We start from the raw sequence: 447,798 nt of genomic DNA, 5'->3' as shown, positions 1-447,798 counted from the left end.
ACAAACTTTAAAGCAACAGCAGTTAAAAAAAACAAAGAGAGGGGAGGCTGAGGCAGGATAATTGCTTGAACCTGGGAGGCAGAGGTTACAGTGAGCTGAGATTGCACCACTGCACTCCAGCCTGGGCAACAAGAGTGAAACTCTGTCTCAAAAAAAAAGGACAAAGAGGGACATTATATAATGATAAAAGGACTAAACCAACAGGAAATTGTCACAATTCTAAAATATATATGCGCCTAACACTGGAGCTCCCAAATTTATAAAACAATTACTACTAGACCTAAGAAATGAGACAGACAGCAACGCAATACTAGGGGGAACTTCAATAACCCACTGACAGTACTAGACAGGTCATCAAGACAGAAAGTCAACAAACAATGGACTTAAACTATACCCTAGTACAAATGGACTTAACAGGTATTTACAGACTATTCTATACTCAACAACGCTCTTATTCATCAGCACATGGAACATTTTCCAAGACAGACTATATGATAGGCCATAAAACAAGTCTCAACAAATTTAAGAAAATCAAAATTATAGCAAGTACTCTCAGACCACAGTGGAATAAAATTGGAAATCATCTCAAAAAGGAACCCTCAAAACCATGCAAATACATGGAAATTAAATAACCTGCTTCTGAATGATCACTGGGTCAACAATGAAATCAAGATAGAAATTTAAAAATTATCTAAACTGAACAATAATAGTGACGCAACCTATCAAAACCTCTGGGATACAGAAAAGGCGGTGCTAAGAGGAAATCCTGTTCATAGCATTAAATGCCTACATCAAAAAGTCTGAAAGAGCACAAACAGAAAAGCTAAGGTCAGACCTTAAGGAGCTAGAAAACAAGAACAAACCCAAACACAGTAGAAGAAAAGAAATAACCAAGATCAGAGCAGAACTAAATCAAATTGAAACAAACAAAAAAATACAAAAGATAAATGAAATAAAAAGCTGGTTTTTGAAAACGTAAATAAAATTGATAGACCAATTGCAAAACTAAGCAAAATAAGAAAAGAGAAGATCCAAATAAGCTCAATTAGAAATGAAACAGGAGATATTACAACTGATACCACAGAAATACAAAAGATCATTCAAGGCTATTATGAACAACTTTATGCGCATAAACTAGAAAACCTAGAGGAGATGGATAAATTCCTGGAAATCTACAACCTTCCTAGATTAAATCAGGAGAAACAGAAACTCTGAACAGACTAATAACAAGCAGTGAGACTGAAATAGTAATAAAAAAATTGTCAACACAAAAAAAGGCCAGCCCCAGGCAGATTCACAGCTGAATTCTTTCAGACATTCAAAAAAGAATTGGTACCAATCCTATCGACACTATTCCAAAAGACAGAAAAAGAGGGAATCCTCCCTAAATCATTCTATGAAGCCAGTATCACCCTAATACCAAAAGCAGGAAAGGACATAACAAAAAAAACTAGACACCAATATCCCTGATGAACATAGATGCAAAAATCCTTAACAAAATACAAGCTAAGTGAATCCAACATGAATCTTTATTAAAAAGATAATCCACCATGATCAAGTGGGTTTCATACCAGAATGCAGGGATGGTTTAACATCCACAAGCCAATAAATGTGATACACCACATAAACAGAATTAAAAACAAAAATCACATGATCATCTCAATGGAAAGAGAAAAAGTGTTTGATAAAATGCAGCATCCTTTTATGATTAAAACTCTCAGCAAAATCAGCATAGAAGGGACATACTTGAGGTAATAAAAGCCACCTATGACAAACCCACAGCCAACATTATACTGAAGGGAGAAAAGCTGAAGGCATTCCCCCCGAGAACTGGAACAAGACAAGGATGCCCACTTTCACCACTTCCATTCAACATAGTACTGGAAGGTCTAGCCAGAGCAATCAGACAAGAGAAAGATATAAAGGGCATCCAAATTGGTAAAGAGGAAATCAACCTGTTGCTGTTTGCTTTTGATGAAGGTATACTTAGAAAACCCTAAAGACTCCTCCAAAAAGCTCCTAGAACTGGTAAATGAATTCAGCAAAGTTTCCGGATACAAAATTAATGTACGCAAATCAGTAGCCCTACTGTACATCAACAGTGAGCAGGCTGAGAATCAAATCAGTAACTCAACCTCTTTTACAATAGCTGCAAAAAAAAAAAAAAAAAAAACCCACTGAACCAAGGAGGTGAAAGACCTCTAAAAGGAAAACTACAAAAACACTGCTGAAAGAAATCACAGATGGCACAAACAACTGGAAACAAATTCCCGGCTCATGGATATGTAGAATCAATATTGTGAAAATGACCACACTGCCAAAAGCAATCTACAAATTGAATGCAATTCAAATCAAAATACCACCATAATTCTTCACAGAACTAGAAAAAAATAATTCTAAAATTCATATGAAACCCAAAAAAGAGTCTGTATAGCCAAAGCAAGACTAAGCAAAAAGAACAAATCTGGAGGCACTATATTACCCGACTTTAAACTATAAGGCCATAGTCACCAAAACATTATGGTACTGGTATAAAAACAGGCATACAGACCAATGGAACAGAATAGAGAACCCAGAAATAAAGCCAAACACTTAGTTACAGTCAACTGATCTTTGACAAAGCAAACAAAAACATAAAATGGGGAAAGGATACCCTATTCAATAAATAGTGCTGGGATAACTGGCAAGCCACATGTAGAAGAATGAGACTGAATCCTCATCTCTCACCTTATACAAAAATCAACTCAAGGTGGATCAGAGATTTAAATCTAAGACCTGAAACCATAAAAATTCTAGACAGTAACATTGGAAAAACGCTTTTAGACATTGGCTTAGGCAAATACTTTATGACTAAGGACACAAAAGCAAATACAACAAAAACAAAGGTAAACAGATGGGACTTAATTAAACTAAAAAGCTTCTGCACGGCAAAAGAAATAATCAGCAGAGTAAACAGAAAACTCACAGAGTGGGAAAAAATCTTTGCGATCTATACATCCAACAAAGGACTAATATCCAGAATCTACAAGGAACTCAAACAAATCAGCAAGAAAAAAAAAAAAAAAAAACAATCCCATCAAAAAGTGGGCTAAGGACATGAATAGACAATTCTCAAAAGAAGATATACAAATGCCAACAAACCTAAAAAAAATGCTCAACATCACTAATGATCAGAGAAATGCAAGTCAAAATCACAATGAAATACCACCTTACTGCTGCAAGAATGGCAATAAAAAATTAAAAAATACAGATGTTGGTGTGGAGGCAGTGAAAAGGTAACATCTTTACACTATTGGTGGGAATGTAAACTAGAACAACCACTATGGTAAACAGTATGGAGATTTCTTAAAGAACTAAAAGTAGATCTACCATTTGATCCAGCAGTCCCACTCCTGGGTATCTACCCAGAGGAAAAACAGTCATTATATGAAAAAGGTACTTGCACACGCATGCTTATAGCAGCACAATTTGCAAATGCAAAAATATGGAACCAGCCCAAATGCCCATTAGTCAATGAGTGGATAAAGAATATCTAGTGTGTACGTATGTATGCATGTATGTGTGTGTGTGTATATATAGATATATATATACACTCTCTCTATATATACACATATATATGTATATATATGTGTATATATATGTATGTATGTATGTGTATATATATGTATAGAGAGAGAGAGAGAAAAAGGCAATGAACAATCTGGAAATGAAATTATTATTTTCACCCATAGTAGCAATAAAAAGAATACTCAGTAATACGTATGGAATACTACTTAGTCATAAAAAGGAATGAAATAATGGCATTTGCAGCAACCTGGATGGAACTGGAGACCATTATTCTAAGTGAAGTAACTCAGGAATGGAAAACCAAACATCGTGTGTTCTCACTCTTAAGTGGGAGCTAAGCTGTGAGGACGCAAAGGCCTAAGAATGATACAATGGACTTTGGAGACTCAGGGGAAAGGGTGGGAAGGCGGTGAGGGATAAAACAGTGCACACTGGGTACAGTGTACACTGCTTGGTGATGGCTGTACCAAAATCTCAGAAATCACCACTAAAGAACTTATTCATGTAGCCAAACACTACCTGTTCCCCAAAAACCTTTAAAAAAAAAAATGACGACACATACACACACACACATGGAAATAAAGTCCAAACAGACCTGCAAGAAGCAAAAAGACTGGATTAGTAACTTAAAATATTCCCAAAAAGAGAACTCACTCATGCCTAGCTAGTTTCACTACTGAATTCTATCAAACATGTAAAGGAATTTGGTTACACACACACACACACACACACACACACCAATCCTTCACAATCTCTGAGAAAACAGAGAAGAGGGAAATTTCCAAACTCACTCTGTGAGGCCAGCATTACCCTGATACCAATGCCAGAAAACAACATCACAAGAAATAAAAACTACAAGAGCAATATCCTTCATATAATATGGAAGCAAAGGCCCTCAACAAAATACTGCAAATGAATGCAGCAACACATAAAAAGGAATACACCCAATGATCAACTAGGGCTTATCTCAGGAGTACAAGATTGATTTAACACCCCCAAATCAATTAATGTAATATACCATATTACAACACAGTAAAGTAGAAAACCTTACAATCATCTCAATAAAGAGCATCTGACAAAACACCATTCATGACAAAAATGCTCTCAACAAACCAGAAATAGAAGCGAACTTCCTCCAATGGAAAAAGGGCATTAATGAAAAACGTGTAATACCATACTTAATGGTGAAAGAATGAGTAATTTCCAGCTAAGATAAAAATGTCAAAAATATGACAAGGACGTCCATTCTCATCACCACTATTCAACACTGTACTGGAAGGTCTAGCCAGTGCAATTAAGCAAGAAAAAGAAATGAAAGGTATCTAGAGTCTAGAATGTAAAGGAAGAAGTAAAACTTTTTATTCATGGAAAGCATTATTTGTAGAAAATCCTATGGAGCCTACAAAAACAACTAATAGAACTATAAAATGAATTCAGCGTAGGATAAGAGATAAACATATAAAAATCAATTGTGTGTGTGTGTATATATATCCACACTCTATATATATGTGTGTGTATATATATCCACACTCTATATATATATGTGTGTGTGTGTACTCTGTGTGTATGTGTGTGGAGAGCACACACATACACACACACACACACACATATGTATATATCAGGGGGGGCAATGAACAATCTGGAAATGAATTTATTATTTTCACCCATAGTAGCAATAAAAATAATACTTAGGAATAAACTTAAGTCCAAGAGGTATACGACAAAAATCACAAAGCAGTGCTGAAGAAATACCTACATAAATGGAGATATATCCTGTGTTAACAGACTGAAAGACTTCAGATTAAGAAAACAATACTCCCCAAGTTGTTCTACAGATTCTTTGCAATCCAATCCAAATCACAGGTGGTTTTGTTTTGCTTTTATGTAGAAATTGACAAAATGATCCTAAAATTCATATGGAAATGCAAATTACCCCAAATAGCCAAAATGAACCTGAAAAAGAAGAACAAAATTGGAGGACGCACACTTCCCATTTTTAAAACTAAATACAAAGCTATAGTAACCAATACAGGATGGTATAAGACAGTATGGCGTAAGATAAACATAGAGATTAATGGAATATAATTGGAAGTCCAGAAATAAACCTTTTCATTTATGGTCAACTGATTTTCAACAAGGAATAGCCTTTTCAACAAATGATATTGGACCAAATATCCACATGCAGAAGAATGAATGTGGACCCTTATGTGATATCATACACAAAAATCAAAAATAGATGACAGGCCTAATGTAAGTGCTAAAACTCCAAAACTCTTAGAAAAAAACATAGATGTAAATCTTTGTGACCTTGGGTCAGGCAATGATTTCTTAGATATGATATCGAGAGCACAAGCAACAAGGACTAAGTTGATAAACTGGACTTCAAAAAAAATTTTTAAATAGTACTTTTTCAAAAGACATTGTTAAAACAAAATGAAAAGACAAGCCACAGACTGGGGAAAAAAAAACATTTGCAAATCATATGTCCTGTAAGGACCTATATCCAGAACACATAAAAAAACTATTACAAACCAATAATAAGATGATGAATAACCCAATTTTAAAATGATTTGAATAGATGTTTCACCAAAGAAGATATCCAACAAGCACACGAAAAGATGTTCACTATCATTAGGGAAATGCAAATCAAAACAGGATACCTCTTCACGTTAACTAGAATGGACATTATCAAAAAAAAGCACAATTGCAAGTATTGGAGAGGGTATGGAGAAGTTGGAACCCTCATACATTGCTAGTCGGAGGGTATAAGATGGTGCACCACTTTGGAAAACAGTTTGGAAGTTTAGGGAAATGCAAATCAAAACAGGATACTACTTTACATTAACTAGAATGGACATTATAAAAAAAAAAAAGCACAATTGCAAGTATTGGAGAGGGGATGGAGAAGCTGGAACCCTCACACATTGCTAGTGGGGGTATAAGATGGTGTACCACTTTGGAAAACAGTTTGGAAGTTTCTGAAAATGTTGAACATAGATATACCACATGACCCAGCAAATCTACTCCCAAGAAAAATGAAAACATTTTTGTACAAAGACTTCTATGGGAATATTCAAAGCAGCATTATTTATAATAACCAAAAAGTGGGCACAACCCAATCAACTAGCAAATGGATAAATAAATGTGTGGCAGTCTAACAGTCTCAGTAATAAAAAGGAATGGACGTACTGAAACCCGCTACAACATGGATCAATCTCAGAAATATGCGAAGTGAAAGAAGATACAAAATACCACATATTATAAAACTCTATGTATATGAAATGTCCAGAATAGGAAAATCTATAGAAATAGGAAATCGTTTAGTGGTTACCTAAGGCTAGGGGTGAGAATGGGGAGTGACCGCAAATGGACATGAGATTTCTTTTGGGGGTTATGGGAATGTTCTACAATTGGACTGTGGTGATGATTGCACAACTATGTAACTATACTAAAAGTTACTGAATTGTACCCTTCAAATATTATGCAAAATATAACTCAAAAAGCTGTATTTTAAGAAGTCTTAAAATTCTAAGTGGTTGTATAAATCCTTTTGTGATGCCAATATTCTCTGGACATTAACTTCTTGGCTGAAGGGATCTACTCTTCTGAAGGAAGATTAATACAAAACCTGCTTGAGAAATTACTTGCCCAGGGTCAATGGCTATGTGTAAGGAGTGAGAGTCAGTGATCTTCCAAAAAGATTTCAGGAAGCTCTATGGTCAATCTTTTTAAAAAATTTAATAGCAAAAACAAAAACAAAAAAAACACCAATGATGTATAATTTGGGCTGTTTTGGAAAGCTAAATGCTGAAATGTTTACTTCTGAAAAAGATGCTTTCTCATCAGATCATTCAGCAGTAATTACACTGACCTAGCACCTAAACATCTTGGTTTAAAAATAAAGTGAACTCCCAACATGTGATAACAAGGCTTAAACTTGTATCTGTTATAAACTTGCTGGTTAATAGAAACTACTTAAAAGGAACCACCTTACGTCATTAGTGTTGCTTCATTTATTTCCTTTGCTTTTCAGCGAGGCGATCCTAAAGAGACGCCGAACCCAGTGACCATCTTTAGCACACGTGATTGTGCTCCTCCTTTTGAGGAACAGATGAGTGAAAATGACAGACTTCTGTATCATACTGCGTTGGCTCATAAGTGTTAACCATTAAAAGACAATATAACTGAGCTTTCCTAAAATAAACCATTTATTGAAAAAAGAACCTTTTTCTTAAATTTCAGTAATCAGCCTTTTGCATTACAAACCTGCAGCTTGCCAACAACAACAAAAAAGGTAAAGGTTTCACAGTCAGTGCACTCAACAAACAGGAGATTAAAAACAAGGTATGGGACGCCTGATAACACTACAACTTCTTTTGAACCTAGAAAGGTCAAAACACTACGCTGATGTCACGGTTCTCAGTCGCGCGAGACACGGAGGAGACAGAGGCGATGGTCCGTGTACAGTAGTAATGGCACTTAACATGCAGCTTCTTTAACCTCGTGGCCACCAGCCCTCCAGAGGGCCTTTTGCCACATCAGACAAACAGGAGCAGCAGGAGAAGTGACGCTTGTCACCTGTGCAGTCTTCAGTCTTGGAAGGTTAAAAAGGCTTATACTGCTTCTCAGCACAGTCTTTATGTAAATATTACATACAGTAGTGATTAAGAGAATTTTCCAAGTCCATATTCTACTAGGCTTCATTCTTCATCTGTGCAAACCTGTGAGGAAGCAGGAGAGAGCTGAGCTCTTGCAGAGCCAGGTGTGTGCTTGTGCATACGCGCAGTATGAGTCTTACGGGGAAGGCCCCATCCACTCATCCTGATGCTCCCAGCACTGTACTGGGCACAGAGGGCAAGGCTTAAGAAATGTAATGAACAATGGCAGAGGTAAGTTACTGCTCTAAAGTTAAGCCTGGGAACTGACTAATGAAAGCATTTTCTAAAACGCCTATATGCACTCTCAGGTCAATATAAATTGTTATGCACTTCATAACTAAGACATAAATTGTTATTTAATTACAAATCCCTAATGTCTCCATAGCTGATCCTGCTGCTTGCCCCTTACTCCCACTTACCAATAAGAGCATCACCCCACTCTTCTGCCCCTTCCTTTCCTTTCCCAGGGACTCTCTCCTGCAGGGCCCTTGCAAGGCTCTTTTCTCCAGGGCTCTGTTCTCATCCCCTTGTCCTCTGTGGACCCTCCCAGCAATACTTCTGTCTCCCACACCTGTGCCCTACCCAAAATCCCTCTTGAGTGCCAGCCCCAGGTATCCAAATGCCCATGTGAAATCTCCAAGCAGATGCTCCAAATGTACCCCAAGCTTCATCCACCAAAGAGGACCCACCACCTCCCGACCCACCCCTCACCCAGCTGCTTCTTTCCCTACCCTGGCAAATAGAGTCTGTGACCTGATGACACAAACCAGAAACCTGGGAGCCACTCTAGACTCCTCCCCTCACTCACCTTTCACATCCAATCAGGGGTCAGCCACGGCACTCTAACTCTTAAATGCCGCTGTTCACTCACCCGGAACGCCCTCTCCCAACCCCTTGGCTGTATCAGAACCTTCTCAATTCCTTTGCCTCTAGAGTGATCTTTCTAAAACTCTATGTCATCATTTATGTTTATAATAAAATGGAAACTCCTTCATGTTGCTCCTGGTTACTGTTCTAGCCTTATCTTCCTGCCCTTGTCCACATCCTGTGTTCACCAGGATCTACCTACACAGGGCTCTGTGACCATCCCACTCTCCCGGAAGGGTGAGCGTTTCCAAGTTTCTTTACTTTGTCTTCCATGCCCCCTCCCCCACTTCTGACCTGGCTGTGGCTCTTAAACAACTAAGGTACCTCATTCTAGAGAAAAAAGAACTGAGATTGGCTGACTTAATTAAATTCCTCTTCTGAGTAACCTTATATACCATTATCACAGCTCTCAGTATAATGATTAGTCATTACCGTCTTGACCCTCCAAGTAGACTATACACTCTCAAGAGTGGAAACTCTTTCATCCAGTCCCATCTAAAAGTCCATTTTACTGTCTCTGGTGTATCTTAAATGCACCATCAAAACAGATCAAGTGGAAGAACCTCAATGAACATTTTCCAAATGAAAAAACACATACAAAAATCCCTGGCATAATAATACATTTAGTTCCTTTCCACTTCAGATATAGCTACTTTAAAGTTTCAAAATTTCATTAACGTCTTGATGCAAAACAGAACTTAAACACTTAAACATGAAAAAGACTATCCAGTAATCTGCCAAACCTTGACAAACGAATGGTCGAGGAGCTGGCTGGCGGTCCATCTCATCTTTGGGTCACTCTCAAGGCAGTGAGAAAGGAAGTCCTTTCCTTCAGGGCTTAATCTTTCAGGGATTGGTGGCTTATGTCCCATCCCCACTTTATACATAATTTGAAAGTTGTGCTCATACTCATGCCAAGGCCTCTAAAAAAGATGTTTTTAAAAAATCAGATTTTAATATTACACAGCCACAAACAACGCAAATGTTCAGTCTGTTTTTAAGCATCTCATCATTAATATATATCAGGGGACAGCAAATTTTTACTGAAAGGGCCAAACAATATTTTAGGTTGACAGGCCATATGATCTCTATCACAACTATTCACTAATCTCATGGCAGCATGGTAGCAGCTATGGACAACACATAAATGAATATGACTGTTCCAACAAAACTTTATTTATAAAACAGGTGGCCAGCATAGTTTGCCTACTCCATTTGGGGTGCACTATTTAGTCCAACAGTATCTAGAAGCCATCATCATGCAACTAAAAAATATATAAAATGACATAAAAAAGTCTATAAAACCCAATTCTCTTATAGGGATGGTTAATATGCTACCTTATTGAAAAATAAAAATTGCATTAGTGCAAAGCTTATTTCATTATGATCCTATGAAAAATGAGATTCACAGGGGAAGGAACTAAGTGTGTATGGCATTCTAATTTCTAAACTATTGTTTCGTCATTGCCAATATGTATTCTTCAATATGAGAACCTGTTCTTTTATGTGTGGCTTTACTGGAATAACACAGATATCACAACTGCCTTTCTATTTTAATGCTAATAGAAATAATGCTAGCTAATATTTACTGAGCACTTATATGTGATCTGTTTCAGCAGCTGCAAGGCATAGCTACATTATAATTAACTGATTTCCTACTAGTAACTTAACACTAACTTTTAACTTAGAAATGAAGGTTTCTAACTTTTTTGCTATAATACTGTATGTGTACGGTAAGCTACCATGTGCAGTTCATGCGTGTCTTTTTACATTTGTATAACTGCTCATTAATATTATCATCATAAGATACATTTTCAGAAGCAGAAAACTTCTTGGTTTAAGTGCTATGCACATTTAAAATTTTGATAGAGATTGGAAATGTCTCCGGAGCAGCCCTACCACATGGAATTTCTGTCCAAAACATGTGTGTTTCTTTATATACTCTCTAAAAGATAGTATTCTCAATCTTTAAAAATGTCACTCAGCACTTCGGGAGGCTGAGGCAGGCGGATCATGAGGTCAGGAGTTCGAGACCAGCCTGGCCAACACAGTGAAACCCTGTCTCTACCAAAGTACAAAACTTAGCCAGGCATGGTGGCAGGTGCCTGTAATCCCAGCTACTTGGGAGGCTGAGGCAGAAGAATTGCTTGAACCCGGGAGGCGGAGGTTGCAGTGAGCCGAGATCATGCCACTTGCACTCCTGCCTGGCGACAGAGCGAGACTCCATCTCAAAAAAAAAAAAAAAAAAAAAAAAAGTCACTCATATGCTAAGTAAAAAAAAAAATGATTTCAATTTAAATATATAATTCTGGTTAATGAGGCTGTCATCTTTTCATGTTTTCTTTTGTTAACAGACAATCTTTTTAGAGCAGTTTTGGGTTTATAGAAAAATTAACTGGAAGGTACAGAGACTTCCCATATCCCCCTCCCTGTCCCACAGTTTCCTCTACTATGTGTAGTTCGCGTTAGTGTGCTCCATTTTTTAGAACTGATGAACCAATGTCAATGCACTACTGTTAACTGAAGTCCATAGTTTACATCAGGGTTCACTCTGTTGCACATTCTATGGGTTTGGACATACACATACTAACATGTATCTATCATCAGTGTATCCTACAGAGTAGGTTTACTCCCCTAAAAATTCTGTGTACTCCACTTACTCGTCTCTCTGTTCCCCCACGTCCCTGGCAACCACTCATCTTTCTACTGTCCCTGTGGTTTTGCCTCTTCCCCAATGTCGTTAAATGGAATCGCTCAGTGTGCAGGCTTTTTAGACTGGCATCTTTCATCACTTAGCCACATGCATTGAAGGTTCCTCCATGTCTTTCTGTGGCTCGACAGGGTGTTTCTTTTTATCTAAAGCTCAGTATACTCCTTTGTATGAATAATCTACTGAAGAACATGTTGGTTGCTTCCAAGTTTTGGTAATTATGAATAAAGCTGCTGTAAACATTCATGTGCGGGTTTTTGTGTGGACATGTTTCCAACTTAATGTTGCTTTTTGTAACTGCTTGCTTCCCTGTGTTTTAATTAGAGGTTTATGCTTCTTAAATTCACTCATAAGAGTTCTCTGTGGCAGATATCTTACAAATATTTGTTTCCTGGTTTGTCATTTGTCTTAATCTTTTGATGGATCAGATTTTTGTATCTAATATCGTTCGCTATTTAGTGTCCACAGTGTTTGTAATAAATAATCAATCCATAACTACTGTTCTGTTAATGCACAGTGCCCTTCTGAAGTTGCTCCGCCAGGTGTGGGGGCTCCGCTTACCTTGCCAGTCACCATCTCTATGACAACACACCCCAGACTCCAGATGTCGGCCGCACGCCCATGGCCCTCTCCTTTGGCACGAGTGATGACTTCAGGTGCCATGTATGCTTTAAAAGTCACAGATATGTTGAGAGTAATGGGTTATAAACACATCAACATGTATTAATAGAGCCAAGCAATAAATTAATATTGTACAATATTATCTTCCTGCATTAGGTAATGGGAAATATCAAAAATTTACAGACAGTTCAAGTCAACTTGTTGAACAAACTTTTTAGGTGACAAATTCTCTTTTAAAAGACTATTTTTGAATGTACACATTTTCAAATTAATTGTATTCACAATGAAAATAGAAAATTTAACCTGCAAAGGAGGAGGCAAAATTTCATGGCACTAAGTGATCAAAACGAATCATTACCATTTAATCATAGTGTTGTTTAGACAAGGTAGTGGACAGGCAGGCAGCCAACGAGACTGGTGTATGCTGAGTGATTCGGGGTAAGCCACATTACAGAGCACAAACAATGTCTACATTTTTTAAGTTTTAAGAAAAACAATGCAAACAACAAAAGAGTTGTTCTGGTGAGAAAAAGAGGCTTTCCTCTCTCCTGTAACCTAAAAGGAGTCATTTAATTCACCAATGTGACAGCTGCTCTTGCGTGGGAGCCCAAGTGTGTGAGGAAGTGGTCCTTCTCACGACTGAAAACCTTTACCTGCTCTCCCATCTCTACTGACAAACAAAGGTGAAGGGAACATGCAGGCCCCAAGCAGGCTGCATGAAGTCAGAGTGCAAAGAACAACCAGGCTGGTCCCTACCTGCTGTCCCCAGGGTGCTGTTCACTTCACCAGGCATGGTCTGGGCATTGTTTTTGAGCTTTACTGAACATCCAAAATCTCCCAGTTTGATTAATCCAGATGAGGTAAGGAAGATATTGGCACCTAAAAAGAAAAGAAGTAGTTGTTACGCAGCCTCTGAAACACAATGTGGGCAAGGTTACATGGTAATCTAAACGACCAGGAACTTCATTCACAAGCTAAACAATCGAAAGGCTTATGAAACTTGACTTACAAAGTGTAATCATAGGAAGATTTGTAAGCCTTATTCACAAATTTTAATAAAAAGCAACAAAATTTTAACACCAGTGCAGGTAGCCTTGACCAATAAATTCTGAACTGAAATACATGCATACATTCTAACATTAATAACCCACAGAGATACTTAAAAAGAAACTGCATACAAAACACAAGTGCTTGTTGTGGTGGCAGTCTGGAGAATGAGAGATGTGTACAATCAGCAGCGTCTGAAACAGGAAGCGACATGTAGATGAGAGCTGCACACGCACTGCAGTTCTTCAGAGTCCCAGCTGAGGCCCTTGCATTTATATGACGTGACTGAAAACTGTTCTGCAATTTTCAAATATTCCTACAAGCAACATATATGCTTAACTTGTAGTCTAGTTAGAATTTGGGAATACTGTTCATCTCTCAGGACAGCTTGGCCTTTTGCTCTAGGCTGCAAGATATTATTGCTCCAACTAAGTCACACATCTCTGGCATTGTGTTCTATGGTACCTCCTTCGAAAAGCAACAACACAGAGCCAATGGAGTTAGACAAGCAGCCATCTGATGAGCTGAGGTCAACAGCGAATCCTCATAACTCAGTGCTCCTAGAGTTGATGCTCCCCACAATTGACTACGAGGGGCAGCTTGATCTTCTCGAGCGACTGTACATCTGTACCTTCTTAGCCATGCTGAACTAGAAAGCATTGGATAAGACACCAGTGAGCTGACCTGCTTCAGATTCTAAGGGAGTCTCTTCCTGCCACGGAACAAACGTGCAAACACCATTTTGTGACAGTGGACAGAGACTGAGGATGGTGTCTGTGGCAGAACGACTAGAAATAGGCAGTGCTACGGCCTGGTACAGAGCCAGTTAAGCCAACATCAGGATGACCCCAGACACCAAAGCAAGGTAGCGGACAGGCAGGCAGCCAATGAGACCGGTGTATGCTGGGTGATTCAGGGTGAGCCACATTACAGAGCACGAACAATGCTTACACCCAGACCAAAGCAGACTGGTGTAATCCAAAATAACCTCCCACACTGGGTCTTGTCCCTGGTCAGAAGTCAGGTCGGTTCCTAAGTTAATGTGTTTAGGTTAGCCTCAGACTACAGGACAGAATGAAACTCTTCAGCCTAGGGCCAAATAGGCACAAAAATACTTCCCCATTTTAATTATCCTCAAGACTTGCAAATACAAAGGTCAGGGGCATGGCGTGGTTAAGGCAAATGCCACGGTGACCGTTCTGAGACAGAAGCCCAGCTATTCCCCTCGTGCTATGAGAAGAGCACTTTTAATCCATCAGCATGGCCAAAATAACCTTCAGCAGAACTCAATTTCAAGGTTTGTGTAAACAAACCCCATTCTTGTCTCAAAAACGTAGCCTCAAATTTATATGTGCACTTCTGATCTGATTTACTGTCGGTTTACATATTCATGATTTTCATATATAAATAGACAAGAATCCTGACACGAGAGAAAAAAAAGGTTGCTTTGATCACGAATGTCTGGTAAGTACACGGGCTATGCCAAATCAGCTTATAAAAATAGCAAACTTCATTTTGGGAAAACAGATTTCTCTAAAAGCAGTGTTGAACAGAAAGAGCGGACTCCTGGGTAGAGAGACATGAGTTCTACCTTGTTTCTGAATACAGGATCCTTATAGAGGCGTATTTCAATGAAAGGTATTTCCATCTAGAGAAATCATATGTGGGAATGGGATGAGCGTCTTCAGAGCACCTCCCACGGGCTGGGTACCAGTGGCTCTGGCCCACAGCAGCCAGGCGGGTGTGGGATTACCTTTAATGTCACGGTGGACTATGCCATGCTCATGGAGGACGTTGATCGCAATGGTGATCTGCTTTGAATACAGCCTAATCACATGTTCCTGAAGTCCCAGCCTTGACACCTCTTCTAAAGTCCCCTCATCGCAGTACTCCATGAAGATGTACATTTCTTCCTGTGGGAGGAATAAAGGGCAGCTCTGTGTTTACGGTTTTCCTTAGATGTACGCTAGTGAAAAATCTGGAAAACTTCCTAGGCCACACCCCAAAGGAATGTTCTTTCTAACGGTATACTACACTTGCCATCCTGAGCACTGAATGTGTCTCACAACAGTCGTTTCTAAGTCCTCTATAGAGGTGTCTGCCTGCCTCCTCTGTCTGGAATTATACAGCTCTTGGGGATAAGAACATCTCCAAATCACAGGGGATCAATTTCTATTATCCTCTGAAATTAAGTCTGCTATATAATCTCAGACAGGGACCAACAGGGCTGTCCCTACAAATACATTATTAAGTACTGAAACACATCCTTTTTAAACATAATTTGTAAAAACATTAAAAATGATCCATTTCCAACTTCCCCTGGAAGCTCATGCTCTACACCACGATGCTCCAAGTTATCCTCTTTCCCTCGACGTGTTTATTTCTAAACACAAGGAGGAAACTCAATTTGAGGTTTGAATTTTCTCTCATTTCACAATGGCTCCCTAAATACATACAAGAAAAAAACCAGTATTACTTAACAGTGTACTCAACAGTGGTTCAGCAAAAAAACGGAAAAAAAGTCACAAGAAGTGGTGTAAGGGGCGTTTTAGAAGAATCTTCTGAATGGCAGGATGGGTTTCAGTGCTTTATGATGTCGGGTTAATGACTACAGTCTACAACTTACATTTTAGGAGGAACTCCTCTAGTTTCAGAGAGAAGGCAGAAATGATGTAACTCATGGAGATTTCCTGAGAATTAGGCAAAGTTACTGTGCTCTGAAATGAGAAGACCTGTGATGTAGAACAGGACTCCATTCTGTGCCCTCACTGATTCCTCACACAAAGAGTGGCATTAGGGTCGGCTTACTCTATGGAGCTCCACACCAAAATACCGAACCAGATTGGGGTGTTTGATGCCTTCGAATATTTTCAATTCGTCTGCAGTTTCCTTGATAGTCTTATGGTCATTAGGTTGAAATCGAATCTGTAAAGTGAGGTGACAAAAATGTTAACTGGCTTGATTTAATCACTCTACATTATACACATACACTGAAACATCATTTTGCACCCCATAAATATATGTAATCATGATTTGTCAATTAAAAACAACAAAAAATTAAGTAAAAAGGAAGTTTTTAGCCAAGCTAGAGTGAAGTCATAGAAGTGCGGGTAGGTCCCGGGCACAGAGGAGGAAGAGGCCCTGCTCCGAGAGGGAGTGAGGAGCGCCATGTGGAGGAGGACGCGGCTCCACGGCAAGTGCAAGACGCTGGAGCCTCCCCTCTCCACTCCTCTCCTCCTTCCACGTCAAACCGGATGTCTCCACAGACAGCAGTGAGTCCTGTTTCTACTTCAGGTTCCCTGGCCCTTTCCCCATCCTACCTCCAGCGGTTTCAATGCCACTTGTTTCTGAAGCTTATCATAAATGTTATCTTCTCCCCCAATGTGTCCCCATAAGACACTACTGTTAATCCTCTCCTCTAAGCCTTCATCAGACTCAGCTCTGCCACCCTCATAGGCCCTTCTCACACCTGTGCTGTTAGAACTGTCTGTGACTTATTATCCTCTCTGGAATCGTAAGCCCCTTCACTGTCTGTGTGTGTTATCTCAGTGCATCTGCCTGGTTGGTCCTGACTGTCGCAGTGCTGGTGCTGAAGACAGCTCTACGCACAGAGAACTGAATCACGACCAGCGTCTATACGGAATTTCTATCACCCAGAGCCGCCAGGCCCAAAGGCCCCACGGAGCCAGGTGACTCACCTCTTTCATGGCCATCAGCTCCCCGGTGTCGACGCTGATGCAGGTGTACACCTTCCCATACTGGCCTTCTCCTGTGAACAATGCAAACAAGCTGCACTTCCAGCCACTGCAGGGGGCTGTCTTACATTCCTTAAACTTGTAATAATACTGTCCAATTATTTTGGACGTATATTTATATATCTATAATTATGTTTACTGCAGTTTACTATTGCAAGATCCAAAATTTTTCTAAATGTTCCCTGATAACTAAAGTTTTAGGCAATCTCTTTAATATGTCTTACCTACAAGTATCTTTAAATAGAGCAGAACCGACTTTGGTAAATTCCAGGAGAAGCATGAAAATGACCAATAAAAGCAGCCTTGGTGCACACCTCTGAGCCCTCACACCCCTCAAGGAGATCTTGGCTGGGGCTGGGAGCAGCAGAAAACAGCCAGGACTAAGCCTGACCATTGTCTTCCTCACTGGCACATGTCCAGGAGTGTGTGGGAGCAAACATTCCCCTAACATACCTTCTGGGACATTAAAGCAAGAGGATATGTGCCTGGACAAGACTGATAACAATAATTAATCCAATTTATAAAGTACTTGATTGTTTTCAGTGGTTTTTGCCCTCCTTGATAGCTCCAAGGAAACATCAGGTTTCCTCAGGCTGACAAAGTCCCATATTATTCATACAACTGTGTTCGCCCCCTTCAGACCTAGATGTGTGACAGATAAATATATTTAAGTGGGGAAAGGATCTGAAACACAAGACTTCTTCCCTCACATAATTTACGACTATTTTACATGAAGCAATTCCACCTGGAAATTAATTAATGAGGCAATGTTTTAGAAAAGAAGACTGTCTTGCCCTCATTTGTATCCAGTCTCTCTTCAAATCACGTTCTGCGTGTGTGTGTGTGTGTGTGTGTGTGTGTGCGCGCGCGTGTGTAGAGAGAGAGAGAGAAACTAGAACAAATGGGTCAAATTTTGGTACCTCTCCACTGGCAAATTCCAGGGTTATTAAGCAAAAGAATCCAATGCAATGAATCATTTAGAAATCTCTTTCTCATTCTAAAATCTCATTTTGTATTGCTCTTAGAATACATTTTACAAATTAAACAACCAAAAAAAATCCAGACCACTTTGCAAAAAGATAACAATGCATACTTGCTATGTCTACAAGAAAAAAGGGCCAACTCTATAGGATTCAACCTAAAGAAGTATAACTATTGCTACTTCTAACAGGGACTATCTTGACATCATGCTCCTTAATTTCCTTACCAATTTTGTTTCCTCTTTGCCATTTGAAGGTCACCTTCCTCAAGCCAACGTGCATAACATTATCATAGGACTTAGGCGTATCACAAACTTGACCAATGATATTCTTTCTCCTCATTTCTCGGTACCTCTTTTCTTCAAACAATCGGACTGACTTCTGGATAGCTTCTATGGGTCCTAGTTTAGAAGCAGTATCTGCAGAGAGAACCAAAACCTCATTAGTCCCAATCACTGTTATCAAGTCAGTTTCCAAAAGACAAACCAATAAAAATAGAGCAATATATATTAGCACTCCATTACAGCAAAGCTTATTATCTATTCAGATAAACAGCAGGTGAATTAAAGTTCTTCAAACGCTACTCATTCCAGCATATGCCACCCCTTATACAGTACACACATAAAATATAAGCTAGTCACACAAAAATGATTTCCTTTCCCAAGAACGTTGGCTAAAATCTTGCAGTAATATACATGTCTCTAGTTTCTCCTCTCTCCATTCCACACTCTTGTTTGCCATATTATTAAAACATAAAATGTGATCATGTTACTGTCCTACATAAATTTAATTCACGAGGCCTGGAGCAGTGACTCATTCTTGTAATCCCAGCACTTTGGGAGGTGAGGTGGGCAGATCACTTGAGCCTAGGAGTTCAAGACCAGACTGGGCAAAATGGCAAAACCCCATCTCTACAAAAAAATACAAAAGTTAGCCAGGTGTGGTGGTGTGTGCCTGTAGTCCCAGCTACTTGGGAGGCTGAGGTGGGAGGATCCCTTGTGCCCGGGAGGTAGAGGTTGCAGTGAGTCAAGATTGCACCACTGCACTCCAGCATGGGTGACAGAGTAAGACCAGGTCTCAAAAAAAAAAAAAAACAAAAAACCAAAAAACTTAGTTCATGGTTCTCCACTACCTACTAACCAAATATCCAAACCCCTGCAGAATTTGGACCCAGTTTGTCTTTTCTATGTTTTCACACTAGCCAAACTGAAAGACTCTTACAGAACACACCAAACTACTTTACTTTTCACTTCCATTACTTTTACACCTTTCCCTCTGCCTAAAGTATCTTCTTCATACCTGAGTATCTGTTGAGTGAATCTTACTCACACAGTGCAGCTGAAATGCCACGCCTCTTCTAGGAAGCCATCTCTGATGAGAAGGATTTTCCCTTCTCTGGGAAGAGTACAGAAAAAGGGCTCTAGAATCAAAATGCCTGGGATAAAATGCTGGCCTCGCCATTTTCTAGGTGTTTGACAATGGGCAAGGTAATTAACTTCCTCACACATTAAAAACCTAATCTGTAAAATAAAGATAAAAATACCTATCTCACAGACCTACTGTGAGGATTTCATGAAATAATACCTGTAAAGCATTTAGCCCAGAGGCTAGAACACAGTAAAACTCAATAAATATTAGCTATTGCCATTATTCCTCATTTTCCCACAGGCAATTTATCTCTATTTCTCCAACTTGTTTTATCATGACTCATACTAAGAAATACCTTTCACACATTTAACAGTTCTGTGAGCTATTACCCTTACTACATGTGATTCTGATTTCATCCTGTTCTTTTTTAAAAAATGTTGATCACTCCTACTAAAATTTTACAACCCACTAATGGTTCACAACCCATAAATTGACAACCATGGTTTGTCCACTTCTCTATGACAACACTTTTCATACCATATCCTAATTAGCTACCCAAGAGCCTATGTTTTCTGGCTCAGATGAAGAGATCCTTGAAGGCTGGGATGACTCTAAGGTTAATCTGAAAAGAGAAATTCTAAAAGATTTATAATGGTCCAGTTATAATTTCTTATTACACTCATTTATTTAAAATACGGATCCAAGTTTGTTTCCTTTACCTCAATATACAACACTGCAAATCTACCCAGCACAGGGCAAGATTTTGACAGCAGTGAGGCCATGGGCTCCACTGACAAATATTTCTGAGAAACGCTTAAAAAAAAATTTCTCAAGATTCCTTTTTTTTTTTTTTTTGAGATGGAGTCTCCCTCTGTCACCAGGCTGGAGTACAGGGGCACGATCTTGGTTCACTGCAACCTCCGCCTCCTGGGTTTAAGAGATTCTTCTGCCTCGGCCTCCCAAGTAGCTGGGACTACAGGCGCGCACCACCACGTCCAGTTAATTTTGTATTCTCAGTAAAGACAGGGTTTCACCACATTGGCCAGGATGGTTTCGACCTCTTGACCTCGTGATCCACCTGCCTTGGCCTCCCAAAGTGCTGGGATTACAGGTGTGAGCCACTGTGCCTGCTTTTTTTTTTTTTTTTTTGGAAACGGAGTTTTGCTCTTGTTGCCCAGGCTAGAGTGTGATGGCGCGATCTCAGCCCACCGCAACCTCTGCCTCCTGGGTTCAAGCAATTCTTCTGCCTCAGCCTCCTGAGTAGCCGGGATTACAGGTATGTGCCATCTTGCCTGGCTAATTTTGTATTTTTAGTAGAGATGGGGTTTCTCCATGTTGGTCAGGCTGGTCTTGAACTCCTGACCTCAGGTGATCCTCCTGCCTCGGCCTTCCAAAGTGCTGGGATTACAGGCGTGAACCACCGTGCCCAGCCCTTGGTCTTTAATATGTCAATGTGAACTGTAACTCTCACAAGAGAAACATAATTCCAAGTGGTTCCCAAGTTTACTTGACCACAAAGTACTTGATTTGAAAAATATGGCAAAGACCTGGTATCCGTGGGAACTGCTGATTACATGTGAGCCACTGAAGAAACTGTCTTCCTGTCACCTGGCTCAAGCCTAGGAAAACTCCCCCACTTGAACCCTCAACACACACCTACTCTGTCACCAGGCTTGTCAGTGGTTGCACCAAAGTTGTTTCTTGCTGCCATTACCTCTTTTAAATCCCACATTAGTCCAGTATCGTATTATTTATACTGAATTTCTGCAATGGCATTTTAACCAATCTGCCCACTTTCTCCTCAATTCTGGCTAGCAGACTATACTATCTCAGCGTCTTACTCATCCCCAGCCTCCCACATCCCAAACACACCAGCTGCTCAAGAGCCTCTGGGGCTGCCCACCACCTCTGGGCAAAGCCTTCATTACTTAGGCAGTCACTGATGGCTGTCCATGATCTGATCTCCCCTCACTCTCCAGTTTCTCCTGCATTGGCATCTGCGCCCAGTGGCTCTCCCCTGTAGTCACGAGGCCTCTGGGTGCACACTTCCTTCTATTCCTTGCCTCCTGGCTTGCTGCAGACCTGCCATCCCTTCAAAGGGCCAGCCCAGTCTCCTCCCTCCACAAAATCCTTCCAGACATCTCTAGGCCTTGGAAGACAAATACTCTTCTGGTCAGTCACACAAAGTTCAAAGGGAAGCTGCCATGGAGTGCGCTAGACTTGAGACAAGTGCCTTCTGGTCCTCACCCTCTCATTTACTACCTTGGCCAAATTATTGGGCTGCTTAGAAACTATCATTTATAAAAAGAGAACATCTATTTTGCCTACTGCTCAATATTGTTGAGCAAAAAAAGACATGAAAGCATTTTATAGATCATTAAATACTAGACCAATGATTTTTCTGCTATTTGTTCTTTTGATAATATTAATCACATGCTTCGTAAGTTCTTTCCCTCAATGTCTAATTTATGAATGGTTATTTCACAAATGTTTATTATACTCCTACCATGGACAAAAAATTATGCTAAGTTGCTTTAAGAATATAAAGATGAGTAAAACATATTATAGACCCAAAGGAGCATGTAGTTTGTTACTAGAAATAGGAAATGTACACAAACACAGTACATGATAGAAAGTGATGTCAGAGCTGTGAGATCACAAAATAGTAATGGAGGAGGCCTAATAATTCAGAAGCTAAATCAAGTTTTACCTGAAACTGCTCCCCTTATGTGTAATCGTGTTTTTTTTTTTTTTTTTTTTTTAACTTCAACACTCTTTCTCTCACCTTTACTCTGGCTGATTAGTGTCCGAAGTTCCCAACTTCTTCTTGTGGACCCACTTGAATCTCCTCTTGGATATGCTGGTTCTGCAGGAAGTTATTTTTATACAAATTAAGATTTATGAAATAAATATGCTTATTTGAGAACAACTGAAAGGAAAGGTAATGGTTAAAAGCAACCTGTTTGCCTTTCTGGTTATTAATTTTTAGTGTGTTTGATGTAGGTGTGAGAAACTATCTTTGCAATCAATTCTAAAAATTGCACCAACTAAGAAGTTAATGGGGTTACAGGATTTTAACTACACTCATCTTTTCACGAGTAACAGACAACAGAATACTGTGCAAAAAGTGGATTCCTTAGGGACTTCATTCAAGATGTTAGCTTCAGGAGCCCCAGCCCTACTCCAATGGAAGCAGCAATGTGGTTCCTGAGGGCTGCATTATAAATAAAACTTTCACATACGATCAACAAACACAGTGTCACTTTTGTATTTTTTAAATGAATAAAAGTATTCAACAGTTAAAATATCTAGAATAATAATATTTTTAAAGCAACAAAAGTAGACCTATAAAATGCTAACAGGGCTAAAAAGGCATCTGTATTAAAAGGCCAATGTGCTCAGCAGTAAGTCTTCTCATAAAGCTCTGTGCTTCTTACTCTTCATTCCTTTAGAAAGGACCAAAAAAAGGAATCTTCAAGGAATCCTCATAAAGGCATTAACAACAGAAACTGGTGAACTGAGACAAATGATTAGACTGGTTGTGAATGCAGCTAACACCTTAAAACACTCACCATCTCGCTCCTCCGTGGGGCTTGAGTGACGACTCAGGGACCTAAACTGCAATTCAGCAGCTATGGAAGCCAATCGATCATTTTCAGGAACGCTGGAACCCCTGTTTTAATATTTTTAATAATTGAGCTATCAATTCAATAGAACTTAAAATGAAAGATCTGCGAGATTTTTCTAGAGCAATAATTCTCAACTGGGGGCAACTCTGCCTGCCAGGAACAACTCTGCCTCCAGCAATGTATTAGACACTTTTGGGAGGGTGCTACTGGCATCTAGTGGGCAGCGGAAAACGCACAGGACAGACCCACCAGAATCAGCCCCCTAAGTGAACAGCGCTGCTGTGGAGACCGTCCTCTGGAGTCTGTTAGAGCTCTAGAGTCTGGAAGGAGGGCTCCATTTTCATCTCTCCATAGCCAACACCCGAGCCTGAGAGCACCTGCCTGCATAAAACCTTGTCTTATATTAACAACAGAAATAAAAACACAACACTATTGAAATGTTACTGACATGTGAAAAGCTCCATAACTTAAGCCCAGGGTGAATAAAACTGTTATTAACCAAATCTTGCTGATCTTTAAAGTTACCATCAAATTATATTTATGTACTTAATTACATTTAAAGTACTAAAATCATTTCATGGTCCAAAAGATTCCAAATCTCTCAGTAAGAAAATGGAAGGGAATACCTAAAGGTTTCTCAAGCAGTAGCCAAGCAAAAGTGCAAAAGAGCAGGAAGCTTAATATATTAAAGAACAAAGTTAATGAGGTGCTTTTCCAGAATAAAGTGAAATGTTCAGCAACCAGAATGAACCCATAAAGAGTAAAAATTAAAACTAAATAGGGAATGTGTTAAAATTGTAATTCGAATAATCAAAGAACCTCAAATAAATATGGCATTAGTTTATTAAAGTCATTTAGTATATATTTTTAAGTGAATGGTATAATGAAGTATGGTAGCATTTATGCTCTTATTATACATTGATAGGTTGAAGGCAACATGATCTATTGCACAGACATTTACAAATTATAAAATATGCATTTTTTTCTGGTATTTCCCTAAGCCCTCAAATCTAGTATAGCACTTGTTAAGTCTGAAGTGATGGGGACATTTCTACTGCCATATAGTTCATAAAAAATTCGGCACTATCTGACGGGAAAACCACTGGTGTTGAAGTGAGGAAGCCTACTCCACTCCTAAGCAGCAACAAAGACCACTGGTGAGACCAAGAAGTCACTAAACACCTCTAATTTTTCCGATTTCCCACAAGTGAGACTAGCCAATTCCATGTCCTTAAGAGATTTTTGCACGGGTAAAAAGCAAGAACATATACTCATGAAGTGGCATATTGGGGAATGTTGAACGACTAGCTCTGGTGGGGGATGTCGGGGATGGGGAGGTGGGTTGTAGAGTTTGCCAATTTCTGTGGTATAACAACTTGCAAAATTTCTCAAACATTCGCCATCAGCTCTTGAGAGCCAGCAGGAGCAAGCCTCAGCAAGAGCACCACTGCAAAGTGTTTTTACAAACGATGATAAGATAACTTAAGCCCAGAACAGATATTTCCTAGGTCAAGTAAAATCAATTAAAAATACTTATTGAAACCTCTAGGGTCAAGTGAAGTTGAACTTTGATGTATCTGTAAGACGGGCAAGGGCTACACCCCATGGCTGTGGCAGGGATGCACACACTGGTGTCATTCTGCCTCCCCGTGGCACATTCACAAACCCACAGCTGTGTTGAGACACAAGCCCTTGGGTATGTGAAGTCTGCCTCGGGAGCAGTGGGCCGAATCCACCAGTGACTCACGGGCCCATGAACCAGGCTCACTGTGAAGGCACTGAGGCTTACGCAGGGCTTGAATGCAGGAGGGAGTCTGGTAACCACCCCACACCTCTTCACGTGGCTGTGCTCTTCTCTACCTACCATCTCACACACACAGACGGTCATAAAGTAAACGGGAATCCTGAGTAAAAAATGTCCTTCAAGATACCATGCTATGATACTATTAAAATTTCTAAACATCAACGATTGTCTAAGTATGTACAAACTTAAGATGAATACTTATGAAATGCTACTGATAAGCGTTTAAGATGAAATGCTGAAAAACTGCTTCTGCAAAGACTAAACTCCATGAAAAGGGTAACTGTAGTATTTAACTCTTATACTAAAATACACATAATGTACCACACCACCAACTTACAAATGCCTTAAAACACAGTGCATCAACCTTTAAAAAGAGGGAGGTCACTCCCTATTGTCCAGTTCGGGAGCAGTCTCATGTGAACATGGACACAGCAGGTGTGGGATGCAGGGGGCACAGGGTGGCCAATGCCCTCCTCAATTATGACTGTGTTTTAGGCCAAATCACTTCTCTTCAGTCTGTACTGTATGAATAAAGAAGACAGTTTTGGCAGCCCTCACAGGGATATAAAAGCATATATGAAGATATTTGCCATGAAAAGCTCTAAACGTAAAAACTAGGAAGCTAAATGGGAATTTGTTCAATGTTGTTAATTTTTTTAGTTGACTGCTTAAGCTGTAAAATGCTTTGGTACTTTTTAGGTTATAGACATTTCTCACTAAAATTTAGAAGTATTAATTATTTTAATGAGTGAAATGACTGCAAATATTTGTAGAAATTTTAGACTGTTACTAAAGTAAGTGTAAAAACATTTTAGTCTGTTTTAAAATCTAAAGCCAGGCATCATCTTCCTGTTAACTCTACTATTTTCTCCTCGGGGCTGAACACAGAGCCCTGGGTTCTATCAGAAGTTGATCTTTTTAGATCACATACCCCCAATCTACATAGTTTGGTTTGACTTGCATTGGAAGATGGGAATACTGACAGCGTTCCTCCTACTTAGGTACAAGTGTGAAATTGAGAGAGAACAACAGCTCTTCCTCCACTTAGGATAGGAGAACATGATGAAATCCTCTGCCAAAATATAACCAGAATGGGAAAACCTACAAGACCCTCCTTACTTACACAAAAGACAATGCGAGACTTAATTGTTCTGGGGCTTGCCAAGTTGTCTGAGAGTTCTCTCAAGTACTGATCTGTTCTCCATATGACATACAAACCCCATGAACTCATTTTTCCACTTCTATAAACTACTTCTAATCAACAATTATTTAAAATAGAGTATTTGGCTAGAAAACTGATCTTCCCAAAAAATAAAATGTTACCACATCAGATCATTAACTAGATGCCATCTTTTAACCACCTTGTGACTCCAGGCTCTCTCTGTGAGGCAAAATGCTCATGTCCCCTTCTGTTGTGGACCAGTCCTTTCCTATGATACTCCATCAAGTTATTCTTCGCAAAGTCTTTAGTCATTTTGGCTAATATCAGCTCCAAAGAAATACTGACATCAGACAGTTATCCATTCGTGTTGGTCAGTGCCAGAGCCTCTGGGCCGTGACAACCTGCGGAAGGCCCTAGAGCATCACTCACACGCCACAGCAAAGAAGCCCAACCACAGCCGGCACACACCCTAACACTATGGTTGCTGTGTAAGCGCATGTAAGGGGTGGTGAGGGTACGGGACACTGGTGGGGTGAGACTACCTGGTATCATGGGCACTGCTGATGGATTTGGGCAGCACAGAGTCACCACCAGAGGGGCTGGGCCGACTGGCAGCAACAGCAGCAGCAGCAGCAGCAGCAGCAGCAGCAGGGCTGCCATGGCTCCGCGCGTCGGAAGGCATGCTCCGAGTGCTAAGACAAGAAGAAAAGCTTCAGGAACACATGTGAGAAGAGGGAACGGACTTGAAAATTGTTTTCAATTAAAAATAAAATATGGCAAGGGGGTGAAATATATTTAAAAATATAAAATGCAAATTGTTCTTTGAGATTTGAGTCTAGGTGTAAAAAAGAAAAAACCTAACTTCAAAGCTTTTCTTTTTTTTGAGACAGCATCGCACCCTGTTGTCCAGGCTGGAGTGCAGTGGCGCAATCATAGCTCACTGCAGCCTTGACCTCCTGGGCTCAAGTGATCCTCCTTGCCTCAGCCTCCTGAGTAGCTGGGACTACAGGCACGGCCACCATACCCAGCTATTATCTTTGTTGTATTTTTTGTAGAGATGATGTTTTGCTACGTTGCCCAGGCTGTTCTCCTGGGCTCAAGTGATCCTCCCGCCTCGTCCTCCTAAAGTGCTGGAATTACAGGCGTGAGTCACCGCACCCCGGTCCCCTCAAAGCTTTAAAAAAAAAACAAAAAACTGTGGTCCTTATCTAGCAAATATTGTCAAATAAAATTAAACTTTTAAAAACTGATTATACAGGCGAGAGAAGGTGCTCACTACCTCAAGATGCAGAAATGCCACCACATTCAAGGCAGTTATCGTGAATGTACTATAGTTTCTGAATTCACTTAGTGTTTAAGTTGCTTTGTAATTACATATGCAGATAAAAATTGAATCTGGAAAGCTCATTCCAGTTTTTCTCCACTTTTAGTGATATTTAGTATGTTTTCAAATGTTGACTACACTATCCATATTCAAATTTGTTTTCTGAAGGTTATTTTTCAAAGGCAGGAAAGGAAAAAATGACTCCACAGCCAGAAAGCATGTAGTAGCTTGAGGTTATAAATAAGCTGAGAAACGAAGTTATCTTGAAAGGCACAGGTCTGTTTTAAATTTGCATGTCTTTTTCTTTTGCGACTAAAGGTTTCAAGATAATGCAAGTAAGAGCTTTTACGTACGAACAATGCAGAAAAGGTATTTAGCTCTCAGAGCAAGCATCTAGTAGTTTCAAAAGTATGAGCATGCATATCGGAGGGCACTCTGTAAAGCAAATGACTAGATAAGCACCAAATACCTGAATCCCTCTGGAGTGGGGATAATGAGGTGTGGGTTAGGAGGGTCACTATGGCATCGAGGTACCTTCATAGGACGGGGGCTGTTCCGATGAATGGCTGCCAGCAAAAATGGCAACAAATGCAACTTGTTAATATGGTCCACAGAAAATCATCAAACCAAACAGTCAAATGGAAAATAGAATGTCACTTATTCTGGCCAATGACCAAGGTAAGTCCATTTATATAAGTAAAAAATAATATTACATATACAAATATTATGGAAAATGTCACTTTTTAAAAGTCAGTAAAGCCCTATTATATATTAACAGTTTTCTCCATCAAAAAACATTTTTAAAAATCCTGGAGTAAAACATACATAATGTAAGCTAAACAAATGATTTAACCCATTTTAGAGATACATGAAAATGTGGTATCTCCCTAATAAAAAGGAGTTCTTTATGTTGTCTACACGTTAAAAAGATTGTGGTCACTGGCGACATTTCAAGAGGTCCTGCCTTTGAGGTCACTGTCATTGTCCTGAGTGCATGGAGTTTTATTCAGTTCCTTTAAACCAGATCAGGTAGATTTAACTGAGTCATTTTTTTCAAGAGCATGTTTTCTTCTCTTTTTCTTTTATTCTGGTAATAGGTAAATATGAATAAAATTTAAAATAAAAATTTAAAACTAGATAAAATTTAAAATTAGAGATCTTACCTAGTGATTACAAATATGCTGATAATTCCACTTTCCCAATAACTAGATGTCAGTATTAGTGGACATGCGTCATATTTTGCCTACTCTCCGTAACATGCTTTTCTCTTCTTCACTTTTACCACTCTGTTTTAACCCTCCTTAGTATTTTTTTAATGTCATAGTTTCTCTTCATGTTAATAATTTTAGTTTATATATGTTTTATCCCAAATAGGTTTTATCCTAAATGGAAATCCTGTTTCTTCATGATTTTGTTTCCTATTAATAAGGGGAAACAAGAGAGACAGAAGTAGTAAAAATGGAGAGATCTGAAGTTCCCTTACAGAACTTACAAAACAAAACTTAAGGGATTGTTAACAAAAAACCCTCAGGCAATTTGTGTCTCTGATTCATTATCCTAGCTATTACAATGGCAAATGGAAGAAATTCAATAGTAACAAATGGAAGAAATTCAATAGTAACAAAGGTTAAAAAAAAACAAAAGATTTGGTGAGTCTTTAATTGAGCAAAGATACTGGGAACTAGTCAAAAATTAGTAAAAATTTTCCTACAAATAAAGACATTCTGTTTAAAAAACCATGTGCACATGTTTTGCATGAAACAAAACAATTATTTTAATAGTAGGTATATGTAACACTGCAAAACTTTCCACTTCATTGGAAAGAAAATTCAAATAGCTAATAAGCAAAATGGATGTTCAAATTTCACTACTGGTAAACACTGATTATAGAGATGCTTTTCACAGCCAAAACAAACAAAAGCCCATCAAAAAATGGTAGAAAGAATTACAGTACATTCATGACGGCCACAGTGTGGCCAATGAAAAGAACAAGTGAGATCAATACCTGTTGACTTGGAGACATTTCTCCAATTGTAAACGAACCACCCTATATATGACTGTGTGATGAAATGGGCACAGAGAAAGGTACAGGGAGAATGCATTTGTGTGACTATATGAATCTATAGAAAATATGGAAGCTTACATACCAGGTTGTTATTTGTTATGTGCTTACAACAGAGGGAAAGGAAGAAAGTAAGCAACAATAACAACAAAATGACAGTTGATGTGCTCTCATTTTCATTCATTTCTTTTGTAAGAAAAGAACACAAAACCAAATGATGACCCCTGTTGCGTATGGAACACTAGAATTTACACATTGTTATTACTTATTTAATCCTCATTAGCATCCAGTTTCATTCATTAAAAAGAGAGGCTCAATGATGTTAAATGAGCAGCCCCAGGAAAATTGCTGTCCAGGCCCCCGACAGTTCAGTTCCACTAACCCATAGTGACTGAGAGGACAAAGGACCATGTGAGTCTCCAGAGAGCGCTATTAATTAACTGTCCCACTGCAGTTTGGAGTGGCAGGCATATTGAAAGATGAGCGACTCAGATGTTACCCGGGACTACCTTTGGATTCAGGAAGTATGAGTCATTTTTATTTTGTCTTTTGTAATCTTTTTCTACATTGATAAATTTTCTAAATGAACATCTTCCATATTTTTCTAGATACTTTTTCTATGTTGTGATTTTTCCACAATGAAAATGATTCCTTATCTAATAAAATATTTTAAAGTAATTCTTACTGAATTATCGATCATGTGTTCTTAGAGAAGTGTTTTAGGATATCAGAAAATCAAAATTATTCACAGCTTAAGCAATAACCTGATAAGACAATAGCATGCTTTATATAAAATGCTCAAATAGTCTTACAAATGTTAACTTTCATTTTCACGACAACCTTGGGAGAAAAAGAGGTATAAACTGAAGATTAAAAAACCAACAATTAAAACCCATTCTACTGAATTTTCTGCAGCCAGCAAGTACCCTATATGAAATACAGTTAGTGTTCAATAAATTTACCATTTATGAATTATATTTTGTGTAATTTAAATTGCATAAAATTTCTAAGTTTCTTTCTTGGGTGTTTATTACTTACAAATACAGTTTTGTTTTATTTACAAACTATCTCAAGAACGGCATAAGACACAGCTTTTTTTGACATATATTTTGTTTTCAACATTTCAACATATACTATAAAAGTGTTAATCATTCATTGTTACTGTAAAATTGTACATAAACTGTAACCAAAAATTGTAATTGAAGTAATATATATAGCAGCATAACTTAACTTGATTTTTTAAACAGTAAAACCAAATCAGAATTTACTACAGCTGGTGGGAAGATGGGTACTTGGGAAAGCTGTGGAGAAATGGACACTGCTCTCCTCAAAGGTGAGGAACGGGGGACAGGGAAGTGATCTGCAGCCACCTGCAGCAGGGGCAGTTCCTGTTGCTTGGCAGACAACGCCCTCTTCCAGTCTTTCCTCCCCATCAGAAAAGATGGTAAGGGGGAAAAAAGAATGGTAGTGTTGGTATAGAAAGAAATGTGTAATTGAATACTGCTGGCTGGTATGGAATAGCGTATGGCTGACGTTTTAATCTTCCTGTCAGATTTAGAAAGGTTGCTGCGGAGTTCTCTATCTACACACCTCATTTCTGTCCCTCTCATTGTCGTTTTCCTGAATACTGTTAAAACACCTCTTATACCATTTTAAACGACTGCAATTACAAGAGGATCTGTCCACTCAAATCATTATGTTCCAGAAGAAATGCTGTTAACGGCTGTCTTACCAAGGTACAAACCTGTAACAGGACTGTGTGGTTTTCCTATGACATGGCCAATGCATTCATTCATCAAGGCTTGTAAACTCTAGAAACCAAAAGAAAATGGGAAAGGTAAAGAGAAAACATGCATACTTTCTTAATTATGTAAGTAGCACAAATTAATTTTCAGTATATTTTTAAAAACATGCTACCCAAAATATTTTCAGTTAGTTTAAAAGAAAATAGGTATAAACACAAATTGTATGTAATTTAAAATAATACAGTGTATTTCATTTTTATAAGTAAAAGCAAATTAGCTGTCAATTTCCCATAACACAATAACGTGTACAAGCAAAGAACTTTTCATGTAATCGTCTCTACTACTGGGAGAATAAAATAAATGAATTCACACTTTGAGCAATATCATGCTAATCTGATGACACTTATCAGACTAACAGTGATAATATTTAACACGAGCATGATGCTCTCAAAATGATGCACACTGAGGTAAAAGAGCTAATCCTTGTTCTGCCCCAAAGCAGCAGCTATGATGGCAGTAAAAATATAAATCTCACAAATATTTTAGAAGGGCCAGGGTTTACAAACCAGACATTGACTTAGTTGAACACTAATGTTACAAAAAGAAAAAAAATCTTACTCTGCTATGAGGAGTACTTTAATTTCTCAGCATTATCATTACATGATATGCTGAGATTAATATCTCATGAAAAAAACCACTATTACATATAAAACATATACAACCAGAAAATAAGGAGTGACTGGCTTATTTTATAATGAAAAAAACTTTAGAATAATCCATACCAAGAAGTCATCTTCTGGTAAAGCTGAAATAAAGGCAGGTTCAATTGCTTGTAGAAAATCAAATCCTTGAGTCGCCCACCTGGTACACGAAAAAGTTCAGTAATCACATAACAACCAAGAAAACGCTGTAGCAGTTTTAGACTGTACAATACTGAAAAGTAACATAATTATAATTACTATTTAGGACAAGACACTTTTTTTTGCTTGGGTTCAGTAAGTTTACAGCGTGACCTTTTGGAAAGGAGAATAATTTTTTAAAATTTAATTTTGTTTTGAAACCAATGGGAAGCATGGAAGAGGATTTTAGACATGATAGGTGCCATCTGTAATTCAACAATTATTTATTTGTAATTCAACAAGTATTTATGAGTTTTGTAACACAAAGTTCCTACTTTGAATCTCAGATGCAGCAAATGTGTTTTCTCTAACTTGGAGAAATTGCTTAATGACTTTAAGAAAGTGCCCCATGCTATCCCTCCATTACAAATTACAGAACACTCAGCTATTTCTCACACAGTCATGACACTTTAATAACTATGTTTACTTTAGTGGAGCTAGTATTGAGCCTCACAGACGATTCACCCATTTCACCCCTGCAAATTCCAAAATGGTTTCTTAATGAATAAATTTCATGAGGGAGGAAAATACATTAGTCATCAGGAAGACTTGTCAAAGGAGAACATGAGTTCCCTTAAAGGTAACTCAAATTTGGAACAAATTTAAAAAAAAATTTTTTCCCAAGAGTTACGCAGTTTTCTCTACATATTTTTCCATTAAAAAAAACCTGATCACCGAAGAGTTTAGAGTGTTCCCTTCTGTGTCGTCTGCTCAAAAAGAATCCCACAGAACATATATGAACAAATACCACCAAGCCCACATGACACATTTCAGAAACATCCTACTTGGTCATTACCTGGGTCTTGTACCTCTACCACTCTCACATTTAGTCAGGACATAATTCATCCACTTCCGGGCAAAGCTTATATATTTGTCTCCTATCTTCTGTCTAAACTCCCCAGACATCAAACGAACAACTTCTTTATGATACTGTAAGAAGATTTCATGTATATCAACATTAAGGAAATGATCATTAAATAATATCACACACTATAATGCCATGTCTAAAATGTTTTCTAAAAACAAAAAGTGAAATCCAATTAAAATTTCTATATTTTGAATAGTATGAAGAATTATGGAAAGTACAGTGTTTCAAAATGCAGTTTCATAAATGTTTTACTCCTGAGTTTAAATTAAGAATGTGCTTTTATGACATAAAACATCTCTTTAAAGTTTTAAAATGTAAGTAGATGGCTGTTAGCACAAAATAAAAGTTGGACAATTACCTAACAGTTTAAAAGTAAACTAACATCTCTGATATACAGCAGTGATATAAGATGATATTCTTGATTAAGCTATGATTACAATATCAGATTTACTGTAAAAGGTTCCAAAAACTTTCTGTAAGTTATCAAGCAATTACTAAATTGTACCGTGTTTCCTCTTATTTTGAACCTACCTCAAATCCAAAATTGTACCCCTGAATCATTGCTTCTCGGTAGTACTGTTGCAAGGTGACAGATTCAGATTCATCAACCTCAGCATCAAATTCTGATGTGAACATGTGGTCCACGCGGTCAATGGCATTGCTTATCCTGTTGCATAGCTCCAATGCATCATTCTGAAGAGTCCAAACCATGATTAATGCAAAATGAAGCAAATCATACAATACTTACCACATTTTAAAGGAAGATTTCGTTCATCATCACACAGACATTAACCACTACAAACAATTCAGCCACTTGGTAAAGGAATTACCAAATATAGAAGAAATTATGTCATTTTATTTGGCATTCTTAAATAGAAGAGAAAAAAATGCATTTAAAATGATACAGTCTAGTTATAATCTGCTCTTGGAATAGATGCTTTTATCTTCAATATTTTTATACATCAACCACCTGTTGTTTTCTCCTCCTGGACGGTTGCTCAACCATAAGTACGGGTGCAATTCCACAGAGTGAAAAAGTCCATGTACTTCTAGATGACCTCCTCCGATCGTGCTGTCCTCATTTCCCTGCTACTCCCTAGTCCAGGGGTTCTCTTCTGGGGCAGATTTCTCCCCCTCCCCTCAGCGTCTGGAGACGTTGTCCAGAGAAGTTTTTGATGGTCAAAATTTGGAGGAAAAAGTGGAAGTACTGGGATATGGTGAGTAGAGGCCAGGGATGCTGCTAAACATCCTACAATGCGCAGGACGGCCCTCCACGACCAAGAGTTACGGGCCCAAACGTCCACATCCAAGAGGCTGAGAAGCCCTGCCCTGGCTCTAAACATCCTACAATGCGCAGGGCGGCCCTCCACGACCAAGAATTACGGGCCCAAACGTCCACATCCAAGAGGCTGAGAAGCCCTGCCCTGGCTCTAAACATCCTACAATGCGCAGGACGGCCCTCCATGACCAAGAGTTACGGGCCCAAACGTCCACATCCAAGAGGCTGAGAAGCCCTGCCCTGGCTCTAAACATCCTACAATGCGCAGGACAGCCCTCCACGACCAAGAGTTACGGGCCCAAACGTCCACATCCAAGAGGCTGAGAAGCCCTGCCCTAGCTCTAAACATCCTACAATGCGCAGGACGGCCCTCCACGACCAAGAGTTACGGGCCCAAACGTCCACATCCAAGAGGCTGAGAAGCCCTGCCCTGGCTCGAGCTTTTGTCACCTCTGTCAGCAACATCACAATAGCTCCAAATCGGTCTCTCTCTCTACCCACCCTTACACACGAGTGCACACAAGGTCTCCATCAGGCAATCCCCTTACTATGGTTACAAAATATTCTTCCAGCAATCCATAGAGAGAGATAACCTAAATATTTAGTTAATAAATGTTTATAGATAAATCAGACAAATCAGACCAACAGAAGAAAAACAAGTGTTTACGAAATGACTTGTAACTTCAGAGAATGTTTCTTCTTCAAGAAGTTAAGCCTTAATGTGAGTGAGAAGACATAACTGATGGCCTGGAAAAGTGTGGATGAGATCAAGACTGATACATGGGATACAAAATAGAAAGTGTCAAAAACAGGAAATAATGGAAAAAGACAGCCAGGCTGGGGCTTGTCATAAACTTTGAAAGGCCTTTGTACTTCTCTGCAACTTTTTTCTATTATATTTAATTTGGTTGAATTATTTATTAAACAAAACAATAAATAAATCTTCTATTACACACTGCTGATATGGAGTACCTCTAGTAAATACTGGGGATTGTGAAAGGAGAATGAAATTTACACTGGGAATGAAGAGACCTAAATTATTAAATTTTCAACTTTGCCACTAACCAGTCATGTAGCCATTATGAATAAGTCACATAAAGTTCAATTCTCTATCCTTTCCAATTATAAAGTTCTACAGCTTCAGGAAGAATCTCAGAATATGTAGTTTAGACATAAGAAAATATGTATTGGGAAGAGAGGTGAGTGGGCAGGCAATTCAGGAGCTCAAGTTCCTTGGATGATATTACCTTACACACATTACCACACACTGACTTTCATCAAAAAGGAAAAATCTCAGCTAATGTAGAGGACAGTGTAATACCTTCAGCTGCTGCAAAGCTTTGGCGATGACCGGCTGACTGGATGTCTGCTCCTGGCACAGAGTCATAAGTCCCTCAATGGACTGCTGGAAAGCTTTTCTCTGAATTGTGAGATGCGCAGACTGCATGACAACTAGTAAAAGATTATCCACCTGGGAGGAAAATCAAGCACAGGACATAAAAACCAACCCAGTTACTAGTTGTTATTCTAGTTCAACACCAGTCCAAAAACAATGCCAATCTCAGGGATACCAGGCCAACAACCATCTAATCAGAAAGTCATTTTTAAGCAAAGCTTCTCCTACACAGCAACACGCTTCAGTGGGCATTGACAGCTGGGATATTCAGCACCACGGAGAAGAACCCTTTGGGACTGCAGGCATGACATCTTTGAGATATCCTAGAACTTCAAGTAGTTCAGTACTGCCAGTGCAGAGTGTGTGTGAGTGTGTGTGTGTATGTGTGCATGTGTGTGTGTATTGGAGCAGCATATGAAGAAGGAAAATGTAGGAATAAGACAGAAATAAGATGAGGGGCCTTATATAAAACATTAAGAAATCAAGACTTTATTACTTTTGTTCTTAAGAGATGAAGAATCTTTGCAGTATTTTAAGTAGATCTGTGATGCAATCAGATGTATTATAATGATCATTCTAGAAGCACAAAAACAAACACAGAATTGGAGAGACAGAAGGTGAGGTTTGAAGCAGGGAAACTCAAAGTCAGAAACTGCAATAGTTCAGGAGAGGGATGGTAAAGTGCTGACTACAGCAGCTGCTCTGGGGATGCAGGGAAAGGATCATTTACTGGAAATGCTTCTGGCTTTCCAGGGCAAGGTATTAACTGGAAAGATGGGAGGCTGAATTTATATTAGCTGTCACACTTCTGGTTTAAACATGTGAGTGAACGCGGAACCATTCACTGAGACGGAATATAAAAGCAGAGTTGTTGGGGTGAGGGATACAGCAGGCCAGTGTATACTCAGTTCTGGTGAGGCTGAGCTCAAGGTGCATATGAACACTCACCATGACTGTTCCTAAGCTGAACACAGATAAATGAGAAAGCTTCTCATAGTTTATAACTAATGAGTTATAGAAACTGTCACGAGGTCCCTGTTAGGTAGGGAGGGGATAGCCTTCACTACAAAAAATTAAAATTAAATAACCAGTAAACCTGAGTACTTGGAGAACTGGGATTTCTAGAACTACAAATTATATTAGTGACATAACTCCTTTTAGATCATAGCTCCACAGATCTAACTACATGACTGAACTAAGAAAAGATATAAACCAGATAGATGGTTTATTTCAAGTATTCCAGTATAATTTAACTTAACAGAATGATATATTGTACAAATTATGCTGCAAAATGACCTATTAACACATTGAGGCATATTTTTGGGAAGTATATACTTGTGATTACTAGGGTAGTCAAACCCCTCATTCATGAGCAGCTAACAGTTCATTCTTACTAAAAGTCCTTGAAGTAACACTGCTGCAAAGATGGAGATGAGCTGTACCTGCATGCTTCTCAGGGTGTCAACAGTCTCCACCTGAGGCACGACTTTGACAGGCTGTGCCTCCCAGGTGCCCCAGCTGTCCTCTGAATCACGGGCTCGATCACCGTGCTTGGTCAGAAGCAGATAGGCATCGATGAGTACGTCATCTGAATCTTTTGAACAGTCCTTTCCTGCAGCTGCATTGAGTAACTGCAAAATAATACTCTTCTCCTCAGCAAGAGTGTCTGGAACAAACATTTGCAAGTTTTCTAACCCAGGAATTTGCACCTGCAAAAGACATAATCCAAAATCTTAAGGAACACTGTACATTAGAGAAATAGGTTATTTAAAACAAACCTAGGAAAGGAGAGGCAGGTTTGGGAAAGGGAAAGTGGGAAGGGCATGAATTGGAGCAGTGAGGGAACTGCAGGTAGCCGGCTTCAGTGTGACTGAAGGAGGCAGGAGGAGGAGAGTCTGTGAACGCACTGGAGGAGAGGCCTTACAGAGTCTCCCCGATTATTGGACATCCTCCTCACTGCTTTATTTTCAACAACAAAGAAAATACTCGACGGGGAGGCAAGGCAGCCTGAAAGAACCTCAACCACTGCTAGTTTGTGATGCTTACAAAAAGTCACCTGGCTTGGGAAAAAGGCAAAAATTGTTAATACAGATTCTCTAATTATTCCAGGGCAGGGAGCCAGGGGTTCATCACAAGAAGGCTCCTTGAGATCAGTTTCTCAAAGGGTACACATGTGGTGGCACGCTGCAGGTCATCCCTCCCACTCTCAGTATGGGAGCGGGATACAACTGTGGGCTTGGGATAAAATGTCCAGTGATGACATCACATACGGATTCTAACTGTGCTAAATCTCCAACAACTTAAAGTGGAGTAAAGTTGCTGACTCAAAAAGTGGCTCTAGTGATGACCAGGATCTTGATGTCAAAGATTCACTGTAAAACCTTTGAACTGCATCAGGAAATATAAGGGTGAAAAACAAAACCATAATTTAAAATGAATATTATCTCCTTATACACATTATTTTAAATATGTGTAACTAAATTAATAAACAGCATGAGTAAACTTTTTATTATTTATCTACACTCTGAAGACAAGTTAGTAAGTCAAGTATGAAAAAGACTGTTTCATTATTCCACTGGTGAATTACAGGACAGTCTTACAACTGGGGTTGTGGTACAGCCTTCAGAGCCTGTAATATTTACTATCTGGACCTTCAAGAAAAAGTCTGCCTGTTTTAGAATAAAGAAGGAAAGGCAAAATGTTTCAATCACAACATTTGAAGTACTTACCTTGACATACTGTTTTGATTTCAGAACATCCAGGAGGTCTCTAACTGGGGCTGAAAGCCTGAATTCTGCTGCTATTTCCAGGTCCTAGGATCACAGTTACAAAGAAACTTCTTTACGGTTAGCATTAAAAAAATAAGATAAAAGAAAAACAAGAAAAAAGGTACTAATTAATCAGGATTGCAAGCTCACCTTTCTCAACATTTTAGCAAATCCAAGTGCTTTGGAAGCCCTTTCTCTGGCTTCATGGAAGAGCTCCTTCAGGGCTCGACTGATCTCTATAACAGACCTCCTGCCAAGTGGATTCAAGTCCAGTTAGAACACATTAGGGAATATTCCAGAGGTGCAAGAGGGATTTAACAATAAAGATGAAGCAAATTCCAAATCACAGTAATAAATAAAGACTGAGGATTTTTTAAATGGGAACAAACTATTATTGAAGATGTAGTCAAAACATTCAGAAGCCTGCTCCTGACAGTTTTGTAGAAAATATTCATATCCTTTCAATGTAAGCAGGGCACATTTAATAACCTTCAAATAATAGGAAGCTCAATTTTCTTAACATTTCATTATGATCATTTCTTGGAGTTTAAGGTTAAGTTCTTAACTCCTGGCTCGTAATCTAAAAAGAAATCTATACAGTGTGATCTGGGAAATATTTAACAACTGGGTGACCCTAAATTACTATCTTATGTAATGCATGCCGATTTCTGTGGTGTAAATACTCCCATCATAGCTAATTTCAAGGCAGCAGTATGATGTCCCTGAGCAATGAAATGGGAAGAGATGTGCATGATCAGCTCTCTCAAGCCGGGAGAAGCAGCTCCAGCACACCACTGCCCATGGCCCCCTGAACTGGAACCGCTCTCTAGTTCACCATCTTCATTCCTGCCTTCTCATGTTTCTTTGGAATCTACATGCTTGGGGTTATTTTGAACCCACCATGTTAGCTCTCAAAACTGTGAGACCTACAAACTTATTTATTCCATTTCTCAGCTATTCAATATTTTCCCAGGTGAGAAACCATGTGGGAACTTCTTTCTTTAACCTTGGCATAAAAACATACCAGGTGTTCTGAAACTCAAAATGTGTTTTTCATCAAACCTTGAATGGTGAGCGAAAACATTTTCGCTTTGGAGAAGTCAGTTCTATATGAGCTTTCGCCAAGTTTGACTCATATGACCTTGCTGATTCTATGGCCACAAAGTTGCTATACGCCTGATATATATACCACAAAGAGTAGCAATTTCAAAAGTTTCGACCTAAATACCATCTGCACAGAACTGGAGGAAATTCAACAGAGAAAAACCATAGTTTCATACACTTAAGTTTAAAGTTCAACAGAAGGAATGCACTAAGAATAAAAATGTACCAAATGTCATTAAAATGTATTAATGGACCACTACACAGATTTTTTAAGAACAGAAACTAATATAAAAGGCATCCCAGACAATGTAAATAAAGAAAATTCTACTCATTTTTTTCAGTCAACTTTATCTCTTTATCTTTAGTTTTTTTTTTTTTTGAGACGGAGTCTTGCTCTGTCACCCAGGCTGGAGTGCAGTGGCATGATCTTGGCTCACTGCAACCTCTGCCTCCTGGGTTCAAGAAATTTTCTGCCTCAGCCTCCTGAATAGCTGGGATCACGGGTGCGTGCCACCACGCCCAGCTGTTTTTTTTGTATTTTTAGTAGAGACGAGGTTTCACCATCTTGGCCAGGCTGGTCTTGAACTCCTGACCTGGTGATTCACCCACCTCGGCCTCCCAAAGTACTGGGATTACAGGCGTGAGCCACCGCGCCCAGCCAGTTGGCACTATTTTTATCACACTAAATAAATTCTAAGTTCCCCTTCAAAGAAAATTTCACATAAAACCATAACTAAGAAATCACATGAAAAGACAAGGCAGTTATAAATAAATCCCTTTACATCTACTGCCCAAATTCTTCCAGGCCAACACAATTTGGTTTGAACAAGGCTCCTTCTAGGATCTCACCATGAGGAAGGAAACTACGAGATAAGAAGTGGAAGGGGAAAGGAAGCACAACTCCAACCTGATTTCGTCGGAAGCACTGCTGTCATCCGCACTAGTCCAAAATTCAGCACAGCTCTCCTGTAAGCCAAATTCTAAAAAACTTCCTGTAGATTTCAGCAGCATTCCTGCAATGTCACTAAGGGAACAAAAATAAAAATAAAACAGAGAAGAAAACTGTCCCTACTCATAGCCTAATTCTTGACTGAGAAACTTGAAAGGCTCAGCTACTGCTCTAATGGTTTAAAAATCAAAAATGAAAAATTTCTCTTCTTTTAATATAAAACCCTGGACGTGGAAAAATAGGAATCTGGATTATGACATGTACCTACCTTTGTTCTACTACCACAGTATCTCAATATAAACCTTAAAATCTTAAACTGTATTCATAGTAGCTATGGAATTAGTACACAAATGTTATTTCCATCTAAATGGAAATTTTCCATAAAATGGCCTCAAACTAAATGATAGGATAAGAGGGAAAGGGAATTCCTTAAATTCAACTGTTTTTACAAATTTCCCCCACAATTAGCTTTGTATAGTCAATAAACATGAAACACTCTATCTGGCTGATCCTTCTCATTGAGTACACAATTCTAAATACTAGTGTTAAAATGTACACCCCAGTATATAAAATGAATCTAAATGAGTGAAGTAAAATTCAACCACAGTTTACTGACTTAGGATGTTCAAGGAAAAAAACTTAGGATCTAGTAACAGAGAGCAGGTAAGCACAGAACTAATATCAGATGCAGCAGGAGGTAAGTGCTAGGCTTGTCGGAGGAGGAGAAAGACCAACCCCGAAGGCACAGTTTCAGACCCATTGAAGGCATGGCTTCATGTCCAGAAAGCCCTGCAATGGGCCTTGCAGGCAAATGCAGAATTTTAACAGGTGGACTAATACTGGGAAAAGGAAAATCTGCGAGGAAGAAAATGGAAAAGGCGGAAGGAAAGTCCAGGAAGAACAATAAATATGATTAAAAAGCATGAAGATGTAGTCAAGCAAGCATGTTCATGAAAAAAGAAAATCATCCAATCTGAAGAGTAGTGGGTATTTAGGCTACAAAGGGACAGGGGAAAGTCCTGCGGCCATGCTGTGGAGGGCAATGGATGTCATGCTCATTAGTTTGGCGTTTGATAAGCAAAGAGAGTAAATTTTAAAATATCTGATTGGGAAAGGGGTCTGATTGGAAACAATGCTTTTAAAGAACATTATACAAAAATACTAGAATGTACTTATTCAACAAATATTGAGTGCCTATTACGTACTAAGCAGCAGCAAACAAAACCAGTAAAAGCCCTCCAGTGGATGGAGAAACACAATAAATAAAACAAAAATGTGAAATGTATTTCAGGTTATTGGTAAGTGCTATGGAGAAAAGGAACAGAGAAAAAAGCTAAGGAGTTGTGGGTAGGAATTTCCATCTTAAATATACCGAGAAGGTAACATCTGGATAAAGACCTGAAGGAAGTGGGGAAACAAGTCATGAAAATAACTGGGAGGAAGAGCACTCCATGCAGAGGGGCCAGCTGGTGAAAAGGGCCTAAGGCTGGAACATGCCTGGCCCGAGACAGTGAGGAAGCCACTGTGGCTGGGAAGCGAGCACAGGACAGGAGGGTCTAGAAGGAGGACAAAGACGTAATGAGAAATAGGACCATGTCAGGCCTTGCGGGCCATTGTTAGGCAGTCTTACGTTTCCTGAGTAAGATGGGGAGCCACTGGGAAATTGAGAGAAGACAATGGTCTGACATACACTTTAACCAGACCATTCAGGCTGTGGTGTTGAGAATAAACTCTAGGAGGCTTCAGGCAGAAGTAGGGAGACTGTTTAGAGAGCTACTGCAATAACATACGTGAGAAATGACAACCTGGGAAGAGTGGAAGTGTGGAGTGCTTGAGAGGCAGAGGTCAGATTCTGGATATACCCTCAAAGGGCACCCAAAAAGAGTCGAGGTAGTGTGTGCAGGAAACAAAGGAGTCAGCGCTGATTCCAACACCGACTGACCCTGGGAGAAACAGTGTTTGAAGCCGGAGCTGCTGCTCTAATACAACAGATAAAATGCAGTGGAGTCCAGAACTAGAATAAAAGTGGACTGTTCACAAGAAGGGGGAATGAAAAAGCCCTGGAGCTTCTCAGGGCGAGGATCATGAAAGCAAAGGCCAGAGACTGCACTCTAGGGAATTTGAAGGACAAGCAAAAGATAGAAACACAAAGACTGACAAGAGGAAGTGAGGGTACAGTGACACTAAACAACATGAATTTGTAGTGAAACTAAAGAGTAACCTTTAAAAACATTTCTTCAACAAAGCTTGACAGGTTGGAAACAGAAAATGCAAACAGAAGGAATTAGGCAAAGCAGAATCATGGAAAAGTAAGGGGGGAGACATGTTGCAAATGACAATGAATGCCTTTTTTAAAAAGGCTGACTATGGGCACCAAGCTGAACAGACAAGCAAAGACAGCCTGGGGATCACAGCCTGACGGATGGAGTTATGAGAGGAGAGCAAGTTCACTGTCCACTCCAAATAAAGAGAGAGGATGTAAAAAGAACTGGCCATTAGAACAGAGAAGTGGATACGAGATTCCGAGACTGAACATAGGAGAAATCGGCAGAGTCAAGAACAAAGCTAAAGCTAGAGTCCTGCAGAAGTCACGCTGACGGGACCAGGAGACAGGGTAGGCAGCAGAAGCTGCTGCTCTAATACAAGAGACAAAATGCAATGGGGTCTAGGACTAGAATAGGCATGCTCTTATGAATGAGACTTTATAAAAGGGATACAGAAAAAATAAAATGCCTGATGAGACAAGTGGGAGAAGGTGGTGCCAAAAGACAGCAGCAGAATCTAAAGCACAGAAGGACACTGATCCTCATCTGAGCCAAAGCAAGTCCGAGGTGCAGTGGCCACCAGCAAAGACCACGGAGACGCGGCCTGTGCCCAGCGATCCCAAGCTTGCATGCAAGATGTTCATTTCCTAGAACTGACAGACCAGCCCTGCGACTCTGCACTGCTCTCTTCATGATTCCCCCTTGTTTACACTTCTATTCCTTCACCCTATATACACCCAATTCATAAAGAGAGTCTGTGATGAGCACTACATTCCCCAAACAGTGGCAGTAAAAATGCTTAAAATACTTCTTAAGTTCTGCATGTCCCCACCAAGACTGATATACGCGGGTATATTCTACTCTTGAAGGACTTACAATCTCCTTCCTTTTATTAGGGGGAAAAAGAGTTTATTCTAGGGCAGAAGTTCTCAAGTTCAAAGCTGACATCTGAGTGGATAATTCTGTTGTGGGGCTGTTCTGTGTGCCGTGAATGTGCGGCAGCCTCCCTCCCCCCGCCCACTCGCTGCCAGGAGCATCTTCCCAGTCATGACCATCAAGTGTCTCCAGATACTGCCCAATGTCCCCAAGGGGAAAAAATCACCCCTGACTGAGAAACACCACTCAAAACTTGGAAGAGGGTGCACATATGAGATATGGATAACTGCAATTTTCATGTAACTAAACATACAAACACATAGGAGAGAATCAGTGAGTAAATGGTGTGAGAGTGAGAAGGTGGGAGCGTCGCGTTCAGAAGCACAAGGATTCCTACCAGAAAAGCTTCCCGGCCTGTGCTTCTCCTCCCCGTATGTAATGAGTTATTTCTTTGGTGAAATTCCATTCTTCTTCTAACAGATTTTTTAAACTATGCGATGCTTGAGGTAATTGCTGTAGCATTTGGATCCAGCTTCTCATGTAATCAAAATACACCTTAAAACACAAAAAGTAAAGGGAGACATTTGAAAGTAGAACTTGGCAACTCAGCGCTCTCACCTGAAAGCTACACATCAGCAGGGTAAAGTGGGGGCGGGCCGGGGGCTGTCACAGGCACGCAGCACCGACAGAAGCAAGGTTCTCACCACTGTTAGCTGAGGTCTAAATGAGGATTTTTTAAAAAATCACAAAACTAACTCCCCAGCAATTTAACATATTATTGACAACCCCTTCAAAATCCTAACAACAAAAATGTTCACAATCTACAATAAAGGGGAAAAAATCAAAAGAACAGTACCCAGAACTTTTCATTATGAATGTACTGTCAACATTATTCCTTTAAGAGGTTAGGATCTTCACTTAATGACCTACTTTAGCTTGAAATGGTGCCTTATGTGCAGAGAGGAGGACGTCAACACCCTTCTTCGCACCACCCCTTCCTAACATCCGGATTTGCGTGATAAAATGTTTTCAAGGCTTGCAACATATAAATGATGATCTAAAACCAAAATATCCAGTTGTTCTGAAGTGGGATTTATGCCCACCACAAGTCCTATTACAACAGCTTTCCCGTTCTTAAATCCTCCTTTAGATTTATCCCGTGGTCAGCAGGGTTCAACTATCAAGCAGTTTTTCTCAACAGGTTTGCAATGGCCACCTTCTAGAACAACCCTGTCTATGGACTCCTTTACTTAAAAGAATAGCTTGACGGGGTAGGAGATATTTGAGTCACACATTCTCTCTCGGAACTTTTCAGACATCACTCCACTCCCTTCCAACCCCGAGTGTGACTCAGCGTGAAGCAGTCTGTCGCCAACCTGAGCGCCCACCCACCACTGCTCTCCCACATCCTGAAGGTGACTACACTCGGGTGTCCACACTCAGATGTTTACAGGATTCCTTTCTCTATCCTAGGTTTCAGTGTTTTCACCAGGCTACATCTCAGACTTCATTGTTGGGAAAGATATTTTTCTGAGATCTAGTAATAACTTTCAGTAGGCAAATCTGAAGTCTATTCTTTATCTCAAGACAACTGTCTTCTGCTGTATCGTTCACTGTGTCTGAGTCCTCCATCCTCCAGGTGTGTGGTGTGACTCTGAAGTTCTGGGTCTGTTATGACTAGAGTTGTGTGTGCAGAATCTGCAATTCATGGGTCTACAGTCCTCAACACGAGGCTCAGAACCGCCCTTTCACTTCTTGGTGAGCTCCCCCATCTCCGTGTTTTTCCTTCCTGAGGACAGCTTCTTCCTTGCGGCCCCCAAGGGGCAACTATCTGTCTTTTTCTTTTTCTTTCTTTTTTTGAGATGGAGTTTCCTCTTGCTGCCCAGGCTGGAGTGCAATGGCACGATCTCGGCTCACCGCAACCTCTGCCTCCCGGGTTCAAGCGATTCTCCTGCCTCAGCCTCCTGAGTAGCTGGGATTACAGGCATGCGCCACCACAACTGGCTAATTTCGTATTTTTAGCCGAGACGGGGTTTCTCCATGTTGGTCAGGCTGGTCTCAAACTCCTGACCTCAGGCAATCTGTCCACCTTGGCCTCCCAAAGTGCTGGGATTACAGGCGTGAACCACTGCGTCCGGCCAACTCTCTGTCTTTCTATGCACTCAAAGGCTGCAAAGTCAGCTTCCTCCTGTTCCCACTGCTTTTTTTTTTTTTTTTTTCTTGAGACAGGGTCCTGCTCTGTTTCCCAGGTTGGAGTGCAATGGCATGATCTTGGCTTACTGCAACCACTGCCTCCCAGGTTCAAGTGATTCTCCTGCCTCAGCCTCCTAAGTAGCTGGGACTACATGTGTACACCACCATGCCCAGCTGATTTTTGTATTTTTAGTAGAGACGGGGTTTTGCCATGTTGGCCAGGCTGGTCTCGAACTCCTGACATCAGGTGATCCACCAGCCTCGGCCTCCCAAAGTGTTGGGATTACAGTCGAGAGCCACCGCACCCGGCTCCAACTGCTCCTTTTAAACCATAATTTGTATATATTCTTCTTTAGAAAGCAAAACAAAAGACCCTACCCCTTTAAGATTTACGTCATCAGCCACACCACTGGCCCCCTCTTCAGACTGTCACCTATGGACTTCTAATCGGCCTTCATCTAACAGTCTTTCCTCCATCTCGGGCTCGGCCACCCTGCCGTGGCTTAGCATCATGCGGAAAACCCACCGAACACTTCTTCAGTCCAGCTTCCTGACTGCCTCCATCTCCAGTGGCCCTTTCTCCACTTTTGATGGGGTTCCACCTTGGATCTTGTCATTGCCAGAACTGCTCCAACCCCCAAATCACCAGTTCAAACACCTGATAATAAAGCCCCCTCTCCTCCTTCCAGGAGATTTGTTCAACCACTACCACTGCAACTTGTTTTAGCCCTGTCTGGAACCCAGTCCACTGACTGCTCATCTTTCTGCAACTCACAACCCCCTCCTTTGTTCGCTTTCCTCTGGCTTCAGTTCAGATCCCATGGGCTTATCCTTTCAACTGCACTGCTATCAGCATGCTGGCGTCCCCGCTGCTGCCTGCACCCTGCAGCCCCTTACTGTCTTTTCATCTCACCTGTTGGTCAAGACCCCAAAGCTGGCTTAAGCCTAACCATCCCATTCCCCCTGCCCACACTCAAGGAGCTGGGGGGACTAGTCATAATCACCAGCCACATAACATTTCTGGGAGTCATATTTCTATCTCTACTTAGCTCACTTTCCTTCTGTCTAGAGCCACCAGTTTGAAACTTCCCCATTTTCCTCCAACTGCCAATACCCACCACCACCCATTCTCAGCAGATGATCTCTACCTCTCCACACAAAAATAGAAGTCATTTGGTATAAAATCTTCCTGGTCCCAAACATGCAAACCTACAGGGTTACATCCTCTCTTCCTCCCTTCTTTATAGCAGAGGAACTACTGTTCCTCCTAATCCCAAAGCTTGTGCTTTGAGTTTGAGACCCATCTCCTCCAGAAGTCTGAGGAACCTCACCCTTTTCTCGTATATACATATTAATACATATATATATTTTTTTCCCATCTCTTTCCCTTAGTTTGCAAAGTCAAGCCTGAGGGCTTTCAAATGCCCTCAGCCCAATTTAAAACTCCTCACCGGACTCACATCTTCACCACTCACACAGCTGCAGGAGCTGGACACCCACAGTCACTCCCAACACCTTGTTCACATTTGATCCACCCGAGTCCTGCCATTTCACTGCCTACGTTTCCTTTGAATCCTTATACTTCTTTCTGAATGTATGTTACCCCCTCTAATCCAAGGACTTGCATGTGCATTCCTGGAATGGCCTTGAACTGTTCCTCTCACATCTGCTCTGGACCCCCAGCCTACTCTCCACCTGCAGCTGGAGCCCCCACAGGCTGCCTGCGGTGCCTTGCTCTTGCCAGGCTCCTTTCCCAAGCGGACCGCACCTGCTACCAAAAAGGGGCTTCTCTTGATCCCTCTCTTTATAAGTTAAAAAGCAAAGAGGCTAAAAAAATTCTAAAAAGTATTCTACAAGTATCACCCAGAATAAACAAATGTTAGTATTTTGTCATATTTGCTTTAGATATGTTCTTGTTGATTTTTCTTTAATTTTTATTTTAAGTTCCGGGGTACATGTAGATATTTTTTTCAATAAGAAATAAGGTACCAGAAAGTTAGTTTCTCCTTTGTTCTCTCTTCACTTCTATCTCTTTCCTCCCTCCCCAGAGGCAACAATGATCATGAACTGAGCACATTTCCTTCTAGTCTATACGCTTTTTAAAACAATCTCTTATTACAGAAACTACAATATATAGTATTGTTTGGTCTACGTTTTTCATCTGTTACCTAAACTGGATTATAATGTATATAAATTTCCGATAAGTTGCAATGCTCCCCCCTCAGAGAAGCCTGACCTCCACAAAAAGTTGAATCGAATTAACCAGTCCACAAAAGACCTGTGCCTTTCCTGAGGGCATTTTTCTCAGCTGTAGTCTTGTTCACATGGTTCTACAATCACCATGGACCCCCCTATTCTTAAACTCTAAGAGGGAGTTTACGCTCGGCACTAGTTCCTTGGTCCCCGCATGGTGCCTGCCTGGCACACAGTGGATACCCAATAATTATCTGTAGGATGAAAACTTAAGAGCTTCCCTGCTTCTTTGCTCTTTGTTCTTCTGCAGAAACTCAAATTGTGTACATGTGAGCTCTCTTGTGTCTCTTCTACAACTACCACATCTCGCCTATCATTTTCATATTTTCAATCCTTATAAATCTTTTTAAGTGGTTTCCTTAAGGCTGTCACATGTTCCTACATCATGTATTATTATGTTTATTGTCTTGGTTACTTCTGAGGCCAGGGACCCAGGAAATGAGATAACAATTCACAGCTTTGATTTAGATTTGATGTTCCAAATGCTCACCAAGTTACTTCCTTTGACCTACATGCTTAAGTGTCTCAGTTTTTCGAGTACAGTGGATGTCCTAACGCAGAGTAAAGCCCCCAAGGTCACAGAATTTCTGCATCATAACTTGCTAATCACTGCTTCCCCTCCCCCTGCTAAGAGAGCTCCCATTCGGCAGTCTTCCTGACAACCAGAGAAGGCTGCGGTATAGCTCGCGCTCCTTCTGTCGGGCAGCTCTTCAGTCAACAACAGAATCCCTGGAGAGACAGGCTCAGCTTCGGTCATGGCTGTCACACCCCTAGATATCAAGGCTCTAGTTAATCTCTGGGTGGGCCTTCTGGGCCTAAGGCGGACACGTATTTAGAGCTTGGGTTTACCTTCATTTTAGTTTACATTTCAAGGCGAATAATTCTAAGTCTTTTTATTTTTGGAAGGGTATGGGAAAGGATATTGTGGCCAATTTCCTCCTTCTCTGAAGAAGGAATTTTTCCATTTGCTGTTTTCGGTGGGTTTCCAGACAAGGGTGTTAAACATAATTTGACTGCCAATTCAATTGCTGTTCTTTCCTTCCTTCCTAATAGAAACACTGATTTTGTTTGGGCTCCCCTAGTCCTCAGAACACACCTTTGCCCTGATCCTTCTAGCACATTATAGGCCATAATTTTAAAACACTGACAGTCTCTAGTTTTTTCATCTGTAAGAAGAGAGATGTGGATAATTGACAGTAATGCCAAAACTAAACTCTAAGCCTTTCTAAAACTAACCAGCTGTGAATGTTGGTAAGTCACTTAGCCTAGACTTCCACTATCACACAGGCTCACCAATGGCACAGAAACTGGCTGACCAGGAAGGCGTGGTTCACATGCCTGATGCTCCTCACCCTGCTCCCCTGCCACTACAGGATAAAGGGCCAGCAAACACAGTTTACGAAGCAAAGCATATTCTGTCTTCTTAAACTTCTGGTTTAGTTACCCATAAAGAGAGAAAAATAATAATTTGCTTGTTGCTTTTTTCCACAACTTTTCAAGATAAAGATTTTTTTGACATAAGAAATATATAGTGGGCAGGTGTGGTGGCTAATGCCTATAATCCCAGCACTTTGGGAGGCCAAGGCGGGAGGATCACTGAGCCCAGGAGTTCAAGACCAGCCTGGGCAACATAGTGAGACCCTGACTCTACAAAAAAATTTTTAAAAATTAGCCAGGTGTGGTGGCACACGCCTGTGGTCCCAGTTATTAGGGAGGCTGAGGCAGGAGGATCGTTTGAGCCCAGTAGGTTGAGACTACAGGAAGCCGTCAACACACCACTGCGTTTCAGTCTAGGTGACAGAGCAAAACTCTATCTCAAAAAAGAAAATAAATACATAGTATTTCAAAATACAGCCATTTTACACACTCAGGTCTTTTATATAGAGAATAACTTCTAACTCATTAAAATGATTTCTTGCAATATGCCAGATATAATATGTCTCATTCCCAGCCACATTCTTCCTTCTCTACTTCTACTACAGAGGCTGGAAAGCTCAACATGTGCATTCCCAGCCTCCATGGCAACAGTGAGGCCATGCAACAGGTCTGGTCAACAAAAGGCAGGGGAAATGTGCTGGGTGGGGTTGCCAGGAGAGCTCCTATTGCTCTGATAAAAAGGTCTGGACTTAGCTGGTAAGGTCTGTTTCCCCTTTTCTTCCCGCTTAGAAAGTGAGAGTGGTATCTGTAGGTGCTGCAGCCATCCTTAGGCAGGACACAGTACATGTTAAGCAAGAATGAATGCACCCCACCTACAACGATACAGTTTTATTATTTCATTAACCTGTCACATTACGTAATCATCTATGCATATACCCTAATGAATCTAACGTGTACTTACGATACATGAACACTATCAGATACTATGGAAAACAAGAGAATTTCAAGTTATAGCCCTTGGCTCATGAAGCTTTCAGTCTAATTAGGGCAACCTGAGAAAAGAGTCTCTGTTTAAATGTTAAACCATATAGTTCTAACTGTAACTGCTAAAAAGAGTTCAAAGAAGGTATAAACACAGACTAAAAGTTAAAACTGTCAGATAAAGCTTTCTAGAGAAAAATAAAACCTGAAAGTAAGCCTTAAATAGGCAGATAAAGTGGAGGAGGGGGCATTTCTAACAGGAAAGAAGAATGTGAACAGAGGTTAAAAGCACAGGGCACATTCAGTGTAAGTGAGAAGACAGGAGGTCTCTTTTTATGACAAAATAAAAATAGGTCTACTCCTGCCCAATCAAACTATTTACAAGTCCTCAAATGTGCCAGGTTCCTTAACTAACCCTTAACTCATCTTTTTAAGATTCAGCTTCCTCACTGGAAGTGCCTCCCAGACAACACAGCAAGCTTCTCTGCTGGCACCGAGCCCTCGGGGGCGTTACCATCTACCATGCCTAGTCCCACCAGACTACGAGTGTCTTGTTGATCTTCAACACTCCCAGAGCCATGCAAGGTCCCTAGCACATCCTAGGTATTATAAAAATGGCTGATGACAGACGGTTCACTAACATAGGACCATATTTTGATTCTACTTCTGGGCCATTCTGCCATAAGATGAACTATTCTACAAGTAAAGAATGAACTAGGTTAACGTTTGTCAAAAACTTCCAACTTAAAAACAATTGAGAATTTTTTAAATGTGGATTTCAGAGAAACAAATGTAATCTAATACCAGATGGAAAGACTCTGATTCAAGATCACCACCACCGCCCTCCGCAATACACACACACAAGCTATACTTTCAGGGATCATTTCTATAATTCATTACTAGAGAAGTTTATCTGAATATGTATGCCAACGCTGTTTGCAAAACAAGGAAATACAGGCTTACTTTTTTAAAAAAAGAAACAAAGAAAGAAAGAAAAATTCCTCCCCACTGCTTCTGACCATAAGCATTTTATGTAGATCCTCTTCAAAAGCGTCAATGTTGCAGTCGGGCTTCTCCAAGTCCTCCAGAACCTCCTGCAGCATGAACTGGTAGTACTGCTTCATCAGCAGGCCGCCCTTCAGGACCTCCTTACACTCTCTCACCAGCTGCAAAACAACACACACAGGTTCCAGCAGCCATAAACTCCAACCAGACGATCCGTGTTTTATATCTTCCTACTTAAATCTTCAAAAAACTCAGAGGGAACCTTGCCTCTAAAAAACCTACAATAGTTTCTAGATTCTTGATCAGTTCATTTTATGTAAATACCTTAGTAGTCTCAATTGAGAAGCAACAAAACAGTGAAAATAAAAGAATTTAATACTACAGCATGGATACACAGAGAAAATACCATATAGGCAATTACTGCTTTGCTAAAATAAATTCTCTTAACAACAAACTTATATAGAAAGTAAATCCCATAGAATAAAATCAATTTTTCTACTAATTTACATTACAAGAAATGTGAGAAAGAAAAACCTCCTAATGATCAAAAACATAATAAAGATTCAAAGGTACTTTTTACCACAAAGCAGGTGGCCTTCGCAATAATTTAGCATAGTTTACCTACTGTGATTTGTGGCCCAGTCTACCATCAAATAATGACCACCAAAACCAACCAACCGACTTAATATTATGTGATGGAATTAGATAAAAATCAACAGAAAAAAACAAAACAAAAAATGGGCAAATTTGCAATATATAGATCTAATAGGTAATAACCTGCCAAACGTGGGCAGAAGGTTGAAATGAGACAATCTGGAAAGCCCTCCCCATTAATAAAAAGACTGAGACACAATGTACGCAAATTCTAATAAACAGGGACTGTAATATGAGATCACACAGTCACATTCGTTTTCATACATGTTAGCCAAACCTTCACTGCCGCTAATGGAAAGGTAAACTGATACAAACTTTCTAGAGTCTAAAAATGTATGACTCATCTATATACTATTATGTTTTACACTCGAGAAATAATCAGAGATCTAAACTAAGATTTCTATACAAGCATATTTATCACAATGTTACTTAAATCGATGATTAACCAAATAAATTGTGATGTGCCTATACAGTAGAATACTGTTGCAGCCATTTAAATTCTTGCTTTTGAAAAATACTTACAGGGAAAAAACTCACACACACACATACTTACTTGTATGTGTAGGAAGTTATGTATGTGCAGGAAAAACAAATGGATAGAAATACACCAAAATGTCATAGCAGTTATCTCTGAATGTCAGAATAACAGGGTTTTTACAATTATTTTTGATTTTGATTTTTTATCTTTTTTTGTACTTTTCTAAATTTCTAAAATAAACATGGATTGCTTTTATTGACAGAAGTCTCTCCCAGAAATGTTTTAAAGTAATTATCCACTGTAAGAGAGCTATGGCTACAGTTAAATCTAACAAAAAGTGTTCTGTTCAGATTATATAATTATCAATTTCTCTATTAAAGATGTCACTTAGGTGCTTGTAACTGATCTTTGAATGCATTTAAACCAAAATTTCTGCTTTCTTTCTACTCTAGCAGTGCTACATTAATCTAAGTATTGTTTTTATTTTTCAAAGTATTACAACATACATTACTATTTAGTCCTCACAATAGCCCCATCAACAAAAGATAAACTCCACCTTGCTTTACCAGGCTATATTTCTGAAGTATTTCTTTCATAAAGAAGGAAGCTGAGAAGTATTTTCCCAAAATGTCCTAGATAACCACTGCGATTATGAGGATGAGTTAAAAGCAAGGCCAAAGTGGACAGCACGACAATAACCAGAAACAAGAGGGTGAGAAGGAAGGGGAGCTAACATGGAAACAGAGCTCTGGCGGTGCTGGGTATGAACCAAAGGGATGGAAATGAGATGCAGGGGACAATCTCCAAATGACTTTCATTAGTCATTCTATTCTACTCCTAATTAAACAAACAAATCCTATTTTGTACCTACTGTATGACCTGTATTCACCTGCCTTTCCTCAATCTGCACTGCTCACCTATGCTTTGTCTTACCATTCACAGAGCCGGGTAGCTCTTAGCCCTCCAATCCCTATGGGATAGACACGTACAGTCTACAAAAAACATACCAACCTTTCTTCTTTTGGGGACAAGGTCTGGAAATTTTTACTTTATATGGTGAATATCAATATGTTAATATCATAAATAATAAATACAGACCCTCTTCAGCACTCACTCTGCTGGATACAACTGCTTCCACCCATTCCGCTGCTGCTCCTGGGATATCAAACATCCGTAAGATCCCACCCAGAATGAACAACAACGAAGAAATCATAAGCTGTCACTACTGTTTAAACCATACCACTGCTTAAGCAAGCAGAAAGTCCAAACCCCTCCCCATGCCTATTCTAGACATTTATCTGTTTACATGTACTTCAAATAGAAAAAATAAATAAATTTAAGAATCTTATACTCTACCTCTTATGAATGAATTTTAAATTTTAGTCTTCAAAGACTGAAACTTTAAAATACTTAGAACAAGGAAGTGGATGACAGAAAGGATGAACCACAATCTTACCTTTGAGGACCGCATATAAAGAACATTTTTAATTACCCTAAAATATACAGCTTAAAACCATGGACAAACAGTCATTTTTCACTATTTGCGACAATTAAGAAAAAAAAAGGAACTCTCAAAATAAAAATGATAAGCCTGTAGGATAATATAATAATTGCTAAATATTTTAAAGAGTCTTTGAAGCAAACCTGCTTAATACTCAAGAGAGATGGTTCTCCAGCAGGTCTCTGCTCCAATCTTAACTTCAGACACTCATGTATGACATTCAGAAGGACTCGGCAGAGAACTAGGAAGGCAGGTTCGAATGAAGGTAAATCCATGGCCTTCAGCTCCTCCCACGACACAGCACTGCATTTCTCCTCAGATGAAGGTGGTGTCCTTGACAACTGCACATAATCTGAACCCCACATGGGATCTGGAAATTCAGAAAACTATAACAAAAATTCAACAGGCACAGATTAAAAGAGCATACGAGACAACGTTCTACGGTTGTGGTTATAAACTCTTATTCTCTACAATGTGCTAACAAATCTACAAAAATTCTAATTTTACAGGGAAAAGAATATTTAATAATTTAATGAATTTAATAACTTCAACATTTTCAACATAGATCCAAAAAGTTCTAAGAATGCTGGAAACCATAATGAGAACCAAAACCAAATTGCAATACTTTGATCAAAGAAGTATATTAGAAAAAGAATCAGGTTCATCTTTAACATTTTTGCCTCACACTTAAAATGATCAGAACACTTTATTTTTCAGGTTATATACAGTACTATCGACAACTATCTCTAGACTGGGAAAAAAACCAGAGAATTACTGAAATTAGAGAAAACATTACAAAATCAAATAACAGCTCATCCTAAGTAGCCATTTATGAAAACATAAAAACTAATCAGTTCCACTAATTCTTCTGTCCATTTGTTCCCCTGAGCTGTAATGAACGATGCTGACAGAAAAATTAAAAAATCGTTAAGATCAACCTGGTTGGCATGACTCAGTTATCCGTTTTGTGATGCTTCCCGGGAACCCTAGTGTTGCGTTGTCCGCCCCCACCCCCGTTCTTTTAGCTGTTCCTCTCAAATTCCTTACACCTTTCCCCATAAAGTAGGGGATCTGGAATGTTGGGAGCACTCTCTCTGCTCCTGGTCACTCCTCCCTGGCTCCCCAAGGCCCCTGCTTCTCCTCCCTTTGGTCCTCACCCACCTTCTCCCTGCTCCATGGGAGCTATTTCTCCCCTCCCCATCATTCCTCACCAGAACCCCTACTCCCTGCCATCAGAGTATTTCACACTCCACCATAACTTGGGGACAGAACTTCCTGAGGGCAAGGACTTTCACTTCCTTACCACTATACTAAAAGGACCGTCCCCACGCCTGGCACTGATTACAGCAGACAGTAATTGTTGCTGCATTCATGAATGATACTCTCATCTGACACTTCCAAGTGCTGCCCCCGACCTGCTCATCTACCAAATATGGCCCAAACAACTTGAGCTGCTATGGAAGACCCTCCATGACCTAGTCTCACCCTCCAGTGCTGCCTTCTCTCCTGCCTCCACGTGACACTCTCAACCAACCCTCACACACGTGTGCCATCACCAGCCTCGCTGCCCATGCTGCCTCCCCACCTGGAAATGCTCGCCTCTTTATTTTCCACTTCAAAATCCTTAGTTTTCAAGGTTCACCTCATGATACCTTTCCAGTGACTTTCTTCTCGCCCCCAACAGCATGCCACTAAAATACTCTAAACCCTGAGTTTACCTTGACTTTCATGATAGAGACGGTGTGGCTTAATGAGAAAACAACCAATGTCCAAAAATCAGAAAAGCTGGTTTTGAGTCAATTAGCGATGTGATTCTGGAAGCACTGAGTAGTCTCTCAGGGTTGATTTCTTCATTTTAAAAATAGAGCCATCAACTACCTCTTAACAAGATTAAACAGCATGCTGTACACATGGGAAAAACGCTCTAAAAACATACTACATATAACATTAGTAAAATCACTACTGTTAACATGTTGGTCTCTCCTTCTGGACCATTAGTTGCTTTACAGCAAATAGAAGAAGCCATATCTTAAGTCAGGTTTGCATAAACCCCCACATCTAGAACTGTCAGAGGACTCAAGGAATCACAAAGAGCCTCAGCTGCAGAGTGGACTAATTTTTACGGCTATTATCTTCTTCAAGATGATTCCCTGTTTCTGTGTTTTCCCATTTCCAACGGACAGCTTGGCTTTCACTAATTAATGCTCATTCATGGCCTTCCACACTTTTCTTTCCTTGAACCATACATGCAGACGTTTAACATGCTTTATCAGTTCTACTAAATACTCCTTAAATCCACCTTCTCCTCTACCCTCTGCCTTAACTCACAGTGGATCTTCAACTGCTTTTCTGATTACAACGCGTCAATCCACTGACCTCTCAATAACCCACAAAGTGATTTTGTTCCAAGGCTTGTCTTAGCCCTTCTAATTTAAAATGCAATGCTTCACTGACAGCCCTAAGTGTCAGACACTTTTATTTAGCCTAATGGCCAGGTCTCTGCATAGATCTTGATCCTTATCTCCTGCCACCACCTTCTTCTCCTTTACCCATAACAAACCTGCCTCTGTGCTTTTGCACAAATTAATCCCTTTTATTATCAGAAGTTCTGATCTGCAGACAGTGTTCTGTCCCTGGTGAACTCTTCCTCTCATTAGGAAGAAGCCCAGATGCCACCCTCCTCTATGAAGTTTTCTGTGATTGCCTCAAATAACTCATTTAATCTCTCCCTTTTCTCACAGTATTTGTGCCTTGCAAATGCTTCCTCTGTTGTATTTATCATGCTTTACTGTAATGCATTATTTTATCTATTTACCCATTAGACCATCAGTTCCATGAAAAAGATTGTTTATCTCCAGTTAACTATGGGTCTCTAAAACTTAGCTCGGTACTTGCCACATAATAGATGCTTATGTTTGATGAATAAATTAATAGGTAAATACTCCTATAAAAGTGCCAGTGTTTCTTCTTCCCCAGCTATTAACAATCTAACACTAAAGAATGGAACATATGATGTCATCAACCTTGTTAACAAGCTCTTAGTTCTCAAATTCCCTATTGTACTCCTAATGCCAACAGTAATTATGTTAGTGACAGATTGACAAGGTCTACAGTTTTAAAAGTGGATGTTTTGATTTTCAAAAAGAATAACATATACTTGGCATAACTGAGATACACTTAATGACAGAAACGAGGATATGCCTTCTTCTTAGTATAAAATTACCATCAAGATTAAACGTCTGAAAGGAAAAAATTCTTGTCTCTTAAAACACAGACGTTTAGTCTATTATAACCTGACATCAAACAATGTTAGTATATAACCACTAAAATATAAAGTTGGAAGAACACACCGTTTCCACGTAGTAATCTGCATTAGCACTAAGGAAAACAAGATTAATTTATCCTTCTACATTTAATACATACTTTTGCACTTAAATTAGTACACACCTGGGTTTCCCTAACAGGCAAGAATTTCTAAAATAACCACTAAAATAATTACTTGTAATAAATGTGGTCAGGGTTGTGAAAGGAAAACAAATCTTGGAGCCCCCAAATCATTAAGCTAAAGGGAAAAGTCAAGCTGGGAACTGCTTAGGGTAAACCTGCCTCCCATCCTGTTCCCTCTGCTCACTGAGATCGATGCATAAGGAAGCTAATCAGAAATTCAAAAAAATGTAACGTTTTGTCTCTTACCTACCTGTGACCTGCAAGCCCCATCCCTGCTTCGAGTTGTCCTGTCTTTCTGGATGGAACCAATGTACATCTTACATATATTGATTGATGTCTCATGTCTCCCTAAAATGTATAAAACCAAGCTGTGCCCTGACCACCTTGGGCACACATAGTCAGGACGTCCTGAGGCTGTGTCACAGGCGCACACATCCTTGACCTTGGCAAAACAAACTTTCTAAATTAACAGACCTGTCTCAGATATTCAGGGTTAACAGCTTAAGGTATGTGTAAGTAAAGGCTTTAGACGCTGTAAATGCTTCCCTCCACCGCCTCTGGTATAATGATATCAGAAAACAATGTTTATATAAAGCTCTATAAAATTCACCAAACTTTCTAAGATAAAATTCTAAATAATTCTTTCAGCATTCCAAACAGTCCCAGCCTGCTGACTTTGTTTACGGGCTCAATGAGCCAAAGGCACAATCCCTAGTTCTCAAAAAAGTGCAAGACCACATTGCCTGGGAGAGCCAACAGCCAGACCTCCACAGTCACAGAGGAACCCCCTTCCTGCTGGAGGAGCTTGGTATGTCAATACATGTCCAGACAGAGAGGAGCAGATGTTTCAAAAATTCAGCACTTCAGAGGAAACAGCAATTTCCTTAAGAGGAGACTAAAGGGAAGAATCAGAACAGCTGGGCTCAATTAATACCGATTTAATGTAGAAAACAGGAGAGAACAATAAAAATACTCTAATACGAGATCTCATTAAAGTCCTCTGGAAAATAATAAATTAAGACTTCTGAAATAAACTCAAGAAGACAGTGAAAATAGAATGAACACTGCTAAAACTGATTTAATAATCTAGAATTAACTGCAGAAATTATTACTATAACTCAGAGCAAAAAAAAAAAGAAAAGATGAAATGGAAACTTTGAGTAAAAACAAGAGACATGGAAGTCAGATCTAGCGGCTCTAACGTAAGATCAGAGTTCCATAAAGAACAAAAGGAAAAGGGGAGAAAAGCATTTGGCATAGTCAAAACACCACTAAGATGTAAAGCAGCAGCAGCCTCTGAATAGGGATGATCTCAAAGTACAATTCACTTACCTTCTCTAAAAAACTATTCAAAGTATGGTTATGGTAGAGTCTAGTTAAATGACAACTAGACTGGAATAAAAAAATCACAAGATAGGGAAAGAAAAATAGCAAACAAAGAGAAAAGCCATAAATTTAACAAAACTTATATAGGTTGCGCATCCCTAATCCAAAAACCCAAAATCTGAAATGCTCCAAAATCCAAAACTTTTTGAGCACTGACATGTTGGATTTGGGATGCTCAACTGGTATCCATTCTGCAAATATTCTTTTTTTTTTTTTTTTTTTTGAGACGGAGTCTTGCTCTTTTGCCCAGGCTGGAGTGCAGTGGCGCGATCTCGGCTCACTGCAAGCTCCGCCTCCCGGGTTCACGCCATTCTCCTGCCTCAGCCTCCCGAGTAGCTGGGACTACAGGCTCCCGCCACCACGCCAGACTAATTTTTTGTATTTTTAGTAGAGACGGGGTTTCACTGTGTTAGCCAGGATGGTCTTGATCTCCTGATCTCATGATCCACCCGCCTTGGCCTCCCAAAGTGCTGGGATTACAGGCGTAAGCCACCGTGCCCAGCCCACAAATATTCTAAAATCCGAAGAAAGCTGAAGTCTAAAACACTTCTGGTCCCAAGCATATCGGATAAGGGATTTTCAATCTGTATAGGCAGATACAACTATATGATGATAATTTGGTTACTGACTACAATTCGAGTTCTAGAATGAAATATTAAAAACACAATTTTAAGTACACTATAAAGAAAAGGCCTGGATCTTGCATTCCAAATTATTACAATAAAACCAGTGAGCGGAGAAAGGGACAGTGCAGTGCAGGAACACATATCTGTTATCATCTTATTCCAGTGAAGAGCACAGCATCAAACACAGTGTAAAACCCCAGATCAAGCCTAGCCAAACTAGGAAGATTCAATAATATAAGGACATGGATAAAATGCATAGTAAATTCTCATAATTTTATGTTGCCTTGGTATGCACTTTGAATCTAAGTGGAACCTTCACATAGCAGAAGCAGGGCTCTGTCACCCTTGACACAGGGTGCAGTTCTACACTGCCTCCCAGTTCCTCAATGTGGCTGATCCAGATACCTGCCTTATACAACTTCCTCCTAGTGACCACCTCCCTATGGACAGCTACACACAGACTGGTTCACTGGCCCTGACCCTCATACCTCTCATGGACAGTGCAGACACAGCACTGTGACTACCTCTGTAACAGCGTGACCTCCTGGAATTTGTGCCTGCTTGCTTTAAATCCACCAATTAAACCTTCCTGAGGGAAACCTGTTTGGACAATACCTTGGACTCCACGAAGGCATTGGCCCATGGGTCCCTCCCTCTCTCCCTGTCTGCACTTCCTGACCTCTGCATGAGCGGCCTGTAGGCGTGCCGTGTACCCTCCAGAACCTGCAAGTAATAAAATCTTTATTTCCATCTTGTGTCTCTTCTAATCATTGAAAGGGTGCTCTCCATCTTAGAGATTCTATATTAAGACCATGCAATGTAATTACAATAATAATTCTGATGTCATGTTGTGTGGATTTGACAAATCCATAATAAAGCCCATGTGGAAGAAAGTAATGTGCAAAAATAAAAACAGCACAGAAACTTCTGAAAAGAAACAATGGGCAACACTGTCCTACAAGATACCAAACCTTACTAATAAGCCTACTCTATTTAAAATAGAATAAGCCTGCACAGTAATAAACAGATCAGAACACAGAAACATACCCAATTATCTAGAATTTAATGTAAAAAAAAAAAGGCAGCAGTTTAAGAAGTTGGAAAATAATGGGTTATCTAATGTATGTTATAAGCAATTAACAGAAAAATAATGACATGCTTACCTCATACTATACCTCACAGTATCACAAGTATTCATTTCTAAAATTATGCAGCTGTTTTAGAAATTCTTACTGGTTATTATGGGAAATCAAAGTATGTATTAAACACAAAAATACATGTTGAACAATATATTTGGAAAAAGAAATTCCCAATGTAGTAAAATCTAAAGATAGAGCTCTGCATTAGGTTAAACTATATAAAAATTCCCACTTTCGTTCATTGAAAATGGTCAAATACTGGCAATTTAGTACAGGTCAAACTGAAAAAAAGAATTCTGGGAAAAAGTGGTGGCAACAGGGTTTCAATTTCCCTTCAACGCCCTCTCATAAAAATGGAGCAATGAGGACAGCAAAACCAAAACTCTGTGAGACAAACCTCCAACAAAACTAGATGAAAAGGGGTGGTCATGACTCCCCAAAGAGAAGAGGTGGTGGGAAAACCATGAACAGTTCCAAGAGCCATGTGGTATCAGCATTAGCGGAGGGAAGCAGAGGAAATTAACAGGGTGTCTGAAGGGCGTAAAGAGGCAATTCCCAAGTCATGATGAGTGCTCTATGAAAAGCTCACAGAGTCTACAGAGAACTTCTGTGAAATTAGGAATGATTTTGGCACTATTCATGAGTGAAGGCAAGGGGTTGGCAGTAAGGTCTGAAAGGGCTGGAGTGGTTTAGGCCCCATAATATCTTAAAACTAGTACCCCAAATTCCCTTCCAGGAATTCTCGGCTCCACATCGAGGAAAAAAAGTGAAATCCAACTCCCCAGTAAAGGACAACAGGAGGAAAGAGAAGAGGAGATCGAGAACATGGGAAGAAGAACAGTCCACAGACCTCAAACAATAACAGAGAAGATGGTTTGAAACTTGAGAAGAAGGTACTCAGAGCCCCAATCCCAAACACTTTCCTAACTCCCTCTCTCCTTTAAGTTCATGGAAACAAGTATCATGTTTAAAAATAAGCAACAGAAAAGAACTGTAGTAGAATCTAGCACAAGGTTACCATAAGCAGAGAGAGAAAAAGGAGAATAACCCTCCAGACAGTGAGCGCTTGCCAGAAAGATATGTCCACTAAGCAGATGAGAATTGTAGACCGATTTCTGAAATAAACTAAAAGAAATTAAGAAAATCATAAAAAATATAAAATAATGACAAAAATTAGAATTAGAAAAAAAACCTCAGTGATAGAACTCAGAATTTAATTTTTTAATCAAAAATCAAATCAATTTTACGTCCCAAATCAAAAACAAACTAGAAGGCACATAAGAGCAAATAAACAGAACAGATAATGCCTTCACTGAAATGAGGTCAACAAAAGAAAACTTTATAACTCAAAAAGAAACTAAGAAAAAGAAAAGATCTGAAATGAAATGACAGAGAAGACAGGCAAAGTAGATCCAAAATATATAAAGAGCAGTTCCCAAAGAGAACTGAGTCAGTGAAGCAAAAATGTGAAACTGTAAGTTAAGAAACTCACTAGAAATTTAAAAAACAGACTGACAAACAAACAAACTAAACTATTTATTCAAAGTGTACACCATGTATCTGAAAATATCAAATTGGAAAAACCAACACTGTAAAACTAGTAGAGTTTAAAGAAAAAAATCCTTTAGGTATTCAGCAAACAAACAAAGGTCTTGTAAATGGAAACAAAAAATCACATTGTCATCAGACCATTCAACATCAATGCTTCCTGTCAAAAGAATGAATAACAAATTTATCCAAGGAAAGAAAATATAAACCAAAGATTTTATGGACAGCCAAACAAACTTCCAAGTATAAATGTTGCAAACTGTTAGAAACATGGCAGAACTCAGGAAATGCTGTCCTCCTGAGCCCTTACTCAGAAATCTACTAAAGAACAGGTGTCACTCAACCAGAATGACTCAAGAGACTGGGATATAATAATTAAAAATGAGCCTTTAAACAAAATCTGAAACTTCTATCTACATGTCTATTATAAATATTTTATCTATCTACACACACACAACCCTGAAGAACTGAGACTAAATGACAGCTATGGGGGAGAAAGTACTGTCATACACGGCTGTATGATTGATAATACAGATATACCACACCACCACCATCTGGGGGAAAAGAAAGGGCATATGAAATAACTTGGCATTTCACTGGCAGTAAAAGAAAATTACTTCAAATGAAACTTTAGAAATAAAAGGATAATTCCAATATAGCTCAAAGTTGGGAACAAGCAGATTAAAAAATTGAAGAGGGGATATTAAGGGTGTTATGTAAAGATATTAATACAAAGACATCTTGGGGGAAATAAACTCATCTTAAACATTAAAAGTAAATAAATAAACAAAACTACATACTTCCAAAAAGGTTACACTAAAAAACAGAAGTATAAAACATAAAATGTTTTAAAAGATTAACTATCCCTGTCAGAGAAGCTAAACTTCTTTGAGAATACATTTAGATTTTCTTGTAAAACCAAGTACTTCACATAATTCTTATAAAAACAAATTAAAAACCAATACCTAAAAATAAAATTTTAAGAAATCTATGAATAGATCAACAAAACGTGGTATAGCCATACAATGGAATATTATTCAGTCATAAAAAGGAATGAAGCGCCAATACATACCACAGCAAGGATGAACCTTGAAAACATTATGCAAATGAAAGAAGCCAGTCTCAAAAGACCACATACCATATGACCACATTTATATGGCTAGGCAAATATTAAGAGACAGAAAGTAGATTAGCGGTTGCCTAGAGATAGGGCTAGTGAGCACAGGAATTGTGGAGGTGACAGCTAAAGGGTACAGGACTTCTTTTAGGGGCAATGAAAATGTTCCAAAGTTACACAGTGAGGATGGTTGCAGTGGTGATGGTTGCACAACTCCAAATACAGAGAACCACTGAACACTTTAAATGGTGAATTTTATGCTAAGTGAATTATATCTCAATAAAGCTATTATTTTGGAAATAAAGTAGAAAAAAGAATCTAACTGTATATCTAGTCAGTGGCAGAGCCACGAGAAGAAATGTTCCAAAAGTCTTTAAAATGCAGTTATCTGATGTTACATCCACAGAGGGTTATAACCTAAGGATGGTCAAAAACAAAACTTGAACTGTTTTCCAGTAATCACACTGAGATGATTGTCTATTTTGGAATATAGTCAGTATCTGATATTCTGTCACACCTGGTATCACAGAACATTGGGCTTCTCAATAAAAAAAGAAAGGTGGTGATATATGGATTAAGTCAGAAGAGATTAAGCAAAATTCTCAAATCCTGAATTTGAATCAGAACTATCAGAAAGGACATGTGATGCATTTTGTGTATGTGTTTTCATCTGCCCACTAAACAGTAAAACAATGACCAGCCACAATTTCTGCTGCAATGAACAATGCTGGGGTACAGACAGTGGTCTTGGAATATACCATTTCTCAATAAAGGGAACTAGGGTTCCTTAAAAATGTACCTGATTCTCAGTGGCCGGGCGCGGTGGCTCGTGCCTGTAATCTCAGCACTCTGGGAGGCCGAGGCCGGCAGATCACTTGAGGTCAGAGTTTGAGACCGGGCTGGCCAACATGGTGTAAACCCGTCTCTACTAAAAATACAAAAAATTACCTGGGCGTGGTGGCGCATGCCTGTAATCCCAGCTACTCAGGAGGCTGAGGCACGAGAACCACTTGAGCCAGGGAGACACAGGTTGCAGTGAGCCAAGATCACGCCACTGCACTCTAGCCTGGGCAAAAGAGTGACACTCCTTCTCAAAAAAAAAAAAAAAAAAAGAAAAAGAAAACAAAACATATCTGACTCTCAACCTGGAACAGATATACAATGTCAGCCTAGGATAGCCAGTTACACTAAATAACATGGAAGCTATCAAAGGACTGTGAAAAAAGGAGTCAAGCCAATTGAATATGTTCCCATTGTCCAAAGATGGGACGTGAACATTAATTACAATAATTACTTCAATACATTAATGACATCCATGGATTGAAACATACCAAATATGTTTAAATTCATGAGTTCAAAATCATACTAATAACACTAATTAGTCATCAATAAACCACATCATTATTTTAAAAAATAGTAAATAAAAGGTAAAGAATCAAGCACATTAATCTTGCCATTTGTGTCAACTATTCCACTAAGTAACCATATAATAGGTGAGGAAAAGTTTATCCTTATAGCAATATCTAATAAATGAAATGAATAATAAAGAAGCTAATAAATGAAGAAGAAATGAGAGAATTAGAATATCCTCACTTTTCAGCCCTTAATGTATTAAGGAATCTAGGCAATGTTCATCAACTACTACTAATGGCACAAATAGTCAGATATGTGTGTGTCCTGGGAAAGTAGTGTTAATACAACCAACCAATTAAAAAATCCTGAATTTGATCAAGCCACTCTATTTTACAGCCAATTCACAGAGAAGACACAGAAAATAGAAACATGTGGGGCAACTGGGATACAATCATAAAAATTCAGACCCTACAGGATAAATGACCCTGCTTCTTCATATATGGCAAAAAAAAAAAGGCAGGGGGAATCTACAGACTAAAACACTTTAGAAATATAATGAACAATGATAACACATGGACATTATTTGCAAACTGATTCAAAGTGTAAAAAGAAAACCATGACAATTATAAAATTTTAAAATAATCTCTGAGTACAAATAAAATAAGGTAGTCATAAAATAACAACAGACATGACTATATAAAAATGTGAAATTTCTATACAGTGTTAAGTATCCTAAACAAGTTAAAAGGCAAATTGAAAGAAGTATTTACAACCATCATAGAAAAATGAATAAAATTCATAAATAGTTCCAACAGATCAATAATAGAAAGGCAGCCTAACAGAAAATGAGCAAAATAAATAAGCAAACGAAAAGACATGCAAATGGCCAATAAACATGAAAAACAGGCTCAGTGTCACTAGAAATGAAGAGAAAGATTTAGGTCGGGTGCCAGTGGCTCACGCCTGTAATCCCAGTACTTTGGGAGACCAAGGCAGGCAGATCACTTGAGGCCAGGAGTTCGAGACCAGCCTGGCCAACATAATGAAACCCCATCTCTACTAAAAATACAAAAAATTAGCCAGGTGTGGTTGCACACGCCTGTGATCCCAGCTACTCAGGAGGCTGAGGCATGAGAATCGCTGGAACTTGGGAGGTGGAGGCTGCCATAAGCCGAGACTGTGCCACTGTACTCCAGCCTGGGCAACAGTGTGAGGCTCTGACTTAAAAAAAAAAATCAATCAATCAATGAAATAACATTTTTTGCTGATCATGGTTATAAAAATGAGGAAAAATCAAATTTCTCCTGCACTGTTTTAAGTATAAATTAGTATAGTCTTTTTGGAGAGCAATTTGGCAATACATATCAAAGATGTGAATGTGCATATACCCCATGACCTAACAATTCCATTTCAATTAAGCATTCTTACAAAAACAACAGAATAAGTTCATAAAGGGGTGTGTACAAGAATGTCTGTGGCTACATTGTTTACACAAGCAAAAAAATTACATTTCCATCAAGAGTGAAATAATTAAATAAGTTATGGTACATTCATAGAATGGAATATCATGTAGTTGTTAAATGGAATTTAACAACGAGAGCTATATATATATATATATATCTACAAGGACAGATCCAAAGTAGACAACACGGGGGAAACCCTTCAAGTTGTAGTAGGATTATGTATAGCATTATCACATTTGTTGTAAAAAATTACATGTGTTACATAACAAAGACATAATTTATAGAATCACAAAAAACTCTAGAAAATATAAACCAGATGATAATTACTCTGAGCAGTGACAGAGGACAGGGACTTCAAAAATATACTCCAATAAATAAAACAAAAGCATACTGTTTTTTAAAAAAGTGTTAGATACAAATAGCCTTTACATTACCCTTCAAAAGTCAGTTTCTGTGATTCTATACTGGGATCCTATCACAAACTGCAATTTCTACACAGGCCCAGTAAGTCATGTAAACAGGTGTACTTGGGTGGCCATAAGACAAATGATGGATACTGTGGTAACCTGGAGCCCTTATGCTGCTGGTCATGTGGGAATGTGGACCCAGTGTTGACAGACTTCCCAGTATTTCTAGGAAAACCCAAAATCTGGATTTTCCCATTTAAAAATATTAGACACTAAGTCAAAAAAAATATTTAAAACACTGTGTGGGACAAAATGTAACTTTGGGAGACTGTACACTGTCAAGAGCATACATGGCTTTACAGCCAGAGCTCTGGGTTCATATCCTGGCTCTGCCACTTTCTAGATTTGTGACCTGATCAAGTTACTTAGCCCTCTTCCTTGCCCCGGCATGTAGCGAGTGTTCAGTTAATGCTAGCTACTAGTCTTCTCAATATTACTATTGTGCTGTTGTTATCACGGGATCCAGTTCTCAGCTCAAAGTTGATGACTTCTATCCTACCTGTGATATTACATCAGTTTGAGTCGGTTTGCTCACTATAGTCCAAAATAATGTACACAACTTCCTACTTTCCTTTGTATGTTTGTATGTTTAAGAAAACAGAAAACCTAAAGGCAAATGAGCAAGTATGTGCTTGTTAGTGTGTCATTCAATTACAAAGTTCTTGTAATCTTATGAAATCAGACAGGGAATGATTGAAACAAGTAATAAGTTAACTCTAACAACTGTATTAAGCAGCATGATCTTAAAGGCATGGGGCGGAAGAGCACTGGAGCCTAATCAGTGTTTCCAGTGAGTACCAGAACTACACTGTTGCTGGTCTAGCTTCACGTGAGGCACACAGGAGGTTTGTTTACAATGTCAGTGCTCGTGTCCCCCACTGGGAGATTCTGACTTGTCCTACTCTCAGAATGGCTAGGCACACGTATTTTTAAAAGCCCTCTAGGTAATGCTGAGGTGCAGCCAGGTTTCGAAACCATGTAGGATAAAGTCTGGTATCCCAGAATCCTGAATTTGAATCCCTCTAACAATCTATAGCTCTGTGATTTTTGTGAAAGTTATCTACTGTACCTAAACTGGTTTCTGCATTTGGAAAATGCACCACCTCACAGGGTTGTTGAGTCTGGAACACTGTGAGAGTCAATAAATGGTAGCTGCTGTTATTGATTTCCTAGTTTCTACATGCTTTGTCTGCTTTGAATATAAACGGCAACCTCTTCAGTGTTTCCTGTGTGTACAGGAAAAAATTAGCACAACTATTGTTAGAATCCAAACACAAAGAGTATTTCATTGGCCATTAAATTTATAATAACTACATGATCGTTTCTAATTCTAAAGAAAGCAATTAAGACAGTAATCAAAACAAAAATATTCCCAGTATTTGAGGCAACAAAGTCAGACAATTATACATTTTGTACATTACATTACAATATATTCATCTTATTCTTCTGAAAATAAAGTTCATAAGGAAATCAAAAAGGAGGAGCACAAAATAACCATATTACAGTATTTTGTATTTAACATTTTAAATTGCACAAAACCCATAGAACTATATATTACAGAGTGAACTTTAGAGTATGCACATTTTAAAAAGTCAATCAGGATTTTGGAGGATCCCAGGATGCAACGCAGATGAAATAAATGAATCTAATTAAATTACAAAAGTATGATACCACCTCACTGAGGAAGGTGAAGGAAAAAGGTGCTGACCTAAGTTACTTTGGAGAATAGTGTTTTGACTATAAAAGGCTAAAGACAAAAGGAACTTGACTGAAACACTACACCCTAGTTGATAAATTTATTCCTCACAGGGGTACTGGTTAGCAATTCTGAAACTACTTTACACGTATGGTAGGGTTGAACAAACATGTAATTAATTGTAGTAATGGTAGCCAGGTTTCTCACTATAAGAGAAGTAAGTTACAGATAAGCAAGGGAGGAAAGTCGGAATGAACCTTGTGCTGAATCAGAGCGAAAGACATCAGTATGAACTCATGATTATTTTAGATAGGGAATTATAAATCTGTGTGTATACACAGGTTAGAAGACATACCTGTACGTTCTAATTCTATCACTGAGAAGGCCTAAAAGCAATGACACCCCAACAGCACCGAACACACCCAGTGCCCACATCTTCATTTCTAAATACAATTATCCAGTAAAAGGAACCAGAGCTCCTTGGAGAAATGGCTGATCCTAGGACAGAACGAGGGAAAATACAAGACAAGCCCAGAGCATCTTGTGGTGCCAGAAAGTAAGAAATGATTCAAAAAGCAAATCAAAAGGAAAATAATACAACAAAAGAGGGGAGCATATCAAACGACACAGAAGGCAACTGAAAGAGCTCCAATGGGCTAAAACAAGAACAGCCTGAGCAACAAAATCAGTAACAATGGTACTGGATTATAATTCAAAGTAAAAACAACAGCAAACATTTATGAGTCCATACTGATATAAATGGCCAAATAAATGAGAAGAAGCAAAACTTCCATCTGGAGAAATTCCAAATAATACATTAGATACTCCCCCTTCCAGGAGGTAGAGATTAATTTCCCTCCCCTTGAGAGTGGGTTGTGTGTGGTGACTTACTTCCAAAGAATTGGAGTATGGAAAGGAAAAAATAGTAACTCCTGGAGAAACCTAGCAGACACCACCTTAACCAAGTGATCAAGGTTAACATCAACAGTGACAATGTAATGCGACTAGGGCATTTCAACTCTGTGGCATCCATTCCCAAGCCCCATCACCCCAGTCTAATCATGAGAACATATCAGACAAATCCAGATTCATGGACATGACAATTAAATGCAATGTGGTGTCCTCGACTGGTTCCTAGAACAGAAAAGGGAATTATTAGAAAAAGTGGGAAATCCAAATAAAAGTCTGTAGTTTAGTTAACAGCACTTTGTATCAATGTTAATATATTAGTTTTAACAAATGTATTGGGTAAGTGAGAAGTCAATATTAAGGCGTGCTGGATGAAGAGCATATAAGAATTCTGTACTATCTTTGCAAATTTTCTATCAATCTGATATTATTCCAAGATGAAAAGTTTGCTCTAAAAAATACAATTGTATGCAGTAGTTTTGATATTAAGGATAAATCTTTTATATATGTTTACTTGGTCTTAATTTCTAAGCTAAATTGAACTGTAAATAGTATTACAAAACCCATCCTTAGCTACAGTAACTGCTGGGAAGGACACCTGGAAACTACTGGACTGCTGAGATGACTCTTGTTAACTTTTAAGCAGGGTTGGGAAGGGTCACCATACAAGCACATCTAATGAAAGAGGAGCAAGAGTTGGAGGCAAGACAATCCCTGTCATTGAGAGACCATGATACATTATGAAATGGCTGATACATTCATCCCTAAGACCCAAGATCAACAATACTCAGACTAGAAGAACTGGTATTACAGCAAGGTGGAAAAATAAGTACAAACAATAAGATCCTGGGATGTTCTAAACAGCAATGGAATAAGAGAAGAAGAAGATAAATGAGAAAATATAAAAAAGATCTTGGATTGTATCTGGGTCCACAAATGGATATGGGGGAGGGTAAGGTTTCCTCTTATTTTTTCCCATCATGGTAGTCCTTACAGCCAGGATAAAACTGCAGCTGGTATTATTAGTTCAGTTACATGGATTTAAATAAGTTTCATTTGATAATCTGAGACTCTCTTATTTACAACACTGTTTCTATAGATAAGTATTTTCAAGATCCCAAACAACTGCCTATTCAAGTGGACTCTGGAAACTAATCCATTTGTTTCAATTAGAGACTGCCTATGTAACTAGAAATGTGTCCTGAGGAAATCAATTTACAGAAGGTACAGAGCTACAACTTCATATAATTTTGAACAAATCATTAAAGGCATTTATGGCATTCATATTATGAAAACAAACTGCAAACAGATTTTTTTTTAGTATTGCTAGTTCAGTTCTTTTAAAATATTTTGAAATATTAATAAAGTTTTAGAGAAAAATTAGTTTGGGCCGGGCGCGGTGGCTCACACCTATCATCCCAGCACTTTGGGAGGCCAAGGCGGGTGGATCATGTGAGGTCAGGAGTTTGAGACCAGCCTGACCAACATGGTGAAACACCATCTCTACTAAAAATACAAAAATTAGCCAGGCATAGTGGCGCATGCCTGTAATCCCAGCTACTCCGGAGGCTGAGGCAGGAGAATAGCCTGAACCCCCAAGGCAAAGGTCTCAGGGAGCTGAGATAGCGCCATTGCACTCCAGCCTGGGCAACAAGAGCGAAACTCTGTCTCAAAAAAAAATTATTTTGTAAAGCATGCTTACAAAGGGAAATTAAATGTAAGATCACATGTGCTTTGCAAACACTGGTTATAAGTAACGTAATCAAAAAATATATAAAGACATAGATAAGAAAAATCAAACATCACGTGTATTTCTTCTTTTCTACAAAATCCTTCACCTATATTCATTCCTATTATCACGAAACCACAAAAACTGCAAAATATGCATTATGTACAATCTGTGGTACCTTGTCAGTTCAGATATTTTAACAATTAAGAACAAAAACACTAGCCAGGCGCAGTGGCTCACGCCTGTAATCCCAGCACTTTGGGAGGCGGAGGCAGGTGGATCATTTGGGGTCAGGAGTTCAAGACTAGCCTGGCCAACATGGTGAAACCCCCGTCTCTATTAAAAACACAAAAAATTAGCCAGGCATGGTGGTGCACGCTTGTAATCCCAGCTACTCAAGAGGCTGAGACAGGAGAATTGCCTGAACCCGGGAGACAGAGGTTGCAGTGAGCCGAGATCTTCCCATTACACTCCAGCCTAGGAAACAGAATGAGACTTTGTCTCAAAAACAAACAAACAAACAAAAAAGTCCTCAAACCTAAAAGGTTTTACTGCCTAAAATGTATGCCCTTAAAATGTACAATTATTTGGCAGAGGTTAAAAGGCAGAAGATATCTTAAAAATAAAAATACAGTTGCACCCATATGGATTTACAGTTAGCTTCAAGGAAGAAAAAGTAATAAAACTTCTAAAAGTTTATGGTTGATTTGTAGAGCATTTTACCATTTGATAAGATGTGGATCTGTGTCCCCACCCTATGTTGAATAGTAATCCCCAATGTTGGGGGTGGGGCCTGGTGGGAGGTGACCGTTTAGTACCATCCCATTGGTGCTGTTCTCATGATGGTGAGTGAGCTGTCAAGAGATCTGGTTGTTTAAAAGAATGGAGCACCTTCACCCTGCCCGTGCTCCAGCCATGAGAAGTGCCTGCTCTGGCTTTGCCTTCCATCATGACTATAGCTCCCTGAGGCCTCCCCAGAAGCTGATGTTGCCTGCCATGCTTCCTATACAATCTGTGGGACCATAAGCCAATTAAACCTCTTTTCTTTATTAATTACCCAGTCTCAGGCATTTCTTTATAGCAGTGTGGGAATGAAAACACCACTTACCGCCTATCTTTTTCAGCCTCACAACAACCACCTTGTGAGGTAGGTAAGAAGGTAGTATTATACCCACTCTATAAATGCAAAGGCTTCGAGTCAGAAAGATTCCTATCCACAACGTTCTATGGTAAGAAAGGGTCACAGTGAGAAATGAAACCCAGTTAATGGACTTCAAAATTGTGACTCTTTTCCTGACATACCAAATAAAACGACTAAAACAAACCTGGGAGTGGGGGACTGTACACATATTCACACACATACACACACAAGCACGCACACACACACGCCTCCCTTTATAGAAATTATGTTCCTAAAGTGGGAATAAAAATAAAATCTTACTTTCCCACTAAGTTAATTAGAATTGTAGAGCCTTATCTTTTGTTAGTTTGGATTAATCCCCAATACTGAAGAAGTCCCACTTTCGCTCTCTGTTACTCTTTCATTATCTGATGAACACTTAGCATCTTATGAACCAAAATTTAAAACAACAGGGGCTTCTGTAGTTCATTTTTTGAAAAGCAAACAACCTACACAAAATTCTAATAAAGTCTTTCAGTTATATACCTTATAAACTTTGAATTCGTGTTTCTTTTCTTCTATAACAAAGATGACCTCTTCAGCGAAATCTCAATTGGTCAAACCAAAGAACTACAACTCAGATGAGAATTCAGAACTCTGGGGAAACTATTACTGTCTTTTTTCAACATGAGTTCTAATATAAGATGTAGGGCACGTGTTCTCAATCTTTTCTTGCTATAACATATCTAAGGGATACAATCCTCATTAGTAGCAATAGTTAATCACCACGAAGAGCCTGGAGAGGAAGGAAGACAATTTGGGGAGGGAGGGTGGGTGAAGCAGTTTACGGAAGCCCGACATGTCCAACTCACCCCCGCCCCACCGTGGCCTCTTCTCATGTGCTGCTCTCCTATAAGAACCACTGAATTAGAGGTGAGGTTATACAGTCGGCCCTCTGAAACCCTGGGATATGCATCCGCAGATCAAGAATGTTTGAAAAAACATTAAAAATAAGAATACAACAATAAAAAGTAATACAAGCTACTCAGGAGGCTAAGGCAGGAGGACTGTTTTAGCCCACGAGTTTGAGTCCAGCCTGGGCAACGTAGTGAGATCTTGTCTCTAAAACAGTAATAGTAATAATACAAACAAAAAAGATACAGTATAACAACTATTTACACAGCATTTACATTGTATTAGGTATTATAAGTAATCTATAGATGATTTAAAGCATACAGGAGGATGCACATAGGTTGTATGTAAATACTACACCATTTTATATGAGGGACTGGAGCATCCAAGGATTTGAGTGTCCATGGGGGTCCTGGAACAAATCCCCCTGGGATGAGATACCAAGGGATGTTGGTACTGCCAGGACTTTTTTCTTCACTCATGTTACTTCAAAACCAGTGGTCACAATACAAATTAAACATCAATCCTGTCTTACCAACATATGTCCTTAATGAAATTAAACCACTCCAGCCATTCATGTTTAAGATTTCTAATCAAAATAATATTCAAAGTAAATCTCTTAAAATATAGCTACAAAGCACTGGTTCATGTTGTAAACATCTTCCTGAATTTATGTGAATGCTTAACCCGTTCCTCCTAAGGGCTCATAATCCGGCTGTCAGAATAAAAAATTAAAATCTTGCAAACTCAAGTTCTCTTCAGGTGTTTTCCATAGTTTCCAAGTTGTTTATCGTTAATGAATTTAAAGCAAGCCAGGCTGTGTAAAAAAAAAATGAAGTTAAAAAAATAAAAATAACAAGTATATACAGTTGGCTCTCCATATCCGTGGGTTCCACATCCATGAATTCAACCAACTGCAGATCAGAAATATTTGGGAAGAAAAACTACATCTGTATTAAACATGTACAAACTTTTTTCTTGCCATTATTCCCCAAACTATACAGTATTAACAACCATTTACACAGCATTTATATTACATAAGGCATTACACATAATCTCGAGATTAAAGCATACGAGGTTGTGCATTGGTTATATGCAAATACTGCATCATTTTGTATGAGGGACTTGAGCATTTTCGGATTTTGGGATCCGTGGGAAGTCCCAAAACCAAACCACCTCTGATACCAAGGGGATTGTACATATGTATGTATACAGCTACTAAAATTCAGAATCACAGACTTAACACGGGTATAAGGTATTTCAAAGATTTGGGTTTCACTTTTAGCCAGACGAACATGCAAACTCACCAGAAAAGCAAAATCACTTGTACAGTACTATTTTGGACTCTCAAGAATGATATCCCACAAAATGCCCTTGTCTAGTATTACCACCCTTTACAATAAGGAATTTATAACACGTCAAGCTATCAAAAGCAAATCTATACTGTTTTCAAGTCACTTCCTCTAGTGGGCACATTCCTCTCACAAAAATCTACACATATCGAAACACATATCTGACAAAAATCAGGACTTCCCTTAAACTTTCATCACCTGCACCGAACACTTTAACCTTGCGAGATAGTGTTGGCTTTTTCCCCTTGATCATTCTGACATTTCTCTATAATTTACATCTCTTTAAAATACAGTGACCAAAACTTGACATGCTAATCAAAAGAGAGAAAACAACTTCAAAGGATAGAGAAAGAACTCTCTCCTTGACCTTGGGCGCCCTATTCATTTATAAACACCTGAGTGTGACGTGGACTTTTTTCCTGACTCACATGCAGCTTGTGGTCATCCATGACTATGGCTTTCTTCCTTCCATTTTTGTTTATACCCAGCCTGTCCTTTGCCATCCTGTATTTACGTGGTTGAACTTATTCCCTCCACATACCACCCTGCACTTAATTCACTAAATTTCATGCAGTTTTCATAGATCTATTTAATCATAGTACTTTACAGAAATGCTTAAATGTGCAATTTATAACTGCCATTTGTGTTCAAAAATATTAGAATATGAAAGTACATAACACCAACATTATAATTTGCAATAAATAAATGGAACTAAGGATATCATTGTATTAATACCTACTGGAAACCTACCTCCACTGGACGATCGTTCTTTACCAATGCTATACGTGCCCTTTGCAAGGAACCATCCATTAGCTTGTGAAGTCTTAAAATTAACTTTCTTAACCCCATCTGCTTCAGTGCTTTGTCTACAAATGGTCTATAAATAGAAGTCAGACAATGTCTACTAAAGCCTGCTTCTGTGCTCCAGTCTGGTGCTCCCCAGCCAAGAGAATCATCCTCAGATTCGAGCCTCTCAAGCTTCTTGGATATGCAGTCCCGCGACTGGATGTCGAAGCTGTTATCTATGGGCTGTCTGATTTCCGGTACCCTAGGATCAGAGATTTGTTCTTCTTCACTCTCATCCGTACTACTTTCCAACTCCTTTAATTCTCCTTCTGTGTCATCACCCTCATACTCCGGCTCATTACCTTTGGATGGTCGAGGGGAAGGGATTTCAAACACTGGCCAGCCAATGTCTGATAAATTCTTGATGCCCAAAACAGTGCCCATAATCCTTAATTTCTGATTTAAGTCTTTTGTGATGTTTAACCACAAACAGAGTGCCTGCACCCTGTCCTGGAAGTCTTTTGCAGCATATTTTTCATAGTCCTTCTGAAGAGCCTGCAATGATGGATAAAGTGCTTCTATGTACTCTAGCAGCTCCATTATCCGTTTTACCTGCTCAAATGAGACCCTCTGGCGTTGGAGATGCTCATGATGTGTTGAGTAACCTACAATCTTTGTTCCAGGAGTGGCTTTGCACTGCCCTTCTACTGAAGTACCATTAAAACCAGCTCTATCTCTAACAAAGGCGAAGCTCCCATAGTCGACTTTGAAAGTAAGGATTTCATTAATAATATCTGGGATGGCTTGACGGGCTGTATATAAAAAGAAGTCCTGGTCGTTAATTGTCCGTCCTGCATGCCAGGCTTGTAGCTCTAACCAGATCAGTTCGTTAGATCGGTTAAGCCAGAAACCAGACGTATTTTCTTGTCCTCTTTGCTCCCTGTCTTTTTTCTTTGAGACTGAGGTAAGCTTTAGCAAAAGTCGTAAAGTTTCAAAAAACTTTAAACGATCTGCTGGACAGTCAGTCCTAGAAGTCTGGCGTGCAGGTCTGGCTATAGGCATGGGCACAGATACTGGAAGCTTAGCATTGCTACAGCCAAGGCTGAGGTAAGGCTTATTGAGATCCACATCTGGAATTGATTTTTTTGGCAAAGATCCACCCACTGAGTCTAACATGAATGAGCACTGTACATTTTTTTTACGATCACGCTCTGTTGTTCTAAGAGCTGCTCGGATCTTTTTCTCCTGCTTATAGCTGTATTCTTCCACATTCTCCACTGTTTTTCCAGTGTCTTTATGTGGAGGCTGATTTGGTGCATTCATTTTTTCTATTAAAAAAAAAAATAAACAGAACATTATATAACTCTAAAATATGAAGCTACTCTCAATATTTTCAATAAAACTGGTATTCACACATATTTATATTTTCAGACTGCTAATGGAAGAAAAAAAAGCATACCATATCCTAAAAATTAAAGGAATCAAAAAATATATATGACATTTTCTATATTTTAAAAAAAATTATCCATTTTTCCAGTATTTGCTGTATTCTCTTATATTCACAACTAATTACCTAAACTAGCTGTTTATTTCTCTCTATGCTACAAAGCATAGTTATCAAATCATTTAACCAAATTTCCGTAAGTAATCACCTTCAATTTAAGGAGGAAGAAACAGCATGGGAGATCTGACGGACACCTGGATGAGAAAATATATTTAATTCCTGCATTTGTCATTAGCTAAATGTGTAAACTTAAGAGGAAATCACGTAAATTATCTGGATTACTTTTCTCATTGATAAAATTAGGCACATTGATGCAAGAATACTTAAGGCACCCTAAGATTATTCTCATAAAAAACTGAAAGACAGTTGACAGACAAAAACACTGACGTTAGTTTATTCTATTCCTTTATTTCTCCTTTGCCACAAACAAGTGGGCAATAACATTTTAAATTTAAAATTAGCAAGACTGAAGACATATAGACTAATTTGGTATAATTTGCTTAGTATGTTATACTGCCATGTAAAATCATTTACAATTAATGCGAAAAAAGCAAAAACCACCCACTTCCTTCAAACATCTAGAAGAGGTTCTATAATCTGATTCCAAGCTTTAAAATGAACACACATACATCCTGTATGGCACTTTTAACACTATTAATTGCTCTACGTTACTGAAATCCTTTCATTCTGTTGCTTCTGGGTTCTTACACTTCCTTAAGTTAGTCCCTTCTTTTCAAATACCTCCTTGGAGCTTTGCTCACTACATAAAATGTTAATGTTTCTCCAAGTGCTAATCTTAGATCTCTTCTCCCTGGGTGATCTCATTCATTTCCACATCATATATCGATAATGCCCAAACCTATAACGCCATCTCAATCTACCCTCTACACTCAAGGCATAGTTTATTTCATTGAATCTAGGACACACATTTTTTCATACATTAACATCTCTGAAATTAGAACGTTATATATAATCAATGATGATATAAGTAAGTTTTAGGGACATATTTGCCAATATTTTTCATTTACATTTTTCTTTTTTTCTGAGACAGGCTGGAGTGCAGCCTCAACTTCCTGGGCTCGAGTGATCCTCCCGCCTCAGCCTCCCAAGTAGCTAGAACCACAGGCACGCATCACCACACCCAGCTAATTTTTTTTTTTGGGTAGAGACAGGATCCCACTATGTTTCCTAAGCTGGTCCCAAATTCCTGGGCTCAAACAATCCTCCCACCTCTGTCTCCCAAAGTGCTGAGATTACAGGCATGAGCCACTATGCCTGGCCCATTTTTTTAAACATATATATATATATATATATATATATATGCATAAGTGAAATATATATCTACATATCAGAAAGTATAAAAGATCTCTTTAAATAAATAAAAATTCCAATTATAAGAACACACCATCAATTATAAGCTGTTTTTACCTTAGAATATATTATAATCTCTTAGTATATATTTCTTATATACTAAGAATTTTATTATATATATTAATATAATAATTATACTAAGAAATTATTATATAATTTTCTTAGTATATAATATCACCTAGTTTTAGGTGATTAGTTGGGAATATATAAGAGATTAGTTGTGAATGTAATATCTAAAGACATATTAGTATATCTTCAGATTTGATGGAATAGGGTATATTTACATGGGTTACAAACCAATATACCACAAACCAAGGCACCAATGAAAATTTGCTTAAAACCAATTTACTTCCTAACCGATTCAAATTAGTCTTAAAATAAGGATTTTTAAACAAATTTCCCAAAGAGCACTTATAGCTTGGTTTTTCTTATATTAAACTTGCCTTAAATTTACTTTATGATCCATCAAAAAAGGTTTTAAACCAATCTGTCCATAGAGATTTTTTGCTGTATTTTAGTATACAAACTACTATTATTATTATTTTTTAAATTTAAAATTTTTAAGATAGAATTTTTATCTTTAGTACTAATCTACTTCTAAATGTCTTTAAACTTTTCATATAGTCCATTTAAGAAAATTTCTTCACAGTTTTATTGTTTCTAGCTATAAATGCTTATCAACTCTTATTTATATAAAAAAATTGCTTAGACCAACTTTAATTCTCTTGCTCTGATGCGTTTAACTGTGTTTTTTATACCTTTATTAACAGAGCACATACATACTATTTGGTTAACCCATGGTATTTTGAAACCAAAAATGACCAGTGCTTCCACATTTAACTCCACTATATTTTTCAAGATAATTCATATTATACTTTATTACTGGGAAACACAAAATGACATATACATTGTATCACTGTGTAGGACTGGAGGTAAAGAAAATGAGTTCAGTTTCTAATACACTGAATTTGACGTGCCTATGGGACATACACGTGGAAATATCTATAGGTAACTAAAAAAACACACATGTTGGGCTTAGGAGAGAAATCCAGAGAAATGGATTTGGAAATTATTAGTATGTACAGATATTATTTAATATCGTGATAGTAGATAAGAACATCCAAGAAAAGTGTGCAGAAGAAAGGCAATGAAGACCTAGAATAGAATGTGTATTAACTATTATGTACACCCAAATAAATGATTTTGAGTCAAAGAAAACAAAAAATTGTGAAATAAAAAACAATCTTGTTGGCTCAGGCGTTGGGCTTTTTAAAATACTTTATAGAACTAATGTGGTGCATTATTGATAATGGCCACAGACTATCTGCATACAATTTATAATTGGAAAGTAATAGTTGAGAGTGAAAAAATATTACTTTTCTTATATAATTTATTCAAGTTCTTCTAATCTATGATTGAAAGGTCCTAAGTGAAAACTAAGGATTAAATGACTTTAATAGTCCCAGAAGACTGGCTACAAGCATTATTCCAAATCTGTGCTACACTTACCAGGGGCAAAACATGAAAATAATAACAGATGAAGCTTCTCACCCTAGACCTTTATTCCAACAATGAAAGCAATCTAAGAAAAAATGCCACAATCCCATTTTTCCACATAAACATAATCTCATTTCAGCAAGCCTGAAAAAGTAACTTTTATAGGTTAAATACAAATCTTGTTAAGTTTATCTCACAGCATACAAAACAGTCTATTACACAATTTTTTGAAATTTTGTGTTCAGATAAAGCAATGGTTTAATATTTGGACCTACATAGTAGGTTTAAGGAAAAGCAAATTGGGAAAGGAGCAAGATGGGACAGAGAAGCTTTTTGTTCCCCCCCACCCCAAAACAAAACCCAAGTTGGTTTTGGAAAAATATACACAAAATATAAATTCATACATCTTAGTTTAAATAATGACGCAATTCGAACTTAAAATAGACAAACTCGTGTCTAGCTACTGTGCAAAAAGGATATACCAATTACTCTACCTCAGCAGTAGCTACATTTTTAGAATAATATACTTGTGACAGAAGGAGAGGGTGATTTGGTTTGTATATTTGCCCCCTCCAAATCTCATGCTGAAATGTGACCCCCAGTGTTGGAAGTGGGGCCTGATGAGAGATGTCTGGGTCATGGGGGCAGATTCCTCATGGATGGCTTAGTGCCCTCCCCACGGGAACCAGCCAGTCCTCGCTCTATTAGTTCATGTGAGAGCTCTCTCTTGTTCCCTCTCTCTCCATGTGACATGCCTGCTTCCTCTTCACCTTCCACCATGAGTAAAAGCTTCTTGAGGCTTCACCAGAAGCTGAGTTGATATTGGTGCCACGCTTGTATAGCATACAGAACCATGAGCCAAATACACCTCTTTCTTTACACATTACCCAGTCTCAAGTATTCCTTTATAGCCAACGCAAAATGGACTGACACAGAGAGTAAATCCAAGAGTGCTTTCTGGCAACTGATGACCAGTTAGGCCTCTATAAAATCATAAGGGACTTATGACTTAAGGGAGATCTGAGAACAACACTAGGGTGTTGGGTGCGGGGGTAGTCTATAGACTTAGTCATTTCCCTGAGCATTTTTACATTTTGTCTTTACCCACTCTGACATGACTAAGGAACTTTTTAATAACAACCAAAAGCCTATTACTGATGGACAGGTGTGCTTGTTTTTTGGTTTCCTATTAATACTAAATTCCTTTGCAATTAACAAAAGTCAAATGGAAACAGAGCAGAATTCTGAAAAGGAAAATGAATAAAAAGTACAGGAGTTAGCTATATAGAATGTTTTATTTGGCAAGTTCTAATTACAGGACTACAAAAATAGTTCTTAATAACTTGATGAATGGGACACCTGATCTCCCAAGTGACTATAAATGAAATGGTGTGATTTTTGTAGCACAATTAAAGCAAACCTCTGGAACACTTTTTCCTTTGGCCAATCACCAATAATTCTGGTAAAATCAGAAGAACATAAAAATTTTTTTAAAAGAAAACTTTATAATGAAACTGAAAGGAACCAATGACAAGCAATATGGTTCATCTGACGGATATAAGACAAACAAATGAATTCCCACCATCTACAACTAAAAATGGCTCTTTAGAATATGTATTAATTGTATTTTTAATCAAACTCTTGCAATTTTTATGTTCTCCCATATACATATTGTCCAAATTTTAGAAACCAGCCTTATTTGAGCTCTCAAATGAGATGTAAACAGATGGATAATCTTTAAGTATGAGATGATCTTCAGAGTAATGATGAACTAGAATACCAGACAAGTCAGCAACCTGAAGGGACTTAGAGATCATCTAGCTCAAGCTTCTCAAATTTCAGTGTATGTTCGAAATCACTGCGTTCCTGCTAAAGTGCACGTATCTCTGACATGGCTACAATGGCTCCACATTTTGAGAAATTGCTTTATCCAGCTTCCATTTTCCAGGTAAGGGCTTCACAGACATTGTCATAATTTTCGTAACAACATGATGATGAAGATTATCACAGAACACAGATGGTTAGACACATGGTTAATGTCAGAACAGGGGTCCTAGCCCAAGTTGGTGCCACCACACCATCCTTGGACTTGTCAAAGGTGTTTGCAAGGCAGTACCAACTGACCAAGGAAAGGCTAAGACAGCGAGTACCACAAAAGATTACACAGGCTAACTAGTCTGTAAAGGCTTAAAGTAAAAGCAAGTACTTGATTTGGGGCCTCGAAGAATGGAAGCTTAAATAAGGGAAGTAAAGAAGGCAAGAGCATATCTGAAGCCAGCAAAGAAGAGACACAAGGGCAGCAAAGAAAAGAGTGTGGCTGAACACTGAGCCTGTATATGGAAGCCTGGAAACACAAACCAGGACCCTGAAAGTCAGGCTAAGTTTAGACTAAAGAGCTGAAATATGGATTTAAATCCACTCTGGTTGACACAAACATTTCACTAGCTATATAGATTGAATCTGATTTGTAACCATTTTACCAGCTCCATTTTACATCAGTATGATATTCTTTAAAAAGCAAACATTCTAATTTCACTACTGTTAGCAGATACACACATTTACACACACATATATATAGGCACACGCATGCATGCACACACACACACCTTGAGATATTTCCTAACAGGGATGTGTGTGTGTGTGTGTGTGTGTGTGTGTGTGTGCAAATTCTCATATAAATTGCAAAATATTTGCTCTACTTCTGTAACCCAGCTATGGCTGATGACCATCCCGCTATGGCAGTGCTAGAATAGAAATGCAAAATGAAGCTGACAATGATCGCCCAGCAATGCCCTGGAAAGGGTTTTGGCTTGGGTGTCTTTTAAATTCCTATTTCACCTACTTAAACTATGAGATAAACTGAATGTACTTCCTTCTGCTATATTAAAAAGAAAACAAACATTTAAGGAAAAAAATGGTTTGACTGTCTCTTAAACCAACCTTAAGAACAAACAGTTATATTTGACTAAATATTGTCCAAAACGTATCAAAATCTTAATTGCTATAAATTGGTAATGACTACCATTATCCAAAAGCATAATCTCAAATAACACCGCAGCTAGCTCCTGTGGTGTTAAACTTAACACTCACCACAGTATGAAATCAAGCCTGTTCACTGAGTTCACTCGAGTTTACCTGGTAGGTTACATCAACTGGGACGTCAGATAGCAGACTTTCAGGTAATGCAGAGCTAATCATCCTTACCCAACACTCAAACACAGTCTTTAGATAAAATGCCTTTTTTTAAACTATCATATAAATTAAGAAAGTTTTCCCAATAAGACAGGAATTTTCAGCTTTTGGTGAAGGCTGGGCCATGAGATGCAGCAGCCATTTTGTAGTACACAGCCTCTTCTCTCCACTGTTCAAACATACACTAACATCCTGCTGCTAAGAAGGGACTGTGTAGATATAATTCAAGTCCTTAGCCAGCTCATTTTTGTTTAATCAAAAGGGAGATTTTCTTGAGTGGGCCTGACTTAATCACATAAAAGCCCTTTAAAAGAAGGCCTGAAACTTGTGGTGGTGACACGCACCAGGAGGGTCAGCTACTCTGGAAGCTGAGGCGGGAGGATCACTTGAGTCCAGAGGTTCCGGGCCAGTCTGGGCAACATAGCGAGACCCCATCTCTAAAAAAAAAAAAAAGAAAAAAAAAAAAAGAAACAATAACTCAAGGCCTTTACCCTCCCTGAGAGCATCTGCCTGTCCATGGTTGGAGTCTGTCCACCTTCTGTCCGTCTGGTATCACAAGTAGCCCACACCTGAAGTGGAGATACCAGTTTCTGCTCGTCAACTCTCTATGTAACAGCCACACTGGTCTAAAAGGTCCAAGACAAGGCACTGGGCTTAAAGCCCTGCACAAGCTGTAGTGGGAGTGGCTGCACAGGGCAGCCCCACTTGAGGCCCAAGTGCACCTGGGGGCCATGTCCGAGGCATCAGGAAGATGATTTCCTGTGCTCCTGAAAGTCACCAGATCTAAAGCTGCTGCTGCAATGGCCGTGGTCCTCTCTGGAGCCTTAGCCGACAACAGGCTCCTGGCCCTACCCTTGCCCCCATACCAGCTGAGCCCCTAGAGGCAAGTCCTCCATGCGACAGCCCTGCAAATGGCCGTATCTCAGGGGTTCACTTCCTTGCTCCCTCACAGATGCCTGTGGGCTGAGGGTCCTGGGCCTCGGCAGGGTTAGGGGAAGGACCAGGGATGACTGGCAGCGTAGAGATGCCAGTAGCCTGCACTCCAGCCCCCAGGGGCTCCTGTTAAGAGATAGTTACCCACAGACAGGTGCTGGGAAGGCATCAGCGTGGTCAGCATTCATGGATTTGCCGATAGGTAGTCAGGTTGGGTCCTGAGAAAGTGAATCCTAGAGCTATATGTTCCTTGGGCAGGTGCTGGAGGTAGGGCTGGTCCTCCTGCTATTCCTTGGGCTGGAAGCCACCAGGCCCTCCTTCCAGGGCAGCAGTTCTAGCTCTGCTCCACCTTGGCCTTCTCCTACCCAAAGCCTTCTCCTACTCACACTCTGGACATGGCTGCTTCACCTTCTCCTCCAGGTGGCTCCCAGGCTTCTGATTAAGCCAGCCCGTGGAAGACAATCTCCCTTTCATTAACTCAACATCAACAGGTTAGGGAGGTTAACTGCACCTGCAGAACCCACTGGCCAGCAGCATGCAGAACAGTGTTTGATCAATGGGGAGAAAGTGGGTGGACCTCACAGGAGTCACTGCCTCCCTTCTATCCCTATTTGCACAAAGATAATATCCTCTTACTGAACAAACTTGTTGACATTTATGACCTTTTAAAAAGTCTTTTCTGTAAAACCAGCAAATGTGGAGTTGGGGGACTATCTCTGTTCTTGGCTAGTGTGGAAGAGACCTTGTAGCCTTTGCACTAATTTTGAATTTGCTATGCATCTGATGGCTTTATCCTTTGAGTGCAACTCATGTCAGGATGAGCAGTTTTGTTAAATTCATGGTAAATGTTATCTAGGTCAATGCTTCTTAACCTTATTTGGGTCACAGACTACATTTGCGAATCTGATGAAAACCATGGACTCCTTACAAAAATGCACACATGCACATAATAAAATCTGCATTCAGTTTCCAGGGACCCACAATCCTCGTGATTGCAATATAAATAGGGCTTTGATAACTTTCTTTGATTCCTCACGTTTTCTAAATAGTTGCATTCAATTAAATACTGTGATTCAAGTGAGACATTTCTGAAGCTGTATATATCTGTGTGTGTGTAGGTTGCACACACACCATGTAAATGTCTATATATAGTACTTGTATGTAGCCTCATATTTCCAGTAAATTTCATACTGGCCTTATGCATTCAACCACAATCCCCAACTATATTCTCCTTAGTAAAGATAAATATAAAATGAGAAATAGGCAAATTTAAACAGCTAAACTGGCAGATTTTTATATTACTAATACAGAAAATACAAAGAAACGAGGTATTCATACATTGTTGGTAGGAGTATCAAAATGAACTGTCCTTTTGCAGAATGACACGCACAATATCTACCAAATTAAAACACACATACCATTCAATACAGCAATTCCACCACTAGGTATCTAATCTACAAAAATACTCCATATATGAGTAAAGATAAATGAACAGAGATGCTCCCCGCAATAGTATTTTTTGTTTGAAACTATGGAAACACACTATAGGGAACATGGTTATAATGATCCAAACAATACCTTACTTTAAATGTCCTTACACAGAACAATGGCCTCCACCTATTACTAAGTGGAAAAGAGCAGTTATATGTTGGATGTTCTAATTCAACTAACTTTGTAAAATTCCATAATGCTGTATTTATGGTGTGCATCTCTCTTATCTTTACAAAACTAAGAGCTTATTTACAGGCATTCTTCTTAGTACCAATGTTTTATCTCTAATTTCTCCTGTCTATAACTTCCCATTCTAACATGTCACTGGTAATGATTTGCAGGAAATTAGCACTATTATAATTCCATCAAATAATTTCAATGAGTCAATTGTCTAATCACACATATGCACCACAATTAGGGCTATCAATTTTCTCAAGATCTGAATTTACAATTATAAAAAACAAATACATGACAATAGTAGCTACTCTGAGCCTACAGAGGTAATAACATTGCAAGAATCATACCTGTATAATCAGTTCATGAGCATGGCTACCATAGCTAAAAAGCCAGTATTGCTGGTTCTTATCTCTTCCTCTAAATAGTCCCCTCAGTTACCTTTCTGAGTCCTTACATTCCTTCAGGGATGTACTTGATGTTTTTTTTTTTTTTTTTTTTTGCATTTTTGCGGGTTCGGGGCTAGGGGAAGCAAAGACAGTATGACTGACCAGATTCTAATTCCCCAAAGCTTTACAATGAATGCATGTAGCAGTTAACTTCCCAAAGTAACCTACAAACCCGACCTGGTACCGCTGCCTTGAGCAGTCGCCTCCCACAGTGAATTTGGGCCAGCCTCATGGAACTAAAAGAACACAACAGAAGTGACACTGCACAACCGCGGAAGCTAAGGCCTAAGAAGGCCTGCGATTTCCACCTCAGTCTCTCAAAACACTGGCTCTGAGGAAAGACAGCTGCCGTGTAAGAAGTCCAATTACCCAAGGACCACCCTGGGCTAGCCATGAGGAAGATCACATGGAAAGAAAACTGTGCCAGCAGCCCTCAGCTGTTCCTGCTCTCTCAGCCCAAGTGAACAGACACATATGTGAGTGAGGGAGCCATCGTGGATGTTTGACATCCAGCAGACACTATGCAGACAAAAAAAATGAGGGCTCAGACTTAGGGCCCCAGCCAAGCCAGGATGTTTCCAGCCAACTGAGCTATTCCAGCCAAGGCTCCAGACATCCTGGGACAGGGATGACCTGTACCCTGCCTACACACCTGAACCACAGAATCATGAGCAATAAAATAATTGCTCTTTCATGCCATTAAGTTTCACAGTGGTTTGTTACACAACAATAGATAATCTGAAAAATGCAAATGTTATTGGTGACTATTTAAAAGATGAGTCCAACTCTGACCGCAGTTCTAAAGTTAATAGTATGACTCAGAGATCCTTTGTCTGTTGCAGTGAGAAAGAAATAATGTAACAGTTCACATTTCCTTGGACAGCTTTTTAAATAAATCTGACCAATCTAATTAATTCTAAAAAGCTCCTCAAAATACTGAGGGGGCCAATATATTATTATGAGTCACATGCTAGTCTGAAATACTAGTCTTCCTGACTCAGCTTTGAGGTCACAGCACAAATGTCACTTGTTCCAGAAGTCTTCCCAAGCCCAGGTCTTCTCAATACTGCCTCCTGTGTGCATCCAGATGAGCCTGTACTGTTGGTCATTTGTGTACTCCCTACTTGACCTGGAACTAGGTCTTATTCATCTTCCAAAAGAGCACATGCCTATGGAGTCACTCAAATGCTGATTCAATGGAAAGAATGGAGGAGAAATAAGGAAAGAACAGAGGGAGGAAAGGAAAAAAGGAAGTGAGGAGAGAAAGCGTGAGAAAGGCAGAAGAAAGAAAAGAAAGGAAGAGGATGAAAGGAAGGATGGAAGGAAGGAAAGACAGGCAACAGCAACAGTAACAAAAAAAATGTACTAGCAGCATTATGTAGTGAGATAAAGCGAAGGACTAGGAAGACATACAAGGAAATGTGTAGTCCAGGCAGGACAGAAGCAGGAACAGTAGCTACACGACTTGAGACAATCATTTAATCTAAGACTCAGGGTCCTAAAAATGGGCACACCATTTAATAAGGATATGTCAACAATGTAATTATTTAATTTTGCTTTAAGATTTAAGTCAAGAAAAAAAGTAGTAAGTGTTGGGAAGAAATCCTGACTTTACAACCGGTCATGGTTGCTCGTGCCTATAATCCCAGCACTTTGGGAGACTGAGGCAGGTGGATCACCTGAGGTCAGCAGTTCGAGACCAGCCTGGCCAACATAGCGAAACATCGTCTCTACCAAAAATACAAAATTAGTCGGGCATGGTGGCGCATGCCTGTAGTCCTAGCTACTCGGGAGGGTGAGGCAGGAGAATTGCTTGAACCCAGGAGGCGGAGGTTGCAGTGAGCTGAGATCGCGCCACTGCACTCCAGCCTGGGCAACAAGAGTGAAACTCCGTCTCAGAAAAAATAAAAGAAATCCTGAGTTTACAATAATAATGATGATAACTAATACTGAATACATAATCCTAACAACACTATAAGGCAGATGATTTTACAGATAGAGAAACGAGATATGGAGGCTGCATACGCAGAAGATAGCGGAACCAGGACTGGAGTCCGGGTGATCAAGCAACCAAGATTCTGCTTTTGTCCACCATGCTGTGCTGCAATAGTCTGAGAACAAATAAATTCTCAAAGACTATTAACCACCACAACCAAGACTAAGACATTAAAATGGCCCACTTGTCTACCACTGGCGTCCCATTTCCACCTTGTCTTGGTATTCATAAACAAGAATGTCCGCAAGAAATAGTTCACCAGCTGGCATACATGTGAAGCCACTTTCTAATATACATGTGACTGAGACATTTAAAATTGAAAGCCGTAAAACTTCTCTGAGCCAGTTTCCTCAGCTGTAAAATAAGTACAGGTTTAAAGTCCTTTATCTGAAATGCTTGGGACCAGAAGTGTTTTGGATTTTGGAATATTTGCATTATACTTTCTGAGTAAGCACCACAAATCCAAAAATCTGAGGTTCAAAATGCTCCAATTAGCATTTCCTTGGAGCATCATGTCTGTATTCAAAAGGCCTCAGACTCTGGAGCATGTAGATTAGGGATACTCAAAATTTGTATTATATAAGACCAACACCTCACTGGGTTATTACATTATTCAAAAGATAATTCTTTTGAGGTGTTAAGCACAGTGATTAACCGATAGTAAGCACCCAGTAATTGCTAATGATAACTGTGAAGATGCTGCTACAAATGATATAGCAGCCATTTAAATTAAAAGTACAGGCTATTCTGTGACAAAAAAAGTTCATAAAACATTAAATTTAAGAAGCCATTATAAAATAGTAAAGATAGTACAGCATAAACATATATAGCAAAAAGCTAGAGAGTCTGTAGTCAGGCTTTTACAAATGGTAAAAGAAGCTACTTTTGTGTATTAGGTTTAATGGGTGATTTTTATTCTTTTGTCTGTATTTTCTGAATTTCCTGCAACAAACACATAATCTTTTGCAATAAGAAAAATAATAACTTATTAAGGATTTTGGTGTCCTGGGTCTGCTATCAGATAGCTATAAATCAAAGGGTCTGTGAGCATTAGCTTCTTCATCTGAAAAACGGCAAGAACTTGAGCAAATGATCTCTGAGGCTCCTTCTGGCTCTAAAATTCTATAATTTCATAAAATAAACAATTTTAAAAATTGTGGAAGAAAAGGGCCAATCCTTTCCTTTCCCTCTATCTCTCGCACAGACCAGCAGGACAACAGAACCTCAACAAACATCTAGTGACTGGCTGTCTCACTGATTAGTGAAAGACCATAAAGTCAACTCAAATATTGCCTTCGGATAAGCGTAAACACTGTTGCTTGTACTAGGAAAAAGTCCAAATAGAGTACCAGGAGAACTAGTGGTACAAATAGTCCTGACACTATCTCAAGCCTTCTGGACTTAAAAAGATTTGCTCTGAAGCCCTGGGCCTCAGTTTCTCAATCTATAAAATGGGGAAATTGTGTTCTCAACTCATGTTCTAAAATAGTATGAATCAACAAGAAAAAGCAAGTGTACTACCGGCATCTTCTTACTTTACTAACACGAAGCAAATATTTATTAACTAATGTTGATTCAGTAGATGCTACTTCACTGATTCCTACCATAGATAAGAAACTTCTATAGTCATTTGAGAAATTTCTTTGAGAAAATGTACAATAAATGATTTTCAAGATGACAAATTGCAGTGGGAAATTTCCAAAGGGGTAAGTACAGGCCACAGGTTAAAAAATTACAGCAAATCAAATTTTATAAGAAGTATCTTATGTGGAAAAATCATTTGTGGGAAAGACTCTTTCCTGCTTGGGAACTTCCCTTGTATAGCATCTCACTCAAGCAAATCAACACAACAAAACCCACTTCTCTTGCCCTCCTGCTCTCTTGAGGAAGGGCTCTGATGGGAATGCAAAGTGAAGATGCCACTAACAGCCATCAAAGCTCAATATATGGAAGAAATCTACAGAAAGAGGAAGCAGAACAAAGAGGAAGAATGAACACAGACTACAGAAAGGGAGAGGTAGAAATGAGTGTGAGGTCAACAGGAAGAAATTTCTCAGACAAGATGAAGACTAAAATCCGCATCTCATGCAGTAATAGCTGAATAAATTCCAGGAATATATGGCATTTGTTTTAGGACAAGTGGTTTGCTGAGATTAACAGGTAAATTCTAAAACCACAAGATTCCAGGCCATCACGTAGGGTACAAGGAGGCTGCAGCGCAGTATCGTTCAATTCATCTACCACAAAAAAAGAACAGTTACGTCCCACTAAAAGGAGGTTGGGGGGAAAGAAAAAGCACGAAACTCTCCGTGTCTAATAGAGCAATATGTGGACTTTACGATCCTAAATAAAGAGAAAAGTAGAAAGCAGGTTCTGTCATGGTTGTTAGGTGTGGGGTCACTGTGCTTAGTATGAAAAAGAGAGCCCTACACACTAAAGATAGCACCCCGGGGCACCAGCAGAGAGCAGAGGGAATCCAGGGGAAGACAGCCTGGCTCTGTCTCTCCTCAAATCCCCAATACACCACTTCTGGGCAGAGGAAATCTAGAAACTTCAGCCTAAGAGACTGAAAGAATAGAAGGCCATCTATCCCATGTAACCAGTTGCCATCTTGTATTAGTACACTGGGAAACATTTGCCCTCTTTCACTTCTTCAAATGCCCGTGCATTGCTGGCTTTAACCATTACTCAGGACAAACGTTTCTATCTCTGGAAAACTATGTGTCAATTTTATTAATACTAATGGTAATAATTCAAAAAAAAATTGAACTTTACAGGAGCATTAAAATCAAATTAAAAATAAAAGAAATTGCTAACTTTATTGTTGAAAGAATCAATCAAGTGCCATACCCTCTCATGTACACCTCTTTTCAAGTACAAGACTCACCTTTCAAATTAGACCGACTGGCTGGCCTCCCCACATTATTCCTCTGATGTTTGGTTGACATGCGTTTCATCTGTCGAGGTGTGCTGGGGGGAGAGGTACCATAAAGATTCTCTGTATTTGTTTCATCGGAGAAGTCTTCTAGATCAGATTCAGGACTCTTGCAAGCTGAATCTCCCAATGTGCCCTCTTGCCTATGAAAGACAGTGTGCAGGGAAAATATTCAGCAACACAGTTAAGTGAATTCAAATTTACTTATAATTTTTTAAATAATTCTTTGTAAAACTTTTGTACAGAAAAATCTCTTCAGCACTGTGCTCCTCCTCATTTTTACCTGTGAAAACTCAAAAGGAGAACTTTTCTTTTGCTTGAAGAGAGTAATAATTGTGACTGCCGCTTCTCCTACCATGAACAAGGAGTACCACATGGGTAGAGCTGTTATGCTTTCTGTTTCTCTTGTTTATAGAGCTCTTTCTAACACAAATGAAATATAGAACTAAAAACTTACGCCTTAAGGAAAAACCAGCGAAGGACTAGAAGATACAAATCAGACAGAACTAAAAATGTACTTATGTGCTAGCTGCTGACAGCTTAATTGATGAGTGGGCAAGTTCAGTCCTGCTCTGAACTTCAGTGCCTCGCCTCTTTCTGTCTTTGAAACACACAGAAAACAGAATGTATAGGAGCACTTTGCTATGATCCACACAGCAAAGCACGAAGTACCAAGAAAGTATGGCAGGTCCATTTCCTAAGTTGTCTGATAAAAATTACAGTGCAGACATTATGTATGTATTTAATACCACTGAACCACTTGAAAATGATTAAAACATTAAATTTTATCTTATGTGTATTTTAACACAATAAAAAATTGGGAAGAAAAAAACCACAGTGCAGAACTCAAGGTGCAGGGGAGAAGGATGATGTAAAAGAGGAAAAACAAAATTGTTTCTTTTCACCTTCAAAATGCAATTTCTCATTAATTTGTTCTCTAAAAACACTGCCTGCCAATTCTCTATCCCTGGCCAACTTCTCAAATAATATCACTATTTTGACAAAGTTCAATTTCTCAAAGCTAACAAAATAAAATTTAATGATACAAATTGAGAGCAAATACAATTCTTAAAAAGTGAAACAGAAGGAATCAATCATGAAATTCTTTCCAAATATGTACCATCACAGTCTACCTCTTTCTGAACATTTATAAAATATGCTTTATATTTATATAAATATGCTTTATATTTTATAAACATAACTCCAAATTATATCCAGTATATAATCCATTTCTTCCTGGCAATTCATATCTTGATATAAAATCAAAGCTATTTCAAAGTCATAAGGGAAACAGAAAAGCTACTCTACAATGTATGATCCCATTATTACTGAATTAGATTGACAAAACTGCAGAAAATAAATTACCTTTTGAAAAATAAAAATATTGCAGAATTATAAAAATTTACAGTACTGAAATCTACAAAAGATCCCTAATAGGTCAAAAACTGATTTTTTAATAACTGCATTTTAAAGACCACTCTAAATACTTTATGAGAGTACACATGTGCTCCTAAACATATGTGTACACACAAGACATGCGAGTTAAATGCCCTGAAAGCTAACTTCAAACCATGTGCAAATTTAGAAATACGTTTTAAATGCACCTATTTCCTTAAACTACATTATTTAAGTCTCATAACATCACACAATAAAGTGTAATCTTACAGATTAACTTGAAATTTCTTACACCCACTTCTTCTATACTCACTGTGTAATAGTTGATTTGACTGATTAAAGAACATGGCTATAAGCACCAAAATCATTTATTTATTTTCCATGTGTTGCAGTGGTTAATAACACTGTTTGGAATGAAAAGCAGCATAGCCTTGGTGGTGTAGTAGACCCACGTTTAAATCCTAGCTGTACTGCCTATTAGCTGGGTGGACCTTGGACAAATTTTCTCTCTGTGTACATTTACAAAATAAGGATAATAAATACTTAGACTTATAAATACTTATTCCTATGAGGATTAAACCCAATAATGTACACTTAACAAAAGAGTCAGAATATAGTAAGTGTTCACTAAATGCTTGATACCATTCATATCACAGGCCTTGGGAGGTCACTGTGCTCAGTGAGGGAACCTGAGTTCTTGCTCATCTATCTGCTTCACCTTAAGAGAGAAGCTCACCTAGGAGTTGAGCATGGTGTAGGCCTGGAAGCACTTTTAACATCTGAAACATCTGCTGAATTCTTTCGAACTCAATATTATAAGGTTTCTGTTTTCATTTAATTTCCACACTTAATATACTTAAAGGAAACACTAAGAAAAGACTATATTTTATTACTTTTGAATCTCCAGGACTGTCCAGCATAGGGCTCTCATTCAGTGCTTTTCATAATAATGCACTTAACACATAAGAATGGTAACTGCCAGGAAACTATAGCATAAATGTTTAGTCAGTTAAATACATCAAAGCCAGACAGCAGTGAATAACAGGATAATTAGAAAAATGAAGTCAGATACGAAATAGCAAACAAAATCTCTTTCAAAACACATCCTTTGTGGTGAGGAGGAATGTGAACTCAGAAGCTAAGGCCATGTCTCAGCCGTCCTGGTGGGTGAAGCATCCATTATTGAATCTTTCTAAGACTATTAAGACTAATAATCTGGAATTTTAAAGGTCTACATTCTAACCATTTCAGGAAATTCAGTTGTAAAGGTGTTTTTAAAATTAAAGTAATGGAAACAAAGGGCTACGAAAAATATAAAATGGTCTGTTTTGCTAGTATCTAGCAGTACTGTGTGGATGATGAATTAATGCAATGCAGAGTGAAAGTGGAGGAGAATTGTTGTGAGGAGGGACTGATAATATCAAACCTCAGTGATCCAAATATCAAGCCCCCCGACCTGAGGAGCGTCACGATCTAAAAAGACAAGCACAGCTGATTTTTTAAAAATAAATAAAGAAGTACCTTTGTGGGATCTACATGCCATGGGAATTGAGTCCTGTGCTTTAGCAGATAAAGAGGGTCTAAGAAAGTACATATAATAAAAAGGCTAACTTTTATGAAGACTTTACATTGGGGACCCAGAAGAATATTTGTGTTGTGCTAACCTCCAACTGTAGACAAATTATTTCTCTACACATGGAAAAATTAATGTGGCTGTACTGTCAAATAAAAGTACAAGAATAAATCCTTGTAATAATTCTATAGAAGCTAACAGTCCCTTGTTTTCCGATCTGCATTTATTACAAAACCAAAAGTCATCTGTCTTATCCTTATACATTCACATAGACACAATGAACAACTACTGACTTCAAAGTATTTCTAAATTATCTAATTATTCTAGCAGTAAACATTTAAAAATCACACTGAAACGAAGATGAATACTGTCATAAACAAAATATTAAAATAAGACAAAACACAGTATATTTTATCCTTCCTTACCCATTAAGCATCACAGAAAACGAGTTAGGAAAATGTCATATGGTACTACCAGCCACTATACTTATAATTCGTAATTAAAATGAATTTAATATTTTCTTAGGATTTACTTAATGCAGTCAACATGGTATTCTCACTTGTTGGAAAAGATACTGGTTTACATTCCATCCAAGCAACTTAGTAACACCTACATGTCAGAACAAAATCCAACAGTATTTAAAGAAACTTTCTTTTAAAAAGAGTCTAGCACCTAATAAATAACATTCACAACGTTTTCCATCCTATCAAAAAATTACCAGCCAAGTGCAATGGCTCATGTCTGTAATCCCAGCACCTGGGGAGGCTGAGGTGGGCAAATTGCTTGTGCTCAGGAGTTTGAGACCAGCCTGGACAACATGGCAAAACCCCATCTCTACAAAAAATACAAAAAATTAACCAGGTGTGGTGGCATGCACCTGTGGTCCCAGCTACTCAAGGAGACGGAGGCGAGAGGATCACTTGAGCTGGCACCACTGCACTCCAGCCTGGGTGACAAAGCAAGACCCTGTCTCAATCAAACAAACAAACAAACAAACAAAAATACCAAAGAAAAAAATATATGATCCAAACCAGGAGAAAAACCCAAAGAAACAGACCAGAAATGACTCAAGTAGACATTATAATGATAAAAAATATATCTGAAATATGGGTTTAACAGCAGACCAGACACAGCAGAAAAACATCAGTGAACTTGAAGACACAGCAACAGAAACTATTGAAAATGAATCAGAGAGAAAAAGATTGGGAGAAATAAAAAAACAGGGTACCAGTGCCCTGTGTGACAGTATCAAGCAGTTTAACCATGTGTTACTGGAGTCCAAAACTAGAGAAGGGAGGCACAGAAACAAATCTCTGAAGAAGGGCTGAAAATTTTTCAAATCTGGAGAAAACCATAAGCTCGCAGATCCAACAAACTCTGAGCTAAAGAACTATAAAGAAAACTCCCAGTCTGTTGTTATGTACATCATAACCAAATTGCTGAAAACCAATGACGAAGAGAAGAATATTAAAAGCAGCCAGAGAAAACTTAGTTTGAGGGCCTTAGCTTAGAAGTAACATATTAATAGGAGGGAAAGAAATCAAGCAAAGTTTTATTCTTTTTTCTTTAAAACAAACAAACAAACAAACAAAACACTTATACACAAAATCCAGAAAAATACTAGTGGTAAGTTCAAAAGAACTTGCATCATTTCAATTAACTAACCGTAAGCATCCAAAACCTCATTTTGTAATCGTTCATGTGAGATGAGCTAATGTGGTCAGCCGACCAGTTCAGAATGTTTACATGTATACCAATGATTTGGGATGAGCAAAGTAGTACAAGGTCTACATCAGCTGCCCTGAAACATTTGTCTTACTTGTGTTTAATAACATGCAAATGTGAAATGTCTTTCTGGTACTAAACTTCTGACAGTCACGTAAAACATTTCACTCTTTTACCATAAAACCCTGCTAAAGTACTATTATTACACTACAGTCTGGTCTAGGCAAAGTATGTCTTGAACTCAACCCAAGGGAGTTTGGTGTAGGTTTTAGAGGAAAAATGTGTGAAAAGAAAACAAAACAAAAATTCAAGTTACTTAGGGTTAAATAGTTCTGCTCTGACATATTAGGTAAACCACAATGGTGCCTGAAATAGCTATCTGTAAAATGATGAAGTCGGATTAGATGAGTCTGAAAACATCTGTGGTTCTGCAAAAGCCACCCCTGCCCCCCAACACCACCCCCGCCAAAAAAACCCAAAACACTTCATTTAGCGACATCCTTCGAAATAAATGGATATTTTAACCACTTGTGAAGTATAATATTCATCTGTATGAAGTTCTCTCATCCACCTCCACCTATTCTCTATTAGGTAATAAGTATTAGGGAGATTTCTGCTATTGGGGGAAAGAGAGGAGGGACATAGGCAGAAGGGATAGATTTTCTAGGTTTCCTTTTTCTTTAAACAATGTGTATAGCTTGCTTGGCCTGAAGTATTAATCAAAGGGAGCTAAGCTCAGTTTGAGGTTGTATGTTTGGTTCATACTACAAGAGCCAATTTATTAATAAGTTATCCATATTACACGAGTCAATTTATCAATGTTAGTTATCTTTATCATCAATCTACAGCTGAACATTTATCAGCTCACCTCCAGGTGAACGGTCAAACCTCGAGCTTATCCAACATGTACTATCTAACTTTTGCACTGTTTCAGAGCATAGGGTCTTTACAAACCTAACTAATCTTGCTTATTTTTCAAGATAGACATTTAGACTTGTTTTTTAATGAAAATTCATCTTTTTAAAACAAATGTAGATTTAAAAAAAAAAAGATTTCCTATGGAAATGAATAAGAAGCTATCTCCCCAACAATTACTGAAGAGCAGGAGCCTGTCATCCTTACCACTGCTTCTCCGGTGTCTAGAACAGTGGCTGGTGCAGATTATGTGTTCAAAACTACTTGCTGATTGAATAAACAAATCAAGTAAGTTTATCTTCTATACTTTGGATTTAATCATTATCCAAATCCTTTTAAAATACAATAACATTTCACTATTTTTAAAATATATTTTTTAAAGGCTACAAGAATGAAGGATTGTTGATTTTTGCCAATAATGAAATCCCTACGCCCCCACACTTACTAGTAAGAATACAAGTTTTAATCAAATTATTGTTTTCTTGTAAACACTTTAATTTAGAAGTCTTATCCAATGCCACTGGAACTTGTGCTTGGACAGTTAATTAAACATACATACAAAAACATTAACAATGAAACATGCAGACAAAAAAAATATACTGTGGCAGCTGTTACTTTGGGGGTCCCTGATGAAACCGGCCTCCTCATGGTCACAAACCTGCATATCTACGCTTGAATGTGGAATGACTTTGTGACTGCTTTAACCCAAGCAATGTAGCAAAAATGACACTGGACCAGTCCCGGGCCTAAACCTTAAGAAGGCCACCTGTGTACTGCTGGGAAAGCTAGCCACCAGGTAAGGAGCCCAACTTAGGTGGAGAAGTGCATGAAGGAGAAGCTAGCTAGCCCAAACTTGGGGAGCTCCCAGCTGACAGCCAGCACCAACTTAACTTGCTAACCCTATGAGTGAGGCTATTTTGGATCTCCATTTGTCCCTGCTCTGCAGCCAACACCGTAAGTAGCAGAAAAACCACTCAATACCATGACAGCTAATAAATGGTTTTTATTTTAAGCTGTTAAACATTGGTATGGTTTGTTAAACTGTAATATGTAACTGCCACACATACAAACCTTACATTTTATTTTTGCTTTAAACCCATGAGTGGGTTTTAATCAACCACTACTTTAATGAGGGCTACAGCCTTGTCTTTTAGTGCGGGTCCACTGATGGAAGTTCCGAGTCAACTCTCTGGCTTATCAGATGTTGCACAATGCATCATCTACAATCTCCACTCTATTTCTCTAAAATAGAACAAGAATTTAAAGACTTTTGTAGAGCGATTTTTCTGGATGTTCATGATTTTTCTTCCTAAGCTTTCACAGTTCTCTCTTACACCTAATTTGAAGGCAATTTTTTTTTAATGTTACTCACCTATACTGACACTTTGCAAAGCATTCCAAGTTAATTTATGTAGAAGCTACAATTCTCTTTCACACTCACATTTCATAGATTTGTATAATAGTCTACTGAGTTACACAATCACAATTAAAAAGTAAAGATCTAAATAGATTTAGGAACAAACCAGAAACTCTTGTTAAGTATATAGTTCAATTGGTGGGGACAGAAAAATCACTGCCTGTATCACATTCTGTATTCTAGAGTAGACTATTAGCTATCCGCATTCATGATGCTGTGAACATCAGTTGGTAAGTTTTATATAAGAAATGAATAGGACCAGGTCTTGGAAAAGTAGGTAAGTGGATGAGGCCTGCCTGATTTATGTCTTCTGGTATAAAGTCTTCTGTTTCACTCATAGATTTATATAGCATATTTTATCGGTCCTGAACTAAATAAAACAAAAAAGAATGCATAAAGATAGAAAACAAATATATATAAAGAGACGAATTAGCCCACATGGATAAACTTTTACTCATCATTAGAAATAAAAATAATTATAAGCTGTTTATAATTCAGATGAAGGCTTTCAGAAAATAAACTCTCATAAAACTATATAAATACAACACAACAAAACACTTTAAAGACTTCATACTAATTAATTCAATTCTGGTTAACCAGACTTTCCAATGAGAACTACAAAAAAAAAAAAAAAAAAAAAAAAGGAGAGAGAACCCTTTGGGCATTCCAATATAAATGAGTCCCATTACACATAAAAAGACAAACATAATTATTTCTGTTATTTTTGCAATTTTGTTGCAAATACTTGAGTACTTAAAAACAGAAGACAAAGAATAAGACATATTGCAGGGGTGCTTTATTTTTTACCAAATCTACTACCTCCAACAATTGTGTGAGTGTGTCTATATATATCTTCATCCAAAGTCTTGAGGATAAATACCAGATCATATGTGTATAGGATAGTGAGAAGAAAATCAAAACTGTAAGAAAAGCCTTCCTTCTGACCGGGCACGGTGGCTCATGCCTGTAATCCCAGCACTTTGGGAGGCCAAGGAGGGCAGATCACGAGGTCAGAAGATCAAGACCATCCTGGCTAACATGGTGAAACCCCGTCTTTACTAAACATACAAAAAAAAAAATTAGCTGCGCGTGGTGGCGGGCACCTGTAATCCCAGCTACTCGGGAGGCTGAGGCAGGAGAATGGCATGAACCCAGGAGGCAGAGCTTGCAGTGAGCCGAGATCGCGCCACTGCACTCCAGCCTGGGCCACAGAGCAAGACTCCATCTCAAAAAAAAAAGCAAAGCCTTCCTTCTTAGATTGGGCCTGACCACACAGCAGTGCAGCAGGGAGCACAGGTGGGAGCATGTCCCTGAAACACAAGAAAAAAATTATTACATGTCAGTGTCACTGTGGGTACATTCTACCATGAAATGCCAACCAAAAACTATTCAAGGGAAAGCAACAAAAAATAAACATCATGATTCATTCAAACAGTTGTTTTAGGCTTAACTAAAGAGAACCATAGGTCTAAGACAGGAAAATTTGGAAGATAAAAAACTGTCAAAGCTGGGAGGAAAAACAAACAAAGGGGCTTATGCCAAAGACAAAACATAAAAGAGTTTACAGAGAAACAAGAAAAACGTTTAAAACTTTAATTAAAGGTTAATTCACTCAAGAATGAATTACGATCTTCTACCCACTCTTCTCGCAAATAAGAACATTTTTTAAAATCTCCTTATTCTAAATTAAATTTACTTGTGGAAAAAACATTCTATATCATTGGCATTCTTAGAAATCAAGCAACTGAAGAACCATCTCTGTAGGGGACAGATGAGCTGCCTGGATCTCCTTAGCTGAAGTTACTTTTTCTTAAAATTTGGATTACAAAATTAGTTAACTGTAAATATGGCCTATGACACACATCACACATTCAAAACATTAGTTCCAACTGCTGGGAGGATAAAACAAGGAAATATGAGCATATGACATATTCTCCCAAAGTATTTGGTGACGGAAAACGGACACTAGAGTAGGGAAGGCAAATCAGGACAACCTGGGCACAAAAATCTCTCACCTTTGCTTTGACGGCACAGAAAGAGCTCGTTCATCCAGGGACTAGATCTTGGTTCCCAATACCACTCTCCAATAAGAGAATTTTGGAGAAATGGCTGATTGTGGGACTAGGGCAAGGAAGTTGCAGTATAAGCCTGAGCTGAGCATCCTGCATCACCAGCAAGTGAGGAATATTCAAAAACAGAACTGCCAGGTATGTTACAGAGACACAGGAGCCAACTCAAAGAACTCCCATTTGGCCGAAGGTGGGACACTCTGAGCAACAAAACAAATGAGGTAACACTGGATTACAACCATGAGCCCATATTGATAACTACTGGGTGGGTGGGTGGATGGATGGATGGGTGGATGGATGGATGGATGGCTGGGTGGGTGGGTGGATGGATGGATGGACAGATAGGCAGACAGTCTGACAGACAGGCAGGTACATACATACATACATACGTATCTCCTGTACAGAAAATAAAAATCCAAATAATTTACATACTTTCCTCTCAAGGAGGTGGAGTTGAACTCTCCACCCCTTAAGCGTGGGCTACACTCTGGTGACAGAAAGGTGGAAAAAAAAGTAACATTGCAATGGGGTAACCTGACAACAAACAGGCGATCAAGCTTAACATATCAGTGGTAAGCCATGTTGACAGCACGTGCCCCTGATATGATATGATGACAAGGTCACTTAATCTCTGTGGTATTCCTCCTAAAAACCCGTAACCTCAAACTAAGACAAAAACACCTGACAAACCCAAGTTGCGGGACTTTCTACAGAATACCTAATCATTACTTCTCAAAACTGTCAAAGTCATCAAAAACAAAGTGTGAGAAACTGTTAACAGCCAACGAGGCTAAGGAGACACAACTAATGTGGTCCCTGGATGGGATCTGGGAACAGAAAAAGAACATGTGGGGAAAACAAATGAAATCTGAATAAAGTTCTGAGTTTAGTTAACAACAAAGTGTCAATATTGGTTCATTAGTCGTGACAAATATATGAAGTTATATAAAATTTAATAAAAGGGGAAACTGAGCATAGGGTATAGGGGAATTCTATGTACTATCTTTGCAACTGTCTCTAAATCTAAAACTACTCTAGGGGCTGGGTGTGGCGGCTCGCATCTATAATCCCAACACTCTAGGAGGCAGAGGCGGGAGGATCACTGGAAGCCAGCAGTTTGACACCAGCCCGGGCAATATCGTGAGACACAAATCTCTGCAAAAAAACAAAAGAATTAGCCAGGTTTGGTGCTGCACACCTGTAGTCCCGGCTACTCAGGAGGGTGAAGCAAGAGAATCGCTTGAACCCAAAATTTCGAGGCTGCAGTGAGCCATGATCACACCACTGTACTCCAGTCTGGGCAACTGAGTGAGACTCTGTCTCTTAAAAAAATAAAAGAGAGAAAATTTAAATTAAGCTATTCCAAAATTAAAAGTTTATTTAAGACTTAATTATATTACATTGAATAGTTTCATGACTGCTTAATAATTGTGATGTTACTGTACAGGTATAAAAGACTAAGAGCCAAAACTAAACTTAAAAATGTAAAATTATAAAATTAAGCAATTCTTTACAGATACACTGGTAATTGTGGTTGTAAACAACTTCAAAATGATAGGCTGAAAAAATGCCATTTAAAACAGTGACTGCCAAAACTGGTATGTGCATCAGAATTTTTGACCTTCCTGTTAAAAATACAGATTTCAGTATCTTCCACAAGAAATTCTGACCAGAGAGTCTGAAACAGGGCTTGGAAATATTTATTGTAACAATCATCATAGCAGCATCTGATCCATGCACCAGTGCCATAAACAGAGTCTGATCAACTGCCATAAATCATGTCTTTTCTTCCTATTTTAACGGCAAATTCTGCTCTTCCATCCTCATGGAGAAGTTAGCATTCCTCCTCCAGGAGGCTGAGTGAAGAAGCATAACCTAAACATACTGATTAACGGCTTTAGGTTAGCATGATGGAAGACCACATGCAATGTTTTTCATAATGTGGTATTTAAAAGACTTCTGGAGGCACATGTATAATGTGCTTACAGTCATTTATTGTTACAATTATTTTCTATTTATGGCAAAATTATTTAGGTTTTCCATGTTTACTATCATGATAAAGTTTCCTTCTAAAATAGACTGCCTAAAAAGAGAATAAATTTTAAAAAAAGGAAAATAATAGGATAGGTGGTACAAGGATACAGCAAAAATTATAAGGTGTTACACAGATGGTGGAAGATTGAAAAATTCTGTACTAGTTAAACTCCAGTGCTACCTTTTCATATAAAGCTGGAAAAAGACAGATGAACGAAGACTCAAAATTAAGACAATGGTCAAAAAACAATAAAATTATGTTAAATGGGAATAAAACATTTATACTTGTTTATGTTTTCAATCAGCTCTGTAATTTGTTACCCATTAAGTTATGAAGAATTTTCACTGTAACAGTATAATTGCTACCGTTAGGCACGGAGTACTTACCATGCTTGGTAAGTACTATGCTCGATATCATACAGTCTCATTTCATCTTTACCAGAACCTTATAGAACCATTTTAGGGAAGGATCCTTTGCACAGGAGGTCAATTCTTATTGATGATGGGAGGTGCTCTGTTACATGCGAGGTACCCAAGGATTCCTACAGGTACTAGCATAATTCCTGAGCCCCAGAGTAGGGAAAAGGATGGCTCATCTTGCAAGTGTCTGGGCCATAACTGGAGTCCTGATCTAACTCTAAGGCCCAAGGCCCTCCCATCTTCAGCAGACCATTCACTTGTAGCTCACACTGATAAGGATCACTTCTCCTGTGGGACAAAGTCCCTCCAGGTGGAGAGAGAGCATAGCATGAGAGAGAGACCAGGAGAAAGTATGGACTGGCAGTTCAGAGAGCCAGTTCTCTGGTCCGCTCTAGGACTCACATCTTTGGTGAAGCTTTTTAACCATCCTAAATTTCCTCAGCTATAAATAAAGGTATTACTCTGGATAAGATACTGCATCTAAATTCAGCTCCAGGGAGACCTAGCTTGGCTACAAGTTAAATGAGAGAAAAAGTGGGGATTCTGCCTGGTTTATTTATCTGTATATGTCAAATAAAAGGTCTAACTGAAATCGTCTCCTTCAGATAGCTATTTATCTTCCGTACCAAATGCAGGGATTACACTCTGCGTTCCAGGAAGGTCAATGTGCAGCACTTCTAACACAGCCTCATCAGATCAGGCTTGAGTCTCCGTTCCTTTCACATGAGCCTGGGTGTGTGCCGGTGTGCGTGTGTTGAAATAGAAAACAGCCTTTCAAACTAGGGAACGGTAATTTTGAATTAACAACAACTCTTCTTTTTTCTTTTTCATTGAAAACAGGATTCTATAAGGGATGAGACAAAGAAGATATAAATGTGTTAAATGTACACCATTTTCTTTTATTCACTTTTGTTTTTTTTTGTTTTCTTGGGTCTTTATTCTAATAATTTGATTGATTTACTTACAGGTGAAAATACACATTATCTGTTTCATACCACATTGTGTGTCAAATTACACTATTAGCACCTCAAGGGAAATCACAGTCATGTCTTTATTTCATTCAACAATGACCCCACCAGACAAGAGGTGTGCTAGGAGTAGAGGAAAAAACACATTACTGTTCCTGCCCTCATGGAGCTTTCAATCTACAGAGAACTGGAGAGTTAGCACAGAATTACATACACAAGTGTATTTCAAGTATACTTATGAATTATGCTATGGAGGAAGATTACAGGGAACAAAGTGCTGGGACAAAGCCCACCAGCAGATAGGACCTAACCTGGAGAACTAGGAAGATGGTAACAAAGAAGGCTTCTCTGAAGAAGGAGCATTTCAACTGACACATAAAAGTTCCGAAGAAATTGCACAGAAAAAGGAGGCAGAAAGTGGGGGGCTGCTAAGACAGAAGGTACAGCATGTGCAGAGGATCTGAGACAGGAGAGAGCAGGGCTCATCTGAGAGTGAAAGGAGCCCATGACAACCCAGGGTGGGGCAGGCGGAGTGAATCCGAGTCCCAGAAGCAGCAGGCAGGAGCAGGAACAGACTACGTTATGTCTTATCCCCAACAGCTTCTGTCTACACTCCAGCAATCAAGACCAAGTGACCTGTTGGTAGCTAACAGAGGGAAAAGAATTGTTCACTTGAGAGGAACAATGCCTTTTGGAATTATAAAAACCTTACAAATGGCAAGTTGCTATCTAAGAGGTAATAAAACATGACCCAACATCAAAGATGTAATCAAAGATACACACAGGTTTGTCTCATGAAAACTATAACTTTCTTAATTAAAAGCTATGTAAACTGAGAAAAATTTAAATGAGTCTAAAAAATTTTAGAAGAAAAAATAAAACCTCCTATTTTTAACTTTAAAGCTTTCCTCACTAAGGAGAACGTAATTGGTAATTGTGGTTGAACACATAAGGTCAATGTGGAATTTACTGGAAATGTGGGGCTTAAAGGCCCTGTGTATTCCCAATATAAATACCACATATAGTTTTAGAAAAGAAATGTCTAACAGTGTATCATTAAATACAACATGTACAAAACATAGGGAATATTTTAAAAATAGCTGTGGCATCAAAGCCATTATTACTTTATATTTCAACCATGAAAACTAAGAATTCCCTGAACTTGAATGTAAATTTTCATTATGTGCATGCATGCATTTTTCTCTTTCTTGTTTTTTTTTTTTTTTTTTAGACAGAGTCTCACTCTGTCACCCAGGCTGGAGTGCAGTGGTGCGATCTCGGCTCACCACAGCCTCCACTCCCCGGGTTCAAGTAATTCTCCTGCCTCAGCCTCCCGAGTTGCTGGGACTACAGGCGCGCACTACCACGCCCAGCTAATATTTGTATTTTTAGTAGAAACGGAGTTTCACCATGTTGGCCAGGATGGTCTCAATCTCCTAACCTTGTGATCTGCCCACCTCGGCCTCCCAAAGTGCTGGGATTACAGGCGTGAGCCACTGTGCCCGGCCCAGGACTCTTTACTTAGAAAAGTGCACACATGTGGGCAGGGAGACACTGCAGTCCAGCCTGGGTGACAGAGCGAGACTCTGTCTCAAACAAACAAACAAACAAACAAACAAAGAAAAGTCCATAGTTTTCATTAGGTTCTCAAATGCAGTTTATGACACAAAAAAGGGTAAGAAGCATTGACCTAGTATTTATCACACATTTAGCAAGTTTCTCTTTTAGAAATATCTCACAGTGACATGTATTCAACACCTAAAGGATATAAGTGTCAGATGCATAACTAATTCAAAGCCAATGCTCAAACTACAAAGTTCCTGTTGTACTAGCCAGGGACAGAGACACCTCTACCCACCCACATACATAGGATTTATTCAAAACTGACTTTTTTACAAAATCATATAAGTGTCAAAAGATGCAGTGAATAAAATAATTTTCCACCTTTTATGACACACTGCTGTTTCATGTTTGGAGTGATACTGGCCTCCATATACCCTACAAAAATGGTTAATTATTCGGACAAATTTGAGTTTAAAAAAATTTTTTTTAAATGGTTAACATAAATTAACATTTTATCTAGTAACAGTTAATAAGAATAATTAGAAAACTCCTTAAATGGTTCATAATCAAGGTTACGACTAAACACAATAAAAAAGCCTTCTGAAAGAAAGGCTGGGCGTGGTCCACAGCTCACGCCTGTAATCCCAACACTAAGGAAGGCCAATGCGGGTGGATCACTTGAGGTCAGGAGTTCAAGACCGGCCAAGCCAACATGGTGAAACCCTGTCTCTACTAGAAAAATACAAAAATTAGCTGGGTGTGGTAGCACACGCCTGTAATTCCAGCTACTCGGGAGACTGACGCAGGAGAATTGCTTGAACTGGGAGGCGGAGGTTGCAGTGAGCTGAGCTCGCGCCACTGCACTCCAGCCTGGGCGAGAGAGACTCCGTCTCAAAAATAGAAAGAAAGAGATGTTAAGCAAACATGGAAGAAACTGTGGTAAATGAGAGAAAGGAAGAATGTTTCCAAAATGTAACACCAGAGATGTAAAAGTAGAAGGAAAAAAACCACTACAAGAACAAAACTATTTTTAAGACAGGCAACAAAGGTAAAAACTATAGAGGAACAAGAGATTTAAGCAGTGATCTTCCAGTGACAGGGTTTCTTCTGTGTTGACCCTACTTTAAACTCACTGAACTTTTTGAATCTATGGTTGACAGCATTTATCAAATTTGAAACATTTACAACCACTACTTCTTAAAAAAATTTTTTCGGTTCTCCTCTTTCTTTTCTCCTAAAACTCAATACACACGCTAACCGCCTGACACTATTCCACATGTCACTGGTATTCTGGTACACTTTTCCAGTCTTTGTTCTCTCTGCATTGCATTTTGCATAGTTTCTACTGCTATATCCCTAAATTCACTGATGTTTTTCTGCAGTGTCTAATCTGTTGATATCCCACCCAGCATATCTATCATTTCACGTAACGTATTTTTCATTTTCAGAAGTTCCATTTGGATCTTTTTTACATCTTTTTTCTCTAATATTCATGTTTTCATTTAAATACTTGAGCCTAATTATAATCATACTATTTTAGCAACTCCTGGTACTTCCATCATCTGTTACACTTCTAGGATTGTTACTATTGACTAATTTTTCTCCTGGTTATAGGTCATATTTTCTTGCTTATTGACATATTTTGATTAGATGTTGGATATTATACATTTTCTGTTGTTGTTACCTGGATTTTACTGTCTTCCTTTAAAGAGGATTAAACTTTGAGGGTTTTTTTGTAGGCTATTAAATTATCTCAAATTCCTTTTTATCCTTTTAAGATTTGTTTTCAAGCTTGGTTAAAGTCAATTCCATAGAAGCTTTTCCTCTAGAAACAGCCTAACCTCACTACTAAGCTGTGATCCTTCCAAGTCTTTACTGAATGTCCCAAATGTCCAACGCAACAAAGACTTTCCACTTCAACCAACTGGTACTCAAGTGCCTCCCAGCCCTGTGTGGGCTCTGCAAACTTTTCACAGCTCACAGCTCCTCAACAGCTCTTTGCCTTATTTGCAGAGTTTCTATTCCACACAATCTACTCATCAACGACTCAAGAAGGCCTTATATAAATTTTCTGGAGCTCTTTTTCTAGATCACTCCTTCCTCTCCAGAACTCCAACCTCAACTTCCAACTGCCTCAGCCTCCTCAAACTCCAATCTGCTTCCTCCACTCAGCAAGTTCACTCTGCTTTGCCTGGTATTCTTCCCCGCAACACAGTCTGGAATAGGTTTCCAGGCAAAAGCCAGGGTAATCAAAAGCCTGGCCTTATTTGTTTCCCTTGCCTCAGGGATTACTATCATGTACAGCCTGCTGTCTAATATCTGAAACAGTCACTCTATACTCAAGTCTATTCCAAATAGCGTAAGAAGAGTTTATTGTAATCACTAAAACCCAGCATATTTATATTTTTTAATCTAAAAAAACTGTTCTGTGTATTTTTAGGGTTATAATAACATAACGCACAATCAGCTTCATCACACATTTGGGAAAACCAGTACTTGACCTTCAACCTTCAAAGTGACTGATTACATGATGTAGCTAAGTATTATATAATAGGATCACACAGCAGTGTCTTTAGGAAGCAAAGGAGAAAGGAAATTTTGTTCAAAAATATGTATATGTTTATGTTTACTTTACATAAAAAGGCAAAAATCACCTCATTTTGGAGGCTAAAACACTTACAGATAGTCAAATTCAACCCATTTATTTTGTGAAAATTTAACCTCTTTGGGCCTGTTTCTATAACTTACAAAAGATCACAAAGATTTTTTGTGGACCTAATTTTTAGGCATATAAAAACTCTAAAACTTAGGCTTTTACAAACCTAATACTATTTAAAATATCCAAATAAATAGAAAGTGACATACTTCTCAACTACAGATGGTACCAGAAGACCAAATAAATAACACTCTTGGCAGTTCCTTACGTGCTTGTCAGAAAAACAGTTAGTAGTTCTATCACCCTCATCCCTATTACTGAGGGGGAAATATCATTAACAGAAACAAGTATGCCACCAAATTGTTTTGACTTAGCTAGGATCATCGAAATAAAAATTCTAATATACTAATTAAGACAGGAAACACTCAATTTCCGAAAACCTACATTTAATTATACAAATGTATCCCTCCTCTACCAAGAATAATTTTAACTGTATAGAACCTAAACATTTCCTTATAATTTAATATAATGTTGGTTAAACTAAGGCCTTTGTTGTTCTTTTTTCGCTTCTAAAATTCTTTTTTCAGTGCACACAAGACCTTTAGTAAAGCATTATACTCCCGAGATATATATCATTACTAGTAACTTTTATTAACATAGAAATAACAAGGGACTGGGATATGTTACAAAATGCTGAAAAACAGACACAGCTAGGAAATTCTATTTAAAGACATTAATTCACCATTCAAACTGCATGCATTGAGTACTTTAAACCATCCATGCAATAAATATTTACAAAAAGCTATTATGTGCTAAGCACTATTCCAAGTGCAAGAATACAAGGCGTTTAAAGATAAAGGCAACCAAAACAATCCTGGAAAAGAGTAATGCTGGAGGACTCACCTTCCCAATTTCAAAACTAAACAAAGGTAATTAAGAGTGTGATAATGGCATAAGGACAGACACACGGGATCAGTGGAACAGAACTGAGAGAGTCCAGCTATAAACTCGTATGTCTAGGGTCAATGGATTTTCAACTGGGGTGCCAAAAATATTCAATGGGAAAAGGACAGTCTTTTTAACAAACGGTGCTAGGACAACCAGCTATAAGAAAAGGAATGAAGTTGGACCCTTAATTCACACCATATGTGAAAATTAATTCAAAATGAATAGAAGATCAAAATGTAACAACAACCAGAATGTGTAAGAGAAAACTGGGGTAAAGCTATAGGATCTCATATTTGTCAATGAGGTCTTAGATATGATACAAAAGCACGAACAACAAAAGACAAAACAGATAAACCAACTGCATCAAAATTAGAAACTTTTATGCAAAAGACACAATCAAGAAAGTAAAAAAGACAGCCCACAAAAATGGGAGAAAATATTTGCAAATCATGTATCTAATAAGAGACTTATATAAAGAATATACAAAGAACTCTTAAAATTCAATTTTAAAAAGACAAAAAAATAGTGAAACAATCTTCCAAAAAAGATATACAAATGGTCAATGAGCACCTGAAAAGATAATCACCACCACTGGAAAAATGCAAATCAAAACTATAATCAGACAGCACTTTATATCCACTAGGATGGTTATAATTAAAACGTCAGACAACGCGTTGACAAAGATATGGAGAAATCATTATACATGAATTTATATAGCAGTATTATTTATAATAACCAAAAGGTGAAAACAATCCAGTGTCCATCAACTGCTGGAGTGGAAAAACAAAATGTAGTACTCCCACTGCTATAGTTTGGGTATCTGGCGCCCAAACCTCATGATGAAATTTTATCCCCAATGTTGGAGGTGGGTACTAATGGGAGGAGTCTGGTGTCATGGAGGCAGACCCCTGATGAATGACTTGGTGCCAGCCTCATAGTAATGAGTGAATTCTCTCTATGAGTGCTAGCAAGCGCTACCCTAGGAGCTGGTTGTTAAAACGAGCCTGGCACCTTCCCCCCGCCCCGCACCACCTCTTGCTTCCTCCGTGCCACATGATCTGCACACGCTGGCTCCCCTTCTCCTTCTACCTTGAGTGGAAGCTTCCTGAGGCCCTCACCGGAAGCAGATGTTGACACCATGCTTCTTGTACAGCCTGACGAACCGTGATCTAAGTAAACCTCTTTTCTTTATAAATTACCCAGCCTCGAGTATTCTTCTGTTGGTGGTGGTGGTGATGGTGGCCACTTCAACTTTCATTTTAAGTTCCAGGATACGTGTGCAGGATGTGCAGGTTTATTACATAGGTAAACGTGTGCCATGGTGGTTTGCTGCACAGATCGACCCATCACCTAGGTAGTAAGTCCAGCATCAATGAGCTGTTCTTTCTGATGCTCTCCCTCCCCCCACCATCAACAGGCCCCAGTGTGTGCTGTTTCCCCCCCATGTGTCCATGTGTTCTCATTGTTCAGCTCTCATTGAAAATGTGGTGTTTGGTTTTCCGTTCCTGTGTTAGTTTGCTGAGGATAATGGCCTCCAGCTCCATCCATGTCCCTGGCAAAAGTTTACAGCAATACAAATGGACAAAGATACACATTAAAGAGAATACTGTTGACACCATATAAATGAATGCACTATAATTTATACTATGACAAAACTTGAAAATCTTACGCTAAGTGAAAGAAGCCAGTCACAAAAAAACCCACATATTATATGATCCAATTTATATAAAATGTTCAGAATAGGAAAATATACAGAGACAGAAAGTAAATTAGCAGTTACTCAGCAGTGGGAGGGTTGGGGACCGGGCAGGGGGTTGGTAATGGCTACATGGTGCAGGGTTTCTTTTCAAGGTGATTAAAATGTTTGAAAATTGACTGTGGTAATGGTTGCATATATCTGTGAATATACTAAAACCATTGATTTGGACACTTTAAATGGGTGGATGACATATGAATTGTATCTCAACAAAGCTATCTAAAATATAAGTAAAGGCAAGAGCCCTACTGTTATAGTTCTCTTCCTCTCCATGTGAATTCCAATTCCAATGAGAACACTTTCTGATATCCTAGAGACACAATGTTTTTTGGTAGTCCAGAATTCAAATATATGTGCTTTAAGGTTAGTACAGGATTTCAGCATCCTCATATAAAAAAAGGGACTATCTCACTTGTTATTTCTAGAGGAAATTGTGACTAGCACTAAATTTGGAAACTATATGGAACAGCTCTCTGCATGACCAAATTAACTCATTTTAATAATCACCTATTTCTCAAATTCTGAAAAATTAATTTGAAAAAGCACTAACAAACTAGCAGGATTTGAAAGGAAAGCAAACCTACTTACATTAAAACAAGGGGAAATAAGGATTTTATGACAGGTTCTACATTAACTCTCATTCAAATACCATTCCCAGGAAGAAAGTTTAACCAGGTACATAAGATATAATACCCAGTGGTACAAAAGGGGTAGAAATCTTGCATAAGAAGCCTAAAAGGAAAGGGCGCTCCTTTGTCTTTTATTAGTTCATTAATTCTCAAAAAATGAGAGCATTTTGCATAAAGGAAGAGGTGCCAAGAACCAGCAAGGTTATTACAAAAGTCATGTTAATGACAATTCATTCCACCACCAGTCAATTATTCAGTGCCTACTATGTGATATACAAAATACATAAAACCTACATTATAAGCTCTTTTAGAGTTTACAATGAAGGCGGGACTGGACTCCAGAGGCAGGGTTCAGACACCAGACCAAACTGAGGACTAGCTAAAACAGTGATGGGGCAGAATCTGCTTTCCATAAGACACGCCCACCAGTGTGCCAATCAGTTTACCACTGACATGACAACACCCAGGAGTTACTGCCCCTTTCCACGGCAATGACCCAGCAGTTACTACCCCTTCCCTAGAAATTTCTGCATAAACTGCCCCTTAATTTACATGTAATTGAAAACAGGTATAAATATGACTGCAGAACTGCCCTGAGCTGCTACTCTTGGCCTACGGGGCAGCCCTGCCCTGCAGCAGCAGCCACGGAGCTTAACACCACTAGAGATGTAACGTTGCCTCTTCAATAAAGCTGTTTTCTTCTACCTCTAGTGTGCCCCTGAATTCTTTCCTGGGCAAAGCCAAGAACCCTCATGGGCTAAACCTCACTTTTGGGCTCACCTGCCCTGCATCAATTATTTTCCTAGAAAATGAATCTGAAATTATTTCCCTTAATTTCATGTGTTGGGGTTTCTAGCATTAAAGAAATGAAAGAAAACTTAAAGGGAAAGATTTAACTATAAGAATGCTTAAGTCTTCTATATATGTACAAAAAATTTACCTAAGCCATATTAAAAGTTAAACTGAGGATAACTGTCCTAAATTTAGAAAAGGCTCATGAAGAAAAGCTGCAAAATACCAACAAGAAAACGAGCAAACAAAATGAAAAGACAATTCACAAAACAAATTTATATAGCAGTGAAACATGAAAACTGTCCCGCCACCTAAATTAAAACAAGATGGCTCTCTCTGGCCTAGGAAATTAGCAAACAGTTTTTAGTAACACTGGAAGCTAGAAAGAATACAGTAAGGTAAGCACTAATATGACCTATATACATTTGTACAATCTTTCCAGAGGAAATTATTGTGATATTAAAACCTTTAAAAGTGTTCAAAATCCTTTCAAATTCTACTTTCAGGAAATTCTTTTGAGAGCAGCCAGAAAAGCTTGTGGTATGTACCGAGAGGTTCACTGCAGTGTTGTCTAGAAGAAGAAACTGGTAGTAACTTCCAGCTCTATGGTATGCTCATAAAATGAAATATGATGGGACCATTTTTAAATGATGTTATAATATTTTTATTAACACGCCAAATGCTCACAATACATTTAGATATCATTCCTACCTCAGCCTAAAGGACCTCCTCCCACCCCTGTGTAGTTTACTTGGCAATTAATCATTCCTGTGATCTCTCTTACTGCTGTAATAAACTACTATTTAAATCTTTCACAACGTCTTTTCTCATGTATGTCTAAGGAAACAACATATAAAATAGAGTAACAAATATGGATTTGAGACCAGATTCCCGGTATTCTGCACTAATACGTCTCTTAAAGGCTCACCTCCCTTATCTGAAAATGCATATGTATTTTATAAGTTCGTTGTAATAATTATATAAAGCAACAAGTTATGCCACTTATATGATAGCATATAGGTAGATTATAGATGTAAATTTATTACAGTTCTGCACCAGACCATGAATTATAATTTCTATTACCTTACATCTTTTCCAACTAGCTTATAAATTCTCTGAAGGCAGGGCATGCTTTATATTATGATTTATATAATAAAAAGATTATCTGGCTGGGGAGTACGGGAATATTCCCAAGAGAAACACCACTTGAAATGATTCCAAAAGAAAAGAGAGGAAAGGGCAACTGACGCATAGGAACCGACCCATACAAAGGAATGGAGCTGAGAAAGAACACAGAATGTTCAACAACTAGGAAGATGTTCAGTGAATTAAGACTCTAAATTCTCAGAGGCAAGGGGTTCAGCAGGACTATTGGGCCTGGATTTCAAGCTTAAAGCAGCCTCACACTTAGCTATTGCTGAGTGGCAAATTGGTGTAGGGAGGCAAGTTAAGGCCTCTTCACAAATGTGGACTCGAAATGCGTGGCCACCCTAATTTCAGCTAAATCTGAGGGTGGGGAGATTGCCAACTCAAAAAGCTGTCTGAGCCTAATCAAGGTTCTTAAAGGACTCAGTCACTAGGCAGAGACCGTACCAATTTCATTCACTGCTGGGGCCCCATGCCCCAGCACTAGCACTGCCTGATACACAGCCAGCACTTAACATATGAATGAGTCTGTCAGGAAAGGAATAAACCAGATGGGTAGGGTGGACTGCAGCAGTGAGCTACTACTGACTTAACTAGTCAGTACAGTTAAGCTTTACTATTTCATTCACCCAGTCTGGCTAACTGCTCTCCCTTTTTAGTAACTGTTCCTCAATACACACATACTCCTCCTTTGGTTCTCTGTTAAACAAGACTCAGATATTCAAAGAGCCAAGTAAACCTCTAAGGGCTTCTTTTGCAAAATAAAAGCTCAGTTCTGGCGTTGAACTTTCATGACGGTTTCTGGCATTTCCAGAAGTATTTTCCCTCACTTACTTCTGACATCCTACTTTTTCAGATAATTAAGTATAAAGAAACAGTTTCTAAATTATTTATTTTTGTTCAAGACATACCTAAAATTAAGTGTGTGAAGAAGGGAGGGGGGTTGAAAGGCAACCAATACGAGACTGCCACCATTTCACTCAGACACTGAAAATACCTAAAATCTACTGTCTCCGCTGTTTCCCAAAAAACAGAATCCTGAAAAATTAATTTAACTTTATAGAAAAAAAGTCACCATACTCATTTTATCAATTTACCTGCATGGAGGTTGATAACTTCAATGCCTGTTTAGGAACCTCTGCATTAAAGGAGTTATTTGGGTTTACTCTACCAGAGAAACTTTCCTTAAAAGCATTTTACTTTCAAATTCTTCATTAGACTTCCCTCTCATGGGCCTATTAGGACAATGAATGTCATTTGAAGTAACACAGCACCTTGTTTTCTCTCCACCTTCTCTTTCTTTGTAGTCCCTAACTCCTTCCCACCCTTCTTTCTGTTGTTCTCTTCATTTATCCACTCTCCTTACAAGAACTTCAAGAATTACACACCAATGAAGTGTCTAAAGCAAAAGCACCAGAGGTGGTACAGTTCTTTCTTCAGTGACTGCCTTACGGTGCTCTAAGGATCACACGCTTCTAACACTCAGAGGAATAAAAGACATCAAAAAAAAGCACACCCAAAGCTATACACAATAAATATAATCTCACAGCCTTCAATTAATTAACCTTAACTCAAAATTTCCAGAGTTGTGAATACAAAAATTGCATAAAATTGCAACCTACAAGTAGGTTCTATCAGACATCTGCATGTAGCAGGATAAATTCTTCTTTAAACTTCTTAAATAAACTATTAGTGTTTGAGTATTTAACAGGGGTTAGTCATAGTAAATATAGCAAAGTGATTAGTAATGATTCTCAACCTAGGTTTAGTCACAGTCAAGCTTATCTGCTCCGATTAAACAAAAATAAAGAGTAGGCAATTGTGCAATAAACTTGGACTAAGTAGGAAAACAAAATTTAATGGAATAACATGATTTTTAAGTGAACTTTTAAAAAAACATTTGAAAGAAACAAAACATATACCTATAGTTTTGAACCAAGAAATGTTTATTAAAAATAAACACTTTTATTAGCCTAAAATAGGGATAATTGGATAATTTCTAACAAATATTACTTGAGATTATTTATTATGTAACTATTTAAGAAATACTTTTAAAAAAGTTGTAACAAACCAAAAAATATGATAAGCATACAATTTTATGAGGTTCTAACACATCAACAAAGAAAGTTACTGATTTATTTACCAAACATCCTGGGCATCTCATGTGGTGCATATAGTACCAGGCACTTCGGGGATAAATGGAATACCTATGATAATAGTTACTACTCTCAAGTAGTACAGTCAAGAGGATACATGAATAATTTTTAAAACACAATAGGGAGAAATGTAAATAGCTGAGTGACATAAAACAGCATTCAACCTCACGATTTAAAATGCAAGAATTTAAAACTAAGAGCTTTTTCTTTTTTATTTTTTTTAAGTCCCAGGGTACATGTGCAGGACGTGCAGGTTTGTTACACAGGTAAACATGTGCCATGGTGGTCTGCTGCACCTATCAATCCATCACCTAGGTATTAAGCCCAGCATGCATTAGCTCTATTCCCTAGTGCTCTTCCCCGCCACCTCCTTCCCCCGACAGGCCCCAGTAAGTGTTGTTCCCCTCCCTGTGTCCATGTGTTCTCAGGAGCTTTTTAATTTATCAAACTAGCAAAGACTTAAAAATTATTATTGTAATGTCAAGAATAAACTCATATATTCCTGGTGGAAATTGGCACAAATATTCTCAAGAGCCTTTCAAAGATTTTTTTTTAAATGCACATATTCCAAAAGATAAAAGCAACCAAAATGTTCATCAATGGATGAATGGATAAATGAAGTGTGATATGTACACACAATGGAATATTATTCAGTCTTAAAAAGGAAGAAAGCTCTGACACCCCGTAACATGGATGAACCTTAAGAAAATTACACCAAGTGAAATAAGCCAATCAGAAAAAGACAAATGCTCTGATTCCACTTACATGAGATATCTAGAGTAGTTAAATTCATGAAACTGTAACACAGTGTTTACCGGGGTAGATGGGGAGTTGTTATTTAATGGGTATAGAGTTTCAGTTTTGCAAGATAAAAAGAGCTCTGGAAATTGGTTGCATCAATAGTGTAAATAAATGTACTTAACAACGCTACTGAACTGTACCCTTAAAAATGGTTCAGGCGGCCACGGTGACTCACACCTGTAATCCCAGCACTTTGGGAGGCCGAGGCGGGTGGATGACGAGGTCAAGAGATGGAGACCATCCTGGCCAACAGGTGTGAAACCCCGTCTCTACTAAAAATACACAAATTAGCTGGGCGTGGTGGCGCGCACCTGTAGTCCCAGCTACTAGGGATGCTGAAGCAGGAGAATCTCTTGAACCTGCAAGGCGGAGGTTGTGGTAAGCCGAGATCGTGCCACTGCACTCCAGCCTGGTGACAGAGTGAGATTCCGTCTCAAAAAAAAAAAAAAAGGTTCAGATGGTTTAAAAAAATGAATATGCCATGATACATTTATACAATGGGTATAAACATTATACCCATTGAGCAAAATGTTACACATTTTGCAGTAACAAGTATTTTACAGTAGCAAGAATGAAAGAACCACCATCAACCAAAACAACATAGATGAACCTCACAAGCACCATGCTGAGTGAAAGTAGTAGATGTAAAATATCAGTAAATGTCAGGATAATGAGGAAAGAAAGGGTAGTGTGTGCAAGAAGTAGGAAGAGATTTTCTAGGATGCTGCTCACATTTTATTTCTTCACTTAGGTAAACTTTATAACACTGTATTTGCTTTTGAACAATTTATCAAGCTACACATGTAATATACACAAGTATGTCTTTGTTAAATTATACAACAATAAATATCATACAAAAATTTAAACACAAAGTAGAGGGGAAACTACAAGGTCCTACATAATTGGTCAACTGCCAGCTCCTGTTTCATCTATTACCACATTATGTCAACGCTTATACAGCTCCCATTATACGTAAAACTCGGTATGTAAAATTCTGTAAAGAATAAAATGGATTATAATTTTACATATATTTACACACACACACACTTTGGTATAGTAATTATATTTCCAGGATTTTACTCTAATAAAACATCTTGACTAGACATAAAGATTAAGCTAAAAACAATGCTTTTAACCTCATTCATAACAGTAAAAGAAACAGAAACATCCTAAGAGTCCGACAAAAGACTGGTTAAATTAAGATCACAGCTTCCTAGAAGAGAAATATCAGAAAACACCCAGTGAAAATGAGTATGCAATTGCTACCCAACAAAGGTTCCTACTGGTAGACTGAAGTTATATCAAATATTATATAATAAATATCATCACTGCATCCCACTTTCCACTCTATCCCACTTTCTGCCTTTCTACCTTCTTTCTACTCTTTATGGGTTTACCAGAATTTTATAGAAGACAATAGCTATGCCTTACCATATTTATCACATAAAAAGTTTAATTAGAAGCAAGAGTCAAGGCCATACTTCACTGATTTTAAAACACACGTTTTTCCCTAATTTTAACATCTCTGATATTTCACCGTACCCTACAACTGATATAAAAAAAGCACTGTGTCATTGCTTCATTGCAGTTTTTCCTTAGTGACATATAAAATTTATGCTGCATATTACAATTGACAGCCTTTTATGTTTGATGAAACATTACTCTCTAAAAGCTCAATATCTATAAGTTAAATAAGCATGACCTTACTAGAAACAAAGCCTATTAAAGAGCAGAAGCACCAAATATGAACCAAAGCAATTTTTTTAAAAAGGAGAAAAACCTTTACAGATTTTCAGAGGCTATACAGGATCATGTCTGGGTATTTAAAATTAATTACTTCAAACTATTTAATACAAATGAAAATATTCTATGTTATAAAGGACAGAATGAGTTGGGCACTTACACACCCATCACTTGACACAACTGTTTAACTTTATCTGAGCCCTGTGCTCCTTAAGAGAGCAATGGATAGGAAATCCACGTTCTGTGTTCCAAGAAATGGCTAACCTCAAAGGACCACCATGTCCTTGCATATTGTAAAATTAGCCCTCCCTCTATCTTCCTCAGTAATTCCCACGTTTTATAAAACCCTAAGTTTCTCCCTCCTCTTCAAGACATTCCTCAATAGTGAATGTTTTTCCCCACTGCAATATCCCGAATAAAATCGTCTACTTAACTGTCCACTGTATTTTTCCTTTGTTTTGATGCCAGGACTCAAGCAGGATGAAGACCTTGCCTTCAGATCCCTGTTGACTCCACCCAAGTAACAAGACCTCTGGGTTCCCCTGTGCCTTGTTTCTGGTCTGTGACCTGGGGACACAACAATGAGTACAATTCCTGGTCCTGCGCTTTGGACCTTGCTCATCTGCAGCACAGTAAGGAACTGATTTTTACTCTGAGATTTGCTTTATTTCTGTTGCTGGTTACTTTTGATTTTACAGTTTGTCAATCTCCATAAACAAATTAATGGGTTATAATAGGGATATTTTTTCTGTTAGGAAAGATGACAGAGAACCTGATTATTTTTTTCTATTTGTCTACTTTGAGCTCAAATCAGTTAGGAATTTCATGACCACCAAGAAGCAGATCTCGGGACTGGAGAATGTTACATTTGCGTATGCTTGATCCATGACTAAAATTTTAAAATTGAATATATAGGCTTTCTCTTTGTGTTCTGTGTCTGTTTGTAACTATGAAAGGCCTATACCTCTCATTATGTGAGTGTATATTCTGTATATGTTCCTACCTTTAGATGATATTCTCAAATAGGTTATAAAATCCCTTAAAGGAGAGAGCTCAATTCTGACTGGCTCGCAGATAAGTACAGCCATCCTTCAGTATCTACGAGGGATTGATTCTAGGACCTCCCTTGGAAAAACAAAATCTGGGATGCTCAACTGTCTGATATAAAATGACGATATCTGCATATAACCTATGCACATCCTTCCATATACTTTATTTCTAGATTAGTTATAATACCTAATACAACATAATTACTATGTATATGATTGTTACACTGAATTATTTAGGGAATAATAACAAGAATAAAAAAGTCTGTACGTGTTCAGCACAGAAGCAATTTTTTTTCTGAATATTTTCAATCTGCAGTTGGTTGAATCCACAGATGCAGAACCCACAGATACGAAAGGCCAGCTGTCCTTCTATAAATTGAATAGTCCTAAAATGCTCAGAAGTCAAGGAAATTGCACCTTTAATTCAATGTGAGAAAAAAGAAGACATGGATCATGGAAACTAACTCAGAAACAGTTTCAGAATTCAAATTCACACAATTTAGGTAAACCTTTAGTAACTGATACTAGTTTATATTGTTGGTTTAATAAAACAGCCATGTTGGTCGGGCACAGTGGCTCAAACCTGTAATCCCAGCACTTTGGGAGGCCAAGGTGGGGGGATCATGAGGTCAGGAATTCGAAACCAGCCTGGCCAAGATGGCAAAACCCCGTTTCTATTAAAAATACAAAAATTAGCCAGGCACGGTGGCGGGCACCTGTAATCCCAGCTACTCGGGAGGCTGAGGCAGGAGAATTGCTTGAACCTCGGAGGCAGAGGTTGCAGTGAGCCAAGATTGCACCACTGCACTCTAACCTGGGCGACAGAGCAAGACTCTGTCTCAAAAAACAAAAATAAAAAAACAGCTATGTCTTCTCTGACTTATCAGTGTGTTAAATATACGCACAGATTTTTATTCTACTTGTAATGTTCTTCCTAAACTTATACATGTTTATTAATCAAATAAGCTAACATTACTACTACTTAATGCTTAAGATTCTAAAAAAGGTAAATTTGTATTTAAACAAATTTAATCATTATCTGACAAACTTTATTTCAATAATCACATCAGCTTGAAGATAATTTCCAAGGTCTCTAGGTAATTTAAAACTTCTGATACTAAATTGACTTAATCAATGGGTATTCATTAGATACCTACACCATTCCTGAGTACTAAAACACTGATTATTAAACACAATTTAAGTCTAAAGCTGGGCACAATGGCTCACACCTCTAATCCCAGCACTTTGCGAGACCGAGGCAGGCAGATTGCTTGAGCCCAGGAGTTCGAGACCAGTCTGGGCAACGTGGAGAAACCCCATTTCTACAAAAAACTTAAAAAACTAGCCACGCATGGTGGCATGTGCCTATAGTTCCATCTACTGGGGAGGCTGAGGTGGGAGGATCACTTGAGCCCAGGAGGTCGAGGCTGCAGTGAGCCATGATGGTACCACCGCACCCCAGCCTGGACAACAGAGTGAGACCCTGTCTCAAAAAAAAAAAAAAAAAGTTTATATACTTTTGTGTCTTGAGTCCATTAATGAATGTGTTCATTTTGAATACAGAAAGTTGTAGAAGGTTCATGGAAAGGGAATTTTATTTGTCATGGTCAAGACTGGATAAGTTTGGTGGTTTTAAATAAGGTTTTTAAAAAGACCTTTAGTATCAAATGTTATACTGATACAAAACTAAAATCGTGTTTTCTCTGTTTCAACGTCAAATGTTTATCAGATTACTGGTTTGCTCTTAATAGACTGTAAAAGTTATTCTTTACTTTTCTACATTATCTGCACAAACAGCAAGATTCTCTGTTTTACTATGAAAACCTATGGTTTCTGCCAACTTATTATGTCCTTGATTATTTAAGGAACAAGTTTCTCCTTCAGGAAAGTTTCTTGACGATCATGTTACCACTTATGTTTACTTTCAAAATATTTATTGTCACTTGGGTTAAATATAAAGTCATCTATTATTTCTTGGTAACCCACGATCCTATCTTAATTGAAGTTTTCAAATCTCCTGGCAACTTTTAATATTTTACCTTACCAAAATCAAATCATAAATATCATTTGCACCTAAAACTGTCTTTGAGATTTCCCAGATGGTGGTCCCCGAAACAATCACAAAGATTTGTTCTTTCACCTTTTAAAAAAAGAAGTGCTAGAAAATAATTAGGTTTATCTGTCATGTTGTTATTGATGAGTTGTCAAGTCAGAAGAAATGCTTAGCCTTCTCTAGGTTAAATGTGTATAGGTAAAATGTTGTAAATATTTCAGACTCTGCTTGCTATAGAAGTTAACAGAAAATTGTCAGTGCTCTCACTGACAATGATACACTGCTATTTATCAGAGTCCTGGTGCTACTTTGTTCGATATTAGACAACACAGCATTATGGGTCATAATTTCAGCTTTGTTTTTAAATGTTGACTTGGTCCCAACTTAATTTGAATCTAGTATCTTCCAGGCCAGTGGTTTTCAACTGGATATTCACATTACTTACCTATGATGTTTCATTAATAAGCACAGATAGATGTTCAGGACATATTCCGGACTTACAGAATCTCTTTCTCTGATATTCTTGGTATATTTTAACTATATGCTTGGTATATTGTTGGCATATATCAGAACTATCATATGTTATATCTAAACTTCTTTTTCTCAGTAATTATATTTATATACTTTTATTTCCCAGTAAAGATTAACTCTTATTTTCAAGAAAGAGTGGATATTCCATCTAATTTATAAAAATGGAATAGCCACTCTTTCTTGAAAATAGAATCCTTATGTTTATATGAATATTTTGTTTAAAAAAATTTTGGAATGACTTTAATCTTGTCTTGTACAACAAAGAAACAACCAAATATCCTTATTAATTGCTTTATTCTTATAATGAAATCTCATTGGATCTTTCACTTTTGAAAATTATAGTAATAAGTTAACCACAGCCACTTTAAGTTATTTTGTCATTTACAGATAGGTTTTCGTTCTACCTTGCTGCTTCCCTGACAGCACTTACAATCAGCTACAGGCCACAGTGCCTGTCTTCAACAAAGAAGAGCTGTCTTGGGACCCAAGGAAAAGGACTATGCCAGGTACCTTGCAGTACAGTCTTCTGATGTAATGTTTAAACAACTTTGAGAAGATACCAGTGGACTGACTCAGGATTTCTAGAACTCTAATCAAGAAGAAGATAAATTCATGAGACTGCTAACTAAAGATCAAGTGGAAAAAGAATTACACAGGACTGAATGAACTAATCAAGGATGACCGTGGATTCTGTTGAGAATATTGTTGCTGTTATTAATGTTTTATTTTCTGAATATATAAGGAGCCCTTTCCTCTTAAGCGATCTATACCTCATTACAATTTAGAATATGCTTTTGTAAATAAAATTATCCAGTGCATTTTGTCTTTCACACTGGTATGAATAACTTAATACCTTTCTAGAAAGAAACATAGCAACACCTCTCAAAAGCCTTAAAACTCTAAATATCTTATGACCTAGGAAGCTATCCTAAAGAAACAATCCAAAATAGTGAAAAATTCACAAAAATATTTGTATCAAGTCACTAATTGTAAGTGGAATCATATGTCACAAACCATATGTTATATCATGTTATCAAATTCAAACTATTAAATTATGGGATATACATCTAGAGGAATACAGTTTGCCATTGTCTGTCATAGGAAAATGCTCATGATATGGCAGCTTGTAAAAATAAACTGTATAAAAAAAATACACAGAAAAGAAATATGCCGGCCGGGTGCGGGAGCTCACGCCTGTAATCCCAGCACTTTGGGAGGCTGAGGCGGGTGGATCACAAGGTCAGAAGATCGAGACCATCATGGCTAACATGGTGAAACTCCATCTCCACTAAAAATACAAAAAATTAGCCGGGCATGGTGGCAGGCGCCTGTAGTCCCAGCTACTCAGGAGGCTGAGGCAGGAGAATGGCATGAACCCAGGAGGCGGAGCTTGCAGTGACCCAAGACTGCACCACTGCACTCCAGCCTGGGTGACAGAGCGAGACTCCATCTCAAAAAAAAAAAAAAAAAAAAGCCAAAACTATTTTTAGATGGCAGAATTAGAATTGGTCATTTTCTTCTTTATATGATTCATAGTTTTCCATAATAGATACAGGTTACCTTTATAATCAGGAAAATTTCTAACTGATTAAGTTACTTTTATTAAGCGAGAAGATTTCACTCACTTTTCTCAGGCAGTAGCTAGATCAATCTAGTTTTATTACGTGAAAAGATTTCATTCATTTTTCTTAGGCAGTGGCTAGATCAATTTGAAAACTATTCCTCTTACAGTGTATAACATTTAAAAAATGAAAAGAAAATTAATCCAAGTTATAAAGACACAAGTTAAATGAACTAAAAAGAATTTCCACAGAAAAAGACAGCTGTGCCTATTAACCTAAACAATCACAATCAGTAGCGTTACAGTTCTTAATTTAGCAGCATGATTTATGATGATCCAAGGGCCAGCCAGAATTCCAAACACCTGTAGGAATAATATGCAGAATAAACCACAACTAAAGTAAGAGAGAGAATCTGGAAAAGCTAGATCCAAAAAAAAAAAAAAAAAAAAACCTTTTTCTTATTTCTATGGCTTCTGCAGACGTTGGGGGGGAAATGTTTCTTGAATGGAGATTATTGCAGCTATTTTTAAAAGTATCCAGCCTCAATGCATATTTGGTGGCTTTTTAAGAAAATCACTATAGGATTTGCCTCTTTTACCTTAAGCCCAAAAAGAGGAAGAAAGAGAAATGTAATAAAACAGCTAATACTGAGCACTTACTATAGAACAGGAATTACTTAATCTTAATAACAACCTAGGAAGATGTTATTATTTTTGCCTTTCAAATGCGGAAACAGACTGAGAGAGGCTAAATTACTTCCCCACAATCCTACTGCTAGCAATCAAAAGGTAACATTCAAAGCCTATCTACTACCAAAACCTATGCTCTGCCTCCTTCATACAAGTGTCAGCAAAGAACCTGCTGTTAGGCAACGAGCCAGGAATTAGGCAATAAAAGTAAGCAAAACAACAGACGATGCCCCAGCCCTCATGGAGTTTACTGAAGGCAAACATAATAAACAAATATGTACACAAATATATAATTACAAATGGTGGCAAACTGCAGGGGCTCTGAGGACACATAACAGAAGGATCTCATCTATTCTGGGGGGAAGCGGGGGAAATGTCAAGGTGGACCCTAAAGTAAGCAATGCTTAAGACCTAAAGTGAAACTGCTGTACCCTAACATAGATTACATATGACATATATATCATGCATATACAGAATATATAGATGTGAAATATATTGTTTGAATTATTTGATAACATTTATAACACATAGCTTGAGACATACATGATTCCACCTATAATTAATAACTTGATAAAAATATTTTTGTAAATATTTTTTGTAAATTTTTCAGTATTTGGATTTGGATTTCTTATATATGTGTACACATATATATGTATATACATATATACTTATATACACTTGTATTATATATGTGTATATAATATATATTATATATTATATACATATGTGTATATTATAATATATAATATATATTATATACATATGTGTATATTATAATATATAATATATATTATATACATATGTGTATATTATAATATATAATATATATTATATACATATGTGTATATTATATATAATATGCACTATGTGTGCATATATATGCATATTATACACTATATATGTGTGTGTACATATATGTATAGTATAATATACATATATGTATGTGTACACATGTGTATATGTGCGTACACATGTGTATGTGTGCATACACATGTGTGTATATATGGGTGTACACATGTGTGTATATATGGGTGTACACATATGTGTGTATACAGATGGGTGTACACATATATGTGTGTGTATGTGTGTGTATATATGGTGTACACATATATGTGTGTATATATATCAGGGGAAAATGAGTTCCTTTCTTTTCTTAAGGACTGCTCTATGTGAAAAATTTTAAACACAGGTTACTGTTTCAGAGAAAGATCAACAAATTACCTAAATTATTCACATAATGCCAATCCCAATTTTACTCTAAAATTAATCCTAGATTTTAAACTGATCTTTACAATTCTTGTAGTTTAAGGATAAGCAGCCAAGAGAACAACCTTGAGAGACAAGCATAGATACATTCTTACTCTTGCCTTCGGGTAACAATGCTGTCTTCAAGAAGTAAGTATTGCCGAGCTTCTTCAAAATTCCATTTGATCATTTAGTAGACAAATAGTGTACTTGTTCTCCTGACTCAGTCTCAAGGGACAAGGTACAAAGTATAACAGCATCCATTTTATTTTGGGTAGAGCTATGCTTTTAAAACTGAGGGTCACAACCTATTTGTGGGTAATAAAATCAATTTAGTAGGTTATGATGAACAATTTTTAATAGAACAGAATAAGAATTATTTGAGTATCATATATTGCAAGGTCAAATACTGTTTCAAAATTGTTTTCTTTTGGTTATAAGGCACACACACACTGTCATAAAATATATTTCTTACTGTAGGTCACGACCATAAACACAGTTTCAAAACCACTACTACAGACCAGAAGTTAGAATCTTACTGTCTTCTTGATGTACAGACCGACGCCTGAAAATAACAACGTATCTGAAAATTTCTGAGCATTGGCTCTTCTTTATTCTGCGAGCAAGAAATAAAAGTTTCACGGGGGAAAAACGTTGTGGATGATGAGTTTTAAGAGGATTTCATATTTTCTATTTGCATTTTTTTCTAAAAACAAATCTTTCATCTCGTTTGATCCTGTTGAGTCCAATTCATCCAGAAAATACAGCATTTCACGGTTGCCAAGTAACTGTGCACATGGGCTTAAGCTGGGCTATGTATGGCAGGTGGCTGGAGAACACCTTGGCTTTGGACCTTGACCAGGGGAGCACATGGCGATGCGAGGGTAAGGGAAGAAGGGCTTGCAGATCTGGAGCCTAAGCTGTCAGCTGGGAAAGCTGCAGCCCCTCTAGGCCATTTTTCTCATCTCTAAAACGAGACGCACAGCCCAAATGATCTTATAAGAGCTCAACTCTTGTAATTCTATAAGCAATGGCTAGGAAGTTGGATGAAATGAACACTAAGCGTCCTACCATCTGTAAGAACTTGTATTAGCAAATGTTTAAATCCTTATCTGAGTAAGAACTAAATACTTAACAGATACAACTAACTAACTCCAAAAATTGTGTGAGAAAACCAAGTTATATCTACATTTTTATGTTCCCATATAAAAAGACTTTAGGATTTTAAATAAAATAAATGTACTATCGTCCAAAAGTTCCCCACTGAAACACTAAAAAGGTTGACAATTTCTATTAATTTGACAACTCTAAACTAGCTGTCCTCTAACAAGCCCTATTCAGAAAGTTCTACATTTCAGCAGTATCTTCAAATAGCCTGCTCACACACAAAAAAGCTTCCACTGAAAACATCAAATCTGATCAGCTTTAAAGCTTAGTATCTACTTTTCTCCACAGAAGGCTTATTTTGTCTGAAATGAAATCCATGTATGAAATGCTTTTGATAGACTGCCTAATATATTCTTAATAGCTTTCCCTGCTAATTTATAAACACGTGGCATCCATATGACCCATGAAACCAATACTGCTGAGGTAGGTCTGCAAATTGCAAAACATGAACGTTCTTGTAATTCAAAAACAAAACTTCATGTTGCCTGCTAGTGAATAAATATTTAAAGGCAAAGGCACTCGATTACACAGTGTGAGATCTGCAGGGGTCTAAAAATGCACCTACCATACTCACTGCCAGTGGAATAATGTATCTTTTAAAATATAGACATTTCAAGTACACCGCTTAAAATGGGGAAAGCATTTAAACACAATATACATGTTGAGAACACAGTTCTAGATTTTAAATATTTCTATTAATGTAAAAGACCACCCTAATGTAAGTCCTGTGTTTGTTTTGTTACTGTTGGAGTTGTTTCTAATCTACATACTCTATTACCCAAGCTGAAGTAAATAGTTTTTTAAAAGCAGCTTGCTACAGCCAGCTCAGATAAGCCAGCTCAGATACCAAAAATAAATAAAATCATTTAAAATTTGGCAACAATATTCTCTTTATATCACATGGACTCTCATCAATTTCAATTTTAGTAACAATTCAACGTAAAGAAACTTAAAATTATAAATGAGCTAGTTAAGAATTTAGGCTCTCTGATTAGCTTTTTATTTTAAAATAAAATGTGTAACACGTTCATCATAAAAAGTTTTAGGAAAAATTAGTATGTATTTTTTATATCTTTTTTCTATGCACATACTTTTTAAAATGCGATCACACTGAGTATTAGGGTTTTAAGAAGTTTAACTCAAATTAATAGTTTAAGCACAAATAGAGATTAGCTCACATCAAATCAGGAGAAAAATAGGGACAAATCTAGCACAAAAGGGCAACTGGCTGACAGTGTGGTGGTGCGCACCTGTAGTACCACCTACTTGGGAGGCCAAGGCAAAAGAATTCTTTGAGACCAGAAGTTTGAATCCAGCCTGGGTAACATACAGAGACTGCCATCTCTTTATTTATTTTTATTTATTTATTTATTTTAAAGGCAACTGGCCATAGACCTCTTTCAGCCTCTCTGCTTTTCTCTGGGGATTAACATCACTCTCTGAGACCAGGTCCTCTGTAGGAGCTTCAGGAAGCTAGCTCTAGGCTCATGAATTCTCAGCCTATACTTCAGTAAAATGCGCGTTTCTCTCTCCCAGCTCCAATTTGAAAAATCCCAGGAAAGAATCCTAATTGGCCTGGACTGGGTCAAGTGTCATGCCTATGGCCTGGCATCTGTAAGAAGAGGGCAGCTCCAATATGTACCATGTAGTTTGAGTCAAGAGAGGAATTCCCCCAAATAAGGTAGAAGGAAGACAGTGAAGTAGGGCAGACACAGCCGGTGGACAAATATGTGTATGAGATGAAAAACTACCTCAAATTTTGGCTCCCATCTTCTGCAAATTCTGTTTCATAGTCTGTTTGTTCTTGCTGAACACAGCGGTGAGTATGTATACATCAGAAATACTTGAGAATCTTCTTAAGAAGAGCTACTCAGGTACCACCCCAAAAGGAGTTGTATCATGAGCATCTTCACATGTCACTAAACACTATTTAAAAACAGTTTTTAATAACTGGATAGAATTCTGATGTGGTTCTGATTTTTTAAAATTTAATTTTATGACTTAAATCCAGAAAAGCCAGATACCATCATGATCCTTTTTGAACACAATATTCAAAAAGAATTTTATGAAAGCACCAACCACTGACATCTTTGCCACATTGTTCTGAGAAACTATGCTAAAGGATTCTTGGCGAGGGGTGGTGGGACAGAGATTATGGGGAGAATACTGGGTGGGGGATGGAGACAATAAGGTGATCCTCTGAGACTCACCATTAGTAAAAATGTACCGTACCACTGAGGTTTAAAAAAAGAAATCTTAAAGTGAGAAGGATAAAATATACTCCCAAATTAAAGCAGGAAAAGCAAGGTTTGTTATAAAGACTGAAGATTAAAACAAACATACTATAACCCAAACAATTTAGGAAAGTTTGTGACACAAGGGAAAAAAGCAGCCTGTGTGATGCCTAGAAAATAAAAACCTAAGAGTAAGTCTGGATCACACTGCCTCTCATTCAGAAGCAGGGGTGCACCTGCTAGGGATGCAAGCCCACCTCACTGGTCTGCTAACATGAGTCACCGGGATCATTCAACTCATTTCCCTTGCTAATATCATGCTTACTAATCAATCTCTTAATTATACTTTGGCTTTCTACAAGCAAGAGAATACACTGACTAACCAGGTGTACAGACAAAGCTGAGTATCTGTGCCTGAGAAGCCAAGCACAGTGAGTGTCTGGGCCTTGATTATCGTGCCAAGGGAGTGCCAGCTTATGAAGACCTACGGAGTCTTCAGCTAATCTCCTTCTCTCACGTTTTCCATTTTCTCTTTAAAGAAACCACTACCAGTAGCCTACTGATAGGCAACGTTAAAGAGTCTTCAAACAGCATACATACTACCTGGTCAAATGACAAGGCTGAGACAATAGAATGCTATGAGTAAAATCATAGTCATGAGGAATGAGGAATTATTAAATAACAGGAAGTTATTACAACAAATGTATCCAGTGAGCAGGCAAGACCTTTATATCCCCGTATTTCAGCAGAGCTCAGAACAAGATTTGCAGGACACCATGAGAGCATACATGAAGGAAACAGAGTGGCCTCTAACAATGACAGAAAATTAAAGGGAACTACAAAGTCCTCCTAAGTGACAAGTCCCCAGTTGAAAACATGAAGTTTCTGCCATCACTGCTGTTTGGTGACTCCTCTCTGCCTAACGCCACCCCCGCCAATGGCATCTACTGTTACAGTGGTGTAAAGGCATGACCATCACTGATGCTACACCAACAGTCTGGAGCACCACAGGAGGCTGACTTTGCCAGGGAGAACAGTTGACATACAAGGTCAAGACTGAAACACACAGGCTCAAGGTGGACATTCAAGCCGAGAGGCAGAGCAAATTGCCTAGGAGTGACGACATTCAACTAGTTTTTTAGTAGGAAATCCAGTTTTTCAAATGAATTTACAATAAATATATAAAGTAAATAATTCATTTTTTAAAAAAAGTTAATTGTTAAATTTATGCAGCATGTACTCATAAGGACAATGAGAACAATGAGGCTATTTTTAATATAAATATTTTAAATGAAAGGTTATAGTAAACAAGAGCATTATATCAGCCTTAATATCCAATTTATTCTGTGTTTTAGGTGTACAGATCCAATAAGTCACAAAGGTAAATTGTTCCAAATTAGTTTTAATAGCTCTCCTAGTCACCTCAGGATCCTCCTAAAACTGCCCCAGAAGCTTGAAAAAGAAATGATAAGCAATGTTTATTTCAAAATTTAATCACTAACAATAACAACAGCTATCCTTATCATGAATTCTTTATCAAAAATAAGGACAAAAGTATCCACAACTGACAGCAAGCAATAAAACTGGAATAGAGTACTATGACCTCTCTGCCTGTTTTGTGTTGCTGGGTCACTGCATAACACTCTTGGGTCAGGAGGAAAGCACACACTAGGCAGATGTGCTGGGCTGGCTGCACCTGCCACGATGGCACACTTGCTGCACAGCTTTGGAGGCCAACATGTACAGGCCTGAATTCTACAAAAGGCCTGTGCATTAACACAACCTTCCTAATCAATGACACACAGACATAAAGTATGTGACAAAGATGGCAAACAGAGTTTTATTCTAGTCTGTGGCAAAACCAGTTAACCTGGTAGCATAAATTATCACATTATTGGTTTCCAATGTATTAAAAGGTGGCATTTCACACATTTTCAACAAACATAAGAAAAAATGCTCAACATCACTAATTATCAGGGAAATGCAAATTAAAACCACAATGAGATACCACCTTACTCCTGCAAGAATGGCCATAATTTAAAAATAATAATTAAAAAAATAGACAATGGCATGGATGTGGTGAGAAGGGAACTCTTATACACTGCTGGTGGGAATGTAAACTAGTACAACTACTGTGGAAAACAATATGGAGATTCCTTAAAAAACTGGCCAGGCGCAGTGGCTCACGCCTGTAATCCCAACACTTTGGGAGGCCAAGATGGGCGGATCACGAGGTCAGGAGTTCAAGACAAGCCTGACCAACTTGGTGAAACCTTGTCTCTACTAAAAATACAAAAATGAGCTGGACCTGGTGGCAGGCACCTATAATCCCAGCTACCCGGGAGGCTGAGGCAGGAGAATTGCTCGAACTCGGGAGGCAGAGGTTGCAGCGAGCTGAGATCACGCCACTGCACTCCAGCCTGGGCAACAGAGAAAGACTCTGTCTCAAAAAAAACTAAAAAAACCTAAAAACTAAAAGTAGAACTACCATTTGATCCAGCAATCCCACTACTGAGTATCTACCCAAAGGAAAACAACTAATCATATGAAAAAGACACATGTACACACGTTTATAGCAGCAATTCGCAATTCACAACTGCAAAAATATGGAACCAACCTAAATGCCCATCAACCAATGAGTGGATAAAGAAAATGTGGCATATATACACCATGGACTACTACTCAGCCATGAAACAACGAAATAATGGCAACTGCAGCAACTTGGATGGAGCTGGAGGCCATTACTCTAAGTGAAGTCACTCAGGAATGGAAAACCAAACATCGTATTCACTTATAAGTGAGAGCTAAGCTAGGAGGATGCAAAGGCGTAAGAATGATATAATGGACTTTGAAGACTCGGGGGAAGGCTCAGAGCGGGGTGAGGAATAGACTACATATTTGGTACAGTGTACATTGCTTGGGTGACAGGTGCACCAAAATCTTAGAAATCACCACTACAGAACTTATCCATGTAACCAAAAAACACCTGTACCCCAAAAACTATTGAAAATAAAATAAAAAAGAAAATTGTAAAAAAAAAAAAGAGGTGGCATTTCACACATTTTGAACACGTACACTGAGCTCCTCTAAAATGGTTAAAAAAAAAAGTTCAAATGAACAACTGGATAGACCCCCTACATCTTTTACCAAAGATCTACAGTAATTCTGTCAGAGGTCAGTTCTATGTATTGAAGAGCAGGTGGTGACAACGAGGACATAAAAAAGAGAAAACAACAGCTTTGTCAAGTAATCTGTTTTACAGATTTTTCTATTGTAAAATTAACTGCAATGTTGCTAAGAAAAATATTGAGATCTTCTTGTTCCGTACACTGCTGTTCACTTACAGTTGGATGAAACCCATTATCCTGACCTATTTTTATTATAACACAGACAGAAGCCTGACTGAAAAGTCAAGTTTTTTTTTTTTTTTACCACTGAAGCAGCAGTCATTTTTGCAGCACATTTTCATTTCTCTGCCCTTCTCGCTTTTACCTAAGAATGCTCATGTCCATTTCTTTCCGGAGTAGGGTTATACAGAATTCTAATTTCTGATCCGCCCATTTGGATAATGAATTCTTCATGGTGGTTAAAGACATGGGCTGTGCAGCCAGACCTTTCTTCATTACCAGCTGTGAAACCCTGGACAAGATACTTAAACTGTGTGCCTCAGTTTCCTCATCTGTCAAAAAGAGAGTATAACAGGACCTACCTCATAGAGTTGTTGAAAAGATTAAATGGGTTAATAGAAATAAAGACAATGGCCTATTTTAACCGTTAAGTGTTCACTATTAATTTTAAAGAAAAAGGTATCAAAATTGCTCGAAAACTGATCCGTTAACAAATTTATAATAAACTTTCTGACAAAATTTCTAAAAATACTAGATGTATTCAAAAGGAACCAAAGGAATTCTCATTACACCCTGTACCATTATTCAGAGAAGTTGTTCCTTAGAAGTACCCAGAACTATCTCAGAATTAAAAGAGGCAACTAATTTCTTCACAGCTTATAAAAATAAAACAAATTTGTTTGGGCCAACTGAATGATGACAAGCAAGAATATGGCTCCTGTGTTCAGTTCTAACTACAGTTACAGGTGTGAATTTTCTTTAAGCAGGAAAAAGAGGACACTTTACTGCCTTATTCCTAGAACCATAGAGCAAGACCATAAGATGCCAAGAGGAGCTGCCGAGGTATTTTCATTACAGGGGACAGGGGGCAGCAGTTTGCAAGTTTACTCTGGGATGCAAAGGACAGGGAGTAAGAGGACATTTGAACATACAAACATAGGCACGTAAAAAGAGGGAAATTCTCAGTTATGGTGAGTTTGTTCTCTCAATTAAAAAAAAAATAAAGACATAAAAATAAGTTAATAGAGTATGGAAGAAAAAGCAACAAATGCTTTGGTTACCGAAGTTCCACCTTAGAGCTTCCTGCAGTAGCAAAGTTTTAGACAAATGAATCCTTACTTTTGTGCACGTGTGAGCAACAATCTGCACAATACTAGCACTAAAGGACAGTAAGGGGCCCTCAGAACAGGAAAGCAACGTATCTGTCTGCATAGTCTAAGTGCAATTTCTCACGGAAGAGATGACAGGCATTCTCTGGAGCGGGCAAAAGGAGAGGAGGAGGAGAACGCGGGGAAATAGCCAGTACGCACTCGATTTCCGAATGTCTCTTTTACTCGAATGAGGGCAGAGGGGAGGGACCACTTTCGTTCAGTAATGATGAGAGGCACTTCAGTGAGGCCACTCTTCCGAAGCTAGCGGCAGGGGAGGCAGCCGCACTCTGCTCCCAGCCCCCGCAACGTTGAGGGTGAGCTGGGGGAGTCTACAAGGGAAGGGGAGCCGGCAACACGCTCGAGCGGAACCCTGCGGAGCTGCAACCCCGGGAGGAGTCGCCGGACAGACTCAGACGCGGTCCCCTGGGACCCAGGGATGCACCGCGCCCCTCCCGCCCCAGCCTGCAGAGACTGGATGCTTCCCTCCCCACCTGGCGGGAAGCAGAGGCCCTCGGGCCCGACCGAGTTCGGGCCAGGACCCGCCCCGCTTTCTGCGAGCGACCGACTGCGGCCGCCACACTCACCTCGCCGCCAAGCAGCACTCGGGTTCTGACTCGGTCTCGGGTTCCGGTGGCGGTGGTGGCGGCGGCGGCGGTGGCGGCGGCTCCTCCATGGCGGCGGCAGGCGTGACGGCAAAGGCGGGAGGAGGGACCAGCGCGGCAGCGGCTTCTCTCATCCGTGCACGGAGCCCCGCATGGCCGCGGCGGGCAGTAAGCTGCAGCCTGGCGCGGGGCACCGGAGCCCCGAAGTGCGGGAGTGACTCGACTCCGCCTCCGCCTCTACCCCGCCGCAGGAGCCGTGCGCGCCGCGGCCATCTTGGAAACGGCGACCGGCCGAGCGCCGGGGCTACGGTGGGCGGCGAGGGACAAGCCTCCCAGATCGGCGGCGGTGGCGGCGGCGGCGGCGGGCGCCGGAATGCGACCGGACGGGGGCGGAGACGGCGGCAGGGAGGGGCGGGGAGCGCCGTCAAGTGTCGGCGCGATTCGGTCCTGGAGCCGGGTCTCGCCAGCTCGCCCGGTGTCGCCCCGGCCGGTGGCAGTGGGGGACTGTGGAGCGGAGCCGGGCTGTGCAGCGGGCTGGGAGCTCGAGGCTTCCCAGGCGGTCGTCGGTCTGGGAGGGACGCTGGGTAGGGCCGATGAGCGGGGCGGGCGCGACGCTATGAGCCCGGCCGGAGTCGCCGCCCAGGGACCTGCCACCCGGATCCCACCTTCCAGGAGGACGGACGTCACCCAGACGCTCGCAACTCCGGTCTCTTGACAGCGCAGCCTTCCACAGGCTCGAATTTTTAAGACTTGACATAAAGTCTCCGGAATTCCAGATTATTAAAGTGACCCCCTCATTTCAACCCGGCAAAACTTCTCACCCCAGTGTCATAAGATTCGATAGCGATCTCCCAGAAACTTGGACTGGAATGCTCCTACACTGAGGGGATGGGGGGAAGAAGAAATGCTAAAGATTATTTCAGAGTTACAGAAATCCTGTTGAAATTCCAATGCATCGTTTACTCTTAGCGCTGGGGCTTCACAGTTTTTTTTTAAGTTGGAAATATTTACAAAATTTCCCATAGGGTGAAATCCAGAGTTAATCCAAAACCAGAATCTTTTAAAATTAAGTACATTCAAATGTGCAGATTTCTTAAACCTCATTTAGTTGAGCTTTGATAGGTGAAACGCACGTTTTGAACAACTCTGGTAACAAAGAAAAACATTAAATTGATTATAGGTATGTTATATTTAAAGACCAGTTGTGAAATTAGCTATATTGTGCTCAAAGTATGTTACTGACATTTCTCCGTCGTTAAAAGGAACTGCTCCATTCTAGTTTTTTATAATAGTCTGTATTATGTATATAGCCTGATAGTGCTGAATTTCTGAATTGACCTTCATCTTATTTACTCAATAATATTCATTTGACAAATACTTATTAAGTGCATATATGTGTCAGGAACTGTACTAGATGCTGAGGATATAGCAGTAAGCGCAACAGACCAAGCTAACAGCTTAGTAAAGGGTGAGGTAAAACAAAACAAAAAAGTATTCAAAAAAATAAACTAATTTTTATCTTAATTTAAAAAATTACAAATTTTTAAAAATCACAAATTGGTATCCATGTATAATTCATTTCCGTGCATTTTCTTGTGTGAAGAAAGCTCAGTAAAAGTATTTCTTAGGTTTCTGTAATTCTAGTTCTCTACTCGATTTTCTTCTGCAATTTTCTGAGCCAGAACCCTTCTTAGAAGGCATATTAGAGACTTTAAAAGTTAAATAATAAAATAAATCTCTTCTTTAAACAGCATTGTACTACGTATTCTTTGGTATGACTACCGAATTTAAGCTAGCTGATAATGCAGACACGTGTGTCCAAGTCACAAAACACTTAGCAAATATAATCAGCATGCGGGAGACCTGTGGCTTGTTCTTGTGTTTTAATTTCCACTTGAGGATACTATGTATTTTAGCAGGAACCAAGTAAATTTACACTTACCTAATCAAGTAATGCATCATGTATAGAAACCTAAGTTAACTGGTACTAAATATTCAATATAAGTGTTGTGACTTTTCGCCCCACCCCCATGCTGGGTCCAGGAAAGCTGTTTCTCTGGCTGACAACCCTCTCATCTCACCCCGTGCCCCCACTTTGTCTTCAGGGCTCCCAGTGAGCGCCTCACAGCCCCCAGATTTCTTTTCTGCCTTCTCCACCATAGTGTAAGCTCCTTCAGGAAAGAAGCTGTTCTTCCTTCTTCTGACCTTTGCCTAGGGATCAAATGTCTCTGGTGCCCAACATGGTGTTAGTAGAACTCAGTAAGTATTGTTGCATTAATGAAATAGTTATTTTTTTTAAGTTATTAGATTTTTGTCTCTAAATTTTTATTCTTGTTTAGCACATGGTTGGTCTCATTGTCTCATTACCTTTAATAATGTTCTTTTTTTATTTTGGAGACAGGGTCTTCCTGGGCTCAAGTGATCCTCCCACCTCAGCCTCTGCTGTAGCTGGGACTACAGATGCATACCACCATGTCCAGCTAATTTTAAACATTTTTTTTTTTTTTTTGGTAGAGCTGAGGCCTCACTATGTTGCCCAAGCTAGTCTTGAACTCCTGGCCTCAAGTCTCCCAGAACCCTGGGATTATAGGTGTAAGCCACTGCACCCAGCCTAATCATGTTAAAAACAATGACAACAAAATCTTCAGAGAATTACCTTTCACTCTTTGTCCTCAAGACCGAATCCACATAGCCCTTATGGAATTTCTTTACTTTGAAATGAGTTTAAAAAGCTAAGGTTCTACTGAAGACCTAGTCTAGGTTGAGCTACGTAACATTCAGAACATTGCTTACCATGAGTTTAAAGCCCATTTTTGACATACACAAAACCAGTTACATATTCATATGCATGTTCTTTCTGCTTTGCCAAAAACACTCAAAAACCTTGGACATATGCTACCACTATTATGAAGTCTCAAATTTCCTCTCTATATAGTGTGTATATATATATATGTACATAAATGTAAAGGGCATAATTGTAACACCTTAGCATATTTCAAGGCTAGTATATTAGTCAATTTTATGGATTTTGCCACAGGATTATTTAAAAAAAATTTTTTTATTTTGAGATGGAGTCTTGCTCTGTTGCCCAGGCTGGAGTGCAGTGGCGTGATCTCAGCTCACTGCAACCTCTGCCTCCCAGGTTCAAGCGATTCTCCTGCCTCAGCCTCCTGAGTAGCTGAGATTACAGGCACCTGCCACCACACCTGGCTTTTTGTATTTTTTAGTAGACACAGGGTTTCACCATGTTAGCCAGGATGGTCTCAATAAAATAAGTGATGTGATAAATAGGGTTATGTCTGCTATTAAAAAGAAAAACCTCTAAGGCTATAGTTTTTAAAATTATTATTAGCGTGGTGCTGCATTTTACTTAAAATAAGTTCCTCCCTTCCTTGTGGTATTCCTGAGGGAGCACACCCCTTCATTTCCTTCTGGAAGTGCAGGGAGTTAAAACCAGGAGAGCCCACATTTCTTCATTCCTGTTCTGGTTTCTCAGTTCCCCCCGACCAGATTCCGGTGTGAACATTCAGACAAAAACTTCAGCAGTTCTGGCCCTCTGCTCTCTGGTGGCTCCTCTACAGCTCCGCAGAGGCAGAAAGACAGGCAGCACAAACATGCAATCTGCTCACGACCAGAGGGGCTGATTAATTTTCACTCCAGCACACGCAGAGAAAGGCAGACCCAGTGAAAGAGAGCAATAAAAACCTCACATCCATTGGAGAGGACCTAAACTAAGCACGACACACATTGATTTTTTGTTTCATAATGATACAGTGGCATCTATTTCTATCTACTGGTAAAACACCAAAGAAATACTGGATATGTACAAAAGATAGTAAACTTTTTTAAAATTTACTTTTAAGATTAGGTGTACATCTGCAGGTTTGTTATATAGGTAAACTTGTGTCATGGGGGTTTGCTGTACAGATTATTTCAACACCAAGGGATTAAGCCAGTACCCATTAGCTATTTTTCCTGATCCTCTCCCTCCTCCCACCCTCCACCTTCCAATAGGCCCTGTGTGTGTGTCCATGTGTTCTTATCATTTTGCTCCCACTTATAAATGAGAACATGGATGTTTGATTTTCTGTTCCTGCATTAGTTTGCTAAGGATAATGGTCTCCAGCTCCATCCATGTTGCTGCAAAGGACATGATCTTGTTCTTTTACGTCTGCATAGTATTACATAGTGTATATGTACCTCATTTTCCTTATCCAGTCTACCACTGATTGGCATTAGATTGATTCTGTGTCTTTGCTATTGTGAATAGTAGTTACACACTTTTTAAATAGTCCTTATAACCTTAAATCTCATCCTTCTTGGCTGAGTAGTAGGAAGTTGGAGAAAACCTCCACTGTTTATTTGCTGAGAGGTGATTTGCCTGTTTTTGTTATTTCTCCACCATGACATAAATCACCCCTTATTGCAGACATTCTCCTCTGCATGAAGAATCTAAATTGAACCCCCAGGGGCTCCAAATCAGTAGATAAAGAATTAAAGATTGCATGCTTTCAAAAAATAATTAGAATAGTGGGAATTACCCAAATGATTGAAACAAATAAAGGGAAAGGACGTGGCCTCCAACATATAAAACGTGAGCATGTGCTAACCCACAGGGAGGAGCACCCACTTCATTTCCTTTGGGACATGCAGGCAGCTAAAACCAGGAGAGCCCACGTTTCTTCATTCCTGCTCTGACTTCTCAATACCTCTTTCCAGGATCTTGCTAACATGAGGAACAGATGGCTTAAAAAATGGAAATTCCTGAGGGAGCTCACTCTTCTTGTGAGCCAAGATTTCAGTGATTTCCCACCAAAACATCTAGAGACCATGCCTGATTCTCATCCTTTCATTTCTCTTTCAGATGTCCACGTGCAAGGCCTAGAGAACCAGAAACAGCAAGCTGCAGTTCCTGTATTATTTTCAGATCCCTTAAAATCACCAAGTGCATGTGCATGAGATGGAACCAGGCAAGGAGAACCGAGATGACATCACATCAAGGAGCTCCCATGCCCTCTGCCAGAGGCCTCTGCCCTTCACTTCCACATGGCAAAGTCACTTCTCCTTTCAGTGCTGTTCGTGTGTCTCCCACACCACTCTTGGGAGACTTCCCTGCCCTCCACCACTAGCCTGCCTTAACCTGCTGGCTAGGTGCTCCTCCTCAATGTTCCCATAGCACTTTGGGCAAACCATTATTTTAGCCCTATATCACCTATCTGCATCTGTATACTTGACTGATTACATGTGTATTTCTTCCTTGTGATCTTCTCAAGAGCAGGCAATGTTTTTTGCTTATCACTGTATCTTCAGCAGCTAGAATAACACCCTGTAGGCAGTAACTGTTCAGTGAAATGTCTATTGATAAATGAATGCTGGGCGCAGTGGCTCACACCAGTAAGTAATCCCAGCACTGGGAGGCCAAGGTGGGAGGATTGCTTGAGCTCAGGAGTTCAAGACCAGCCCAGGCAATATGACAAAACCCTGTCTCTACAAGAAGTACAAAAATTAGCTGGGCACGGTGGTGCACTCCCACCAGCTATTCAGGAGGCTGAGATGGGAGGATCACTGGAGTCTGGGAGGTCAAGGTTGCAGTGACCTGTGATCACATGATTGCACTCCAGCCTGGGCAACAGCCTGGATATATCAACGGGGAAATAAATCCCAGATATAAATTACTGTAGTACAAGTAGACTATAAGAAACATCATAAACAAGTTTTTTTTAAGTTCAACAGACATTCACAAGAATTGGAGACAACCAAGGTGGACACAAGTAAGGAGAAAAACCTATATTTAAAAAATAGACATTCAGGCCAGGCGTGGTGGCTCATGCTTGTAATCCCAGCACTTTGGGAGGCCGAGACGGGCGGATCATGAGGTCAGGAGATCGAGACCATCCTGGCTAACACGGTGAAGCCCCATCTCTACTAAAAATACAAAAAAATTAGCCGGGCGTGGTGGCGAGCACCTGTTGTCCCAGCTACTCAGGCGGCTGAGGCAGGAGAATGGCGTGAACCCAGAAGGCAGAGCTTGCAGTGAGCCGAGATCACACCACTGCACTCCAGCCTGGGTGACAGAGTGAGGAAAAAAAAAAAGAAAAAAAAAGTAGACATTCAGTATAAGGGGGTAAAAACCATGTTAACTCCACAATACATGAACCCCTTTGTCACAAAAATATTATGAAGCATAGAAATAACCTAGATTTTTATACTGATAGTACAGAATCCTTATAGTCCTACTGGCTGCTTGTGTAGATACACGTACTAACAAACAAAAGGCTTCTAACATCATTCTGACTGAAGTAAGGAAAAAGTAATAATAAATAAATATGGAAATGGACTTTTAAACACTGATTTTTATTGAGATATGGCTCTGATGCACATCAGAAATATTTTGAGCCTACCAAGGGTCAGAAATAAGTTCCACAAAGTCAAGGACTCATCCGTCTGAAGTTTACATTTTCAGAGTAGTTTGCCACATCATGAAGTCCTTGAGTTGGAAACATGCTGAAAGGCATCTGATTTACCCTTATTCTCAGAACAAGACTTTCCATCAATCACAAAAGTGTCCAATGGTTGAATTTCTCAATTCTATAAGGAAGTCTGTTCCATATTTTGACAAATCTTATTCATAGGATATTAAAGCTTGTAACAATCCTAAATCTGTCTCCCTATTATGTCTAGCTGGTGGTCTATCTGGGACTATATAAAATAAATCTACTTGACATTTGAGAATAATTATTTCATGGTTCTCCCCTAAAATGACAACACAAAAATCTTTTTTTTTTTCCAGATTAATCACTCCCTTCCCCGACTCCTTTCAGACTTGGAGAGTACTGGCTGGAGACAATTCTATTAGAAGGTTTTGCTTATATAATTTACTTGACAATTCAGACTTGACTAAAGTCATTTTGCTTAAACTAAGAGAATTTGAAATCCTAACTTCAGAATGCTTTTACCTCAAATTCATTTCAAAATATAATTGAAGGACTATACATACTTGAAGGATAATTGAGAAAAGACTGTCTAGTGGTTAATTTTCAATTTAAACTAAGGGCATTATGTGTTTCCAACAACCAGGATCATTCACCAGTATAAAAGGAAGGTGTATTAGTACATTCCTGCATTGCTATAAAGAACTACCTGAGACTGGGTAATTTATAAAGAAAAGAGGTTTAATTGTCTTAGAGTTCCGCAGGCTGAACAGGAAACATGGCTGAGGAGGCCTCAGGAAACTTATAATCATGGTGGAAGGTGAAGGGGAAGCAAACACGTCTTACACGTCCAGAGAAAAAGGAAGAGAGAGTGAAGGGGAGGTGCTATACACTTTTTTTTTTTTTTGAGATGGAGTCTCACTCTGTCGCCCAGGCTGGAGTGCAGTGGCATGATCTCGGCTGTCTGCAAGCTCTGTCGCCCAGGCTGGAGTGCAGTGGCATGATCTCGGCTGTCTGCAAGCTCTGCCTCCCAGGTTCACGCCATTCTCCTGCCTCAGCCTCTCAAGTAGCTGGGACTACAGGTGCCTGCCACGACGCCCGGCTAATTTTTTTTGTATTTTTAGTAGAGACGGGGTTTCACCATGTTAGCCAGGATGGTCTCAATCTCCTGACTTTGTGATCTGCCTGCCTCAGCCTCCCAAAGTGCTGGGATTACAGGCGTGAGCCACCGTGCCTGGCTGTGCTACACACATTTAAAAAACCAGATCTTGTGAGAACAGCAAGGGGGATGTCCACCCCCATGATCCAATCACCCCCCACCACCAGGCCCCTCCTCCAACATTGGAGATTATAATTTACCATGAGATTTGGGTGGGGACACAATCCAAACCATATCATCCCACCCCTGGCCCCTCCCAAATCTCATGTCCTTCTCACATTGCAAAATACAATCATCCCTTCTCAACTGTCCCCCAAGTCTTAACTCATTTCAGCATTAACTCAAAAGTCCAGAGTCCAAGTCTCATTTAAGACAAGGCAAGTCACTCCTGTCTATGAGCCTATAACATAAAAAACAAGTTAGTTACTTCCAAGATACAATGGGGTACAGGCATCAGGTAAATATGCCTGATCCAAAAGGGAGAAATTGGCCCAAACAAAGGGGCTATAGGCCCCATGCAAGTCTGAAACCCAGCAGGTCAGTCATTAAATCTTAAAGCTCCAAAATAATATCTTTTGACTCCATGTCTCACATCCAGGACACACTGATGCAAGGGGTGGGCTCCCAAGGCCTTGGGCATCTGCACCCCTGTGGTTCTGCAGGGCTCAGCTACCATGGCTACTCTCAAGGGTTGGTGTTGAGTGCCTGAGGCTTTTCCAGACACACGGTATAAGCTGCCAGTGGCTCTACCATTCTGGGGTCTGGAGGACAGTGGCCCTCTTTTCACAGCTCCACTAGGCAGTGCCCCAGAGGGGACTCTGTGTGAGGGCTCCAACCCCACATTTCCCCTCCTCACTGCCCTTAGTAGAGGTTCTCCATGAGGGCTCCAACCCTGCAGCAGACTTCTGCCTGGACATCCAGGTATTTCCATATATCCGCTGAAATCTAAGTGGAGGCTCCCAAGCCTCAACTCTTGCCCTCTGTGCACGCACAGGCTTAACACCACATAGAAGTCACCATGGCTTATAGCTGGCATCTTCTGGAGCAGTGGCCTCAGATGTATCTGGGGACCTTTTAGCCATGGCTGGAGCTGGAATGACTAGGACACAAGGAGCAGTGTCCCAGGGCCCATCCAGCGGGGCCTTTGGCCTGGCCCATGAAACCATTCTTCCCTCCTAGGCCTTCAGGCCTGTAATGGGAGGGGCTGCCACAAAGGTCTCTGGAATGCCTTTGAGGCATTTTCCCCGTTGTCTTGGTTATTAACATTTGGCTCCTCTTTATTTATGCAAATTTATGCAGCCAGCTTGAATTCCTCCCCAGAAAAATGGGTTTTTCTTTTCTACCATATCGTCAGGCTGCATATTTTCTAAACTTTCATGCTCTGCTCCCGTTTAAAATATAAGTTCCAGTTTCAGATCGTCTCTTTGCTCACACATGAGATTATGCTGTTAGAAGCAACTGGGCCACATCTTTCATGCTTTGCTGCTTAGAAATTTCTTCTGCCAAATACCTGTTGATGAAAAGAGTCAAACTCTGTAAAATAGTTAAAGAGATTTATTCTGAGCCAAATATGAGTGACCATGGCCTGTGACACAGCCCCCAGGGGATCCTGAGAACATGTGTCCAAGATGGTTGGGGTGCAGCTTGGTTTTATACGTTTTAGGGAGACATGACACTTCAGTCAAACACACTTAAGAAATACATTGGTTCAGTCTGGAAATGTGGGACAACTTGAAGCAGGGGCTTCCAGGTTATAGTAGATTGAACATTTTTCTAACTGGCAATCAGTTGAAAGAGTTATCAACAGAAAGGAATGTCTGTGTTGGGATAAGAGGTGTGGAGACCAAAGTTTTTTCATGTAGATGAAGCCTCCAGGTAGCAGGCTTCAGAGAGATTATATTGTAAATATGTCTTATCAGACTTAAGGTATGTGTTGATGTTAATGCTGAACAGGCATAATGAGGCATGTCCGACCCCCACTTCCTATCATGGCCTGAACCAGTCTTTCAGGTTAAATTTTAAAGTGCCATGGCCTAGGAGGAAGTCCAATCAGATGGTTGGGGGGGACTTATATTTTTATTTTTGGTTTACATCCCCTAAATCATCTCTCTCAAGTTCAAAGTTCCACAGATCCCTAGAGGAGAGGCACAATGCCACCAGTCTCTTTGCTAAAGCATACCAACAGTGACCTTTACTCTAGTTCCCAATAAGTTTTTCATCTGCATCTGAGACCACCTCAGTCTGGACTTCGTTCTTTGTCCATATCACTATCAGCATTTTGGTCACAACCATTCAACAAGTCTCTAGAAAGTTTCAAACTTTCTCACATCTTCCTGTCTTCTTCTGAGATCTCCAAACTGTTCCAACCTCTGCCCATTATCCAGTTCCAAAGTCATTGCCAAATTTTCAGGTATCTTTATAGCAATGCCCCACTGCTAGGTACCAATTTTCTATATTAGTCCATGTTTGCATTGCTATAAAGAAGCACCTAAGACTGAGTAATGTATAAAGAAAACAGTTTTAATTGACTCACAATTCTGCAGACTGTACAGGAAGCATGGCTGGAGATTCCTCAGGAAACTTATAATCATGGTGGAAGATGAAGGGGAAGCAGGTTCATTTTACATTGCTGGAGAAGGTGGAAGAGAGAGCGAAGGGGGAGGTGCTTTTAAACTTTTAAACAACCAGCTCTCATGAGAACTCACTCACTATCATGATAACAGCAAGGGGGAAGTTTGCCCCCGTGATCCAATTACCTTTCACCAGGCTCCTCCTCCAACACTGGGGATTACAATTTGACATGAGATTTGGGTACAGACACAAATCCAAACCATATCAGAAGCTGAATCCTTTTTGTTCTGCAAACCACTGCTTTTCAAAGTTTGACGTGTACGTGGATCACCTGGAGATCTTGGTAAGCTGCAGATTCCCAAGTCAGTAGGTTTGAGGTGGGAACAGAGAGTCTGCATTTCTGTCAAGCATCACAAGTGATGTGGTGGCTGCAGGAGGCTGGGCTGCACTTCGAATAGCAAGAACACAGGATTCTGCTTGGGTAGATAAAAGTCCTCTGCTTAAAGAGGATGACCAAGAGAAAAGATGGAGGTATTACATTCAAGCCAAGATAGCTAAGCCTTGCTACCAGGTGAAATCAGCAAACATGTGGCAATCCTGGTGGTATGGGTTGCATTGCATCTCTCAAAAAGATATGTTTATGTCTGTCTTCATCTGTTTATATTGCTATAACAAAATGCATGAGACTGGATAGTTTATAAGCAGCATACATTTATTGCTCACAGTTACAGAAGCTGGGAAGTCTAAGATCAAGGCACTGGCAGATTCCCTGTCTGGTGACTTTGAATGGCAAGGTCAAGATTCTTCCAAGGTGAAAGCTGCTTCCTCCAGAGGGAAAAAGTGCTGCATCCTCACATAGCAGGAGGGACAGAAGGGCAAAAAAAAAAAAAAAAAAAAAAAAAAAAAGGTCAAGCTAGTTGCCCTTTTATAAGGTCACTAATCCCACTCACAAGGGTTTTGCCCTCATGACTTAATCACCTCCCGAAGGCAGCACCTCTTAATACTATCATGTTGGGGTTTAAGTTCTAGCATGAATTTTGGGGGAGACATAAACATTCAAGCCATAGCAAAGTCCTAACCCCTGGTACCTGTGAATGTGACCTCATTTGGAAACAGAGCCTTTAGAGACATAATCAAGTTAACATGAGTAAGATACTGAAGTAGGTTGGGTCCTTCAGTCAGTGTAAGTGGTGTCCTTATAAGAAGGGGAGAATATCACGCCTGTAATCCCAGCACTTTGAGAGGCCGAGCTGGGCAGATCACGAGGTCAAGAGATTGAGACCATCCTGGCTAACAGTGAAACCCCGTCTGTACTAAAAAATACAAAAAATTAGCTGGGCATTGTGGCAGGCACCTTGTAGTCCCAGCTACTCGGGAGGCTGAGGCAGGAGAATAGTGTGAACCTGGGAGGTGGAGCTTGCAGTGAGCCAAGATCACACCACTGCACTCCAGCCTGGGTGACAAAGTGAGACTCCGTCTCAAAAAAAAAAAAAAAAAGAAGGGGAGAATAGACCGAGAGAGACCACCAGATGCTAGAGACTAGGAAGGATCCTCTCATCTAGAGCCTTCAAAGAGAACATGGCCTGCTGTCATCTTGATTTGGGACTTCTGACCTGCAGAACTGTGAAAGCCCAGATTTCTGCTGTTTTTGTTTTGTTGTTGTTGTTGTTGTTGTTGTTTGTTTCTTGTTTGTTTGTTTTTGAGACAGAGTCTAGCTATGTCACCCAGGCTGGAGTGCAGTGGTGCGATCTTGGCTCACTGCAACCTCCGCCTCCTGGGCTCCAGTGATTCTCCTGCCTCAGCCTCCTGAGCAGCTGGGATTACAGGCACGGGCCACCACGCCCAGCTAATTTTTGTATTTTCAGTAGAGACAGGGTTTCACTGTGTTCGCCAGGATGGTCTTGATCTCCTGACCTCGTGATCCACTCGCCTCGGCCTCCCAAAGTGCTGGGATTACAGGCGTGAGCCACTGCTTTAAGCCACACTGTGGTGCTTTGCCATAGCAGCCTTGGGAGCCGAATTCACCTGCTTTCACATTAGTGGATGAGAGGACCTGCAGCAACTCCAGGAATCCCCTCATGGGCATCAAGAAGCTGTGGTGTGGCTCTCAGAGGAAAAGTGCCTAGAGTGGAGTGGGAAGACACTAACAGGACAATAACCTGTGACACAAAGTGTCTACCTATTTGGAAGAATATGCAAGCATGCGCTTAAGTAATATTAGATAGTAACTTATAGGACACCCACATGAAAAATATCTGTTTACATTAGGTTTTAGCAGGATTATTAAAAGAGGCTTAGTGAGTGGTTGGAAAGTAGGATAAAGATCTATGAGTCTCTTCTTTGGCTGCACGATACACTCATCTGAGGAGGTTGTAAAAAAACAGTAATGCTTGGATCCCGCCTCTCTAGTAGATCTACATTTAATTCGTCTGAGATGCGGCCCCAGCACCCACGGTTGAAAACATTCTTCGGGTAATTCTAATGTTCAGCCAGGGTTGAGAATCACTGTTATAGGTCCAAACCTTCAAAGACAGTCAGCTTAGGAAATGTGATCCAAGAATATTCCTCAATTATTTTACTTAGTGCCCAATCTAAACAGCACTGTGCAGGCTACAGCTGGGAATGCAGCAGTTTAGATAACCAGCTGCTGCCTATTGTGAAAAGTTCCTTCCAGTAGGGACCCAGTACTACAAATGCAGAACTTGCCACACTTAGCCCTGATTGCGATGCTTGTTCACATGGGTGCTGCCCCACCCCATTGGTTTGCCTTCTCTCAAGGATCACAGACCTGCACTACCAGTTGTTCAATGTCTGAAAATAGTTGTTTTATGTATTTTGTCCCATTTTCCAGTTGTTTACAGTGGGTGGGCATATTAGTTTTCTAGGGCTGCTATAATAAAGTACCACAAACTGGTTGGCAACAGAAATTTATTCTCTCCCAGTTATGAAAGCTTGACGTCCAAACTCAAGGTGTGAGAAATGTTGGTTCCTTCTGGGGGACTCTGAAGCAGAGAATCTGTTCCAAGCCTCTCTCCTGGGTTCCAGTGGTTGCCAGAAATCCTTGACATCCCCTGGTTTACAGCTATGTAACACCAATCTCTGCGTCGGTCATCACATGGCCATCTTCTCTCTGTGTCTGTCTCTTGTGTCTCTTTTCCTCTTCTTATAAGGACACTAGTCATGCTGAATTAATGACCTGCCCTCCTCCAGCATGACCTCATCTTAACTTGACTAATTACCTCTGCAACAACCATATTTCCAAATATAATCACATTCTGAGGTTCCGGGAAAAACATGTATTTTTGGGTGATGCTATTCAACCAAGCACAATGGGTCAGTGTGGTTCTGTTACTCAAAAATACTGCAAAATAGAATTTCTTGCTTGATTTCTGAAATCCCCAGAAGGACTGGTTTTTATTTATGTTTGTGCTTTTCACAGTGCTCTGTACTAGAGGAACTCACATTTTGAAATGATTTAGAGTCACATACTAAAAAAAATAGCCAACTGCTCTGTAATTGCATATTTCAGAGCCAACCAAGCCCTGCTGAGTCAGAGCCTCTGAGGAGGCAGACCAGGAACCTGCACTTTCCATGGGTTCCCTATATGGTTCTGATGGAGTTGAGCCTCTTGTTACATGTGCCAGGAGGCACGGGCATGGAGTTTGATTGCATGTGCTCCACAGTAAGGAGCTGAGTTCAAATGATCATGGGCATATTAGTCAGGGTTCTCAAGAGAAACAGAACCAAGAGCATTGTGAAAGGAAACAAAAATCTTGGGACCCCCAAACTCATGATGCCAAAGGGAAAAGTTAAGCTTGGGAACTGAGTCACACAAAAAAACAGCCTTCCAGGCCGGGCACAGTGGCTCATGCCTGTAATCCCAGCACTTTGGGAGGCCAAAGCAGGCAGATCATGAGGTCGGGAGTTTGAGACCAGCCTGGCCAAGAGACCAGCCTGGCCAATATGGTGAAACCCCATCTCTACTAAAAATACAAAAATTAGCCGGGCATGGTGGCAGGCACCTGTAATCCCAGCTACTTGGGAGGCTGAGGCAGGAGAATTGCTTGAACCTGGGAGGTGGAGGTTGCAGTGAGCTGAAGATTACGCCATTGCACTCCAGCCTGGGTGACGGAGTGAGACTTCGACTCAAAACAAAACAAAAAACAAAACAAAACAAAAAAATGCCTTTGTTTTGTTCCTAAACAGATAGCTACAAGATAGAAGGCCACATATTTCCCCCAGGTGGCCTCCCTCACCCTGACAATGTAAACTAACAGCATATCTTCACAGGTAGGGGACAAAGACAAGACCGGAAATTGTCTCCCCACCTTCTTCTACTCTATCTTATATAAAATGCAGATTTACAGAGTGCAAGATAAATGCGTAATTAACTGTTCCTCTTCCTCCTCCTGCTCACTTTTTCCCCTTTAAATATTGACGTCCTCAAAACCCTCTTTGGAAAAAGCAGAGGCCACAGACCTGTCTGCAGCTGTGTCTCTTCTTCCCAGGCACATCTTCAACCTTGGCAAAATAAACCTCTAAATTGATTGAGACCTGTTTCAGACACTTTTTGGTTTACAGCATGGATAGAAAGAAATTTATTGTAAAGAATTGGTGCACGTGATTATGGAGGCTGGCAAGTCCAAAATCAGTCGGGTGGGCCAGCAGGCTGGAAACTAAAGGAAGAGACGACATTGCAGTTCAGGTCCGAAGGCTGACTGCTGATACAATTCCCTCTTGCTCAGGGGAGGTCAGGCTTTTTTTCTATTCAGGCCTTCAACTGACTGGATAAGGCCTGCCCACATTATGGAGGGCAAACTACTTTCAAAATCCATGGAATTTTTTTTTTTTTTTTTTTTTTTTTGAGGCAGGCTCTTACTCTGTCCCCTATGCTGGAGTTCACTGGTGTGATCTTAGCTGTCTGCAACTTCTGCCTCCTGGGTTCAAGAGATTCTCCTACCTCAACCTCCTGAGTAGCTTGGACTTCAGGCCAACCAGTAATTTTTGTATTTTTTGGTAGAGGCAGAGTTTTGCCATTTTGAGCAGGCTGGTCTCGAACTCCTGACCTCAAGTGATCTGCCCACCTTGGCCTCCTAAAGTGCTGGGATTACAGGCATGAGCCACCACACCTGGCCCAAAGTCCACTGATTTCAATGTCAATATCATCCAAAAGCACCCTCACAAAAACACCCAGAATAATATTTGACCATGTATCTGGGCATCATAACCCAGCCAAGCTGACACATAAAATTAGCCAGTACACAGGGTTCTCACCGAGTCCAGCACTGGGAGAGGACCGTGAGGACTAAGCTTTGATTTTTTTTTTTTTCTCTTGCCCAAATTCCTATCTAAGGGGTCTGGAGAGTCATGCCCTACAAACCATCAATTCTCATGAGCTGGGTTTTATTTAACCCTATATGTTGTGACTTACTTTCCAATCTGACTCCGGCATAACATTATGTGACGAGGAAGAAAGTCATATTTTACCCCAAAACATGTTTCTTTGCCCTATTTTGAAATAGCCCTGCAAAGCTGTCCTATGTGGGGGAAAATTTGCATCTGTAAAGAATCTCTATTAACATAGCTAGATCTTTTTCTTCCAGGCCCTCCCAATCCTCAAGAGATTAACTAAGAGTCTAGCACCTTTTAAAGGTCTGAATAGGAAACATTTGTCATCTATTGCCTCTAAGGGCAGCCTGTATAAGACTTCAAAAGAACCTTGGTCTCCACAATCTTTTATCTTAACCTGAACATTTCTTTCTATTGACGCCAGGTCTTGAGACAAACTAAATCAATTGTCAACCAGAAAATGTTTAAATTCGCCTATAGTCTGGAAGCCCCTGCGTCTCTCCCAGCAGGTCCTTGGACCACTAGCCTAGGAATCTCTACATGAAAACACAGATCGTTTGGCCTCATCCAGGAATAAGTGAATCAGAACCCTGGGGCAGGACCCAGGCATCTATATTTTAAACAAATTCTTCAGTTCACATTTAGAAATAAGTACAAATAATAGATTTATAAGTATATTTTAAATATAAAATATACAGTATGTTTAAATATTTATTATACATATAATACTATACTTCTATATTAAAGAGAATAATTATTGATATGAAATTTAAACCTTTGTATAAATGTTGCATAATAATATGTTTATGGGTACATTAGAAATACTGCACATCAGTGTGCAAACTAGAGTCCAGTGTTCTGTTAGCTCATTGGTTTTCTTTGCATCTCTGTTCCTCTTAGTGTCTAAATCTGTACCTGATGTGGCAAAGTGAGCTTAATAAATTACATTGAGCGATGGGTCATCAAGCTAAAATTGGTAGATTATTCATTTTACCAAACATGATTGTTCTAAAGCAATATATGTGGGCCTTTCTGGGAGGAGAAGGAAGGATCACTCTAAGGGAGGCTGATTAAACAGATAGTTTCAAGCACAAGGTAGCATTTGAGTAGGGCCTTGAGAGACAAATGAGATGTCACTAGACAGAAAGGGTGGTGTGTTAATCTGTTTTATGTTGCTATAACAGAATAGCATAGACTGGGTAATTTACAATGAGCAGCAATTTATTGGCTGACAGTTCTGGAAGCTGGAAAGCCCAAGATCAAACTGCTAGCATCTGGCAAGGGCCTTCTTGCTCTGTCATAACACGACAGAAGGCATCACATAGAGGAAGGGCAGAAAGGGGGAGAGGGAGAGGCAGCAAGAGGGGTCAACCCCCTCCCCTCCCAGGATAACAAACCCATTCCCACAATAAGAAAAACAAAGCCTTCATGACCCAAACACTTCTTAAAGGTCCCACCTTCCAATACCATTGCAATGGAAATTAAATTTCAACCCGAGGTTTGAAGGGGCAAACATTCAAATCATGGCTGGTGGGAGTGAACTGAGGGAGAGGGAAGGACAGAAAGCAAAAGTGCATGCAGGGATTCAGGGACGGAGACCACTCAGATGATCTGGGTGACAAGGTTGGAAAGATGAGTGGCGGGTAAAAAGTGAAGAGTTTCAAATGTCAGTCTGCACTTTGCATGCAAATCCACAGTGGCTACTGGAGAGCCTGTTACTCTTCTCAGTTTAGAGTCTTAATTTTAGGTTCTAAGTACAATATAAACTGTCACAATAAGAGGGCAGATTAGAATGCATTTCGAAGCTGCCGTGGTTCCCTAGGAGCAGCACAGAGCAGGAGTCTGCCTCGGCATAGGGCCCATGGCTTGTCACGTGAGAGTCTCAGACCCTGTCCACATCTGAAAACACTCAGAACTCAAGGCTGGAGACTGTAAATCTCTCACTTAGCTGGCAGTCTTTGGTGTGATTCATTCATGCCAGATTCTCAATAAGAGTATTCCTAGGCCCCATCTTTCTGGGTGCCCAGGAACTATGTGAGTGTGAGGCTGGGACACGTCAGAATATTTCAGGCCAAGCTTCTTCACGTCCCCTGCGGTCTGCCAGGTCAGGACGCGTCTGTTATAGGTCATCACCATGGCTTGTTTATGAACTGGCCAAGTGCCTCAGTCACATGAGGGCAGGTGTGTGGGAGGGTATTCTGATTCTTTTATCTGGGAACTGGGTTTGCTCTCATTTTTTCTTTGGAAGACAAAAAAAAAATAGGGAAAACGCATTTGTGTGAAGATACTCCTTGCCTTCCACATGCAGTCTTTCTCTTTGCCATAATTTCCTTTCTTAGTTTCACCTCTAGTTCCTGGGTCCAGGGGAGCAGGTGGGGACAGGGAGCCCCGTCACTACCTACACTGCAGCCTCACTGCACACTATGCACATGGACAAATCCCACCCAGTGGATCTTCTACATCTGCAGTCCAGAGTCGGCTTCCCATTGCTATCAGGCTTCCAAGTTCAATGATCTCATCTCCTAATTATTAAACAAAACATAACAAAACAAAACAAAATGCCAGTTCCTCTAGGCCATGTTTTGCAAATCACACTCCCTGCTTTGTAGAAGTGGCTCTTATGCACTTTAGGCTGAGATAAAAGTTTGTTTTTTAAACATTCCTCATGTTGGGTTTAAGAAAAAACCTTGTCAACATCACAGCATGAAACAATTAACAATTTAAGATAACCAGTCAAGCTTTATCATGAATATATGCATTGAGATGTTCAGAAGAGAATAACAGTGATTTTCAAAAGATGTCTCATTACCAATATTAGCAGTTTCAATAACTGCGAATTAACTTCCTGACTTTATTTCTGAACACTTTCAGAACGACCTCATTTCGCAGAGGTGTATTATTCTCCTACTGTATGCATGGCTCTGTGCGGATTACCAAGGGAAAGGTCACTACCCCAAGGAGTGTGCAATCCAGCTGGGAGATAAGACAAGCACGCATGACATTTCAGTAACAGCTACAAACAGTAAGTGTCCGCTCTGCTCTCTGCCCAGCCAAACCACCCCCATCCTCTGGATCCAGCTGCTGCCCCATCTCCTTCCTGATGAGGTCCTCAGCCTCCCAGGCGGCCCCTTTCTTCCCCCGCCCTGGCTTTCCTGGCCCACATGGCCACTTCCTCCCGCACAGCCTTCTCCTGAGACTTGATTGCCTTGTGTGTGCTACATTTGTTCCCTGGCTGGACTGCATTCCCTGGGGGAGCAAAGGTTTCCCATTTCTTTTATATTCTCTTCAACAACTAGCACCTGGAAAAGGCTCACTAAATAGTCAAATAATAAAGCCCAGGACTCAGCCCACAAGACTTATGAGCAACTATTTACACCCATGGCAGCCTGGAGAGGAGCAGGGGCAACCGGGAGAGCAGAAGGAACTTGAAGGAGTCAATGGCAATGGCTGTGGCCTTGACAAGCAGGAGGCTCTGAATGTAATGGTCAGTGGGTTAACCATCATCACACTGAGGCCAATCCTAACCAGCCCAGCATGGATTATGAGCTAATTTCTGAACCCACAAATAAACAAAAAGCACCTCAATGACAATCACGGGTGCCCCCAGACTGTCCAGTGGTGCGATGCTGGAAGAGACACAGCGAACTTTTTGAAATCTTTGTTATTCTCCTTGGACCCTTTCAATAAAGATAATCATGATAAAGCCAGAGATCCGTCATGCTTATCTTTTGTGTGTGTGTGTGTGTGTGTGCGCGTGTGCGTGCGCGTGCGCGCAATGGAGTCTCGCTCTGTCACCCAGGCTGGAGTGCAATGGCGCAATCTCGGCTCACTGCAACCTCTGCCTCTCAGGTTCAAGCGATTCTCCTGCCTCAGCCTCCTGAGTAGCTGGGATTACAGGCGCATGTCACCATGCCTGGCTAATTTTTGCATTTGTAGTAGAGACAGGGTTTCACCATGTTGGTCAGGCTGGTCTCGAACTCCCGGCATCGTAATCTGCCCACCTCGGCCTTCCAAAGTGCTGGGATTACAGGCATGAGCCACCGCGCCTGGCCCCTCATGCTTATCTTAAATTGTTATTTGTTTTATGCTCTGATGCTAAAAATGTTTTTACCTTAGCTCGACATAAATATTTTTAAAAAATCAACTTGTATCTCAATCTAAAGTGCCTAAGAGCCACGTCTACATTTATGAATCGAGATGAGTCATGGCCATGGCAGTAGCAGCCCTTTGTGTCTGCTGCAAATGAGTTTCTACTTGCTACACAGCTTCCACATACACAGCTGTTAAAAACCACCAACATTGGAGTCAGGTTTCAGTTAGCTGTAGTTTTAGGTTCTGATCATCAGTGGCTTTACTGAGATGTTTGTATTGGAACAAAAATTGTAGTTCATTGAAATGAATAAACCATGCAACTTTTAAGCTGCAGAATCTTGCCAATGTGATCAGAAGAATTTGTTGTTGTTGTTTTTTGAGACAGGGTCTTGCTCTGTTGCCTAGGCTGGAGTGTAGTGGTGTGATCACGGCTCACTGCAGCCTCGATCTCCCATGCTTAAGAGAGCCTCTCACTTCAGCCTCTCGAGTAGCTGGGACTATAGGCACGCACCACCATTCCTGGCTAATGTTTATTTTTTGTAGAGAGGAGGTACCACTACGTTGCCCAGGCTGGTCTTGAACTCCTGGACTCAAGCAATCCTCCTGCCTCAGCCTTCCAAAGTGCTGGGATTCCAGGCATGAGCCATGCCTAGCTGATCAGACAAATTTGTATTCTGATTTGTGGCAAGGTGTGGAGGGCTCTGTGGGCTCCACAGATCTAATGATCCAACATAGTGCATTTTTGTGCCTTCATCAACTACTGAAGAATGACCCTGTGGAAATGTGAAACATTGCCTCAGTCATGGGTATTTTATACTGGTCACGTGCAAGGAGTTTTGAATTAAAATGTATTTGCTGCAATTCAGAAAGCGTAACATTCAAAAGTTTTTCCTGCAAATTGTCTCACAGCCTTAAGGAACAGCTTTATATTTTACAGAAAGCATTTTCTTTGTGACCCTGGATCCACTTATGCAAATGAGGGCCAATTCCTGAAGCTCTATATTTCATTTTCTCAAACTCAGTCCTGTAAAAGAATGAGTAACTGCATCCCTCCTACCTCCCTGTGTGTTTTGAGAACTAATAAGACACAGATGAAGCACCCTAAATTTAGGACAGCTGTTGTCAAAATGGTTTGTGCAGGTCAAGGTCACTGTTTTTAGAGAGGACCGCTATGTGTAGTGTGCTGCCTTCCAATGAGCATGGCCAAGGACTCAGTTTCATCTAATGGAACACCTTCAAACTGTCACAGGTAGCTAAGAGCTTAGTGGATGGAATGACTTCCAGGAAGAAAGATATTCACCTTCCACTGCTAGCCCAGACCAGTGGTTTACAATTCAGACTTGAAATTCTTTTAGCTTTAAACCTAAATCCACATTTAAGATCAATTAAGACCATTCATTCTGTCCAGCATTAGTACAGATGGAATCCTGCTGTACACTAGTACAATAATGTCCATGTATTTTAAATCACGACTAACTTCCTCGCTTTTCCTCAGAAAAATAACATAAACTACCATATTCTTTGCTCATTAGACCTATTTTCCAAAGCTACACCCACCTCTGCAACTCTCTTTTGAATGGCGATATGGTTTGGCTGTGTCGCCACCCAAATCTCACCTGGAATTGTAATAATCCCCATGTGTTAAGGGCAGAGCCAGGTGGAGATAATTGAATCATGGGGGCACTTTCCCCCATGTTGTTCTTGTGGTAACGAATAAGTCTCACGAGAGCTGATGGTTTTATAAATGAGAGTTCCCCTGCACAAGCTCTCTTGCCTGCTGCCATTTAATACGTGCCTTTGCTTTTCCTTTGCCTTCTGCCATGATTGTGAAGCTTCCCCAGTCATATGGAACTGTGAGTCTATTAAACCTCTTTCCTTTATAAATTACCCAGTCTTGGGTATGTCTTTACTAGCAGTGTGAGAACAGGCTAATACAAGTGACTTCTAAGCTTTCCCCATCTCCAGAGGTCTTGACTTCTAAACTAGATACAGGTTTTCTTGGCTCTACTTGCAATTCACAATTAGAGCAGGACTCATTTTTATATTTTTGGCTTGCAGTTAAACTTTAAAATGTATCTTCCTAAATTGCATGGTTTCTTTCTGTTGGTCTCAGTTGAGTATATAGGGCTGGGGACAAGCAGACCAGATTCATTTGCTGTCTTTTACACCTTTAACTCTTAGGAAAACTATTCTTTGAGACTTTTCTTTTCTTTTTTTCTTTTTTTTTTTTTTGGGGGGGACAGAGTCTGGCTCTGTCGCCCAGGCTGGAATGCAGTGGCACGATCTTGGCTCACTGCAAGCTCCACCTCCCGGGTTCACACCATTCTCCTGCCTCAGCCTCCCAACTAGCTGGGACTACAGGCGACCGCCACCACACCCGGCTAATTTTTTGTATTTTTAGTAGAGATGGGGTTTCACCGCATTAGCCAGGATGGTCTCGATCTCCTGACCTCGTGATCCACCCGCCTCGGCCTCCCAAAGTTCTGGGATTACAGGCGTGAGCCACCACGCCCAGCCTCTTTGAGACTTTTTTTATGGACTCCTTCAAAACAAGCTGTAACATATTTCTTCACAGTACTTGAGCTTTAAAAAAAAACTGGAGATGCTTTTTGCCCACATGGTTTTCTGACTCAGTTTACCTTGACACGGTGAAGCTCAGGCAAAAGCACAGGTGAGCCCCAGGGAGGCCCTCCGCAGACTCTTCCACTCTCACTTGATATTTCTCACACAATGTTCTTCTTGCAGACTGCAAATCACAACAAAATTCCAGGTGACAATGTATTCCCTAATTTCATAGATCTTTAAATATCTTGCTATTACTGAGCTGAGGGACATAGGGAAAGAGGAGGTATTCTACTGACCAACACCCACTTATTGAGCAGTAGATGGAACACCCACTTACTGCATCTTTGTCAATGCTGTGAATGATACCAAAGAGGTAGAAGAAGATATTTTTGTATCTTATGCCAGTTATGAAGGGTTTTGGTTTAATGTAAGAATAATCATACCACTTGTCTTAGTCTGTTTAGGCTGCTATCACAAAATACCATAAATTGGTGGCTTATAAACAACAGAAATGTCATTCTCACAGTTCTGGAGGCTGGGAAGTTCAAGACCAAGGCACTGGCATATTTGGTTTCTGGTGTGGGCTGCTTCCCAGTTCATAAGCAGTGCCTTCTTGCTGTGTCCTCACCTGGTAGAAGGGGTAAGGCAACTCTCTGAGCCTGTTTTTTTTTGAGATAGAGTCTTGCTCTGTCACCCAGGCAGAAGTTCAGTGGCGTGATCTCAGCTCACTGCAACCTCCACTTCCTGGGTTCAAGTGAGTCTCCTGCCTCAGCCTCCCAAGTAGCTAGGACTACAGGCATGTGCCACCATGCCCAGCTAATTTTTTTGTATTTTTAGTAGAGACAGGGTATCATCATTTTGGCCAGGCTGGTCTCGAACTTCTGACCTCAGGTGATGCACTCACCTCGGCCTCCCAAAGTTCTGGGATTACAGGTGTGAGCCACCGCGCCCAGTCTGGGCCTCCATTATAAGGGCACCAATGCCATTCAGCCAATCACCTTCCAAAAGTTCCACCTCCTCATACCATCACCTAGTGATAGTGATAAGGTTTTAACATATGAATTTGGGGGAAAACGTAAACATCCAGCTCATTGCACCACTTATGAGTTTTTAAATGACTGGTATATGTAAAGAAACTAGGACTGTGTCTGGCACATATGGAAGCATTCAATAAATGGTAGCTATTGTGATTATTAGTATTAATACTTCTCTCCCTGCCAAGATAGTTATCAAATTTTCTTTAAAATTGTAGGTGAAGATATTACCCATTTGAACATCCAAAGCCTTTTATAAATAATAGAAAGTATATAATAATAAACTAACATATAACATTCTATTTTATAAATATATTTTATTAATCATTATAGATATTTGTTATATATTAATATATTTCTACCATGCATTATACATTTTATTATATATTTATAATGTTTATAATATATAATTATATAATGATTTTATAATTATGATATTTTATATTAATATAAAAATATAAATAATATAAATTCTACTTAGAATACTGAGATTAAAAAGACAGTTTAATGTTGACTGAGATATAATGTGAGCCACAAATGGAAGCCACACATGAAATTTTTTATTTTCTATAGCCATACTAAAAGTCAGAAGAAATAAGTGAAAGTAATTTTAATAATACATTTTATTTAATCCAAATAACCAAGATACCACAATTTCCATGTGCAACCAATATAAAAGTTTATTAATGAGATACTTTATTTTTTCATAGTAGATCTTCAAGATTCAGGGTATTTTACTTTTACAGCATGTCATCATTCCTATGAGCCACGTTTCAAATGCTCAACAGCCAACAGTGGCCACCAGTTCCTGTACTGGGAGGTACAGCTCTAGTGAACTAATTATAACTGATAATCATGATGTAACCTGTTGTGTTTCTTTCTATTGCCATGGTTGCCCAGAAACCCAAAGCTAAATTTGGTGCTGTGTTACAGAATTTTCTCATCCTGAGTTCTTCTAAAATTTTATTTCTCTTCCTTCTAAATGGATTTGAATATTGTTATATGTTGTTTTAGAGAAGTAACTTAATAATATCCATAATGATAATTGACTTTTGTTAATAATAATGGTACTAATTTACCCATCATTCACTATGTGCCAGGCTCAGTGCCATGTGATTTACATGTATCACACAGCAAGACAATGGCAGACTAGGGCCATGGTCTTATTCTAAAGTCCTCGTTCTCAACCACTTAACTCTTAGAAGACTTACAGCCATGATCATGAACACCACTCTGTGCCAGGAGCATCACATACACTCCATCGTTTAGTCCTTGTTGGAAACCTGTGAGGCAGTTAGATATTATCCCCATTTTATAGGATGGGATCGAGGCCAAGAGGTTAGCTTCCTTAGTTAAGATACGGCTAATAAATATCAGAGTCAACATGTAAAGTCCAATACCTTCTCTATCCTCTCTGCTTCATTTATGTAGAATCAACCTCAAAGGACTGAGTTCCTTTTGGAGGTCAAAACACTGCAAAGTTATTCATTTAATAAGTACAGATTTTGAGTTCCTCTTATGAGCCAGCCACTGCTCCCACTGCTGGGGATACACAGATGGAAAAGATGGAAAAAGATTCAGGAGCTCGAATGAAAGAGAAGAAAAAATGCCACAGATATTAATTGGGAATTCTTTACTGGATTTTGCAAAGCAGGTGCTAAGCATATAATCACAAATAAACATATCTAGGTAAGACTAAATGAGTAAAATAAATCAGAAAAAAACAGTTCAAAGCACTTAGAACTCTGAGTGCACCTATGGGAAATGTCAACATACCCTGATTTCAGCCCTGCTCAGCCTAAGATTCCTGTATGCCCTCTCTAGTGTCTATGTGTGTTCCCAAGAGCTGTACAAAAGGCACAGTGCCGTGAGAGGAGACAGTGCCACGATGTCTGTCTCAGCACAAACTGAGACTCATTGCCATCAGTTAAAGTATTCTGGTGGCTTACAGAGTTCCTGGGATAAGAATATATAGGTGCTTCCTTTAACATCGTGCAGGACCTTATAGATACATTTCCTCAAGTTTGACACATTCGTGCTGTTAGCAAACACACGAGCAAAAGATACTCTTATTTGGTGCTGTCATTTTAGCTTCCTCTCAAACATCTGGACTTGACACAGACTTTGACAGCAACATATTAGAATCATTGCCATGTAAAATCATGCTTCCGCTGATACAGCATCTTTTAGCCCAGAATTTGAATGTGGTCGTAGGAAGAGAGCTTCCTATGATCACAAGGAGAAACAGGAAGGAAAGTACAGAAATTTTTAGATTCACTAAAAGTCATTGAACAGGAATCAGTGGGGTGTTTTTGGCAAGCCAACTCCTTATTTTCCATTTCAAGATCAGATCTAATCCTATAATAGTTTTAAGCCTAACCTTTAAATGACTGCTCGGCTGGTCACGGTGGCTCATGACTGTAATCATAACATTTGGGATGCTGAGGCAGGAGGATTGCTTGAGCCCAAGAGTTCAAGACCAGCCTGAGCAACATAGCAAGCTCTTATCCCTAAAAATTATTAAAAAAAAAAAAAAAAAAGAAAAGAAAAGAAAGAAAGAAAAAGAAAGCTGGGCATGGTGGTCTGAAAATAATTAAAAAAAAAACAAACTGGGCATGGTGGTCTGCACCTGTAGTCTCAGCTACTGGGGAGGCCAAAACGAGAGAATCACTTGAGCCCAGCAGGTCGAGGCTGCAGTGAATCATGATCATGCCACTGCACTTTAGCCTGAGCCACAGAGCAAGATCCTGTCTCAATCAATCAATCAACCAGTCAACGACATCTCATTTTTCATGCTGTAGTGTCCTTAATTATCCTTCCAAAACTAATAGTTTTGAAGGTGTTCCTTCCCATGAAACTTTGATGTGAGTGAATCACAGTTTTCCTGGAGGATTCTGTGATTCTAGTATGTGTATTTAAGGCAGTTTTCTGTCCCGACTATTTTGGCTTTGAGGAACAGAAGCATCCTCGAACCAACTCAGGAAAAACAGGGCTTTTCATAAGGACACAAGAGGAATGGAAGTGGAACCTGACAGAAGGCAGGTCAGGGGCTGATGCTTGGCCTCATGAAGGCTCGGCCCCTCCTTGCCATCCCTGCCTTCCCTTGTCTCTCCTGGTGAGCTTCCTCCACCTCATCACAGCCTTATGGTCTCACAGCGCATGGCCCAAACTCTCATTCCCGACAGACATCCTTTCAGCTGCTGCCCAGCATTTGCCAGCGCGCTCTCCTAACAGAGGTTACGGTTTTGGCCCAGCTTGACTTCCAACACGATATATCCCTGGCCAGCCTATGGATTTGTTTATCTCAGGCCAGATGCCTGTCCAGCTGGTTATGGCTTGGGGGGTTGGGGGAAGATGGAGATGATGGAGCACCACACCTGTCTGCCCAGCCAGTAGGGATCCTGAGTGGGTAGTTCCCTTAGAAGTGTTGTGTGGATGATGTTCAAAGGCTTGCTTTGCCCAGTGCAGACAGAAGTGAAATCACATGGTATGCTAATCGACTAAGAAACATCTAGGAATTAGGCATCATGTCTAAAGTAGAGAAGAATTTTTAAAAATGAAATGCAGATGGAAGGAAATTTACATGTAGGTACTTGATAGTAAGTACGGTGTAGGCATTTTACATGCATTATTTCACCTAAGCTTCCCAAATATGCTGCAAAATAAGTGCCATGACCCCATTTTCATTTATAGAATGGAGGCTTAGGGACACTACCTATGTCACCACGTGACTCAAAGTCACAGACCCAATAAATGGTGGAGCCAACATTTGAACCCATGCATACTTAACCCCAAAGTTATTTCCACTATAAAACATACAAGATAGAGGGCTATTAACAGCATTCGAATCTACCTGCTAAAAATTATAAACTACGAGTATTCCCCTATTCCCTTGCAGAACCCTGGTTATGAATGGGCCTTGCCCATAGTAACATGAAGGAGAAATAATTCAGAGGTGACTTGAAAGCACTATAAAATCATTAATAATAAATCACTGGACTATAACAATGTGAATACTTATTACTTGGAAAAGGATTAAGCCCTTAAAATAATTCATTTTAGTCTACCCCACGAGAAGGACTCAGTACAAACAACAGTCAATCTAATAAGTGACTGAACCAGTCTGCTATTGTAACTCCTCTTTAAATGTCTTTCAAGCTGAGCCTAAGAAAATAATAGTATTGACTTAATTGCACTTTGATTCAAAAGTGCTCTCACAAGCTTACGTCATTATAATGCAAATATCAGTTTAATTAACCATATTAATAAGACGCTGTGTTAAGCACTGCAAGAAATAAAATATTTTAAAAACTCAGACCTACTAATCCTTAAAGATCTCTGAACAAAATGAATCTAAAATGTAGCAAAATGCCCAGTGTTGATCTTCTTATGCACACTATAACAAGAACGTATACTGTTTCTTGGGTAGAGATGGATGAAGAAATACTATTCATCTTTTTTTTTATCCCATTAAAAACTGGCATTGTCAGATTGAAGCATTGTTTTTGGCTAAATAGCTTTGCAAGATTAAAAAAGCAAAAGCAGATACAAAATGATCTTTAAAATAAATATCAAAGCTTAAGCATAAGAATATATAACACTTTAGAACTGGCATCATGCCATGAATCATCACATATAGCTATCATCGTGTAATTCTACGTTTGCTGTTCCAAATGTCTTTGGCTTTCAGCTTTGAAATGACCAGAGCCTCTGGAGATTTTACAGCTATAGCAACTTCAAGCGTAAGAGTTCTTAGTTAAAAGCAACAAAAGCGAATTCTGGCATGTTTAAGTAAAAAGGGAATTTATCTTTTAAAATACTGGCACCAAAAGACACATACAAGAATGTTCACAGCGGCACTGTTCATAGGAGTCACACCTGGACCCGAGCCAAACATTTATCAATGGTAGAATGGATAAATGAATTGCGGTATGTATATTCCTCTAATGGAAAACAGCACCTCAATGAGAATGAACCAGCTACAATAACGCGAACCACCAGAAGGAAACTTCTCACCACAAAATACCGAGACAAAAAAGCCCAACACTGGAGAGTACATACTGTACTATTCCATCTCAAAACAGGCAAAACTAGATTATGAGACAGCCATCTTCTGAGACGTCACAAGAGTGATTACCTTTTGGGATCAGTGTGCACTGATACAGGGTGTGAAGGGGGTTTCTAGGGTCTTGTTTCTCGCTATGAGTCCTAATAAGGATCTGTTTGCTTGGTGAAAATTAGGCTATGTTTGTACAATTCGTGCAGCCTTTCATATGCATATTAAAATAAACAATTTGATATAAAGAATACTGCATGGCTTCAGCCTGGCCAGGAGGGCCAGAAAACCAGGTTCGGAACTTCATGGATAGGAACAAATGCCCACAGGCTGCTGCAGAATTGGTCCAGGGAGGACGCTGGTGCCCCGTTACAGGCCCATCCTGCTAGCCCACACTGCCACTAGCCTCATCGCAGCGCTGCCGCTGGGCAGGTGCCTCCCTCCTGTCTCCTTATTCTACACTTGGCACAGGTGTATCTGACAGTGGAGCGGAGGACACAGCCCTGGGCTGGGGGCTGGGATTTTCAACTTCTGTAGCAGGAAACCACAGTGAGACTCAGACGGTAGGAAGGAATGTCTAGGCAGGCAATGGATGGCAAATATGTCCTAACACCTCCGCACGGGACTCTGTTCTAGGGTAGATGCACATTCAGATGACTCCTGGAAATTTCTAACCTGGCTTCAGATATGTGGAACAATTCGAAAGGTGTTGTGGGGAACGTTTTGTCCCACATTAGGTCTAGAGACAGGTGGCTGGGTGTGAGTCAGAGGCAGCAGCTGTGGTGGTCTGGAAGCCAGTTGTTAAAAGGCACACTTGGTTGTAGAGAAAGTCATATTTGGCCCATTTGGATGGTTTGTTAGGACTATTTATTAATAGTTCTAGATTTCTAGAACTGCTGTGAACTCACAGTGCAGAGAGTTCCTGTAACCTCCACACACAGTTTACCCGGTTAATAACATCTCGATTATATGGTACATCTGTCACAATTAATGAGCCAACACTGGTACATTAAACTAAAGTGCACAGGGGTCCTCTCACAGATACCATATTATGTTTCATTATCATGTAGTCCTAGGTACCTCTTGACTCTAACAGTTTGTCAGGGTTTCCTTGTTTTTTGATGACAGTTTTAAGGAGTAGTGGTCAAGCGTTTTGTAGAAAGGACATCAACTGGGGTTTTTCTGATGTTTTTCTCATGGTTAGACTAAGGTTATGGGTTTTTGGAAGGAAGACCACAGAGGTGAAGTGCCCTTCTCATCACATCCTACCAAGGGCACGTATCACTGTTGGCATTCACCTTGACCACCTGCCTGACAGTGTTTGTAGGTTTCTCACTGTAAAGTTACTCTTTTCTCTCTTTGGTACACTTTGGAAGGAAATTACTATACAATGAGCAGCCTGCATTTGCAGAGTGGAGAGTTATGTCTCACTTCCTTGAGGCAGGGAGTATCTACCTAAATTATTCAGAATTCGTGAGCAGGTGAGCTTTAGGACCATTTTTTATTATCGTCTACCATGTGGAGAGTATTGTATCCCAAATAACCAGTCAATCTGATACAATTTCTTTTTTTTATAAATACAGTTTTTTTTAAAAGCATTCCAGTTATGTAGTTGATAGTTATTTTTAAAATAATTGATGAATTTAGAACAGACCAGAGTAGGCTGTTTTTCTGTGGTATTTTGAATCTATCAGGCCTTGTAATCCTAAACTCCAAACATAGCTATACAATGGTGTATTTGATGTTAAGGGAGGGGAAACATGTATTTAGCAACTACTGAAGAGGGGTTTAAATTATATCAACATTTTACACGTTTCAGACATGTTGATAGTTGGCTTTTATGAAAGTTTCTCAATTTGTAGAGTTTTAATTATGGCAACATGAACACAGTCTTTACCAGAATGAATACTACTAGAGAGAAATGAATGTACATGACTATGTTTTTTGATGGGGAAGGGGGAATAGGTTACTTTTTAAAGACTGATAGGTTTATAGTCTGTGTATCATCCCAGCTTCTTCTATTTGAAATCTGGGCTTATTGCTTTGCTACAAAAAAGTTTCTGTGCAGGGGTCACTGTCCATACAAAATACTTCACCATTTTTATATATTTTGAATTTATATGTAAAAGTTTACTAACATCTATTTCTGAACAAATTTCAGTTTTTGCACTTTCAACTGTTCATGTTCCTCTTCTTGAAGTATATGCAAAATGAGACACATCATACCATAAACATAGGGTATCTGGATTTTCTCTGCAATGTTCCTGAGTGATGAGAGCAGGCATTTTTAAACCTGGGGAGTGCAGCTCTGCAGACCCCATCCTCAGAGCTGGGGCAGACCAAGGGAGAGAGTCTTAGGGCCTGAGGATAGAAAGGGCCAGAGGTGAGGACTGGAGAAGCAAAAGTACAGTTGAGAGAGCAATAAAGATTCCAACCTCTGAGTCAAGAGTAATAGGAACTAAAAGGACGGTCAGGATAGTCAACAGAGCCAGGCTATAGTAAGCATCAAGCCACCAGCCAAGCCTCAAAGAATGAACGTGTGTTGGAACGTCCTTCCTCTTCTTTGGGGCATCCTACGAGCCCCCAACTTGATTGAGATGCCAGGGGAAACAGATGCCCTATCCTTGAGTTAAAATGGATTCTTTCAGTCCCAAACCTCTACCCACTGCAGTTAACTCTACTGATAACAGCAGGCAGGCACCCCCAGGGCACCACAAAATAAGCGTGACTTTGTGGAGTGTAATTGGCATCCTAGATGTGAGAGAATTCTTAGGAAAGATTGAAAAGAAGGTTAATAAAGTCTTTTGGCTGTTTTCCAGTCCTGACTTGTAAAATCAACACAGCTGAATTTTCAAACAAGAGCTCCCATTCTTTCGCACACTACCATCTCTGAGGACTAACCTTTGATATTTCAGGCTTGGCTGGAAATTAGTTAATTGCTAGGCCTACTCACATTACTTGGAACAAAAAAGTGTTTTGGAAATAATGTTAGAAAATACCTTTAGGGTAGTGCATAGAACTACTGGGTTTTAAAGATGCATTTAGTGTGCGTTTAATGAATGGCAGTTTGACATGAGCTGAACTTCACTGGTTTCAAGGGAGGCATAATGATAGTCTCGCTCTTTTGAAAAATAGACTCCTAGCATTCAGTCATGATAATGAAGGAAGTTAGAAGATAATGAGTAGATGAATGTGTATTTGGAAACTATTAGGTTGGTTAAACGGGAAATTTAAGCTTAAGCTTCAGTATACTTAGGTGTCCTAATAAAAGCTTGAATCTAGGCTAACTCTTAGAACAAACAGTGTCTCTGGGTCCCAACAAGGATTTAATATACATGTAATGACCAGCTGTCACACAGATTTTTAGCACTGCATTTATCATGGGTTTAAGATGCAAGTATTTCTGCTTAGCATTTTAAATAGGTTTGGAACATACATAAGGCACAGATAATTGGGTAATACAGAAGCCAACTTTATGCTGCCCTGTAAACACTCTCAAATGTCACCAGGGCAAATTTTCCTGGCAGAAACATCTGCGAAAAAGTCTGGCCCTTACAGACTCCTCTGGCCCCACCGTCACCATCTGCCTCTGTAGGAACAATGAAGCTCCCTGCTGGGGAGGGTGGCAAAGAAGGAAGGCTTTTTGTTCAAGGAATACAAGACTGATCAAGGCAAATTTTCCTATCTAAAAATAGTACAAGGAGTTGGAGAAGAGGTCTTAAAATGTCCCTTCTTCTTCCTCATTCTAAATCAGCAGAGACTTCAAGATTTTCACAATCACAGTCAGTTTGGCGACATTGTTTTTCTAGGTTGTCTACTTTTTCACACTCCAGTGATTCACCAATACCCAATGGGAAAACATGTAGCAGCAGTGAGCACTGAGAAGTTGAAGCACAGAAATGGTGTGTAATGGTATGACTTGAGCAGATTATAACAGAAAGCAGTTAGAATAGCTGAATGAATTGCTTTTTGGTAATGGCTCTAGGATACGGGTTCTCGTGTCGGTTAGAATCACAGTCCCGGTCAATGGAAACTACTGGTGTACAATTCATTTGGCAAACTGAGAAGCCACTAGTCAGGCCTTGTGCTAGCTGGATAGGAAGGTGTAGTGGAAGGGGCTATCAAGGAGAAGAAGATAAAAGCTCTGCCTTCAAGAACATAAGACCAAAAGCTAATGAAATGGAAAAATAAGTAGAATACACATTTCTGTTTTAATCACAAGACATTTTGGGTATTAATAAATGACAAAGCATCCAGAAAGGGGTCGCCAGGATGGCAAGGAGATGAGAAACTGCATCATAGAAAGAATGAACAATCAAAAGAATAGGGGTTTGTATTCCTGAAAATCAGAATACTACCAAGGACTCAGGGTTTGTGTGTGCATGGCAATAGGTATATGTGGGGAAAGGCAATATCATTGCTATTCTGGAATATTTGAAAACACGTATGGAAAAGGCTTACTCTGTGTTCTCGGGGCCAACAAGACAGCAAATGGCAGGAAGCAGAAGAGTGATGCTCCCAAACCATTCCATTGGCTTCTCTGCCTTCCCCAGGCCCCTGCAATTAGGTAGCGCCATGTGACTAGCTCTGGCCCATGAGCTACAGGTAGAAATAAGGGGTTTCACTTCCAGACAAGGTGTAGAAGAGATGGGAGCTGTTGATGACTGCAGTATAGCCTGTGATATGCTGACTGATTCCCAAACAAAACCCCACATTATTAGAACTGTTCAAATAGGTCACTTACTGTTTATGTTGCCTTGCTCTGGAAGTGTTCAGTGAGAGGCTGAATTTGGAACACGTCATAGAAATTCCTGGCCTACGTGAGTAAATTTGGTTACTTCTAGGGAAAAAAAGACAGTTTAGGGTGTTACCTTTAGCTATACATAGAAATAAATAACTTTTAAAACAGTTAAAAGAAATCTTGAGTTATAGTTTATAAACATGTAGATGTACATTACTTTCAGATGGCAAAGAATTTTCTAAAATTTAAAGAAAAGAAAAATATTGATAAATGTGACTACATAAGATGTTAAAACTTTATAGATTATATAATGCCATTATGAAATCAACGCAAATAAGTGGGGGCAATATTTACCCCAAATATGGCATAACATCAATACCCTTGTGATGTAAATGGCTTTGCCAGATAACTAAGAAGAATACAAGACTCCAACAGATAAATTGATAAAAGACATAAACAAAAGCCATATCTTTGTAATCCATAATAAACTCATGAAAAAAGGCAAACATCATTGATAAACTATCTCTACTCTACTATCAAAAAAATTGAAAAATGACTGATGATACACAGTGTTGGGGGAGCCACAGTAGACAAGCATTCCTTTTTCACAATGTGGGTAGCAGCAAAAATTAGTATAGTCTTTCTGGGGGAAAATTTCTAATATATTTTCATTTTTGACCATGTAACTCCAGGCCTAGGAGCTTATATGGAAGAATCAAATGATGCATACAATGATTTGAATATAAGCATTACTTTTGATACTAAAAATTAATACAAACACCCAACAATAAGAGGATAGCAAATAAGTAATAGCACTCCAATGGAATGAAAGACTACAGGGTCATTAAAAGCCATGTTTGGGAATTATATTTAGTGACGTGGAAAATGCTTCACCAAGTGATGCCAAATTAAGAAATAAATATATATGCATATATATATATATATATATATATATATATATATATAGTGTGTGTATAAACACATAAGGTATGATTCTAATTAATAAAAAAACCCAAAAGTATTAAAAGACTGTTGTTTCTATTGTGTTTTAAAATTCTCTATGCACTTCTGATTTTTCAAATTTTCAATAAAAATATTGCTTTAATAATCAGAAATAAACATTTCAACACAATTGATGATAGCAGAGCCAACAGAGAGTGGTAAGAAGGCATCCCTCCTTCATTTTGGGTAGGTGTGTATATTCATACAAACTTTCTCAAAAGCAATTTAGTGATATGTAGCAGGTGCTCTAAATGTTTGCACCCTTGACTCCCTTTGATTTCCATCACTTCTAGCTAGCTATCCAAAACAACTAACTTCCAGTGAGAGCTTGGAAGTGATTATCAATACTATATATAAGAGTAAACATTTGGGAACCTAGATCCAGCGGAAGAGGAATAATCAAATAAATTATTGGATATCATGATGTAGGACACGAAGGCCAGTCACTAAAAATAATGTGTGCATAGTGCTTTCAATGACCTAGGGATATATTATGTTTATAAAAGAAGGTTCCACATGCCCAAAATATATATGCATAACATGGTCTCAAATATATAAGAAAAAATGCATAAAAATGCCTCTGGAGGATGGGATTATGAGCAATTTTTCTGTTTCTATACATTTCTATAAATAAAATTTTTTAAAGTTATAGCCTAAAAATAAAAATCCAAGCTCCCCCTTGGATTTTTTATTCTTGAAAATATTTCTCTTTCCAATATAGAAAACAATTTATTTCTCTTGCCAATATAAAAAATAATATTAAAGTCTGAAGCTTTAATTTTTACCAATAAAACCTGAGACTTTAATCTCGTGTTTTTGTTTTTGTTTTTGTTTTTTTATATTGGGAAGAGAAAGAATGGGTGGTTCGCTCACCAAAGCTACCTCCACATTGCTAGAAGGATGGTTACATCTTGGACCTCAGGTGCTTCACTTATCAGCACCATGTGACAGACAGAGGTCACCCCACCCCCTACCTTCTTCCCTGGCCTCCCGGACACCATCCCTCCCCAGCTCTCTTCCTGCCATGGGTCACACCTTGTCAGCTTCCAGTGCCGGTTCCTTCCCTCCCCTAACCAGCAAATGCTGGAGTCCTACCGCATTGCAACCTCTGGCTGCTGCCTTATTTACACCACTTTCAAGATGATTTCTTCTACTTTCATGGGTTTAAGCAACCCCTACACTCTAAACACTGATGAATCCCGATATCAGATGAGGCCCTGGGCTCCTACCAGCATCTTACCAGCATGCCTGTGAGGCATCTCCCCTTGTATATCTAATAAACTTCACATGCCCCAAGCTTAATTCCTGCTTTCGCCTACACCCCTTGAAGAAACAATCAAACAAAACGCCAAAAACCTGCTCCACCTGCAATCTCTCTTTTCGGTTCATGGCAACCTCATTCTTCCAGTTGCTCCAGCCAAAAACTTGGAGTTTGTCATTAAAACCTCTGTTTCTCTGAATGCCATGTCCAATCTTTCAGCAAAATCTTCCAGTTCTACCTGCAAGATATAGCCAGAATTGAACCACTTCTCAACACCCCATGGCCACAGGCCTGGTCTCAGCTGCCAACACCTCCCGGCTGCACCTGTTGCAAGCTGCTCTGCCTGGTTCCCTTTGGCTCCCTCCTGTCTGGGTGGCCTCAGCCAGATGATTCTGATAACAGGTAGGTCAGATTTTGTCACTCCCCTTCTGAAAACCCTTAGTGCTTTCCGTCTGATTTCACTTACAGTAAAAACCCAACCTTATGATGGCCTAGAGAGGCAGGCAAGCCCTGATCCTCTGCGTGCTCTCTGAGCACCTCTCCCGACTCTCTCCCACCTACCCACCGAGCTCCAGCCTCTTTGGCCTCCCTGTTGTGCTTCAGGCATCCAGGTGTGGTCCTGCCTCAGGGCCCTTGCCCTTGCCACATCGGCACTGCAACACTCTTCAGTCTCCTCCCAAATGTCATCTTCTCAGCAAGGCTTTACTTGATTTCTCTCCGTCAAATGCCAATCCCCAGCACCTCTGCAGCCCGTCACTCTGTGGACCTGGCCTGTTGCATATTTACTTGTATTTGCTTCTTGTCCCTTTCCCCTCCCCTAAAACGTATGTCCCATGAGAACAGAGACATTACTTTCTTCTCAGTGCCTAGAACAGCGCCTGGCAGAAAACAGGGAGTCAAATATTTGTTGCAGAAATGGGCACTCACTTGAAGTCCAGGACACCCTGTGGCCACAGGCAAGTCGTTTGGAGCCTGTTGCTGAGAGTATCTGTAGCTGCCTTATCTATGTCACAGGACTACTGTGGGACAATGATACAAGGAAAAGACTCGAAAACATCAAAACCCACAGATGCAAAATGCAAGCCGCACCAAGTCTACAGAAGGAAGCAGTTGCTTTATCCTGGGCCAGGGGAGAGGATCTGGTCCTTGACTCACTGTTCCTCCCTAACTGCAGGATGGTGCATAGCTTTGATGTCCTCACTACGCAGTCTTTAAAAGAGCTCCTCAGGGTGTGGCGGGCAAAGAGCTCTGGGTAGGAAACAGGAGTTTTTTGTTTGGTTGCTTGTTTGTTTGCTCTCTAGATGTCTTAAGTTGTTGGGACTGCTGAGGACAGATCCAGAGAATGTCATAAAGCTTATTTAGGGAGTAGTCATCGAGGTGGGCCAGGCACTTCATGTACATTATCTCTAATCCTCACAACAATAGCAGCTATCATTACGCATATTTTACCGAGTCAAAACCTGAGAGTGGTCAAATGCTCTGACCAAGCCCTAAGTCGGGGCTTTCTTGCTACTATCTCTTATGCCTACCCAGGTTTAGGAAATTCTTGGACCAGCATAAAGAAAAAGAAAGAAAGAATGTTCTCTCTAGTTACTTATTTTGAGATCGGTCCTTGCTTTGTCACCCAGGCTGGAGTGCAGTGGTGCAATCACGGCTCTCTGCAACCTCCGCCTCCCAGGCTCGAGTGATCCTCCCACCTTGGCCTCCTGAGTAGCTGGGCCCACAGGCACACACCGTCATGCCCGGCTAATTTTGCCATGTTGCCTAGGCTGGTCTTGAACTCCTGAGCTCAGGCCCACCTCCCACCTCAGCCTCCCAAAGTGCTGGGATTAGAGGTGTGAGCCACCGTGCCTGGCTTACAAAATCTACTTTTCCAAATACACACATTAATGGACTTTACCCTTCTTGTAGTTTAAAACTACACAGAAAATTAAAATTTGCTTCTGTTTAGATTACACATGAAAAACACCCAATGAACTCATTCACTTGTTCATTTAATAAATGTTTGGATTTCTTTTCTGTACTAGCACCAGGCTAGGCACTGCAGACATAGCAGCCACCCAAATAGGAAACAATTCTGTCTTCATTTAGTTTACATTCTAGTGATGAGGACACTAAACATAAGTAAGCAAATACGTGGTAGTGTATTAGAAGGAGGTAAGCCCCAAAAAGAGAGAAGGGAAAGAGGAGGAGAAGGGGGTGAGCGGGGACTGCAGTTTTACACAGAGTGGTCACAGCAGGCCTCCTGGGAAGGTGAAAGTTGAGGGAAGTCTTGAAAGAGATGAGGGGAATGGCCATGTGGGTATGTAGGGAAGGAATTCCAGGTGGAGGGAGCAGCCAGTGCCTGTGTGTTTATTTTTATTTTACTTTAAGTTCCGGGATACATGTGCAAAATGTACAGGTTTGTTACATAGGTAAACATGTGCCATGGTGGTTTGCTGTACCCATCAACCTGTCACGTAGGTATCAAGCCCTGCATGCATTAGCTATTTCTCCTGGTGCTCTCCCTCCTCTCGACCCCCACTGACAGGCCCCAGTGTGTGTTGTTCCCCTCCCTGTATCCATGTGTTCTCACTGTTCAGCTCCCACTTATGAGTGAGAACATTCGGTGTTTGGTTTTCTGTTCCTGTGTTAGTGTGCTGAGGATGATGGTTTCCAGCTTCATCCATGTTCCTGCAAAGGACATGATCTCAATTCCTTTTTAGGGCTGCATAGTATTCTATGGTGTATATGTACCACATTTTCTTTATCCAGTCTATCATTGATGGGCATTTGAGTTGGTTCCATGTCTTTGCTATCGTGAAGAGTGCTGCAGTAAACATACGTGTGCATATATCTTTACAATACAATGATTTATAACCCTTTGGGTATATACCCAGTAATGGGATTGCTGGGTCAAAAAGGTGAGTGCAATTGTAGGAACTCTGGATTCCACTCTGAAGAAAATGGAGGGCTGTTGGAGTGTTCTGAATAGAGGAGTTAAGTTTTAAAATGTATTTATGTTTTAAAGGGATCACTAAGGATGCTGTACTAAAAGCAAGGGTGGAATTAAGGGGCTGGTGAGGAGACCCTAATGGTCATCAAAGTGAAGAAGTAGCCATGACTTGGGTCAGGGTCAGGGTCAGAGGAAGTAGTTATTCTGATGTAATAATGCATAGGATTAGCACACAGGCAAGTTAAGAGACTGCCCTATAAAATACACTTTTCACTTTAAAACAAAGAGCAAAACAAACTCCTTTAACCGTCTCACCTAGAAGGATTTGATTCACAGAAATGTAATCTGTACACATTATTTCATAACACATTTTCCATGCAAGCAAGGTATACCCATAGTTTTCTTAAGAAAGTAATTATCAAAAAAATGTAAAACAAGAGTTTCTCGTTTGTTTGAAACCTAGCAAGAATATTGCATACTTTCTTTTCTACTTACATTTTTGACACTGAAATGTACCTAGGAAATCACAATAAAAGGAACTATGGAAAAAACATGTCAAAGGTTCCTGCCAGAGTTAAATACATGCACCCATGAGGAAAGGAACTACTGACTGTGGAATGTCTTGAGAGCTCAAGGAATCTGCCTTCAAAGTTTCTTTGGACAAAGACGCCTCTGAGCTCACATTCTTTTCTCTGGGGGTATAAATGATGCTTTGCAAAAAGGGGAAACCATTTAGAAGCAGAATCAATGCGAGGCTTTTTAGGGATGGACAGGCACTGGCAACAAAAGAGAGCTTGCAGCACACACTGAGCGGCTTTGGGGAGAATGCAGGCACTCATGGAGCACACGATGGATGCTGACGTCTTCTTTGGACCCACTTCTTACCTTGTTCAACCACTGGGGTCATAAGACAATGGGGAGCCACACAGAAAACAGCAAATGCCACTCTTGAATGGATTTATTTATTAATTTTTTTTTGACCTTCTTGCTCATTTCCCGTGCTGGAGTTTCACTCTTGTTGCTGGAGTGCAATGGCGCAATCTTGGCTCACACTGCAACATCCAGAATCAAGCATTCTCCTGCTTCAGCCTCTTGAATAGCTGGGATTACAGGTGCCCGCCATTATGCCCGGCTAATTTTTTGTAATTTTAGCAGAGATGGGGTTTCACCACGTTGGCCAGGCTGGTCTGGAACTCCTGACCTCAGGTGATCCACCCGCCTCAGCCTCCCAAAGTGCTGGGATTACAGGCGTGAGCCACCGTGCCCGACCTTGAATAGATTTATTTTTTATTTAGTGAGCCTGTATACATCCAAAACATTGGGAAACAGTTTAATGGCAATGATACTCAGAGTCTGGGCTTTCTGTTTTTCTAAGTTTTTGGTTTTCTGGGTTTTTTTTGACTCCATAAAGTGCCTAATGTTTTCTTAGTCTCCTCTGTGCTGCTATAACAGAATACCCAAGACTGGGTAATTTATAAAGAGCAGAAATTTCTTTCTTTTTGTTTTTTGAGATGGAGTCTCTTTATTAAACAACTCCAACAAGGCTGTCATAAAAATATTGCAAAAAACTAACTGAAAATATATGGCTGATTCTTAATTATGATCTGAAATGGAACACAGTCCTTTAATACATATTTATTAATGTCTACCGTGTGCCAGGCAGTCTGCTGACTCTGGGAATGAACAATGAAGAAAGCAAACACAATTCATGTTGTCAGTTAGCTTATAGTCTAGTGAGGAAGACAGACAATGAAGTAATTAAAATGAAGTGCTACAATGTTCTTGTGGGGACGGTATGGCGCATTATGGGAGCAAGACAAAGATGTAAATTGTGTGTGTGTGTGTGTGTGTGTGTGTGTGTGTGTGCTGGGAGGTGGAGGGGAAGCCTCTCCCATCATCTGCCCTCAAAATGGACCCTGTTCCCTGCTCCTGTCTCTCCAGCCGTCAGTTCTTCTGAGCTCGAGTGGTTCGAGTCACTCTTGGCTGCTCTTGCTCCTTCACCCTTCATATCTCATCACTCAACAAGTTCTGCTGATCTGAAGGTTGTCACTTCTGGAGGCCATCTCCCCTTCCACTCCTAACACCATCTAGTTCATCATTCACCTTGACTACTAGAAGAGTCTCCCAGCTCTTCTCCAGGGTCCAGTCCTGCTCTCTTCAGTTCTGTCCTCTACACATTGATCTACCTAAAATGCACCTCTGACCACATGACTCCCCTGCTTTAAAACTTTTGATGGGCTTCCTATGGGCTAAAGATGAAGTCCAAGTTGATTAAAGTCCCAAAGCCTCCATGCACCAGCCCCGCCGACCTTTCCAACTCCCCCGCTTGCTCCTCCTTATCTCTCACTCCGTGTGCCAACAGGGCCAAACTACTGATAGGTCCTCAGGCGCATCACGCTCTTTAGTGCATTTGCTGTTGTGTCCCATGGGCCTGTCCCCACTGCCAGTACCACCCGCTTCCCACACGTGTCTTCCCCCTGCTTGGTTGGCCACGTGCTGGTGCTCATCCCCTTTGACTCAATTCAGGCGTCTTTGCTTAGGAAACCTTCCTTGCCTGCCCCACCCAGACCAATCTTCTCTGTGTTCTCAGAAAACCCTGTGCACACACTAACATTTGCATATTCTAAACCCTATTTTAATCATTTCTCTATGGCTCAGTTTCCCTCCTTAGCTTTTTTTTTTTTTTTCCTTCTTAGTTTGTGACCTACTGGAGGACAGGGATTACCTCCTTCACCTTTGCATGCCTCACCCCTGACATGGTCCTGATACAGAATAGGAGGTCAGGACACATTTGTTTAATGAAAGAATGGCTGTTGCAGATATTACATGTGGTTAATTCTCATCCCAAATCAGTGTGATATTAGTATACGAGCAAGTAAAATAATGGGGCTTTGGTTTCCCAAAAGGGGACTCCCAAAAAGGAATCATTGTTTTAAGCTTCCTGACAGTTGCTGATTTCAACGAGGTAGGTAATAATACATACATTTGTTTATATTTAAAAAACACAATGGTTCCCAAGGTTTCATTACAAAGGAACTATAAAATCAATATATACTCTGTTGAATCATTTTAAGTGCTAAAATATAGCACAACACCAGGCCCGAGTCATCATTTAACTTGTTTCTAGAGGAGCTGGAGGTAAACAAACTGGTAGGAGACTGGCACCAGGGCTGGTTCCGTGAATGACACACTGCCTGCTCATGTCATCATTCAAAATAGCAGATTACCAAAACAACACGCATTAACTTCAGATATCCCAGGCATTTGCTCCTTTCTCGTAAGTAGGTTTGCCTATCTTTAAAAGCAGTTCTTTTTGCAAACACTCTAGGGAAATTTAAAGAGGTCTCTGGAAGGAGAGAAATCCCAGGAAGTGTTTGGCCAGCAAGCAGAGGCCAGCCAGATTTTAAATGATTGCCAAAGAAAGCAAACTACCTACACAAAATCTACAAAGTTTGTAAATGAAAATTGACTGCACTCCTCTAACCTTGAACTTCACTTTACAAATTTGAACTTCAAATTACAAACTATACAATCACTATGAAGAAGTTCGTAAAGTCTTTTTTTTTTTTTGAGAGGGGAAAGGAAAAGAAGCATTTTATCATGAAAAGTACCGTAGATACCACTTCTCTTAATATAGCACACATGCTTAGTTTTAGCACAGTGACTATTTGGAGGATTTTTACACTGTACTTCAGTCGTGTTTATTTATAATATGGGTGTGGGGTAAAATATCAAACCACAATGCATTATATACATCCATGTGAACCTTTCCTCTCTGCCCAGAGCTATTTCTGCCGTCCTTCTTAAGCCTAAATTTAAAAAGTGATCTTGTCAAACTGTGATGAATTGTTACCTGAATGGCAAAGAACTTGCTAACTGGAGGTGGCTTCAGTCTTCTTTGAGTATTCTTTTATGTAACAAATTGAATATACTCTTTGTACTTCTGTACCCTCGAAGAAAGGGGAAGGTTTAGCAAAACAGTTGGATTATTCCCAAGAAAGCTTGAATGCATTTTTAAAAACATTTTTTACATGAAATATTGCTCTTAACCTAAAAAAATGAAACAGTATAGTTTGGCACAGCACTCATCTAAAAATAGGTCTTTGGTGAATAAGCTTTCTGCCCATAACACTGAGGCTGTGTGTTGCACTTGTGTGCACATGCCCAGAGTTGCCTGCGTGTTGTACCATGTAGTTGGAAAATAGTAACTTCAGCTAAAAAAAAAAAAAAAAAAAAAAAAGATTTAGAAAGAGGCCTTTGGTGAAATTCCTTAACAAAAACTAAAACTTAAATGTTTGTTGAAATGCTTTCAAGAAATTGTACACTTAGGAAATTATGGTTTTGTTTCATAAATGTGAAACCTCAAAATATATGAGATATAATCTAGAAAAATGAGTCTGGCCTTTTATATCTAAAGTAAAAAAATTTAAAAACGTTTTGCAAAACCTAAATATGTGACTTCTTTTAAAGACTGATTATCTTGTGCTATGCTGGCTCTAACTGGATTTCTAGATCTTCCCTGGCTGTTTTGTTTCTATCTACCTAGGGTTTTACTCTGTAGTGGGATGGTCCTTTTGCTTTGACGAAATTGCGGGGCGGAGAGGAAAGGAACTCAGGCAAATATATGTTGTAGTAGTGGTATGAGGTGTGTGAAGATATATTTTCAGTATAATTTTAGCTATAATGGACTTATATGTTAATTACTTTTCTAGATCATAAAATTATGAAAAGAAATCCTTTATGTAATTTTATTAGTATTTTTCTTTCAAAGGAAATATGAAAATAAACTAAGAGGCAAAAAAATGATTAACAGAGGGCTATGGATATGCCATTATAGGTTTAACAATAGTGTAAGTTGAAACTCTACTCATGTGCCTCACAAAAAAAGCAGACTGTGATTATCTGTAAATGTGCCTTTCCACTTTAATTAGTCCCGTATCTGTGAGTCTACATTCTTCTTGAAATTAAGATACCATTGAATAATAATGTAACTGGCCATAAGACCTCATCAAAAGCAACTGTAAAAGTATCTTCTAGATTTCACTAATTATATTCCCAATCTAGCAAACATACAAATTTGTACTTCTTTGCTCCACAGCTACTAAGCAATAGCTGTTGAAATCATTAAGGTACAAATTGAGGACAGGTGGCACACAGTGGCTCCTGCCTGTAAACCCAGCACTTTGAGAGGCCCAGGCTGGCAGATTGCTTGAGCTCAGGAGTTCGAGACCAGCCTGGGCAACATGGCGAAACCCCATCTTTACAAAAAATACAAAAAATTAGCTGGGCATGGAGGTGTGCACCTGTGGTCCCAGCTACTCGGGAGGCTGAGGTAGGAGGATTGCTCGAGCCTAAGAGGTGGAGGCTGCAGTGAGCCATGATAGCACCATAGCACTCCAGCCAGGGTGACAGCACAAGACCCTGTCTCAAAAAAACCCCAAACCAAAACCAAAACAAAACAAAACCTGAGGATATTCTGAGTTTTTATGATGTCTAGATTCCTAACAACAAATAAGGCATAGGAAACTCTGAGGTAGTTTCCACATGTGATACTGAGTTCTCTCTCTTTTTGGCTAGAAAAAAGTTTTGGTGATGCAAGGGGAAAGGGTTTCATTAAAAATGTGAATGAAAAATAAAAATATCCTGTTGCTTGATCTATATCATTCATTTCCTAGAAATGCTGGTAAATATTTTTATCTTTCTTCTGGGCATTGGCACATTGACACAGTTATAAGTAATCTTTGATCTGCAGATGCATAAAAGATAACATAGTTTGAACATACACTAGTCAAATAAAATTCTTTTGCTTTGGAAAATCCATTTCTGAGAAATCCAATAGATTACATATAGTTTTTTTTCTTTCTTTTTTTTTTTTTTTTTTTTTGAGGTGCAGTCTTACTCCATCACCCAGGCTGGAGTGCAGTGGCATGATCTCGGCTCACTGCAACCTCCGCCTCCCAGGTTCAAGCGATTCTCCTGCCTCAGCCTCCCAAGTAGCTGGCATTACAGGTGTGTACCACCATGTCTGGCTAATTTTTGTATTTTTAGTAGAGACCAGGTTTCCTCAAGTTGACCAGGGTGGTCTCGAACTGCTGACCTCAAATGATCCACCCACCTCGGCCTCCCAAAGTGCTGGGATTACAGATGTGAGCCACCATTACATATAGTTTTAATAGTTGCTCAAATACATACTTAATGTCACAGATAATTCTGATATTCAGAACATGCTGGTTGTTATAATGACACCAGAAAGCAATAGCAAATACTTTATGGTAGTAATGCCTCCGATCTCTTTATTTATTTATTTAATTTTGAGACAAGGTCTTGCTGTGTCACCCAGGCTGGAGTGCAGTGGTGCGATCATAGCTCACTGCAGCCTTGAACTCCTAGGTTCAAGGGATCTTCCCACCTCAGCCTCCCAAGTAGCTGGGACTACAGGCATGTGCCACCACACTCAGCTAATTAAAAAAATTATTTTGCAGAGAAGAGGTTTCACTATATTGCCCAGGCTGGTCTCCTGGACTCAAGCAATTCTCCCGCCTGGGCTTCCCAAAGTGCCAGGATTACAGGTGTGAGTCACCTTGCCTGGCTCTCATCTCTTTAATTAAATATTCATAAACCACTCCCCAGCAGCATTTTCTATACACATTCAGAGGATTTTTTTTGCCCTCAATTTCCTTATTTAAATGGCAAAGGCCAACTTATTGTCAATTATACCTTAAAGTCTTTTTTTATTCATTACTAGGATTTCTCCTTTAATAACACAGGAAGGTTGGGTGCGGTGGCTCACGCCTGTAATCCCAATACTTTGGGAGACCAAGGCAGGAGGATAACTTGAGGCTGTGAGTTCAAGACCAGCCTGGGCAACATAAGTGAGACCCCATCTCTACCAAAAAAAAAAAAAAAAAAAAAACAACAACTTAGCTGGGCATGGTGGCACGTGCCTGTAGTCCCAGCTACTCAGAGTGCTGCAGGGTGAGGATTCCTTGAGCCCAGGAGTTTAAGGCTGCAGTGAGCCATGATGGTCCTACTGCACTCCAGCCTGGGCAACACAGCGAGACCCATCTTGAAAAACAAAGAACAACAACAACAAAAAAGGAAAAAATGTGTCAAACAGATTGAAAGAAAACCTCGACAGGATGACTGTCAAAAAAGCACACAGAGAAGCAGTCCAGTAAAGATAAAAGAAGTGTCAATAATATCAAAATGAGGAATCCACCTGAGGGCCAGCTCAATGTATTGTAATAAAAGAAAGATAACATAAACACAGGTATGCTGGGGGAGCAGGGTTAAAGCAATCGCTTGTAAATAGTTTCAAAGAAAATAAATGGGGAGATTTTGTATAGAAGCAATAGGGAAAGGAAAAATAAACATAATTTGCTACACTTTCTAATTCTAATAAAAATATCTTAAGTGTTGCTGCAGAGGAGGCATATCTGAAGGAGAATTGGCAGGTGGGGAGGCAGCTGGTGCAATAAATTACAACCGGGAGAGAAAGAATTTGGTAAGGTTGAGTAAGAGACGGCTTCTGATTTAACTCGTCAAGAAATTCTCTTTTCAATGGTTAGGGGGCAAGTGATGGTTACTACATACAAGACAAATAATTACAAATAAATTAGATCCCAAAACAAAAAGCAAGCAGGCAAGCAAACAAAGGTAGACAAAAGTTAGAGTCTACACCACCCCAATGAATGGAACTTTTTAACGTCGACTTCCTTTTTTTTTAACCTCATGAGCTGGTTATAAAGCAATGAACTAAATGGCGATGGGCTTGGTCCAATTTCCATAATATAATTTCATGGCTTTTCTAACAGAACTGCTACCCAAAATCATTGTTGGCAGGCTTCAGACAATCAATCCAATGCACCCAATTCCTTTGGGTGATGCGACTTGTTGCTGGGCCACACCATCCAATCACGACCCTCACACAGAACACGGCTCCCAAGCCTGCCTCCCACCCACAAAAAAAAAACAACCCTAACGAAATGTGTCCCTAAGGTGCTCAGGAAGGGTATTCTCATTCTTCTGCGGGTAGCCCCAGATGTCAGTGTCCAGAGGCCTGTCTCTGGCGCTTCCCTTTCTGCAGAGATAAAATTTCTGCCCCCCTGCCTGGGCAGTGGGAGGAGTGTCTTGATTGCTAGGAATTCTGTGGGAAGCAGTGAGTGAAGTAAGGGTCAATGCTGTCTCTAACGACTTTCAATCACTCCCTTCTTGTCCCTGGGTCACGCTGGGCTGTATCTGAGTGCGGTGCCTCTCCAGAATTCCTGGGCTGCCCTCTCTTCTGCATCCCCATATCATGGGTGTCTATATGGGCTCACTCCAGCCTGGAACATCAGTGACCACTTCTTTCTCCTTTCGGCCCACTGGAAGCCCACTGTCTTTTCCACCAATGGCTACCCTCTCATTCTCATTGTTGAGAAATGAAGGACTTTTTATGCCTCCACTACCCGTGTTGTGGGCCTCTCTCAGGAGGCAGCTACCTGTGAATGGGTAGTAAGACATTTTAACCAAAATTCCACAAAGTGATGAGCACTTTCAGGTTCTGTAATGAATACACTGTTTTGGTCACTGATGCTATTATTACTGTGTTTGGCTTCATCACACAGATTTTAAGTTCCCAGGCCAGGATTGTTTATAAGCCTTCATATCTATATGCCAGGAATAGAGTAGCTGAACAAGAAATGAGTGGGCTCATGTTTGAGTCTCAGAAAGAATGTTTTCTGTGCCCCAATGTATGTGCAACTATACCTTTGTTCATTGTCGAGCCTGTGACATCATACTCCACTGTCTCCCTAAAAGCCTATGTCTTCCTCCATGTTTCCTCGTCTCCTGAAGCTCTCCTCCTTTGATGCTGGAGTTCCTCAGGGATTGTGCCTTGATCTCTCTTCCCTTCTCACCCTGCATGTGGACTCCTGTGGCTTCAAGAAGCCTCTCTGTGCTGAGAATTCCATGCTTATATCCCTTAGACTACATGTATGTCTGATACCTGTCTGTATGCTTCTATTTGAACATTCAACCCACCCGTCAAGTTCCCACATTCCCTGCCATCCGTTTTTATTCCTGTGTTCTCCTTCATCAGTGAACATCATCACCTTTTACACAAATCAGAAACCTGGGTTCTGTACTCCACCTCTCCCTATTCCTTGCCTACCACTCCATCCCCACTTCCCAATCCAATCCATCCAAGTCCATCCTTGGCCACCTGCTTCCCTAGACACTCATCACCATTATCCTGGTTCAGGCCACTGTCACCTTGCACCTGCATTATTTCAACATTCTCCTAACTGAACTCCTACCCACAGCATTACCCTACTGATATGTCAACCCAATATGTCACTCTCTGGTATGTTGTAAAGACTTTCATGGTCTGATCTTGGTTTACTTCTCCAGCTTCACATTTTGGCAATACCCATCTCACAGGCACTATCAGTTATGCTTATATCCTCCAATATGGGTGCCTTTCAATTAGCTCTAGATCTTACAAATATTCTTCCCTCTGCCTGAAAGATTATTCCATCCCCACGCCCTCAGCCAACTTTTCTCACTCATTCTTCCTTCAGATATCAGCACAGAAATGACCTCAGAAGTCTCTCCTGACCCTCTCCACCAATGCTGGGTTAGGCCTCCAACGGACACCCACCACCCCTTGCTTCCCCACTGTGGGTTTCCCATACTGAGTGTAATTGCCTGTGTCCTTGTCTGTCACCCCACTCACCTGTGAGCTCAGTGTGGGCTATGGCCATGCCTGCCTGTTCTTCATTTCAGCTTTGTCCCAGGGTCTATGATATGGTGCACAATCCACACACATTTGTTACATGAATACATGGAAGAATAACCAATATTTTATTGCCTTTCATTTTAATTTTGGTTTCCTAATAACTTTTTGTTTCTATCTAAAGAATTTATAATGTAAAGTTTTCAAAAGACAAATATTTTGCAATTATGTATGTGAAAATGTTGGGCCGGGTGTAGTGGCTCTTGCCTATAACTCTAGCACTTTGGTAGGCTGAGGTGGGCAGATCACTTAAGCCCAGGTGTTCAAAACTAAACTGAGCAACATGGCAAAACTTGGTCTCTGCAAAATATATAAAAAGTAGCTGAGTGTGTTGTTATGAGCGTATAGTCCCAGCTACTTGGGAGGCTGAGGTGGGAGGATCACCCGTGCATGGGGGAGTTGAGGCTGCAGTGAGGCAAGATGGTGCCACTGCACTCCAGCCTGGGTGATAGAGTGAGACTCTGTCTCAAAACATAAATAAAATAAAGAAAATGTTGGAAGTTAACTTATTTATTCATTCCAACATGTTTAATTATTTTCTGATATAATTGAACCAAAGAAAAGAGCCACTCCAATCGGTGAAGTCCCAGAAGGGATCAAAGAAGGGATTTTACAGCTTTCTCTGATTACCACCCGTGAGGAGATGGCATAGGTATCAAGGTGATTTGGGGGCTAGGAAATAGGCTTAGCCATCTCTCAGGTGAGGCTTCTAGATGCAGGTATAGATTTCAGCTTATTGGCCAGAGTTTCCTATACTAAACAATATTCCTATTTTCTTTAAAGTTATTTCTTGAAAGGTAAGGAAAATGTAGAGATTCATACCTACTGTGCATTTCTTTACTATCACATAAATTTGCATAAAAGTAATCATCAGTTGTCTTTGAGATTTTCACATCGTGTGTGTGTGTGTGTACGTGTGTGTGTGTGTCTATGTTTGGAGGAGATTTAATTTAAAACTTTTTTTTAATAATTAAAAACCCACTCTTTATTATTAGGCTCCTACATTCTTTATTACTGACTTATTTATACTCAAGGGCTGAAGCTAGTGCCCATGGAGATTGCAGGGGAAAGTTTCTTAAAGGGGTGCTAGGAAGAAACCATTCACCAATTAATTCTGATTATTCATTTTGCTGATGATAATGAAATTAAGAATTGGGCTGGCAAATGTTTTGCTGAGCACTTAGGAAATAGGAGACTGAATGCTCAGAAAAAGATCAGGACATGGTGATCCTGATAAGCTGTATGAAGAAATAGCAAGAGAATGGTTTTTGGAGTCAGATAAGACTATAATTTAAACCCATTACTTTACCCCTGAGCTTCATTCCACTCATCTCTTAAATTGTGGCAGCAATGGTTTATTTTGGTGAGTATTATGGGCTTTAGATATATTGTATGAAAATGCATAGTGCCTTGTAGCCACACAATGAATGGTAGTCTGTGTTGCCTTTTTCAGTCTGATGAGTAAGCAGGAAGATGAGGAGATTGCTTCCGGTGCAATGCACATCAATTTCCCAATAAGCCATTGCACAGGGATGCTCACACTAGCCCTGTGCAAAAAGCAGAAGCATGAAGTGAAATTATAGCAGGTGACATTACTGTATCCAAAAATTCTTGCTGGATAGATCACCATCCACTTGAAGGGCAGTTTCTAGTGCCATGTCAGAGGGCCATGTCATCGGTCCAGTTCTATTCGGTGCTTTTATCATGACCTGGAAAAGGAACACTGGGAGGGATAGGTAACATTTTTTGAAAAATGGCTGGATGTGGTGACTTGTGCTCATAATCCCAGCTATATGGGAAACTGAGGCAGGAGGATCACCTGAAGCCAGGAGTTTGAGACCAGCCTGAGCAACATAGAGAGACCCTGTGTGTGTCTAAAAACAAAACAAAACAGCAAGTCGTGGTGGCTCACGCCTGTAATCCCAGCACTTTGGGATGCCAAGGCGGGCGGATCACGAGGTCAAGAGTTGAGACCATCCTGGCCAATATGGTGAAATCCCTCTCTACTAAAAATACAAAAAATTAGCCGGGCGTGGTGGTGGGCGCCTGTAATCCCAGCTACTTGGGAGGCTGAGGCAGGAATGTTGCTTGAACCTGGGAGGTGGAGGTTGCAGTGAGCCGAGATTGCACCACTATGCTCCAGCCTGGCGACAGAGAGAGACTCCGTCTCAACAAAACCAAAACGAAACAAAAACAAGTCACAATATAAAAATTTGCAACAGGCTAGTAGGAAGAAATCTACAGAAAAAACATAAAATCCCTGCTAATCAGGAAAATCAAATTTAATGAACAATGAGAAAAAGTGTGTGTATGTATTCATGTGTGTATGTGTGCATGTGTGTGTGTGCCTGTGTGTGTGTAGGGCTAGTCTAGATTAAGAAAGAATTGAGACACAACAACCTGATGTAATACGTGATATTGACTGGATCCTGACTCAAAGAACAATGACGACTATAACAGGCATTTTGAGGACAATTAGAGATACTAGAATATAAACAGGGTATTAAATAATGTTACGGAATTATTTTTAATGTTTAAAAGTATGTTGAAAGAGTATCATGGTTATGTATAAGAATATCCATATTTTCTTGGGTAAAATGTCAAAATGTGTGTGTATATATCACTGAGATGTCATAATGTCTGTGTATTTATATATATGAACAACGTAAAAGTGAAACACATGTATGCATATGTATGTGTGTATATGTGTGTTTATAATGAAGATGAAGAAAAATCTCTAGAACTAAAGGACGTGAATTTGTGTAATTAAATGGCCCTCCCAAAAAGCAAACCCACATGAGTGTATGTCATAATGAAGTATTAGAGTACTAGCATTAAAAAAGTCCTACAAATTATTAGAGAGAAAATACAGGTTGCACGCAAAGCATAAAGAATGAGAATGGCATAAGACATCTTAACAGTGCCACAGAAACTAAAAAGTAGTTCTGAGTAAAAATGAACTATTTACCCAGCCAAACCGTTAATTAGGTATAAAGGTAGAGTTAAGACATTTATAGACATACAAGATATTAAGATTACTGAGTCAATTGATATTCAACAGGGGTGCAAATGGAGAAAAAGTCTTTTCAACAAATAGTGGTGGGACAAATGGATAGCCACATGCAAAAGAACATATATATAAGAGCTAAAACCATAATGCTTTTAGAAGAAAATATAGGGTTTATCTTCATGACCTTGAATTTGACAAAGGATTCTTGGACATGACACCAAAAGCACATGCAACAAAAGAAAAATTGGAGTGATATGATTAATATGGTGGAACAGGAGGTCTCCAGCTTGCATCCTCCGTCTCCTTGACACAAACAACAATCTGGCAGCCATCCATGGACAAAAGTGCCTCTGTGGGAGCTCTAGGATCCAGGTAGAAGGTTATGAAACCCTGGTAAAGCCCAAGACGGAGGAGAGGTACTTTAAGAAAGCAGACCTGAACCCCCGTAGTAGGCTTGCTGAATGTGGTCCTAGCTGTACACCAAAGCAGCCCCATCCTCCTACGGAGTTGGCTCCAGCCCCGTTTGGTTGCAGCCTGCAACCAGCTCCATCTGGTAAGGAAACCAGAATAACCCATGCCTGTCTGTGCCCCCAGTAACAGACCTGCTGCCCCTGTCCTGAATGTGGATCCTGAAGCAGGCCTGTGGCCCAGCCCCAGCCCCACTCTACCATCGTCCTGAGTCAGTCCTGCCTGCTCAGGAATGCAGTGACACCTATCTGTGCCCCTGGTAGTAGGCCTGCTGACTTCAGTCCTGACTGGATCCTGATGCAGCCCTGTGGTCCAGCTCCAGATCCATTCAATGGTGGTCTGGAGGCAGGCCTGCCTGCCCAGGGACCATGAGAGCACCCTATACCCATCAGCACTTCTGGTAACAAGACTGCCGACCTTGGTCCTGACTGCAGACCATGAAGCAGCTCTGTGACTCAGCTCCATCTCTGCTCTCCCACAGTCCCAGAGGCACCCATCCAGGTGGAAGCCCACTCAGGGACCCAGCAGTAGCCACAGCTGTCTACCCTGATAACAGGCCTACCATCTGTGGACTCAAGTGCAGACCAAGAAGTGTCTCTGTAGCTTGGCTCCAGCCTTACTTGATCATGGTCCCAGAGTCAGTCCCATGCACCTGGGGATCCAGCAGTAACCCTGCCTGCCTGCCTGCACCCTCCAGTAACAGGTGGATCCAACTGAAGACCTTGCAGCATCCATGTGACCCGACTCCAATCTCACTCAATTACAATCCAGGAAGCAGTCTCATCAGTCTGAGGACATGGCAGGGGGTCTTTACCTGCAGAAATCAGTATGTAAAGACAGGAAGAAGTGTTTGTTCCTTCAAATAAACAGACATCAACACAAGGCTGTATGGATCATGAAGAAGCAGGCAAACATGGCACCATCAAAAGAAACTAATAAAGTTCCAGTAACCGACCCTAAAGAAATGGAGATACATGAACTGTATGACAAATAATTGAGAATAACCATTTTTAAGGAAATTCAGTGAGCTACAAGACAACAAGAATACATAAATCTACAAAAATCAGAAAACCAATTCATAAACAAAATAAGAATTTCAACGAAAGGCTAGAAATCATAAAAAAAGAACTAAACAGAAATTCTAGAGCTGCAGGATGCAGTGAATGAAATGGGAAAAAATGCAACAAAGAGCTTCTGCAGCAGGCTCTATAAAAATGAGAAGAATTTGTGAACTTGAAGACAGGTCAATGAAATTATCCAGTTAGATGATGAAAAGAAAAAAAATGAAAAAAAGTAAGAAAGTCAACAGGATTTACGTGACATTATAAAGGGAAACTATATATATATTATGGATGTCCTAGAAGGAATGAGAGAGAAAAACAGAAACCTTATTTAAATAAATAATGCCTGAAAACTTCCAAAACCTTGCAAGGAATATGGACATCAGGTATATCAAACTCAAAAATCCCCAAAGAGGATCAACCCAAATAAAATTATACCAAAACACATTATAAGTAAATTGGCAAAAGTCAAAGACAAAGAGTAAATTTAGAAAGCAGCAAAAGAAAAGTGACCATCACATACAGCTGCTCCCCTCCTCATAAGCTATCAGCAAATTTTTCTGCATTAACCTTGCAGAACAGGAGAGAATGGGGTGTTACATTCAAAGTGCTGAAAGAATAAAATTGTTAGCCAAGAATTCTACACACAAAAAGTCTGTCCTTTAGAAATGGAGAGATAAAGATTTTCTCAGACAAACAAGAGCTGGGGGTGTTCATCACTGCTAGAATTACCCCCTTAAAAGAAATGATAAAGGAATTCTTCAAGTTGAAACAAAAGGGTGCTAACTAGTAACATGTAAGTATATGAAAATATAAAGCTCACTGGCAAATGTAAGTATATAGTCAAATTCAAAATAGTCTAATAGTGTAATGATGGTATATATTTCACTTTTAAATTTAGTATAAAAGACAAAAGTATTGAAAATAAATATAGGTATAATAACGTATTAATGGATACACAGTATAAAGAGATGTAAATTGTGACATCAATAACAAAATGGGATGAAGGAGAAGTAAAAGTGTAGTTTTCGTATGCACTCTAACTTAAATTGTTATCAACTTAAAATAGATTGTTACAACTATAAAATGTTTATTGTAAGCCTCCTGATAACCAAAACAAAAAAATGTCTAGTTGATACACAAAAGATAAAAAGAAAGGAACCAAAGAATACCACTCCAAAAATTATCCAATTTTTTTTAAACAAAAGACAACAGAAAGACAGGACGAAAGGAACAAAGGAATTAGGCATAAGTCAGAAAAACAATTAACAAAATAACAAAAGCAAATTCTTTCCTATCAATAATTACTTTAATGTAAATGGATTAAATTCTCCAATCAAAAGACATACAGTAGTTGAACAGGATAAAAACTAGGATCCAACACATGCTGCCTACAAGAGACTCACTTCAACTTTAAGGACACACCTTGGCTGAAAATGAAAAGATGGAAAAAAATATTCTATGAAAATGATAACGAAAAGAAAACAGGAGTGGCTATAATTACATCGGACAAAATAGACTTTTAAAAACTGTTACAAGAGACAAAGATGGTCATTATATAATGATAAAAGGGTCAATTCATCAGGAAGATATACCAATTATAAGTATATATTCACCCAACATCCAAGTGCATCTAAATATATAAAGCAAACACTGACAGACCTGAAGGGAGAAACAGACAGCAATACAATAACAGTAGGTGACTTCAATACTGTACTCTTTATAATGGATAGATCATGCAGACAGAAAAGCAGTAACAGCAGAACTAACAACACTAAAGACAAAACGGACCTAACAGACATACACAGACTGCTCCAACCAACAGCAAATGAATACACATTTTCTCAAGTGCACACAGGATCAGATATATCACATGCTAGGTCACAAAACAAATCTTAAAATATTCAAGAAGAGCAAATTCATTTCAAATATCTTTCCTAATCGCAAAGGAATGAAACTAGTAATCAATAACAGTAAAAAAAAAATCACAAATACATGAAAACCAATCAACATGCTCCTGAACAACCATTAGGTCAAAGAGGAAATCAAAGAATGTTTTAAAAATATGAAAATGAAAACAAAATATCTCAAAACTCATGGGATGCAGCAAAAGAAGTATTAACAGGGAAGTTTATAACAAAAAATGCCTTCATCAAAAAAAATAGATATCAGATAAACAACCTAACTTTACATCTCAAAGAAGTAGAAAAAGAAGAACAAACCAAGCAAAGTTAACAGAAGAAAGGAAATAATAAAGATCAGAGCAAAAGTAAATCAAATAGATAAGAGAACCCCCTTCCCCTCAGAAAAAACAACAAAACTAAGACTTGGCTTTTTGAAAAAGAAAATAATATCAATGAACTCTTAGCTAGACTAAGAAAAGAAGAGAGAAATGTAAATAAATAAAACTAGAAATGAAAAAAAGTATTACAATGGATATCTCAGAAATAAAAGTATTATAAGGAGCTATTATGAACGATTATACACCAACAAATTGGAGAATCTAGAAGGAATGGATCAATTCCTAAAAACATACAACCTACCAAAACTGAATCAAGAAGAAATAGAAAGGCTGAATAGACCAATAACAAAAGGAAGTTGAATCAGTCATCAACCCCACTCCCATTCCTAAAAAGGAAAGCCCAGGTCCAGATGACTTCATGGGTAAATTTTATCAAACGTGTAAAGAAAAATTAATTGCAACTTTTCTTGAATTCTTCCAAAAAACAGAAGAAGGAAAACTTCCAAACTCATTTTATGAGTCTAGCATCACCTTAATACCAAAGCCAGATAAAGATACCACAAGAAAGGAAAACTACAGGCCAATATCCTTGATGAACACAGATGTGAAATTCCCCAATAAAATGCTAGAAAACCCAATTCCACAGCACATTAAAAGAATGGTTCAACATACACAAATCAGTCAATGTGATACACCACATTAACAAAATAAAAGAAAACAACAACATGATCATCTCAATAGAGAAAAAACATTTGACAAGTTCAACATTCACTCATGATTAAAACACTCAATAAAATAGGCATAGAAATAACTTATCTCAACACAACAAAGGTAATATATGAAAAGCCCACAGTTAACATCATAATCAAAGAGTGGAAAATGGAAAGATTTCCTGGTACACGGCAAGGATGTTCACTCTCACCACTTCTATTCAACATAGTACTCTAAAACCAAGCTGAAATAATTAAAGAAGAAAAAGAAGCAAAGGCATGAAAATCAGAAAGGGAGAAGTAAAATTATCTCTGTTTGCAGATGACATGATCATATATGTAGAAAACTCTAGGGCCTCAACAAAATAACTGTTGGAATTAATAAAATGAATTCAGTAATGTTGCACGATACAAAATCAACATATAAAAGTCAGTATCATTTCTATACACAACTATTTTTAAAAGAAAATCAAGAAAACAATGTCATTTAAAATAGAACCAAAAAGAATAAAATACTTAGGAATAAACTTAACCAAAGAAGTGAAAGACTTGTACATTGAAAATTATAAAACATTGATGAAGGAAATTAAAGAAGACACACACACACACACACCATATGACAGCCCATGTTCATGGATTGAAAGAATTAATATCATTAAAATGTCTATACCATCTGAAGTGATCTACAGATTGAATGCAATTCCTATGAAAATTCCAATATAATTATTTACAAAAAAAGAAAAACAATCCTAAAATTCATATGGAACCACAAAAGAACCTGAATAGCCAAAACAATCTTGAGCAGAGAACACAGCTGGAAGCATTATATTTTCTGATATATATTACAAAGCAACAGTAATCAAAACAGTATGGTACTGGCATGAAAACAAACACAAAGATCAATGAAACCAAATAGAGAATCCAGAAATAAATCCATGCATCTACATTCAGCTGATCTTTGACAAGGGTGACAAGAACACAAAATGGGAAATAGATTGTCTCCTCCATAAATGGTACTGGGAAAACTGAATATTCACATAGAGAAGAATGAAATTGGACCTTTATCTCACACCACATACAAAAAATAACTCAAAGTAGATTAAAAACATAAACATAAGATCTAAAACTGTGAAATTACTGGAAGAAAACACAGAAGAAAAGCTTCTTGACATTGGTTTGGGCATTGATTTGTTGGATATGACCCCAAAGGAAAGGTAACAAAAACAAAATAGACAAATGGGATTGCATGACATTTCTGCACAGCAAAGGAAACAATCAACAGAACGAAAAAGTAACATTAGGAATGGGAGAAAATATTTGCAAACCATACATCTGATTGGGGTTAACTTCAAAAATATGTAAGAAGCTCAAACAACTCAGTGGCAAAAAGAAAACCCAAATAACCCAATTTTTTAAATGGGCAAAGGACCTGAATAGACATTTATCAACAAAAGACAGACAAGTGGAGAACAGGTATATAAAAAGGTGCTCAAATTCACTACTCATCAGAAAAATGCAAATCAAAGAAATATATGGGCTGGGCATGGTGGCTCACGCCTATAATCCCAGCACTTTGGGAGGCTAAGGAGAGAGAATTGCTTGAGGCCAGGAGTTTTGAGACCAGCCTGAGCAACATAGTGAGACCCTGTCCCTATAAAGAAATAAAGAATTAGCTGGGCATGGTATTGTGTACCTGTAGTTCTAGCTACTTGGGAGGCTGAGGCAGGAAGATTGCTTAAACCCAGGAGTTTGAAGTTACAGTGAGCTATGATCGCACCTCTGCACTCCAGCCTGGGTGACAGAGTAAGACCTATCTCTAAAAATAAAAAACAAAACAAAAGAAAAACCTACACTCTAATATCACCTTAAACCTACTAGAATGACTATTATCAAAAAGGCAAAAGATGACTCGTGTTGGTGAGGATACGGAGAAAAGGGAAGCTTGGCACACTGTTGGGGGAAATGTAAATTGTGGCCATTATGGAAAACAGAATGGAGGTTCCTCAAACAATGAAAAGTAGGGTGTGCATACTGTGTGGGTGTGGTGTGTGTGTGCATGCTGTGTGGTGTGCATGGTGTGACTGTATATGTGTTATGGATTTGTGGTATGTGTGAGGTGTGTATATGATGTGTGTGCATGGTGTAAGCATGGTGTATGTGCATAGTGTATGTACGGTGTGTGTGTGCAGCGTGTGGTGGGTGATCTGTGTGTGGTCTGTGTGTGTACATGGTGTATGGTGTGTTGTGGGTGTGTGGTGTGTTGTGTGAGGTGTGTGGTGTGTGCGGTATGTGTGCACACAGTGTATGTATGGTGTGTGTGTGTGTGTGTGTGTGGTATATTGTTGATGGTACATTAAAGAGAATTAAATCCTAATATTGCAGGGTGGGAAGTCCATAGGTAATGATTAAAAGAGAAAAAAGAAGTACCAGGGTCAGAAGGTTATTTAGAGATTTGAAGGTAAATGCCAACAGGATCAGTTTAAAGAGTCGAAGTGTTTGCCTCTGGGGAGAAGGAAATTCAAGCTTTTTTATAGAACTTTTTGACTCTTTAAACTATGAGCATATATAAAGTTGACTTTTAAAAACTAATTAAAAGAATTTTTAAATGTTCCAAAACAGGTTGGATGAGTACACACTTCATCATGATTGTGGCTGAGGGAGACTGGGTTAGAGAAGAGAGGATGAGCCAGAAAGTTCCAGGGACTGGGGAAAAGTTAAAAGGAGAAAATGTTCACAATTGTTAACTGCAGGTTGTGGGAAAGTTGGTAAGTTGCTTCAATGTTTGCTCCCTCTGTACTTTTTCATATATTTAACATTTCTTAAATTAGCTTAATAATGAACTACGTAATCAGCTATAGAGTTGAGGGTGTGGAGCTTACACAGGACAGCTGAGCTACCGGTTTAAAATGAATGGTATTTTTTAAAATGACTATTTGGAGGATTAACAGAAATAGAACACCCAAACAAGGGTTGATAAGAAAGGACCCCAGGGCTCTGTCTCAGCTCTCCTGGCCACACCTGGAGGACATGGGCCTCTCCAAGGTCTCACGCTTTCAGGAGGTGTTGATGAAGGATATGGAGAGACCTGAAGCTCTGGGCGCTGCGCAGTCTGAGAAGAGAAGCTCCAGGAACGTGGGAGCTGAGTGCAGATACCGGAGGGCTGTCATCCAGCAGAGGGAGTAGGTGACGACTGGCCTAGCGAGGGACCCTTATCAAGGCTACATTTGTAGATCACTTTGTTTGTGTGGGGCACTGCTGTGACTGCATTAAATTTCCACTTACCTAAATCCATTTTTGTGCACTTGTTTTCTACTCTTGTAAGAAACACAACAGCGTCAACCTCAAAACAGTAATCTAGTCAAAGGAGCAATTCCCAAGGCACGACATGTGGGGAATTCAGATTCATCAGCACCCACAGAGACTACAGTGATTATTGATAACGCCAACTTAACGCCTGGCCAGCAGCATGGATCCTGACCTCCACTATTCTTGTGTGTTTACGGAATCACACAAAAGTGCAGTGTTTTCATTTTTGCTGCTTGTTTCACAGGTCTGTATAACCCACTTTTAAAGTCAAAAAGGCCAATAAAAGTATAAACTCAGTACAATGTATAATATACCTATTTCATATACATATGAATAGATATACACTTTTACACATGTATGCATATGTATCATATGCGTCAATTACTAGATGGAATAGAATTTTTTTTTTTTGAGACCGAGTCTCTGTCACCCAGGCTGGAGTGCAGCGGCATGATCTCAGCTCACTACAACCTCCGCCTCCCAGGTTCGAGCGATTCCTCTGCCTCAACCTGCTGAGTAGCTGGGATTACAGGTGCGTGCCACCATGCCCAGCTAATTTTTGTATTTTTAGTAGAGATGGGGTTTCACCATGTTAGTTAGGCTGGTCTCGAACTCCTGACCTAGTGATCTACCCACCTCAGCCTCCCAAAGTGCTGGGATTACAGGCATGAGCCACCATACCCCACCTAGAATTTTTTAAAATTGAAATATTTTCCAGTTTTTAAGCATATCAGCATATCAGCTAACTTTAAAGTGTTAATGTCACTGTACTTATAAATTATTGAAGCTTAAACTTTAGAATAGTGGAGGATAAGTTAAACGTAGCAAAAAGATTTCTCCTTTATTACTTCTTTTTTTAAAAAATATTTTTTTTTTTGGCACAAGCTCTCGCTCTGCTGCCCAGGCTGTAGTGCAGTGGTGCAATCTTGGCTCACTGCAGCCTTGTCCTCCTGGGCTCAATCATCCTCCTACCTCAGCTCCCGAGTAGCTGGGGCTACAGGCGTGCGGCCACCACACCCGGATAATTTTTTTGGTATTTTTTGTAGAGATGAGGTCTTGCCATGTTGCCCAGACTGGTCTTGAACTCCTGTGCTCAAGCAGTTCTCCTGTCTTGGCCTCCCAAAGTGCTGGGATTACAGGAGTGAGGCACTGCACGTGCCCTATTGCTTCTTTAAATAAGGGACAAGAGATATAAAGAGAAAACAGGAAGTACCTTCTCCCTCTGTAACTTATGAGGTAAGCAGCTAATTGATCATATGGTAAAGAAGAACCAAATAAAATTAGTGTCTCAAAATATCAGGAGCACTGCTTCTGTGAAATCAGTTAAAGTACATGTCCATATTAGTCATCCATTGATACACATGCTTATTTTCCTAAGTGAATTCTCCACAATTCTGAAAACCAGTGAAAAGATTATCTCATGTTAGTTCTACACAAAACCAAGCATCGCATGTGACTCTCCATGTTTCAAGGCATACACATCCCTTTCCACCGAGGATCAAAGTGCCCTACACCAAGGATCAAAGTGCCCTATGGGAAGCAACTTCTTGCCTTTTAAACCAGATTCAGTAAACAAAAACTGTTTTGCATAGCTGACAAAAGATCACACTGATTGCACAAAACAAGGTCAGCCTGTGGAAGGAAGCTTACAAGGTCAAATGGGGCACGTTAAGGAGGCGTAACCCATCACATTGACTTTTCTGCTGTTAGAATTTTTTTCTGGTAAAAAATACAGGTATCAGGATTCCCTGTGTCCAGCAGGTGTTAGAACAGAGGAAGACAGAGGGCGGCCTCCTGCAAAACATCTCCTACCCTTGCCAGTTTCCAATCCAGTGTCCAGGGGCTGGAGCATCAGGGCTCCCCGTGCTTGCGCTTGGAAGCAGAAACGCCCTCAAGCCCCAGTTCTCTCAGGGGCTCCGACCCACCTACCTGGGGTTCAGCCCCGGAGCCAGCGGCTGGACCGAACGGGGTCGCGCCCTGGAACACAGGGCGGGCGAAGGAGAAAAGCCCAGCTGGCAGCGCATGGGCGAGCGTCCTGCCTTTCCCAGCGGCCTTGGCCTGGCCATCATGGGCTTGCGGGAGGGGTCCGCCCACCCGCGCCCCCGCCCCGGGCCCCAGCCCCGTGCCTGCGCCTCTGCGGAGCGCAAGCGGCCTTGTTCCTCTCCCGCGGGGGACCCTTCGCGAGCTCCAGAAGCATCAGTGTCCTCCGGGCGGCCGCGGGCCCGCTGCGGCTCCCACCCTGGCGCCCCTGGATTGCTCTCCCCACTCTCAGCCTTACGCCCCACTCCTTCCACCCCGAATTTTGCAGCCTCAGGACTTGAACCATCTGCTGGCTGAAGTCACTTGGGACAAAACCCACGACAGGTTTTGGGAGCTGGACACTCCCTCCCAAGGAGGCGAGGGCGCGCAGCGAAGTGTGGGGTGTGCCGCCCCCTGCCGGCCTGGGTGACGTTCGCTTCTGCTTCCACGCTGCCCAGCAATGTCCAATTGGAACGTTTGGAAGGCAAGGCTGAGAATAAATGCTGTTTGCAAATTCCAGAAAAGAAAAAAAAATGTTGTTCTTCTATTTAGCAAAAGGTTTTCCCAGCCAAGCCAGCACTTCTGTGGGTAGTATTTAAGTCTTAAGTGCGTCAGAGCTGTTGCCTGCAGGCGCTGGTATTGCCCAAGGGGAAGTATCAGGACAATGTCTACGAAAACTCCAGGATCTTGGATGAAGCAACCTTTCCACATTAAGTTTGTAGCATAATCTACCAGGTCTCCTACGATTTACCCGTCATGCAAAAGGAGCAAGTTTCTGCAAAACAGGGCTTTCAAAGAGCCTTTTCAGGAGAAGAAAATGTTGGAAGAGCTAATTTGTTGCCTACTTGTTGTTCACTTTGCAACTAAAACTAATCCCCTTAAAGGTATTTATGGGTATGAATGATAAATAATGAAAAGGATCAAAATAGGAATGTTTCATTCACTTTAACCTGGCCCATGCTGTGCACTTCAGGCCCTAGACTCTGGTTTGAACTCTGTGATTTCTATCATTCCTTGGCTTTGTTTGCTTCATTGCTTGGGCTTTCAGACTGATCAGAGTTCTGTGAATACAGTAGGTGCTCAATAAATCCTTAATCTGGGTACTACCATTGATGCCTGTGGCAGTGACTGCAGATGGGCGGGCTCCTGCAGCAGCGAGGCGTGGGGCTAGAGGGCCTGGCTCTGGCATCCAACCCTGCTCCATCTGCCACAAAAGCTGTGTGACTTTGGGGAAGTTATGAACCTCTGCTGAACTCTCTGTGGGTAAAATGAGAGTAGTAGCAATAGCACCTCCCTCATAGGGTTGGAGTGAGGAGTAAATGAAATAACCTGTGTAAAGAACCTGGTATGGTGCCTAGTGTTGTGTAAACTACTAATTGGACAGGGGAGTAGTATCCAGAATATACAAGGAACTCAAACATCTCAACAGCAAAAAACCAATGCAGTTAAAATACGGGCAAATGATCTGAGCAGACATTTCTCAAAAGAAGTCATACAAATGTCCAACAAATATATGAAAATGTGCTCAATATCACTAATCATCAGCGAAATGGAAATCAAAACCACTATGAGGTATTAGCTCACCCCAGTTAGGATGGCTATTATCAGAAAGACAAAAAATAACACATGCTGGTGAGGATGCAGAAAAAAAGGGAACTTTTCTACACAGTTGGTGGGAATTTAAACTAGTACAATCTCTCTGGAGAACAGTATGGAGGTTCCTCAAAAAACTACAAATAGAAGTACCATATGATCCAGCAATCTCACTACGGGGCATTTATCCAACAGAATGGAAATCATTATATCACAGAGTCATCTGCAGCCCCGGGTTTATTGCAGCTCTGTTCACAATAACCAAGACATGGAATCAACCTAGTTGTCTGACCACACATGAATGGATAAAGAAAATGTGGCATATACATACCATGGAATACTATTCAGCTATAAAAAATAATGAAATCCTATTATTTGCAGCAACATGGATGAAGCTAGAGTACATTATGTTAAACAAGCCAGGAGCAGAAAGATTAACACTGTATGTTCTCACTCATAGGTGGCAGCTAAAAGAAGTTGATCTCAAGAAGTAAAAAGTAAACAGAAGATACTAGAGGCTGAGAAGGGTCCCAGGAAGGGAGGGATAGGGAGAGAGTTGTTAAAGGCTACAAATTACAGCTTGAAAAGAGGAATAGTTCTAGTGTTCTACACCACTGTAGAATGTCAACAGTAGTATAGTGAATAGTGTCAAATAGCTAAAAGGAGGATGTTGAATGTTTCCAACACAAATATATAATAAATGATAAACATTTGAGATGACATATATGCTAATTACCCTGATTTGATCACTATACATTATATGTATTGAAACATCTTATGTACCTTATGAATATGTACAATTATTATTTGTTGACAAGCATTTTTTTTTGAAAGCTTGATCTCATATAATTAGAGTAGAATAGTGGTACCAGAGGACGAGGAAGGTAGTTGGGGAGAGAAGAGAAGTTGGTCCATGGTTTCAAAATTCCAGTTAGACAGAAATAATAAATTCTGGTGTTCTATTACACACTAGGGTGACTATAGCTAATAATAATATATTGTATATTTCAAAATAACTAGAAGAGAAGATTTTGAATTTTCTCACCACAAAGAAAGGATAAATGTTTAAAGTGATAGATATGCTGATTACCCTAATTGATCATTATACAATATATCCATGCACTGAAACATCACACTGAACCCCATAAATATGTACAATTGCTATGTGTCAATTACAAATGAAATGAAACATTTAAAAAAGAGCTTAGTAAAGTGATTAGTATGTAGGCATTAATCAATCAAGTATAGATATTATTATTCCTCCTCCCAGTAGTAAATTGCAGTACAGTGGTTAAAAGTAATCACTTAAGACCTAGATATTTGGGTTAGAACCTGGCTCCACCAATTTCCATTGGCATACTTTGGGCAAATGAGTTTCAATGTCCTGATCTATAAGTGGTAATAATAAAAGAGAAAAATCTGGTGATTGTAGCGTGGTATAGGCAATTCATAGTGCTGTTAGTGCCTGGCACAGATGGAAAACCTACAATAAATCATAGCTAGTACTAAAATAAAAATTGTAAGGATATGTTTAGATTAGCCACCAATGCTTAATTGTCCTCTAAGGTAATAATGTCTTTGTCTAATTTTACCTTTCCACTTATTTTCTTATCAAAATGTTGATAGCTAGGGATTGCCAGAGGGTCTGAACTCAGTGACACCTTCCCACCTGAAGGTCAAGGGCTGTCTGCAGCCCCTGGTGGAACCCTGGTTGCCGACATCAGTCCTTCCGCTTAGAGCAGTTCTTGTGCAGTCTTTGATGCAAGGTAATTTTGGAAGAATTGCTTCAAGGATGTTCAATGGTGACTGCTACCGATTGCAGCCTGGTGGGTAGAAAGGATATTCAGAGAGATCAAATGCAGTGGCCTTAGCTCCCACAGTTACTCATATATTGAAACTTGGTTTTGCAAAGTAGGTCAAATGAAACTAAACAACATTTGCAATAATCCATCACTGCTCACAGACAGGCAAAGGTTCTGGAAAGGACTGGGCTTGAGGTGAGTTACGGGTTGGTGTTCCCTTGCCTGCAGATTCTTTCGAAACAATGTCCCTACAACTTACTGAACTGGAATGTCAACTCAGTGGATTCTTTCTTCTTTGGCCACTCTTAAGGGACTCAGGTACTGTTGGATTCAAAAAAGGGCTTTTACAAATTCAAGCAACCACCTTTGCTTACTGAGCTCTAACACTAAGAACCAGAGGACCTATTCTTTCATAAAGGTCAGATGATCTTTGAAAAGTGTGTGTGTGTGGGGGGGGGGGCATTTTCTCCACAAATGACATTGTCTTTTCCAAGGTGTCTGGGGCTCCCCAAGTTTGTGGCATACCCTGCCTTGGTGGCTTGTCATGGCCTTTGGGTTAAAATGCACAATATTTAGCAAGGCAGTCTCCCCTCCCCCAGTCATCTGGCCCAGTCTAGTTTCTTCTCTCACCCCTCCCCCAGTACTCCTCACCTGCTTATTCCGGTCTAACCAGGTGTCTCAGTCAGCTGGGGCTGCCATCACAAAACACCACACACGGCAGTTGAGGTGGTAGGGTTGGGGTTTAGACACAGACATTTATTTCTCGCGGTTTTGGAAGCTGGAAGTCCAAGAACAAGGTGTCAGCAGATGCGGTGTCTGATGCAATCTCTTTCTTTGCTTTTAGACAGCCCAACTCCTCGCTGCACCCTCACATGGCATCTCCTCGGCTTCTGCGAGGAGGGAAAGGGACGGGGTGTGTGAGTGTATGTGTGTAGATTGCTGTCTTCCTCTTCCGTTACGGGCACTAATCCCATCATAGGAACCACACCCTCATGAGCTGATCTAACCCTCATCACCTCCAAAGGCCCTGCCTCCAAATACTAGCACATCGTGAGTCAGGGCTTCAGCGTATGAATTTTGGGGGGACAAAAACGTTCAGCCCATAACATCAGGGACTGCAAACTCAGTCACCTTCAGGGGCCAGGCAGGTACAATGAATTCTTGATGAGAGAAGGAAAGTTAATATTTCAAACACAGTCGTTTGTCATTGTCACTCCAGCCAGTCACACAAAACCAAGTTCACTGTCCCTCTCTCCTCTAAGTCCCCTCTCCTCCCGCACCCAGATTCAGCCCAGGGCAGCTCACACACTCCATCCCCAGCCAGGTGGGGCCAGGGACCCTCCAACATCCCCAAGCTGGAGATGCTTCCGGCAGGATGATGAGCCAGGAGGCCAAGTAACTGGCCGGCCCCGGGGACAAGGTGCCCACGACGAATGACGACACGAGTAAACCAGGCCACTGCTGATCCTCCTGAGGCTGCAGGGGCCCTGTGTCCCCACCCGTTCCCTTTATGCGTCTCCTTATCGGGTGCAAAACCTCAACTCCCTCCGGTCTCCTGCCCCATCCCGCACCCTTCATGCTGTGAAGATGGAGGCGCCTTGTACTTCCGGGAGGCAAAAGAGCCCTGAGGGAACCTCCTTCCGTTTCTTGCTGTGAGGACAGCGGACTCCCTGTCGCCGCCCAACTCCTTTCTCCTTTCCCCGCAGGACTACCTTTCCTCGAGTGACAGCCCTGCTCTCCTCAGGAACTCACCCCTGGTAACCCCTTCTCTGTCCTCGCCATCTACGGACGCTCTCCTGTGAGCACTGAAATGCCGTCTGCACTCCCGGGGCCTCCAGCTCCTTCTCTTTTGACTTCATCGCAGACACATTTCTTCAGAGTTATCCTAATGTACTGTTTCCATTTTGTCTCCCACTGATTCTTCAGCTGTGACGCTGTGGTCTGAATGTGTCCCTCAAAATTCACGTCTTACAAACTATTTTTTTTTTTTTTGAGACCGGGTCTCACTCTATGGCCCAGGCTGGCATGCAGTGGTGCAATCTTGACTCACTGCAGCCTCGACCTCCTGGTCTCAGGTGATCCTCCCACCTCAGCCTCCCAAATAGCTGGGACTACAGGTGTGTGCTACCACACTCAGCTAATTTTTGTATTTTTGGTAGAGACAGGGTTTCCCCATGTTGCCCAGGCTGGTCTCAAACTCCTGAGCTCAAGGGATCCACTCTCTCAGCCTCCCAAAGTACGGGATTACAGTGTGCCCTGCCTGACATGGTACAAACTTAATCCCTCATGCAACAGTGTTGGGAGACGGGGACTTTTGGTAATTTAGGCTGATTAATGCTGTTTTTAAGTGAGCTTGTGGGAGTGGGTTCAGGCTCTTTCACTGTCCCGCTGTGTGAAGACACAATGTTTATCCTCTTACCCTCTGCCTTCTGCCATGTGAGGACACTGTAATAACTGGCACCTTGATTGGGGGCTTTGAAGCCTCTAAAACTGTGAGATGATACATTTCTGTCCCATATGGGTTACCCAAGCTGTAATCTGGGTAATCCATAAAGGACTGTGACTCTTTGTTACAGCAGCACAAACGGGCTGAGACATATGGCATGGCTTCTCTTCCTACCCCTCTACTGACTGTCATCACCAAGCTCAGTGAGCATTTTTTAGTCCTTATCTTTCTAAAAGGACATCTTGGTAGAGTGGGGACTGGAGCTCTGACAGTGCTGGTGATCAGGGTTGGGGAGTCTCTCCAATTGATTTACAGTTGAGGCTTAGATACTGTTTTAAACTTGGAAGGAACCTCCTAACCATCTAAACACAGCTACTGATTCACCTGGTGGGCCAGAGCAGTCTGCCTGGGAGAAAAATACTGAGAAGCCAGCTCTCTCATGACTATTGAGGTGCAGGGATATAAAATCTTGTACAAATTGGGATGGCTCTGGGCCAAGATCAATTTGTTAGAAACAGCCAGGCTTCCTGAGAGAATGTTCCATTAAGGGGAAAAGGAGGTTGGCTGTGCGTGACCAGGCAGTTCTCTCCCTTGGGGTCTCTCGTGAGCTTACTGTCAGATGGTGGTACAGCCACAGAAGTGGCTCCATACCATATGGCTGGCTGTGCCAAGCACTCAGAGGTCTCCCCCAACACCATGATGTCAGGTTGGAGGGACTACTGGTTTGAGATAGGAGGTGGGACGAATGCCAAAAATCCATGCCAACCCTGCAACCACAGTGCCAAAAAGCTCATCCTTCAGCATGCTTTGTGGAAGGATTGAAGGTTTATGGCAATTAAAGATTGCAACACTTTTGAGTCCCAAAAAATCTGCGTGTGATTACACCCCCGACTGAACATGATGAGGGGCTATCCTCTGAATTAGCAGAAGCCTAACTTGCTGTGTGCAGTGGCAGCCACAGCTTATTGCTCTGGTACCACCTGCCATAAATATACAAGTTGTTTTACCTAACAAAGAGACAGTGATATTGGGGGTTCATGCCACCACTGACCCCACTGGCCAGTGGGAGAAGACTAAGCTCTGGCTCAACCTTCAGTAGACACAGATGTTCTTGAAGCTATTTGGGCAACAAAGTTCAAGGATTTCATCTGTGTCAAGGTGGGAGACGGAGGGATTTTAGGGGGGCAGTTTTGGCAAGCTTTGGAAGGGTATGAATTATAGAACAAGAGTAAATAGAGACCAATGTACAGGGAAGCTAGTAATGCTCAGCCTCAGGGCCCCTTCCTTGCATGAATCCAATGGCAGATTGTATTTTTCAAGATGGCAGCCACATGTACTCCTTCTTACAGGGTGAGGTCCATATGCCTCTTATGGAAAGGTGGGGTCTATGTGTTCTTCCCTAGAATCTGGGCAGGCTTGTGACTCTGATGCGGATGATGCTTGAGGATTTCCAGGCTAGACTATAAAGGAGAATTAGCTTCAGCCCAATTCTCTTGGAAACCAACTGCCATTCTGCTAGGAAGCCCAGACACATGGAAAAGCTCTGAGTGTTTTGGCCAATAGTCCCAGATGAGGCTCCAGCGACAGCTGGGTTCACCCATGAGATGTGAGTGAGGAAGGCTTTGAAATGGTTTCAGCCCTAGCCACCATCCGACTGTATCCTCTTGAGATACTTCAAGGAAGAGAATCACCTGGCCAAGCCCAGCGGACCTCCAGAACTGTGAGATAAATAAAACAATTCTTATTTTAAGCCACTATATTTTGGGATGATTCATCCCATAGCAATATACAACTTCAACAGGGTAGCGATAGACAACTTCAACAGGCCCCTTCTGAGGCTCTGGAAGGGCCCTGGCAATGTGTCCATTTGGTCATTTACTTTGGTCAAGTTTGCAAAAGCAGACATTTTAACTGTAATTGGCTAAAATTCTGATCTCTTTCTGCCCTGACTTGCTCTCCACCTCTTCATGTTGAGTGGTCGAGTGGATGTGGGCATTTTTGGGATCCAGGAAAAGAGGAATTGAGTTGAGTCATTGAGTTTGGGTTCCATGGGATTTATTTATGTGGTATGGAGTCACTTCTGTGTACATTTGTAAAATGGCTTTCAGAATAGTCTTAGCCTCCCTTGTGCTGACTTACGTGGTGGTGTAATGTAAATATGCATGATTGTGTCATATGACATGTGGATTTGCAGGGACATGGATGGAGCTGGAGGCCATTATCCTTAGCAAACTAACACAGGAACAGAAAACCAAATATCACATGTTCTCACTTATAAGTGGGAGCAAAATGATGAGAACACATGGACACATAGAAGGGAACAACACACACTGGGGCCTATTGGCGGGCAGAGTGTGGCAGGAGGGAAAGCATCAGAAAAAATAATTAATGAGTACTAGGCTTAATACTTGGGTGATGAAATCTGTACAACAAACCCCCATGTCAAAAGTTTACATATGTAACAAACTTGGACTTCTACTGCTGAACTTAAAATAAAAGTTAAATAAGAACAATAGAAATGTACAAAGCTAGAAAAAAGTCTAGCTCTAGCTCCTCCCCTCTGGGAATTATTCCAAATCTTACAGCTCCTACACAAAAATAGTTTGGTGGAGGTTTTCCTAAATTTGCCAAGAATCCTGAAAACTTATCTTTCATTATCAGTCATGAGTTATGCAGCTGAAAGACAAATTTAAATCCATCAATAATAAAATACTAGAGGCAAAATGGATTATTATTCTTCTCTCATAGAATATGATATTACAACATTATTGAAAAAGCAACCAAAGAATACATGGCCAAAAATGTTGGGAAAAGAGTATTACAGATATGGGTCAGGAATTTGTTTAATTAAAATATGCTATTTTACTGAGTTTTGTATATATTTGGTTGTAGCAGTAGCCAGAGTAGGCTTTGCCAGGAGCTTGGGCCATTAGATTGTTATTATTACAGTTATGTTGGGCTCATTTGCCCTTACCTGCTGGCACACACGGGGTATATCTCACTTTATTTCTCACAAGTCTTTGGTACCCACCACCACTCCCACCTTTTTACAATTTTCACTTTCGCTGACTTCTCTGGACTTACACTGTCAACTTTCCCCTCTGGCTAACTGTTCTCAGTCATTTCTACAGAATTCTCTTCTTCTGGGTCCTTGTGTTGTTGAGGGATTTACCGCAGGGCTTCTTTTTCTCTCTCTGGGCAAGCTCATCCACCCCCATTGCTTCAATCCCACCTACCTGCTGAAAACTGCAGATTCCACATCTCCAGCTCAGACCTCTTTCCTAGGCTCTAGACCAGGAATTGGCAAAGTTTTTCTGTAAAGCGAAAGATAGCAAATATTTTATCGTCATTGTACCATCTCTGTCACATCTGCTCAACTCTGCTAAGGTAGGGCAAATGTAGCTACAGACAATGGTAAAAGAATGGGTGTGGCTGTAAATAAAACTTTATTTTTTAAAATAGGGGCTGCCCCATGGGCTGTAGTTTGCCAACCCCCTCCTCTACATCAGGATATCCAACACCTTTATGGAAATTTCCACTTGGGATTTCACAAGTTCCCAAACATAACATTGTCCCCAGAGAAATTCATCTTATTTGCTCCTATGTGTTCCTTCTTAATGAATGATGTCACTATCCACCAGATGTTCAAGACAGAAATTCAGGCAGCATCCTTGATTTCATTCCCCACTTCAATCAGTCACAAAATCATGTCAATTCTACTTTCTCAACATCCCCCTAATCCATTCCCTTTTCTCTTTCTCCACTGCCTTCCTTCAGCCCCTTTCATCTCTCACCTCCTACCCTGTGCTTCTTCTAATCTCCTCATCATGCTACAATCAGAGGGATCAGGCCACCCTTGGATTTTAAAAGTCTTCAGTAACAGTAGTCCCTGCCTTTTTTTGGTTGAAGTCTAAGCTTCTTGAAACAGAGTGAGAGGCCTGGACAGTTGGACCATTTTCCCATATTAGCCAAATTCCTCTGATCTGTCTGCACCTCCTGCCTCTGGGACCCTGCATATGTATTTCTTCTGCTTAGGGAATGTGTAGCTGCTGATCAGTAACTATCTGAGGCCAGTATCCCATGGGCAGTAAGAAGAATTTACCAAGACAGTTGTAGATAAAGAAAGGCAGATTTATTAAAGAAAGTATAAAAATATGTTGCAAGGGAGCAACGGGCAGGCCAGCAAGAGAGGAGCTGACTGCCAAGAGACAAAGGCTTGCTGGGGGTTTTATAGGATGTTGCTTGTATTGCGTGCTGAAGAGGGCTTTGTGCAGTACTGTGCTGAAGAGGGCTTTGTGTGGTACTGACAACGCCAAGGTTGCAGTGGGATAACCTGCATTTTTCTATCAGCTGAGGGCCTGGTGATAGCTGGGCACAGGAAGATTGTGAGTTATTTGTGCAGGAGGGCTATGGTCCTGGACCATGAAGGAAGGCAGACTTACAGCTCATCTGCTTACTCTTTCTGTTTTCCCTCAGTCCCACCAGCCTGACTCCTTTTGCCTAATTAGGACTCCTCGGAATTCTTCTCCTTTCTCATCCCTCTGGCTGTCTTCTAAGTTTCAACTTGGGTGTCACTTCCTCTGGGAAGTGTCTCCTCACCTCTAAAGACTGTCTCTCTGTGCACAACTATAACAAATGGGACCTGGGCCACTTCACTTTTACAATTCCAGTTTACAGACCTGCATTGCCCCAAACCCATGAGACCAAAAACTCCCTGAGGGCAGAGGGGGCCCCTTATTTACTCTTGATTCCCCAGCACCCAGCACAGCACTAAACACTGTACCCACTGAAATAATATCTGAAGGATGAGCGTTTATAGCAAAAGTGGTTTCCACTGACATTCCCTTCTCTCCTCCCCAGCTATGGATTGCAGCACCCAGGAGCTGGTCAGGCTGCAGGAGGAGAGGAGGAAGGCGAAGTCATTACTCAGGGCCTCTGTTTTGCTGATGTGTGGAGATGGTGGGTCTCCCTTGAATACCTGGGAGGCAGGAGCAGGCATGGACTCCTCCAGTCTCTGGGTTCTGGACTCTGGGGGGCTGCTGCTCTCTGGCACCCATCAGTCCTTAACCATCTGGCCTCCAGCCAGGGAAGGAGTGTGGTGGTGGAGAGGCCTCTCTGTCCCACCCATGTGTCCTCTGAGCTCACGAGAATCAGCCGAAGGCTGAGTTCCACACCCTGAGTTAGAAGTTCTTTTACTGTGGACTCTCCCTGGACATTGGGAATTCTCTTAACTAGTATGGAAGCAGTTACATCATCCTAGGTCCTCCAAAAATAGGCACATGTATCTAAATATAGGCACATATAAATGCAAATACATACATATACACATACATCCAAATACATAATTTTTGTTTTGAAATAATTATAAACACAAGGAGTTATAAATATAGTACTGAGAGGTCCCTGTACCTGTTGCCCCACCTTCCCCAGGCAATATCTTATGTAACTATAGTTCATGATTAAAACCAGGAAGTTGCCATTGGCACAATGTCAGAAACTAGTCCTGAGACCTTGCTCAGATTTCATCATTTTTGTGTGTGCACTCATTTGCTTTTCTGAAAAGATTTAAATGTTTTCTGCATGACTGGTCTCCTCCACATAGTGTGAGATGGGATTTTTTTCTGAATGAGCTGAGAGATCAGTGAATGTGAGAGATGGGAAGGATGATTGGGTGCATCTCTGTTTTATTCATGGTGGGTCTGGAACTTAGGGCAGAAGGACCCTGGTTTCTCCTCTGGTGAGTCCTGGTGCCGCCTCAGTGCAGGCTACTAAGTTATCTGGGACTGAGTATCTTCTTCTCTGCTAATATTTGTCTTAAGCATGTAACACGTCTGATGAGGAGATGGCCAATGAAAATTATTTTTTTCAAAGATGAATAGGTATCTAGACTTTTTCAAGCACAACTCAATTAAAAATATATCACTTCACTGAGCCTCAAATTAGTCAGGGCTCACTTAAAAAGTGTCCTCTAGTGCCAGGCAAAGTGCCTCACACCTGGGATCCCAGCACTTTGGAAGGCTGAGGTGGGAGGATACCTCAAGCCTGGGAGTTCAAGACCAGCCTGGATTACATGGCAAAACACTGTCTCTACAGAAAATAAACACACACACACACACACACACACACACACACACACACACACACACACACACACAGCTGGGTATGGTGGCATGTGCCTGTGGTCCCAGCTATTCTGGAGTCTGAAGTGGGAGGATCACTTGAGCCCAGGAGGTTAAGGCTGCAGTGAGCTGTGTTTGTGCCACTGCACTCCAGCATGGGTGACAAAGACAGCCTGGGTGACAAACACTCCAGCATGGGTGACAAAGACAGCCTGGGTGACAAACACTCCAGCATGGGTGACAAAGACAGCCTGGGTGACAAAGCCAGCCCATCTCCAAAAAAAAAAAAAAAGAGAAAGAAAAAGAAAGTGTCCCCTAGTGGATTACATTTTAACCACTGTGCTAACTGAGCCAGCTATCTCTTTACCAGACATGAGAGCTGATAAGCGTCTCATCACATGGCCCCAGGGACTGATGAACAAAGGCTAATATGTGGAAAAGGGCAACTAAAGAAAGAAGGGCCACCTCCAGGTTAATTAGTACAAGTCTCCTCGCTGATATGCCCTAATACACTGAAACAGCCATAAAAACAATCTGCACATTGGCATTGAGGACACAGATAAACTTGCATAAATCCCTTATGGTGTCAGAGGGATGCTTTGTATGAGTCCTTAATAGATTAATTAATAGGTTAATTAAGTTCTTGCTGTTTTCATTTGGAAATGATACTGTCCTCTTGGGGCTATTCAGAGATGTTCATGGTGATGAAACGAGCTGGCCTGGAATGGCAGTTCCCAGGTAGCAGAGCCTGGGCTTGAGGAAGGTGGAACGTGGGTGTGGCAAGGAGCTGGCAGGTGCAAATGTCAGGCCAGCAATGCAGTCCAGCCTGCACGGACGTGCGTCACCTAGGAAGTTGTGACCTGGCTGCAGTTTCCACTTCAGGTGCGACAGAAGGGTGAACTCCACCTCACCTCCTGGTGAGGTTGACCTTTCCTTGTATTTATGACTCTTTCTTTCTTCTTTCTTCCTTCCTTTCTTTCTTTCTTTCTTTCTTTCTTTCTTTCTTTCTTTCTTTCTTTCTTTCTTTCTTTCTTTCCTTTCTTTCTTCCTTCCTTTCTTTCTCTTCTTTCTTCCTTCCTTTCTTCTTTCTTTCTCTTCTTTCTTTCTTTCTTCTTTCTTTCTTTCTCTCTCCTTCCTTCCTTCATTCCTTCCTTTCTTCATCTTTCTTTTCTTCTCTTTCTTTCTTTCTCTCTCTCTCTCCTTCCTTCCTTCCTTCTTTCTTTTTTTCCAGGTCTTGCTCTGTCACTCAGGCTGTAGTGCAGTGGCACAATTTTGGCTCACTGCAACCTCCATCTCCTAGGTTCAAGTGATTCTCTTGCCTCAGCCTCCTGCGTAGCTGGGATTACAGGTGTGTGCCACCATACCTGGCTAATTTTTGTATTTTAATAGAGATGGGGTTTTGTCATGTTGGCCAGGCTGGTCTCAAACTCCTGACCTGAGGTGATCTATCTGTCTCCGCCTCCCAAAGTGCTGGGATTACAGGCATGAGCCTCCACGCCCAGCAGTGTTTATGACTTTCTTTGTAAATACTTGCAAGGAATGTACCATTTTAATGTTGTAAGAGACATCCATTCTTTCATAACAGGACCTCAGTGAATCTTGATTGCAGGCCTCATGCTGGGCAGAGCTAAGGAAATTCAATTTGTCTCCAATCTTATTTGAATATTCTTATGCCTCCTACAAGTGCAGCAGCAGAATCTCCACAAATCTGGTGCGTGAAAGTTTCCTGTAGTTTCTTTAGGGTAGAGAGGCTGGGGAAGGGTAGAGACTGATTTGTACTTTTTAGATGTATAGTTGATCCTTGAACAACACAGATCTGAAATGTTTTGGAGTTTTGTTGCAATTTGAAAAATACTCAAAGACAAACCATGTAGCTAGACATATTGAAAAAATAAAGAGAAAGTTATGTATGTCATGAATGCATAAAGTGTATTTAGATACTTAGTCTATCATTTACTACCATTAAATATACACAAAACTATTACAAAAAGTTAAAAGTAATCAAAACTTATGCACACACTCACAGATCATACGCTGTGCTATTCTCAGTCGAGAGAAGTGTAAACAAACATAAAGATGAAGGATTAAATTGTAACTGCATTGGCTGGGTACAGTGGCTTACGCCTGTAATCCCAGCACTTTGAGGGGCTGAGGCAGGTGGATCACTTGAGGTCAGGTGCTTGAGACCAGCATAGCCAACATGGTGAAACCCCATCTCTACTAAAAATACAAACATTTGCTGGACGTGGTGATAAGTGCTTGTAATCCCAGCTACTCCAGAGGTTGAGGCAGGAGAATTGCTTGAACCCAGGAGGCAGAGGTTGCAGTGAGCTGAGATTGCGCCACTATACTCCAGCCTGGGCGACAGAGCTGGACTCTGTCTAAAAAAAAAAAAAAAAAAATTGTAACTGCATAAACTTAACCATAGTGCACACTGCACCTCTGTAATAATTTCGTAGCCTCCTCCTGTTGCTGTTGCAATGAGCTCAGGTGTTGCGAGTATCCACCTAAAACGTTCTGTGATGCTGAACATCCCGACTTGAGCAGTTTGTCTCAAGTGAATTGTGCACCACGGTAAAAAGTGCCCTCTCCCTGTTGGCATGTATTTTTCCTCCTGTTTTGTGCAGTACTGTAAACCTTGAATAACACCATGGGATCCATATGAAGTGGCACTAGTGATGCTGGAAGTGCTCCCAAGAAGCAGAGAAAAGTCGTGACATTACAAGAGAAAGTTGAATTGCTTGATACGTACTGGAGGCAGGTCTGCAGCTGGGGTTGCTTCCATTTCAGACAGACAATTCATCTTGTAAACAGGCAGTGTAAACTTAATGTACAGATAAATACAGAACAGTACTGTAGATGTATTTTCTCTTCCTTATGATTTTCTTACAAACGTTTCCTTTTCTCTAGCTTACTTTATTGTAAGAATACAGTATATCTTACATATAACATACAAAATACATGTTATTAACTGTTGCTGGTCAACAGCAGGCTGTTAGTAGTTAAGTTTTTGAGAGTCAGAGTTATACCTGGATTTTCTACTGTGTATGGTCAGTGTGCCAACCCCCGAAATTGATCAAGGGTCAACTGTAATCCTAAAAGAATCTAATACAATATTGTACACAGTAAGTGGTCAATAAATAAGGAATTGAACTAATAAGAATACATAAATCTCAGAATATGTGCAACCTGATCGTAGTACACAGAGATATCTCTATATATGTATCTCTTTTCTCAGTTCATGCCGTTCTTTCAGGTAGGAAAGCGCCTTATTTTGAATTAGTTGTCTTTAGAGCAAAAATCCCTCTAAGAGTGCAGTGTGGTTTCCTATGCACAATCTGGAATAGTCCATTGTTTCATGCCTACCCTGGACATGAAGGGCCATGCCATAGCGGAAGTTTCTATGCACCCACACCTGTCTATACCTGAGCAACACATTCCTCTTTGCTGCTCTCTTACAGGCTACAGAGTGCGGTGGCGCCAGCACAGAGCTCTGCTCAACGTCCCTCTGTGCTTTCACGATGCTGATGGATTATGAAGGTAGGGAAGAATGTACAGCCAGGAGGCCATTGAGAGGGCAACTAATTTATAAAATCACATTTGTAGAATTGAGTGCATCCAACAACTACCAGGGGAAAGTTGGGCAAAAGCTATACCAACACCACCCAAGTCAAAACCAAAATGACAAAAAAAAAAAAAAAAAGAAAAAGAAAATAATGTGGATATAGAATTTCTGATAACATCATTCCTGAGGTGCCTTATCCAGGGAACTGCTAAAATAATATTTTAAGTTGAAATGAACACATACTAGAAACATTATATGTTAGTTGAGTCTGTTTTTTTTTTTCCCAAAGTACTTTCTCAAACACACCAACCTTAGCCCTCTAAGAAATACATCACATTAAAAATAAAACGTCTGCCCACTGCTGGTTTCTCAACTTGCATCCACCTTCTGTCCCCTTTAATGAACTGGACCACGAGGTGAGTCAGAAAGGATAAAGGGAGTGGTAAGAATTTGAGGAGAGAAGAGAGTGAGGCTAAAACAGGAAATCAGGAAAAGCGATTAGGTCGCCCCATCCCTCACCTGGGGCCGCTCTCTTGTTGCCCAGCGTGGTTTCTTCTTGAGGGTTCTGCATGGTTCCTCAATCCCAGGGAATTCCGCAGGACGTTCCACCCAAGACCACTGGGCTCCCACCTCTACTCTTTTGCCAGTTAATGAATAGGAAGGAATTTCACTGCCTGGAAAGAGGAATGATGCTTTCTGGTCCTTATTTCACACCTAAAATAGAAAGGTCAATTGATTTATTCCTAAATATCTTTGAACACTAAAATAGAAGTTTTAAAGCATATATACTACCTGGTTGCTCTAGCCTTACACCAGGGAAAAGTAAAGATTCAACAATTAAAATTAAGATGGACACTTCCCACTTAATGCTACCACTCTTGCTTTATTTTGTGAGAATGAGAATATAATAATGCACCATAAAGTCATTTGGGGGAAAGATTAATATTTTATAACAATGTATAATTACAGAAAACATGAGTTTTCTGGGAATAAAGAAATTTTGAAGATAATAAAATATTTTCACTTATGTTATAATTTCGACACAGTTTGGTATTGGAGGTGGATATGCTAACGTGTACACATAGCTTAAGTTTGCAACCTAAGACCTGAATGGGTTGTGTCTACCAGCTGCACCCCTGGTTAGGCACAAAACCTGTGGAAGGCCTCAGCTCCCTCCTTGTACACCAGGGATGAGAACAGCACTGCCTGTTCGGAAGCTTGAAATAACAAACAAATGTGGCATCACTCATTTGTGTCATGTTACTCTATATAAAGGTATGTTTTTTCCCTCAGGCTTCAAATAAGATTCTACTTTTTATCTTTGATTATGGACAATTTAACTATAATGTGTCAAATAAATCATAGTTCTTCTTTTTAAAATTCTATATCTGATCCACTGAGCTTCTTGACTATGTGAATTTGTCATTCTCTCCATGGTTAGAAAGTCCTCAGCCATCACTGCTTCAAGTACTTTTTCTGTTCCAATATCTCTTTCCTCTCCTCTGTGACTTGCTTTAAACATATACTAAATGTTTTGATATTTTCATAGATGTCCTTAAAGCTCTGTTTATTTATCTTCTCAGGCTTTGTGTGTGTGTGCTGTGGTTTGCACTAACCTAATGTTTTCTAGCTAGCTTTATCTTTAAGGCCATCTAGTGATTTTTCTCATTACAGAGATGCCTTTTTTTTAGTTCTTTACTTTTGATTTGGCCCTTTTATAATTTTTCTTTCTCTTGATATTGTTCATTTATTCATTTCTTGTTCATGTTTGCTTTAAATCTTTGAACACAATTATTATACATACATTTTAAGTCTCCTTGCCAATTCCATTATTTTTATCATTTCTGGGTCTATTCGTGTTGACTGGTTTTTCTCCTGGTTATGGATCACACTAATGCTTTTTGTATGTCTAGCAAATTTTTAAATTTATATCACACATTGTGGATACCACATAAATGAGCAATTTGATTTTGTTGTTTACCTCTAAACAGGTTTTCTTCTGGCGGGCAACTAATTTATTGTGAGATCACTTGGAAAGTTAGCTTGAAGAATGGGTCAGCTAAGAGAAATTTTAGTTGACTATTGTCCCTCTTATGGCTAACATGATAGAAATACGCTTTTGGATAGTGCAGTAAAATCCACCGGTGCCAGTGTGGGGTCATAGAGGACCAAGACTGACATGTTCTTCCTGTGATATGGTGAAAAATTGCCTCAATAGCTCTGTTCATCACCTTGGTAGCACTCCTGGACTGCAGGACTTTGCTCAGCTGGTGCTGAAATTTAAAAAGAAGAAATCAAGCTCAGTATTGTCTACAAAAAAAGAAATGTGAAAAAATTTATGACACATGAAGCAGAATAATCTGAGGATTAGCACTTTTCACGCTTCTATATTAGCACACAAATCAAAATGTAAAATAAAAAAACCAATAGATGCAAAGGATTCTAGAAATTTAGTAAGTTGTCATAAATATTTCAATTAAAATCAGGGAATGAAAAACATATTAGAGTACCTATAATTCAAAATTGCACTCATGTGCATGCTCTTTTGCATAGACCTCCTCTGGGTGTTCATGAGAAAAAGGCAGGAGACCAGTGTGGCATGCATCAGGCTGTACAGGCTGTAGGTGGTGAGACTGGCTGTCAGTGGGGGGCAGACATGAAACCCTGGCCTACTTGCCTAGACCACTGCTCCTCCAAAGCCAAAGCCTTCAGCTTCTGGGGGATGGGGCAGGAAATGGTCCTGCATCTAGGACTTGCAGGCAAACACACATTGTCTCTCAGTGAGAGGTACAGGCCCAAATTTTATTCCCTTGGAGGAGAGACAGGGAATCTTGGGCCCAGGATCCTGCATTGCAACAAAGCAGATGTCCACTACTTTTCTTCTCAAAGACTAACACAGATACAACTTCTGTGAAAAGGCGGGGCAAGAATACCGAGAAATTCCTCCCCTGAAAGCCTAGGTGTGCAGGGCCTGCCTAAGATGGAGGCAGGCTAAGAAGATGGAACATTTGCTGGGTATGCACTACTATGTAGACCCAAGACAATGAGGAACAAAGGAGGTAGTGTTAGGTTTCTCAAGGATGACAGGCTCAGAAACTGCATTCCTCCGAATCGGCAAAGCTGAAGATTGCAACGAATGCTGCCCAGTTGAAGAAATGCCAGGAACGGCTTATGATGGGCTTGGTTAATCATCACAACTTTGGCAGGAGGTTAGAATATCCATTTTGGCTAGGACACTGAAATGATCTGTTGAATAACCAGGGGAGTTGTAAGTCCAGCGCCCTGGAGGGTCTGCATGCTTCCTAATGACACCACCCTCTCACGGGGTGCCAAACATCACAGCTCTGGTTCTCCCAGAGAAGGCGCTGAGGCTTCCTTCCCATTGGCTGACCCTGAGTACACATTCGACTTCCCGTGCCGCTTGGAAGTCTTCTGTATCACTAAGATTTTGCAACTTTTTTCATCCCAATGTCCGAGGGTGTGATTGTCTGGCCACATACTTCTTACCTGGTTCAAAAGGAGTCTCTGTGCTTGGAATTAGGACCACAGTGGGAGTCATGAGGACACTTGATTCTGTCACCAGGCATTGCATCAGGCTGCAGTACTCCCACCTGACACTGGGACCCATGGTGTAACTCCAAGGGTGAATCTCAGCATCTGGATTCTTGCAGTTGTTCCTGGTCAGGCTGCTGCAAATTCCAAAACAATACAGGTCACAAGAGTTGGGAGAAGATACAAGGGCATCTGGCACCCTCTATGTTTTGCTGTAACAAAATGTTAACAAGCGACTTTGAAATATTCTCACTAAAGGTCCCATAACATGCACAAACAATCCTCAACTTCAAAACAACTGTGAACATTTCAAAGACAGATTATCATTCTTATTATAACACATCCAAAGTCGTCTATGCTCCAGAAGAAAACTGAGAGAGAACATCAATGTGTAAAAGAAAGGATCAGAATACCCTCTTTCCACCTTCTGCCAAATACATTCCTCCAGATTAACCGAGAAAGACTTTGAGGTGTGTCTTGTATTGTTTTATGCATATACAAATGTACCTCCTTCTAGCTCTCTGTGTCTCTCTACAGGACTATGTGATCTATTAGGCATCTAGTTTGCTGATTTGTTGTTCTCCTAAGGAATTGGTCCATATTATCTATGTTCTTGAGTTGATAACATACAGTTGTTCTCAATATCTTCTCAGCTTTCAGACCTGGAGGATGCTACAGCAATGGTGCCTCTCCTGTTACTCCTAATGGCGATGGTTGTGCTCCCTCCTGGGTCTGTCATCTATTTAGCCAGATTTTGGACAATCATATGGATCTTTTCAAAGAACCAACTTTCTGTTTCATGGATTTACTCCCTTGATGGTCTATTTTCTTGTCCACTGGATGTAATTAGTTTGGATTATTTCCTTCCATTCACTTTCCTTGAATCTTATTTGCTTTTCCTTGTCTAGATACTTAAGCTGTGATCTTAGATCAACAACTGTCAAGTGTTTGCTCACAGGACCCCTTGAGACTCTTACGAAGTATCAGGGATCCTAAGGAGCTTTCATTTTTCAATATACATGACGAGTATTTATTGCATTAGAAACCAAAACTGGGGCTGGATGTGGTGGCTCACACCTGTAATCCCAGCACTTTGGGAGGCCGAGGTGGGTGGATCATGAGGTCAGGAGATCAAGAACATCCTGGCTAACACAGTGAAATTGGGTCTCTACTAAAAATACAAAAAATTAGCCGGGCATGGTGGTGGGCACCTGTAGTCCCAGCTACTCGGGAGGCTGAGGCAGGAGAATGGCATGAACTCGGGAGGCAGAGCTTGCAATGAGCCGAGATCATGCCACTGCACTCCAGCCTGGGCGACAGAGCGAGACTCCATCTCTTAAAAAAAAAAAAAAAAAAAAAAAAAAAAAACCCAAAACTGGGCTGGGTGTGGTGGCTCATGCCTGTAATCCCAGCACTTTGGGAGGCTGAGGCGGGTGGATCATGAGGTCAGGAGATGGAGACTATCCTGGCTAACATGGTGAAACCCCATCTCTACTAAAAATACAGAAAATTAGCCAGGCATGGTGGCACGTGCCTGTAGTCCCAGCTACTCGGAGGCTGAGGCAGGAAAATCGCTTGAACTGGGGAGGTGGAGGCTGCATTGAGCTGAGATCATGCCACTGCACTCCAGCCTGGGCAACAGAGTGAGACTCTGTCTCAAAAAAAAAAAAGAAAGAAACCAAAACTGAAAATTCTTTAACACAAAAAACTGATAATCACCCATTTTCTTAGCCATCAGAGAGATGATGCCATTACATATTATGGAGCCACTGGAAAACTCCACTGTACCACTGCTAGAATATGAAAGTGAAAAGGGCCAATAAATCTTCGTTTTCTCAATGTAAAGTGTTTTAGCCTTATTGACTCTCTCTGAAGGTATCTCAAGGGTCCTCAGGTTTCTCCAGACCACACTTTGAGAACTGCAGTCTGAAATCATTGATTTTTACATGTCTGTTTTCTCCTAAGAGCATCTAACATTACAGAAAACCCTAAAAACATTCATTGCATCCTACAAGTTTGGATAGATTGTGTTCTTTTCTGATCCAGTTCACAGCTTTTCTAAATTCCTTGGTGATTTCTTCTATGTCTCAATGAATATTTTGAAATGTGCCTTTTCACGTCCAATTCTTTGAGAAGTCGGCAAACTTTTCCTTATTCATACATTACTTCATTCTGTTGTGTTCAGAAAACACACTCTTTAATTCGTTTAAGTCTATGGAGACTTGCTGAAAGGCCACATGTAAGGTATACCTCAGCGAATGCTCCATGCACACTTGAATGTGTATTCTGCAGTTTGGCATAGTGTTTAGTAGGTCAACATTTTGTGAAGGGGATAATAGAATTTTGCCTGATTTTTTGCATATTTGTTCTAGTCTATTGTGTTTGGGGAAGATTTATAACTACAGTGAAAGAGAAGCAAGGACACCTCTAACTCCGATTATTGGCTTATCTATTTCTCTCTTGAGTTCTGTCAGTCATTGCTTCATATATCAGATGGGCTCTTATTCGGGTACAACACATTTAGCCTTGGTACGTCTTCATGGATGAACCCTTTTCACTCATGAAATGTCCTTCTGATCTTGGTCTTATTTCTTGTCCTGAAATCTCCTTTGTCTGATCTTGACATTGCCACTCCAGCTTTCCTCTGCTTCACGTGTTCCAGGTATAGCATTTCCATACTTTGGTTTTCCATCCAGCTTTTCCATTTAAAGGGCTCTGATTGTAAAAGAACCTCAGCGGGCTTTGCTTTTTACTCTACTCAACTATCTCTGCCTTTCATATGCAGTGTGTCATCCTTTTTCATGGAATTCACTTAGGAGGGGGCTGAGTTTCAGTCGGTCAGGATGCTATGCATTTTCTGCCTGGACCTCATCTTCTTTATTCTGTACTCTTCCTTTCGTTCCTTCTTTTGGATAATGGAATAGTCTAATTATTATATATTCCTCTATGTTTTAATGCTGGTGGTGGCTCTAGGACTCACAGTATCCCTCTCGGACCTACTGCATTCAACCACACATTAATATTACCGAACATCATGGATAACATCACAAACATACAACGGTATAGTTCCATGGATTCCCAACATTATTGATGCTACTGTTTTCAAACTTTTACCTTTACATATGTTAAAAAAATACATTGCTATCATTTTGCTTCAATGAGTCGATCTGTCAAAGACATTAATAAATTAGATGAATATAATCTTTTACATTGAACTTGACATTTGCGATTTCCAGGCTTCTTCATTACATAGTATGGATTAAGGTTTTTACCTGGTATTATTTTCCTTCTACCTAAATAGCTTTCTTTAAGACCTTTTCTTTTTTTTTTCTTTTTTGAAACAGAGTCTCGCTCTGTCACCCAGGCTGGAGTGCAGTGCTGCGATCTCAGCTCACTGTAGCCTCTGCCTCCCGGGTTCCAGTGATTCTCCTGCCTCAGCCTCCTGGGTAGCTGGGATTACAGGCATGTGTCACCACGCCTGACTAATTTTTTGTATTTTTAGTAGAGATGGGGTTCCACCAGCCTGGCCAGGCTGGTCTGGAACTCTTGACCTCAGGCGATCTGCCCACCTCGACCTCTCAAAATGCTAGGATTACAGGCGTGAGCTATCATGCCTGACTTTAACACCTTTTTTTTTCTTTTTTTCTGTTGAAAGGGAGTCTCCCTTTGTTGCCCATGCTGGAGTACAGTGGTGTGATCTTGGCTCACTGCAACCTCCGCCTCCAGGGTTTAAGCAATTCTCCTCCCTCAGCCTCCCAAGTAGCTGGGATTACAGGCATGCGCCACCACACCCAGCTAATTTTTTTGTATTTTTAGTAGAGATTGGGTTTTGCCCTGTTGGCCAGGCTGGTCTTGAACTCCTGACCTTAAGGGATCTACCTGCCTTGGCCTCCCAAAGTGCTAGGATTACAGGCATGAGCCAATGCACCTGGCCCTTAACATGTTTTCTTATGGGAACCTGCCAATCAGACGGGCTTTTAGATTTTTGTTTGTTTTTTTGGGGGAGGTACAGAATATTCCTTTGTATAAATTCATTTTCAAGGGATTTTTTTTCTGGACATAGTGTTCTAGGTTGATCTTCTGTTTCTCTTTTGTCATTTTAAAGATGTGATTCCATGGCTTCTGACTTGCATTGTTGCTGATGAGATGGCATCAGCCTTTTTCTGTCACTGTTCCTCTACATTAAAGGCTCTTTCCTTCCTCTGGCTTCTAGAAATGATTTTTCTTCTTAGCTTTGAACTGGGACAATTTAACTATGATGTACTCCAGTAGAGCACAGACTTTTCCTCTTTAGAATTCTATATCTGAGTCATTGAGCTTCTTGACTCTGTGACAGTTTCTTGTTTTCTGGATATTTGAAAAGTTGTCAGCCATCATGGCTTCAAGTATAATTTCTGTCACAGTATCTCTTTCCTCTCCTTCTGTGACATGCTTAACATGTATATGAAATGTTTGGATGTTTTCATAGATGTCGTTGAGGCTCTGTTGATTAGTTGGTTCAGTCTTTGTGTGTGTGTGTGTGTGTGTGTGTGTGTGAGAGAGAGAGAGAGAGAGAGAGAGAGTGTGTCTATCCTGTGGTTTGTCTAGTTTCTATTGAATTATTTTCTAGTTTACTTTTACTATTGTAATGTCTAAGGTGATGATAAGGCCATCCAGTGAGTTCTTCCTTACAGATTGCCTTTTCTCAGTTCTTTAATTTCTATTTGGCTCTTTAATTCTTTTTCTTTCTCTTGATATTCTGCAATTGTTTCTCTCATGGTCAGGTTTTCCTTACATCCGTGAACACAGTTCTCATAGGTACATTTTAAATATTCTTGCCAATGCCGTCATTTCTATCATTGCTGGGTCTGTTTGTGTTGAGTGATTTTTCTCCTGGTTATGGATCACACTAAATGCTTCCTGTGTGTCTAGTAAATCTTTAATTGAGGTCACATATTGTAGAGGAAGCCACATAACTGAGCAACTAGACTTTGTTCCTTAACTCTAAGGAGGGTTGAGTTTTCTTCTGGAAGGCAGTTAATTTACTTGGAGATCATTTGGATCCTTTTATAGTTGCTTGGAAAAAAGTTTGCTTGAGTGTTTCTGGAGTTGCCTTTACTCTAGGAATACAATGATCCTACTCCCACAATATGGCTTTCTTTGGTTTCTAATGAATGCCCAAGTTGTTCATTGAGGTGTCTCTCTCAGAGTGATCAGAACTCAAATATCCCCCAGTGCTATGTGAGCTCTGGCATCTCCATTGAGCTCACAGTTCCCCTGCAGTTGTTGTTTCCCCAGTAGCTGTCCTTTATCCTCCTTTCTTTGTGGAACCTCTCCCTGTGCATACGCAGCTTTCTATTTAGCCAAAGCCTTGAGGAGACTTCTATACATATTCCTGGATCTCCTTTCTCCATAAATCCCTTCTCAATCTTAGCCAGCCTAGAACACCTCAGCTGCCTGAGGCATCACAAACTTCAGTCTCTCTCCTCAGTTCAGCGAGACTGCTATGGTCGGCTTGGGCTCCATCTTCTTGCCCTTCCGTCCAACAAGGGTCTCCAGGAAGAATGCCAGGCTAATGATGGGGTTGATCTCCTTTGATTCCCTTTCTCAATTCTCTTAGGCCTATCATGTCTATTGTCCAACCTGTAAAAACACTTTTCCCATGTATTTGTTAATCCTTCATGGCAGAAAGCCTGGCATGGTCAGAAATGGGTTTCTGTCCATCTTCCTGCATGTGTAACTCTTCAGAATCTCTATATTTCCTAACTCTCAGCAGCCTTCCTACTTTTGCTCCTCAAGTCCTGGCAACACACAGCTCTTCAGACACCTTGTGCTCAGGACCCAGTGTGTTTGTACAGGTTAGAGGAGAAACTGATTGGAAGATCTGGATGTCAATATAGATATCCTTTACTTGGGACCCAAGATGAGAATGGCAAACACAACCTTCACTTCAGGGCTTGGAGATTAGAATGACAGAATTCCCTGGTTGAATGATCACATTGGTCTTTAGTGGGCATTGTGGAATGGTACTATTTCTAAGCACGTAGTCATGTGTTCTCCTGAGCTTTCTGTTCATGGGACCTCACCAGCCTGCTGCTTCTGTAAACTATTAGGAAAGAAAGCCAGCCTGAGATTTCTCTCCTCTCAGACCCTGTGCCCAAAGAAAGAAGCCTGAGACATTCTGCCCAACACCCCAGGTCAGAGAGAAATTTGGTCTTAAAATGTTAGCTGGAAGCATGGCTCTTCCAAGAGAAATGTAAGTGGGTGGCTGTTTCTCTTAGGGTAAAACTTGAAGATATACCCATTTGGGTAGTATTCTGTGGTCCTCTGATGCTGGTGTGGTGTCACAGAGGACCAAGACTGATATGTCCTTCCTGTGACAGTGGTGGAGAATGATCCTCAATCCATCACCATGGTAGCAGTCCTGGACCCTGCGGCTTTGCTCCGTCGGTGCTGAAATTCAAAAAGAAGAAATCAAGCTGGGTAATTTCGAGAACAGAGAAGCATGGAAAGAAATCTGTGACAGAAACAGGACAGTCTTCTCTGAGAATGCCAACTATGCTCTGTTCTATATTAGCAGGTAGATGGACATGCCAATAAAAAAAAACAATAGATTCATAGCATTCTAGAAGCTTAAGGAGTTCTTAGAGAGATTTTCTTTAAAACCTGGACACCATAAAACAGATGAGAGTGCCTATCAGTCACAGTGGCTCTCATGCACATGCTCTTTTGCATAGACCTCTTCTGGGTGTTCATGAGAACAAGGCAGGAGACCAGAGTGCCATGTATCAGGCTGTGCAGGCTGTAGGTGGTGATTGGCTGTCTTGGGGGGCAGACATGAAACCCTTGCAAATTTTTCTATATCACTGCTCCTACAAGACCAAACTCTTTCAGCTTCTGGAGGATAGGTCAGGAAATGGTCCTGCCTCTAAGACTGCAGGCAACCACCCTTTGCTTCTCAAGAATGGGTAGAGGCCCAAATCTTATTCTCTTGGTGGAGAGATGGGGAATTTTCTAGTGCCCAGCATTTTGCATTGCAGCAAAGCAGAAGTCTACTACTCTTCCTCTTTAAACTCACCACAGATACAAGTTCCATGAGAAGGAGGGGCAAGAACACTGAGAAATCTCTCCTTTCAATGCCTACTTGTACACAGCTTGCCTAAGACTGAAGTTGTTCCATGAGATAGTGCATTTGCCTTCATCCACCAAAAGCTGGGCATTCAGTAACAAGAAACAGCAGAGTATCTGTAGGGTTAGTTTATGTGTCTGAAGCTATCTCCTCTGCAGTGCAGGCATGCAGTGACTGCTGAAATCTGAGAATCGATTAGGAACACTGAGAAAACTCCTCAACATCCCAGGCCCCACTCTAAGCAAAATATATTAATAGTAGCCCATCACTGGAGGAATTTAAACCCTTGGTGCACTTAAGATAAAAGTAGCAAACCCAAATCCCAAATTCAGCTCAACCAGTGACTACATTGACTCAATTACCCACAATGTATATTTGCAAGAGAAGAAGGGTGCCCATATCAAAGTATAAATAATACTTACTGCAATCTCTACTGTTCTTCCATTTATAATGTCTAGTGATTGATTAAAGAATGACAAGGCACACCAAAAATCCAAGGGGGGAAAAAGGCACTGTTGAATAATAAAGCAATCAAGAGACCCAGACTCAGAGAAGACCCCATCTGACAACTATCAGATTGAAATTGTACGATACTTACGTTAATATGTTAAAGGATTTTGTGGTAACAGTGGACAGTATGCATGGATAGGTAGAGAATTTCAGCGAAGAGACGGAAACTATAGAAAAGAGTAACATGAAAATGCTAGGAAGAAAATTGTAATATCAGAGATGAAGAATTCACTCAATGGGCTGAGGAGCCAACTAGATACAACTGACAAAATAATCCATAAACTTGTACATATGTTACTAGAACTCATCCAAACCAACACACAAAGAAAGAAAAATAGTTACTGAAAAAAAAAGCAGAACAAGCTTATAGGAATAATGAAACAACATGGATGTTCTAACACTGGGGTACTTAGAGTCCAAAAAGGAAAATACAGAGAGAAGTGGAAAAAGAAACATTTGAACAGATAATGGCTATGAATTTTACAAAGACAATGAAAATCAACAATCTACAAATCCAAGGAGCTCAGTAAACCTCAAGCGGAATAAAAACAAAAATTAGTAATAAACACATCAGAGTCAAACTGTTGAAAATCAAAGATAAGAAAATCTTAAAGACAGTCAGAAAAAGGAACTGTTGAATACATAGGAAGAAATACCAGATTTCTAGTCAGAAACCATTTAAAACAGAAGATAATGGAATATCATCGTTAAAGCAAGGAATGAAACTCTCAACCTAGTATCTATATTCAGCAAAATTACGTTAAAAACTGAAGGCAAAATAAAGACTTCTTCTGACATGCAAAAGCTGAAACTTCAGCAGCAGCAGATCTGTGCTACAAGAAATGCTAAAGGTTGTTTTTCACAGAAAGAATCTGACAACAGATGGAAATTGAGATCTACCCCAAAAGATGAGGAGCACCAGAAATGGTAAAATAAATTAAGAAGGAAATATTTAAAATATGTTTATTCATAATCACTTTAAAATGCAACTGACCATTCAGTTAATGGTCACACAATTAATGTATTGTGAGATCTATAACAAAGTGGATGTTATAGATCTCTGTTAGAGACAGCAATAGCACAACATTTTGGGAGGGAGAAACTAGAAGCACAAGGATGTAAGGTTCTTATAGAATAGTATCATTTCAAGGTGGAATAGTATCATTTCAAGGTGGAATGTGAAACATCAAAGATGTATATTGTAAACATTGAGGAAAATATTAAAACCGTTAAATATTAATTTAACTCATAAGTAAATGGTGGAGATAAAAGGCAATCATAAAAACACTTAACCCAAATGAGGCAGAAAAAGATGAAAAAAGGAACAAAGTTTAAATGGGACAAAGAGAAATAAGTAACTTGATGGTAGATGTAAATTCAACCCTATTAGCAATTACTTTAATGCAAATGGTCTGAGCATCTCAATTTAAAAGCTGAGAAAAAGATATATCTAACAAATACTAGTGAAAATAGAGCTGTGAAGACTGTATTCATATCATCATAAACAGAGTTCAGAACTTCAGAACAAGGAATGTTCCCAGAGATAAGAAGAAACATTACATAATGATAAAGGGGTCCTTTCATCAAGAAGACATAACAATCCTAAATAAATACACATGTGCCTAACAATAGGGTTCAAAATATACAAAACAGAGTTATGATCTAAAAGAGAAACAGACTAATCTACAGTTAAAGTTAGACACATCACCATTCACCCTTGGGAGTCAATAAAGGAGAAGACAGACAATCAGTAAGGATACAGAAGGAGGAGACAGACAATCAGTAAGGATACAGAAGAACACCAGCAACCAACTTCACCTAAATGACCTTGAGAGAACACCCCACCCAACAACTGTAGAAGACACATTCTTTTCAGGAGCACATAAAACTGGGTTTCAGACCAGCCTGGCCAACATGGTGAACTTCGTCTCTACCAAAAATACAAAAAATTAGCTGGGTGTGGTGGTGCAATCTGTAATTTCAGCTACTTGGGTGGCTGAGGCAGGAGAATCGCTTGAACATGGGAGGTGGAAGTTTCAGTGAACCGAGACCATGCCACTTCACTCCAGCCTGGGCGACAGAGCAAGACTCTGTCTCAAAAATAAATAAATAAATAAAAAGGAACTGAGTTGCAGAATCAGTAAAAAAAAAACCTACCAACCAGAAAAAGCCTTGGACCAGACAAATTCACATGTAAATTCTACCAGCCATATAAAGAAGTGCTTGGACCAAGACTACTGAAACGATTCCAAAAAACTGAAGAGGAAGAACTAACTCATTTTATGAGGTCACCAGCATCATTCTGATGCTAAAGCTTGGTAGAGACAAAACAACAAAGAAAACTTCAAACCAATATCCTTGATGAGCATAGATGCAAAAATCCTCAATAAAATACTAGCAAACTGAATTCAGTAGTACATCAAAAAGTGAATCCACCACAATAAAGTAGGTTTTATTCCTGGGATTCAAGGTTGGTTCAACATACACAAATCGATAAATGAGATTCATGACATAAATGAAACTACATCCTCGAATATGTATCTTAAGGACGGTTGTCTTTTACACTATCTCATTGAGGTTCTCTGAATTTCCTGTGTTTGTATGTTGACCTCTTTAGTGATATTGGGGAAATTTTCATGGACAATATCCTCAAATATGTTTTCCAAGTTGCTCACTCTCTCTCCCCTTCAGAGACACCAATGAGTCATAGATTTGGTCTCTTTACATAACCCCATATTTCTCAGAGGCTTTGTTCATTTTTTACATTTCTTTTTTATTTTATTTATTTATTTTTTTAGACGGAGTCTCGCTCTGTCACCAGGCTGGAGTATAGTGGCACGATCTCGGCTAACTGCAACCTCCACCTCCTGGGTTCAAGTGATTCTCCTGCCTCAGCCTCCCAAGTAGCTGGGACTACAGGCATGGTGCCACAACGCCCCGCTAATTTTTTTTTGTATTTTTAGTAGAGATGGGGTTTCACCATGTTGGCCAGGATGGTCTCGATCTCTTGACCTCGTGATCCACCCACCTCGGCCTGCCAAAGTGCTGGGATTACAGGCGTGAGCCCCCGCGCCTGGCCACTTCTTTGTTCTTTATTTTTGTCTGACAATGTTAATTTGAAAAATGGTATTCAAGCTCTGAGATTCTTTCCTCAGCTGTGTCTATTCTGCTGTTAAAACTTCTGATTGTGCTATGAAATTCTTACCGTGAGATTTTTTAGCTCTACCAGATAGGCTTGGTTCTTCTTCAAATGGCTTTTTTGTCTGTCATCTCTTGAATCATTTTACTCACTCCTTAGATTCCTTGGGATGGGTTTCAACTTTCTCCTTCATCTCACTCAATGCTCTTTGTTGCCACCCAGATTCTGACTCCTATGTCTGTCACTTCAGCCATTTCCTTCTGGTTAGGAACCATTGCTGGGGAGCTAGTGTGGTCATTTGGAGATATGGAGACAGTTTGGCTTTTAGAGTTGCCATTATTCTTGTGCTGGTTCTTTCTCATTTGTGTGGGCTGATCCTTTAACTGTGATGTAATTTGAGTACAGTCAGTTGACTTCATTTCTGGATGTTTTCAGAGGGCCAAAGTGGTGTGCAAGGTCTTTATTTGTGGCTAAGTTTCCATCCATGGTTTTACGGGGGAGTATACTAACAAAGTATTTTTGATTTTAAAGTTTGGGCTGCAAACTCACAGATGGCTCTTAAATGGCCTGTGAGTGGGCTCTTGCTCAGCCACATGGCTCCTCTGTATTTCCTCGCATTTGGAGCCATGCTCCCTCTCAGTACCCTGAGAATGCCAGCTCCTCTCCCACTTGAGTGCTGGCTGCAGATCTCAGCTTAGCACTCTTGGGCTGTGCACCGCAGCCCTGGGGCAAGCTCAGGCTTTGTGTTCGCTCCACAGCTTGGGGGCGGCAGGGGCAGGAACTTTGTCAGTGGCAATGGGAGTGGGAGTGGACATTTTGCCTGTCCCTTGGGGCTCCACTCCAGAGAAACTTAGAGCTACTGCCAATTGGAAGAATCAGCCCAGGGTGTGGTGGCTGTGTTGTGAGCCCAAGCCAGCGGGCCCTGCCTGGTGAGGAGTGGGGCATCAGGGGCATGCGGGGAAGATACACTGGCCTGTTTTCCATAGGGTGGCTGGGGCATGCTGGCGTGTGAATAAAGCACTCACGATCTTTATTCCTTCCCCAGTCCACAGACAGCAAGGGCAGTATCACTGCAGTGGCAGTCGCAGATGGACTTTCAGTCGCCTCTAGGAGCTCCACCCCACAGAAACACAGACAGCAGCCAGTGGAAATGTTCAGCTGAGTGTGAGGTGCCTGCACTGTGGGCCCAAGCCAGGAGCCCTGCCTGGTGAAGAGTAGCAGGTGGGAGCTCACAGGGAAGAGAGACTGAAATTCTTTCCATATATCCCCTGCTGTGTGCTGGAGGCATCAGGGAAGTGACCAGGTCCCTTTGTTCCTTCTGCAGCCCAAGGGCAATAAGGGTGGTATTGCTGCAGCTGCAATGGCAGAGGGGCTGTGGGTTGCCTCTGGGATTTCCTCCCCAGAGAAGCACACAGCCAACACTGACTAAAATGTTCAGGCAGGGCCAGGGTGGCTGTGCTCTGCCCAGTGAAGAGTAGCAGCAGCAGGGACCACTGTAGAAAACAGTGTGGCCACTTTTCCATAAGGCAGCTACACTGTTCTGGAAGTCCGTGAGAGTTCTGAAGCTCCTCGCTCCCTCCTGAGCCTGCACTTTAATCTCAAGAGTTTGAGATAAACAGTGGTAAGGAAGAAAGTACAATGGGTGCGGCTAATGAAACACAAGAAGACAAGCCAATGCATAGAAATAATTCCAACCTAAAGAAGTACTTTTTAAAATCATACTTACAGAGGTTTGCAGTGATACTAAAAACAATATTGCAAATCATTATCAAGAATACAAGAACTAGGGTGTTTGTTTCCTTTCCTCTTTAACACCTGTGATGCAGAATCTTTGGAGAGCTAAATTGTTGTTATTAACCATCTTAATACCTAGCCACCAACACAGCATAGGAAACAGTTTTTAAACTGTCATACATCCCTTTAAATCTTCATACACTTAGTGGAACTTTTGCATATCTAAAAAGACATGCAATTTCTACTGAAATCCAGGCCACCTCTTATTCTAAACAATGAGACTACTGATCCACATTTTAAAAGAAACTGTAGAAAAGGAACTGCAACTTTTGCACATTAAAAAAATTTTTCAGAGTCTGAGGAAAATATAGACCATGTCCCCCAAAACATGGAAAATTTAAGAATAAAGCTAAGAATTTTTTACAAAAATTAGCTGGGCATGGTGGTACACAACTGTAGTCCCAGCCACTTGGGAGGCTGAGGCACTAGAATTGCTCGAACCCAGGAGGCAGAGGCTGAAGTGAGCTGCGATCGCACCACTGAACTCCAGTCTGGATGGCACAGTGAGACTCTCAAAACCATACAAAATAAAATAAGAATTTTTGTTCCTATTTGACTGTTACTGAGGATGAAAAAGCCACAGTATTTCTATTTTACAAGGCTTTGGTCCAGAAATTAGAGACCTGGGCCATGGTGACCTTGCAGAATAAGAAGCCAAGATCATAAGGATTGCTTAGACTTCCCATTTCTTCCTTAAATATGAAATAATATTTCAAATATCCCATTTTCAGGGTCATAGGGGTAGGTATGATTTTGTAAATCCAATCCCTTCATTTTTTGAACAACTACAAAAAATGAAACCCAAGAGGTGAAATAATATACTCAAGTTGACATGGCTAATTAGTAATCAAATCCTGTCCTAACTCAGAATTCAATTTCACTACGCCATAGTCCCTTCCTTCTCTGGTCTCATAAATTAAAGACATAAAAGAGGAGGAGGGGGAGTGAGAGGAGGGGGAGGAGAGGAGAAGGAGGAGGAAGAAGAAAATGTACTCACCTTTCTTTTCAAACGAACTGACATCTCATCCTCATGATTGTGGAGGACTTCCTGTTTTCAGCCATTACCACACATTGTTGCCCTTTACTCTGATATTGAAATGACCTACAGGAGAAATCAGGAAATCAAATAAGTGTTTTTCTTTATTTAAAGAAAACAAATGTTTATTAATAAGTGAGACACGCTAAAGATCATTGAATCTCTTGATGGACCAGGGAGCTCAGAACTGCCACCTCTTTCAGTTGTTCGGGCATGGCATCGATGAAGTACTGAACAAAATACACCAACGTGGCAGTAACTCTTGTTCTCTCATGCTCCTACCTTCCCTCCCTCATAATTTTCTCTTTCTTTCTGTTTCAATTGCTTTACTTCTTCTTTACTCGTTTTCTTAATTTTTGTTTTTGGGTTGGAAAGTGGCAACTCTGGTTGCTTTGGACCCATTCCATGAAGTCTGAAATCAAAGTGTCAGTGAGGTTGATTCCTTCTGGGGGCTGTGAGGGAGGATCTGTTCCATGCCTCTCTTCCAGCTTTGGTGATTTGCCAGCAATCTTTGGCATTTGGCTTATAGATGTGTCACCCCAATCTCTCCCTTTCTCTTCCTGTGGTGTTCTTCTCTGTCTTTGTGCCCAAATTTCCCCCATTTATAAAAGATATCAAACATATTGGATTAGGGCCCATCTTAATGATCTTGCCTTAATTTAATTAAGTCTGTAATAACCCTACTTCCAAATAAAGTCACATTCAAAGGTTCTGGAGGGTAAAATTTCAACACATATTTTTGGGAGGACACAAGGTAGTCCATGACAGTACCAGTAGAAATATTAAGTGGTTAAGACATATAGGATTCTTCGAAGGTATACTAATGTAGATTAAATATATAATGTTGACTTTGCTAAAGATTATTAATAGCTTATTACCATTTAAAGTAAATTTGAAAAAATACACAAAAGTACATTGCGTATTTGGTAAATATTCATGTATTTTATAACAATATACACCACAGCTATATATCCAAAACATTAGAGAGGTACATAAGGAATAGAAAGGTGTATGTACCCAGAAGATGATGAAGGGAAAAATAAAATGAAATACTTAAATTGTATTAAAATGAAATCTAATAAAATATAGATATGAAATTTATAAATAAGAACTGGGTCTTATAGAATTGACTAGAATCGTTCATCATATACTGAGTAATATTACTAAATTGAGTTTGTGTTCCTGAATTCCCAAGTAAAATAAAATACATTAAAAAATCACGAAGTTCAAGGCAAATATTGTTTCTTCTATACTTTCTTGAAAAACTCAAAACCTAGCCCACTGGGTCTTTACTCCTTTATGGCAACAAAAACACTGTTTCCGAGTAGCAGCTGTATCTTTGAAAAGGGACTATGTTCTTGCAATAGCATCCAATTTGGTTTCACTCATCTGTAATCAGCTTGGCACATGTAAAAATGTGTTTGTAACTATTTCAGAGTGTCTAGCAGAACAGGTGAGGCAGTATAGATCAATGAGAATTTTGACCCTGACTAGAATGTATCACGTTCAAAGTGCTTTTGTACATTCAAGGTCAGTAAATTACCTTGATTTACTGTCCAAGCCCTGTTGTCTGCAATCTTATTTTCTACCTTAATACTGTTTCCAATTCAGAGTCTATAAAAGCATCTCTTTCTTGGATTCCAGTGTTATTTGTTTTACCTGCATACACTTATTCCTACTATAGCGTTATGTATATAAAGAGTGTCTATTGTAACTGGAGCTATTGGGATTAATATTCTTATTTTAGAATATAATAGTTTTGCCCGTTTGATATAATGCATTTTAATCTGGCCAGTAAAATTCAACCTTCTCTAAACTGCATGTAGTTTAAAATTTTTAAACTCCTTATCAGGTAAAAACAATTCATACTAATGTTCACTAAGCATTGTCGTATTTTTCCCTAGAATGTTTGCATCCTTTGAAATGTCTACTAATGGTACAGGAAAGTGTCTAAGTGTCTATTTTCCTTCATCTCCTCTTCTGACTTGTAATTTCTGTACATTATTACTTTTTAAAAGATGTAAAACTGTCCATCAAACTCCAACAATTATCTATGCAAATGCAGTACACACACATGCACACGCACACACACCATCTGGAATTCCCAACATCCTTTCTTGTGATAGCACTTTTCGTTTTGTAATGCCATTGAATTTCATTTATTGGAAACACTCCTAAGAGACCCAGGGATTATTACACAAATGTCATTTCATTAGCAGGTCAGCTCTCTCTAGGCTTCCTGAAAGCCAGAAAAGAAGACTTTAGGCTTATTACTTTGGGAGCGATTTAACCAAAATTGTGTATCTTCTGCTAGACATGAGTGGTGAGTCATAGAGGCGATTTAATTCTAAATCTTACTAAAGTAAAACTGCATACTTTTATATTTAGAGATAAATGTGGAGGAAAAGGAGAGAGAATACATTGGGAAAAGAAAGAACAGAACTAAGATTTGCCTCTTTGTTCAGTGAGGACAAAATTCAAACTATCTCCTTTGCAAATAACTTTATGCATTACATTTTATTTAGAAATAGGATAATAGAAACTACAAGTATTAACTTGAGTTGTTTAATGCATATACAAATATATGAATTAGTGTTTTTTTTTTAAATTTTGGCAAAGAGCATAGGCATTCTCTTCTAGTTATGAATAAGGCTCAAATTTTTTTTTTAAACTAGAGTTCCTATGAGAAATGGCAGGTCTCATTGACTTCACTGGATAGTGCTGATATGTATATAAAATGTCCTTGAAGGAGCTCAGGCATGTGGGTAGAATGTTAAGAAGTGGGGTGCAAGCAGTGACTTGTGTGCTTGCTTGTTTTGACCTGCCCTTTGTGTTTTCACTGTTGTTAAGAGAAGGGCTGTCCCAGGAGGCTGCTGCCCTTCAGCCTGGGTCTCAGAATCAGATGTGGAGCACACCTGAGAAAGGTAGGCCTGTGGAGTGAAGCAGAGCTACCCTGCTAAATCCAGCTGACTCCCAGACATGTGAGTGAACCCAGCTGAGATCACAGAGCTTTATTGGTGGATGTGCAGATCTGTGAGAAAAAAATTCTTATTGTTGTATGCTGCTGGTATTTGGGGACTGTATATTTTGAAGCAATAGCTATAGCTACATCCTGCAACAGAAGTTTTGAATATTTTTGTTTTCCATTTGTACAAGATAGTCCTTTATCATGTAAAGACCTGATTTAAAAGACCGTTTTATGTGAATTTACCATTAGGTAAATTTCCTGATTTTTCTTCATCTCAGAAAAACACTCTTCTATTATTTCTTTCATTAGTGCTTCTAAACCATTGCTTCTGCTTTCTTGTTAAGGAAACTCAAGTGTATTTGTGTGGACTTTTTATTCTCTTTCTTTTTGTTCTCTGTTATCTCAGCATTGGTCACATTTTAACCTGCATTCTGAGTGGACTTACTATTTCCTCCACATCATTGATTCAATTTTCTATAGTCCAGTTCTTTTTTTTTTTGCTCATAATACAGCTTTAAGCCCTCAAATGTAGCTTTCCTTTTTAATGATTTATTTATGCTTTCTTTTTTAGATATATTCTTTTAACTTTTGAATTTATTTCTCATTTTTATTTTCCAGTAATTTGGACTGAGAACACAAACTATTTTATTTCTAGAACATTCTTCTGTTTTTCAAAACAAATTCCTGTTGGTGTGCCCTGCTGTTATAATGATTGCTCTGGAATTCTTGTTTTCAGAGTTTAAGCTAAGAGTGATTTTCTAGTCAGCTCCTTTCTAGTTAAACGTGTGATGTTTAGTCCTCCGTGTGTATCTGCTACCCTAAGGAGGAAACTCCTAGTTTGTATTCTGTTATTCTTTCTGGCTTATGATTTTTGTTTGTGTCCCAAATATAGAAAAGGCAGTTAAAGGGGTGAGGGTTGGGGTTAAATTTCAGTATGAGAGTTCTCAATAATAGTCTATTAATAAAGCATTTGATTAGTTTTCCCCTAAAATGCACTTGTTGGTAAGTTATAGATATTCTATATCCCTGAAATACAGTACTTATTTGACAAATACTGCTTTTAAATAAACAAATAATAAATATATCAGAGTGTTTCCCATTTGGCCGATGGAATAAGTCATTTTTATTTTTTAAAGTTTCTTTGACTTTTAGCAGTAGTTTTCTAGAAAACCTGTGGTATTTACCCTGTATCCACTACCGCAAATTGAGAACAGCCTGTCAATATCTCCACATTGTACATATGTGGCTTTCTTACTCCTTATTACCTTTAAGCTAGAAAAAATTGTATTCAGCAGAATGGAGCATATCATTCAAGAAACTTTTCTATTAAAGCTCTATTCCAGATGAAGGAAGACTTCGAATCTCTAATCAAGATTCTGTTTTAGTTGTGTTATATATTCCCATTTAAAATGAGGTATAACAAAAAGGTATTAAACTGAAAGTCCTGGGCAGGAGAAAAATGTAAATGTCTTCAGTGTTCACCTCTATATCTGTTCTTAACTCTTCCCCATCCTGCCTACTGTTCTAGGAGACAGACCAGAAACAAAAAGGAAGGGAAGACTGGGGAAAATTGAGTCTGAGGGAGCTATAAGTGAATGGACCTTTAAGAATGGCCAGAGCCTGTAATTCCAGCACTTTGGGGGGCCAAGGCGGGCGAATCATGAGGTCAGGAGTTTGAGACCAGCCTGGCCAACATGGTGAAACCCCGTCTCTACTAAAAATACAAAAAATTAGCTGAGTGTGGTGGTGGGCGCCTGTAATCCCAGCTACTCGGGAGGCTGAGGCAGGAGAATCACTTGAACCTGGGAGGTGGAGGTTGCAGTAAGCCGAGATCGTGCCACTACACTCCAGCCTGGGTGACTGTGCGAGACTCCATCTCAAAAAAAAAGAGGCCAGAGTATGAAGAGTTTTATGTTTTCTTAAATCAAACAACTAGTGATGAGAAAACCAGGGAAAGAAGTTTAATTAACCTTCTCAAATCCACAGAATGGAATGCATTATAAATTTGTACATGTAGAAGAAATACCTTTAATGTTTGACTCTATATTGAAATAACTGTAAACCCCTTCAGGATGGAACAAATTACAGACGGTGGGAAATACATATTTAGACTGTACAAAAGAAAGAATCTATGACAAGAGATGTAGGTCTAGGAGTCATTTAAGATGAATCTTTAAGTCACCCAATGAGATTGGCCAGAAAGACATGGGGACATTTGTGTCAACAGCACGCAAGTAAATAGAACAGCACAGACACTAAAAAAGAATAACCAAATATGAGAATTCACATTCCAGAGTGAAAATCATGAGCAGGAGCCACATCCTGAACAATCAGGGGATAAAGTGGCCACAGGACACATGAGGCAGAAATGATGGAGGTGTGAAAAACCTGGTTTAATTCTGGAAAACTAAGTCTTACTATTACAGCGATCTTTTTCATGAGAGAATTTTAAAGAGATAAAAATTTTAATCAATGCTACTTCTCTTAAATGCTAAGCCTTATTGTTACTACTTGTCAAGTGCTATAGCAAACCACAAAAGTGGAAGATTAAGAATATACCACCAGATTATAATTGTAAAATATTTGAGATCAATACATGAGCTCATATGCAGTGGGTGGAGTGAAAGTCAGGTATCAGTGGATTGAGGAGTGAGGGACCTAATGACCACTCTGATAACCTCTATAGCAATTTATTATTATCATTTATTAACACATCAGACAGGGTAGGTAACATGTTTAATGCAATCCTGTAGTCATTCAAGGAATTTTGGTTTTCTGAACGTTGAGTAAGAGTGGAAGTAAAGAGTATAAAATCTACTTTTCATGCATCTTTCATGAAAGAAAGGGGTAGAGTTAGGGCCAACTCTGAGGAAGGGGTAGGATCTTTGTCCTTAAATTCTTAAAAATCAACATTAAAAAAATAAAAAAGATGTAGTTTAGTGAAAAGGACATTGTACATCAGATTGTTTTCTGCCCATCAGAAATACAGAATTTCCGAATGAAGTTTAAAAAGCTTTAAAAATATAGTAATAACAATAATAGAAATAAAACAATTTTTTTTCTTGATTCACCTTTGAAATGTACATGTTAGAATAAAAATAGTTCTGTTACATAAGCTCTTGCCTTTCAGGAAGCAATCAATTCTGTAAGTTATTGTGGGAATTCAAAAGACAAAATAATATTACAATTAAAAGTATGTCAAGAGTGGTGTGTGATCATTTTATTTATGTAACTACTAACAAATTACTGTTTTGAAAACAGGGAAATTAACTATCATTGTGATGTTTTATGATTTAATACAAGAGCTTTGATTCCATGGAGTTGGATTTTTAAAGCATTTAATTATGAGAAATATTTAATAATTTCAAAGAAGTATCTTGCCATTTCCTGGACTGTGAATAAGATTATAAATCACATTTCCTTCAAAATCCTCAAATTATTTTTCCATTAAAAACAAGGATAGAACAGAAAATATTACATCAGTAGATTTAGTTTTAGAAAATTTAGAAGGAATTGTAAATAAAGATACTCCCCTTCCCCTCTGCCCCAAAATATGTGTGGCCCTCAGAGATCAGCAGACAGCCTCCCGTGGCTCACACAATAGTGTGGTTTTATCCCATGATTTTCCACCCTAGATGCTTTCTTTTTTTGGGAATATTGTTTCTTTTTCTTTTCTTGACCCAGGTCCCTCACCTCTCTCATAATGTCTTAGTCATTAGGCCCCAAATGTTTGGAAAGCTTCCACATTGAGTTGTTTTCTCTCTGTTTTTCATGGCATGCCTGGAACATTTTGTATTATAGGAAGTTGGGAAAAAGCAGCCAGAAATGACTGCTGACAAGTGAGAGGTCTTCTGTCCTCACTAAAATACAGTATAACTGGAACTTCCTGACATTGGTCCACCTTAGCTTAACCCCTTCGCCATAACTTGCCACTGAGAACCCTGGGGAAGGTTCTGACTTTCCTTCTACTTAGTGAGCATTCTGCTCATGTGTCTTCATACTCCTAGTAAACCTCTCTTAACAATTTATGGTTTAAAATTATCAGGAAACCAAAAGGCAAGAAAGGGGACAAGGGAGAAGTGGATAAAGTTATATGGCTTTATATTTTAGAAAATATGGTCCATAAATAACAAAGTACTTGCTGAAGTGGGGCAGAGCAAAGAAAATCCTTGAAAACAACACATGTGGAAATTACTATTTGTTGTAGACTCCAATGGTTCAGATACAGAATCATGATTAAAGACAGAAGTGATTTATTTCAGTAGAATCACAATGGAGAGAGCTATCAGATGCCAGAAAGTAACCATCTCTCTGAAGTTCAAAGGCTGCAGACAAGGATAATACACAACTTTGTCTCCTGAAAGATTGCATGTTTAGATAGTGCTCTCATTATCTGAGGAAAGGTAGACTAAAACAAACAAAATAAAAACAAAACCAGTGTATTTATGTCAAATAATTGCAAAAAACAGAACACAGGCATACCATAAACATGATTTAGTTGCATACAACAAAAGCAAAACTTAAACAATTAATAAACAGAAGGAAGGTATTGGTATGTACCCAAATTGCAAACATTTATTTTTTCCACTTATCAAGTATTTGTGTATACCTTTCCTTTCCAGGCCTATTCAGAGACTAAAATAGACATGTTCATTGACTGCGGATGTCATGAGATGTACAAGGTCAGACATAATCAGATACAGGCATGTTTGTATCTTTTTATAATGTAATGCCCAACCTTGTTTTTTACTAACCCTGTTCTTAGACTCTCCCTTTCCTTTAATCACCTAGCCTTGTTTCCACCTGAATTGACTCTCCCTTAGCTAAGAAAGCCAGACAGACTCCATCTTGGCTTTTTCACTGGCAGCCCCTTCCTCAACGACTTAACTTGTGCAAGCTGACTCCCAGCACATCCAAGAATGCAATTAACTGATAAGATACTGTGGCGAGCAATATCCGCAGTTCCCAGGAATTCGTCCGATTGATAATGCCCAAAGCCCAGCGTCTATCACCTTGTAATAGTCTTAAAGCCCCTGCACCTGGAACTGTTTACTTTCCTGTGACCATTTATCCTTTTAACTTTTTTGCCTACTTTACTTCTGTAAAATTGTTTTAACTAGACCCCCCCTCCCCTTTCTAAACCAAAGTATAAAAGAAAATCTAGCCCCTTCTTCGGGGCCGAGAGAACTTTGAGCTTTAGCCGTCTCTTGGCCACCAGCTGAATAAACGGACTCTTTAATTCATCTCAAAGTGTGGCATTTTCTCTGACTTGATCAGGTACAACATTAAGGTCAGGCTTTTACTGATGCTTATTTATTCATAAAAGCCACAAGCTACAGGGAGTTCCCAAGGAGACAACTCTCCTTAGCATTATCTCTTCACTTGGCAGTCACAGCCAAGAACACACAGGCTCAAGCTGATCTACAAGTTAGTCAATATGGCAAACCATACATAGTAGTATAATTAATACATGCATATGGTAGATTAAAATTTCCACATCACAGTAACATTTAACATTGAGAGAAAACTGTGTAGTATAGGGAAAGATGTTAATGAACCAGTCCAAGGATAGCAACATGGACAAGGAGACTGTCTTGGACTAATCCAGGCGCTTGTCAAAGTCTTGCAAGGGAGAGTTCTTGATTTGGGCAGAGCCTTTAGCAGCAGATGCTAGGCGCTGCCCAAGAGTGACAGCAGGACAATGTCTAATGAGATGACTGTGTTGAACTGATGAAGCCCTGTTCTTCGTACCTCCTTGCATCCTCTGGCGAGGGCTGTCTTACGCCTCAGTCTTGTTGGGTATAGACTCTATTGATTAGACAAACATCTGGTCCCACTGATATGATGCCATTTGAAATATAAGATGAAGTCTTTTTCTAAAATGGAGTTACTTATGTCTATGGTGCTCTATACAGTGGATATTGTAATTTTGAAGAAAACATAAATAATTTTTTATAGATATACTTCTGGATATGTGAACCCCAAAAATCCGAGACACGTTATCAGTTAATTTAGAAAGCTTATTTTGCCAAGGTCGAGGACGTGGGCCCATGACACAGCCTCAGGAAGCCCTGACGACATGTGAACAAGGTGGTCACGGCAAAAGTTAGTTTTATACATTTTAGAGAGACATGAGACATCAATCAATATATGTAATAAGTACATTGGTTTGGTCTGGAGAGGCAGGACAACTTGAAGCAAAGGCAGGAAGACTGGAAGTGCGAAGGGGACTTCCAGGTCACAGATAGGTGAGAGACAACAAACAGTTGCATTCCTTTGAGTTTCTGATTAGCCTTTCCAAAGGAGGCAATCAGATATACTTCTATCTCAATGAGCAGAGGGATGACTTTGAATAGAATGGGAGGCACATTTGCCCTGAGCAGTTCCCAGCTTGAAAGGGCCCAAGGTATTTTCCTTCCACATTTTCCCCCTTTTCTTCTTAATCTTTTGCAGAAAACATTTTAGAAGAAAATGAGCCTCTGGTGTCAGGTTTCACCTGATCTCTTATGGTTAGGACGGTTTATTCCTAGATGGGTAGGTCCCAAAAGCTCATTTTTAGCAGGTTGTGAAGTCTCACATCCTATGAAGAGAAATTAGGGAGAGGAGGGGAGAAAAACAACAACAAACAAAAGAGCAATCCTGGAAAACTGATATAGGCCACATTACTCTGAAGTCTATACAACAGTAGGCAGGTATGAAAGTGGCTTATGTATGTAAATAGATTGCTGTTATTTTCTTCTGAAGTTTAGGTTGTCTGGTTTGAGTTTGCAGGGTTTAAAGAAAGCATAACTTAGTTTTCAGTGACTCCCAATTAGGAAAAATGGAAAAAAAGAAGGAAATAAAAGAAAACATTATTCTGAAGACTTGGAAAAACATTAGGCAAGATTAGATCCTAACAACAGGGGTACTATAGTTTTTGAAACATAATTTTTCTCTCTCCAGTTTCCCATTTTGCTAAAGGCAAATCGAAAATGGTTTTCTTTATTATACTTGGCCTAATTATTTGTATGCATTGCAGCAAGAATAATTATTTTTACATAGGCTTTTAAATTGGCTTTAATGGAACTTTGTTCCATAGAAGGAATCTCAGATAAAACTTTTTAAAAGCTGAGCCCAGCCATGGATTCGTGCCATCAAATATCTATGAGTTGGGTATATTTCCTCTCCTCTTGAGGTTCCAAGATAAACCTGAGGCTTCTGGGCCTGTCAGAAAGTGACATTCTTTACTTAGCACAGGTCAGAAATCCTGTACAGGGACTGCGTACACAGAATATGAGGCCAGTTTTTCCAAGGGCTTTATTGGCTCCATAACTCAAGTTTGATTCCTTAAAGGAGAGCACACCATTCCAGTTAAAGTCTTGGTCAAATAACCAGTTTCTCCAATTATGTCCTGTTACAAATGAAAACAGATTCTTTTTTTTTTTTTTTTTTTCTTTTTTGAGATGCAGTTTAACTCCTGTCACCCAGGCTGGAGTGCAATGGCACGATCTTGGCTCACTGCAACCTCCACCTCCTGTGTTCAAACAATTATCCTGCCTCAGCCTCCCAAGTAGCTGGGATTACAGATGCCCACCACCATACCCAGCTAATTTTGGTATTTTAGTAGAGACGGGGTTTCACCATGTTGGCCAGGCTGTTCTCAAACTCCTGACCTCAGGTGACCCACCTGCCTTGGCCTCCCAAAGTGCTGGGATTAAAGGCATTAGTCACCACTCCTGGCCTGAAAACAGTTTCTTGTTGCACTTATGCACATAACTATATTACCATAAGTTAAGAATACTCACAAATAGTTCCAAATTCTGGAGAAATCAGATAGAAACAAAAATGCTCCAAATTTTGTTCATAGGAGTATACTAAATTTTTTAAAGCTGTCAATAGCTCAAAAGAAAAGTTTTAAGACTCTGAAAAACAACACAAAGGATCAGCAAACATTAAAAGTTAGGAAGAATAGTTCAGTCCATGCAGTTAATTTCTATTCTGCTTGATACTCATGAACATTTTAACTCTCCGTGAGTCCTGAACATTTTTTTCTCTGTTCCAATGTTACAATCTTTGAAGTTATCAGAATCTTGCACTCAAGAGCACCTGTTGAAGTTTTATAGCTGATTATGAAACCAACTTCTAAAGAGGACCAAAACAAGACAATTGTCCATGGATGAAAAAAGGTTTTAGGGCACCCATAGTCAAAGACACAATTGACAAAGAAATGTATTATTACTGTGGCACACAATAACTTTAACATAACAATCATTACTAATAATGTACACTAAGTCATATCAAAATAACAGGAGTTTTCCATAATTTTGGAACACTTACCAATAACATATTTATACAAATACAGCCCAAAGAAAATAAAGCACCATTTAATATTTGACAATTCTTCTGGTATAATTTTTTTTTACCAAATAAGCCAACTTATGTCATTTTTGGACTTTAGGGAAACTAATATCTTAAAGGATTAATTAGGTCAGAAAAAGACACAATTTGTAGTTTGACTTTGGAAAGCTTGTCAAATATAAAAGGTTTAAGACACTTGATATCACAAAATAGGATTACAGGCCATTGTGAAGTCATTCATGTAACCAAGTGGTAACTCAAGCATTTCAAAAAAGTGAAAACCTTCATTCTTTGAGAGAGGAGACTTAATTTTCCAAATAAGAAGTCCTAATAAAAATAGCATGAAGCCAATTAAATGTTTTCCCAAATTTTGCAACCAATCTATAAAATTTAATCTTGATCATAAAATATAAGTTCCATAAGCCTTTTATAACTTTTATAACCTTTATTAAGGAGTTGGTTAATGCCTCAAGAAAACCTTGCTAATCTGACACAGTGGTCCATATGCTGGTCTTGCATCAGTGTGTCTTTGACATTAATGATTAATTTATGCAGAAACTGAACTTATTTTATCTTTTAAAATCGGCCCTTACAATCTTACATGCCCACCTCTTCTGTGATAGTCCCTGGGCCTTGAGAAGTTGAATGGCTTTCCTTTCTGGCCCTGTGTCTCAGGAATGCAGTTTATTTTGATTGGCATCTTCTACAGGGCCTGAAGATGAGGCTTTAATTGCTGTCAGTGTTTAAGATTTAGCAGGAATTGGTGTCCTTTTTAGACCCAGGAGTCAAAGCCCTGTAACTCAATGTCACAAAAACTTTAAAAGCACATACAGGAAGATATATGGATGTAATAACCTTAATTCAAAAAAATTATCTCAGTTATTTTTCCTAAGCAAACCAAAACTTAATCATAATATGACAAATTCATCATATACAAGTTTTTGGGTTTTTTTCCTCAAAATAAATCCTCTTATTGTGACTTACACTAACTGTTCATAACATGCTTGGGACCTTCTGGTTTGTCCTGAGTATTCCTCCTTCTGAAACAACCCGTCATTTTCTCTAAGACTAAATCTGCCATATAAGATTCTTTCTCATATAAAATTGTTTCTCTTTAAGCTTTCTTACCATGCACACATAAAATCTCTTTATTTTTATAACTTTTTTACATCTCTTTTTTATTTCCTGGTTCCTTTTACCTTGTTTTATACATAACCTTTAAATAAGCTTTGAATTAGATAAAACGTGTTCACCTATTTTTTTTTTTAAAAAGGACACACTTTTTTTTTTGCAAGAATATTCTCCTACAATATAGATTGGAAAATACCCAAATAATGAAATCTCTATTATTTAATTTAACTTTAGATTCTAAATTATGACATTTGTCTACAAGTATTTATCTCATTACATTTACCTAATTATTTTATTTTAATTGTTTACCTGGATTATTTATGAAAACTGTGATAGTTATGATTTAAAGTTATAGATTGCCATTGCAAAAATATAACTGAGGCAGTGAAAAAGATATGACCTAACTGACTCCATCTTGCTTCTAGCCTCCAAGCTGTCCTTCTTCGTTCCTGGACTTTGGGAGGAACTTAATTTACAGTCTAGCTTTGAAACAAAGACAGTAACAGTTTTTTCCCAGAACAAACCTCCTTACTGCCTGTGGACTAGACTCCCTAAAGCCAAGATTAGAAATTATGGTAATCTTCCTAAATTTAAGATGCAGATGTTCATTAAACCGATATCAATGTCTTATTTATTAAAAATTACACAGCAAAGATCACTCTGCTTTGGGCTAGGTTTATAGTTTTGTAACCCCTATGCCAAATTTTGACATCTTACACTATTTGGCAGGGATAAGCATGAAATTGTCTGATTAATAAATGCAAAAAAAAAGTATGCTGGCAATTCCTCAGACATTTCTAATATTACTTTACTAATAATTTTAAAGCTGGCTTATTTATTAAAGCTTTTACTTAAGTTCCATAAACTCGAAAAAGCATTTGACTAGTCTTTTCTTTTTTCCTGATAAAGTATTTTATTTAAATGCTTTCATTTTTCTTTAAGCCCTTTATATATTTTTCAGTAGTGAAACATTGTATACACAATACATAAATACATAGATGTATTGGGCATGTGGATGGAAGTACATCTTATAGATTCAATAAGACCTTTTTTTTCCCTATCTTAGACTTTTAGATCCTTGATAACCTGTTTTACAACCCGAGGCAGTTGATAGCTAAATAGGCTTAAATTTGCATATTAAAGGAAACAACTCAGTTGAAAATTAAATAGCAAAATTTCCATCATAAGGTACAGAGAGAAAAAGTCTGGTGGTACTCGAGGGAGACGCTTTTATAGTGTACTTAAAAAAACTTTTTTTAAACAAAGACATTTCTGAGTGTCTAAACTACATTCTCCCTTAAAAACCCAAGCGTAGCCTCTGTTGTAATAACTATTTTAGTCAATAAATCAGGTGAAAAGAGCATTCAGTCAACTGATAAGAAAGAAAAAAAAACTTTTGCTCAAAAAAAGACAAGGTCTTAGGAGAGAAAAACAAACAAAAAAACCCAAAACAATGAAGGCCTTTTAAATACAAATATGCACACGTGCACACATACACACTCACATCTTGGATGTTATCCTTCTAATTAAGCTGACTTTTAATCATTGAACTTCTTTAAAAAATATTTTAAAATCTCATTACCATATGTCAGCTAGGAGAAAATGCTGCTAATTCAGTAGTACAGCCATTCCTCTTTCAGTTTGGTTTGACTGGCAAAAAGGTGGCCTTGTTATGTAAATAAAGCCCCTTTTGTAGTCAAAATTAAAAATCTTTTCCCTTTTTCTTTTTCCCTTTTGCTGGCCATTTTCCTCCCACTTCAAAGGCCTTGTTCCCCATAATTCAGAGTTACTCTTTGGATCTGACCAAGTTGGGACGTATGTCAGACCCAAAATGTGCTGCTCGCAGACCTAGCTCTTCAGAGTCATGACCCCCTGAACCTGTTCTGTCCGCCCATGTCTCAGCCACCTGGCACAGTGTGTCAGGGCCTCAAGGTTCGGGAGGGGTCAGCTCCTTCTATGTACCTGCTGGTTGAGATTAAACTCCAAGTATGTTCTTCTGAGGGGGAACCTATTTAGAGCCACTGCATGTCTTAGGGAGTGTTTCTCCCAGACACCCTCAGGTGATTCTCAGTTGCCTGAGAATGCCAGGAAAGGCTGAGGGGAGCAAGGTGCTCTTATTTCTTTGGAGTGGAACATTCCACATTAGTGAGCTAGAAGGTTTGGAGTTGGTCAAATCTGATAAGGGAAAGCACTGAAACAAACACACACACAAACCCAACGAGACAGTTAAGAAACAAACAACAAAACAGTTAAGGAAAACTAACAATGATCACACAAATTATATGATTTCTGAGTGCTCTAAGTGTAAGCAGAAATTAAAACCAGCTGCTTGTTAATGCTAACCTTAGTTGTTTAAAAAGAATTTGCAAGACAGAATCCCAAACCAGTTTCTTACCTTGTGATGGGTCTCAGGCTGTAGACTTCACTCTCCCATCCTAGCAGCAGGGAAAAATAAAACTCCTCTTCCCTGCTGGCAGCGAGCTCAAACTCCACAAAGGGGTTACCTGCTTTCCATCGTCATGGAAGTAGGAAGACATGCCTTCCTTGTTGGAAGCAAGTAAAACTCAAAAAAAAAAAAGAAGTTGTACAGCAAAATAAACTTTAGATCTTGACCAAATTTTGAAAGGTCAGGGATTCACTGAGGAGGTGCTCACAGGCCTCAGCAAGTTGTCCCATTGGTTTGAGCCATAAAGTTAGCTGATGCGGGTACCAAGCACCCACAGGAGATTTGTCACAGGCCAGGGGCATCTTCACTCAGAATCCCCCTGTGGTTACCAAAATGTGAACCCCCAAAATCTGAGACAGGTCTCAGTTAATTTAGCAAGTTTATTTTGCCAAGGTCAAGGATGCACGCCTGTGACGCAGCTTCAGGAAGTCCTGACGACACGTGCCAAGGTGTTCGGGAACAGCTTAGTTTTATACATTTTAGGGAGACACAAGACATCAATCAATATATGTAAGAATTACATTGGTTCAGTCTGGAAAGGCGGGACAACTTAAAACAAAGGCTGGAAGACTGGAAGCGGGGAGGGGGCTTCCAGGTCACAGGTAGGTGAGAGATAATGAACGGTTGCATTCTTTTGAGTTTCTGATTAGCTTTTCCAAAGGAGGCAATCAGATATGCATCTATCTCAGTGAGCATAGGAATAACTTTGAATAGAATGGGAGACAGATTTGCTCTGAGCAGTTCCCAGCATGAAAGGGCCTAGGATATTTTCCTTTCACAATCTGTATGTGACTCATTACAAGCTGTAATTTGCAGTCAGGGTTACAGGACTATGAAAGTCAGGCTGCCATCTGCACCCTTTGTGTATGGAGTTTTTTTTCCATGTGGTGAGAAAAAACTATTGCCACCTCTGGGATAACAATTCTATACCACTCGGATCCAAGGGAAAAATAAATCACTTTATAGCTCACTTTGGAAAAAACTCTCAGGAAAAATCTTTGATGGTCACGTCTGAAGGCATATGCAAACAATATTAAGATTTTTTAAAAAATTTGTTATGTCTCTTTCTCTACTTTTAAGTTTTAGTCAAAATTTTAAAAATTGAAAGTATTTTACTAGAAATATTTATCAAGAAAAATGTAGATGCAAAATGATCAAGTTTGTGATTTCTGGAACTATCTAAGCATTGCAGTTATGAGAAAAAGAATCACAAAGGAAAATGCAGATAATGTTTCTAAACCTTTAAAATTAACAATAAAAGACCAGAAACAAAATTAAATGCAATTACAAACATAAGAATATAGAGAAAAGGATAATGTTCTTACACATTAAGAAGAAAAACATGAATTATCCAAAATAATATAGATAAAATCTTTTTAAAAAAACATCCAAAAAGGAAATACAAAGAGCCAAGAATCATGTGGAAGAACGTGGAGAAATAATCAGCATCATAAACATAAAAATAGTTTTCTGTTGTAATCATGGCACTTAAGTATTGGCGTAGGAACAGAGCAACAGACAGAATACAGAGAAACAAACAGAATAAAGTCATAAATAGACCCACACATATATGGTCTTAACCTTAAATTTTCACTTCTCTGGATTAGGCCAAGAATTTTTAGATAGCTCACAAAAGGCATACATGAAAAAAATGTAAGTTTGCACTTTATCAACATATTGTATTATTAATTCCATTATTTGATGTCTGTTTCTCCTGTTTTCTCCTGCAAAAATCCTCATCAAATGTATGTTGACAGCTTGTATACATCTTAACTTTGTCTCTCAATTCCTCAGCCCCGCTTTCCTTTCTTGTGTAATTTATTTGCCCATTACATTTTCTTATATACCTAAGCATATTTCTGAGAATATTAAATACATGTACCTTAATGTCACTTTCTGTTTTTAATAATTTTTTGTGTAAATTCTTCCATGTGATGGTTTTCATTTTTCTTTTATTCTGCTGTTTAGTTCAAACATTTGTTGACTATTCCTTGGTTTTTACCATCTGCAGCAGAATTGATTCTGTTCTCCATGGGGCCAAAGTAGCAGAATGCCTACAGGTCCTTGGTGGCTTCCCTTGTGTTACAAGCAGGTTTGTGCCTTAACCTTAAATTAGCATTTGCCAGCAGCTCAGTCGAGCTGGAAGAGAGGGCTGAACTTCCAGATGTTGGAATAGTTCAGAAAAGCAAAAATGAGTCAGGAATGAAAGAGGAAAATAAACACAGCTCGTATTTTAGGAAATGTCAACAAATTACCTCATCCATTAAGATAATTTCCCATTTGTTCTTTTATTTTTTATAAAGGCTCTGTCCTCATTAACTTATTTTGAACAGTTTTAACATTTCTATTGACTTGGTGCATTTGAATGTGCATAAACACATGTCTCAAAGTTTATAGACTATGTCCATGTGCACTGCTTACTATAGTTATATCTGCTGAGTGGGAAGAATAAGATGATGTTTCCCAATTGCTTGTTCAGACACTTTAACATTATTTGTATGCTTTTCAATTTTGATGTTAATATTATACTTTTTAAAAAGGTATAAGAACCATCAGCAAGGTAAAATTCTGCTGGGAAGTAAACTAAGATTGTGATTTTTCTTATTTACTTTTTATTTAGCAAAATACAATAGCCCATTAGTAACCTTGATGACAGTGGTCTTAGTGATTAAGTTTAGTAACCTCCGAGAAAACTTTAAAAAAAATTGTTAGGGAGTTAAGTCTGGTTTTTTAATTCAAACTATTTTAACGTTGATTAAAACAATTTTCAAGAAAAGATGGATTCCTAAACCTGCAAAATTTTAAGGTGCTTAATAAAAAGACATGGTTGCCTCACATATCTTATGCTTCTCTTAGAAAGTACATACTAATATATAAAGACAATTTCTGACAAGAAATAATATGTTAAACATTAACCACATTTAATATTCAATTTTTAGATTTAACATTAAAATTTATCAGATATAAAAGTATTTTATGAAGCTTTAATTGTGTACATATATTCTTTTTGATATATACATATTTTTTAATTTTAACTTTTGTTTTAGATGTGGGGGTACATGTATAGTTTTGTTACATGGGAATATTGTGTAATGCTGAGGTTTAGGGTACATATCCTGATATGGTTTGGCTCTGTGTTCCCAACCAAATCTCATCTCAATTGTAATCCCCACATGTGGAGGGAGGGATCTGGTGGGAGGTGATTGGATCATGGGGGTGTATTCCCCCATGCTGTTCTCGTTATAGTGAGTGAGTTCTCATGAGTTATGATGGTTTAAAAGTGTGTGGCTTCCTTCACTTTCAATCTCTCTCTCTCTCTCTCCTGCCACCTTGTGAAGAAGGTGCTTGTTTCCCCTTCACCTTCCACCATGATTCTACATTTCCTGAGGCCTCCCCAGCACTGTGGAACTGTAAGTCAATTAGACCTCTTTTCTTTATAAATTATCCAGTGTCAGGTAGTTCTTTTTAACAGTGTGAAAATGGACTAACACAGATCCCACCACTCACATAGTGAGCATAGTATCAGATAGGTGTTTTTCAACCCATGACCCACTCCCGCTTTCTCTGTTTAGTGTTCTACAGTGTCTATTATTCTCATATTAATGTCCACATATGCTCAATGTTTAGTTCCCACTTATAAGTGAGCACATGTAGTATTTGGTTTTTCTATTCCTAAGTTAATTTACTTAGGATTATGGCCCACAACTATATCCATGTTGCTGCAAAGGACGTGGTTTCATTTTTGTTATGGCTGTATATTATTCCATAGTATTTATGTACCCCATTTTCTTTATCCAATCTATGCTGCTGGGCACATAGGTTGACTTCATGTCTTAGCTATTGTGAATAGTGCAGCGATGAACATATGAGTATATGTGTCTTTTTGGTAGAATGATTTATTTTCCTTTGGGTACGTACCCAGTAGTGAGATTGCTGGGTCAAATAGTAGGTGTCTTTAAGTTCCTTGTGAAATCTCCAGACTGCTTTCCACAGTGGCCGGACTATTTTGCATTCTCATCAACAGTATATAGTATTTCCTTTTCTCTGAAGCATCAACAGCATCCATTATTTCTTGACTTTTTAGTAATAGCCATTCTGACTGATGTGAGATGGTATATCATTGCTGTATTTGCATTTCTCTGATGATTAGTAATGATGAGCATTTTTTCATATGCTCAATGGCTGCTTGTATATCTTCTTTTGAGAAGTGTCTGTTTCTGTGATTTGCACATTTTTAATAGGGTAAATGCTTTTTGCTTGTTGATTTGTTTAAATTCTCTATAGATGCTTGTATTAGCCCATTCTCACACTGCTATAAATAACTACCTGAGACTGGATAATTTATAAAGAAAAGAGGTTTAATTGACTCACAGTTCTGCATTGCTGGGGAGGCTTTAGGAAATTTACAACCATGGTGGAAGTTGAAGGGGAAGTAAGCACCTTCTTCACAAAGTGGCAGGAGAGAGGGAGAGAGAGAAAGAGAGAGAGAGACTGAGACAGAGAGAGAACACAAAGAAAGCCACACCCCCTTTTTTTTTTGAGATGGAGTCTTGCTCTGTCACCCAGGCTGAAGTGCAGTGGTGCGATCTTGGCTCACTGCGACCTCTGCCTCCTGGGTTCAATCAATTCTCCCACCTCAGCTGCCTGAGTAGCTGGAATTACAGGCACCTGCCATCACACCTGGCTAATTTTTGTATTTATGAAGAGACAGGGTTTCACCATGTTGGGAGGCTGGTCTTGAACTCCTGACCTCAGGTGATCTGCTTGCCTTGGCCTCCCAAACTGCTGGGATTACAGGCATGTTGTAAGTCACTGCACCTGACCAGCCACACACTTCTAAACTATCGTATCTCGTGAGAACTCACTCACTATCACAAGAACAGACATGGGGAGACCTGTGATCCAATCACCTCCCAACAAGTCCTTCCCTCAACATATGGGGATTACAAGATATAGGTGGGGACACAGAGCTAAACCATATCAATGCTGGATATTAGACTTTTGTTGAATGGATGGTTTGTGAATAACTTCTGCTATTCTGCAGGTTGTTTCTTTGCTTTGTTATAAGTTTCTTTTGCTATGCAGAAGCTCTTTAGTTTAAGTCCCATGTGTCTACTTTTGGTTTTTTCTTTTGTGTTGACTTTAGTGCATCTGATGACCATGTGCCCTGGGGATGGTTGTCTTTTGCAGTGTCTGGCTAGGGTCCTCTATATTTCTTGGATTTGCAGGTCAATCTCTCTAGTGAGATTAGGGAAATTTTCATGGACTATGTCCTCAAATATATTTTCCAAGTTGCTTATTATTTCTCTTTCTCTCTCGAGAATGCCAATAAGTCATAGATTTGGTCTCTTTGCATAATTGCGTATTTCTCAGATGTTTTGTTCATTTTTCTATACTCTTTTCTCTTTATTTTTGCCTCACTGAGTTGACTCAATTAGCTGTCTTCAAGCCCTGAGGTTCTTTTCTCTGCTTGGTCTATTCTGCTGTTAATACTTCTGATTGTCTTTTGAAATTCTCGTAGTGAATTTTTCAGCTCAAGAAGTTCAGTTTGGGTCTTTCTTAAAATGGCTTCTTAGTCTTTCAACTCTTGAATCATTTTACTGAATTGCTTTGCTTCCTTGGATTGAGTTTCAACTTTCTCCTTGTCTTGATAAGCTTCCTAGCCGTCCAGATTCTGAATTCCATGTCTGTCATTTCAGACATTTCAGACTGATTAACCACTGCTGGAGACCCAGTGGGCCTGTTTGGAGGTAAGGGGACACTCTGGCTTTTTGAATTGCCAGAGTTCTTATGCTAATTTTTTCCCATCTGAGAAGGCTGGTGTTAACTGTGATGGAAATCTAGTATAGTCAGTTGGCTTTGTTTCTGGAAGGTTTCAGAGGGCTAAGACTCTGTACAGGGTCTTTGTTGTTGAATTCTTGCCCTTGGTTTATCAGCAGGGAGAATTAGCGGAGTGACTTGTTGTTGTTTTTGGTAGTTTGGGCTGCAATCCGGTAGATAGTGCTTGACAGCAATGGTTGGTAGACAGGCTGTTATTTGCAGTATGACTCCTTTGCATATCCTTGGATTTGCAGCTATGCTCTGTGGTGCAAGGGGGAGACAGGTGACCCCCTCACCAGGTGCACTCCTGGAGTCTGGGGAAGCTGCCTCTGATCACTGGCACTTTGCCAGCCATTCCATTTATTTATTTATTTATTTATTTATTTATTTATTTATTTATTTTTAATTTGATGTTTCAGCCTCAGGGCTCCCTTGGACAGAAGTCCAGTATGAAAATAGGGCACATCCTTACTGGACCTGTCCTGTGGAGGTAAGCACATCTAGGTCCTAGGCCAACCTGTGAACCTCTGCAATTCACCCTTCTCAGTTTTCTGAGAGTGTGGGGTCCTCCCCGACTTGAGTGCAGGGCACAGATCCTGGCTAGGTAATCCTGAGCCATGGGCCAGGGCTCTGGGGTACCAGGACCTGCTTGCAGCTCCCTCCTCCAGACCGTTGGGACTGAGTCCCAGGTGTGCTGTCGGATTCGAAGGGCTCCCAGGCTTCCAGAATGCACTTAGGTGGCGCAAAGCACCCAGAGTGGGCAGTGGAGTTATGTTGTGTACAGGCTTCTGCAGGGTGGCCAGGGAGGAGCCCTACCTAGGAGGGGCTGGCAGGCAGGTGGCCTGTGGGACAGATGTGCCCCAGTCCCACAGGGAAGGTGGCTCTGCTTTCTCCCCAGTGGTTAGCTAGGGCCAGAGCCTTCAAAGGGAGATAGGCAGCCCTTGGTGGGTTAGGCTCTGCCAAAGCTGTCCCTAGCACAATGTTTCCTGGCACCAAGCTTGCAGCAGCTCTGTCTCTGTCTAATCTCTGAAGACATCCACCAAGCAGCTCAAATGTCCGTGGCAGGCGTGAGGTCTCCAGTCTCCAAATCCTTTCACTTACCCCTTCCTCAGACACCATTTGGGGCCAGGAAGCAGCCCCAGCATTCAGTTACCCAACGCGGAGTTTCCAGCTTCCTTCCTCTTTAGCCTCAGTGCCTGCATCTTCTCTACATCCACATTCGACATCTTCTTTACAAAGATCTGTTCAAATTATGTTGATTTAGTCAAAATCTCAGCCTTTCTCCATGGGAGAAGCACTTCCCAGCTGCATTGAGTTGGCCATCTTAAGACCCAGTTGATGTATAATTTTTAAATATTTAATAGAAACTTTAAAATATTTGTAAAATTAATCTTACATTATCGTACTGCTCATTCTGAATTGTCAGCTTCCATGAGTTTAATCATTAACTTAACTGTCTGAACTATGTATTTTTCAAATGAAAACAAATGACATAATTATTTGGAATAATTTTTATAAAGGTGGACAACACGATGTTTCTGTAGTATTATTAAACTACTAATATTTGGGCAGCACTTAGCAAGTTAGGTAACTGACTTGATAATTTGCAAAACTAATCTCATTGACTCTTCTTCTAGTCCAGATATTATTTTCTCTGATAAACAACCATTGTTTGTAAAATCACCGTCAAGGAAAGATTAAAATAGTTCGATTTAATGAATTAAAAGAAATGGAAGTTTTGTTTATTAAGAGGAAGAGTTCAGAGATCTGAGCTCGATACAATATGAGTATACATCTTAAATGAAATAAAGGGAATAATGGGAAAGGAAGAAATCAAATGATATCTCAATATTTTTCATCAAGGAAAATATAGGAAAAAACATTTGCCTATATTTTCTTAAGGGCAAAATGTAAACATCTAATTAAAGTAAAGATGTAAAGGACAGGCAATACAGCTTTATTAACATACAGCTGATTTTCATTGATTGTCCAACATCCTTGATGAACATTAGATTTTATCATCCACCATCTCCTCAGGGTCCAGCTGGGAGGTGGTGGGTTTTGACAGTTGACAAACACAGCTGAGCTTTATCTATTATTCACAGTTTTCTATATGAATTTCTGTGAATAAAGTTTTCTATTAGTAAGTTTTTAATAGTAAAATTGAGAATGTTTTTCTTATTGCCATTATTTTATTCTTTTCTTTTTATACAATTACATTATGTTACAGCATCTTTTTTTGTTTTTTGTTTTTTGTTTTGAGACAGAGTCTCGCTCTGTCGCTTAGGCTGGAGTGTAGTGGTGCGATCTCGGTTCACTGCAAGCTCCGCCTCCTGGGTTCACGTCATTCTCCCGCCTCAGCCTCCCGAGTAGCTGGGACTACAGGTGCCCACCACCACGCCCAGCTAATTTTTTGTATTTTTAGTAGAGACGGGGTTTCACCGTGTTAGCCAGGATGGTCTCAATCTCCTGACCTCGTGATCAGCCTGCCTCGGCCTCCCAAAGTGCTGGGATTACAGGCATGAGCCACCGCGCCCGATCTACAGCATCTTTTAATACTGTCAACCTATAGAAGATAGTCAGAATTTTGTTGTATTTCCTTACAAGTTCTACTGACTTAGAACTCCACTTTTTATGACTTGCATATAGATATCATTTACCATCTTCCATTGATCAATGTATTGATCTGTATACTGGTATGACAACATTTTCATAATTTTAACTTCAAAACATACCTTCATATCTGATAAGGCAATTAACAACTAACGCTGTGTCAGTTAAGGCACAACCAGAGAGGAAGAACCAAGAGATATGTATATATATTAAGATATTTATTTCAAGGAATTGGTTAATGTGATTATGCAGGTTAGGTAAGCAGGTTTAAAACATATAAAACAAACCTTTAGGAAGAGCAGGCTGGCAATCTTGAGCTGTTATTCATGAGGAGAACAACTTCATCAGGAATCCCAGGCTGTGTTCTTAAAGCCTTTCAACTAATTGAATCAGGCCCACTCAGATTATCTAGAATTGCTTATCTGGGATAATCTCCCTAATGTAAAGTGAATTGATTATGTACTTTCACCTCCTCAAAAAAATGCTTTTACCTCATTGAATACATTAATGTTTAATGAATGACTGGGGACTGTAGTTTAAACAAGTTGGCATAAGGAAACATAATCACAACTCTCATTACTTTTCTTTTTCAATACTATTTACTAGCTGCTGCCTTACTCCAAATAAATACCAAAGTTGCTGAAATATAATAATATAAAAGTTATAAAAATAATTCGTGTTTATTATTGTTCAAAATTGCAATATCTTTTGCATAAGACACAGAATATAGTCACTATAAAATGCAAGACACTTTAAGCAAATAGAAATTGAATGACAGTTATTATAGTGAAAGCAAGTTAAAATCATTTTGTTTCTAAATTAATTCCGAAAGTGTTTGTAAGTTTGTCTGCCAAATTGCAGGTCAAAAAATTTCAATAGAATTGCCTGTTCATCAACACTCTTTTGGAAAGCTTCTAATGTATCAACTATCTCTTGAGTACAAAACAGTGTGACAATATAAAACATTTTACACCTAAAATGTATCAGTTAATTACATATTAAGAATTCCTATCAGGTACTAATCTTTTTTTAAATTAGGAAATATAGTAGATTATCATCAATCTTTTGAAGAAGAGAAGCACTGCTGATTATTGTATAAATTAATGGAACTGCAGATTGTTTTATATATATGTATATATATATGATGTTTTATATGCATGTGTGTATATAAAACAATGCCAAATTATCTCTTGGTATTCACGGGACATTGGTTTCAGGAGTCCCATGGATATCAAAAATCTGTGGATGCTCAAGCCCTTTATAGAATATGGCATAGTATTTGCGTATATCCTACACACATCCTCCTGTATGTGTTAAGTTATCTCTAGGTTACTTATAATACCTAATGTAATTTAAATGTGATGTAAATAGTTGTTATACTGTATTATTTAGGAAATAATGACAAGAAAAAAATCTGTACATGGTCAGTACAGATGCAACCATTCCAACCATTCATTTGGTTAAAAAATATTTTTGATCTGTGGTTTGCTGAATCCATGGATGTGGAACCCAAAGATATGGAAGGATGATTACAGATGTTCAACTATGTGTGTGTGTGTGTGTGTGTGTGTGCACTGTGTGTAAGTATGTGTGTATGTGTTGTAGGTTAATTTTTTATTATATATATCGTTATATACACGCACACCATTGTTGATTTGTCTTACATTTTAATAATGGGATTTCAAATAATATTAATTTTAATGTGGACATATCATAAGTGTTTAATTAATGGGATTTAAAATTCTGATATCCAAGGCTCAGAGCTACATTTGTTAGGTTGGTTTATTTGCTGTCCTAAATTAATGATTGTGGTTCACACTAAGAATAATCAATTGGTATCTGCTGGTAATAATGACTCCTAGACATATTTTGTTTTGCTGTGTTGCTTGGCTTAGCCCAGCATTTTAGAATGCAGTGTAATTAGGGTCACAATACCAGCATTTTATTGTCATATACACACTACACTTCTCATGTTTTATGATCATTGTATTTCCTCTACCAGCATTTAAGTTTCTGAACTCTTCTCTAAAGGTAAAGCATAATGTTCATTATTAATTAAAAAATAATGGGAAAATAACCACTACATATGCTTTTACTATGCAACAAATAATCTTCTAAATGATTTCATGTGTTAATTAAAACTCTCTAAGTACTATTATTATGTCTGCTTTTAGATGAGGAAGCGGATGCATAGCAAGTTTAAATAGCTTGCAGAAGGACACACAGTTTGCAAGTGAAGGAGCTCAAATTCAAAGACTGGCAGTCTGCATCCAGAGTTGATCATCTTAAATACCATGCTGAACCGGTTGCTCTCAAAGTCTAAACAGTATTTTTTACAATAAGATATCCTTTTGTAGGTCAACGAATAGTTTCTAATTCTTTTTAAAATAAAATACAATGAACTGAATACAATTTAATGCATCAGAGTAAATTTTACATAGCAAAGTATGTATTATTTTCTTTCAGCTATGCAATTCCACTAGTATGAGGTATCTACTGTAGTGAAACTCACAGAAACAGAAAGTAAAATAGGGGGCTGGGGGAAGTGGGGCAGGGGAGGGAAATAAGAAGGTTTGATTTTGCAGGATGAAAATATTCTGAAGATTGGTTAAACAACAATGTGAGGATACTTAATACAATTGAACTATACAATTAAAAAGGTTAAGATGGTAATTTTTACGTTATTTTTGTATTTTATCAAAGCTAAACATTAAAAAAGTTAGTAAAATTAGATAACTAGGAATTCTATTATACTTCTCAAATAAATCATATTCTCTGTAAAAAAAAAAAAAAAAAAAGAAAAGAAGAAAGTAATTGAGAACAGTTCATTTTTTTTATTTGCAGCTCTCCAGTAGTAGCTTTTCATCTCAGGATGAAATACAATAGTTCTTAACAATGGTTTTAAAGGGCCTATTTAGTGTTTAAGTCTCAGTTTTATGTCACTCTCTCTTACCTCATTCTGCTCCAATCACACTGACCTCTATGTTGTTTCCTAATCATCTCAGGTATTTTTCTGGTTCAATGTATTGATACTTGCTCCCCTTTCACCTACCCATATATGATCCCCAAGTTTATTTAAGAGCCCAGAAGGCTAGTGAAAAACAAACAGCAACAATATCAAATTGGGAATCATAAATTGTAGATTATAACAGAAAGCCAACATATTAGTTCTCTGTAAAATGCGAGGCTTTGTATATTGTGTATTTATATTATCCTGGTTGTACCTAGCTGCAAAGGAGATTGGGATAGGCACTTCTTATTCTAAGCAACCATGTGCTACACCAAAAGCTGAAAAAATAAAATAAAAGAATAGATACTGAGTGATAGCTAGCATTCAATACCACAGCCATACAATATTGAAGGTGATGGCTAACCTTTTTTCCCAGTATGTCATGCTTACGAAATTTTTATCTTATATGCCTAATTATCACCTACTACATCCAGAGAGTGGTATATCCTATAAACTCGTATTGGTGAATGTTTAGTTATTTATTAGATTTCTCACACCATACTATCTACTATTTGGGGGGGAAATTTTCCATATTTATTCAGTAAGTTTGTACATTATCTATAAAAATGGATCCATATCTATAACCTTTCAAAAACAATGGCTCTACTATTTGAATAGAATATACATTTAGTTTTAAAGATTGTACTTCCTTGTGCAATCTTTGCAAAATATCCTTCAATATTTGGCTTCATGTTTCTAAGCTGAGTTATTGAACTACTTTCACTTCTTGTATTCACTTTTCACTTCAAAACTGTAAAACAAAATGAGTATTCAGGAGAATACTCATTCCGCAACCTAACAAGACAGGCCAACATTCAAATTCAGAAAATAGAGAGAATACCACTAAGATACTTTTCTAGAAGAGCAACCCCAAGAATATAATTGTCAGATTCTCCAAATTTGAAACAAAAGAAAAAATGTTAAGAGCAGCCAGAGAGAAAAGTCAGGTTACCTTCAAAGGGAAGCCCATCAGACTAACAGTGGATATCTCTGCAGAAACCCTACAAGCCAGAAGAGAGTGAGGGCCAATATTCAACATTCTTAAAGAAAAGAATTTTCAACCCAGAATTCATATCCAGCCAAACTAAGTTTCATAACTGAATAAAATCCTTTACAGAAAAGAAAATGCTGAGGGATTTTGTCACCACCAGGCATGCCTTACAAGTGCTCCTGAAGGAAGCACTAAATATGGAAAGGCAAAACCATTACCAGCCACTGCAAAAACACACCAAAATATAAAGACCAATGACACCATGAAGAAACTGCATCAACTAATGTGCAAAATAACCAGCTAGCATCATCATGGCAGGATCAAATTCACACATAACAATATTAACCTTAAATTTAAATGGGCTAAATGCCCCAATTAAAAGACATAGACTGGCAAACTGGATAAAGAGTCAAGACCCATCGGTGTGCTATATTCAGGAGACCCATCTTACATGCAAAGACACACATAGGCTCAAAAATAAAGAGATGGAGGAATATTTACCAAGCAAATGGAAAGCAAAAAAAAAAGCAGAGTTGCAATCCTAGTCTCTGATAAAACAGACTTTAAACCAACAAAGATCAAAAAAGACAAAGAAGGGCATTATAAATGCAACAATAAGAGCTAACTCTCCTAAATATATATGCACTTAATGCGGGAGCATCCAGTTTTATAAAACAAGTTCTTAGAGACCTACAAAGAGACTTAGACTCCCTGACAATAATAGTGGGAGATTTTAACACTGCATTGTCAATATTTAACACCCCATTGTCAATCAGATCAATGAGACAGAAAATTAACAAGGATATTCAGAACTTGAACTTACCTCTGGACCAAGTGACCTAATAGACATCTACAGAACTCTCCACCCCAAATCAGCAGAATATACATTCTTCTTAGCACCACGTAGCACTTATTCTAAAATTGACCGTATCATTGAAAGTAAAACACTTGGCTGGGCATGGTGGCTCATGCCTGTAATTCCAGCACTTTGGGAGGCTGAGGTGGGCAGATCATGAGGTCAAGAGATTGAGACCATCCTGGGCAACATGGTGAAACCCCTTCTCTACTAAAAATAAAAAAAATTAGCTGGGTGTGGTGGTGCATGCCTGTAGTCCCAGCTACTTGGGAGGCTGAGGCAGGAGAATCGCTTGGCCCGGGAGGTGGAGGTTGCAGTGAGCCGAGATCATGCCACTATACTGCAGCCTGGTGACAGAGCAAGACTGCATCAAAAATAAATAAATAAAAAAAAGTAAAACGCTCTTCAGCAAATGCAAAAGAATGGAAATCATAACCAACAGCCTCTCAGACCACAGTGCAAACACATTAGAATTCAGGATTAAGAAATTCACACAAAACCCCACAACTCCATGGAAACTGAACAACCTGCTCCTGATTGACTACTGCGTAAATAACTAAAGTAAGGCAGAAATAATGAAGTTCTTTGAAACCAATGAGAACAAAGAGACAACGTACCAGAATCTCTGGGACACAGCTAAAGCAGTGTTTAAAGGGAAATTTATAGCACAAAAATGCCAACATCAGAAAGTGGGAAAAATCTAAAATTGACACCCTAACATCACAATTAAAATAACTAGAGAAACAAGAGCAAACAAATTCAAAAGCTAGCAGAAGACAAGAAATAACTAAGATCAGAATAGAACTGAAGGAGATAGAGACATGAAAAACCCTTCAAAAAAATCAATGAATCCAGGAGGTGATTTTTTGAAAAGATTAACAAAATAGATAGACCGCTAGCCAGACTGATGAAGAAAAGAGAGAAGAATCAAATAGACACTATAAAAAGTGATAAAGGGGAGTCACCACTGATCCCACCATCAGAGAATACTGTAAACACCTCTACACAAATAAACTAGAAAATCTAGAAGAAATGGATAAATTCCTGGACACATACACCCTCCCAAGACTAAACCAGTAAGGATTTGAATCCCTGAATAGACCAATAACAAGTTCTGAAATTGAGGCAGTGATTAATAGCCTACCAACCAAAAAAAGCCCAGGACCAGACAGATTCATTGCTGAATTCTACCAGAGATACAAAGAGGAGCTTGTACCTTTCCTTCTCAAACTATTCCAAACAATAGAAAAAGAGGGACTCCTCCCTAATTCATTTTATGAGGCCAGCATCATCCTGATTCCAAAAGCTGGCATAGACACCACAAAAAAAGAAAATTTCAGGCGAATATCCCTGATGAACATTGATGCAAAAATCCTCAATAAGATACTGGCAAACTAAATCCAGTAGCACATCAAAAAGCTGATCCACCATGATCAAGTTGGCTTCATCGCTGGGATACAAGGCTGATTCAACATATGCAAATCAATAAAAGTAATCCATCACATAAACAGAACCAATGACAAAAACCACAGGACTATCTCAATAGATGCAGAAAAGGCCTTCAATGAAATTCAACACCCGTTCATGCTAAAAACTCTCAATAAACTAGGTATTGATGGAACATATCTCAAAATAATAAGAGCTATTTATGACAAACCCATAGCCAATATCATACTGAATGGGCAAAAGCTGGAAGCATTCCCTTTGAAAACTGGCACAAGACAAGGATGCCCTCTCTCACCACTACTATTCAACATAGTATTGGAAGTTCTGGCCAGAGCAATCAGGCAAGAGAATGAAATAAATGGTACTCAAATAGGAAGAGAGGAAGTCAAATTTTCTCTGTTTTCAGATGACATGATTGTATATTTAGAAAACCCCATCATCTCAGCCCAAAAATCCTTAAGCTGATAAACAATTTCAGCAAAGTCTCAGGATACAAAATCAATGTGCAAAAATCACAAGCATTTGTATACACCAATAACAGAGAGGCAGAGAGCCAAATCATGAGTAAACTCCCATTCACAATTGCTACAAAGAAAATAAAATACCTAGTTATACAACTTACAAGGGAAGTGAAGGACCTCTTCAAGGAGAACTACAAACCACTACTCAAAGAAATAAGAGAGGACACAAACAAATGGAAAAAAAATTCCACGCTCATGGATAGGAAGAATCAATATCGTGAAAATGGCCATAGTGCCCAAAGTAATTTATAGATTCAATGCTATTCCCATCAAGCTACCATTGACTTTCTTCATAGAACTAGAAACAACTACTTTAAATTTCATATGGAACCAAAAAAAAAAAAAAAAAAAAAAGAGCCTATATAGCCAAGACAATCCTAAGCAAAAAGAACAAGGCTGGAGGCATCACACTACCTGACTTCAAACTATACTACAAGGCTACAGTAACAAAAATATCATGGTACTGGTACCAAAACAGATATATAGACCAATGGAACAGAACAGAGGCCTCAGAAATAACACCACACATCTACAACCATCTGATCTTTGACACACCTGTCAAAAACAAGCAATGGAGAAAGGATTCTCTTTAATAAATGGTGCTGGGAAAACAGGCTAGCCATATGCAGAAAACAGAAACTGGACCCCTTTCTTACACCTTATACAAAAATTAACTCAAGATGGATTGAAGAGTTAAACGTAAAACCGCAAGCCATAAAAACCCTAGAAGAAAACCTAGGCAATACCATTCAGGACATAGGCATGGGCAAAGACTTCAAGATGAAAACACCAAAAGCAATCGCAACAAAAGCCAAAATTGACAAATGGGATCTAATTAAACTAACGAGCTTCTGCTCAGCAAAAGAAGCTATCATCAGAGTGAACAGACAACCTACAGGATGGGAGAAAATTTTTGCAATCTATTTATCTGACAAAGGGCTAATATCTAGAATCTACAAGAACTTAAACAAATGTACAAGAAAAAAACAAACAACCCCATCAAAAAGTGGGCAAAGGATATGAACAGACACTTCTCAAAAGAAGGCATTTATGCTACCAACAGACATATGAAAAAAAGCTCATCATCCCTGGTCATTAGAGAAATGTAAATCAAAACCACAATGAGATACAATCTCACGCCAGTTAGAATGGCGATCATTAAAAAGTCTGGAAACAACAGATGCTGACAAGGATGCAGAGAAATAGGAATGCTTTTACACTGTTGGTGGGACTGTAAATTAGTTCAACCATTGTGGAAGGCAGTGTGGCAATTCCTCAAGGATCTAGAAGCAGAAATACCATTTGACCCAGCAATGGGTTACTGGGTATATACCCAAAGGATTATAAATCATTCTACTATAAAGACACATGCACACATGCACACAAAGGCCCATTGCCAAGCCTTTCTATGTCTCATAACCCGGGGTTGCATGGAGAACTCAAGCCAAGGATGGGAGGGTGGCCCTGTGCACACCTCCATCCCAGGACAAGGCCCTTCTGCAGAGCAGAGCACATGGGCTGGGATTGCTAGGAGCAGTGGTATGCATGGGGACTTCTGGGGGCACTTAGTAGTCAGTCCTTAATGTTTATTGCAGCACTATTTACAATAGCAAAGACTTGGCACCAACCCAAATGCCCATCAGTGATAGACTGAATAAAGGAAATGTGGCACATATACACCGTGGAATACTATGCAGCCATAAAAAAGAATGAGTTCATGTTCTTTCCAGGGACATGGATGAAGCTGGAAACCATCATCCTCAGCAAACTAACACAGGAACAGAAAACCAAATACCGCATGGTCTCACTCATAAGTTGGAGTTGAACAATGAGAACACATGGACACAGGGAGGGGAACATCACATATGGGGGCCTGTCTAGGGGTGGGGAAATGGGGAGGGAGAGGATTAGGACAAATACCTAATCTGTGCAGGGCTTAAAACCTAGATGACAGGTTGATAGGTGCAGCAAACCACCATGGCACACGTATAGCTATGTAACAAACCTGCCCATTCAGCACACGTATCCCAGAACTTAAAGTAAAATCAATAAATATAAATAATAAAAAACTAGGCACAGTAAGAGGTTAACAATAAAACTAATAATAAAATGGAACAATTATAACAATATACTGTGATAAGAGTTATGTGACTGTGGTCTCTCTCGCTCTTACAGTATCTTATTCTGCTGCACTCACCTATATTCAGACCACAGAAAGCAAAACCATGAATTAGAGGGCATTACTGTGCACGTGTAGAGATTGAAGCACTTTACACAGAACACACTTATGTAACCGGCACCCAGACCAAGTCATGGAACACCAGGAGCACCCGCCGAGACCCTGGGGACCCATCGCCACCACTTCTCCCAAGGCAACAGCTTCCAAAACTGGAGGCTCGGTTTATGTACTTAATTCAATGTGTCTCTGTCTTGATTAACATTTATTATGAAAGTATCATGTTCTTTATAGTCCTTCAAGCAGTACTGAAGTAATGATGGTAATAAAAGTCCATTCTCAATTAATAGTTACTATCGCCCCCAATGAATCAGGTTCTGTACTCCTTGTGGGGTTTTTGGGGAATGCTAACTGGAAAAATATCTAAGGTTTGGCCACCCGGTTGGCAAGATCTTTGGGAGGCACAGAAGACCTCCTGAGTTCCCTTAAGCCATGCTGTTTTTCAGTCTTTCTCCCTCAGCCTCGGTAGAGGGTAAATGGGATTTTTCTTCCAACAACCACCTGGGATGCGAGTCTTGATGCTCACTGGAGGGATAGGATAGGGGTGTCATAAAACAGAGAAAATTCTACGTATGGGTACAGAGTTCTCTTGCACTTTGCCAAAATTATAGATGTAAACATCATAGTGAATCTAACCTCCTGTTGATCCCATCGGGAGGGCACGTAAAATAAGTGTGTCCTGGTGCCAACAGTGGGAAGCCAGGGATAGATTTACACCATAGTAGTGGGCATTTGTGAGGTCCACACAACAGAATGTAGAGAGCCCCCAAGCACGTCGACTGCAGCACAAAGCTGGGGTGGGAGGAGTTGCTGGACCAACACTGTGGTGGGATTCAGGGCTCCTCCAGGTTGGGTCTCTGACCTCAAAGTCCAGCATCTGTGTGGTCAGTCACCAGGAGGTTCAAAGCGCATCTCCAAGCCTTTCTATGTCGGGTAACCAGGAGTCCATGGAGAACTCAAAGCAAGGAGAGAACTGAGCCCCATGTGAAATCAGGGAAATAATCAAAGGGGACAACGGATGGTTTGGGGAAATGTGTTTGCTCCTAGTGCTCACTTTAGAAAAAAATACATGTTTATAAAAAATGCACACTGCATATTTTTCTTGCCGAAGTGCCCTTAGCAATCTCCTCTCATCTTGATAGCTTTGCCCTTCTTCTGCCAGATTCCCAAGCAGAGAGTTAGCATGAAGTCTCGGAGGCACAGGTGTAACATCTCCAGTTGAAGGGACAAATGAAACATGGCTGAGTAAATGCAGGATTTACAAATCACCACACCAGGTGATCTGGGCCCAGGTGCTCTTGCTTGTGCTGGATTGCTTTCATCGGCAGTGCACGAAGCCCAAATAAAATAACCCCACCCATCTACCCTTCCTTGCATGCTCTGGAAGACAGTCCTGGGGGAAGAACCTAATTTCACCTCATTTTTACAAAATTTACCCCCACATGTTCTGGGAGGAAAGCAATAAATAATTAACAATGCATGAACATGTCAAATGGAAAAAGGAAAATGCCTTTCAGATTATGTAATACGAATGACTTTTGTTCTTGGTTTGCGGATTAGGAAATTAGCCATGTTTCCCTGTGTTTGACAGAATTTGGGCAACCTCTTCAGCGGCTCGTTGTGCAGTTTCTATAGAGTTATGTGAAGCAACTGATTGTTCCTGGAAGATGACGGCGATGCCTGCAATCGAATAGATGGCAATAAAGCGTTCAACTGTATCCACTGAGGCAGCGGACATGGGCTGAGGGTAGAGAGTCTATGGCTCTGGGATGCCTGGCAAGGCCTCTCCAGTTCCTGCAGTCCTGAACCGCAGGGGTGGCGGGCACAGGCCGCTAGATTAGGGAGGACATGGCGGGAGCTGGAAGGAGGGGTTCAACTGGGATCTCTGGTGCAAACGTGGATTAAACAAAAAGACACACATTCATTTTTGAAACTCTACTGTTTTTGTGTAGAAATAAAATATGTTAAGATTCCATGCGGGTAAATCGACAGGAGACCCCCGGAAGAACAGGCGCCTCCCTGCCAGGTAGCCCACCCGGCCTGCCTCCTGTGCGCTGGCCTCTGAGGCCTCAGGCGTGGGGACTGGCAGGAGGCCCGCTGGGGCGGAGAGAGAACTCTGGAGCTTGGGGGGAGGAAGGTGTGACGAAGCCTGGGTCCCTGTCCCTAAGGGGTCCTGAGGCTCTGGGCCCCGCCCTGAGTCCATGACTGGCCTCCGCTCTGTGAGGAGAGCAGGCCCTGCATCCTCAGCAACCAGTGCTCCCTCCAGCCTCCGCGCAATTCAGCTGCAGCTGCTGCACAGACCCACAGAAGCCACCCTCCCTCGGAACCAGCGCCCGATGAGAAGGTGGGACCTGCGCTCCTCCACACCAAGCCAGGTGCTGGGGTAAGCGTAGGAGGCGACACGCAGAATGGGAGGGTGGCACCGCCCACGCCTCCGTCCCAGGACCAGCCCCTTCCTGAGAGCACAGGGGCTGGGGTCGCTAGGAGCAGTGAGTATGCATTGGGACCCCCAGGGGCAATTGGTAGTCAGCTCTTCATACTCCTTCAAAGGAAAAGCAGTCCAGGGTTGTATGAAGTCATGTACTTTTCAATCCAACAAGTTGTATGGTGTCCAGTGCCTCCTGCGTGTTGAGGGGCCAGTTATATAAGAGTGCACGAAGTAGACCCAATTCTGAGACTGAAGTTACCAAAGGAGGGGAGTGTAAGTTAAATGCATCCCATAGTGGGTACAGGAAATTCAACTGAATTCAACCAAAACCGATTGAATGGCTGCTGTGTTCTGGGAACTGTGACAGATGGTGGGGTTATGAGACTGAACTGGATCATCTGTGAAACACACATGGCTGTAATTTAGGGGCAAGCATAATTTTTTTCATAGGGCAACTGTGAAATGGTATGGACCCCACAGGGGAAAAAAGAAAATCCCCCCAGTGGGGGAAAGGAAGGGCTTCGAGGAGGAGTGGGCATTTATGTTGGGCTGTCTGTCCTTTAAGCATTCAATGTGCTAACAAGGTAAAATGTGAACAGAAAGAGTGGACTCCCAGTTATTTTTGCAGATTCTGTCTTGGATGGAAGAAAGCACCAAAACTAAGAGCTTTTGGCTAAGGAGGCTGCCGGTCCCTGGGAGTCATTCTCTCCTACTGCATCCTGTTGTCCATCAGTCTTCCAGGAAAACCAGTGGGCCCTGATCTAGAGATCAGGATTCCCGCAGTGACGGAATACATTGTTTTTGCTGACTTCCTTGCTGTGGGACCCCATACACCTGGGAATATCATCAAGGTATGGGAAAGGAGGGCCCTTTCCCCCTTCCTATGCCAAGAGAGTTTGTAGCCAGAGCTGAACCAGACTCGAAGAGTTCATAAAACTCCATAATTATAATAATGACCTACCAATACTTTGACTGTGGCACCTAGAGAATCATGTGGCTCCTGCTCATTAGCATACTCTCTGTGCCCTGATGACATTGACTGGTGTTCTAGCCCTTGAAGAGGGAAGAGCTGTGCTGGCTTCAAAGTGTCTGTCTCTCTGTTGGCTGCATGGTGGAAGATGCTGTATGTATTTCCTTGTTCTAGGTGTATATGCAGTTGGGTTAAATGGTGGCTCAGTACTGAATACTTGGTGTGTATATGCAGTTGGGTTAAATCACCATTTAACCCAACTGCATATACTGAACCATATTCAGGCTGAGTACTGAATGGTGAGTGGTATTTTCCTTCCAGATGAGGACTCTGACCTTAGGAATTTCCAGCAGGTGGCATTTCATAGTAATGGACTCTGACATACACAAATGGGACATTCATCTCCATTGGCTACTCTTGTAGGCTGTGATGTGGCAATGAGTCTGTTTAATCTCCAGGATCCCAGAGTTTACATCCTCTGAGCTGGGTACTGGATCCTTCGCCAGTGTTAGTGAGATTCTGGGCAGGGCTTTCCCTACCAATGGAAACAGGCACAAGGGCCTGCACTGTCTGGGCGTGCACTCCCACCTCCCTTCCTCGACACTGGTTGGGGGAATAGCTCAGATGTGCTCTAGTTTCCTTCTGGCAGCTTCTAAGTGAAGGTCTGACTGCATTCTCCTGGGATGCCCCGTCACCGACTCTTTATATACTAGGTCTCATTGACAAAAGAGCACTTTCAGAGTCTGCAGTTCAAAGGGCCCAACCCTCTCTCTGTGGCCCCAACCTCGTTAAGGACCTGCTCTCAGAACTCCACCCACGGGCTGCACCTGAAACACAGGCTCCCACCTCAGGAAGCTTTTGGCAGTGCAAGGTGGAGATCAAGACCTTGCTGATATAATCAAAGTTTCTTGGTAGTTTACATATTATTAGCAAAATTACACTTTTACCCACTTCAGAGACAATCATGACTCAACAGGCTGAAAACCCTCACTGAGGCCCTGAAGACCCAAATAAATTTTTCAAAATTTTGAGAGAATGTTAAATGACTTCTTTTCAGATAAAGGTTGTAGGCCCTAAGAGGTCTTTTAATTGGGCTGTTACATCTATGCTCAGGTTTAAGGCTGGGTTGGTTAAATTGACAGGTGTCCCAGATTCTGCCCGAAGTAAGTGGCAAATATTTGTTAAATAATTCATAATTCCACGTTATATTTTTGTTGTAATATATTTGTATATTTGTGTGTAGTACATTTGTATCATATTACACACTCCTTTGCCTTTTTAATCTGAGTACTGTGAACCTAATTTAATCTTCTCTAGACTAATTTAAATTATTGATTATAAGCCTTGGCGAAAGCTGGGTCCCTGTCCCTAAGGGGTCCTGATGCTCTGGGCCCCACTCTGAGTCCATGACTGGCCTCCCCTTTGTGAGGAGAGCAGGTCCTGCATCATCAGGCAACCAGCGCTCTCTCCAGCCTCCTGTGCATTTCAGCTGGTGCCGCAACTGCTGCACAGAGACCCACAGAAGCCACCCTCAGAACCAGCGCCTCATGGGAAGGCCGCTGGATGCCTTCAGGGCCTAGCCAGGACCCAGCCTCTGGAATCAAGTGCCCCAGACCACTGTGGTTTTATGTGTTATTTGTATCTTTCATGAATTTTATTATGCTACCAGTCATTCTTGTCTGGTTCTAGCACCATCTCACCAATTCCCACCAGCACATCTGATATATTATAGGCTAGAAGTCAAAATATCCAAAGGCATATTTTATATTATATAAATGATTGCATGTGTATATACATATATATATATACTCAGATGTGATATGCACACATGTGCATGCACGCACGCACACACTGATTTAAGCACTGAGAGTAAATGTGTAGGACTCACTGTATTTGGTAAAATGTCAGGTTTTGTGAGGTTTTGTGATGTTTGTTTTCATTGGGATTAGATATTCCATTGAATTTTGGGTTCAGGGCCAAGAGGGTTAAGTTAGCCGTAAATCTCCTGGCTTCTAACCTAGATAACAGATGTTATAAAAATGGAGTAAGAATTTTAGGCAGAAATGAGCAATGGAATGGGAATCGTGTTTCTATATTTCTTGTACTCAGTATGGTTTTTCAATGGTTGAAATGAAAATAATGTACTGGCTTGGCAAGGTGGATAACGCCTGTAATCCTAGCACTTTGGGAGGCCGAAACAGGTGGATCACCTGAGGTCAGGAGTTTGACACCAGCCTGACTGACATGGTGAAACCCCATCTCTACTAAAAATAGAATAATAATAATAATAATAATTAGCCATGTGATGTGCATCTGTAATCCAAGCTGCTTGGGAGGCTGAGGCAGAAGAATTGCTTGAACTAGGGAGGGGGAGGTTGCAGTGAGCCAAGTGCACCTTTGCACTCCAGCCTGGGGGACAAGATGGAAAATCCATCACACACACAAAAAGAAAACATACAAAATATTTTACTCCATTAATGTAAAGGAAAAGATCTAGACCCCTGGGCCCCTCCCCTGCTGCACTTTGGTATGTTGGTTCATTCATTTATTCCACAAACATGAGGGCGCCATGTCCAGGAACCAGATTAAAAAGACAGCCCTGGCCTCGTATTTCAGCTGACAAGGCAGCCAATGGACATTTCCCAAATCACACAGGCCCCAGGACCAAAAACGACCATGAGGGAGAGCGTTTGGGATGAAGGCTCAGCCAGAGACCTGGGAGGGCAGCACAGGCGTTCCCATGATCCCTTCTGCAGTGCACAACACTGCAGCACGGGCTTGACAGCCCCGACAGGGCAAAGCCTGCAGCTCAGCTCATCATCAGCCAGACCCAGCCACTCCCCCGCTGTGTTGGGAGAACACAGGGAGTGGCTGTTGTGCACCAGTGCCCTTCCTGTTCCTGCACAAGTTCGCTTTCCAAGAGCTACTCAGTACAAATGAGCGTAATTTTCTCTTTATTTTCATTATTTTATTTTATTAACTGACAAACAATAATTGTATATATTCATCGGGTACCTAGTGAAGTTTTGTTATATATAATGTATAGCGATCAGATCAGAGTAATTAGCATATCCATTGTCTCAAATATTTATCATTCCCTGTGGTGGGGATGTTCAATATCCTCCTTCCAGCTATTTGAAACTATTATATATTATACTACTGTTAACCCTGATCACCCTGCAGCGGCATAGAACACTAGGACTTCTTCCTTCTGTGTGGCTGTGACTTTGCGTGCTTTAACAAATATCTCCCTATGCCCCTTCCCCTAACTTCCCAGCCTCTAGTATCCTCTGTTGTGCTTGTTACTTCAATTAGATTCACTGTATTTTTAGCTTCCATATATGAGTAAGAACATGTGGTGTTTAACTTTCTGTTCTTGGCTTGTTTCACTTTACATAATGTTCTCCAGTTCCATCCATGATGCCATGAATGACAGGATTTCATTCTGTTTTATGGCTGAATAGTGTTAACGTGAAGTAAATATGGCCTGAGAAGGGCTCCGTACTTCGGTATTTGAGTCCTCGTGGATGAACCGTAAACCAACTTAACAGGTAGACAAGATTGAAACCCCAAATTAGGAGTCTGCACCTGTAACAATTGCTGAGTCTTGGCCAATCCCAGCAGCTGTACTTCAACTACTCATACACTGCTGAGTGTTCAAACCATGTTCAAATAAGGCAAACACCAACCTGTAACCAATCCAGCTGTTTCTATACCTCACTCCCGATTTCTACATGTCACTTTACTTTTTATGTCTATAAATTTGTTCTGATGATGAGGCACCTCTGGAGTCTCTCTGAATCTGCTGTGATTCTGGGGGCTGTGCGATTCATGAATCATTCGTTGCTCAGCTAAGCTCTTTTAAATTTAATTTGGCTGAAGTATTCCATTGTTAAAATAAAAACCTTAGATAAATTAAATTTAAGAGTTTAACTAAGCAAGAACTATTCATGAATTTGGCAGTCCCCAAACCAGAAAAGGTTCAAAGACCTCACACTGTCTCTGGTTGGTGGGGTGGCAGGGTGGGGGGGGGGGCGGCAAGAATTCATGGAGAGAAAAAGGAAAGTGATACACAGAAAATGGAAGAGAGGTATAGAACCACCTGGTTGTTACAGCACGGTGTTTGCCTTTTTTGAACATGGTTTGAGCAGTTGGCTGCCTGTGATCGGCTGATTAGTAGTGTGCTAATTACTACTTGGTGATTAGTACAAGAGTGGGTTACAGTCTGTTTACCCTCCCATTAGCTAAAAGCTCACTGTGTATGAAGAAACCTTCAGATCCAACTTACAAAGAGGCAGCGTCAGGCTAAATTCAATATAATAGAGTAGGTACCACATTTCCTGTATCCATTTGTCCCTGGATGGACCCCTGGGTAGATTCCATATCTTGGCTATCATGACTGTGCTACAGTAACATGGGGTATGGATGCCTCTTGGATATACGGTTACCTTTCCTTCAAACAGATGCCCAGTGGGGGATGACTGGTGAACCCAGAGAAAAGATGACAGTGAACCCAGAGAGAAGATGACTGTGAACCCAGGGAAAAGATGACAGTGAACCCAAAGAAAAGATGACAGTGCACCCAGAGAAGAGATGATGGTGAACCTAGAAAAAACACAATGGTGAACCCAGTGAAAACATGAACGTGAACCTAGATAAAGGTGACAGTGAACCCAGAGAAAAGGTGACAGTGAACCCAGAGGAGAAAAAATGATAAGGCACCCAGAGAAAAGATGACAGTGAACCCAGAGAAAAAATGACGGTGAACCGAGAGAAAAGACAATGGGGAAACACGAGAAAAGATGATGGTGAACCCAGAGAAAAGACGACAGTGAACCCAGAGAAAAGATGACAGTGAACTCAGAGAAAAGAAGACAGTGAACCCAGAGTACAGGCGACAGTGAACCCAGAGAAAAGAGACAGTGCACCCAGAGAAAAGATGACGGTGAACACAGAAGAAATATGACAGTGAAACCAGAGAAAAGATGACAGAGAATCCAGAGAAAAGATGACGGTGCACCCAGAGAAAATACAAAAATGAACTCAGAGAAGAGATGATGGTGAACCCAGAGAAAAGACAACAATGAATCAAGAGAAAATACAATAGTAAGCCAAGAAAAAAGATGACAGTGCACCCAGAAAAAAGAGGATGGTGAACCCAGAGAAAATTCAAAGTTGAACCCAGAAAATAAAGGACGGTGAACCCAGAGAAAATTCAATGGTGAACCCCCAAAAAGATGACAGTAAAACCAGAGAAAAGACAATGGTGCACCCAGAGAAAATATAAAAGGGGACCCAGAGAAGAGATGACAGTGAATGCAGAGAAAAGATGACAGTGAACCCAGAGAAAAGATGATGGTGGACCCAGAGAAAAGATGATGGTGAACCCAGAGAAAAGATGATGGTGAACCCAGAGAAAAGATGATGGTGAACTCAGAGAAAAGACGAAGGTGAACCCAAACAAAATATAACAGTGAACCCAGAAAAATACAACAGTGAACCCAGAAAAAAGAGACAATGCACCCAGAGAAGAGACAACAGTGAACCCAGAAAAAATACGAAAGCGAACCCAGAGGAAAGACAATGGTGAATCCAAAAAGACGACAGTGAACCCAGAGTAAAAATGATGGTGCACCCAGAGAAAAGACAACAGTGCACTCAGACAAAATACAATAGAGAACCCAGAGAAAAGACGACAGTGAAACCAGGGAAAATACAACAGTGAACCCAGAGATAAGATGACAGTGCACCCACAGAAAAGACGACAATGAATCAAGAGAAAAGATGACAGTGCACCCAGAGAATAGACAACGGTTAACCCAGAGAAAAAAACCACAGTGAACTCAGAGAAAAGACGACCGTGCACCCAAAGAAAAGACGACAGTGAGCCCAGAGAGAAGATGACAGTGAACCCAGATAAAAGATGACAGTGAACCCAAAGAAAAGACGATGGTGGACCCAGGGAAAAAACGAGAGTGAACACAGAAAAAAAACGATGGTGAAGCCAGAGAAAAAATGACAGCACATCAAGAGAAAAGACAATAGTGAACCCAGAGAAAAGATGATGATGCATAAAGATAAAAGACCACAGTGAACCCAGAGAACTGACAACGGTGAACACAAATAATATCCTACATTGAACCCAGAGAAAAGATGACAGTGAACCTGGAGAAAAGAAGACGGTGCACCCAGAGAAAATACAACAGCGAACGCAGAGAAAAGATGACGGTTTACCCCAAGAAAATACAACAGTGCACCAAGAGGAAAGGTGACAGTACACTCAAAGAAAGGAAGGCATTGCATTAAGAGAATATTAGACAGTGAACTCAGAGAAAAGATGTCAGTGAACCCACAGAAAAGATGACGGTGCACCCAGAAAAAATATGACAGTGAACCCAGAGAATTGACAATGGTGAGCCAAGAGAAAATATGAAGGGGCACCCAGAGAAAAGACGATGTTGAACCCAGAAAAAAATATGACAGTGAACCCAAGAAAAGATGACAGTGTACCCAGAGAAAAGACAACAGTGAATCCAGAAAGCATATGATGGTAAACCCAGAGAAAAAATGATGGTGCACCCAGATAATATTCAATAGTGAACCCAAAGAAAAGATGACGGTGAACCCAGAGAAAAGACGACAATGAACCCAGAAAAAAGACTACAGTGAACCCACAGAAAAGACAACAGTGCACCCAGAGAAAATACAATGGTGAAACCAGAGAAAAGAGGACAGTTACTCAGAGAAAATATGACGGTGCACCAAGAGAAAAGATGACAGGGCAACAGAGAAATGATGACAGTGGACCCAGAGAAAAGATGACAGTGGACCCAGAGAAAAGATGACAGTGAACTCGGAGAAAAGACAATGGTGAACCCAGAGAAAAGATGACAGTGAACCCACAGAAAGGACAAAGTTGCACCGAGAGAAAAAATGATGGTGAACTCAGAGAAAAGATGACAGTAAACCCAGAGAAAAGATGATGGTGAACCAAGAGAAAAGATGATAGTGCACCCAGAGAAAAGATGATGGTGTACCCAGAGAAAAGATGATGGTGTACTCAGGGAAAAGACAATGTTGAACCCAGAGAAAAGATGACAGTGAACCAAAAAAAGACAAAGGTGTACCCAGAGAAAAGACGATGGTGCACCCAGAGAAAAGGCAACAGTGAGCCCAGAGAAAAGACAACAATGAACGCAGAGAAAAGATGATGGAGATCCCAGAGAAAAGATGACAGTGAATACAGAGAAAAGACAATGGTGAACCCAGAGAAATGACAACGGTGAACCCGGAGAAAAGATGACACTGAACCCAGAGAAAAGACGACAGTGAAACCAAAGAAAAGATGATGGTGAACCCAGAAAAAAGATGACAGTGAACCCAGAGAAAAGACAGTGAACCCAAAGAAAACATGATGGTGAACCCAGAGAATCAACAACGGTCAACCAGGAGAAAAGATGACAATGCACCCAGAGAAAAGATGACAGTGAACCCAGAGAAAAGATGATGATGGACCCAGAGAAAAGACAACAGTGAACCCAGAGAAAAGACGACGGTGGTCCCAGAGAAAAGATGACAGTGAACAAAGAGAAAAGATGACAGTGAACCCAGAGAACAGACAGTGAAAAAATGATGGTGAACCCAGAGAAAAGACGATGATGAACCCAGAGAAAAGACGATGGTGAACCCTGAGAAAAGACAATGGTGCTTCCAGAGAAAAGACGACAGTCAACCCAGAGAGAGTACGACAGTGAACCCAGAGAAAGGATGACAGTGAACCCAGAGAAAAGAGGACAGTGAATCCAGAGAAAATACAACAATGACCCTGGGGAAAAGACAGCAGTACACCCAGAGAAAAGATGAAAGTGAATCAGAGACAATACAACAGTGAATCCAGAGAAAAAAATGACAGGAGACCCAAAGAAAAGACAACAGTTCACCCAGAGAAAAGACGTCAGTGAATCAAGAGAAAATACAACAGCGAACCCAGAGAAAAAATGACCGTAAACCCAGAGAAGAGATGACAGTGCACCCAGAGAAAAGACAATAATGCACCCAGAGAAAAGATGACAGTGAGCCCAAAAAAGGGCAACGGTGAATCCAGAAGAAAGACAAGAGTGAACACAGAGAAAAGATGATGGTGAAGCCAGAGAAAAGACAACAGTGCATCCAGAGAAAAGAAAACAATGAACCCAGAGAAAAGATGACAGTGAACCCATAGAAAAGATGACAGTGATCACAGACGACGGTGAACCCAGAGAAAAGACCACAGTGAATCCAGAGAAAATACAACAGTGACCCCAGAGAAAAGACAGCAGTGCACCTAGAGAAATGGCGACGGTGCTTCCAGAGAAAAGACGACAGTCAATCCAGAACAAATACGAAAGTAAAACCAGAGAAAAGATGACAGTGAATCCAGAGAAAATATAAGAGTAACCCCGAAGAAAAGACGACAGTACACCCAGAGAAAAGATGACAGTGAATCAAGAGAAAGTACACAGTGAACCCAGAGAAAAGATGACAGGGAATCCAAAGAAAAGACGACAGTGCACCCAGAGAAAAGATAACAGTGAACCCAGAGAAAAGTTGACAGTGAACTCAGAAGAAATGACGGTGCACCCAGAGAAAAGATGACAGGAAACCCAAAGAAAAGATGATGGTGTACCCAGAGAAAAGAAGACAATGAACTCAGAGAAAAGATGACGATGAACCCAGAGAAAAGACGATAGTGTACCCAGAGAAAAGATGATGGTGAACCTAGAGAAAAGACGACAGTGAACACAAAGAAAAGACGACAGTGAACGCAGAGAAAAGATTAGAGTGAACCCAGAGAAAAGACAACAATGAAATCACAGAAAAAAATGGCAGTGCACCCAGAGAAAAGAAGACAGTGAACCCAGAGAAAAGATGGTGGTGAACACAGAAAAAAGATGACAGTGAACCCATAGAAAAGACAACGGTGAACCCAGGAAAAGATGATAGTGCAGCCAGACGATGCACTATCGTGAGAGAGAAGACGGTGAGGAAGCCAGGGAAATGACAAAAGTGCATCTAGAGAAAAGGTGACAGTGAACTCAGAGAACAGACAGTGAACCCAGAGAAAAGACAGCAGTGAACCCAGGGAATCAACAACGGTGAACCCAGAGAAAAGACGACGGTGCATCCAGAGAAAAAGGGACCCAGAGAATCGACAATGGTGAACCCAGAGAACATACGACAGTGAACGCAGAGAAAAGACGACGGTGCACCCAGAGAATATACAACAGTGAACCCAGAGAAAAGACTATGGTGAACCCAGAGAAAAGGCGACAGCGAATTCAGAAATAAGACGACAGTGAACCCACAGAACAGTGAACCCAGAGAAAAGATCATGGTGAACCCAGAGAAAATATGACAGTGAACCCAGAGAAAAGATGACAGTGAGCCCAGAGAAAAGACGACGGTGAACCCAGAGAAAAGATGACAGCGCATCCAGAGAAAAAGGGACCCAGAGAATCAACAATGGTGAACCCAGAGAACATACGACAGTGAACCCAGAGAGATGACGAGAGTGAACCCAGAGAAAAGACTACGGTGCACCCAGAGAATATACAACAGTGAACCCAGAGAAAAGACGATGGTGAACCCAGAGAAAAGGTGACAGCGAATTCAGAAATAAGACGACAGTGAACCCACAGAACAGTGAACCCAGAGAAAAGATCACGGTGAACCCAGAGAAAATACGACAGTGAACCCAGAGAAAAGATGACAGTGAGCCCAGAGAAAAGACGACGGTGAACCCAGAGAAAAGATGACAGTGAACCCAGAGAAAAGACGATGGTGAACCCAGAGAAAATACAAAAGTGAACCCAGAAAAGACGACGGTGGACCCAGAGTAAAGACAATGGTGCACCCAAAGAAAAGATGACAGTACACCCAGAGAAAAGACAAGGGTGCACCCAGAGAAAAGATAACAATGAACCCAGAGAAAAGACGACAGTGAACCCAGAGTAAAGACGACAGTGAACCCAGAGAAAAAACGACAGTCAACCCAGAGAAACGACGGTGAACCCAGAGAAAAGAAGAAAGTGAATCCAGAGAAAAGATGACGGTGAACCCAGAGAAAAGATGGCAGTGAACCCAGAGAAATAACGACGGTGCACCTATCTTTTCTCTGGGGTCACTGTTGTATTTTCTCTGTATTCACTGTCATCTTTTCCCTGGGTTCACTGTCGTCTTTTCTCTGGGTGCACCGTCGTCTTTTCTTTGGGTTCACTGTTGTCTTTTCTCTGGGTTCACTGTTGTATATTCTCCGGGTCCACTGTTGTCTTTTCTCTGGGTTCACTGTCGTCTTTTCTCTGGGTGCACCATAGTCTTTTCTCTGGGTTCACTGTTGTATATTCTCCGGGTTCACTGTCGTCTTTTCTCTGGATGCACCGTTGTCTTTTCTCTGGATGCACTATCATCTTTTCTCTGGTTCCACTGTTGTATTTTCTGTGGGTTCACTGTCATCTTTTCTCTGGGTTCACTGTCATCTTTTCTCTGAGTTCACTGTCATCTTTTCTCTCAGTTCACTGTCATCTTTTCTTTGGGTTCATTGTCATCTTTTCTCTGTCTGCACTGTCGTCTTTTCTGTGAGTTCGTTGTCATCTTTTCTCTGAGTCACTATTGTATATTCTCTGAGTACACTGTTGTGTTTTTTCTGGGTGCATCACTGCTTTTTCTGTGTTCACTGTCATCTTTTCTCTGGGGTCACTGTTTCATTTTCTCTGGATTCACTGTTGTGTTTTCTCTGGGTTCACTGTCACCTTTTCTCTGAGTTCATCATTGTCTTTTTTCTAGGTTCACCGTCATCTTTTCATTGGGTTCACTGTTGTGTATTCTCTGGGTACACTGTCGTGTTTTTTCTGGGTGCATCTGTCATCTTACTCTGGGGTCACTGTCATCTTTTCTCTGGGGTCACTGTGGCATTTTCTCTGGATTCGCTGTCATCTTTTCTCTGGGGTCACCGTCATCTTTTCTCTAGGTTCACCGTCATCTTTTCTCTGGTTGCCCCATCGTCTTTTCTCTGAGTTCACTGTCGTCTTTTTTTCTGGATTCACTTTTGTATTTTCTCTGGATTCACTGTCTTCTTTTCTCTGGGTGCACTGCCGTATTTTCTCTGGGTTCATTGTCACCTTTTCTCTGGGTTCACTGTCATCTTTTCTCTGGGTGCACTATCGTGTTTTCTCTGGGTGCACAATCATCTTTTCTCTGGGTTCACTGATTTTTTTTTCTCTGGGTTAACTATTTTATATTCTCTGAGTACACTGTCGTCTTTTTTCTGGGTGCATCGTCGCCTTTTCTCTGTCTTCACTGTCATCTTTTCTCTGGGGTCACTGTTGCATTTTCTCTGGCTTCACTGTTGTCTTTTCTCTGGTTTCACTGTTGTCTTTTCTCTGGGTTCATCGTCATCTTCTCTCGGGGTTCACTGTCGTCTTTCTTCTGGGTTCATCATCGTCTTTTCTCTGGATTCACTGTCAACTTTTCTCTGGGTTCACTGTTGTATTTTCTTTGGGTTCACTGTTGTGTTTTCTCTGAATTCATCATTGTCTTTTCTCTGGGTTCACTGTTGTATTTTCTCTGCTTTCACTGTCATCTTTTTTCTGAGTTCACTGTTGTCTTTACTCTGGGAGCAACATTGTCTTTTCTCTGGGTTCACTGTCATGTTTTCTCTGGGTTCACTGTTGTATTTTCTTCAGGTTCACTGTCATTTTCTCTTTTGGCTTACTGTCACCTTTTCTCTGGGTGCACCATCATCTTTTCTCTGAGTTCACTGTCGTCTTTTCTCTGGGTTCACTGTCATCTTTTCTCTGGGTTCACTCTTGTATTTTCTTAGATTCACTGACATCTTTTCTCTGGCTGCACTGTTGCCATTTTTCTGGGTTCACTGCCGTCTTTTCTGTGGGTTCAGTGTCATCTTTTTTCTGGGTTCACTGTCTTCTTTTCTCTTTGTTCACCATTGTCTTTTCTCTGGGTTCACTGTTGTCGTTTCTCTGGGTGCACTGTTGTCTTTTCACTGGGTTCACTGTGGTATATTTTCGGGTACACTGTCTTGTTTTTTCTGGATGCATTGTCATCTTTTTTCTGTGGTCACTGTTGCATTTTCTCTGGATTCACTGTCATCTTTTCTCTGGGTTCACCATCATATTTTCTCTGGTTTCACTGTCTTCTTTTCTCTGGTTCACCATCATCTTTTCTCTGGTTGCACCGTCGTCTCTTCTCTGGGTTCACTTTCATCTTTTCTCTGGATTCACTGTTGTATTTTCTCTGGATTCATTGTCAACTTTTCTCTGGGTTCACTGTCGTCTTTCCTCCGGGTTCACTGTCATCTTTTCTCTGGGTGCACCTTCGTCCTTTCTCTGGGTTCACTGTCGTCTTTTCTCTTGGTTCACTATCCTATGTTCTCTGGGTCCACTGTCTTTTTTTCTGGTTTCACCATTGTCTTTTCTCTGGGTGCACCATTGTCTTTTCTCTGGGTAAACTGTCGCCTTTCCTTGGTCTCACTGTTGTATTTTTTCTGGTTGCACTGTCATCTTTTCTACGTTCACTGTCGTCTTTACTCTGGGTTCACTATCATCTTTTCTCTGAGTGCACTGTTGTCTTTTCTCTGGGATCACATTCATATTTTCTCTGGGTTCACTGTTGTCTTTTCTCTGCGTTCACTATCGTCTTTCCTCTGGGTTCACTGTTGTATTTTCTCTGGGTTCACTGTCGTCTTTCCTCTGGGTTCACTGTTGTATTTTCTCTGGGTGCACTGTCGTGTTTTCTCTGGGTGCACGATTGTCTTTTCTCTGTGGTCACTGTCAGCTTTTCTCTGGGTTCACTGTTGTATTTTCTCTGGGTTCACTGTCGTCTTTTCTCTGGGTTCATTGTCGTCATTTCTCTGGGCTATCTGTTCTCTAGGTTCACTGTCATCTTTTCTCTGGGTGCAATGTCGTCTTTTCTCTGGGCGTACCATCATCTTTTCTCTGGGTGTACCATCGTCTGTTCTCTGTGTTCACTGTCATATTTTCTGTGTGTTCACTGTTGTTATTTCTCTGGGTTCACTGTCACATTTTCTCTGGATTCATCGTCGTCTTTTCTCTAGGTTCACCGTCATCTTTTTTCTGGGTGCACCATCGTCTTTTCTCTGGTTTCACTGTCGACTTTTCTCTGGGTTCAATGTTGTATTTTCTCTGGGTTCACTGTCACGTTTTCTCTGGGTTCATTTTCATCTTTCTTCTGGGTTTACCGCTGTCTTTTCTCTGGGTTCACTGTTGTATTTTCTCCAGGTTCACTGTCATCCTTTCTTGGGTTCACTGTCGTCTTTTCTCTGGGAGCAATGTCATCTTTCCTCTGGGTTCACTGTTGTGTTTTTTCTAGGTTCACTGTTTATTTTCTGTGGGTTCACTGTCATTTTCTCTCTGGCTTCATGGTCGTCTTTTTTCTGGGTGCACCATCGTCTTTTATCTGGGTTCACTGTCATCTTCTCTCTGGGCTTACTGCTGTATTTTCTTAGATTCACTGGCATCTTTTCTCTGGGTGCACTGTTTTTGTTTCTCTGGGTTTACTGTTGTCTTTTCTCTGGGTGCACCTTTGTCTTTTCTCTGGGTTCACCGTCATTTTTCTCTGAGTTCACTGCTGTATTTTCTCTTGATGCACGGTCACCTTTCATCTGGGTTTACTGTAGTCTTTTCTCTGTGTTCACTGTCGTATTTTCTCTCAATTCACCATTGTCAATTATCTGGATTCACTGTCTTCTCCTCTGGGTGCACTATTGTCTTTCCTCTGGGTTCTTTATTGTTGAAACTCTGGGTCTGCTGTCGTATTTTCTGGGTGTACCATTCTCTATGCTCTAAGTTCACTGTCATCTTTTCTTTAGGTTCACTGTCAATTTATCTTTGGGTTCACTGTGATCTTTTTTCTGGGTTCACTGTCATCTTTTCGTTGGGTTCACTGTTGCATATTCTTTGTGTACACTTTTGGGTTTTTTCTGGATGCATGGTCATCTTTTCTCTGGGTTCACTGTCATATTTTCTTTGGGGTCACTGTCATCTTTTCTCTGAAGTCACTGTTGCATTTTCTCTGGATTCACTGTCATCTTTTCTCTGGGTTCACTGTCATATTTTCTTTGGGGTCACTGTCATCTTTTCTCTGGGTGCACCTTCATCTTTTCTCTGGGTTCACCATCATCTTGTCTCTGGGCTCACTGTTGTATGTTCTCTGGGTCCACTGTAATTTTTTCTCTGGGTTCACTCTTGTATTTTCTCTGGGTTCACTTTCATCTTTTCTCTGGGTTTACTGTCATCTTTTCTCTGGGTGCACCTTTGTCTTTTCTCTGGGTTCACTGTCATTTTTTTCTTTGGGCTCACTGTTGTATTTTCTCTGCGTTCACTGTTGTATTTTCTCTGTGTTCACTGTTGTATTTTCTCTGGGTTCTCCGTTGTCTTTTCTCTCGGTTCACCATCATCTTTTCTCTGGGTGCACCATCTTTTATCTGGCCGGACCATCATTTTTTCTCTGGGTACACTGTCGTCTTTTTTCTGGGTTCACTGCTGTATTTTCTCTGGGTGTATTGTTGCCTTTCATCTGGGTTTACTGTTATCTTTTCTCTGGGTTCACTGTCGTATTTTCTCTGGATTCACCTTTGTCAATTATCTGGATTCACCGTCTTCTCTTCTCTGGGTGCACTGTCATCTTTCCTCCGGGTTCTCCATTGTCGAAACTCTGGGTTCGCTGTCATATTTTCTGGGTGCACCATCTTTTATTCTCTGAGTTCACTGTCATCTTTAGGCTCACTGTCGATTTATGTTTGCATTTACTGTCGTCTTTTCTCTGGGTGCACTGTTGTCTTTTCAATGGTTCACTGTTGTATTTTCTCTGGGTTCACCTTTGTCTTTTCTTTGAGTTAACCATCCTTTTTTCTCTGGGTTCACTGTCATCTTTTCTCTGGGTTCACCATCATGTTTTTTTCTGGGTTCACTGTCATCTTTTCTCTGGGTGCACTGTCGTTTTTTCATTGGGTTCACTGTTGTATATTCTCTGAGTACACTGTCGTGTTTTTTCTGCGTGCATTGTCATTTTTTTCTCCGAGTTCACTGTCATCTTTTCCTTGGGTCACTGTCATCTTTTTTCTGGTGTCACTGTTGCATTTTCTCTGGATTCACTGTCGTCTTTTCTGTGGGTTCATCATTGTCTTTTCTCTGGGTTCACCATTTTCTTTTCTATGGGTTCACTGTCATCTTTTCTCTGGGTTCACTGTCACCTTTTCTCTGGGTTCACTGTCTTCTTTCTCTGGGTTCATTATCATCTTTTCTCTGGGTGCACTGTCATCTTTTCTCTGGGTTCACTGTCGTATTTTCTTTGGGTTCACTGTTGTATTTTCTTTTGTTCACCATCGTCTTATCTCTGAGCTCACTGTCATCTTTTCTCTGGGTTCACTATCTGTTTGCTTGGTTCATCATCGTCTTTTCTCTGGGTTCACTGTCGCCTTTTCTCTGGGTTCACAGTCATATTTTTTCTGGGTTCACGGTCTTATTTTCTCTGGGATCACGGTCTTATTTTCTCTGGGTGTACTATCATCTGTTTTCTGGGTTCACAGTCTCATTTTCTTTGGGTTCACTGTAGTATTTTCTTTTCTTTTTTTTTAAATTTTATTATTATTATACTTTAAATTTTAGGGTACATGTGCACAATGTGCAGGTTTGTTACATATGTATACATGTGCCATGTTGGTGTGCTGCACCCATTAACTAGTCATTTAGCATTAGGTATATCTCCTAATGCTATCCCTCCCCCCTCCCCCCACCCCACAACAGGCCCCGCTGTGTAATGTTCTCCTTCCTGTGTCCATGTGTTCTCATTGTTCAATTCCCACCTATGAGTGAGAACATGCGGTGTTTGGTTTTTTGTCCTTGTGATAGTTTGCTGAGAATGTTGGTTTCCAGTTTCATCCATGTCCCTACAAAGGACATGAACTCATCATTTTTTATGGCTGCATAGTATTCCATGGTGTATATGTGCCACATTTTCTTAATCCAGTCTATCGTTGTTGGACATTTAGGTTGGTTCCAAGTCTTTGCTATTGTGAATAGTGTTGCAATAAACATACGTGTGCATGTGTCTTTATAGCAGCATGATTTATAATCCTTTGGATATATACCCAGTAATGGGATGGCTGGGTCAAATGGTATTTCTAGTTCTAGATCCCTGAGGAATCACCACACTGACTTCCACAATGGTTGAAGTAGTTTACAGTCCCACCAACAGTGTAAAAGTGTTCCTATTTCTCCACATCCTCTCCAGCACCTGTTGTTTCCTGACTTTTTAATGATCTCTGGGTTCACAATTGTATTTTCTCTGGGTTCACCATTGCCTTTTCTCCGGGTTCACTGTCATTTTTTCTTTGTGTTCCCCCTTGTCTTTTCTTTCGGTGCACCATGGTCTTTTCTCAGGGTGCACTGTCATCTTTTCTCTGAATCCAGAGAAAATGCAACAGTGACCGCAGAGAACATATGACAGTGACTCCAGAGAAAAGATGACAATGCATCCAGAGCAAAGACAACAGTGAGCCCAGAGAAAAGACAATGGCACACCTAGAGAAAAGCAGACAGTGGACCCAGAGAAAAGACAACGATCAATCCAGAGAAAAGATGATACTGCACCCAGAAGAAAGACAATGGTGAACCCAGAGAAAAGATGACACTGAACTTAGAGAAAAGATGGTCAATCCAGAGAAAAGATGATAGTGCACCCAGAAAAAGACGATGGTGAACCCAGAGAAAAGATGACATTGAACCCAGAAAAAAGATGACAGTGAATCCAGGGAAAATGCAACAGTGACCCCAGAGAAAATATGACAGTGACCCCAGAAAAAAGATGACAGTGAACCAAGAGAAAAGATGACGATGCACCCAGAAAAAACACTACAGTGTACCAAGAGATTATACAACAGTGAACCCAATGAAAAGATGATGGTGCACCTAGAGAAAAGACGACAGTGAACCCAGAGAAAAGATGTCAGTGAACCCTGAGAAAAGATGACAGTGACCCCAGAGAAAAGAAAATGATTAACCCAGAGAAAAGATGAAGGTGAACCCAGAGAAAATAAAACAGTGAATCCATACAAATGATGACAGTTCACCCAGAGAAAAGGCGACAGTGAACACAGAGATAAATTGACAGTGAACCTAAAGAAAAGATGACAGTGAACTCACAGTTTAAAGGATGGTGCACCCAGAATATATGACAGCGAACCCAAAGTTTCAACAATGGAGAACCCAGAGGAAAGACAACGGTGCACCCAGAGAAGAGAAGATGGTGATCCCAGATAATTGACAATGGTGAATCCAGAGAAAATATGACAGTGAACACCGAGAAAAGATAACAGTAAACCCAGATGAAAGGGGACGATGCACCCCAAGAAAATACAGCAGTAAACCCACATAAAAGGTGACGGAGAGCCCAGAGAAAAGGACAGTGAACCCAGAGAAAAGACAAAGGTGCACCTAGAGAAAAGATGACTGTGAACCCAGAGAAAAGATGACAGTGAACACAGACAGAAAAAGACAGTGAACACAGACAGAAAGACAGTGAACCTGGAGAAAATACAACAGTGAACCCAGAGAAAAGACAACAGTGAAACCAGAAAAAAGACGACAGTGAACCCAGAAAAAATACAACAGTGAACCCAGAGAAAAGAAGAATGTGAACCTAAGGAAAACATGACAGTGAACCCAGAGATAATACAACAGTGAACCCAGAGAAAAGTCAACATTGAAACCAGAGAAATGAAGATGGTGAACCCAGAGAAAAGACGATGGTGCACCCGAGAAAAGATGATGCTGCACCCAGAAAAAAGACGACAGCGAACCTAGAGAAAAGACAATGATGAACCCAGAGAAAAGATGACAGTTAGCCCAGAGAAAAGATGGCAGTGAACACAAAGAAAAGGCGATGATGCACCCAGACAAAACATGACAGTGTACCCAGATAATATACGATAGTGAACACAGAGAAAAAACATCAGTGAACCCAGAGAAAAGACGATGCTGCACCCAGAGAAAACACAACAGTGAACCCAGAGAAAAGATGAAGGTGCACCCAGATGAAAGATAACAGTGAACCCAGAGAAAAGATGACAGTGAACCCAGAGAAAAGATGACAGTGAACCCAGAGAAAAGATAACAGTGAACCCAGAGAAAATACAACAATGAACCCAGAGAAAATACAACAGTGAACCCAGAGGAAAAACGACAGTAAACCCAGAGAATGTATGACAGTGAACCCAGAGAAAAGATAACAGTGAACCCAGAGAAAATACAACAATGAATCCAAAGAAAATACAACAGTGAACCCAGAGGAAAAACGACAGTAAACCCAGAGGAAAAACGACAGTAAACCCAGAGAATCTATGACAGTGAACCCAGAGAAAAGATGATGGTGAACCCAGAGAAAAGACGAAAGGGCACCCTGACCGTGAACCCAAGAAAATACGACAGTGAAGCCAGAGAAAAGACGATGGCAAACCCAGAGAAAATATGACAGTGAACCCAGAGAAAAAACATCAGTGTACCCAGAGAATAGATGACAGTGCACCCAGAAAAAATACAACAGTAAACCCAGAGGAAAGATGACAGTGCATCCAGAGAAAAGACGATGGTGCGCCCAGAATAAAGACGACAGTGAATCCAGAGAAAAGATGACGGTGAACACATACAAAATACAACAGTGATTCCAGAGAAAAGACAAGAGTGAACCCAGAGAAAAGACAACAGTGAACCCAGAGAAAAGACAACGGTTCACCCAGAGAAAAGACAACGGTTCACCCAGAGAAAAGACGATGGTGAACCCAGAAAAAAGATGATGGTGAACCCAGAGAAAGGAAGACAGTGCACCCAGAGTAAAGTTGATGGTAAACCCAGAAAAAAAGACGATGGTGAAATCAGAGAAAACACAACAGTGCACCCACAGAGAATATGACAGTGAACCTAGAGAAAATACGACAGCGAACCCAAAGGCAATAAGACAATGAACCCACCCAGAGGGATGATGACAGTGTACCCAGAGAATAGATGGTGGTGCACCCAGAGAAAAGACCATGGTGAACCCAGAGCAAAGACGACAGTGAACCCAGAGAAAAGATGACAGTGAACCCAGAGAAAAGACGACAGTGAACCTAATGAAAAGACGACTGTGAACCCAGAGCAAACACAACAGTGAACCCAGAGAAAAGGCGACAGTGAACACAGGGAAAAGTTGACAGTGAACACAGAGAAAATACAACAGAAAAACGCAGAGAAAGATGATGGTGCACCCTGAGAGAAGATGACAGTACACCCAGAGAAAAGACGATGATGCACATAGAGAAAAGAAGACAGTGCACCCAGAGAACATACAACAGTAAACCCAGAAAAAAGACCACAGTGAACCCAGAGAATATTCAACAGTGAACCCAGAGAAAAGACGACAGTGCAGCCAATAAAAAGATATCAGTGCACCCAGAGAAAAGACAATGGTGAACCCAGACAAAAGGTGAAACCAGAAAAAAGATGACAGTAAACCCAGAGAAAAGATGACAGTGAACCCAGAGAAAAGATGACAGTACACTCAGACTGAAGATGATGGTAAACCCAGAAAAAAGATGACAGTGAAGTCAGAGAAAATACAACAGTGCACCCACAGAGAATATGACAGTGAACTGAAAGAAAATACGACAGTGAACCCACCCAGAGAGAAAATGATGGTGCATCCAGAGAAATGATGGTGCACCCAGAGAAAAGATGACGATGAACCCAGAGCAAAGACGACCGTGAACCCAGAGAAAAGATGACAGTGAACCTAAAGAAAAGACAACTGTGAACCCAGAGCAAAGACAACGGTGAACCCAGAGAAAAGATGACAGTGAACCCAGGGAAAAGACAATGGTGACCCAGAGAATATACAACTGTGGGGCCAGAGAAAATATGACAGTGAACCCAGAGGAAAAATGACAGTACACCCAGAGAATATACGATAGTGAACACAGAGAATTGACAATGGTGAACCCAGAAAAAAGACGAGGGTGCACACAGAGAATTGACAACGGTGAACCCATAGAACATACAAAGTGAACCCAGAGAAAAGATGATAGTGAACCCAGAGAAAAGACGACAGTGAAAACAGAGAAAAGTTGATGGTGAACCCAGAGAAAAGACAATGCTGAACCAAGAGAAAATACAACAGTGAACCCATAGAAAAGACGACAATGTACCCAGAGAAAAAGACAATGGTGAATGTAGAGAAAATTCGACAGGAACCCAGAGAAAGGATGACAGTGAACCCAGAGAAATGATGATGGCACACCCAAGAAAATATGACAGTGAACCCAGAAAAAAAACCAAAGATGAACCCAGAGAAAAGATGACGGTGCACCCAGAGAATAGACAACAGTGAACTCGGAGAAATTATGACAGTGAACCCAAAGAAAAGACTACAGTGAACCCAGAGAAAAGACGACCTTGCACCCTGAGAAAATACAACAGTGAACCCAGAGAAAAGACGATGGTGAACCCAGAGAAAAGATGACAGTGAACCCAGAGAAAATACAACAGTGAACTCAGAGAACAGTGAACCCAGAGAAAAGACGACGGTGAATCCAGAGAAAAGACAACAGTGAACCCAGAGGAAAGACGACAGTGAATCCAGAGAAAAGATGATGGTGAAACCACAGAAAAGACGACAGTAAACCCAGAGGAAAGATGACAGTGAATCCAGAGGAAAGACGATGGTGAACCCAGAGAAAAGACAACAGTGAACCCAGAGAAAAGACAACAGTGAACCCAGAGAAAAGACAAAAGTGAATCCAGAGAAAAGACGACGGTGAACCCAGAGAAAAGACGATGGTGAACCCAAAGAAGAGATGACAGTGAACCCAAAGAAAAGATGACAGTGAACCCAGATAAAAGACGATGGTCAATGTAGAGAAAATTTGACAGTTAACCCAGAAAAAATATGACCGGAAACCCATAAAAACAACGATGGTGAACTCAGAGAAAAGATGATCATGCACCCAGAGAAAAGATGACAGTGAACTCAGAGGAAAGACAATTTTGCACCCAGAGAAAATACAACAGTGAACCCAGAGTAAAGACAACAGTGAACCCATAGAAAAGACAACAGTGAACCCAGAGAAAAGATGACGATGAACCCCCTAGAAAAGACGATGGTGAACGTAGAGAAAATTTGACAGTGAACCCCGAGAAAAGATTACAGTGAACCCAGAGAAAGGACGATGATGCACCCAGAGAATTTGACAGTGAACCCAGAAAAACGACGGTGAACCCAGAGAAAAGATGACAGTGAACCCAGATTAATGAAGACAGTGCACCCAGAGAAAAGATGACAGTGAACTAGATAACAGACCGTGAACCAAGAGAAAAGATGACAGTGAACCCAGAGAAAAAAATGATGGCACCAAGAGAAAAGATGACGGTGAACCCAGAGAAAAGATGACAGTGAACCCAGAGAAAAGACGATGGCGAACCCAGAGAACAGACATTGAACCCATGGAAAAGACAATGGTGAACCCAGAGAAAATATGACAGTGAACCCATGGAAAAGACAACGGTGAACGTAGAGAAAATTTGACAATAAACTCAGAGACAAGATGACAGTGAACCCAGAGAAATGATGATGGTGCACCCAGAGAATATGACAGTGAACCCAGAAAAACAACGACGGCGAACCCAGAGAAAAGACGACGGTGAACCCAGAGAAAATATGACATTGAGCCTAGAAAAATGATGACAGTTAACCCAGAGAAAAGATGACCTTGCACCCAGAGAAAATACAATAGTGAACCCTGAGAAAAGATGACAGTGAACCAAGAGAAAATACGACAGTGAACCGAAAGAAAAGATGACAGTGAACCCAGAGAAAATACAACAGTGAACCCTGAGAAAAGACGACAATGAACCCAGAGAAAATACGACAGTGAACCCAGAGAAAAGACAACAGTGAACCCAGAGAAAAGATGACGGTGAACCCAGGTAAAAAACGACGGTGAACCCAGAGAAAAGACGACAGTGAACCCTGAGATAAGACGACTGTGAACTCAGAGAAAAGACAACAGTGAACCCACGGAAAAGACAACAGTGAATCCAAAGAAAATGTAACAGTGAACCCAGAGAAAAGACAAAGGTGAACCCAGAGAAAAGATGATGGTTCACCCAGAGGAAAGACGACAGTTAACCCACAGAAAATGCAACAGTGAACCCAGAGAAAAGATGACAGTGAACTTAGAGAAATGTTAATGGTGAACTCTGAGAAAAGACGATGTGGAACCCACAGAAAAGATGATGGTTCACTCAGAGAAAAGGCAACAGTGAACCCAGAGAAAAGACAGTGCACCCTGAGAAAAGACGACAGTGGACCCTGAGAAAAGCCTCAGAAAGCTATCCAGGACAAAATCCATCCTGCAATCAGATGCCCCACAGTTAGTGACATTTCTGACACTGGTGGAAGTTTCTTGTTCATTTGATCTTTGATTTATGCAAAGATCTGGTTGTACCTGGAAGACGGGAAGAGTGGGGACCACAGTTCATAACCATTCTGAGGAAGTTTGCCTTTATTCATTTACTGCTACATCCACACAGCTCACAGCATGACAAAATCTTGTCAATGACCAAGGATGACACTAGGAAGATAATGTAATTTTCAAATGTGGTTTTCCTGAAACCAAGTCAACTATAGCTGATATGTTTCATTTCATTGATTAATGTTTACATGGGAAAAACCAATATTATACTTTACTGAACTTTGTGTAATTGTTCCGATTTTTTGATATCTGTTTGACTTACCATGGGGTTGACATAATGAATTTATTGCACATTGTTCAAAAGGAACCAGGAGGTTTTTGTCAGCACTGTAATGTAAATTCCTTTGCAGATGGTAACTGTAGATGGAAAAACTTTTGCTATAAAATGAAATGCTTCCTTAAATCAGACATTTTGGTCAAGTAGCTTGACTCAGTACAGGTAGGGAGATATTTAAATATAAAATACAATGAAAGAAGCCTAAATATTTAGAATCTTTGTTTAGATCCTGTAAGTAACTAATAATCCATAAGCAATGCAATATTGCTCTATTGGGTCCTTTTGACATTTATTTCATCATATAGCTTTCCATATTGAATAAATTTACAGATTTAATTTATATAACTTGAACCTATGAAGCAATGGATATTTCTGCGGTTTAATGTCTTGTGATACAGAACTCTTGAAAAAATTTATGTTTTATAAAATCAAGCTTTAAGTGAAAAATGAAGAAATAAAGTTAAATGTGTTACTTTTTTAAAAGAAGTTCTAGTGATCTACTGCAGAGCATGCTGACGACAGTCAATAATAATGTATATTTCAAAATTGCTAAAATAACATATTTTCAATGTTTTCTTCACAAAAAAAGATGTCTGTGCAGTAATAAGTTATTTAGCTTGATTCTATCATTCCACAATGAAAACATATATCAAAACTTCACATTGTACCTAATAAATATATACAATTATTGTTGGTTAAAATTTTTTTGAAAGAGGCAAGACTAAGCTGCTGCGAATAGGGATGCAGAGTGAGCGGCACAACGGCAAAGAGCAAGGGTCAGTGTCAGCGTCAAGACAGCGCCCTCTAACCGTGGCTGGGTGCACAGGGAGGCTGCGGGTACAGCTGACAAAGCCTATGATTTTAGCTGGGTGTGGGGGCGTGCCCGTAATCCCAGCTACTGGGGAGGCTAAGGCAGGAGCATCATTTGAACCTGGGAGGTGGAGGTTGCAGTGAGCCGAGATTGCGCCACTGCACTCCAGCCTGGGTGACACAGTGAGAATCTGACCAAAAAAAAAAAAAAAGAAGAAAAAGAAAAAGGCCTATGACTTGACCTGCATGGAGTGAGGAAAAAAAGACAAGAGAGAAAACATGTTCCAGGGGTTTCGACATGAGGCTGGAATGAACACTGTTCATTGCCTGTTTGCATGCATTTATACATTTATACGGTCTCAACCCTGTTCCAGGAAAGATTTAAAGGACACAAGTAAGACTGCAAGCACCAGAAGGATGTTCCAACTTTTCTTTTTTTTTGAGACGCAGTCTCGGTCTGTCACCCAGGCTGGAGTGCACTGGTTCGATCTCAGCTCACTGCAAGCTCCGCCTCCCGGGTTCACGTCATTCTCCTGCCTCAGCCTCCCGAGTAGCTGGGACTACAGGCGCCCGCCACTGCGCCCGGCTACTTTTTTGTATTTTTAGTAGAGACGGGGTTTCACCGTGGTCTCAATCTCCTGACCTGGTGATCCGCCCGCCTCGGCCTCCCAAAATGAAGGCTGTTCCAATTTTAAATGTCAGTTCAGCTCCTACTTTATGGGGTTTGGCAAATCGAGTTAAGGGCTTTTTCCACAAATGCTCAGACATTCCAGCGAGACTGAATCAAGCAACTGGAATCACCTGAAAACGAGAGACCAGATTCTATCCTCCCTCCATTTTTTGAAATATTCACTTCTTTATCACCAGCTGGGCTTCAATGACTCTTCAGGTGTAAAGGTCAACCTCGTAGAAATGGGAAAGCCTGTGTTGTTAGGAAGGATGGTTTTATGTGAGCATCTGAAGTTTTAGGGCAAGAATAGCCTCGGACCATCTGTAAGAAAAAGCTGCCACATCTGGGCAGTACTCTCCTAGGGTGAAACGTGCGCAGATTAAACTGAAGCAATAATGAGCTCAAGTAGAGTCTCAAACGAGACAGGAAGCTTATATGCACGGCATGTGCCTTCGGTGCCCGGGCTATGGAGGAAAGAACACAGACAGTCTTCCTGAGGTGGGGCAGACAAAACTGCTGAAAGTGAAGGAGAATTAAGGCGCTACACGGTGGTCATTCAAAAAGCCTCAGACTTCCCCTCCTAAGAAGATGGAACAGGTGTGCAGTTTCCTCCTTCCCGCAGGTGCAACTGGAAACCTCGGGCAGTGCCCATCAAACAAACTCAGGAAGACGAGAGGCGGAGAGAGGAAGCCCGGGGGAGCCGGGCGACCCTGGGGACCCTGAGAACGATAGGGTGGGGCGTTCCTGGGTTTTCTTTTTGCCTCTTCCACCCCAAACTGGGTGCTTACGAGGACGCAGAGGAAGACAGCCCCTGCTACTGTCTCCAGCCAGAGCACTGGGAGAGGCGCGGCTCCAGGAAACATTTCAAGGACTCTGGGAAAATGGGTGGAGATCTCTGAATCTGAAAAATCTTCAGGAGACTGGAAGTGTTTTGAAGTTGAAGGTTATGATTCTTTCTCATTTTGTTTCAAAACAGAACCCCCATTTCCCTTAATGTAGGATTCAAGGGCACAAGCGGAGGAGCAAAGGGATGTCACGGTCAGAACCGCCTAGAAGGCAACGGGAAGCAGAAGCGCAGGCCAGCGAGATGCTCTTCAGAGTGACTTAGCTGTGGGCTGCGGAAGGCAACAGAAGGAACTCAGCATCCACTGGCCACATTCTCCTCCCCGGAGCGGAGGACAGAGCCGAGTTTCTTCAGGCAGTGGCTCTAGCCAGCTCTGCCACAGGGAAGGGGCGTGCAGCTGCCACACACCGCAGGTAGCGCTGACACAGACAAGGCCTGTGAACAACACTGTGAATCATCTAGAAATAGCAGATAGCTATAAAACACATTACCCAACAACATGGCACATTTTCCAGGATAGACCGTATGCTACGCTGTGCTACAAAAGAAACTGTAATGTATTTCAAAAAATTGAAATAATGAAAAGGACATCTAACCAAAACTGAATGAGATTAAACATCAAAAACAAGTAACTTGGTAAATTTACAATTATATGGAAGTTAAATAACAGAATCTATATTAAACAATGGATCAAAATGAAATTACAAGAGAAATTGGAAAAGAGTTTGAGATTACCGAAAACGGATACCAAAACTAATGGGATGTGGGTGATGCAGTGCTTGGAAAAAAAATTACAGCTGTAAATACCTCAATAGCCTAAACTTCCACCTCAACACAATGGACAAGAGAGGAAACTAAACCTAAATAAAATAAGTAGAAAGAAGGAAATCATAAAATGAAGAGTAAAATTAATAATACAAAATACAGATAAACAATAAAGACTATCAAAAAAACCAAAACTTCATTTGTTTTAAACGTAACAAAATAAATTTCTGGGAATTTATAAAATGTGTAATGATCCAAAAAAAAAAAAATCACACCAGCCATATTGTTACTTAAGACCGGAAAGATTTGCTAAGTATGGGATGATAATTTCTTAATACCAGGCCCAGACTGTGAAGTGTTCATGAATCCCACCTCTTTTTGAAGCCTCAAATTTATGTCTAAGTCACCAATCCCTACTTGCTACCAGAAATATTATAACAGAATAAAATATATTCATTTGTACATTTATTATTTTGAATATCCTCTAATTGGAAGATATTGTTCAAAACGTTATGACGATGTGACATGATACCTGTCCCCAGGTAGTGTACTATACATAGGTAACATTATATACTCTTCAGAACACATTCCATGGTTGTTCTATTTCATTTAGAAGGTGAACACATTTTTAAAGTACTAAAGTAATTATTTTTTCACTTTCTGAACATACAAGTTGCTTGATTATAGCAATGTGTCTTCTGGCTTTCTTTCTGGAAGTTTTAAATTAAACCTGTTTCCTTTACAGGCTATTTTAGGAAATTCACATTTTCTGTGTAATGTTAAATTTAACCAAAACATAATTTGCAGTTAGAAGCAAAAGTTCTATTTCAAAGTGTAAAATCTAAAAGTCCATAAGAAAATCAGGTATAGTTTCGGAAACTATTTCTATAGAGTCAGGAGGATTGTATAAATAGAGCTTTATGTGAATTTGCCACAAAAATATAGTATAATTTGACCAGGATTTTCTTAAATTATTTCTTATCCAAGAAGTCTAGTAATTATTTATTCTAAGACTATTGTAATTTCTGCCATGATGTCAGTGATTTTATTAACAAGTTGAATAGTTTAGGTTTATTTATTTATTTTTGCTATACTATGCAAACTTTTCTGCCTTCAAGTAAAAGTTTTATGTGCTTACATTTTAACTTCAAAACAAAAAGGATATAGAACTACATATGAAAACACCATATTGAATATATTTTTGGGTTTGGGCCAGTCTTGATACCACTAGATCAAGTGTTTAAATCTTTTTGTCCAAGGCACTTACATGCACTGATATATTTTCACCCTTTATTATGCCTTGGAAAACCAAATAATCTTGCTTCTTAAATCCTGACAGTAAAATGATATAGAAATTGTTCATTTAAGCAATTCTAGAGTACATATCATTGTATTACCCATACGCATACCAAAATTTTTATGATAAACTTCATTAAATGAAGCGATTTTGGATAATAAAGTTTCAACTCTTGTATGGGTTGAAACTTCACTCATCTATACACAATTATCTTTCATATATTTTCCCCAAATAAGTATATTATATATTTAAAATAAAAGTTTGACTATATTATAGCTTCAGGTTTTATGACTTTTCATACTTTAATTTCATATCTCAAACAATAAAATGTTTTTATGCATGTTATGTAATTTTGTACTACCTGAACCAGATTTTTATTTTCATTTATAATTAAATAGTTTTTATAGGTATAATCTTTTTGTATTGCTGTTCAAATTATCTTCCAAGACGTGGAATTTCTTGCAGGCTTTTGTGCAGAATATTTAAAAAGATGACCTTTGTCTTGAGCATAGCTTGTTCAAGTTTAAAATGCATTTGTTGGCAATATTAAAGCAACATTAGTGGAGCATCCACAGTTTATAAGGCATTTGGGTCATAACTTTAGGACTCAGGATAATAAGTAAAGTAATACATTTCATTTTTTCTATTCCTAGAAAATTTTTTCATTAAAAATATAAGTAATAAAAAACTAATAATTATAATATTTTCACATAAGATCATATTTTCAACTTATAGATTTTTACCCAGTAGGCTTCTGCTTTTTACTTTTTATCATATTATTCACTTGTTTCAAATTTAACTATATTTTAAAATTTATATATTTAATAATGCAGTTAGCAATACATTCATAAAGTATTTTAGTCCAATTTAATTTCTCAAAGAAAATTTCTTTACAGAATACTTTCAAATTTTTAATAAAATGTGTAGGCCACTATAATTTTCATCAAAACTGATATTTTATCAACATTGATGTACTTCTCACTGAAAAGCTTTCAATGTGATAGCCATTTATCTTAGTACTGAGTACCAATGTACACATATATATTACCATTTATTTGAATTTATTAATTATGATGACAAAATGCTTGACGTACTAGTACATGGTTAGGTGAAAGGTGATGAGTGCTTTTGTAAATTGGAGAAATTTATTTTAGCTCAGTGCTTTCAGGAGGACTGTTTTGTCTTCTGGGGGCACCTTGGCAATTTCTAGAGTCATTGTCAATATTCAGAATAATTGGCTGGAACAGTTGACATTTAGCATGTGGGTAGTGAATGATGAAAGTTATAAATCTTTCAATGCACAGAATAGTTCAGGCAAAGAAAACGTTTTTCATGGATTGCACAATTTCTAAAAGTTGCAGCATATGTTAATGTGTATATAAAACCTACATATAAATATCTAAGCCTAGATATGAATTTCACATCACATATTGGCATGAAATATTTTTACACAATTTTAATAATCATTGACTATATCAGGAATGAATCTTTTATGTTAAAGAAATAAATATTATTGTTCATTCAGAAATTTCTTAGAATTTCTTAACCATATTGAAAAAAATACATCATCCTACTTCAGTGTCTATTAGGAAACGACTATTATCAGTCCTTATTTATGGCTGCCAAACCACGGTAATTCTGTGTATGGGTGCAAACAGCTAACCACTGCAATGTATCTTCTAGTTCAGTTATTCTTTAATATTTTTGCATAGAAATAGTGCTCTTATAAATTAGTGGCCTTTTATGTTGTTTATATTAGAGTTAGGGAATTATCTTGGTTAATTTTTAATATTAGGTGTGTAGGTAGGATACATTATGAATTCCATTGTATGAAGTAAAGAGTGTGCTACAAAAACCGGAAATGTATTATTAACAGAAAATATTGGTCTGATTGATTTTAGTGTATCTGTTTCAAGAAGCACAAAACTAAGTAGATTATGCACCTTTAAAAGTATAACTTATAGAGGATCAAAACCAAATATTTCAAAATTATAAGAAATAAATCACATCACCAATTCACAAAATAAAGAAATAAAACACAATTCACATTTCAAAACAGAAAACAAAAATATTATAAACACATAAAAGATATATTGGTTACTAACATCTATGAAATTACCTTAAAAATCAAACTAAAACAGACCAATTCTCGGTTGTTTAAGAGGTTCATTATAACAATCTGACTTAGAAGAATTAGAAAATATATAATAGAAAAACTTACTGGAGAGATCACGATGAGAACAAGGCTGGAACTACAGACTTGATGTATCAAGGTGGAATTTAAGACAGCAAGTGATAAACCAGATAAAAAGTAGTTTTTATTTAGCTTTATGTTGATGTACTAAAAGCATTTTGCATTACAATCAATAATGCCTGCTATTAATGTAGGCTCCTGAAAGTAGGTAAGTATATGAACAAGTCAAAAAATGAAGTATAAATTGGATAGGAAGAAACACAATTATTGTGGTTTATAGATGATATGATTATAAATATAGTAAAATTAAAAAATTGATTTAAAAACCTGTTAGAAATAAAATAATTTTATATTGTGGTCTACTGAAAAATTAACATGAGAAATGTATAGATTTCCAATAAGAAATAAATGTCACTTAGAAAATAAAATGAAATAAAATATCTTATTTATAATAGTAACCCAAAAGATAAAATACCTAGGAATAAACTGTTATAAATGCATAACAAAAGAAAATCTCAAAATTATAATAAAGGATTTAAGAAAGATATTAAATGCTTTCAATTGCTTTGCATGTTCTTGGGTAGAAAGTCTCAATGTTTTAAACTCTAAATTCAGACATAAATTCTATATGGTCTCATATAAAACAAAAATAAAACTTGTTTTACTATGTATATATAGAGGATAAAAGTTGAAAGAAAGAAAAAACTATACGAGTTTGAGAAAATACATTAAAACAAGGTATTAAAATATGTTCTGGGGTGTTAAATCAACACCTACTGAGGGAGACTATGACTCACATACATGAGTCATACGCATATGTATACCTTATATATAAATATATGTACTTATCTATATGAATTTATTTTAATATAAATAGCATTTCTAATCAATGGTGGAAAAGAAATTACACCAATTAAAAATTTATCAGACTACTGATTTATGAAATAAAACTATCACTTTCTAGAAGAGAATGAGAGTGAGTATTTGTACATCTTAAAATGGGGAGGCTTTTCTAAATATGACAGAAGATTGAGAAGCAGTTACAGGAAAAACAGATAAGGTGTCATATTAAAATGTAAAATTTATAAAGGCATACATTCCAAAGACATTCAAGCATCTAGAAAAATTATTTACAGTACATTAGACAAAATGGTATCATTTTAATTTAAAGATAAATTTATAGGTACTCCTGTTAAATATGGCCAATGTAGTACATGGTTTTCTATTTTTTCTAAAACCTATTAAAATTACGATCAAAGGGAACAAAGAGCATGGGAGAGGAAACAGTAGAATAAATAAGTAGATTACTCAACAGATTAGAACCATCAAACTAAGTGGGTAGCAGAGAGAAAGCCACTAAACTAGCTGAACACTCAAAAGACAGGCATTGTACTCATCAGTCATTCCTAAGGGTGGGACCATGGCGAGACTGAAAATCAAAGAACTGGTTGAAAGCTTTATGAGCAAACAGTTAAACTCCTGAATTCTCTCTTTTATCCTGTGTGAACAGCCCATTGCATTCTTGAGCAGTACACAGAGCCCAGGGATGTGGTGCAATACTATAGAGGAGAAATTAAGTAAAAGGCTACTCACAAAACAAAGCTAACAAGGTCTTTTTCCCTATTCTGCTCTAAAAATGTGGGTGACCAGGCCACTTCCACTGACTGTCACTGACTGACTGGCTCTAGGAAAAAGAATACAGACTCCAAGAGAGAGAGTTCTTAAACAAATCAGCCAGGTCTCTGCTTGATCACAGTGCAATAAAGTTAGTAGCTGGAAAGCCACTCACAATGAATACATGGAATTTCAAACCACAGTTTTTGGTTTTTTATTTTTCAATATAAGTGGAGAGTGAAGCATAACAATATATGTTAAGAAATTCTCTAACTTCACAGCGACAGACCAAAGTCAGTTGGGGGTTGGAAGGTGGGGAGAGAATTCAGAGGAAATACAAAGATGAGGAGCATGTTAAACTTTTGAAAAAAACTCCAAAACTTAAGATTACTGCCCTCAAGGTAATAAGAGAAAGGTAGAAAAAAAATGGTTTTCAGATCTACAATGTGTGCATATTTTTAGTTCTCAAGAGGTCCAACCTAAAAATAATACACTTCACTTAAAATAGGAAGTCAAGTAAGGAAAAAGATGAGGAATTTAGGAAACTGAGGATCCAAACCAGAAAATAGGAGGTAAACCTTCCCAGGATGAAGGTGAAGAGTCACCCCGGAAGACACTGCAGTGAGACTGCGGATCTAGGATCTACCCCTTCAGAAGAGGCACTTCTAAGGACAAAAAGACTGAGGCTGAGAGAATATCCAGTGTATTTTGCATATTGAGGTATATGGGGAAGTAATTATGACTGGGTACTTAGAATAAGTAAACAAAACTAAAGTGATTAATAACTGCCAGAAAAACAAAAATGTTCTGTAAAAGTAAATGCATACTACCTCTTTCAGCTATAAATGATATCACTAAAGTCATAATTATATAAAATGAATATTAATTTATCACAAAATTAACCTAATTTTATATTGGGAGAATGAAATAAGGGCTTGGTGTGTGTATCTGTGTGTGTGTGTGTGTTTATGTGTGTGTATGTGTGTGTCTGTTTTGGGGTAAAGAGGAGAGTAAGAAATTTAAATACTTCTCTTCCATAGGATAAAGTCAATGAATAATGTCTAAATGTGTTTTTTTAATTAAGTAATAAATGTAAAGTATTTTATTTGGAAATATTGAGATAAACAAAAACACAGAAATAGTTAAACATCTTAAAGTAGTTACATATAGGTGGCATGATAAGTTAGAAATGGAAAGGCACTATAATATTTTACTTTCTGAAGACACTATATTCTATAAGAAATATTTGTATTTATTGTAGGAATATTTACATAGTATTTGATGAAAATATAAATTAAAAATAAACCAGAAAATTAAAACATGGAAATAAATTTAAAACCAAAATGCTTGGCATTTCAGAAATTTTGGACTACTTCCAATGCATCAGAAGCAAGACTTTCCTAAGAACATCCCAATGAGCTTCCAACCAATGGCCATTAGAAAGCAACAGATTGCCGAGTTGGTGTTTGTGGGGGTCAGGGGAGAGAGGCAGGAGGCTGAAGTGTGTGGTGCAAAGGAGAAGGAAGTGTTGATATCTTATTTTCTTTTGTGCTAATTATAAAATTAGTGTGAAAAATATAAATTATTTATTACAGAAAAATTAACAAAAGCAGGTTGTTATTAGGAAACATAATACTTATTATTGGAACGTAATAGAAAATTGGTATGGCCCACTTCTCCAGGTGGGGTTAAACACTATTTTGTTTCTTTCACTTTTCAAATTAAACCCAACACAATCTTCACAAGCCCATATTATCAGCAAGGCCTATATTTTCTATAGTGTCTTTTTCTTTCCACTGAAATATAAAAAATCCTCTGGGTTTCCTCACTTCAAAATGTTCAGTCCTACCTCTAACTCTTCACACAGTGAGAAGTAAAGGAACTGATCTGTCTAAACTTTCCCAGGGATGCAGAGTTAATCCCGCTAAAAGCAGAATATTCTGGGGGCAGTTTAAATCAGGTGCCCCTCTTTCTCTCCACCACTCTTTTCTTCCTCTATCCGGTTCCTTCTATTAGTTGTATCTCCCTTCATGTGGAATTCCCCCCATCTGATTTCTCTCTTTCAATCTGGTTTCTCTGCCCATCATATGACCCTCCTCCTTCCCTTTCTCCCTCTCCATTTGATTTTTCCTTGCTCTCTCTTTTGCCCCCTCCATTTGATTTCTCTCCCTCCATCTCCAAACTCATGTGCTTTCTGAAGGCATTTGTTAACATTTTAAGAACAATGTTACCACGTCTTTTATATCAAGTATAATCACCTATTTTTCTGGAAATGTCAGCCTTACAATCAAATTTCCAGATTAAATGTCAGTCTCTGTATCTCTGGCCCAGAGGATCACAAACTTTAAGTTAATGAGAATCACCTGGAGGTCTTGGTAAAACACCAATTATTGGCCCCACCTTAGGACTTTCTCTTTCGGTAGCTCTAGCGTTCAGCAGGTCTGGGGTGATCCTTAAGCTGCTGGTCTGCGAACCACTTTAAGAAAACTGTTGTAAACCCAGTAAATTGTATTAACGAAGAGGAGTTGTATGGATCCTAAGATGTAAAATTCACTTTTGAGTGTGAACTACCATGAAACACAGCATGAGGAAACCAGCTAGTCCAATCTTCTCTGCAGAAAACTACTAATCTCTGGAGGAAGAAGCTGATACATTGATTCGGTAAGGCCACATGCTTGAGTGGATCCTACATGATTTAAAACTGATTCCAATCAATTTTCTGAAATTCTCCAAAGATTTTTAACTCTGGGAATATTTTCAATGAATTTTTTTCAGGTTATAACCTTTTTGCAATTCCAATGTTATTCATATCTATAATAATTTAGTAAATAATTCAAAATTGATTTTTTTTTAGTTAATTTTCTTCCCTTGTCCTTTTGACACTTTGAACACTACTGTTCTGTAAAATTTTTTCATGGTCAAAATAAGGCCTCTCAACTAGTGGGCTAAATTCTTATATAGCATAATCTTCGTATTTCAAATATTTTGAGTTTCTCATGCTTCTTGGCTTGAGTAACCATCTTCTCATCAAAATTTATAATTGTCTTGATTACCAGAGGAGTCTAGGAAGTTCTCCTTTAACCAACAGGAGGATTCAAGTTCTTATACAACATCAAGCCCAGCCGTTTCCTATTTGAGATGAGGCTGAGATAAACCTTACTGATAGATTCGCTAGTTTTCGTCTAATTTCCATGAGGCTTCTATCCTAAAGCAAACTCCTTTTCTGCTACAGTCTTATATATTATAAATTTGACTTGAAAAGCTTTATGATTCTATTCTCCAAAATGCCAGCCAGACAACTTTATTCTATTCTTAGGTGTAAGTTACCCTGGCAACAAAAAATTTTAAAATTCCAGGATTAAATTTTTTTCCATAAGCCCTTTTCCTGTCCTTGTCTACTTTTATTTCTGTAGATGTGTAATAGTATGTTTCAACCATGTTTGCATTTCAGCTGGAACCCAGCTCCCACTATACAGTGTCAATTATTGATGCCTAATTTTCACTGTTCTATATTCCTTCATGTTATAGTTTCATTTTCCCTAAATCAGTCTATAAGTACCTAAAGGGGGGGAAAAAGGAGGTATATACAAAGAGAGAAACTTCTAGGTGCCTTCGTACTTCTAGAGCATTCACTGGGGTGATCACACTGCCCTAGACTATCTCGTCCACTTAAGAATTGAACTACTTCATATTAGGTGTTCAAAACTGACCCAATTAGCTAGATTATTTATTTATTTATTTTAAGATGGAGTGTCGCTCTTGTCACACAGGCTGGAGTGCAATGGTGAGATCTTGGCTCACTGCAACCTCTGCCTACCTAGTAGCTGGGATTACAGGTGTTGCCACCACACCCAGCTAATTTTTTGTATTTTTAGTAGAGATGGGGTTTCACCATGTTGGCCAGGCTGGTTTTGAATTCCTGACTTCAGGTGATCCGCCAGCCTCGGCTTCCCAAAATGCTGGGATTACAGGCGTGAGCCACTGTGCCTGGCATAGATTTTTACCCTTGAGTGTTTCCCTTCGCATTCCAGTCTCTCTACTTTGAATAGACATTGAATTAACCTAGCCATTATAATCACCAATTCTGTTATGACCTCACGGATAGTTTTACAGAAAATAAATTTATAGTGTAGCCTATTTTGTGTTCTGATATTTTAAAAACACCAATGCACAAATAACATTGATTTTTATATCTTAGATAATTACTTTCATTTTGTATATAATATTTTCTTTTTAAATTTATGCCTAAGAGGAGAAAGTAGGAATTATTATATAAGCCTGTTGCTGGTATTCATTGTTTTCCCCAAAATTTACCATGATATTGTTGTTGTCCTTCAGAAAAGATTTTCTGTTTGTTTGATTTTAGTCACTGGGGTTGTGCCTTAAATTCACTGTGTTTTTGTTGGTGTCATTTATCCCTGTATATTCTGTCTCTCATGGAGCTGCATGTACATCCCCCTCTTCATAAAAATTCCATTAACCTTTGGTGTCTGCTCAGGGCTTTCAAGACATATTGTAGGATCACGTCAAGCTCAATTTCATCACTCTGCACTATATTCAGCCATACTGGCTCTTAAGCCACTCAGCTAGTGGCTTAAGATCTCTATTGAAGGTAGAAGCAGGATCCCGCTCTTTCGATTTACTAAGAATTTGGCTCCTTATGAAAATGAGCCTCATCTTTGAAGCAACATAACTCTTTTAGTAGACTCCAAAGATGAGTCACCATGAAGCTGATCTGTCTCTAGGAGAATTCATCCCTAAATTCCCAGAGGTGAGCTCCTGAAGCATTTTCCTTTAGTTTTTGTCAACTTCCTACCCTTTCATGTCGTGGAAAGAACAATCTCCTTTATGAAAAGTAAACAATGGATTTCATGTACATATGTTTATAACCTCCTTTTTAAAAAATTACACATGAATATTGACCATCACTGTATATCAATAAGATAAATATGCAACCTCACTTTTAATGGCTTCAAAGTATTTATTTAAATGAATGCACCTAACCTGAAGAAAATTGCTAAATCAAAAAAAAAAATACATGTGAGTGGTTGTTGATTTGGTACAACCAAATTCTCTGTCCTCATTTACACTCTCACCGACAGTGTGTAGGAGTACCATTTTGTTTACACATTCACCATGCCAATTATTAATCATTATGGTTTTGACTTTCCTCCATTCTTATGTATCAGGTTATATCTCATTTTGATTTTCACTTCTTGCAGCAGCAAAAAAGATTGAGTACTTACAAAGTGAAGTTTTTACAGGCTTTTTACCTTTTTTTCTGATAAGTGTATCTTGCTTAGTTGCTATAGTTCTTTATAATTTAAAGATACAACTTTTCTTATTATTTCTAGAGAGAATCATATCCGTAAATATGGTTTTTATTTTCTTTTTATTATTTACTTAATTGGTATTATGCTGCTGTTTAATACCATTTGATCAAATTTCCAACACAAAGTACAATATCAGTGGTGAGAGTAAACATCCATTTTTTTGTTCCTGAGTTTCAAAAAACTTTAGGTTTTGTTATTAAACATGGTGTTGGCTTGGTATTAAGGAAACGATAAATAAGATGATATCATTTCTAATTTAAAGCACTTTAAAAAGGAATAGAAGGGGAAGTAATAATATAGCAAAATATCTGTTTAATACACTGACAATTTACTTTTATAATTTTTAAAGATTTTGCAAATTACACATACTCATGCACTAACAATTTTGTTATTTTAGATGTGTTTATTAGAAGTTCTGTTTTCAGCCTTACAATCTTGTGCTGACTTTGTACAGAGATATGGAAAGCACTTCTGACTCTAAAGTCTAAAATATTTTAAATAAAGTGGGATAAATTGTAATGGTTAGAAAAATTTTTAAAATGCCTTAGGGTTTGCTAAGAATTTGCTAATGTATATTACTGGAGATACTTATAATATCATTTGCATTTAAAAGTATAATTGTCATAGGATAACAATTCGATGATAGGTAAAATTCTAGCTGTTCCAATCAAAAACGAATAAAGCAAGAGGAAAAAACATAGACATAAAATCAAAATCAATTTTTTTCATCTTTTGTATTTTCTCATTATAATAGCTAGAGTTTTCTTCATATCATTGTTATTTTCTTTCTTTTTTCTTTTTTTTTTTTTTGAGACAGAGTTTCGCACTTGTTGCACAGCCTGGATTGCAATGGCGTGATCTGGGCTCACTGCAATCTCTGCCACCTGGGTTCGGTGATTCTCCTGCCTCAGCCTCCAGAGTAGCTGAGATTACAGGCACCTGCCCCACACCCGGCTAATTGTTTTGTATTTTTAGTAGACACGGCGTTTCACCATGTTGGCCAGGCTGGTTTTGAACTCCTGTCCTCAAGTGATCCACCTGCCTTGGCCTCTCAAAGTGCTGGGATTACAAGTGTGAGCCACCGTGCCTGGCCATATCATTGTTATTTTCAAGAACTTATTTTCGTAGATTTATTCTCAAGATTTTCTCTGCTTTTTATTTAATACTTTATATGTTTAATGATAGAATCGCTTCTTCATCTTTACTAAACTTTACAATGCTTTGTGTTCTTTAATTTTTGCTTTTTTGTTAACCCTTAGTCAATTTATTATTTTCTTTGTTATTTAATAATAACAAGTTTGGAGCTACAAATACTTTGGTTATTGTTTTGCCTGTTTTCTAAAAATATTAAATGAAAGTTTCTTATTTGTACTATTTTCCAAATAGACTGTTATTTCAGACTTGATTTTCATTTTCATTTATGTCTAAATATGGCATTTGAAAGACAAAACTTCTAAATTTACTTGGCAATATTTTTTACTCTTTTGTTACTAATTTTCAGTGTCATTGTATCATTAATACAGAATTGGATTACTAATCATTGCTTTTTGGTATATTTTTGCTCTTAATTGTTTTTGAAAAATACAGAAATGTAAAATTATTTCTTATCATTATCTCAATTGTAGGGAATTTCTAGTGTCTACCAAGAGAACTGAAAGGAAGGGTGCTGAGAAAAATTCCTAAAGTTTGGCAGAAATGCTGCTATGATTTGTTAGTAACGTGTGGATTGAGGGAGGAGTTACGAATGTTGGATTCTTATGACTCATCCATTACACTTGGCTTAGCACGTGATAATTTTTTAATAGTTCTTGGATATTAGGAAGAAATTTACCTTATGCATATACTTTAAAATGTCTTTTTCTATGATATATATATCAGGCTGGGGGTAAGAATTACCTGAATAAATTTTTCAGAAAGCGATATTTTGATGCCACCTCAAATATAACATATCCACATATTTGGGAGTAGTGCTCAAGAGAAAAGGCAATGTTTCAATCTATATATGATACTCTTGTGTGGTTTTAAAGCATAGCAAAAAGTTGGAAATTTTACTATATAACATTTACATGTATTTATAATAAACATAAATGTATATACATACACACAAACCCAATATGAATGAGTTAGAGGTCCTCATGCCAGTTAGTTTTAATAAGTTTCAAATAGTTCTAAAATTTTGACTTTAAAAATTTCAGCCATATGATTTAGCATATATTCAAAAGTTTTTATCTTGTTTATTTCAACCCATATTCATATAAAATAAACATATTTTCTTATTTAACCTGTATTTATGGGATACTACTTTTGCCTTTGTCTTTCATTTGGAGACTTCACCTACTTTCATTTTATGTAGTTGGTTTATATTAAGGTTTAAATATATGCCTACGCTATTTTTTGTTTCATCTGTTCTATGTTATATTTTTCTATTTTATTCATTATTTTCGACTGATTATTTTGTCAGTCCACTTTCCCCTTTATTGATATTAACACTTGCTTTCACTACACTTTAAGTGCTTAACCTAGGGATTGCAATACTTGTAATTAGCTTTCCATGTTTTAATAGAAATTGGTACTTGTTACACATTCCAGGCAAGGTAAAGGTCATAAATATTTAACTGCATTTAATCCCTTTCAGATATATGTGCACACATATTATTCCATATATTTTTAGAATAGCAGGAGACATTGTTACCATTTTATGCATCCAATATTAGATTTACCCACATTGGACTCTTTTATTGCCCTTATTTCTCTTCTACATTTCCAAACTTCCAGCTAGTGTCTTTTACCGTATGTATGGTAACTTTTAAGCAGTTCTTGTGTGTTGAATTCTACATTCTCTAAGTATCTTTTTCTTTCACCTTTATACTTAAAAGAAGTTTGATGGTAGGAGGTCAATATTAAGTAAGTAAAATGAAAGAACTGTACCAAAACTTAAAAGTCTCAGAAGTAATGTTTTTAAAGATGTACATCTTCAATGATTGTGCATACACATACATACATACATACATACCTACATATGTATGTGCTTGTATCTATCTGGTATTCTTAGTCCTATAATAACTTAGACTCCTCTTTGTCTGTTCCTCTATATTTTTCTGCTTTACAGCAGATCATGGTACAAAGTCATTAGTTGAAGGCTCAGATGGCTAAAATACCAAATATTTCCCATAATTTTTGCCACAACTTGAGCTATTCATTCAGATTATTTATAGGATTCCTTGAGACATAAGTTTGTCATTTCCTACAGGTCATTTATACTCATTACATTCTGAAAAACAGGAAATCAAAAGAGGGCTAAAGATATTTAACAAATTTTAAAAGTCCAACGTTTTAAGATAATTATTCCACTGCTACATAAATTTCATTTTATTTAACAAGTAATACATGTTTAGTCCTATTAATAGAATACTGTTATGTATAATGTCTGATGAAATTATTGATGAAATCAAGGAAATAAAGTTGGGCATTATATTTTTGCCTACTTTGATCCCTGGACTTTGAGTGTACTGAAGGCTAATCTAACCAAATAGAATTTAGGAGCACTAGAAACATTTTTGAAAGGTAATATTATTTATTATTTTATTTATTTATTTATTTATTTATTTTTTATTATACTTTAAGTTCTAGGGTCCATGTGCACAACATGCAGGTTTGTTACATATGTATACATGTGCCATGTTGGTGTGCTGCACCCATTAACTCGTCATTTACATTAGGTATATCTCCTAATGCTATCCCTACCCACTCCCCCCACCCCACAACAGGCCCTGGTGTGTGATGTTCCCCACCCTGTGTCCAAGTGTTCTCATTGTTTGAATGGTAATATTAAAGAAAAGGTTATGGGAGAGAGAACTGTTTTTCCTCACTTTGGAAGATTCTTGTGTGTCTTTTGTGAATTTAAATATTGAAACATCTTCCCATAAAAGGGCAGTAAAACAAAAATTAAGCAGAAAATTTGTGACGTTTTAAATGGCAAAGGAATTACAGACTCATGGAAGGTAGAGAGTGTTATTACAATTAGACAGCAGCTCTTTAGTACAACACATGTTTTTTTCAGAATCTGATTTAATTCTAAATTGGTTTCCCCCAAACTCATTAAAATGCAAAAGCTATACAAAACATTGTTTGCATAATTATAAAATAATTTAGTAAATGTTGCATTTCAGGAAGAAAAAGGTTATGTGCAGGAATTTAATTAGTGATCTGGCAACACAAAATATTTGATGTTGCTTCTAATTGTATGCACATCTGGGATTTTCTCCAAAAGAACTAGATTTTTAAAGGTTAAGCATTTATATTAAAGTGTTATAAAATAACCATCTTAGGACGTGATCCCAAGGGAAATGACCAAATATAATCATCATAACATGAAGTATTTGTATTGATATATTTAGCATTTATGCTGAGCCCGTTTCTACACTGTGGAGTGTTCCAAAGTAAATGGTAGTAAAATTGTAAGTGTGAGCACCATTCATTCTGTACCAAAGTAGCTAAAGGAGACCTGGTTTCTGATCCTGTTTCACATAGATATAAAGTATCTTATTTTTTCTTTCAATTTTCCCATTATTGGTGTATAGACGTTCTATTTCCCCTCTGTACACCTGCCCTACTTTACTATTAGGAGAAATACTGAAAGGATCTTGAGCTTCTTGGGAGAAATCTAATATATTACTATAAAGTGATAACATCACTAGAGCACAAGACAGTTTTTTAAGCTGCTCTAGGCTTCACATAATTTCATTGTCTTACACATTCCCATTTAAGTTAAAAGATTCCCATTAAGAAACTAATCAACAATCCAGCACCCATACAAATGAACAAAGACAAAACTGAAACCCCATTTACTACTTTTTAAAATTACTGCTCTTTAATTAACTGCTTTTAAGTCAAATATCAAGCAGCCCAAGAACACAGAGAATTTTAAAATGTGGGATTTTAATTTTAATGTGAAGTTATACAGCATAACTAAGTGGCATATCACTGAGACTTTATTTTGATAGCTTGTTTTTCTTCCCTTTTTACTCAAAACATTTTTAGTGCTCTGAAAGAAAGAATTTATCAGGGGAACCCACCCCCAATATTTCAACGTAGGTTCTTTCTATTTTCCATAAGTGTCGGCCAGCTGAGAAATACAGAGAAAAAGTACAAAGAGAGGAATTTTACAGCTGGGCCTCCGGGGGTGACATCACATATTGGTAGGACCATGATACCCACCTGAGCCACAAAACCAGCAAGTTTTATTAAGGATTTCAAAAGGGGAGGGGGGTGCAAGAACAGGGAGTAGGTCACAAGATCACATGCTTCAAAGGGCAAAAAGGAGAAAAAAGACCACATGCTTCTGAGGAAACAGGACAAGGACAAAATCAGAAAGTCCTGATAAGGGTCCAACAAAGATCACAAGGCAAAGGGCAAAAGCAGAATTACTGATAAGGGTCTATGTTCGGCGGTGCACGTATTGTCTTGATAAACATCTTAAACAACCGAAAACAGAGTTCGAGAGCTGAGAACTGGTCTGACCTCAGATTTACCAGGGTGGGGTTTTTCCCCACCCTAGTAAGCCTGAGGGTACTGTAGGAGACCAGGATGTATTTCAGTCCTTATTTTAACCGCATAAGACAGACACTCCCAGAGTGGCCGTTTATAGACCTCCCCCCAGGAATGCATTCCTTCCCCAGGGTATTAATTATTAATATTCCTTGAAAAGAATTTAGCAATATCTTCCCTACTTGCACATCCATTTATAGGTTCTCTGCAAGAAGAAAAATATGGCTCTATTTTGCCCGACCCTGCAGGCAGTCAGACCTTATGGTTGTCTTCCTTTGTTCCCTGAAAATCACTGTTATTCTGTTCTTTTTCAAGGTGCACTGATTTCATATTGTTCAAACACACAAGTTTTACAATCAATTTGTGTGGTTAACACAATTATCATAGTGGCCCTGAGGTGACATACATCCTCAGCTTACAAAGATAACAGGATTAAGAGATTAAAGTAAGACAGGCATAAGAAATTATGAAAGTATTATTTGAGAACTGGTAAATATCCATGAAATCTTCACAATTTATGTTCCTCTGCCGTGGCTCCAGCCACTCCCTCTGTTCAGGGTCCCTCGCTTCCCACAACAAGAATTAATATTATTCTTTGGGTGGAATTTTTGGTCTTCATTTCTATGACTCTTATGTACATGGATAATGTACATGGATAAGATAGTTTTATCAATATTAAAGACATCACATGTTAAGTTTTGAAGATACATGTATATTTATATGGGTTACTGGTCCTAATTTTTAATTCAAAACATGTAGAAACGTATTTTTAAAAATTCAGTCAAGAATCTGTCTTGATGGATAGTCAATGATTTTTGCCTGTGGTATTAGAAAATATAATATTTGAGCTGATCCTTGAAAGATGAATGGGGTGAAACTGAGTCTTCCAATACTCCATGAAATGCAAGGTAACTGTAAACAAGAAAAAAGTGAGAGGAAGGCAAGTCTACATTTGGCAGAGATTGAGATAATGTATAAGAGGCCAACTTCTTAATTTGTAAGTGTGATATATGCATACTTAATAATTATTTTAATTATTAAGCAACTGAGAAATAACTGAATGAGAGTAAATGAGAAGAGAGATTAAAATGAACAGGTTTAGGTATGAAAATGACACTTTTCCAATCACAATTAATTTGCTGGCTTCAAATTCTAACATAATTTCTGTGTTTAGAATTTTCAAAAGGCATAATATGGAAGTGATTGGTCAGAATTTCCCTCCTATGACCTGGTAGCTTTGCTAACCCAGAAAAATTTTGGTGTTCGCCTAGGCAACCTAATGATAGGTAAAGGCCAAAATAATCGGTGAACTACCAATTTGGTCATGCTCCAGAATACTAATATAAGTTGTATAAGTTCCTACAATACCTGGGGAACTTTTTCTCCTGATTTTTGTATACCATTATAAGATAAATGTTGTAGTTCTCAAATTCTGTTCTCTTTCTATCTGCCCCCAGGTTACCTCTGCATTTATAATTCACTATGATATGCCAGTAATATTTCTGGATTTGTACATTTAAGACATTTCCTATCATTTATTAACAGTCCTATTTGTTGGCACTATACAATTTATTTACATTTCTGTAGTTTTTAAAATTTATCTGAAAATGTTATTTTGCAGCTACATTATATAAACAAGCCCAAGCCTCCAAAAGCTACTGAAGGAAAGTACCTTTCCAAAATGATCTTTTTTATGAATAGAAGATAACATGGCTTTTCTTGCTGTCAGGGCACTTCTTAAGAGATTTCTAATCTGTACAATTTTCAAAAATGCTGACTAAATCTAAAAAACATTATAAAACAGCATCCAGAAATGCCAGAGAGGAAAGATACAATTTTTTTCCATTCCTTAGAAAACGATGTGATTTCTCTATCTTTTGTTATTTTAACTACAATATAAAGGTGATACTGCCCTGTTCTCATAAATGAGAAATTGATTGTCTTTAATTTAAATTCCATGGAAAATAGAAAAAATTGACAAATTATTCGTAGCAAAATAGCCGCAAAATACAACTGCAGAGTAAAACTTCACAGAATTAAGCCACAAAATGTAGCAGAAAATAATACAGATTTAAACACAATCCTCAAAGTGTTTATTTGATGTTTTAAAATTTAACATATATTTCTCAGTTTTGTAAAATATATCACATATCAACAATAACTTTGAAAGTTACCATTACATGTCATTTTTATTTTAAAAGTTGGAGTTTAAAAAACCATTTTTGAAACTTTTTTTCAAGGAAGATCTTTAATAGAAAAACATAGCCAGAAAATGTCAAACACTTACAACAAATATGCACATGTTTAAGAAAGAAGGAAAAGGGAGGCCGAGGCAGGTGGATCACTGGAGGTCAGGAGTTTGAGACCAGCCTGACCAACATGGTGAAACCCCGTCTCTACTAAAAATACAAAAATTAGCCAGGCCTGGTGGTGGGCACCTGTAATCCCAGCTACCTGGGAGGCTAAAGCAGGAGAATCACTAGAACCTGGTAGGGGGAGGTTGCAGTGAGCCGAGATCGTGCCATTGCACTCCAGCTTGGGGAATAGGGAGAGAATCCATCTCAAAAAAAAAAAAAAAAGAAGGAAATATATTTGTTTGCTTTTAAAGGTATTTTACTGTTTTTATTTAGTTACAGATAGAATACCTCTCGTTATATGAGCACTATGCAAAAAATGTAAATTTATCAGATGTTATAAGTTACAGAATAATCTAAGCTTATTGCTTCAAACAATCTGTCAATAAGTTAGGTGTTTTTAAATACGCTTTAACAGAGTTATGTATTATCTATTCATCCATCCATTCATCTGTTAACTTATTTATTCTTCCATACTTGTATTTACTTACCTTGGTACAAGGTATCAAGTATAATGAGGCCATAGGGATTAAATATACATTTAAAACCATTTAGCTGTGTTGTGCTTTTTTTATTTATACACCAAAAATGAATGATGATTGGAGTTATATTAGTAAAATTCAAGCTGGATAGATCTGTAAGCCAGGATATTTTCAGAAAAGCATAGATGGGTTCTCATTATATAGCATTAGATAATATTATAATAGACATTAACATCAATTTTAATAGTTATAAGAATACATGGTAAAAGATAGTTTTTAAAATGGTATTTTTTCTTAAGGTCTACTTAATAGACAGCTGCTGAATTTTTAAAAATCACCTGCAAAAAAATGTAGTAGCTTTTTTCGTGTGGTAACTGAGACAGATAAAATGTATTATTAAAAACAAAATGGCAGAAGCAGGATTTTCATATAAGTTACAGCAGAATAAAAAGCATAAAATTTGGCCAGACTTATTTTTGAGAAGATGGATTTTCCGTTACCTGGCAGGCATTATCTTTCTCAAAGTGTGTGGCTAGGGTAATGCACAGCCCACAATACGAACCTAGCAAGAGAATAAAGGCTAAATGAGCCCATAGCCACACAGGAAATGTGCCGTTTCAAATCTTGGCGGGGGAGAAAGCAATGGCTCCAGATATCTTTCAACTCTTCCAGGAGTACGGTGCATTGACTTGATGGAAGACATTTATGACATTCAAACTATTGAGTTTAGATCATGTAAGATTTTAATAGTTGCTGCAGAAATGGCAAGACGATTAACATAAAAATCTACTATTTTGTAAGCAATTATTTAGATTGTTCAGATTTCTGCTTATACAAATTAATTCACTTAATATACAAAGCCAAAGTGTGGCCCATAAAAATTTGCAACATAAACCAAAATGGAAACTAATATTGACACTGAAAAGTATAATTCTTTTTTTTTTTTGAGACGGAGTCTCGCTCTGTTGCCCAGGCTGGAGTGCAGTGGCGCAATCTCGGCTCACTGCAACCTCCGACTTCCGGGTTCACGCCATTCTCCTGCCTCAGCCTCCCCAGGAGCTGGGACTACAGGCGCCTGCCACCACGCCTGGCTAATTTTTTTATATTTTTAGTAGAGACGGGGTTTCACCATGTTAGCCAGGATGGTCTTGATCTCCTGACCTGGTGATCCACCCGCCTCGGCCTCCCAAAGTGCTGAGATTACAGGCGTGAGCCACTGCGCCTGGCCTGAAAAGTATAATTCTTTATGAGATCTGCTAGAGAGGAGAGAAGCTAGCTTGACACAAATATTTTCTTCTCTTAAAAAAGCATAGATACTGTGAAAAAAAAGTTATGAAATGAGACCAAAGTAAAAATATATAACCACTTGAATAAAATTGGAGAAAAGTAGAGTTAACATAGTAACTCCATTTTACTATTAACATAGTGAAATAATCTCCATTAAAAGCAGTAAGGAAGTAAGGAATGGAATTAACATTACAAATGTCAGGTCTGTGATGTGAGAAGGGAATTTAGGATTTTTTTTTTTTTTTGACGGAGTCTCGCTCTGTCGCCCAGGCTGGAGTGTAATGGCCGATCTCAGCTCACTGCAACCTCCACCTCCCGGGTTCAAGAGATTCTCTTGCCTCAGCCTCCTTAGTAGCTGGGATTACAGGTGTACACCGCCATGCCAGGCTAATTTTTCTGTATTTTTAGTAGAGACGGGACGGGGTTTCACCATGGGTCAGGCTGGTCTCGAACTCCTGATCTCGTGATCCACCCTCCTCGGCCTCCCAAAGTGCTGGGATTACAGGCGTGAGCCACTGCACCTGGCTTAGAATATTTTAAATGTAAAGAAAATAGAAAAAATAAAAGATGTTATTAACAAATAGTCATGACACTGAACTGACAAGATATTGATAAATGTGGCTACTAAATACTAACAAATAATAATCAAAAGTAAAATATAAAACCAATTTCTAACCCATATAAACAACTGATATTATCATTTGGAATTGTAACATAAGTATCCGTGTATCTGGTTTAACATCATGAGCTGAAATATTTTTAAAAATAAAAATAATTACGGAACATGACTTGTTCTTTTTAAAGTTCAATACCAAAAAGATCAAGTAGATCATTAGCTATGGAGTTCTGATGGGAAAAATATTAACTAACAAATTATGTTGAGCATATTGTTTTAATTTTGTGGGAAAAAAGAAAAATTAGTATCGCTTCGGGTAGTTGAAAGTAATATATTAACAAATATCAAATTTTTAAAATTATGCATTTTGTAAGTAAGATGATATACCATGTCTAATAACACATAAACGGTCACTAAGATGACAAATTTTAGCGTGTGGTTGTATACATATTTAATTTTGCCTACCTGTAAAATGAATGACATTTGGGAAAATATGCTAAATTACAAGAAAGTTTTTGAGAAATGCAACAATTTAAGAAACTCTGCAGACTGAGCTATTTAATTGTACAAATAAGACCAATAATCAACCTTATACAAATGCTACTATATTTATTAATAAAAAATATAGGTATAGAGCAATAAAATAATACTAAGTAAAAACATTGTACCTAGAATATAAAGTTAAAATGTGCACGTGTCTTTACAGAAAGCCATTATTAGTGAGCTATTTTGTTAATATCTGTGACACCAATTATTGATACTAAAAATGTATTATCTCATTCAGCCCCAGAAAGTATGGAATGTTTACAATGGTTATAAAAAATTGACTATATTTTCCAAGTCAAAGTTTTCTATTCTCTAATCATTTAGTAAAATTTAAAAAAGATTGCATGCAAGAACCTACTTAAGAATTTGCTCACCTGTTAACAATTTATTTTTGTTTTACTTTAAAAACTATTACTATTTTTTCTACTTTTAGACATTTTAAGAGCCAACATTATGTTTATATTTAATTTTAGTTCATTTTGCTATTCAGCCTATTGTTAGAAAATTTTCTGTTGAATTATAAATTGACACTTTATATAAATGTATGATGTACAAAGTGATGTTTTGGTTTATAAATAGAATGTGGAGTAAGTAAATCAAACTAGTTAACATATACATCACCTTAAATATTTAATATTTGTGATGAGAACATTTGAAATGTACTTTCCTAACAATTTTGAAATATATTTAATTATTATTAACCTATATTCACCATGCTGTGCAATAGAACTATATATATATGCATATATTTTTTCCTCCTGTCTGAAATTTTGTGTTCATCAACCATCACCCCCCTGCTCAAATCCTCCATCCTCTGTAACAGTCACTCTACTCCTCTGTTTCTATGACTTGAATCATTTCAGATTCCATATATTAAGTGAGAACATGTGTTATTTATTTTTCTGTATCTAGCTTATTTCACTTAGCCTCAGGTTCTCCAGTTCCATTTGTGTTGTCACAAATGACAAAATATCCTTCTTTAAGGCTGAATAGTATTTCACTGCCTGTATATACCACTTGAAGTCAGTTTGTTGAAGTCACGTCTGTACTCTCATGTTCATTTCAGTAGTATTCACAATAGCCATAATATGGAATCAACCTGTTATTCATCAACAGATGAATGGATACAAATTTTTTAACATAGTCGTACTGTTTAAATATGTTTAAATTACCCAAATTCTAAATAAAATTAGAAATACCAAGTTACAGGTAAAAACTAGGAGAAGTATTTATCTAGAAATGGAGTTCTCCTACAGAAGAACTTATAGAACCTGGTTGATCTGTTATGGGCTTTCAAAAGAAGTCCCAATGTCATTAGCATTCAATCCACGCCCATTCTCTTTATGATATGATGTGTAGTAGAAATACATGGTTTTCTCTCTCATGCTATATGTGATTATCAAGGCTTTATCCTTTCTTGGTTGAGATTTCAAGTAAAATACTGACATATGCAAGAATGATTACACATTCAAATGTACTTTTATGTGATCTTTCAAAAGTGTGCAGCTGCAAGCATTCACAGAGTTATATTGAGAGTGATCTTTCTGAAATACAAGAAAATAATATAATGTACAAAGCTCAGGACACTATTTCCAACTTTTAAAACTGTATTTCAAAGTCTAATTTCCAGTGACTAGACAGATACTTTAATTATTCCACAATAAAAACTACATACATGGTGAGTTATAAAAAGGAAATTATTTTAGTGTTAATTATAGTAAAAATACATCTGAAATATTCTGTTGAATATTAACATTTATCTTAAATTTGGCTAGTTTTACTGACAGGTACAATTTTAATAAGAGTAGTTGAATATCAAGTTAATATACTCAAAATACAAAAAAAAGTGATTGTTAATAATGTTACTTAATGAGAGATGGTATAGATAATATTGCAGATTTTCCAAGTATCACTTTATTAATGATACATATGTATATACATATATATGACAAAAAACTTAATAGGTGTTATTATTTCTATGTATCAGATGAATTAAGATCATAAAATAGCACTAGGAATTATAATTTTACATTACAGGTATGTGAAAATTACATCTCCCACAGACCAAATTAAAAAAAATGAAATCATGTAAAAATAACTTACAAATATTTATTAAACCTAAATTCATAAGAAAAACTTAGTTATAGATATTTATGATATAAATTGTACAGTATTAATTTGTTAGTATAACTTGAAACTAGCATTCTATGTGAAATGTCAGGGAACCCAAAAAGATAACTTCACCATTAATAATTTCCAGCAGCCTCTAATTAGCTAATGTATCTTGAAAGTATACGTACTACATTAAAAACTAAAGTTATAATTCATCCAACACGTCTGATACAGACATTTGTATTTGAGGACAAACACATTTCCTAGTGAGAACACTCAGTAGTTGTGCAGTGCTGGAGGTGGTGTGGATGGCAGAATGGAGGGAGGGCTGAATGAAGGGGTATTTTGTTGATTAATGAGTCATTGTTTGTCTATCGGAAGAGTGGCTAACAAAATGAAAATTAGTAACATTCTCTTAGAGATGCTGTTTAGTAGGTAGGGGAAGTCAGAATGTCAAAATAATCCATAAGTAGATTATTCTTTATGATCAACCAATCATCAAGTTTAGGTGGGAAAGAGCCAGTGTTGACTCACAGGTTTCTGATGTAGACAACAGATATGATTTGGAAGACAAGATGTTGGATTCAAGGTTGTTTATATTAACTTGAGGTGAAAAGTCGTTTGTTCTGAGCCTTTTTCTAGATGGAACATAAAGTTTCTGAAATATTTTTTATTTTGTAGTAGTGATGACCTTATGATTGTATTCTCATATCTTTCCCAACTCACTGGATTTTTAGGTTGTGCTGTATTATTCTTTAATAGAATAAAGGTTGTTTGAAGGATTTGAGTCAAAACACGAACTACTTGAATTTTCAGTGGAGGGGGAATGAAAACCAAGTGAAAGATTTTCAGGATGGGAAGCACTGTTTTGATAGTGATGTCTAGGACTGCTTTATTAAAGAAAATACGAATCAAGTGTTTTGTGTGTGTGTGTGTCTATGTGTGCCATTCAGGTGCTGGGAATACAGTGGTGAGAAATGATTCTTGCTTACATGGAGCTTACAGTAGAGTGGAGAAATAGACCTTAAACACATGCTTATGTAAATACAGTTGATCCTCCTTATTTGCAGATTCTGTGTTTGCAAATTTGCCTGAGTGCTAAAATTTATTTATAATCCCAAGATTAATACTCACTGCAGTTTTGCAATTATTCACAGGCATGTACAGAGGGGCAAAAATTTTGGTGGCTGCTGTGCACACTCCAGGCTGATGTCAAACAAGGTGACACTCTGAGTAAGCATCTTGTTTCAGCGCTGTGTAAACCAGTGTTCTTTTTGTGGCCTATTTTTTGCTACATGTTTTGCATTTTGTGCTTTTTATGGTGATTTTGTTGTTTAAAACAGCACCTAACCCTAGGGCTGAGGTCCCGTCTAGTGTTTCTAAGCACAAGAAGACCATGTTGTACCTTAGGGAGAAAATTCATATGTTGGGTAAGCTTTGTTCAGGCATGAGTTATCAGTACCAATGTGAGCTCAATGTCAATTAATCACCAGTACATATTAAATAAGGTGGTGTTATCCAGAAACACACACAAAACAAGGTTATGTATTGATCAATTGACAAAAATGTAAGCAGAGGCTCCCAGGAAACTAACCCTGTATTTCTCCTTGGAACAATTATTCAGTATTCACTAACTCAGTGTTGGTGGCAACTTCATAGACCATAACTACCTTGGATAATGAGAACTGACTATACATATAAAATTACAATTAAGGAAAGTGCTTTTCAGAATAAGCGGTTGGTATTAGGTAAGTGTATGTTTTTGTTTATGGAAAAGGAAGATATAGCATTGAGTTAGGTTGTCCGGGAACATATTCCTGAGGATATGGTGTGGTGTTAGAGTATAAAAGTAGAATAGGGTTTAATAAGATTAAAAGTGAGTGGGTGTGTCATCCTACACCTATGGAATGGACTTCTTGGTGAGAAAGCATGGTTTTTGTCAAGGACCTGAAAGAAGCCAGTGTCACTAGAGCTTAGCATTGAGGTAATCATCAAGAGAGGTCTAGATTATGCAAAACCTTATAGATCCTCAGTCTAAATACTAAAAAGCCATTGAGAGGGGCAAGTGGCGGCAATGATAAAAATAAAAATTAGTTTTTATTTTTGAAAAACATTTATCTAGCAAAGAATAACTCAGAGATGACAGCTTAGACAACTGCGATGGCAGAAAAGAGAAAGAGAGGAGATTAAACCTATATTTAAGGCCATCTAAGGAAATTAAAAGGTGTTTCTCTGACTGGACAGACAGTAGCTAAAGGTAAAATGAGGCCAGTAACTAAATTCGACAGGTTGACGCAAGGTGACAAAGTGGCAGGCTATTTTAACATGAATGAGAAGAACAAAGATAAATCACTTTTCATATTTTAATCTCATTTGGTTAAAAATCCACTTTATATTCAGAAAGTAGGAACCCATTTTTCTTTTTTCAGGAGTGAAATGAGGGTTAATCCACAGGAGAATAAACAACTGTGGCCTCATAGCATATGAGATTACTTTTCTTTCATGAATAGAATATAATTAAATGCAAGCAGTTTTAATGGAAAGAGTGAAAAACTTTTATTTTATTTGCCTAATCTGTGGAGGTAGCAAAAATTGTTGGTTTAATCCTATTTTAGGATATCATATGCATATTAGCTCTTCTTTTTGATTTTTTTCAGAAAGACAAATACCTTCTTCAATACCTTATTATTATTTTTGCTTTATGAGATTCTTGGTTATATATTATGGCTTTTAAATAAATATTAGCGTGATTCAGAACAGGTCGATTTTTTGACTCAGAGACTAATCATCTGAGAATGATTTTTGGAAAGCATGGATTTATATAGTCAGAAAGTTCTTTAAAGATTACCAAAGGCAAATCTTCCATTTTAGAGAGGAGTAAAGTGAAGCCCTAAGAGATGAAGTGACTTTGAATCATTAATTTGTAGCATTCCTTTAACAAGAACACGTACCTCCATGTTGCACAACTCCTGTAGGGCACAGCCTCTGAGCTCCTGCAAAGCTGCCCTGTGGGACTGCAGGTTCCTGCTTCTGAGACCAGGGCACTTCTACAATAGGTAGTTTTCATGAGCTACCTTATTAAGTTAAAGCACCCAACTGAGTCATCATCCTCACGAAAATCCATAATGTAATATTTGCTTTACTCTTTGTGGGATCAGGACTTAGATATATACACACTGATGATTCTCAGTATGTACACAAAGGCAGTTTTCTGAGAACTACTACATTTCTGAGCCATAAAATAAACAAGCAGAGTAAATGTAGGTGGCCGTTAATTATCTAAAGTGCTGTGAAACTTCAACAGGTTTTAAACCTCTGCTTTCAGAAATTTCTGTGTTTTAAACTTCATGCTTCAGCCGTGCTGGTGATGAGAAAAGAGGCTCTACTTTTTGTCATGGTGTGATGGATGCTGATTTCCTAGTGTGCAGAAGGTGATATTTTTCAGAGAAGAGGCAATTATTTGCATAATAGTCTTTGCCAACACTCTGCCCTCCTTTGAGATGAAGAGCTTTCTAATATTGTACTATTAATTGTTACCAGCTACTGTGTTGTGATTCGTTTTCTCTGAAAGAACATATAACAAAGACATGGAAATAATTCCTGAAACAATTCACAGGTTTGAGATGCAATAAGGAATTCAAATATCAATCCCAAAGTGGGAAGCAGAATTTTAGACTTTGTCAACTGAAAAAATAAGTGATTCATGGGGGGAGGGGGGTTATTTTAGAAAAAAAATGAAAGCAAGAGAAAGGAAGAAAGTATACTATTTTCTTCACTTTTACAGATGACACAGTTGGATATCAGTAACACCAGTTTTGTTTTTGCTTTGCTTCAGAAATCTTCAATATCAACACTTAAAAAAAGCCTAAAAGTCAACTTGAGAGGAGCTATTTAAATAGAGCTGACAAGCATTATAATGGGCTGCGGAGTCCAGAAGCAAGTCAGATTTCATGTGAAGTTTATAGCTTTTCTTTGCTGGTTGAATTTTCAAATCACATGCTATGTTTATAACAGCCTTCAAACTGCTGTATTCCAGGTTCCTTCAGCTCTTCTACTTCAGATCGTCTATGCTTGTCCCTGAAACTTAGTTCTCATGTGTGGTTGGAGTATTTGGTCATCTCTGTGGTATTATTTGAAAAAATTGGAAAAATAGATGAAATTTTGATATATCCCAATTAAACTTGGAGTTTATATGCCATAAGATTTACTCTTAGAGAGTGTATTTAAATTAAAAGCATTTTCTACATATCCCATAGAAGTACTCCCAAGAGGGAAGTATCTTAACCATGGATAATCACTAATGCCTAAATATTCACTAATTTATCAACTACCCTTTAAACAGACATTCAGTGACAAAAGAAACTAAATTACCCAGAAATCACCTCTTTACCTCTAATTTATCCATCTTAATGGCAATAATGCTGCCATGTCTTTTTGTCTCTGTTCCTTCTACACTATAATTGTAGGTATTTTTTTCCAAATTAATGTATCATAATGTGTTTTCAAATAACATAAATCTTGTCTTCAGCAGTGAATATAATTAAGTAGAATTACTTTCCATAAGCTGATATCACTGAATGTAAGGGCAATGACAAAATATTTTCTATGTTGTACTAACCATGTCTGGATCTTATAATAAACTTTTCTGTGGATACTCCGTGGTACCCCAAGTAAGTGAAAAAGGGACTTTTGATCCTATTTAGCCTATAACTTTCCACAGGCAGAGACTCTGCAGATTACTGAATTAACTCACTTACACTTTAATATTACAATTTTAATATTTTAATATTTAAAATTTTAATAAAGTATTGGATGCACATGGCTAAAAGATCAAATAGTAGAGAAAGGCATATCTGTTAGTAATGTTTACAAATATGAGTAACACAAAACCAACTAACTGCCAGAGGTTTAAACCATGGAGATGTTCTTTTATTTTCTTCTCATATGGAGGACTCAAGGCAGATAAATATGAGGTTGGACTGGTGACTCTAAACAGCCATCAGGCCCAGATTCTCTTTCTGCTGTGACATGTCCATCATGTCATCACTTGTCATCAAAGATACGATGGACATGTCATCATGTCCATCACTTTTTGTTAAAAGTGACCTTTAATGCCTGCAGCTAAAATTCCTAGGTCATGTAGGGTCAGCTATTCTTTCCGTGGATTCTATATTGTGGAATTAAAAAAACTATGTCTTTATCCAACCAAGAAAGGAAATGAAATAGTTTTGGGATATAAGAAGAGTTTGAGAAAGGAAGGAAGCATAATTTATGCGCTAAATTTCTCTCAAACACCTTGTTGACAAAAAGAGTCAAACTCTGTGAAATATTTGAAAATATTTATCCTGAGCCGAAGATAAGTGTCCATGGCCCGTGATATACCCTCAGGCGGTCTGGACAACTTGTGCCCAAGGTGGTTTGGCTACCATTTGGTTTTATATATTTTAGGGAGACATGAGACATCAATCAAATACACTTAAGCTATACATTGGTTCAGTCCAGAAAAGCGGGACAACTTGAAGTAGGCATTCCAGGTTATAGTTAAATTTAAAAATTTTCTGACTGGCAATTGGTTGAAAAACTTATCAGAAATAGAAAGGAATATCTGGGTTATGATAAGATATTTGGGGACACCAAAGTTTTACCCTGCAGATGAAGCCTCCGGGAAGCTGGCTTCAGAGAGAATAGAATGCAAATGTTTCTTATCAGAATTAAAGGCTGTGTTTATGTCAAATGCTGTTCTGCTATTCCTGAATTACAAAAGGGAAGATGGCATACTGAGGCATGTCCCGCTCCCCGCTTCCTGTCATGGCCTGAACCAGTCTTTCACATTAAATCTGGAGGGCCCTGGTCCAGGATGAGTCCATTTAGAAGGTTGAAGGACAAGTGGGAGGACTTCAAATTTTATTTTTGGTTTACAACCTCCAGACCAACAATTCCCCCTTCCCATTATAAAATAAGATCCATCCACAATCTGATTCATCCATAAATTATTTTGATTTTGCCTTCTTCTCTATTAAGTAACAAAAATGATATTTTTAAAACAAATATTGTAACCACCCAAGGGGTTCTTCTTGCCCACTGTATGTAAAATGAAGACCATGGCACTGCAGTAGGAAAGAGTTTAATAAACATAAGGCTGGTCAAGCCATGTCGGAGATGGAGCTAGTACTCAAATCATCTCTTCCAAATCTCTTAGGTTAGGTGTTTTTCAAACTCAGTTTGGGGAAAGGGGTGGGGGTGGCTAGGCTTGCTACTGATTGGTTAGGGCAGAGATGAAATCATAGTGGGTCAAAGCTGTCCTTCTGTGGGCTGAATCGCTTCTAGGTGGGGCCATGAGATCAGAGTTGGTGGGTCCAGGTGGAGCCATGGGTGTGAGACAAGCAAAAAACCTGAAAGACATCTCAAAAGGCCAATCTACAATCGTGTCTTGTCTGCAGGAATAACTGGGGAAGTTGCATATCTTATAGCCTCTGGAATAATGGCTGACAATCTTTCCTGCCTGTGCCTTAGCAGGACTCAGGTTCCTCTCCTATCCCCAGCCTGATGGCCTCCTATTTGCTTTAAAAAAGCTGGTGAGTTTTGGGCAAAGCCTATTTGTCATTTAAACTATAGCCTAACTGTCTTCCAAAGTTAGCTCAGCCCAGTAGCCCAGGATTAATTAAGGGAAAGGCAAGATGTGGGGTGCCTATGTGGGGTTAGCTCAAATCTCATTCACGGTCATAATTTTCTCAGTGACATAATTTTTGCAATGGCAGTTTTAATAAGGACATGCCTGAAGCATAGTAAGAGCCACATTCCTTGCAAAGTCTAGCTCATCCTGGTGTGTCTTATAATAGGACTGCTATTAATATTACACTGACTGCTTTCTCTCGGCTCCACCTTGCTCAGCCACAGCCTTCCTCACTTGGACACTCGGGACATGCCCAGGGTCTTCGGTTTGCTTTTTCTTCAGACTATCTTGTTCTTCCCCGTTGGTATTTCAATTGCTATTTTCTCACTTCCTTCAGGCCATTATTCAAATGCTGCTTCTCAGGCCTTGCCTGGCTACCGTTTCTACAATTGCCACATCCCAAACTCTGCACATTCCATCCCTCTTCTTCCCTTGATTTATTAGCCAATATACTGAATTCTCCATACTTAAATGTTTTGTCACCTAGAATAGTTTTTTTTTTTTTTTGAGGGATTGGATTTTTGTCTCTGCATTCAGTGTGGTAACTCTGGTACCAAAGACAGTTTCTGGCACTTAGGAAATATTGCATCAATTTCTTCAATGAATGAACATAACCTGAAGGATGGAGGGGTTGGGAAAACTGAACTTTGTTTCAGGATCTCAGCGACCTAGGTGAAGGTGGCAGAGCAGCCAAGATCTGTTGCTATTTGTTCTATATGTGGTTTCCTGGTTTCTTGTTTTCTATCTGGGACTGACTATTGATGTTTCATATTTTTTTCTTTCCACTGTTGAATATTATGTGTGTTTAGGGGAGGCTTAGATTTATTTTGGATAAAAAAATAGCCAGGATTATTTGCTATGGAGCCACTGTCTCACAGGCTGAATTATGTGGGCCAGAGAGAAAAGGGAGCTGGCTTTGCTGTCCTTCATCTTTCCTATTTCCCTACCCAGCTTCTGTCACCATCTACTCAAAATAGATGCTAATCTGAGCAATGTCAGAGCTTCCTCCATGAAACTCAATGAAATGATTTTAATAATGAGATCAATGGCAGGCTTCAGAAGAGAAGGTGCATATATTCTTGATACTGTTAACCAAGTTTAGCCTAAAGCTGCCTGGTATGGTTAGGCTTTGTGTCCTCACCCAAATCTCATCCCAAATTGTAATCCCCATAATCCCCGCATGTCAATGCTGGGACTAGGTGGAGGTAATTGAATCACGGGGTGGTTCCCCCCTGGTGTTCTTGTGATAGTGAGTGAGTTCTCATGAGATCTGATTAAGCGTCTGGCATTTTCCTTGCTTGAACTCATTCTCTGTCCTGCTGCCCTGTGGAGAGATGCCTTCTGCCATGATTGCAAGTTTCCTGAGGCCTCCCCAGCCAGGTGGAACTGTGAGTCAATTAAACCTCTTTTCTTAGAAATTACCCAGTCTCTGGTATTTCTTCATAGCAGCATGAAAACAGACTAATACACTGCCTCCTTACGCATTTCAGCCTAAAGGTTTCTCTGTACATTGTGAATTATAACCCAAATGGAGTTGTGTATTAGTCTGTTTTCATGCTGATGATAAAGACATACCCAAGCCTGGGTAATTTATAAAGAAAAAGAGATTTAATGGTAGTCACAGTTCCATGTGGCTGGGGAGGCCTCATACTCATGGTGGAAGGCAAAAGGCACATCTTACATGGTGACAAATAAGACAGAATGAGAGAGCCAAGCAAAAAGGAAAACCTCTTACAAAATAATCACATCTTATGAGACTTATTCATTATCATGAGAACAGTATGGGAAAAACCACCCTCATGATTCAATTATCTCCCACCAGGTCCCTCCCACAACAAGTAGAAATTATGGGAGCTACAATTCAAGATGAGATTTGGGTGAGGACACAGCCAAACCATATCAAGTTGTAAATAGACTGTAGCAGCTCTTGTGCCAATCATTGAGTTTTGACCAATCAAAGGTAGCCAACTGTTCCAACTGTGTTCAAATAAGGCAAATGCTGAGCTGTAGCCAATCTGGCTGTTTCTGTACCTCACTTCCGTTTTCTATATATCACTTTCCTTTTTCTGTCCATAAATCTTCTTCTGTCACGTGACTTTGCTAGAGTCTTTGAACCTACTCTGGCTTGGGAGGCTGCCCGATTCACGAATTGATCTTTGCTCAATTAAACTCTCTTAAATTTAATTCAGCCAAAGTTTTTCTCTTAATAATTTATTCTTTCAATCTGGTATAAACAATTATAAAAATAATAGCAACCATAAATCAGAACATAGTGTTTACCAAGAATCAGGCACTTGTCTGTTTAACATACATTTAGCATACTTTTTAAGGTTCATGACAATCCTATAGGGTATGTACTATTTTTATTCACATTTTATACATTATTAAAATAAAAGCTTTAGCCAAATTAAATTTAAAAGTTTTAATTGGGCAATAATGATTTGTGAATTATTTTGAGTTTGAGAGGATGACCAAAACTGTAGTCATTGATGTCACTATCATCATTGTAAATGTACTTATTTCATCTTGAAACTCAATGGGAAATAGCAGAACAGTGTGTTTTGCAGGTGGAAACAAGGACTTTAGATTGTTTTTTGCAAGAGTTGTGTAGAGGGTACCTCCTTATCCTGAAATGTCCTGTGTACAGGAAAAAACAAAACCTGATCTGTTCTAGGATCTATGTGTTTCCTTAAAGTCTTAGTTTGATTATGTCACATTCAGCATAAGTGACTTCATTTTATTTTGGTCTGTTCTGCTGGGGCCTAGTGCATGAGCTCAGACCAAAACAATGGCCTCCCCTGAAAGTGCCCCATTCTGGTCAGGTTCTTACTTAGGTGAGAGTGTGACCAAAATTTAGGGCCTCAGCACCACTCTCAGTTACCATCATTTTGAGTTTCTGATCTCAGCATGTAATTCAGAGGTTATGGTGCGCTTATGTTCACACATTTCTTTCAGCTCTTGTTATTCCAATTGAAGAGAGACCATTTGACTTCTAGAGATAGCTGCCTGCAAACATTTAAAATTTTGCAAGAATACAGTGTACCAGGGAGACTACTATGATGACTATCAGGAGAATAACACCAAGAGTTTGCAGTATGTTCCTTAGCCAGGGTCCCCTTAAACCAAACCAACTAAAATCAAATAGATCAAAGAATGAGCTAGACAAAGAGTCTACTCACTTCAATTAAGTAGTCTCTTCGATAATCCCTTATAACTGATTCTTTATACTATCCCATGTGATAAGTTTCTCCATGGGCAACAAGAAGTGCCAGATACTTCTCTGTTTAGCCAGTAAGTAACTTAGAGCAATTCTATTATTTAGCATAACTTTCACAAGATAATTTCAAGTCTGTTGTGTAGTCACAGCCTTTATAGTAGGATCTCCTACAGAGCCTATCATGAGGGATAAATTGCCTCATTTACTCCAATACATGGAAAAAAGGACCTAACGAATGAAGCCCTTCTAGAAGGGTGAAGATCATCTGGCAATATTCTCTTTAACACATGATGTAGGTTAAGAGGAGTGGACCAATGTTCTGTTTCTGACTGACTATGAGGTTATGTATGTACCATTAAAATTTCTCACATACATTGGGTCTTTATCTTCCATCTATCAAGGTTTAAGGTTATCCATGTATAAGACTGGCTGCAAAATCCTTCACAAATAAAATTGTAACCCTATGAGTGCACACAACAGATCCCCTTTTCACTTCTATTGTTCATAGAGGCATAAACATAGGAAAAAAATGGATAGATAAGGAAAAAAATTGAAAGATAGGGGTTGTATGATAGTAGAGAAGTCTTGCTCCATGATCTTCAGAAAAAGTTGTTCACATCATGGATGCCATCTTCTTTCGGGGAGAAACTTCCCTGATTAGCTTTACCTGAAGGTTTCCAATAGGTATGCAGTTCCAACAGTGCGGAGGGACCCTACTGAGTTGTGAGATTATGAACGCAAGGTTAAAAGTCCCAAAGTTTTGCTTCAACGTGGATAGCCAGGGCAGTCTTTCTGATGTTCTCAGAAGAGCCAGTCTTTGGGTTCTAGATGGAGAAGTGGTTGATTGTTCTCAGTCAGTGAACCATGAAAAACTTTCTTTACCTGGTGAAAATACACTGTGGCATAATGAGCTACTATTATAACTTCAGCCCTCTTTCATGGGAAAGCTTTTATACAACCAGAAAACATGCATTGAAAATGACAATTGAACAAAATCACTCTTTAAATGTTTAAATGGCCCATCAGGTAGCAGAATTCACCTGAAGTTTTGATTTTCTTCTCAGGAATATGGGTTTGACAAACCAAACTTTGGTCATAAACTATTTTAGCAATTTAGAAGTCTGAACTCCAAATATCTGAGATAGATCTCAGTCAATTTAGGAATTTCATTTCACCATAGTTAAGGATTCACATGTGTCCAGAGGAGGTTCTGATGACATGTGCCCAAGGTGGTCGGGTCACAGCTTGGTTTTACACATTTTAGGGAGACATGAGACATCAATCAATATATGTAAGTTGTACATTGATTCCGTCCAGAAAGGTGGGGACAACTTGAAGTGGAGAGGGGGTTTCCAGGTCATAGGTAGGTAAGAGACAAATGGTTGCATATGTTTGAGTTTCTGATGAGCCTTTCCAAAGGAGGCAATCAGATATGCATTTATCTCAGTGAGCAGAGGGGTGACTTTGCGTTCTGCCTGTCCTTTGTCAACAAGAAAATTCCTTGTGAGGGAGGTATGTAGCTTTTTCATCTTAGTAGTTTTTTTGTTTGTTTGTTTGTTTGTTTGTGTTTTTGGAATAGAACGGGAAGCAGGTTTACCCTAAACAGTTTCCAGCTTGACTTTTCCCTTTGGTATAGTTATCTGGTGTTTCAAGATTTATTTTCCTTTTACAGAAGTCACCACACCAATATATATACTTAAGTTGGATTATTTTATATTTCTATGATGAGCCATAAAATGCATAACTTTTAATAACAAAAGCTCTAAGGACTCAGGAAAGACAAGGCGGCCAACCTGATTTTCTATGAGCCCATGCTTAACATTGGACTTATATTCTCTTGAATAACAGTTGTTTCTCCAATTTAGGTGGATAGCACTGATAACTGATGAATTAGCATAGGTAATTTGACTTAAATCATGGAGTTTATTCAAATTGTATATGTTTAGCATGGAAATCTGGCAAAGTGTTTTATTGTTATTCAGTTAAATTTGTCCTGCTTGGTTTAACCCAAGCAGTCTCTAGGGTTCTAAATTGAGAAGTGGTTGATTGTTCTCAGTCAGTGAACCATGAAAAACTTTCTTTACCTGGTGAAAATACACTATGGCATAATGAGCTACTATTATAAAGTTCCAGGAATTCTTACCCAGGCCAAACGATATGATTCTAAAGTTATTAGAAACCTTTACTGAAGAGTGCTTCTCAGGGTAATTTCATCCTTTCATTAACCTCCTTAAAGACATTATATGCTAGGATTTTGCATGCTTGTGAAGTTTTCAGAAACTGCATCAGAATTAAGTTATAAACTATGGAAATGACTGTAAATAATAAGTTAAAGACACAGTTGACAAGGAAATTTGGTTATTTTTGTGGTCTACAATGACAACATGCTAACATGATTATGATTGTTAGCATATAGTGAGACATATTAGAAGTTTAGAAATCCCATACAATTTTGGAACATATATTAATAACAATCATCAAAATATAACCTGACATACTTCTCAAATATGTCAAAGGTTTAAAACATTTGACCAAAATAGGATCACAGGTTACTGTAAAACAATAGTCATTTATTTAGTCAAAGTGATAATTGATTTTTTTAAACAAAAACTTGTATTCTTTGATAAGGGAGACTCAAACAGTTTTCCAAACAATCAAAAGACCTTTTGATTTTTCCTTTTTATCTTTTTTCTTTTTGCAATTTACACAAAAGGTTAATAAAAATATTTTACTCTTATTAACACTACCCACAATTTTTATTCAAAAGAGAAAATCAAGTTTTACTTTTGTATTAGTATATTATTAATACTAAAACTAATTTTAATACAACCTAATTAATTCATTTATCAAAGCTGTCATCTTTTAACTGCACAAGATTTCCATAAACCTTTTGTTTTACAGTTTTATCCAAATTTTTATATTCACCTTGCTTTATATGTTTTTTCACTCCTTCAGTTTGAAACCTTTAAGTTACTTCAAAACAGACAAAATTTTTAACACACACTTTTATGCCTTCATAACTTTCCTCTTCAAACACATATCTTGCTTTTGTTTATACACTTTGTATACAAAATTGTTTCTCTCATATCTGGTAGTGTTACAGGAAAGTGGTCTTGATCTAGACCCCAAGAGAGGGTTCTTGGATCTCATGCAAGAAATAATTCAGGCCAAGTCCATACAGTAAAGTGAAAGCAAATTTATTAGGAAAATAAAGGAATAAAAGAATGACTACTCCTCAGACAGATCAGACCTGAGGTCTGCTGGTAGCCCATTTTTATGCTTATTTCTTGATATGCTAAACAGGGGATGGATTATTCATGCTTCTCCTTTTAGACCATATAAGGTAACTTCCTGATGTTGCTATGGCATTTATAAGCTGTCATGGCACTGATGGGAGTGTGGCAGTGAGGGCAACCAGAGGTTACTCTCATCACCATCTTGGTTTTGATGGGTTTTAGCCAGCTTCTTTACTGTAACCTGTTTTATCAGCAAGGTCTTTATGACCTGTATCTTGTGCCAACCTCCTGTTTCATCATGTGACTTAGAATGCCTTAACTGTCTGGGAATGCAGCCCAGTAGGTCTCAGCCTTATTTTACCAAGCCCCTCCTCAAGATGGAGTTGCCCTGGCTCAAATGCTTCTGACATTTCCCTGTTCTCTTTTATAAGAGAACCCTTAATCCTAAGAGTTGCAGAAGGATGAAGATCCATCTTCTGTAACTTTCTCAGGCTGAATAAGGGTGATGATATTCCTGTCTATCTATTAGGGGTATTCTATTCCTGCCTCTCATATGTGGAGTAGTGAGGAGCTCAGTCACAAGTCATCAGTATGGTGAGGGCCATTCAAAATCCAAGTTTCAACAAAAGGCACTATTTGAAAGATTAATAAGTGTTCAATTTAAGAAAATATTCAGTAAGCTTATTCTGCATTTTTACACAAAGAGTACAACAGCAATATATTTTACAACAGTAAAACAAAATAAGTAAAATTATCTCAAGTAAACTAAATTAGAAGGCTTTCCATGAATTGGCAACTGTTGGAACCAAGCTGATATGGGGTTGCTAGCTGATTCTAGTGTGCCCAGAATTAGAATATTGATTTAGATTTTTACATTACCCATCTCTCTTGTTTCTTCTGAGCAGGAGTCAGAGATCACTGGTTAGTTCATAGGAATAACCAGGATTAGCCTAAATTGCAGAAACAAACTTAAAAACAACTGATGAGACTAGAATTTAATAACAGGCATACCATAGTTCTTGAAACATAATATTTTTCTCTCCAGTTTCCCATTTTCACTAAAGACAAATCGTGGTAAAACTGATTTGCTTTTTTATACTTGGCCTGATTATTTGTTCCATAAGGAATCTCAGATAAGACTTTTTTTTAGAGCTGAGCCCTGCCATGGGTTTGAACCCTCAAATACCTATGACTTGAGTAAATCCCTCTCCTTTTGGGGTTCCAAGATAACTTGGGGGCTCCTGGGGCTATTAGAAAGTGACATTCTTTACTTACCACAGGGCAGAAACCCTGTACAGGGACTGTGTAGGCAAAGCCTGAGGCCGGTTCCTCAAGGGGCTTTCATTGGCTCCACAAGTCAAATTTGATTCCTTAAAGGAAAGCATGCTATTCCAGTTAAAGCCTCCATAAAATAACCAGTTTCTCCAATTTTGTCCTGATGGAAAATAAAACAGATTTGTATTGCACTTATGCAAATAATTATATTGCCATAAATTAAGAATACTCACAAATAGTTTCCAAATTTTGGGGAAATTAGGTAGAGAGAAACAAATATGCTTCAAATTTGGTTCACAGGCATATATTCAATTGTTAAAAGCTATAAATAGCTTCCATTACTTCAGTCCATGCAGTTCTGTTTGATATTCATGAACATTTCAGCTATGAGAGTTCTGAAAGTTTTCTCTATTCTAATGTCACAATCTCCAAAGTTATCAGAAAATCTCCATTTAAATGCACCTGTTAAAGTCCTATAGTTGATTATAAAACCACCTTTTAAAGAGGACCAAAACAAGACAACAATTGTATGTGGATTATAAAAAGTCTTAGGACAGCCACTATTAAAGCCACAAGTGATAAGGAAATTTGGTTATTTTTGTGGCATACAAAAATTTATATAATGATTATAATTATTAATAACATATACTGTCATATCAGAATTATAGGAGTTTCCCATTATTTTGGATTACATACCAAAAACATATTTATTCAAATATAGCCCAAAGAAAGCCAAACACCATTTCATATTTGGCAGTACTTCCTGCATGATTTTTGTACCCAATAAGCCAAATTTCACCTTTACATTAATGTACTATTTATGTTAAACCCAAATCTTAATAAAACCTTATAGACAAATGTATTTAATCTTAATCAGTTTGACCATGAGGTAAGATTTTAATAAACCTTTTATAACCATTTAAAAATTTTGGTTAAACAGCAGATTATAAGCAGGTTTTTGCTCTAAGAAAAACCTGTTGTGCTTTTATTCCAATGTTCAATTTATCAAAAAACTGAATATCATCCCTTTAATTTTAGTCAATATGTTCACACAGATAATTTCTTCTATGAGATTGATATTTCACAGACCTTTAACAACTTGCTTAACCCTTCAGCTTTATCCTAACTTAAAACAGTCCTTTAACTCTCTAAACTTAGGGAAGAAATCCATATTCCCATGCCTTCTTATAATCTTTTATCAAATGTACATTCTACTTTCCTTACACACCTTGAACATAAAGCTGTTTCTTCAGTAGTCTCAATTACATGTTATAATGTCAACTCTTTTTTTTTTTTTTCAGACAGAGTCTTGCTTTGTTGCCAGGCTGGAGTGCATACAATGTTAACTCTTAGCAACTTTTATTTTTGGTGAAAAACCTGGTTAGTAAGTGATTTGAACTATGTACCAGGTGTGGAGCCTAGGACCCAGACAGAAGTGCAGATAAGATCCGACTCTTTCCAGCATAGCTAGTGAGTGTGGCTAGCTCCACATGGTTCTAGGGCTTATCTAGAATCCAAAGCTCCAAAGTAGGTAAAATGAACAATTTTCAAAAGTCAAAGAAGCAGTTTATGACCTTAAATCACTTAGAAAACCTAATATCTGACCCACATAATTTAGACCAAATGTTTACATTTTAAAGATTTTTATTTTACCAATAATCTTTAAAACTGTCTTTATATCCCAAAGATTACTTAAATCATGTGAACTAAATAAAAGATATTACACGTTTTACTTTTCTGATCAAGTATTTGATGTAAGCTCTTATTATTAAACCATTTAATTAAAGCTCTTTTAAATTACACACACAACATATATAAATACACAGACAAAATAAGATAAAGGACTCATTCCCTAAGCCAGGAATTGAACCCTGAACCTGGGCCACCACTGTGAAAAGAGAAAGTATCACTACATGGCTGCAAGGTCAGGCTCCCCAAGATATACAAGACAAGAGGGAAATCTCATCCAGTTTTGTTTTTAGGGACCTGCCGCAAAATTTATAACTGACCAGTTTGCTGGGCCATCTTGAACAGTGGGCTTACTGGTGTCCTAAGCCCATGTTCCATCCTACCATACCGCTCTTTATGGCAGAACAATACAGAAAGACACACAAAGCACGCCAGATTCACTATAGCTTAGGACTAGCCTCACAAATCCTGTTTTCCATTAATCTAAACTTTACAGAGGAGATAAACAATGCTTTTTACCATTCATTCAACCAGTTTGCACAGAGAGAGAGAGAGAAAGAAAGAGAGAGAGAGAGACAGAGAGAGAGAGGAAGCATTGCTTGAGGCAGGGTGGGGAAGGTGAGGTGCTCAGGGAAGCCAGAGAAAGATGCACCCATTGCAGTGACACTGAAAATTTCAGGCGGCTGCTTGTCAGTAGCAAAGGGCTATTTTCCAGCAGTCTCACGAGCTCTTGAGTTTCCCCTTTTAAGGAGGAGAAAGCTCCCCATGTCCCACAATTCTATACATGCCCACAGACGTCAGCAAAGAGTTCAAGGCTGATTAATCCAAAGAGAATAGCAGTTAACATCTCATAATACCAAACCCATTCTTAGCCAAAAGGGACTTTACTGAAACAGGCTTCTAACTCCTTAAATCTTCAGAGGGACTCTAACCCTCCTAAGCTGGGCCTTTAACCCAAGGTGGGTAAAGTGTCCTTGCCTTTTATCAAGTGTGCGCTAACCCACTCTGTCTTAGGAGAGACTCTGACTCCCCTAAGTTTGGCCTCTAACCCAATTCCACCCTTTACCTGGGTACCCCACCACTTACCCAAAGTTGGCCAATCAGTGCTGTAGTCTATTTCCTTTGGGTCAGGGGGTTTCTTCAGTATTGTCCCCTCAGTGTTCACCAGAAAGATATTACTGGCCCCTACCACTTACCAGTTATCTTTTGGGTGGGGGTTTTCTGCACTATAGTCCCTTTAGTGGTCACCAGAAAGATGCTACAGGAAAGGAGTCCCAATCCAGGACCCAACAGAGGGTTATTGGGGTAACTTCCTGATGTTGCCATGGCATTTGTAAACTGTCATGGTGCTAATGGGAGTGTAGCAGTGAGGACAACCAGAGATCACTCTCATCACCATCTTGGTTTTGGTGGGTCTTAGCTTCTTTACTGCAAGCTGTTTTATCAGCAAGGTCTTTAAGACCTGTATCTTGTGCCAACCTCTTTCTCATCCTGTGACTGAGAATGACTTAATTTTCTGGGAATGCAGCCCAGTAGGTCTTAGCCTCATTTTACGAAGCCCTTATTCAAGATGGATTTGCTCAGGTTCAAACACTTCTGACAGTAGTTTTTAACTGTTAGTAACCCTTATTTCTAGTGAAAACTCTAGAAAGTAATTTTGAACTGTTTCATATCAGTTATTTGTAGATAAAAAGCATTTTATAATTTTTTAGAGAGATAGTTCTTCAAATTATTTTTTATTATCAGATCTAAATATATTTACTTTTCTATACTATATAGAAATAATATGTCAAGGTATATAGACTTAAATGCATGTGTAATAATGAATATTTCAGTATCTTAACTTGAACACGACTCATTTTGTGAATTTTTTTATTACTTAATTAAACATAACATGACTCTAGGATTTTAAATTACTGAAAAGAATTTTGAAGCTATGACACAGGCAGCCTCCCTAATGTCTCTTCCCAGTCATTCTAAGTCCCAAGAAGCCATGTGCCCCCCATGAGGACTATGAACATCGGGGCCTGAGTCCATCAGGACAGAAGCCAGAGCTGTGAAGACTATACTTGGAGGATCCAACCGCTCCCACAATAGCCAGGAGGCAAAACAGGGAAAGCAGAGGAGGAAGAGGCCATATTGGGCTTGTAGCTGGTGGTCTAGACTCTAAGAACGTGTCTCCAGATGTCATCATGGCCACCTATCCAGACCCCTGAATCCAGAGACTCTAAACCAAAGACATAAGCTCACAGTCAAATCAAGTGGGTATCTAATTATATTCAACTGATAATTTTGAAGACATTTCTATTTTACCAATAAATTAAAAACTATCTTTATTTACCAGATATCACATACACATAACACATATAGACATACAAACAAACAGAAGCAGATCTTATAGCTTTTGCCAGTTTTAAAATACTTTTTTCTTTTCTCCATTTGGTGTATCAATCTTTCTATTACCTGTTTCATTTCCCTAAGCAATTGTTAACTCAGCAACAAATTTGCATTTCTAAAGGGACAACTCTTAGGTGTAACAAAAAGGATGTATATTTCATAAGCACAGAGCTAAGATTCTCAGCCTAAGTATTGATTCATTATTTGTTCAAATCAAGGAGAAAAAAAAATTGCTCAAGTAAAAGTTCACTTAAGATAGAAAAGCACCTTAAACAAAGGCATTACTTATTATTTAAATTTAAAAGAATGGTTAGAGTTTCTATTGTATGTAGGCAGACATCCTTAAAAATTGAGATTTCTTTTATAGATGGAAATTTCTTATACAAAAGAGTTTCAAAGTAGCCAATTAAATTCCAGAAAGGTGCATTTTATTTCAATAGGGTGTTCTTTTTAATGTAGCCACTGTCTCTTGGTTAAAATTACTGAGTTCAAGGGGGAACTCATTATGGAACAGAGCCAAGAAAGCATCCTCTATGCCTGGCCTCCCGCATGGATAGGTCTGAACAAGAAGCAAGTCTATTTTACCTGAGGGCTTAACTTTTATAAATACCTTATCTAGGATAGCTTTCTTTCTACCTTTAGGGTGGAATAGTAACTAAGCAAAGATTAACAGATTTAATTTTTCTTATCAATTAGTTTCTTAAGCTTTTTATTTGCCTTTCATAAAATCTTTAAATAAAAATATTGAAATCTTTTTAGAAGCTTCTGAATATCAATAGACATCCCTAGATGAGACTAATTTGGGAGCCCTATTTTTCAAATGCATTTCTTCAGTGCAGTGTTGTTTATTTGGAACCTTCCATGATAACTTATCTTTAGTAAGATTTCACCATTTCTGTTAAGACTTTGCTGTTTCTGTGGCCTAATACTTATGCATTGTGAAAGGAAAATAAATATTGGGGCCCCAAAATTACTAAGCTAAAGGGAAGAGTGAAGCTGGGAACTGCTTAGTCCAAACCTGCCTCCCATTATCTGAAGCTCACTAAGATAAATGCATATCTGATTGCCTCCTTTAGAGAGGCTCATCAGAAACTCAAAAGAATGCAACCATCTGTTTCTTATCTGTATATGACCTGGAAGCTCCCTCCTGGCTTTCCAGACCTAACCAATGGTCATCTTACATATGTTGATTGATGTCTCATGTCTCCCTAAAATGTGTAAAACCAAACTGTGCTCTGACCACCTTGGGCACATGTCTGGTCAGGACCTCCTGAGGCAAGTTTATTGGATAGGGCTGTTAACCTTTGTAGCGCTTTTGCTATAGTTCCATCAAGGGCAGTATTATTAGGAAAAAAGGTACAATATTGAGTTTTGTATAAGACATTTAATTTATTGGTCTTTGTGGGGAATTAGACGCATCACCACTGTGTTACAATTGAGCCATTAATTTTGTAGCTTTATTAACTGGTTTGCTTTCATGACACTGCCGAGGAATCAATTTTTTTCTGCAGAGGTTCCAAGATTGAGTTTTAATTACGACACAAACATCTCCTTTTTCTGCTAATATTATATTTAAAGCTATTTTTTAAAATTTATTTTTCTAGGCCATCTGGCTGGTAGATCCTAACTGCTTAGCCATCTCTTTGATGGTGTCCTCAGTGTAATTTATGAATTATTGCTGATTGTAATAGATATAGTTTATTTAGTCTACTTTTTTTTAATACTTACCAGAATAACATGCATTTAAATTCTGCAGCTGTTTCATTTTGTGCTTTAAACTTATTTGGCACTTCTCACAGGACCTTAATAGCATTTATGTAAACCTGAGGATTAAAAGACTTATAAAGAGTTTTTCTTGGCCTGTGGTGTTTTGTTTTTACCTTTTTAGATTGATGAAATGCCAGGGTGAAGGGGATAGCCAATTGGATTAGAGCACAAGTACTGCTCCAATTATTTGGCAGAGTGTCCAGTAAAGGTCTTCCACAGTACCACCATAAATGTGTGTGGGGAGGACGGATGGGCAAGCTCTTGGAAAGGCTTAAGCTCCTTGCATCCTTTTATGCTTCCAAGGAACACTAAATTTTACCCCTGCCGTGAGAGGCATGAAGTAAACTTGGCATTCAGAAGTGGAAGCTGGATTGCCCTCAGGGGTTGACCCGCAGGGTGTTGAATTTCAGGATATAGCAGAGAGAGCTCAGTATGTTGGATTATCCCAAGCTGTGGGATTTTGAAAAACAGCCACCATACAGTCCATATCTGGTCGACAAGGAGACCATCGGAGTGGAAAGGGGATAATCTGGGCCTCAGGCCTACGGTGTGTACAAGTATAATAATCGCTTTTATTTAAAGTGCGAATGGATTATTTAGTCCATTTCAGCCAGGCATTTGCATCTTGATATTTTGTCTTGATGGCTAAGGTCTGTTTTAGATCTCTTATTTTTACAATAGACACCCTAGCTTTATTAGATGTAGGAGCAACTGTTGTGGGATCTAGATCTGAGGCTACCGAAGAAGGGGAAGATGGCGGAATAATATATATTTTTAAAATACCTGGGGTCGGGGAGTCTTTTCTATTTATGTCAATTCTTATACCATAGAAGTGACTAAGGGCAGGTCTAGAGTTAGTTAAGGTGGAAGGGGTGATAAAGAGAAGGACAGGGTTATATAGATAAGGCTGACAGTTAGAAGGGGTAGTCCTTTTAGTGAAATAGATGAGGGGTTTTAGATCTGCAGAAACCTTTTCGTGGAAATCCAGCTTTGCTCCTGGGTAGTTTAAGGGATGTAGTCCCATTTACTACAAGGTTGCCAGGCGGTAGGAGCAGAAGATCAGCGTCTTGGCTGCAGGTCATTACAACAATGAGTGCTAGGGGTAACTGTGTCAACTAGAGTGCTGGGGCATAAATATTTGTGTGAAAAGGCTAGTTGTTGTTGATCTTTTACATTTCCTCAAGGTATGACAGAGCAAGTATTAAAGGCAATAGGTGAGTCAGACTTAGGTGAGTCAGACTTAGTTATATTATTAATAAAGGAGCTAGTAACAGAATAAGGAAAGGAAAGGAAGAAATATAGAACGTATATGAAAATTAATCTTTCTTTAACGTTAACTTAGTAGGGCTTGATCTTAGTACAGTAACCCATGATTCTGAGAGGAAGATGTTTTCTTGACTTGAGTATGGTGGGTCCAATTTTTTTTTTTTCTCAGCTGTGCAGATGGCAGTCTCAGTGGTTAACAGCATAAAATAGGGTTCTTCCCAGGCTGGCTTGAGTTTCTTCTTTCTAGCTTTTGATGAGGACGTGGTTTGCAGGCTGGTGCTGATGTACGGGAAATTCTAGGGGTGGTACCTGTGCTGAAAGACTTCTAGTTTCGAGGGAAGGGAAAGTGGAAGATAAATTAAGTATATAATTTCTGCTGCATATACTGGGGCTTGAGGCCTCATGGTGATGCCTACTGCTCCATTCCTGCTCAGCACCACCCAGGGGACTCTGTGGCCCTGCCCCGTCTTAATGTCTTGGCCTTCTTGTGGCCTTTACCGCCCCTGCGCATTGTGGCCTTGGGGATGAGGGGCCTTGTGACTTACCTGGCTGCCTTCAGGCCTTAAGAAAGCTAAACACCATTTTATGTTTGGCAATGTTTTTGTATGATTTTATACTAGATAAGTTAAATTTTACCTTTATATTAATGTGCTATTAATGTTAAACTTAATTATAATAAAATCTTGTAGACATTATCCAGTTTTAATGTCTGACTATAAGGTAAAACTTTTATAGACTTTTTTTAACTTTTTGTAATTTTTGTTAAAGAGCAGTTTAGTGCTTTAAGAAAAATATATTGTGCTTTTATTTTAATGTCCAGTTCACAGAAAAACTGGATGATACCCATTTAACTTTAGCCAATATGTTTACACACAGAATTTCCTTTACAATTAACATTTTAAAACTTGCTTAAACCTTTAAAACAAAATTTTTTTTAAACTTTAATGTAGGTAAAAATCCATATTCTTATGCCTCCTTATAATCCTGTTATTAAAAGTATATTTTATTTTTCTTACATACCTTGTACATAAACTATTTTTTAATAATTTATATTCAGGAGGTGTAATTACTTTTAAATTATACAATATTTCTTGCATAAATTCCCTTTTATAGTTTTTCTTATGACTTTCACAGACAATCTTCAACATGTCTTAACTTTCTGCATTCTTTTTACACTATTTCTTTTCCTAGTTTCACCCTCTGTGTCTTTCTTTGATTTCTGTCTCTTCTGGTTTCTCTCTTACTTACTCTTTCCCTCTATTTCTCTCTCTCTCATTTGCACTCTATTTTCCTCTCTCTCTCTGTCATCCCGTTTCCCTTTCTTCTCCCAATTTCTATGGGCCCTGCCCCCGTGCACACACTGCCTTCTGTTTCTCTCTCTCTTTTTTTTTTCCCAATTCCCCTTTTTACTTTCTTTCCTTTCTTCTTACACTTAGTTTCTCGTGCTGGGTGCAAATTGCAAGAATTATGCCCATTCACCTCCTCTGCTCTCCTCCAGGTGCCTGTCCCCACCATCTTTTTCACATAGAGCTGGGCTGGGGAGAGATACTTAACCCTTGGTGTGCCTGCCTGGCTGTTTGGCTCTGTGCTTGCTGTTTTTGCTTTCTTTCTCTCTGACTTCCTCTCCTAGTTTCTTTTTCTTCTCTGCTGGTCTTTCCTTTGTCTCTGCCAGCCACCTATGCTGCTGTTTTCCCCTTTCCTTCCCCTTCCCCTTCCCCTAGGGGAAGGACTGGTGGGAGTGGAGCTACTCTTTCTTAACCCAAGAAGAAAGGAAAGGGGGCTTCTGAATATTTTTCTTACTACAGGAGTTTTGTGTGAGGTTCGACGCCCCCTCGTGGGGATTTCTCACCTCTTTCTGAGGTTCAACTCCCCCTCTGGGGATTTCTCACCTCTTTCTGAGGTTCAACTCCCCTCATGGGGATTTCTCACCTCTTCCTGAGGTTCAACCACCCCGCTGCCCAGGGATTTCTCACCTCTTTCTGAGGTTCAACCCCCCCTCATGGGGATTTCTCACCTCTTTCTGAGGTTCAACCCCCAACCTGGGGATTTCTCACCTCTTTCTGAGGTTCAACTCCCCTCATGGGGATTTCTCACCTCTTTCTGAGGTTCAACCACCCCGCTGCCCAGGGATTTCTCACCTCTTTCTGAGGTTCAACCAACCCCCTGCCCGGGGATTTCTCACCTCTTTCTGAGGTTTAACCCCCACCCCCAGGATTTCTCACCACTTTCTGAGGTTCAACCACCCCCCTAACCTGGGGATTTTTCACCTCTTTCTGAGGTTCAACCCCACTAGGGATTTCTCACTTCTTTCTGAGGTTCAACCCCTGCTGGGGATTTCTCATCTCTTTCTGAGGTTTAACTCCCCCTGGGGATTTCTCACCTATTTCTGAGGTTCACCCCCACCCCCGGGGATTTCTCACCTGTTTCTGAGGTTCAACTCCCCTCATGGGGATTTCTCACCTCTTTCTGAGGTTTAACCCCCACCCTGGGGATTTCTCACCTCTTTCGGAGGTTTAACCCCCGCCCCGGGGATTTCTCACCTCTTTCTGAGGTTCAACCTCCAACCCCCAGGGATTTCTCACATGTTTCTGAGGTTCAACACCCTCTGGGGATTTCTCACCTGTTTCTGAGGTTCAACTCCCCCTAGGGATTTCTCACCTCTTTCTGAGGTTTAACCCCCGTACCAGGGATTTCTCACCTCTTTCTGAGGTTTAACCCCCCCCCCCGCCCCCGGGGATTTCTCACCTCTTTCTGAGATTCAACCCCCACCCCCCGGGGATTTCTCACCTTTTCTGAGGTTCAACCCCCGCCCCCCTCCCCAGGGCTTTCTCACCTCTTTCTGAGGTTCAACCCCCACCCTGGGTATTTCTCACCTCTCTCTGAGGTTTAACCCCCCTCATGGGGATTTCTCACCTCTTTCTAACCTCCAAGACATCCTGACTAAGGAATACTTTACCACCCCTGCAGTTTCTCTCTCCTTGGTATGTCCTAACCAAGGAATGCTTTACCATCTGACCATCAAGGAAATACTTTACCAGCTCCTGCGGCTTCTCCTTCCTTGGTCTGTGCACAGAGTTGTCGCTGCAGTATGTGAAGATCCTTTAAGCTAGATTGCTGGCCAGTTTCTTTTTTATTTTTTTGCATTGCTGAGAGTCCGGGTTTATTCACCACACTGGGTGGGTCTCAATTTCTCATCCCTGAGGCACCTTCAATGAGGTAGGGGAGCATGCTCCCTCATGAGAGAGGACTGGAGACCACCCCTAGAGGAGAATGTATCCCTGTACGGATTGACACCAAATTGTTTGAAATGCTTGTTCCCCAGTGCCATAAAGAAATAGCACTTGAACATAAATTTATTTAGTAAGGCCATTTTTACTTCCTGCAGAAAGGGTACACTCACCAGCAGTTTTGCCATGAGAGTTCACCAAACAAAGGAGACAGGGTCATTTATAACCTGACATGTCCACCCTACTGCTGTGTCTGGTTTCTATTGGCTGGAATGGGACCTCACATTCTGTATTTGTCCCGATTGGCTAACAACTTAGAACTTTTTAAAAGAGGCAAAGGTAGAGGAAAACAAAGGAAGGAGGAAGTAACTTGTGGAATGCTGAGAAAGGTAAAAATACTTTTAAATAAGGAAGAGGAACTGGCTATGACCTAATGCTTGCTTGGATCAGTATAAGCATGTCAGGGCAAATATTTAGTCTAAATTGTGGGAGCTAAGAACACAAAGTACATTGATTTCTTTATTACGGCTAGCAGATATTTAAGAATGTTAGTACAGTTCTTTGAATAAATTTTGCTTCTAAGAGAAGTTACTATTTATTTCTAATTAGGCGGGGAGGAAAGTCTTTGAAGAGGAACCTCTACTTTACTTTTTTACAAATAGAAAGGAAATGTTTAGGCTAAGATAAAGGATTGTGTGGCCAGGTGCAGTGGCTCACACCTGTAATCCCAGCACTTTGGGAAGCTGAGGCGGGTGGATCACCTGAGGTCAGGAGTTCGACACTATCCTGACCAACATGGTGAACCCCCATCTCTACTGAAAATACAAAACTAGCTGGGCCTGGTGACACATACCTGTACTCCCAGCTACTTGGGAAGCTGAGGCAGGAGAATTGCTTGAACCTGGGAGGCGAAGGTTGCAGTGAGGCGAGATGGTGCCATTGCTCTTCAGTCTGGGCAACAAGAGCAAAACTCCGTCTCAAAAAAAAAAAAAAGTAAAGGATTGTGGAGACCAAGTTTTATTGGGCAGAGGGAGGTCTCGGATAGCCGACTTCAGAGAGAGCAGGTTGTGAAATGTTTCTTATCAGACCTAAAAGGATGCCTGGCTCTTAGTTGATTATTCCCTGGATCTGGAAAGGAAGGAAGGGGGAAAAAAAAAAAAGGCAGTGGAGGGGCGGTGGGAAGGGGATTCTCTGCAGAATGTGAATTTTTTTCCATGAGGGACAGCTTTGCAGGGCCATTTCAAGATATGGCAGAGAAACATGTTTTGGAGTAAAATATTTTGATTTTCTTCCTTGTTGTGCCAGAGTCAGATTGGAAAGTAAGTCACGATATACAGAGTTAAATAAACCCCATCTGATGAGAATTTATGGTTTGTAGAGCATGACTCCCTAGGCCCCTTAGATAGGAATTTGAGCGAGATAAAAAATATCAGAGTTTAGTCCTTGATGGGTCCAGTGGGTACCTTGCTTAGTCACTCAGCACTCATGGGGTCATTAGAGGATCTACTTTGGATCCCACTTCTGATGCCATCTATTAAATGAAAAAACTTCAACTGAATTAAATATAAGAGTTTAATTTAGCAAAGAATGATTTGTGAATCAGGCAGCCTCCTGAGCCAGAGTAGGCTCAGAGACTCCAGCACAGCCACCTGGTAGAAGATTTATGGACAGAAAAAAAGGAAAATGACATGCAGAAAACAGGTGTGAGGTACAGAAACAACCAAATTGGTTGCAGCTAAGCGGGCATTTGCCTTATTTGAACTTGAACATGGTTTGAACAGTTAGCCCTTGATTGGCTAAAACTTGGTGATTGGCATAAAAATAGGCTTCAGTCTGTTTACATCTTCATTGAGGTTATAGTTCACTATGTACAGAGAAACGTTTAGGCTGAACTTAAAATATGTAAAAAGCCAGCTTTAGTCTAAACTTGATTTAACAACATAAAGACTTGAGGCAAAGAGAATCCCATAACTTGCTCAAGATCACAGAGAAATGAGAAACTCAGAATAACCCTCAAGTTCTCTGGCTCCAGACTGGATGCTGTTAACCTCCCCTAGGCTCTCATGTTTATATTGCTTTGGGCCTATAACTTTTTTATGTGTGTGCATGAAATTGTGAACTTCTTTTCAGTGATAATCTTGTATTCTTATTTTATGACACTTTTTAGTTCATTAGGAATAGCTCTTGAGTACGGCCATACCACCCTGAACACGCCCGATCTTGTCTGATCTCGGAAGCTAAGCAGGGTTGGCCTGGTTAGTGCTTGGATGGGAGGAATAGATCTTGAATTTCATAAATAGCACTCAGACATCTATTTTTAGGCTTATTTGTAAATGTCTTGATAAAATGTCTGACTACTGTTACATACTAGGGAAAAATCTCACTTTTTTGTGTGTTATGCTTTTAAACATAGATTTTGTTTGCTAAAATGTTATTTAGAATTTTGCATGTATTTTTCACTGGCTTGCGATTTTTCTTTTTATATAACATCTTTTTTAAAGGGTCTTTATTAATATTACACTCAAGTTTTCTTCTGTTTTCTATGCTCTGAATTCAAGCAGTTAAAATCCATGGGAAAGAGTTTTCCTTGACATTTTTGAAGAACTATGCATGTAATATTATATTGATTATTAAATTGATTAAAGCCTGGTAAGACGATTAACTCATGATTCTTGGATAAATGCTATTTTCTCATTCCTCCATTTTTATCTATATGTAAGGCTCTTGGCTTTGCATTTGGTTTCTATCTCTTTGTTTGGTTAAGTTCATCTTGGTAAAACACTAGCTCTCTCAGCATTTGTTCTCAGTTCTGTGAGGTAGAGTTGATAAACTTTCTCAGTAGGACAGACACATCAAAGTATGAAAATGCACCTTTGAGGACAGAGCCAAATGCACCTCTGAGGGCAGAGCCAAAACTTTGGAAGGTGTCATCCCCAGACCAACACCATAGCTTTTTAGTTTTTTAATTTTTTATTTTTTAAAAAAGAGACCAGTCTTACAGGCAGAGAGGTTTTGGTTGATCTGGTAAATGGATGGATCCCACTGCCATATGTTCACTGTTGCACTTTTTTTTTGAGTTTGGGAACACATAAGCTGACTATATAATTTATTATCCAATTAGGGTACTCTAGAGAGTGAAAGGAGGCTTTAAAGAATAATTTAAATGATATAATTTAACAACATATTTATTTGCTGATCAAAAAAATTAGTTTTATTATATTGGTGGGCCTATAAAATATTTTTATGAAAACCAAATTTTAAAATCATTTTTTCAAAAAATTAATAAATCCATATACATTAAGCAACATTTTATAAATTCTGTAATATTGAGTATCTAAAAATATGATGTACAAATTTCAATATTGAAATTCATACTTGTGATGTGGAATATCTTAACTTGTGAGAATAATCACCTTATAGTGTTCCTACATTTAATTAAATCAATTTATATCCTGTATCAAAATTGAAGGAATATAAAAAATCTTTGAATTTTGTAGCACCTACATTTGGCAAAATAATCAAAATATAAATTATTATTTGGTGAGTTGTCTGATACACATGTTTGCTGAAGACAGGGTCTGTGAAACAAGACCAAAAGACAGATACTCTGGAAAAATTTAAGCTATAATATTTATATATTTATGTGACAAGTTTATAACTGACAATATTCTCTAATAGTAGTTGTTCTACACATTGCAATTCTAGCATATATGGTGACAATATAAAGTTATATACCTTTCTTCAAAGTCATGTTTTGTGGTTATAAAAGTTGGAATTATCAACTTTAAATGCCAACTATAAATGCCAATGGAAATATGAATCCATGAAAATATGATGTATCATGGCCCTGGCACTGCACCCTAATGGGAAAAATGGATCAGACAATAAATATTTCTGAAGCATGGGAAACAAATGTTGTCCTTATTTCACACCATACAGAAAAATTCTATGTGAATCAGAGACTTGAATGTGTAAAGCATATCTTAAACATTTTGAAGAAGATTTGGTGGGGTTAGCTCTATGATTTCAGAATAGGAAGATAATTCCTAAGCTATATATTTCTATTGATAGGCCATAAAGGAAAAGATTAATGCATTTTTTCTGAAGGAAAATATTAATAAAAGTGTCCATTTATCAAAGAATAATGAAAGTTTCCATTTATCAAAGAACAGCATAAAAGATTAAAAAGAGCAAACAGTGGGAGAAAGTACTTATGGCACAGCTTCTGATTATTAAGAGAATCATCCTACACTTCAATTAGAAAAACTCATTGTTATGAATAGAATATTCATTGTCTGGAATATGTAATTTCCAGACAGGGGAAATGCAGGGCATACTAAAAGCACGTGACAAAAGTCTGACAAATCTGAAAATGCTCAGGAAGCTGGGGAATGGACAATAGCCCTGCACTATGGAGGAAGCGTAAATTGATAGAGTGATTCTGAAGAGAAATCTGTCATTATTTAGTGAGTTTGATCATATGTATACCAGATGATGCAGCTATCCTATTTTATGACATATAACTCAAAAAAACTATCACAAATCCCCAGAGAGGCAGACATGAGTATATATTTATCAAATCATTAGTTAGTGGGCTCAGCAGACATTAGTGGGCTCAGCAGACAATCTAAATGGCTACCTGTATCCATTTGCTAGGGCAGCAATAACAGAGGGTCATAAACTGCATGGCTTCAATGACATAAGTTTATTGTCTCCCAGTTCTGGGAGGCTCGTCTCCATGACCTCCCGACTCTGATCACTTCCCCTGAACCTCTGCTCCACATTCCACCCTGCCCTGGCCCCTGACCCCTCCCGTCCCCATCCACATGGTCCTGCCGTGGGTGCTCAGTCTGGCGTCCATAGCTACCTTCCCAGGCCCATCACTTACACAAAGCCTATGCTTCAGCCAACTCGATCTCTTAATGGTCCCCATCAGAGGGTGCAGGGCCACACCATCCCCCGCCTTCCTGGTGCTTGTCAAGAGCTCTCTCAACTCCAAACCCAGCTCAGTTCCTGCCTCCTCCCTGAGCCTCCTCTAGCTGCCTCAACCTTAGGCACTGTTCTTTCCTCTGGATCTGGGTAGAGCATGCATTGATTATGCCACTTCGCAGTACCTCACTTGGGCTTTTTTTTTTTTTTTTTTTTTTTTTAAACATTATGTCCAGTTTCTTTGACTACACCTTAAATACTAAAGGGCAGGCACTGGATCTTGCAGCTATAAGTCATTGCTCAGATCTATCTAGGACACTTTCATTCACATGATCCTCAACAAACATTTACTGATAATCATGATGTTAAAAACTAGAGCAAAGAACAATAGCTGCTAATGTTTATGTCCGGTGTAAAAATAAATAACTTCCTTTTGGGGTATTTTTCTAAAGGGGACTCCAATAAAACTTAATGAGAAGCTGTTAGTGTGGCTTCAGATACTGTGAGCAAATATAGTTCCAAACCCTGACTCTATAAATTCCTCTTTTCTCTTAAATCATTAATAAATTTGTGAATAAATAACTTGCCATCTGAATTACAGATTCCTGTGTAGGTGCAACGACAATGGAAATACCTGCAGGTGAATTCTTTGTCCTCCTCACATTTTGCTGCACATTCTTCTATACTTCCTGCCCCCAGCTCCTTCTTAGTGACACTGAACACGAAGCCCCCTGGGTATTCACATAGTCATCCAGAGGCTCTCCTTGACCCAGAGGTGGGAGATCCAAATGGAACAAATGCTCAGTTAATCAAATGGTCAGTTAACCAAGTCTGATTGTCATGAGTTCTTTTTTTATCTATTTGGTTCATATTAGTCAAATAAAACTTTCTGCTTTACTGGAAGCAGAATGCATAGCTATGAATCAAGATATTTAATGAAGAAAACACTTCAAAACATGGACGTAAAGATGGCAACAAAAGACACACTGGCAACTACTAGAGCCGGGAGAGAGGGAGGAAGGCAGGGGCTGAAAAACTACCTGTGGGGTATGAAGCTCACTAGCTGGGTAATGAGATCATTTGTGCCTCAAACCTCAGTGTCACGCAATCTTCACAGGGTGAGAGGCCAAAAGAGGCTAATTTACTCATGTAACAAACCTGCTTATGTACCTCCAAATCTCAAAAGTTGAAATTATATAAAAAACTTTTCCATTCACAGATTTCAATATATTAAAAGATTAACTAGATTGATAAACAGGTTAGAATGATGTCACCACTCCTGTGTTACTATATTAATGAATACAGTGTTATCTGGAAGTGGAAGAATCCTCAGATCTTTGTCTTACTTCGGAGAAAGAATTCTGCTAAGTGACTAATTTAGCCAAAAAAGACAATTTATGGAAGGAAGATAGAGAGCAGAGAATTTACACAGAGAGACAGTATGCTCTGAAAGATAAGGCAGAGCAGGCTGTTGAAAGGGAGAGAGTCAACAGCTTTCCAAGAGTTCTGCATTGAGTTGCTATGACATCAAACTCTTTCCTGAAGTTCCCACCTCTGTCTTAAGTCTCTGCCTTTTTTCCTTGTCTAGATTTCTTGCTCCTGCCTTAAGTCCTAGCCTTTTCCCAGCCTAGTCCCCACTCTAGGCTTGTGGGATCTTCCCTTAGTATTAGTTGATGTGCATGCATCGTCCTGGTGTTGGATACTGTTTTAGTCCGTTTTCATTCTCCTGATAAAGACGTACCCAAAACTGGGTAATTTATAAAGAAAAAGAGGTTAAGTGGACTCACAGTTCCACGTGACTGAGGAGGCCTCCTAATCATGGTGGAAGGCCAAATGCATGTCTTACATGTTGGCAGACAAGACAGAATGTGAGTCAAGCCTAAGAGGTTTCCTGTTATAAAACCATCAGATCTCATGAGAATTATTTACTACCATGAGAACAGTATGGGGGAAACTGCCCCCATGATTCAATTATCTCCCACTGGGTCCCTTCCACAACACTTGGGAATTATGGGAGCTATAATTCAAGATGAGATTTGAGTGGGGACACAGCTAAACCATATCAGATATGAATTCTACCTACCGGCTGCATTGCTCATTGCTGCTACCCCAGGAAGGTTGCATAGCACTCAGATCTGTACTAACTGCACTTGTGTATCTCTTAGGAATTCTTCCTTTGCCCTCTTCCCTCCCTATCAGCATGTACCTCGTGACACTTGGAAAAGTTAACTACTGAGTGAGCGATTGCTGGGCGTGTTAAGGGGCATTCCTCTCTGCCTAAGTATTCCCCCTCCTCTGCTCATATCTCGCATGCAGGACTCAGGCAATTTCTGGGGTGTGAGATTTTCCACACTTCCCTTTTCTCAGGGGCTTCCCCCTCCTGCTCATGTCTAGCTGTCTTCCTATTCTAACCATAAAACCTAAAATAAGAATAAATTTTGTGTTTGCTCTTGATTGCCATGTCATGATAGAAGAGTAAGGCACCATCAGTGGCAACTGTGTTCCAAAGATTGATGTTGATTTGTTCATCCCTGAGTAGAAATGGAACTTGGAGGCCATTATTTGATTTCTTACAATATGCGCTTTGGTTGTGACACTGTCACTTTAACTGGTGATAAGCATCCTCTAAATGGTCCCTCCTTGAGATACAAAAAATTTGGTGCACTGATGATGTTGGGAATAAATCAGAACTGAACTAAAGTATGTTGCCATCTTGCACAAAAATTAAGCAAAACACTGGAGGGTAAAAAGCTCCCCTACAAAAAGGGCAATTTTTGTATTGGGTTTACTACAGTGACACACCACTATTAAGTGGGGAGAAATATGTCTGTCCATGATGTTGACAGGCATCTGAATTTCAGAGGACATTGTAAAAAAGAACAGCCTGGGCTAAATACTGGCCTTGATTTTTCTATGAAATCAAATCTGTCCAAAAGCTGCTTTCTGTCTGGTTGTGGTAGCGTGCGGCCAAGGGGGCCTCAGCTGGGAGCTTTTGAGCCAGGATGAGCCAGGAGAAGGAATTTCACAAGGTTGTGTCATCAGTTAAGGCATGAACAGGCCATTTTCACTTCTTTTGTGATTCTTCAGTTATTTCAGGCCATCTGGATGTATACGTGCAGGTCACAGGGGATATGATGGCTTAGCTTGGGCTCAGAGGCCTGACATTCCTGTCTTCTTATATCAATAAGAAAAAGAAAACAAAATAGTGGTAAAGTGTTGGGGCGGTGAAAATTTTTGGGGGTGGTATGGAGAGATAATGGGCAATGTTTCTTAGGGCTGCTTTGAGTGGGATTAGGAGTGATGTGGGAACCTAGAGTGGGAGAGATTAAGTTGAAGGAAGATTTTATGGTAAGCAGTGATATTGTGGGCTTGTTAGAAGGAGCATTTGTCATATAGAATGATTGGTGATGGCCTGGATATGGTTTTGGATGAATTGAGAAACTAAACGGATGATACAAGGTCTGAATAAAAGAAGGAGAAAAATAGGTATTAAAGAACTAAGAATTGGGAGGATCCAAGACATCCAATTAGAGAGTGCCCAAGGGCGTACAGCGTAATTACTTGCTTGGTTGGCAAGTTTTTGGGCTCTATCCTTGACAGAGTCCTCCTTTTTAAGTTGGAGGCTGAGCTTGGTGAGGTGTTTTTAAAAAACCATTAGTCCGTTTACTTTTCCTGAAGATTGAGGACGATAAGGGGTATGAAGATTTCACTGAATACAAAGAGCCTGAGAAACTGGGTGATTTGACTAATAAAGGCCAGTCCGTTATCGGACTGTATAGAGATGGGAAGGCCAAACTGAGGAATTATGTCTGACAAAAGGGAAGAAATGACCACGGTGGCCTTCTCAGACCCTGTGGGAAAGGCCTCTACCCATCCAGTGAAAGTGTCTACCCAGACCAAGAGGTATTTTAGTTTCCTGACTTGGGGCATGTGAGTAAAGTCAATTTGCCAGTCCTGGACAGGGGCAAATCCCCAAGCTTGATGTATAGGGAAGCGGGGTGGGGGGGGGAGGCGGGGGTGGCTGAGGTGTAGTAGAGTAGCAGATGGAGCACTGAGAAGTGATTTCCTTAAGGATAGATTTCCAGGATGGAAAGGAAATGAGAGGTTCCAAGAGGTGGGCTAGCAGCTTATAACCTACATGGAAGAGGTTATGAAATGACAGAATAGAATGGGCCTGTGAGGCTGGAAGGAGATATTTTTCTTGGTCCAAGAACCATTTGCCTTGTGTGGGAAGGGATTGACAGGTGGAAGAGTCAGTGAGGGAGTGGCCAGATGAGAAGGAGAAAAACTGCCGTGAGGGATAGAAGTTGGAATGCTAGCTGCCTTTTTAGTTACCTTATCAGCATAAACATTGTCCTGAGTGATGGAATTTGATGCCTTTTGATGGCCCTTGCAGTGAATGACTCCAGCTTCCTTTGTAAGTAAAGCTCTTTGAGAAGAGTTTTTATTAAAGAGGCATTAATGATGGAGGACCCTTCCATAGTGAGGAAATTTCTTTCTGCCCATATAACAGCATGATGGTGCAGGATATGGAAGGCATATTTAGAGTCGGTATAAATATTGACGTGTAGTCCCTTTGCAAGAGCGAGGGCCTGAGTTAAAGCAATGAGTTCAGCTTGCTGAGAGGTAGTGGAAGGGGCAGAGCAGTAGCCTCAATGATAGATGTAGTGGAGGGCGCAGAGCGGTAGCCTTAGTGATAGATGTGGAAGATACTATAGCATAGCCTGCCTTTGCTGGTGAGTGGCGATTAGGCCTGGTGGAACTGCCATTGATAAACCAAGTGTGATCAGGGTGAGGAACAGGAAAGAAGGAAATATGGGGAAATGGGGTGAATGTCACATGGATCAGATACAGTCATGGGGGTCAGGTGTGGTATCTGGAATAATGTGGGAGGCCGGATTGAAGTCCAGGCCAGGAACAATGGTAACTGTGGGAGACTCGACAAAGAGTGAGTACAGCTGAAGGAGCCGGGGAGCAGAAAGTATACGTGTCAGGTGTGAGGAAGAAAATAGATTTTGGAAGTTATGAGAACTGTAGAGAGTGGGTTGAGCACAGTTTGTGATTTTGAGGGCCTCTAAAAGTATTAAGGCAGTGGCAGTCCCCACATGCAGACATGAGCGCTAGGCTAAAATGGTAAGGTCAAATTGTTTGGATAAAAAGGCTACAGGGCACGGTCCCGGTCCTTGTGTAAGAATTCCGATTGCACAGCCCTGCACTTTGGCTGTGTGTAATGAAAAGGGTTGGGATGAGTCAGGGAGAGCTAGTGTGGGAGCAGTCTCTAAAGCTGTCTTCAAGGAATGGAAAGAGGAGTGGGGAAAGGATTTAGGATCTATGGGGTCAGCTAGGTTTCCTTTTGTGAGTTTATATAATGGTTTTGTTAGGATGGCAAAACCAGGTATCCAAAGGTGATAGTATCCAACCATGCCTAGGAAGGAAAGGAGTTGTTGTTTTGTAGAAGGTGTTGGGGTGAGAGATCAGTCGGACATGATCGGCAGGGAGAGCACGTGTGTTTTTGTGAAGAATTATGCTGAGGTAGGTAACGGATGGAGAAGAAATTTGGGCTTGACTGAAGTAATGGGGGCTGTCTGTGAAGCCTTGTGGCAGTACAGCCCAGGTAATTTGCTGAGCCTGATGGGTGTCAGGGTCAGTCCAAGTGAAAGCAAAGGGAGGCTGGGATGAGGGGTGCAGGGGAATAGTGAAAAAAGCATTTTTAAGATCAAGAACAGAATAGTGAGTTGTGGAGGAAGGTATTGAGGACAGGAGAGTACATGGGTTTGGCACCACGGGGTGGATAGGCAAGACAATTTGGTTGATAAAGGGCAGATTCTGAACTAACCTGTAAGCCTTGTCTGGTTTTAGAACACGTAAAATGGGGGAATTGTAAGCAGAGTTTATAGGCTTTAAAAGCCCATGCTGTAACAGGCAAGTGATAACAGGCTTTAATCCTTTTAAAGCGCGCTGTGGGATGGGATGTTGGCATTGAGCGGGTTAAGGGTGATTAGGTTTTAATGGGCTGGTAAGGGGTGCATCATCTGTCACCAAGGAGGGAGTAGAGGTGTCCTATACTTGTGGATTAAGGTGGGGAGATACAAGGAGACGATGTGAAGGAGGCTTTGAACTGGGGGAAAAGGTGGCAATGAGGCATGGCTATAGCCCAGGAATAGTCAGGGAAGCAGATAATTTAGTTAAAATGTCTCGACCTAATAAGGGAGTTAGGTAGGTGGGGATAACTAAAAAGGAGTGCATAAAAGAATGTTGTCCAAGTTGGCACCAGAGTTGGGGAGTTTTAAGAGGTTTAGAAACCTGGCCATCAATACCCATAACAGTTATGGAGGCAAGGGAAACAGGCCCTTGAAAAGAAGGTAATGTGGAGTGGGTAGCCTCCGTATTGATTAAGAAGGGGACGGACTTACCCTCCATTGTAAGAGTTACCCAAAGCATCTGTGATGGTCCAGGAGGCTTCCGAGGCAATCAGGCAGTGTCGGTCTTCAGCCGCTAAGCCGAGATCTGGGAAGGAGTCAATCAGAGCCTTGGGCCAGTTGGACAGTCCAACTTCCAGTGGGGTCCCGCACAGATGGGACACAGCTTAGGAGGAATCCTCGGCTGCGAGCAAAAATGGATTATTGAGCAGGAGTTGGCTGATGCATTCTAAACCTAATCCACTAAAAAGCACTTGAGAGATGTATCAAAAGATCATAGAGAAATCGATATTTTAGGCCCATATCCATGTCTTCAACCTGCATTTTCTTCCCATTTGAATTTTCATTTCCAAGAAGAGTTGTGCTTTGTTCAATTCTATAGCTCAGAGTATAACTTCAAAACACGCAATAAATCCATAAAGTTTGTCTTACGGTGAGTTAAGTTAAACTTTCTGAAGATGTTTTTTTGAAATGTAGCAGAGCAGGCTACAATTGATATTCCAAAAGAGAAACTTCCATTTGTTTCCACCTTTAAGTTACCTGTAACTGTGTCATGTTACTATGCTTCACAGCGCATCACTGCTGAGATCGCCTCCCCAGCTCACATCCTTAGGAAATATCCCAAAACAGAATCAAATTTTCCTCTTTTTAATTTGATAATTTTCCCCCAAGGATTATTTTCTCTTATTCACCTCCAGGGCTCATATGGCAATGAGATGTATTAGGGTTTATTTGCTGGTGAAGAAACATTAAACAAATCTTTCAGTAGAAAAAACATTTTTATATTATAGGCAAATGTAGATGTATATTGCTACAGAAGTAACTGTATTTTATTAATGGTGTGAGAATTTCTTCCTCACTGTGGTGTGTGAATATGTATGCATATTTGCATGTGTAAAAGCTTAGTAATTTGTGAAATGGAAGATGTTTCTCCGCTTCTCACTGAGCATGGCTGTAAAAGAAACATTTTCCTCTCCCCAGGCATTGCAGCACACTGGAAAGATAACACGTCCACAGAAAGCCTGACTTTCCAAAAGAGCTTATGAGAGAATGTGCCCCCCAGGTTGGTTAAAACATATGTTAATCCTGTGGCAGAGAAGTTTGATCTAGCCTTTGGGTGTAGCCCGCTGAATAAGTTCACAGTGATCCACGTGCTAGTTTCCATGGGCTGAAATAGAATATTCATACCCCCTGCCCACATCCACACACACACGGACACCAATTTCCCCCAAAAATCTCTTCGCTGAATCTTCTCCTGCTCTGTGTTTTCTTTGATATTTTCTTGAATGGCTTCCACAGAATTCAAATGTATTTGACTCTAAAGTCAACTTGTAAAATTGTATCTGGTAATTAGATTAAATTGCAAGTATCTGGACATTGTTTATATGAAGAACTGTTTGGACACTTCATTTATATGAAGTGTCCAAAATAGGCAAGTCTATAAAAACAGAAAGTAGATTTGTGGTTGCCAGAAGCTGCAGAGGAGAGTCAACAGCCAGTGAGAGTGGAGTGCCTTTTGGGGTATGAAAACATTTTAAAATGTATTGTGAGGATGGCTGTACAACTCTCAATATATTTGCATCCATTGGATTGCATGCCTTAAATGGGTGAATGACATCTCAATAAAGCTGTTTAAGAGAACCTACTAGTATGATCGGGGACCTCCATTTTTCTAAGATAGCTTCATTATTTTTTTTCTCTTTTTTCCTCATTCTCCTAGTTCCCCATTTCCTACTTAGCCCTTTAGAAATACAAATATGGCCTTTTACTTCCCCTTCATCAGAGTCTGCCTTCAGGGCAAGTTCATCTAACCATGTGCTTTAAGATGGAACTCCTGAGTTCACATTCCATCTATAAACCAAAGCATACCCACTACAGAACTCTCACCCTCCAGGGAGTTGCCTCAAGAGACAACAGCCTGCTCACAAAGGCACCAGCAGTCACCAGCTCGACCAGCTGACAGATAAGACTCTGAAGCCTGGACCCCTGCACCCTTGTTCACTTCATCCCCTGCCTTTTAAAAGTGCCACTTTCTGCTCCAGAAGTGAAGTGGTGCAAGAGGACTCCTGAATTTCTTCCCCTAAGCTAGCGTTGGAAGTAAATCACTTTCTTTATACCAGACTTCTCTCTTCTTTTTTTTTTTTTTTTTTGAGACGGAGTCTTGCTGTCGCCCAGGCTGGAGTGCAGTGGCGTGATCTTGGCTCACTGCAGGCTTCGTCCCCCCGGGGTTCACGCCATTCTCCTGCCTCAGCCTCCCGAGTAGCTGGGACTACAGGCGCCCACCAACACGCCTGGCTAATTTTTTGTATTTTTAGTAGAGATGGGGTTTCACCGTGTTAGCCAGGATGGTCTCGATCTCCTGACCTCGTGATCTGCCCGCCTCGGCCTCCCAAAGTACTGGGATTACAGGCGTGAGCCACAGCGCCCAGCCGACTTCTCTCTTCTTAATTGGATTCTGCAAGTGGCAAACAACTAACCTGCTCTTCAGTTACACTGGGATGTGTTTAGATTATTTTTCAAAGGTTGGAACATAGTTGAAAAAGTGAGAAGAGTCCTAAATTTTTTCTTGGAAATCTGGCTTCAATCCAGGTTCCTTTATTTCCTTGATTTGGGAGTTTGGTCACTGGGCAAATAACATGATTTTCTATGTCCAGATTTCCTTGTGTATAAAATGGGGATGAATATACTACCCTACCTATACCACAAGATAAATAAGCTAGTATTTGTACGGGACACACACTCACAGGTGTGTATGTATGTACGCACGCATATATGTATGTATAACAATGTGGGGGCCTAACCCAAGCACTGAGTATTTGCTGAGTCAGTATCTGCAACGTCATCTGGCAAATGGATGTGTGTGATTTCTCCAGGGATAAGAAGCAAATGTATACTGATGGAAAGCCTTACTCAGGCCATAACAAAGAGAGAAATGCTGAGTCCCACTCCATGAACTGGTCAAGGAACAGAATACATTCAAAGAGATATTTCATTGTTTCAACTTGCAAGGGAGGGGAGCATGGCACCTGAACAGAACTGATATAAATTATTCAAACTGAGAACCTGGCGAAGACCGTAGCTATCCTGTGCATAGTTAGCTACGATGGCTATTTTTTTTTCAACTAGACTAGCTATCATGTGGGCCCACTCATTTAGATTTGAAAAATCACCCATTATTTTCTCTGCCCATTCATTCCAGCACACTGATAGTCTTCACAAGGAAATTAAACATATTTTTGGAAGAAATCGTCAATCTGATACAAGATTTTGAACTGGGAATTTCATGAATCAAAAATTAAATGAATTGCACATAAAGCCATGGCATATGTATTTTTACTACATTGTGGGAGAAAAAATAATTATTATACAAAAAATCTTTGCTCTACCTGATTTCAAAAATAAAAGAAGTAGAAGAACCACTTCCTTATGTTCCATTTTGGGACTGGCCAGCAGTGCCCAGAAAGTGGGTCCCAATCCCAGGACGTTGTTGACTTACATGAGAGTAAACGCACCCACAAACCAGATAGTCAAATTAAGTTAATGATTCTCTCAGAGACCCATGCCACTGGCTCAGCAGGGTTCAAACATTACCTTGAATAAAGGGTCCTTACAAAATGTTTGAGGGTGGAATCTGCAATAGATGCTGGGAAGTGGTGAAAGCAATCTCCCACCTCGGCTGCTCCACGCTGACTTTATTCCTGCTGACTCCTCCCCTCACCACTACACCTTCACATCTCCTGATTAGTCTTGTTTCCTCCTCTCTCCTTTCATTCCCTTTCTTTTGGACAAAATAAAATCATAAAAGTATCTCACATTTGCTGGTACCTTCCATGACGAGACTTTCTGCCAAGCGCTGCACATCCATAGCCTCCCTCAAGCTTCCCAACAGGCATTGCTGTTATCATTCCTGCCGTACGAGGAGTGGGGCTGAGGCCTTCCCGAGGTTACGTGGCTGACCGGGGGTGCAGCTAATAGACACAACCCTTTCAGGTCTTAGATGACAAAATTAAGCTAGGTGGTAGTGTTAACATCTCCACATCCTATAATGAACCATGTCAAAACTACAACATAAGTGAAACTTTTTTTTTTTTTTTGAGACGGAGCCTTGCTCTGTCCCCCAGGCTGGAGTGCAGTGGTGTGATCTCGGCTCACTGCATGCTCCACCTCCCGGGTTCAGGCCATTCTCCTGCCTCAGCCTCCCGAGTAGCTGGGACTACAGGTGCCCGCCACTGCACCCGGCTAATTTTTTTTTTTTTGTATTTTTAGTAGAAACGGGGTTTCACCATGTTAGCCAGGATGGTCTCGATCTCCTGACTTTGTGATCCGCCTGCCTCAGCCTCCCAAAGTGCTGGGCTTACAGGCGTGAGCCACCGCGCCCCGCCCCATAAGTGAAACTATTTTATTATCTTCAAAATCTATTAATTTCTAGTGGACTCACATGTTTTCTGTAATTATAAATTATGTTATAAAATATCAATCCTTCCAGCTGGGTGCAGTGGCTCACATCTGTAATCCCAACAATTTGGGAGGATGAGGCGGATGATTCACTTGAGTCCAGGAGTTCGAGACCAGGCTGCCCGACATGTCAAAACCCCATCTCTACTAAAAGCACAAAAAGTAGCCCAGCATGGTGGCATGTATGCCTGTCATCCCAGCTACTCAGGAGGCTGAGGCACGAGAATTGCTTGAACCCAGGAGATGGAGGTTGCAGTGAGCTGAGATTGTGCCACTGCACTCCAGCCTGGGCAACAGAGCAAGACTCTGTCTCAAAAAAGAAAAAAAATAAATAAATACAAAATAAAGTAAAATACAATATCAATCCTTCCCATTCCAGTAGGTGTAGCTTAAATAAATACATATTTTAAAAAATAAAATATCAATATTTCCCCAAATGAATTCATGGTGCATTATTATATTTTCATTCTCATGAAGTAAAGCAAGAGTGGTAGAATTAAGTGGAAAGAGTCTATCTGTAGTGTAGTCACATCAGTGGTTGTATCGAGATGGTTAGGAGGCTCCTCCCAGGTTTAAAACAGTATCCAAGCTCCAGTTGTAAATCAATTGGGGAGACACGCCAACTCTGATCATCAGCAATATCTGAGCTCCAGTCTCCACTCTAGCAAAATATCCTTTCACAAAGATGAGGACTGAAAAATGCTCACTGAATTTAGCAAAGAAGGAGTCACTACAGGGGTGGGAAGAGAAGCCACACCATATGTCTCAGTCTGTTTGTGTTGCTGTAACAAAATGTCACAGGTTGGATAATTTATAAAGGACAAAAATGGATTGTGTCACAGTTCTGGCAGCTGTGAGGTCCTCAATCAAGATGCTAGCATCTGGTGGCTCCTTATTACTAAGTCCTCATGTGGCAGAAGGCCATGATGAAATTCCCATGACGGGATTCATGCCTCAGTAAGAAGAGGAGAGCCATCTCTACACACACACACACACACACCCCATCCCTTTCCCTCCTCACAGAAGCAAAGGAGATGCCATGTGAGGGTGCAGTGAGAGTCAGGCCATCTAAAAGCCAAGAGGAGAGATTTCACCATACACTGCATCTGCTGACACCTTGATCTTGGACTTCCAGCCTCCAGACCTGTGAGAAATAAATGTCTGTGTCTAAACCCCCCAGTATGGTATTTTGTGATGGCAGCCCAAGCTGATTAAGACACCTGGTTAGACCCGAATAAGCAGGTGAGGAGCACTGTGGGAGGGGCGAGAGAGGAAACTAGACTGGGCTAGATGCCTGGGGAGGGGAGACTGTCTTGCTAAATACTGTGGATTTTACCGCAAAGGCCTTGAGGAGCCACTGAAGGCAGGGTGTGCCACAAACTTGGGGAGCCCCAGGCCCCTGGGAAAAGAAAAGAATGTCATTTGTGGAGAAAAAGAGGCCCCCACTTTTCAAAGGTCATTTGACCTTCACAAAAGCGTTGGTCCTCTGGTTCTTAGTGTTGGAGCTCAGTAAGGGAAGGTGATTCCCTGAATTTGTAAAAGCGCTTTTCTGAATCCAACAGTACGTGAGTCCCTTAAGAGTGGCCAGAGAAGAAAGAATCCACCCAGCTGACATTCTAATTCAGTAAGTTGTAGGGACATTGTTTTGAATGATCCCATCGGCAAGGGAGCACCAACCCATAACTTACCTCAAGCCTGCGGGGTTCTCCAGTCCAGTCCCTTCCAGAACCCTTCCCTGTCCCACGAGCAGTGATGGATTATTGCCAACGTTGTTCAGTTTCATTTGACTTACTTTGAAAACCAAGTTCCAGTAATGAACAACTACGGGAGCTAAGGTCATTGCATTTGGTCCCTGTGAGTAGCCTTTCCACCTACCCAGGCCACAATCAGTAATCACCATTGCACACCCTTGAGGCAATTCTTCCAAAATTACCTTGCATCAAAGACTGCACAAGAACTGCTCTAAGTGGAAGGACTGATGTTGGCAGCCTGGATTCCACCAGGGGCTGCAGACAGCCCTTGACCTTCATGTGGGAAGCTGTCACTGAGTTCAGACACTCTGGATTCAGCCTTCCTCTAGGAATCAATCTTCCGATAAGCAAATAAATGGAAAGGTGAAATTAGATAAAGACATTAGTACCTCAGGGGACAATTAAGCATTGGTGGTTAATCTAAATACACTTGCTTAGAATTTTTATTTTACTACTATTATTTATTGTAGGTTTGTGGATCTGTGCCAGGCACAAACAGCACTATGAATTATCCATACCATGATACAATCACCAGATTTTTCTCTGTTATTATCATTACCATTTTATAGATCAGAGCATTGAAACTTGCTTGCCCATAGTTACATCAGTGGAAATTGGGAGAGCCAGGTTCCAATGCAAATATCTGGGCCTCAAGTGATTACTTTTAACCATTGCACTGTAATTTACTACTGGGAGGAAGGAATAATAAATAATAATGGCTATACTTGATTGGTTAATCACTATATACTAGGCACTGTACTAAGCTCCTTTTAGAAGTTTTATTTATAATTGTCACATAATAATTGTACATATTTATGGGGTACAGTGTGATGTTTCAATGCATGGATACGTTGTGTAAGGATCAAATCAGGGTGATTAGCATACCCCTCACTTTAAACATTTATCCTTTCTTCTTAGTTAGAAGATTCCAAATCCTCTCTTCTAGTTATCTTGAAATGTACAACACAGAATTATTAGCTATAGTCACCCTAGTGTGTAATAGAACACCAGAACTTATTCTTTCAATCTAATTGGATCTTTGTACCCACTGACGAACCTCTCTCCATTCTCCTCTTCCCGACTACCCTCCTCACCCTCCAGTAACCACCATTCTACTCTCTAATTCTATGAGATCAAGATAAAAAAAATTTATTGACAAATAATAATTGCACATGTTCACAGAGTACATAGAGATATTTCAATATATATAATGTATAGAGATCAAAGAGGGGTAGTTAGCATATCCATCAATCATCTCAAAGTTTATCACTCATTTGTGTTGGAAACATTCAATATGCTCTTTCTAGTTGCTTGAAACTTTACAATATATTATTGTTAGCCATATTCATCCTACAGTGGTATAGAACACTAGAACATATTACTGCTATCTAGCTGTAATTTTGTAGACTTTAACCAAGCTCTCCCTATTTCCCCTTTTCCCACCCTTCCAGGCCTCTACTGTCCTCCGTTCTACTTTTTACTTCTTTGAGATAAACTTTTTTAGCTGCCACATATTGTTACCGGCGGCAAATCCGTATGGGTCTGCAGCAACCTCAATTCTTACTTCCTCAGAAGAATGAATTTGACTGAGGGGCATGAGGCAGAAGGAAAGATTGAGGCAAGTTTTTAGAGCAGGAGTGAAAGTTTATTAAAAAGCTTTAGAGCAGGAATGAAAGGAAGGAAAGCACACTTGGAATAGGGCCAAGCGGGTGACTTGAAAAGCAAGTGTGCGCCTTGACCTTTGGACTTGGGGGTTTTATACATTGGTATGCTTCCGAGGTCTTGGGTCCCTTCTCCCCACTCGCCCAATTCCTGAGATCTTATCGGGAAGCTGCTGATGATAGGTGTTTTCTATCTCTTGGGAAACTGCTTTTCTCTGGTGCCAGCTGTGACCAATTATTACTTTAGACAGACAGTTAATAACCACCCTGACCATCACCTAATGGTTGGCAACACTCCTGGTGTGTGTTTGGGGCAGTGGTAGGGGGAAGCCCTCTTCTGCCCTGCTAATACCTTAATAGCCACCTATGGCAACATTATGAGTGAGAATCACGCAGTGTTTACCTTTCTGTTCTTGGCTTACTTAACATACTGTCCTCTAGTTTCATCCATGTTGCTGCAAACGATAGGATTCCATTATTTTTTATGGCTGAATAGTATTCCATGGTATGTATATACCTTATTTTCTTTATCCATTCATGTGTAGTCACACAACTAGGTTGATTCTTTATCTTGGCTATTGTGAACAGAGCTGCAATAAACCTGGGGCTGCAGACTCTTTGATACAATGATTTCCATTCTGTTGGATAAATGCCCAGTAGTGAGATTGCTGGATCATAAGGTACTTCTATTTGTAGTTTTTTGAGGAACCTCCATAGTGTTCTCCAGAATTACTGTAGTAGTTTAAATTCCCACCAACTGTGTAGAAAAATTCCCTTTTTTTCTGCGTCCTCACCAGCATGTGTTATTTTTTGTCTTTTTGACAATAGTCATCCTACTGGGGTGAGACAATGGCTCATTGTGGTTTAGATTTGCATTTCCCTGAGGATTAGTGGTGTTGAGCACATTTTCATACACTTGTTGCAGATTTGTAATGTCTTCTTTTAATAATTCAGATCATTTGCCCATATTTTAATTGGGTTGGTTTTTTGCTCTGGAGATGTTTGAGTTCCTTGTATATTCTGGATACTAGTCCCCTGTCCCCTGAGTAGTTTACACAATACTAGGCACCACACTAGGTTCTTTACACAGGTTATTTCATTTATTCCTCACTCTGACCCTATGAGGGAGGTGCTATTACTACCACTCTCATCTTACTAATAGAGAGTTCCGCAGAGGTTCATAGCTTCCCCAGAGTCACACCGCTTGTGTGTCAGATGGAGCAGGGTTGGATGCCAGAGCCAGGCCCTCCAGCCCCACGCCTCGTTGCTGCCGGAGCCTGCCGGTCTGCAGTTACTGCCACAGGCATCAATGGCAATAACCAGAATAAGCATTTATCGAGCACCTACTGTATTCACAGAACTCTGATCAGTGAAGCAAACAAAGCCAAGGAAGGTAGAAATCGCAGAGTCCAAACCAGAGTCTAGGGCCTGAAGTGCACTGCATGGGCCAGGTTAAAGTAAATGAAACATTCCTATTTTGATCCCTTTCATTATTTATCGTTCATACCCATAAATACTTTTAAGGGGATCAGTTTAGATGCAAAGTCAACAACAAATAGGCAACGAATCTGTTCTTCCAACATTTTTTTTCTCCTGAAAAGACTCTCTGAAAGCCCTGTTTTAAAGAGACTTGCTCCTTTTGCACGATGGGTAAATCGCAGGACCTGGTAGATTATGCTACATAATGTGGAAAGGTTGCTTCGTCCAAGAGCCTGGAGTTTTCAGAGACTTTGTCCTGAAACTACCCTCCTTGGGCAATACCAGCGCCTGCAGGCAACAGCTCTCATGTACTTAAGATTTAAATACAACCCACAGAAGTGCTGGCTTGTCTGGGAAAACCTTTTACTAAAGAGAAGAGCAACATTTTTTTTTCTTTTCTGGAATTTGTAAACAGCATTTATTCTCAGCCTTGCCTTTGAAATGTTCCACCTGGAACACTGCTGGGCAGCGTGGAAACAGAAGCGAACGTCAGCCAAGCCGGCAGGGGGCGGCAGACCCCACACTTCGCCGGGCGCCCTCGCCTCCCTGGGAGTGAGCGTGCAGCTGCCAAAACCTGTCGCTGGTTTCAGGTCCAAGCGCCTTCAGCCAGCAGATGGTTCATGTCCTTCGAGGCGGCAAAATATGGGGTGGAAGGAGTGGGGGGTGAGGCTGAGAATGGGGAGAGCAATCCAGGGTCGCCAGGGTGGGAGCCGCAGCTGGCCCGTGGCCGCCCGGAGGATACTGATGCTTCTGGAGTGCGCGAGGGGCCCCGCAGGACCGGGGCCCGCAAAGGCGCGGGCACTGGGCGGGGACGCGGGCGCGGCGTGGTGCCGGGGCGGGAGGCGGAGGGGTGGACGAGGGGTGGACGAGGCTCGGGTGGGCTGACCCCTTCCCGCAGGGCCAGGATGGCCAGGGCGAGGCCGCCGGGAAAGGCAGGACCCTCGCCCCTACGCCGCCAGCTGGGCTTTTCTCCTTCTCGCCAGCTCCGTGTTCCAGGGCGCGATCTCGCTCCGTCCACCCGCCGGCTCTGGGGCTGAGCCTCAGGTAGGTGGGTCGGAGGTCCTGTGAGAAGTGAGGGTTGAAGGCGTTTCTGCTTCCAAGCGCAAGCACGGGGAGCCCGGATGCTCCAGCCCCTGGACCCTGGATTAGAAACTGGCAAGGGTAGATGTTTTGCAGGAGGTTGCCCTCTGCCTTCCTCTGTTCTAACACCTGCTGGATTCAGGGAGTCCTAGTACCTGTATTTCTGACCCGAAAAACAGAACAGCAGAACATCCAATGTGATGGGTTAGGCCTCCTTAACGTGCCTCGTTTGACTTTGTAACCTTCCTTCCACAGACTGATCTTTTTCGTGCAATTGATGTGATCCTGTGTCAGCTATACAAAACAATTTTTGTTTACTGAATCTGGTTTAAAAGGCAAGAAGTTGCTTCCCATAGGGCACATTGATCCCTGGTGGAAAGGGATGTGTATGCCCTGAAACATGGAGAGTCATATGCGCTGCTTGGTTTTGTGTAGATTAAAGTAACATGAGATGATGTTTTCACTGATTTTCAGAATTATGGAGAATTCACTTAGGAAAATATATGTTTCAATGCATGACCAATATGGGTATTTACTTTAACTGATTTCACAGAAGCAGTGCTCCTGTTTTGAGACACACAGATTTTATTTGGTGCCTCTTTATGGTATGATCAATTAGCTGCTTACTTCATAAGTTATGTGGAGTGGGGAAGGTACTTCCTGTTTTCTCTTTAAATGTCTTTTCTCTGATTTGAAGAAGTAATAAAGGAGAAATCTTTTTGCAGTGTTTAACTTTTATCCTCCACTATTCTGAAGTTCAAGCTTCAATAATTAATATAAATACAGTAAAATTAATACTTTAAAGGTAGCTGATATGCTTAATAACCAGAAAATATTTCAATTAAAAAAATTCCATTCCATCTAGTGTTTTGACCCATATGATACATATGCATACATGTGTAAAAGTGTATATATATTCATACGTATATGAAAAAGATACTATGCACTATACTGAGTTTATACTTTTATTGTGCATCACTAAGACCGTTTTTGACTTTAAAAAGTAGATTATGTAGACCTGCGAAACAAGCAACAAAAATGAAAACACTGCACTTTTTTGTGGTTCTCTAAACACACAAGAATAGTGGAGGTCAGGATCCATGCTGTTGGCCAGGCATTAAGTTGGCGTTATCAGCAATCACTGTAGTGCCAATGAATGTGAATTCCCCACATGTCGTGCCTTGGGAATTGCTCCTTTGACTAGATTACTGGCTTGAGGTTGTCGCTGTTGTCTTTCCTACAAGAGTAGAAAACAAGCGCACAAAATTGGATTTAGGTAAATGGAAATTTAATGCAGTCACAGCAGTGCCCCACACAAAGAAGGCAATCAACAAATGCAGCCTTGATAAGGGTCCCTCCCTAGGCCAGTCGTCACCTACTCCCTCTGTTGGATGACAGCCCTCCGGTATCTGCACTCAGTTCCCACGTTCCCGAAGCTTCTCTTCTCAGACTACGCAGCGCCCAGAGCTTCAGGTCTCTCCATATCCTTCATCAACACTTCCTGAAAGTGTGAGACCTTGGAGAAGCCCATGTCCTCCAGATGTGGCCAGGAGAGCTGAGACAGAGCCCTGGGGTCCTTTCTTATCAACCCTTGGTTGGGGTGTCCTAGTTCTGTAAATTCTACAAATAGCCATTTTTAAAAATACCATTCATTTTACACCAGTAGCTCAGCTGTCCTGGGTGAGCTCCACACCCTCAACTCTGTAGCTGATTACATAGTTCATTATTACATTACCCAGTCTCAGGTATTACAGCAATGTGAGAACGACTAACACACCTATGGACTTCCCACCTGGGAATATTAGGATTTAACTCCTTTTAATGCACCATCAACATCAAAACACACACCACACACATGCCACATATACACACATCCCATATATACACTATGCACACACACACCACATACACCACAGACACGATGCACAACACACAGACACAGCATACGCACCACATACCACGTACACACCACACTGTACACAACACACATACACACCATAAACGCCAGACACACTGCACACACCTCACACCATACACACACCATACACATACCACACACACACCACAAACATCATACATACTACATACACACACACATCCTTTTGCTATATGTACCTAACATAATTATGTAATTATATTGTAATTTTGGTTAAGTAAATATTCAGTGTTCATATTTCTTCATGACTATGAAAATGCTATTTATAACTGAGGCATGTAGTATACTCTTATATTTCTCCCTAGAATTCGTTGTTTTCTTTTCTGTAAGATTTTATGTCATTTTTCTAATTCTACTCCAAATTCTCAGTTTTATAAACCTTTTCAATATGCCCCCAAACCCATTAGGCCATCTAGCAATGTTCTTAGAGAGAGCTTCTCAGGAGCCATCGTCCCTGCTCTGGCCTGGCCTGGCCTGGGTGCACGGCCGGCCTGCTGTCCATCTGTCGTGGGATCTCCATGGACTGTCATCCAGAAGATCCCCTTGCCTCTCTGATATTTGATCCCCCATTTGTTGAATCTCACATCTTCCTTTTTCAAAAAAATTACTTCCTCATTTTGCCAGAGCAAATCTCTGTATCTGATACTGAATGAAATCTAGTATCATCCTTAGAATACATGGAAGGTATTTTTTAATTGAGAAATTCCCATAAGAATATTAACCATCTTAAAGTGGACAATTAGTTTTATGTAGTACACGACAACCACCACCTCTATCCAGTTCCAAAACATTTTCATTACCTCAAAATACAATGCAGTACACAGTAAGCTATTACTTTCCATGACCCCATCCCAGCCCTTGCTTTCAAGGTTTAGCCATGCAGCATGTACCAGTGCTTCATTCCTTTTTGTGGCTGTATAAGCCACAATTTGTTTATCCCCTCGTCTATTGATTGATATTTGGGTTGTTTCCAGCTTGTGGCTTTTGTAATAGTGCTGCTATGAACCTTCTCATGCAAGGTATCTGGGTACTTGTTTTCAATTTTTTTGTCTATATACCTAAGAGTAGAAGTGTTAGATCATATGGTAATTCTATGTTTACCATTTTAAGGAACTGCCAAATTATTTTCCACTGTGGTTGAACCATTTTATATTCCCACCAGCAATGTACAGGATTCTAATTTCTTTACATCCTCACCACCACTTGTTATTCTCTATTTTTTAAATTATAGACATCCTAATGCATATGAAGTCTTATTTCATTATGACTTTATTGGCATTTTCTTAATGACTAATGATGTTAACCATCATTTCATGTACTTGTTGACTATTTATATATCTTTTTTGGAAAAATGTCTCTTTACATTCTTGTTTTTCTTTTTGTTGTTGAATTGTAAGTTTTTTTTTTTTTTCTCCCATTTCTCTTCTTGTTTGCCCAAAGAATACTGTGCTGGCAGTGAGCTGCACTGCTGCACTTTCTTTTTTCTAAACAAGAAATGGGTTAAGTGATGGTGGTCTCACCCTGTCACCCAGGCTGGAGTGCAGTGGCCCAATCATAGCTCACTGCTGCCTTGAACTCCTGGGTTCAAGTGATCCTCCTGCCTTGGGCTCCCAAAGTGCTGGGATTACAGGTGTCAGCCACTGAGCCCAGCCTAGAGATTTTAATATATTCTGGATACCAGGCCTTTGTCAATAGATTTGCTTCATCAGTAGGTTTTTTCACTTTGTTGATTATGTCCTTTGACACATAATAGCTTTTAATTTTTTTCATTACTCTTCAATTGTTTTCCAGTTTTATTGAGATACACTTGACAAAAATTGTATATATTTAAGATGTACAAGGTAATGTTTTAATATAAATGCACATTGTGAAATTATTACCATAATCAAGCTAATTAAAGTATTCATCATCTCACATACTTTTGTGTACATGGTAAGAACACTTAGGATCAACTCTTTTAGCAAATTTCAAGTATGCAATACAGTATTGTTAACTGTAGTCAGCATTCAGTTCATTAGATTTCCAGAACCTGTTTATCTTGCAAAACTGCACATTTGTATTTTTTGACCAATATCTCTCCATTTCCCTCTTCCCCAGCCCTGGTAATCACCATTCTACTCCGTTTCTAAGAGTTCAACTTTCTTAGATTCCATATGTAAGCTTACACAGTATTTTCCTTCTTTGTCTGGCTTATTTCACTTATCATAATGTCCTCCAGGTTCATCCATGTTGATGCAAAGGCAGGGTTTCCTTCTTTATTAAGGCTGAATAATATTCCATTGTGTGTGTGTGTCTGTATATAAGACACAGACACACACACACACAATGTGTATATGTGAGTGTATATATATATATAATATAAAAATGTGTGTATAACACAGACACACACATATGGATACACACATTTTTATCATCCATTTATCCTTTTATTTATTTATTTGTGTATGTTGAACTATCCTTGCATTCCTGGGACAATTCCCACTTGATCATGGCGAATGATCCTTTTAATGTTCTGTTGGATTCCGTTTCCTAGTATTTTGTTGAAGATTTTTGCACATATGTTCATCGGGGATATTGCCTGTAATTTTCTTTCCTTACAGTATTCTTTTTTGTGTTTCATATCAGCATAATGCTGTCCGCATAAAATGAACTTGAAAGCATTCCCTTTTCTTTAACTTTTTGGAAGAGTTTGAGGAGGATTGATATTAGTCCTTTTAATGTTTGGTATGATTCAGCAGTTAATTCAGGTATGATTAGGTCCTGGGCTTTTTGTTGATGGAAGTTATTACTGATTCAATCTTATACTTATTGGTCTGTTCAGATTTTCTATTTCTTTCTGAGTCAGTCTTGGTAGGTTTTTCACTTCTAGGAATTCATTCATTTCTTCTAAGTTATCCAATTTGTTGACATATAATTGTTCACAGTAGTCTCTTATGATCATTTGTACTTCTGTAATATCTATTGTAATGTCTCCTCTTTCTGATTTCATTTGAGTCTTCTTTGTTTTTCTTAATCTAGTTAAAAGTTGGTCAATTTTTTTATCTTTTTAAAAACCGTTAGTTTTCTTTCTTTTTTTTTTTTATCATTTTTCTGGTCTCTACTTCACTATTTCTATGGTGATCTTTATTATTTCTTTCCTTCTACTAACTGTTGGGTTAGTTTTTCTTTTCTTCTTTGTCTATTTTTTTGAGGAGTAATGTTAGGTTGCTTATTTGATATCTTTCTTCTTTTTTGATGTAAGTGTTTATTGCTAAAAGCTTCCCTCTTAGAACCACTTTTGCTGCATACTATAAGTTATTGGTATGTTAGTGTGCCCATTTTCATTAGTTTTGAGTTTTTAAATTTATCTTTTAATATCTTCTTTGATCATTGATTGTTCAGGAGCATGTTGATTAATTTCTATGTATTTGTGGATTTTCCAATATTCTCCTGTCATTGATTTCTAGTTTCATACAATTATAATCTGAAAAGAATACCTGGTATGATTCTAATCTTCTTAAATTTGTTTACTTGTTTTGTGACCTAACATATGATCTATTGTGGAGAAAGTTCTATGTGCACTTGAGAATAATGTGTATTCTACTGCTGTTGGACAGAATGTTCTATATATTTCTGTTAGGTCCATTTGGCCTAAAGTGTAGTTTAAATCTCATGTTTCCATAATGATTCTCTGTCTGGAGCTATTGAAGTCTGCTACTATGGAGCTAAGTGGAGCTATTGAAGTCTGCTACTATGATTATAGTACAGTCTAGCTCTCCTTTGAGAACTATTAATTTTTTTAGTTGTTATACGTAGGTACTCAAATTTTGGGTATATATATTAATAAGTATTTATAATTGTTATAACAAATTGATCTCTTTATCATTATGTTATGATCTTCTTTGTCTCTTTTTACAGTTTTTGACTTAAAGTCGTTTTTTTTTTTTTTTTTTTTTTTTTTTTGAGACGGAGTTTCGCTCTGTCGCCCAGGCTGGAGCGCAGTGGCGCAATCTCGACTCACTGCAAGCTCCGCCTCCCGGGTTCACGCCATTCTCCTGCCTCAGCCTCCCGAGTAGCTGGGACTACAGGCACGCGCCACCATGCCCGGCTAATTTTTGTATTTTTAGTAGAGACGGGGTTTCACCGTGTCAGCCAGGATGGTCTCGATCTCCTGACCTCGTGATCCGCCCGTCTCGGCCTCCCAAAGTGCTGGGATTACAGGCGTGAGCCACCGCGCCCGGCCTTAAAGTCGTTTTACCTCATGTAGATTCAGTTTCCCTTATCCAAAATTCCTGAAACCGGAAGTGTTTTCAATTTTGAATTTTTTTGGAATATTTGAATTATAATATGGTTTACTTTTTTAGAATTTTGAAATTTTTTTTTATTTTGGAATATTTGCATTATGATATAGTTTGGCTGTGTCCCCACCCAAATCTCATCTTGAATTGTAATCCCCATAATTGCCACATGTCAAGGGAAGGACCCAGTGGGAGGTGATTGGATCATGGGAGCAGTTTCCCTCATGCTGTTCTCATGAAAGTGAGTGAGTTCTCATGAAATCTGATGGTTTTATATGTGTTTGACAGTTCCCCCTTCACACACTCACACTCCCTTCTGCCACCTTGTTAAGAAGGTGCCTGCTTCCCCTTCACCTTCTGCCAATATTGTACATTTCCTGAGGCCTCCTAGCCATGCTTCCTGTTAAGCTTGTGGAACTGAGTCAATTAAACCTCCTCATAGTTACCCAGTCTCAGGTAGCATTCTTTATAGTAGTGTGAGAATGGACTACTACACATTATATATTTACTGTTTTAGCATCCCTAAAGACCAAAATCCAAAGTGTTCCAGTGAGCAATTCCTTTGAACATCATGTCAGCACTTAAAATTTTATTAATTTTGGACTATTTCAGATTTCAGACTTTTGGATTAGGGATACTCAATCTGTATAACTACACCTGCTCTCTTTTGGTTTCCATTTGCATGGAATATTTTGTCCATCCCATTACTTTCAGTTTATTTGTGTCCTTATAGGTGAAGTGAGTGTCCTGTAGGCAGCATACAGTTGGATCTTATTTTTTAGTGTATTCTACCTCTGTATATCTTTTTATTGGAGAATTTAATCCATTTTCATTCAAGATAATTATTGATAGGTAAGGGACTACTGTTATCATTTTGTTAATTGCTTTCTGGTTGTTTTGTAGACTCTTTGTTCCTTTCTTCCTGTCTTGCTATCTTTCTATGTGATTAAGTGATTTTTCTCTAGTGGGATGCTTTGATTCCTTTTTATCTTTTGTATATCTACCTTATGCTTTTGCTTTGTGGTTACCATGATGCTTACAAAAAGTCTCATAATTATATCGGGCTATTTTATGCTGATAACAACTTAATTTTGATTGCATAAAAACTCTGTGCCTTTACTCCACATCTCCCTGCATTTAAAATTTTTTTATGTCACAATGTATATCTTTTTATAGCATATATCCCTTAAAAAATTATTGTAGCTATTATTTTCAATAGTTTTGTCTTTTAACCTTCATGCTAAAGATATAAGAGATTCATTCTTTCATATTACAGATATATGTGGCCACCATTAACGTATTTGAATATTATGAATTTGACTATGTACTTACTTTAACCAGTGAGTTTTATGTTTTCTTTTTTGTTACTAATTAGCATCTTTTTTCATCTTGCAGACTCCCTTTAGCATTTCTTGTAAGACAGGTCTGGGGTTAATGAACTTCCTCAGCTTTTATTTGGTAAAAACTTGATATCTCCATTTCTGAGGCACAGCTTTGGTGAATGCAGTATCCTTATTTTGTAGTTTTTTTCTTCAGCATTTTGAATATATTAACCTGCTCTTTCCTGGCCTGTATGGAACCTGTTGAGAACTTTGCTGCTAGCCTTACTGGAACTCTGTTATATGTGATTTGCTTCTTTTCTCTTTCTGCTTTTACGATTTTCTCTTTGTCTTTATTTTTGACAGTCTGACTTTGCCTTGATGTAGTTATGTTTGAACTGAATTTAGTTAGAGACTTTTGACCATCTTGGACCTGGATGTTGATATCTTTCCCTAGATTTAGAAAGTTTTCTGTTATTTTTAAAATAAGCTTTCTACCCCTTTTTTTCTCCTTTGTGAACTCTTATAACTAAAATATTTGCACTTTTCATGCTGCCTCATAAGTCCTGTAAACTTTATTTTTTTACTATTTTTTCTTCTTCGATTCTATATTCACAAATAACCTGTCTTCAAGTTCACAGATTATTTATTCTACATGATGAATTCTGCTTTTGATGCTGTCTATTGCATTTTTCACTTAATTATTTTTCCAGTTTCAGAAATTCTGTTTGACTTTTTAAACAGTTTTAATCTCTCCATTACATTTCTCATTTTGGTCTTTTATTGTTTTTCTGATTTTATTGAATTCTCTGTATTTTCTTGAAGTTTACCAAGCTTTCTTCAAATAATTATTTTGAAATCTTTGTCAGGTTGTTAATATATCTTTATTTCTATGGGACCAGCTACTGGGAAATTATTGTGTCCTTTGATGGTGTTTTATTTTACCTCCTTGTTTTTTCATGTTTCTTGTTGTGTTACATTAATGTCTATGCATTTAAAGTAGGAACTGATTTTAGTCTCAACATTCATCAGTTTCTAGTTCATCTACTACATCTTCAGTATTACCTGTGTTCCTGAGATTGTGTCTGCTGCGTCTTTATGGTGGAAGCCACATTGATGGGGCTCCTGCATCTCTTCCTAGTGGCACAGGCAGGGATGTTGTGTCAGTAGACTGAAGGGCCCACAGTGGGAGCATTTACACCGTGCACATTGGCAGATGCTGCCAATCAGGGCTTGATTGTCCAAAGCCAGTTGTTAGGCATTTACTAGCACACCACTTGGATACAAATAAGTGGAGAAAATAGGAGAGGGTGGCTTTTCAAGAACTTTGGCTCTAAAGAACAGTAAAAGAAAGGATGGTAATGGAAGGATGAGGTGAGAATGAGAGAAGGCTGGTCAAACAAGAAAGATCTTAATGTGTTTGAAAGCTTCTCCCAATAGGTTAAAGATACTGGAGAAAGGGTTAATCACCATAGTGAGGCACCCAAAAAGACAAGCCTAGGTGAGCACTGGCCCTGGGGTAGACACCAAGACAATTCTTCCAGTGTAAGGTGACAGGTGGAATGGGAGGGAGAGGAGCAGGTAAGTGAGAGTGTCAGTGAGCAGGTGCAGAGGGGACTCCCCTCCAGCACTTCTGTTTCCCTGTGATGCAGGAGGGGAGGCCTTGGGTGTTGGACCCCGAGAAGGCACTCAGTCAATCACTGTGAGATGTGTGAGAGAACCCATGGCTGCCAGGTGTACAGGGGCCATAGCTCAGGGTTTGAGGAAGGGAGAGAACATTTGAAATCATGGTGAAGGAGAGCCAAGGCAGTGATCTGGGGTGTAGAGGTTGCTGTGGTTGAGAGCCACTCCAGTGAGTAACACGGTGGCTTCACAGTGAGGAGGCCTGTGGGGGAAGGCCCAGCTGTGTGTTCCTGGGGGCAGTAACACCTCTCCCCTATTCCGTAGGTACCCTGGCATCCATCTGTGGTGGCCTCGTGATGCTTTTGCCTGAAATCACGGGTATTGCCTTGCCAGAAACAGTGGATGATGTAGAAAAACTTGGCAGGCATTGTCCAAAATTCAATGCACCCTAAATAAAAGCAGCATTTCAAACCACTGGAGAAAGGAAGATGTTGAGAAAATTGAACATGCATGGGGAAAAAATAACAATAAATCCTCATCTTACATCGTAAGCAAAAAATTCAAAGTAAACATAAAATATTAATGTAAAAAATCCCACCAAAGCTAGATAAGAATATTCATTATTTTTTAAACATGATTGTGAAGAGAGAAGCATTTCCATGTAAGGTGCTAAGACTCAGAAGTGATCTAAAGGCAGGAACTGCTGACGTGGGAAAGTGGAAATCGCTGGGACGTGCAGCAGCAGGGGATTAACAGTGTGGCTTACTCTACAGAGTGAGGAGGCTGACGTCAGGTCTGTCTAGATGGAATGGCATAGGCAGGTTTTCAAGACTGATTACAAAGTGAAACATCACTCAACAATGTGTTAGAGTATTTATAAAAAACTAAAACCAAAGGCAGTCCCTCTCTGTAGCTGGATAGGAAGACAGATGACACACAAATGGTAGATAGGCAGATAATAGGTAGATGGATGATAGATGATAGATAGATAGATAGATAGATAGATAGATAGATAGATAGATAGACACAGATGATAGATAATGGGTAGAAGGATTGATGAATGGATAAATAGATAATAGATGATAGATAGGTAATAGAGGTAAGTAGACAGAGAAAAGAAAGAGAGATTGAGTTTTGGAGGCAAATAGTGTACAAGGAAAGCTAATATCCAGCCAATATATGAACATGAAGAGTTATATCAACAAAAATTAACATTACTGAAATCTTTATAAGTTTCTGTTTGACATTTTTCACTAAAAAAGACAGAGATATGAATATGAGAATTACAGTAAAAGATGTAAAACAATATCTGGGGACACAAATGGGCTGGGGAGATGGGTAGCGAAGGGAGGGCCATCACTTTCCTGTCAGAGACTTCTGTACTGTTTGATTTTTTTTTTTAAATAGAACACATAGTCTTGTTTTTTTGCGTAATCTTTAAAAATGATTTAACTGCTAACTTAAAAAATAAAAAGCAATCTTGATAATGAACTGGAAATTAAGGATATGGAACTCTAATGTTTTTTAATATTTCAAAAATCCTGAGGAAAATCTTTCTTCCCTTTGATTCTACTCCATTGACTGCTGCCTGTTTACACACTGAGAGTGATGCATTCATTCTTGATTCAATCAGAATTAGTCAGATTTGCAAACTCATCAGGAAGAAATGGAGGAAGAGGGAGTCCTTTGAGACCAGGACTCTTCTACCACATCAGCTGCATTAAAATTAAACAACTGGGAGAGATTGTTTTTGGCTGGTGAAGGGTGGTGGGGTGGTGCAGGATTGTCCCAATGGGGAGCAAGGAAAATCAATATCCAACTAATATATAAACATGAGGAATTCTACCAACAAAAATTTAAGTTACACAAATTCTAATTTTTTTCTGTTTATAAATTTTCATAATGAAAAGTTGGATAGATTAATTATACCTAGTCCCCACACTTGAAAAAATCTAGAAGTATGGTTTACTGTACTACAAATTAAGCACATTGATTGTGATCCATGGTTATTTACTCTAAAAAAACTAGTTCGTGCTAAATTACTGAAACCTGTTAGTATATTCCCTTCTAAAACTGCACTGGATTATTCTATCATTTCTGCTGGGTTCACATCAGCAGCTGATTTCCAAACATATGTTAATTCAGCAGAAATTCATAAAGAGCTTAAATACTGTAATGCTAACTAACCTCTGTCTAGGGTCTGAAAGCAAGTCAAAAAATTAGCCTGAAGTGATTTTTGTTACCTTTGAGTTGGGTTTTCATCAGAAGTTAGGTATGTGTATTTGATCAAAACCAGCTATGCTATTAAATAATAACAGAAGACCTTCCTCTAACTAGTTGCATAATCTTTCACGAAGACTTTCTCCTTTCTCCTTTGTTTTTTCAGTCCACATTCCTATAAGTGTGGCAGGAATAAAAAAACTCCAGTTTCCAGCTCTCACCTTTGAGGCCCCTGACAGAGGGAAGGAAGGAGCTATCCAGGAGCTGATCCTCCTTGCAAAGCTGTCCTTGCAGAGATGCACGTGTGCATTTCAGCTACATTATGCCACACTGTTGTAATACTGTATAAAGACCTCAATCTATCCAGAGTATTTTTATATAATGTTGGATGAGTTAGGATTATTTGTAGTGCTGTTGAAGTTTCTGGGAACACATAATATGTAGCTGGCTTAAAAAAGAGCCTCTCAGGTGCATGGCTCTTCCTGGTCTCTGATTCATTAGGCTAAAGAGAGACGAGAGAAGCCCCCCACCCGATTCTCATAACAGCTCCATCAAGAATGCAGGATTTGAAAACCAAGGATTTGGGAAATTTGTGCAGAAATGTTCATCAAATCTGATCAGTCAAGGGACTAAGCCCATAACCGAGCATTTGAAAAATTGCAGGGAGGATGAAAATTTGGGAATCCTGTTAATGAGGAGATTGAATCACAGGTTCCTGGGCCACAGAATGTGAGCATTCGTGTCCTCTGCTCACCTTGGTCTCCGCACGCCTTTGCAACATGAACAGGTCAGAAGTCTCTCCCATCTACCTTCTCTGTAGCATCTGGGGTTCCAGGCATGGTTTATGCCCCATTCCAGCAATAAGAACCAATCTGTTGTACAATCTGAGGTCTTGGTTCTGTTATTCATAAAATGATGCTGTGGTCCTGAGATTATTCGGGACATTTTTGGCTCTCCTTTAGTGGACACCTAGAGCCACAGATTTTCTTCTTTACTAAACAAATCCCATGGATTATGATTTCTGGGTCTTAGGATTTTAAAAATGAAGAGATATTTTTCATATATTTGTTAAGTTCAGTTCTGATGGTGCCCGTGGCCAAGAGTTAGAAACATGGACAGTTCCCATTCAGTCTTGGCACTTTGAGTTGTCTTGGGGAAAAGCTTACATTTTAATTTAAAAGAAAGGTCAATTATATCCATGCTTAACAGGATCAGCAGGAGCTTTATAAATGGCTTTACAGCGACTAATAAGGGCTTTGATCTTTCTTTTTTGTTATCGAGGCTTTTGAAATGTGGAACGTGTGTGTTCTGCTATGTATATTATATTCAATATCTTTTCAGATGCAGTCTATATTTTATGCTGAGCTTTTTAAATGAAATACTTTATGTGGACAGGCAAAACTGGTACCAAAGGGAATCCTTCAAAATGGGGAACAACATTTGTGTAAGGAGAACAGGTGACAACATATACGAAGTGTGTGCTAATTGTAAAATGAGAAACTTCATCCTTAAAGCACATCAGAATTGAATACAAATAATCTATTTGTCAATGAAATAAACACAGCTCTTTGAGGATTTGAGACTACATTCACCCTTTATTCACAGTCACTTGCAGTTTTGCTTTTCTCTGCATTTCTCTGCTGTAAGATGACTGTTGCATTGTTAAATTGTATTTTGAATGGATATTTTTGTTTGGTAACAATATTTTAAATGGTAAAACGTGTGCCTTTGTCCTTTCTCTTCCTTCTAAACATGTATCTCTCCCACAGGTCATTCTCCTGTGACCGTGTGTACTGCAGACTGTTTCAAAACCGGGCAGGCAATTAGCAATGGGAAATAAGTGGTCCACCTTCAATATTTGCTTGTTGTTCATTTACATGCTCTTGGCACCAATCCTAGACTCACGTGTGCCCCAGAATAACATTCAGACTCTCAGTTGGTCTTGTGTTACACATCCATGGACCGGTTCACTCCATCATATACAGCTCTCTGCTCCGTGTCCCCTGGGCTCAAGTCAAGCAGTCGGTGACAGATTTCATTCCCAATAACAGAATCGGTTTGCATGACTCCCCATACATGTTGCAGCTTTGAAAACATTCATCTCAGTGTCAGGAATAAAGACAGTAAAAATGCATGTCAAGCCCTCGTTAGCTGATGAGGTAAATGCGTGGACAACTTCTTGGCTCTCCCCTCTGTGACCTTGCAGCCTGCTCAGTCCTTTGTGCAGCTGTTCCTTATCAAAAGCAGCTAAATCCCCCCATCTGCCCATTTAAAAATTGGTGGGGTGAACAAAGAGCATGAAAATGTTGAAGACCAAAACCAAAATTTACTCAAATCAAAGTTAAGTACAGAGTTTATTTTTAACAAATGTCATAGCTATGTCACCTTACTACAGAATCCAGCAGTCAGAAAATAACACAAAAAATGCCGAGGTTTGGCGTAGCTGGTAGCTGGGGACAGTGTCTTCGTTTGATTACTGCCAGTTATTTCCAGCATGCTAAATCCCTACCCACGTTCCAGCCTCTAGGTGAGTCAGTGCGTCACTCTGTCTCCCGTCCAATTAATTATTTCTCATCACTCCCTCAATCCAAGTAACAAACCTTGAAACACGAACATAGACACCAGGCTTATTGGGGCGTGCACAGCCAAGACCCCAAGAAGTGACTCCTTGTAAAATGTATTTGTCCTTCTCGAAGCAAACCAGAGGACCTCCACTGTCACCCTATACAGAGGGAGAGAAAAATGCATGTGAGGGTTAGGCTGCCTGCCTTTTATTATGGGATGCCATCCTTCTACTATCCATATATACATTTTCCCAGTAATTGAAATCAGAAAGGAACTTATGAGCATATTACTCAAGCATCTGCAGTGCTTAAGTACTTAGCAAAATCTGTTTAGCGAAACCACACCACTTAGTTTTTCCGGGGGGTAGAAAAGATCTTTTGTGAATCCTGCACACATCCCTTCCTATGTTGGTGTTTCCTTTAGACTGGGCTAGCCTGGGCATCAGTGTAAAGTGTGTGCAGTTGGTCTCTGTCCTGTATCCTCTACCTCCTTCCCTACCGGAAAAGTCACCACTTTAGTCCCTGGCCACCAGCACACCCCAGGAGGGTGAGTGGCCTGAGGTAGTTATGGCACTTAAAACTCGCTTGCTACTGATTTGGAACTCAAGCCCCAAGACATCCCCTTAGATGATCTGAATACGCATTCAGGGACAGATCTAGGAAGTTTCTAAACAACACTTAGACTGGGGTCTTCGGTTGAAAATCCTTGAATTTGCCACCTGGGGAATGAAGTCTGAGGGGCTGAGACTGAGACAAGAGAGCACAAGACTAACTTTGGTCTCTTGATCTTTGCTTACCTGGCAACTGTCAGTGCCTCCGGCCAAATGCCCAGCACAGAGTTCGGTGGATTGGACTCTTCCATTCAGAAACTCATAGCGATTGCACACTTTATTCTCAATCACAGGGAGCTGGGCTTCCTTGAGAAGGCCAGCTCCAAAAGTACCTGTGTTTAAAAAGATGAAAGAAATGGCAACTGCACCCAAAACACATTCAGGAGGATATTCCAGAACAGAGCAGCGGCACTGGACCTCCTGTCTGTGAGGCTGCAGAACACGAGGCAGCTCCCAATGCCGCTGGAGTCTCTGACCCTGCAGAGTGTAAACATCATATATGATTCTGTGTTCCTGAGCCCTGGAATTAACAATCTGGGCTTTGTCGTGTTGGTTTGGGGTTGGTTGTTGTTTCTTTACTTTTTGCTTTTAAAACTATAAAGAATAATGTTTAAAATGTAGAGTCTGAAAAATGCAATTGCTATTTTTATATACTCTTTTTTCAGATGTTTTAATATGCTTCTTTTACTAATTACATCATAACACAAAATTTCACATCTTGATTTTTTCACTCATCATTGTGTCATGAGTTTTGTATAATGCTATGATCTTCATAACTAATATGTTAAGGGGAGCTACTGCTTAATGAACATGAGGTTTCCTTTGGGAATGAGGAAAATGTTCTGGAAATATGATGATGGTTGCACATGATTGTGAATGTACTAAATGCCACTCAGTGGTACCTTCCAAAATGGTTAAAATAGTAAACCTTATGTTTTGTATATTTTATTGCAATAAAAAAGAATAGTCATCATTTACCAAGAATTAACCTTTCCAGACACAAGCTTATAATGCGATGTATCTCACTTAATCCTCGCAATAGTCCTGTGAAACAGGCACTTTTATCATTTCTGTTCTACTGTTAAGGAAACTGAGGCGTAAGGAGGTTGTGTAGTTCAGCCTGAGCCTGGGTCTGTGGAGTCACTGCCCAAATGCTTCCTCCCCATGCGTGTTGGCCCCACTCTTGCTTCCAGCTTTCCACATCTTTGTTCATAAAGTTCATTCTTATTCCTTAACATTTTCTGAGTCTAAGTTCCCATAAATTACATAGACATATTTCTGTCTCCCAATAACGTTGCCAAATTATTTTCTAAAAGGGTGTGACAGTGTACCGTGCCACTAGAAAACAATCACTTCACCTCACTTGTATGAGTCTTCAATTTTTAAAATATTAGCTAATCTAATAGGTTGAAATTGTCCTGATTCATTTTCTAATTTACACTTCTTTGACAATTAGGGAGAGTGAACATTCTAGTTGTATTTCTGCCTTTGTGAAAAACTGCTTTATTTTCTTTGCCAAATTGAAATAGAATGTCTGCAAAATTGCCAGAGAAAATGCCGTTTTTCCAGATAGACATGCCCAGGGATGTCTCAGTGTCGTCACAAATAATCTAGTTTTCCAATTTTGCAAGCCCAGGTTTCATTAAAATTTTGCAAAACTCTTTGCTTTGCGAGCATGACACAGGTAAGAACCGAGGCACTCTCTCTTTCCCCAAAGCCTTCGACTGCATTTAGATCATTGTCTCGGGTTCAGAAAACCGACACTGAATCTGGAGTTTACATGAGCAGCATGGAAGAGGCTCATCCCAGCGCCTGGCTCCAGAGCCCAGCTCAGCCCTATCTGGGCAGAGCTGCAGGGAGGAAGCTCCTCTTGACTACCAAGCATTGGGCAGTGGGTGCATCACCTGGACTGTGTAGTTGTGTGAGGGAGCACCCTTCTCAAAATGTTTTGCTGAAAATTAAGTTAGGTGTCACTGCTCTGGGATCTGCTCTCTGAGCAAGGCAAACACGCTGATAAGGGGGAAAACCCACCATGAGTTGCTGGGAAATTGATGCAATCTGTGAGTAGGTGCTGCCTTCCAGTGGTAGATGTAGAGATGGCACCTCTGAGGGCAGAAAGGCCACAGGTGACCTGAGGATTGAAGCCCTCCCCGATGGGGCGTTGGGGAGAGGGCAACAGGGAAAGTCCAGCAGCAGGATCAGCTCAGTGATTGCAGATGATGGCTGACCTGGAAAAACCCCTTGGCCTCAACACCTCCAAACTCTGCGTTTGGAATATCCAAGTCAGGGAACATCTGGAAACATGAAGGGAAGAGCAGGAGAATTTCAACTTCCCTCTGAGAAGCAGAGAACACCCATTGCTTCAATGTCATTATTGACATGTAGAAAATTGAGGAGCAGGCCTGAGTTATGTTTTGTGACTCATCCTGGTGGTTGGCGGTGGGACTGAAGAAACAGTGAGTGGGCTCTGGGCTCAAGGTCCAGCTACAAACTGGTTATGTGATGTCTATTGTTAATGATAGTGATGGTGGTGGTGGTGGTGGCAGTGGTGGAATGGTGGTGATGATGAGGGTTGTGATAAGGGTGGTAGTGATGGTGGTGGTAATGATAATTGTGCTGGTAGTGAAATGATGGTGACGGTGATGGTGGTGGGTAGTAATGATCATGGAGGTGGTGGCGGTGGTGATGGTGATGGTACTGGTGGTGGTAATGATAATGCTAATGGTGGTGGTAATCATAATTACTATCATGTTGATAGTGGTGATGATGGTTATGGTGATGATGGTGGTGATGGTGGTGGTAGTGGTGGTGGTGATGATGGTGGTGGTGATAATGGTAGTGATGATAATGGTGATGGTGGTGGAATGGTGGTGATGATGGTTGATAATGATGGTGATGGTGGTGATGATGGTGATGGTGATGTTGATGGCAGTAATGATGGGGGTGGTGGTGGTGGTGGTGGTGATGATAGTGATGGTAATGTTAATGGTGATGGTGGTGGAATGATGAGAGTGATGGTGTTGGTAGTGGTAGTGATGATGATGGTGGTGGTGATAGTGATGATGGTGATGTTGAGGGTGACAATGGTGGTGGTGGTAATGATAATTGTGATGGTGGTGGTGGTGATGATGTTGGTGGGGATGATGATGGTAGTTGTGGTTGCAATGTGGATGGTGATGATGATAATGATGATCATGAGGCATAATCTTAATCCTCACAATGACCTTATATGTTGGTACAGGTGAGAAAGCTGAGGCTAAAAGAGATTAACTAACTGCTCAATCTCACAAGGAAGATGGGAGAGCCAGAACTCACACACAGATCTTTATGATTTTAGCTTCGTGCTTTCATCAGTTGAGGAATTGTAGAGGATCTGTTTGCTTTTTGGCTGCCCAGCAGCCTATCACACTATATCCTATAATCCTGTTGAGGGAACTACACTTTGCCCCCATCTTGGTATGAGTGTGGTCCTGCGTCCACCTCCAGCATGGAACAGCTGATGCAGGTTGGAGTTAATCAGTGACGGGTTTAGGGGCAGGCTGGTGACACAAGTTCGACCTCTCAGAGCTGGAAGACTATTGTTTGTGTAATGGGGAGAGTGGCCTTCCTTATTTCTTTTCCTGGCAGAGCCAGAGCCACCACAGCATCTGCAGCCACGAGAATGTCACATTTGTGCCCAAGAATAATGGACAGGGTCTGGGGCCATGATGTGAGCCTGCAGAATTTTCAGTTCACTAATGATTTCTCTTTTTTGCTTAATCCAACTTAAGTTGCATTTTCTGTCACTTGCAAGAAAGAGTCATGTTAGATACAACTCTATTCCATATTATTATCAGGAGCTGCCATGATGGACTTCTTAGCATGTGCTTGGTGCTTGGTGCACTTTCTTATTGTTTCTCCCCCAATAGCCCTGCAGCCCACATTTCAGCTGAGGAAACAATCAACAAGAGTTCACAACCCACCCACCCTTCCTCCCTCCCTCCCTCCCTCCCTCCCTCCCTCCCTTCTTTCTTTCGTTCTCTTTCTTTCCCTTTCTTTCTTTCTTCCTTTCTTTCTTTCTTTCTTTCTTTCTTTCTTTCTTTCTTTCTTTCTTTCTCTTTCTTTTCTTCCTTCTTTCCTTCTTTCCTTCTTTCTTTCTTTCTCACATAGAGTCTCACTCTGTCACCCAGGCTGGAGTGCAGTGGCACAATCTTGGCTCACTGCAACCTCCACCTCCCAGGTTGAAGCGATTCTCCTGCCTCAGCCTCCTGAGTAGCTGGGATTACAGGGGTGTGCTACCACACCCGGCTAATTTTTGTATTTTTAGTAGAGACGGGGTTTCACCGTGTTGGTCAGGCTCGTCTCAAGCTCCTGACCTCGTGGTCTGCCTGCCTCGGCCTCCCAAAGTGCTGGGATTACAGGCGTGAGCCACTGCACCCAGCCAGAGAGTTTATGACTTTTCTAAGTCCTGACAGCCAGTAAATGGGAGCCAGGGTTCTAATTCAGGTTAGTCTGTACCATCCCACACATTCTCTGAGCCTCAGGCTCCTCATTTGTAAACTAGGAACAATAATATGTAATTCATAGAGGTTTGCAGCATTTAAATTTTTAAAAATGCAAAACACTGGGAGCAGCCTGGCACACCCATAGGTGTTCCTCCTTTGCCAAGGTTCCTTTTACTTGGCCTCAATGCTCCCAGACCCAGCAGTGCAGAAAGGGAGATCAAGAAATCAAGGAGGTAAAGTTTTTAAATAGTAGGAAAAGCACAGGAAAAGGAAAGCCACTTTGAAATCATCTAGACCATTCGTTTTTAAATGTTTGATTAAACCAAGAAAACAAAAACAAACCTTTCTTCAAATGAAAACTTATGCAAAGGCTGATGTGAAAAACACCACTTGAAAATGCTGGGTTTTTGAATGAGGGGTTAGAGCTGAGTGGTACAAAGAGGTAACGTGCCTAGTCCAGGTCTATCTAGCTAGTGGCAAAGTCAGAACACACTTCCAGGGCTTCAGACTCCTAATGCCCTCCTAGCACCTCTGAGAAACTGCAGCAGGGATCCTAAGACAGTCTTAGTGTTTCAATGGCCAAGGGGACTAGGCTGATGGATATAATTATTGTCAGGGCATACTGCAAAGAGAAGAAAGAATCCCTAAAATGTATTACAGGTGCTGATACCATATCCTGCACAAGTGTTCCCTCTCTTGTTCTCATCCACACCCATCAACCAATACCAAATGCCATCCTAGACCTGGGGCCATGGGACCTGTCCGCCTCTCCCCCAGTTGTAGGTCCCCTGTTTAACACCATCCCACTTACATTAGACATGTGGGTATTTGGGAAGAAGACTAGTCTAATTATAACTTTTGTTGTTATTGTTTTACATTGTGTTAAGAAAGCCAGTCTGGCTAATTTCACATGAAAAATAATCTAACACTCTTAACTTGAGGGCTGGGTGAAAACCCCACTTACCCAGGGAAGCATACTCAGGAATGCTGAAATTATGGATTAAGAGACTCAAAGACCTTTACTGTTTTTTTGCTTGTTTTAGGTGTAGGGAAATATACAAATAAAAAATGGATCACACCCCAAAGCTTCAACACCAAAAATACCTTGCTAACATACCACACTATGAAACCAAAGACAAGAAATCAACTACAAATAAAGACCCTGCACAAGGCTTTGGCCCTGTAAAAACATCCAAAGAACAAGTCTATTGGCTGTATTCAACCTACACTGCAGTTAAAGGAACATAAAGGCCGGAGTGCCATATGTCCTCCAAACAACCACACTAGTTCTCTAACAAGGGTTCTTAACAAGGCTGAGCTGGCTGAAATGATAGAACTGGAATTCAGACTATGGATAGGAATGAAGATCATCAAGATCCAGGAGGATGGCAAAATCCAATCCAAGGAAATTGAGGATCACAATAAAATGATATAGAAGCTGAAAGACAAAATCACTGGTTTAAAAAAGAACCTAATGGATCTGACAGAGCTGAGAGCTGAGAAACAAACTGTAAGAATTTCACAAAGCAATCCAAGTATTAATAGCAAAATAAACCAAGCTGAGGAAAGAATCTCAGAAATGGAAGACTGGCTTTCTGAAATAAGACAGTTGACAAAAATTAAGAAAAAAGAATGAAAAGGAATGAACAAAGCCTCCAAGAAACATGGGATTATGTAAAAAGGCCAAATCTACAAATCACTGGCATTTCTGAAAGGGATGGGGAGAAAGTAAACAATTTAGAAAACATTTCAGGATATTGTCCATGAAAACTTCTTCAACCTTGCTAGAGAGGCCAATAGTCAAATTTAGAAAATACAGAGAACCCCTGTGAGATTCTATACAAGAAGATCATCCTCAAGACACATAATCATCAGATTTTCCAAGGTCAAAATGAAAGACAGAATGTTAAAGGCAGCTAGAGAGAAAGGACAGGTCGTCTACAAAGGGAACCCCATCAATCTAACAGCATACCTCTCAACTGAACCCGTACAAGCTAGAAGATATTGGGGCCTATATTCAATATTCTTAAAAAATATCCACCCAAGAATTTCATATCCAGCCAAACTAAGCTTCCTAAGCAACAGAGAAATAAGATCATTTTCAGCTAAGCAAATGTTGAGGGAGTTGGTTACCACCAGAACTGCCTTACAAGAGATCTTGAAAGAAGCACTAACTATAGCAAGATGGCTACCAGCCAATACAAAAATATACTTAAATACGCAGACCAATGACACTATAAAACCATCACACAAACAAGCCAGCATAACAACACAATGAGGGCATCAAATTCACACATAGCAATACTAACCTTGAATGTAAATGGGCTAAATGCCCAACTTAAGAGGCACAGAGTGGCAAGCTGGATAAAAAGCAAGACCCACTGGTATGCTACCTTCAAGAGACCCATCTCACATGTAATGACACCCATAGGCTCAGAATAAAGGGATGGAGGAGAACCTACCAAGCAAATGGAAATCAGACAAAAAAGCAAGGGTTGCCATCCTAATTTCAGACAAAACAGACTTTAAACCAACAAAGACCAAAAAAGACAAAGAAGGGCATTACATAATGGTAAAGGGTTCAATTCAAAAAGAAGATCTACTATCCTAAATACATGTGAACCCAACACAAGAGCACCCAGCTTCATAAAGTTCTTAGAGACCTACAAAGAGACTTAGACGCCCACAAAATAATAGTGGGAGACTTCAGTACTCCACTGACAGTATTAGACAGATCATCGAGGCACAAAATTAACAAAGATATTCAGGACCTGAACTCAGCATTGGACCAAATGGATCTGATAGACCTCTACACAACTCTCTTTCCCAAAACAACTGAATGTACATTTTCATCACCATGTGGCACATACTCTAAAAATCAACCACATAATTGGACATAAAACAATCTTCAGCAAGTGCCAAAGAACCAAAATCATACCAAACACACTCTCAGACCACAGCACAATGAAATACCAGTCAAGACTAAGAAAATAACTCAAAACCGTACAATTACATGGAAATCAAACAACATGCTCCTGAATGACTTTTGGGTGAATAATGAAATTATGGCAGAAATCAGGAAGTTCTTTGAACTAATGAGAATAAAGATACAACATACCAGAATCTCTTGGACAGAGCTAAGGTAGTGTTAAGAGAGAAATTCATAGCACCAAATGCTAGCATCAAGAAGAAAGATCTCAAATTAAGAACCTAACATCACAATGGAAAAAATTAGAGAAACAAGAGCAAATCAACCCCAAAGCTAGCAGATGGCAAGAAATAACCAAAATCAGAGCTGAACTGAAGAAAGTCAAGACATGAAAATTCATTCAAAAGATCAACAAGTCCAGTAGTTGGTTTTTTGAAAACAGTAATAAGATAGGTAGGCTGCTAGCTAGGCTAATGAAGAAAAGGAAGATAAGACCAAAATAAACACAATTAGAAATGACAAAGGGGATGTTAGCACTGATGCCACAAAAATAAAAATAACCATCAGAAACTACTACAAACAGCTCCATGCACACAAACTAGAAAACCTAAAAGAGATGGATAAATTCCTGGACACATACACCCTCCCAAGACTGAACCAGGAAGAAATTGATTCCCTGAACAGAACAATAATGAGCTCCAAAATTGAATCAGTAATAAATAGCCTACTAACCAACAAAAGCCCAGGACCAGATAGATTCACAGCTGAATTCCACCAGATGTACAAAGAAGAGCTATGACCATTCCTACTGAAACCGTTCAAAAAAACTGAGGAGGAGGGTCTCCTCTCCAATTCATTCTATGAGGTCAGCATCATCCTGATACCAAAACCTGGCAGAGACACAAAAACAACAAAAAACTTCAGGCCAATATCCTTGATGAACACTGATGCAAAAATCCTTTACAAAATACTTGCAAACCAAATCCAGCAGCACATAAAAAAGCCAATCCATCGTGATCAAGTAGGCTTTATCCCCAGAATGTAAGCTTGGTTCAACATACATAAATCAATAAATGTGATTCATCACATAAATATAACTAAAGAGAAAACCCACATGATTATCTCAATAGATGCAGAAAAGGATTTTGATAAAATTTACCATCCTTTATATTGAAAACTCTCAATAAACTAGGTACTGAAGGAATATATCTCAAAATAATAAGAGACAGCTATGACAAGTCCACAGCCAACATCATACTAAATGGGCAAAAGCTGGAAGCATTCCCCTTGAAAACTGGCACAAGATAAGGATGCCCTCTTTCACCACTCCTATTCAACATAGTATTGGAAGCCCTGGTCAGAGCAATCAGGCAAGAGAAAGAAATAAAGGGCATCCAGATAGGAAGAGAGGAAATCAAACGATCCCTGTTGGCAGATGACATGACTCTATGTCTAGAAAACCCCATAGTCTCAGCCCAAAAGCTCCTTCAGCTGATAATCAACTCCAGCAAAGTTTCAGGATATAAAATCAATGTACAAAAATCACTAGCATCCCTTTACACCAACAACAGCCAAGCCCAGAGGCAAATCAGGAACACAGTCCCATTCACAAATGCCACAAAAAGAATAAAATATGTAAGAATACAGCTAACCAGAGAGGTAAAGATCTCTACAATAAGAATTACAAAACACTGCTCAAAGAAATCAGAGATGACACAAATGAATGGAAAAACATCCCATGCTCATGGATTGGAAGAATCAATATCATTAAAATGGCCATACTGCCCAAAGTAATTTACAGATTCATTGCTATTCCTATCAAACTGCCAATGATATTCTTCACAGCACTATTAAAAAACTACTTCAAAAATTTATATATAACCAAAAAGGAGCCAGAATAGCCAAGGCAATCCTAAACAAAAAGAACAAAGCTGGAGACATCACATTACCTGGCTTCAAACTATACTTCAGGGCTACAGTAACAAAAACAGCATGGTACTGGTAAAAAAAAAAAAAAAAAAAGACACGTAGACCAGTGGAACAGAATAGAGAGCCCAGAAATAAGGCCACACACCTACAGACATCTGATTTTTAACAAAGCTGACAAAAACAAGCAATGGGAAAATAACTCCCTATTCAATAAATGGTGCTGGGGTAACTGGCTAGCCATATGTAGAAGATGGAAACTGGACCCCTTTCCTTACACCATATACAGAAATCAACTCAAGATGGATTAAAGACTTAAATGTAAAATCCAAAAGTACAAAAATCCTGGAAGACAACCTAGGTAACACCATCCTGGACATAGGAACGGGCAAAAATTTCATGAAGATGCCAAAAGCAATCTCAACAAAGGCAAAAATTGACAAATGGGATCTAATTAAACTTAAGAGCTTCTGGACAGAAAAAGAAACTCTCAAGGGAGTAAAGGGAAAACCTAGAGAACAGGAGAAAATATTTGCAAACTATGCACCTGAAAAAGGTCTAATATCCAGCATCTATGAGGAACTTAAACAAATTTACAAGAAAAAAAAAACCCCATTAAAAAATGGACAGGGGACACTAACACACTTTTCTAAAGAAGACATGCCTGTGGCCAACAAACATATGAAAAAAAGCTCAATATCACTGATCGTTAGAGAAATGCAAATCAAAACCACAATGAAAAATCATCTCACACCAGCCAGAATGGCTTCCTAAAAAGTCAAAAAATAACAGATGCTGGCAAGGTTGCAGAGAAAAGAGAACACTAACAGCTGGTGGGACTGTAAATTAGTTCATCCACTGTAGAAAGCAGTATGGTGATTCTCAAAGAGCTAAAAGCAGAACTAACTTTCAACCCAGCAATCCTACTACTGGCGATATACCTAGAGGAATATAAATCATTCTACCCTAAAGACACATGCACATGAATGTTCATTGCAGCACTATTCACAGTAGCAAAGACATGGAATCACCTATATGACCATCAATGACACATTGGATGAAGAATATGTGGTACATATACACCATGGAATACTGTTTAGCCATAAGAAAGAATGAGGTAATATCTTTTACAGGAACATGAATGGAGCTGGAGGCCGTTATTCTTAGAAAACTAACACAGGAACAGAAAACCAAATACCACATGTTCACAGTTATAAGTGGGAGCTAAGTGATGAGAACTCATGGACACAAAGAAGAGAGCAACAGACACTGGGGCCTACTTGAGGGAGAAGAGTGGGAGGAGGGAGAGGAGCAGGAAATACTAAGAATTGGGTACTAGGGTTAGTACCTAGGTGACAAAATAATCTGCATGACAAACCACTGTTTACATATACAAGAAACTTGCACATGTACCCCTGAACCTAAAATAAAAGTTAAAAATTAATTAATTGAAATAAAAATGTTCTGAAAACAGAGAGAGAGAGAGAGACTCAAAGACACAGTTTTCCTCCCTTTGATCATGTGCCTTGAAGACTGATTAAGACATAGACAGGTGCCCAGGCAAAATCAGGAGTGGGGTGGACCACATTCATGGATAGGAATTTGCACAGCTTTCTCCAAAATGATCATTTTGTCACATGGACTGTAGGTCAAAACCAATTCGTTATGTGGGCAATGGAATTTATCTCACCTTGGGTTTCTCCCCAGCCAGTGATGAAACATTCGGTCCGGTCAGCGACCACATAATTTGGGGATGGCAGACAAGCTGGGATTACTTTGTCAGTGATGACGGCAGGACTGAAAGAAAAGCATCAGCAGTTATGTTTGACTGCTCTGCTCGCAGCTGCAGTACCCACAACCAGTCATCCCTGTCTTGAGGCCCCAGAGCCCTCTGAACTGGCACTGCCTTGCTTCACTGACACAGAGCAACGTAGAACACAGAGTTTCACCCTCACATTTGCCTGTGGTTGTCTATGGACTATGCAGATGTAAGGTTTCATTTGAAAGGCATCAGTTGCATGCAAGATACTGCTGGTGGCCTTCACCTTTGAAAGTAGGGATGACAAAGGCGCACTTCTCATGTATATTCTGTGCACAACTGGAATCTCATGCTGAGTGTGTCCTTTTACATTAATCGAATAGGGCATTGATCAGTGCATGGAATGTCTGACTGAGATGCCACCAAGAGGCTGTAAAATTGCAAATGTGTTGTGTGCCCAGAGCAACTTGCTCCATCCTTGGATCCTCCATTTCCTCCTCAGTGAATGTTACTACGCCATAGTTGTAAGAATCCAGTAAAATACTTGATACCAAATGAAAGAGGATTGGAAATAAGCCTTTTGCTTGAACAAAATGGTATTTGTTTTCAAAGAACATTCATATACTTTAGAGTCCCAGGGACTCTCAAACATTAGAACTCCGGTTTTTAGACCTGATTCTACTTTAGTAAGTTCAAGAGGATAAAGGATTGGAAATAAGAAATGCCCTATTCTGATCAAGAAACATCATCGTCACCAACTTTGAAGCAGGCACACTTTCTGCTTCTGAGCATCATCAGAAGGCCCAGCCTGTCATGCAGACGTCCTCACTCTACAGGTTCCCTGGTGGAGCACTAAATGCCCTAGACTCGGGGTGTGGGGATGTGGGGTGGGAACTCTAAACTCGAAATGTATCAGCCTATCAGAGAACTCCTCCAAAACCCAAAATTTCCAAATTACTTGTTCAAGCCATCAGAACACCCCAGCTCTCTGAGGATCATGAGGAACGGGGACCTTCTATTTGCACATTTGCTGGGATGGCGGGGAGGACACTGGGGAGCAGGAGGGAGATCAGCTACTGTTTATAAAGGCTGAGCTGGAAAGGCTCTTCTCTCCTTCTAGAGTGTCAGAGCATCCCAGGACATCACCCCTCAGTTCACAGACCCAGAGAAGCTGCCCTGGGCTTGTGGCCAGGCCCAGGAGAGCAGCTCAGGCTCCTGCCCCGTGCCTTCTCATCCAGGCCATGCTCATCCCTGTCCACACTGACACCCTGTCTTCCAGAACCACCAGCACAGCGAGCGCCCTGCGTGCCTTGTCACCTGTCCCAAACCTGCTTCTCCTACAAATAGCTGTTTCTTAGCTGACTCAACTAGTATCTGGCTCCAAACAGCACTAAATGAGTGACATAAGCAAATGTTTCACTTTGTCAGGCTTAGTGAAACAACATTTCAACAGGAAAGAGAAAATCAAATCAAAGAAGACAATAATAATAATATAATTTACATTTATAAACTGTATTTGTGATTTTTTTGACATTGTGAAGTTGTTTTTTTTTTGTTTGTTTTTTGTTTTTTTGGTGTTTTTTTTTTTGGTACAGTGTCTTACTCTGTCGCCCAGGCTGGAATGCAGTGACACGATCATAACTCACTGCAGCCTCAAACTCCGGGACTCAAGTGACCCTCCTGCCTCAGCCTCCCAAGTAGCTGGGATTACAGGCACCCACACCAGACACCCAACTCGATCTTGTGGTTTTTAAAGTGCTTTGAAACAAATATAGTCTTATATGATTCTCTTAAACATATTATGATGAAGGGGGAATTGTCAGCCTGGAATAACTGAATCGTTCTCTGATCATGAATGTGTATGAACTGGTGAACATTAAGTGAGTTCTAGGAGTAACAGAGTACCTCATTTCAACTCTTTTTCCACATGAGAAAACGGAGTCCTGCTGCCTTTCTCAAGAGCACAGCTAGCATGTGGCAGGGCTAGGGTTGAAGATTGATGCTGTCCCCAAAGCCCTTGAGCCTTTCATGTGATAGACAGTTCCTCCCCACTGCCATGCAGTGGCCATGGCCCATAAAACCCAGACATAAAGCAAATATCTTCACCAGCGTGGGGTGAAGACCACAGGTGAACGAGTACCTGCTTAGCTTTAGCAAGGCAATATCTTTTCGTGTGGGCTCCAAGAACAGCCTAGACACTTCTATTTCCTGAACATGCGGTTCGAGATTCACTTCTTGGTGTGCACCCAGGATGACCTTGTAGGATGAAGGCCTTGGGGACCTAGAAAAGATGAGGACGTCAAGAGGAAAATATGGTCCAGCCCCTTCAGGTAACCTCTGTGCCATGAAATTGGTGCTGTCTCCCTGACACCCTTGGCCACTCAGAATTAGTGACTTCTGAGTGGCAAGAAGCAAAATTCATGATTTGCTTGAAACAGGCAGTTAAGGAATGTTCTTGGGCTGTTTGGGCAGAGACTGATACAGCCTATGGTAGTGAACAGCTCTGTTCTGCAGTTTATTCAGGCCCACAAAATCATCTGTACTGTGTCTTTCCTCTGCAGTTTCTTTCTAGAAACCCTTCCCTTCTCTCTTATCCAATTGCCCTGGCCTGGTCCCTAGTGTCACAGCCAGAGAAGGAAGGGAGGAAGAGTGAGAAAGGAAAGGAGGAAAGGAGGAAAAGAAGGACAGAAAAAGTATTTAAGACAAGACTTCATGTCAATTGTCCCCTAAACATACTTCTCCAAGCAGTGGGCAGCAGTCAACACCCACTCTGGGGATATCAAGGTGCCTCCACAGAAGTGCATTCCAAACCTGGAAAGAGGATTTAGTTCAAATTTTAGTTAAATTGATACTTTGTTCTGCTCCATTGTACAGAAAGCCAGAAAGACACGTTCACTTAATTTTGACCATGTTCATATTCCCAAAGGAAAGGACTGCAAGCCCAGCATCAGGATGGTAGTAATTTTGGCCAGTGCTCCAGGAGTGGGATTTTTGAGAAGGGCCCATCTATGCCAATTTTTCCGATGCTTGGGGGAGGCACAGGCATGGCCTGTCCACAGGAGAGCAAAGCTAAGTAACTCCGCATGAAGCTCTACAGCCACGGCTTTCACCCCACAGCCCAGGACTCCAACAGAAGCCACCAGCCCAAGACCTTCCCCCGAGGCCTCTTTCATTTTTATGACAAGATCTATGTAAGGTCTGATGAATCACTCTTCAAGGAGCCAGATGTGATCCTGAGCAGCAGTGACTCATGGGAGTCTTCTGATCTTACCTGAGAAACTTTACTTTTGGGGAATGTTTCCTGAATCACTTACTTTCTAGGACTGCGTAGGCAGGTAATAGCTCAGAATAATGGTGTGAGCCATTTGGAACCAAATTTAAAGAAGAGGAATAGAGATAGGAAGTGCATGATGGTAGCATGTTGATAAGTCAGTGAGGACGTAGACCACCACATAGTTTAGGAAAGAATGAATCTGAAATATGTGGAAGGTGAAAGCTCTGTAGAGCAAGGAGTTACTAAATGATAAAATAAAGAAAAATCGACTCAACAGCAGAGTGAAATGCAATGCGATCAGGTTTGTCGATGGCATTTCACAAACTTATGGAAAAGAGTCTCTTTAGGGGAAAACAGCAATTGAGCACAGGCACCCTCGTGTAGAAGTGAGATGAGGAAGCAAAACAGGCAGACGGATGGGCCTGTTTCCTATGCTTGCTTCCTAAGAGATACCCAAGAAAATGGAACTTATGAAAGGCATGTTCCACTGAAACAATACCCAAAATGTCCAGGTTCCCTGGGATTGGACTGATCACTCTTCATTTATGGGGATCATGACCTAGAATTTTTTTGTTTGCGAATGGATGAGTAGCCTCTGCATTGAATTCAATGATTCACGAAAGTGTCCAAAGAAAAAGAATCTGTGCCTGTGATAGACTGGAGATAATTTTGTCCTTGCTCTCCCAACCCAGAAAGTGTCACATTTCTAAAAACTTCCCCCTCTTTTCATCTGACAATGAGACAATGGATATCCATAGAAATCCTCAGAGCATCTTCAGTATTTTCCAGCAATATTGGAACTTGGTGCAAATCACTGTGCCTACAGATTTTGATGGAGCTGCCCAGATCAAGAAAAAGACAGCAATTTTTGTCATTTTCACAGTAGAGAACCTATAAAAATATATATGTATATATACATATATTAATTTTTGTAGCTTTTTTCCTCCTTCAGAAAACTTAGAGGCAGGTGCTGATGCCTCAGCTGTGTGGATTTTATGTAAATGTAGAAGGGTTTTGCAGGGCTTACGTGGAGGGACAGTATAAATCGTTTCTGGGCCTGTTCTTACCTTGTTCTAAGACTGACTTGCCAGGGCCAGGAATGTGGGTGGGCCACACACCCCCCTACAACCCTTCCAGGACATTTCTTCGGCTCCACTTGAGGCTTCCCACAATCAAATGAAGGGGCCGCTGTGGCACAAGGTGGGAAAGAAATCCCATTTGAGACAAGGTAGCAATTTTGTGGTGTAATTCGAGACAAATTCCAAGCACTGAGTTTTTGACATCTTAAAGGCCGAACTAAATAGTAAAATCATCATCTTTTGGAACATTTTCTCTAAGTTTCAAAAGTGGTAGTAGACAACACAGGACCCTCTCTTTTCAAGAAAATATAAGCACTTTGTAATTATTTTGTTGGAGAAGTGATCAAACAGACTGGTATAGTTTAGCATCAGAATGAGATATTTTCTGAGAAAACCTTGATTGGGACAAATGGTTATTTGTCATTGTTATTCTGACTCCATGCAGTATGTTTAGAACATGATGCCATCCTTCCCATAATCATCATCATCACCATCACCATCTAAACCATGTAAAGTTTACTGAAAACCATAATTGTCATCACTGCTGAAAGGCACAAAGGTTTATTTTTCCATGTGAGTCTCTGTGTGTGCACGTGTGTGTGTGTGTGTATGTGATTGTATGTAGCAAGGATTACTGTCCTAAGTTGAAATGTTGCCTTCTGTCAGCCAGCTTCAGGACAGCTCCTCTGGGGAGCCTCCCATGACTAACCAACGGCCGTGGGGGTGACTTAAACATATGACTTTATTCTTCTTTTCCTCCTCCCTGCCTTCTCTCTGTAGCCAGCCCACAGGGTCTCTGGAGGTAGGGACAGTGTCCCATCTTTGGTACCATCCACCAATGCCTACAACAGTGCAGGGGCTGCAGAGGGTATTCAAAAATGCTTCTCTGTTGTCTCCAGCCCTTCAAGGTCTTCACAAATGTAAATGTTAATATTTTAAATAATTGTTCATACAATTATTAGTAACAACTGTAAGAGGAAATTCCTTCCCAACCAACCAGAGATTCTATGCTCTAGTGAATCTGGAACCTGGGTTTTCCAAATAACTTTACATTTGCCATGGGCTGTTCTGAGAATCTATCTATGGAAGCCTTTTTTTAAAAAAAGAAGCAAGGCATAGAATGCAATCATCTTCTCTAGTGCTGAGCTCAATTTCTGCTAGTATGCCTTACATACAGTAGACATGCATCGTTGTACTAAAAGAGTAACTACAGAAATGATGGTACCCTGCTCCTACTATTCAAAACAAAACTGAATGTTTCTATTTATTTTTGCTTATTATTATTTGTACTGTATATGTTGGTGGAAAGGAAATAGTTATTAAAATCATTCACCACCAGAGGCTCTAGCTTTCTCAAGCACGAGTCAAACCTGAATAAACCATATCCTTCTGCATGAAACAGTCCTCAGGATTTCCAAGTGTCTGATGGGAACGCTTCTCACCAGGCTTGGGGTTAACCTCACTTGTCTCACATCAAGGTTAGGTGGGGGACCTCACAGTCCTTTGGGAAAAATCTTGTTCCCATTCTTCCTTCTTTCTCCAATCTCTAAGAACCTGATTCTTGTACATCCTCAATGTGGGTGAGGACACCAGAATTGCACCTGGGAAACTACTGCACTTCCCTTCCATGGGAGTCAAAGGTGCATGAGTCCCAGGCACGGTAGTGGGGTCTGAGGCAAGAAAATCAGTCTGGGCTCAACTTCAAGGCAGCCTGTCAAGGATAGAGAGCCCGGGCAGTGAGAGGCAGTGGTGTGTACCAGATGGGGCCAGAAGTGGAGAACTGGAACTGACTCCATCGAGGGACTTTGAGTTAGAGGTGCCACCAAGATGCTTCTGCAGAAAAAGTCAGCTATCAACTCATGCTAAATCCAGAGATCACAATGCCGCATTACAATAATATTGGCCAAGTAGAATCTTTCATACCATCCTAACCCCTCCTTCCTCCCTCTTGGTGTCCCTAGGAGAAGCCCAAATGCGAAGCTGGGCAGTGTGGCTCCCATGATCTTCATCACTGCCCTGTACCACCTTCCCAGGCAATCTCAGGATGCTGGTCTTCAGTGGACTTGGAGGCCAAGCTCCTTCCCCCAGCTCAAGGTCCCTCCACATGGCAGACCCAACCACAAGCAACCAAATTATGCATAGGAGAAGTCCAGGGTGGTTTTCTGTAACTAGGACAAATTGATTGGTCAGCAGAATGTTAAATATGGGACAATTCCAAGTAGCTTCCTTTCTTTTTTTTTTTTTTTTTTTCAGAAATACCCATGGATTTGTTATTCCAATTCTTTAAGAACTAATGTCAACTCCCCTTCCCCTGATCCAAGCCTCATACTCCCAACAAGAGTCTCAGAGCAATGAGGATGGAACCCAACAAGCAGTCTCTAAGCTATGTCACTAATGTGACTTGTGAGTAGTAAACTTATAAGAAAGGCCATCTGGGGCTAAAGAGCTGCACTACCTTTCATTGAATTCCTAGGATGGCCATCTGAGGTTTACAATGTGCGTTACATGCTTACCTGTTTCCTGCTGTTTGTATTTTCTTTCTTACTTCTCAGCTGTGGAAAGGGAAAGTTTTTCATCCGAATGACTCTAAATTTTTCATGCATCCCACGCTAGACATGGCAGCATTCAGTGGGACCATCCTGGGGCTGACTAGATTACCTCTAAGCTTGCTCTTTGGGAATTTTACATTTATTTTATTTATGTGTGCCTGGGGCGATGGGCAGGTGTTCCTCTAACAAATGTGGCCAATAGTAGGGCAGATTCAAGATGCCCATGATGAAGAGTGGGGTCTGATGGAGAGGGCAGCTATCTCCTCCCCAGAAGCAGTCTGCTCAGAAGCCCTTTTCCTTTTTTGTTGCAAATCCATATTAAGTAAGCAGTTTCCTTACCAAAAAGAAGGCAACCTACCACACTGAGGGACATCACAGTAGTCGTAAAGTTTTCTTGGATTTGTCGTGTAGCACCAGGGACCACCTACATCACCATCAGGGTTACGGCAGTACTGAAAACAAGAAGGCATGTAAGCTCCAGCTCACGTGGGGCAGGAGAGGGAGAAGGTGTTCCAAGGCTCACGCATTTCATGTCTATCCTTAGAAGACATAAAGGAGTGTTTCTTTTTCCTTCCTTCTTTTTTTTTTTTTTTTTTTTTTCTGAGGTGGAGTTTTGCTCTTGTCGCCCAGGCTGGAGTGCAGTGGCATGATCTCAGCTCACTGCAACCTCCATCTCCTGGGTTCAAGCGATTCTCCTGCTTCAGCCTCCTGAGTAGCTGCAACTGCAGGTGCACGCCACCACACCTGGCTAATTTTTTTTTCTATTTTCAGTAGAGATGAGGTTTCACCATTTTGGCCAGGCTAGTCTCGAACTCCTGACCTCAGGTGATCTGCTTGTCTCAGCCTCCCAAAGTGTAGGGATTACAGGTGTGAGCCACCATGCTCAGCCTCTTCTTCCTTTCTATTATTATTATTATTATTTTGGCAAAGTTATTTTTTGAATGCTCTAAAGCCGTCCTTCCTGTGCCCCTGTTCAAAAGGAGCTATGAGGCCACACCCCTGGACAGGGAGTGGTGACCCTCGGGGGTCTTTGGAGAATGGGTCTCCCTTCAGGAGCCTGACCCAGTGGAGGCCTTAGAGCCCCAGCACCAAAGGACAGTGGGACATCATTGATGTGCATTGTCCCTGGAGGGCTCAGCGCTCTCCTACCCGATGAAGCCTGTTTGCTGTTGATTCAGAAACATTTATTTCCATGCATTGTGCGCCCTCTATGGGGCAAGACACAGAAAGGCAGTGTTGTCCTCCCCTTCATATGACACTGTGGTAGAATAAGAAACGTATATTTGGTCTCTGCCCCCCAGTTCCTGACACGGAGCTCCTAAATCCCTTGGGGGTTCCTGAGTGAAGGGAGCATCTTTTGTTTGAATGAAGCAACTCTTGGTGGGTTCTTGGATAGTCTCAGGATGGGGCTGGTTGCCAAAGGAACCAACCATGTGATTGCAGGGTTGGAACTGTTCAGCCCCCCACGTCCAACTTCCAGGGAGGGAACAGGAGCTGAAGGTGAGCTGGTCTCCAATGGCCAACGATGTATTCAACTGTGCCTCTGTAATGAAGCCTCCATAAAAACCCAGCAAGACTGCACTTGGAGAGCTTCTGGGTTGCTGAACACTTGGGGTACCGGGGGCTGGTGCACTGGAGAGGGCATGGAAACTCTGAGCCCCTTCTCACATGCCTTGCCCCGTGCATCTCTTCTGTCTGGCTGTTCACCAGGATCCTTTGTAATATCTTTTATAACAAATGGGTAAATAAAAGTAACGTGTTCCCCTGAGTTCTGTGAGCCACTCTAGCAAAGTAATCAAGTAGAAAAACAGATTTTTGTCCAGTTGGGCAGAAGTACAGGTCACCGCCTGGAACTTGGGATTGGCATCTGCAGTGGGGCGGTCTTGTGGGACTGAGCCTTAACTTATGGGATCTGACACTGTCTCCAGATAGAGTGTCAGCACTGAGTTACATTGTAGGACACCCAGCTGGTATCTGCTGGAGACTCGCTTGGGGTGTGAGGAGAAATCCCCCCACATCTGGTGTGAGAAGTGTTATGCTGCATGGGTGTGAGAGTGGGGGAACACAGACACTTTGGTTTTTCCTATATCTCAGTCTTCCCTATTCATAGGCCCCAAAGTAAACCATCGCAGAGAATGCATGAGGCTAAGGGAAGTCCCATGGTGACCTGATGGCCCATCCAAATTTTTTCTCGAAAAATCTGACTTAAATTTCATAAAGGGCATCTTTGATTACTGGAACCTAGCATACAAACACTAGAAACTAGAGACAGTCCCCAATAATGGAAACTTTAAAGAAATGTCACTAAAGGGAAGAGGCCTGAGAACCCTCACATGTGTGGAGGTTTCCTGGCCTGTGCTGCTTGTACTTTCCATACTAAGGCCAATTATATTCTAGCTTAGCCCCCTGATGCCTTTCCAATATTTTCTTCTGTCCCCTCTCCCCCATTACAAAAAAGAGCAGTCCAGGTCAGATTTTCTGTAACACAGAACCAATTCTGTTTGCAAAGATTGGTGAGCAAAAGGCCAAAGAGTCCAAATCAAAGTGGCTTACATTTTTTTCCAGACCCGCCCGTGGATTTGTCTCTGGAGTGAAAATGCTGTGTCTATGGGGCTCCTGGGCAGCCCAGTCCTGGCATGGCGTCCCAGTAACAGTGGTCGCCCTCTTGCCTCGGTATCCTTTCCCATTCCCAAACATACAGTCTGTACAGGGAAAAAATGGATGATTATGAAGAGCCACAGAGACCCAGGATGATATGGAATCAATACAGTCATGTCAGGTTTCTCTAGGATGACAGAATCAGGGGCCACATTCCTCAGAAACTGCAATGCTGAAGACTGCAATGAACGCTGCCTACCTTAAGAAATTACTGGAGATGCTTACTGGCTTGGAAAGAATCACACATATGGCAGCATGATAGAATACGAATTTGGACTGGGATACTGAGATAACCCATTTTAGAACAAGGTGAGTGGTTAAGTTGAGCACCTTGGAGGGTTTGCACCTGTCCTAAAGGCACAGCCCACTCACGTTGTGCCAAAAGTCACACCTCTGCCTCCTTGAGAGAGTGCACTGAGGCTTCCTTCCACATGGCAGACCCTCTAAAAACACTTGATTTCTCGTGTAGCATGGAAGGTTTCTGCATCAGTGAGATTTTCCATGGCTTTTCATCCCAGCGTCCAAGTGTGTAGATGTCCAGCCACAGATTTCTTACCTTCTTCGGAAGGAGTCTCTACATCTGGAAGCAGGACAACAGGCGGAGGTGCTACAACACTCGCTTCTGTTCCTGAGCATTTTTTCAGGTTGCAGTACTCCCACCTGACGCTGGGGTCTGTGGTAAAACACCAGGGGCCTTTATCGGCATCTGGATTCCTGCAGTAGTTCATTGTCAGGCCACTGGAAATTCCAAAACAATACAGGTCACAAGAGGTGGGAGAATATTCAGGGGCACCCAGCACCCTCTACATTTTGTTCTAACAAAGTGTTAACAAGTGGCTTTGAAATATTCCCATTATAGGTACAATAATGTTGTAACAAACAAAAATGGTCCTCAACTTCTAAACAACTGTGTACATTTCAAAGACAGATTTTAATTTTTCTTTAAAAAATCAAAAGTAGTATATGCTCCATATAAAAACTCAGATCATACATAAACATGTAAATAAAAGGATCAGAATATCCCCCTCCCACCTTCTGCCAAATACATTTCTCAGGAATAACAGGTACAGATTTTAAAGTGCATATTTTATATTTTTATGCACATAAAAGTATATCTCTAACTGTCTAGCTCTCTGTATTTCTCTCTATAGGACTGTATTGTGAAATGTGCATTGGAACTAAAATACATTTCTCCAAGGAGAAAATGACATCCAAGATGGTATCATTCCCAGGCCAGTCACCTTACTCTAAGTACTCACAGTGTAACTAAAGGGATCTACTTTTACTATGAAAAACAACCACGAAAAATAGTGTTACTGTCAATACCGTATCAGGTGTGTCAAGTGGGTTTGTTTCTGCAAGACGTATCAAAGCCACCCTGGGAAACTAGCTCCCAGGCAGGATGCCATTTCTCTAGGATGGGTTCCTGGGCAGGACATCCTCTCCTGCTCTCAATCCATCCTCTGCTGGCCACTGCCACTCCAGGTCTGAGGGAATGGGGGATGAGTTGGAAGAACAGTGGGACTCAAGATATAAAGGGAGACTATGGGATCTGAAGAGGTCGGGCAGCTACGGAGGAGTCCGAAAACAACGGAGTAATAGTCAAAGCAGGCGAGGACCCCGGGCTGGGGGGGATCTTGGAGAATGTGCTCCCCCTCATGCCTCCCAAGAATGTTGCTCCAACCTCTCAGAATCCTCACATTCATGACCTGTGGCTGTCTGAGAAAACGGGAAATGTATTATGTACCATGGGAATGCAACATTGTCTCTCTAGCGACTCTACACATGTGATCTAATCTCAAGCCCAGACACCCCATTTGAGGAAGTTCATAGTCTAAGCAACTGGATGTGTTAAAAGGCTGAGCATTTGAAACAGATTTCCACTCTCTTCAGTTGAGGTATACTTTTACATAGTGTGAAATGCACAGATCTTAAATGTTGTTTGGTGAGTTTTGATGATCACCTATACTTGTGTAAACCACACTCCCATATGATACAGAACACTTCCATTACTCTAGAAACACCCTGTGTCACTGCTCATTCAATTCCTGCTACCCTCTTCCCACTGCCAGAGGGAAATACTATTGGTTTCCTTCACTAAAGATTAGTTTTACCTCTCCTCAAACCTGATATAAATGGGCTCATACAGAATGTACACTTATGTATCTGCCTCCTTTCCTTAATATATTTTTGAGTTCCATCCATCCTATTTGAGAGGATCAGTCACTTCTTCATTTTAATTGCTTAATAATATTCCATTATATGAATAGATCACAAATTATCGATTCATTTTCTCATTGATTGACCTTGTAGTTGTTTACAGTTTGGGGTTATAATAACTAGAGCTGCTGTGAATATTCTTGTAGATCTCTTTGTGGACTTCTGTTTTCATTTCCATGGGGTAAATATTCAGGAATAGAATTGCAGTTTTTTGGGGTAGACTCATAGTTATTTAACTTTATGGAAAACCAGCATACTGTACTTTAACCAGCGTATGCGAGAGCTGCACATCCTCGCTCCACATCAGTGACAGCACTTATTGTTGTGTCTTCTTAATGATACCCATGCCCATTAAGTGTTGGTGACATCTTGTGATGGTTATAATTCTTATATCTTTGATGGCTAAAATGTTGAGCATTTTTTCAGGTGCTTATTGTCCATCTGTCCATCGTTCCCTGAGAAATTTCCTATTCAATTCTGTTGCCCATTTTAATTAGGTTGTTTGTCCTCTGATTAGTGAGTGGGAGAAACGTTTATACTCTAGATACAAACCATTTGTCAGATATATGGATGGAGAGAATTTTTATTCCAGTCTGTTACTTACCTACTGATTTCTTAACAATGACTTTTGATGAACATAATTTTCATTTTATGAAAGCCCAAATTATAATTTATTTTCTTTTAAAGCTAGTGTTTTCTGGGTCCTGCCTGAAAAAAATTTTGCCTTCCTCAAGTTTGTGAAAATATTATATATTTTCCTGGAATTGTTTTATTTCAGCTTAAGTTTTAGCTCTTACATTTAGATCTAGGAGCTTTTGCACATTAATTTGGGATGGAAAGTAGAAGTCAAAATTTGTTTTTATTTTTGTTTTCTAGATGGATATCCGATTGTTTCACAATGATTTTGGAAAAGATGTTTTTCCCTGTTGAATTTCCTTGTCACCTACCTAGAAACTAAATTGATCATGTATATGTGGATCTGTTTCTGGACCATCCATTTCTATATCTGTATACTTTTTTTTCCCAATACCACATATCTTGTTTACTGTACCTTTATAGGTCTTTACCTTTGGGTAAGTAAGTCCTCCAACTTTTTTCTTCTCTTTAAATATTGTCCTTGTGATTCTAGCATATACATTTTTTCACATTTTTTAAAAAAAACGACTGCTGAGATTCTGGTTGGGTATGGGCTGAATCCAAAGATCAATTTGGTGAGAAGTGATATTGACTCTTAATATATAAGCGTGATATATCTTTATTTAGATCTTTTGATTCCTTCCTTAACAATGTTTTTTAGTATGCAGTACATAATTCTTGTGCATATTGTGTTAAATGTATCACTAAATATCTTGTGGTTTTGATACTATTGTCAGTGGTATTGCTCTGACATTTTTATTTTCCAGTTGATCATTGGCAGTGTATAAAAATACAACTACTTTTATTATATTGATCATGTATATACTTATGTGTTCTCCAATCTTGCAAAATTTAATTATTAATCTTTAGGACTTTCTGCATCCGTTAATTAAGCTTTCTGTGAATACAGGCAGTTTTAATTCTTCCTCTCCAAACTTTAGGCCCTTTCTTTCTTTCCTTCCTTTTTTTCCTCTCTTTTTGTTTTGTTTTCAGGTCTTATGGCAATGGTTGTGACCAATGTAGTAAAATGCTGATTAGAAGTACTGAGAGCAAACATATTTTTCTTATTCCCAATCTTAGAGAGAAAACATTAATCTTTCACCATTAAGTTGATGTTATCTGGAGGTCTTTTGTAGATGCCTTTGATCAAGTTAAAGAAGTTCCAGTCTATTCATAGTTTGCTAAGACATTTTATCATGGATAAGTGTTAAATTTTGTCACATTTTCTTCTGCATCTATTGACATAATCATATGATTTATCACTTTTATTCTGTTAACATGTTGGATTACATGGATTGTTTTGTAAATGTTAAGCCAGCCTTGCATTCTTGAAGAGAAGCTTCACTTGTTTGGGATATTCATCATGTTAATGATTAAAATTTTGTTACATCTTTTTATATTTATGTTCACAATACATAATGTGCTATAGTTTCTCACAATATCCTTGTCTACTTTTTTACAACTAGGGTTTTTTTTTTTTCTCACAAATTGAGTCAAGAAATATTTCCCTTCTCCTCTATTTTCTGTAACAGATCGTGAAGAATTGGATTTTTTTTAAATAATAACATTTCTAATGATGCCATCTGAACTTAGAGTGTTCTCTGTGGGAAGTTTATTGATTTATTAATATATATTAACATATTAAAGATTATATACACATGTTGTCTTTAATAGATATCAGATTGGTTAGAAATTCAGTTTATTCAGTGTCCAATTTGCTTATTTGTTTTTTTCTAAGGAATTAGTCCATATTATCTAGGTTATTGAATTTGTTAACGTAAAGTTGCTCTCAATATTTGTTTATTAGCTTTAATATCAAAAAGATCCTATAGCAATGACTCTTCCCTTTTTTTACTCCTGATGTTGACGGTGGTGCTCCCTCCTTTGTCGTCAGTTTAGGCAGAGGTTTATCAATTACATGAATCTTTCAAAAGAACCAACTTTCTGTTTCACAGATTTACTCAATTGTTTGTCTATATTCTTATACACTGGATTTCACAGATTTTCATTCTTTCCTTCCTTCCACTTACCTTGGATCTTATTTGCTTCTCCTTTTCTAGATGTTTAAGTTATCTTAAATCAACAGTTCTCAAAGTTTTTGGTCTTAAGACCCCTTTAACTCTTAAAAAGTATTGGGGACCCTAAAGAGCTTTCATTTTGTAATATATACTATGAATATTTATTGCATCCAAAACTGAGAATGTTTTTAAACATAATAGACAATCACACATTTTATTAGCCATCAGAGAGATAATGTGATCAAACATTATGTAGCCTCTGGAAAACTCCACTGTACACTTATCAGGAAATAAAAGTGAAATAGCAAATAAAATCTTTTTTTTTTAAATTTAAAGGTGTTTTAACCTCATAGACTGTCTCTGAAGGGATCTCAAGAGACTTCAGGTTTCTCCAGAGCATACTTTGAGAAATGCCATCTTAAGTCATTGATTTTTACATGTTTCTATTTTCTACTGAAAGCATTTAAAGTTATAAAACCCTAAAAACATTCGCTGCATCATACGAACTTTGATATGTTGTATTTTTACTATTATTCAGTTCAAAACTTTTCTAAATTCCTTCTTTGACTTATGAAGTATTTGGAAATGTGTTGTTTCATTTTCAGATATTTGATAATTTCCCAATTTTTTTGTTATTTATATCTCATTTAATTCTGTTTTGCTCAAAAACAGACTCTGTATCATTTTAATTCTTTTCAATCTATTAAGACTTGCTGTAGGCCCACACATATGGTATATGTTGGGGAATGCTCCATGCATACTTGAATGTGTATTCTGCAGTTTGGCATAGTGTTAAATAGGTTGACAATTTCCTTTAAAACATATATATTCTTTCTGATTTTTTTGTGTATTTTTTCTATTATATTTTGTTTGGGAAGATGTATAACCATACGGAGAGAGACATTAGGATATCTCCCACTCTAATTGTGGGCTTATCTGTTTGTCTCTTCAGTTCTGTCAGTGTTTGCTTCATATATCAGAAGGGCTCTTATGAGGGTGCAACCCATTTAGCATTGTTAAGTCTTGATGAATAAACTTTTTTTACTTAAGAAATAACTTTTTCATCGTGGTATTATTTCTTGTAGATTACTTTGGGATTAACATTACCACTCCAGCTTTCTTCTGATTCTTATTTTCATGATATGTCATTTTCCACACTTGGTTTTTGGACTAGCTCTTTACAATTAAAGAGCATGTATAGTAAAAAGAACATAATTGGGCTTTGATTTTTATTCAGCTTAATAATCTCTGCCTTTTCTGTGCAATGTTTAATCCCTTTATATTTAATATGCTTAGGAGTATATTAAATATATTTTCAGTTCAGTTTAAGTGTACCATAATGCTGTGTATTTTCTCTCTTTGCCATATCTTCTTCATTCTTTTTTCTTCCTTTCTTTCCTTCTTTTGGATAAATGGAACATTCTTATTATTATCTATTCCTCTAAGTTTAAATTTTTTCAGTTGTTCTAGGATTTGCAATAACCCTCTTTAACTTACCACCTTCAACCATGTGTATTATATAACTTCATGGATAATGCAAGAAACTTAGAACAGTATACTACCATTTATTTCCTACATTATTTATGTGATTATTATTATTTAGAAATTTTTACTTTTACATATGTTAAAGTAGCAATACATTGCTATCATTTTGCTTCAAGTAGTAAATTATTATCTTTTTGTTTGTTTGTTTGTTTGTTTGTTTTGAGTCTCGCTCTGTCACCCAGGTTGGACCGTAATGGCACGATCTCAGCTCACTGCAACCTCCACCTCCTGGGTTCAAGTGATTCTCCTGCCTCAGCCTCCTGAGTTGCTGGGATTACAGGCACGTGCCACCATGCCCAGCTAATTTTTGTATTTTTAGTAGAGATGGGGTTTCACCATGTTGGTCAGGCTGGTCTCAAACTCCTGACCCCATGATCTGCCCGACTCAGCCTCCCATCAATTATCTTTTAAAGAAATTAAGGCATTAAATATGAATCTTTTACATTTGCCATTTCCAGGGTTCTTCATTACTTAGTATAAAGTTCCCATCTGGCACTATTTTTCTTCTACCAAAATAGATTTCTAGAACATCTTTTATTATATAAGCCTAGTAATGAAATATTCTCTTAGTGTTTTATTTATTTTGGGGGAGGCAGAATATGTATTTATATAACATTCACTTTCAAGGGATATTTTTGCTGGATATAACATTCTATGTTAATCTTTTTTATTTTTTTCTATCACTTTAAAGGTGTTATTTCATTGTTTCTGACCAGCATAGTTTCTGACGAGAAGGCATCAGTCATTTTTACCACTATTCTTCTGTGTAAACATATATTTTCTTCTTCTGGCTTCTAATAAGATTTTTCTTGTTGCTTCAAGTATTTTTTTCTGTCCCAATATCTCTTTCCTCTCTTGTGACTTGCTTTACACATATATGAAATCTTTTGATATTTTCATAGATATTCTTGAGGCTCTGTTTCTTTATCTTTTCAGTCTTTGTATGTGTGTGCTGCAGTTTGTATCACTTCTATTGAATTATTTTCTAGTTAACTTTTTCTTCTGTAATGTCTAACCTGATGGTAAGGGTAGCCAGTACATTTTTCATTAAACATGCACTTTTTTAGTTATTTAATTTCTATTTGGTTATTTTATAATTTTTCTTTTTTGATATTATCCATTTGTTTCTTCCATGTTCATGTTTTATTTAAATCCTTGAACACAATTATGATATATATATATTTCAAATCTTCTTGCCAATTTCTTCATTTTGGGGTTTATTTGTTTTGAGTGCTTTTTCTCCTGGTTATGGATCACAGTAAATGCTTTTTGTATGTCTGGTAAAGTTATAAATTTAGGTCACACATTGTGGATGCCACATAACTGAGCAACTTGATTTTGTTGTTTGCCTCTAAAGGGTTGAATTTTCTTCTGGCAATCAGTTAATTTACTTGGAGATCGTGTTGATTTTTTTAGACTTGCTTTTCAGCTTTACTATGCTGTTTCTGGAGTGGCCTTTATTATAGGAATACACTAATCCTACTCCCAAAGTTTGGCTTTATGTGGTGACTACTGAATGCCCAAGATGTTCAGCGAGGTCTCTCCTCAGGCTGGTCAGAACTCAAATATCCCCCAGTGCTATGTGAGCTCTGGCATCTCCATTGAGCTCACTGTTCCCCTGCAGTTTTTCTTTCCCCAGTAGCTGTTCTTTATCCTATTTTCTCTCTGGAACCTCTCCCTGTGCATATGCAGCTTTCTATTTAGCCAAAGACTTGAGGACTTTTCTATGGACATTCCTGGAGCTGCTTTCCTCCACAATGTTTCCTTTCATGTTATTACCTAGCCTAGAAAATCTCAGCTGTTTTAGTAATCCCAACTCCAGTCTCCTTCCTCAGTTCAGCAAGACTGCTGTGGTCGGCTTGGGCTCCATCTCCTTGTTCTTCAGCCCAGGAAGTCTCCAGGAACAAAGCCAAGGTAGTTATTGGGTTGATCTCATTTGATTCCCTTTCTAAATTATCTCAGTTTATCTGTTCTCCAATATGTAAAAATAGTTTTTTCCATATATTGTGTACTCATTTATGGAAGAAAAGCTGTCCTTGTTAGACCTGGTTTTCTGTTCATCTAATGGCCTCTTTCGCTGTTCAGCATCTGCGTATCCTGCTTTTGTTCTTCATGTCCCAGCAACCCATATCCTTTCAGGCCACTGGTGCTCAGGATCCACTGTGTTTATACAGGTCAGAATATATATATATACATATTTATGTTATATATATTCTAATATACACACATATATGTGTACATATATATACACACATATATGTGTACATATATATACACACTATATATGTATACTTGTATATCTCATATATGTGTGTATTTATATATGCACACATATGTATACATATATATGTGTGTATATATATTCATACTTATATATATAAAGTATATTTACTTGTGACCCAAGACAAAAATAGCAAATTCAACCTTCATTTCAGGGGTTGGAGGTTAAAATGATAGATTTCTATGGTAGAAATATTGCACTGATATTTAGTGGGCATTGTGGAATGGTACTGTTTCTAAGCATTTGCTCATATGTACTCCTGAGCTTTCAATTAATGTGACCTCATCACCTCCAGATGTCCTCCTGCATCCATAAAACTACTCAGGAAAAATAGCCAGCCTAAAATTTCTCTTCTCGCAGGCCCTTTCTTCAAAAGCAAGATTCTTGAGACATTTTTCTACACATTCTGGGTCTAAGAGAAATTTGGTCCTAGGAAGTTGGCTTGAAGCATGAAGCATGGCTCTTTTAACAGAAATTTCAGTTGGCTGATGCCCCTCTTACAGTAAAAATCAAAGACATACGCATTTGGGTAGTTTTCTGGGGTCTTCTGGTGCCGGTGTGGTGTCATAGATGACCAAGACTGACACTTCTTTCCTGTGGTGGTGGTGGAGGATGTGCCTCGGTAGCTCTGTCCATCACCATGGTAGCAGTCCTGGACCACAGGGGTTAGCTCAGGTGGTGCTGAAATTAAAATAAAAGAAATCAAGCTTAACAATTACTGAAAAAAAAGAAGCATGAAGCAATTTATGACAAAAACAGTACGGTAGCCTCTGAGAATTATGACTGTTCTCTTTTCTGTATTAGCAGACAGATTAACATAAAAATAGATTTATAGCATTTTAGAACATTAATAAGTTCCTAGTAATATTTCATTTAAAACCTGGGTGTGAAAGAACAGATAGAGTACTTATAATTGGAAATTGCACTTACATGCAAGCTCTTTTTTATGGGTCCCTACTGAGTGTTCATGAGAACACGAGGGCAGATGAGAGGAGGATGCATTCGGCAGTGCAGGCTGTGGGTGGTGAGTGGCTGTCAGTGGGGGGCAGACATGAAAGCTTTGCACATTTCTCTAGCTCCTTCCTCAAACAAAGCCAAAGACCAAAGCTTCTGGGTGATAGGGCAGGAGATGGTCCTGCATCTAGGACTGCAGGCAAAGATCCACAGCTTCTCAGAGAGTGGTGGAGGCAAAAATCTTATTCCCTTGGAGAAGTTACAGGGAATCCTCTTGTGCCCAACATCCTGCATTGCAATGAAGCAGAAGCCTACTACTCTTTCTTTCCAAACCCACCACAGGTACAAGTTCCATCAGAAGGAGGCACAAGAACACTGAAAAATCACTACTTTCAAAGCCGAGCTGTGCTCAACTGGCCTAAGAGGGAGGTAGACCAGGGAGATAAGTATTCTCCTACGTCCACCAAAAAGTGAGCATTCAGTAACAAGAAACAGCCGAGTGTCAATGGGGTTAGATTATGTGTATGAAGATATCTCCTCTGTAGTGCAGGCATGCAGTGACTGCTGAAATCTGGGAATGGATAGGAACACGGAGAAAACTCTTTAGCACCCCAGGCCCCACTCTAAGTAAAAGATAGCAGCAGCACATCACTGGAGGAATTTATATCTGTGGTGCACTTAAGGTAAAACTAGCAATCACAAATCCCAATTCAGTTAAACTAGTGACTACATTGACTCAATTATCCACGATATATATTTGCAAGACAAGGGTGTCCATTTCAAAGTATAAATAATATTTACTGTAACCTCTACTGTTCTTCTATTTATAATGTCTAGTGTTTGATTAAAGAATTATAAGACACACCAAAAAACCCAAGGGGGAACAAAAAGCCACTGTTGAATAATAAAGCAATCCAGAGAGCCAGACTTAGAGAAGACGCCATCTGGAAACTATCAGATTGGGATTGTGTGATACCTACATTAGTATGTTAAAGGATCTTGTTGTAACGGTGGACAGTATGCATAGATAGGTAGAGAATTTCAGCAAAGATGGAAACTATAGAAAAGAGTAACATGAAAATGCTAGAAAAAAAGTCATAATATCAGAGATGAAGAATTCTCTCAATGGGCTGAGGAGATGACTAGAAACAACTGAAAAAATAATCCATAAACTTGGAAATAGGTTACCAGAACTTATCCAAACCAACACAAAGAATGAAAAAGAGTTACTGAAAAAAAAAGAGAACAAGCTTACAAGATTTATGAAACAACATGAATGTTGTGGGTACTTAGAATCCCAAACACGTGGTACTTAGAGTCCCAAAAGGAAAATACAGAGAGAGAAAAGTGCAAAAAGAAACGTTTGAACAGATAATGGCTATGAATTTTACAAGGACAATGAAAATCAACAATCTAGGCTGGGCACGGTTGCTCACACCTGTACTGTCAGCACTTTGGAAGGCCAAGGTGATGGACCGTCTGAGGTCAGAAGTTTGAGACCAGTCTGGCCAACATGGCGAAACTCTGTCTCTACCAAAAATACAAAAATTAGCTGGGCCTGGTGGCACATGCTTGTAGTCCCAGCTCCTCAGGAGGCTGAAGCAGGAGAATCACTTGAACCTGGGAGGTGGAGTTTGCAGTGAGCCGAGATTGCGCCACTGCACTCCAGCCTGGGTGACAGAGTGAGGCTCCATCTCAAAAAAAAAAAAAAAAAAAAAAAAAAAGAAAAGAAAAGAAAAAAGAGAAAAGAAAAAAATCAACAATCTACAAATCTAGGAACTCAGAATACCTCAAGCAGATTAAACACAAAGAAATTAATAATAAACACATCATAGTCGAACTGTTGAAAAACAAAGATGAGAAAATCTTAAAGGTAGTCAGAGAAAAATGACCTATTGAAAACATAGGAACAAAGATCAGATTACTAGTCAAACTATTTAAAACAGAAGATAATGGAACATCATCATTAAAGTGTTGCAAGTGATGAAACTCTCAACCCAGTATCTACATTCAGCAAAATTACTTTTAAAAACTGAAGGCAAAATACTTTTTCAGACACTCAAAATCTGAAAGACTTCAGCAGTAGCAGACCTGTGCTACAAAAAATGCTAAAAGTTGTTTTTCACAGAAAGAAACTGACACCAGATGGAAATTGAGATCTACCCCAGTAGATGAGAAGCACCAGAAATGGTAAAATAAATAAATAAAGAAAATATTTAAAATAGTTTTATTCTTGATCACTTTAAAACACAACTATTAGGGCAAAAATAGTGTCAATGTATTGTGAGATCTGTGACATAGTAGAAGTAAGCTTCTATTACAAAGAGTAATAGTATAGCATTTTGGGAGGGAGGAAGTAGAACTGCAATGATGTAAGGATTCATATGTCAAGTAGAATGATATCATTTGAAGGTGGAATGTGAAAAGTCAAAAATGTATATTATAAACATTGTGGAAAATACTAAAACCATTAAAAATTAATTTACTAAGTGAGTAGTGGAGATAAACTCAATCTAAATGAAGGCAGAAAAAGATGAAAAAAGGAACAAAGTTTAAATGGGACAAAGAGAAATAACTAACTTGATGGTAGATGTAAATTCAACTCTATTAACAATTGCATGAATGCAAATGGTTTGAACATCTCAATTTAAAAGCTCAGATAAATTTAAAAGATATATCATACAAATTTAAAAGATATATCACACAAATACTAGTGAAAATAGAGCTGTGAGACTGTATTTATATCACCATAAAGAGAGTTCAGAACTTCAGAAGAAGAAATATTCCCAGAGATAAGAAGAAACATTACATAAAGATAAAGGGGTCCTTTCATCTAGAAGACATAACCATCCTAAATACATATGTGCCTAACAAAAGAGCTTCAAAATATACAAAAGAGTTACGATCTAAAAGAGAAATAGACTAATTTACAGTTAAAGTTGGACACATCACCATTCATCCACAGTAGTCAATGAAGGAGGAGACAGACAATCAGTAAGGATACAGAAGAACACCAGCAACCAACTTCACCTAAATGACCTTGAGGGAACACCCCACCCAACAACCGCAGAAGACACATTCTTTTCAAGAGCACATGAAACATTCACCAAGATGGCTATATTCTGAACCATAAAACAAACCTCAACAAATCTAAAAAAACTGAAATCATAAGGGCAGGCTTTCTGACCACAATAGCATTAAACTTACAAAGCTACTGTATATTGTGATGATGCCACTGGTATACAAAAATAAGGAGAAAACTTGGGCCCTCAGTAAGCTCCCATACCCTTGCTTACCTGTGGGAGCCAATTGTTCCGTGGATACTGGGGAGGAGTCACAGGACGGTATCTTACAGTACTCCCACCGCACTTGGCTGTTGGTTGTATGGCACCATGGGGCCCTTTTTCCGTCAGGATTGCGGCAGTAGTTTTCATCCAAATTTCTGAAAAAGAAGTGATTGTGAGTTTAGCTTTCCAAAAAGAAAAAAGTCTAGGGAACCACGCTTTGAGAACAACCGTTACGGGAAAAAACGTGCTAAAGTTCATTTCCTTTACTTATGACTAGATCAGTTTTTCTTCCAGAATACTTTATCCTGCGTTCCTACAGTAACTAAAACTAAGGCAAAGTCAATGGGATTTCACATTCCATAGCAGCAGAATGAGACCGGAGGGGACTTACTTGCAGGGGAAGTTTTCTGGTGTCCTGTTATGTGTGTGAGGGGTCTGTGCACTCCAGTGCTGACAGGTGTGCCCGGACACGGTAACAGCCACATTCCCGCGATAGTTTTCACCTGTTCCCTTCAGACACTGGTAGGTGGGACCAGAAGATGGTGGAGGTGTTGCTTGAATGGGCAAAATAAGTTACAATGAATATATATATTTTTTGAGACGGAGTCTCGCTCTGTCGCCCAGGCTGGAGTCAGTGGCACGATCTCAGCTCACTGCAACCTCTGCCTCCTGGGTTCAAGTCATTCTCCTGCCTCAGCCTCCCGAGTAGCTCAGACTACAGGTGCGTGTCACCACAACTGGCTAATTTTTTTGTATTTTTAGTAGAGGTGGGGTTTCATCATATTGGCCAGGTTGGTCTTGAACTCCTGACCTCGTGATCCGCCCACCTCGGCCTCCGGAAGTGCTGGGATTACAGGCGTGAGCCACCGTGCCCAGCCCTACAATGAATAATTTTAAAATAGAGAATGCACAGATGGATGTTAAGGAGGATGGCTGCAGGGTGTTCTGGCCTGTCTTGGCTTTTGCTCAGCCTCTCTTGGAATTTGGCACTTGAGAATTGTTTCATGTTTTCAGATGAAATCAATTTAGTAGCATCTATGCCTGTGAGACCCTTTCACAAGGAACTCCTTCAGAGAAAGACCCTTGGGTAGGTGCTTCTTTCTATGTTCTCTTTGCTCAGTTCTTCCTACCTGGTAAGTATCAACACGTGTCACCTCACACCCCGAATTCTCACATACACCAAAGGTCCACTCTCTTTCCTGAAGAATAAATTATTCACTGAGTAGACATGACTGAATGGCACCCAACATGCCATAAAAGCCAAACAACAGGGAAAGAGTCCATGGAAAGAAGGCAAAAAACACCTCCAAGGAAAAGTGTGTGCATCCAGAAATCAAGATATTCTTGAGGAAAAAAGATGACAAAAAGAGAAACTGAAAAAAAAAGAGAAATTAATATTCATAAAAAGGGAGAATGCCTGAGGAACTTCCGCTTTCAAAGGACACATGTCAGAGGAAAGGAGGGGAGGCCAACCCTCACTGAATCCTTTTTAACCTTTCATGCCTGTATTTCTCTTAGTGTGTAATCCTTTGCTTCAAATTCTCAGAGAGGAAAATATGATAAAATTGTTTACTCCACATCATTTCTACTAGGTCTGCCATTTCATCTTCTCCTCTTGAACTCTTCCCCACCCCCACCACTCACCCTCTGCTCCCCAAGGTGGAAAAACTGGACACCCACAGACCTGAACATTGTAAACAAAGACACTCTTTGTTTACAAAACAACTATTAGAACTCTGGTTGAAAATGAAATCCATGTGTCAGAGAGCATGGGTCTGATTTCCCTTTAGCACAGAGAGAATAGGATGAACAACACCTAAAGCCTACATTTCAGTGAACTCCTGAGGCAGAAGTTTCAGTTGCAAAGAAAGAAAAACATGATAAATGGACGCTCTGATCAATCACCCACAGTAACCAATAACCATAACTGTTTTAAACCAGCAATAAAATAAAGACCAATAACATCCCATAGGACTTGTAGGTCACTTTTCAGAGGCTGCACTCAGGCACTGACACATGTTTTCTTTTGATTTCAAGAACAGGGCAGGTCCAAATCCTGGAATCTGGGTGTGCATCATACTCACTGCAGCGGGGGATGTCACAAAGTTCCCAGCGCTTGTTGGGGTCGGTGGTGAAACACCAAGGCCGCAGCTCCCTATCGGGGTTACGACAGTAATTCTTCTTCAGGTTCTTGTTTGGAAATCTGAATGGACAAGAAAGATTTTAGTAGCACTGAACATTTACATTCATGGATAAGACTCTTTTTCAAGAGCAAACATTGAGCACCTGCTGTGTGCTAGGCACAGTCGGGCATGGAGGAGGTAATCAGATGAAGGCTGTGTTCAGAGATGGCAACAAGGAAACAAGGTTGGCCCTGTATTCCAAGGACTTTCTTTTTTTTGTTTGTTTTTAGAGACAGGGTCCCACTTATTGCCCAGGCTTGCCTTGAACTCCTTGAACTCACTCAAGCAATCCTCCCGCTTCAGCCCTTTAGGTAACTAGGACTACAGGCATGTGCCACCATGCCCGGCTGCCAAGCACTGTTTTTCTAACAGTTTACATGTGTAAAAATCACTCAACAGAATCAGTGACCTTATCATTTTGGCCATCTGGAAAATTGATGTAAGCAAATTCCAGTTATTCAACCACAAATGATAGCAGTCTTTAAAATGTAAAGTGCTCCCTGCCTAAAGATACTCATCTAGTACCTAACAGAGCCAAGAAATGTGCATCTTCATAGCTTAAAGGAATGGTCCTTCTGGTCTACCAGGCTCTGCTCCCACCAGCCTTGAAGCTTAGAAAAACCAAGAGGAGAAGCTGTGCTCTTGCAAGGGTCTCACCATGCAGTATGGGGCTGGATCCTTCCTCAGTGGGGCCCAGTGGCCAGGGCTGTTGGATGCACTCCATGCCTGGTGGCCCTCTGCGTTTATTCATTCCCTCTCTGATTGTAAATGCTTACCAGGATGGAAAGAGGAGCCAGCAGCGGCTTAAGCAATCCTCTTCTCCTTCTGGTTTCCTGGAAGTGCCTTTACCCAGTTTTGGACCCTTAGGTCTTTCCTGTATTTCTCCTTTGAAGGAAAATGGCAGCTGCTGTGTTTTAAGCTAGCTATTTGGAATGGGAGGTGTACAAATTCAATAGAGCTGCTTTCCACCGTGGAATCTGTGGCTCAGCCTCACTTCTGCATTCTTGAAAGCCCTGGTATGGCCCTGTAGTCATCATAGAATGAAGAGGAAGACCAGAAGCGACTGTGGAATGGGAGGTGTTTTCCAGCACAATTAATGTGAAATAGAATACTCACGAAACCTTATTCTAGGAACCATCATGACTTTCTAGAGCAAGAAGCTTATTCTTATTTTAAATTCGTGGTCCCCTTAGAGAATCTGATGGAAGTTACGAATCCTCATTCCAGAAAAACACATTGATGTAAATATACATAAAACATCAGGGATTCAAAAATCCATGACGTCTGCTCATAGGTCAAAGGTTAGGAGACTTGAATCTCATTGGTACAAAGGGAAAAGAAAGACAAGGAGTAAAGAGAAAAGGAAAATATTTGGAAAATACACCAGCAACATGTGTGTGTGCATTTCTGAAGACAGATGTTAATGTATTCATTACTGACATTAGTGTTTGAATGTGTGTGCACATCAGCTGAGGATCTGGTTATTATTCAAATCAGATTCAGAGGGTGTGACATTCTGGATTTCTAACAAACTCTCAGAAAACATCCCTGCTGCTGACCCGTGGACCATATTTTGAGCAGCAAGAATGCGTATTTCACTTGCAATATTGTGGGAGGAGGTTAGCTTTGAAATTAAAAACATCAGGCGTTCACTTCTTGAGGAATGCTAAAATATCTAAATGACAGCAAATGTCTGATAGAGCTGCAGAGCCTTAATTAAACATGGAATGTTTTTCCCAGTGAGACTTACTTGGAAGGAATGTATCCATGAGCGTGTGGGCTCTGAGAGTCCCAGGCCTGGCATTCCAGTCCAGACATGGTCTTGGAAATTTTGCCGTCATAGTTTTCTCCACTGCAATGCATACATTCCTCTGGACAGAGTGGGAAGGAAGGACAGAGAGGAAGAAGAAAACTGAAATGGATGAAGCAAAATAGAGAGTAAAAACCAGAATCCTACTCACTTAAGTGCGACTTGCCTCTCATTCCGATGTAATTCACAACAGGCACTTGGCAATAAAATTGGCAATAAGGACTCAGGATTTTCTAGCATAATCCAAATGTCATTTTCCTTTTAAACCGTAACATTCACATATTTTAGTCAATACTCCCTCAACTATTGTAGTCATGACCAAGTTCAGAATTTCCATGATGCCATGTCCTTAGACCGGGATGCACAGGCCAGTGGGGAGCCAAGGGTGCATATATTCCCAGGAGTCTACGTTCTCCATTAGGAGTTTTCAATATTTGGCATCTTCATTTCAATAATGATCTTTAAAACTTTGTATGAAATTATTCTGATCATTCCGCTGACTGCTGAATGACCTGGCACCGTCTCAGGGTTTTAGTCTGGAGTTTTTGTTTATGCTCATGGCCTCAGGGAGAACAATATTCACCTGAAGTGACAGCGCTTCTCTTTTTATGTTGTTGAGAAGCATGATTGGCTCTTTTTTGCAAAATTATTCACAAACTTAAACTTTGATTCAGAATTATTGAAGTAACATGGTGAGGCAGAGTAATATGTGACTTAAATTTTATGGAGTACTAAGGAAAACGGGCAGACTTAATATAACAGTGATGCATTGGTGGTGCTTAAGGGCAAATACCTATAACATGGTGTACAAATAAAGGATCCCCGTGATTCGAACAGGTGGAAGTGATGGGAGAACTGAGTTGTCACACAGTACCATATCCACACTGTCACACAAATCTCACCTTTATTTATTCCCTTTTGCACTAATGTAGCCAGAAATGTGAAACGATGACAGTTTTTTCAGTAGGATTTTTTTAAAATTTTTTAGCATTGACCTTTGAGGTGCACTATTAAATTGCTCAGTCCATTCAAATAATGGATTGCTGATTTAAAAACTGGTTCCTTGCTTAGCTTCAGCAAAACAGCAAAGTCTACCACATTAAATATATATTGTTTATTTGATTTTTATTGATTTTGTTGTTTTATTTTAACTATTTAATTGCAAACCTGTCTTGGGGTTAACACTGTGTAAGAGTTGTAAGCATAAGAAGTTTGTACTTAGAGTTTAGATGTAGTTTTATATTTGTACATGTTGATGTAACATTTTAATAAAAATAATTCAGGTCTGCTGGGCATGGTGGCTCATGCCTGTAATCCCAGCACTTTGAGAGGCTGAGGCAGGCGGATCACCTGAGGTCGAGAGTTCAAGACCAGCCTGACCTACGTGGAGAAACCCTGTCTCTACTAAAAATATAAAATTAGCCAGGCATGGTGGCACATGCCTGTAATCCCAGCTACTTGGGAGGCTGAGGTAGCAGAATCTCTTGAACCCGGAGGCGGAGGTTGTGGTGAGCCGAGATTGCACGGTTGCACTCTAGCCTGGGCAACGAGAGCAAAACTCTGTCTCAGAAAAAAAAAAAATTCAGGTTAATTCTGGGGTTTTGCTTCTTTCCGAGAGGTGAATACGTTACTCAATTATTAATAACATCCCTGTGGGAAGGGGCTTTACAACAAATTATTTTACAGGTGAAGGGCAGAAATGAAAACATTTTCTAGAACCACTCCTGACCTTCACACTCAAGAATGTCGCAGTAGTCATATCTCTTTTCTGGATCAGTAGTATAGCACCAGGGCCCCTGCGGATCGTTGTCTGGATTCCTGCAGTAGTTCTCCTCCAGTCCCTCTGAGGGGTGTGTAGCAGGTGAGAATCTGGGGAGGATGGAAAAGAAGCACTTAGACTATATTCTAAAAATCAGCTTGCTATTAGCAAGGCAGAAGGAGATGCTCTCGATTCCCATCTGAGATTGTCATCCAAATGCATTTCAGCTGGGTGCTGCAGCATTTGTGTGGTCAGATTTTCAATTTCTCTATTGATAGGCTGCTTCTGGCACAGTAGCTAATATTACCATTGCTACTGTGACAGCCAAGTCTTAGAGAGCCAAAATATTTTTATTGCACAGTCAGGAGAAATATAAAGGCCTCAAAAGGCTGCCATGGTCTTAATTCATTCCAAACACCTGCTTTTGTCAGTTACCGTTTTCTCTGTAAAAATTTTTGTAGTTAATACCATTTTGTCCATGTGAACTATCTGCCAGGAATTCCACTAACATCTTTCCACACATTCTCTCTTTTAGTCCTAATAAAACCATTTGAGGAAGGTGTTATTATCCCTATTTTACAGATGAGAAAACTGAGTGGCAACGTAAAACAAAACAAAACAAAACTTGCCTAAGTGTAAATAGCTATGAAGAAGCAGATCAAGAATTCAAAGTTGATCTGTCTGATTCCAAAGTCCTGGTTTTCTCTGAAATGCAGCTTGAATTATTGGGGATGGAGGAGGGATTTAAGCTTATTTTCAGTTCTAGAGATGAGTTGCTGTATAGAGACAACCATTTAGATGAAAATCACAAGACTTACAGTCTAGAAAGGCAGGTTTTATTTCTGGTTCTTCTGTGAACCTATTTGGGATAACCCCCACCCCCCGAGACCTCAGTTCCCTCATAAAGATGAGCCTAGACTACCTCATAAAAATGGCCCAGAGTGTCTCCATGGCCCCCGATAGTCTCTGACTTTGCCATTTGGTTGAATCAGTTTTCATTAACTCACGGGGAATATTTGATCTGCTCATCTCATAGGGATATAGCAAAGGCAATTTGTTGAGTGTTGGGGGAATGGATAAAGGTGAGTAACAAGCACTAAGTTCCTATTTGATAAGCGTCATTACTGAGAACTTAATGCCACCTAACACCAAACTGGGAAAAGTACAAAAAAATGCACTAAAATAAATAATAGGCAAGTTGCAACATTTGAATTTCACGTATCTTCATTTTCATTTTTATATCTTATTTACTCTTTTGCTCCACAATTTGAGTCGAACATGTGATGAGAGTTCTAACCTGATATGCTTACTTCAGTCCCAAACATAGTCATCTTTGATCTTTTCTCAGATTTGGCCTAAAACTCATAGTTTCATTGATTTTTTTTAAACTAGGCATTCTTCTATGTTCTAGGTCTTCAAGAAACCTCCATATCCAAGAAAAAATAGAAAGCAACCATGTTCTACTATGGTGCCAAAAATAGTTGAACATCGACATCAAAAAGATTCTTTCTATCTGCTTATTCACATATTGTGGTTTGAATTAAAAGTGATGAAATTATCCTAAATACAGTTGGCCCTCTGTATCCATGGGTTCCAGATCCACAAATTCAACCAACTGTGGATGGAAAAGACTTGAAAAAGATGACAGAAAATAACAATATGACAATAAAACATAATACAAATAAAAACAATACAGTATAACAACGATTAAATAGCATTTACATTATATTAGGGATTATACAAGAGAAGGTATGTAGGTTATATGCAAATACTGCACCATTTTATATAAGGGACTTGAGAAGCATGGATTTTGGTAGCCACAGGGGTCCTGGAACCAATCCCTCACAGACACAGAGGGACAACTTTACAGTAGATGAACACAAAGATGAAAGGGAATGTCTTACCTAGGTCTGTGGGGAGAAGTGGAACTCCATTTTTGACAGGTGATGCCATTTTTTGTTTTGGACATCGTCCCTCTGTAGTTCTTTCCATTCCCAGTCTTGCACTCTGAGAGATACACTGAAGGGAAGTCCACACAGTGGTCAAAGTCTTTCACAAGACACCACATGAAGGTCTGCACAGCATAGTCACGTTGAGAAAAAGATCTCATGCACCAGACCCCCTGTTTCTGCTTTCTAAAAGATCATCTTTTGCATCTGCAAAAAGGCTGCAGTAAACTGAGCCATTCTTTGATTCATGTATTCAAATGCTACTTATGAGCTCTCTGTGTATCGAGCCCCACCAGGATGCTGGGGACACACGGGGCACAGTGCAGCCAGAGGCTTGGCCGTCATGGAGCTTACATTCTAGTGGAATCAGGCAGGGGGGTTACAGGAAATATTCAAGGAAACAATATAAAATGAGATCACTTAATGATGATACATATTACATACATGATGAGACAGAGTGAGAGAATGGGGAAAGGGCTTTTTAGATGGGGGAATGGCAGGCTTTTCAGAGGCTGAAAGAGATCCAACCCACTTCTATTTCTTCAGGCTCCCAGTGATATGAAAAAGTGCCAAACAGGGCTATAAAATTGTGGTCTACTGTAAATGGTTTGCAGTAAAAGTTCTCAACCAGCTTCCACTCAACCAACTCACCAGTTAGACAACGGGCCCTCTCCTGTGTTTAAAACAGTCCGGTGCCCACCTGGGTCCACATGCAGCTGGCAGGTGTTTGCTAGTGTGCCCACCCATGTCTGTTCCCCCCACGTGAGTTATGTGCTTACAACGAGTCATTTCTTTGCATTTTCCAACTTTCTTACATTTATATTTAATTAAAGATGATCTAAACTGAGAAATGAATGTGAAAAGAAACAAAGCTCTTTTTTGTTTGGTTTTTAACTAAATTAAATGTTTTTAACAAGTTGAAACATGAATCATTTAAAAAATTGCTATCAAATCCACAGAGGGCAATCCACTCATATAGTTGACTATAAAGCTTGAGGAGGAATTCATAAAAATCTAAAGGTTTTACACATTCAGATTGATTAATAAATGTCGAGATATGGTCCACTTCAAAAATAAGGAAAGTAATTATTGTAGATGTTGCACTGGAGCATAGTTTATGCAGGAAATACACCAGAGACCTTCTACTGGTGACCCCATATTCGAAGAAGAAAAGCCTCTGCTCTACGTCAAAAGGTGTCAAGTACACTTGTGTTTTCAATGAAAATATAAAATGTTTAAGGTATATTTACACCATCATTTAAGGTTACCCACTTTAGCCATTTTTTAATTAATTGATCAATCACATGGGGAAAGTGCTCCTAACATACCTACAGCAAACTAATGCTTTTAACCCAATACTGCGTATTATGATTGCAAGTACATCTTCATTGGGACATAGTATTACAGTAGACATAAGACACTCATCAAAAGTGTAAACTCAAGGTACTTTGTGAAAGGGAGGTCTAGGGGTCAAGGAAGATTTGCAAAGGACATGATGATTGAGCTGACACCTAGGAGATAAGAAGGAGCTGGCACAGCAGGACAAAGGTGAAGAGGGTCCCAGGCAGGAGGGTGTGTGCTTGGGGTGGTGAAGGAACAGAAGTAAGGCCAGTGTAGAAAAGTTTAGCAAGCCAAGCAAACAGCAGCTGGGGGTTACTTAAATAATGCTGGGCCCTAGCACATTTGGGAAGTCTTTGGGTCTTATTTTAAGGGCACTAGGAAGGGCTTTAAACAGGGAAGTTACATTTCTTAGAGATCATGTGTACAGCTACAAGTAGCCCCAACCAGTGGTGATAGGGTCTTGGACTTGGTGAAGGCAGTGTGGCTGGTGGCAAGTGGCAGAAGTAAATGTGATCTAACACTGACTGTTCCTGGCAAAACCCTGGCAGGTAAGTTAGTAGCAGGTCAATATCCCACAGCAAAGAAACAAGGACCAAAAAATGACTGACTTTTGACTTTTCACTTCTTTTTTTTTTGTATGTACCCATCAGAGTTTATATAACCTTTTGCTCCCTTCTGTCACTTTGAAAACAAGCAAACTAAGCCTTCAAACTTCAGACTTCAAACTCAACCTACAGTCATTCCCATGTTCCTTCTGGTTAACAATTTACAAATGACATATTTAAATGTTAGCATTTTGTAGAGAGAATCAGGAGAATCAGGGTTTTTTTTTTTTAAAATCTGGTACAATTAGGTGATCCTATTTAGTTTACCGTTTGCTTGCTACTTGTAAGAACTAATAACTTCACCAGATAAAGTTTAGATTTAATCTGCACTTTAATCTCAAGAATTCGAGATAAATAGTGGTAAGGAAGGAAGTACAATGCGTACAGCTAATGAAACCCAGGAAGATGAGTCAATGCATAGAAATAATTCCAACCCAAATAAATACTATTTAAAATGCTACTTAGAGTTTTGCCGTAATACTAGACACAATATGGCAAATCATCCTCAAGAATACAAGAACTAAGGTGTTTCCAGTCCTCTTTAACACCTGGGATGCAGAATGTTTGGAGAGCTAAATTGTTACTATTAACAGTCTTAATACCTGGCTACCAACACAGTAGAGGAAACAGTTTTTAAAGTGTCATGCATCCCTTCAAATATTTATACTTGATGGGATATGCTTAATGGGAGCATACTTGATGGGATATACTTGATGGGAAATGCTTAATGAAACATTTGCACATCTAAAAAGGCATGCAATTTCTATTGAAATCCTGTCTGCCTCTTATTCTAAGCAGTGGGACTATTGACCCACATTTTAAAATAAACTATAGAAAAGGAACTGTAACTTTTACACATTTTTAAAAGACAACATTTCAGAAATCTGAGAAAAATATAGACCATGTCCCCCAAAATGTGAAAAATTTAAGAGTAAAAATAAGATTTGTGTCCCAATCTAAATGTTTCTGAGGATTAAAACACCTCAGTATTTCTGTTTTACAAGGCTTCATCCAGATGTTAGGGCCCAAGGACCATGGTCACCCTGCAGAATAAGAAGCCAAGACCAAAAGGAATGCTTAGACTTCCCATCTCCTTGTTAAATATAAAATAATATTTTAAAAATCTTATTTTCAGGGTCATAGAGGTAGAAGTGATTTTGTAAATCTAATCCTTTCATCTTTTGAACAAAAAAAATTAAATCTAAGAGGTGAAGTAATACACTCAAGCTGACATGGTTAGTTAGTAATCAAATCCTGTCCTAACTCAGAATTCAGTTTTATAACACGATAGTGCCTTCCTCCTCTGGTCTTATAAATTAAAGATAGAATAGAGAAAGAGGAAGAGTGGGAGGATGGGGAGGACAGTAGGAGGAGGAGGAAGAAAATGTACTCACCTTTCTTTTCAAATAAAACTACATCTCTCATCCTAATGATTATGGAGGACTTCCTGTTTTCAGCCATTATCACACATTGTTGCTCTTTACTGTGATATTGGAATGCCCTGCAGAACGAAGCAGGAAATCCAATAAGTATTTTTCTTTATTTAAAGAAAACAAATGTTTATTAATAAGTGAGACATGCTAAAGATCATTGAATATCTTGAGGGACCAGAGAGCTCAGAATTGCTGCCTCTTTCAGTTATTTGGGCATGGCATCGATGAAGTACTGAACAAAATACACCAACGTGGCAGCAAATCTTATCTGCCCTTACCTTCCCTCCCTCATAATTTTCCCTTTCTTCCTGTTTCAACTGCTTTACTTCTTCTTCACTCATCTTCTTAATTTTTGTTTTTGGGTTGGAAAGAAGCAACTCTGGTTGCTTTGAACCCATTCGCCAAGATAGTCCGTCTCCATGACCTCCCAACTCTGATCAGTTCCCCTGAACCTCTGCTCCACATTCCACCCCACCCTGGCCCCTGACCCCTCCCATCTCCATCCCGTGGTCCTGCTATGGGTGCTCAGTCTGGATTCCATAGCTACCTTCCCAAGCCCGTCACCTACACAAAGTCTCTGCTTTAGTCAACTTCATCTCTTAATGGTCCCCCTCAGAAGGTGCAGGGCCGCATCTTCCCCTGCCTTCCTGGTGCTTGTCAAGAGCTCTCTCAACTCCAAACCCAGCTCAGTTCCCACCTCCTCCCTGAGCCTTCTCTAGCTGCCTCAACCTTAGGCACTGTTCTTTCTTCTGGATCTGGGTAGAGCATGCATTGATTATGCCTGTACCTCACTTGGGCTGTCTTTTTTTTTTTTTTAACATTATATCCAGTTTCTTTGACTACACCTTAAATACTAAAGGGCAGGCACTGGATCTTGTAGCTATAAGTCATTGCTCAGATCTATCTAGGACACTTTCATTCACCTGATCCTCAACAAACATTTACTGATGATGATGTTGAAAACTGGAGCTCAGAACAATAACTGCTAATGTTTGTGTCCGGTGTAAAAACAAATAACTTCCTTTGAGGGTATTTTTCTAACAAAGACTCCAATAAACCTTAACAAGAAGCTGTTAGTATGGCTTCACATACTGTGAGCAAATATAGTTCCAAACTCTGGCTCCATAAATTTCTCTTTCCTCTTAAATCATTAATAAATTTGTGAGTAAATTACTTGCCATCTGAATTACAGATTCCTGCGTAGGTGCAACGACAATGGAAATACCTGCAGGTGAATTCTTCGTCCTCCTCACATTTTGCTGCACATTCTTCTATACTTCCTGCTCCCAGCTGCTTCTTAGTGACACTGAACAGTGAAGCCCCCTGGGTATTCACATAGTCATCCAGAGGCTCTCCTTGACCTAGAGGTGGGAGATCCAAGTGGAATAAATGGTCAGTAAATCAATGTCAATGTCTAATTGTCATGACTTCCTTTTAATCTATTTGGTTAGCATTAACCAAATAAAACTTTCTGTTTACTGGAAGTAGAATGGGTAGCTATGAATCAAAATGTTTAGTTAAGAACACACAGTCGGGCATTTGGACATAAATAAAGATGGCAACTAAAGACACTGGGGACTACCAGAGAAGGGAGAGAGGGAGCAAGGCAAGGGCTGAAAAACTACCTATTTAGTAGGTATTTAGCTCACTACCTGGGTGATGGGATCATTTGTACCCCAAAGCTCAGTGTCACGCAATTTAGTTATGTAACACACCTGCACATGTACCCCTGACTCTAAAAGTTGAAATTATAAAACAAAGAAAAACAGTTTCATTAGCAGATTGCAAGATAGTAAAAGATTAACTGGATTGACAAACAGGTTAGAACTATGGAACCACTACTATGTTACCATATTAGTGGATATAAATCCTTAAACAAGAACAAATTTTATGTTTGCTATTGATTGTGCCATGTCATGAGAGAAGAGTAAGGCACCATCAGTGGCAGTTGTGTTACCAAGATTGATGTTGATTTGTTCATCCCTGGGTAGAAATGGAACTTGGAGGCCATTGTTTGATTTCCTACAATATGCGCTTTGGTTCTGGCACTGTCACTTGAACCGGTGGGAAGCATCCTCTGAATGGTCCCTCCTTGAGAAACATAAATTTTGGTGCATAGATGATGGTGGAAATAAACAAGAACTGAACTAAATTATGTTGCCACCTTGGACAAAAATTGGGCAAAACACTGGAGGGTAAGAAGCTCCCCAACAAAGAAGGCCATTTTTGTACTGGGCTTATGACAGTCACACAACACTACTAATTGGGGAGAAGTCAGTTTTTCCAAGGTGTTGACAGGTATCTGGATTTCGGAGGAAATTGTAAAAAAGCAGGACCTGGGACAAATACTGGTCTTGGTTTTTCTTTGAGATCAAATCTGAGACAACGAATCTGTCCGAAAGCTGCTTTCTGCCTGGTCGTGGCAGAGGGTGGCCAAGGGGGCCTCAGCTGTGCTCCCACCACAAGGCTACAGGGTGTCCCCTTGTCCTGAGGCTCTTCCAGACATCTGGCTGAGCTTTGGTAGCTCTATTCCAAGCCTGGAGATGCCAGCTCCGTCCTTGGCACAGAATGCTAGTGATTTGCACAAGGGTGAGAGGCCAAAAGAGGCTAATAAAATGAAGACAGGCAAGCTCCATGGAATTAGACAACAGGACAACCTTGACCACTTTGAGGGGCGTGGTGGGGGCCGCAGGCAGAGGGGGTGGGTTACAGAGTGACTAGGAGAGCAGTGGAGGCTGCAGCAGGAGACAAGCCTGGCTCTGAAGACAGCGAGCCCTCCAGGGAACATGCGGTCAGGGGAGGTTCTGAAAGATGACACACTGCAGAGCGCATTGGTTTGTATGCTGATGACAAGTATCCAGTAGGAAAGCAAATGAACAGATTTTCATTCTCAGAAAGGCCTGTCCTGACCTCCTGAGGGTACACAGAGCACAAGGGGCAGGACAGGGAGGTGGATGCATGCTCATCGATTCATGCAAAGTCCTCGGCCAAAGTCCCCCTGCTCCCCACCTCTGGGACTTTGTCCTTCCTCAATTTAAGACATTCCGGGCTGGAAAAATGGATTATTGAGCAGGAGTTGGCTGATGCATTCTAAAGCTAATCCACTAAAAAGCACTTGAGAGATATATCAAAAGATCACAAAGAAATAGATGCTTTAGGCCCATATCCATGTCTTTACCCCGCACTTTCTGCCAACTTGAACTCTCATTTTCAAGAAGAGTTGTGTTTTGGTTAATTCTATATAGCTCACAGTGTGACTTCAAAACACACAATAAATCCACAAAGTGTGTCCTACAGTGAGTTCAGTTAAACTTTCTGAAGAGTTTTTTTGAAGTATAGCAGAGCAGGCTACAACTGATATTCAAAAAAAGAAAACTTCCATTTATTTCCCCCTTCAATTAAGTTCTCTGTGTTATGTTACTATGCTTCATAGCGCATCGCTGCTGAGATCCCCTCCCCAGCTCATGTCCCTAGGAAATATCCCAAAACAGAATCAAACTTTTCTCTTTTCAGTTTGAAATAATTTTCCCCCATTTTTTCTTCTCTTATTCACCTCTAGGACTCATATGGCAATAGGATTTGATAGGGCTTATTTGCTGGCAAGGAAACATCAAACAAATCTTTTAGTGGAAAAATACATTTATATTATAGGCAAAATGCAGATGTATATTGCTACTGATGCAAATGTATTTTATTAATGGTGTGAGAATTTCTTCCTCACTGTGGTGTGTGAATGTGTATGCATATTTGCATGTGTAAAAGACTTAATTTGTGAAATGGAAGATGTTTCTCCACTTCCCACTAAGCATGGCTGTAAAAGAAACTTTTCCCTCTCCCCGGGCATTGCAGCACACTGGAAAGATGATACATCCACAGAAAACCTGGCTTTCCAAAAGAGCTTATGAGAGAATGTGCCCACCAGGTGGGTTAAAACATATGTTAATCCTGTGGCAGAGAAGTTTGATCTAGCCTTTGGGTGTAGCCCACTGAATAAGTTCATAGTGATCTATGTCCTAGTTTCCATGCATTGAAATATAATATTCATACCCCCCAACATACACCAATTTCTTACAAAAATTTCTTTAATTTTCTCCTGCTCTGTATTTTCTTTGATAGCTCCTTGAATGGCTTCCACTAAATTCAAATGTATTTGACTCTAAAGTGCAACTTGTAAAATTTTATCTGGTAATTTATAGATTGAATTTCAAGCGTACATTATTTACATGAAGAACTACTAGCAAATCGTATGATTCCGTTTGTATGAAATGTTCAAAATGGCAAAGATATAAATACAGAAAGTAGATTAGTGGTTGCCAGAAGCTGCAGATTGGGGGTAACAGCTAAGGAGAGTGGAGTGCGTTTTTGGGGGTATGAATAGTTTTAAAATTTATTCTGATGGTGGCTGCACAACTCTCAATATCTTGAAATCCATTGGATTGTATGCCTAAATGGGTGAATTCTATATGTTAATTATATCTCAATAAAGCTTTTTTTTTTTTAAAGAAAAAGAAGTACTAGGACATGTTTAGAATATTCTTTCAAAGGCTTAAACAAAGCTGAAAAGTGAGAAGAGCCCTAGATTCCTTCTGGGAAACCTGGCTTAAATCCAGTTTTCTTTATTTCCCAGATCTGAGAATTTGGTCACTGAGCAAATAACATGATATTCCTAAGTCTGATTTCTTTGTTTATAAAATGAGGATGAATATGCTACCCTACCTATACCACGAGCTAAATAAGCTAGTATTTGTAAAGGATACACACTCACACTCACATTCACACACAGGTATGTATGTATGTGTAAAAATGTAGGGACCTAACCCAAGCAACTGAGTATTTGTTGATCACTATCTGCACACAGCATCTGGCAAATGGATGCGTGTGATTTTTCCGGGGATAAGAGGCAAACGTATACTGATGGAAAGCCTTCCTCAGGCCATAACAAAGGGAGAAATGCTGAGTCCCCGACCCTGCCGCCACCATGAACTGGTGAGAGAACGGAATATATTCAAAGAGATATTTCACTGTTTTAACTTGCAAGTGAGGGGAGCATGACACCGTAACAGAGATGATATAAATTAGTCAAACTGAGAACCAGGCAAAGAGCTTAGCCGTCCTTTGCATAATTAGCTACATTGGCTCTTTTTCAATTAGACTGGCCATTATGTGGGTGCACTCATTTAGATTTGAAAAATCACCCATTATTTTCTCTGCCCATTCATTCCAGCACCCTGACAATCTTCACAGGAAACTTAAACTTATTTCTTGAAGAATTCCTCAATCTTATACAAGATTTTCAACTGGAAGTTTCATGAATCAAAAATTAAATGAATTGCACATAAAGCCATGGCATATGTATTTTTACTACATTGTGGGAGAAAAAATAATTCTTATAATTTAAAAAAACTATGTCTTACCTGATTTCAGAAATAAAAGAAGTAGAAGAACCACTTCCTTATGTTCCATTTTGGGACTGGCCAGCAGTGCCCAGAAAGTGGGTCCCAATCCCAGGATGTTGTTGACTTACATGAGAGTAAACGCATCCACAAACCAGATAGTCAAATTAAGTTAATGATTCTCTCAGAGACCCATGCCACTGGCTCAGCAGGGTTCAAACATTACCTTGAATAAAGAGTCCTTACAACATGTTTGAGGGTGGAATCTGCAATAGATGCTGGGAAGTGGTGAAAGCAATCTCCCCCCTCGGCTGCTCCACGCTGCCGTCATGTCTCCTTATTCCTTCCCTCACCCTTGTACTTTATCTCTCGCAATTAGTCTTATTTCCTCCCCTCTTCTCTTATTCCCTTTCTTTTGGAGAAAATGAAATCATAAAAGTATCTCACATTTGCTGGAACCTTCCATGACGAGACCCTCTGCCAAGCGCTGCACGTCCATAGCCTCCCTCAAGCTTCCCAACAGGCAGGGCTGTTCTCATTCCTGCTGTACGAGGGATGGGGCTGAGGCCTTCCCCAAGGTTGTGTCTCTACCCAGGGGTGCAGCTGATAGACAAAACCCCTTCAGGTCTTAGATGACAAACTTAAGTTAGGTGTAAACGTTAATATCTCTACATCCTACACCAAATGACATAGAAATTACGACATAAGTGAAAGTATCTTATTATCTTCAAAATTTATTTATTCCCAGTGAACTCACATGTTTTCTGTAATTATAAATTATGTTATAAGACATCAATCTTTCCCCCAAATGAACGTATGCCATATTATTATATTCTCATTCTCATGAAATAAAGCAAGACTGGTAGCATTAAGTGGAAAGCGTCTATCTCAATTTTAAATGTTGAATCTGTACTTTTCCCTGGCTTAAGTCTAGAGCAACCAGGTAGTATATATGCTGTAAAACTTCTATTTTAGTGTTCAAAGATATTTAGGAATAAATCAATTGACCTCTCTATTTTAGATGTGAAATAAGGACCAGAAAGCATTGTTCCTCTTTCCAGGCAGTGAAATTCCTGCCTATTCATTAACTGGCAAAAGAGTAGAGGTGGGAGCCCAATGGTCTTGGGTGGAATGTCCTGCGGAATTCCCTGGGATTGAGGAACCATGCAGAACCCTCAAGAAGAAGCCACACTGGGCAACAAGAGGGTGGCCCCATGTGAGGGACAGGGGGACCGAATCGCTTTTCCTGATTTCCTATTTTAGCCTCACTCTCTTCTCTCCTCAAATTCTTACCACTCCCTTTATCCTCTCTGACTCACCTCATGGCCCAGTTCATTAAAGGGGACAGAAGGTGGAGGCAGATTGAGAAACCAGCAGTGGGCAGACATTTTATTTTTAATGTGAAATGTCTCTTAGGGGGCTCATGTTGATGTGCTTGAGAAAGTACTCTGGGAAAAAAAAATACTCTACTAATATATAATGCTTCCAGCATGTATTTATTTCCACTTAAAATATTATTGTAGCAGTTCCTCTTGGATAAGGCACCTTGGGAATGATGTTATCAGAAATTCTACATCCACATAATTTTCTTTTCCTGTTGTTTTGGTTTTGACTTGGGTGGTGTTGGTATAGCTTTTGCCCACCTTTCCCCTGGTAGTTGTTGGATGCATTAAATTCTACAAATGTGATTTTATAAATTAGTTGCCCTCCTAATGGCCTCCTGGCTGTACATTCTTCCCTACCTTCATAATCCATCAGCATCGTGAAAGCACAGAGGGACGTTGAGCAGAGCTCTGTGCTGGCGCCACCGCACTCTGTAGCCTGTAAGAGAGCAGCAAAGAGGAATGTGTTGCTCAGGTATAGACGGGGGTGGGTGCATAGAGACTTCCGCTGCGGCATGGCCCTTCATGTCCAGGGTAGGCATGAAGCAATGGACTATTCCAGGTTGTGCATAGGAAACCACACAGCACTCTTGGAGGGATTTTTGCTCTAAAGACAACTAATTCAAAATAAGGCGCTTTCTACCTGAAAGAACAGCATGAACTAAGAAAAGAGATATATAGAGAGATCTCTGTGTACTATGATCAGGTTGCACATATTCTGGGATTTATGTATTCTTATTAGTTCAATTCCTTATTTATTGACCACTTACTGTTTACAATATTGTATTAGATTCTTTTAGGATTACAGTTGACCCTTGATCAATTTCAGGGGTTGGCACACTGACCATACACAGTAGAAAATCCAGGTATAACTCTGACTCTCAAAAACTTAACTACTAACAGCCTGCTGTTGACCAGCAACAGTTAATAACATGTATTTTGTATGTTATATGTATGATATACTGTATTCTTACAATAAAGTAAGCTAGAGAAAAGGAAATGTTCGTAAGGAGAAAATACATCTGTGGTACTGTTATGTATTTTTCCATACAGTAAGTTTACACCACCTGTTTACAAGATGAATCATCTGTCTGAAATGGAAGCAACCCCAGCTACAGACCTCAGTCTCTGTTACATATCAAGCAAATCCAGTTTTTCTTGTAATGTCAAATGTCATGACTTTTCTCTGCTTCTTGGGAGCACTTCCAGCATCACTAGTGCCACTTCATATTGGATCCCATGGTGTTATTCAAGGTTTACAGTACAGCACGAAACAGGACGAAAAATACATGCGAACAGGGAGAGAGCACTTTTTACTGTGATGCGCAATTCACTGGGGATGAACTGCTCATGATGGAATGTTGAGTATCACAGAACGTTTTAAGTGGATACTCGCAACACCTTTGCTCATTGCAACAGCAACAGGAGGAGGATATGAAATTATTACCATAGTGTGGTATGCACTACGGTTAAATTTATGCAGTTACAATTTAATACTGCATCTTGATGTTTGTATACACTTCTCTCAACTGAGAATAGCACCATATACGATCTGTGAGTGTGTACACAATTTTTACTAAATTTTAACTTTTGCAATAGTTTTGTTATATTTTATGGTAGTAAAGAATAAAATAGACTAGGTATCTACATATATTTTATGCATTCATGACATACTTAACTTTTTCTATTTTTGTTGATATTTCTAGCTGGATGGTTTGTCTTTGAGTTTTTTCAAATTGTTGCAAAACTCCAAAACATTTTCTAACACATTTATTGAAAAAAATCTGTGTGTAACAGTTCAGACGTGTGTTGTTCAATGATCAACTATATGTCTAAAGAGTACAAGTCAGTCTCTAACCTTCCCCAGCCTCTCTATGCTAAAGGAACTACAGGAAACTTTCGCACGCAAGATGTGTGGAGATTCTGCTGCTGCACTTGTAGCAGGCATAGGAACGTTCAAATAGGCTGGGCGCGGTGGCTCATGCCTGTAATCCCAGTACTTTGGGAGGCCAAGGCAGGTGGATCACGAGGTCAGGAGTTTGAGACCAGCCTGGCCAGCATGGTGAAACCCCATCTCTACTAAAAATACCAAAAATTAGCAGGGCATGGTGGCATGCTCCTGTCGTCCCAGATACTGGGGAGGCTGAGGTGGGAGAATTGCTTGAACCCAGCAGGCAGAGGTTGCAGTGAGCCGAGATCGTGCCATTGCACTCCAGCCTGGGTGAGAGAGCAAGACTCTGTCTCAAAAAAAAAAAAAAAAAAAAAAAAAAAAAGAACATTCAAATAAGATTGGAGACAAATTGAATTCTCCTTAGCTCTGCCCAGCATAAGGCCTGCAATCAAGATCCACTCAGGTCCTCTTAAGAAGGAATAGACGTCTCTTCCAGCATTAAAATGGTAAATTCCTTTCAAGTATTTACAAAGAAAGTTATAAACACCAGGAAACATCAACCTCACCAGGAGGTGAGGTAGAGTTCAACCTTCCATCTCACCTGAAGTGGAAAATGCAGCCAAGTCACAACTTCCTAGGCGAAGCACGTCCATGCAAGCTGGACTGCATTGCTGGCCTGACATTTGCACCTGGCAGCTCCACGCCACCCCTTCTTTCAACCTTCCTTGAGCCCAGGCTCTGCTGCCCGGGAACTGCCATTCTAGGACAGCTCATTTCATCAACATGAACTTCTCTGCATAGCCCCAAGAGGACAGCATCATTTCCAAATGGAACTAGCAAGAACTTAATTAATCTACTAAGGACTCATATAAAGCATCCCTCTGCCGTGGTAAGGGTCCTCGGCAAGTTTATCTGTGCCTTCGATGCCAATGTGCAGATTGTTTTTACTGCTGTTTTAGTGTATTAGGGCATACCAGCGAGGAGACTTGTACTAATTAACCTGGAGGTGGCTCTTCTTTCTTTAGTTGCCCTTTTCCACATGTTAGCCTTTGTTCATCAGTCCCCAGGACCATGCAATGAGGTGATTATCAGCCCTCATGTCCTGTAAAGAGATAGCAGACTATCTCTCAAGTTAGCACAGTGGTTAAAATGTAATCAACTCGGGGGCATTTTCTTTTCCTTTCTTTCTTTTTTTTTTTTGGAAACAGAGGCTGGCTCTGTCACCCAGGCTGGAGTGCGGTGGTGCAAACACAGCTCACTGTAGCCTTAACCTCCTGGATTCAAGCGATTCTCCCACCTCAGACTCCAGAGTAGCTGGGACCACAGGTGCACGCCACCACGCCCAGCTATTTTTTTTTTTTTTGTATTTTCTGTAGAGACAGGGTTTTGCCATGTTACCCAGGCTGGTCTTGAACTCCTGGGCTCATGAGATCCTCCTATCTCCGTCTCCAGAAGTGCTGGGATTGCAAATATGAGGCACTTTACCTGGCACTAGGGGACACTTTCTAAGTGAGACCTAACTCATTTGGGGCTCAGTGAGGTGATATTTTCTTAAATGAGTTGTGCTTGAAAAAATCTAGATATCTATTCATCTTTGAAAAAATTAATTTTCATTGGCTGTCTCCTCATCATTAATAAGCATGGCTGTGTTACATGCTTAAGACAAATTTTAGCAGAGAAGAAGACAGTCAGACCCGGATAACTTAGCAGCCTGCACTGAGTTGGCACCAGGACTCCCCAGAGGAGAGACGAGGGTCCTTCTGCTCTGAGGTCCAGACTCACCATGGATAAAACAGAGATGCACCAAATCATCCTTCCCACCTCTCACATTCATTGTTCTCTAAGCTTATTCGGAGAAAAAAAAACCTTATCTCACAGTATGTCGGGGAGATAAGTCATGTAGAAAAACATTAAAATATTTTCAGGAAAGCAAATGAGTGCACAAAAAACCTGGTGAAATCTGAGCAAGGTCTGCAGACTAGTTTCTGATGTGGTGCCAATGGCAACTTTCCAGTTGTAATCATGAACTATAGTTATGTAAGATACTGCCTGAGGGAGGCGGGGCCATACAAGGACCTCTCAGTACTATATTTGTAACTTGTTGTGTTTATACTTAATTCAAAACAAAAATTATATGTATATATTTACATATATACATACATGTTATGTTTGCAATACATGTGCCTATATTTGGATACATGTGTCTATTTTAGGAGGACCCAGGATGATGTAACTGCTTTCACACTAGTTAAGAGAACTCCCAAAGCTCAGGGAAAGTCTAAAGTTATAGAGTTCCTAACTCAGGGTGCAGAACTCGGACTTTGGCTGATTCTCGTGAGCTCCTGGGATGAGTGGGTGGGACAGAGAGGCTTCTCCACCACCACGCTCCTTCCCTGGCTGGAGACCAGATGGTTAAGGACTGATGGGTGCCAGAGAGCAGCAGCACCCCATGTGGATCCAGAACCCAGAGGCTGGAGTAGTTCATGCCTGCTCCTGCCTCCCAGGTATTCAAGGGAAACCCACCATCTCCACACACCAGCAAAACACCAGCAAAACAGAGGCCCCAAGTAATGACTTCTCCGTTCTCATCTTATCTTGCCACCTGACCAGCTCCTGGGCTCCTCAATCCAAAGTTGGGGAAGAGAGAAGGGAACGTCAGTGGAAACCACTTTTGCTATAAACGCTCATCCTTCAGATGTTCTTTCAGTGGGTACAATGCTTAGTGCTGTGCTGGGTGCTAGGGAATCAAGAGTAAATAAGAGGCCATCTTTGCCCTCAGGGAGTCTTTGGTCTAACGGGGTTGGGGCAATGCAGGTCTGTAAACTGGAATTGTAAAAGTGAAGTGGCCCAGGTCCCATTTGCTGTAGTGGTGCACAGAGAGACAGTCTTGAGAGGTGAGGAGACATTTCCCAGAGGAAGTGACATCCAAGTTGAGACTTAGAAGACAGCTGGAAGGATGAGAAAGGAGAATAATTCTGTGAAGTCCTAATTAGGCAAAAGGAATCAGGCTGGTGACACTGAGGAAAAAAGAAAGAGAAAGCAGATAAGCTATAAGTTTGCCTTTCTTCATGGTCCAGGACCATAGCCCTCCTGCACAAATAACTCACAATCTTCCTGTGCCCAGCTATCACCAGGCCCTCAGCTGATAGAAAAATGCAGGTTATCCCACTGCAACCTTGGTGTTATCAGTACTGCACTAAGCCCTCTTCAGCACGCAGCACAAGCAACATCCTATAAAACCCCCAGCAAGCCTTTGTCTCTTGGCATTCAGCTCCTCTCTTGCTGGCCTGCCCCTTGCTGCCTTGCAACATATTTTCATGCTTTCTTTAATAAATCTGCCTTTCTTTATCTACAACTGTCTTGGTAAATTCTTCTTACTGCCCATGGGATACTGGCCTCAGATAGTTGCTTCACCTGCTACACATTCTTTAAGCAGAAGAAATATATGTGCAGGGTCCCAGAGGCGGGAGGAGCAGGCAGATGAGAGGAATTTGGCTAACATGGGGAAATGGTCCAATTGTGCAGGCTTCTCACTCTGTTTCAAGAAGTTTAGACTTCAGCCAAAGAAAGGCAGGGACTACTGTTACTGAAGGCTTTTAAAATCCAAGGGTGGCTTGATCTCTCTGATTGCAGTGTAGTGAGGAGGTCATAGGAGGTGAGAGATGAGAGGGGGTGAAAGAAGGCAGTGGAGAAAGAGAAAAAAGAATGGATTAGGGGGATGTTGAGAAAGTAGAATTGACATGATTTTGTGACTGACTGAATGTGGGGAATGAAATCAAGTATGCTGCCTGAATTTCTGTCTTGGACATCTGGTGGATAGTGGATCATTCATTAAGAAGGAACACATAGGAGGGAATAAGATGAAATTGCCTGGGGACAATGTTATGTTTAGGAACTTGAGAAAACCCAAGTGGAAATTTCCAGAAGGGAGTTGAATATTCTGGTTTAGAACAGGAGTTGGCAAATTATAGCCCATGAAGCAGGCTTATTTTTATAAATCAAGTTTATTGGAACATGGCCACACCCATTCTTTTACCATTTTCTGTGGCTATATTTGCACTACCTTAGCAGAGTTGAGCAGATGTGACAGAGACAGTACAATGAGCAGCAAGCTGATAAAATATTTGTTATCATCGCTTTACAGAAAAAGTTTGCCAATTCCTGGTGTAGAGCCTAGGAAAGAGGTCTGAGCTGGAGATGTGGAATCAGCAGTTGTCAGCAGATAGGTGGGATTGAAGCAATGGGGGTGGACAAGCTTGCTCAGAGAGAGAAAAAGAAGCCCTAGGATAAAGTCCTCAACAACATAAAGACCCAGAAGGAGAGAATTCTGTAGAGATGACTGAGAACAGTTAGCCAGAGGGGAAAATTGACAGCGTGAGTCCAGAGAAGCCAGCAAAAGTGAAAATTGTAAAAAGGTGGGAGTGGTCATGGGTACCAAAGACTTGTGAGAAATCAAGTGAGATGTATCCTGTGTATGCCAGAAGGTAAGAGCAAATGAGGCCAACATAACCTTAATAATACCAATCTCAATGGCCCAGACTCCAGCAAAGTCTACTCTGGCTACTGCTACCACTAAATATATATAAAACTCAGTAAAATAGCAATTTTAATTAAACAAATTCCTGACCTATTGCTGTAATACTCCTTTACCAACATTTTTGCCTGTGTATGCTTTGATTGCCTCTTCAATAATGTTGTAATATCATATTCTATGAGAGAAGAGAATAATAAACTATTTTGGCTCTAGTATTTTATTATTGATAGATTTAAATTTTTCTTCTGGCTTCATAGCTCATGATCGATAATGGAAGATTAGTTTTCAGGATTCTTGGCACACTTAGGAAAATCTTTATCAAACTATTTTTATGTATGAGCTGTAAGATTTGGTTTAATTCCCAGATGGGATGAGCTACACTCTTTTCTAGCTTTGTACATTTCTATTTTTCTTATTCAACTTTTATTTTAAGTTCAGGGATAAAAGTGCAGGGTTGTTACATAGGTAAACATGTGTCATGGGGGTTTGTTGTGCAGATTATTTCATCACCCAGGTATTAAACCTAGTACTCATTAGTTATTTTTCCTGACGCTCTCTCTCTTCCCATCCTCCAACCTCTGATAGGCCCCAGTGTGTGTTGTTCCCCTCGACGTGTCCATGTGTTCTCATCATTTAGCTCCTACTTATAAGTGAGAACATGCGATATTTGGTTTTCTGTTCCTGTGTTAGTTTGCTAAGAATAATGGCCTCCAGCTCCATCCATGTTCCTGCAAACGCACATGTCTTGTGACACAATCGTGATGTAATCTATGGTCTTGCATATTTACATTACACCTCTAGGTAAGTCAGCACAAGGGAGGTGAAGACTATTCTGAAATCTGTTTTACACAGGGACAGCTAGCAATAACATACACAGAAATGACTCCATACCACATAAATAAATCCCATGGAACCCAAACTCAATGACTCAACTCAATTCTTCTTTTGCTGGATCCTCAAAATGCCCACATCCACTCCACCACCACCCAACATGAGGGCAGAAAGAGATCAGAATTTTAGCCAATTACAGCTAAAATGTCTGCTTTTGACAAAAGCAAATGACCAAATGGATACATTGCCAGGGCCCCTCCAGAGCCTCAGAAAGGGCCTGTTGAAGTTGTCTTTTGCTATGGGATGAATCAAACCAAAACACAGTGGCTTAAAATAAGACGAATTATTTTATTTCTGAATTCTGAAGGTCTGCTGGGTTTGGCCAGGTGATTCTCTTTCTTGTGGTCTCTTAGGTCAGTGGTGGCTAGGGCTGAAACCATCTCAAAGCCTTCCTCACGCACATCTCATGGGTGATCCCAGCTGTTGCTGGAATCTCATCTGTGACTATCGGCCAAAACACTCAGAACTTCTCCATGTGTCTGGGCTTCCTAGAAGCCTGCAACTGGCTTCCAACAGAATCAGGCAGAAGTTATTTCTCCTTTACAGTCTAGCCTGGAAATACTCCAGCATCATCTGCATGAGAGTCACAAGTCTCCCCAGATTCTAGGGAAGGACATATAGACCCCACCTTTCCATGGGAGGACTATTGGCCTCATCCTGTAAGAAGAGTACATGTGGCTGGAGTCTTGTGGCTGCCATCTTGGAAAATACAATCTGCCATGGGACTCATGCAAGGAAGGAGCCCTGAGCCTGAATGTTATTAGCTTTTCTGTGCATCGGTCTCTATTTGCGCATGTTCCATAATTCGTCTCCTTCCAGAGCTTGCCAAAAGTGTCCCGCTATAATCTTTCCCTCTCCCATGTTGACACAGGTCAAATCCTTGAACTCTGTTGCCCAAATAGCTTCAAGCACATCTGCTTCCACTGAAGGTTGAGCCAAAGGTTAGTCTCCTCCCCCTCCACTAGTGGTGGCCTGAACCCCCAATATCACTGTGTCTTTGTTAGGTAAAGGGACTTGTATATTTATGGCAGGTGGTACCTGAGGAATAAGCTCTGGCTGTCATTGCACACAGAAAGTTAGGTTTCTGCTATTTCAGAGGATAGCCCCCCCTTGTGTTCAGTCAGAGGTGTAACCAGACACAGTTTTATGGGAATCAAAAGTGTTGCAATCTTTAATTGCCATAAACATGCAATCCTTCTTCCACAAAGCATGCTGAAAGATGTGCTTTTTGGTGCTGTGGTGGCAGGGTTAAAATGGAGTTTTAGCATTCGTCCCACTTTCTATCTCAAACCAGTAGTCCCTCCAACCCGACATCACGGTGTTGGGGGAGACCGCTAAGTGCTTGGCACAGCCAGCCATGTGGTATGGAGCCACTTCTGTGGCTGTACCACCATCTGACAGTAACCTCACGAGAGACCCCAAGGGAGAGAACTGCCTGGTCAAGCCCAGCCAAACTCCTTTTCCCCTTAATGGAACATTCTCTCAGGAAGCCTGGCTGTTTCTAACAAATTGATCTTGGCCCAGAGCCATCGCAATTTGTACAAGATTTTATATCCCTGCACCTCAATAGTCATGAGAGTGCTGGCTTCTCAGTATTTTTCTTCCAGGCAGACTGCTCTGGCCCACCAGGTGAATCAGGGTTGTGTTTAGATGGTTAGGAGACTCCTCCCAAGTTTAAAACAGTGTCCAAGCCTCAACTGTAAATCAACTGGGGAGACACCCCAACCCTAATCACCAGCACTGTCTGAGCTCCAGTCCCCGCTCTATCAAGATGTCCTTTTAGAAAGATAAGGACTAAAAAATGCTCACTGAGTTTGGCGATGACAGTCAGTAGAGGGGTGGGAAGAGAAATCACGCCATATGTCTCAGCCCACTTGTGCTGCGGTAACAAAGTGTCACAGTCTTTGATGGATTACCCAGATGACAGCCTGGGTAACCCATACAGGACAGAAATATATCATCTCACAGTTCTGAAGGCTTCAAAGCCCCCGATCAAGGTGCCAATTATTACAGTGTCCTCACATGGCAGAAGGCAGAGGGTAGGAGAGGATGAACATTGTGTCTTCACACAGCAGGACAGTGAAAGAGCCTGAACCCACTCCCACAAGTTCCCTTTAAAACAGCATTAATCGGCCTAAATTCCCAAAAGTCCCCATCTCCCAACACTGTTTCGTGAGGGATTAAGTTTGCAACATGTTGGGCCGAGGCAGCGGCTCATGCCTGTAATCCCAGCACTTTGGGAGGCCAAAGCAGTGGATCCCTTGATCTCAGGAATTTGAGACCAGAGCAGGCAACATGGGGAAACCCTGTCTCCGCCAAAAATCAAAAATTAGCCAAGTATGGTAGCACACACCTGTAGTCCCAGCTATTTGGGAGGCTGAGGTGGGAGGATCACCTGAGACCAGGAGGTCGAGGCTGCAGTGAGTCGAGATCGCACCACTGCACTCCAGCCTGGGCGATAGAGTGAGACCCGGCCTCAAAAAAAAAAAAAAAAAAAAAAAAAAGGTTTGTAAGATGTGATATTGAGGAACACATTCAGACCACAGCATCACGGCTGAAGAGTCAGTGGGAAACAAAATGGAAACAGCATATTAGGATAACTCTGAAGAAATGTGTCTGGGATGAAGCCAAGAGAGAAGGAGCTGGAGGCCCCGGGAGTGCTCACAGGAGAGCGGCCATAGGTGGCGAGAAGAGAGAAGGGGTTACCAGGGGTGAGTTCCTGAGGAGAGCGGGGCTGTCACTCGAGGAAAGGTAGTCCCTGTGGGGAAAGGACAAAGGAGTTGGGCAGCGACAGGGGTCCGCTGTCCTCACAGCAGGAAATGGAAGGAGGTTCCCTCAGGGCTCTTTTGCCTCCTGGAAGTACAAGGTGCCTCCATATTCAGAGCAAGAAGGGTGCAGGGTGGGGCAGGAGACCTCAGGGAGTCAAGGTTTTGCACAGAGGGAACGGATGGGGACACAGGGCCCCTGCAGCCTCAGGAGGATCAGCTGCGGCCTGGTTTGCTCGTGTCGTCGTTCGTCGTGGTCACCTTGTCCCCGGGGTCAGCCAGTTACTTGGCTTCCAGGCCCGTCATCCTGCCAGAAGCATCCCCAGCTTGGGGATGTTGGAGAGGCCCTGGCCCCACCTGGCTGGGGATGGAGTGTGTGAGCTGTCCTGGGCTGAACCTGGGTGTGGGGAAGAGAGGGGACTTAGAAAAGAGAGGGACAGTGAACTTGGTTTTGTGTGGCTGGCTGGAGTGACAATGAAAAATGACTGTGTTTGAAATATTAAATTTCCTTCTCTCATCAAGAATTCATTGTACCTGCCTGGCCCCTGAAGGTGACAGTTTGCAATCCCTGATGTTATGGGCTGAACGTTTGTGTCCCCCCAAAATTCATATGCTGAAGCCCTGACTCATGATGTGCTAGTATTTGGAGGCAGGGCCTTTGGAGGTGATGAGGGTTAGATCAGGTGATAAGGGTGTGGTTCCCATGATGGGATTAGTGCCCGTATAGGAAGAGGAAGACAGCAATCTACACACAAACGCACACACACACACACACACCCCGTTCCTTTCCCTCCTCGAACAAGCAGAGGAGATGCCATGTCAGGGTGTAGTGAGGAGTGGCGCTGTCTAAAAGCAAGAAAAGAGATTTCATCAGACACTGCATTGGCCAACACCTTGATCTTGGACATCCAGTCTCCAAACGTGAGAAATAAATGTCTGTATCTAACCCCCAACCCTACCACCCCACCTCCCGTGTGTGGTATTTTGTGATGTCAGCCCCAGCTGACTAAGGCACCTGGTTAAACCAGAATAAGCAGGTGAGGAGCACTGCGGGAGGGGTAAGAGAGGAAACCAGACCGGGCCAGATGACTGGGGAGACTGTTTTGCTAAATATTGTGCATTTTAACCCAAAGGCCATGGCACGCCACTGAAGGCAGGGTGTGCCTCAAACTTGGGGGGCCCTAAGCCCCTTGGAAAAGAAAAGAATATCATTTATGGAGAAAAGGAAGTCCCCCTTTTCAAAGGTCATTTGACCTTCATAAAAGAATAGGTCCTCTGGTTCTTAGTGTTAGAGCTCAGTAGGGGAAGGTGGTTCCCTGAATTTTTAAACGCCCTCTTCTGAATCCAACAGTACATGAGTCCCTTAAGAGTGGCCAGAGAAGAAAGAATCCACTGGCCGGGCGCGGTGGCTCACGCCTGTAATCCCAGCACTTTGGGAGGCCCAGGCAGGTGGATCTTGAGGTCAGGAGATCAAGACCATCCTGGCTAACACAGTGAAACCCTGTCTCTACTAAAAATACAAAAAATTAGCCAGGCGTGGTGGCGGGCACCTGTAGTCCCAGCTACTTGGGAGGCTGAGGCAAGAGAATGGCATGAACCCAGGAGGTGGAGCTTGCAGTGAGCAGAGATCGCGCCACTGCACTCCAGCCTGGGAGACAGAGCGAGACTCCGTCTCAAAAAAAAAAAAAAGAATCCACTGAGTTGACATTCCAGTTCAGTAATTTGTAGGGACATTGTTTTGAAATAATCTGTAGGCAAGGGAGCACCAACTCATAACTAACCTCAAACCTGCAGGGTTCCTTAGCCCAGTTCTTAGCCCAAAACCCTTCTCTGTCTGGCCAGCAGTGAAGGATTATTGCAAATGTTGTTCAGTTTCATTTGACTTACTTTGCAAAACCAAGTTCCAATATATAAATAACTGTGAGAGCTGAGGTCGCTGCATTTAGTTCCTCTGAGCAGTCTTTCCACCTACCAGGCCACGATCAATAGTAATCACCATTGAACATCCTTGAGGCAATTCTTTCAATATTACTTTGCATCAGTGACTGCACAAGAATTGCTCCAAGTGGAAGGACTGATGTTGGCAAGCCGGCTTCCAGCAGGGGCTGCAGACAGCCCTTGATCTTCAGGGGAAGTTACCTCTGAGTTCAGACACTCTGGCAATCCCTAGCTATCAACCTTCCGATAAGCAAGTAAGTGGAAAGGTGAAATTAGACAAATAACGTTATTACCTTAGAGGACAATTAAGCATTGGTGGCTAATCTAAACATACCCTTTTCATGATTTTTATTTTACTACTAGCTATGATTTATTGTAGGCTTGTCCATCTGTGCCAGGCACAAACAGCACTATGAATTACCTATACCATGCTACAATCACCAGAGTTTTTCTCTGTTATTATTACCATTTTATAGATCAGGACATTGAAACTGATTTGCCCAAAGTTATGCCAACAGAAATTGGCAGAGCCAGTTTCTAACCCAAATATCTGAGTCTTAAGTGATTACTTTTAACCACTACACTGCAATTTACTACTGGGAGGAGGAATAATAATAATAATATCTTGATATTATTTGATTGATTAATGCCTAAAGTGTCTAGGCACCATACTAAGCTCTTTTTTAAATGTTTCATTTCATTTACAATTGACACATAGCAATCGTACATATTTATGGGGTACAGTGTGATGTTTCAATGCATGGATACCTTGTATAATGGTCAATTAGGGTAATCAGCATATTTATCACCTTAAACATTTATCCTTTCTTTGTGGTGAGAAGATTTAAAATCCTCTCTTCTAGTTATTTTGAAATATACAATACATTGTTATTAGCTATAGTCACCCTAATGTGTAATAGAACAACCAGAACGTATTATTTCTAACTGGAACTTTGAACCCATTGACCAACCTCTCTCGATTGTCTTCTCCCCAACTACCCTTCTCAGCCTCTGATAACCATTATTCTACTTTCTTATTCTATGAGATCAAGTTTTTTTTTAAAAGTTTTATTTTGAAATATACAATACATTATTATTAGCTATAGTCACCTTAGTGTGTAATAGAACAACCAGAACTTATTATTTCTAACTGGAACTTTGAACCCATTGACCAACCTCTCTTGACTGTCCTCTCCCCAACTCTGCTTCTCAGCCTCTGATAACCATTATTCTACTTTCTAATTCTATAAGATCAAGTTTTTCTAAAAAAAGTTTTAATCAACAAATAATAATTGTACATATTCATGGTGTACATAGAGATTTTCAATACATATAATGTATAGTGATCAAATCAGGGTAATTAACATATACATCATCTCAAACGTTTATCATTTTTTATATATTTATGTTGGGAATATTCAACATCCCCCTTTTAGATATTTGAAACTATTCATTATTGTCGACATCCTGCAGTGGTATAGAACACTAGAACATATTCCTCCTATCAAGCTGTAATTTTATAGCCTTTAACAACTTTCTTCCTATCCCTCCCTGCCCTGGATTCTTCTCAGCCTCTAGTACCTTCTGTCCTACTTTTTACTTCCTGTGTTCAACTCTTTTAGCTGACACATATGAGTGAGAACATGCAGTGCTAACCTTTCTGTTCCTGGCTTATTTAACATAATGTCCTCTAACGTCACTCATGTTACTGTGAATGATAGGATTCCATTCTTTTTATGGCTGAATAGTATTCCATGATATGTATATACCACATTTTCTTTATCCATTCATGTGTGGTCAGACAACTAGGTTGATTCCATGTCTTGGTTATTGTGAAGAGAGCTGCAATAAACCTGGGGCTGCAGATGACTCTTTGATATAATGATTTCCATTCTGTTAGATAAAGCCCAGTAGTGAGATAGCTGGATCATATGGTACTTCTATTTGTAGTTTTTTAAGGAACCTGCATACTGTTCTCCAGAGTGATTGCGCAGTTTAAATTCCTACTAACTATGTACAAAAGTTCCCTTTTTTTCTGCATCCTCACCAGCATGCTATTTTTGTCTTTTTGATAATAGCCATCCTTACTGGGGTGAGAAAATAGCTCATTGTGGTTTAGGTTTGCATTTCTCTGAGGATTAGTGATGTTGAGCACATTTTCATTCATTCGTTGGACATTCATATGTTTTCTTTGAGAAATGTCTACTCCAGTCATTTGCCCATATTTTAATTGGGTTGGTTTTTTTGCTGTGGAGATGTTTGAGTTCCTTGCATATTCTGGATACTACTCCCCTGTTCCATGAGTAGTTTTCACATATATGAGGCACCACACTAGGTCCTTTACACAGGCTATTTCATTTACTCCTCACTCTGACCCTATGAGGGAGGTGCTATTACTACCACTCTCGTCTTACTAATATAGAGTTCAGCAGAGGTTCATAGCTTCCCCAAAGTCACACAGCTAGTGTGGCGGATGGAGCAGGGTTGGATGCCAGAGCCAGGACCTCCAGCCCCACACCTCACTGCTGCCGGAGCCTGCTCATCTGCAGTCACTGCCACAGGCATCAATGGTAGTACCCAGAATAAGCATTTATCGAGCACCTACTGTACTCACAGAACTCTGATCAGTCTGAAGGTCCAAGCAATGAAACAAACAAAGCCAAGGGATCGTAGAAGTCACAGAGTTCAAACCAGAGTCTATGGCCTGAAGTGCACTGCATGGGCCAGGTTAAACTGAATGAAACATTCCGATTTTGATCCCTTTCATTATTTGTTGTCCATACCCATAAATACTTTTACAGGGATCAGTTTAGATGCCAAGTCAAAAGCAAATAGGCAATGAATCAGCTCTTCCAACATTTTCTTCTCCTGAAAAAGGTTCTTTGAAAGCCCTGTTTTGCAGAGACTCAGTCCTTTTGCATGATGGGTAAATCATAGGAGATATCTACCAGGTCTTATGTTACATACTTAATGTGGAAAGGTTGCTTCATCCAAAAGCTTGGAGTTTTCAGAGACACTGTCCTCAAACTTCCCCCCTTGGACAATACCAGCGCCTGCAGGGAACAGCTCTGACACACTTAAGACTTAAATACAACCCACAGAAGTGCTGGCTTGGCTGGGAAAACCTATTGCTGAGCAGAAGAGCAGCATTGTTTTTTTTTTCTTTTCTGGAATTTGTAAACAGCATTTATCTCAGCCTTGCCTTTGAAATGTTCCAGTTGGGAGGGAGGAGCCAAGATGGCTGAATAGGAACAGCTCCGGTCTACAGCTCCCAGCGTGAGCGACGCAGAAGAAGGGTGATTTCTGCATTTCCGTCTGAGGTACCCGGTTCATCTCACTAGGGAGTGCCAGACAGCGGGCGCAGGTCAGTGGGTGCGCGCACTGTGCGCCAGCCGAAGCAGGGCGAGGCATTGCCTCACTCGGGAAGTGCAAGGGGTCAGGGAGTTCCCTTTCTTAGTCAAAGAAAGGGGTGACAGACGGCACCTGGAAAATCGGGTCACTCCCACCCGAATACTGCGCTTTTCCGACGGGCTTAAAAAACGGTGCACCGGGAGTTTATATCCCGCACCTGGCTCGGAGGGTCCTACGCCCACGGAGTCTTGCTGATTGCTAGCACAGCAGTCTGAGATCAAACTGCAAGGCGGCAGCGAGGCTGGGGGAGGGGCGCCCGCCATTGCCCAGGCTTGCTTAGGTAAACAAAGCAGCCCGGAAGCTCGAACTGGGTGGAGCCCACCACAGCTCAAGGAGGCCTGCCTGCCTCTGTAGGCTCCACCTCTGCAGGCAGGGCACAGACAAACAAAAAGACAGCAGTAACCTCTGCAGACTTAAATGTCCCTGTCTGACAGCTTTGAAGAGAGCAGTGGTTCTCCCAGCACGCAGCTGGAGATCTGAGAACGGGCAGACTGCCTCCTCAAGTGGGTCCCTGACCCCTGACCCCTGAGCAGCCTAACTGGGAGGCATCCCCCAGCAGGGGCAGACTGACACCTCACACGGCTGGGTATTCCAACAGATCTGCAGCTGAGGGTCCTGTCTGTTAGAAGGAAAACTAACAAACAGAAAGGACATCCACACCAAAAACCCATCTGTACATCGCCATCATCAAAGACCAAAAGTAGATAAAACCACAAAGATGGGGAAAAAACAGAGCAGAAAAACTGGAAACTCTAAAAAGCAGAGCGCCTCTCCTCCTCCAAAGGAATGCAGTTCCTCACCAGCAACAGAACAAAGCTGGACGGAGAATGACTTTGACGAGCTGAGAGAAGAAGGCTTCAGACAATCAAATTACTCTGAGCTACGGGAGGACATTCAAACCAAAGGCAAAGAAGTTGAAAACTTTGAAAAAAATTTAGAAGAATGTCTAACTAGAATAACCAATACAGAGAAGTGCTTAAAGGAGCTGATGGAGCTGAAAACCAAGGCTCGAGAACTACGTGAAGAATGCAGAAGCCTCAGGAGCCGATGCGATCAACTGGAAGAAAGGGTTTCAGTGATGGAAGATGAAATGAATGAAATGAAGCGAGAAGGGAAGTTTAGAGAAAAAAGAATAAAAAGAAACGAGCAAAGCCTCCAAGAAATATGGGACTATGTGAAAAGACCAAATCTACGTCTGATTGGTGTACCTGAAAGTGACGGGGAGAATGGAACCAAGTTGGAAAACACTCTGCAGGATATCATCCAGGAGAACTTCCCCAATCTAGCAAGGCAGGCCAACATTCAGATTCAGGAAATACAGAGAACGCCACAAACATACTCCTCGAGAAGAGCAACTCCAAGACACATAATTGTCAGATTCACCAAAGTTGAAATGAAGGAAAAAAGGTTAAGGGCAGCCAGAGACAAAGGTCGGGTTACCTTCAAAGGGAAGCCCATCAGACTAACAGTGGATCTCTCGGCAGAAACTCTACAAGCCAGAAAAGAGTGGGGGCCAATATTCAACATTCTTAAAGAAAAGAATTTTCAACCCAGAATTTCATATCCAGCCAAACTAAGCTTCATAAGTGAAGGAGAAATAAAATACTTTACAGACAAGCAATTGTTGAGAGATTTTGTCACCACCAGGCCTGCCCTAAAAGAGCTCCTGAAGGAAGCGCTAAACATGGAAAGGAACAACCGGTACCAGCTGCTGCAAAATCATGACAAAATGTAAAGACCATTGAGACTAGGAAGAAACTACATCAACTAACGAGCAAAATAACCAACTAACATCATAATGACAGGATCAAATTCACACATAACAATATTAACTTTAAATTTAAATGGACTAAATGCTCCAATTAAAAGACACAGACTGGCAAATTGGATAAAGAGTCAAGACCCATCAGTGTGCTGTATTCAGGAAACCCATCTCATGTGCAGAGACACACATAGGCTCAAAATAAAAGGATGGAGGAAGATCTACCAAGCAAATGGAAAACACAAAAAGGAAGAGGTTGCAATACTAGTCTCTGATAAAACAGACTTTAAACCAACAAAGATCAAAAGAGACAAAGAAGGCCATTACATAATGGTAAAGGAATCAATTCAACAAGAAGAGCTAACTATCCTAAATATATATGCACCCAATACAGAAGCACCCAGATTTATAAAGCAAGTCCTGAGTGACCTACAAAGAGACTTAGACTCCCACACATTAATAATGGGAGACTTTAACACCCCACTGTCAACATTAGACAGATCAACGAGACAGAAAGTCAACAAGGATACCCAGGAATTGAACTCAGCTCTGCACCAAGCAGACCTAATAGACATCTACAGAACTCTCCACCCCAAATCAACACAATATACATTTTTTTCAGCACCACACCACACCTATTCCAAAATTGACCACATACTTGGAAGTAAAGCTCTCCTCAGCAAATGTAAAAGAACAGAAATTATAACAAACTATCTCTCAGACCACAGTACAATCAAACTAGAACTCAGGATTAAGAATCTCACTCAAAACCGCTCAACTACATGGAAACTGAACAACCTGCTCCTGAATGACTACTGGGTACATAACAAAATGAAGGCAGAAATAAAGATGTTCTTTGAAACCAACGAGAACAAAGACACAACATACCAGAATCTCTGGGACGCATTCAAAGCAGTGTGTAGAGGGAAATTTATAGCACTAAATGCCCACAAGAGAAAGCAGGAAAGATCCAAAATTGACATCCTAACATCACAATTAAAAGAACTAGAAAAGCAAGAGCAAACACATTCAAAAGCTAGCAGAAGGCAAGAAATAACTAAAATCAGAGCAAAACTGAAGGAAATAGAGACACAAAAAACCCTTCAAAAAATTAATGAATCCAGGAGCTGGTTTTTTGAAAGGATCAACAAAATAGATAGACCACTAGCAAGACTAATAAAGAAAAAAAGAGAGAAGAATCTAATAGACGCAATAAAAAATCATAAAGGGGATATCACCACCAATCCCACAGAAATACAAACTACCATCAGAGAATACTACAAACACCTCTACGCAAATAAACTAGAAAATCTAGAAGAAATGGATAAATTCCTCGACACATACACTCTCCCAAGACTAAACCAGGAAGAAGTTGAATCTCTGAATAGACCAATAACAGGATCTGAAATTGTGGCAATAATCAATAGCTTACCAACCAAAAAGAGTCCAGGACCAGATGGATTCACAGCCGAATTCTACCAGAGGTACAAGGAGGAACTGGTACCATTCCTTCTGAAACTATTCCAATCAATAGAAAAAGAGGGAATCCTCCCTAACTCATTTTATGAGGCCAGCATCATCCTGATACCAAAGCCGGGCAGAGACACAATGAAAAAAGAGAATTTTAGACCAATATCCTTGATGAACATTGATGCAAAAATCCTCAATAAAATACTGGCAAACCGAATCCAGCAGCACATCAAAAAGCTTATCCGCCATGATCAAGTGGGCTTCATCCCTGGGATGCAAGGCTGGTTCAATATACGCAAATCAATAAATGTAATCCAGCATATAAACAGAGCCAAAGACAAAAACCACATGATTATCTCAATAGATGCAGAAGAGACTGTTGACAAAATTCAACAACCTTCATGCTAAAAACTCTCAATAAATTAGGTATTGATGGGATGTATTTCAACATAATAAGAGCTATCTATGACAAACCCACAGCCAATATCATACTGAATGGGCAAAAACTGGAAGCATTCCCTTTGAAAACTGGCACAAGACAGGGATGCCCTCTCTCACCACTCCTATTCAACATAGTGTTGGAAGTTCTGGCCAGGGCAATCAGGCAGGAGAAGGAAATAAAGGGTATTCAATTAGGAAAAGAGGAAGTCAAATTGTCCCTGTTTGCAGATGACATGATTGTATATCTAGAAGACCCCATTGTCTCAGCCCAAAATCTCTTTAAGTGGATAAGCAACTTCAGCAAAGTCTCAGGATACAAAATCAATGTACAAAAATCACAAGCATTCTTATACACCAACAACAGACAAACAGAGAGCCAAATCATGAGTGAACTCCCATTCACAATTGCTTCAAAGAGAATAAAATACCTAGGAATCCAACTTACAAGGGACGTGAAGGACCTCTTCAAGGAGAACTACAAACCACTCTTCAAGGAAATAAAAGAGGACACAAACAAATGGAAGAACATTCCATGCTCATGGGTAGGAAGAATCAATATCGTGGAAATGGCCATACTGCCCAGGGTAATTTACAGATTCAATGCCATCCCCATCAAGCTACCAATGACTTTCTTCACAGAATTGGAAAAAACTACTTTAAAGTTCATATGGAACCAAAAAAGAGCCCGCATTGCCAAGTCAATCCTAAGCCAAAAGAACAAAGCTGGAGGCATCACACTACCTGACTTCAAACTATACTACAAGGCTACAGTAACCAAAACAGCATGGTACTGGTACCAAAACAGAGATATAGATCAATGGAACAGAACAGAGCCCTCAGAAATAACGCCGCATATCTACAACTATCTGATCTTTGACAAACCTGAGAAAAACAAGCAACGGGGAAAGGATTCTCTATTTAATAAATGGTGCTGGGAAAACTGGCTAGCCATAAGTAGAAAGCTGAAACTGGATCCCTTCCTTAACAAATTATACAAAAATCAATTCAAGATGGATTAAAGACTTAAACGTTAGACCTAAAACCATGAAAACCCTAGAAGAAAACCTAGGCATTACCATTCAGGACATAGGCATGGGCAAGGACTTCATGTCTAAAACACCAAAAGCAATGGCAACAAAAGCCAAAATTGACCAATGGGATTGAATTAAACTAAAGAGCTTCTGCACAGCAAAAGAAACTACCATCATAGTGAACAGGCAACCTACAGAATGGGAGAAAATTTTTGCAATCTACTCATCTGACAAAGGGCTAATATCCAGAATCTACAATGAACTCAAACAAATTTACAAGAAAAAAACAAACAACCCCATCAAAAAGTGGGCGAAGGACATGAACAGACACTTCTCAAAAGAAGACATTTATGCAGCCAAAAAACACATGAAAAAATGCTCACCATCACTGGCCATCAGAGAAATGCAAATCAAAACCACAATGAGTTACCATCTCACACCAGTTAGAATGGCAATCATTAAAAAGTCAGGAAACAACAGGTGCTGGAGAGGATGTGGAGAAATAGGAACACTTTTACACTGTTGGTGGGACTGTAAACTAGTTCAACCATTGTGGAAGTCAGTGTGGTGATTCCTCAGGGATCTAGAACTAGAAATACCATTTGACCCAGCCATCCCATTACTGGGTATATACCCAAAGGACTATAAATCATGCTGCTATAAAGACACATGCACATGTATGTTTATTGGGGCATTATTCACAATAGCAAAGACTTGGAACCAACCCAAATGTCCAACAATGATAGACTGGATTAAGAAAATTGGCACATATACACCATGGAATACTATGCAGTCATAAAAAACGATGAGTTCATGTCCTTTGTAGGGACATGGATGAAACTGGAAATCATCATTCTCAGTAAACTATCGCAAGAACAAAAAACCAAACACCACATATTCTCACTCATAGGTGGGAATTGAACAATGAGAACACATGGACACAGGAAGGGGAACATCACACTCTGGGGACTGTTGTGGGGTGGGGGGAGGGGGGAGGGATAGCACTGGGAGATATAACTAATGCTAGATGACGAGTTAGTGGGTGCAGCGCACCAGCATGGCACATGTATACATATGTAACTAACCTGCACATTGTGCACATGTATCCTAAAACTTAAAGTATAATAACAATAAATAAATAAACAAATACATTAATTAAAAAAAAAAAAAAAGGAATGTTCCAGTTGGAACACTGCTGGGCAGCGTGGAAAGAGAAGCGAACGTCAGCCACACCGACAGGGGGCAGCAGACCCCACACTTTGCCCATGCCTCAGGTGGGAGGGAGTGTCCGGCTCCCAAAACCTGTCGCGGGCTTCGCGGGCTGTATCCCAAGCGACTTCAGGCAGCAGATGGTTCATGTCCTGAGGCTGCAAAATACGAGGTGGTAGTAGTGGGTGGGGGGTGAGGCTGAGAGTGGGGAGAGCAATGCAGGGGCGCCAGGGTGGGAGCCGCAGCGGGCCCGTGGCCGCCCGGAGGACACTGATTCTTCTGGAGCGAAGGCGAGGGTCCAAGGCGGGACCGGACCAAGGCAGCCTGCGCTCCGCGGAGGCGCGGTATGAGGGACACGAGGCGGTGGCAAGGGACAGGAGGAGGGCGCGGACACGGGGCGCTGGAACGGGGCGGAGACATGGACAGGGCGCGGGTGGGCGGACCCCCTCCCGCAGGGCCAGGATGGTCAGGCCAAGGCCGCTGGGAAAGGCAGGACGCTCGCCCCTGCGCTGTCAGCTGGGCTTTTCTCCTTCCTCTCCTGCCCTGTGTTCCAGGGCGCGACCCCGCTCTGTCCAGACGCTGGCTCCCGGACTGATCCTCAGGTAGGTGGGTCGGAGCCCCTGAGAGAAGTGGGGCTTGTGGGAGGGCATTTCTGTTTCCAAGCGCAAGCACCGGGAGCCCGGATGCTCCAGCCCCTGGACCCTGGATTAGAAACTGGCAGGAGTAGGAGATGTTTTGCAGGAGGCCGCCCTCTGCCTTCCTCTGTTCTAACACCTGCTGGGCTCAGGGAGTCCTAGCACCTGTATTTTTGACCAGAAAAAAATTCGAACAGCAGAAAAGCCAGTGTGATGGGTTACGCCTTCTTAACATGCCCCATTCGACGTTGTAAGTTCCTTGCACAGACTGACCTTTTTCGTGCAATTGATGTGATCCTATGTCAGCTATACAAAACAATTTTTATTTACTGAATTTGGTTTGAAAGGCAAGAAGTTGCTTCCCATAGGGCACATTGATCCTCGGTGGAAAGGGATGCGTATGCCCTGACACAGGGAGAGTCACATGCGCTGCTTGGTTTTGTGTAGAACTAACATGAGATGATCTTTTCACTGATTTTCAGAATTGTGGAGAATTCACTTAGGAAAATAAGTATGTGTATCAATGCGTGACTAATATGGGCACTTACTTCACTGATTTCACTGAAGCAGTGCTCCTAACATGTTGAGACACAGGTTTTATTTGGTTCCTTTTTACCACATGATAAATTAGCTTCTTACTTCATAAGTTACAGTGGGGGAAGGTACTTCCTATTTTCTCTTTAAATTTCTTGCCCTTATTTGAGAAACAATAGGCCGGGTGCAGTGGCTCACTCCTGTAATCCCAGCACTTTGGGAAGCCAAGGTGGGCAGATCACCTGAGGCCAGGAGTTCGAGACCTGCCTGGCCAACATGTTCAAACCCCATCTCTACTAAAAAAAAAAAAAAAAAAAAAATTAGCTGGGCATGGTGGCACGCGCCTGTAATCCCAGCTACTTGGGAGTCTGAGGCAGGAGAATCGCTTGAATCTGAGAGGCGAAGGTTGCAGTGAGCCAAGATCGTGCCATTGCATTCCAGCCAGGGCGACAAGAGCGAGACTTCATCTCAAAAAAAAAAAAAAAAAAAAAGTCCTCAAGTCTTTGGCTAAATACAAAGCTGTGTATGCACAGGGAGAGGTTCCACAAAGAAAGAAGGACAAGAAACAGCTACTGGGAAAAGAACAACTGCAGGGGAACAGTGAGCTCAGTGGAGATGCCAGAGCTCACATACCACTTTCAGACTCTTTTCAGACTCAGTGTATATTTTATGCTGAGTTTTTTAAATGAAATACTTTAAGTGGACAGGGAAAATTGGTACCAAAGGGAAACCTTAACAATGAGGAAGAAACTTTCTATAAAGAGAACAGGGGACAAAGTGTGTGCTAAGTGTAAAATGAGCATATTCATCCTTAAAGCACATCAGAATTGAATACGAGTATTTATTCAATTCATTCATTGAATCAATGAAATAAACACAGCTCTTTGAGGATTTGAGACTACATTCACCCTTTATTCATAGTCACCTGCAGTTTTGCTTTTCTCTGCATTTCTTTGCTATTAGATGACTGCTGCATTGTTGAGTTGTATTTTGAGTGGATATTTTTGTTTGGTAATAGTGAAAATTTTAAATTGTAAAACATGTATTTATCCTTTCTCTCCCTTCTAAATATGTGTCACTGTAAAACATCATTCCCATGTGACAGTGTGTGCTGCAGACTGTTTCAAAATTGGGCAGCCAA

At 39.8% G+C, this 447,798-nt stretch overlaps 2 protein-coding genes, 4 long non-coding RNA genes and 1 pseudogene across 30 annotated transcripts, besides 35 other annotated features; 3 read left to right on the top strand and 4 right to left on the bottom strand.

Annotated features, from left to right (window-relative positions):
• Positions 1-7,757: 7,757 nt before the first annotated feature.
• On the bottom strand, positions 7,758-133,369 carry MAP3K4 (mitogen-activated protein kinase kinase kinase 4). 7 transcript variants are annotated; one of them, NR_120425.2, is made up of 28 exons: positions 133,055-133,369; positions 90,689-90,879; positions 75,159-76,522; positions 54,288-54,530; positions 51,526-51,672; positions 44,100-44,257; positions 40,521-40,637; positions 38,660-38,759; positions 38,471-38,554; positions 37,184-37,450; positions 35,667-35,816; positions 33,598-33,759; positions 32,995-33,128; positions 32,082-32,160; positions 31,287-31,365; positions 27,962-28,058; positions 26,711-26,860; positions 23,146-23,246; positions 22,359-22,439; positions 18,433-18,624; positions 17,169-17,239; positions 16,279-16,395; positions 16,097-16,187; positions 15,224-15,383; positions 13,180-13,302; positions 12,364-12,470; positions 9,836-10,015; positions 7,758-8,288 (listed from the first exon to the last, which is right to left on the bottom strand). NR_120425.2 is itself a non-coding variant. In NM_001291958.2 (28 exons), the coding sequence occupies exons 4-28, from the start codon at positions 57,905-57,907 to the stop codon at positions 8,268-8,270; spliced, it is 3,186 nt and encodes a 1,061-aa protein (NP_001278887.1). In that variant the 5' UTR covers positions 57,908-57,939; positions 75,159-76,522; positions 90,689-90,879; positions 133,055-133,369; the 3' UTR covers positions 7,758-8,267. The 7 variants fall into 7 exon arrangements, 6 of the variants coding, with proteins under 6 accessions (NP_001278887.1, NP_005913.3, NP_001288001.2 ...); NM_001291958.2 differs by lacking the exon at positions 16,097-16,187 and adding an exon at positions 57,842-57,939; NM_005922.4 differs by lacking the exon at positions 16,097-16,187.
• Positions 9,560-9,629: an enhancer, noted in NCBI's record as "active region_25411". NCBI's record gives its function as "activates an Ori minimal core promoter by ATAC-STARR-seq in GM12878 lymphoblastoid cells {active_cell/tissue: GM12878}" and the evidence as "EXISTENCE:reporter gene assay evidence [ECO:0000049][PMID:35858748]".
• Positions 44,441-45,640: an enhancer, noted in NCBI's record as "MED14-independent group 3 enhancer chr6:161500530-161501729 (GRCh37/hg19 assembly coordinates)". NCBI's record gives its function as "activates an origin of replication core promoter dependent on BRD2, BRD4, P300/CBP and CDK7 cofactors, and independent of MED14, by STARR-seq in HCT116 cells {active_cell/tissue: HCT116}" and the evidence as "EXISTENCE:reporter gene assay evidence [ECO:0000049][PMID:35650434]".
• Positions 81,655-81,855: a silencer, noted in NCBI's record as "peak6300 fragment used in MPRA reporter construct". NCBI's record gives its function as "represses an SCP1 promoter by STARR-seq MPRAs in K562 erythroleukemia cells {active_cell/tissue: K562}" and the evidence as "EXISTENCE:reporter gene assay evidence [ECO:0000049][PMID:32103011]".
• Positions 86,277-86,346: an enhancer, noted in NCBI's record as "active region_25410". NCBI's record gives its function as "activates an Ori minimal core promoter by ATAC-STARR-seq in GM12878 lymphoblastoid cells {active_cell/tissue: GM12878}" and the evidence as "EXISTENCE:reporter gene assay evidence [ECO:0000049][PMID:35858748]".
• Positions 95,627-95,726: an enhancer, noted in NCBI's record as "active region_25409". NCBI's record gives its function as "activates an Ori minimal core promoter by ATAC-STARR-seq in GM12878 lymphoblastoid cells {active_cell/tissue: GM12878}" and the evidence as "EXISTENCE:reporter gene assay evidence [ECO:0000049][PMID:35858748]".
• Positions 123,210-123,711: an enhancer, noted in NCBI's record as "NANOG hESC enhancer chr6:161422459-161422960 (GRCh37/hg19 assembly coordinates)". NCBI's record gives its function as "activates a minimal SCP1, AML or CMV promoter by ChIP-STARR-seq in naive H9 embryonic stem cells {active_cell/tissue: H9 hESC(naive)}" and the evidence as "EXISTENCE:reporter gene assay evidence [ECO:0000049][PMID:30033119]".
• Positions 132,564-132,693: a silencer, noted in NCBI's record as "silent region_17766". NCBI's record gives its function as "represses an Ori minimal core promoter by ATAC-STARR-seq in GM12878 lymphoblastoid cells {active_cell/tissue: GM12878}" and the evidence as "EXISTENCE:reporter gene assay evidence [ECO:0000049][PMID:35858748]".
• Positions 132,564-132,901: a biological region, named in NCBI's record as "Sharpr-MPRA regulatory region 85".
• Positions 132,607-132,901: a silencer, noted in NCBI's record as "tiled region #85; K562 Repressive non-DNase unmatched - State 1:Tss". NCBI's record gives its function as "represses a minimal TATA promoter and a strong SV40 promoter by Sharpr-MPRA in K562 cells {active_cell/tissue: K562}" and the evidence as "EXISTENCE:reporter gene assay evidence [ECO:0000049][PMID:27701403]".
• MAP3K4-AS1 (MAP3K4 antisense RNA 1) lies at positions 132,796-134,820 on the top strand. The gene has a single exon (NR_174962.1). It is a non-coding gene; the product is annotated as an MAP3K4 antisense RNA 1 (long non-coding RNA).
• Positions 132,962-133,831: an enhancer, noted in NCBI's record as "H3K27ac hESC enhancer chr6:161412339-161413208 (GRCh37/hg19 assembly coordinates)". NCBI's record gives its function as "activates a minimal SCP1, AML or CMV promoter by ChIP-STARR-seq in primed H9 embryonic stem cells {active_cell/tissue: H9 hESC(primed)}" and the evidence as "EXISTENCE:reporter gene assay evidence [ECO:0000049][PMID:30033119]".
• Positions 132,962-133,853: a biological region, named in NCBI's record as "H3K27ac hESC enhancer GRCh37_chr6:161412339-161413208".
• Positions 133,364-133,693: a silencer, noted in NCBI's record as "silent region_17765". NCBI's record gives its function as "represses an Ori minimal core promoter by ATAC-STARR-seq in GM12878 lymphoblastoid cells {active_cell/tissue: GM12878}" and the evidence as "EXISTENCE:reporter gene assay evidence [ECO:0000049][PMID:35858748]".
• Positions 133,784-133,853: an enhancer, noted in NCBI's record as "active region_25408". NCBI's record gives its function as "activates an Ori minimal core promoter by ATAC-STARR-seq in GM12878 lymphoblastoid cells {active_cell/tissue: GM12878}" and the evidence as "EXISTENCE:reporter gene assay evidence [ECO:0000049][PMID:35858748]".
• Positions 133,874-133,933: an enhancer, noted in NCBI's record as "active region_25407". NCBI's record gives its function as "activates an Ori minimal core promoter by ATAC-STARR-seq in GM12878 lymphoblastoid cells {active_cell/tissue: GM12878}" and the evidence as "EXISTENCE:reporter gene assay evidence [ECO:0000049][PMID:35858748]".
• Positions 141,495-141,695: a silencer, noted in NCBI's record as "peak6299 fragment used in MPRA reporter construct". NCBI's record gives its function as "represses an SCP1 promoter by STARR-seq MPRAs in K562 erythroleukemia cells {active_cell/tissue: K562}" and the evidence as "EXISTENCE:reporter gene assay evidence [ECO:0000049][PMID:32103011]".
• LOC102724087 (uncharacterized) lies at positions 143,925-199,100 on the bottom strand. 17 transcript variants are annotated; one of them, NR_187756.1, is made up of 7 exons: positions 199,007-199,100; positions 197,906-198,032; positions 197,514-197,575; positions 197,122-197,275; positions 166,074-166,169; positions 155,314-155,420; positions 143,925-144,076 (listed from the first exon to the last, which is right to left on the bottom strand). It is a non-coding gene; the product is annotated as an uncharacterized LOC102724087 (long non-coding RNA). The 17 variants fall into 17 exon arrangements; NR_187759.1 differs by lacking the exon at positions 199,007-199,100 and adding an exon at positions 198,826-198,925 and having other exon boundaries at positions 197,906-198,144; NR_187764.1 differs by lacking the exons at positions 197,514-197,575; positions 199,007-199,100 and adding exons at positions 168,438-168,571; positions 198,826-198,925 and having other exon boundaries at positions 197,045-197,275; positions 197,906-198,144.
• Positions 148,601-149,315: an enhancer, noted in NCBI's record as "NANOG-H3K27ac hESC enhancer chr6:161396855-161397569 (GRCh37/hg19 assembly coordinates)". NCBI's record gives its function as "activates a minimal SCP1, AML or CMV promoter by ChIP-STARR-seq in naive H9 embryonic stem cells {active_cell/tissue: H9 hESC(naive)}" and the evidence as "EXISTENCE:reporter gene assay evidence [ECO:0000049][PMID:30033119]".
• Positions 194,127-194,421: an enhancer, noted in NCBI's record as "tiled region #6130; K562 Activating non-DNase unmatched - State 13:Ctcf, and HepG2 Activating DNase unmatched - State 4:PromP". NCBI's record gives its function as "activates a minimal TATA promoter and a strong SV40 promoter by Sharpr-MPRA in K562 cells, with weaker activation in HepG2 cells {active_cell/tissue: HepG2 | K562}" and the evidence as "EXISTENCE:reporter gene assay evidence [ECO:0000049][PMID:27701403]".
• On the top strand, positions 198,929-225,165 carry LOC105378093 (uncharacterized). 2 transcript variants are annotated; one of them, XR_943196.1, is made up of 3 exons: positions 198,929-199,011; positions 209,281-209,359; positions 224,739-225,165. It is a non-coding gene; the product is annotated as an uncharacterized LOC105378093 (long non-coding RNA). The 2 variants fall into 2 exon arrangements; XR_943195.1 differs by lacking the exon at positions 198,929-199,011 and adding an exon at positions 207,423-207,530.
• Positions 225,166-226,429: 1,264 nt separating this feature from the next.
• LOC107986665 (plasminogen-like protein B) lies at positions 226,430-351,209 on the bottom strand (annotated as a pseudogene).
• On the top strand, positions 229,434-252,250 carry LOC112267969 (uncharacterized). Its single transcript, XR_002956374.1, has 2 exons — positions 229,434-229,504; positions 252,013-252,250. It is a non-coding gene; the product is annotated as an uncharacterized LOC112267969 (long non-coding RNA).
• Positions 233,635-233,835: a silencer, noted in NCBI's record as "peak6295 fragment used in MPRA reporter construct". NCBI's record gives its function as "represses an SCP1 promoter by STARR-seq MPRAs in K562 erythroleukemia cells {active_cell/tissue: K562}" and the evidence as "EXISTENCE:reporter gene assay evidence [ECO:0000049][PMID:32103011]".
• Positions 235,500-236,305: an enhancer, noted in NCBI's record as "OCT4-NANOG hESC enhancer chr6:161309865-161310670 (GRCh37/hg19 assembly coordinates)". NCBI's record gives its function as "activates a minimal SCP1, AML or CMV promoter by ChIP-STARR-seq in naive H9 embryonic stem cells {active_cell/tissue: H9 hESC(naive)}" and the evidence as "EXISTENCE:reporter gene assay evidence [ECO:0000049][PMID:30033119]".
• Positions 236,575-236,775: a silencer, noted in NCBI's record as "peak6294 fragment used in MPRA reporter construct". NCBI's record gives its function as "represses an SCP1 promoter by STARR-seq MPRAs in K562 erythroleukemia cells {active_cell/tissue: K562}" and the evidence as "EXISTENCE:reporter gene assay evidence [ECO:0000049][PMID:32103011]".
• Positions 240,895-241,095: a silencer, noted in NCBI's record as "peak6293 fragment used in MPRA reporter construct". NCBI's record gives its function as "represses an SCP1 promoter by STARR-seq MPRAs in K562 erythroleukemia cells {active_cell/tissue: K562}" and the evidence as "EXISTENCE:reporter gene assay evidence [ECO:0000049][PMID:32103011]".
• Positions 241,738-242,370: an enhancer, noted in NCBI's record as "OCT4-NANOG-H3K27ac-H3K4me1 hESC enhancer chr6:161303800-161304432 (GRCh37/hg19 assembly coordinates)". NCBI's record gives its function as "activates a minimal SCP1, AML or CMV promoter by ChIP-STARR-seq in naive H9 embryonic stem cells {active_cell/tissue: H9 hESC(naive)}" and the evidence as "EXISTENCE:reporter gene assay evidence [ECO:0000049][PMID:30033119]".
• Positions 246,695-247,627: an enhancer, noted in NCBI's record as "OCT4-NANOG-H3K27ac-H3K4me1 hESC enhancer chr6:161298543-161299475 (GRCh37/hg19 assembly coordinates)". NCBI's record gives its function as "activates a minimal SCP1, AML or CMV promoter by ChIP-STARR-seq in naive H9 embryonic stem cells {active_cell/tissue: H9 hESC(naive)}" and the evidence as "EXISTENCE:reporter gene assay evidence [ECO:0000049][PMID:30033119]".
• Positions 282,812-284,011: an enhancer, noted in NCBI's record as "BRD4-independent group 4 enhancer chr6:161262159-161263358 (GRCh37/hg19 assembly coordinates)". NCBI's record gives its function as "activates an origin of replication core promoter dependent on BRD2, P300/CBP, MED14 and CDK7 cofactors, and independent of BRD4, by STARR-seq in HCT116 cells {active_cell/tissue: HCT116}" and the evidence as "EXISTENCE:reporter gene assay evidence [ECO:0000049][PMID:35650434]".
• Positions 314,712-314,881: an enhancer, noted in NCBI's record as "experimental_91154 CRE fragment used in MPRA reporter constructs". NCBI's record gives its function as "activates a minimal promoter by MPRAs in K562 erythroleukemia cells, with activity observed for both the introgressed and non-introgressed 6:161231374 variant alleles {active_cell/tissue: K562}" and the evidence as "EXISTENCE:reporter gene assay evidence [ECO:0000049][PMID:34662402]".
• Positions 334,728-335,237: an enhancer, noted in NCBI's record as "active region_25406". NCBI's record gives its function as "activates an Ori minimal core promoter by ATAC-STARR-seq in GM12878 lymphoblastoid cells {active_cell/tissue: GM12878}" and the evidence as "EXISTENCE:reporter gene assay evidence [ECO:0000049][PMID:35858748]".
• Positions 335,248-335,297: an enhancer, noted in NCBI's record as "active region_25405". NCBI's record gives its function as "activates an Ori minimal core promoter by ATAC-STARR-seq in GM12878 lymphoblastoid cells {active_cell/tissue: GM12878}" and the evidence as "EXISTENCE:reporter gene assay evidence [ECO:0000049][PMID:35858748]".
• Positions 335,338-335,857: an enhancer, noted in NCBI's record as "active region_25404". NCBI's record gives its function as "activates an Ori minimal core promoter by ATAC-STARR-seq in GM12878 lymphoblastoid cells {active_cell/tissue: GM12878}" and the evidence as "EXISTENCE:reporter gene assay evidence [ECO:0000049][PMID:35858748]".
• Positions 345,379-345,880: an enhancer, noted in NCBI's record as "NANOG hESC enhancer chr6:161200290-161200791 (GRCh37/hg19 assembly coordinates)". NCBI's record gives its function as "activates a minimal SCP1, AML or CMV promoter by ChIP-STARR-seq in naive H9 embryonic stem cells {active_cell/tissue: H9 hESC(naive)}" and the evidence as "EXISTENCE:reporter gene assay evidence [ECO:0000049][PMID:30033119]".
• Positions 357,795-357,924: a silencer, noted in NCBI's record as "silent region_17764". NCBI's record gives its function as "represses an Ori minimal core promoter by ATAC-STARR-seq in GM12878 lymphoblastoid cells {active_cell/tissue: GM12878}" and the evidence as "EXISTENCE:reporter gene assay evidence [ECO:0000049][PMID:35858748]".
• Positions 357,985-358,094: a silencer, noted in NCBI's record as "silent region_17763". NCBI's record gives its function as "represses an Ori minimal core promoter by ATAC-STARR-seq in GM12878 lymphoblastoid cells {active_cell/tissue: GM12878}" and the evidence as "EXISTENCE:reporter gene assay evidence [ECO:0000049][PMID:35858748]".
• PLG (plasminogen) lies at positions 371,041-422,945 on the bottom strand. 2 transcript variants are annotated; one of them, NM_000301.5, is made up of 19 exons: positions 422,785-422,894; positions 418,596-418,731; positions 417,332-417,438; positions 413,947-414,061; positions 412,013-412,152; positions 410,224-410,344; positions 408,375-408,493; positions 406,682-406,844; positions 406,300-406,445; positions 402,571-402,730; positions 393,906-394,087; positions 393,245-393,393; positions 391,050-391,143; positions 388,131-388,251; positions 386,526-386,600; positions 385,930-386,070; positions 383,721-383,827; positions 372,878-373,023; positions 371,041-372,238 (listed from the first exon to the last, which is right to left on the bottom strand). In NM_000301.5, the coding sequence occupies exons 1-19, from the start codon at positions 422,831-422,833 to the stop codon at positions 372,077-372,079; spliced, it is 2,433 nt and encodes an 810-aa protein (NP_000292.1). In that variant the 5' UTR covers positions 422,834-422,894; the 3' UTR covers positions 371,041-372,076. The 2 variants fall into 2 exon arrangements, with proteins under 2 accessions (NP_000292.1, NP_001161810.1); NM_001168338.1 differs by lacking the exons at positions 371,041-372,238; positions 372,878-373,023; positions 383,721-383,827; ... (10 more) ...; positions 410,224-410,344; positions 412,013-412,152 and having other exon boundaries at positions 413,266-414,061; positions 422,785-422,945.
• Positions 382,711-382,780: an enhancer, noted in NCBI's record as "active region_25403". NCBI's record gives its function as "activates an Ori minimal core promoter by ATAC-STARR-seq in GM12878 lymphoblastoid cells {active_cell/tissue: GM12878}" and the evidence as "EXISTENCE:reporter gene assay evidence [ECO:0000049][PMID:35858748]".
• Positions 386,226-387,425: an enhancer, noted in NCBI's record as "CDK7 strongly-dependent group 2 enhancer chr6:161158745-161159944 (GRCh37/hg19 assembly coordinates)". NCBI's record gives its function as "activates an origin of replication core promoter dependent on BRD2, BRD4, P300/CBP, MED14 and CDK7 cofactors, with strong dependence on CDK7, by STARR-seq in HCT116 cells {active_cell/tissue: HCT116}" and the evidence as "EXISTENCE:reporter gene assay evidence [ECO:0000049][PMID:35650434]".
• Positions 391,870-391,949: a silencer, noted in NCBI's record as "silent region_17762". NCBI's record gives its function as "represses an Ori minimal core promoter by ATAC-STARR-seq in GM12878 lymphoblastoid cells {active_cell/tissue: GM12878}" and the evidence as "EXISTENCE:reporter gene assay evidence [ECO:0000049][PMID:35858748]".
• Positions 439,091-439,645: an enhancer, noted in NCBI's record as "H3K27ac-H3K4me1 hESC enhancer chr6:161106525-161107079 (GRCh37/hg19 assembly coordinates)". NCBI's record gives its function as "activates a minimal SCP1, AML or CMV promoter by ChIP-STARR-seq in naive H9 embryonic stem cells {active_cell/tissue: H9 hESC(naive)}" and the evidence as "EXISTENCE:reporter gene assay evidence [ECO:0000049][PMID:30033119]".

The sequence above is a fragment of the Homo sapiens genome, chromosome 6 (assembly GCF_000001405.40).
Source record: "Homo sapiens chromosome 6, GRCh38.p14 Primary Assembly".
Classification (NCBI taxonomy): domain Eukaryota; kingdom Metazoa; phylum Chordata; class Mammalia; order Primates; family Hominidae; genus Homo; species Homo sapiens.
This window is presented reverse-complemented; position numbering and strand designations above follow the sequence as displayed.

What these genes read in the sequence shown, in the direction of transcription:
- MAP3K4 (NM_005922.4), bottom strand. Translation starts at nt 133,206, where the DNA reads ATGAGAGAAGCCGCTGCCGCGCTGGTCCCTCCTCCCGCCTTTGCCGTC. An exon ending in CTCTCTTGAGTATTAAGCAG is followed by an intron (nt 51,673 to 54,287) that starts GTTTGCTTCAAA and finishes GTTGTTTTGCAG; the next exon opens with CTGGTGAGAGAGTGTAAGGA. An exon ending in ACACCCTGAGAAGCATGCAG is followed by an intron (nt 35,817 to 37,183) that starts GTACAGCTCATC and finishes TTTTCCTCCCAG; the next exon opens with GTGGATAATCTTTTACTAGT.
- PLG (NM_000301.5), bottom strand. Translation starts at nt 422,833, where the DNA reads ATGGAACATAAGGAAGTGGTTCTTCTACTTCTTTTATTTCTGAAATCA. An exon ending in CATGGATACATTCCTTCCAA is followed by an intron (nt 408,494 to 410,223) that starts GTAAGTCTCACT and finishes TTGTCCATTCAG; the next exon opens with ATTTCCAAACAAGAACCTGA. An exon ending in CAAGTCAGTCTTAGAACAAG is followed by an intron (nt 386,601 to 388,130) that starts GTAAGAACAGGC and finishes TCCTCTTTCCAG; the next exon opens with GTTTGGAATGCACTTCTGTG.